The sequence below is a fragment of the Gorilla gorilla genome, chromosome 5 (assembly GCF_029281585.2).
Source record: "Gorilla gorilla gorilla isolate KB3781 chromosome 5, NHGRI_mGorGor1-v2.1_pri, whole genome shotgun sequence".
Taxonomy (NCBI): Eukaryota; Metazoa; Chordata; class Mammalia; order Primates; family Hominidae; genus Gorilla; species Gorilla gorilla.
This window is the reverse complement of record NC_073229.2, coordinates 138,099,640-138,676,355: the sequence shown is the minus strand read 5'-3', so window position 1 is coordinate 138,676,355 and position 576,716 is coordinate 138,099,640. Positions and strand designations below refer to the sequence as shown.

General features: G+C 37.8%; 2 protein-coding genes, 3 long non-coding RNA genes and 1 pseudogene across 14 annotated transcripts; 3 read left to right on the top strand and 3 right to left on the bottom strand.

Moving 5' to 3' along the window:
- Window positions 1–46,123: 46,123 nt before the first annotated feature.
- On the bottom strand, window positions 46,124–83,347 carry LOC129534495 (uncharacterized). The gene is made up of 5 exons (XR_008681108.2): window positions 83,265–83,347; window positions 77,622–77,647; window positions 68,743–68,783; window positions 64,274–64,438; window positions 46,124–46,221 (listed from the first exon to the last, which is right to left on the bottom strand). It is a non-coding gene; the product is annotated as an uncharacterized lncRNA (long non-coding RNA).
- Window positions 83,348–133,192: 49,845 nt separating this feature from the next.
- On the top strand, window positions 133,193–134,771 carry LOC101124225 (dnaJ homolog subfamily A member 1-like; annotated as a pseudogene).
- Window positions 134,772–141,249: 6,478 nt separating this feature from the next.
- Window positions 141,250–427,840, top strand: HS3ST5 (heparan sulfate-glucosamine 3-sulfotransferase 5). 5 transcript variants are annotated; one of them, XM_055391767.2, is made up of 6 exons: window positions 141,250–142,080; window positions 255,286–255,479; window positions 282,123–282,214; window positions 315,897–316,008; window positions 421,427–421,565; window positions 426,104–427,840. In XM_055391767.2, exons 5-6 carry the CDS (start codon window positions 421,459–421,461, stop codon window positions 427,035–427,037), a joined length of 1,041 nt encoding a protein of 346 aa, XP_055247742.1. In that variant the 5' UTR covers window positions 141,250–142,080; window positions 255,286–255,479; window positions 282,123–282,214; window positions 315,897–316,008; window positions 421,427–421,458; the 3' UTR covers window positions 427,038–427,840. The 5 variants fall into 5 exon arrangements, with proteins under 5 accessions (XP_055247742.1, XP_055247743.1, XP_063563876.1 ...); XM_063707806.1 differs by lacking the exon at window positions 282,123–282,214 and adding an exon at window positions 336,413–336,507 and having other exon boundaries at window positions 141,252–142,080; XM_019029691.4 differs by lacking the exon at window positions 282,123–282,214 and having other exon boundaries at window positions 141,252–142,080; window positions 315,897–316,004.
- Window positions 255,307–307,826, bottom strand: LOC129534497 (uncharacterized). The gene is made up of 5 exons (XR_008681110.2): window positions 307,691–307,826; window positions 305,638–305,705; window positions 305,201–305,332; window positions 257,122–257,170; window positions 255,307–255,384 (listed from the first exon to the last, which is right to left on the bottom strand). It is a non-coding gene; the product is annotated as an uncharacterized lncRNA (long non-coding RNA).
- On the bottom strand, window positions 375,447–506,859 carry LOC109027338 (uncharacterized). 6 transcript variants are annotated; one of them, XR_010134344.1, is made up of 9 exons: window positions 506,582–506,859; window positions 486,398–486,519; window positions 484,930–485,074; window positions 482,339–482,799; window positions 436,323–436,424; window positions 432,391–434,578; window positions 431,679–431,803; window positions 430,168–430,566; window positions 424,466–425,663 (listed from the first exon to the last, which is right to left on the bottom strand). It is a non-coding gene; the product is annotated as an uncharacterized lncRNA (long non-coding RNA). The 6 variants fall into 6 exon arrangements; XR_010134345.1 differs by having other exon boundaries at window positions 424,470–425,663; window positions 432,391–432,524; XR_010134347.1 differs by lacking the exons at window positions 424,466–425,663; window positions 430,168–430,566; window positions 431,679–431,803; window positions 432,391–434,578; window positions 436,323–436,424 and adding exons at window positions 375,447–376,857; window positions 395,277–395,359; window positions 399,651–399,846; window positions 408,828–409,305 and having other exon boundaries at window positions 486,226–486,519; window positions 506,739–506,842.
- On the top strand, window positions 506,858–537,838 carry HDAC2 (histone deacetylase 2). Its single transcript, XM_004044559.4, has 14 exons — window positions 506,858–507,491; window positions 518,319–518,431; window positions 519,752–519,869; window positions 521,828–521,902; window positions 522,363–522,501; window positions 525,097–525,238; window positions 529,286–529,378; window positions 529,459–529,567; window positions 532,400–532,540; window positions 533,078–533,186; window positions 534,142–534,272; window positions 535,046–535,201; window positions 536,790–536,847; window positions 537,467–537,838. Exons 1-14 carry the CDS (start codon window positions 507,440–507,442, stop codon window positions 537,495–537,497), a joined length of 1,467 nt encoding a protein of 488 aa, XP_004044607.1. The 5' UTR covers window positions 506,858–507,439; the 3' UTR covers window positions 537,498–537,838.
- The last annotated feature ends 38,878 nt before the right edge of the window (window positions 537,839–576,716 follow it).

Sequence of the window (576,716 nt, the reverse complement as noted above, 5' to 3'; positions counted from 1 at the left end):
AATGATTAGTGATGTTGAGCATTTTTTCATATGCTTGTTGGCCACATGTATGTCTTATTTTGAAAAGTTCATGTCCTTTGCCCACTTTTTAATGGCGTTGATTTTTTTCTTGTAAATGTGTTTCCATATACATGCTGGATATTAGACCTTTGTTGAATGCATAGTTTGCAAAAATTTTCTCCCATTCTGTAGTTTGTCTCTTTACACTGTTGATGGCTTCTTTTGCTATGCAGTTGTTCTTAGATTCCATTTGTGAACTTTTGCTTCTGTTGCAATTGCTTTTGACAACTTTGTCATGAAATCTTTGGCTGTTCTTATGTGCAGAAGGGTATTACCTAAGTTTTCTTCCAGGGTTTTCCTAGTTTGGGGTTTTATATTTAAGTCTTTAATCCATCTTGAGTTTATTTTTGTATATGGTGTAAGGAAGCGGTCCAGTTTCATTCTTCTGCATATGGCTAGCCAGTTATCTCAGCACCATTTATTGAATAGGGAATCCTTTCCCCATTGCTTGTTTTTGTCAGATTTGTTGCAGATGAGATAGTTGCAGGTTTGTGGCCTTATTTCTGGGCTCTCTTGTGTTCCATTGGTCTATGTGTCTCTTTTTGTACCAGTACCATGCTGTTGTAGTTACTAATAATCCTGTAGAATAGTTTGAAGTTGGGTAATTTGATGCCTTCAGCTTTGTTCTTTTTGCTTAGGATTGCCTTGGCTATTTGGGCTCTTTTTTGTTTCCATACGAATTTTCAAATAGTTTTTTCTAGTTCTGTGAAGGATGTCATTGGTAGTTTGATATGAATAGCACTGAATCTGTAAATTGCTTTGGGCAGTATGGCCATTTTAATGATACTTATTTTTCCTATCCATGAGCATGAACATAGAATGTTTTTCCATTTGTTTGTGTCATCTCTGTTTTCTTTGGGCAGTGGCTTTGTAATTCTCATTGTACATACCTTTCACCTCCCTGGTTAGCTGTATTCCTAAGTATTTTATTCTTTTTGTGGCAATTGTGAATGGGATTGCATTCCTGATTTGTCTTTCAGCTTGGCTGATGTTGTTGTATAGGAATTGTTGTCATACAGGAATGCTAGTGATTTTTTTACATTGATTTTGTATCCTGTAACTTAGCTGAAGTTGTTTATCAGATCAAGGAGCTTTGGGACAGAGACTATGGGGTTTTCTAGATATAGAATCATGTCGCCTACAAACAGGGATACTTTGACTTTCTCTCTTCCTATTTCTTTATTTCTTTCTCTTGTCTCATTGCTCTGACCAGGACTTACAGTACTACATTGGCTAGGAATCAGAGAGAGGGCATGCTTGTCTTGTGCCAGTTTTCAAGGAGAATGCTTCCAGCTTTCGACCATTGAGTATAATATTGGCTGTGAGTTTGTCATAGATGGCTCTTATTCTTTTGAGGTATTTTCTTTCAATACCTACTTAGTTCAGGGTTTTTAACATGAAGAGATGTTGAATTTCATCAAAAGCCTTTTCTGCATCTATTGAGGTAGTCTTGTGGTTTTTTAGTTCTGTTTGTGTGATGAATCACATTTATTCATTTTCATATGTTGAGCCAACCTTGTATCCCAGGAATGAAGCCTACTTGATCGTGGTGGATTAACTTTTTAATGTGCTGCTGGATTTGGTTTGCAAGCACTTTGTTGAGTATTTTTGTATCAATGGTCATCAAGGATATTGGCCTGAAGTTTTCTTTTTTTGTTGTGTCTCTGCCAGCTTTTGGTATCAGGATGATGCTGGCCTCATAGAATGTGTGGAGAAGAGGCCCTCCTCAAGTTTTTGGAATAGTTTCCATAGAAATGTTACCCGCTCTTCTTTGTACTTCTGGTAAAATTCAGATGTGAATCCATCTGGTTCTGGGCTTTTATTTGATTCGTAGGCTATTTATTAATGACTCAATTTCAGATCTTGTCATTGGTCTGTTCAGGGAATCAATTTCTTCCTGGTTACGTCTTGGGAGGCTGTATGTGTCCAGAAATTTCTCCATTTCTTCTAGATTTTCTAGTTTGTGTGCATAGAGTTGTTCATAGTAGTTTCTGATGGTTGTTTTTATTTCTGTGGGATCAGTGGTAACTTCCCTTTTGTTGTTTAAAGAGATTTATATTAAGCCTTTGTTACATTTCACCTAAGCCAAAAAAGAAAAAAAAAAGAAGAGAAGAAGAGAAGAGAAAAGAGAACAGAAAAGAAGAAAAGAAAAGAAAGAAAGGAGAAGAGAGAGAAAGAGAGAAGAGAAGAGAAGAGAAGAGAAGATAAAAGAAGAAAAGAAAAGAAAAGACCAGACCAGACCCATAGAATCCTATGGGATCTGCTGACATGTTTGTCTGAACTTCGTCTTCCACATCACTGTCAAGATAGTTTTTCTAACTCACCACTCCAAAATCTATGAAAAGCCTCCATAAGCCCCTAGTTGCCCTCCAAATTATAACTGCATTTGGTTCACACTTTTCCCTCCTCCTGAAATGACTTTCCTTCTTATTCCGCTTTTAAAAACTTTATCACCTGCAAAATTCACTTCAAAAAGAGCTCCCTCCATGAAGGTTTAATTACTCTCTTGGCCCTAAAGGAATGACATCTCCTGTTTGGCCTGTTCACATTGCTGCACTGCACTGGTAACTCTTCAACAAAACCCATTTTTACTCTTGCCTCTTATTGTTACGTATGTACAGGTCTTATTGCCTCTCTCAACCTCAACTAAACTATTTAAGAGAAGTGTACTCATCTGTTTATTTCCTGCTGAGTCTAGTCCAATCTCTTATAATTTTTAGACCATTAAAAAGCTATTTGCTGAAGTGAATTGAGTTGAAATTGGTGTAGACAAGCCAGTATGTCTGGTCATCTTAATCTATATGTTATTGAACAATGTGCCAGCTGGAATCTCCTTTTATGTAATGTCCTTCTCAGTATTCTTTTTCCTTTCCCATGGCATTTTGAGTCCTACTGCTAAAGTAGAAAATTTAAGAAAGCATGTTTTCCATAGTGAAAGAAACATAGGTAAAATTCTGATAAAAATAAAGCATTAGAACTGAACATTCGATTAGTAAATGCTAATAAATTCATGGACTAAAACAAAAGTTATAAAAGTAGCTAGCAATGCACAAGGACATGTTTAGATAATATTATACAATTTATGGTTATTTTCTTTCTCCAGTGCTCATTCTTTCCAAATGTTTGTTATCTATGCTGGATCTTGATGAGAGGAAGAAAAAAAGAAAAATGAATAAACCATATCTTACAAAATGATTTCCAGACTGTAATTTGTAACCTGAAATAAAATATATGTATCTATTTATATTGACTTCCTAGTCAGGAAAAAATGATAAGCAAACAGCAGCAACAAAAGAGCTGCAACCCTTTGACCACGGAGAGCGTTATGAAGGCTTAGTGCTGCCATCCAGCACCCAGCAGTCAGACTGTCAAAGCATAGCATGTAAAGTCTGAGACAGCATAGCATTTCTAAATTAATAAAACATCAACTTGGTCCTACTTTTGATGCAAAAAAATTCTAGTGGTTTAACCCAGAAATAGAGTGAAATACAGAAATAACAGAAGATAGAAGATCAAAATTGTACTCAAGTTTACTTGCTTTTTAGGTTTTTTTTTCAAATACCATTTGAACACCCAAAACAAAGTTAAATATGAGAATGTATGTCAGAATTAGAGATGAATAACAGGGACATGGATGTCTCTGAGCTAAAGCTAATGTGGGCATCGTAGCTACGGATGAAAGCTGTTGCAAGAATGAGTTAAAGGCCCTGAATGCTTGCTGATCTTTCTTCCACATAATTAAGTTTCTTCAGTATTTTTCTAGACCCTGCCTCTTTTGGACCACACTGTATGTTTTCCTTTCTCCCTCACTTCTTCTGGAATACTATCTGGAAACATATCAGTCCAGCCAATGTATATATAAAAATAAAATAAGAAAAGCGTTTCGAATATGATTCAAATCATATCCAATCATCTACATATTCAAAAATATCTAAGGAAAAAATACACACAGTGATCCCATTCTTATGTGACTTGCTTTGTGTTTCTGCTTCTGCACTTAAGACAAGAGCTATCTTACATAAATGAATTAATCTGTAAATTTAAAATTAGGTGGAGTGAGGAATTACTTTGATGACATTGATCAAGGAGAAAAGAGTAAGGGAATATGAGACGATCCTCAGTCTGGAGGAAGGGAAAGATATAGAGCTATGTGAAACAAGCTACCAGTGGAAAGGCAATGAGTAGGCCACAAGGGATAGTGAGAAAAGAATATCAAAAAGGAAGAAATCTGAAGAGATTTGGAGGGTACAATAGAATGAAAAAATGATTGTAGAAATAATTTGTGAATATTGGCGTTAGATACCTAGGAAAAGAAACAAGTTTGAAAGAGTATGGATGTAATATTCTTTTTTCAAATGTAAGATAATGATTCTGCTGATTGTATTGTAGTGTCATAGAATATGCAAAAAGTGCCTCCTGAAATTGTGCTCTACACAATGCGTGTGGCCAGATGTGAGGGCTGTAATGGAAACGTTCAAATTAAACAGAGGACATGCCACTGAAGAACCTTCCAGAAAGTACTTTGCTTTCTATCGCAAGCAAAAAGCATGGTCTACTAGGAAATATCTTCCCTAGAAATATGAAGATCAGCCTTCTCACCATCATGCCGTTATTATTTTGGACCACATGAAATTACCAATATCAGACAAATTTTTTACCTGTAAAAGTTTTAATTTCACAGAGTTCAACCTAATAGTTGAATAATCTTGGTAAAGATATTTTACTTTTGTGGGTCTTACTTTACTTATCTATAAAATGAGAATTTTAGTCTAGATCAGTGAGTTTCAATATATATTTTTCCATGTTCCCTCTCCCATAACCATATCAGCAATACCTCTCTTGATGCACAGTGATAGCAGATATGGATAGGGGTAGGAGCACCACGTTTTCTCTCTCCAGGAGACAGAAATTCTGATATGCTCCTTTACTGAGCCATTCCTTTCTCCTGCCCTATCGAAAACACTGGGTGAGATGCCAGAATTGTTCTAATGAACAGAATGGTTCTCTCAGTGTCAGGTACTAAAAGTTGCAGTACAGTTGGTGTCAAAAGTCTGGAATAATACACCGCATAATCATAATTTTATGCTATGTATCTTGATTCTTCTCCTGTGGCAAACGCAAGTCACAAGCTGAGTAAAAACAAGTCAATGGGCTGAGGATGTGACCATTTTGACGTTCCACCTCCTAGGGAAAATAGCAACCAGGAATAACGGACAAGGCTAAGGCCCAAGGCAATGTGCTACAGTGGAGAATCCTCTACTCTCCTTTGGGAGGTCAGATGAATGCAGAGAATGCAGTCTTGCTTAGGAAAAGGCAGAGTAGAGCTACTTAGGCTATAGCACTTGTGACTCCATTTTGTAATTTCTGTTTAATTTGCTGTTTTGACACAAGCCTCACAGCTTCTTGAAATCATCCATCTTTGTATCCCAAATATCTATCATAATGCCTTCTTGTCATTTAGTAGACACAAATACTTGTCCCTTTCTGAGCCTTCATTGCCATTAGGAGATAATTTTAAAATCTGGACAAAAAGTTTACAAAAATATTACAAATAAGTCCTTTATACCCTCTACCTAGTTTCGTGTGTTTTTAACATTTTGCCATATTTGCCTTACCCTTCTCACTCTAAACAATTTTAGAGTGGGTCACAAACATCATGGCCCTTTACCCCTACCGAAACGGTTTGGATATGTGTTCCCACCAAAATCTCATGTCGAATTGTTATTCTCAGTGTTGGAGGAGGGGCCTCGTGGAAGGTGATTGGATCATGGGGGTGGATTTTGCCCTTGCTGTTGTCGTGATAGTGAATGAGCTCTCATGTGATCTGGTTGTTTAAAAGTGTGTAGCACCTCCCCCTTTGTTCTCTCTTCTTCCTGCTCTGGCCATGTAAGATGTGCCTGCTCCCTCTTTGCCTTTTGCCATGATTGTAAGTTTCCTGAAGCTTCCCCAGCCGTGCTTTCAGTATTGTCTGCAGAACTGCAAATCAATTAAACCTCTTTTCTTTATTAATTACCCTGTCTCAGGGGTTTCTCTATAGCAGTGCAAGAATGGACTAATACACCTACGTACTTCGCTGTGTATTTCCTAAAAACAAAGAAATTATATTTGATAACCACAATACACTATCAAAATCCGATTATAATCCATATATTTGAACCATAGTTATACTTTGTCAATTATGCCAATGTATTTATTTATTTATTTATTTTTGAGAGGGAGTCTCACTCTGGTGCCCAGGCTGGAGTGCAGTGGCATGATCTCAGCATACGGCAACCTCTGCCTCCTGAGTTCAAACGATTCTCCTACCTCAGACGCTTAAGTAAGTGAGATTACAGGTTCGTGTCACCAGGCCTGGCTAATTTTTGTATTTTAGTAGAGATGGGATTTCACCTTCTTGGCCAGGCTGATCTCGAACTCCTGACCTCAAGTGATCCACCCGCCTCAGCCCTGCAAAGTGCTGGGATTACAGGCGTGAGCCACCGCGGCCTGCCGCCAACTTTATAGCAAACTTTTCCAGTCAACAATACAGACATTGCAGTTAATTTTTATTTCATTTTACTTTCTTTTGATTTGGAACAGGATAATAATTTCTGAATGGAAACTAAGGTGTATTCTGTCATCTTAACTCTTTTTTTAATTTCTTTGTACAGTACTAAATTCGCTAACACCTGGAATTTCAAAGACAACAGTGGAAAGGAAATGAGACTTGGAATCAAAAGACTTCAGTTTCAATCTAAAGTCCCTGAATGTGTAAACTATTGTGATTTTTCTTAGCTACAGTCCTCTCACTTATAAAATGTTTACTGTCCTCGGTAGTACATTGTGAAATATCTTGTGAGAAGGCTTTATATATAGTGAGGAACTATCCAAGCATTAATAATTTTTTCATCTCTAGCTACATATCCCTTGATCATAAAGAAGATACTACAAAATATTCAAAGATAAAATATTAACACTCACCAGCAAAACAAAATATAGAATGATTTAGAGAGGTTTGGGGCATATACAGAAGAAAAATAATCAGAAAATTCTAACAAACTGTCTAAATGACATACAGTTTCTCATTCTTAATGCTATTGATATTTTAGACATGATAATTTATTGTCATAGGGGAAGGGGGAGATTGTCCTGTGCATTGTATGATGTTTAGTCATATTCCTTTTTAAGTGGCCCAATAGATTTCCACTTGCATCAAAGTTAGTCATTTCCACTGTGATTAGAATATATATATACATATACATCTGTTTTACAATATTAATTTATGGTATAATTGTATATTTACATATCTACTTTGCTCATTTATCTTGAGTTCCTCATTGGTAGGAACCACATATTTCTAATCTTCCCAGTATTGCAGTATATCTCTTGATAAATATTTGGTGGAGGAAGGAAGGAATGAGAGAGGAAGTAAAGAAGGAGGGAGGGAGGGAGGAAGGGACGGAGGGAGTGAAGAAAGAAGGAAGGAAGGAAGGAACTTTAGGTTATAGTTGGTACAGAAGATCTAGTGGAATAATTTGCAGAACTGAAAGAGAATGACCTGGATCCAAGTGCCTCATGAGAATCCATCTGAAAAACATTTCTTGATATTGGACACTTTTTTGACTGAAGGTTATAAAATAAAAACTCTCATTAAAAAACCAGATACGTGCTATTTGAAGCTCCAATTTAAGTTTTTCATCAAGAAAGGTGTATGTGGGTGAGTGTATATACCTTCATATGACATTTCTGCTCCCAAAATGATAAAGTAAATATTATGCTATTGTTGATTCTTCCTTTTCTTCTTCCAAGTGGTACCAGATGCATGTGTAATTAAAGGGAACAATTTTCTCTTAAATCTTATTGGAGAAAGATTTGTTTGCTCTGTTTTGTTTTTTAGTAAATATACCAGAGCAGAGTTGTCAAGATAATTATTATTTATTTTGTTTGGCTTTGACTGGATGAAATGGGGAGCCATCATAGCAATTTTTTTTTTTTTTTTTTTTTTTACTTTGAGTTCTGGGATACATGTGCAGAACTTGCAGGTTTGCTACACAGGTATACATGTGCCATGGTGGTTTGCTGCAAGATCATGGCATTTTTAACAGAAGATTGATGTTAGTTTTTTATTTGTTTATTAAATCAAGGGAAATGTTAAGCAGATGAATTTTTGCTATTGTTTATTGAATTAAGGTAAATATTATGCAGCTAAATGCAAGTTGAAATATACAATTTAATAATTGTTCACAAATGCAAATATTCAAATAAAAACTTTCCCAAATATGATATAAAACACTTCTGGCCAGGGCAGTGGCTCCCGCCTGTAATCCCAGCACTTTGGGAGGCCAAGGCAGGCAGATTGCCTGAGGTCAGGAGTTCAAGACCAGCCTGGCCAACATGATGAAACCCCGTCTCTACTAAAAATATAAACATTAGCCGGGCCTGGTGGCGGGCACCTGTAATCCCAGCTACTCAGGGAGGCTGAGGCAGAATAGCTCAAATCCGGGAGGTGGAGGGTGCAGTGAGCCGAGATTGTGCCACTGCACTCCAGCCTGGGTGACAAGAGTGAGACTTCATCTCAAAAAAAAAAAGAAAAAAAAATTCCATCACTCAGAACATCATCCTTCGTTCAGTCCATCTCCACCTCTCTAAGCAACTATTTTTCTGATTTCTTTCAACATAGATTTTTGTGTAATTATTCATGTAAATAAAATCAAACAGTATATGAATTTTAGCTAGCTTTATTCACTTAATATAATCTTTTTCAGATTCATCTATATTGTTGTCTGTATCCAAAACTGACTTTCTTTTAGCGCTAAGTGGTATTTCATTGTACAAATACACCATAATTTGTTATTTGTATTCCCATTGATGAACATAAGAGTTATTTCTGGGTTTTGGTGATTAAAAATAAAGCTGCTATGAACATTCTTGTACAAGACATTTTAAAGACACATGTTTCCATTTCTCTTGAGTAAATATCTAGGAGTGGAATTGCTAAGTGATTATTATATGTTTAACTTTTTAAGAAACCACAAATAAATTTTCTAAAGTAGTTGTACTACATTACCCTGCCACCAGCAGTATATGAGTTCCACTTACTTCATACGCTTGCCAGCACTGGATATTATCTATGTTGTGGGAAAAAAATTCTGGTTTATGTATATGGTATATCATTGTGGTTTTAATTTTCATTTCCCAGATAATGTGATATTCAGTATCTTCTCACATACTTCTGGGCCATCCTATATCTTCTTTTGTGAGATCTATTCAATTCGTTTGCCCACCTTAATGGACTATTTGTCTTCTTATGGATTTGGAGGAATTCTTTAAATATTCTGAATACAGTTCTGTCGTTGAACATATGTATTTTTAATATCTTTTCTTCTGCCCATAGTCTGGCTTTCCCTCTTTTATTGATGCAAAAAAAAAAAAGAATTCTTAAATATTTTAATGAAGTCTAATTTATGATTACTTCTTTCAAGTTTAGTGCATTTTTGTTCTCTAAGCAGCTTTTGCCTATACCTAGGTCACAAAAATATTCTTTATATATTTTTCTAAGAGATTTATTATTTTAATCTTATAATTTAAGGTTATAATCCTTCTTGAATTTGTTTCTGTGTGTAGTGTAAGGTGAAGCTAAGATTCATTTTTTCCCATGTATTTATCCGATTAGTTGCTCTATTATCATTTATTGAAAGGGTAAAGTGTCTTCATTGTCCTCTGGTCTTCAATGTTCTGATGATAATTCAGCCATCATTTGTATAATTGTTCCCTTATATGTGATGACCTCTTTCCTCTGACAGCTTTCAGTATTTTGCCTTTATCTTTTATTTTCTAAAGTTTTACCATGATGTGCTTAGGTGTAGTTTACTTTGTGTTTATCTTGCTGGGAGTTATCTAGGCTTCTTGGATCTATAAATGTATGTTGTTCACCAAACTTGAAAAATCTGGGGCCAATATATTTTAAAATAATTTTTGTTTGCTTCTTTCTCTTTATATTTATCTATTTTGATGTTTACTGACTCCTTTGTATTAGTTTTCAATTGATGCCATAACAAATTGCCACGAACTTAGAGGCTTAAATCCACAAAAAATTGTTATAGTTTTGTAGAACAGAAATCTGACACAGTTTCTACTGAGCTAAACCAAGGAATCGGGAAGGCAGTACTTCTTTCTGAGAGCTCCAGGTAAGAATCTGTTTTCTTGCACATTCAGGTTGTTGGTGGACTCCAGATTTTGTGAAACTGACATTCCTGTTTCTTTGCTGACTGTAGCTGAGGGCCAGCTTTGGCATGTGACTTCCTCAGCTTCTAAACCAGCAACAGAAAGGTCATGTCTCTCTCAGCACTTCAAATCTCTCCTGCCCTTTTCCATTATCTCAAATCTTTGACCTACTTCCACTTTTCACCGTCCATGTGATAATCCAGGATAATGTCTCTACTTTAAAGTTGACAACCTGAATTCCTTCTGCAAAATTCCATTTTCCATGTAAAGTAACACATGCACAGGTTCCAGAGATTACGGTGTAGACATCTTTGGCAGAGGGAAGGGGCCGGCATTATTCTGCCTACCACAGCTTTTTATCTGCTGGCTTCAATCTGCTGCTAAATTCATCCATGGAACTTTTTTATTTTGGATGCTAAATTTTTTATTTCTAGAATTTCTATTTGATTTTCTTATAGTTTTCATTTCTCTACAGAGACTCACCATCTGTTCACTTATTATAGTCATCTTTTAAATTAAGTCCTTACGATAGATGCTTTAAAGTCCTTTACTGTTAATTGTCTACTAATTTTCATGGTATGTTAATTTCTTCTGTTCTTGAGGATGGCTCACATTTTCCTATATTTTCATATATCTAATGAATCCTTCTTGCAGACTTGATATTATGGATAGAGACTTTGGTTTCTGTTAACTTCCTGTCAGAAGTGGCGCTTTTGTTAGTTTGTCTGTTTGCTTGTTCATTTGTTTGCTTTTTCTGGCAGCCAGTTAAATTGTTGACTAATCACATTGAATTTTTGAAGACTTTATTTTATATTTTGTTAGGGTCAATCTGCTTCACCTTTATTCCTAGACTTAAACTATAGCCCTTAATCAACAAACACAGTATTTACATCTAATATGGAGTATTTCATGGGTTTTACAGAAAGTCTGAGGTGTTTATCAATCAGGATTCAAACTCCAAACATTGTCATCCCACCAAGAGGCAATGGCTGAAATCTATGCTTAGCTTTTTTATCCTTTAAGTTTGTATTTCCCCTGGACTCCTTAGAGTATGCCCTATATATAAATTTCAGAAAATGACACAAAGGATTGAGGGCAGTTCAATTAAATATTTTTGGTATCCTGTTTCTGTGGCTCCTTCATTTCTGGACTTTCTCTCGTTAATTTCTACTCATTCTCATTTGTTAGCCTCTAACTCTGTCCTCTAACATCACAGGTTGATAAAACTGTGCCTTCTGCTTAGCTGTATCCAGTTGCACCACTCATTGATTGGGTATTTCCCCTCACTGTAAATGTGGCTGTCACCCAGCATGGTTTCCTTTTTTCAGTGTCAAATATTGTTCAGTGTCTGCCTAGTTTTGATTGCCCTCCAGTGCCTTCAAATAGCTTTACAAAAAATATTTTGTCCAGGATTTATAATTGCTATCTGCAGGAAGTCTAGTCCAATACAAGAAACTTCATCATTACTATAACTAGAAATCTGACTCGTTTTTCAAAGGATAAGAATAAGCTTTTAAAGGATAACTTTGCCTTCTGTGTTGAAAATATACAGTAAGACAAGCAGTCAAGGATAGAATCTGAGAGGCAATTAGGGATTTCTTACAATAATCCAGGAAAGAGGTCAGGTTGGCTTGTAATAGAATGGCAGAGGTAAGGTGGTTAAAAAGTTATCAATTCAGTAAATAGTTTGTAAGTAGAGCCAAAAAGCTTCCCAACAGATGGAGAAAGAAGATAAAAGAGAGAAGTCAAGGATTTCTTCAAGACTTAGTAACTTAGCAGTTTTCAGTAACTGGCATGAAAAAGTTATACTGGGGCCTTGGGGGTGACAGGAAAAGGGCAAATAATATGAGTTTAGTTGTAAGCCATTGTATTAGGGTTCTGCAGAGAGACAGGACTAATAGCATATATGTATATATAAAAGGGAGTTTATTAGGGAGAATTGGCTCACACAGTTACAAAGTGAAGTCCCACAGTAACCTGCCTGAAAGCTGGGGAGAGAGAAGCTGGTAGGGGCTCAGTCCAAGTCCAAAAGCCTCAAAACCAGGGAAGCCCACAATGTAGTCTTCGGTCTGAGGCCAAAGGCCCAAGAGCCCCTGGGAGGCTGCTGGTGCAAATCCCAGAGTACGAAAGGTCAGAGAACCTGAAGTCTGATGTCCAAGGGCAGGAGGAGAGAAAGTAAGCATCTGGCATGGGAAGGGAGAGACAGTAAGAGACTCCACAGCTGCTTATCCCCATTCTTTTGGCTCTTTTGTTCTAGCTGTGCTGGCAGCCGATTGGATGGTGCCCACACACATTGAGGGTGGATCTTCCTTCTCTCAGTCCGCTGACTCAAATGTCAATTTCCTCTCGAAACACCCTCACAGACATACCCAGAAACAATGATTCACCAGCCTTTTAGGCATTCCTCAATCCAGTCAAGTTGATACCTAATGTTAACCATCACGAATGTATTGAAATCAAGATGTTTATTAGACATCTAAGTAGAGGTGCGAGTAGGCAGTTGGATATACAAGTCTGGAGCTCAGTGGAGATGTCTGGCTGGAGATATAAATTCAGAGGTTGCATTGGTTACCTGTTGCTGTGTAACAAATTATCCCCAAACTTAGCATCTTTAAACAAAACAAAAGTATTTATTATCTCACGCAGTTTCTGAATGTCAGAAAGTCAGACGTGGCTTAGCTGGGTGGCTCTGGCTTAGAGTTTTTCATGAAGTTATAATCAACTTGTCTTTAGGATGTGGTCTCAGAAGACTTAACTGGGGCTGGAGAATCTACTGCTAAACTCACTCATGTGTCCTGTGGCTGGAGGCTTCAGTTCCTCACTTCTGTGGACTTTTCTATAGGGCTTTTCGCAACATGTCTTTGCAATCTATAGGTTGACCCACACTAAAGAGAAGTAGAATTGAGCCCAACCTCTTGAAAAAAGGTATATCAAAAAATTTGAGAATATATCTTTAAAAGTATCACAGAAGTTATCCGCACATAGATGATAATTAATCATCCATGGGAGATAAAATATCTGAGTGGGATCACCAAGGAAATGTGTAAAATAGAGAAATCTGAGAGCTAATCCCCAAGTCATACCAACAGAAAGCAGTCAAAGAGAAAAGAAGAAACAAATAAATGATGTTTTAATGGAGATATCAGTGAAATGATAGAAAAATAAAAAAAATTACAAGGTCCTTGAACCTAGAAAAATGAAGTATATTGTGTTCCAGGCACACAAAACACAGACATTGTAATAGACTTTACAATGATATCAGCTTTCTATTTTTCTAGGCTTAGTTTTCTGACGTTAATTGCATCTCACATTTACTACATAATTATTACATGCTGTATGTATGCTTGGGCATTTAAAATATATTATATCTTTATAATAAGGTTATGAGAAAAGTTTTATCAGCATTTTACAGATGAGAAATATGCAGTTTAGAGAGTTAGATACCTTTTCCAAATTTACATGAGTAAGTTGCAAAGCCCGTAACTGAATCGTGGTTGGCCTAATCCAAAGCACAAATAGTAGCACCAACTTTCAAAATATGCACTAAATTATAAGCACTTTATAATTACTGTCTCTTTCATTTTTCATTAGTTAATTTAGCCACAGAAACAAAATTCGTGTTTATAAAAAATTGACCATAATTCTTAAGAACTCTGAAATAATTTTTGTAAATGAAAGAAATTAATATGCAAAGTATACAAAACATAGTATCTCATCAACACAATAGAGCATGATCATTCTTCTTTGACAATGTCCATTACATTCATCTTTCCTTTCCATTTCTACTGCTATCTATTTTCCTATTTCCCTGTTAGCCATCTTATTAGCCTCCAGTCTCTCCCTAAAATCCTTTCTGTGTATAACTGCCACATTAATCTCCTGAAACACAAATACCATCCTGGCTTATCCCTGCTCGGAAAATTTCAACGACTAAATGGAATCAAGTCCAGACCTCTGATTCTGGCATTTCTTTCTAATCTCATCTTCTTAGCCTGGCCTCCAGTACAGCCAGCCTATAAATATTTTATGTAGTTCTATCTTCATTTCTTTTTCTTTTCCTTCCTGAAATGTTTGCCATCCCTTCCAAAATCTCCCTTCAATATAACTGACCGATCTATGTCCTGCATGGAGCCACAAGGATCTCTCTATTCTCTCAACTTCTGATGTCCCCATATACTTACTGTACTGCTTTATATTCTTAATTTTCTTTTTTATGAATTTCTTTACCATTAATATGCAAACTTCTTGAATAAAAATACTATGCATATTTCATTTCATTACACATTCTATGCATGTAACAAGATATCACATGTACCCCATAAATATGTGCAAATATTATCTATCAATAAAATTTTTTTAAAGTGAATCATATAGTTTATAGTATAGCCTTTTACATGTAATAGATGCTTAATATTTACTTAACATTAACTAAGTCAACAGTGACTATTATACATACCATAATAACAAATGCAGAGAACTTTGTGCTATATGTACTTTCTAAGAGCTGTACATATATTAACTCATAAATCCTCTTTCTTAATTTCCTAAGACTTTACAAAAATGTCTAAAATTTACTTTTCAGAAAAAGAACTCTTGAATATGCTAAAATGTGCATTTTAAATAACATGTGTGACATAGGTCATACATACCATGCTCATAACTTAAGCAAAGGATTGGCCCTGTGCTTTTGGCTTCTCTATCAGAACAGAGATGGTGCATAATGATGTGAATGTGTCTGGTTATCACTTCTTTCCCAGTAACACTTTTTTTGCCTCCAAAGACCATCATCTTTATCCTATTCACCTTAAATAAACAATCACCAACTTATGTTTCAATACACATTAAGTGCTATTAAATATCTCCATTAAAAAGCAATTAATTACATTGTGAATATAGGCCTAGTTTGGCCAAATTGTATCTCCCATAGTGCATCCTGATGTTAGGTGTCTAAATCAGTATAACAAAAAGGGAAGTACTCTAGGTTGTTGGTTGCAGTATCTGAACTTGGAATGATGCTACATGTAGACACAGAAATAAATAACATAAAGTAGCTATATCTACACTACCAAATTTAATCTTCTGAGGCCTCCTTTTTTTACACAGACTTAGAATAGAAAGCTAACATTCATTTTTTACGACAAAAAAAAGTCAACCTTGATAATGGAGAAAAAAATAAGAGTATTTATTTTTTACAATCAACAGATTGTAATCTATGGTCTTCTTCTTATAGATTACACAAAAAATCCCTGATTTCTGTGGAATCTAGCAGTTTCAGAAATGTAACATTTTATGAGTGACATTAAAGTAATACAAAAGTTCCAAAGTAAGATACCTGGAATTGGAAATCCTGATAAAGTAGAAACTATTTTGCAATTTCCTAGAGATGCTTGTTTAATATTTTTTTCCTAAGGCTTGGAAGATTGTCTTTTTCATCTCTGTCTCACAGCACCTGAACAAAAAGACAAATGTACCCATAACATACCCATCTCAAAAACGAAAGAAAGAAATGGTATTTCGGGGTCCAGCAAAGAATCATGGCAGAAGGGTTTGGTGGGCTTCCTAAAACTCAGTCATGATGTTTATTCTGGTTTGGATTTAATCAAAAATTAAATGCTACATGGAGTTTTAACTTTTTAAAAAAACTGTTACTTTCTTGGGCTATTACAAAGCAATGATTATCTGGTAGCATATTGTTCTCACCAAACCAGATGAAACTTCAGTACATCCTTCCAAATCCCCTCATGACTTAATCTTGAATTGAGCAACACAGAACAAAAGAATCAATTCTCTTTTTAAGGAACAAATGTTTAATCATCACGCTGGACACAAGCCAACCTGCAAAATCCCTACGTCTGCCAAAAAAGACACTTAAATTTTTTTCAAAGACATTACTAGCACTATCCAGAATTGTTAATTCATTCAAGTTTGTCTTTGGCAAATCCCGGTACCCTATTTCCCTGAGGTTTTGTTGGTGATGTTGGTGGTGGTTTTGTTTGTTTCTTTGTTTGTTTGTTTTGTAGAAATAGGGTCTCATTGTGTTGTCCAGATTGATCTTAAACTCCTGGCCTCAAGTGATCCTCCTGCCTCAGTCTCCCAAAGTGTTAGGCTTCAGCCACCATGCCCAGCCTCTGTGCTTTTTTTACAATTTTTATTTTTTCTTTTTTTTCTTTTTTTTTTTTTTTTGAGATGGAGTCTCTCTCTGTCACCCAGGCTGGAGTGCAGTGGCGCAGTCTTGGCTCACTGCAAGCTCCGCCTCCCAGATTCATGCCATTCTCCTGCCTCAGCCTCCCAGAGTAGCTGGGACTACAGGTGCCCGCCACCACACCCGGCTAAATTTTTGTATTTTTAGTAGAGACGGGGTTTCACCGTGTTAGCCAGAATGGTCTCGATCTCCTGACCTCGTGATCCACCTGCCTTGGCCTCCCATAGTGCTCTTCTTCAACATCTAACATTAGGTTCCTAGAGTTGTCAAATGTATCCTCCAACCCCAATTTAAGTATGTGGAGAAATAAGCTAAAAAACATTTTCTAAAAAAATGTCAGTGGCTCAGAAAACATCTTCTGAGCACCCATTTTGTTCCAAATTCTGGGGAGAAAAGTGAAGCAGAAACCCAGACACTGTATCTGAGTTCTCACAGTCTAGCAGGAAAGACAGAATTACAACAGATACTAACTTACACTGAACTATGGTTTTGACAGAACAGTGTTAAAGATATAGAGGAAAGAGAGATATTATACTCTATTTTGGGGGTCAGGAATGCCTTGGAATTCTTTGCCTTGGAAGAAGTTCTGAGTTTGAGATATTTGTGGAACTTCAATCTGGAGATATGCAGGAGGAATTAATATTGGGGTCTGGGGTTCTGTGGAATATCAGGGCTAAAGATATTAATCTGAAAAGATCAGCATCATCCATCCTTAGATAATAAAGAAATGCATAAATGGAACATTTCCCAAAGCCTATACCCTGGACTAATTATCTCATAAGATGTTTTGAAGAAAATAGAGCCCCATGATAAAATAAGATTAAGGAACACCACACTTTATCCCCCTCCTCTGGAAATTTGTAAATGACATGAACATTTTAAAGGTACTGACAAGTCCTACATTAAGACAAGATGTAGAAAAGTATCACGAGAATATTTATTAAGAAAGACAAAAGGCAAGAAACTTGAAGAAGTTAAATATGATAATTTATATAAATCCTAGAATAATTTCCAAAGATGAGAATTTGCAAAGAGAAAGTCTTACTCAATTTCCTGTTCCACGACCCAGCGGAAAACATGGAATATATTATGTGCTCAGTGATTATTTGGCAGATGAAAAAATAAACAAAAAAATACAATTCCTCATATAAGCCTTTTATACATTCTACTAAATGCCAATGAAGATAGAAAAAAAAAAAGACTGGCAACAGTACAATCAAATTTAGACAAATTGACAAAAAGAATAGAATTTGATTTTCGAGAAAGTTTCATGAAATTTAGAAATGTGTTCTTAGTCTCTAGAGCAGTGGTTCTTAACGAGAGAAAGGGATGATAATTTTGCTCCCCAGGGGACACTAGACAACATCTGGACATATTTTTGCTTATCACAACTGGGAGTGGGGTGTATCTACTGAGTAGAAACCAGGGAGGTTGCGCCCTACTCGGGAAACACAACTCCTACCACATCCTACAATGCACAAGACAGCCTCCACGGTGAAGAATTATCTGACGCAAAATATCAATAGTGCCACTGTTGAGAAATACTGCTCCACGACAAACAATACAACTGCAAATGCAGAGCAGAGCAAGAAGGCTGAGTCCAAATCAGTGGTAGGAAAGTCTTTGATTTACCCTCCCTTTGCTGCTCTAAACTCTAGCAAATAAATAAATGAATACACAAATAAATACATAAAATACATGCACAAACCACAAAAACATGCAATTTTTTTTCCTAGACCCTAAGGAATCACTTTTTAAGCCAGCCAGAGCCTGCCCCATACATCCTTTCAGGGTCCCTAAGGCCATCAGAACCATACGTTGGGAAACATTGATTGAGATGCCACTCCTCTCAAGAAAAGAATTCCATGGTCAATCTTTTCTGGACTAACTACTGTTAGAAACAGACATATCTGTGCAAGATGTGCAGATCTGTGCAAATAAATCTGCCTTTGGTTCCAGAGCCAAAGAAGGAAGCTACCTGAACCTAGGTGAAGAGCAGACCAAGCTAATGAAACTAAGAAACTGTCTTTCGAAAAATGCCAGGTCTAGATAGATCTCTATCTGCTAAGGGTAAACAAACAGAAAAATAATCAGTAGGGAAAGGAAAAGGCAAAGCTTAGCAGACTATGCTTGATGTCTTCAAAAACATGAAAGATGAAAGTGGCCTCTGGAAAAAGGGGGTGAAGAGCATAGAGTGTAAGATCGACGCAGAGATACAAAGAACTCTGACTAAAGTAGAAAAAGAATGCAATGAAACACCAGAGCAAGAGCAGAGCTAAAAGTCCCATTAGAGACAATAAAAATAGATGTGATCAAATCAAATCTGTAATAAGGATGGCAAGTTTGAGAAGCCTTGAATCCAAAGGGAAAGAACAGAAGTGAAAGTGACAAGAAAACTCATAGATATGAATAAAAGGAAAAAATAATCAACTTTAGAAACCTGGTTCTGACATCACTCAAGGAAACCTCATAATACATATAAATCTACCTACAGTGAAGAAAAACAAATTTATAGATTTAGAAACTTCACCAAATATATCAAGCTAAAATAGTAAGACTCATTGAAAATAATAGAAATTTGGGATTATGAAGCATTAAAGAAAAAGGGAATAGTTTGCCAATAAATGGCTAAAAATCAGGTTGACGTTAGACTTCCTGAACCATACCAAATGCTGGAGGAAAACGTAACAGCCTACTAGATGCCTATATACATACATACAAATCTGTGAAGAATAATTAGAGAAAATGACCAAAAGATGATTGTGGTATGAAACTTGCTTACCCTATAAGTATGTGATAAATATAAAAGAGAAACAATGTATGTTGTTTTCACATTTTAATGCATAAGATTAATACTTATGCATCAAAGAGAATAACCCTTTTCAAATGTCAAAAGTTACTGATATTTTAATATACTGTATTACATTTTAATCATAATGTCTGTCCCCTCTGCTTACAATAAATTTACCCCTCACTCCCTCCTTTTTCCAGTTCAAATGCAGTGCTACTTTGGCAAATAGGCTCTCTGTACAAAAGTAAGTCCCAATTTGCAGTGTTTGCCAATTTCCATGGTGGAGATATTCCCACCACAGCCCATTTCAAGCTACCAGTGATTTAACAACTCAGCGGTTGATTCCTAAATACTTAACAATGGAGCTGGTAAGAGCCAGCTCTTTTACACCACTGAGAAATGTTACCTTCTCTGTGAAGCAATTTCTCACTTACTACATGTCATTATAGTTAGCTCTTGGCATTTATGTTTTTATCATTAGACTAGGAATCACTTGAGGGTAGAAACTGTCACAACAACAAGAGTTGTTGCTAGTTTAGTAGAGAAAGGGAAATTTGGCTGGGAATCTTGAATCCTGGATGAAGAAGCACTGGTACCACAAATTTCCAGTGGAAAAGACCAACAAACACACATACTTTATCACTGCAGGTTGGCCTCAATATGCGGGATGGGATTCTAAACTCCAGTGAGCTAGAATGGACCCCATATGAACCAAACTCTTGCGTGTCTTGGCCCACATGAAAATGTGTCAGATATTCACTGTTGCCCCTTTTCACTAAACATGCACACCTGTAATCCCAGCACTTTGGGAGGCTGAGGAGGGCAGATCACGAGGCCAGGAGATCAAGATCATCCTGGCCAACATGGTGAAACCCTGTCTCTACTAAGATTAAAAAAAAAAAAAAAATTAGCCAGGTGTCGTGGTGTGCGCCTGTAGTCCCAGCTACTCAGGAAGCTGAGGCAGGGGAATCGCTTGAACCTGGGAGGCAGAGGTTGCAGTGAGCCAAGATTGTGCCACTGCACTCCAGCCTGGCGACAGAGTGAGACTCCATCTCAAAAAAAAAAAAAAAAAAAAAAATCCAACCTAAGTTTATGATCTTTCCATATTAATGGCATAGTGAAGAAAAACAATGAGAGATAATTTTAGGGCTCAGAGCAACAAACTAGCACATCCACCCCCCACCCATACTCTAGGGCCCTGGACTCTATCCTGATTACTAACTGGCTTTCAGATGGATACAGCAATGAACTTAATCGAGTCTTCTATAATGTGTACACAGATAAAAACATCACATTGTACCACATACATATACAAAATTATTATGTGTTAAATGTAACGTTTTAAAAGGTAATATTTTCCCAAGGGAGAGAAGACTTTGGATCCCTGTATGATGCTGTCATAAAAGAAAAGCAAAACAAAAACAAACAAAAAGTTCAGAAGTCTGTACTTTGGATTTTAACTCCTTTGTTCATTTCACCCAAAGTTCTAACCCCTAGACCCCTGGCCCAATGGTGCCTCAGAATTTCTGTTGTCCCTGATCTGAAGCAGAGTGGGACATCTTAGGATGCAGGGATGGAGAGACAACTGGTGTTGAAGTAAATAGAGACTTGGACTCTCACTATAGGGCAGTAGTAACCCTAGCAGCGGGTCAGCAAACTTTTCCCAAAGGGCCAGATAGTAAATTAGACTTGCAAGCAGTATAGTCACTGTCAGTAGAGATTAAAACTGCATAATTCCCATTTCATAACAATTAAATTACCTTTAATTTTCAATAGCACTAATTCAGAAAAGATGAAATATTATTAATGATATAAAATAAAACATAATTTGCTCATTTCACCAAAATCAACAAAGAGCCTAAGAACATAATTGCAAGAGCCAACATCCTCTTCAGCACTGAAGGACAGCAATATTTGCTAATATGTCTCATTGTTAATCTAGCAGTTGGGTCCACCTGTTTGACACAGAAGAACGTTCAGCAACCATTTCCCTATTGTATCAGAACACTTTATGTTCCACACTGAATTCTATTTTAACGTGTAGTCTCTGAAAATAAAAGTTATTCAAATTAAACTTTATTTTGGCTGCAGGTTTAATATTTTCATGACCATTTGAGAATGTAAGGCATTTATATATATTTCAGAAGGTCTTTTCTGACACCTTGTCTGTACAGCTAAATTAACAACTGTAACAGAGTCAATCCGGTATTTACATCTGTTCTTAACAACCAAATAAAATTGCTATATGGTCAATCAGTTGATCAACGCATACTCGGTTGTGAAGATAATCAGAAATATTAGCCAACTTGTTAACTGTGTGAACATATAGACAAAGACAATGAGCAAATTGGAGGATGGAAATAAAAAAATGTAATCAAAATTGCTCTGATGAAAAAAACAATTTAGATGAATGAGGCCAAAATTTTATTCTATTTTTCTGTCTTGTAAAGTCCTAAATGTTTCATGCTTAGGATTTTTGACATTTATTAACTACCTCCAGCAATATCTTATATGAGACTTGCTTGAAATATCCTCTCCCCAACCTTCCATCAATACCACCACTTTACATTTACTAAAATAAAAAGTATGGAACTCTGTGTTTTCTGAAGTAGACACAGATAACAAGTTAATTTAAGCAGTTATTTTACATAAACAATATTGACTGTAACAAACTACATACAAAAGATGATACAATAAAACCAAGGAGGGAAGCAGCTACAGAAGACAGTGAATAATAAAACCAGCTTTTAAGAAAGAACATAAAAAAAAGCAGATGAAAGCTTGAGAACACAACCTCAAACATAACTGAACAGTTAAATTTTAGGCTGGGTGCAGTGGCTCCCGTCTGTAAGCTTAGCACTTTGGGAGGCGGGGTGAGTGAATCACCTGAGCTCCGGAGTTTGAGACCACCCTGGGCAACATGGTGAAACCCCAACTTTACCAAAAATAGAAAAAATTAGCCGGGTGTGGTGGCATGCACCTGTGGTCCCAGCTACTCAGGAGGCTGTTGTGGGAGGATTGCTTGAGCCTGGGAGGCAGAGGTTGCAGTGAGCTGAGATAGCACCACCACACTGCAACCTGGGTGAAAAAGTGAGACCCCCCCATCTTAAAAAAAAAGTTAAAAGTTTAAAAATCAATTTTGTATATAATGTATATCATATGTATATACAATGTATATACAAAATTCAATAACACTAAAATTGTATATTTTATATAAATTTTATATATGTATATATAATTTTAAGCAAGTAGATTATTACCTCTTGCAAGTAGAGCATATAGATACCTTGACTGACTTTTTTTTATACTTCCATCCAAAATATTTTTGGTCATGTGTATGCAAACAGATATTACAAACTTTTATGGATTTAGTATTAAAGTATTAATGGAAAATGAGCCTTATATGGCATTTTTACACCTTATTCATAATTTCACTTGTGTCTAAGAGCTCTGACAGGTGGGTCGAGTAAGAATTATCATCAGACATATTTTATAGATGACATACCTGTAGGTCAGATAGACAAAGTGACCTTCCTGAGGTCACACTATTAGCTAAAGGGTGAAACTGACATATGATCAAGGTGTTCTGACCTTTTCCGTGGTACAATTCGGCTTTCCACCATATCATTACTGAGATGTGAAAAATAAGTTCTTTATTTTATAAATAATCCATCTATTCTCCTAAAACTTGCTGAAAAATGCATAAACATCAAGGATAATATGCATGTTTATCCAGAAGAGTCAGAATAAGTTAAGCCACCCTAGTGAGTTACACATCTTTGGCTGTAGAAGAATATGAAAACACACCCAGTCTCAGTCTCATTTGGGTTCATATTTTAAGAACTTAATTGCCTGTTTGTCCAGACACACTGCGCTAACCATAGGGGAAGGAAAACAGACTTGCTTCTGTTTTGGACCAGTTGATGTGGGAGCAATAATTCCTTACTGTTTTGGAACTGTAATGTAAAATTATCAATATTTAATGGGTGAGATGGTTTGATACAAATACTTTTTTTAAACTAGGCTTTTCTCTTTTCCAGTTGTGCCCTGTCAAAAGTCAATAAAATAAAAATTTCAAAACAAAAACACAGCAGCAAGTCTCGATTTTGACCACCAACTGAATCCATAGTTAATCAGCACTGAGAAAGAAATAACTGACGGAGAATTTCTGGTGATTTGAGAGAGTATGGAGAGTTCAGTTTACTTCCTAAAACCTAAAATTTTATGTTTGCATATGAATAATGTTGAAAACATGATTACTAGAAAACAAGCTGCCTGATTTTGACTGCACTGAGAAAGATGCTCTCTAATTATTCACACAGTAGTCTAACCTTTACCAGTAGCCTTAAACTTCAGCTTGTTTTCTATTTACTATCTTCACGATGTTCAGATTCTGCAGCATTTATTGGGTGTCTGTGATGAATGCCTTCAATCTTACTCACAGTTTTAACATTACTGCTTCTTCCCTCATATTGTTTTAAAGTTTTTGTTTTGTCTTGCTTCGTATCAATATCATGGCTCCTGTTACTTTCTTTTTACAATTTTTATCATTATTTCTTGAGTATTTTTTATGCATCAGACCTAAAACGAGTACTTTTAGATATTATCATATTTCATCTTACTTGACCTTCAAAACCCACGAGGTGGGCCAGGCGCGGTGGCTCATGCCTGTAATCCCAGCACTTTGGGAGGTCGAGGCGGGTGGATCACGAGATCAGGAGATCAAGACCATCCTGGCTAACACGGTGAAACCCCCTCTCTACTAAAAATACAAAAAATTAGCCAGGCGTGGTGGCGGGCACCTGTAGTCCCAGCTACTCGGGAGGCTGAGGCAGGAGAATGGCGTGAACCCAGGAGGCGGAGCTTGCAGTGAGCTGAGATCGCGCTACTGCACTCCGGCCTGGGCGACAAAGCGAGACTCCGTCAAAAAAAAAAAAAAAAAAAAACCCACGAGGTGGTCATCATTATGCCTATTGTGCAGATGGGAGAAATGAGGACTCAAGACTCATTTATCAGCAGTCTCATATTCATGCAGTGGTGAGGCTGGAGCACAAAACCAAATCTATCTGATTTCAGATCTCATGTTCTTAATTTCTAACCAACTCGGCTTCTGCTTTGTTAGGTTATATCATATATAATTTCAAATTGTATACCTATGGTGACTACTTCTTTAAAAGTTTATACAGAAAAGGAATAATGTATCCATCCTTCTTCCACACATTATCATTCCCATCAAATCTTCTGCCCAACCATGGCCCATGGGGACTTCTTAATTTCTTTCTATACAAAATATAAAAAGGCATCAGGCTGATTAACACATTCAGAGAGTGTTAACTCTGCACTCTCCTAAAGAGGTATGAAAAAAATATTTCACCCTGTCAATTAGTCTGTGTGGTAGGTTAGAGATGGACAAAAATTCTTCCATACTTTTCCCATCTCCTTCCTCTCATTTTACCACCTAAGCTGGACTACTCCTTTGACCAATAGACTATGGAGAAGGTGATGCTTATGTCATTTTGGGGGCCAGCCTTTAAGAGGACTGGCTGTTTCTGCCTTGGCCTCGCAAAGCCCTGAATCACAATGAAAGAAGTTTGATCAGCCTGCTGAAAAACCTCATGGAAATATCTTGAGATTACATGAAAAGAAACATGGGCTCATCAGAGCCTGGCCTCCCAACCACGCCTACCAAGGTTTTAGGCATAGAGTATGGTAAGTCATGTTCCCAAGAGACAGAATGTGAGACTTGAACTTTGTGTGCAGTATGTTACTGAGAAATTCTTTCCCAAGGACAATACCTATGAGTGAGGAGCAAAATACACTAGGGAGAGAGAGGAGTTGAGCTGTGATACCATTTCAACAGGTAAGTTTTGGAGCTATGGTGGCCATTGAGAGTTGTTCTGTATTGAAACAAAAAGTCAGTTCTTATGCTATGCTCCAGCATAGGAGAATCACTGGATGCGGGCCCATGTCCACCCATGCTTTAGGGGGTTTGCAACTTTTATTTAAATGGCTCTTATTTAGGAGTCTATGCAAATAAGTTTCATTGTTTTTTTCTTTTCTACAAAAGCATAGTCCCTTTAAATATGTATTGTTAGCATGTTAAGTTTTTACATGAACATTTTGTAAAATGTTCTAAGTTAAAATTGACAAGATTCTTCTTGCAAAACCTATTCCAATATTCCTCTCCTGACACCTACCATCTTCAAACTAATTTTAGTAGAGAACCAGGAAAGTCAAATTAATATCAGTCTACTAGGAATATCTTGCCCAAAATCCTTACCAATCCCAGAGCTCTTTTGTTAGATTCTTTTTTTGTTCTAATTAGTTGTATAGAGAATCAATCAAAGGAGTATATAGATAAAAAGTTTCAAGTCTTACTGTATTAAACCAATAAGAATCAATAAGAAAATCTTCATTTTTTATCTACTTCTGATTTCCTAGACAAACAACTTATAAAGCAGGGATCATAAACTAGGCTGCACATAATATTACTGCCAAAATCAGAGGGGAAAGAATTGCTTTTTTGACAAATTAATTTTATATTTCAAATGGCCTAAAGCAGCTCTGTCCCTTGTTATATTTTAAATTTATATTAAGTTAATAGGGGCAGATCTTGATGAAGTGGCATCTTTCTCTTCAGTCACAGCAAGAAGGAAACGATCACGTTTCTCTGGGTCAGTGTTCCCATTTGCTCTTATGAAATGGCCTTAGAAAGCAACTGAGCCTGTTTTCTCTTATTGCCATCACTCCATAAACACGTAGTTTTACAACTGCTTAAATTAAAATGACTTGACTCTACCCAAGAGCTCTACTCATTCCACTATTTAGAAAACCTTTTGACCTATTTAGTTAAGTAATAAGATTTTACTCTTATTCAAAATCTCACATTTTAATTAAGGTAATCGGATTGATAGAATTGTTTTTAAGACAGAGGTAGATTATCAGGCCAAAATCACCTCTTCTTAATATGTGGCATAGAACCTAAACATCTCAACTAAATAAGTGGCCATGTACTTACAAAACTAACAATTTTTTAAAAGAAATTTATATTATCAGCATCTCTACAGCTCACCTCCATTTGATTGGAAAACCCTGAAACTGAGCAGAAACTTAAATCAGGCTCCTACATGTTCACAATGGAATGTCAGATCTGTGGTCTCTGCAGCTCATATCTAAAGCAAATGGTTTTCCTTGATTCAAGAACACAAAATCGTGGCCCACAGGGCACTCATCAGAGAATTTTCCTCAGAACTGACTGCCTTTCAGAATTTAACAAAGACTCACTTACAACAATGAACATTTGATTCAAATGGGATAAGAGACATTTTAATTATCTATGACCCTGGCTACTGGAAACATAATACCTCTATCACTAGCTACCCCAAAGCTTATCAAGAGCTTACAGAAATGAACACTTTTATGTTCTCTTGCTGGAAGTAAAAACATATTTCCAATTTTCTGTTGGACACCTGACAATATGAACTAAAATTGAGAATGCACATGTTATATGACCTAGAAACTGCAGGGGCAAGTATTTATTCTAAGGAAATTATTGCATTTTTTACAAAGTTGCATGGATGCTGACTGAAACTTTCTTTTCTTAAGAGAGATAGTGTCTTGCTCTGTTGCCCATGCTGGAGTGCAGTGACATGATCATGGCTCACTGCAGCCTCCAACTCCTGGACTCAAGCAATCCTCCTGCCTCAGCCTCCAAAGTAGCTGTGACTATAAGAGCACACCACCACACTTGGCTAATTTTTTTTTTTTCCTAGAGATGGAGTCTCATTTTGTTGCCCAAGCTGGTCTCAAACTCCTGGGCTCAAGACAGCCTCCCACCTCAGACTCCCAAAGTATTGGGGTTACAGGCATGATCCACTATGCCAGGCTTGAAACTTTTTACAGTGCAGATAAATTGGAAATAACCTTAATACTCATTGAGAGAAGGCTAATTCTGGCATAGTAATACAAAGGAATACCATGTAGCCATTAAAAAGACTAAACTAGTTTTTTCTATATATGAATCTGTAAAGATTAATTGCTAAGTTAAAAATGTGAAAAAAGAAAGTATAATTTCATCTTGTTTTTAAGTATATATAAGTATACATATGCATATAAGAAGGCATAGAAAAATAGACACAGAACTGTAAATAGTCATTATGCAGTGGTGGAGACTCACTGATTTTAGACTTTATACATTTCTGTATTCTTAACTTTTTACAACGAGCCTACAGTACCTTTTTATTTTAGGAAAATTAATTTATTCATTAAAAATGCTTCGAAAAGAACAGACTGCACAATATTATTTTAGCTCCCATTTAACTTGTAGAGTTAAAATTTCATGTTAAATTCTCATATTTATAAAGGAGATGATATAAGAAAACTTGAACAAATGTTTTTAAGCAAAATTATAGTTAGATCACAATAACGATTGTTAGTATCCAGCACTGTGCTAAGTGCTTTACATGGTTTACTTCTTTTAATATTCAGAACTCCCTAAAATAGGCACTATTATTATCCATACTTTATAAATGAGCTAAAAAATAGTACTATTATTAGCCATATTTTACAAATGAGCAAATTAAAATTTAGATACATTCAGTAACTTTGCCAGTTTGGGGTAGAATCAAAATGCTAAACTAAATATGTCTAATTCGACAGCCAATGTTCTTAATCACTATGCTAGACAGTTTCACTATTGTATTATATTAAGGCCATGATCAGAAAAAGAAAAGCTGCTCTTTGCATTCCATATTTGTCATTTTTAAGATAGGGTTTGGGGCTTTAGAAAGGTCAAAAGAGCTGTGGGAAAGAAGGTCAAAGCAGCCTCCAGCTATATCTCAGTCTGAAGGTCAAAGTCAGGTTGTTCTTCATAGCTCACAGAAGCTTCTGCAATTCTCAAATCTCTGGGAAGCTTCCATCAATGGTCTCAGTCTATAGTGGGAAAGCAGGTGCTTCTCAGCTTACTGGGGGAGCCTCCAGGACATTTCATATCTGCTCATGCAACTGCCTCTGCAGAATACTGGTTCCTTCTGTCCCATCTTCCAATATCATGCAGCACCTCTCATTGGCCAGCTGTAAACTGAAGCAACACGGAAAAGAAGATTCTGGGAAATATGATACCTGGCTTCTTCTCTACAGTGCAGAAATGATCTTGGAAAGGGGTTGTGGGATGCTAAGTTGACAACAGATGATCTAAGATTATTGGTTTATTAGATATTTCATGTGTATATCTATATAGAGAGACATATACAGATACACACATTTATATACATACGCTATACATTTTAGATGTATACATAGGCAGTGTAGCATAATAGTTAAGAACACTGACTAAAGTGAGATGGTTTGTACTCAAATCCTGGTTCCCCCTTTTTAATTGGGTGGCTTTGGGCAAATTGCTTAATTCCTCTATGCTTCAATACTTTCATCTTTAAAGTGGGCTAGTGATATTACTTACCTCATAGGATTACTGTGAAGGTTATATATAAATATATATGTATGTAAATAACAAAAAGTGCAAATTTAGCATGCTCAAGGCAGTAAGTGAGATACAACAGCAAAAGATGTGTTCAGGAATGTTAGTAATGGCATTAAGTATGAAGTTCATTCTAAGTGTGGTTTAGAAAGAGAACTCAGAATTATTAACTGAATTATAAACAGAATTAATGGAAGTATTAACATAATAGATGCTGTGTAATGTTTTAATTATTGTTGTATTTGTGGTTATTAGACATCGCATAATAAAATATTTTAGTATGCAGTGCCAGGAAAAAGTTTTTTCTTTTGACACAATATGAATCAAAACCTCACCATACTTTATTTTGTTTGTGTTGAAATTCAGAAGTAGATTTAGCACTTGTTTAAAATGACTAACATACCAGCTTCAGATAAATCTATTCATTAACTACACTTGTTAGATTTTTATTCTGAATTTTATCCTCCATTGTCCAATTTATATATTCAGTTTGTAAGGTAGTGGAATATAAAGATAAGGAGGAATTTTAGAAAAGAGAAAAGAAGAAGGAGGAGGACTTGCCCTTATACTCTATATTGCTTATTTTCATCTCTTTCACTCCCTCCTTTAATATTTGGTTCTTCATTAGACTGATCTTCTTAAAAACTAATTTCAATTATTATTTCTGATTATTGGATCTTCATTTCTAAGAGGTTTTTATGTTACCTCTTAGCTGGACTTCCTAACTTACATTAGGAAACTCACTAACCCTGATTCCATTTTAAAAACAGATACATATTTTAAAACTCCTTGCTATAATTCTACAATTCACTTGAGTAAGAAACAGAGTTACTCATGTAAGAAGCAGCTCAAGTCAAACCAGTGCCTGGAATTCTGAGCATCTCTCCCATCATTTGTTAAAAGCACTGATTGTTTTCACCACCCAGCGTGACCTCGAACATAGGATGGTTCTTTTCCACTGAGCAGCAGCAAATGGGCCTTGATTTGAACCCTGTTTTCAACCTCTGAAAGTTGAATTTCTCTCTCTCTCTTAGGTGTCCTCAGGTTCCCTCAAAAAGAATTTCAAGTATGTCATAGTTGATTTTTTAAAGTCAGATGGTATCCCACATATCTTCCATATTTAGTGAAAAATATCCATCCTCATTTTCAGTTTCTCTGGAGGGTGGCTACCTCTTTCTTTGACATAGTCTTCACAGCCCTCCTAGTGAATCTTGTAGATGATACCTACACAGCTTACATTTTTACATCAGGCCATTCCAAACTTACATTACAAATTTGGTGACAGCCCACATATCCTTTTTCACATGACACATTAGTAAACCAGCAGACAGGTTTCACTTTTATATAGATTTGAAAGATTAGGTAAGTGGAGGTAATGTCTCCCACACACACAGAATATTTAAATATGATTACTTCTAACTCAAGCTGTCAGTTTATTCTTAAAACTCAAAAAGAATCAGGAGATTAATACTGTAGCTTGCCATGTTCTTTGATTTCCTTTGAAATCATGATGGATTCTTCTCCTTTGACAACCTTCATAATGGATCTAGGAATGCATGGGGAAAAATTGCTGGCATTTAAAGAATCTATACACTAACTCTTATAAATACAGTTTTCAAATATGCAATACTCGTATCTGCCACAACACCATTTAACATTAATAAAATTTAAAACACTAGAAAAAAACTTCCTTTTTTTTCAACAGCCCAAATTAATAGTCACATACATACACACAGATTAATTATTCAGGTAAGTTGGCATTGTTGAGAGAACAATAATGGTGATCATGCTAAAGAGGGAATCTGGGGTTTTCATATAATTTCCATTTAGGTCATGTTTCAATTTCATATATAACCTAACCTACTCCTAACTCTTCTTTATGATTATGAAAAAGACTTCCGTCTACATTGGACTCATTCTACAAATGTAGAAGACAACCTTCTACATTTCCATAACAAATAATGTTCCTGCGTTTAGGCTTCTTTGATGTATTTACTCTGAGGATAATCTAATGCTGAAAATCATATCAACAGGTCAGAGTACATTTGATAATGGAGGAGGTGGGACTTGTTCAGCATCCTTATGGCCCAGGCCTTTGCCCAGCTCTTAGACAGGAGAACAGTGCACATGAGTCCAGACTCCAGTATCCAGTGCTTAGGTACCACCTTTTCTTAGAGCTCTACAGGCAGTACTGTGGAGGCCTGAGAGCCTGAGAGGTCTGATGAGACAAAAGTGAGTATCCTGAGAGCAGGTCTTATAGAGAGCCATTACAAAGTAAACAGAAACCACCAGCTGCAGTCTCAGTGACCACTGCCACAGAGCTCCATCTTGACCTGAGGATTCTAGTGCCAGTCAGCTCTCCTACAGTAATTCTGTGTTCCTTACTGACGATCTTCAGTAAACTTGCTTTGCCACTGCCCTGCTTCCTGGATCCCTGGGACTCATCTATCCTGAGTGGCATATAAGTGCCAAGCCTGTGTCATTTAAACCTTCCTGACCTAGATTGACACTGTTGTGACTGTAACTCTGACCCAATGCCACCACCAGCTGATGCCAAAACATCTTTTTCCTGATTGCTCATCTCAATGCAAACAACTGTGGATTAATCCAAGCACAGGTGTGCAGCCTGCATAGTACAAGGCAGGGGTTCTGCTTGAGCTTCTCAAGCATTATCTCAACTACTCCTCACAAGCTCACTAGGAAGCGGGCACTGAGCGTCCTCACCCTACACATGAAGAAACTGAACTCAAGGATTAGGTAACTTCCCAAGTCATAGGGCTGGTAGAAGGAAGTCATAGAGCAGGGAGAGAACCTGGCTTTGTGCTAAGCTGAGTATAGACTGTGAGTGCTTAATCACTTCACTAGAGCACTTCTCACTGGAAAGAGAAGGTGGGCTCCAACTCAGAAGCAAAGCCAGGCCGAAGTAAAGCTTGTGCTATCAATAAAAATAATCTATTAAAACAAGAAAATTTCTGCATACTACTTCAAAATAATAGTCAATCTCACACTTCTGGGTCTTTCTGTGACCCTGCACGTCTCAGTCAGTATTCCAAATTCACTCCCACTAGTCTGCATATTTTGTTTTATTCTGCAGGTGCCTAGTTTCTGGAGTCAAAAAGCCCACTTCACTTCAGTGCACACAGATCCATGCCTTCATCTTGAGCTACAGAGTAATCGAGAAAGGAATGTCCAGCCTAGCCACCCACAGATGGGTGGCAGAGGCTTGGAAAAATAATAAATCTACCCTAGCATGTTTCATCGTTTTCTAGGCTATGGCCACAGCCTCCTGTCTGAATCTGTGCATGCATTCTGCCTTTCCGCAGTTTGTCCTCCACAATGCAGTCAAGGTATTTTCAAAATGCAAATTTGATCCTGTTTCTTGTCCTAGAACAGTGTTCCCTTCCTCTCATTTCCTGATTAATTCACCCCATCCTTCAGATTTCAGGAACTCAACCATCACTTCCTTGGGAAACCTACTCTGGTCTTCCTGACCTGGTTAGATAATTATATTATATGCCTTTATAGTATCATGAACCTCGTCTTCAGAGGTTTTGATACATTTACAACAGGTAAGCAATCATTTTACAGCATTTGCTTTTGTTTTTCATCATCTCTGTAGCTCTCACTACAGTGCACAGCACAGTGTAGAGGCTCATAAGTATTTGCTGAATGGTAAGTGATCCGGAGAAGTGAACGATATCGGCAGTTTGCATTCACACCTGGGCACGATTAAAATTGACCCAAGTGACTGGCACACTTACAAACTGACTAAAGTAAAAGGTCAGTAAAACCTTTACAAAGAATGACCTTTCTACAATATTATAAAAACCATAGTTCATACACAACCCTGGAAAAACTTTTGTGAGATAAATTATGATAAAAAATGTTGTATGTCTCATGGTTATGATATATTGATATCATGGCCCCTGTTTTAACTTTAAAAAAAATCAAACTAACTAGCTAGTTATACTATGCTTAGGGAAACTATTCCTTCTTGATTATAAGCTGCTGTGTTACTTTTCTCTTCCAAGGAAATACGAACGATTATCCTGCCTCAAAGGCATATAACTAAAATATCATATGGAGGAATAACCTGGCTATTCGATTACTTAATTTCCAAGTAGCGATGTATTACCAAACACCATTCTTTTGTTCAGTTTTTGTATTATAGAGTGACAACCTAGCATCAAATCATGGTGCTAGTGTGTATGCTACAGTCAAGACACACATTTGAGTGATTTTGTTTTTATCCTTTTTTCCCCTTTAACATGGTGATAATCAGAACAAATTGACTTTGTTTCTCGGATTGCTGAAATCCTCCCAACACTTTCTTCAACACCAAGGCTGAATAAATCATTGTAATGTTCCCCTGAAGTGAATTGAAAATTAATTTACACAACCAAGATGATCCTTCTAATAACAGGGTACATGGAATGGGGAAATTGGAAATCATTACCCAGCAAACATTATCCGCATTATTTTTGTAGCTGCTTTAGATTGCATTGTAATAGAAAATTAGGAGACCGGCTGTGAAGAAGTTTAAGAGGGTCCCCTGAAGAGCGTCTGCTTTAAAATTGATTCTTTAAGAAAGCATTAAAAAGCTATTGGAATTGATTGCCTGCTAATATAAAGGAAAAACTCTTCGCCACCATTTGAGTTAAAAAAGAGCATCTTCATTCATGCATGTTATTAAAACTACTGGCCCGAAAGCCCCTGTAGAAAGATAAAGGATATAGATGGGATATTAAAACGGCAATCTTTACCTTATCTGGGATTTAGACTTAATATGTTGCTTTTATTAATTTAGCAAGAACCATTAGTTAGGATGTCAATATACAATTAAAATGCTATAGAATGGTGAGATCTTTAATAAACAGTGGACCAGGAATTCTTCATTAATCTTCCAAGCATGAGACACATCCTTACAAAAAATAAATCCTGAATTTACAGCTTTTGCTTTATTGCTAAGTTTCCTGTGCAGCAGCGGTAGAAGTCATAGCTGATAACACCTCTGATTAGCTTTTGAAGCTTCCCCTGAAATAAGGTAACGACCAATCAGATCCCAGCAGTTGGCCAGATAGAAAATGGCAATTACTGTCTTTAAAATATGTCTATGGAGCTTTGAAAGGTTTCCATGTACCTGGTACAGTAGGCTATTTTTTAAGCAATGATATTATAGACAGATTTACAAACACATAAGCAAACACAGTAGGATGTCTTGACACTAAATTGTTTTCTTTTTATAGCCTTTTTATTTTTACCACATTCAGTGGGAAATTGCCTTGTCTTTTTAAATACATGATAAGTAGGATTACTTAGCAGAATAATGAGTAAAAAATGCCTTTTCAAATACAATAGATTATCTTTTTAAGAGTCATCTCAGACTTAAACAGCACCCTTGCCCCAATCCCTCCCTTTGTCTCTCTCCCTCTGTTTAAATGGATTGCAAATAATTTCTACACAGATGAACTATATCAACAAAGTTCTGATAGACAAATAGTAGATCCCTGTAGGATGTAAGCTAAAAGTGCATTCCTCGATGAAAAATTATACCCACTATCACATTGGAGCATTGTTTTCAGTGGTATCAAGTCCTTGATGAGGTAATAGAAAACAGCCTCATAATGAGGCCCTTTGGGTAGCTCAATTATGCACCCCCTGGAGATCATTGAAATGGGCCACCCACAATATACTAGACTAATAACACATTTTTCATGTATCCCTTGAAATATTAACATGAAACCTAAAAAGTGTCCTGAACTTAACATCAGAAGAATTCTATATTAAACTATATTCATCAAAATAGATTTTAAATAAGCTTTTCTATATCTGTTTTATTAGTATTTTATTTTCAGTTGATTAATAGAGTCATAATTTCTATACGTTCTGGTTTGCCTGGGACAGTCCCATTTGAGGCCTGTTGCCTAGAGTAACTATTAATAGCAATCCCCTTCACTCTCAAAACTGTCCTGATTTGAGGGTAAACTACATGGCCACCCTACTTATAAGTGATTTCTGATATATTTAACTTTTAGGTCATTTGTAACAGAACTTAGAGCCATTTGTTATCAAAATAGTCAAGCTTAAAGCTAAAATAGCTAAGTTTTTATGTTTTCAAAATGAATTTCAATTTTTCTACCACCCATAAAACTTCTTAAAAGCAAGGACAACAGTTAATCCAAAAGGCACTATTATAAATATTTAATGTTTGTTAGTGTTGGTTATAAAGATAATTATAATGATCATATTGTTAAAATGTTAACAAGAAATAAAAAACATTAATAAAAATAACAAAAATTAATATTATCTTTATTACTAATTTGTAACACTTTTAGATTACAAAAATCATATATAATCCTGTTAAAAAAATTTTAATGACTAAAATAGTAAGTGAAAGTTCTTCATAAACTTACCTCACAAAGCCAACCATTCTGAACAGATCTTTGTCTACAGATGCAAACAGAGGTGGTTTTTTTTTTTTTCTGAAAATAGAATCACAATATTTTTAAACTGGTATTTTCACTCTGTTGCAGAAACCAGAAAGAAAAGAGATATCTTAAATAACGAACATAATTATAACTCTTTATTATGTCCCTCAATTCTGTTGGTAAAAAGTGAAGAACAAAAATAGTATTTGTTGACAGGGAGTAAAAGAAACCTGTAGAGCATATGGCAAGCCCAGCAGTATGTATCTCTGTCTGCCATCAGCCTCTTTCATGTTTAAGTTTCTGGGCTTCTGTAGCTTCTTCTAACTTAAATTTTTTACTAACATTCCTAGTGCTAAACACCATGATAAAATTAAAACTAAAAGAGACAAAAAAGGAATACAATTAACATGAATGTTTTAATTAAAAATAAACTTCCAAAATCAACAATCTGGATTCCTGTTTAAATTGAAAATATGTTCATTACATGAATATCATGGGCCAATGCATATTATAAGGATTTAATAGAGATTTGTTAATGCTTATGATAAAGATAACAATGTTTATGATAAAGTATAAACAAGCACAACAAACATGTCCTTCAATAGGTAAATGGATAAACTGTGATACCTCCAGACAATCGAATATGACTCAGTGCTAAAAAGAAATGAGCCATCAAGCAACAAAAAGACATGGAGGAAACCTAAACCCATACTGCTAAGTGAAAAAAGCTAATCTGAAAAAGCTACATACTATATGATTTGAATTACATGATATTCTGGAAAAGGCAAAACTATGGAGACAGCAAAAACATCTTTGGTTGCCAGGGGTTAGTGGGAAGACAGGATGAATAGGCAGAGGATAGTGGATTTATAGGGCAGTGAAAATACTCTGTATGATAATATAATGATGGATACATTTAATTATACTTTTGACCAAACCCATAGATAAAATTTTCAAAATCAAGAGTGGGCCCTAATATAAACTATAGTCTCTGGGTGTCATGTGTCAATGAAGATTTGATATGGTTTGGCTCTGTGTCCCCACTCAAATCTCATGTCGAATTGTAATCCCCACATGGCAGGGGCAGAACCTGGTGGGAGGTGTTTGGATCATGGAGGTGGATTTCCCCCATGCTGTTCTCATGATAGTGAGTGAATTTTCATGAGATCTGATAGTTTAAGTGTGGCACTTCCTACCTCACTCTCTCACTCCTGCCACCTTGTGAAGAGGGTGCTTGCTTCCCCTTCGTCTTCTGCCATGATTGTAAGTTTTCTGAGGCCTCCTTGGCCATGTGGAACTGTGAGTCAATTAAACCTCTTTTCTTTATAAATTACCCAGTCTCAGGTAGTTCTTTACAGCAGTGTGAAAATGGCTAATGCAAGCTTCATCAATTGTAATAGATGTATTACACTGGTGAGGAATGTTGATAATGGGGGAGGATACGCTTGTGTGGAGACAAGGATATATGGGAAGTCTCTTTCCACTCCCCTCAATTTTGCTATGCACCTAAAACTGCTCTATCTTAAAACATGAAAACAAAAGAAATTAACAAAAACAATAAAATTAATATGATATTTTAAAATATTATTTTATTATAGATTTGTAACTTTTCAGATTACAGAAGCCATGTACAATATAAAAAAAACTATATGAAATTTTTCCTTGTGTGAGCTTTGGAATTTTCTTCTTTTATAAAAGTTCTCACTACTTAAAAATTAGAATTTTCTATATTCTAACTAAACTCTTACACAAATAATAACGTGAAACACCACATGTATTGGTTATAAAAATAACTTTAACATTAAATTAGACAATAAAATGTTTTCCACAATCGCTGATAATAGAGATAGAATTAAATGGAAAAGCAAACATTTTTAAAAAGCTTTTCCCCCGAGAAATTATATTTTGTTAGTTATTTTTCAAGACTCAGTGTCTCTCACTTTTGAAAGAAGTACAAAGCTAGAAACTTACCTATGATTCTAATGGATAGGAATGTCATTAAAAAAAGACATATTCATCAATTAAAAATTAGTTGAAAATGATTCTAAAACCATCTCCACATGTCAAAAATCAGAGAGAAAGAAAAAAAATGGAAGTGAGGTCATCTGTATATCATATATCTGACTGAGAGATATAGTACTCCAAATGGGTAAGAAATTGGTTGGAAAAGAGTGTTCAAAACCTCAAATTAGTAGAGATTATGTTCTCTTTTCTCATTCGTTTCTTAACAAGTGCAAGTTGCTACTTCTCTACACACATACACAAAAGGAAAGCCCAACAACAGCTTATTGGAAAACCGAGAAAATGTGTATCACTTACATAGGCCTACATTAGTAGAAAGAACTTAGGAAATGTAAAGAACAGAAAGTTAGTTTTACCTTTGTAGTTTCAAAGGACTTATAAAAGACTAAATAGCTTTATTTGCATATGTTTCTGCACTCCTCAATCTTTACAAAGTAGATGAAAGTCCACTGAAAAGGTAAATACTCTCACCTTTATTACCTGTTAAATTGGTTTCAAATAAACAGTGGGCATAACAGCTAAATTGCATGTCTCTTGGGAATGAGAGTATAGAAAGACACACACATACACACACACACACACTCACACATGAGAAGAAAGCCAAAGCTGATGGAATATCAAGTCATTCCTTTTTATACTGAAAACTACAGGTCAGTGTCAAGCTTTGTTAGAGATGCTTAAAATAAAAAATGCAGAAGTTCAAAATCTCACATGTATCATCATTTTAAGAAGCATTTCTCTCACTTTTCCTCCCTTAATTAACATGTTAAAGGAAACTGAACAAATGGAAGCGCTATCAATTGAAGGACATTCTTTTTAATAGACCAGACATCATACTTCGACTACCTTCACCAGATCTGGAAATTGCCTGTTGCCATGTCACTGAGGGCAACTATAGAAAAAGAGCCCCTATCCTGAATTGCAGCTCAGCCATGCTCATCATTCTCCCTGTTGTTGTGGCAGCTGTCAGGAAAAATTATTTGAACAGCAGCATCTTGAACAGATGGCTTAGAGACAAGTTAGAAATGAAAACACCTATGAGAAGAAAATTGCAAAAGTCAAGCCTAGACTTCAAAGCACAGGCAATGGACTGCTCACCAGCCCTGTTCTCTAGCTATGGGATGGAAAAGTATATTTTTCCTACACATGTTAAACACACTTCTTTTACCCCTTTGGTCCATGCCAGACTCTTGCTGGCTGCCTTACATGGCTACCCCAACTCCCGTAAGTGTTGAGGGACAATGCAACTCCATTCTTTCTTTCTCAGCAGTCAGTTCTTCTGGGAGAATCAATCCAAGGTAGTAGTAGACGGGAGACACATTGTCTACCAGTTTCCTTCTCTTTTTCTCATTTCTTTCTCTGTGACCAGGGCCTGCTTTCCTTCCCAGCCCTTAGCTGTATGTCCTGTTTTGTCCTTATCATTCAATATGGCTGTGGTAGACAGGAGAATGTGCCTTGCAGTACTGCAACTGAGAGGAGCATAATTGACCAAGGGACCCATTGCTGTATTCTGAATCCAGCACTGAGTGGGCTGAGGCCATGCTTCCCATGTGCTGCTCCCAGGCAATGATTGAGTGCAGCAGGGATACTGAGGCAGCTACATTTTTGAGAGACTCAAACTCCTCTGCCATGTGACTTTGGCTCAGGGACTACACATAGGCTTTGCCAAAACTTTCTTAAAACTACTCTGATCCCTTTGACTTTTCCTGCTCAATCTTCCTCCCTTCCCTCTCTACTTTACAGGGGTCAGGCCTGCATCATGATTTGAGAGCTCTCCTACCTTCCCCAATTTTCCCTCTAATACCACCTTTTGTGTCTGCTTATTGAAGAATGCAAACCAACACAGTGGCTCTGCCCCTTTACATCTCCTAATCTGCATATATCCTGTGAAGATCTGCTGAGTAATAAGCTGGCAAAAGGGGCCTGGTATGTAGATTTGAGGAAGTCCGCGGTCAGTCAAAAGCCCACACTGTCAGTGCCAGTCCACATGATCAGTGATAAGGAGCAGAGAATAAAAGGATAAAATTCAGTCGGAACTCTAATGGAGATGCTAATCATCAGATCCTAGGAGACAGAAGGCATGCATAAAGCTATCTGAAGGTATGGGAGAAAAAAACATGTTAGTGGTAAAATTAACAAGATGTGCAGAAAGTACACCTGGGGCAAAATTCCTTGTTCCCATTCAGAGGCATTCTTTTGAATCAACTGTCTGGAACAGCACAGGGGACATACACTGAGCTGCTCATCAGGAATGGAACAGGAACTGCAAAAAAAAAAAAAAGTGTGGGGGCGGGGGGTGGTGCATAAAATTCTAAAGAAAAAGCTCAACTTGAAAAAGGAGTCATTCAGCTTTTCCTGAAAACGGCCAGATAAAATGTAAAAATCATTCTTAGAGTAGGAACGAAGCAGGAGGAGAATTAAATTCAAAAACAGGAAAAAAAATTAAATTTGGTCTATAGGCCATGGGCTGCAACACCTGGCCTTGAACAGTGAAGAGAATTCTACCTAAGAGCCAATTCAGTAAACATAAAAACGTCACATTTGTATTGTATTCAAAATGAAAATAATTTGATATCATTCTAGAAGGGGAGTGTATATTTAAATTTACTGCTTCATTTAAATTATCAGCTTAATTGAATAAGAATATTACTAAGAGAATCTGCATTTTTTTAAACTCACCAAAATGTTAATTATCTTAGTATATTTAAAAAGTAGCAATAAGAAGGCAGCTTTTACATATTTTTAGGTTGAAATTCCATTCAGAGCTACATCTTGCAACTAAGTGGTTTCTTGTGTCCAAAGGAGATAGATTTCCACTCCCTGTTTGGGGACCACTCAAGCAGATTACACAGGCATCAAGACTAGCTGGCTCTGTCATTTCATTTTATTTGCAAGGGAAGAGTCCACCCTTTATCTTTTTTTTTTTGAGACGGAGTTTCACTCTTGTTGCCCAGGCTGGAGTGCAATGGCACAATCTTGGCTCACGGTAACCTCCACCTCCCAGATTCAAGCGATTCTCCTGCTTCAGCCTCCTGAGTAGCTGGGATTACAGGCGCCCACGACCACACCTGACTAATTTTGGTCAGGCTGGTCTCGAACTCCTGACTTCAGGTGATCTGCCTGGTGCTGGGATTACAGGCATGAACCACCATGCCCGGCCCCTTCATCTTTTTTAATACTTTAGTTCCCAGTACCTGAAATCTGATGCAAACCGTATTTGTTTATCAGTAGTAACATTGCTGATATAGTTATTCATTAGGCATTTTTCTCTATATGTTTAACCTTGGCACACAACCTTCCTTATATAATTTAACACTATGAGGTTGGCAAGTAATGGGTAGTGAAACCGAGACTCTTGGTCAAGTGACATGACTTGACCAAGGTCACAGAATGAATCTGTCTGTAGCAAAATTTGTTTGGCTTTGCCAACACTGTACTCTTTCCCTTTCTTCTGGTAGTAGAACTATTTTCCTACTGTCTACTCTACCCTGTGCAGGATTCTGGTAGATATGTCATTTATGTGGATGGCCCTGTGTTTTATTTGCTGACTTAAGCCCACCACCAGAATGGATAATCACGGTAGATTCAGTGATTGATCTAGGAGGAAACTTTGTGATTCTTGCAGGAACAGAGGTCAGGCAACAGATGTGGATGCTGGGAGATAATAATCTTTCTGTTTTTATGATAGTGAGTGCTACATGTCGCCCATATTTAGGGTGCCAAAGGCCTTCTTTGACACAACACAAACATAGCCTGCTGGTGAATAAAGCCAATATTGAGAAAGGCAGACCAGAGAAATGGAAAGAAAGCGAATCCCATGACATCCTCTAAAACCAGCTGTAGCTGAAGCTCGTGCAAAATCCTTGGAATTGCCAGTAGCAAAAGCTAATAAATACCCCTTTTGTTTAAACTAGAGTTGGGTTTCTATTAATGCAAGAGAACAAGTCCTGTCTAATACCGAATTAGAGCCAGAGAGCCAGAATTGGACTCCATTCCCCTGATTATGTAACCACATTAATTGAAAGTATAATTTTTCATCAAAACAAATTAGAGTTGGGGGCCCTATCCTTGTTAATAGTGTAATCAATATAAAATGTAGGAATTACACCTAAGTGTCCTATGCATTATAGCTCCATCATGGTAATTAGCATTTCTTATTATAATTACGTTTTTATGTGTTTCTTCATGAATCTCTTGATGACAGGGATTGTATCTTATTCATCTCTGAAATCCTTCTGCTAACCACAGTCCTTAGGACTTAGTATGTGCTCAATAAATATCTTCTGAATAGGGAAATATTTATAGCAATTTACCAATACATGAATTCCACTTCTTATTTCAAATTAACTTGGAAATATCTTGTCTAAGATAAGTACTTATCCCAATCTTCAAGGACAGTCTTCAATCTTATCTTTGTTTAAAATGTCTGACCTTATCCAAGAGGTTTCCCAATCACTCCATCTAATACAGTATTCTTGTCACTTTTGTCCTCTCCTTAGTTTTCTTAATAATATTTACCGAAATTTTTATAGTTTATTCTTTGCCTTGTTTCACTAGAATGTAAGCTTCTTAGAGCAATCTGTGGCATAGAGAGGGCTCTCAAAAACAATTGAATATTTATAAGTAAACAAAGTAACTGGTGGTGCATTCGATTCTGCATTTGTGATACCTTCCAACACATTTTAGATATTCATTTTATGTTTTATAATGAAAAGCATAACAGTTAAATCTAACATATGTACATTCTAATATAGTGAATATATGTTTTAAAAAATAAGAAATGCTGTCCTCAGTAAAATGTCTCACCAATGTATGAACACTGAATCCAAAAATCTTCTACTAAATCCATACTGGTAATCTTATTGATTAACATAGTATTGCCTTAAGACAATCTGCTAACTCAGCCATCTGTTTGCTCGTGTTGTTATAGTAATATCTTAGCCTAGATTAACTGTATAAACATATTGAGGTTTTAGTGAAATCTAGGTGTATATCATGGTTGATCCATACAAAGTAGTCAAATGTTATTTTAAAATATTTTATTTGACTTTGACTTTTTGTATAGCCTAATACAATTATCTATAGTCATCAACTTTTAAATATATACATGTATAAACACAAAGCAATTATAATTTAGTAGTAAAATTATATTTTATAAAACTATAAGTTAAAAATATATTTAAGTGGAAAAATATCAGATAAAAATCTCTCATGATAAAAAGTGATCATGGGAAGGATGGCATCATGGTGGATTAACTAGAGAAAGTATTTTATTTTTACTTCTTGTTTCATTAACCTCTCTATTAAACTGATGGCTTCAGAAACTGTGACAATCATCTTTGCTCCCTCTCTCTTGGTTTATGTACCAAAGCTTAGCTCTTCTTGGTGATCTTTGGGGCTATGAAAAATGACATGCTAGGTATTTTTCCTCAAATAACATTAACTTTTAAAAATATTGTATTGCAATTATAATACAAATCACTAGCCCTGTGTGATTGAAATGATAACAGTATATTGTCCTTTGTTGACTTCGAATACCCAGCTCCTTCTTGCTCTTTATTTCTCCAGTTACCAGAAAGAACAGCTGTGGTTCTACATGGGGTCCACCTGGCAGCTTGAAGCATCCAGATGTCAACTCCTACTTAAAAAAAGAAAAAGCAAGCACTCTTTTGCCATGGTAATGTTGCCTTCAGAGGCAACTGGTGTGGGAGTGGAGATTAAAGGAAAGAAAAATTAGAGGCGAAAGGGCCACACTTCCATTTGATTCTTACCTGTAACAAATGCAGATGACATGCAGTGAAAAATACCAGTTCCCTGATCAATGAATTACTCTTTTCTATTTGACAGGTGTAAGTCAAGTCTCAGCTTACACTTTTCTGTGCAAATGGGTGACTTGACTATAGTTGTCATCTTATTATTTTTTAATGGAGTTTGGTTAAAGCTTTACTCCCTGTTGCAGAGAAGAGATAAGTACGTGACATTTACACCAAGAGCATGGAGCCATGACAAATACATAAAGTGAAACACTGGGGGAGGGGAGATAGGCAAGGTTTTATGTGTATTTTATTAAAACTCAAGATAGTTTGCTTTGAAGTTTTAATAAAAAGTTAAATATAACCTAAAAGTTTTAGACTGCAGATTGATCAAATGCTCTTCATATAAAGTTTATATATAATTGTTATTAAATACTTGAACACGATAAATAACTAGAGAAGACTTAGACTTATGTGTTTTATAAAGATCACACTAAAATATGATTCAAAAAAATTCAAAAATATTGGATTACCTAAAAGAAGTGTATCCATTTCTGATTACTTATTCTCACTTTCCCATGAAGGAAAATTTCCAAATAATATTCACTTTTGAATTGAGACCCAAAAGAGAAAAACAAGCCATCACAATTATTGCTGTGTTTGGAAAGACAAATTTCTTTTTTGAAGTTTTAGTTTCTTTGGAAAAAGATGGGCTGGGCACAGTGGCTCACACCTGTAATCCCAGCACTTTGGGAGGCCAAGGTGGTTGGATCACCTGAGGTAAGGAGTTTGAGACCAGTCTGGCCAACATAGTGAAACCCCATCACTACTAAAAATACAAAAATTAGCCATGGTAGCACAAGCCTGTAATCCCAGCTACTCGGGAGGCTGAGATGAAGGGGTTACTTGAACCCAGGAGGTGGAGGTTACATTGAGCCAAGATTGCACCACTGCATTCCAAACTGGGTGACAGAGCGAGACTCCATCGCAATAAAAATAATAATAATAAAATAGAAACTTTTTTAAAAAAATCCTATCTTTGCAATTCTAATCATGAGTCATAACTCAACTAGACTCAGTCATTTTTACACGAATGAATTTACCCACTTGTATCAAAATTTTAAGTTCACTATTGTCACATTCTGGTACTCAATCTATGTTGATAGAAAGACATTAGAATTACAGTATTTTTCTTCATAAGGTTTCCTAGAGACATTTTGCAGCTCTTCTTCTTCCAGTATAACTTTATTATATTCATATGACACTGTTTTTTGACTGTATGTATGCCCCCAGATAATGCCTTTTCTTCTACTCTAGTTGAATAACTATAAAGAAACAATTCTATCTTCTTTTACTATTTCATACTTAAATCATAGCCCCGATTTGCCATTCACAATTTGCACTAGGACAGTCTTACAAATGCTATCATCTTAAAATAATCCTGTAGCCCAAAAATTACTATGTAAACCATCCTAACACTGAACTTAGGATAGATATTTAGTCTTTGCCCCCATTCTCAAATAAGTTTGTTTAGTTTACCATAAGATAGCTATCCCTCTTTATAATTAATGACTCCAACAATTCTTGTTTTTTATATATTAACATAGAGCCATCATAGTTCTTACTCTAGTTAAAATCTGCTGACTTAGCCAATATCTTCCATGTATCCTACAATTCTGAGAGCCACATCTCTCAAAAAGTTAAGAGACAACTGTAATCTACAAGATGGTCTTGTTAGGGATTCATAACGGCTTCCATTTTTAGACAAAGCATCAAGAAATAAAAGGCAAAGCAATGTTTAGGGAAATTCAGAAAAAGACCTTTTGAAATTAAAACCCCCCAAAGAAAAACATTCATTTAAACTCCTAAAATTGGTCATTGCAATTAGAATACTAGCTTTTTAAATTAAAAAACAGCATTTTAAAAAGTAGATTACTATATAAAGAATGTTTAATAAAATAGTCAGAATAGGGGCCTATTTAATGTCCACTGGCAGTTGTAAATTCTCTCTTATCATCAATTTTAGAATAAGCTCAGGTTCTTATTCTAAGAACCTGAATAAGATGGATATAGTGTACCTGCCCCCTCACGGCACCTGAAATTCCCCCACCAGTCTTGGCAGTAATGACCACAACCCTCTTTCACAATGCCCTGGGGAAGAAATAAACCTTTGCTGATGCACAGCTTTCAAGCTCATCACATCCTCTCAATTTTCATGCTTCTGTCTAGTGAGTTACTTCCCTTTCTTTTGCTTGATATTGCTCAAACCGCTGTAGGACAACACTATTTTTAAAAAATTGCTTCATTCTGAACTCATTATCCCATTATTTTCTTCCTTCCAGTTCAATCTCTATAATGCAAAGAGTATTATTTGAGCAACTCCTTTTTACCCAGCACCATTACTTGGGGAAATACACATGCTCAAAAATATGACCCTTGTGGAACCTCTGTTCAAATCGTAGGTTAAAAACCAAACAGGACACACAGAATAGAAGAAGCCACTGTATTTAATTGCTAAATGTTGTATTTCAAATATCAAAAGGTAGAGTTGTATTTTTTAAACCCTTCAGATATGGTCTAGGCATAGCTGTTTTTAGAAAGCTTTCTAGGTTATTCTAATATGTAGCCAGTAATGAGATCCACTGTGCTAGAAAGTCTCCACCCTGACTGACAAATAACTTTCAGTTCTGGTTTAGGAAATCAAGGTGAGGATACAGATGTGAATCCTTTGTTTCTCAAACTTTAGTGTGCACAAGAATTATCTGGACTTCTGTTAAACACACATGGCTGGCTGGGCACGGTGGCTTACACCTGTAATCCCAGCACTTTGAGAGGTGGGAGGATCACGAGGTCAAGAGATCGAGACCATCCTGGCTAACACAGTGAAACCCTGTCTCTACTAAAAATACAAAAAATTACCCGGGCGTGGTGGCAGGTGCGTGTAGTCCCAGCTACTCAGGAGGCTGAGGCAGGAGAATCACTTGAACCCAGGAGGTGGAGGTTGCAGTGAGCCGAGATCACACCACTGCACTCCAGCCTGGGCAACAGAGCGAGACTCTGTCTCAAATACATACATACACACATACATACATACATACATACACACATACATACATACACACACAGATCTGGGGCTCAGACTCCAGAGAATCAGATTTCATAGGCCATATATAGAAACCCAGAACTTACATTTTCAACAAGAGGCTCTGGTGATCCTGATGCAGTGGTCTTCAGACCATGCTTTGAGGAAGGCCACCCAAAAGTCAATCACTATCCAGTCCCGTGAACTAATATTTAAGAGATGATGATATTTTAGATCATAATAAAGTAACCCAGAATCAACAGGTCAACATGAATATCTTGTAAGTGAATTATTTTATAAATTTATTTTCGTGTCCTTTTAGTGTACAGTATTTGATTCATATTATTGCTGTTTTATCATCACTAGACAGACGTTCAGAGAAATTTGAAAATTATCCTCCTCTTGACACCCTTGGACTTATTTAGAAGACTAAAACAGTTGAGATTCACTATTTTAGAAAATAAAAAGGAAATATGAAAAAATACAGAAAAGAAGGGAAAAGAGCTTTCTTTAGTTTGTACATGCATGTTTCTATATCAGTGTGTTTTTTTTTAAGAGGCAGAGGGGATGACAAAAGTTAAAGTTCTTATTTTAAAATTATTAAAGGATTTAACTAATGTTATATACACCCAAGAAAATTATGTGACTTGCTCATTTTAGCTCATTGTAATTGTTGTTTATTAAAATGACAAACTGAAAATATTTTTTAAAACATGTTTATTCCTCCAGAGAAAAAATGTCACATAAGCAAAAATAGGACAGAAACAGAAAAATGCACAAAATAGGCACTTTTTCTGCCAGTAAGTACTTGGAAATTAAATGTCAATGTAAATGCAGAACGTAACACATAAGAAAAACCTTGATATGCTTTATTTATTTATGTTTTGTGTTTTAGACAAAAATTTCCAGAACAACGTTAATACAACTTTATATTTGTACTTTTAAATTCATTTAACATTAAAATTGAGAGCATGCATATTATTCCTTAGTTCTATTGTCTCCTTCTCTCATGTAGTTAAATCCATTCTTTCTCCTTGATTTAAGGCTTGAAACTCAGCTAGTTTAAACCATCTAAATCCTACCTTTCTGAGAACAGGCACACCTGCAGAAGAGCAAAGTTCTCATTGACCTTGGGAACACAGCAGTTTCAATGAAATAATCTCATTTAGTAAAAAGAAAACCATATGCGAATCAACATTAACCGCTCTTAGCCCACATCAGGGATGATAGCTCCCTTGGCACCAGTCTGAATTTTGAGCTAAGGAATTTGGCCTGATCTTCCCTATGCTCAGCCAGGACAGATTGATAAAGAGGTACAACATTAGCTTAATCAGTTGCTCCATATTTCTGAATTTTTCTAAATATGTTCCTCATTAGTTTGCTTTCAATGGAAATATAGAGAATGCTTTCACACACATTTTTTCTTCTGAAATCAGTTCTCTGTGCATTAGAGCATTAAGCTTAGCAAATGTGAGTTACAATACTACTAACACATTTATTGAGTGCCTACTTTGTGCCAGGAACTGGACTAGGAGTTATATATATATTATATATATATATAATATATATATTTATTTATTTATATTTATATATATATTTTTTGTTTCTGATATTCACAAAAATCCTTCTAAAATAACTATCATTATCCCCATTACACAGATGAAAAATCTAAGGGTCAGAGAGGCTAAGTGATTTGCCCAATGGCAGAAAATTACAGGGCCAGCAAAACACTTATAATACAATGTTTCATGTGCATTGATTTACATTTTTCTAGTCTATACTGTATTTTAAAAGCAAATGTCTAACTTTTAAGAAGTGTTCCCTATATTCTGGGCATTGTTCTGAGTGCTTTATATGTATTAACTCATTCAATATTTTGAATAACTCTTTGAGAGGAGTGTTTTGTTTCCATTCTACAGGTGACAAAACTGAGGCACAAAGAGCTCAAGCAACTTGTTTGTGGTCAAAAAACTGATAAATGAAGGAACCATGATTTAACCCAGCCATTGACTCCAGACCATGCTATACAAACACTAAGTAGTTTCCATTAGCCATTTTTTTTACACTTAGTTATTAAAATGTACCACTACATGCTGCTTGTACATCAGGATTTACTATAACAAGACAGAATGTCAATGTGAGTAATTCTAGTTGATAAAAAGGACTACTTCAATCCTCTACCTCCAAAAGATGGGCAGGGGTGATCGACCAGACATCAGAGGAATCATGCTATATAGGACAAATCCTGCGTCTTTTCCAGCAGTCAAGAAATTTCAGAGTAATAGTCACATCATCCTAAGTGAAGGTGTTTTTTGCAAACCCCTTAGCATATCTAAAGGGTACAACAAACAGTAAATAGGAAGAGGTGTAGATAAATAGCCTTGCAGTACTGAGAGAGGTGACACCTGACATGTAATTTCCATCAGGTTGCCTTTTCTGGCCTTTGACAAAATTCAACAACCCTTCATGCTAAAAACTCTCAATAAATTAGGTATTGATGGGACATATCTCAAAATAATAAGAGCTATCTATGACAAATCCACAGCCAATATCATACTGAATGGGCAAAAACTGGAAGCATTCCCTTTGAAAACTGGCACAAGACAGGGATGCCCTCTCTCACCACTCCTAGTCAACATAGTGTTGGAAGTTCTGTCCAGGGCAATTAGGCAGGAGAAGGAAATAAAGGGTATTCAATTAGGAAAAGAGGAAGTCAAATTGTCCCTGTTTGCAGATGACATGATTGTATATCTAGAAAACCCCATTGTCTCAGCCCAAAATCTTCTCAAGCTGATAAGCAACTTCAGCAAAGTCTCAGGATACAAAATCAATGTGCAAAAATCACAAGCATTCTTATACACCAATAACAGACAAACAGAGAGCTAAATCACGAGTGAACTCCCATTCACAATTGCTTCCAAGAGAATAAAATACCTAGGAATCCAACTTACAAGGGATGTGAAGGACCTCTTCAAGGAGAACTACAAACCACTGCTCAAGGAAATAAAAGAGGATACAAACAAATGGAAGAACATTCCATGCTCATGGGTCGGAAGAATCAATATCGTGAAAATGGCCATACTGCCCAAGGTAATTTATAGATTCAATGCCATCCCCATCAAGGTACCAATGACTTTCTTCACAGAATTGGAAAAAACTACTTTAAAGTTCATATGGAACCAAAAAAGAGCCCACATCGCCAAGTCAATCCTAAGCCAAAAGAACAAAGCTGGAGGCATCATGCTACCCGACTTCAAACTATACTACAAGGCTACAGTAACCAAAACAGCATGGTACTGGCACCAAAACAGAGATATAGACCGATGGAACAGAACAGAGCCCTCAGAAATAATGCTGCATATCTACAACTACCTGATCTTTGACAAACCTGACAAAAACAAGCAATGGGGAAAGGATTCCCTATTTAATAAATGATGCTGGGAAAACTGGCTAGCCATATGTAGAAAGCTGAAACTGGGGCCGGGCACGGTGGCTCAACCCTGTAATTCCAGCACTTTGGGAGGCCGAGGTGGGCAGATCACAAGGTCAGGAGATCGAGACCATCCTGGCTAACATGGTGAAACCCCATCTCTAATAAAAATACAAAAAAATTAGACGGGCACGGTGTCAGACACCTGTAGCCCCAGCTATTCGGGAGACTGAGGCAGGAGAATGGTATGAACCTGGTAGGCGGAGCTTGCAGTGAGCCGAGATCACGCCGCTGCACTCCAGCCTGGGCAACAGAGCAAGACTCCTTCTCAAAAAAAAAAAAAAAAAAAAAAAGAAAGCTGAAACTGGATCCCTTCCTTATACCTTATACAAAAATTAATTCAACATGGATTAAAGACTTAAATGTTAGACCTAAAACCATAAAAACCCTAGAAGAAAACCTAGGCAATACCATTCAGGGCATAGGCATGGGCAAGGACTTCATGTCTAAAACACCAAAAGCAATGGCAACAAAAGCCAAAATTGACAAATGGGATCTAATTAAACTAAAGAGGTTCTGCACAGCAAAAGAAACTACCATCAGAGTGAACAGACAACCTACAGAATGGGAGAAAATTTGTGCAACCTACTCATCTGACAAAGGGCTAATATCCAGAATCTACAATGAACTCAAACAAATTTACAAGAAAAAAACAACCCCATCAAAAAGTGGGTGACTCAAAAGAAGACATTTATGCAGCCAAAAAAACACATGAAAAAATGCTCATTATCACTGGCCATCAGAGAAATGCAAATCAAAACCACAATGAGATACCATCTCACACCAGTTAGAATGGTGATCATTAAAGTCAGGAAACAACAGGTGCTGGAGAGGATGTGGAGAAATAGGAACACTTTTATACTGTTGGTGGGACTGTAAACTAGTTCAACCATTGTGGAAGTCAGTGTGGTGATTCCTCAGGGATCTAGAACTAGAAATACCATTTGACCCAGCCATCCCATTACTGGGTATATACCCAAAGGATTATAAATCATGCTGCTATAAAGACACATGCACACATATGTTTATAGTGGCACTATTCGCAATAGCAAAGACTTGGAACCAACCCAAATGTCCAACAACGATAGACTGGATTAAGAAAATGTGGCACATATATACCATGGAATACTATGCAGCCATAAAAAATGATGAGTTCATGTCCTTTGTAGGGACATGGATGAAAATGGAAACCATCATTCTCAGCAAACTATCACAAGGACAAAAAACCAAACACCACATGTTCTCACTCATAGGTGGGAATTGAACAATGAGAACACATGGACACAGGAAGGGGAACATCACACACTGGGGACTGTTGTGGGGTGGGTGGAGTGGGGAGGGATAGCATTAGGAGATATACCTAATGCTAAATGACGAGTTAATGGGTGCAGCACACCAACATGGCACATGTATACATATGTAAAAAACCTGCACATTGTGCACATGTACCCTAAAATTAAAGTATAATAACAATAAAATTTTTTAAAAAGTTGCCTTTTCTGAATGATAGCACCACAATTTTGATGCATAAATATAAATATAGTGTATCTGATAGGAAAGAAATGCATATAAGGTGGCATGGCACTTCATAAAAATAGGAGAACGCTAAGAGAATAGTAAAATTCTCTTAGAAATCTAAGGAAGAGAAGGGATAGTGTTTATAATATCTAGTAGTTTTTAGTTGGTTTGTCAAATTTGAAGGAAAGCAAAAAGGGTGATTATCAACTTGTCTTATGGGAACTGGCCATGATGTAACAGCTTGAGCTAAGAGATTTGTTCTGCAAAAGCCCTAAGACTTGTTAGCAAATAATAATTTCATTAAAAGACAGAAAAAAAAAAACATGTATCTGCAGAGAAAATAAAACTGTATCTTTTTTCACTTAATAAAATAGCAAATATCACCAATGAACTCAGACATATAAACTGCCAGGATTTTAAGTGTTGAGATACTCATAAAATATGGAATCTCTCTCAGTATTGGTGGTGTTTCTTCCCTCCACCCCTCCTTTCTTACTCCCCTGGGAGTCCAGCCCCAACAATTACAGGGTTGCTATCACAGCAGCTGTCCCTGTTGCATAGTGCTGATTTTCTACATGCAAAAAATGTGGACTCTAGAGAGCTATGACAATGTGAGTTAACAATATGTCTGAATCTAGTTTGGGAAGACATGAGTTCATTGTGTTATAAGAAAAAATACTGAATATAAGTTATTTTCTTAAGATTTTTAATTGTTGCCATTGTCATTCTGGTTTTAATTAACAACTAATACTCTGAAATGAATTATTTGAATAGAATTAATGAAGTGTACAAGTAACTTAAGGAAGTTTCAACCCCTGGCTTCTGACCTGTATATAATTTAATGAACAAACAGAAAAGAGAATGGAAAATGGTAAAATGAATGTATTATTTTCTTAACCTAAATAGACAATATTGTTTTAAAAATTGATTATCCTCTCTCAGGCTATAGAACCTATTAAGATGACTTTTCTTTTTCTAACAAACAAAAAAATGATCCTTTTTGGTCTCTTTCTTAGATTTGTCTGATCCATCTAAAAAAGCCAGTTTCTACATTTCTGAACTTGACTGCTCACTACGATTAAAAGAGGATTTCCACACAATCATTTAGAAATTTCAAAATGTATGGTGTTTGGGAAATATATATTCATTATGACTACATCCAAAGCTTGGTATCAGAAGCTAAATTATTTTTTCCTTGAAATATAAATACTGCAACTTAGGTGGCATGGCACTATTGAAAACAGCTTGCCATATGCCTTTGATTTCACTGAGAGACATGCCATCTGCCACCACACTCAAAAATGATTCAAAAAAATTAAAAAGAATGGTAGAAGATTGTGATCAAATGTGAGAATGTTACCCATCATATGTGGTCTAAGACTGGGCCTGGGTACTAGTTCAGATTACCTCTAGTCATGAAGTCAAAGCCGGACAGAAACAAATAAATTCTCATTTTTTCTGTGGGTAATGAACTGAGTACAGTGTAGTTCCCTCAGCATGATTATTGATACAGATTTAGAAAGAAGTCTTTGATATGAAAGTAAAAAAACCAAAGATCCTAGGGCAATGCTTATTTTAAAGGAGTTTTGGCCCAAGGACTGGGATTAAAACAGGGAGAACTTGCTTATGCACAGTTAATTTATTTGTAAAAATTCAATACCTTCATGGGACTTTGGGGAAAGAAGAAAATGGCAAGATATCAGAGACTTTTGGGGGGGATATATGTATATCGAAGAAATGTATAAATCTATTTAGGTACTATATTTTATCAAGTGCTAAATCAGCCAAGTGTGTATTTTAACTCTACATAATAAAATCACTGCGATAAATCCCTTCAGATGATTCCCAAAGAACAGAGGTAATTTTTCTAAGAAGCTTAAAAATAGAAATCTCTCTTAAATGCATCCAGACAGTGCCCCTTACAATCACTACTTTGTCCCAAAAGAAAAAGAGAGCAGAACAAAACGTAAATTTTATAGGAAAAATTTTACAAGCAACTATTAGTTTATTTGGTTTGTTTATTTGAAGAAGGAAAAGATTCAAAACCTACGGACCAAATTTTGGCTAAGAGAATACTACCTTAGTCTGTTTTTTTTGTTGCTATGCCTGACTGAGGCTGGGCAGTTTATAAAGAAAAGAGGTTTGTTTAGCTTATGGTTCTGCAGGCTAGGAAGTTCAAAGACCATGACACTAGCATCTGCTCAGCTTTTGGTGACAGCATTTCGTGCTGTGTCAAGACATGGCAGAAGGTCAAAGGGGAAGCAGACACATGTGAAGAGACAAATTCTGAGGGGTATCCTGACTTCATCACAACCCACTCTGGGAGGAACTAATCCAGTATTCCCATAGCAGAAACTCACTCATTACTATGAGAACCGAACCAAGTCATTCAGGAGAGCTCTGCCCCCGTGACCCAAGTACTTCCCACTAGGCCTCACCTCCCAGCACTACCACATTGGGGATCAAATTTCAACACGAGTTTTGGTGAGGACAAATTAAACCATACCCACATAGGAAGTACCATATGAACAAAGAAGCTGGATTTCTTTATAAAAGAAAAAGAGAGAACATGTTATTAAACTGTAAAATTGGTTTTGAGAAGGAAATGCAATCCTGTTTCAGAAATTTGTAGCCAGTATTACAGGGTAGTCTTGTGCCTGGCTTGTGAGGCTTATTTGAAATGTTTCATTCCAGATAATCAAGGGAAAAATAGTTTCCAAATAATAGCATTTCCAGGACACTTCTAAAAAATAAAATTAAAGATACGCAGCTCCCCCAAAATATCTAATTATTACAAATAACTATATTAGAACTGCTCTAGAAAGTTTATGCCACCATTTATTGAAAAGTATTTAATGGGCATCTAAAAAGGCATTATAGGAAAGGAAGTAAAGTAATAATAATAATACATGGCATTTGTATATCACTTTTTTATTTATTTGTATTATATTTATAAAATATGTGTTCCTATTTTATAGATAAGAAAATTAAGGCTTATCAGGGTTCAACTATCTAATGTCAAATAGCTAATAAATGTTGAAATCAGAAGTGAACATAGTCTTATGACATCATATCAGAGTTCCTTATATTCCAGCACCATTTCTCTTAGCCTAAGACACAGTGGTTTCCACTTTCAGAGTCTGATATACAATTCCATACAGTTGCCCTCAATATTTTCCATCTTGTTTAAGTGGAAGTACTCCAGAAGCAGTAACATTTTAGCTGTTCTCAACAATAGACCCCTCTGTATAGACTGAGGAATTAAGGGTTTAAAAGGGAAAGTGAGAAGTATCTTTATGTCACAATTTGACACAATCTACTTGTATGACAAGTTATACATGCATGAAATAAATACTATAGTAAACAATATGTCCTTGCTAATAGTATCAAATATTAACATATGAGAGTGATAATCTGATCAGTACAATAGATCAGACATTATATAACAGGGTTCATGTAGAATAAATATCTCACAATTTGCCTATCCAGATCAAATTTGTATAGTGTACAAATGACTATATATGAAATATATATACACACAAATGACTATATATATAGTTGGCATAGCACAGTGGTATTAGGCAGAGAATTTTGAGTTGTAAAATAAATAATCTCTGCAAATTATCTAATAACTTATTTGTGAAGAAGGTCTAATTTTGAAACTGTTTCGTTGCTGTAAAATCAACTTCAAATAAAAGAGACACCACAAAATAGGGTGTCTCCAAAGGAAATCTTCAAAGACAGGAGAGTGGGGTAATCAAAGAAAAGTTTAAAGTTTGCTGAATTTCTTCAGCAAAAAAATTGAAGTCTTTGAATAATATTTCTCTGAGTCATATTGCATCTACCATTTCTAGAAATATGTACAGCTATTAATAGAGAAAAGCAAAAGAAGCATCAGAAGCTGAGAAAAGGCAAGAAGACAAAGCAGGAAAGAAAACAAATGTCTTTGCAGTGCAGCCCTCAGAGTTTAGTCAAAATATTCTAGGACCATGAGACTGGGATCCTGTCCAGTCGGGAGGAGAGAGCTAGATATGGATGAAGGGACTTAGAGGGTCCAGTTAAGAACTCTGATCCATTCTTTGTCTACACTCTGAAATCTGCAGAGTCCTTCATTCACAGGGGAGTTTACCCTTCACTTTGTGGAGCTAAGTATGTTAATAAAACATTACCCAGAGCTGTTCCTACAAAAAGCACATATCAAATAAGAAGGTAGAATGAGATGATCTCCAAGGTCTCTTCCCACTTTAACATGAGAATTTGCTAAGTGAAAAGCCTAAACATATTTTCAATTTTTAAAAAACGGAAATTTTCATTTAAAAAAAATTCATACTTCAGGAGCTCTTTTATCAAGAGGTTGGGAGATTAGGTGGCTAATGTTATACAACCTATTTTCTATTAGGTTTGGGATGCAGTTTTTGTCCCTAGATAATGGAAGAAATTCTCTTAATTGATACTTGTTATTAATTCTTTTGTTTCCCCATTTTCTAGTTGCGCTTTTTTTCACTTGCCAGTTTAGGAATTTGCTTGGCTCTTTTCCTATATTTAATGACTATATTTAAAAAAAGGACTTGGCCATGTGCCTAGAGGCTCTTGGGTGTTGGGTGCCATATAAACAAAATTAATTACTAACTTCAGTGCCAATATCACATCATTGGAAACGAGAGGTTAGTCGACCAAAAAAAAAAAAAAAAAAAGACAAGTAAAAATTTCAACAAATAATAGTATGCATAGGATGCATAAAATAAAAAATTAATCAAGCGTAAATTTGTATATATTTGCATAGTGTTCAGTTTTTCCTAATATACTCATATACATTATGTCAGGCCTTTGAGCCCAAGTCAAGCCATCGCATCCCCTGTGACTTGCATGTATAAGCCCAGATGGCCTGAAGTAACTGAAGAATCACAAAAGAAGTGAATATGCCCTGCCCCACCTTAACTGATGACATTCCACCACAAAAGAAGAGTAAATGGCCGGTCCTTGCCTTAACTGATGACGTTACCTTGTGAAAGTCCTTTTCCTGGCTCATCCTGGCTCAAAAAGCACCCTCACTGAGCATCTTGCGACCCCCACTCCTGCCCGCCAGAGAACAAACCCCCTTTGACTGTAATTTTCCTTTACCTACCCAAATCCTATAAAACGGCCCCACCCTTATCTCACTTTGCTGACTCTCTTTTCGGACTCAGCCCGCCTGCACCCAGGTGAAATAAACAGCCATGTTGCTCACACAAAACCTGTTTGGTGGTCTCTTCACATGGACACGCATGAAATTTGGTGCCGTGACTCGGCTCAGGGGACCTCCCTTGGGAGATCAATCCCCTGTCCTCCTGCTCTTTGCTCCGTGAGAAAGATCCACCTATGACCTTAGGTCCTCAGACCGACCAGCCCAAGGAACATCTCACCAATTTTAAATCAGGTAAGCGGCCTCTTCTTACTCTCTTCTCCAACCTCTCTCATTGTCCCTCAACCACTTTCTCCTTTCCACTCTTCAATCTCTCCCTTCTCTTAATTTCAATTCCTTTCATTTTCTGGGAGAGACAAAGGAGACACGTTTTATCCATGGACCCAAAACTCCGGCGCCAGTCACGGACTGGGAAGGCAGCCTTCCCTTGGTGTTTAATCATTGCAGGGATGCCTCTCTGATTATACACCCATGTTTCCAGGGTGTCAGACCATGCAGGGACGCACGCCTTGGTCCTTCACCCTTAGCGGCAAGTCCCACTTTTCTGGGGAAAGGGCAAGTACCTCAACCCCTTCTCTCCTTGTCTCTACCCCTTCTCTGCTTTTCTGGGAGAGGGGCAAGTACCCCTCAACCCCTTCTCCTTTACCCTTAGCAGCAAGTCCCGCTTTTCTGGGAGAGGGGCAAGTACCCCTCAACCCCTTCTCCTTCACCCTTAGCGGCAAGTCCTGCTTTTCTATGGGGCAAGAACCCCCAATCCCTTATTTTCACACCCCAACCTCTTATCTCTGCACCCCAATCTCTTATTTCTGTGCCCCAACCTCTTATCTCTGTGCCCCAATCCCTTATTTCTGTGCCCCAACCTCTTATCTCTGTGCCCCAATTCCTTATTTCTGTGCCCCAACCTCTTATCTCTGCACCCCAATCCCCTATTTCCACACCCCGACCTCTTATCTCTGTGCCCCAATCCCTTATTTCCGCACCCCAACCTCTTATCTCTGTGCCCCAATCCCTTATTTCCGTGCTCCTCCCTCATATCTCTGCACCCCAATCCCTTATTTCCGTGCCCCAACCTCTTATATCTCTGCACCCCAATCCCTTATTTCCATGCCCTGACCTCTTATCTCTGTGCCCCAACCCCTTTTCCCACTTTTCTGGAAGGTAAGAACCCCGAACGCCTTCCCTCCATTTCTCTACTCTCTCTTTTCTCTAGGCTTGCTTCCTTCACTATGGGCAAACTTCCACCCTCCATTCCTCCTTCTACTCCCTTGGCCTGTGTTCTCAAAAACTTAAAACCTCTTCAACTCACACCGGACCTAAAACCTAAATGCCTTATTTTCTTCTGCAATGCCACTTGACCCCAATACAAACTCGACAGTAGTTCCAAATAGCCAGAAAATGGCACTTTCAATTTTTCCATCCTGCAAAATCTAAATAATTCTTGTTGTAAAATAGGCAAACGGTCTGAGGTGCCTGACGTCCAGGCATTCTTTTACACATCAGTCCCTTCCTAGTCTCTGTGCCCAGTGCAACTAGTCCCAAATCTTCCTTCTTTCCCTCCTGCCTGTCCCCTCAGTCCCAACCCCAAGCGTCACTGAGTCTTTCTAATCTTCCTTTTCTACAGACCCATCTGACCTCTCCCCTCCTCGCCAGGCCGAGCTAGGTCCCAATGCTTCCTCAGCCTCTGCTCCTCCACCCTATAATCCTTTTATCACCTCCCCTCCTCACACCTGGTCTAGCTTACAGTTTCATTCCATGACTAGCCCTCCCCCACCTGCCCAGCAATTTACTCTTAAAAAGGTGGCTGGAGCCAAAGGCATAGTCAAGGTTAATGCTCCTTTTTCTTTATCCCAAATCAGAAGCGTTTAGGCTCTTTTTCATCAAATATAAAAATCCAGCCCAGTTCATGGCTCGTTTGGCAGCAAACCTGAGAGGCTTTACAGCCCTAGACCCTAAATGTCAAAAGGCCGTCTTATTCTCAATATACATTTTATTACCCAATCTGCTCCCGACATTAAATAAAACTCCAAAAATTGTAATCTGGCCCTCAAACCACACAACAGGACTTAATTAACCTCACCTTCAAGGTGTATAATAACAGAAAAAAGTTGCAATTCCTTGCCTCCACTGTGAGACAAACCCCAGCCACATCTCCAGCACACAAGAACTTCCAAACGCCTGAACCGCAGCAGCCAGGCCTTCCTCCAGAACCTCCTCCCCCAGGAGCTTGCTACACGTGCCAGAAATCTGGCCACTGGGCCAAGGAATGCCCGCAGCCCGGGATTCCTCCTAAGCTGCGTCCCATCTGTGTGGGACCCCACTGAAAATCAGACTGTTCAACTCACCTGGCAGCCACTCCCAGAGCCCCTGGAACTCAGTCAAGGCTCTCTGACTGACTCCTTCCCAGATCTTCTCGGCTTAGCGGCTGAAGTCTGACACTGCCCGATCGCCTCGGAAGCCCCCTAGACCATCACGGACACCGAGCTTCAGGTAACTCTCACAGTGGAAGGTAAGCCCGTCCCCTTCTTAATCAATATGGAGGCTACCCACTCCACATTACCTTCTTTTCAAGGGCCTGTTTCCCTTGCCTCCATAACTGTTGTGGGTATTGATGGCCAGGCTTCTAAACCTCTTAAAACTCCCCAATTCTGGTGCCAACTTAGACAATACTCTTTTAAGCACTCCTTTTTAGTTATCCCCACCTGCCCAGTTCCCTTATTAGGCTGAGACACTTTAACTAAATTATCTGCTTCCCTGACTATTCCTGGACTACAGCTATATCTCATTGCCGCCCTTCTTCCCAATCCAAAGCCTCCTTTGCGTCCTCCTCTTGTATCCCCCAACCTTAACCCACAAGTATAAGATACCTCTACTCCCTCCTTGGTGACCGATCATGCACCCCTTACCATCTCATTAAAACCTAATCACCCTTACCCCACTCAACGCCAATATCTCATCCCGCAGCACGCTTTAAAAAGATTAAAGCCTGTTATCACTCACCTGCTACAGCATGGCCTTTTAAACCCTATAAACTCTCCTTACAATTCCCCCATTTTACCTGTCCTAAAACCAGACAAGCCTTACAAGTTAGTTCAGGGTCTGCGCCTTATCAACCAAATTGTTTTGCCTGTCCACCCTGTGGTGCCCAACCCATACACTCTTGTCCTCAATACCTTCCTTCACAACTCACTATTCCGTGCTTGATCTTAAAGATGCTTTTTTCACTATTCCCCTGCATCCCTCATCCCAGCCTCTCTTTGCTTTCACTTAGACTGACCCTGACACCCATTAGGCTCAGCAAATTACCAAGGCTGTACTGCCACAAGGCTTCATACACAGCCCCCATTACTTCAGTCAAGCCCAAATTTCATCCTCATCTGTTACCTATCTCGGCATAATTCTCATAAAAACATACGTGCTCTCCCTGCTGATCGTGTCCAATTAATCTCCCAAACCTCAATCCCTTACAAAACAACAACTCCTTTCCTTCCTAGGCATAGTTAGTGCGGTCAGAATTCTCACACAAGAGCCAGGACCGCACCCTGTAGCCTTTCTCTGCAAACAACTTGACCTTACTGTTTTAGCCTAGCCCTCATGTCTGCGTGCAGCGGCTACCGCTGCTTTAATACTTTTAGAGGCCCTCAAAATCACAAACTATGCTCAACTCACTCTCTACAGTTCTCACAACTTCCAAAATCTGTTTTCTTCCTCATACCTGACGCATGTACTTTCTGCTTCCCCGCTCCTTCAGCTATACTCACTCTTTGTTGAGTCTCCCACAATTGCCATTGTTCCTGGCCCGGACTTCAATCCAGCCTCCCACATTATTCCTGATACCACACCTGACCCTCATGACTGTATCTCTCTGATCCACCTGACATTCACCCCATTTCCCCAAATTTCCTTCTTTCCTGTTCCTCACCCTGATCACGCTTGATTTATTGATGGCGGTTCCACCAGGCCTAATCGCCACACACCAGCAAAGGCAGGTTATGCTATAGTACAAGCCACTAGCCCGCCTCTTAGAACCTCTCATTTCCTTTCCATCGTGGAAATCTATCCTCAAGGAAATAACTTCTCAGTGTTCCGTCTGCTATTCTACTACTCCTTAGGGATTATTCAGGCCCCCTCCCTTCCCTACACATCAAGCTCGAGGATTTGCCCCCACCCAGGACTGGCAAATTAGCTTTACTCAACATGCCCGAGTCAGGAAACTAAAATACCTCTTAGTCTAAATGGACACTTTCACTGAATAAGTAAAGGCCTTTCCTACAGGGTCTGAGAAGGCCACCGCAGTCATTTCTTCCCTTCTGTCAGACATAATTCCTCAGTTTAGCCTTCCCACCTCAATACAGTCTGATAACAGATGAGCCTTTATTAGTCAAATCAGCCAGCAGTTTTTCAGATTCTTAGTATTCAGTGAAACCTTTATATCCCTTATGGTCCTCTGCCTTCAAGAAAAGTAGAATAGACTAAAGGTCTTTTAAAAACACACCTCACCAAGCTCAGCCACCAACTTAAAAAGGACTGGACAATACTTTTACCACTTTCCCTTCTCAGAATTCAGGCCTGTTCTCAGAATGCTACAAGGTACAGCCCATTTAAGCTTCTGTATAGACGCTCTTTTTTATTAGGCCCCAGTCTCATTCCAGACACCAGACCAACTTAGACTGTGCCTCAAAAAAAAAAAAAAAAAACTTGTCATCCCTACTATTTTCTATCTAGTCATACTCCTATTCACCGTTCTCAACTACTCAAACATGCCCTGCTCTTGTTTACACTGCTGGTTTACACTGTTTTTCCAAGCCATCACAGCTGATATCTCCTGGTGCTATCCCCAAACTGCCACTCTTAACTCTTGAAGTAAATAAATAATCTTTGCTGGCAGGACTATGCCGAATCTCCTTAAGCACACTCTAATCAGATATCCTGAGTCGTCCCAATTCTTAGACCTTTTATACCTGTTTTTCTCCTTCTGTTATTCCGTTTAGTTTTTCAATTCATAGAAAACCGTATCCAGGCCATCACCAATCATTCTATACGACAAATGTTTCTTCTAACATCCCCACAATATCACCCCTTACCACAAGACCTCCCTTCAGCTTAATCTCTCCCACTCTGGGTTCCCACGCCGCCCCTAATCCCACTTGAAGCAGCCCTGAGAAACATTGCCCATTCTCTCTCCATACCACCCCCCAAAAGTTTTCGCCACCCCAACACTTCAACACTATTTTGTTTTATTTTTCTTATTAATATAAGAAGGCAGGAATGTCAGGCCTCTGAGCCCAAGCCAAGCCATCGCATCCCCTGTGACTTGCACGTATAAGCCCAGATGGCTTGAAGTAACTGAAGAATCACAAAAGAAGTGAATATGCCCTGCCCCACCTTAACTGATGACATTCCACCACAAAAGAAGTGTAAATGGCCGGTCCTTGCCTTAACTGATGACATTACCTTGTGAAAGTCCTTTTCCTGGCTCATCCTGGCTCAAAAAGCACCCCCACTGAGCATCTTGCGACCCCCACTCCTGCCTGCCAGAGAACAAACCCCCTTTGACTGTAATTTTCCTTTACCTACCCAAATCATATAAAACAGCCCCACCCTTATCTCCCTTTGCTGACTCTCTTTTCGGACTCAGCCCGCCTGCACCCAGGTGAAATAAACAGCCATGTTGCTCACACAAAGCCTGTTTGGTGGTCTCTTCACACGGACGCGCATGAAATTTGGTGCCGTTTTTTGTTGCTCACACAAATCCTGTTTGGTGGTCTCCACACGGACGCGCATGAAATTTGGTGCCGTTTTTTGTTGCTCACACAAAGCCTGTTTGGTGGTCTCTTCACACGGACGCGCGTGAAACATTATTTTATCTGGTTGTCAAAATAACCTCATGTGCTGGCTATTACAGATTTTTCTAACCTCATTTTACAAACTTAAGGAACTTAGCCCCAGAGATGTTAATCTGTCTCTGTTTTTTTTTTTTTTCATTCACTCAACAAATACTTACTGATAACCTACTAAGTGCCGTATGTTGCCCTAAGAATTGTAGGGTGACAAACCATCCCAGCTTGCCCAGAACTAGGGAGATTCCTGGGATGCAGATTTTTCGTGCTAAAACGGGACTGTCCCGGGCAAACTGGGATGGTTGGCCAGCTTAACACAATCTGGCCACCCTAACAGCACATCACAGTTCAAGTCACAAAATAAACCACACCAGATGGAGAGCTCTGTCTCTCTCTCTCTCTCTCATTATTTTTGCCTCACTTGGGACTTTTATTTCTGGACCCTACTCCCAGCATTAGACTAAAAGTTCTCCTTAATGTTGCCAGTGATCACCCAAGCACCCAAAACTAGCTTTGTTGCCCACTTGTCTGCAAAATGTGATATTCTGAAGACCTGATACTCTCTTTGGCCTTTACTCTTTCCCTTGCTTTTCTCTTTCATAATGCCCAACATCTTCCCATCTAAACTTTCATCATTAAGCGCATAGCTGCAATGTGATGGCTTTGACATGTGGATGTGTAAGACTAAAAGGTATCTCCTTAACTCCTGGCTATCCCAAGTATTCAAATAAACTAAATCTCAACAAAAATGTTGTTTTTTCCACCCCCAATTCTTCCTCTTGACTTTCCTATCTCTCTGTTAGTACCAGGCTCATTCTCAGCCACCAGTGGTCTCTTTCTCTCCCTATTCACCACATCTAAGTTGTTAACAGTTCCCAGCAAGTAGTCCTTCAGAAAGTTTTTCATATTCATCCCTTCTTTTCTTTCCCCACTGTTACCACCTTAGCTAAATTCCTCTTTACCTCCCTAGGGTTATTGTTCTGGTCTCTTCCCTGAACCAGCTCCACCCTCCACCTTCGCATTCATTTCTTTCTTCACTCCAATTTAGTCCACACTGCCCCAGGTTAAAGTGCATTCTGGCTTTAATGCCCAATGTTCTTTTGTATGAGCCCCATTCTCCAGCCAAAAAATAACCATTTGCTATGCAGTCTTTTCCTCTCTGTGCCTTTGTTATATTATTCCTTATGTGCATAATATTTTATTCTGTCAAATTTAACTCATCTTCCAAGGCAATCTTAAATTTCAAAGTTCCATAGAAATATTTTGTAGTTTCAAATGGATGAGAACCCCTTCCTATGAACTCACTTCACTTTGTACTCCTAAACGCTCATCCTCACCTGCTTTATATTGTAATTATTTGTATTCTTTTCTCAGTCCTCCAACTAGAATGTATACTTCTCAAGACCAAGGCTGTGTCCTATTCATTCTAGTTCCCCTGCTTAACGCAGCAGGTGTTCATTATGTGTTTATGAAAGATTGAATTACTTTAACTCCTCACCCAATTCTGGCTTCAGAAATGAATTTTGTAAATTAGTCATTTCAGATATTTAAAATTTAGTGTGTGCCTTAAACAAATATATAATGAATTCATGAACAATGTAATTAAAAAAAAAAACCCTCAAACACCCAAGGATTATCCAACATCAACACAAAGTTCCTGAGTACAGAGGTATCCCTAGGATCATTACTCTAGTGTGCAGGTTTGTACACATACATGTTGTCAGCCCAGCCAGCCCCTTATCAGCTACTCTGCAGAAAAGGCCGCAGACAAGGAGAGCTATTCCAGGATGGGCAATCACTTGCATTCAGAAAATAGACTTTAATTGAGTAATTTTTCAGATGGTTGAAATTGAATTGGTATTGCACTGGAAAAAGAATGCCCGTTTGGGGCCTAAATTATTCCTCCCCATTTAGAGGGGACACAATGTAAGCATAAGACTCATGCAGTTTGGGAATTATAAAGATTTGGATTTTAGGACAGTCCCAAAATAAACCCATCAGTTCAGGCCTTAGAGGGTTTCACTTAATCTGGAATCAATTGAAACACTGTAACTAAAAGGTTCATCACAATATTTAGTCTTTATAGACCCAATTTCCAAAATATCAAAGTTGAAGGGAAGTAGAGTCATTTTTCATCATATTTGCAAAAAAATTCTCCTACAGGCTTTGGACCTGCATCTGGAGGGAAAAATAAGAGATTAATGGGGAAAAAAATCATATTATATCTTACCTTATCCACTGCCCCCTGCCTTCAAATCTTTCCCCATCATAAGGTTTCTTCAGTCATGCACGAATACTTCAGACTGCTACCTCAGACACTGCCGTCAGCGCCCAGAGGATTGAGATTTAGTCTTTGCTTCTTAATTACAGCTGACTCTTTTTCCCTTGTTCTGAGCTGAGTTATAGCAAGGAAAGGGGGAGATGAATGAATGACCCATGCATCTGACATCTAATATCTGCTACTTCAGATTTGGGGTTTGATTTAGTGTCTCTATCAGAGAGTTTGAGGAAACAAAGTCTTTTATCTTCTTTAAATAAATTCATGCACTGAAGCACAATTTACCTTCTCTGGCAGTTTTATTATTCAGAACAATGGGCTTTTTTAGTTGTGCAATATTTTGGCTTTTCCCTTTCCTCTCACGTTTATAAACAAAAACATTCAGTTTAGTAATTTAAACAAGGATAAAACAGAAGTGATGCATGGCACTAAGACTACAAAAGTGCCATGTTGTCATTTTCTTTTTTTTTTTTTTTTACAAAGGACATATAATTGAAAGCAAAAGACTCCTTATCTTTGTATTTAAATAATGACCTAAATTCAGTACACGAAAATGACCTTTTCTGTGGATGCATTGTGGCTGTTACCTCATCACCCTTTCATCTATATGAAACTTTGTATGAGTCAGTTTCTGAGGTATGAGGGCCTCCACTCTGCCCACAGGCTCCAGCCACAGTGATAAGTGGGGCCCAAGCCCCACCTCTGTTCCACTAACTAACCATAGCTACCCTGCCTGGCAGTTGCTCTTTCCCAAAAGACTGAGCACCTCTTTTTCGACACAAATGTACCACCTGTTCTTCCCAATTTTTCCTGGTGCTGCATTGGCTCACAGGAATATGCTTTTGTTTTCCCTAATTGACCTGCTTAGAAGAGGCATTGTTTTGTTATTTGCACGAAGGCATTATATAAGCTAGCTGCAACTTGGCCCTTGGATCTGACGTATGTGTTCTGGATGAATGGTGAAAACACTATGCAACTAGGATTAAGCAGGCTTCACTAAGAGAAACAAAAAATCATACAACAGTTTTGCTAATCCAGCATTTATTTGCATTGAAAGTCATTTACTTGCATTGAAAGTCAACAAATGGGTGAGGTGCGGTGCTCGCGCCTTTAACCCCACCACTTGGGGAGGCTGAGATGGGAGGATCACTTGAGCCCAGGAGTTTGAGACCAGCCTGGACAACATGGTGAGACCCCGTCTCTGCAAAAATAAATAAATAAATAAATAAATAAATAAATAAATAAATAAAAGTTTAAAAAATTAAATCAATTGATGACAAGAAGGGAAGTTGGAAAGAAACTTGGGATTCTGACAGAACGTGTTCAGCTTCCACTGGGGAAGCTGTTATGGAGAAAATGGGGCCTCAGGGATACCAGAACTAGGTTTATGTCACCCAGAACAGTGTCATGACCAAGAGGACAGGTGGAATGGAATAAGCCCGTGATTATCATGAAGTAGAACATACCTTGGTGAGGTGTGTCTCTAGGTGGAATATTCATTACAAGCTCAAGACAGTACTGCAGGACAGGGCACATCTTGAGTTTAATGGAGAAATCTCTCAGGCAGCAGAAGATAACAAAGACTTATCCTAACTGTAAACTAGGTCCTTGGAAAAAATGGACAAACCTAATTGCTTTCTTCATCTTCTGTGGATGCTGATGGAGAAAATCAACCTCTGTGCAACAGATGCTACTGAGATTCCATGGTCTCCTGCAACCTTTTTGTCTCATTTTTTCCCTACAGAAACTGTTCCAATGATTCTTCACTCTGAGCAGTCTCTGACCCCATCACCCTCTCCTTTACTTATCATAGATTTTTTAACTAGTATTTTACAGAGAAATTGAAGATGAACTACTGACCGCTTCCCTAATCATTCATTCATTTAATAAGTATTGATTAAGGGTATGCTGTCTGCCAGGCACAATAACAGGTACTGTTTATAAAGAGATGAACAGAGACAGGTGCCTGCACTCTTCAAGATTACTCTTCTCTTCTAAACAGAACCACATCCTTTCTTCCTTTCTTACTGCCTGTTTTATTAGATCTTACTAAATCTTATTAGATCTATATTAGACCCTGTGTTCTTTATCTTATCCCACAAGACTTTCTCTGAAATTTTTTTAAAACACTCTCCTCTCACTGTTTTTTCTTCAGTTTCTTTTTCCTATCAGAATGTCATATTCAGTTCTCGTTTTTAAACAATTATCCCTCAAAATCCCTTGAGATTCTGGTTACTACTCTCACTTGACCCTTTTCCTCCCAGGTTTCTTGGATGCATTGCTAGCTCTTGGTATGGTATTTGCTTCCTCACCTACCACTTCAAAATTGCTCACCTTGCTCTCACTAGAGTGACAAAATTCAGTGAGTATATTTTAGATCTCATCTTAGCGACTCTTTGGTAGCAGTTTTAATGTTAAACAAACTTTCCTACATTAACGGTTCCTTTCTCTAGTCTTCCAACACAACACAAACTCTAGTTTTTTTCTTAAATGTTGGGCCATCAATTCTCAGTGTCTTTTATAAACTGCTCTTCCTCTGGGCTTCTGATAAACACTGGTGGTGTGTTCCTTCTCTTCACCTCGTTTGGGTGATGTCACAAGTGAAAGGTTTCAGTTATATAAATTGGTGGATTTCAAATCTTACTGTAAGAATCAACTGGAAAATTCGATCTAGTAGACAAATGTGGGGACAAATTTAGTGTTTTAACAAGCACTCCTGATAATTCTGAGAAAAGTAGTCATCACACTCAAATTTCTCTTAAGCTCTGAGATAAACCATAAATTCTGCAATAACATGAATTGTGTCTTTCTTACTTATCGTGGTCTTCCCAGAGTCTAGCAGGGTATCTAATTAACACAAGTGTTCATTTGCTAGTTGTAGAACAATTGAATGTATATGTAATTGATACACAATCTCCAGCCCAGACTTCAGTTTTCATTCCCCACCAACCACCAGTCTCAGTGAATGGCCCTATCATCCACTGATATCAGATCAGAAACCCTGATTCTTCTATCCACTTCAACCCTGCCAACCAATCAATTGACAAGCACATCTACTTTAATCTTCTTATATCTTGCAAAGCCTTCCACTTCTTTCCATCACCATTGTCAATGTCCTAGTCCAGGCCACCATCATTTTTCAACTGGATTACTTCCATGCTCTTTTAACTAGTCACACTGTATCTATTCTTACTCCAAGTTTTCTTAAACAAAACTTGCATCATTAGAGTTCAAACACAGTGATATGGCTTGCATTGTCCTTTATGACATGGCCTCTGCTCACCTCTACCAAATTCATTTTCAACTTGCTTACTTCTGTTCACCCCACTTTATGCCCTACTCAAATTTTGGAAAGTATTTTTCTTACTTTTTATTCTAATGGTATTTCTTTTTACAAAAGCTTTTAAAGATGTATTTATTTAAATGCCAGTTCCAAGTGAAAAATTTTATTTTAGGTCTCATTTATATAAGTTACTTACTTTTTCATATTTTGATTCCTTTACTATACAGTTTCCAACTCCATTTTTCAGCCTTTGTTAATTTAGTTTGATATATTTGATATAAATTATTATTGTTACATTATTATTAAATTATTAATTTTCAATGATATACATTTTCTTTCAAGAATAAATTTTTGAAACTTTGTCTTGTAACAATGAAAGTATTTTCAATTTTTCTCTAACAGATTTTAATAAAAAATTTTTTAATACTTCTGTGCTTTATCCCTCATTCTGTTGAATGGTATCACTAATAATTTTTCAAAAAAGTAGACAATATTTTCTTAATAAAATCTGAAATTACCATTCTATTATCTGAATGATAGGATGATAAAATTCTTAGGTTACAGAACTTTTTATACCCTTTTGTTCTTTTTGAGATAGGGTCTCACTCCATTACCCAAGCTAGAGTTCAGTGGTACAGTCATGGCTCGCTCAGCCTTCTGGGCTTAAGCAATCCTCTTGCCTCAGCCTCTAAGTTGCTGGGACCACCTCCTTTTTTTTTTTTTTTTTCTTTTTTTTTTTTTTTTTTTTTTTAGAGAGAGAGGCTAGACTTGAACTCCTGTGCTCAAGTGATCCTCCCACCTCAGCCTCTCAAAGTGCTGGGATTACAGGCGTGAGCCACCATGCCCAGCTTTCAATATTTTTTTGGCATTCATTTTGCATTGGACAACATGTGACAAAACTGAATTTTTCTCCTTGAAAGGCCAATTACTTTTGTCAACTTAGATACTTATAAGGTATTTTAATCTATGTAGTTCAATATTTTTTATTCTGTGATCAGATGGAGAAATGTTTTCATTGTATCTTCATTGTATTCTTCCTGGAATACAGTGACGTTTTTCAACCCACTGTTGAATACTAGCTTTCTAAAATATCACCAAATCAACCTGTTAATAAGACAGAGCTGAGTTTATTGCTTACCTCAATAAGAGAAAGCACTACTCCCAGTGTTAACAGCACCTCTGAAGAAGAAGCACAAAGATATTTATGAGATTCTGAAGTCTGGCTTAAGGTAGGTCTTTTAATGGGAAGGAGGAAAGGAAGAGGTTTGATTAGGATTGGGTAAGGATCATGATAGAATAATATAGCATTGGTAGGCATAGGAAGGAGAGGATTTTGAAGAGAAAGGTTCAGAATGTTTTGGGAAAAAAAAGAGCCACAATAGCATTATCATTCCTAAAAGATAATATTTTTAATATCATTAAATATAAGTATTCAAATTTCCCCACATTATCAAATAAATTGGAGGACAAAAGAAATATCTTGGGATATAACCTTTGCTTCCTGTTGAAGAGTTGGTGGGTTATCTCAGGAAGTTTCTGGAGTAATCAATAAAATTATTTGCAGAAAATAAAAGTCATTTGCAATTTTTACCTTCCAGAGCAGGAGTTTCTGGGAATAATAAAGCCATGTTAATGTAAACAGGAACGGTGTGGGTGTAGATATTAATAGTTTCGGCTTTTAGTGCATGCACATGTCTTTCTTCAGCTCAGGAGAACATTACTGATTTGGATGTTTAGTTGTTGTTCTGAGCTCTTCTTCAGAATTAGTGATGTAAAACATGGCCGCTTGCTTTCTGAACTTTTCATTATCTTCCTGGGTTGCAGAAACTGACTCACCAAGTGTCGCCTGAGTTGTAGAGAGGGTGCCCAGATATATATTTTGTTCATACCTTAGGTCTAAAGTCACCAAATGGGTATGGGAGAAGAGAGGTATAAAGTATAGTTCATTTTTGTTAGATAATATGGTTTGTGATATGGAACCAAGGCTTGAAATGAGCTGAAGCCTGAAGATTTTATATCAAGCCATTTCTATTTGCCTAATAATTATTGACAGTCTTTTCCAAATGATTGGCATTTGTCCTTATGCCTGTTTATAGACAGACAGATAGGCATATAGATACATAGAAATACAAAGATAGAGACATAGAGACAGATAGATATAATTTTTCATGTACATGAAAAACTTTTTTGGCTAGGCCCAAAAAACTTTGGGATGCTGAGGCAGAAGGACTGCCTGAGCCCAGGAGTTTGATACCAGCCTGGGCAACATGGTGAGACCCCATCTCTACAATTGTTTTTTTAACTAGCTGAGCACAATGACACACACCTGTGGTCCCACCTACTCAGGAGGCTTAGGCCAGAGGATCACTTGAGCCCAGGAGGCTGAGGCTTCATTGAGCCATGTTGGTATCACTGCATTCCAGCCTGGGCGACAGAGTGAGACGCTGTCTTAAAAAAAAAAAAAAAAAAAATCACAAAAAACAATCAAACAAAACCTTTTCCTTTTGGAAAAATTTTATATTTGCTAAAATGTTTCAAAGACAGTACAAAGAGTTCTCATATATCACTTACCCAGTTTTATCCATTTTTATCATCTTATTTTATCATGGTATATGAAATAAATGTTAGTATATTACTAAACCCTAAACTTAATTCGTGTTCCACCATTTTTTTTTCCCATTAATGCTCTGTTTCTGTTCCAGAATTCAATCCAGGGTACCATAGTATGTTTGAAAGTCACACCTCCTAAGTCTCCTGGACTTCTACACTTTCTGTCTTCCTTCATTTCTTATGTCTTTGAAAGTCTTGAGGGGGACTGGCAAGTAGTCTGTAGAATGTTTTCCAATCTGGGTTCATATTCACCAGAGAAAAAGAGCTAGAATGGATAGATCGATCAATACATAGATGGATAGATGGCAAGAACTTGGCTTATGGGACATGCTCAGTAAGATCAAAATCTGCTGGACAGGCCATCAGAAAAGGTAGGCTGGAAACTTTCAGGCAGGCATTGAATCTGCAGTCCAGAATTTCTGCTTCCTCAGGAAAATCTCACTTCTTTTCATTCAGATTTTTTAGGATAATCTCTTTTGCTTAAACTGATTATACAGGCTAAACACATCTGCAAAGTCTCTGCACAGCAACACCTAAATTCATGTTTGATTGAGTAACTGAGTATTGTTGCTGAGCCTAAGTTGGCAAATAAACCTGACCATCACACTAAGGTTATGAATTTTTGAAATCATGCAACAAAGGTGCATCCCATTATATCAGGGTGTATGTGACATCTAGATGACATTACAGTGACATTAACCTTTATCACTTTGGTAAGGGGGCTTTTGCCAGGATTCTTCATAGTAAACCTATCACTTTTCCTGCTTTCTTCTCTATTCTTTGGAAATAAGCTACAAAGCCTAGAATGCCCTAGCAGGTAGAAGGAATTAAACTTCACTTCTTGTATTGGGGAGTATCTACATATATTATTTGAAATTCTTCTGTAAGAAACAGTTGTTTCTTTTCCTCATTTATTTCTTTATTCTGTCATTTATCCATGTCAGGATAGATTCATGTATATACTTTGGATTACAATCTAATACTATATCCCTTTGTTGTTCAAATTGTTCCATTGCGGGCCACTGAGTGCTCTATCAGGTTGCTTCCTATGTCTCTTTGACATGCCCCCATCCTTTTTCTTTTTAATCACTTTTTTTACTTTCTGGTACTAAAAGATATTCCAGGCTCATCTTGTGTTTTCCCTGTCCTGGTCCCAGAATCAGCCATTTCTCCAAGAAACCTGTTGCTTTTATTAGAAAACAATATTTAGAAACCAAGAAAGATCTGAATGTACAGTGTGCTCATTGCTAGTGGGTGTCATGGTTTCTGGACCCTCTCAGAAGATAGCGCTAGTTAAAATATACTTATACTAATCTGTATATCTATAATTGTTTCTATATTTATCCAACTGTATCTTTAGTAAGCTAAACATTAGTTTCTACCAATGTGTCCAATTTTACTCCAGCAGTGTGGAGCTCATTATGGACCTTTTTTCTTATTTATCAGTGACTTCCTTCTCTAACAGTGAGAAACCTGGCCCCCACACCCAAAAGCCATTTACATATTTGTTCAACCTCAGTATACATGTAAAGCACTTTTAGAATTGTTAACCCATAAGCCTGTGCAAAAAAAAAAAAAAAAATTACCAACTAGAGTACGGTGTTTATGTCTAGTTCTTTTTCTGCAGTCTTACAATTTCTAGTAAAAATTTCATTTACCAAAGTTACTTGTTAGGATTTTTCTTTTAGGTTGCATACATTAAACTTTACTTTCTATGTATAATTCTAGGAATTTTGATATGTATAGTTGTGTATCATCCCCCCAGGACCACACAGAATGTTTCCTTTATCCTAAAATTTCCTCTGTGCAACCTCTTTGCAGACAACCACTGCCACTTCCTTAAATTTTCCTAGATTTTTAATATTATTTTTGTTTTTTAGTCTTTTTCTTTATATGTTTTGTTGGATAATTATAGAGGAAGCTCAACCAAGGTAGGCTAACCATATAGCATCTTTCTGTTCCTTCTATTTTGAACAACTGTTTTCCAAGCTCTTCATTCTATTTTGAACAACTGTTTTCCAAGCTCTTCACATTGCCATGCATTTGGAATGGGTAGAGAATATATACAGAAGGATACTTTTTATTAAAGGTCATGTTCACTGTAGTAGTATATTTGGACTTTCAATTATTTTATTTCTTTATAGTTTACGCTTTAAGATACAGTAAAAATCAACAGAAGCTTTATTTTTACAAACCAGTTAGAGTCACAAAAAATGTTTTATGTCATACTAATGATGGTATATTACGGAAGAAAGTACAATGACCTGTATGAACTATACTTGCTGTTAGTTATAGTAATTATATATCTAATTCTGTGTTTTAAAATAATTGTATACTAAATGTAGCAATGTAAAACATATGAACCCTGAGGCTCAGTGGTTCATGCTTATAATCCTAGCACTTTGGGAGGCCAAGGCAGGGGAATCACTTGAGGCCAGGAATTGGAGACCAGGCTGGGCAACATAATTAGACCCTATCTCTAAAAAAAAATATAGAAATAAAAAATTTGCTGAGTGTGGTGGCACATGTTTGTAGTCCTAGCTACTGGGGAGGCTAAGGTGGGAGGATCACTTGATTCCAGAAATTTTAAACTGCAGTGAGCTATGATTGTGCCACTGCACTATAGCCTGGGTGACAGAGTGACTCTCAAAGAAAAAAACAAAATCACCTCTGTAACTTTAGAATATATACGAATTTCATTGTCATATTTATTTTAGAATTTACAAATATTAAACCAGTAGGTTGTTAAGTTTTATTTCTCCTATACTGGAGAAATCTCTGGAGGCCACTTTGCTTTCTGATAAACTGATATCTCAGGCCAAGTGTGCATGGGTATGTGTGTGGTTATTGGTGGAAGAAGCTGAGGTTCATCTTTGAATAAATTTATAATCTTATCTTCCCTGACTCCATAGAACTCAGCCTGCTTAAGTACCAAACAATACTGAAGAAAATATGTTCAGAGAATTTTTAAATAAAGTCTAATTATCTTTAAAATAGACAAACAGAATTAGATTATTTTTTCCATTATAATAATTATCTCTTGTGGAAAATAGCAGTTGGATGAATTTAGAAAATGAATGAATTATGTTATATAATGTGTATACCCATTTCATGATACCATTTTTTAAGACACAGAATTTCTGTAATAGCAAATCACTTACCATAAGATTTTTTTTTCATTAATTTGCATTCTTCACAACAACTAACAGAAAAGTATTGTGATTGTGTCTCACCTGCAATTTGGTGGGCAAACTGGTACACCTACTTTAACCTCTATGATCAAATGACACTGCTTCAGGAGTATTTTAGGAAAGTCTGCTGCCTTGACAAATATGATTCTCAACTGAATTTAAATAATGCATTTTGAACAATATTTGCAGTTGAGGAGAACACAAAGCATTTGTAACTTTGGTAAATAGCATTGAAGGCCACAAGGGATAGGAATGTGTTTTTGTTGTCATTGTTGTTTTGTATATACCTGAGAAAGCCTTTCCTTTTATTATCATCCTAGGGTCTGAGAGATAGAGGGGACTACAGAGGTCATCTAGATAGCAGGTTTTGTAACTCATGCTTGTGTTTACAGTTGAATGTTCCTTGTAGTTCCATTATCTCTTTACTAAAAATAAATGTGGCGAATACTAATGGAATGTGTTCTCTTTGGGAAACTATTCAACAGAATGATTAATTAATTGAGAGAAAGGTTAGGTGATAGCTGAAATAAAAATTAGTGTTTTTTAATTCAACATTCAAAAACACATTTGACATTTTGTTGTAAACTATGTTTCTAGCAGCTGTTAGGGTAATTGTTTTGCTAGTTTCTAATTGCAGATGTTGGCAGCTGGAAATTAGAAGCAAGTAGTAGTTTCTTTAGAGCATGGAATTAAATGTGTGAAAACATGAGATTATGCTTTTTCAGTTATCTTCAACACTGCTATGAAGATCGGAGTTTTAGAATCTCTACTAATTATTTTAAGGGTCAGATAAACTTAAATATTAAAAAGTTTTAAGCCTTTACTAGATATATAAAGGCCTGTCACTTTTCAAACGTAAGTTAGATGACAAAGAAGTCTCTATGGCCAGAGAAAGGAAGGAAAAATAAAGATTTATTTGAATAATTAAATAAAAGAGGGGGTTTATTAAATTATTCAGAAAATTGCTTCAATTTTCCCACTTGGCCTTGCCTGTGCAGACCTGAGAAAATGCTCTTTTCTCCTATATTTAATCTCCAGAGCAACCTAAAAGGATACTGACAAACATTAATTTTGCATTATAAAATAGTCTCGGTAAGTGACAGCAATTTCAAGATTAATGTGTTGGCCTCCTGAGATTTCAGTAAGGAAAAAAGGTTCTCTTAAATTTTGTATTTGTCTTATATAATATTGGTCACTGTCTTGCAATGGTATTTTCCAATCAAACACACTTCTGAAGACTATGAGTTCTCCAGCCGCTAGGAATGAAGAGTGCCTGTTCCTAGAGGTATGGTTTCTATTGCGCAGTTCACTGAGCTAGTCACTCACACTAAGTCTCTGGCATGCTTCTTTAAAATTTATATTCAGGTATAGGATAGAAAATAAAGTCAATAAAGATAGGGAATTTAAAACATACTCAAACTTTTGCTCTATAAAAGTTACTGTTAAGAGAATGAAAAGATAATCTATAGGCTGGGAGAAAATTTGCAAGTCACCAGTCTGATAACTTGTACCCAGAATTTTTTTAAAAGCCCTCAAAATTCAACAAAATAAGAAAAAAATTACTCAATAAAAAAATGGGACAAAGATTTGAACAGCTTCACCAAACAAGATGTACGAGTGGCAAATAAGAACATGAAAATATGCTCAATATTATTCACCATTAGGGAAATACAAATTAAAACCATGATAAGATACCACTATGAACTTATGAGAATGGTTAAAAGTTAAAGAAATCTTACAATACCAAGTGATGGCAAGAATGTAAAACTACTATAAATCTCATACATTGCTGGTGAACATGCAAAAATGTACAGCTACTCTAGAAAACAGGCAATATTTTATATTTAAGTGAATGCTTAGCCATATGACCCAGCAATTCCACTCCTAGCTATTTAACTAGCAAAACAAAAATTTCCGTGTGTGCAAAATCCTGTATGTGAATGTTTCAGAGAAGCTCTGTTTATAATCACCCAAACATGAAAATAACTGTATGTCTTTCAATGGGTGAGTAAAAAAACTGTAGTTCAAAAATAGAATGGAATATATTCCGCAATATAAAGGAATGGGGAATTGATATACACAACAACGTGGACGAATTTTGAAAGCTTTAAGTTTAAAATCCAATTTTCAAAAGTCTTTAATAAATGAACTAATTTATATGACATTCTGGAAATAGGAAAAACCATAGCAATGGGAGCAGATCAGTGACTACCAGGGTGGTGATAGGAGGAATCAGGTTGGTGATTCTAATTCCATATTCTGATTGTGGGAGTGGTTATTTAAATCTATGTGTTGAAATTGATTAACTATACACCAAAAAGTTAATTTTAATGCATATTAAATTTTAAAATTTTTAAATTAAAATTGGCTTCCTAAGTACCCAAATTGTGATGTAATAATCCATCTTTTTCTAGTTTTACCTGTTTCTCTTACTTTTTTTGCTGCAAATTGTTCATTGACATTTTCAAATTAGTAATAATCACCTATGCTGTGGAGAGATTGGCGGGAGAAAGGCTTGAAAAATTTCTCACCATTAATCAAGTCTCCTTGGTCTTTAAAAATAAGTTTTTGATATAATGTACATTTTATCTCGCAGCCTGCCCTCAGGATATTGCCAAACACTCCTTTGAAGAAAACAAGGAAGCAGGGTCTGGGACATTACCAGTATTCGGGACAGGAAATTTTGGAGTCTACCATGCTAGAACTAATAGGCAAAATTTGAAACTGTGGGGCTTCTGCCTCCTAAATTCTGCTGTGATGACTCCAGAGTTATCAAGGCATCAGAAATAGAAAAGCCCTGCAAATCAGGCGCTCTGTTACTGAGAGGTCCTAAATAACAATCCTGGCCAAAGTATCAAGCTCTGTCTCCCTCTGTGGCAGTCACAGTGCTATCAGAAGGCTAAATCCATCCTCTCTTCAGAGTTGAGCCTCTCTCCCACACTCACATGGCAATAATTGAAACTTTGGGTACATTTGCCTCGCCTTTCCATATATGATCCTACACTGCATAAATCCTGCAGCTTTTATGCCATCTGCTTTATCTCCCCTTTCTTCTCAACTTAAAGTCCCACTTTTCTGAATACTCTCAGAAAGGGGAGGCATAAATCCGAAACTATACATCAGATTAGACTAGAAATCCCTATAGAGCTCTCTCGTCCCTGTAGCTCATTCTTCAGATCAGGTGTGGAGTCAGGATAAAAAGGCATGATTATCCAGAATAAATGGCCTTGGCTCATTCCATAGAGACCAGCGTAAAACTTGGAGGGAAGACTTATCTTGTTAATTCTCAGCAGCTGTCTTTAGGTTTTAGCAGCTGTTTGGGGGTTTAATGAGAATAGAGGAGAATAGCTCTCTATTTGGAAATGCAAGAGGGTTTTGGACTAATTTTTTTCCAAAGAATTGTTGCTGAATGTATAAATGCACTCCTAATATTTTTCACGTCTTGCATTTTAACATGTTGAATTGTAAAGAGTTAAAAAGATTTAAAGAGTTTTTAAGTTCCTCCAGGAAAGGTGAAATATTGGCCAACTGGTAGACCACTTAGAAATTGCCCATCATAATTTCTACATGAGGGTTTATGAGGTCAAACAGGGAAAAAGGAGACGAATAATTTTAAACAAAGCTGTCAGAGACCCAGGTGGGAGTTAAGTTAGTAACTGCACTGTTCTAAATGGAAAGGCTACCAGTATCCTGAAGCAGATATACTTGTATCCTAAGTCTTGTAAGTGCCTTTCCTTGCCTCCGTTCCTCAGAGTGTGACTACAGGGCCATATATGATGCTTTTTGACTCTGCCGTCACCCACAAGCATGTCCTTTATATATTGTATATTCTATAATGTGCCAATGTTTTTTGTCATAAAATACTACTTATCATATTTATGCCCCTCAATCAACGAGTGGATAAAGAAACGATGGAATACTACTCAGCCACAAAAAGGAATGAATTAACGGCATTCACAGCAACCTGGATGGGATTGGAGACTAGTATTCTAAGTGAAGTAACTCAGGAATGGAAACCAAACATCATATGTTCTCACGCATAAGTAGGAGCTAAGCTGAGGATGCAAAGCCATAAGAATGATATAATGAACTTTGGGGACTCGAGGGGAAAGGGTGAGAAGCGAGTGAGGGATAAAAGGCTACAAATGGGGTTCAGTGTATACTGTTCAGCTTATGAGTACACCAGAATCTCACAAATCACCACTAAAGTACTTACTCATGTAACACCGGTTCCCCAAAAACCTATGGAAATAAAAAAATTAAAAAATATATTACTTATCATATTTAATTTTAAAGGGACACAATAATTTATTTTGTCAAAAGCAAAACCAGAATTTCCTGATTAAGTTTATGAGGAAATTATTTAACTTGATGAGTGACAATTTAGGATAAGATGTTCCGTAAGTTTTTTGCTACAATAGGTACATTTAAAGAAAAAAATTGCACCCACCTCTATGTATTCAAAAGCTTTCTCTTAAATTCTAAAAAGTGCTCACTGATTGACATCAGAGTGAGTGAGATTTCTTAATACAGAGGCCTATTTTTTTTTTTAATTTCACTCAGATGCTTTAGAACCTCTTGTTCACTGACACTATATGACAATGCTGGTCTCTTTAGATATCAAAGCCACAACTTTCTGACAATCCTGCCTCCTATCTCTTCTTTTTTATTGATCCTTATTTTCACAACCTTTCCAAATTGTTTAAATCATTGTAATACTGCAATGTGTTTGTAGTTATCAAAAATCATTATTTACATTTTAAAAATAGTTTTGACAATGCTCTGGTTATTCTTACTGATGTGATAGAATCATTCTCTCAGTACCTCCTTCACTCCTTCCAACAAAATCATAAATTTACTTAGAAATATACTAATCTATAATTAATACAGTTATACAATCTGCCTTCCTGATGGGCAGGGACCATTGCTTGCTCTTGTATCTCAGATTTAGCACAGAGCGGAAAACAGTCAACAGTAACACTTGCTACATGTTTAGTAACACTTGCTACACATGTTTGCTGAATGAATAAATAATTCTCATCATACTTCTTCACAGCTTCAGGAGGAAATATAGAACTTCCAATACTGGGCCTCATGTCTCCCTTTATGTATGAAAATTTTCTGTTTCTCTGTCTCTGTTTCTCTGACTGCCTTTCACACCTTCCCCGAAACTGTCCTCCAATATTAAACTTGGCTTGTGGCTTTTGAGCTATCCTCTTTCTTCTAGAATGTTCCAGTCCAAGAGCAGGTGGCTTCTAAATTGATTTTAGAATGAATTACTGGCTCATGCACCTTCATCTACTTTACCTCCACTATACTAGAAATCAGTCAAACATTTTTGTTTTTTCTTTTAATTAATATCAATTCATACCATATGATGAAGCATGCTTCTCTCATAATAAAAGAAAATAATGAAAAAAATTAAGTTCCAAACAATGATAGTGAAGTTGCCCAATAAAATAATTAAGAAATAGAAAACATTTTTGGTTAATCATCTATTGAGAACTTACTATGTGTCAGGCTCTGTGCTAGCCACTTAAAATATTTCATTTAGTTATCGCAACACTATAAGGTAGATGTAATTTTGAGTCCCAAGTTCCATGTGAGGGCACTAAGGCTTAAAGAAGTTAAATGGACCTAAAACGGAGAGGTAGAGCTGGCATCAGAATCCAGGTGATTTTGACTCTAGGATCAGGGTCCTTGAGTGCAATGTTATTATGTCCTCCCAAATTCACCTACACAAATCAACATTTACACCAAGGTTGGAGATGTCGTTAAACATTATTTTATACCAGAATCACAGTTACAACTGCATTTCAACAGGCACCATTCAGAGCATTAACTCCTGGCTCCTTTCAATGGAGATAATGGCTGAACAAACTCTCTAAGCTCTAGGTAGAGTCATCCTTTGATATTCTACTGGTGATGTTCAAGGATATTTTAACCAAGGGAAGTGAAAAAAGGGTGAGAACAATTTTTTTAAAAAGTAAAACAAAGAGAAAGCAGATGTATTTCTGAAGCAACTAGCTTTACACAGAGCGCCCTGGACTTAGAAGCATTGAGAAAAAAAATTGCCTGTTGTCATAGACCCAAACTGGCTGTAAAGCAGGGCAGTCTCTGTGCAGGTGAGAGGGCAGCAGGTTGTAACAGCTTGTATTTGCAGTATGTCTTCATCCACCTCTGTGCATCCTCTAGAGTTCCCCCTATCTGCCCATTTAATACTAAATACCTAAAGTGCATTTTAAAGTCTTGTATCAGATTTGTCCTCTTGAAAAGCTATTAAGCTAGTTACCCTGCAGCCCAGAGGGCTCTTCTTCAGTAAAACTGATTGTACCACAGCATCACCATTAGAACAGCCCTCCATGGCTGCCTGCATAATTCCTGTGAAAGGTCACCAGTACTTCAACTACAAAGGCCTTTTTGCTTTCACAAAAAAAAAAAAAAAAAAAGGAAGAAAATGGTAAATCAGTATTTTCAATTTTTCAAGAACAAAAACCAGCAAAAAAGCCCATACACATTTTTTTCCTTCTTCTCACCATACTCATAATAACTGCATTCAATTGCAAACCTTGGAAGGAAAGCTACCTCATTATGTTATGATCTAAGCCAAAATCCATTTTAATGTCTATTCCTGTATCTAGATATTGATTCCATTCTTCAGATATCCCACCTGGAAGTGTGGAAATTTCTACTATTGGATGACATAAAGCAGAATCTGGGCACTATTTTAGGCTGATTTTGTAATGATAAGCCAATCTGCCCCACAGTGGAGTAATAAACAAGCTCCCTGCAAGGTGACCATGGGGAACCGCAGTGAGAAATAGCTGATCTCCTGTGTGACATCAGTTCAAAGCAGTTGTCCTACAGCCAACCTTGAGACTGGGGTAAGACTGTGTGTGATGGATTCATACATGGTAAAATAGAATAGAATATAATGGGATTGTGAGTTGCATCAAAGCAGTACATTAACAGATTATCAGATTATCAATTTTTCCTTCATAAATACCCTATCTTCTCACATCCAAGCTACCTGTAAGTATTCATCTTTTAAAATCACTCTCTCTCTCTCTCCTGTTTTCTGTGAGCACACTCTCAATGAAAAGCATACTCAGAGGCAGAGAAAGCAAAAGCTGAAGGAATTTTCAGTGAAACTTGGCCTTACTATAAACAAAAATTAGATTCTTTAAATAGTTTATGAATGAAATATAGTTTGATAGGCACTATTTCTTCTGATTTCCTATAAATGGACAACTCTTTCTCTGGATTTTCCCCTGAATCATTTAAAGACAAATTTTCTATTGTTTTGGCATTAAAAATAGTTTTTTTTTTCCAAGATAAAGGACTAGAAAGCTCTAGCATTGTCATGAGGATAAGGACACTGAAGGACAAGGATTTACTAATGCCTCCTCAATCCAAAACACATAGGAGCAAAGAAAATTCATTTTAAAATTTGAGCATCTTGCCCATCATGGTTGAGAGGAAACTGTTTCTATAAGTAATTCAGAAATATTGTCTACTGGACTCCTGGACAATTTTACTCTCTTAGAGGGTGAATAAAAGGTCAGTGAACTGTGGGATAACCTGTCTATTTGGTGATTTAGGGTAGAATAAAGGAGGTAGACAAGAAGGTTTAAAAAAATCACAGTAGTGAGTCAGTCCTAAAAATTCAACTTAAAAACTAAACATTGTTAGAATTTTCCATCAAGATTCTTGAAGCTAATAGCCTTGTGATAGAGACTACAATAAAGATAGAAAAATTGAGGCATAAGAAATTCAGTTATTTACATAACATCTGGTTCAACTCCCCACAGCTTTTTCATGTCACTTAACTCGTCCATTTGTTCAACTGTGCCACCTCCTCAATATTCTTATTTAGGAAAAAATAAAATATTACCTGAAGTTTTCACACTTGGTTATCTTGAACCTTCCTATAGTCCTAGGTTTTATTCAGTGTTTAAGAGGTAAATCCTTCCACTCCTTAATTATCATTTAAAAGACTTTAGGCATTGTGCCAGACAAGAAAGGTACAGATAGACAGTGGTTCCACCTTTTAAAGGGAGAGAAGACAAGATATGCACATATAAAATAGCTGGACAATTATCCCTAGACACATAGACAAGGGTCTCAAACAATAACTAAAGAGCTAAAATTATTAAAACATGGAATAAAGATTCTCTTGGGAAAGAGTTAAAGAACTTTCATTAAGGGTATCATTTGAGTTCAGTCTGAAAGTAATCATAGGACTTGGTTGAGAAAATAAATATAGTGTGGGGAGAATAAAATATTGTCATTCAAGAAAAAGAAGCAAAATCAAGCAGGGCATGGTTTCTCTTAATAATTAAATATGTTTTTTTCCTAACCTACATCTTCTGCAAATGCTGATAAACATCAATAAAATAGAAAAGGCTGAAATGCTCTAGGCACAATAGAAAAATAAGGAGAGTTAAGATATAAGAAGCATTCAATAAATATTAGAAGAATGAATTAATTAATGAGTGGTGTTGGTGAGATAATAAAATAAAAATATATCTTACTGTACTATTTCATATTCAGCTGCTCCCTTACCAAAAAAGTTTAAAAAAAAGAATTAGAAATGGCCTGAACTTCTTTCTCTTAGCTTTATGAACCCTGCCATGCTGCCTCCTCTGCAGACAACACTGAACAACAAAAATTGAGGAAATCAATTTCAACATTTGCTTTGGGGACAATGAAGAATGTGATCCCTGTTTGCTAAAATTCAGTACGAGATGTCAGCATTCAGCTTCATCTTCTACCGCAGAGCCAAAAGAGGCTACTGTGGTTGTGTGAACATGCCTGTTCTCTCTTCCACACCATGCATATCCTAAGGGAGAATCTGACTTTTGTGGAAAATGAAGCTTGCACAATTTGGAAGGGGGGGCTTTTAAAAAATACAAAATTAGAAATGCAAACAGCTATAGAGCCTCGGAAGGAGTCCATGCAAGTGAGAGACATGCAAGTTTAAGAGTCAGGAGATTAACGGTAAATCCCATGTGTTCTCTGCATTTTGTGACTGGTCGTGTCCTTCTACTCCCTTTCTGGGTAAACAATTCCTTGTCTCTCTTCATATGAATACTGAAATGTTACAATCTTTATGCAATTTTCTGACACTTGACACCCAAAGAAGAAGCACAATCACTCCAGAACTGCTCATTTTCCTGTCATTAATACCACTTATTTAGTTGTTTTGCAATTAGTTATGTGCATATTTATTTATTTATTTATTTATTTTGAGAGGGAGTCTTACTCTGTCACCAGGCTTGAGTGCAATGGCGCCATCTTAGCTCACTGCAACCTGCACCTCCCGGGTTCAAGCGATTCTCCTGCCTCAGCCTCCCGAGTAGCTGGGATTACAGGTGCTGCCACCACAACTGGCTAATTTTTGCATTTTTAGTAGAGACGGGGTTTCACCATGTTGGCCCGGATGGTCTCCATCTCCTGACCTCGTGATCCGCCCACTTTGGCCTCCCAAAGTGCTGGGATTACAGGCCTCAGCCCCCGCACCCAGCCAGTTATGTGTATTTTTGAGACCTCTGCTAGACTGTGAGCTCCTTGAGGGCAGAATCCTTGGCCTTTGCATCCACAGCACAGAGATTTCAATACAAGATTAATTGCATGATTGGCTAAATTATGTTTTTTGTTATACAAATTACTCATGCTTAAAATGACAAAAGTATTATTATATTTATATAAACTTAGCAAGTTTTTTACCAGACTATTTCTGTTGATTAAAGAGCAGCACCTTAACAGCAGGTTAGTTTTCTCACATATATATATATTTTTTTTGTACCAAGGAGGTGATTTTAAAGAAGTGTAGAAAGTTACAAAAACTTACACATACAGTCAAACATGCTGTACACATCTCCAAGCAGCCTAGAAGTACTTTATTCTTAGTCATGATGATCATTTTCAAGTGAATAATCTAAATTGGAGTTTTTCAAGCAAAACAAGTAAAGATTATTTTACAAAATATAACCAACATAATCTTTGATTAACAAATTATATTGTGGAAATAACAATGGAACATTAAATATACCATTTTGTGAATGTACTGTAATGAGTTTCAGAAGAAAAAGAAAATCATTTTGCACTATTTTCTGGGCTGTGACTTGGATTTACACAGAGGGAGAATAAAAAGAAATTAGAACAAGCCTGAAGTTTTGCTTTTTAAGTTTATTTTTCTGCAGCAAAGCCTACAGGAGCAATTAAGTTGGAAAATAAAAAACACACCAGCTGTTTTTTTTTAAATAAAGTCACAAAAAAATAAACACAAAACTACATTAAAGCAAGAAGACATAAGAAGAGAAAAAAATTTAAAACACACCATATTTTGTGTACCTTTTAATCCCATCCCCTCCCTAAAAGGTATTTTCTGTTTCTGAGATTTGCTTGTCTTTACTTCAGTCATATACAGCTTATACGCACCACTTAAGATTTATTAGTTTCAATATCTAAATATGATAAGAGAAGTATTTATTATAGCAACAAAATAAAGATAAATAATACAGACTACTACATTGTAAATGGCTCAAGGACTAAAGTACTTAACTGATTTACACAGATATTGATGATGAAAATAATACAGATGTCATAACTTGGTTTTTGTTTCTGGCTTGGTTTCAATCAGAGTTTCATCTTAACAGTCAAATCTACCTTTTCTTCGAATTCATCAGCAGATATTAGCACATGGACAAAGTATAGGACTGGCAATCTTGTCTTGTTACTTTTTTCTCCCTCTTTTGTGTGCAATTCTTGTATAACAAAGGGGAGAGCAAGTTCAAAAAAGGATCTAAAACACATAAGCTTATTACTATTATTTCTTACAATGAGTGGCTTTTCTCTAGTTTAAAAAGTAACTTATTGGGAGCTATGGCAATTCTGATATAATCCGAAGTCACCCATGTTAATTAATTTGATTTGCAAAATAGGACTTTCCAAAAATCAGATTTTTTCAATTTTAGTTTCCCACTCTGCTTCTTTTTCACTATCAGCAAAACAAGATATGAAGAAAAGGTATAGAGAATAGAAAAATCTGATCTCTTCTGTCTCATAAAATATATCCTTAGACTAGGCTTTTTAGTTGTTATTTGATATAAAGATTACTATTTTGAATTGTGGATACAATTAATGATTTTAAAAAATCATTATTAACATTATTCTGGTTTTATTAAACAAGAGAATTTGGTAGCCATTATCAGTTTCCCACAACATAATCACCATAGTTGGAGGAATAGCATAATTTTGGAAATTATAATGTAATTATATTAAATTTCATAAGTGTTCTCTGTATTTATACTTCGAAAAATTTTTTAAATGTGCTCTTTCTCTACTGTGTGCACACAAAGATCTGCTGTTCTATTTGCTTTTTATTTCTCATAAAAATAAAACTGAATTATAGAAGCTACTATGTTAACTATAGCTTTTAGCACCTCTGTTTATCATTGTAATCAAATTATATTGAAAGCCAATGAAAACTTAATAGATACACTTATTTTCTTGACCTTTACTATATGTCAAGAAAATGGGACAATGCAATCTTTATTTGCAGGCTAAAATCATTTTAAAGTTTTCATGAAGAAAATAAAATAAAAAGTACAAAATGCCACATTCTCCAAATAGAACATAGTTCACCTCATTCAGTTAAATAGTTTCTTTTAACGCAAAAGATTAAAAGATATGGAAGACAAAGAAAAGTGAATGGAGGCAAAAGAAAAAGAGAGGGAGAAGAAGGAGGAAGAAGGAAAAGGAGAAGGAGAAAGACAGCACTCTCTCTTCAGGCCATTTTCAAACTGAGTCACTTAGTTTGCTTTTAGCCAGAAAAAGATTCTGTATTTTCCTGTCAAACTTTGAAAATCAATCTGTATTTTCAATATTTATCAATATTGGTTCATATAACTTTTTCGTAAAACTTGTAACGAAAAAGAAAATGAGACCCCATTGTTTTTTTTTTAAGGTTTTCTTTTCTTTTTTTTTTTTTATTATACTTTAAGTTTTAGGGTACATGTGCACAATGTGCATGTTTGTTACATATGTATACATGTGCCATGTTGGTGTGCTGCACCCATTAACTCGTCATTTAACATTAGGTATTCTTGATTCAATTCCTAAATGACCAAAGAGCAAGTGCTGCTTTGATGTTGCTGGGTTCTGTTGATTTTCCGGTCTGTATCAGCTTGCATCATCAGTAATGTCCTTAGAGCTCTGAATCTTGTTTTCATGTGTCTGCCTCCCAGGTGAGATGTTAATACAAGCAGTAAACTAAGCACATGCAATTCATAAGAAGAGCCACAACTCACAGCCTTCTAGTCTCTTTTGGTCAAGCAAAAAAAAAAAATAAATGAACAGACTCTAAAACCCAAGAAGCAAATGATTGAAATAACGAGAGAACAGCAAATGAATGCAGCTGTAATGATTAGAGAATGGGTGTGGGCTCAATTTCTACATGTGTAAGAAAGAGATGTGTGAGAAAGAATTGAGAATTATACCACTTGGTAGGAAGTCAACACAATTATATTCAGTGAAAAAACAAAAATCTCTACACACAAAATAATGATGAACCAAAAGATGCAGTGGACTCTGCAGGACAAGTTAAGTATATTAGTTTATTGTAATTCCATTTGCTGTTTTTGGAGTAGGAACTGGCTATTGAGTGGACTGAAGATGGTGGGGGGCAGAAGAGCAAAATAAAGAAAAAAGACATATGGAAGAATGAAAAGAAGGAAGGAAGGAATTATGAGGTCAATTTTTTAACTCACAGCCAAGAAAGGCTAGAAGCTCTTACTAGAATTTATAAAGCAAAAAATTAAAATTGTAAATATCTTCTGACAAAGAGAATCTATATGACTTGCTGATATAATGGAATCAGTTTGTATCTTTATTCAACAAAAAGTTGTATACTCATGTCACAACCTTATTTAAATATATACAGACTTATGAGAATGTGTGTTAAACAAGTTTGCCCAAAGGGGGTTTGGATTATAATCCCAAAAGACACAATCCTAAATGCCATAATCCCAAATGTTGAAATCTCAAAAGATCAAAATTCCTAAAGTCTAAAATCCCCATGTCTAAAATCTTGAAATTCACAGTCACAGAATAGTTGCATTATGTTAGGTAGAGCTATTAACTTGTTATTGTCTTTATTTGGAAATTAAGTATGGTTTAAGGCAAGGGTGTCCATTGGCTTCCCTGGGCCACATTAAAAGAAGAAGAATTGCCTTGGGCCACATATAAAATACACTAACACTAATGACAGCTGATGAGATTTTTTTAAAAATCACAAAAATTCTCATAATGTTTTAAGAAAGCTTATCAATTTGCATTGGGCTACATTCAAAGCCATCCTGGGCCTCATGTGGCCCATGGGCCATAGGTTGGACAAGCTTGGTTTAAGGGGTTATTTATGAGTGCTAAATTGACAGTGCGCCAACTTGTGGACTTAATTTTAGGTGTCAAGTTGACTGGATTAAAGAATGCCTAGAAACCTGGTAAAGCATTATTTTGCATGTGTCTGTGAAGGTATTTCCAGAAGAGATTAGGGTGTGAATCTGAGTGGACTAGGCAGGGAAGACCTGCCCTCAAAGTTGGTAGGCATTATTCAATCAGACAGGGACCTGGAGAGAACAAATGCTGAGGGTAAATTGGTCTCTCTCTGATAACTGAAAAGACTTTTTACTAGTATTATTATTATTTTTGAGACAGAGTCCAACTGTGTCACCCACAGGCTGGAGTGCAGTGGCGTGATCTCGGCTCACTGCAACCTCTGCCTCCCAGTGATTCTCCTGCCTCAGCCTCCCAAGTAGCTGGGACTACAGGCACGTGTCCCCACACCTGGCTAATTTTTGTATTTTTAGTAGAGATGGGGTTTCGCCATGTTGGCTAGGCTGGTCTCAAACTTCTGACCTCAGGTGATCCACCTACCTCAGCCTCCCAAACTGAAAAGACTTTTATTCTGCTGCCTTGGACATCAGAATTCTAGGTTTGCTGACTTTTGGACTCCAGGACCTCCACCGGCTGTTTCTTGGGTCCTGAAGCTTTTGACCTCAGATTGAAACTTACACCAGCTTCCTGGGTTCTGAGGTTACTAGACTTACACTCACTACCAGCATCTCAGGGTCTCCAACTTGTAGACGACCTGCCCTGTGACTTCTCAGCCACCATAAGGATGTTAGCCAATTCTTCTAAAAATCCCCTCTCGTGTATCTATATACATATCCTATTGACTGAGTCTCTCTGAAGATCCATTACTAATACACACTTGGCGTTGAGGAAGCCAAGTATCATTCCTGCTACTGTATTCCTTACAACACAGTGGAAGAGATCTATGAAATTGTTCCCTCACAAAAAGGCTGTGATAAGTTAAGTGTATGAGGCTTCTTAATAGTGAAAGATAAAAGTTTAAAAGCTAATTATTATTGGTGCTGCAAAAGCTGAAAATCCCTTAATTGCAAAGGCCAAGCAATAATCAGACTTTCAGATGGACTGCATATACTTACAAAATTTGTAGACCACAACCACTGCCCAAATACAGATCATAGAAGTAAAAACACAGATGAAAAATACAAGAAGTCCTCCAAGCCAAATTATCCAATCACATATAACTTCTACCTCTTCACACATAACTTCTACCTCTTCACACATAGCGCCAATTTGTTATGCTATGTATTTCATCTTCACATCATATCCCATATTAGAGATCTAAATTGTGTGGAGACTTTTAGAGAGTTCTAATTTGTTTTATGCTGCAAATTTGATTCCATTAAAGTGCATTATCACAATGTTGACTTTATGTATAAGCACTGCACATTTATATAGAAATGTTGAAATTTCCTCACTAAATGAAGAAATGTCCTTTTTGTAGATCTGCATTTGTGAAAGATACAATTTCTTGAGATCTTGACTCTTTGGGTGATTACATTTGTGACAGTAACTCATCATGGTTTTCCATCAGTCTCGCCAAGACAAGATTTATGTTGTCTGTCATTATGTTTCATATGACCAAAGTTAGAAAGCTAGACACACATAATCACCAACCATAGTATATATTTCGCTTTTGACCTATTTATATGAATACAGCTTGACTGCTTATAACTGTTATACCCATGCAACCGTCATTAGTATGCCAAAGTGTTAATGCTTGCAAAAATATGCATGTTATTATTGCCTATTTTCTTATGTAAAATGTCCTAGGAAGTGTTTTGTTGTGTTTTTATGTTTCTCAAATAAATCACCTTTTAAAAGTGTAAATAAAATTTTTTTAATTTTTTTAGAATTATATTTTCAGTATTTTGATCTTTTGGAATTTCAACACTTGGGACTATGGCATTTGCGATTGTTTGTTTTGGAATTATGATCGGCTCCCACCTGAAGGACATACTGAGAATCCTCAAATATATGAAGTCTTTTGTTTTTTTGGTAAATTTAAAATTCTTTGTTCATTGAGTAAGTACTTTGTGAAGAACAAATGCTAGAATATTAATTCCTTATGAATATTTTAAATCTCATTATTTAGAAGTTTGGCTAAAATCTTTAATTAGGGTATAAGGTAAAAATGGTACCTGGTAGTAATGTGCGGACTTTAATTTCTAGGATTTGATGGATGCAAAAATTCTTGAGCACAGAATTCCTATAACAGAAAAAGAGATTAAATTTTTACTAAAATATTAACTATATTCAAAGTAGAATTGAATAAGGCTTACATGCCTAAAACATACAGCTCCAACTGTTTAGCTCCAATTGGAAGAATCCTCAAATATATGCAGTATTTTGTTGTTTTGGTAAGTTGAAATTTCTTTGTTCACTGGGTATTTTGTGAAGAAGAAATGCTAGAATATTAATTCCTTATGAATGTTTGAAATCTCATTATTTAGAAGTTTGGCTAAAATCTTTAATTAGTTTATAAGGTAAAAATGGTATCTGACAGTAATGTTTGGACTCTAATTTCTAGGATTTGATGGTTGCAAAAATTCTTGAGCATAGAATTCCTATAATAGAATAAGAGATTAAATTTCTACTAAAATATTAATTATATTCAAAGTAGAATTGAATAAGGCTTACATGCCTAAAACATACAGCTCCAACTATATAGCTTTAACTGGAGTCTGTTGTATATTTAACTAAAATTTGCTCAAATGAAATTTTAGTTAAATATACAACAAGATTACAATTCATTTATGTAACAATTATTGAGTCACTACTACGTGCCAGGTACAGGTGCTCTAAGCCCTTAGAACACAGCAGAGAACCCTGCCCTCATGGGACTAGTAGTCTAGTGAGAGAAGACAGTCAGTAAGCAATCACTGTAATAAATGAGGATGCCATCCACGATTCTGGAGATGAAAAATGCTATGGAACAATAAGAGAGCTGGGTAACCAATACTGAAATTGTTGAGAGTGGGAGGGGGAGATATTCAGTTTGCAATTTTAAATTAGTAGTGGTGAGTAGTCAAAGTGCAGACATATCTTGAAGGCCAAGAAAACAGAATTTCCTGATGAATTAGATATTGATCTTGTGAGAGAGGTTGGTAAGTCAAGGACGGCACCAAGGTTTTTGACGGAGCAACCTGATGGGGTTGCCGCCAACTGAGAGGAGGAAGACTGGAAATGACTAAGTGCCAAAGCCAATGAGCTTTTTCCCTGTGATGCTAAACTTTACCAGATAGGGATGCTACATGTTAAATATCCTAAAACTTTCGTGAAATCTCCTGCCCCTGCAGTTTTTGTGACACCAGTCTCCTGAATCTTCTGTTTCCCTTTTCCAGCAGCACCTCTTCATTTACTGGCTCTTACACGTCTGTGCACAATCAAGGTTCCTTGATCTCCAACTCGCCACTCCTTCCCCATCCTTCTGCCATCATCCTTTGGTACTTATCTCAGATCTCCAAATTGTCTTACACTCTTATCCAAAAAAAATCTAATTCTAGTTCTAGTAATTTAGCAATTTAAACAAATAGGCCCTCTTTTTCCCCCTTCTTAGTCCTCAGCAACAAAAATGCAGAAATTATAAAGCGTACCAAAAGATTGACAATGTTGTCAAGCTTTAATTAAATAACAGAAGTCTCTGCAAATGAAGAAAGAAAGGAGTCAAGGCCAGAATACAGAATACACTAACTAATCCTTCAGCAGGCCAAAGGGACTTAGATATTGGCCCAAGGAAGTTGACCACTCACGTGGGAACAGAGTAAACTTGGACTTGTGCACGATAGAAAGCAAGATGTAAGACCATGCATAAAAAGAAATCTGAAAGGCTGCATCTGAGTGTAATGATATTGAAAATAGCTATTCATTTAGGGAATCCAGTGTCAAGCAAGAGGAGGAGGAGGTGGGTACTGTGTGGATTGAGTCTAATTGGAAAAATTCAACATCTGAGCCTGTGCCATCTTAGCTGTAAAATTTGAATGTATTAGTGTAATTTGAATCTATTAATGTTGTGTGGAAATTTCAAGTTGAAAAATTAACATGAAAACTGAGTAAACTCATAAAGTTCCAAGAAACTGCCATCTAGGGACATTTTTACAACCCACAGCAAAATTACCACAATACCAAAAGAAAAAAGCCAGAAAAAAAAAAATCAAGGGAGAAAGTCAAACACATAGAAGTAGAGAGTAGAATAATGGTTTTCATGGGCTAGTTTTATGGGAGGGGTGAATGGGTGAAAGGGAGACGTTGGTTAGTGAGTTCAAAGTTTCAGTTAGAAGAAGTATGAGCTGGTGTTTCATTGTACAGCATGGTGACTATAATTATTAATGCATTTCAAAATAGCTAAAAATTTTAAGAAAGAGGATTTTAGCTGTTCTTACCACAAAAAGAAATGATAAATATTTAAGATGTGGATATTCTAGCCTGACTTGATCATTCTACAATGTATACATGTTTCAAAATGTCACACTGAATCCCATAAATATACCAATTATTATTTGTCAATTAAAAACAAAACTTAAAAAAGAATAAACATCTTTGATAATTACACTGCACAAAATTTCTAGCATATATTGGCCTATCCTAAATTGTAAGGAAGCATTCAATTTAATTCTTATATTAGAAACTGAACTGTGTAATCCTTTAAAAGTAGTAAAATTTCTCATGAATTTTTTTTTTTTTTTTTTTTTTTTTGAGACAGAGTCTTGCTCTGTCAGCCAGGCTGGAGTGCAGTGTCACGATCTTGGCTCACTGCAACCTCCGCCTCCCGAGCTCAAGCAATTCTCCTGCCTCAGCCTCCTGAGTAGCTGGGATAACAGGCATGTGCCACCGTGCCCGCTAATTTTTGGATTTTTAGTAGAGATGGGGTTTCACCATGTTGGCCAGGCTGGTCTTGAACTCCTGACCTCAGGTAATCTGCCCATCTCAGCCTCCCAAAGTCCTGGAAATACAGGCATGAGCCAGTGCTCCCGGCCATACATTTTTTAAAGAAATCATTTGCAGTTGATAATGTGCAGTATCAGGAACTTTGAATCTGGAAATAAATGCCTGTAATAGTGAGCATGTCAACTGAATCATACTAGCCAGTGACATGTTTTGTTAACTAAATTATAATCTATCGATAAGTATATGAAGTTGATAACTTTCCAAGATCAATTAAAAGCTGGCACAAAGGTAATATAATACATATCTAGAGATAAATATTATCGAGATTTATTTCCTGACATTAAAAACAAATTTGATACAGGCCAAACACTTTGCCCTTATTTGACCTTGGGATTCTCTGTCTACAAACTCCCGCCCTTCAATACTCAACAATGGCTTTATATATGCCATTTCCCATGGGAACAAATCTGTTTCTCTCCAGGTAGAATTCATCACTTTCTTTTTTCTTTTTCCTTTTTTTTTTTTTTTTAATTGAGATGGGGTCTCACTCCATCACCTGGCTGTAATGCAGTGGAGCAATCTCAGCTCACTGCAGCTTCCTCCTCCTGGGCACAAACAATCCTCCCACCTTGGCCTCCTGGGTGGCTGGGACTACAGGTGTGCACCATCATGCCTGGCTAATTTTTGTATTTTTTATAGAGACAGGATTTTGCTATATTGCCCAGGCATGTCTCGAACCTGTGAGCTCAAGCAATCCACTGGCCTTGGCCTCCCAAAGTGCTGGGATTACAGGCATGAGCCACTGCACCTGGTCTCATCACTTTCATATTTGAGCTAGATCCACTTCAAGTTTTCCTGGACTACAGAATGCATCATATTATATTATATTATAGTCATTAGCCAACCCATTCTTTTCTTCTGGGAACCATAAGCTTTTTGAAAAGCAGCAGACACTTGCGTTCCAGTGCCTTCTAAAACATCTGACAGACTCCTATTCACAAGCATTTTACTACCAAACAAAAAACTCATTTGAATCCCTTTACCTCCTTATATCTAACACTTTGTAATAGTTAAACATGTGTTATATTAAGCAGTCTATAAAATCAAAAAAAGACTTGTATATTTTCTATTAACAGTAAATACATGGAAATTCCAAGAAGAATTAATATGCATAGACTAGGCAAATTCAGTAACTAAGCAAATCTAGATAATCTAATAACTTAATGAATTAAAATGTGTAGCACCTCTAAAACTATGCTCTTATGTTTATATGAATAAATGAAGTTAATCTATAAACTGGTAAAATTCATCGTATTAATCAATTGTTCTATAATACAATCTTATTAAATCACACAAACTCTTGTGTGTGTGCATAAGTAACAAGTAAGTATGATTTTCAGATAATTTAATTTTGCTTTAAAGTATATATTTTGTTAAAGTGGAATTATTGACATTACTTTTAATCTCTTATCTGGAAAATGCCTGAAAAATAAAGTTTGCCCAGTATGTCCCCAGTTAATAATAAGTCTTCAAGGAGTGAATCAACTGAATGAATATGCTTATTCAAAATATAATTTTACAGAGTGTAGTTTCAATTTATATTTATCAGTAAGTAACGTGTGAATTTGCCTAAGCAAAGCTCTAAAATGCATTTTCATCAGCTTGGTTCATCTAAATATCTTCTCCTTTAAAGATTTATCAGCGGGAAAATTAAACCATATTGGTTACAGTATAATTGCATAGGTGATATAACTATAAAGAAAAGCTGCTAAAGGATTATCAGGCAGTCCCCACTGATAAGAAGTAGGCTATGATAAGAAAGGGGTATATAAGAGAACCTTCCAAGGATTCAGAAATATCATTCTTGTTTATTGACCTGGAGGGTGATCAGAAGGATATTTGCTTTATAATTTTAAAACTGTACATATATTCTATCCATAGTATGTATGCTTTTTAATATTAGAAAGCAAAAAGAACAGATTAGCATATAGCATCTATGTAACCAAGTGGCACAAACTGGGTGTCTTTCAACAGAAATTTATTCTCTCACATGCCTGGAAGTTAGAAGTCTGAAATCAAGGTGTCACTGGGGCTGCACTTTTTCTGAAAGCTCTAGGAAAGAATCTAATCTATGCCTTTCTCTTGGCTTCTGTTGTTGCCCAAAATCCTTGACATTCCTTGGCTCATAGATGCATCACTCCAGTCTTTGTCTACATTGTCACATGGCATTTTTTTCTCTGTGTCTCTGTGTGGCTTTTCTCCTCTTCTCATAAGGGCACCAGCATATTGGATTAGGGCTCCCCCTAATTCAGCATGACCTCATCTTTATTTGATTACATCTGCAAAGACCCAATTTCCAAATAAGGTCATATTCACAGGTATAGGGGGCTAGACTTCAATATGTCTTTTTGGAGTACACAATTCAATTCATAATAGCATCTTTCTCAGAAGCCTTGTTAATATAATAAGAAAGGAAAGTTTCAGCTATTCCCTCATTATTTTAATTAATGCAGGCTATTTTGCATATTCCTGTATTTATTATTTTAGTAACTTGTTCAGTATTAATGGTAAAGAGTGTGCACCATGTGTGGCAATGTGTGTGAAAGAAAGAGGAAGAGAAAAAGTGAATTATCAGAAATTAAGTGCTATCATCAGGCCTGAGTTAAATTTGGCCATGTCCATTTATTCCATTAGTTAAATGTGCAGTAAATGAGATTCACATTGTAAAACAGGCAATGACAGAAGTCTGGCCTCCTTGTTCTTTTAGTTTCTGCTTTTTTACTTCTCAGGGTTTTTTTTTGTTTTTTTTGTTTTTATCATGTTTGTCTTGTTTTTTGTTGCTTTTGCAAGCATTGGTTCTCGAACTGGCAATTAAAAGTTAAGTAGAAGTTTTTGTTTATTTTGCAGCAGTATTCTTAAATATTTATGAAGGACCTTAAGTCTGACTCGCTTTGAGGAAATATAGATGAATTAATAATTGATGTGGCTGCTTTGCAGAAAATTAAAGGGTGGAAGCACGTGTTAAAAAATTAAATCATCCATGGCTAAGACAGCAGATGCTATTTATTTAAAATCTTGCAAAAATGTACAATTAGGTTTTTTCTTCAGTCCAAGTCAACTGAAAACCTAATGACTCATTTCAACTTTTCAGATTCTAAAACCTGAGGCTAGTCAAATACTAGACAATAAAGGAGAAAGAGAAATTTCAATTCTTTATCCTAGGAATTTTAAGAATGCTGTTTATTCACACAGAAAAGAAGTAGGAGAGAAGGATCTGTGTGTTCTGTATGGGCCTAGAGGCAGGACCCATTTATAGTCTCAGTATTTGTTTATACTTATCATATTGCCTATTAGCCATTTTGGCACAAAAAAATCTCTACAGAGCTCTAACATATGGACATTCACTTGTGTAAAGTAAATAAAATAATGAAATACGAAGATGTGGAAAAATGTTGGGTTAAAAAAGCTTGCTATGATGGAGCAAAGGTAATTCCAGTAGCTGGAGAAGAAATTCACACTTTTCCACAAGATTTATATAACTTACAATCTTGGCTGGAAGTACTTAGAGGGCAACTTTTCCATAAAAGATCAGCGATTTTATTTCTGCCTATGGAGAATGACAGAGAGTCTACCTGAACACTCACACTGTTCTAGAGGGAGAAGAATGGAAAGCACAACCTCTACAAATCCTCACCAAAAGCCTCATTTTCTTATCTGAAACAAACAAACAAAAAAAGAAGTTGCAAGTTTAGTGAGAAACAAACTATGCTACTGTTGTATCTTGAAGTTCCTACTTAAAGCTGTCTAGTTGTTTTGAAGGTGTCGTTTTTAAAAGACATATTCATCTAGCCAGATTTAGAGCCTCTTTTTTTTGCAATAAAATACTCCATAACTTGATGGATCATTTTTTATAATTCTGGTTTACCCATCTCTGCTACTGGAAGATTCCCATAAAACAACTGTCCTAAGAATGGCTGCTGTCATCAAGTTGTAATGCACAGGGTAATACTTTATGTATTCTTTAAACATATGAATCAGGAAGAACTTTCCTGAGTTCCTTAAAAACTGAAAATTGTAATATTTCTAATATGAGCAGATTTTTGAAGAACATGCGTATCCTTAGTGTGTCCAAGGTGGCCTAAAATCTGAAATATCCTTCCCCAATTCACCAGCATTAGCTATTTTTCTAAAGACTTCATTAACCCAAACCTTATACTTTTTTTGTTGATCCTATCAAATTCCTTATATTTACTGTTGGTTCTATCTTATATTTCCTGGAAATATAAGGTTGGTTCCATCAAATTCCTTATATTTCCTGTTGGTTTTAACACAACAAAAAGAAAGTTATGTCTCTATCACAGTATTGACTGGAAATCCTCTTTATTTGATTCCCCCAGTGGCTCAGAGAAACATTATGGGGTTGAAGTAGTGGTTTCTCAATAGTCTCACGACTGGAGGGTCAACAAAATGCCCTAGCTTCATTTAGCTCCCATTAAGTGTCCTTTAGTCACTTGACGGAGGTCACTGAGCTTGCGTGGCCCCAGAGAACTGATGTACTCAACATCTCATTGCTTCTTACATCATCAAATATTTTCTTATTCAATCCAAGAAAGATAAATTTTTCTATTCTCCCCTAAATATCTACTACCTCTGTTTCTAAATTAAATAAGCCCAAGATCCTATTGTATGATCCCAAAATGTGCTTATACATATCTTTGCCCACAGTTCACTATGAAATGAAAATATTGTGTTACTAAATAGCTAGCCTTCTCCAGGTAGTTAAAATTATAACCGTGTCCTCCAAGCATTGTTATGTGGTATGTCCTATTCTTACAATCTTTGCAACAATGGTATAAAAAAATTAATAAATGTTGTTCAAGATTTAGCCAGTGCATTCAAGAAAATACAAGAGCAATGCATTCAAGAAAACATAAGAGCAATGCTTTTAAAGCTTAGAAAGGAGTGGACTGGGCTTGTTCATCCAGCTTTCAGTTACATTAGTAGACTCACTCCATCATGATTGAAATGTGTAGCTTATACAAGGAAAAGCAGCTACTCAGTACTTTCAAAGAAGGTAGAATTTAAAAATCTAGACTTAATAGGAGTAATTTAGGTTAGAAATTAAAATAATCTTCCTCATTTTAATGCTATAGTGAATGTGTGACAAGCTGTATAAATCCCCCTTCGAGACTTTGGGACTTGTTTCTCCAGTTGCCAGAAGAGCTGTCCTCAGCTGTTAGCCTTCTCCAGAAACTGTCCTGGACTACAGAGAGCAGTCTTGCCTAACTGTAAGCCTCCTTCCTGGGGCAGCAGCACCCACTGACTGGTGTAATTTCTAAAGTATAGTATATAGCATAAACTCTATATCACTGTACAGTATAAACTATGCAGTATATTACATAGCATATTGAATAGGATGTAAGGATCCAGCACCCTCCCTGAAGTATGGGATAACTCTTTGTTATTGAGACACCGTCACAGCTACAATTTTTCCTTCGGCTTGTGTCTTCGGTTAGGCTATTACAACAAAGTACCATAGGCTTGTTGATGTATAAAACACAGAAAATTTGCTTCTCATAGTTCTGGAGACATGAAGTCTGAAATCATGGTTGTGGTCAGGCTCTGGTAATGACACTCTTCTGGATTGCATACTGCCAACTTCTCCTTGTATTCTCACATTGTACAAGAAGGGCTAGCTAATGCCCTGGCCTCTTGATAAAGGCACTAATCCCATTCTGAGGGCTCCACTTTCCTAACCTAATTACCTCCCATGGCCCCAGCTCCAAATACCATCACATTGAGCATTAGGTTTCAACATATGAATTTTGGGGGTACACAAAACATTTAGCCTATTGTGCTGCCCAATCCTGCTGCCTCCCCCACTTCTACCTTTCATCCCCTCCCTCCTTTTCCTCTCTTCGCTCTCACATCCAATTCATTCCCTTCTTTCTCCTCTCTCTTCTCCCTTTCCCTTTCTCCATCTTCCCTTCCCTTCTCTTCTCTGAGAGCAATCTTGCATGTAATCTCAGTCTCAGAGTTCACTTCCCAGGGAGCACAGCTGCAACCAGTGCTTAAGAAAGATGGGAATTTAACCCAAATTAGTTTGTAATATTTCTTTCTAGACAAGGTTTTAAAAGAATAAAATAAGTGATTATCTTTCTGGAATCATTTAGGACTGAATCAATCCAGAATTATTCAGATTAAATGATGTTGAGAATTATGAGATGCATTGAAAGAGTTAAAAAATCAATTAGTACACACGTAAGAATGATTCAACGACAGAGAATAACAGATTCCATTAAAAACAAAAGTGATTTCACCAGCCACCCATCTTTGTACACTTCCAACATTCTTTTACTTTTCCATTAACAGTTGCCTTTTCTTGTTAACTTCTCTTATCTTTATATAAATATTAATTTTCACTGTAATATAAATCAAATATGCAGTCTATCTGCTTTGCAAAATACCTGTGTTATATTCTCTTTTGAGAGGTAAACTGCAGTTACTTTAATAGAGGTCTAGAAGCCCACATATCCACTATTGTCAAAAGAATCACATGGTACAGTATTAGAAAGCATCAGCAATCCCAAAATTGGGGTGCTTACATCAACAAGGGGCCATGGGCACTAACACTAATGTTGGTAGAAAAACATCAGTTGCTAAGTGGCTATGCATTGCCAACACAGTCTTTTATCTCTGTTTAAAATAGCAAAGTATCACTCATGCACCTTTTGTGTTGTTTTGAAAAGTTTTCAAACTTGTTAAACTTTCATATTATAAATTCACAAGCAGCTGATTTGCATTTAACAAAAATTCTTCTATCATTTCAGAATGGCTACCCATGTCTAAAAGGATGGCATGTATCTAAGCTGAAAAAGTGTGTTCTCCTTTACATTTTAGTATCCTTGTCTCATTACACAGTTAACATTCTGTTTCACCATCTAATGTAACATAATATGACAAGTAAAATTTGAGGAAAGAAATCATTTTTTATGTTTTATAGCTACTTTCTATTTGAAAAGCTGATATCCATCTACACATTCTTAAGCACACAAAAGAGCACCACAGCTTAAGCCAACATCTGCTTGCAGACACTGGTTAATGAGTTGATGGCTGACTTTTAAAAAATCCAAGTAGCTTGGCACATCACATTCCACCAAAAAAATTGTGACATACGATGTTTTATAGCTTCCAATTTGCTTGAAAAGGCTGTGTTTTTTGTGTGTGTACCATCTTCTCTTGTCTTGTTTATATATTTTACCACCTACATGGATTCACACAAAAATATTGAATTCTTTTTCATTTTCTTAATTAAGAAAAACTATATAATTCTATAAATGCCAATGGAAAAAAATTGCTAAATTATGTTCCTTCTAAGATAAAAGCACAGAAAAAGATGGTCTAAGACTGTCTTTGCTTCCCATATGTTCCAGTCTTGAAAAGAATGTACTTATTTGCCCCAGTTGATATAGTGTGCAAGAATTTCTGGGTGCAAATTTATCATTCTCCTTCCAATAGCTCATATCTCAATATTTAGATAGTCTTCATGTACTTTTTCCACATTAAATATTAAATGTTTATTCCCTCTTCTGAAACTTTTTAAAATTATATCAACTATTAATTTAACAATAAAGCTATCTTGTTATCAGAGGATCAAAGTATTGACATTGAATCCAATTCTCTGACCACCCACTACTTAACCTTTCTTATTGCTGTTTACATTGCCACTATTATCAGTTCGGTGTTCATCTTTTGACTTGTACCTCATTGACTCTGAATTAAAACAATGTAAGTTTCCTGTGGGGAAAATTTCTTGGAATTTAAGACTGAATATCCTTTTCTCATTTAAAGTGGTAACTTTATTGTCAAGAAGCAATGATATTGAGGGGAAAAAAATAACATTTAAATTTTTTAAAAGACTGCTCTAACCTATTTAATTTTTATAAAACTTCAATTGTATAATTGATATAGAAAGAATTTTGAAATTCCAATTCCTTAATAAAGGATGAATCTCTCCTGCCACCTGTTTTTGTATGGCCCACAAGGTAAAAATGCTTTTGCCATTTTAAATGGCTACATTTTAAATGGTTATATAAGTACCTATACAATATCCTTGATTTGTCTCTTGACTCAAAAAGCCTAAAATATTTACTACACATACCTTTAAGAAAACATTTGCGAGCTCCTGATCTGGAGGAGAAGATCCCTGTGCCTTTGTTAGTAGTATGCTAGTATATAGTTTTCTTTCTTTCTTTTCTTTTTTTTTTTTTTTTTTTGAGACAGTCCTGCACTGTGGCCCAGGCTGGAGTGCGGTGGCGTGATCTCAGCTCACTGCAACCTTCGCCTCCCCAGTTCAAGTGATTCCCTGCCACAGCCTCCCGTGTAGCTGGGATTACAAACACGCGCCACCACACCTAGCTAATTTTTGTATTTTTGGTAGGGACAGGATTTCACCATTCTGGCCAGGCTGGTCTCAAACTCCTGACCTCAAGTGATCCGCCCACCTCAGCCTCCCAAAGTGCTGGGATTATAGGCGTGAGCCACTGTGTGGGGCCTGTTACTAGTATGTAGTTTTCTATGACAACTGTGGTCACTGGAGTCAGAAATTACTTCCCTCAGAAAACATAAGCAGATTAGACGGATGTTGGAAGGAAAATGCTTTGGTTTATTTTCCCCCTGCTTTCTGTTTTTATGTATTTCGTCATATTTTAGTTGTCAATCCAGCACCGTTTTCCCCCATTTCTTCAATAGGTTTTTCTTCCAGACAGAAATATCATATTTCTTACAGAATATAAATGCAACATATATTTCATGTATTTGTGGCAAGTGGGGACCATGATGTCATTATCTGCCTAACTCATAAAATCTGACAAAGTGATTACTAATAAATACACATAAATCAAATTAAAAATAACTCAATAATACAAATGTAAAATAAATTTTTGAAAAGAAAGAAAGTGTTTTAAAAAAAAGAAAGTGTTTTTTTCCCTCATAAGTAAGCTTTGGGTAACTGAAAAATCTGTATAAACTGAAAACATGCTAATAACTGATATGAATTACCAACTTAAATAATGTGTTCATTTAATAAAATTTCGGTTTTGTTAAAGATTTTACACTTTAATTTTTTATTGGAGTATTTTGACATGAATATTCTTGATTATGTCAACAATTCAGTGATGCTTGCAGACACTGGATTTGTAGGAAGTTTTCTCAATTTTCTAGGTGTCATCTTTTATAAAAGAACAATTATTCTGTCTATAAGCATGACCTTTTTGATGTTCTATTTGTATAACTCTAAATAAGCAATATTTTAGACCTAGATAAGTTAAGTGTCTTCTGAAGTGTCAGGGATTCTGTATTCTGTCTTTGTAAGTTATTACAGAACAACGAGTTTATAATAATGCTCCAAGAGAGTTGGACACCATACTAGATATTTCATTTTCTGATCAGAACAAATAACACATTCCATGCCATGCAGGTCTGGCTTCCCAGGCTGCTCAAAATGAAAAAAGCAAAAAAGCAAACATAAGCCCTAAATTTCTATTTTTTGGGAATAGCAAACAAGACGAATGATATCTAAAAAAACAACTTCAAGCTCTCATTTTAGAGAAGAGAGAAACTGAGGTCGAGGGCAATAAAGGAGGGGGGGCTTTGCAGGCTCTTCCAACACTTGGCTTCTGTGATTTTTTTTTATCTTTAAATGAGTAAACATGAGCTTTTATATTGTGTTCACACTTGGAATGGAATAAAATAGTATCTAATGCAATTCAAAACAGCTTTAGTAAGTCATTGTGCTAGTATCATAACATTTCTTTTTTCGGTACATCTTTCTTCCAAAGTCAGTTTTTCATTTAACACCAAAAGAGCCCACATTGCAGCACTCAGAAAAGAAATAAAGGTTTTATTTTTAAAGAGTGTTAAGTCTACAAGTGACTAAAGAGTCTTTGATACTAAAAATACCCTAGGTAAAGGGGGAAATTTTTCAGTTTGAACAGTATGTAGTCATAAATGTGGCAGACTTTCTATTAGCTCAGACTCTGGGAAGAACAGTTGGTGAGGCTGCAGCTCTTTGCTAAGGAGCATAATACATATCACAGGGAGTTATGAAATAAGAATCCTCCATTCTACCATAGGTACAACTACACAAGTACACACACACACACACAAATACACATATACACACATCCACATCTAAATATTACCACATGCAGAAATGCCACATCCGTACACAGACTCAGAGATATACACACCCAGTATCATGGACACACATACACACATGGACACACACACACACACACCAATGAGTAGGTACCACAAGTAACTATAGTAATAGCAACTGTCATTTAAACTATATCACTTATATTAGTTATTGGTCTTCTTTAGTCTAATGAAATGACTTCCTTATTACAAAACATCTTGTCACCATATTGAAAACAGCATGTTACAAAGATGGCAGAATCTTGATCAACTCAGGAATGAGTCAACATAATTACAATAGCAAAAGGAACAAACGCAAAAATTGTATGTCTACGAAAACATGGCTTATTGACTGTTCTTGGGAAAAGATAACAGGTCACTCTGGTTCCTCATCTGTGAAATATAGGAGCTGGACTGGGTGTTCTGTGAGGCTTCTTACAGCTTTCATACCCTTAGAACATACATTTCTATTTGCATATGAATGAGAGTGATAAATTCTTATTGGCTAACCCCAAATGATTGCCAAAACATTTGATTAAAACATTTACTGCACACCTGAATATTCTGCAGAGATAAATTACAATGTTTTCCATATAAAATACGTAATTTGCCTGGGCATGGTGGCTCATGCCTGTAATTCAAGCACTTTGGGAGGCCGAGGTGGGCAGATCACCTGAGGTCAGGAGTTCAAGACCAGCCTGGCCAAAATGGCGAAACCCCATCTCTACTAAAACTACAAAAATTAGCCGGGCATGGTGGGTGTCTGTAATCCCAGCTACTCGGGAGACTGAGGCAGGAGAATCACTTGAACCCAGGAGGCGGAGGTTGCAGTGAGCTGAGATTGTGCCACTGCTACACAGCCCTGGTGACAAGAGCAAAACTCCATCTCAAGAAAAAAAAAAGAAAAAGAAGAAGAAAAACATTTAATTTGTGCCTAAACTAAGCAGAGAAATTGTTGGTCGACACTTACCTTTAACCTTGACCACACGAGTGTTTCAAGAGACTAATAATCACTCCTTAGGGTTATCAACAGTAAACTATCTATAGCATCATGAAATACATAATTTACTAAGGGCATCACTGCCTTGGGTGCTGAATAGACACGGTCCATGTTGAGCAGACTTCAAATAATGATGGCAAAGTGATAGCTCTATATTAAAACAAAAACTTCCTGTTTGTGCTTCTTCCGAAATTGTTTTAATTGGATATTCTTTCAAATTTTTTCATATTAGGGAAATTAATAATGTGATTTAAGTATCCTTTTATTTCCTCTCTCACATGGAAAAGAAAAACAGTGAACTACCCACACATATCATAAGCTATCACATATTGAGTCTCCTTTTTAAATTTGCATCACCAATGTCAATTTTTAATTCAAGGCCATAATCTGTTGTTAAAAAGAGGACTCTTAAAAGATCCCTCGCAGTAGTAATAAATAAGAGAACACAAAATTTCCTCTATAGCACATAAAATGCACCAAATGAGACAGGAACTAAACGGTTCCAAATCCAGTTCTGGATAATAATAAACAAGTCTCATGACTTCTTTGTGTCTACTTTTCTTCCTTTTTAAAACAAAGAATTTAGAGTAGATTATTTTAAAGTCTTTTTTAGCTCAGAATTATTTGTGTATTGCTATGGTTAGAACATTTGTGTCACCCCCCAAATTCATATGTTGACACCCTCTCAAGTTGATGTCATTAGGAGGTGGAACTTCGGGAAGTTAATTATGTACCGAGGGCAAAGCCCTCATGAATGGAATTAGTGCCCTTATAAAAGAGGCCTTCATGGCCAACATGGTGAACCCCATCTCCACTAAAAGTACAAAAATTAGCTAAGCATAAATTAATACAGGTGGCCAGCGCCTGGAATCCCAGCTACTCAGGAGACAGAGGCAGGAGAATCGCTTGAACCGGGGAGGCGGAGGAGGTTGCAGTGAGCCAAGATTGCACCACTGTGCTCCAGCCTGGTCATCAGAGTGAGACTCTGTCTCAAAAAAAAAAAAAAAAAAAAAAAAAATGCTTCAGAGAGTGAGCTTGTCCTTCCACCATGTAAGGACACTACTAGAAGATGCCATCTGTGAGGAAGCTCAACCATGCTGACACCCTAATCTCAGACTCCCAGTCTCCAGAATGTGATAAATAAATGTCTGCTTTCCTGTTTTACCCAGTCTATGGCATTTTGTTATAACAACCCAAACAATCTAAGACATGTGTGTAATTAACTTTGAATTAGTCTCTACTGAGCACTCAGTGTATTTTCATACTCTGCTTGCAATATGCTGTTGAATGCAGGAACTGTGACTTGTAAATCTTTAAGCCTCTACAGCATTCTCATCATGCTCCGCTCATAGTAGGTTCTTCCATCTGTTTGTTGGAAGCACTAGAAACAAATTATAAACTACTTCCTCAGGATACCTTTTAATGTTTAAAACAACAGCCAGATTTTCACTTCTGTTCTTTGCAGAGATTGTCTTTCTTTGCACTAATGAGAAAGATGCATACCCTGAAAAATGTTTTTTAAGTAACTATGAAAAAAGACTTGCACAAAGCATCTGCCCTATTGCATCGCTAATGGGGTAACCTCTTTATGTTTATGCAATCCATAAATAGTGGGCACAAAATGCCAAAGGTTTTAAAAGTGCTGAAAATAACTTTTCTCTTGGAATAGTAGCATTTTTATTTTAAGCTGCAATTTAAAGGTTGTCATTTTGCCCCTTCTTCTGTAATTGTAGTTTAAAAGCAAAATAGGCAACTACTTTTTGAAAGGGCAAAAGCAAAATGATGAAAGAAAATAAAATATATTATTTTACAGAGTTCAGTACTTTTAATAACACTGGCTTTGAACTCTTGCTTTTCATTTCCAAAACCATAGGGGCAAGATAATTCCTCCAAAGGCTAAAACCAAGACAGGGTATTGGTGGACACCTGGGGCTCAGCAGGCCTGGGGAGATAGTGAAACCTGAGAGTTAGAGTTTACCAGGAAGGTGTGATAATTATAATTTGGCTGGAAAAAATAGTAAAACTAAATTGGTTGGGTTGACAAATAGCCAAATTACTCAGCAAGTTCTAACATGGAGTTGAGACCCATAGAGAACATGGAGATCTGTCTTAAGAAACAGAAGGCTAATGACAAGGTGTAGCCTTGAGAACCAGGAAGGGAACAAAGACTAGTGTAATCTATTCATTAGCATGGTTCTGAAAAATTGATCTGGGTACAAAAAGTAGTCCAAATGATAAAAATAATGCATTTTCTGCCTACAAAAGGAAAGTACCCATTTTTTTCAGCCAGATAATACACAGATACAAAAAAAATAAGAGACAGAGATGGATGAAAAATGTTTAAGTAACAGAAGCAGAATACTAGCATCACAGTTAAGACATATGACACTGGTCTTTAGCATAAGGAAGCAGAAATATGAATTGCCCCTGATACCAGCATAAGTGAAATCTCTATGCTTAGTATTGGGGATGCAGTAATTAGCAAAAACAGACATAGGACCTTCCTATATGATCCTATTATTCAATATGGAAGATGTCCATAAAATAGTTACCCGAGCAAATGTAAAATTGTGACTGGCACTAGGAAAGAGAAGTGCATGGTATTCTGATAGCATAAGAGGGGGATTTGACTTGACCAGGATGGTGCAAAACAGCACTCTTAAGGAAGTGATGATTTTGCTGAGATCTGAACAATGAGTAGGAGTTAGCAGGATGATATGTGTTTGGTGGTGGGGAGGAGGTGTTAATGAAGAAGGGATAGGATTTTCCAGGAAGTGGGAAGAGCAAGAGCAAAGTCCCGTATTCAAGGGAATGGAAGAAGGCCAATCGCTGAAAAGTCAAAAGGAAGGAACATGCAGTGACAGGTGACACTGGAGAAGAGGTGGAAGGAAGACCAGGCACAGTAAAGGCCATGTTAAGTATTTTGGTGTTTATTCTAAGATAAGTGAGAAACAATTTAATTGTTTAAACAAGAGACTGACATGGGACGTTAAGTTTTATTTAAGAGAAAATAAAAAAAGATTATTCCAGCAATGGCATAGTGATGCAGTACAGCCCAGATATGAAAGAAATAAAGTGGAAGGTTTTTGGTGGCTTTCATTATTTTCCAGGTGAAGATGACAGCAGCTTGAGCTAGGGTCATAGCAATGAAAATAGAAATAAGTTGGTTTGTGAAATGTTTAAGAAGTAAAATCAGTGGGCCTGGAGATGGTTTAATTGGATATCGTATATGAAAAGAGAAAGCCTTTAAGGATGACTCAGGGTTTTGGCTTGTGTATCTTTTAAATAGCAATGCTAGGAAAAGATCTTATTTTGTTTTGTTTGCAGTGGGAAGGTGGTAATGATATTAAGTTCAGTTTGGGATAAGTAGAATTTAAAATGTCTTTAAGATGTCCATGTGGAGATACCAAATAGGCAATTGAACATACCAGTCTGGAGCTTAGAGGATAGTGCTGGGCTGGAGATAAAAACTGACAAAGCATGAACATGGTCAGAGCAACAGGCCTGGGTGAGATTGCCTGGGAAGAGAGGATAAACTGAGAAAAGAGATCTTAGGATGAGCCTTGTTAAAGCTAAAATGTAACGGAGAAGGATAAATCTGCCATACCTTCCTCACTCTGACCAGACTTTACCCTAATGTAAAAATGTGCTATCAGTAAAACGAAAAGTAACGAATAAACGGAGAATACACTAACAGTCGGGCGTGGTGGCTCATGCCTGTAGTCCCAACACTTTAGGAAGTGAAAGCAGGAGGATGGTTTGAGCTCAGGAGTTTGAGACCAGCCAGGGCAACATCAAAAGACCGTGTGTCTATAAAAAAAAAAATACAAAAATTAGCCAGGTATGGTAGTGCATACCTGTGGTCTCAGATACTTGGGAGGCTGAGGTGGGAGGATCACTTAGGCCCAGGAGGTCGAGGCTGCAGTGAGTGGAGATAATGCCACTGCACTTCAGTCTGGGCAACAGAGTGAGGCCCTGTCTCAAAAAATAATAATAAATAATAATTAGAAGAAGAATACACTAACACTATTATTGCAAAAGTTAGGGAACATACCAGAGAAAGATAGCTTAGAGTGGTCGATGATTTAAGTAAACTATGTTAAAAAAAAAGAAAAAAAAACAAATAATGAAAACATATACTAAGGTCTGATTTTCACCTTACCAAATGATGTTTTTATTTATCAACCTAATTCTTTGTCCCATGTCTATTAAAAACATATTTTTTTCAACAATTTAAAATGAGATTTGCTTTGGCATTTGGACCAAGTGAGTTGTCAGTGCCCTTATTGATTAACACTGGGGCTGAATCTGAAGACAGCAGCCATGTGCCTCAGACAGGAAGCTGAGACCCAACACAGCAGTGCGGGAGAGGGGCTCAACTACAAACCTTAACAAAGCAGGCTGGGTTTCCAGATAGAGGAGAGGGTTTACAATAAAACAGAACAGGAATAGTATCTCCTCTTTGAGTACAACATATATATATTCATGTACATATCTCCTTAGAAGCTCCTTCCTCAGTGACAATCAGAAAATATTGATTCTGAGGGAAAAACCTGTATATTGTTTGTGAATCACTAACCAAGCATTTAAGGCTTTGGACTGAGGTTAACCTGGAAGTACAAAGGTGAATTTTAGTAAGATATTTCTAGGAAGAAAATAATGCATGTAGGTCTTCATTTTGTAATGGTTGATTCTATATTTTATTACAAAATAAAAGAAAAGCACATCTGCTAGAAGTATCATCACACTAAAAGATAAAATATCTGTAGTTTTTACATCTGAGTTTATGCAAGTGTTAATTTCTTTCTATTTTAAAAACAATAGCTGTTATGGGAGCCATAATGGTCTGCAGTGAGGCAGATGAACAAACTGAAGAATTAGTGAAATACTCCCAGTTGGTAACTTCATCATGAGAAAGAAATATTCTGTCAGGGCTCTCAATGAGATTTTTAAATCTTGTGTTGAGTGATTTATTGTTTTATATCTACAATTTTAAATTGTTCTCAGAAATGTTTTTGTACTCTGGAGAGAACTGATGAAAACATAACTGAAAATATATGCAGTGCCTTTTAAAAATCTTTGTAATCTTTATTGTAAAATTCCTTTTTATGTTTTCTTTCAAAAAGATAGTTTTCTTCTGACAATGTTATTCTATTATAAATTTTAATTTTCTTATTCTGCTTTGTCTAACTTTATAGATTTAAATACCTCAGCAAATCTAAAGTATAAGGATGAAAAAAAAATTCTGATGTGATGACAAGGTGCCAACTGAATGGTATTTATACTTTGTAGTCAGAAATGTTACAATGAAATTGTCTCTGCTTGTGATCTCACATTATGGAGAGTTCTGAGGGTCTGACAACTCCTGACATTATGATATACTCCTATTACACGGTTAAAGCAGACAGTCAGAGCAGAGTTCTCAGCAGAGCATAAGGAAAGATTTATAGACATGGCAAAAGAACACTTTGCCTGTTCCCTTCTTTAAATAATTATGACTCTCCATGAATCTCTTTCTAAATCAACTACAGAATGACAAATATCTGGGCAAAGAAAAGGCCACAAAAATATCACTTACTGTAAGCACTATTGAGGTTTTAGAAGCACAGTATTGAATTCTCTGTTGTACGTTCTGCATATGATTCATTATGTGGGATGCTCCCCACCTCTCCACACACCATATATTTCTCCCATTATCATTCAAAAAGGACTTTTAAAACTCCCTCTCTCTGTCAAGTTCGTTCTTTTCTCAATACAAGGAGTCAAGAAGAAAATATTTCAGTGTATTTTTCATTGAACAAGTTAAGGAGATGTGATAAAAAGATTTGTCTAATTGATTAAATGGTATGTGCACTCTGGAAGGACTTTCCAGGATTTTGGAAAAGGAAAAATAACATTTGCAGGTATATGTTTTATTTAACTGTGAAGGTTTATATAAAGTAACATTTTGAAATACTGGGCTGGGTGCAGTAGCTCACGCCTATAATCCCAGCATTTTGGGAGGTGGAGGCAAGTGGATAGCTTGAGCTCAGGAGTTTGAGACCAGCCTCGGCAACATGGTGAAACCTCATCACTACAAACAATACAAAAATTAGTCAGGCATGGTGGTGTGTGCCTATAGTCCCAGCTACTCGGGAAGCTGAGATGGAAGGATCGTTTGAGCCCAGGAACCAGAGTCTCAGTGAGCTGAGATCAGGCCACTGCACTCCAGTCTGAGCAACAGAGTGAGACCCTATCTCAAAAAAATAAAATAAAACCTGTATTTTTTTCAATACTGAAATACTGAATTTTGAAAAATGCTTCTTTGTTCTGAAAAGGGAAAGACAATATTTATAGAGTGTCTACTCTGCAAGGGCCTTTCCATAGATTATATCTGTCAATCTTTACAACAGCCCAAGGAGGGAAGAAATATCAATGCCATTTTACAGATAAGCACACTGAGTTATAGACAAGTTTTGTGCCCAAGATCACACAGCGAATAACAGACCCACACTCTAAAGCTTTGTCTGGCCCTCAATTCATGTTCTTTCCGAAGACCTGACTATTGCCTACTCCTAAGTTTTGCATACAAAAATGGATAAACACACAAAGTGAAAACAAAAATAATCTAGCCCTCTTGCTTTGCTATTATAATCTAAATGCACAATGGGGAAAAAAGAGGTGACTGCTGATTTCATAGTTTATATAATTCCACCTATTTGAAGAGTCTAACAATAAAATACTTAAGGGATGTAGCATTTATAAATTTGCAGACTTGCTGAGCTCTGAGCTATGCATATTATCTGCATTATATTCTGTAACTATTTTAATCCTCACAATAATAACACAAGGTAGGCACCATTACTATCTCCATTTTAATGATGAGGAAACTAAGGCTGAGAGGTAAAAAAGTTATCCAGGATCACACAAGTGATTCTATAAGTGGTAGAGCTGGTCTTGAATCTATGATTATAGGGTGCTGAAGCGCTCTTATCCATGATGCTAAATTGCCTCCTTTAATTACATAATTACTACAAAATGAAACTAAAACAAGCCACTGATTATGTTTATATTTCTATGTATTTTACAAGCAATATGTTGCATTATCTATGAAAACTGTATGATTCTTATTTTTAATTCCCAAAAAATGCATTAATTCTGTTAAAAAAATACAGAATCAATGCAAAAAAATGCATTAATTCTGTAAAAAGAAAACTGCAGAAAACCAATATAGAAGTTAACTTGAAAAGTAACATGTGAATCTAACCTGTCACATTCCTCATTAAACCTACCTTTCTTATCAAAGGTAACTACTGTTCACAGACATATAACCTTCCAGACTCACTAAATGTGTATGTGTGTTTGTATATATATGTGTGTATATATATATAAATGTATTTATGTATACCAATGTATTTATATATATACACACATATACATACATATATATCATATTATATATTATATCACATTATATATGTATGTATGTATATATATGCATGTATACATATATATGTATATGTGTGTGTATATATGTACATATGTGTGTATATATATAATAGAAATATAATTTTAAGTCATATTACATACCCTAACTTTTTTTTGGCTCAATAACATATCTTGGAGTTCTTTCTATATTGGAACACTTAATTTTAATGCTTTCATTCTTCACTTCTGAATAGCTTACCATAATACAGATATGTCATATTTTAATTTTCCATTTTACAACATTATTTTGTGGGTTCTTTAACCTTTCTCTAAAGCATCTGTCATGTTATTTACCCAATTACTTATTGAATGCTTCTGTTTGGATGCCCATCAGGTGGGCTTAAATTTCCCCATGTCCAAAATGAAATGTATCACCATCCTCCACATTGCTAGCTCCTATATGATCTTTAAGTCAGGGCTACTGAAAATGTGAGCAATGGACAAGTGATGGTCAGGGATTACTTGAACTAGTCCATGGTTAAATAAGTACAGAAACTAAGAGAAGGCACTTAGAAACCTTCATAGCACTTTAGCAATGCTGCAACATCTTCCTGCACTAACACGCTTATACTAATTTATTTTACTGCATTTTACAAAGTATGCAATGAAAAAGAAATTTAAAAACTAAAACCAGAAAGCTTATCCTTTACCACAGATACTCTGAGAAACAGTTACCACTGCAATTCAGTGAAGGGCCCTGCTATCCAACCAGTCTAAGCCAGAAATGTGAGACTTACTCTTCCTATCTCTCTGACCAAGAATATACATCGGTAGAGAAGCTAGAGAAAAACCATGAGAATGTTTTTAGACCAAAGGAATTGCTTTCAAACTTTTGTCTTTACTGGTCCCTTTTCCATTAGGATAAAAACATGCTGATTTTCTCTGACTTTTTGAATACCCTCCACCACTAGTGGCATTGAAGTGGCCCTCCAACTATTACCTTAGTTCTTTCCTTCTTTCTGTAATAAGATTTTTATTAAACATTTTTAGGAATGCAAAGTCCCCTTTCATATTCCCCATTAGTTTTGTTAAACGACTGCAGTGTGATTTTCCACAACTCCTCTGTTGAAAATCTTAAAGTAACCAATCATAGCCTTATTTCTATGAGGTTGGTGGAAAAGTAATTGAGGTTTTTGCTATTTCTTTTAATTGCAAAAACTAGAATTAGTTTTGCACCAAGCTAATAAATCCCGTCTTTTTTTCCTTGACTTCTGTGCAACATCTAATACCACTGACCATTCACCTCTTCTTGATAAACTAATAGTTTCTATTTCAAATCATTCAATAAAATGTGAAGTTATCTGTCAATAGGTGTAGGAGAAGATGTAAAATTGCCCCTGTAGAGATAAAGAGAGGGCTATGTCTGTAGAAAATATAAAGATGGCCAGGCAGTGTTGAGGGCCTAGGTCAGCCTGGAGACCATCAATGTGGAGTAGCACCAACTGCTTCTTTCTCTTATTTTCTTCAATGAATGTAGCTCTGGTGTAGATACGGAGAAAGTGGGTGGTTGGATTGACCCAGAGTTTGTCATTTTAAAGAGTTTGGGTGGTAGCTGAATGTTACTAGAATAGATAAGATTACCTAAGGAAAACATGTCGAAGGAGAAGAAAGCAAAACCAAGGATAAAGTTTCAGACAATGTTAGTATTTAAAGAGTTGGCAGAAAAGGTGTTTACTGATGATGTTAAGGAAATATAATAGCCAGATGAAGGGACAAACATGAAAAGGTAGTGGCTAAAAATTAGAGGAGAGAGTTTTAAAAGGCAGGTGTGGTCAATAGTAGCCACTGTAACCAAACTATGCTGTATGGGGCAGGGAAATACATCATTGGTTATAAAAATTAAGAAGCCCTGAGTGATTTTATCAAGGGTGGTTTCAGAAACAGCCTGAGAAGTCCATGCAGCTACAGCTTTTGCTGAACCAGACCTGAACACTGCTTCTGCTGCTCTGGGACTTACACTAGTGGCCATGGTATTCCCAAGGCCATAAAATACATGACCACAATTAGCGGGCAGAAGCAAATCTCCCTGGAAAAATCTTTGTACGCACAATGCCTTCCCAAAGGCTTTGACCAGAGTGTGCTATCTGTCATCATCTACTCTATTGCATAAACCACCCAGGCCCCTCTGTGGAAGCCATTCAATCAAGATAAAGTCCCTGTACTTTGATAAAGAGAAATAGCAAAGTACAAAGCTGATATTTCCTACCTAATGCCACTTCCAAGCCCTGTCTTAATTGACTTCTAAGCTCTCATGTCTGACTTTTTATGGTGATTTTCTTCTGTCTCTCTCTTCTTCAAGACTTCTTTCTGCCAAAAAAAAAAAAAATTACATAGGACATGAAAACCTTCTAAATCAACAACAACAAAAAAGACTAATCTTTCTTTGTTCTTCTCATTTTCCATTTATATTTTTCATTCCAAAAGATATCCCAAGAGCCCTCCTTGTTTTGGCACACGTGTCATGAAAACCCCAGTCACTTCCTCCCACTCCCAAAGTGCCTGATGAAGGGAACACAAATTTCTCACCATCCAACTTGAGGGAAAGGAGTGGGAGTCATATTACATACCCTAACTTATTAGGGTATGTAATACGAGATTTCCTAATGTGTCAAAAGTGCAAGAGAAGTCTCAGGACCACCCTGCAACTTGAAGTGTCCCTCAGTAAAGAGGAAAATTCTCCTGCTTTTTCAGAAAGCACTGGACAACAAGCATGTTCTAAATGCCATGATGTTAAACATGGGACAGGAGAAACTATTTCACTGGATGCATTCCCCGCTCTAATTTAGCACTATGGCAGAATCAATATGTGGCCACCCAATTTCATTTTATAGTTGTGATGGTTAGTATTGAGTGTCAACTCGATTGGATTGAAGGATGCAAAGTATTGTTCCTGGGTGTAAAGGAGATTAACATTTGAGTCAGTGGACTGAGAGAGACAGATCCATCCTCAATCTGGGTGGGCACCATCTAATCAGCTGTCAGCATGGCTAGGATAAAGCAGGCAGAAGAAAGCAGAATCAGCAGATTTGCCTCCATCATTCTCCAGTGATGGATGCTTCCTGCCCTCAAACATCAGACTCCAAGTTCTTCAGCTTGTGGACTCTTGGACTTATATCAGTGATTTGTCAGGAACTCTTGGGTCTTCAGCCACAAACTGAAAGCTGCACTGTCTTCTTCCCTACTTTTGAGGTTTTGGGACTCAGACTGGCTTCCTAGCTACTTAGCTTGGAGAGAGCTTATTGTGGGATTTCACCTTATGATCATGTGAGTCAATTCTCCTAATAAACTCCCCTTCATATATACATCTATCCTATTAGTTCTGTCCCTTTAGAGAATCCTGACTAATACAATAGTTGTTTTCCAAGTATATATCAAGCTAGCTACCATGCAGTTAAGGAGGGTTATGATTCTGTTCCAGCCAATGAAATGTGAGAAGAGCCAATGTGGCTTGAGATGGACTCCCTGTAATGGTGAAGGTGGAGTTCGTGTATACAATGGTTGATACGCAATATTCAAGCAGACTGGTTTGCATCAGCTGAGATATCACATGGAGAACAGTCATTATCAAGTATCTCTCTACTTGTAATCAGGCTTTTCATGAGTGACAAACTTTTGTTGTTTTAAGCCACAAGATTTGAAGTTTAATTTGTTACTACACAGTGTACATAGTCTTTCCTATCTCGATTAATAGAAGCTTCACACAACTGTAGATCTAAAAGAGATTATTTTCTCCAATTTCTTCCGAGGCCCAATGAGTATGTGTGACATGTCCAGTATTACAAAATTACTGAGTGGCGCAGAGGAGCCTAGAATGCCAGTCTTCTAACATTTGGTTCACTGTTCTCTCTTTTTTAACAAAGATTACAATCTACGATATTGGAACAATAGTGTCAAATATTTTCATAGCATGCATTTATCAACATTTTAGAAAAATAGGCACATTTATATATATACATGTAATAAATAAATATTATTTTAAATGTGTGTGTATAAATGCAGAAATGTATATCCTCAATGTCTTTTACATAACGTGTTGGAACTTGGTGCCACCCATCTTGGTAAAGATTTGTAGACTCATATTGTTGTTTTAACTAGAAACTGCCTTAAATATTATATATTGTTTAGTTTTTCCTTTGTTGTTGGTAAATGAGGAAAAAGAGGCCCAGAAAGTAAAACCATATTTCATGAGTTCATACAATCTGTAGGAGGGTAAGATTTGAGAGGAAATACATCGATAGTCTTTAGGAATTATTTATTATTATTATCTGCTAGGGACTAGGAACAAAGCAAAATAGTGTGAAGAAAATTGCTGTCCATTACATAAGACTGTGGTAATCTCTTGGATTCCTCAGGGGAAGGAGGTGAGGAAAACAATGTCACTCCAACTTCTGTTTTCCCTTGTGGTTAAATAAGCCATTATGATAAATTACCTCCCACCTTGTGTGCCTATGTGATGTCTCTGCACAAGCTTTCCTTTTTGTGGTGTTTTAATGTCCTTTCTTGGTAAAGTACTCATGCCCTAGATTCAAGTGATCCTCTGTTAGACTGTAGTCTATGTGAGGCCCTGAGATCCTGAGGTCCAACAGGTCTCTACTAGCGATCTATTTAATTGTCAAAGAGCAATGCAATTCCTTCAGAAAGCTCTGCTAGAAATATAATATTTCAAATCCCCTCCTGTTTATGAAGTATTTTCTCCATTAGAATTGTGAATATTATATGTACACATCATATACGTAAGCTCAACTGCCATCTTCCATGATATGAGCTGAACATAATCAAAAATCTATGATCTTGCTCTCAGTAACCCAACAATAGAGCTCATAATTCCTCTCTGTTGGTTAACTTTTACCTTGCCTTCACTGGTCAACAAGTAGAAGCTTTTCTTCTTTTTTTCCGGAAAAAAAAGGTATTTGACACACAGTAACTGTACACATTTATGGGGTACATAACGATGTTTTGATACATATATAGTGATAAGATCAGACATTTAGCATATCTGTGAACTCAAACACTTATCCTTTCTTTGTATTGGGAAGTTTTAAAAAACTGTTACACCTCAGCATTAAAGGGTCCCAAGCAGGTTGAAAAAGGAAGAAACGCTGGTTATTCCTCCATTGGCAAAATTATGCATATAGCATTGCCTCTTACCAGTTAGCAATAACCATATCTCCCCTATGCCATCATAGTACTTGGGACATATGTTCATTACAGATTATTTCATTGTGACTTAGTATGATTCATTTGTATAAGTCCCTCCTATTAAATTATAAGTGATTTAAGGTAAGGGATTGCTTTGTATATGCCTACATCCCTGGCACCAATACTAAAAGTTAAATTTGTTTGTTTCAATAAGTAAAAGTATAAATTGCTATGGAAGTAATGATTTGAAAGTGATGGAAAGGATCCCACAAATATAAATAAATTACATGTACAGAAGGTAAGAAAGCGAGATTCAAAGTTGATTCTGACTTCACTGCTTATGAGTTTTACATCCATTTATCTTTTAAGAGGGTCAGGCTCACAAGCCGGCCTTCCTCTTTCTAGGAGAAATGCTTTTTCAGATGCACAGAAATACCCATTCTTGGCTTGAGAAATAAAAAGAAAAAACCAGACTCTATGTAGAAATCAGAAAGTAGGGCAGGGCCCAGAAACATGGTATCTGATAAACTCTGTTCTCTGAGAAGGAAGAAGAAAATGCCTTCTCCAACTAACCCAGCCAGCTTCAGCTTCAGCTCACTACATTTTTCAATAGGTGGAAGTATATCAAGCACAGAGTAAGAAGAGGGTCCTTCTAGAGTATAGGATTTGTCTAAATGCTGCACAGAGAGCAAATATAAAGGCACAGGAAATGAAAATTATGGTGCTGGAACCACCCAGACAGCATCCAATGGGACTCTCTCTCCCTTGAATGCCAGTTAAGTGTTAATGAGAAACCTGGGAGTACCCCCAAGATACCATGGCCAAGACTTCTATTCTCCCCATTTTTTTAATCCTCAAGCTGAATATCATCACAACAGGCACTTATTCACAGGGACAGTTAAAAGGATGTTTGTAATATGGCTTGAAACCCCTCAGGTGAAATTGGCTTTCTGAAGACAAAGCTGTGGTGATGGATCTAACTTCCTCACACTTCCTGTAACTTGCTCTGCTTCCTAAAGCTCTATTCTCTGAGTTGACCTTGCTTAGCTGGTATTATATTTTAGATAAACCTATCTATTAATAATTTACTCATTTCTCATTTACATTATGTTTGTTTTTTAAGGAAGTAAGAGTATTGATTTTAATTCCTGTATCATGAAGCAAATTATTTCTGACCTCTGTATGTACAGAAGATATGCACTTAAGCTGCAACTCTTACTAGCCATAAAATATCCTGCTGAATCATGAATAGTAAAGCAAATAACTTTCCATCTTGAGGCCAAGGGTGCATACTTCCATGAGAAAACAAAATAAGGTGATTTAATTTTAAGAAAAAAAGATCATGTAGAAATTGGGGAAAATTTAAGGAGGACTATAAGAGTTTAATATAAGAAAATCTAAATATTATTGCCATAATTGTAATGCTACAGGGGAAAATATATTCAGAATTGTATCATCCCTTTGTAATTGAAAGACAACTATATTTTCCTCAGGAAGTTCTTACTTTAGTGATTACCAATCCTTACCTTAACTTCCCAGGATATAATTTTTTCTTATTTGTCTAGCCACTCTATTGAGGCATATAAGGTCATGGCCTTGGAAATGCTCTATACACACACACACGCACATACATACACACATCTATGACATCATCAAAAATTTTTAAGGCTAATTTATAATTATCCTTTAAGATTTCTTATATGTACATGGTATTACTACTCTTTCCTTCCAAAATCATGAGTGTTCTGAATTTTGTGAAATTGATCCTTCTAAAATGTTTAAGCTAGAAGGGAAAGAAATATGGATGCACCACTGGGAAAAGAGAAGGAAAGGTGATGTAGTAGGGGGTGAGTTCTCTCTGCTAGGACCTCTGCAAAAGCAAAAGTTAAAAAGGGATTAATAACTGGGTTGATTTGCAATAGAGTCCAAACTCACATTGCTTTGACTCTTTGTTTTTATTCTGATAACACAAACCAAAACATATTCAAAATTGTAGCATACAAACATATATAGATTTTAGGCTGATGAAACGCTTCTCTTTGGGACCATTATCATCCTTACCCTCATCAGTGCTTCCCTAAATGTTTCAGTACACACTGGCTTCTCCCTTTCTGCCTTCTGTGTTCTGCCTTCTTTGTTAACTATCCTTATACTCAATCCCAAACAATTTACCAGGTTGCTTGTATATGATCATCTTTTCTAACATTTTCTTATCGTCCCAACGATACTGTGAACTCCATGAAGACACGGTTTGTTTTTTCATGCACCAAAAAAAAAAAAAAAAGAAAAAATCCAGCACTATGTATGACTCTTTATATTTCCAGCTTCTACACAGTGCCTGGCCCATAGCAAATGTTAATTATGTGTTTAATTAGTTAATTCCAATAGCTGAAGAATGATTTATATTATTTATCTAGAAGCTAACAATGGTATTTCCATTTTAATAAACAGATAGTAAGAATATAATTTTGCTCTTAATCTTCTTTAAAGTTGTCACAATAGAACTCTGGAAGGGAAATGTATCTATCCCATGCCATTTTACATTTTAAAACCCACAAAAAGCCATCTAAACCTCTAGGACAAGTGTAGGTTTAAGTGGCTTCCCGCCTATTCCAATTAAAAAAAAACACTACTAAGCACTGTAAAGTATAAAAGAACATTAAAATATCATCATTTGTGATTTTGTGACACAATTCTCTAATGTGCAGTTTTACACATTCATCCAGTTTGTCATTAAGGCAATTTTTGTGATAGTTAATTGTTTTTATCTTTATTTAGATCTGAGTAATAGTTACACCAGATAGTTTTCAAATTTGTGTATTCTTAAAGAAAATTGAGATAAAGCACTGATGAACATACTTTTACATATTATTATAGTTATTCTTTTAAAAAAAAAAAAACTTCATTTCCGTTGGGCGCCATGGCTCACACCTGTAATCCCAGCACTTTGGGAGGCTGAGGCGGGTGGATAGCTTGAGCCTGAGCCCAGGAGTTCAAAACTAGCCTGGAAAACATGGCAAAACCCCATCTCTATAAAAAATATACAGAAATTAGATGTGTGTGGTGGTGGGCACCTGTAGTCCCAGCTACTGGGGAAGCTGAGGTGAGAAGATCACTTGAGCTTGAGAGGTTGAGGCTACAGTGAGCTGTGTTTATGCCACTGCATTCTAGCCTATTCAACAGAGGTAGACTCTTTTTCAAAAATAATAAAATAAACTTCGTTTCACAAGTATGTAAGTAAAAATCAATATGTACTTAAAATAAGGCATGCCATTAATATTTAGATGCAACAAATTGCATTTTCTCAATATCAAAGTGCTTGGCAAGATAGCTCATTTTGTATTATCAATTTTTTTTTAATTTTCCAGAGGTGAAAATTTACAGAGAATTATGTCATAATCAATCATGATAAGGAAAATATATTAACTGTGGGCTATTAAAGAAAATCTTTTATGTGCTTGTGATCCACCTCCAGGTAGATTTATTGACATATAATAGATGTCAAATAACTCTAAATGGTTGTCTGGTGGTAATAATTACATTTTGGGGCCATACTTTATCAAGTCAATTTTATATATAAGAATTTTACTACCCAACTGACAATGTTATGATGGGCTCTTCTCTCCTAACTGATGATATTTTGTTAAATACCATGATCAAACCTTCAGCACTTCTTGAAATTAGGTTGAAGACATCTTGCAAAATTAACATTTCACATACAGTTTGAATTCAGAGGTGTGTTTAACTCTTGAGACAGAAGGAAATCAAGGAATCATATTTAGCAGTTGTTTTTGCTCTCAATCTGTCACGTTTTCTAGATAAATACAACACTGATGTGAAGAAGTAAATTTTCATATGACTTCTGTAATCTCTAACAGCTCATTCCATGTGTATATTTATATAGATTTTATCTCCCTACGCAGGATCAAAGTTGATGTCCAGCGGCTTCTCTCTGGTTCCTCCCATTAAATTCACACCACATGCCTCCACCAGCTTTTGTGTAATTAAACTTGCTATTTTTAACACACAAGCAGAAACCATTGAAAGGTAATGGTAACTGTTGTGTAGATGAAAAAGGCCTATTTGTCACCATTCATTATACCAATTCAGCCATGATAAATGAACAGAAATGGAGTATTCTCCTTATTTCTAGTGCAACTCCCCTAAGCTCATGGTCTGAATGCTGAGAGAGGGTGCTCTGTAGGGAGATGGCATGCATAATGCGGAAATACTTAACAGCACTTTGCAGTCTGGAGCCAGAATGGCCCAGATCTGACTCATCTCCATGTCAAGCTTGTTTGGCATTTAGCTAATGTGTAATTTTATTTTGACATGAATCATTGAAACTTAAACATGTTAAACTAAATATTTGAACTCTACATAAAACTCTTTTTAAAAAAAACTAAAGTATATATTTAAAGCCTTTTAAAAAGTGCCTTAGCTAAACATAAAATAATTATACATAATAGTCTCAAAGATTCCTGACTTTTCTCTTTTGAAGGGGTAGACTATTCTTGGCATATTGATATTTTGCTTTGAATAAAAGGAAAATTATTTCAGTATGAACTTGGCTGTTCAGAATGAGGTGATGTGAAAGCTCAGCATTTATCAGATAAGCTAGAAATTCAGGTCATCAGTGACTGAGGACTTGGGGTCCATAAACACCAGAGGGCAAATCTTTGTATTATCTGGGTAAGTACTGCCTTTTCTTTTTAGGCCATTTAAACTTGAATGGAGAAATAGAAAAGTTAAAAGATAGAGTAAGAAATTTAGAAAAAGTCACTTTTAACATAACTAAACATGGTCTTTCTGATGTTGTTAACATCTTAAACTGATGATCTGAAGAGAAGAGTTGTGATATTAAACCTTAGATTTAGCATATAGGCATCCACTGGAAAATAGAGGATAGAAACCAACTCTGACTGGAGACATTCTGGGTCTAGTTAAGGGACAGTCTTCCAATCTAATCCAATGAGTACTTCACCCAGAATTCAGGCATCTCAAAACTTACAAACTTTATGAAAGGCCCAACCTTACTTCCTACGTTTTAGAAAAGCATATTGTGGGTACTAGTGGAGCATCACAGTACTGAGATCAAAAATGGTATTCTTTATATCCTGGCTCCAACTTGCCTCTCTGCCAAATGGTTTTCCTAGAACCTAGAACTTTTCTAGGAAAAGTTTCAAATTTGAAAACAGCAAAAAAAGAAAATTTTTTCATGACAACCAGTTGTTGAAGAAAGCTCAACTTACCAAATAAAATGAATATGAAATACAAAACACAATATTAGAATATTTGTAAAGACAACGGAACCCAGTCCTAAAACAAGTTGTAATAAAATAAAGTGATTGAGTTTTTATTTGGATCATGAATCAATTCAGAAAATATAGAAATAATTGAATTTCCAATTTTGCACTAGTGACAAAAAGGCTAAGGGTAGCTTGCTATAGTGGTATCAAATGCAGAGTCATGGCCCTCCCAGCCATAGTTGAAGGAACCAACTCAGTGAGTGGAATGGTATGAAAGGATGAAAACCTCCCCTGACCGCTGCTCAATTCCCTCCAGCAGAGCTGATTTAAATAAAAAAAAAAAAATGCCCTTTTGCACTACATTGGCCTTTTCTGTGAATAGGTCAGCCAGGTGCAAGCTACCAGATGTGACTTTCCATGGTCTCTAAGCCCCAGGAGGCCATTTATCTCTTTTATTAGATAGGACTCAGTGCTAAAAAGAGGTGTGGCAGAACCAGCATCTTACTATTAGGGTATCTGAATTTGTCAAAATTTTAGCTTTTTCAACAGGAAAAGCACTCTGAATGTGTTGTTTCTCTTCATTACATCATGATTTTATCATAAAACAGACTTCTCAGTAGTTTGGGAATAGTTTAGACGCGCTTATAAAGCCATCTCCGACAGCCTAGATTATTTTATACTTCTACAAGATGCCCTTTTCACCCACTTTACCTAGATTTTTTAATGATTCAAAACATGTTGAATAACTTCTGTAAAGATTTTAAGAAACTTGAAGAGACAGTTTACAAAGCTCAAATATCTAGTGGGGCTTTACTGGAGAACCTCATAACATTGAAAGAATGCTTTTGTACTGTCAGCGCTCCCCTTGGGAAGCCCTCACCAAAGCTCAGGTCCCATCTCGTGCTTTGTGGCTTTTCCCCTAGAAAACTGCAGATGCTTCCTCCTCCTTGAGGAAACTTGAGGGTCTCCAATCCCATATTTCCACGTCTCAGTCACCAACCTAACCAGACAAACTAATCTCAGGTGACATTTAAAAGACCTTTCCAAAGATAACACGTACTCAATTTAACATTCCCCTACCTGCTTCTTCTTCTCTAAGTCAACGAGACCTAAAACTGGCTGCCTTTAGAATAATCTAGACAGCTCCTTAAAAATGCAAATTCTTGGGGCTGGTTGCCATGGCTCACACCTGTAATCCCAGCACTTTGGGAGGCTGAGGCAGGTGAATCACCTGAGGTCAGGAGCTCGAGACCAGCCTGACCTACATAAAGAAACCCTGTCTCTACTAAAAATACAGAAATTAGCTGTGTCTAGTGGTGGGCACCTGTAATCCCAGCTACTAGGGAGACTGAGGCATTAGAATCGCTTGAACCCAGGAGGTAGAGGTTGCAGTGAGCCGAGATTGTGCCACTGTACTCCAGCCTGGGTGACAGAGCAAGACTCTGAGAAGGAAGGAAGGAGGGAAGGAAGGAAGGAAGGAAGGAGAAAGAAAGAAAGAAAGAAAGAAAGAGAAAGAAAGAAAGAAAGAAGGAAGGAAAGAAAGAAAGAAAGAAGGAAGGAAGGAAAGAAAAAAGAAAGAAAGGAACGAAGGAAGGAAGAGAAAGAAAGACAGACAGACAGAAAGAAAGAAAGAAAGAAAAGAAAGGGAGAAAGAAAATTCTTGAGCTATACTCCAGACTTTTATTCTGCAAGTCTAAGGGGACTCAGGAATCCCCAAATAAGTTTGGGAATCATTTGGTCAACACATCAATGGCTATTGTGGAAAATTTGTGATCACAATAATTGTTAGGACACTATCTCCAGGCAATAAATAAATTCATGATCTCAATATTGACAGATCTGGGTTCAAATCTTTATCACTTGTGAGTTGCTTGGCCTCTCTGAGCCTCAGCTTTGTCCGCTAGGGAAAAAAAAGATGTAATAATACTTGCCCAGGTTGTTATGTGAATTGAATAAGAGAATTTTGCCAAAGATGTTAATATGAGGTAAGAAAAAGAAAATTGGGAAAAGGGAGGCAAAACAAATCTTAGTACAGAAATAATGGTTATGCAAGGCAGTGCTGAAAGAAGTAGTCAGCTATACTGCTTTCCTGGGGAGGAATTAAAGTCATTACATTCTTCTGGGCTCTGGGTGGAATAATTCTGGATGGAAATTAAGAATTGAGGAGATTAAGAGGTGGTCTTGGTTAGGACACAGGGAGCTTCCTCCCTTGGGCAACCTGAGAATTCCATTCACTGAGTTAACATAATTGCTGAATGCTTACTGTCTTCCAAACACTGTTCTAACGCAAACTATGCCATATAAGAATGTAAGAATGACATTGTTCCCACTCTGTTGGAATTTATATTCTAGTTGGAGCAAGGCTGGTAATATACAAATAGACAAATTAGAAGTAAATAGATGAGCAAGAAAGATCAGAATCAGAAAAGAATGACTTTTAAAAGTCACCTTCTTGGTGAGATATTTTAATATTATAATACACAAAACTATGAAATGACATGGTAAAGTGCAGGTAAATTGATAATCTAAGTTAGGGCTTGATTTTCTTGTTGCCATGAGGTTAAAGGTGGACAAATATCCTTTAATATCAGGTCAGCTATAGAGACAGCAGAAATGACTGAGCGCTCACAGTGTGTCAGGCACCGTTTGAAATGTTACTCTTTCAGGAACCTTGTGAGATTCCACGATCATCCCTTTTTACAGAGAAAGAACCTGAAGTAGCTTCCCCATTGTCACTGAGTTTGCCAGGGGGAAGTAGAGCTTGAATTTAGGCAGTCTGACTCCAGAGCCCAGACACTGAAATCACGCTTGCACCCCCTGAGAAGGACGTTGCTGTGACCTCCGGCTTCCCTGGCTTTCTTCTCTTCAGTGTTGTTTCCATGGAAAGAGTTAAAAACTCCACATCCCTGGCATTCCCTTGACAGAGTTTTGTCCATATACAACTAAAGATAAATGAGCCCCAAGCCCTAGGTGTTTGGAAGCTATGATATGAGAAAAAATAATTGGGTTGTTTATTTTATTCATATATTGCTTTAACTTGCACTATGCAATAAAACTCCATTAATCCACACTTCACTGATCTCATGTGAAGATAACCAACTAAACTACATGTAATTAAGAAATGTTACTTTTTCTTCAGATAATTCTTTAGAGTCTTATTTGTAAAGTAGGCAAATCCAGTTTTTTTAAAAAGAGTCATTTATTTTTGGTTCTAGTAATTAAATTTATTATGTTATCAAAGTAGCTTATTCTTAGGATATAGTATAAAACCAGGGCTTTTGTGAAGTGTAGTTTTTACAAACTTAGCTTTATTACTTATTAAAATCCATTTATATCTTAGTTAATAATATTAACTTTCCTTGACATTACTAAAACTGCACTTGTTCCCAAATATTTTCTCAGGCAGATTTCTCACATTTTTCTTTCATTATTCCAAATGAATGAGGTTTTAAAGTGTTCACATTTATGGGACTACATATAAAAATAATAATAAACACGAACTTTTAAAATTATGTTCTTTTTCATTTTGCAGAGATTGCTTAGAGAAATAAAAATGTAAATGGTACAAATTTACAGCCCTTGATTCATGGAGCAATCCTTCCCAAGTGGATAGAAGAAGCCCACAAATATCCAGCCACATAGAACTTTTAATGCAGACATTTCAAACACCACCAGATTTTTGTCACTTCTTTAAAGGAGGGAAATTTTTGTGTTGAACAATAGGAAACCATGAACAGCTGGTTTCGACTGAAGCCTAGTTTTCATATTTTAAACATGACCATTTAAGGTCAGAGAAACCAAAACTTGACAAATTAGTGTTAATTTTTGAAAAGAAAGACAGCTTGTTTTGAGACCTTACCATGAGCCAATACTTCTATTAAGTACTTTCCATGAACATTCACAATGTCCTATGAGATGTGCCCTCTGATTATGCCCAAGCAGAGGAGAAACTGGCCTGCCAATTGGTGGAGTGCCTGCTGGGTCACAGTAAAGGATGATGCTGGTGTTAGAATCTCACCCACCTGCTTCAGCAGGGTGGGCTCCAGATGAGCTTTTCTTTCCTGAGAAGTGCCCAGGGAACATGATCAGCATTGGTCTTTTTTACATCCCTATATCAGCATCAGGCTTTGGGTGGTAATTTACAGTGACTTGGAGAAGAAGAAGTGTACTGGCCAGTTGATGCCCTTGAGTAATAGAGAGTACCAGTCTACGGGGCTATGCCAGCTCGGGGACCTCAGGGAAGGCTTTTGATTCTGTCCAAACAGCCTATTCATTATGGGACTACATATAAAAATAATAATAAACACCAACTTTTAAAATTATGTTCTTTTTCATTTTGCAGAGATTGCTTAGAGAAATAAAAATGTAAATGGTACAAATTTACAGCCCTTGATTCATGGGGCAATCCTTGAATTACGTGTGGCCAAGACAGCATACACATCTCTTGACACATTTACCCCTTCCCAGACCTCAATTGTTTTGGGGAGAAACTTCAAAACAAGGATTTTCATATGTGGTATAAAAATAAATATGTTCTTATTTACAAATTTTAAATCTACCAGAAACATATTATATGTTCACGAGTAAGACTTCCCTACACATTTATCTCCTATTGTTTTCCCTTCTCTTTTCCCATAACCTTCTATTTTCTCCCTCCTATTCTCTTCCTTTCTGGTATTTCTCTCTTGCCTTAATCTATTTGAGGGAGGAAGGAGGTGAGAAAGGAAAACATGGGAAAAAAGAGAAGTTATGGCAAAGCAATTATGCTTAGCACTTCTTTTATATGTAGAATATGCTTGTGCCATACCACTTCTTGGATATTTGCTTCCTGGTTTTAAACTTTATTTCTTTAGATGAAATTCTTTAGAACTACTGAGGGTGACCTTTTTTCCTTACATTTTTTGTGCCTCAAGCAGAGACCTTGAGTTCTACTTTCTGGATGCATGTCTTGGTAAATGTGTGACTTTGGACAAGCAATAGCCCCTTGCATTTTTCACTTCATCATCAATTATGCAGAGAATAATACATGTTTTACCAATCAGACAGGGCAGCTGTGAAGATGAAAAGAAACAGCAAGGAAGCCACACTGACAAAAGACTGATTTTACGAGCAATTCTGGTCACACCATAACATTTCTGTTCTTTTCCCCTTCCTTTCTCCATAGTCTTATTTCCTCTTTTCTGCTTTTCTCATCTGCCATTTTAGCAATGTCTCATTTATTTGACATATCAATAAATAAGGTGTTCCATTAGAAATTAATGGATTTTTTTGCCAAAGTAAACCATGGAAGTTAATTTTTTTAGATTTCATCATTTTAAATGGAATATTTTAAATCCAAGATTTACTTATATTCTGCTTCTTTAGACATAGTTTATCAACACAATTTACGTTTCCCGATGGTTCAGGATTATCTTCACTATAAACACATGATGCTCTCCCTCAAATTGTTGACACCCACCTCATGCTGCCATTAGTACCCACTGCCTCAATTACTGGAACCTACTTCTATTGTTTCACCTTAACCTACAGTCTAACTTATGTTTTACAATCTTTCTTCCCAAATAACTCTAAGTTCCTTGATGATACAGACTGTCGTTCATTTAATTCCATGTCCCAGTGCTTTGCATGGTGTCCACATTCCAGTATGAGTTTAGTAAGTACTACCTGAAGTTATAAAAGTCACTGATAACCTGAAAACCTATTCATTTCTAGGAGAGAAGGAACCATTTGCAACACCCATATTGGTTTACACAGATTTAATCTTCACAACTGAATAAGGAAGGTAATATTACTATCTCCATTTTAGAAATGAGAAAACTGAGGCTCAGATAACTTAAATACCTGCCCAAGGTCACACAGCTACCAGCAGACGAGCTATAACTTGAGTCTGGACCTGTCTTATTTCAAAGTCTATTCTTTTCCTGCCACAACACATACCACATACACTAACTCTGACATTGAATGGGCTTTGTGGTTCGAGATGAAGTTCAGGGCTTTTACAATTTTTCTGCCCCACCCTCAATATCGCCTGCCACCTCTTTGGCTATCATTTATCTCATGCCCTCTTTTAATGTCCTAATCTGCAACTGACTTAGAAAATACTAACTATGTTTGTTAGACTTGTTTAAAATTAAGAATAAAACATTCTCAGCAACAATAAAAGGAAAGAATGACAAATGGTTTTAAAGCTGCACATTGACGCGGGCTTAGTAGTAGCACCTAGAGTTGATGTTTCTGCAGCAATAACCATGGCTCTTCAGGAACCAGGGCCCATAGGGAATGACAGTTTCTGGCGTGGTTAAGTAAAGGGAAAGTGAGGCCACACTTCTGGGACCTGGAGAGTTTTCAATAAGTAAATTGCAATGAAAAATACCGTGTAGTCTTGGCATCATCTATCTGATTTTCAGATGTGTCTTTTGCTATTCCTTGTTCTTAGCTGGAGGATATATTGTTAAGGGGGCTAGATAAATGACGTCTGGATAACCAAAGTGTTCATAATGGTCTTTTTCTTTCTTGTTCTTCTTACTTTATTTTTCTTGGCCCATGTTCTGTGTTTCAGGTCTTAGGTTTGACAGCATCACCCATAGCACCTAGGCTTTGGTCACTGAGAGCACATAGGCCAAAGAGAGTGCAAACCCCTGGTACAAATTAGATAACTGCAAATGAGTAAGTAAAGCATCAAACAAACAAATGACTCTAGTTGGCATAAGTAGTTTTTCCCAGAAATATTGTGCCTGTGAAGATGTAATCGTGGGATGTTGTACCCAAACATCCACTGGGTTGCTAATAATGTCTCTGCACTTCATGTCTGCCTCATTCTTTCTGCTTCCACAGAGCTGATGATATTTCTTGGGCTCTTTTGCTACTACTTCTGTCTTTGTTACCACCACTTTTGTTCCATATATAATCTCCTTTGCTTGCTTTCCTCTTCTCTCTGCCTTTTTTATTTCTTATTTTGTTGGGTCCCTATCATGTCATCTGAGCTTCTTGGCTACATCTATATGAAAAGACTGACATTTTTTGTAAATCTCTATTAAACCAGAAGATTTCTTCCCTCTTGTTGCAGAATTAATCAATCCTGGCTCATCCACCATAATTTTCATATTTTTGGTTCCTCTTAATCATGTACAAAATACGCAAAGCTCATGCCTTATTTCGTTTTTTACAAGATGCACGTTATTCTTCCTTTTGTAACTGACACCATTCCTGGTGCTTGAACACTAGACTCCAGATAACTGAAGTTATGCTGTACTCCATAAAGCCTAGCTGCCAGAAATCACTTCTCCATTGTCGCACACATGGTAGTTGATGTATACATTCACGGCCCCTCCCAGGAGGTATGAAGGTTAGGCTCAACTTCCAAGTGCCAGCTCCAACAATTCCCTTTTGGTCACTCTTCACCATATATCTCGAAGTAAAGGAAATTAGCATCACCAGAGGGGTAACCTGATTCTCGAAGTGATTTTCTTAAATCATTATAGATAGAGGAGGTAGATCGATAAATAGACCAATTATTTGTGGCAACTCATAGCAAAACATAGTGAGTTTCGGTCCTGGTATTAAAAACTTCTAATACATGGGCTTTAATTTGCTAGAAGATCATCCTAAAAATATGATTCCTGATGGTTTCACATCACCCAGGCACCAGTTTATCAAGTGGCATCCTAAAGGACCCTGTTCTGTCATTAGCCTAAGACCAGAGTTACCTGCTACTGCAAACTCAATTAAATAGAGATGTGAAGGAAAGAAAAACACTAGAAAAATATCTTCGAGGAAGAATGAGAAGGGGTTTATTGTTGTTATTTTGTTGTTGTTGTGTAAGATATAGAGTTTTATCTATGTTTACCTGTTGAAGAGAAACAAGAAGAGAGAGAGATAGAAAATACATGAGTGGGTGGGTGAAAGGAGGTATTTGTGGTTTAAAATTGTGCTGTCCAATATGATAGCCAGTAACCACATGTGGCTATTGAGCACTTGCAATGTGGTTAGTCTAAACTGAGATGTGCTGTGAGCACAAAATACACATAGAATTGTGAAGGCTTAGCATGAAACAACCATGTAACTATCACATTAATATTTTTCATGTTGATCACAGGTTGAAAAGATAATATTTTGGCTACAATAGTTTAAATAAAATACAATTGTTTAAATTAATTTCACTTTTTTTGTTTTTTAAATTGACTAGAAAATTTTAAATTACACATATGGTTCACATTTGTGACCCACATTATGGTTTTTGACAGCACTGTTATAAGGTCTTATCTACCCAGATTAGGTTCAATGAGGAGTAACAGAAAATGATAAAATGACCCACAATGATTACTAAATATAAATACTTATTGATTCCTCACACAATAAGCCAAAGGTAGACTGGACTAAAAGGGCTTATGATCATCAGAGGCTCAGGCTTCTTTAATCTTTCTGTTCCACCATCTTAAGCACACTGCCTTGTGATCCAAGATTGCTGCTAAACCTCTAACCAGAAAAACCACATGCCAGACAGTAGGAAGAAGAAAGGAACCCATTAAGACTCTATCTCTGTGAGGCCTTCTACAACCATCTTCTACCATCTTCCTTGATTGGTAAGAACTAGCTTTGGTCAAGATATGAGCCGAGAATCTCTGTAAACTTTGGGGGAGAGGGGAACTAACTACTGTGATCTGGTACTTGGCCCCCTGAAAATACAAGAGAGATCGAACAGTGCAGACTTTATTCCTAATAGTCAAGCACACAGCTAAACATCAGGAGTTATATTTAGGATGACCATTTGTCCCAGTTTGCCTGAGAGTCTGTTTTGTATGTGTTGTCCTGGTGTAATTATTAATAGCTCCCCCTTTTTCTCTCTCAAGTGTCCCAGTTTGGATGATAAATTATATGGTCACCCTTGTTATGTTTCCAAGAAAAAAGAGAGAAACAGATGATAGGGTGGCAATTCTCTCTGCCAGGGGTTCCTGAGAAATCACTCAAGAAATCCTTAGCAAACAGATGTGTCATCCAACCCACCCCACCAGTATTCTGAAGCTGGTTGGAGGTGAGTTGAAGGAGACACTTATTTGCTAAGGACTTCTTGTGATCTTCATACAGAAAATTAAAGGACTTTTCTCGCTCTTTATTATTATTATTTATTCACTTAAATATATATGGTGCAACTCCATTTGCCAAGTGCTGTGCATTTGGGAGACATATATGTAAAACAGAATTTAATACTATTAATCCCATACTATTAAACTCATTTTCTATTTTAATGGAGTAATAGGACTTTGAATTATCTGAATAGTCTCGATCCTGGTACTACTATTTCTCCCCCTAAATACTTTTCTAAGTCTCTTTCTTTTACTGGTTCCAGAAAATTCTAGCCCACTGTTTTCCAAAATGTCTTCAAATATATTGCTAATTCTTTAAGAGAGTTCCTAGCCAAATAATATTTGGAAACGCAGCATTATTAAAGCATTGTAATGCAAGTTAGTACATTAATAGCTCTGAGAAGTACCACAACAGAAATTCCTATTTAACTCTTCTAATCTGAATAGGTTTGGGGTTTAATACCTGCTAACATCTAATGCAGCATCCCTTTGTACTACTCCTAGAGTCCCAGAAGTATGAAGATATTATCAGACTCTCAGTCCTCGGTTCCTCCCTCTACATTCTGCTTCCTCATGCTCACATTTGTTCTCTATTTTTACCTCTAAAGAGGTGATGCCTAAGCTACCTTCTCTGGCCTTTACTTCTTTCTCAAAACTAACTAACTGGACATCTCTGCTAAAGTTAAACATTGTAATCTCAAACTTAACAACCTAAAATTTAATTTGACTTTTTGTCCATAATCAAGTCTCCCCTGATGCATGCCTATTTTTGGAATTGTACTACCTGCAGTAGACATTTTGTTTATCTGTTTGTTTTTAGTTTTGTTTGAGTTTGGGGATTTTTTTTTTTTTTTTTTTTTTTTGGTGAGGGTGGAGTGAGGGGTTAGGGAGCAAGCCTAGCAGTATTGTACTTCACTCCTATTTTGTTTGAGTGAGAAGTGCATTGCCAATGGCTCTTGGCCAGACCGGGCTTGAGCATGTGGTCTGGGCTCAGCCAATCAGCCTCCCACTGGGCACTTTGAATTTTGAGTTATTAATATTAGAACAGAGATGTAAGAATGGTTAAAATGCATTCACAGTGTGGTGGGGTGACATTAGCAGTGTTCTGTGACAACAGTGTTCTCGACCTGGTTACTTTAGATGATTGTGATGCAACCTAAAGTTTGAGAACCACAGTATTAGGTCTTACATATCAGCTCTTCCAAGAATAATTATTCCACCCAAAATTGACTCTGCCTTTTCTTAAGTCCTATAACCATTAATATCTATACCACTCATGCTGAACCTATCCCATATTGCTTTGCAGTTATTTATCTTATATCTTGACTAGCTTCTTAGCTTCCAGAAGGCAGGGTGATATAAATCACCATGACTGACATAGAGTAATAACTCACTTAATGAATCAATGAATATTCACTAGTGACAAATTAATTGCTCCTGATATATGAACTTCCCCATTTTCTATAAAATAAACTTTAAATTAGTTCACTTCTATTCAAGAGCTTCTAAAGCAGGGATCCTCAAATTTGCTAGATGTTTAACTAACCTAGAGAGTTATAACAAATATTGATACTCATGTCAGAGCTCTAGAGATTCTTAAGTAATGGATTTGGGGTGCAGCAATCTGGTCACTGTGACTTTAAAAGTTCCTGAATAGTTACATATTGCAGGCAAGATAGTGTGTAGTCCAAAGACTGAACTGCAGGAGCAGTTTACCCGGGAGTTTCTGAATGTGCATTTCAACAAGATTCCCAGATGATTCCTTATATACTTTAAAGTATGAGAAGCACTTGGTTTACAGCAATGATGTTCAACAGAAACATAATACAAGCCACATATGTAATTTAAAATCTTCTAGGAGCCATATTAAAAAAGCTTTTTAAAAGGTAAAAATAATTTTAATAATATATTTTATTTAACCCAATGTATCCAAAATATTATCATTTTAACAATATAAAATTATTAATGAAATATTTTATAATATTTTTGTACTGAGTCTTTTAAATCCAGTGTGTATTTTATACTTACAGCATATCTCAAATCCGACTAACCACATTTCTAGTGTTTCATAGCTACATGGGGTTAGGGGTCACTGTACTGGATAGTGCATATCTAGAGTGTTCTGACCTTTCCTTCTCCGGCACCAACTATAGCTTTCCTTACAAAAGCTTTTTGCTTTAGTCAAAAGAAACTTTTCATCAAACAATCAACCCACCATTCACTTTCCTCTCTTCCACTGTTACCTTCACTGCTCCTCGAACCCTGGAAAGACCTCCGTCTGCTCTCTCCTAGTCTAGGTTCCATTTTTTTCCTTTAAACCCAGTCTAATTTTATAGCTCTTTGGTGAAACCTTCCTAATATGGTTCTAGATTACAATGATTAGTTGTTGCTCTAAATTTTGCAGGATAAACATATATTTTCATCTATTAGGGGAGATGGTAAAAGATGGTTTTAGAAGGCTAAACATGGAATGTAATTAGAATGATAAAACATGCTGCCCTTCTTAATAAAAATGAAGCCTAGACCTCAGAAGGTTGATATTGAAAGGCCAACTCTCTGGTGAGGAGTAACAGCCTTCCTAGGAAAGCTAAATCAATCTGCATAATTCTACTCCTGGAGATCTTCCATGGCTACCCTTGCCTACCTTGCCCTGACCCCATAATACTAGAACTAAATAACTAATGCTCCATCTCAAGCATAAATTCAGGTGTGAGCAACAACTCTTGTCTTGATTGCTCCAAAATTTAACTGAGATAAAAATGAAATATTCAAAAAATACTTTTTCAATAGCCAGAAGGCAATTAAAACAGAAATTTCAGAGTCTAATGAACTTAGACAATCTAGAAAGTTTGTAAAATTTAGCTTGTTTTCTGTATGAGCAAGATTATCCAATTCACAGATTACAGGATGGGGAATCGAAAAAGAACTTGCCAACTGCCCCCGTTCCTTGATCATCTTCTCTTTCCACATGGTGACATTATGTTTAGGCTACAAACCTAGCACTTCCTAGACATCTTGACTCCCGTTGGTCTACATTTGCACTGTCCAGTACTGTAGCCACTAGCCACATGCGCGACTGCTGAATACTTAAAATGTGGTTAGTACAAATTGAGATGTGCCATACATGTAAAATACATACTAGGTCTCAAGATTTGTTACATATATGAATTTCCAATTGCTGCCATAAAAAATTACCTCAAATTTAGTGGCTTGAAACACCCCTTTATCACATTTGCTATCTGACAGTTCTGTAGACCAGAAGTCCCATATCGAGTGGCTCAGCTGAACCCTCTGCTTATTAGAGACTCCTAAGGCCAAAATCAATGTGTACATGGGGTATCATTCTTTTCTGGAAGCTCTACAGGTAAATCTGTTCCAAACTAATTTGGATTGTCAGATGAATTCTGTTTCTGTGGTTGTAGGGCATGAGTCTTGTTCCCTTCATGGTTGTCAGCCAGAAGCCACTCAGCTCCTTAAGACCACCTGCATTCCTTATCACACTGTCCCCTCCATCTTCAAACCAGCAAGGACATGTTGAATCCTTCTCATGCTTTGACTCTTTCTGAATTCTCCTGTCACATCTCTTCTTCTTCCAGCCTGAACAAATTCTCTGCTTTTAAGAACTCATGTGAGGGAGCTTTCCAAAACACTTGGTGAGAGGTGGAGGAGTGGTAGCTGCCCAAACTCCTTCTTGCTCCCACACACAAGCCTTAGCCCCCTTGCCAGCTGTAGAAAGTGGTGAAAGAAACCACTTACTGTAATGGTTTGTGGGTGATACCCAATGCCATCCAGGAAGAGTTAAGAGAGTCTTACAGGAAACTGGTCTTGAATTACTACCCTGGTGAGAATCCAAATAACAAACAGAAGTGTAAACAGATTTCTCAAGCTTATGAAGTGCTCTCTGAAGCAAAGAAAATTGAATTATTTGAGAAAAGAGGAGAGTGGGCAATTAAAAAGGGTGAAGTGAGTGGCAGTTTTGGCTCCCTCATGGACATCGTTGATATGTTATTTGAAGGAAGAGGAAGGATGCAGAGAGAAAAAGAGGTAAAAATATTGTGCATCAGCTCTCAGTAGCCACAGAAGATGTATTTAATGGTGCAACAAGAAAATTAGTTCCATAAAATAATGTGATTTGTGGCAAGTATGTAGGCCAAGGTGGTAAGAAAGGGGCAGTAGAGTGCTGTCCCAATCACTGAAGTACTAGAATGCAAATAAGAATTCATCAGATACGACCTAGAATGGCTCAAGAATTTCAGTCTGTGTGCATGGAATGCCAGAGCCATGGGGAGGAGATCAGTCCTAAAGATAGATGTAAAAGTTGCAATGGAAGGAGGATAGTTTGAGAGAAGAAGATTCTACAAGTTCATGACAAAGGCATGAAAGACGACCAGTAGATATCTTTCATGGTGAAGGAGATCAGGAGGCAGGAGATATTATCATTGTTTTAGATCAGAAGCACCATACTTTCTTATTCGACCAGAAGACCTTTTATGTCTTCTGGACATAAAACTGGTTGAAGCACTGCATGTCTTCCAAAAGCCAATATCCACCCTTGACAACCAAACCCCAGTCAACACCTCTCATCCCCCAGCTCAGATTGTCAAGCATAGAGATATTAAGTGTGTGCTAAATGAAGGCATGCCAGTTTATTGTAGATCCTATGAAAAGGATCACCTAATCATCAAATTTAAGGTCTACTTCCGTGAGAATGCCTTTCTGTCTCCTGATAAATTCTCTTTGCTAGAATAACTCCTGCCTAAGAGGTAGGAAGTAAAAGACACTGATGAAATGGATCAAGTACATCTGGTGGACATTGACCAATATCAGCAAAGATGGGCCATTACAATGGAGAAGCTTAGGAGGATGATGAACATCATACCAGTGGTGGTGTTCAGTGTCAAACCTCTTAATGGTGCCAGTGAGTAACACTCACTGCTGGTATTATATGTGCAGTAGTGAACAAGTGAAGGACTATAACCATAATATGCTCACTTCTTGCTATTGTTTTTGTTTTAATACTCAATTATAGTAGTGTTTTAAAAGTTAAATGAATAATAAATGAAAATATAAAAGCTCTGACTTTGCCCTAAATATATGTTGACATCAGTGAGCAAGATGACGTTTAATATCTGTAAAAATTACTTTTCTTTTTTTTTTTTTTTTGAGATGGAGTCTTGCTTTGTCGCCCATGCTGGAGTGCAGTGGCACAATCTCGGCTCACCGCAAGCTCCGCCTCCCGGGTTCACACCATTCTCTTGCCTCAGCCTCCCGAGTAGCCGGGACTACAGGCGCCTGCCACCACACCCGGCTAATTTTTTAATTTTTAGTAGAGACGGGGTTTCACCGTGTTAGCCAGGATGGTCTCAATCTCCTGACCTCATGATCCGCCCACCTCGGCCTCCCAAAGTGCTGGGATTACAGGCATGAGCCACCACACCCGGCCTAATATCTGTAAAAATTACTTTTAAGAAAAGTTCCGCTAGCATTTGTTAGGTCATGTCTTGTAATTAATTTCAGATGTGTCTATGAGCAAGCTTAGCTTGAAATGCTAAGCATATGTATCGACCTCCACTTATGGCCATTCATTGTTAAACTTTGAAATTAAAACTCTGTATGGTTGGCCCTCCATATCAGCAAATTCAACCAGCCCTAGATTTAAAATATTTAAAAAAAAAATAAAATAAAAAAGATAAAAATTTTTAAAGTACAGTGTAACTATATAGCATTTACATTATATTACGTATTATAAGTAATCTAAAGATGATTTAAAGTATACAGCAGGTTGGCCAGGCATGGTGCCTCACGCCTGTAATCCCAGCACTTTGGGAAGCTGAGGAGGGCGGATCATCTGAAGTCGTGAGTTTGAGACCAGCCTGACCAATATGGAGAAACTCTGTCTCTACTAAAAAATACAAAATTAGCCGGGCATGGTGGTACATGCCTGTAATCCCAGCTACTTGGGAGGCTGAGGCAGGAGAATCACTTGAACCCAGGAGGTGGAGGTTTTGGTGAGCTGAGAACACGCCATTACATTCCAGCCAGGGCAACAAGAGCAAAACTCCATCTCAAAAAAAAAAAAAAAAAGTATATAGCAGGTTGTGCATGTGTTATAGAAAAATAGCACACTATTTTATATAAGGGTCTTGAACATCTGGATTTTGGTACCCAGGAGGGTCATGGAACCAATCCCCCATGGATACTAAGGGACCACTATATTTAACTGGTAATCAGAAGATAAAATGAAATAGCAAGAAGTGAGCATATTATGGTTATAGTTCTTCACTTATTCACTACTGCATATATAATACCAGCAGTGAGTGTTATTCACTGGCACTATTAAGAGATTTGACACTGAACACCACCTCTGGCATGATGTTCATCATCCTACTAAGCTTCTCCATTGTAATGGCCCATCTTTGCTGATACCTGTCAATGTCCACTAGATGTACTTGATCCATTTCAAGTACCAACAGAAATCTTGGTCTGTATAGTTATGTGTATTAAGTGGAACTCATTGTGATGCTTCTGCATTTACCCTATTGCTTCGACTTTTATTTGAAGATGCATAATACATAATTTAGCTATGGCATCAGTAACAGAAATGATCATATTTATAGTTTATATATCATATAACTAATGTTATACAATATAGTACATATATAACATATGTAGATCATATATAGTTACATATATATAGAAAACTTGTCGATCAGTCCTCGTTACATTCTTTTTTCCTTCTTTTTAGGCCATCCTGAGCCCCTAAGTAGTGACTTACAGAGCTGGGTTAAACTTAACTTAGAACTTAAAGTGATGAGATCTTTACATGGAGGAGAAGTAATCTGCATGTACAATATGGGAAGGTATTCCTTAGGTATGTTACAGGCTCACTTTAAACCATTTGATTTATGCTCCAAAGTATCTGTACTTAATGCTGGGAGTATACCAAACTGTGATAAATACCTTTAATTGTATATTTTAAAGTCAGCATATGGTCACATGCTTACATTTAAATATCAGCATCTAAGCAATTCTTGAAATATATGAATGTCTCCTTAGTATACTGATTACAAAGCATTTTCAACATTTGTCACTACAGGCATTTTCTCCTTAGGTCAAAGACTTGGCTTCTCACTAATTAAAATATGTAACTTTTCATTTTAAATAGTTAAAATTAGTAATACAAAAATATTATTTGGCTGTTTAAAAAAAGAACTCGTGTGATTAGATTGAACCCATGCAGACAATCCAGGATAATCCCCCTATTTTAAGGTCTTTAACCTTAATTACATCTGCAAAATCCCTTTGCCAGGTAAGGTAACACATGTACAGGTTCCAGAGACTCGGGTGCAAACATCTTTGGGAAGTCATTCTTTCTACCACAGTATGAAAAAAAAAGTAAAGTATTTCATTAATGATAACTATATTGATTACATGTTGAAATAATATTTTTGATATATTAGGTTGAATGAAATATATCATTAAAATTAATTTCATCTGTTTCTTAAGTTTTTGAATAAGCTCCTAGAATATTTTAGATTATATATGTGGCTTACATTTGTGTCTTACATTGTATTTCTATTGGCCAGCACTTGTCTAGACCTAGAGAGAGGTCAAATCCTCTTTACCACCCTCGGAGTTTTTGATATTTGGTCTGTGGACGCACTCCTTCCATGAGAAATGCTTCCCTTACAATCAGTCATGGCCTTACACTTTTAGGTCTCTCATGGCTAAACACAGCATTGCACGATACAGAAACCACAATTTTCATACAAGAGATACCCAAATATAGTGATGGAGCATGGAGATGTGGATACAGGGGCACATTTCCTTATAATAAAATGAACCTTGTTCAACTTGATAGCCCTAGCGATTACTGACCTCGCTCAATGAGAGCAGAGACTTCTTCTATTCATCTTCTGGTTTCCAGTGGTAGCACATAGAAGGACCCTTTTCTTTCCTTTTTTAAATTTTTTTTGAGATGGCATCCTGTTCTGTTGCCCAGGCTGGAGTGTGGTACAATCATAGCACACTGCAGCCTTGACCTCCTGGGCTCAAGCAACCCTCCCACCTCAGTCTCCTGAGTAGCTGGGACTACAGGCATGTGACACCAAGCCCATATATATTTTTTAATTTTTTTGTAGAGATGGGGTCTCTCCATGCTGCCCAGGCTGGCCTCAAACTCGTGGACTCAAGCAGTCCTTCTGCCTCAGCCTCCGAAAGTGCTGGGATTACAAGTGTGAGCCACTGTGCCTGGACTGAAGGGCCCTTTCAATGAATATTTACTAAACCAATTGAAAGTCAGCAATTGGCTGGTTAAAAGAAAAAAAGATAGATTTTGGAAAGTAAGTCAGCTGCCCTCAATTTCTTCATAATGACAAACATTTCTATATTTTACTGAGAGGGCAGTTTCCATTTGAAGCTGTAAAGTAAATAATACTTCTTATATTTTGGAGACAGAGCCTTGCTCTGCTGCTCAGGCTGCAGTGCAGTGGTGTGATCATGGATGACTGTAACCTCAAACTCCTGGGCTCAAGGGATCCTCCTGGCTCAGCCTCCAGAGTGGGTGAGACTACAGGCATACACTACCCTGCCCGGCTAATTTTTTTTTTTTTCTAATTTTTTGTGGAAAAGGGGTCTCGTTATGTTGCCCAGGCTGATCTCAAACTCTTGGCCTCAAGTGATCCTTCCACCTTCTCCCAAAGTGCTGGGATTATAGACATAAGCTAGCATCACTGGCCCAAATAATATTTAATGGTTACATCTTTATGAGACAAGAGAGTATGCTGATGTTCAGGAAAAAAAATATATTCTTTACCAAATGAACACTCTAATTAACCAAATGTTTTCATTGCTGTGTACTTTATTTGGCATAGATGACTAAGCTAAACCAATAAATCTGTGACTGTTTTCAAAACTGTATTTCAAATAGATTTTTTGGGTGTACCATTATGTCTGGTGTTTAGTTTTATTTGTTTAATTTACCACAATACCAAGATGTTTCTTAAAATGTTAGACCACACCCACCCACCTCTGCACTTCACCTAGCAGAAAATCCAGGTCATCTGTAGAAGTTGAAAAGCAACACAAAAAAGCTCATGCACCTTCATCTAATCCTCCAACTCTGGGCAAGGTAAAAGCTCTTTCCAGAGCATTGCATCCCAGTTTTTGGAACCGTACCTGCTCCCAACCCCAGGCGTGACCCTGTAGCAGGCAGGCAAAATTACTGTGACAATCTCACAATCCACCAGCTACACAGCAAAGGATCCTCTGAGGAGAAGTTAGGATTGCTGAGAAAGCACAGGCTGCTGAGCATTCCTCTCCTGCCAGACATAAACCTGATGCAAGACAGAATTATGAGAAACCAGATTCAGCTCACCCATCCTCCTTCTCAGTCATCTTCCAGGTACAAAAGAAAGACTGAATACCAATCAAAAGATAATATAAATAAACCTTTTAAATAAAGTTTACTAATTGAAAGGACTAATAGATGGAGTGATGCATTCTTCAAAATCTATTGTCATGCTTTTGTGGACTTTATTGCTTATCAGCATTTTTCCCCACAAGAAAAAAAAACAGAACAGCAACATTTGTTCAGAAAAAAAAACAAACCGTGTTTCTTCCTTTCTTATTACTTTTATTGTTTGAGGTTTCTTTTAGACTGTAATGTGGCATTGTGATTTTAAGATGGGAAAAAAAAATCTCTTGTCTTTCAAACATAGGAATGTGATTGTATGCTATTGTTGCCAACAATGAGCTAAAGAGGTTAATGGATCACATATCTGGCAAACAGCCATCTTTCCTCCTGCTCAATATATTACACAGTATACATTTTATTGTTGCTGCTGAGCATATGATTTTGTCTGAGTAGTTGGTAAATAAGTTTAGACTTAACTGGTCTCTTTCTAAAACTCAACAGCTTTGTCATTCAGGCTATATCCTGAGATTTAAAAAGTGCAGTTTGGGTTCTTAGCTCATGACCTTTTGAGGTGATGGTAAGAGTGGTGGGAGGAAGGAGGTGGGGCGGGCTGTTGAATGAGAATCTAGAAATATTGTGCCTTGTAAATTGCATCCGACCTTTCATTTTCAGATTGCCTAAATTAACAGAGTGAAATTACCATAATAAAAAGGAATGGGTACTGGAGAAAGTACAGCAATTCTTTCTAGTGTTGTTTCCCAGATTCCTTCCAAAATACCTCTAATTAAATGGACCAACTCTCTCCACTGACCTCAGGTTGACACAAATTTGCATTCTGCGACTGTCATTTGAAAACAGACAAGCCGTCATAAGCAATAATGCTGTGATTTCTTGCCTAAAGGACTTTTCTGTGTACTGCATTTGTACTATGAAATGTTAAGCAAGAGACTTAATGCCTGCCTCTACAGATAAAAAGGGAGGAAAGATTTTCATTTTTAGGGAACCCCAGAGGGAAAAAGTTTATCAATGAGAAATACAATGTTCTGGATAATTTTGGTTGGGTAGGAATGTATGTTGAGGGAGGGGACTAGAGTTGGGAGACAGGAAGCAACACATCAGTCTCCTTGGAGCAGTAGAGTCCTTTCAATCGGGTAAAGAGCACAGTAAGTAGCAGGTAGAATCAGCTCCTGGCCTGTTGTTTTGCTGGGGGCAAAGGGTTGGAGGAACACAGACTAAATTGGGAAGGCTAGTGTGCCTCTCGGCTTTTGGACTTGGGACCTGAAAGAAGGCTGAGTCCTGAGCTCCGCTTCCCAGCTAGGCGGTGATCGCCCCCTGTGACTCCGGATGCACACAGCAGCTCCAAGCACGCCGCGGCCGCCGCCCGACCCCTCACCGCCTCCGGCTCTACCGCCTGGCACTCTGGAGCCACACACACCAGCTTCCTGGACACCTGTGTGCCCCAGGCTCTGGGTCTAGGCATCCCCTTCACCCCAGAGAGACCGGTCTCAGCGCCTCAGCAATTGGGTCCCTCCGACCTCTGCGTCCCCGAGTTCTGCCACCCTGGTCACCTCCGCAGGTTCCCCAAGCTGCGACCTCAGTCCAACTGGGAGCCCTGCGCGCCCACCCGGCCGCACCACTGCGCTGCTCGCCCGCGGTTCCAGCGCCTGGGTGGGACGCGCAGTGGCTCAGCAGCGGGACCTCCGCCTCCGGGTAAATCCTCCTCCTCCCCTTTCTCCGCCTAAGGCCCTGCCCTCCCCCTGCAGCAAGCCGCTCCGGTGCGTGCGCCCGTCTCTCCGCCGAAGACACCTGCGCTTCCTTCCCCACCCTCCTCCTCCTCCCTTTCGCTGCGGTTTCTCCGCTGCCTTTGGGAGCTCGGGAGCGGCAGCTGGAGGAGGAGCAGGGGGAGGAGGGGAAGGCGAGGAGGAGTAGGGGCGGGGTGGGTGGGGAGAGAGCTGGGAGGGTGTGGACTGGCAGCCACTCTGCAGCTGGTCGCCAGGGACCCGGTCCCTCCTGCGCTCCCAAGTGATGGAGGGGAAGAGATTCGCTTAGACACACACACGCGCACACAGCTGGGCACGTCTCCGGGAGGCAGCTGCCGGCTCGGGCGCTCTGGGGGCCGGGCGGCGGCCGTGACAGCGCCAGCCGCGGGGAGCGGGGCGCCCGCACAGCTTGGCACCGGAGGCTCGAGGACGCAGGAAGGGAAGATCCCAGTCACACTGAGTGTTGCTCTTTTGGGCGGATTGGGAGGGAGCGGGCTGCCCGAGGAGCTGTCACCGAGGACGCCCGAAGTCTCGCCCTCTGCGCGCAGGGTCCGGGGCTGCGCCGGTGCCCTCGTGGGGCAAGGAGGATGCTCACCTCCCCCCGCAGAGCGGCTGCGGTCTCCGGCACTGCGCGGACTCCGGCTCCTGCGGCCGCCCGTGCCGTGCCCGCGCCACGGGAGCGCGCCCTGCCGCACCTGGTTCCAGCCTCTCAGGGAAGTGCAGGAAACGCGCCCTAAACTCCACTACTTCTCGCCCGCCTGCCCCCCCGCCCGGCTCCCCGCCTCAGACCTCGCCGCCGCCGCCGCCGCCGCCTCCGCCTGCGTGTGGGGCCCGCCCGCGTCTTACTCACACGCGCCACGCACAGCCCTGTTGGTTTGCTCTCATTCACGCCGACTCGCTCTCCGCCGAGCCTAGCCCGGGCATCCGAAACTACTGGACCAACTGCCGTCCGGACCGCAGCAGCGGCCGGGTGACCCCACGCGACCCGCCGCCGACCCCCGCGCCCTGAGGCTCCCGCCCGCGCCGCCACCGCCGGGGACCATGGTGAGCAAGGCGCGCTGCCCGCCTCGCGCGGGGGAGGGGCTTTGAGACCTCTAGATTTGGGGGGAAATGAGAAGGGGCAAATCGCCAAAGGGAAGCATCCGGGTGATGCCAGCAAAAAAGCACTTTGTGGGGTTCGGTTCTCCTGGGTGCTGCCTGGGGAAGACTTTTGAGAGGTTTGCTTAGGACCAGAGGTTAAACTAGTGCGAGATGAGAAACGGCAGGGGCAATTCCTGGGGTAAAATTAGACAGAAGGTGTCAGTCAGCCTGCCTGTCTGTTTCTCTCTCAGTCTCTCCCAGAGCGCTGGGTAGCGCTCTCTTTGAGGGAGAAAGGGAACACGCGTTTACTGCGCTCGCCAGAGTTTAGGGGTTCGCGTTCGGTCACTTCTGGGGTGGCTGTGGAGCTGTTTGGAGCGCGAGGGCAGCTTTGGGACAGTGGGGGCCTGCGAGGCCCCAGCAGAGGACAGGCAGAGGGCAGGCAAAGAACAGGCAAAGGCTAACTTAACATGTGGGTGGGGTGTTTTCTCTTCCCAGCTGGCCCCTCCCACACCCCTCACAGCCCCACTTTATGCATCTCTTCCCACCCAACACACACACGCGCGCGCGCGCGCGCGGGATGGATGCAGTCGAGGGGTGGTCATACTGTTAATACTAACAAGTCTGAGAGGTCGCTGTCGCTACTCACTGGAGCGCTGAGACTCCTGCTCCTGTTACTTGGGCGACCACCTTGGTTTAGGGCAACCTGCAAGGAGCGTCCAGCTTAAGGTGGATGTCTTTACCTGGAGGTTCCAAGCGCCCAGCAAACAAACCTCTACCACAACTCCGGAGTCACTTCACCTTGGTGGGTTTCCTCTACTCTTCCGCTTCCCTACTTCAGTGCTTCAGGGCACCCACCCAAGGGAGCTGATGCTCACATCCGTGGTCTACCCTGTCTTCACCCGGTGGGTCTCTCTCTCTCTCTCTCTTTCTCTCTCTCTCTCGCTCTCTCTCTCTCTCTCTCTCTCTCCCTCTCTCCCTCTCTCCCTATTCCCTCTCCCTCTCTCTCTCCCTCCCTCCCTCCCCTCTCTCCCCCTCTCCTGTCTCCGAATACGAATACCAGTTTCTTCTTAGAAAACACTGGGGAGAGATTTAATATTTGCAAAGTGCTTTATGTCATATTACTTCGTGGATACATTTAATAGCACTGTAACTCTTCTCTGATTTATGTAAACTTGGTCTGATAAATAGCATGCAGTGTCGGGTTGGGTGGGAGCGAAAGTGGGTGGGTGGGCCTTCTTTCTGTGCTAGTGCTCCTTTCTAAACTGATTTGCTAGAAGTAATAAACAGCTGGTGCTTCTCAAAGGTTTTACTTAGTAGTTTCTACATATTTCAGAGCTTTAGACAAAGTACACATTATAATTTATTTCAAATATATTAAGCTCTTTTCAAGAAAAAGTTGAAGATAAAAGGGGATTACAAATATGAATATCAAAAATGATTATTTTTTAAAAAAGGTTTTATTGCTATCAATTATGTTGCAATAGATTTTTGTTGTCATTGTTACCTTGGGGTTTCCTCCTAGTGAAGTTTTTAAAGAAATGAAAACAATACTACTTACCTTCCTCTCTCTGTTTGGTCATTGCTCAAAGTAACTGCATGAGCATCAGGGCAGGCTTCTTAACTTCAGGAATATGAAGTTATTCACCAGTGAACTGATGGAGACACAAGAAGATATTACAAGACACGTAGCAATGGGAAGGAAACTGTTGCTTAAATTTAACTGCCTCCAGTGTTTTAACAGTGAAAAAGAAAACTGCTTTGGCCTCTCCCAAGCTACTCTGGCCTTTTAGAAACACTCTTTTTTCAATTAATAAAACATATAGAAACATCATTACTTGAGAAAAATATTTTCAAATAGGTATGTAAGCAAATTACATGGGAAATTATGAGCACAATATTCAATGGAGTATTACAGCAAGTACTGGGATCCTGGTTTCTAGGTTGAGCCAGAGCTCATGCTTAAATTTTAACATTTGAAGTTGCTCCCTTTGACATCTTTGTGAGGAGGTGTTGCCCAGTGTTTTCATTATGCTTTTGTCATTGTCCTCACCATTTTTGCCGGCATACACAGATGTTTTTGAATGAATAACCTTCTTACTCACTGAATTTTCACTCATTCAAAAAGTATTTATTGAGCGCATGAACACACACAATATGCAAAGCTGAGCTGGGTTGTTATTTTAAACAAAAAGGGAGGATTTCTGGTAGAAGCAGGATGCTTACTCCTACACAGTGTAAATAGAACTGTAGAGCAGTGGCTTACTTAGGGAAGCAGCATCTTGCCCAGAGTAGGTGGTCAACAAAGAGCTGTTGACTCAGAAATCACATAAGATATTAACTAGCCAACTTTGTTTCCCTCCTAAATTCTACAATTATCCTTATCCCACCATGTCGTTAAGATGTGACTCAACTTCAGAGAATTGATGTTGACTCTAATCTCCTTGCTCTTTGTCTGAATACTTTAGAGTAATATAACTATCTGTGCACTGTATGATTTCTAGCTCTGGCTTTCTGTGTGTGATTTCTATGGAGTAATGCCAGCTCTGAATTTGTCATTAGTATTCATTTATGAGTAAATGCAAATATTCTTGTTGCACTGAAAAAGTGAATTCGCATTCATAGAACACAAGAAATATTTTGCTCCTAAATCTTACCGTCTCTTTATTTTTACAATCTCAGAAACAGTAACGTTTTTTAAAAAAGCAATTATATATAAATGAACAAGTTAACAAAAGTAGTTATTTAGGATTTTTTAGAAAAGGGGAAATGTCTTATGGAAATTTTAGTTGAAGTGAATTTTATTTGATGCTCTTGACATGTCTAGCAGGATGGTCTATTTATTGTAGGCACCCTCATTTCATGAATAAAGTAATTCTCAAGGTAACTTCCTAGTAAAAGGGGCTAGTGGAGGAGAGAATGCTTACTAAAAATGATTCCAATTTGGGAATAGAGTATGAGCAGTAACACTAGAGTTGTGTTTGAACATTGAAATTATGTGATATTTCTATATTTCATTGGTTTTTATATGGATGAATTTTTTGGATTTCTAAATACTTTATCCCAATATTTTCATATTCTGAGATGATTGCAATTAAGTGAAGAGTTATTATTTGGTAATGGAATAATAGTTTATTTTAAGTACAGGTGAATAGCTTAAAAGAGAGAACAAGTCAAGTTAAGGAAATTGTTTAAGCCATAAATTTCAAATCATTTAAATCCTTTCCATTTTTTGGTGAGGGGACCTCAAAACAAAAATACCTAGTTAAACTTTTCATTATAAATTAAACTGTTACCATTCAGAAAAATCCTGTATTTTAGACTTTCTGTGAATTCAACATTAATTGTTTCAAGTTAGCAAAAATGTAACCTTTTGTATATATTTTCTGGTATCTAATTTAATTGTTGACAAATTTTGCGCCTCTGGAATCAATGTTTGTTTCTGAGTTTTAATGTTATCTTAACCTTTAAGCAGAAGTGCAATTAAAGCAAGATGTTAGTAACTTCATTTAAAAATCACCAATCTAAGTAAAAAACATTTCAGAGTAGCTAACCCTTATCAAAAGTAGAGTAAAAGATTACATATGGAAATTCATATAATGTAGATAGGATAAATGAACCTCTCTAAATCTCATATGGAATTTCCATTATGGTGTCTTACTATTAATTGGCATTGGTCCAGTAGATTATTTTTCTTCTTCTTGAAGTTTTATCAAGGAAAGCTATGTCCATATTAAGAAATGGTTGAAGAGTTTGACTTTAGACCACTTTGCCTAACTTGACTCTGCATGGGGGAGGTAAATTTTATTTATATTTATTTACATATACATATATTTATGTATATGTGTGTATATATATACACAATGTGTATGTATATATACATTGTACATATGTAAATAGTATATATTTATGTTTATGTTTATGTATATATCTGTTTTTTAATAACCTTGTACAATAGGAATAGAATCCCTTTGTGCCATACATGGTTTGTGAAGTCAGCATCACTTTGAGAATGATGCTCATAAATGCTCTACTAGTTTGATATTGAAAATATGGAGTATGATACTTTTTTTGAACAATTTATTTAAGAAACACTTGTAATAAATTTTATGATGTGCCTGACAATGTCCAAAGAGCTCTACTCATATTAACTCATTTAATTCTGGTAGCTCTCCTGTCATTTCCCATTTTACAGAGGGAAAATAAGTAGGTACAGCTGCTATTATTTTATTTTTCATTGATGTTATCATTTTTACTGCCATTTAGGAGATGAGGAAGGTGAGGGTTTATGAACCTAAATAAATGACTCAAGCTCTGCAGCTACTATATGGCAGAATTGGCATTTGAGTCCAGGCAGTCTACTCTGCTCTTGAATAGATTTTTTTTTAAGTTTACTTAAATAGAGGGCCCAGTAGGGAGCAAGTTAGATGTAAAGCAAATAGATTCTAGCGACTGAGATTTATGATAATTTTCAACTTCTAGTGAATTCTTCTGAAATTCATAGGGAAGGCAATTGTAATGAGGCCGTGACATAACCTGAACCACAGCGGTCCTTGAGCATAGTGCTGTAACTTAATGTAGTTTTTAATGGACTCAATAATTTCCAAAGGTTCAGCTACTTTTAAATTAGGTAACTTTAAGAACCGATGCCATATTTAAGTGGTTTTAATAGCTCACAGAATCTGATACTGAATGTTTTATGCTTCCCATGATATCCTTATAATGTGAACCTCTTGCACAGAGGTCAATGTTGTGTTACTATGGTGTATAGTACTTGCCAAAGGAATCTGAGTTTTATAGAAGGTGTGAAGTGAGAAGACTTATTCTGCTTAGACTTAGGTACACACAGTTGGCATCCCATTAATATTTACTGCATGTACTGAAGCAGAGCATTCCACATGTTGCTACTCCAGAGGTTAAAAAAAAAGCTTCAAGTGTCTTTATAATTGCACAGTTTTAAGATGTGATTTAATACTGAATAGACATTTTATTTTGTCATGATGATCTGAGGACATTACTATCTATGAAACCTTGTGGAATAATAACTTTTATGAGATGGAATGGCCTGAGATAGAAGGGAGAAGGATGGTGTAAGAAGTGTGAAATAATAAGCCGGTTTAAATGTTTAAGTTTAGGAGTAGACAAAAGGAAGAATGCCTGTAATTGTACTTTTTATTTTCAAAAGGCATACAAGGCATAATTAACATGAAGTAACAGACTCTTTAAACTGCTAATGAGGTACCACAACTGTTCTATCATAAATATTAACAATCTTACTATTTGAGTATAGTTTGGGGAACTATTCAAGAACATATTAAAATGTCACTGTAATGCTCTCTGCCATAGCTAACTAACTCAAGTCAATGAAAAAAATCACAATAATTCTGAACATGCCTCAACATAAATGAAGTATTCATTGGAGTGTAAGTACTGTAGTCAGACAGAGTTGGCTGAATTAAAATCCCTGCTTTACTGCTTATTAACTATGGTGTCTTGGGCAAGTTACTTCATTCTTCTAGTTCTTAGTAATTTAATAAATTATTATTATTATTATTTGAGTTGGACTCACGCTCTGTCACCTAGGCTGCAGTGCAGCAGCACAATCTTGGCTCACTGCAGCCTCCTCCTCTTGGGTTCAAGTGATTTCGTGCCTCAGCCTCCTGAGCAGCTGGGACTACAGGCATGTGCCACCATGCCCAGCTAATTTTTGTATTTTTAGTAGAGACAGGGTTTTGCCATGTTGGCCAGACTGGTCTGAACTCCTGGCCTCAAGTGGTCTGCTCACCTCGGCCTCCCAAAGTGGTGGGATTACCGGCGTGAGCCACTGCACCCGGCCAAATTCTTAGTAATTTTATCTATTATATGGTAATGGAAATACCACTTCATTGATATCCATATGATAATCTATGTAAAATACTTAGCATTGAGTGTCATACATAGTAAAAATTCAGGAAGTAGTAATTGATACTGCTGTCATCACCACCATCTTTAACATCAACATACCATCATCATAGATGATTAAACATAATGGGCACAACATGCTCATTATGTGTATTTGAATACATGTTTCTCCATTTTAAAGCATGGGTTCTCTTACTCTTGAGGGACGTGTATGAAGAAAGAATTATGTGTTTTAACACTTAAGTTTGATTAAAGTAATACCAGATTTAAAGGCCTATGCTGAACACAGAAATTAAAAGGAGGCTTTTGGGGCCGGGCGCGGTGGCTCACGCCTGTAATCCCAGCACTTTGGGAGGCCGAAGCGGGTAGATCACAAGGTCAAGAGATCGAGACCATCCTGGCCAACATGGTGAAACCCTGTCTCTACTAAAAATACAAAAATTAGCTGGGCATGGTGGTGCATGCCTGTAGTCCCAGCTACTCAGGAGGCTGATGCAGGAGAATCTCTTGAACCTGGGAAGTGGAGGTTGCAGTGAGCCGAGATTGCACCACTGCACTCCAGCCTGGCAACAGAGTGAGATTCCATCTAATTTAAAAAAAGAAAAAAAAAAAAAGAGGAGGCTTTTGGGACGGCTAATTCATTGTTCTTAGTTGCAAGGCCTCGCTTTATAAGTTCACTTGATTCTTTGGAGTGTGTATCCTCTTATCCAGATGTAGTAAATGGAAAAGAATGAAAGTTTTTGCTATGGAATTGAAATATTTATATTTGTCTTTATATCTGATATGAGTTGAAAACTTTAGGTTACACAAATTTCTTTCTGACATTTTTATATTTCATACCTTATAGAACTCAGTGTATAAAGGGAAAAGCTATTTCCTAACTCTGGTCACTAGATGTGAATAACTTGACTTAAAAGATCAAGTTTAATTTTATTCTTAGATTTTTTTTTTTTTTTGCCACTCATTTAATTCTGGTAGTTGATATTTACTATGTATCAAGCAGTATAGGTTTTTATGCATTTTGCCCTTACAAAGCATTCATTGGGACATAATGCCGTTAGTATTTCCATTTCACAGATGAGGTAATTGAGGCCCAGGAAGGACCCAGAGCTAAAGGGGTGGAGCCATGATCCTCACCCACACCATCTGTCTCTGAAGCCCATATTTAACCCTCAAACTAATGGGCTTCTTAGTTACAGTTAGCCCCCAAGTATTTTCTGTGGATTTCTGGGCCTTAAAACCCATGCCTCCCTACTTTCCTGTATCTTCCTTGCAATGAACAAAAGAGTAATTTAATTTCAATAAGGCTCAATTTCTTGACTTTGTGTACATACTTTTCATATGTATATGCAATGGCCACTAGAACAAAGAATTAGATAACATTAATTTTTAGCAAACAATTGAATCGATTTTAAAATAGACTTAAATAAGTCTGCCAAAATCCTTCTAAATACAGTAATTTGTCGCTTGACAATGGAGATACATTCCGGGATATGCATTGTTAGCTGATTTTGTCATTGTGTGAACATCATAAAGTGTACTTATACAAACCTGGATGGTATAGCCTGTTACACACTTAGGATATATGATATAGCCTATCATCTCTAGGCTTCAAACCTGTATAGCATGTGACTATACTGAATACTGTAAGCAGTCGTAATACAATGTTAAGGATTTGTGTATCTAAACATAGAAAAGGTACAGTAAAAACATAATAGTGTAATCTAATGAGACCACTGTTGTTTATGTGGTGTGTCATTGGCCGAAACGATGTTATGCAGTACATGACGCAGTTGCACTCACACTTTGTAGGCAGTAGTGGGAACTGACATTTTATGCAAATGGAATGTCCTCATCTGGTGAGCTAGCTGTCTGTGACCTAAAGTTCCTATCTGGCTCACTTTTTCTGAGCTGAATGCAACAATATAGGATGAGAGGGCACTGGAAAAGAGCCTTCTTCCCAGGGATGCAGCGTGGAGAATTGGAAAAGCTTGCCACGGGGAACTCTAGGGTTCCTGCAGATCTGAAAGGTCCCCTTGCACCCTTGAAATCATCCAGAAAAGGCTCAAGGACTGTTGTCTTGCTCACCTGACTTGAGTGCTTCTCAGGGACAGGGATTGTATTCTTTTCATCCCTATTTCCGTGGTACTTGGCACATGGTTTAATGGGGCAGACACAGAGCTCCTTAGTGTGGGCACTCAGAACTTCAGAAGCAGAGAGCTGAGGCACCCAGACAGGAGGACCTGGGAAAACTGGGCAGAGGCAGAGCACAAGACAGGTACAAGGTTGTATGTAGGACTGATGGGCTTGCAGATGCTTGGGTAGCTGGGAGATACTTCTTTCCATTTTATTTTTACTTAACTATGGTTCAATTCCTCTGTTTCCAAATCTAGACTAGATGTGTGATACCAACTTAGCTCTGGTATCTGACTCTTTAAAGTGAAGAACATTATTCCCATTGTCTTGATAGATGTGCCTGGCACATCATAAAATCTTTAAAAATATTAGCCATAATACGTAAACCCGGGAGACGGAGCTTGCAGTGATCTGAGATCGTGTCACTGCACTCCAGCCTGGGAGACAGAGCAAGACTCTGTATCAAAAAAAAAAAAAATTTTTAAATATATATATTAGCCATAATATTTTCAGATTTTCTCTGAATATAATTATTTTTTCTTAATCGGTTGTTTATCTTATCTTCATACCCTGTCCATTCTGAAATGGATTGCCAGTGAGTTAAGGGTTATTTATAGCAGCATTTACTTTGGGAGTTTCTGAATTCCACAAATATTAGCATTCTTTAAATAAGGGCTTCCAACTGTGTACTACCAAAAAAAAGATCAAGTGCTTGAAAATTTTTATACACCATTACTTTTTTAAGGTTACCTCTTCTCAAATACTTTATGTTATTTTGCTCTTCTGTATTGGCAGTATCATCTGCGCAGACATCCAAGAAAAGTGAGAAACTAAGAATAGTTTGTCATAAAGATCGTAGCAGGAACATAGGTACCTCAAGATCATCTCCTCCCACTTGTAGTCTGTCACCAAGATGTGACAATCCTGCTTCCTAAACACTACCTATCTCACCAGCCCCAGTGCTATTCCTTAAGTTCAGGCCATTGGAACTTCTCACCTGAATCATAGTAGCCTCCTAATAAACCTTGGATCTCCATCCTCTTCAATGCTTGATTTCTTTTCTTACTACAAATCTGATCATGCAGTTCACTTGCTTACTAACCTGCAGCATCCCTTACCTTCAGGGTAGAGTTCAAACTAGCTCAACCTACAAAGCCCTTACTATTCCAGTGGACCAGCCTGGGACTCAACTTCTGTCACTCCTCTGCAAGGTCCTTACAATTGGGTGACTCCAGGGAAGGAATGGACCATGCTCCTTCATACTTCATTCCTTTCTATATGCTGATCCCTCTCCCTAAGGGTTCTCTGCTTGTCTAACCTCTTATCTTCCACACTACCTCTCTTTGTTTTCTTGCCCCTTTTCTCTGTAGCTCACCCACCTCCATCCAAGCCAGGATGGGCTATCTTTCTGCTTCTCTGTTCGGTAGTACAGATCATACCCTATTGAGTTAATGTTATTCCCCTGTCACGCACACACATAGACACACACTCTCTCCCCACCCCCAACAGTACCTACATCTCCAGTGCCTAGCATAGTGTCTGGATTATATAGGAAGCACTAAATACATTTTGATAGGAGAAATAATCATCTTAACTCTCCCTGTGTCTGACTTTTTTGTGCCTTTCTTACTTGCTGAACTTATTTCAGTATACATTGAACAGGTACTGTGTGTCAGGCAGTGTGCTGGATCTGAGAATATGATGACTTTATTAGTCTTTATATTACAAGTTCTCAAAGAACTTGTAAGCCCAAGGGCAACCCAACTTTCAACGAAACAAACAGTATCGAGTGTGCTAGATGATGGAGAAAACGCATAGTGAGGGGACAATATAAGAAAATGGGGACAATCTGCCTGGTGGAGCAGGGAAAACTCCACCCCTTCGTCCTGCCCTAACCCCCTACTACCTATTTTTCTCTAGTGTTCTAACTGCCTAGAAGTAAGCATCCATCTATCAAAATGATTATAATAATTTTTAAGAGACGATTTAGGTCTCCATTTCTGTAATATAGTCTATAGAGAATTAGGCCATTTTTATTTTCATTTTCTACTTGCAGACCAAGAAACCTTCAAAAAGTTCTGTAATAGTCCATGAGCTCATTTTTGAGGTTTTCTTTTATTTAAATTTTTTAAATTATATCTAATAATCATATTATTTAAGTTCATTTTTCTCTACAAAGCAAAGGACTTATATTTAACCAATTATTAGTATCCACTTAATGAGATTTAAAAATCTGAGTTCTCTTTTAAGAATGGAAATAAGTATGAAATTAAATTCTTTTACCATGACCAAAATGGAAAACTTAATAAGATCAGAAGATTAGCGAACAACGTATGGTAATCACACTACAGATGTGTCTCTAGTACTAAATAAATAGAAATGACCTGTTGATTAATACATTTAATGGCAAACATTTGGAAGCAACTCTTTTTTTAGATGTGCATGGTCATCCCCTGGTAAGTAATTATATATGCAAGTAAAATAAGAAATTAGTTTCAAAAATATAACATGTAAAATGTAATATTACCTTCAAAATATGTAAAATATAATACACTATTCTCTAAAGACATTGACACATTTAATTTACTGAATAAACTAGACCATTTTAGGTGACTTCTTGTATATTATTCCTGAAGTTAAAAACAAAGTAGTAATTAAATATTATGTTCTTTGCTTTCCTCTAAAGTACATAAAAACATTTTAATTAATATTCCCTAATTATGTGTATATTATATTCCCATTTCCTGTCTTAAAGTGAGAGAAAATCATGAGCAATAAAAAAGTAGAACCAAATTAATTCTCTGTACTTTTAGTTATAAATTTACTTTGAAATTCTTAAACTATTTTGAAGATGTAACTATATCCTGTTTTAAAAGACACCTTAACTTCTTTCTCTGACTTTAGTAGCTTTCTGATTACCAATAATTCCATTGCCCTAAGAAAGGGCCTAGTTTTATTATCTTGCAACCATGCGGTTTACTGTGACTTAATTCTATCACAATAACAATCAGCCATTCTTGGTCTACAGGTAGTTCCCTACATACTTTTAATATTCCAAAATATTGAAATGTTGGAAAGCTGAACAAGTCTTACACGTGTTATAAGTAGCTGAACATAGGACTTACAATCCATACTGGGAGACTTTTGAAATTGAAAGGGGGTATATTAATAGTGATGCTGAGAAAAATGTTATGAAGTCCTAAATATGGTTAATGTGGTGCTTGCTGCCTTCCTGTGCCAGTGGTTTATTGTTTGGGAAGACCCCTTCTATCAGCCTGTCTTTTTTTACCCAACACAAGGCTGGGGCAGTCATTCTGGTAATGATGCATGTTGCAGTCTTTGTTTTACCCAGGACTCCCTAGATACCTACAGTAGGCTTGAGGAGAAAGACTTCATTGTTTCAGAAGAGAACCAAGTGGGGTCTTGGCTCTCCAAGGTAGAAAAAAGGGAGACTGATGTATAAAGGGAGTACAGTGCAGAAAAGGAAAATAGGGACCTCTGTGAGTGTGGAGCTGGGTGGAACCTGTGGATGCTCATGTGAGGAAATAGGGCCCATGTCCTCCCCATTGTAACTATCACTAAACCAGAAGGTTGGACGCATACCTTTGGCCCTGCTGCCTAAACACTTGCCGTGAAGCATCCCCCACTCACTTCATCTAGCTGGAGTGGGTAGCAGGAAACATGACAGTAACTCAATATCATGATAATAGCTCAGAATCATTGCTCCTACATTCAGCAGCTATTTACCGAGCAACTACTGTACCCTAAGAACTTCATTCATTGATACAAAAGACAGTTCAGCATATTACAGGCCATTTAGGAATGCATTGGAGGAGGCGGTAGGACCCATAAAAGTAAAAAAAACATTCAGAATTCCAACCATTATCCATGTTTATTTTCTTGGTTTTTCTCTTTCAATAAACCCTACTTTTTAAAGGTGTCTATTTAATGTGTTCTTTCTTCTTTTGAGATGCTGATCTCTTGGAATTTTAAACATTTTTAAAAAACATCTGGAATAATCTAAATTTTCTCAGTAAAGGAAGTGAGAATTTGTGTCATGGAAATGGAGACATTTATACCACTCCCACCGGACTGTGCATCTCTTACCCAAGAGGGAGTAGCAGGAAGAAGAATGCAAGTGTGTGTCCTTTGCCGACTGTATTTCAAACATACATTTAAGCAGTTCTACTTTTTGTCATTATTTCCATCTGAAAAACTTTTTTCTTTCTTCCTGGGACAAAAAACTCAAATTATTAATTCTATTTAAATAATGTACTGTATTCAGAAGAGTAGCTGCCAAATTTGTTGAGACCTACAACAAGATAATTAATTATCTAGCACACAAGGACTATTGGAGTGTTGGATATAAAACAGATGGTGGAAGAAGAAGGATGAGGCAGTCAGGATGCTCTGAGGGTGTGATAAGTCTTTCAGCCTCAGTGGGGTAAAAGCTACTTGTGCGCCAAACCTCCTTCATACTTCCTGCTGTGCTTACTTTGTTTTGGTTGATCCTTCCATCACCTGATCCTTCCATCACCCCATCACTTTACTCCTTGAGATTCCAGTTTCCCTTTCCACTGCCACCACATTCATTTTAAATGTCAAGAGAAGTTAGAGAAGTTAGGGGAGGTGAGGGCAAAGGTCTATTCCCCTTGGACCCAGAACTCAGTGCCAGCATCTGTGGCAGTCCCAATACCAATCCCGTGGAGCAAAGCAGACTGCAGTATCCTTGTCCTGACATTGCTTTTAGTCATGCAGATGTGGGCTATTACAGAGTTTTAGGTTCATACCAGAATCAGTTAGATAAATTAATATTACATGCAAACACCATGAATTTCTTTTGATTTGCAAATTTCAAAGTCTTAAACTGAAATCTAAACATTTTCCCAGAGAAAACCTGGTTGAATATCAGTGAAAAAGGTTATACAAGGAATGGTTACTACTCCCTACTTCAAAGTGATTCTCCTCTATGTCTAATCAAATTTGCCAGCAATTAGAAGGTACATTCATACTGAACTAAATATTTCATGGTAGAGATTATAGTGACTTCACTATTGGTGCTTTTCTTATAGATTTATCATCTATTACAAATTACCATCATGACGCATTTATAACTCTGTGACAGTCTTAGTACTTGGCATTACAAAGAGGGGCGACAGTTAGATTTTAGATATTAAAAAAAAACTATTTAATTTCAAACTTTATGACTCATGCACTAAAGAAATACAGAATAATTCAGATAAGACATCATCACAATAAAGGTACTCATTCATCATAGGAAAGAGTGAGTTTCTGATCTGGGGAAGTAAGCAGTCACCTTGCCTATCCCACCCTCTCAATATCAAGCCCATCTTTTATCATTCAAAGTAGAGTTCCCCAAAATAGATTACACTGACAAGTAGTAATTACTGACAGCTGCATTTAATTAGCAAAGCAGATTCCTGCTCATGACAATAAAGTATTATTACATGTTTAGCATTAGCACTGCCAGTGAGAGGTGACTTTGCTAACACAGAGCTAGAAGACCTGTTTTCTTTATTTAAAAGCACACCCAGCTTGGCTGGAATTGAGCTTGTGCTACGTGGGAGTGTCTATGGTTTTACAAAAAGAAAGAAAAACAGTAGCTGTAACGTGTTTTTCTTTTTCTTTTTCTTTTTTTAGGAAAACAGGCAGATTGTACAAGGATGAGAAGTAGTCTAGTGCCAGCCATTGGTTCCCATTCTGGGATTGTGTGTCAGTGTTTTTGTGTTTGTGAGTCTGTGTGTGTGATGGGTAGGAAGGAATGTAGGTGTTTGGGTGGCACAGATGGAAAGAAATTAATTAATCCCTGTAAATAAATAATTTCTGATTATATTAAAGACACTATTGCTACCCTTCCTTCCTTCCTTCTTTCCTTCCTTCCTTCTTTCCTTCCTTCCTTCCTTCTTTCCTTCCTTTTTTCTCTTCTTCTTTACCTTCTGTACTTAACCCTATACACATCTCTAGTTTATGGAATATCATAAAAAGTATATGTGATCAAATTTAGGATTTTATATAAACTCTAAATTTTACAATTGATTGCAATTTCCATCCATTCTTTTTTATAATGAGAAGGCTTGACTTATCTGCTCCTACCTCTATTATTTCATTTCCACTGCCCTATCTCTCTCACCTGGCAGTTCTTACTAAGTGTGAGCCTATACTGATGGAATTCCAAGCATCACATAGATGTTCAATATCTTGAGCAATATCACCTTTCCAACATCATCAATCCATAGTGCATAGGTAGATGGTGCTAACTTTAAGGATTGTGAAGATGACTAAAACTAGCAATTCTTGACTTGAATGACATTTGCTATTTTTATTATTTAAATATATCACTCAAGATATATAAACAGCCTATTGTGACATTATCAGTAGAACCAGTCCTATAACTTAATGTACTTTCTCACATTCATGGAACTCAATTCCAGAAATATTTACTGGTGGTCTAAAAGTATGAAAAAAAAAATGATGTTGCATGTCTGGACCTTATGTTTGTTGGGATAATATAGCATGTTTTCACAATGCTGTTTTAAGTTATCTGGATGTTGGCATTTATTTTTCAAGTTGTAAAAATAGACTCTGTATAATATACTGCCATCTTGTAATTTGCCATTATAAATGCTATATTCATAAAAATCAACTTATGTATCCATGGCAATAAGAGGCAAGATGAATATGAATAGAGAAATCCTAAATTGATCCTCAAACTAATTTGCATCATCAAACTGTTCAGCAGATCTGCCAAACTTCTTCTTTTGTCTTTTCTTCCTCCCTCCCACTCACCCTCTAGTGGACATAGCGAAAGAACAAGGAAGATGCATAGTGAAAGCCCACAGCCAGGTAAACAATGGGGAATCCACAAAGGATATGGACAACCCACTAGTTTAATACTTAATCACTATCTACAAATACATTATGACCACCGACTGTATTCACAACCCCAGACAGGGCACTAAATAAATGTATTTAAGGTAAAGAATGTGTCATCATTGTTTGCAGACACTAATCATTCTAACAAGGATATTTAAAGAAAAAAATGTCAGGAGCTTATCTGTATTCTAGGAGATTTTACTCAAAGAAAATTCCAAGAAACAGCAGTTGTGTGGATACTAAATGTAAGTATCCAAATGGGCATTCAGTTAAGACCATTTAAGAGTTATTTTGAATATTAAACCACAAAGCTTCACTAACACCCTAAATTTAAAGCCCTACTGAGTCTTATAATATTCTGATGTTTAAATCCTATTAAGAATAGACGTTTATTTTTATTTTGTGCTTTAGAATAGAAGATTCTTCACTGAAAAAGAAGTTTACAGGATTCAAGGGCATTGACAAATTTAAAGCCCTACTGAGTCTCATAATATTCTGAAGTTTAAATCCTATTAAGAATAGAGATTTATTTTTATTTTGTGCTTGAATAGAAGATTCTTCACTGAAAAAAAATTTAAAGACTTCAAGGGCATTGACTAAAAAGAAGTATTATGATCACTGAAATTGAGTATGTTTGACAACTCAATATTTCAACTAGAAAACTTTCCAAAATTACATCTATAAAGTTGGAAACTCTACTATGCAACTGCTCTGATTACTGTGCTAGTTCATAAATTAGTACTGAGGAATAAAGGTTCAAATATTATCTTTTAGGAATATCTTTCACTTGTAATATTGTCATTCCTGTTTCAGTCATTAGGCAAATACTTATTGAGGGCCTACTGGTTTGTTTTGTTTTGTTTTGTTTTGTTTGAGGCAGAGTCTCACTCTGTCACCCAGGCTGGAGTGCAGTGGCATGATCTCCGTTCACTGCAAACTCCATCTCCCAGGTTCAAGCAATTATTGTACTTCAGCCACCCAAGTAGCTGGGATTACAGGCATGCACCACCATGCCCTGCTAATTTTTTATATTTTTAGTAGAGATGGGGTTTTGCCATGTTGCCCAGGCTGGTCTGGAACTCCTGAGCTCAGGTGATCCACCCAGCTCACCCTCCCAAAGGATTATAGGCATGAGCCACCAGGCCCAGTGGGCCTACTTTTTTAATAGAGGTAAAACACAGTCCTCTGGCTTCAAGGAGTCAGGTGAGAAAGTAAATTATTGCATTGCAATTTAAATAAGGGTTAGTTCCTTGTAATTTCTCCCCTCTCATCAACAAGAATGTAAACTCCACTGAAGGCAAGAATTTTTGTTCACCAACATAGCCTAAGCATGCTAAAATATTGCCTGGTACAGAGTAAGTGCTCAATAAATACTTGTTGAATGAAATTATAGGTATATGAGGTGGCATGGGAGAAGAGCAGTGGAACAGAAAAGAGGTTGTGAGGGAAAAGGGTCTGAAAATGCTTCCAGGAGGAGGTAAACCTTGAGATCCATCTAGAAACTCTAAATAGAAAATAATTTAGCAAAACTTGCCAGGATCATGTATGCCTGCATAAAACTGAGTGGGTTTGTTTTTCCCTTTTTGTTTTGTTTTGTTTTGTTTTTGTGTGTGTGTTTATCTTAAAACCTGCGTTAACAGTGAGTTGGAGAAACACTCGTTTAGCAGGGAAAAGTAATATACAAGTAATTTGAATATTAGGATGCAAGAAAACTCCTTGAGACACCTCTCTTCATCTCTATGCATGTTTCACATGTTCAACAGTTATATCCCAAATCTATCTTTCTCTCCAGACACCTAACAATACTATCTGCCAAGCCCAACCCACCTTAACAAAGAAATAACACTTTCATCATGTTCTGTTCTAACATGTTTTTGAAAGTTACCTAATTTTGATCAATATTGGGCTAGAATACCTTTTTCCATATTTTAAACTGGAACAGCCTTTTCCATAAAGCCTAGACCTCTTTTGTGGTCTAAATAGGTTATTATTTTAACCCTTCATCAATCGTGACTGAGTAACTAACCCCAACAAGTTGATGGAGTCTTGGTCTTAAGACCAAGTTGATGAGGTTTGGGTCTCAGCCTCAAGCCAAATTTCTTACTGAAGATGATAAACAAATCCTCTGCTCATGCTAAACCTAGCAATTCATTCATTCAGAAACTGGGAGATTCAACTGATGCAGTCAATGTTCACTTTCTACACCAAACCAATCCTAAGGATTTTTTAGAATCTTTGTTTAAATGTTTCTTTCTCCTGATTATTGGCCTGGAACTAACTGTAGACATTTCCTGCAAGTATAATCATTTCCTAGTTTGACAGTACTTTATTAACCAGTCACAGGACTAAAGTTGTCTTAGGCTGTAATATCCCTTAAGTGGAGTGAGACACGTTATCCGCAATTGGAATCACTAGAAACCTTAAGAGCAGTGATTCTACAGATGTATAAGTGATAGTTCAGACCTGTGGAGCCCATCCCTGGTCCATCTGAATGCACCTGAATATGTTGGTTGAATGTCTGCTTTCAGAACACCACTATACAGTGACGGTACTGATAGACTTTGTGCATCTAGACCAGTTGTCTTATAAATTGAAATAGGCTTTGGCTTGAAGAGGCAAAGAACATAAAAACAAGTCAATAACTGACAAGTGACACTTCATATGCACAACGGAATTTATGTTGATGGACACTTATCTGCAAGAAAACAGAGAATATATCCCAGCCTATATAATGATTAAATAATTCGGGGAGAAGGTTATTCATTTTTTAAAACTGAGAGTGAGAGTCATCAAGCTAATGTTGCATCAAAATGTTTTAGGTCCAAGGATTTTGTTCTATGGTACCATGATTGAAAGTCAAAAGCCATGTGTAAATGATGAAGAAAAGTGATGAGCTGAAACTAGAAACCTGCTCACGTAAGAAACTACTTGTCCCTCTAAGGCCAAGTTAGAGATGACAGTTTTTGGAAAAGATATTAAAGGGAACACAGTTTTAATTCTCTCACATTATCTAGAATTTAGAAGCTTTCTGATTTTTCTTACCCAGTCACTAAATTGGGTGCCAGTGGCACCTGGCAGCCCTGTTGTCTAAAAGGGAACCACAGTGGGTAAGCATTTTTATGTAGTTACATTATATGTGCAAAAATAACTATAGCAATACATAGCAGTTTTTCTGTTAGGTTGTATTTATCTTCACCTTCCTCCTCTTGAATCTTATACTCTCAGAATCTAAGAAAGGACAGGAAGAAGCCAGTGTCCCCCAGCAGGGGGAAGAAGACCCTGCAGGGGTCTTCTCAAAATGTCTTTGTTAACACAAGGGAACAGCACGGCTACTCACCCTCTGACTCAGTGTTCCTTTAAAACAGCCTCCCAGGCCTCTTTGGCCCTAAAGGTAAAACTGTGTTTGCCTTTTGAGAATCTTCGAAACACCCTGTCTCAAATTAAGATCCAAAACCTGAAACCAATACTCTATAGCTTTATACCCTGGATAACTCTGTATACTTTATTTTTCCATTTACTGAGTGGGAAAGTATAAACTAAATGTACATAATGAGATTTGTACTGGTTGAACAGACATTGTATGCCACATCATATACCATATTAAACCCGTAACATGCATTATATGTTATCTTCATAATAATGCTATGAGGTAGCCTCCATATTATACTTTTAAAGATGAGGAAATTGTGGCTTAAATTAAATTATTCAAAGTTGAACATTTAAGAAGAGGAAGAGATAGGACTTGAACTCCTTATCTTTCTGATTCCTGCCAAAATTTCATGATCCCTGCCACCAATCATACTGTCAACTAAGGGTTACAATGATTTTTGAGGATAAAATGTAAGCACCCTTGTACTATTGGTATGAACAGATTAATTATTTTACCTGTATCACCCCCAACACATAAAAATCATCCCAAAATGAATCCTCCTTAATCCTTTAATAATTTTACATATCAATAAATATGCACTAGGCAGTTTTACATATGCTATCTTTCTCTAATCTGAATACTAATCCTGCTTTATGTTTTCTTCCTTCCTACCTTCTAGGTAAAAGAGTCTCCCTTCATTCTGGGGCATGGCTCCTTATCACATTTGTTAGTTGGGAATAGGCTACATTACGTTGAGGTAACAAATGACCAGTCTCAATGGCTTAAGACTTTAAAGATTCATTTCTCCCTCCCACTATGTGTGTATTGCAAGTTGGAAACTCCACTCCAAGTCTGCACTTTGAGTCCCCGACCAGCAGAGCAGCATTTATCAGGAATGAAAAGAGATCATTGCTAAGGACACACTGGCTCTAAATGCTTTCCTCTGAAAGTGACACAAGTCACTGTGTTCATTTTATTAGCCAAATCAATGCCTATGGTCAAATCTGACATCCATGAAGCAAGGAAATATAATTCTCCTCCCCCGGGGTGGAGAAGCAAATATTTGTGAAGTTTAATACTGTCTATACTATTAGGTATGCATGCGTTGCCATATCCCAGTAATATAGCTAGTCTTTTATGTGGGTAAGTGAAATAAACCTTCAGAGAGATTGGGAATTATAGATGGCAAGAAAGGAAATAAGCTCTTAGGAATTTTCTCAAGTGCTACCTTAGCAGCTTCTACAGAAATGACCTCCAGGATTCTTGTCCTTTCACAAACAGGTTTCTTCACATTTATTACTTTTGCTTAAATGGATTTTGGTCATTATCAACAGGGAATTTATAGGCTTCACTGTTACCTTTTTGAATTTAGAATATATATTTAGAATTTGGAATCACTTTCTCTGATGTCAGTTCTGCAGCTGATTTTTTTTAATATGTTATGTGAGCAAATGTAGATTATAACCATAAACACAGTACAAGGAAAAAGCAGGCCCATCTGTCTCTTTCAAACTTGATTAGGAAAGGTTGTGCAGACAATATTTTTAGTATGGTCTTAAAACTAAGGTTAAGCTACTTTGAAGCCAGTTGGCTACCACAGAATTATTCATTTTGAGAGTTAGGATAAAACAAATTGAACATATAAACACGTTCTGAAAGACGCATTATATTGCTACTTTAAAACCACATTTATATTTCAGTTGCGCAGGAAATACATTTGCAGGCATGTAGAATTTTTCTTCTCTGACTTTGCAACAGAAATTCTGAAAGGCTAAAAATTCTATTACTTGTAGTTAATGCTACTAACAAGAATTATCATGCCAAGGAAAAGTCTGTATGCTATCAAGAACTGTGTAAATGAAAAAAGCCACATACTATGGGAATCTAAATGGTGTGGAGAAAAGTAAATTCAGTAATGATTGTAAGAAAATAAGTGGCTTTTCCACTTTTTGTAAGTATGATCTTAATAATTAATCGGAAAGATCAAGTCACCAAGTTATTAAATTATTAAGTGAGCAAAAAGTGTCAGACTAGCCTGTTTTTTCTTTACCTTCCTTTATCACGGGATATAGACAAATGCCAAAAATCAGATAAACAGTCAAATGCCAGACACAGATATACGTGTGTGTCTATGTGTAAAAAGATACATTGACATGCATATTTTGCTAGAACATTGTATATTGTACCAAATCTAATACTTTGAAGTAGACTTTATTTATGTTATGTTGATATTAACATTTTTATGTGGGTAAGTGAAATAAACCTTCACTTATTATTATGTTGTGCTACATGTATTTTAAAAGATCTTTATCATTATCGAACTTGCACTGTTAACAACTATTGAGAGATGGCAATGGATTGGAGTCCCCAGCTTCTTCAGCTTACAGTCTTACAGAGAATGTGGAACACAGAGCAATAACTCAAGCCAGAAAGTGCTAAGCCCAAGCAGGATAATAAAGAGTTTTATAATGAATGAGAGGCAGAGCCAGAGCTGTTCACTAGGCTAATTGAGAAAGACCTTGAGAACACCTCTAATGGCATTAATGAAGAAAAAATTAAAAGGGAAAGAGGACAGGAAATTTCAGCTAAAGGTAGGTTTATGAAACAGCAAATCGTTTTTGATATAGATGGAGCAATGAAGCCAAATGCCAGAATGTTTCAGGCACTGTGCTAGGTATTTTTATATTTTTAATCTCTACAATGCTATTAGGTGGAAGTGGAGCATTCTATATGAGGGAAAAATGTAAAGAGGCTTATAGTAGTTGGGTGAATTGCCCAAAGTTTCAATTAGATGAAGCCAAAATTAATTAAATCCATTCATTTATTTGTTCATCCAAAAATATGCCTGTTCATGCCTGTAATCCCAGAAATTTGGGAAGTTGAGACAGCGTGACTGCCTGAGGCCAGGAGTTCGAGACTAGCCTTGGCAACCTAGTGAGACCCCGGCTTTATATATATATATGTATATATATATATATAGAGAGAGAGAGAGAGAGAGAGCACTTCCTATGTACTGCCATTATAGGTGCTGAGAATACTGGAGTGAAAAAAAGAGAAAAAATACTCCTGTCCTTATGGAGCTAATATTTCATGGTTTTCTGTTTAGTTTTTAGCTGTGCAAATTTTTCTCAAATAAAACATTAATAACTCCCCTACACATAAAGCAGATACAAATAAAGCTGTTTGGTTAAGGTGATGTAAGGGGCTGGGACCTCTACCTGGCCAGAGCTTCCTTCACCCTTTCTCATTACATTTATACCTAGTTAGAAAGCCCCTACACCCCGATACTGCTACCAAAATGGTAGACATATCAATGAGGGACAAGAGAAGTGGGTGCAGATAGTGAAATAGGAATAGAGAGATCACAAGAGCTATCTTACGATGCAATCGAATTAGTATGGGAGTGAGGTTATTTGGACAGTGAGAGGAATGATAGAAGGGAAGAAGACTTTGGGAGGTTTTTCAGTAGCTCCCCTGAACTAGTGGACACTGAGTAGATACAGAAGGATTTGGAAGACATAATGAATCAGCATATAAAGACTGTCTTGCATTAGAGAGACATTATAAATTTGAAGATAGAGTCTAAGTTTAGAAATTAGAGCGTTGAGGCCCCTAGCCTGGCTTTAGTACTTAAACTTTGTAACTTTGGTGAAATTACTAATTTGACCTGAGCCTCAGTTTCATTAGAAAAATGGATGTAATAAATATACCCTGTCTAATTGTAAGAATTAAAGATAATGTATGTAGAGTCCCAATAACAGTGCAGTCACCTACAGAGTACTCATGCCACCACCAATATTTCTAAGATTTTTCTAGGGAATGTCTTGTATGCATTCAATAACAAGTTCTAATAGTTATTATTATTATTATTATCCTTATTTCTTCCTCTCCAGTGAAAGATTACAAAAAAAAAAAAAGGATGCAAATGAAAAACTAACAACTTGATGTGCTGTCCATTGTTATGAAAAAGGATGAGAGAGGCAATGAGGCTCTAAGCCCAATTGGGATAATAGTAGAGCCACTAACAACAACAACAAAAAAATAGTATCAGGTACTTAAAGACGTACTCATACATGTACGCAAAGGTTTAAAGTATGTTTATTACAATCTTGTTTGTAGTAGCAAAAGACTGGGAAAAACTTAAATGTCCTTCTGTAAGGACAGAAGAAATAAATTAAGGCATAGTCATACAATGGAATATTATTCAATCACAAGAAAAAATGAAATAGAACTTTAAAATATGAAATGGTTTCCAAAATAACTGTCAAGTATAAAAGCAAGATATTTATACTCTCTGGAAAAGTAACATTTTAATTTGCTCACTTGTGCTACTTATGATATATGTACCCAGGGTACCAAAAAAGAGAAAAAAAGTAGAATTAAAAGATGAGAAATTGATGTTGCCCCTTAACTAAGACTTCCAAAATGGCCTTCACAAGGCATCAGCAAGACATAGCCATAGACTTTGAAAATAGCAGTGACAGCTGGTAACGAGAAGCTGTACTATGTAAGAGTCAAGTTTACCAAAAACTTCAAGATAAAAATTATTCTCCTAGGCAGTATTTGTCTGTAGAATCATTCCCAGGAATAATATCTTTGAATCCAAAAGAGAGGAGTTATCTAAATCATAAAGTTGTGTAATGGTGCATGTAAATTGGATAATGCAAAAGAAATTTATTAATTAAGAAAATTAAACATTCTGAATTCTTATATTTTCTGTGAGATTGGAATATATAACATCATCAGAAACATGCAAGTAAACTTGTATCATGTTTAATAGAAACCACATAAATAAAAATTGGATGCATATTTAATTTATATATCTAGATAAATATATCCACTTTGTCTTATATATCCACTGTTTGTTTTTGTTTTGTTTTGTTTTTTGCAAACAAATATAACAAAGCAAAACAAAAAACTGCTAAGATGATAGAAATACCTACATTTTGTGTCTCCTTGGGCTGATAGGAGCTAATAAAAGGGATGTTTTAATCATTCTTAGAAAAAAGATTATGGAATTATAAAATCTTAATAGGCATTGAGCACTTGCTAGGTCCAAGCATAGTGCTGAGTGATTGATATTTTAGTTAGTCTTCATAACATCTTGACAAGGTAACTGCTTCTATTTCCCCAAGAGGTTCATTTACTTGCCCATGATCTTATAGGTAGTAAGAGGTCAAGTGGGCATTTGAACCCAAGTCTGCTGACACCTTATTTGTAACCACGATGCTGGTTGCTCTAGGCTTAGGGTATAACGTGCAAGAGGGAGATGGGGTAGGACTCAGTCAATTATAAAGAGCTAGAGGAAAAGCAATTTAAGAGAACAGATTTGTACATAGAAATAGGAAATAATGCTGTGAAGAGCCTTAGTGGGCAGAATCAATGACCTATATTTTACTATTATAATTTTGCCCAGGGCAACCTTTTGTTGTCAGACAGTTATTAAAAAAAATCTACTTAAAGAGTCTGATATTAGATCCCTGAGAATAGGGGAGAGGAGGAGAAAAAAAATAGCAATTTGAACAATCCAGTGAGGAGTAGATACATAAGTTAGAAAGATAATCCACATGGATTTTGAAATCAATGAAGGGACTGAAGTTGAGTTAAAGCATTGTTAAGAACTTGTTAAAAAAATATATGTCCTATGCTTCTGGCTGGTGCAGACATTACAGCTTTTTCTAATTAGTCACCCTATATTATGGGCTGGACATGAAGTGGACAGAATATGGTTTACTCTCCAGGACAGAGAGCCGTGAATAGCAAGGTGTTAAATGGTGGAGATTAATAAGCCTTGGCAGGTCAGGGTAGGGGACTTTGGGTGGCATCTGCTCACACTGCAGTGGGCTTAACTCTCGCCAGTTGTATGCGTAAGAGCTGAGAGTTCCAACTTTCAAGTGGAGAAAAGCTCATTTTATTTACTAAAGTACCCTAATTTGAGTATTTGAATTAACAGTGATGTTAAGGAGGACATCCCATTTTCTCTTGTTAATGTGTGTGTTTTAATGTAATTTTGATGATGGGGTAGTCAGATCGCTAGCCACCCTGTGTAAAATAAGCCTCATAACTTTTTCCCGCCCTCCAGCCTACCCCCGCCGCCTCCCATCATTACTCTTGTGGTTCCTTCATGGCCCTTAGGACCATTTGTGGAATAATTTAGTTTACCTGATGTTGGTGTCACTCCCCAAAGTAAAGCATAAGCATGACGAGGGCAGGCACCATGTTACTTTTGTTCCCAGCTAGGTAGGTGCCTAACCTACCACTATAGGTACTCAATAAATATCTACTAAATAAACAGATGGATGTATGAAATTTATTTTTCATTAAATGTCGAAGAATAAAAAAATTACAATATACTATTTAAATATTACATCCATAGATATGGCTCCAAACCCAGAAGAAAGAGTATTTTCCTTATTGTGATTTTAAGACTGTTATAGGATTCCTTCACATTTCAGTTAGCACTTCATTCTTAAGGGACATCTGGATACTGGAACTACATGCATCTGTTTACTCCAGGTGTGTTAACGATTACCCTTGTTAGTAATGCAGGAAGCGGAGATCATTTGGGGAGGAAAAGGGCACTTCTACAGGAGAATGTGAGAAATCCTATGGGTATTTCCTCCAAGATTGACCTATATATTTTACCTAAACTGAAAATAAAATTATTTATGTTTTCACAGTGCCTTAGCTTTTAGGGAGATGTTGGACATAAATTCCCCATTTGATATTTTTACATCTTAAGGAAACCAGGAATCAGGGAAATTAAATTACTTGCACAAAGTTTCCTCACTGATAATTGGAAAATCTAAGATATTAAATCAGAGCTTTGAATCAAACTTCAGTGAGTTTCCCATTAAAACATAGAAGAATAATTTGCTTTTAAAAGGAAAATCTCATTTTATTTTTCTAACTAACTGTGTAACTGCTATGCAACAATTTCATTGCCTCAGAACCTGAAAACAACAACCACTACCTACCAAACAAAAAACATTCATGATTCATAGCTCACCTCTTTCAGAGAAGCTAATCTAAAACATTGGCATATTCAATAATCTAAAACATTTTAATCTTATCTAAAATATAGAAAAATTGTTGTTGCCCTTAAAATCTTTAAAATAATTTGTGCTGTTGATTCAATTAACTTGTTCATCTAGGAAAGTTTTGGTTTTTTCTAGCAGCTTTAACTGTAGAACATACAAGTAATATTGAAATGCTTTTTTGTTAGCCCAAGAGTGTAAATATCTGGCAGTATAATGTGAGTTACTCTTCCTTTGCTTTTATTAATTTTTTTTCACTTTTTGGATCATGTTGCCACTTGAACACTTTTGCATATATCTGGAATCATCTCCTCTGTTCTCCATTTCTTGTCCCCTTGGAATTAAAAAATCATCAATTTGATTTCGGTGCTCATCTGATATGTGACAGAATAAACAATACTGGATGTGTTCCAGGCACACATTACATTGAATGCCATCCCTCCTCCAACAGATGGCCAATGTGGTGTTCGTTTTATGAGTGTCCTTAGATCGGGACAGCTTCCTGCATCATTGGTTTATTGCAACCGGTAGTGATATGGTTGGAAGAGTAACTTCCAAAAGCAGATGACATTTTGGTATAATTTATACAAATAATTATCTATACACAGACAGACTACTAAAATACAAAAATAATTTCTACAGTCTTGAACAAAGGTGGCATTATGGAGGATCCTTGCTCACTGATGGCCTAATTCACTTTATATTACAATAAATTCAATAATTGTTGATAGAAAAAGTCACATGCCTGCTTCCGCTTCTCTTAATGGCACTGCAGGGTTAGATTGCAGCATGAATGAAAAGATGGTATGTTTTCAAAGCCTTGGCAGCTTGTGGTGACCTTCAGGAGAAATGAAATGCTCTGCTGGCTAGAGAAACAATTGAGCTGAAACCAGTGAGGCGCAGTAAACTCAGAGATAGACTTCCCAAATTAAAAGCTGTTAGCAACAACTCAGACAAGAAGAGAGAGAGTAAAGAATATCACTCTGCAAGGTGATTTTATGCAAAGATTTTAAAGTGGGAGAGAAAACAAAGTGCAGATAAGAAAAAAAATTTTTTCTCTTCCTGAAGAACTTAGTGTACATATGGTATCTAGACTGTGAACATATATGTCTATAACCTGTTGAAAAGCATACAGAAAAAAAAAGTCCAATCTTTTCATAAAACAGAGCATGAAAGAATTAGTAGGGGTCATAATATTTTATAATCAAATTGTTTTCTATGCATCTCTAAGTCACAAAACATCAGTCAGTGGACTACATATTTGAAGAATCCTTTTAACATATTTGTAATAAAATATGTGTGCTATTGTTTCTCAGATGAAATGATTAAAATATGTATACTAAATCTGCTTACTAAATCTGTTGATCATTAAGCTCTATGATTGTTTGCAATTTTTTCTATTTTATTAAAATAAACAAATTTAACAAAGTTTCTAGTAGTTTGTTGAAAGACTAAAACAACCCCTTAAATATGTGTTTAGGATACAGATCAGACAAAGGCAGAAGACTGAAAATATATCTTTTTTATATTTGCAAGGAATAAAAAGAAATGTGATGGACAACAAATAGATGTGCCATGTTCTAATATGTGCAGCAGTTCTGTTAAAATGCTTATAAATAATGCTAAAATAGGTATAAAATAATCCTAACCATTCACGTTTACATATTCCACACATGAAAATTTATTTGTACAAATAAAAATCCTCTTATATCCACAAAGGCTCTATTTTTCCTGTGTTACCCAAGCCACATACTATAGTTATTAATTCTACATTAATATTTGTTGCTTTAATTACATTGGAACTAGAAATGGTGGAGGATGATGGAGGTACAATAACATAAAATTAAGACTATGTTAATTTTAATCTTACTTTAAAAAAATTGTACTTCTAGAATGTCTTGCAACTCTCAGAAGCCCTCTCTTTACTTGCTACTATTTTAATGGTGCACCCTTATTCATTCTTCTTCACAGTTATTGACCTACATAATATTTATGCCAAGTCTTAAATCTAAAACTTCTGAGTGCTCAGCATAAATAAAAAATGAAGTTGTAAGCTTTCATGTGTACCTACTGTTTATCTATGAAGAAAACAGATGTAAATGAAAATTTAAAGCTGAAAGGATACTCCTAAAGTTATTTTAGTGCTTCTTAATCTTTTTTGATCATTTTCACTTGAAAATTTGATGAAAGCCTGGCCGTATCTCCAGAGAGGAAAAAAAGAGCATACACACAAAAGAACTGTGTTTTATTTTTGAGGATTTGCCAGCTCTTTTGATGAACTTCAGGGACTTCTTGGGCCTATGAAAGCAACTATAAAGCTCATTTTTGTTTTTTCAAAAAATTACTCCAAACGTTAAACTTCATTACCATTAAATTGAGAGGCATATATATGGATTTCAACTTCAACATTTGCTCCATATTGAACTGCAGCAAGGCTATCTTGGCTGCAACTGAAATTCTGCTGTATAATGTCTTAGCTTAGGAATCATTTGTGTCTATGTCTAAAGTAGTGGTTGTTAAAGTATGATGTCTAGACCAGTAACCTTAGTGTCACCTGATAATTTGTTAGAAATGTAAATTCCTGAGACATCACTCCAGACCTATTGAATCCGAAATGGGGATTGGGGCTTGGCATAGTGGCTCACACCTGTAATCCCAGCACTTTGAGAGGCCGAGGCGGGTGGATCACTTGAGGCCAGGAGTTCAAGACCAACCTGGCCAACATGGCGAAACCGCATCTCTACAAAAAAATACAAAATATTAGCCAGGCGTGGTGGGGCATGCCTGTAATCCCAGCTACTCTGGAGACTGAGGCATGAGAATCACGCAAGCCTGGGAGGCAGAGGCTGCAGTGAGCTGAGATTGCACAACTGCCCTCCAGCCTGGGCAACAGAGTGAGACTCTGTCTTAAACAAACAAACAAACAAAATGGGGGTTAGACCCAACAATCTAGTTAAAGAAGCACTCCAGATGATCCTGATGCAAGGAATTCCCTTATTTCTAATTCTCATATCCAAGCATCTGATTTTAATTACTCGATCGATACATAATTTACATATAATAAATGCACCTATTTTAAGTATACATTGAGTTATGACAAATCTATGTACTCATTTAACAGCCACCACAATCAAGATATTGAACATTTTTTTCCATCTCTCCAGAAAGTTCTCCTGTATATTTGCAGGCAATTCCCACCACCTCCTCCCCAATAAACTACCGATCTGATTTTCATTACTAGCGATTAGTGTTGCCTGTTCTAGAATGTCATTTCTAAATGAAATTATACAGTATTTGCTCTACATGATTTATTTTTAAATCCAGCCAGCTTGTTGTGTATATCATTACTTCATTTCTTTTTATTGCTGGATAGTATTCAGTTGTATGGACATACCACAACTCTTTATCCATTCACCTGTTGTTGGACATTTGGGTTGATTATAGTTTAGGGCTATTATAAACAAAGCTGCTGTGAATATTCTTGTACAGATCTTTTTGTGAACATGTTTTTCTTTATTGTAAGCAAGTGCCTAGGACTGGAATTACTGGGTTGCATGTACGGTATATCTCCATAAGGTTACCAAACTGTTTTCCAGTGTGATATACTCCCACCAGAAACTTAAGTTCCAGTCGTTCCATCCACATCATCTCCAATATCTTGGTATTGTTGGTATGTTGTTGTTATTTTTAGCATTTACCCTGCTAATGAGTGTAAACTGATCTCTCACTGTGGTTTTAAGTTTCATTTCTCTGATGACTAATATTGAGCATGTTTTCATGCGTTTATTGGCCGTGAGTGTATCTAGTGTATCTTTTTTTTTTTTTTTTTCTGATGCAGAGTCTCTTTCTCTCACCCAAGCTGGAGTGCAGTAGCATGATCATGGCTCATTGCAGCCTCAACCTCCTGGGCTAAAGTGATCTTCCCACCTCAGCCTCCCTAGTAACTATAGGCATGTACCACCATGCTCGGCTGATTTTTGTATTTTTTAATAGAAATGGGGTTTCAGCGTTGTTGCAGGCTGGTCTTGATCTCCTGGCCTCGAGTCATCTGCCTACCTAGGCCTCCCAAAGTGCTGGGATTATAGGCATGAGCCACCACGGCCGGCTGAGTATACATTCTTTGATGATGAATTATATGTTCAATTCTTTTTAACTGGGTTTATTTTCATTTTATCATTCAACTTTAAGAATTTCTTTTTCCACTTCTGGATATAGGTCTTTTGTCATTACATGTATCAGAAATATTTTCTCTCAGTCTGTAGCAAGTCTTCTTTATTTTCTAATATCTTTTAAAGACCAGAAATTATAACTTTAATGAAGTTCAATTCCTCAGTTTTATTTTTAAGTTTTTAATTTATTATTTCTGATCTAAGAAACCCTTGTCTACCTCAAGGATCTTCTCTTGTGTCTTGTTGTAAAAGTGTTATAATTTTGGCTTTTATATTTACAAGTATTTTACACTTCTATTTAGATCTAAATATATTTGGTATATGGTGTGAGGTATAAGCCAATGGTTTTTGTTTTTTGATTTTCCATTTGTATATCCAGTTGTTCCAGCACATTTGTTGAAATTTCAGACAAGCATCAGTTTTTAATTTTCTAAAATAATTTACACTAGTTTCGTTTTAAAAGTTTAAGACTCTTCTCCATTATTCTTAGATTTTGGCCAGAGCTTCCATTAGATAATGTTCACTTGGAAACATAGTAACATGAAATCCAAATATTCCTGGAGAATTTAGTATTAGTCTAAATATATGTATTAGTTTTGCCTAAATTCAGCTAGAGGAAAGAAAAGACAAGAATGCCCTAGGTAGAACTCTACTTCAATGGAGAGGTGAATCTGCTAATGGAGAACATTTCTTAGGTGGCGTAGTTAAAATACTACCAACTTTCAAAGCAGAATGCTAAATTGAAAGTAAAATGACTGAAATAATGAAATGCCTAGTAAATTATGAAATTATGCATTGATTTAGTTATGACCATTGAAAATATCTTCCTTGCGGCTGGGCACGGTGGCTCATGCCTATAATCTCAGCACTTTGGGAGGCCGAGGCAGGCAGATCACTTGAGGTCAGGAGTTCAAGACCCGCTTAGCCAACATGGTGAAACCCTGTGTCTACTAAAAATATAAAAATTGGCCGGGTGTGGTGTTGCGTGCCTGTAGTCTCAGCTACTCAGGAAGCTGAGGCACGAGAATTGCTTGAAGCTGGGAGGCAGAGGTTGCAGTGAGCTGAGATTGTGCCACAGCACTCCAGCCTGGGTGACAGAGTAAGACTCTGTCTCAAAAAAAAAAAAAAAAAAGAGAGAGAGAGAAAGAAAGAAAATATGTTGCTTTAAATTTCATTTTAAGTGGTAACAATTTAAAAAATAGCTTTATATTTAATATTGTGATGGAAATATGTTTATTTGTAAAAGTTGAGAAGTTATAGGAAAACATAAAGAGTAATTTAAATCAACCATAACCATTCTACTCAGAATAAGCATTCTTAACATATTGGTATATATTCTTCCAAATATACAATCACAAGGACCAAAATGGAAACATATTCTAAATATCATTCTTTTCCTTAAAACATTGTAGATCTCTATATCTTAGTAAATGAAGGTCGAATAACATCAGATTTTATTATTTGAAAGTAATACATCTTGTTTAACCACTTCCCAGTAATGTTCATTACAAATATTTTTGTTGTTGTTTTGTTTTGTTTTTATTTTTGTCATTATTAACAGTGCTATGATTAAGAGCCTGGTAGGTATAATTTTGCATTCTTATCTGATTTTTAGACTGTTTGTTTCAATGAATAAAATTGGTAGTTATGTTTCTTTGTTTATTTAATGTATTTATTCTTGAGCCTGAACTTAATCTTGATGACATTGGCTGTATTAGCATATTCAACCTATTGGAACATTTATAATCTGGAAGTAAACCAGAAAGTTGCCAAACTCTATTTAATTTTCCAGGGGATTTTGAGGCCTTAAATGAGTTTACATATGTGAAAGTAGATGGAATATTCTCTTACACATTTCTATCACTGAAACTCGTGGGGGAATATAATCATATCATTAATTAAACATATACAGACAGTTCTCTACTTATCAAGGTTCAACTTAATGATTTTTCAACTCTACGATGGTGTGAAAATGAGCAACATAAGATATTTTTAACTTCCCATGAGTTTTTGGGGACATAACCACTATTGCAAGTCGAAGAGCATCTATATACAACAAACATCCATTGTGCACGGGTCTCTACCTAGATGCAAAAGGCCTGAAAAAAATAAAAGACTTCCTAGGTTCCTAGCAGGGAAAAAAAAAAAGCTATTTGGTGAGTAAATAAAGTCTTTTCCACAAAAAAAATTTTTGAAGTTTTTGCCGTTTATAATACAATTGAATTTGAGAACTTAAGATGCCATTTTAATAGGAATTTCTTGCTCTGGAGTCCCTAATAAGTTACAGATAAGCATAATTATTTGTTTTCATATCTCTCTGAAAAAAAATCTAGAATCCCAAACCTTTTCTTACACAACTACCTCTCCCTGACCGTTGGCATATAGTAAAGGCACGTTTTCATTCATTTATTGAGTAGCTATTGTGCAATAAATGTACTGAGCATCCTGGAGGAGCTTGCCACCTACTCGGGACTATAACATTTGAAAGGTATTTCAGATAGGAGAATTTTAGTTTGGATTTAAATCTAAGTCTTCTGTGAGGACTATGAGTTCAATTTTTTTCCTCCATCATTCCATCATGGACTCATCATTCCCTTCTCCAGTACAATATATTGGAGAGAGCAAGTTTACTGCTCACTTCCATTGAATCATAGGTCTTTTTCTCTGCACATTACCCTGAAGACCTTAATGAAAGGCATGTTTGAAAGTATACATAAATATAGATACTTTTTCTTTAGATGTACTTTATATTTATGAAATCAAAGTTGGAAAAGAGCCCTGGCAGGCAATATTTAGTGCAAACTTAATTCTCTGTTTAGAATGTGAAACAATCTTGGCCCAAAGACAAATGTAGTACTGTATTTTTCAGTGTTTTATTTCTAATATTTAAAAAATTTAACACAAAAGGATATTTAATGTTTTCTTTTTTGTTGTTTTTGAGACAAAGCAGCATCTCACTCTGTCGCCCAGGCTGGAGTGCAGTAGTGCAACCTTGGCTCACTGCAATCTCCGCCTTCTGGGTTCAAGCATTTCTCCTGTCTCAGCCTACTGAGTAGCAGTGATTACAGATGCACACCACCAAGCCCGGTTAATTTTTGTATTTTTCATAGAGATAGGGTTTCTCCATATTGGCCATGCTGGTTTCGAACTCCTGACCTCAAGTGCTCTGCCTGCCTCAAAAGTGCTCTGCCTGCCTTGGCATCCCAAAGTGCTGGCATTATAGGTGTGAGCCACCACACCTGGCCAGGATATTTAATATTTTCAACCTGTGGTTACTACTGAATTCATTATACTGGGTAACATTTTAGAAATAGGTGGATGTGTTTTATTACAAGTCCCTCACATAGTAAGAGGTTTTTACCTATTACTGCTTAAATCTCTTCTGGACAACTCTATTTGTACTTTAAGTATTTTACAAATTTCGGTTATTTAAGCCTACCATCCTTTTAGAGACTTTATGTCCCTGAGTGCTCATATGTATTCTGTGAAAAGATTTCTTAGAGTGTGGTCAAAGAAATCACTTTCAACAGCATCCCCTAGGTTACTTGTTAAAGGGCTTTCCTGGCCCTGTCTCTTCTAAATCTGAATCTCTGTAAGTGTGACTCTGTATTTTATATTATTATCGACGTCCCAGATGAGTATGATGTTCACTATAGTTTAAGTACCAATGACTTACGGGATCAGTTCTCATTTTTGCCTCCTAGTTGCCGGTTAACATGATGCCTAGTCTGAAGGGAACATCATCCTTCTCTTGTTTCATACCTGCTTGGCTCTGAGAGCACCTGCCATCAAGGACAACTGTGTCTCACCAACTTGGGAGGAGAAATGTTTCTATGGGCATTTCAGGGTTTTGTTGGCATGCAGGGAGCTGTCAAGAGAATCACTTTACTAATCTATTTGTTCACTCATTTCTCCTTACTTGGTCTGGTTTTCACCTCCTCCTGGGACTGGGTGCTGGGGCAGTTCAGGGGGTCAGAGGCATTTCATGAGCTACAGGTCTATGTCAACAGTGAAAGAGCTATTCTTTCTTGTACTCTACTCAAATGTTCAGTGAGCCATCTAGTTAGTTTTTGTTTTTGTTTTTGTTTTTGTTTTTGTTTTTTGAGACAGAGTCTTGCTCTGTCACCCAGGCTGGAGTGCAGAGGTGTGATCTTGGCTCACTGCAAGCTCCGCCTCCTGGGTTCATGCTATTATCCTGCCTCAGCCTCCCGCGTAGCTGGGACTGCAGGTGCCTGCTACCACGCCCGGCTAATTTTCTTGTATTTCTTAGTAGAGACGGGGTTTCACTGTGTTAGCCATGACGGTCTCGATCTCCTGTCCTCGTGATCTGCGCGCCTCGGCCTCCCAAAGTGCTGGGATTACAGGCATGAGCCACCGCGCCCAGCCACCATCTAGTTAGTTTTAAACTACACTATTTTCTGCTATGTAGGAGGTCAAATAAGTACAAGAATATTAAGTTTAAGAGACTTATGCTCCAGATATAATTTTTTAAAATTCAATTTATGCTTAAGATATTCCTAAACTTACTAGTATATAGATTTTCAACTTAAATATTTTAATAGTCATTTACTATGATGATTTTTCTCTGTTTTTCTTGAAGAGTAGTCTATTAATTACTTATTTTCTCTCTGTGAACAGTGTCGATGTATAAAAATTTTATTTCCAAGTTAATATATTGTTATCTGCTTCCTAAAGCAATTTCTAAGCATTCATTATATGACACAACTCATTAGGTTTTTTACTAATCAGTCTTAATATTGCACATTGAGTAATTATCTTATAAATTTGAGCAGCATTATATATACAGGCATAATCAAAACTCCCAAATCATTTCAATCAAAAAACCATATGAAACTGGTAAATAGTAATATATTGATAAGAAATTTTAATTCACCTCACATTGATATTAATTAAAACGGTCGTATTCCAAATTTTCTTGGTTATATTGCTATCAATATTTTATTATCTATTAAAGGAAAGCAAATCACATCTCACTAGTAAATGCCAGTTCATCTACTTTTTAAATTTAAATGCAAATTCTTTCCACCCCTTACCTTTACAAAGAGATAAGTCAAAATAGGAATTGCGTATGTTATGCATTACTTTATACACACTTCAATATCAAAATTATTTTTTATCATGATTCTCCAGAAACTTATTTTAGACCAACATCGAGGAATTCAGTTTTTATCCTAGTTTCTATATGAAATTGCAATACAACAATAAAATTCTTAGACATTTCTTATTAAAGAAAAAAAAAACTAGGTTTTATCCTAGTTCTCACAAATCCCTGTGTAATTTTCAGTAGATTACTAGATGGAAAAAAAAACAGTAAGGATATTTGTGCTATACATACTTCAAAGGTGGCATCCTATGCTCTTCTCATGAAGGACAGAGAAATGCCTTTTATATTATGAACTACTAGTAAAGTGAGTAATGACTAAGAGGATGTCCTAGCAAACCTGCCCTAGGTAATCTCATACAGGTTTCAGAATCAAAGTTGTAAATTTCCTCTTAGTGCCTACAAAGTTTGGAAACTGCAGTTTTACAACATAAGGCTTTGGGCCTTCTGTATCAACAATAAAGGAAGCCCAATCCACATTTTCTCTAATTGTGATTTGGAAGTCCTTGCTTGAAGTGAATATAGTAAGATGTTCATGCTGCCCTTGCTACTATCGTTAATTGTGCACAGTTCTCCCATGATCCTTCACCAGCTGCTGCTACTGCCTATACTGAGGTGGTCAGAACAAAGTTCAGGAGAAATAGATGTTGAAATGGACAAAAATAAGTGATCGTATGTCCTATATGTATTTCTTAAGAAGGAAATAAATATTTAGCATTTGGGGAGTCCCTTGGTTATTCAGATTTCTAGCTAGATCAGAAATAGGTAAGATTTACTAGATTTCTTAATCCTTTTATTAAACTTATTGGATTCTGGATTGTAAAGCACTTGATACACTTTCATTTAACTTGGGTACTCAAATAGTGTCTTTCACATATAGCTATTTTTATAGCAACCACACCTGTGTCTTATAGAGCAATCCATAGGTGTCTTTTTTATTTAATCTGTAGAATATTGAGAATGTTTTTAGTCTATAATTGCATTGATGTATAACACTTCACAGCTAAAATATAGAAACACTTTAGAAAAATTACTATAAATATAATATCGAGCACTAAAAAACAATGTTTCAGTAATGTTATAATTCAAAATTGGCTCTGAGATATATTCTAGGTCAAAATTATATACTATTTGTAATCCAGTGAAAAAATTATTTGCTTATAGATTATATATATATAACAATTTATATGTAAATGATTTTACTAAGAGATAAAGGATGAGAAGACCAAAGATGTCCCCTAAGGATGCTGTAGGAATGAAGAATATATATTTTATATATATATATATGTGTGTGTGTGTGTGTGTGTGTATATATATATGTATATTTCATTTACAGAAGCTTTGCCTTAAATAGTCCCTGAATAAATGAGAAAAAAAACTAAACTGAAATTTGGACCCTTATGAGAATAGGATATGTTGAACATTTTTTAATAGTCATAATTATTTAAAAAATTACATTCAGGCAAAGACTCCCAGAATTTAAAGCACTTTCTTAGAGGCAGAATGCAATGGTAATTGTACAGGAACGTGACTTTGGACTTTCTGAACTTAAGTGTTTATGTCTGTTAATTCATGATGCCAACCAGTTGGTCTCTCAGTTCAACATTATGTAGTCCAATGTATTATGTCAATCCTGCTTCTCAAATTGTGGTCCATGGACCCCTGAAATCTTCTAGTCACTGTCAAGAGAGTCCCATAATAATATTAAGGTGCTCTTTGTCTGTTTCATTGTGTTGAGATTTGTATTGATGGTGCAAAAATCAGTGGTGTGTAAGATGCTGGTGCCTTAGCATGAATCGAATCTAAGTGGCACTAGACTGATTGTATTATTTACTGCCACATATTCACATTAAGAGAAGGAGAAGAGACAGGAGAAGGAGAAGAGACAGGAGAAGGAGAAGGCAACTTTTCTTAAGAGTGTCCTTGACGAAGCAGTAAAAATCTCAACTTTTGAGTATGGTCTTTTTAATAATCTGTGTGATGAAATGAAAAGTACACATAAAGTACTTTTACTGCATACCCAAGCACAAGGGCAGTCTTGAGGAAAAGTTCATGTGGGTCCTTTGAGTTGCTAGCTGAACTAGCCACTTTTTCATGGAACATCATGTTTACTTGAAAGAACAACTGTCAAGCTGCTATTATTCATAGTTGGGTATTTCACATGCATTTTCTAAAAAATAACAGAGTGAGTCTGTCACTTCAAAAGAACAACTGACAATATTTGTTTCCAAATTTGAACTTTTACTTGAAAGCTTGAATTTTAGAATTAGAAAAAAGTATTAGAAAATTGTATATGCCACTCTGAGTATGACTGCTTCTGAATATGTAAAGACTTTCCTGATGAGGTGGGTGGTGATATTAATGAATATGATTTTTAAATAATGATATATGTCAACATTTAGGAGAACTGCAGAACCCAGTGCAATATTTTCAAAATGACCAGTACATGATGGTAAAATTTATGCTTAGTAAGAGATCCATTCAAAGTGAAAGATAGACCAGTGAATTTTAATGTAATAGAGTACATTGATATGGTTTCAGATTTCACATTGCAACTAATCTTTAAGAAATGATTACTTGTCAAGTTTTGGTGTAGTATTAAAGAAAAATACCCACAGCTATTTTAAAAAGCTATTCAATTACTCCTTTCTTTTTCAACTCTATATCTATGTGAGAGCTAACTTTTAAAACTATACATCAACCAAAACATCTTGCAAAAGATTGACTACTGAAGCATTTATGAAAATCCAGCTGTCATTTATTATGTCAGACACTAGAACTTTTCAAACATATAAAACAATCTATCTCTTCTTGCAGTTTTTGTTTGCTTTGAAAGGACAGTTATTTTTCATAACAACGTTATGTGTTAACATGGAATGAGTTCATTTTTGCTATTGTTAAATGAATGATTTTTAAAAAATCTTTTAATTTCTAATATGGTTAATAGTAATAAATATAACCTACATGAAACAAAAGCTTCTAAGACCAAAAAGTTTGAGAATCGCTGATATAATCAGGGTGGTTTGGAAGCAGCTATTCAAATCCAAAATAAAGCTTCTTTTGCCACTAGAGGGAGCTTTCATTTTACATAAATGTATTGTATAGAGGCATTAAAAATTTATATGAAAATTAAATGTGAGTGTTCTAGAATCACAGCACTTACTATGCAGCACAAAGGTTTGTGAGTACACTACTGCTTTATTTCTGTGGTAGCCCTTTAAACAAAATGGAAGGATTTTTTTCCTGCATTCATAATTGTGTTTGTGCCTAGTATGCTTGAGAAAATGATGTCTACATTAGATATTTAAGAAAACATCACAAATTCTTAATATATGATACCATATAGAAAGAATTCATTATCTTTTTCATCTTTCTAACTGCTTCGTTATAAGTAGCAGGTGTTGATGTAGTTCTTTCTTTTCTGACTGACCTTTGAGTAATTGCTAATTGAGTGTAGGTCAGTCAGAAATACTTCTGACATCTTGTATTTCTCCCAGAGACATTTGTATCAGTTACAGAGAAATGGCTGTGCATATGGAAGCAATGGGGAAGTCCTGAATGATTTAGTTCTCTTCTCTGAGGTCCACATGGAATCACACCACTACTGCAGCCAGTCATTACTGTGGTTTTATAAACTCTCCCTCAGTGACATGCATTTTTTAAATAAAATTTATCTTTCTTTGTCTTCCTGAAGGCTTGATATGGAAAATCACATTCTGATTTATGGGCACAGGCTCAATAGATAAAGCTGCTAGATTAATTTTGTAGATATTTTAGAAATAATTGCATGCATTATTATATTTCATAAATAATCTTAAGTAGACAGTGTTATAGTAGAATTTAAGTTAAGTACATCCAAATTTGCAGCACCAATGTTGGTCCAAATTCTTTAGGATGTTTGTCTTCTTAGTATGATGTAATGTGCCCTGATAAGTACCAACGTGAGAAAACCCCTGTAAGAAAAATCATTTTCCTTGAGTACTTTCTTCTTCCTGCAGAGCCTTTTATTATATTCTCTTAAACTAGTGGTTCTTAACATATTGAAGTAAAAAAAAATTGTTTTTAAATCAGGTGGAAGCCATAGTCACTCTGCCCAGAAAAAAAAAATGCAAACACAGTATGATACATTTTGCATACAAATTTTCAGGTTTTTGGACCTCCTAAGTCCATGAGAGTTCTAGGTTAAGAATCCAGACTTTAAATCAATAGGAAACCAGTGAAGCTAAAATGTGGCAGGTTTCTTTTGAGGTGGGGGTGGGGGGACTGAGGAAGGAAAGTATAAATATCTGGGACAAACATGCGTTAATCACCTTATTTATTTGAAATCACAAAAAAATCTTTGGGAATCCTGAAATACTTTTAGTAAAGGCTCCAAAATCCATTTCTACTGAAATATAATATATCTAAAAGCTAGAGCTGAAAGCTTTGGTAGAGTTGAGGCCAGACTTGGTGAAACCTGGTTACACCCCAGTGCAGAAATCCATTCAACCTACCAGTCTCCGTCATGGAATTTAAAAAGTGATGTATTTAGAAAAGCAGTATTCAGTCCATCTTAGTTTAAACAAATTAAACTTTTTTGAGTTTCCAGGAGCCAAATTGGTCTCAAGAATTCATTAAGAATAACTACACAAGTTTAAGTTATATAAAAGAAGCTAAGAGCATTTTAAATGTGGGCAAACAACTCACAATAGTAACATTAAAGTTGTTCATCCATATTCAGTTTGTAACGTTTTCACTCTTAATTGAGAAAGGATTGTCATAATATATTTAAACTATGAATAATGAAGACATAAAATGATTTTACTAAGAGATAAAGGATGGGAGGACCAAAGATGTCCCCTAAGGATGCTATAGGAATGAAGATGAGAAAGGAGAGTAGAAAGACAGTCCTTTGCTCACAAATTCTTGGCAAATGTTGACAGTTGAAGCTTACCCAGAAAATGAAATAATTTTTTCTTTCTTTCAAAATAATTGTACCCCGCATCTCTGCTCCCTAAAATGTTTGTAAAGAATTTTCATTATTACACATTGCTCTCCAGATGTCCTTCTTTTAATCTCACATCTACATACCTGAATTATTGTCCTAGGTTTTACTTAAGTAGCAGGTGATTGATAGTTTAATTTTGCATATGTGCTTGGATATAGCCATGGTGGTGAAATGAAACTAGACAAACTTTATTATTAATAAACTTAACTATGACTTTCTCTTACCATTTCATGTCTACTGCCATATTCTAGTGATCATGAAATAATAATTTGCAATGGCTTTCAGCAAGGATAGATTACTGGTACCTTGATTCTACTTTTTTGAGGGTTATGTTGATTGAAACGATTAATTTTTCTGTCTTTCTCATTACCTAGTTGAGCGTAACAAATATATTAAGGGTGTCTAGGGTCATCACACATAAAATGATGTGTGACTCCTGCAAAACTGAAAAATTGAGTTTGTAGGCTGCCAGTTTGGCAAGAATACATTCAATACCTTTCTGGGTAACTTCAAATATTTGCAAAACTTGGAGACAACAGCAGACAGTATGATTTGCAGCTTGGAGAGTAAACTTTGTGAGTCAACAATGATGTTGAAAGCCAGCGAAGATCTAATAAATACACGTTACAGTTTTAACACTGAAAATCAACTTTCAGTTATTCATGAGGCTATTTTTTCTTCTTAAAAAGCCCTTGGTTGCCCTTCCATTCCTCTAAATTTGGCAGACACACTTAAGTGGTGATGATCAGTGGATAGTGGCATGTGGAAGGCTGTGTCATGGTCCTGGGAGACCTGTCCCATTCTGAAGAGAACCCCATGAAGCAGCTGAGGGCTCAGCCATATGTCCAGATTTTTCAGGAGATGGATGATGAGAGCTAAGGAGAGTGTCAGTGTCCCTGAAATGGAGATCAGGTCAAGGATTCAGCCCCAGGTGGAGAAGTGAACCAAAGCTTTACCATATTTAGGAAAGAGTGTGGGGTAAGGAGCTCTAGTGCTGATGCAATAGGGAGAATATTATGGCTTCTTCCAGATGTAGATCCCTTAAATTTACACAAGTGCCTAGGATACCAAGGCTCAATCTTAGACCTTACTTGCTACTGGGAATGAGGCTTCTCAAATTAAATATGCCTTGTTCAGGATTGACTCAGGTGAGCTAAGACAACAAGTGTTTGGCAGTGGATCCACAACTGAGAAAATGAGGACATCTTTTCTCCAGTGCAACACTTTCATTTCCCAGGGGACCCTAGTGTGTCCTGTGAATGACCTTTAGAAATAAATTAACTTTTCCTAGAAAAATAACAAAGATGAACTAAAAATGAACTTATTATTAATAACATAGATTTTGCACAGAATTGACTTTTGATGAAACCTGCTTATTATTTTTTAAACAGCTTTACTGAGATGTGATTCTCATACCATAAAATTCACCTATTTAAAGCATACGGTTCAGCAGTTTTTAGTACATTCACAGAGTTCTGTGACCATTACCACAATCTTTGGAACATTTTATTCTAGAACATTTTCTTCATCCCCTCAATAATCCCTGCACCCGTTAGAGTCACTTTTCAGACTCCCCCACTCCAACATACTAGCTCTAGGCAACTACTAATCTACTTTCTGTCTCTATAGATTTTCCTATTCTGAGCATTTTATACAAATGTAAGCATACAATATGTGGTCTTTTGTGACTGGCTTTTTTCACTCAGCGTAATGTTTCAAGGTTCACCCTTGTTATAGCATGCATCAGTACTTTATTCCTTTTTACTGTACAGTAATATTCTATTGTATGAATATACCATCTTTTATTTATTCATTCATCAGTTTGTAAGTATTTGTGTTTCTACTTTCTAGCTATCATGAGTAATGCTGCTGTGAGCATTCATGTACACGTTTGTGTGTGTGGACATAAGTTTTTATTTTTCTTGGATATGTATCTAGGAATGGAATTGCTGGGTCATATGGCAACCCTATGTTTTGTATGTTGAGGAATTCACAAATTGTTTTCCAAAGTGGTTGTGCCGTTTTATAATCCCACCAGCAATGTATGAGGATTCAAATTTCTCTACATTCTTACCAACACTTATTATTGTCTGTCTTTTTTGTTTTAGCTTTTCTGATGGTGGTGAAGTGATATCTCATTGTAGTTTGAGATTGCATTTCCCTAATTACTAATGATGTTGAGCATCATCTCATGTGCTTGTTGACCATTTGAATATCTTCTTTGGAGAAAATGTCTATTCAAATCTTTAGCCCATTTTTGAATTGGATTTTTTTGTATATTTAAAGTATTCTTTATATGTTATATATACAAAACCCTTTTCAGATAGATGGCTTGTAAATATTTTCTCCTATTCTCTAGGTTGTCTTTTCATTTTCTTGATGATGTCCTTTGAAACACTATAGCACAATAGTTTTAATTTTGATGAAATCCAGTTTTTTTCTTTTCTCTTCCATACTTTTGGTGTCATATCTTAAAAAAAAAAAGACTGCCTAAAATACTATGCATATTAAGCCATTTTACCTTTTAACCCTTAGTCTTTTAGACTTGCATAATATTTCCTTTGCTGTATTATCAGGCTGTCTTCACCAGCACTTAAGGACCATTTCTCTGGTGTTAGAACATGAGAGAGGGAACAGTTTTCAGGAAGTCCTTTTTTTATAGAAATCATTTAGCTCCTAGCAGCCACTAGCAGTGAACAGGGGAAAGAGCAGATAAGAACACAAAACTTACATTTTCTTCTTAACCTCATGCAGAAATTTCACTGAGGTATAGTATATTTCTAGTTATTTTTATGTATTTTAATTAATGCCCAACACTTTGAATGCTCACAAAGAATATTATCACTAGAAAATTCAGTCTTATCTTTTCCAAAATAAATTATTGGATAGTGTTACTTAGTACAGGACTATCGGGGAACCTGCCCCCGATAGTCACGTAGGTTCTTTTCTATTTTCCCTAAGTGTCGGCCAGGTTGAGAAATAAAGGGACAGAGTACAAAAGAGAGAAATTTCGAAGCTGGGCATCCGGGGGAGACATCACATGTTGGTAGGTTCCGTGATGCCCCAGGAGCTGTAAAACCAGCAAGTTTTTATTAGGGATTTTCAAAAGGGGAGGGAGTGTAAGAATAGGGTGTGGGTCACAGAGATCACATACTTCACAAGGTAATAGAATATCACAAGGCAAATGGAGGCAGTGCGAGATCACAGGACCAGGGCGAAATTAAAATTGCTAATGAAGTTTCGGGCACCATTGTCATTGATAACATCTTATCAGGAGACAGGGTTTGAGAGCAACCGGTCTGACCAAAATTTATTAGGCAGGAATTTCCTTGTCCTAATAAGCCTGGGAGCACTATGGGAGACTGGGGCTTATTTCATCCCTACAGTTTTGACCATAGAAGACGGCTACACCCAAGGGGGCCATTTTAGAGGCCCACTCTCAGGGATGCATTCTCTTTCTCAGGGATGTTCCTTGCTGAGAAAAAGAATTCAGCAATATTTCTCCCATTTGCTTTTGAAAGAAGAGAAATATGGCTCTGTTCCGCCTGGCTCTCCAGCAGTCAGAATTTAAGGTTATCTCTCTAGTTCCCTGAACATTGCTGTTATCCTGTTCTTTTTTCAAGGTGCCCAGATTTCATATTGTTCACACACGCATGCTCTACAATTTGTGCAGTTAACACAATCATCACAGGGTCCTGAGGTGACATACATCCTCCTCAGCTTATGAGATGACAGGATTAAGAGATTAAAGTAAAGGCAGGCATAGGAAATCACAAGGGTATTGATTGGGGAAGTGATAAGTGTCCATGAAATCTTCACAATTTATGTTTAGAGATTGCAGTAAAGACAGGCATAAGAAATTGTAAAAGTATTAATTTGGGGAACTAATAAATGTCCATGAAATCTTCACAATCCACGTTCTTCTTCCATGGCTTCAGCTGGTCCCCTCATTCGGGGTCCCTGCCTTCCCGCAACACAGGACAAGAGTGTATACTCTGGAGTCGTGCTGCCAGGTTGAATCCTGACTCTAACACTTAGCCGTATGAGTTTGGGCAAGTTATATGATGTTTTGTGTGTGTTTTAATTCTCATCTATGACATTGGAATAATGACAGGACCTACCTCATAGAATTGTGAAGATTAAATGAGATATTATAGATAAACTAATTAGAACAATGTCTGACACATAATAAGTGCCCTTAAGTGTTAAATGAGAATGATGTTATTATTTTGTGTTACAGAATTAGTGTATCTGTGGAAAATTGGCCAAAACAAATTCTGATGGATCTTCTTTATTGCTGTTTAAATATTTCAGACAAAATGAAATATAACCTAGAATATGAACAGCACTAGATATGCATACTTGAAACAAAAATCATCATGATCATTTATATATTTCTATTTTACTAAGATTTTTTTCTCTTATAAAAATAAATTATACCTTCTAATAGTAAGGAAATTGCCTCTGCCAGTTTTTGTTGTTTAATTTGTTTTAATTTCAAACATTAAAATAGCACATTAATTGATCAAGGAATCTCAATTAATTTCAAATGCTGCAAATATACTAATATTTATTCATGGCAGTCACAGCAGGGGTAGAGGGACAGGAGACAACCATCTTCTAGAGGAAGAACTTTTAAAACAATTATATTAATTCCATTTATAGGAAAAAGAATAATTCATAGAAAAATTAATGTTGCAGTTCCTAAAAGCATGTTCCAGTTACTATTCCCAAAACAATGTGTCAGATTCTGTTGTATTCATTGGCTATTAGTCATTTTGGCAGCTTGGGCTACGCTGCCACTAACAGTTTCATGAGACTAGCATACTATCTTCTAGTATACACAAAATTGTGTAGATACCTTGTCTCTCTATCAGACTGTTGCTCCTTGAAGGAAAGCGTTAACCAAGCCTGTTCTGTATTCCCCATATCCAGTATAGTACTTTGTCCATAGAAAGCACTCAGTAGATTCCAAAGGGATCATACAATTTTAGAGCCACAGGAGAAAGGCCTTCATTAGATATGGCTAAATTCATTATGTAATGTATGAAAAAAATATATACTAACTCTACAGTAAAGGAATGAAAAAAGTCTGGAAAGATACTTTTCCCCATGAAGCCTGCTTTCCCTTTGCTCCTTTGCAGTTTCCCAATCTTCTTCCTCTTCCTGTCACTCATGGTGCTAACACAGATGCCTCAGGACACCGCTTGGCTGGGTGCATCTACAGGTGTTCCCTGCATATCTGAAACGGCCTTATTCAGCAGATTCTCTTGCTTGTGTACGTCCCTGTCTCTCCCTCTAAACCGGAGCCCTGTGAAGGCAGAAATCATTCTTGTCTTGTGTTGCATTATTTTTGTCTAGTGTGTAGTGGTCCGGTGTATATCTAAAAAAAAAACACTCATATATAGTAATGATTGAAGTAAATGTCTAGCTTTGCTGTGGGCTAGCTGTGTGATTTGGGGGAAGTCCATTAGCCTCTCTGGGCCTCTGTCCATCTCTCTATAAAGAGATGAGGCTGGACCTGATCAGTGTTTGAAATGAGGTGATCCATTTGCTGATTCTGATCCAGAACGGTGTTTTTATTTTTATTTTTTCTTGTTTGTTTTTACAGAGAAGTGTGTACTCCCATTTTGCTGCAAGACCCCCTTTCAACTTTCACCTTTGTGCTCAGTGTTATCCTCCAAGCTCCTGAAGGCACTCTGGCATAGGCTGAAGCTTTGTGTTACCTTTCTGTTCTAAAATTTGGAGTCTATGGTTTTAAGACATGCATGATTTCGTGCTTCACCTCCATTTACTTACAAGCAGGAGCTTTCATTTACATTGTCTTGTCCTCTTGAGTATCATTTGTTTTGACTCTTTCCACCTGGCAAAGCTTTTGGATTTCAAAGCTCACAAATTCCTGCTGTTGGCTGTGCCCTTTACTTTAACAGGGGTGATTATATCTTCTCTCTAGATATTTTTTATTAGCACCCTACAGGGTGTGAATTTTTAGCATTATGATGAAGATAAAATGAATAGTGGGAAAACAAGATCTTTCGGAATATATATCCACACATGAATTTTAGAAATCCTATTACTAATTTGAAATTATTTATTTTCCTTTCTATGGATTATACTTATGAGTCTATGTTGGTTATGGAGATGGATGAATACATTTTGATTCTGAACTTACCAGCAAAATTCATAAGTAAGTATACATATGTACTATAGACATGTTAATAACTTTATTTAATTAGTTATACCCCAGGATTTTTTTTTCCAGGGCAAAACCAATATAAAAATGGGTATAAACCTCAGTGAATCTGTTGTGTGAGGTTTGATTACTTCTATGATGTGGCATTCTATAAATATTGCTGCTTATTAGATTGAAGTATAGTTGACATGGACCCATATTTACTTAGAGTGGGCCGTAACATGCCTTTGTTGAGTAAAAATGTTAATATAGCTAGTAGTTATGAACAGTGAGATGAACTTCTGCTATTTTTGCACTCAAAAAAAGTAAGAAATGTAAATTTTGTGAGTGTGTTTTCTGTGCTGAGTAGAATAGCAGCCATTACATTGAGAAATAGGTGACCGTTTGGCTGACGATTGCTGCCTATTTTAGAACATTCTGTATGGTTAGCTACTTGAAGCATAGATTCACAATTGGAGCAACTTTCAAATCTAATAGAAACCCATGGGACATACACATGGGCCTGTTCAAATAATTGAACTCTCTTCCACTTATGACTATCTTATTTGCCACTTGGTGCAGCCCTGAAGATTGTACAAGCTGTGAAGAAGCCACTTGGATATGGTCTGGCAGTCTCAAAGCAATCATTTCAGCTTCCGTCACAGTAGACCTACTTTATGGAGCACCAAGGGGCACTGTCATTAAGAATACTAAGGAAGTAATTGCTTGTACATGGTCCTGAGTAGTTCCTTCCCTTCTATATAGTTTGCATGCGTTTACACAGTTATTCTCCACGTTATTATTTCAGATATTAGGAGATTTGTGGTCACAGGCTAAAGATGACCTTATTATACAACAATCTGATGTTTGAAGCAGCAGTATCTAGATATGTCAGTTTCTTATATATAGCCTTGAATAAGTGTTTTCTGCTTTGGAGGAAGCTCTACCTATCTGATACATCTGTAAATGTGGCAAGTTAAAGATTACCATGGTCAATACAGTCTTTCTCCACCTTTGGTCTTATTACCCTCACCCTATGTCAAGTGCTTTATCTCTTCTGGAGAAGGGAGCCTGAGTTTACTGAGGACTCAATGTGCTTGCCATCAATGCCTACTCACTTAAAAGACATTTATTATTACTTCACAGACAAAATTTATTGATTAATAAAATATCTGAAATGAATAAGGGGCATTAGGGAAGACAGTTCTGATTCAAATTTATTTTTCCCCTTATTTTCTGTAAATATATTTTACCTTATTAAATGTGTGTGAGTGCATAACAATGAGAAAGAGAATGAATGAGAAAATGTAGGCACACACTCTCTCAGAATAAAATCTTGCTCTTGTGTGTGATTTTGTTCTGATGCCAGCTATCCGGGTTTGAAAAAAAAAAGTTTTTAGTGCCTTGTTAATTATGTGTTCACCATTATTACATAAGTAATTACCTTATGTAATAATATTAATGATATTAAGCTCCATTCAATAAGAGAACTGTAATCCTCAATTGCACAGACATCCTCGCCTTTAGATATTTATTCAAAATTTAGAGAAAAAGAAAGATACATAGAAGAATTAGATATTTGATCTTTGTACGGATTTCCAAAAGACTTTTTGACCAATTTCAGCTAACATTAGTGAAACATAATCAGTGATTTAACATTGCATGGTATTAACATTGTTTCAGGATCATGAGAAAGCCCTTTCTATATCAGAAATGCATACCTTTAAATGGAATCCCAGCACTTTGGGAGGCCGAGGTGGGCAGATCACGAGGTCAGGAGATCAAGACCATGGTGAAACCCCGTCTCTACTAAAAATATAGAAAATTAGCTGGGCGCAGTGGCGGGTGCCTGTAGTCCCAGCTACTCGGGACGCTGAGGCAGGAGAATGGCCTGAACCCAGGAGGTGGAGCTTGCAGTGAGCCGAGATCGCGCCACAGCACTCCAGCCTGGGCGACAGAGTGAGACTCCGTCTCAAAAAAAAAAAAAAAAAAAAAAAAAGTTTCTAACCTTGACCTTAGCAATATTAATTTTAGGAGTTCAAGAGGACACACCAAAAACCATCTAATCCAAGTTTTTACCAAAAGCTGGAATGTCTCCTAAGATCTTCATCAAACATTTGTCCAGGCTTTGCCTGAATACCTCAGAAACAAAAAGTTCATCATCTAGTAAAGTGTAAGCATTGTGGTGTTGGTGAACACTAATTCTGCAGGTTTTTTTTCTGCTTCCAATGCATCAGCTCTCTTTTCCCCAATGGCATCTCCTGGAGACAAGCAAAGTGATCACATCTTCAATCATCTGAAACATTCCAAATTTCCTGCAGCTGCTTCTCCTTAAGTGTTTCTCCTTAACACGTTATTGAGATTAGGTGCCCTCCTGGTTTCTCTTCTGGGTGGATATTCTCATCCAGCTGTTTCCATAGTTTAAAATATCTCCATAACTTTGTGTCATGCTAATGCTTCCTCACTTGTAAGGCACTCCAGAAAGTACCACAGTTTGGTTTCTCCTTTGACCTAAATTCTCCTGAAGTGTGTCTCCATGGGGCTATTGATGGTCTCCTGGGCACCAAGCCCTGAATATATTAGTCTCTCTGCAGCATTTGACCTGGTTGGCTGTTTGAGGCTCTTTCTTCTTTTGGGGTCCTGAAACCTCTTTCTGCTTCTTCTCAGGCTCTTCTTTGAGTTCACTATTTAAAGCCCAGAGTTGGCATTTTCCAAGGTAGTATCTGTCAGCTTTTCATATAGTGCACATACTTACTGAGTGCTTTTATATGCTCTTATGTATTATTATCCATATTTAGATAATTCACAAATACATAATCACCAATCCAGATCTCTCCTAACTTTTACAATTAAGTTGCCCCATGAACTTCCCTAGCTTAGGACCTTGTCACTTCCTACTCATTTTACTACAACAGTCTCAGGACTGGTCTTAGGTGCAATTCATGTATTCCCAGCAGCTAGGCTAAGCTTTCTGAAACAAATATTAATAATTATCCTGAATCAAAGACTTCAGTGACTCCCCTTTGCCCACCAAATCCTTTTCAACCTCCTTAGTTGTTTAGTCCATAGACTTTTTATGACTTATTTCAGGTTATGTCTCCAATATCATGTAAAACCACTTTCCATCTTAAACTCTAAAGTTATAATTATAGAGAACCAGCCTCTGTGTCCTGAACACTTGGTGCTCTTTCTCCTGCTCTGAGCCCTAGGCTGCTGCTTCTGCCTGAAACTCCTGACATTCCCTCTCTCCCCTCTCTTCACTTGACTACCTCCTGTACAGCTCAGAGACACCACTCCTCTATCCCATGGCTTACTCTTCCAAAGAGTTAAGTGCATCTCCTGTGGACTCGTGGAGCTCCTGTGCACGGTGCACCTCTCTACCTTAGCACTTCTTACACTGTATTATGATCATTAATGTACAGTCAGCCCTCTGTATCCATGGATTACACATCCGTGGAGTCAACCAACCTTGATCAAAAATATTTGGGGAAAAAAAACAAAAAATAGCAATACAATACTAAAATATGATACAAATTTCAAAACAATATAAAGCGATTTATACAACATTTACATTATGTTGGGTCTTATAAGTAATCTAGAGATGATTTAAAGTATACAGGAGGATATTGGCAGGTTATATGCAAATATTGTGCAATTTTATATCAGAGATTTGAGCATCCTCAGGTATCTTCGGGAAGCCCTGGAACAAATCCCCTGTGGATACTGAAGGATGACTGTACATGTCTGTCCACCACCAAACCATGAGTAACTTGAGGGAAGGGCTATCTTTTCTCATAACCCCAGTGCTTATGAAAATGACTCTGGCACTTGAATGTATGCCTTAATATTCATTTATTCATTCGGTGAACACTTTTTGAGTATCCATCTGCTGTGGTTTTAGTATGTCCCACAAAATTTGTGTGCTGGAAACTTAATTCCCTATGTAATGGTGTTGGGAAGTGGGGACTTTTGGGAGGTGTTTGGGTCATTAAGAGAAGCTGAATGGATTAATGCCACTATGAAAAGGGCTTGCAGGAGTGGATTCTCTCATTCTTCTGCTATGTGAGAGCACAACATTTTGTCCTCTCTTGCCCTTCCACCTTCTGCCACGTGAGAACGCAGCAAGAAGGCCCACACCAGACGCCATAGTCTTGATCCTAAAATTCCCAGTTTCCAAAACTGTAAGAAATAAATTTCCATTCATTATAAATTACCCAGTCTAAGATTCTCTGTTAAAGCACCACAAAATGGACAAAAATACTATTGTCTACAAGGGCTACAATAGATGTTATTGATTACATAAAAATGAACTGGCTCTTATGAAACTTACTAACAATTAAACAATGTCTTTATTCCCTTTAAATGTTATTTCATTTTTTATTTTAAAATGTGGGATCATTTTAAATTTTCATCTTACTATAAACCATATTAGCTAGTTTTCCTGTCTATGTCCTATGGAGATTTGTTCTTTAGAACATACTTTGGGTTGCAAAGTGTGCACTTAGTGCCAACATTTATCTCCTTTCATCCTCAGAATAACTCTATAATGTCCGTGTTGTTATTCTCTTACGTGTGAAAAAACAGAAATGTGCAGACTGTGTCAAAGCAGAGTTTCAAATTCAAGGCCCTAGAGCTTTACGTTAAGCTGATCTAGAAGCTCTTTTTGCCTTTATTTAAGGAACTGATAACAAATGCTGAATGAGAAGGAGCTGAACTCTGAGCCCCCAGGACTGACATTTCAGATCTTTTTCCTGGTGGCACCATCCATTTATCAGACATTCTTATCAATCTTCCCAGTAGGCAGCCCACCTTTCTTCATCCTGTCCAGACATTACAAAGAGCTCACTAATGCCTTGCAGAAATCACTCTCTGCCATCTCCATGGCATTGCCTGTATCTACAAATCGAATACCCCATCAAATGGGGGAAATGGAACTAGATGACCCGAGGTTCAGTCCCTGCTTAATACTGAGCCTCATAAATATGTGTCAGACTAATGACTGACTTGACTTTCTTCCCTATTCTTTCCATTACAGCCACTAATAACTTGCGGGTGCGTAAATACTGAGTGTAATTGCCCTTTAAGTCCTTAGGTGTGCTACATTACTGTTAGTATGAATACAAAACAAAAACTCTCTTCAGAGATTGGATGTGATGAAATGCACATAGTTGTGTATCTGTTTTTATCAGCCTTCTGCTTGCTCCAAAGAAAAGATTTCTGAAATCATGCACTCCCCAACTAGTAGTTGTACTAAGTGGCTGGGCAAGCAGGACTGAACCCAACTGTGATGAGACTTCTTTCATCTCCAGAGAAAAGGAGCATCAGGCAGCCCTGCCCTGGATAGGGCCTGAGAATGAGAGCCCATTTGACAGGGGACAGAAAGAGTACCTGGTGTACCTACAAAGAGACTGAGTAGGGTCGACTCCCCGGAATTGGGCACTGTTAGGTTCCCAGCCCCAGTTTTCCACTGCTGCTTGATAGTGCAATCAGGAGTAACAGTGGGAAACAAATTAAATAATAGATTGTTTACAACATATTTTTAGCAGTTTTCCCCCACAAGGGTTAATGGCTTATTGCTTAAAAAAAAAAATAGTAACACAACTCTTGTACATAAAACCATCTCCTTTTTATTTTTTAAAACTTTCTTAGGAGGATATGACAGTACCAATACAAGTGGCACCTAGTAATTGTCAAGTTGTAATTTTAGAAATAAAAAATGTGTTCCCAATGAGCCTGTGTTTTGAAAGAAAAATTTAGCATCAACTCTGATATGCCATCTGGCATTCAAATCACATTAAAAAAAATTCATAGTAGTGTGAATTCTCCTAGGACAAGGCTGGTGAGGAACAGGAGACTGAATTGAACAACCTTGAAGAAAATAAAACCCCTTTTGGCATTACCGGTTTCTGTGTGATCTTCTCTGTTAGTACTCCAATTTTAGTATGATCTTGATCAGAAAGTCATAATTTATAGACAAAATTTCAGGATGGGACTTTAGTTAGTGTCTGTACCATGACATCTTTAAAGAAGTTCTGAATTCTCCATTTAAACCTAATGGTTTATTGATTATTCTGAAATTCCAAAAAAGAGCAATAGATTGAACCTTTTGTCTTCCTCAGCCTGCACTAGTAAAAGCAGTAGCCACTGCGTTTGGTCCACTTCACACTTTTCAAAGCTGATTCATACTGTGTTTAGTGTGTCTTCGAAAAGACCACTTTTGGCATGGTAATTAGATTCTAAAAATGTAATTACAATAGAAACAACAACAACCACAAAAAACCTTGTGGTTTAATCTCTCCATATTTATGTAATCATTTTGAGATAGTACATAAGTATGGAACTTATAGAAACATACCATTTATAATTGTGCTGCATTTCAGTGACTACTGAGGACAAAGAATTCTTATATAATAAGTTGTTGTGGCTTTTCGGAACCCCAGAGCTTATGTAATCATTATTATAAAAGAAATCTATCATTTTTGTTTTTCATTTGAAGTACAATACTATTATATAACCCATTGGATATTTGTGCTAAATTTAAAACTGTGGTAAATGAAAAATATTTAACTTTGATTTCAAAGCCCATAGGAAGATAGTTTGGAAAATTCAAAATTTATTTCCTTTAACTTTCCTGAGTTCAGCTCTATCTGTCCCTTAGGTAATAATTACAAAGTATGAGCTTTGTACTTGTAGAGCTCACATTAGTGAGCAAGTGGGTTCTGGAAATTACTTTTCTTTACAGTCTTCCTGAGGAGATAGATAACAAGTATTAATCTCCTTTAGCTGCAACAAACTAAAACACAAGTTATGATTGACTGAAGGTTTTATCATCTGTGATTTACAAGGAAACCAACCTCTTGGAATGACTTCTCCTCAGCCTCCCAGATACGGTGGAAGAAGTTGAGGATATTTGGTGAATTAATTCTATAAATGCTTGCTCACTGACTGGGGCCATTTAAAAATAATGAGGAGGAAGATAATTGGTGGGATGTCTTTAAATTTTATGTCTTGAATTTTTTTTAAATCCAGTTATTTGTTCTTGTAGAACATATAATATTTTCGTGTTTCTTGGATGTACCGACTGTACACGTTGCTGATTTGGAAGCAGTTGCAGCATCATTTTTCCTACCCAAGGAAAAATTTATAAATAGTACTGATCAGTATCCAATGTGTATTATTTTTTTTAGCTGTGACTGAATTGTCTTTAGTGGGTGTATTTTTGGTGTAAAACTACAATGTTGTATTATGATATCTTCTATGAAATAGATTTTAAAATATGTATATTCTAGATGGAAATGTAAAGGATAACATTAGAAAAATGCAGTAAATGGTTAAATATATTCACTCATCCATTCAAATATTCCATCAGTCAGCATTCATCAAGGGCCTACTATGTGTCAGGCACTGTTCCAATAAGAATGTGTTGAAAATGTTCTCTGTCCCAGGAACCATGTGAGGCTTTCCAAATACAAAGTTCATAAAGCACAGCTGTGTTCTTCGGGAGCTACAGATCTGTACTATTGTGGGAAGCAGAGACGAGTACTTAGTAGCTGATTAGGTAAGGAAAAAGTCCCAAGGTTATGAGGCGATGGTCCTCATAACTATTGGACTGAATTACTTTTATTCGATTCTTAGGCACAGACTATATCTAACATCTAATCATTTCTGGGAATGGCAACAAAGGCAAGCAGGTGAGAAATTTTGGAAAAGAGTCAGTATAGAGATAGCATAAATGCCTTCTTCATGAAACCTTTAGTAGTCAGATTGGTCAAAGATAATCACTGTACCTCACAAAGCTCATGGATCTGGTATCATACATCTATATCTACATGACTCTCTGTCTGCTGCCTATGCACAGCAGCTCAGAGCTCCAAGAGCAAGGATTCCAAGAGACAGTAAGTGGAAGGTACAAGTCTCTTATGTTCTTATGTCCTTTTTCATTAGAAAAAGGAAATATATCAAATAATTTATTTTTTGGAGCCCTCTTTAAAATGTTGCTGTCTGCCTGGCTAGCATGCCAATATACTAGTGATATTTTTAGAACCACATGAAAATCCAAATATAATATAATCGCAGTTCATAAAATAAAATGTACCATTGCATTGATTTTCTGATTTGCACTGTGTAGAAACTTACCCAGTGAATTTTGCCATTCAATAATTGCCCTTTGGTTATCTCTCCTAAAGAGTGTATTTTATGATACACTGTTAATGGAGGAAAAGATTACTCTATCAAATGCTGTTTACCTGTTGATCACACTGCTGCTTTACATTACTTAACAAATATTTTTGCATAGTCCTAATGAACTAATTATGCATGTATATTCTATGTATTATACATTGATAGAGATAGCTATAGAAATTCCTGACTTTCTTAAGCTACACAGGAATAAAACTCATTTCTTTACACTTTTAGCGTATTGGTGAGTGGATATGTGTGTGGTAAAATAACATCTTCACACATTGCTAGTTTCAGTAAGATAAAATTTCAAGGACGATTCCCTCTTAAGTTTCTAGGTGGTGGAAGATAAGATGCTGGACAAAGGGGACATTCTCATCTTACTACAGTGTATCACACAATTAGGCACTTTATGGGGGATTTTATGTCTTCTGCTAAAATAGCCAGCATTGGACAATTTCAGAAATAGGATATTGGAATGATCAGACCATTGGTCGGTTCTGCTATGGTAACTTGTTTGCCTAAAGAGGGTGATGTTTGTTTGATTTGAATACATGTCAGAAAATAGAGATTGTTCTTTGTTTCAGGCTTCTTGAATCATCCCATGCCAGAAACAGCCACACCACAAGATTTCTAGCAAGTCAAAATGCTTCTTTTTCACCTTCTGTGATAAGAGATTATTTAACAATGTCAGAAGATGTTTGTAATATGTTACATGGTTTAAACAACAGGTTATAAAACAGTATGTACATTATAAATTATAGCCCTTTTATGTTTTACACGCAGAAAAAGACTTCATGTGGTACAATTGTGGTTATGTCTCCAGCACAATCTCTGGTGTAGTTCAAAGAGCCCAGTTTTAAATCCCAGTTTTTCCACTTACTGGAGATGTGATCCTTGACCCTAAGCAAGCTACTAAACATTTCTGGGCCCTAATTTCCTCATTTGCGAAATGGAGACAATGTTAGGGTTTGTAAACTAATGATTAAATATATATAAATAATTAGGACAGTGACTGGTACAGAGTAAGTGCTCAATGTTATTAAAATTATATTACCGCCATGAATGCATAATATTAATAGTACTTATCTTTGGATAATTACCTTAAAAGTGATTTTTATTTTCTTATTTATAATTGTCTGTATTTTCTAAATTGTCTAAAATGCACTTGAATAGAGGTTATGTTATTCAAATAAGAAGAAAAAAGGCGAGTACACTAATTTATACAAGACATCTTCAGGCACAACTTCAGTTATCTTTAACATCTAAAGAGAAACTACTCTGTACCATTCTAATTTTTATTTCATTTTTACCTTTCTTCTTAATGCATTAAAATTGGAATGTTACTAAGTTACTAACATCTGAACAGCTCCACAAAAGTAAGATTAGCAGACAAAAATGCGAGTTGTTTTTTTCTTAAAATATTATTCATGATAAATATTAAGACAGACTTTTATCATTTGTTGTAACTTCATAGGTTTCTTTTTAAAATTAATTACTTATTTTGTTCTAATGTAAAATGAACCACAAGAAAATGAGAAAAGCAAAATTGTGTGCTTGAGGGAAAAAAATTTAATAAGTCACTGGTAATTCAATGCTAGTTTGTAAAAGGGAAGGATAGATTTGAACAATTTTCTTATACATTTAATTGGAAAGAAAAACAAGGTTCTTTGTGGTACAACATAAACATACTTACTTTCTCTTTTTAATTTGTTAAGCAAATTAATCAATATAATATGATATATGTGGCTAATAACCATTTAAATCGTTTTTAAATTTTATATTGGCAAGAACACTTAACATGAGATCTACCCTTTTAACAAATTTTTAAATGTACAATGCATTATTGTTGACTAAGCATAATGCTGAAAGCACATCTCTACAACTTATTGATCTTGCTGGACTAAAACTTTATACCCATTGATTAGCAATTTCCCATTTTTTTCCTCCCCTCAGCCGCTGATAATCACCATTCCAGAGTATATGAATTTGACCATTTTATTAAATTTATTAATTTTTTGATAAAATGGATAATTTTTTGATAATCACCATTCCAGAGTATATGAATTTGACCATTTTATTAATTTTTTTCTTAAAAATACTTTTCTTATTTTCTTATCAAAAACAGCATTACATGTTAATTATGGAAATTTTATTGAAAAGTAGACACCGGGAAAGAAATAAGTATCACTTGTTATCCAACCTCTAGAGATTATGGCATTAGACAGTTTTTGCATATATCTTTTCATTATCTTTCCATACATGTATATTTCGATTTTTTTTAATAAATGGGATCAGACTGCATGTGGCATTTTGGAACCTATTTTGTTCATTTAGTGATGTCTTTCCAAGTCATTAGCAATTGACTTCACCACTATTTGCGATGGCTTCATGAAAGTTCATACTTAAATGTACTATAATTTTTTAAATTTTATTTTATTTTAAGTTCCAGGATACATGTGCAGGATGTGCAAGTTTGTTACATAGGTAAACATGTGGTTTGCTGCACCTATCAACCCATCACCTAGATATTAAGCCCTCCATGCATAGCTATTTATCCTGATGCTCTCCCTCCCACCGCCCTCCCCACCCTGACAGGCCCAAGTGTGTGTTGTTCCCCTCCCTGTGGAATTTGACCATTTTATATACTTCATATGAGTGGAATCATGCAGTGTTTATCTTTCTGTGATTGGCTAATTTCACTTAGCACGATGTCTTCAAGGTTCATTCATGTTGACACATATGGCAGAAATTTTCTTCATTTTTAAGGCTGCATAGTATTTCACTGGACGTATACACCACATTTATTTAAATTTAACTTTTAAGTTCAAGGGTACATGTGCAGATTTGTTATATAGGTAAACTTGTTTCATAGGGTTGTGTTGTATAGATTATTTTGTCACCCAGGTATCAAGCTTACTGCCCATTAGTTATTTTTCTGATCCTCTCCCTCCTCCCACCCTCCATCCTCCAATAGGCCCCAGTGTATGTTGTTCCCTTCTGTGTGTCCATGTGTTCTCATCATTCAGCTCCCACTTATAAGTGAGAATATGCATATACCACATTTTTAATACATTCATTTGTTGACGACAGTTTAGGTAATTTCCACATTTTGGCTATTGTGATAATGCTGCAGTGAACATCCAATGCTAATATCTCTTCAAGATCCTGATTTCAATTCTTTTGGATAAATGCCTAGCAATAAGATTCAGCATTCAGATATTTACTGGCTAATCTATTTTAGTTTGTAAAAATGGCATTTGCTTGAAAATAGCGTACAAATAGAATATCCTAGCCCCTTAGATAATGGGGTCATATTATATAGACAAATGAGCTGAAGATCAATCAAGATTTTAGTGTGATGGATATTTTCTCAGTCTTTTTCCTCCTGATTTAATTTTATTAAGTTTAATAATTTTCTTCTCAGATTTAGTACTGTTCTACTCTGATCTATATGTATATATTCACATATATATGAGTGTGTGTGGTGTGCATGTGTGTGTTATAAGGAGCAGCTTGGAGATTCACTTTTTACCTCTACAATATAAGTTTATTATGACTGTAACTCTTATGTTGTAATTTTACTTTCTGCAGCTTATTATGGAAAACAATATAAATATTTGTAACACTAATATTAAAGAAGCATTTAGCTCTTCTTTTCCCTGGGTTCCATGGTCATAGATCCAAATTTTAGGAGCTGGAAGATTCCATTCCCCTTGGGTTGTGGTTGAGGCAATGCATAGTAGAGAGTGGTCATAAGGTTTTCTGTGCCAAGTTGTGACTAAGGCTAGATCTTGTGGCTGAGACAAGCTTCTCAACCTTCAGCACAATTACTTGAGAATAAAAGATTTCATAACTAGTTTCTCACCATGAAAAGGAACTCACACAAAAAAGTTTAAAAAAATAGATGACTGTAACAACTCTCCAACTAGCACAAAAATACATTCTTGGTAAAATAATGTCTCAATATGAAAGCCTTTGGGTTTGTACATTGTGAATGGGTTTGTGAATGAAGAATGGATTTTTAATGTGAAAAATGAAGCCAAAATAGACTTAGTATTAAACTTTAAAATACTTTAATGACTTTTAAGTTCCCCTATAAGGTGGGCCAAGCATTTTCTGAGTAAGGGCATATGAGTATATAATCATTTTATCATCTTTAAAGGAAGGTGTATTTCCTTTTTTCCTTAATGTTGAACATTTAAGATTAGATTCCTGATCAATTACAAGGCACACATATAATTAACATCCAATGACTAGACCTACGTGGAATGGAGATAACCTCTGTCTGATAAAATTGGGTGAGTCCCTCATCAGTTTTTCCTGCCTCAGATATATGCAATGTTATTTCTAATAAGTTCTTCCTCTCTGTATTTCCTGCCTAAATAGTCCACCTGCTTCTGAAAAAGATTTGGGGTTCTTTTTGCAAACGTATCATTTTTTTGATATCCTGAAGCAGTTTCTAATAGCATTTCTCAGCACAGGCAATAAATTTCACAAATGCTCTGTTTATTAACTAGAAGACTTGCACATCTCATTAGGAATTTTCAAGGAACATATTTTTCTTCCCTGTCGTTTTCTTTTTTCCTAAAAGAACAGATTCACTGTGTAGGAATGGAAGATAATTTGACTGTCTGCATTGTGAAGTTGGTAACTTACTTTTGTAAGCAAACATTGGAGAAAAACTTCCAAAACATTTTTATTTAACTGAGTGAATTGGAATGTAAACTAAAGATGATGTTTATTTTATGACATGAAAAAATAATAATAGCAAAAATATGTTAATTTATATTACTTTATAATTTTGAAAATAAACTTTGCTGAATATAATCCTATGTGATTTTTGTAGTCTGTTGATAGCATTTGTATTGTTACTAAGCTGCCAAGAGGTCTTATAGGTTATTAATGACAAACCAAGCTTAGAAGTTATGATTACTGTCAGTGCAATGATATATATCATCTTGATGGTGATTTTGGTTATAAATAAATCATAATGACAGCTCAAAACCTAAAAAATTAGAATAATGGAAAACCAAGGTTGGTATTTTAAGCAAATGATGAAAAACCTAATCAAAGACTGAAATCTAGACTTTGGTATTTAAACAGCATTCATTCAACTAAAAATTTAAAAATAATTTTAAAATTAAAAAACGGTATTCTTTTATTTTTTCCTGCCCTCTCTACTGTCTTTCTCTCCTGTAGCTTCAACAGAAAATATCAAGAATTCTCTTATTGATTCTATATTAGGAGTCAAACCAAATTTATAGCTTGGATTTGAAAGAAAAATGTTTAGAAGTCCTGGAACTCCGACTACCAAAGTATATAAATTATGTCACTTCTAGTAAAAAAACTGTTTAGGGAAAAAAGCTTTTTTCTACTTGAGAAACTTTAGTTGAGAGATTATTTTGCATGTGACTTCACATACTTTCTGTAAGAAATTAGCTACACTAAAATCCATGATTTATTGTTGTCTAGCTATGTAAAAGCTTACCAAAGTGGTCCTTGGTTCCTGCCTTTAATAATGGAAGAAAGGGGAGGGAGAAAGGATAGGAGGAGGAAAAAGGGAGACAGAGAAATCAAATTTGTGGAAAAAGAACAGTTCCAAGTGCACCTCAGTGGGCCAAAGAGAGCATTCAATACAGTGTATTAACATGGGCTTGAATAATTCAAACTTTCAAACCACAGGAAGAGACTTTCCAGGGGGAGGAAAAGTCACCGTAATTAAAGCTTCGCTGGCACATGGAGGCAGCTGTATCCTCCGACAGACCGAGAAAATTGGACATGGCCTAATAGCCTAAGAGAACGGGGATGCTGTGGGGTAGCATTGTTTGAGAAGTGTTAGGTTTATTTTGGCGTTCTCCAATTATAAAGTCAATTCTCTGGATACCAGCTTCTTTTACATATTAATGGTCTAACCCTTGGCATATGGCAAGAATGCAGGATTCAACTCAGACTGCTTGAAAAAGGAATAGTGAGTTCAAACATGCAAAGATGCCAGCGGCTGCATGTTACATTTTTGAGAGGTAGCCTTCAAAGTAAACAAGAAAAATGGGATTTTTTATGTTAATATGTGATTCATTTTAGAAAGAATGTTTCTTCGCTTAGTCTCTCCACATAAGATACTTACAGGTTTCCAAATATTATATACATTTATTATACATACCCATAAACTCATACATACACATACAGTTTCTGAGTTTTATTTAAAGATTATTTCAGTATATACTTTCTTTTCCATAGCAAATTGAAACGCCTACCTCAACTCACTGCTTTAAAGTGTTCAAAAATCCCAGTTGTTTTTGATTCATCCAAATGCCAAGACTTATCAGCACCTTGCTTTTTTTGTAAAAGGTGCTTATTTTTCCCCTCGAGTGCACTTCCTACTTGAAATTTCCTGCTGTCTCCCAATGTCTTCTGCAAGGATGTTAATTGTCATGCTTGTTTTCTGGGGATTGAATACAGCAAAGGGTTTATCTGAAATAAACAATGCAGTGTGTTCCTGGGGGCCTTGCCAGACTGAGAAAAGCTAAAACATATTGCGGTGTTCCCTTGGGGATTTCACACCATGCCTGGACTAAGAAAGGTGGAAAAAAGAGGGTAGCAGCAATATGTCCTACTTCCTCTTTTTCTTCTTGACAGCAGAGTTTAAAAGCTTACCTCTCTCTCCAAGTTTGATTTCCCACTTCCTCACTATCCCTAACATCAGTGTAGTGGTGAGCTGTTTTCCAAGTGGCCACAGGGGATTGGAAAATAGGCTTGGAAAACAAGGAATCCGAAGTCTACTCCTCCAGGGAGAAAAGAATTTTATTGTTGTCAAGCTATGTAAAAGCTTACCAAAAAGCATTTGTAACCTTTTAAAGAAACTTTTCACTACATTTAGGACAACCTTTAAAACTATCAGGACAAAAGTGTGTTATACAGAACCATCATTCCAAGAATTAGATCTGACACTATACAACTACACTGGCATACTTTGTAAAGTACAGCTCATTTAAAATCAGTTATTTTAATTGAAGATTCTTGTTACATGTTATTATGTAAGTTATACTACGGACTAAGGATGCAGTAACATGAAGTAAGTGAAACACTGAGATACATTGGAAGGGATCAGAGATGGAGATACGATATGTTATTTGGGGAAATGGTCTACCATATCCTAGAATATATCTTCTTATTCTGAATTCCAAAATTAAATGGTATCGAAACTCTTACTTTCATGCTCAAAATCTGCTTCTAATAAGAACTTGGCCAAACTTACAAGGCTTATCTTTCTTATAAGCCTTACTTACAAGGCTACTATCTTATGTTAAAGAAGCAGAAGTGTGTCCCCTCAAAAGGTACCACAAACCCATTGACGTGAAGCTTACATTTACAGATTGCAATGTTAGTTCGATGATGATTTGAGGTTTTATGAATTTATTACTTATTTATTACTTCAGCTCTGTCTACAGCTGAAGGCGCCCTACTTTGGTTTTAATGCTGAATCATGAATAAGCAGGTCAGATTACCTTCAAAGGCATACAAATTGAAATCAGATCTCTGAAGGCTCATCCAAAGGAGAAGAGATGAAGTCTCTTATTTACTGCCTTTAGAAATATCTTATTTTTGAATGGGGAAAATAATTGTACTGAAATCAACTTTAAATACACCATTTACGATGTGTAAGGCAGCAAAATGTAGTCAGAAGTAACTTAATAGTTTAACATTCAGTAACCATCGTTATGCCACTGGAATGAGTCTTTGACGAACTGGATTTGGAATAACTCCTGCTGGCCCAGATTCTCTTTCCCAGCAATGTGTCCCTCTGCCTGTTGGAAGAGGGCGTACCTCCTGAATCTTAGCCTGGGGCCAGAGCCCTCATCTTACCTGTTGAAAGGCTATGTGATGCTGACCCACAGTCTCCTTTCAGGCTCAGCTCAACTAGGCCCCTGTTAAATCTTTCTTAACCTTCATGGCTGCCATCTCCTGCCCTGTATCACCCCCTGTATCCTGGGGTAGAGTATCCCATTGTGCTCAGGAGCAAGTGAAGTCACCCTGAACAATTTTACCTTTTCCACATTCTTTGTGTTTTCTTTCCCTCTGCCTGGAATACCTTTTTTCCAACATCTTCCCCCACACCTCATCCCCCACTCTCTCACACATCTTTATCCTGGAAAACTCTCACTTTTTTCAGGTATCACTTAGATATCACTTCTTTGGGAAGCCCTCCCAGGCTGGCTTGGCCTCCCTTCCTGTATCCTTTCCTAGTTGCAATACCATGTAATTTTGCTTTGGTCCCATTTATCATTCTGAATTAGAATTACCTGCCCATTTCTGATCTGTATGGGAACCTTCCTAGCTACTCCATAATATTGGAGGTCAGGGAGCAGGATTCACAATGATGTTTCTACTACTTGTCTTAGTGCTTCTACATAGTAATATCTCAGTAAATATTTGTTGAATGAATGAGCACACTGTTTGGAGCCAGCTTGTCCAAAATCTCCCAACTTCTGGAAGGTAGCCCTTCCTCTCCCACCAGACCACTGCCCTGCTGCAAGAGACATGTCCTATTTCTGGTACTCCTACTTCTGCTCCTTCCTTTCAAGGTAAATCCAGCCATACCGGGGCCATGTCCTGACCATAATGAGGAGGTTTTCAGGAAGCAATAAAATGGGGACAGCCTTCAGGAGCTAATAGAAATGTGGGGACTGTTCAGAATAGAGAACACCCCCATTTGGCATTTTTATCATTTAGATCTCACTGCAATTGCAACAAAAATCTGGGACAGCTTTGTTAGATGCCATCACTGCATGGTCTAGATTTAGAACTGTGTATAACACATAAAGCACAGATTCCACCTATTTTTCTCTAAATAGAAAGAACAGGTTATAAAGTTGAAATTTTGCTTCTGTGGCAGAACCCCATGGTGCAATTTACTGCTCCTTATTTCTCTTGTACTATATTAAGAACAAACACGATTTATAGGGCATTTCCTGAAGCAGCACTTTTACATTTTAGTAACATTGCGTATACTTGCTTTTGCTTTTACAGACAGAAATACATTCCTGCTTTCAATTCAATGCTGATAAACACACAAGCACACACATCTAAATATTGACATAAATGCTGATTTTCTTTTAAAAAATACGAACTTGGAATATTCCTGATGTTTTAACATACTTAAGTAGCTCCAGATTTCTTTGTCTAATTGCCAACTAAAGAAATTGACTACTTGTTGCCATTAAAGGTTATCGGATATTGATTAGCAATCCTATAGTTTACTGCCTATTTATCTAAGTGGAATTGATGCAGTAAAGTAGAAAAAGAGTGAATAAAAGGAGTTTTCTTCTTGAAGTGCTTGATTCTTTACCAAGCTTGGGAGCTTTTCCTGAGTGGTGACTTACTGATAAACTGATTGTTAGCTGCATTCTGTAGTTTGCTGTGGAGAACACATTTCCATCTGGTTTTCGAAAGGAATCCTTTGAGATTTGCATGTGTGCATGAAATTATATGCAGAGAAAAAGGTATGTTCCCCTAGCCTTCGTCTTTTTTAATGTAAATTCACTCAGAGGTTCTTATCACTCCCTGTCTGTTTAATTTCTACTTCAGCAGTGTGCTTCCTCTCACCCAACCTGCCCTCAGCCTTTGGCTTTCTGGAAATTAGTATGCAGTAATCTGAATGCAGCTGACCAAAAATTAAAACCCTGGAGATTTATTATGAGTTCATGGTCCCTCACTTTACTGGACTTTTAAAGAATACCGAAGTATCAGTATTTTAGAAATAAATATGAAAAGACCTCACATTTCTCTTAATTTCTAAATTCTCCTCCACTTTCATTTTATTTTGTTGGACTTCACTATTTATTTGGGAGAAATTTTTCTGTTCTTTTTGACTCTAACCTTCTAAGAATTGTTAAATTTGCAAGCAAAATTATGCAGAAAATGTAACCTTAAGACAGAAAAATTAATAATAATGACAAGAAAAAGAATAATGCTTTAAATTGCCTACATTCAAATTCAAGAAGTAGAAGAATTGAACAGCAAGGATTTCTATTGATTTTGACATTTATTTTTTACTACAGCATAGTGTTCATTTATGGAGCTATATAAATCGCATAAGAATAATTGAAGAGCACATGTAAACCTGCTCCTTTGCCCCTTTTGGGTTTCCTCCCTCATGACTTAACCCGAATGTCAGGAAGCAGCTGTCAGTCATGAGTGGCAGTGTTTAATCACCTATTGTTTCTCCCACTAACCTGCCCCCTCAAAGCCCATCGCAGGTGGCCTTCATCAAAGGTAAGTAATAAGAACCACAAAGCTTTGTCATCACTGATAATTAGGGTGACCATTTCATGTTTGGAAAATTTTAACACACATTTTAAAACGACAGAGTAAAAAAAATAGTCATCTTTTTGTTCCTTTGTAATTACAACTATAACCTCGACAAGGCAACCTGCAATGAGAGCATTTTTGCTCAAGAAGGGATATAAGAATAACTCTCTGGAGCTAACTCTTTTAAAACGACCTTGAATAATCTCTGCATATGGCTTTTCCCGAAGTTAGTGAAATTTCCACATGTGTACTCAAGTACGGAGCAGTTTAGAATACATTCCCTTATCGGGAACTATTTCCCCTTCCCTTTGCCTATGAAATGTTTTGTGCAAGAAGCATTATAACCCATGAATGTATCCATTAACTCCAGAGATACAAATGGAATGGGAAAAAGGAATGGGGAAAAAGTTAATATTTGCATTTATACAAAAAAATTTATGACTGTTATAATTACTGTTACTGTTTGTATAACTGCTGTTGTAAGCAGCAATGTATTAGGTTGGTGCAAAAGTAATTGCGGTTTTTGCCATTAAAAGTAATGTCAAAAACCGCAATTACTTTTGCACCAACCTAATATTTCCTCTTGTAAAGAAGCAAAAGAAATATAATTTATTTTTTCCTTTTCCTAGTTCTGCTTATTACTTATCCACCATGGGCAGACAATACCATATTGATACTCTAACTCAGAAGAGCCACTCTTGGGTTACAGAATTTAAACAAGAATTAAATCAAGAATTTAAAAAAAACAGCTTTAATAATGTATCATCCTTATAGAGGAGGAAGTGATTCTGCAAATATTTGAAACGTTAAGCTGAAAAACCATGAATCTTGTGGTATGTGGTCTTATAAACAAAACAAACAAAAACCCCAAAATACTCTGACTATAGAATTTCCACTGAGGTGAGAGAAAGTCAGACTGGGGAAAGGGTAAAGCTGAAAGGTCATATTGATGTTCATTCTTTGCCAAATGCACCACTCCCTTCCTATTGTAGCTTCCTAATGCAGCCAGAGGATCATAATATCTTCCAACAAGATCTAAACTAATCCCATGCTGACCATCATTCCATTATTTCCTTACATAAATACAAGGATATAGGAAAGAGCAAATATTTTATGCAAGGTAAGTTATGTGGATCAAGTAGGAAAAAAGGAACAAATGCATATGGTTGAAAAATAGGCCTTTTGTGCCAATTAGACCCCAATCGTTGCTGTAGAAAGTGTCCTATATTTTATAAAATATGAGTTAAAGAGTAGAAAATTGAAAATGGAGTGCTGAGTCATTTAATGTATTTCATCTGGAAACTTTCACCAAAATTTGAGAGTTTTTTTGTTTTTTGTTTTTTTTCCCCACACTCTCATAGCTTTTGGAGATTTAGCTGTAGCAGGTCATGGGCTAATTTATGTAAATGGAATTTGTACTCATACAAAAAAAATGCTTTTTGCTTTTTAATAGCTGATCAGAAGAGTACTCTTATTATGTGTAAAAGCATGAGTTACTCATTGATTAGAAAGATACTGAATACTTATTCACTTACGATGCCAATATTTAAATGTTAATTCATTTAACCAATAAATGTATAAATAACATTTTATGTGCATGGCATATGAAGTATTATAAGCACATTCAGAGCAAGGTATTAATTATTAGCATGTCTTTTACAGTGTAGTACTCTAGGATGTCCAATGAACTGAGAACCCCATAGATCAATGATTCTAATCCCAGCTCTGTCACCTTGAGAGTCACTTAATTTATTTAAACTTTGGTGTTATTAAAGAACTAACATAAGCATAGTAAAGGGTTTCCAATTTCCCCCTTGCCTTCTATGTGCCTTTTATTTGGGGTGGGGTGGGAGGGCAGCTAGCCACCTCTCCAGCCCCATAAATTTTGACCAGCCTATAAACAGCTGTCAGAAAATAATTTTCGGGTGGTGTTTGAGATTGTGCTAATAACCTCAGGCAAGGGGCATGGAAATGGGAAAGGGGCCCAACCTAAATTTCCATTAAAGTTGAAAACTGATGCCTAAGCCCAAACTACAAGGACTTTTTCCTATCACAGAAGTCAGCAAACTATATAGCCTGTGGTCCAAAGACCTGCACCAGGTTTTGTACATCTCAGAATTAAGAATGGTTTTTATACTTTTAAATGGATGGGGAAAAAATTAAAAAGAATAATATATTGTGATGTGTGAATATTATATAACATTTAAATTTCAGTACCCGTAAATAACGTTTTGTCAGAACACAGCCATACCTATTCATGTGCTGTGGATGGCTGCTTTCATGCTATAATGGCAGAGTTGAAGAGTTGCTGCAGAGTCCAAATGGCCAAATAACCTAAAATATTTGCTATCTGGCCTTTTACAGAAAGTTTCCTGATCCCTACCCTATGCTATAAAAACCCTAACCTTGTTTTAGTTGGGAGCCACCTGGTCATCATGTACTCCCTGATGCACATGTGCTGACAAACTCCTCCATGTAAGTCACTTAAATCATTCCCTTTTCACAGTTTCTGTGTATGTATTGTAAGCATAAAATATATACAAGAAGGTGTTAATGTAAAGTTTAGTAACACTGTGTGAAGCAATTAAGAGAATGCTTGGCACAAAGGGACAATGTTAGCTACTACTGGTATTTAGTTGTATAATTAGTTATATGTTTATTGACTTAATAAACATATGTTCTTTTTATTTATAGTTTATAGTCAGGGAACTAGTAGGTGCTAAGGAGCATGAAGATGACTCTGACACATTCTCAGACTCCAAGGTACTTAAACTCTGGAACATACCTAGATAACAACAAATGCAAAGTAGAATATTGAGTCATAAAGAATTGTAGATAAAGTATTATGAAACTTAGAAAGCAAGAGAGGGGGAGAAGGGAAGTCAGGGAAGGCCTCTAATCCCAGCTTTGTCACCATGTATAGTCAGGTGTATAGTTGTGTAGTTGTATACATAGTTGTATAGTCAGGGAACTAGTAGAAGGGAAATCAGGGAAGGCCTCTAATCCCAGCTCTGTCACCTTGTATAGTCAGGTGTATAGTTGTATACATAGTTGTATAGTCAGGGAACTAGTAGGTGCTAAGGAGCACAAAGATGACTCTGACACATTCTCAGACTCCGACACATTCTCAGACTCCAAGGTACTTAAACTCTAGAACATACCCAGATAAATATTTGAGCTGATCTTGTCCTTCACCTTGCTGCAACCACTCTTAAAGCCATAAAGTCTTCAAGCTTTCTCATGTCCAATACCTAAATATCCTTTATAATCTCAATTTCAAGTACTGCATCCTTAACTGCCACTTGTCTTTCCATATGGCTCCCTTTATTATTCCAATTTCAGAAATTTCTAGAGGCCTGTGATCCATTGATTCTTTATCTTTTCACTGTCACTTACTCTTTTATCTTTACTTTACTCCTACCAGCTTAAGAGTGTATTCCTTCATTCAAATTAGTTTCTTCCTTATAACCTCAGTTCCATCCATAACTAAACACAACTCCCAGTTTATGTGAGGCCTGCTCCCTTGCAGACCAACATTTCTAGAGAAAAACACACAACCGTGCTGACTATTATCACTTTACATTGGTGATCAGTAACTTCAAGGGATCCTTAGTGCTGCCCAGAAGCCATGGTATATTTCCTGAGTCCGTCTTCAGCCTCTCTTCTCAAAACTCCACATATCTTCTCTATTGTCTTTCTCCGCTGATCTCCTTTCCTCTTATTTCATTAAAAATAGAAGCATCAGAAGAGAACTTCCAAAGATTTCACCAGCAGAACCATTTGGCCCCAAGCCTTTGTGCCTGCATTCTCTGTCTTCTCCTCATTACTCTGGGTGAACCACCCATGCTTCTACCTGAGGCCACCATGGTGTCACTAGATCCCATTCCCTTGTACTTACCCATGAGAACTACTCCACCAGTTCTCCCCTCTTCATGTTACACCATCAAAATGTCCCTCTACTAGATCTTTCCCACATATGTAAACATGGTTATTTCTTCCATCTTTAATTTCTTTCTTCTTTGCCCTACTTCTCCCTTCAGCTACACCCCAATTTTCTTTTGCCTTTTAGAGTAGAACTTTTCTAAACAGCTGTGAGGACTCTATCTCCAGTGCCTCTTCTCCCCTCTCTTGGACCACCCTCCCCAGTCAGGTTTTCACCCCACAACTCCCCTGAAACTGCTCTTTCAGCATCACCCATAACTACATCTTGCACATACAGAGGTCAGTTCTCATTCCTCATCCAATTTGACCTATTGGCATTTGACACAATCAGTTACTGCATTTTTCTTGAAACACTTTTTGTTTGCACTTGACTTTCAGGAGGCCATACCCCTCTAGGTTTTCACTTTCCTAACTGGCTGCTCTTTCTCTGCATCTTGTTTATTTCTCCTCATGTCCGTAACCTCTTAGAGTGTCATAAGGCTCAGACGCTGGATCTCTTTTCTTTCCTCTTCTCACTCCTTTAATGATTTAATCAGTCTTATGGCCTTAAATACCATCAATAGGCTGATAATTTTCACCTGGACCTCACCCTAGTGCTCCAGGCTCAGATGCAACAGATTATATCACTTAGATTCTAATAAGCATCTCAAATTTAAAGATCCAAAACAAATCCCAATTTTTCAGTTAATTCTCTTCTAGCACCTTTTCCCATCTCAGTAGATGGTAATAGTGTCCTTACAATTGCTTAGGACAAAAGGGTTTTTCTCTCATACTTTACATCTAATTCATCAGGATTACCTGTTGGCTCCATATTCAAATTTGACCACTTCCCACCTTCTCCACCATTATCACTCTTTCTTTTGCCACAATAATCTCTCAATGGCATTATTTCATATCTTTCTTTGTCCTTTCCTCTGCCCTTGTTCCCTAAAGTTAATTTTCAGCACAGCCAGCATGATCCTTTTAAAACTTAAATTTAATTGTGTCACTCCTTAAAATCCTCCAATGGCTGGCCATTTTACTCAGAGTAAAAGTAGAATCCTGGGTGTGACTTGCAAGGCTGCTGTCATTCCTTCCCCCTCTCTCGTATGTCTCTGAATGTATCTTCTGCTATTCTTACTTCACTCCACTCTAGTCAGACACTGTCCACTTTGTGTCCTCAAATATTTACACTTTAAGGCCTTTGCACCGGCTGATGCCTGGCATTTTCTTCCCTCTGTTATCTGCATGCCTTATTCCTTCACCTCATTCAGCTCATTGATCAAATGTCATCTCAGCAATTGCCCTGCCCTGCATGTGTTGTTAGAGAGAAAGGAATTTGTAGAGGAATCCCAGAGGTCTTTGTGGAGGTCCCACGTGGATCCTGGGCTGAAGGCTGGGCTCAGGGAGAACGCTCCTGTGGCTTAGCAGTAAGTGACTATGTACTATGGAGTTGAAAATGGAACAGCAGCACTGGAAGACTTTGGTGTTCCATCTTAGGCAGGTTAACATCTTCGCACCTTGTAATCACCTCCAACATCTAATGCAACATTAGAAAGGCTATGCCTTAGGTTTAGTACCATACCCTTCTCTGCAAAGCTTAAAAACATGTATGTCAAGATTCCTTAGAAGGGGAGATAATCTTTCAAAGTTAAGTCTTGCCCTGTTAGAGGGGATTGAGAGACACCTTGACCTTTTTACATATCTGTCCTAGACAATGTCAAGGTGATCATCCAGTAATTAACTGCCTACTAGAATAAAATGAACACTCCTCAAAGGGAGAACACAGACTCCAGAACCTTTACAACATATCGTCTACCAAATCTAGGATTCAATCCAAAATTCTATACATGTAAAGACATAGGAAAATGTGGCTCACAATAATGGAAAAGAGTTAATAGAAAGTGACTCTTAGGTGACCCAGAAGTAGGATTTAGCAGATAGACTTTAAAGAGCCTATGATAAATATGTTCAAAAAATTAAATAAATATATGTTCAAAGAAGTGTATGGTTGATACAGTGGCTCACCAGTGTCATCCACTATCCATCCAACACTGTCATTTTTCTGCTTTGCTAATATATTGAGAACATATTTATAGCATGCCAGGAAAGATGGAAGATTTGAGAAAAAGAAGGAGGACTTAGTGGGCCACGGTCCTCCTGCAGACAGGTGGCAATCATAGAGTGGAAAATGTAGAATTTGTTTTGGAAAGGAGAGGAGAGAATTCTTCCTCTGAAGTGAAAGAGAAGGAGAAAATGAAAATATTTATCTTAATACAAAGGCTTATCTTAAATATATAGCTTAAGGCAGAAAGAATACTAATTGGGACGTCATATTGAATGAATTCAATCATGTGGGAGGCAATGAGGGGATAAAATTGAGGAAAATTTTTAAAAAATAGGATACAATTGTAAGGGAAGAGATACTGAGTCAGCAATAAGTAAACTAGACTTTTGCTTTAATTTGAAGTTGTAACTTTCTTCTTAGGTTTAGAATATATATTTCTGAAACATAAGCCTCCCCAAAGCCTGGATTAATTATATTTCTAATTTATTAGAAATATAATTTCTGTTCATCCAGGGCTAGATTATATTTCTTAAGAGCTGTTTGATTTCTACTCTAAATGAGTTTGTCAATTCATTTATTTCATATATACATAATCTCACTTACTGTGTTTAAGAATCTCCAAAAATTATAAAAGAGAAACAGGAATTAGTAGAGATTAGTAAGAAGAAAGAAAAGAAACCAGGGAGTGGGCCTGATGAGATGGCAAAATTTGGTCTCCATGATCAATTGAGAAACAACATACACCAGAACTGAGCAGCAGAAATCAGCAAAGGCAACTGGAAGCCAGGTTTTAACTACTACAAAGAACTTTGTAACAATTAGACCTGAAAGTCCAAGTGGACTTTCTCCTATTATTAGTTAATGGAAATACTCAAGCAACAGATAGACATCATGTCTCTGTGTTACTTTAGAGGAAATTTATATTGCGAATGGTATTTAATAGACAGCCTCTAAGATCCCCTCTGATTCTAAGATTCTATGATAACCTATTATAATAAGTCTACTTGGGGCATTTTTTTAAAAAAAACATGGAACCTAAACAAAATTATATTGATTTAATTTCTTTTTTCTCCACTTTTCTGTGATAATTGTTAATCTGCACCACCCATTTTTGGTAATATTGCTTTTTATATGGCTAATCCCAACCCCTTTTATTTTTTGTAATGGGAACAAGCTTTCTGAATTCATATTCAGTGATAAAAATGTTATGACAGAATCATAGGCTTATCAACTTAGAGCTGGACAAAGCCTTAAAACTCACACAGGCAGACCTCCACATTTTTCAGGATGAAAAAGTAAGTCCTAGAGAGGCTAAGTGTGCTACTCAAGTTCACGCTGCATAGAACCTCCCTGCATCCCATTCCAGAGCTGTCTCTACAGCATATGCTGCCTCCTGCCCATTTAAGTCAATTTAAATGAAGCTTTCTGCAGTGTTTTTATTTAAAATATGTAATTTATTTCAGTACTTTAGGATCATGTCAGATGACTAGGAGCATGCATCAATTTGTACCAAAATGAAATTTTATAATGCAGTCTAAAAATGTAATTTATTTTAGCAGTTTCCTCTTATACCCGGTTTAAAGATTTTTTAATGGATTTTTTTTAAAGTTCCTTCTTATATTTTCACTGAAATGGAAATCAATGAAATCATAATGCTTTGAAATAATGGTGTGGATGGAATGTTTTCATTTGCAATAGACTAATTAAATTACTTATTTTGTCATTATAACTTGCCTTATATTAGCAAAATTGGCAGTCTGCCTCATTAAGCTGCATTTGAGAAGGGCATCTTCTTTTTTCTCATTTACTAATTCAGAATACAAGAATTCTCAGCATCATGTCAACTTTTCCTGACATCGTCCACAGAACACAGACCACTCTGGTGCCAGACGACTGTGGTGCCACTGCAGCTAATCTGATTAAAGCTCAAAAGCCAAATAGTATCTGGTAATGCTAGATCAATACTAGCACTGGAAGGGTCAATTTGAGCATAAGCCCAATGTTTTCTCCTCCCATTGACTGATCATGGAGGCATAGATGATGGCCAAAAGTGACTGATTACTGGATAAATATTAAATCCATTATCAAGCCAGTGAAAGGCTGTGTGAAAATGTGAGTCACTCTAGCCCTGAGGGTCTTGGTTTTGTCATCTATAAACTGAGAGGATTGGACTATATGATCTCCAAGGATCTTCTAGTCTAAAATTATATTAATGAACCTACAATAGCCCCTGGGGTGTGCTGATAACCAGAAATTGTATGGGCAGCCGCCAAACAGCACACATAGCCAAATGGACTCTTGTATATTTCATTATTATTTAATCTCCTTCTTTCTAAGGTTTCCACCCTTGCTCCAATCACCAGAGAAAATTGAGTATGTTGGGAATGAGCTTATGACGCCATATGGTGGAACTGAAGGGGGAAATGGCTGTTGTTTTCTAAATACACTGAGTGCAGTGGTTCTTCAAATTTTATGGTTAACCCTTTGAGAATATGATGAGAACTATAAATTGTCCCTTCCCAGAAAATTACACAACTATTCAAATTTTGCTTTAGCTTCTAGAGCTACCTGAATCTGTCTCCCTTTAAATATCCCTGGTTTCATGCATGTTCTTACATATGGTGGGGTTTTCATAGAGGTACCATAATATGATAGAAACAGGATGAGCACTGAATCAGATCTCCACTCTCTGTTACATAAAGCTGTGTGATACTAGGTAAGATGGTTAATCACTGTGAGTCTGTTTTCTCACCCACAAAATGGAAAGATAACTCCTTCATCACAGGATTGTGGGGTTATATGAGATAATATGTGTACATTGCCTAATACCATGCTTGACACATAGGCATTCGACAAGTTTGTTTCTTACTTCTTTTCAAAAATGTGACTAGTTTATACTTTAGGTGAAGTTTTAGAAAGCAACTAATGAACTGTTTTAGAATCATAAAATGTTAAGTGTTGGAAGGTAGCAATCTAATAGCCCATAACATCCTTAACCCTTATCATAACTTTCACAACTTGAGATATTGGAGAGCTAGCATGAGGAATGGGCAGCATCTTCAGAGTCCCACCACCTCCTCTCTGGCATTCAGTGACCTTCTGTGGTCAGCTCTGCCTCCAGTGCAGGGCTCCATCCAGACCAGGAATGGCCTCAAGCACCAGCCTCCTCTCTTGCACTTGTCAAAGCCCATCTATCCTGTGTTTCCATCCCTCTATGCCTCACTCTCTCACCTACTTTGAGTTAAAGTGCTAACAATGAATAATAAAACACTCCTTACTGCACCTCCCTTTTAACTGCTGCCTTCAGTTCTTGTTATACAAAGAAATGACGAGCTGCAAGAAATGGCCTAACTGTTCATTTCTGAATTGTTGCTAATCTATCAGCTAGCTATGAGTATTCCTTCTTTCATATTTTGGGAAAAGAAGAATGATAATTGGTCAGTGCTCATACTGTATTACACATGTCTCTTCTTGTTGCTGTGTTAGGATGAAAATTAAAAAGGAAACAGGTTTAAAGTATTGATTATAAGAAATACTAGGTAAGGGCCCCCTTAGGAAATATATACTGTTTCCATCCTTTGTAGTTATTTTCTATTCCTTAAAGTCAGGAGGAAGAGCAACAATGGCAGAGTTAAACTGGGCAGATCTGAGCTGGCTACGCTTTTAGCTTTAGTGCTTCTTATTCCAAGAATAAGAATACCTTCTATACCAAATCTCTAAGAGAACTGAGTAAACCCATATACCTGATACATCTACACTGCATTGTGGAGGAGTGGAAACTGCACAAATGGTGGCAATGAAAGCCATCCAAGAACTTGGGGTGTAGTATGAGTGCCTGAGCCACAGACAGACAAAGCCACAAGGCCAGTGAACCAGAGGAGGGAAGTCCCCTGCCCAATCATAGGTTGAGGAAGTGGGCATTCATGGTTGTTTGGCAGAAAGCTCACGATGTATATGTGGTGCACAAACTTCATGTTGCGAATGCGTATCTGTACACAGGGAAAGATGATAAATTTTGTAAATAGATTTTTTTTGTAGTCATTAAGTGTGTCCATAGAGACTTGTATCATGAGAACTAGAATAGGGGAGGTTAATAATAAAAGTTTTTCTAGGAAAGATATCCAAGAAAGAAGTCTATATTTTCTGAAACTAGTGACCCGGAATTCGAGAAAGAGTATACTGATGTAGATACTGTACAAAAACCAGATTGCTTGTTCTACCTGGCTTCTGGATGCCATGGCCCACTCTCTCAGGCCCTCTGGAATTCTAAAGACCAATGGCAACTTGGCCAAATTGGCTGTTTGGTTGGTTCTACTTGTTCCCTGGATTCAGCAAATTGTTCCTCTGTTCAAAATCCCTACCTTATAAATAAAGAAATAAGTACTCCAACTCTAGACGCTAGATTTATGCTACCCCGATTCTAGGAAGGGTGCTTGTGCCTTGTGTTCTCCATATCTGATTCTCTGCTCAGTTCTCTGGGATCTGTCATCTGCTTCACCCTTCCTCACCTCCAGGCCCAGAGCACTTGGGACACCCTATTCTTAACATCCTGCATAATGGTGGGAAGCGGTAGGTGCTAAGCACCTCTTATTTTTAGCTGTACATTAGCCCTTTTATTGGTGCTTCTTGTCATGGCAAGTTACAAACAACCCCACCTAAAGATTTTCATCTAACAGATTCCAGCTTCAGTGGAAACTGATCCCCTTTAAAATGGGTACCTTTTCTTATTGAAGCAAATAGCTAGATTATTAATGCAAAAATAATTTTATCACATAGACTCATTTTTATCACTTCCATTCTTATCATTATTAAATTAGCCTTTAATAAATCTTTAGTTATTTGATTTTTTTCCCATACCTCCTGATAGACCAATGTGTTTTGTGTCACGATTGCCATTTCTGAGATTCTCTGTCAAGTCAGAAGTGACTATGTTTTGGGCAAAGGCTGGCATTTTTGTATGTGTGTGCAGAGGCAAGACAATAATAAGATGCAATAAAATGTGACAGCCAAGTGTTCTCTGCAGACATGAAAACAACAGGTACCACAAAGTGTATCTTGAGGGCAACCAAACATATTTTTTGCAATCGAAACTGAATTTTCCCCCAAATATATTTGAACTTTGAACTAATATTTGAGTACTGAGTATGAACCAGAAGCTTAGCTTGGCCAACCACTTTAATAATATCAGAAATAGGTGTTCTGTAAACTTTTTAGTGCCTCTTGATCAATAAAAGTTAGAGCAAACATATTATTTGCAAAAAGCTGGTACTTGTCACTTACCACAAGTTCTTGGTGATATATATGTCTATGATGAAGAAAAATAGTGGCAAATTATTGTTCTTGAACCTGCATAAGTATTAATGTTGTTTTCTGTTCTTCGTAATTTGATGTACTTCTGATAATTTTTGAAAAATAAACCCACACATTGCATTTTAAAATAAAGTGACAATCAGTAATTGTTTTTTCTTGCTTCTCTCATGAACAGACAACTGATACAGAGAGTTAGCTAATGCCTCGCTATTTAACTTAGCAAGTTTGAAGTGAAAAGAGAGAAGTTTTGACTCCATTTATTTCTCAAAACTAACTTTTTATAATTTTATCTTAAATTTTTTGCCAAATGTTTCCTAATTTGTTAACCTTATCTCTGAATTCAAGCATTTTTCTCTTAGTCAAATTCAGGGCATCAACAAGCCTAAGAGAAGAGATACAAATACATGATATATAGACATGTTTTTCATCATTGAGTTTATGATAGCAAAGGTCTAGAGGCAATCTAAATGTCATCAATAAAGAATGAGTTAAATAAATTTTTGGATATGGCATCTGGTAGTTGACAGTATCATTAACTGAGAGAACAGAATATAGGAAGCAAATCTTAAAGCAGAGCGTGTGATGAATTCAGTTTGGGATCCTTGAGTTTTAGGTTCCTGTGGGATATTTGGGTGAAATTGTCTATCAAGCCATTGGCTATAAGATCAATTTCTGAGGTTGGAATTAGGTTTCAATGTGGGAGTCACTGACATATAAATGATAGTTTATTCATAAGTCCAAAAGAGATCACCCAGGGACAGCATGCAGAAAGAGAAGAAAAATGAACCAGAGATAGGGTGCCGAAACACACCAAGAATGGATTGGCAGGGAAGAGATGCCCCAAAAGAAGTTTAGAAAATGCATTCAGAAAGGACAGAAAAGAACCAGGAAAGAGAGATGTCATGGAAGTCAAGGAGTAGAGGGAATAAGTAGCCAAATGTGTTAGGTATATTAGTAAGATGAAAATTAACAAATCTTCATTAGATTTGGTATGAAGGTCATTGGTAATCTTGGCCAGAGATTTTCACAGGAGTCCATCCTTTTGCTAGAACCCATGTCCTCTTGCTTGCTTAAAAACTTGCCTCCTTTGGTTTTCCCGTCATTCTCCTGCAACACAGCCTCTCTTTGACTGGATTATTGCCATCACAGTGAGCTTCTATCTTCAAACTTGACCCAGGCTCTCCCTCCAGCCACTACGTTCTATCTCTACTTTCACAGTGAAGCTACTTGAAAGAAGTGTTTGTGTATGCTCTCCCTGCCATCTAGGATCCAATTCACTCATTAACCCACTGAAGGTTAAGATCTGCACCATTACCTCCCCCAGCTTTCTGCCAGTAGCCTTCAAGCAGCCAAACCCCACACACGTGTTTTAGACCTCTCAGCAGAGTTACACATCATCAACCACTTTCTCCATTTTGATACATTCTCTTCTCTTGTGACACCATAATCTTTTGGCACCCTTTCTGCCTTACTAACAATCCTTCCTGGCCGGGAGGTGGCTTAAACCTGTAATTCCAGCACTTTGGGAGGCTGAGGCCAGAAGATCTCTTGAGGCCAGGAGTTTGAGAACAACCTGGACAACACAGCAAGACCCCATCTCTACCAAAAAATAAAAATAAAAATTAGTTGGGTGTGGTGGCATGCACCTGTAGTCCCAGCTACTCAGGAGGCTGAGGCAAGAGGATCACTTGAGCCCAGGAGTTCAAAGCTGCAGTGAGCTATGATCGTGTCACCGCATTCCAGCCTGGGTGACAGGGTGAGACCCTGTCCCAAAAAACAAAACAAACCCCAACTCTTGCTCTGTATTCTTTGCTGACTTCTTATCCTTTCTTCAACTTTCAAATATCAGTTTTCCTGGATTTTTCCCTGGAAACTCTTCTCCTTACTTTGTAAACTTTCCTCATAGGTGATCACATATGATACTGGACTTTCAAGGCATCCCATAGACTCTTAGGTTTACCACACTAGTCCAAGCTTTTCACTGAACATCTGATAGGCACATCCCTACTTAATGGAATGAACAGAATGAACATGAAAAACTCTTACAAATAAGTATAAGAAGAAAAAAGAAAAAGAGACACCACATTAGGAAACTGAGAGAGCAGGAAAAGGTGAAAATGTCCAATAAGCACATGAACATCTATTCAACCTCACTCATAATCAAAAATCAAAACTAAATTTCACTGGGCAAGATGAAGATGAAATATAATACATATTATAATGAGGAATGTTGAAGAAATTTGCACTTTTATGCAATATTGGGGTCAATAACTGCATTTAGAAGTACAGTTTGTAAATATGTATCAAAACGTAGATTATATGTGTCCTTTTCCACAATGTTATGACTTTCAGAAATGCATCCTGAAATAATTTCATAAATGCATGATATGCAGACATGTTTTTCATCATTGAGCTTATAAGAACAAAGGTCTAGAGGCAATCTAAATGTCAATCAATAAAGAATGAGTTAAATAAATTATGTATTATCTGCATGTAAGGATATCATACATATAGTAATGTGGCTCTACATTTATTTTTAGAAATAAGAGCAATACTATATTAAGTTTAAAAGGTAGTTTTTAAAATAATATTCATATTACAATCCTTTTAAAAAGTATTTGTTTAGACACACCTAGAAAAGCATCTGGAAAGAGACACGATATAAAGCTGATAGTGAGTCTTTTGGGGTAGTCTTATTGTGAGGACTCTTTATGTTCTTCTTTATGCTTTATGTGATTGAGATACCATGACTGTGTTATTAGATTTTACTCCCTTAATTATAAAAAAAAAAAACTATCTCCTTGCAAATGAATATGGGTGTTACTTTTCAGTCCTTAATTACTGTGATTGACATTTGACAATATGGGGTGGAGAGATCTCTCTTCATAATACATTTTCTCTTCTGACTAATTTTGAAAGGAGACCAGAGATGCTTTGTCACCCACTCCTTAGCTTTTCCCACTGCTGACTACATACCTTGTGGTTCCTAAACACCTTTATGGAACACCTTAATGCCCTTAATGCTATTTCACTTGGGGACTTCGGCTATCAGCAAGCTTCGTGTTTTGTTTTTCAGTTAGAAATCAATGATAGAAACTTTAAAAGAAATGAGCTTCCATCTAAAATAAGGTTGGCAGAAAAGTAGCCGAAAATAACACATTTCAAGGCTTTGAAGATTAGGAGATATGTGAGAAGTTCAAATAGCTTTTCTCTTATCTGGAGAACTGGATAATTCACTGCTTCACAAGCTAACAAGAGTTTTGTTTTTTTATTTTAACTGGATTTAATGAGAAATGATAACATATAAGACTTCAGAGCACAGTGAAGATCTTTTTCTTAAAAGTTTTTTTCCATTTTTGAATATTAAGTTGGAGGCTATAATTTTCTGAACAAAAGTATATAATAAGTTAATAATAAAAATCTTGAAACATTTTACTTAAAAATATGCCTGGCAGGCCCAGAGTCCCAAAAGAAAATGCTAATTTTAATAATTATTAAATGCTTATCTACTAAAAATAAAACAAAATTTTATTGTTTGAATATTTTGTAAACATGGGAGTCACTTAGAGTCCATGGGAGATATTGATTTCCCTATCCCTTATTTTCAGAACTAAATTGGCAATACTTAAAAGAAATCAAACTTAAATAAAGAACTTAAGGGAAACAGCAACTGAATGCCATTATATATTTATTTCAATCTCCTACACTTTCTACATTTTCAAGCATATTACTAATAATATTCTGGTTACATTCATAAGCATAGAAAAATCTTCAAATGTCAAAGAAGATTGATTTGTATTCAATATATTTCCAAAGGAGAAAGGTGGTTTTTGATACCACTTCTCCAATAAAAACTCATTCAACAAAGAGATTTCTGAATCGAAAATTTCATAGTTCATAGTCTCCCATGCATTCCAAATAATTGAGTTTTTAAGTTCCTTTTGCGTTTATCTTTATTGTTAAATATTATTGCTGTTTTATTAATACATTTTTAAAGGTAAATATATGTATAATACAAAAAAACATATTTGCAATATTCTAAGACATCTTCATTTCATTTTAAAGTGAGAGGAAGTACATTAGTACAACTTAATCAGAAGTATGTGCTATGAATTTTTTTTTTTTTCTTTTGAGACAGAGTCTCGCACTGTTAACCAGGCTGGAGTGCAATGGCACAGTCTCGGCTCACTGGAAGCTCCACCTCCTGGGTTCACGCCATTCTCCTGCCTCAGCCTCCCAAGTAGCTGGGACTACAGGTGCCTGCCACCATGCCTGGCTAATTTTTTGTATTTTTAGTAGAGATGGGATTTCACCATGTTAGCCAGGATGGTCTTGATCTCCTGACCTTGTGATCAGCCTGCCTCGACCTCCCAAAGTGCTGGGATTACAGGCGTGAGCCACCGCGCCCGGCCGCTATGAAATATTTTTATAAGATGTTATAATAGTCTTTTCCTGAGACAAGATACAAAGTTGTCATTTCTTAGAGCAGAATTCCAGTTCGATTCATAGATTCAATATTATGAAAAGATTCTTTAGGTGATCTGTGGCCTCATTATTCAGATGAATAATCTGCAAAGTAGGATGTGCAAAATAGAGAAATTTCAATGCTTTGTCTTACTACACAAATTAATAATGCACGAACCTCACTTAATGAAATTCCATTGAAAACAATACTCATTATTTTCTGCTGCTGGTAGAGAAATTGTGTGAGAAGAGGGCTTGCTGAAAAGAGAGGGTCCAGTAGACAGTAAGTTCCATGAGGACACAGACTGTCTTCCTCATTTAGCATCATGCCTGTACTGAGGCCCTCCATAACTACTTGACAAATGAATAAATATGGAGGCAGAAACACTCTCCTGCAGATTTTTAACATGGAAGAAGCACATGGGGCCTGGAGGAGGCTTTGTCCTTCTGAAGCACTGCAAACAGCAAAAATGTTGGAAGACATATCTAATGTAAGAATATTAATCAATAGTTAAGAATTTACACGCATTTAGCAATAAACTATACTGTAAATGGATTTGGGGAAAATGCTTATTGTTAAGTAAGACATGGGTGTATTTCCTCTGTGTTTGTAGTATACAAATTATTAAACCCTACTTCTCTCTTCTCCTCTCTCTGTGAAAAATAGTATAAATATCAACTTCAGTTCTATTCATATGACTAATTGTCACCACTCTCTTTAATATTCAGACCATACTTACAGAAAAAAATAGAAACCATCAAGTATATACTCAGCCAGCTTCCCTCTCATCCATCTAAAATTACCTTCCTGCTTACCCCTTAAACAAGAGATTCTTAGTCTCTTGCCCAGTTAACTCTTCTATTTGTATGATTGTACCCAATCCCTCAACTTCCCATGATAGCATCTCATTAGTTAATTCTCATCTTTTCTTCAATTGTTTTTTCTTAAAAATCTCCTGTCTTTTACCAAAACCCTGAACTTTTCCCATCCTAAAGAACAGCCTTCTCTCAGTCCTATCTTTCATACCTACTGCTCTAACCCCTCATTTTTTCTCCTACCCAAATTCTTGAATAAGAGTCTGCACTGTTGCGCACTCCTCATCTTAGGCATTATTCAAGCCACTGAACTCGGTTTCTGCCCCTGTCATACTCAATGAGTTGCTCAGATAGCTGCTGTCACTATTGTCATCGTCACAGCCATCATCATGAGACTGATGTCACTGCAGCCATTGTTGTCTCCCTCAAATCAGTCTCACATATTGCATCTAGAGTGGAGTTCTAAAACACTAATGTGATCATGCCATCATGCCTATTTTTAAACACAGTTCAGGACCTACCTAATGTTGCACTCCTCTCCAACTTCCTTTTTTGCCATTTTATATTCCAGCCAAAAAACAAAAACAAAAAACCACTTTAGGCTTCTTGAACAGATCATGCTTTCTCAACTCTGTCCCTTTGCAGGTGCTGGCCCTTTTGCCTAGAACACCTGCCTTCTCAGGTCAACCTAGCATTTAGCGTAGAGGATGGCTTCAAGTATTTGTTTTTATCTTTTAGATTAAAATAATCTGGAGTCTGATCACTTAGATTATTTTAAATTCTGGAAATGACAGTGATAGCTATGGTTACTAGGACCCTATGACCTTTGTCTACAACTGCCAAAGAAAACTGCGTGTTCTAGTTAATACCCTGACTTCTCTCTTAAAAATCGATTGCTACCTTTTTATATTGATTATAAATATCACATCTTTAAGCTAGTATCTTACTGTTAAAAGAGCAAAGTGAAAGAGTTGTTTACAAAGTCTTATAATTATTTTAAGCATTATTTATGGTTAAACTCATGGAAGAATTTTAGCGATTTTGTAATTTTTATACAGTAATTTTTATAGTCCTTACCTCTGAGGAAAATGTGTGTTAAAAATTAGTTTCAAAAAATCCAAAACATTCCTAAAGTTTTTATAACTGTTAAGTTCATCAAAGCGATATATAGTTTGCCATATTAGAATAGATGATATAAGATTTATGACCAAATAATACTCAATTTTGCAGTTTTTATTCAATAAGAGAAACATTATGATATTGAATTAAGATTCTTAGTATCAAAATATATGTCAACAAATTATAATTTTGTTACATGAACTGTCATAATTTATCTGTATGTGGCATTTTGGATTATTAATTAGGCTGAATTCTTATGTGTAAAAACCATAATACACATTGGAATAACTCAACTTGATAACTTATTTTTGCATTTTTATTGTGACATAGCATAAGTTAAATAGAAATAAAAAATTCCATTTTAAAAATATAAAAACAATTTATTAGTGGAATTTTTTGCCATTAGTTGCTTTTGGTTAGTTATAATATTAGCTTCCTTTTTCAGATGTTTCATGAAACCTGTGCATTGTGGATTGATGCACGTGTTCCTCAGACATATTTCTATGTCTACATCTATATCTATTCTGTATCTGTATATATGTATTTAGGGACTTCATCAAAAGCATCTAAAAATCTTAGCACTACACTTTCCAATAAACAAAAATGAATACATTGACATATCACATTGATTTTAACTTGAGTGTTTAACAGCATAACCACCAAAGTGTTATCTCTATAAAACAACTGCTTAGTTTCAAAAGAGAACCCATTTCACCCTGTGTGTGGTACACATGTCCTCTCGTTTGCTTAAAAGGATCAGTCAATAGATTTTAATTGAATTCCTACCATGTGTAAAACAGGATGATCTGTGGAGACACCAAACAGCGAGAGATAGCCCTGTGTTATGTATTTACAGTCTAGGAAGGGAAACATGATGTATATTTATAAAAAATCAACATTACAATGACGCCACATGAGTATTAAAATAATTTAATTTAATTTATTATATAGAGGAAGAGATTGATGGAAAGGCAACAATGTCATCAATTATGAACACAAAAACTCCTTCTGAGAAATCCTATGTGAAATGATTAATTGCTCATGTTTTTACTGGCTACAGGAAATGATTCCCATGTTACCTAGAACTGATGGCTAATTGGTCAATAACATGTAATAGTCTCTAGTTTATAAAGGGTATTGAGGAGAATCTGGGGAAACTGAAGCTAATCTGAAGGTACAAATCAATAACAACAATATTAATAGCTAACATTAACCATTACTACTGGTCAAACACTGTGATATGGCCCATGCATGTCTTATACAAGGAGAAAAAACTTTTTAGTGTCTCAAAATGAGAATCTGAGCCAAGGAATCATAAAGTTCCTTGCCCAAAGCCTCTGTATTAATATTTGTTTTCCATATCATCTCCACTTCAAACTCCATGTCTTTATTTCCTTTATTGTCTCTATAATTTCAAATAACCTGGAGCTAGCAATTCAGTTGGAAACAAAGAGCCTTATCAAATAGAAATCAACATGAGTAGGAGAGATCAGACCTTAGAAGATCAAAACCAGGGACTCCAGGTAGTTAAAAGAATATAGCAAGAGGTCAGAATAGCCAACAGTTTTTAAATTGGGAGAAAATTGCCTGCAGGCAAAGATCAAGAGCAGGACAAGGAGAAGGGGCAAAAAGAGCTTCAATTAAAGGGAGAGGGACACACTCCTAAGAGGTGCTCTGGCCCCAAGTGGCCGGCAAATGCTGAAGCCTGAGGACAAGACACTGTCACTCACCCCCAGGCCCATGGCTGCAAACACCTCTGTCATTTCTTTGCCTTCCTTGGGTCTCACTCCTACCCCAAACGTGTTGCACAGCATTGGGCTGGCCCTGCTAGTGTTTGTCACTATGCTGCTGTTTGTCATCACACTGCTGCTGATGGCTGTGAAGTTGATACTCTGAATGGAATCTGGGTTTTCTTTTTTTCAATCTAAATGCAGATTTATGTAAAACTGGTAGAGACACAGGATCCCAGCAGGGAAATCCTGAGTCTTCAAGACCTGAAACAAGAAGGGAATCGTCATGCACTCCCCACAGAGTCAGATCAGCTCTCCAGAGGAGGGCATATGTGGGTAACAACACTCACCCCAGACACCATCTTTTATTTGTGAATAAGGAAAGGCAGTTGGGAGTCTCTGCATTTAGTGACACATTTGGTAAATTTACTGAAAGACAGACCATTTATATTTGGATTTCAGGTTCTTAATAACTTATTAAATAGAAACAAGCTGGGCATGGTGGGACACACCTGTAGTCCCAGCACTTTGGGAGGCCAAGGCAGGAGGATCCCTTGGGGTCGAGTTTGAGACCAGCCTGGGCAACATAGCGAGAGACCTCACCTTTACAATCAATCAATCAATCTATCTATCTATCAATAAGTAAGCCAAGTGTGGTAGCACATGCCTGTAGTCTCAGCTATTCAGGAGGATGAGGCAAGAGAATGACTTGTGCCCAGGAGCTTGAGGCCACAGTGAGCTATGTTCATGCCACTGCACTCCAGCCTGGGTGACAGAGTGAGACCCTTTTTATTAAAAAAAAAGAACAAGAAGAAGAAGAAGAACTAATATACATGACATATACAAATAAAGGGATTAAAGACAGATGTGGAGTGTGGACAAAAGTTATTGAATATCCAGGACCATGATAACAAAAATACAGGGTTGCCTCAACCAGGGTATTCTTAGTATAAGTTTCTCGTTAGTTTTAATCAATTATTGAGTTTCATTTAGCCTGTTATCTAACGGGAGTAGAGGTGTACAAGCCAAATGGTGAACCCAGATTTTCTAGGTTCAAATGCTGGTTCTACTTCTAACTTTGTATAAGTTATTTAACCTCCCTGAACCTTAGTGTTCTTCTCTGTAAAATAGGGAGGAAAATAATAGTACCTACATCATAGAATTAACCATATGGATTAATGAGTTGCTATTTGTCAAGAGCTTAGAATAGTATCTACTATTTGGAAAGTGCCTCAGAAGTGTAAATTTTTTTCAAAATTTTTCTTATTTTTCTACGTTAAAAACCTGGGCTATGCCCTGCCTCCCCTCTTTCCTTAGCCTACTGCCTCCATTTAACAAACACTGCTGATATACTTTGGCAGTGTCCCCATCCAAATCTTATCTTGAACTGTAGTTTCCATAATTCCCACGTGTTGTGGGAGGGACCCGGTGGGAGATAATTGAATCATAGGGGCAGTTTCTCTCAAACTGTTCTCGTGGTAGTGAATAAGTCTCATGAGATCTGATGGTTTTATAAGGGGGAAACCCCTTTACCTGGTTCTTATTCTCTCTTCCTTGCCACCATATAAGAGGTGCCTTTTGCCTTCCACCATGATTGTGAGGCCTCCCCAGCCATGTGAAACTATGAGTCCATTAAACCTTTTTTTTCTTTAATAATTTAACCAGCCTCAGGTATGTCTTTATAAGCAGTGTGAAAACAGACTAATACAGTAAATTGGTACTGGTAGAGTGGGACACTACTGTAAAGATACCTGAAAATGTGGAAGCAACTTTGCAACTGGGTAACAGGCAGAGGTTGGAACAGTTTGGAGGGCTCAGAAGAAGACAGGAAAATGTGGGAAAGTCTTCCTCGAGACTTGTTAAATGGCTTTGACCAAAATACTGATAATGATATGGACAATGAAATCCAGGCTGAGGTGGTCTCAGATGGAGATGAGAAACTTGTTGGGAAATGGAGTAAAGGTGACTCTTGCTATGTTTTAGCAAAGAGATGGTGATATTTTGCCCCTGCCCTAGAGATGTGTGGAACTTTGAATTTGAAGGAGATGATTTAGGGTATCTGTCAGAAGAAATTTCTAAGCAGCAAAGCCTTTAAGAAGTGACTTGGGTGCTGGGTGCTGTTAAAAGCATTGTTTGTTTGTTTGTTTGTTTGTTTGTTTGTTTGTTTGAGAGGGAGTCGCTCTGTCCTCCAGGCTGGAGTGCAGTGGCACAATCTCGGCTCACTGCAAGCTCTGCCTCCCGGGTTCACGCCATTCTCCTGCCTCAGCCTCCCGGGTAGCTGGGACTACAGACGCCCACCACCACGCCCAGCTAATTTTTTGTGTTTTTAGTAGAGACGAGGTTTCACTGTGTTAGCCAAGATGGTCTTGATCTCCTGACCTTGTGATCTGCCCACCTTGGCCTCCCAAAGTGCTGGGATTACAGGCGTGAGCCACTGCACCTGGCCACTGTGAAATATTTTTATAAGACATTATAAAAAGCATTCAGTTTTAAAAGGGAAACAGAGCATAAAAGTTTAGAAAATTTGCAGCCTGACGATGTGATAGAAAAGAAAAACCCATTTTCTGAGGAGAAATTTAAGCCAGCTGCAGAAATTTGCATAAGTAATGAGGAGTCAAATGTTAATCACCAAGACAATGCGGAAAATGTCTCCTGGCATGTCAGAGACCTTTGCAGCAGCCCCTCCCAGCACAGACCTGGAAGCTAGGAGGAAAAAATGATTTTGTGCTATGTGCAGCCTAGAGACTTGGTGCCCTGCATCCCAGCCACTCTAGTCATGGCTAAAAGAGGCCAAGGTACAGCTTGGGCTGTGGCTTCAGAGGGTGTAAGCCCCAAGCCTTGGCAGCTTCCACATGGTATTGGGCCTGCATGTACACAGAAGTCAAGAATTGAGGTTTGGGAATCTCTGCCTAGATTTCAGAGGAGGTATGTAAATGCCTGGATGTCTAGGCAGAAGTTTGCTGCAGGTAGGGGGTGGGCCTCACAGAGAACCTCTGTTAGGGCAGTGCATAAGGAAAATGGGTAGAGGCTCCCACACAGAGTTCCCACTGGGGCACTGCCTAGTGGAGCTGTGAGAAGAGGGCCACCATCCTCCAGACCCCAGAATGGTAGATCCACCAACAGCTGACCGTGCACCTGGAAAAGCCGCAGACACTCAGTGGTGTCTGTGGAAAACTGCAGGCCATGAAAGCGGCCTGGAGGGAGGCTGCACCCTGCAAAGCCACAGGGGTGGAGCTTCCCAAGGCCATAGGAAGCCACCTCTTACATCAGTGTGACCTGGATGTGAAACATGGAGTCAGTGGAGATCATTTCAGAGCTTTAAGATTTGACTGCCCTATTGGATTTCAGACTTGCATGGGGCCTTTAGCTCCTTTGTTTTAGTCAATTTCTCCCATTTAAAATGGGCATATTATTCAATGCCTGTACCCCCACTGTATCTAGCAGGTAACTAGCTTGCTTTTGATTTTATAGGCTCATATGTGGAAGTCACTAGCATTGTCTCAGATGAGACTTTGGATTGTGGACTTTTGAGTCAATGCTGAAATGAGTTAAGACCTTGGGGGACTGTTGGGAAGGCATGATTGGTTTTAAAATGTCAGGATGTAAGATTTGGGGAGGGGCCAGAGGTGGAATAATATGGTTTGGCTGTGTCCCTACCCAAATCTCATCTTGAATTTTAGCTCCCCTAATTCCAATGTTTTGTGGGAGGGATCCAGTGGGAGATAATTGAATCATGGCAGCGATTTCCCTCATACTGTTCTCGTGGTAGTGAGTAAGTCTCATGAGATCTGATGGTTTTATAAGGGGAAACCCCTTTCACTTGGTTCTCATGTTCTTTTGCCCATTGCCATGTAAGACATGCCTTTACCTTCCACCGTGATTGTGAGGCCTCCCCAGCCATGTGGAACTGTGAGTCCATTAAATTGAGTCCATTAAACCTCTTTTTCTTTGTAATTTTCCCACTCTCGGGTATGTCTTTATCAGCAGTGTGAAAAAGGACTAATACAACTGCCAATTCTGCCTCCTAAGCAGAACTTGACACCATCTGTTTCTCTCTCTGGAAGGTCTGTTACCCTACTCAAGAGACTCAACTCTCTTTCTTGACTTGCAATAGCCTTTTCATTGGACTTTATAGCCTCAGCCTAGCACCCCTACAGGTATGAATCCCAATCCACAACTCAAGTGTCCAGAACAGATTATGTTAATACTATTTTCCATAGCCCCAGCTACTTACTATTTTGAAGCCATGTTGAACCTGCTAGGATGGCCAGAAATTTAAACACTTTCATTTGGGAGGTTCAGGGTCTTCCACAGTGCCAAATCTCAGGTGGGGCAGGGACAATCGAAAATCTGATCCTTGATGAACACTGCACCACTGCAGTGCGCTTCGTCCTGTTTTCCAGGACACAGAGCTCAGAGAGCCTCTGCACCATAATTCAGAACCCTCTCTCCTTTCTCTTATTTTTCTCTTCTCTCTCTTTTCTCCTCTCCTTTTAGGCCTCTCTCTTTTCTGCCTGGAGGACTGCCCTTCCTGCCTTGCACTTTCTCACACCTCCATATTCTCTTCCTGTTACCCATTGCACACAATCTCTAAATTGCTCTAAGGCAATTTTGGATCAAAAGAGCCAGAGAGAACATTTCTATTTTTCACCCTGCCATATTCCTTACCTGAGGCAATGAGCAGAGGGCCTGCTGTCTGCTTAAATAGAGAATAGGGGAGAAAAACGAAACACAGGGAGAAAAAAATAGATGAATATCTGAAATACTATCTCACCATGCATTCAATATACAGAAGCCAAGCAGACTGGCTGCAAGACCTAAAACACTAATTGAATCTCGTTATTCCCTTGTGTGAACATTTTCGGTGGCTTCTAATTGTGCTGAGTGTCATGTCTGAACTTGGAGACCTAGTGTACAAGATGAGGCAAGTCATTGCGAGCCCACAGCCTCCTCTGCTCTCCTGTCATTCTCTTTCTCTTTCCCAGTGTTGGGCCATATTAAAACTTATAGCCCTTCTGAGAAGGAATATGGTAGCTCTTCAGATTTAAATTACAGTGTTTGATAGTATTTGCATTCTTAAGATTCTCCCTACCCCACTCCAAACAAAACAAAACTAAGCAAAACCCAGTAGGAAACAGCGATTCTTTGGATCTTTGTTGACCAATACAAAGTACCTGTGGCTACTAAACACCTGAAATGTGCCGTAATTTCAGATTTTGAAGACTTGCTATCCAAATACGCAAAATATCTTATTAATAATTTTATGATTACATGTTGAAATAATGTGTTTCATATATTGGGTTAAAGCAAGTAAATTAACATTAATTTCATGTGTTTCTTTTGAGATAGGGTCTCATTGTCTTGCCTAAGCTAAAGTACACTGGCACCACAATAGCTCACTGCAGCCTTGAACTCCAAACTCCTAGGCTCAGGAGATCCTCCTGCCTCAGCTTCAGAGTAGCTGGGACTACAGACATACACTACAATACCCACCCACCTAAGTTTTAATTTTTTGTGGAGATGGGGTCTCATCTCCTGTGTTACCCAGGCTGGTCTTGAATTCCTGGGCTCAAGCAATTCCCAAAGTGCTAGGATTACAGGCATGAGCCATCATGCCCAGCTACCTGTTTCTTTTAACTTAAAAAAAAATGTGGTTACCAGGAAATTTAAAATTGTGTATGTGGCTCACTTGCATTATAATTCTCTTGCATAGCATTGCTCCAAATTGTGACTATGCAGGAAAACAACCTGATCTATGAAAATACATAAAGGGCAGAACTTCTGTTCCCATCATGTCCTCTGAAGACCCAAAGATGATGGTGCTTTGCCGTAAGCCTCAGATAGGATCAGCCTTAAACTGGAGTGACTTTATAGGTAGATGACATTTTTTTTTTCAAAAGAAGGAATTGCTTTGCATTTTTAAACACATTCTGTTCAGAGGCCCTTAAACATCTCGGAAGTTTGATTAAGAATTCTAGGTACCCCCACAATTATCCTCAAATAACATAAGTTTCTCTTGCAACCGTCTAGAACTTTTGCTCATCCCCCTCCACAGATGTTCAGGATATTCTTAAACAAATAGTGATAATCCTGCTTTGATTCCCGTGAATTATACATTCCCAGTCCTCTGATGTATAGCTTCTCTTTTGAGGGTCACCATAATTTCACAGTCAGGCAGTCAGCTGAGGGAGGAACAGAGCCACCTTAACCTTCAGCTAATGAAAAATTCTCAGTGGGCTAAATTCATACAGAGTTGAATCAGTACATTAACTCTAAAACCTCTGCAGGTTGTCTGAGACACAAACACCTAAGCAATAATCTGCATGAAGGCATAGAGACACTTACAGTGTTAGAGTACTAATGGATTTTTTTTTTTTTTTAGATGAGCCTGAACAACTTTCTGGTTTTAAAAGATAGAGGAAATAAGACCTGGAGTAGTTAAGTGAATTGCCAGTTAGGGCTAAGGAAATAATTATAATTTATGGCTCTTAACTCTTTCAGTCAACAAATGCTGAGCTACCCACTGTGTGTGAGGTACTCTCCTAGGTGCTGGGATACAATAGATACCAGTTATAGTGCTTTCCTGTTATAACAGAAGACACAAGGAAAAGTTGACTTGAAGAGTAAAGACAATTTATTGTCATGTAACTGAGAAGTTAGGCTAGCATCAGACTACTCTTGATACAGTGGCTGAAATGATATAATTAGGATGACTGTCTTCAGTTCTCATTGCCACTTCTTCAGTGCTGGCTCCATTTCTGTGGGTCTCCTCCATTATTGTCACAATATAACCATCAGCAGCTCCTGGGGTTATGTGTTTTCAGATACCAATCAAGCACAAAACAACTTGAAATTTATTCTTATAGCTCTAATTTGCCCAAATTGGCTTGTGTGTTCAACCCTGAACCAATTGGTGTGGCCTGGAGATTAGATATGCCGACTGGCTTAAGCCAATCAGGGCCCACTACCAAAGACAAGAATGGAGTCAATTCAATCCAAACCACATGCTTGGAATTTTGAATACTGTAAGGAAGGGGGAAAGGGAATGTAAATGCTGAGAAGCAACAAAAAAATAAAATATAATTCTTTCCCTCAAGTGCTCACACTTGAGAGCTTTCTAATTCTCCTGTTGGTTTTTACACTCTGTGTCATGGAGCCCTAGATGTTCTCTAGTGGCATCTCAGGATTTGAGGGGATATGCATCACTATAGCCTCCAGCCCATTACCTCCAACTTTAACAGAGCTAGCCCTCTTTCATCTGTTTGACATATTGGGCTTCCATATGAGATTTTATTTGAAGAAAGTGCGTCACTGCTGAAGTACAGTGGAAAGCTGCTCTCCTACACATAATACTGTTGCAACACCAAAGTCACCTACATTACTTTTCATACATTACTTTTTCTTTGATTCAAGAATTTACCCCTATTTCTGTATTGGCTTTTCCCATGCTAATTTAATGGAATCAGGATGTCATGGAGGCATTTCCTGGAACTTAGGTTTTAGTGCTGAAAATTTCATTTCAGGGGCTTTCTCATGCTTCTGATATTTTGCTGATAGTAGTCATTTTGTAGACTTTCTTCCCATTTTCTCCTTCATTTACTCAAAACACTTGAGAATGATTTCTGTATCTGTAAGACTTCTAAACAGTCAACTTTTTAGTCATGAGTAAGCAAGTGAAATTTTTTAATAAGCAAGTGACTATGTACCAGTAAGGTGCATTAGTGTAGACACTAAGCAAGTATAGTATGACTGTCCTTCCAATAATCTCACTGTTTATCTGGAATAGAGTTATAGCTGATAGTATGAATATTAACACTTAACAAAAAAAGCAAACTTTTATTCAAGAGAAGACAAAATGTCTCTTCCTTCAAGTCAAAGTTTGCAGTATATTTGTTATGGTCATATACTTGGTGAATTCTTCACTTTCTCTGATAATTTTTTTTTTTTTTTTTGAGACGGAGTCTCGCTCTGTCACCCAGGCTGGAGTGCAGTGGCGCGATCTTGGCTCACTGCAAGCTCTGCCTCCCAGGTTCACGCCATTCTCCTGCCTCAGCCTCCCGAGTAGCTGGGACTACAGGCGCCTGCCACCACGCCCGACTAATTTTTTGTATTTTTAGTAGAGACGGGGTTTCACCGTGTTAGCCAGGATGGTCTCAATCTCCCGACCTTGTGATCTGCCTGTCTCGACCTCCCAAAATGGTGGGATTACAGGCGTGAGCCATCGTGCCCAGCCTCTGATAATTTTTTTAAAATCTCTTTCATATTCTAGTCAATGAAAATATAAATTTTTAAATCTATCACATTTGTCATTAGCTCTCAAAGAATTCAGATCTCTATTTGTATTCAATTTCCTCCCATCCCATTTCACCATCATGGGATGTTTGGTTTATAAAAATTTTTTAATCCCTCTAAGTACTTTCAGAGAAGTACTTAGAGAATTCAAACTGTGCCCTAAAATTCAGTCTTAAGCAATGCATATCATAACTTTGTGTAGTGAGTCTATTATATCAATAGTTATTTAACCCACTTAAAAAGCAAATGATTAAAAAGCATGAAAATAGATACAAATGCACAAATATTTCAGATTGGTATGGATTTATTTTTACATTAGTTATCTTTGTTTTTCATTTGGTGCAATATCCCCATTTAAGTTCCTTGGAAATAGACTCCATGAGAAATTTGTGTGTCTGGAATTTTGGGAAGTGTTTTGATAACAACAGCTGAAAGGAAATGAAAAAAAAATTTTGGACAGATGGAGAGGCTCATCTGTAACACTGTCATGAGAGAGGCCCCAGGTTATCATGGGAACTCTTGACTTAGCTGGCTCCCCAGAGCTGTCCCAAATGGAGGCAAAGGGGTTTGGCCTTTGCATCCCACACTGACCAATCATTGGATGCACAACACCCCTGGGGAGGGGTCGTACCCTGAGCAAGGCAGTTTCCTTCAGCCAAGGGCAACACTCTTGTCTGCAACCAGCACTCTTAGCACTTGAGGAAATTAGCTCCTCAGTTCCAAAGAGGAAGGGCATCCATTACAGTGCAGGGTCCCCATCTTCATACCCAGAGAGGAGCCTTGATGTGTAAAATGATAGGTATGTATCCCAGGATTTCCAAGGGGTTCTGTTCTCTCTCATGCCTTGTTTGCCATTCACACAAGTTATTTCTAGTAACTTTAAATGCATGATTGAGTAAGGTAAAAGACATTTGTTGACACAATGAAAGTACAAGTAATAAATGGTAGATCAAATAAGAAAAACATGTAAGGGCCTAAAAGATTAATTATTAATTAGTGCATATGTGCTGAATCTCTATTAATAAAAGAAACATGGACAGGCCATGAATTTCTGGAGGTTGACATTTTTAGGTATGTAGTATCTTTCTTAAGTAGGGGAGAAAAGAGGAAATCACAAGGAAATTATTTCAAGTATTTCATTGGTTAAATTGCCTAGTCTTGGCAAAACTCTGAGAAACTGGGTAGCACTTTTGTTATCAGCAGAAACAACCAAAAGTATCACAGATATCTTCAAATAGCATATAAACAGGAAAGCATTAAAAATCAAATAGGGATAGATAGTTGGTATAAACAATGTCTTCCACCTAAAGTGTCTGCCACCAGACTGAAACAGCCAGTAATAATATGATACTATAGGCAATCCTTGCTTTTGCTCACTGCTGTGTTAACTGAAACTGGTATATATTGAAACCACAGAATGTAAGGACCATCTTATTAACTTTTATTTCAATTATTGTAACTTTTATTTTCCTAGAATTATGCTTCTATCTTGAAAATAATTAAGTTGTCTGAATCATTAGACTGTAACTTCATGAAAGTTTTGTCTGTTTTGACTGATTTAATTTTATCCCTATAGCCTAATACAGTGACTGGTCCCACAGCAGACATGCAATAAATATTTGATGAATGAATGGCAGAACCATCAACCAAAGGAAGTAATTGCATAGCAGCAGCCTGGTGCCCATGACTATCTGGTAAATATCTGAATTATTGCCAGATGAATTTTTTTTTTAATTTTATTTTTTATTTTTTTCTATTACTTATCAATTATACAACCTGGGTAAATTTAGCAAAACTAACAGAACTTTATGTAAGAAACTGTTAGTGTTTGCTTCTTATTTAGAGATGCATAATTTTATAGCAATCTTTCATAATATTGTATTCTAAACAAAGATTAGTTGTTCTCTTATTTCCAACTAATTACTATAGATCTAGTTCCCAAAAGGATTGACATTCATATGTATGTATAATTAGTGGAACCCATAGTGAGTATTTTACATATATATATATATTTTTTTTATTTTTTGAGATGGAATCTCGCTCTGTCACCCAGGCTGGAGTGCAGTGGCACCATCTCAGCTCACTGCAACTTCCGCCTCCTAGGTTCAAGTGAGTCTCCTGCCTCAGCCTCCTGAGTAGCAGGGACTTACAGGCATGCACCACCATGCCTGGCTAATTTTTGTATTTTTTGTAAAGACGGGGTTTTGCCATGTTGGCTGGGCTGGTCTCGAACTCCTGACCTCAGGTGACCCACCTGCCTCAGCCTCCCAAAGTGCTGGGATTATAGGTGTGAGCCACTGCGCCTGGCTTATATATTATTATTTTTAATAAAATAAGTTTAGGCTTTTAAATTTCATTAGAAAAATAATTTTCTGTTGACTTAAAAAAAATTCAAGTTTCTAACCCTACTCAATATTATTCATGCTTACATAGACTGGGATATCTAGTATGTAGAACAGAAAAAATACGGATATTAAATAAGGACTAGAAATGCAAATATGAGATGCAGCAATGCTGAGAGGCATGGGGAAAGCTGAATGATGACTAGAAAACAGAATGCTTAACCCCATGGAGTCTCTTAAATTTGTGTTTAACAGCAGACTTTTAAACATGAAGGAATAGCTTTTTATATTTATAAGAAATGCCCTGGTACCTTGAAACAGACAAATTTGTGATTTATAAATTGATTGTAGAAGATCTAGTGCTTTCTGCCAAATAACATTACTGCCAATCACTCTTGTTTCTTGGACTAGTCTCAAACCTCAAATTCATGCATTTTCTGCTTTTTGGAGTTTATCTTATTCTTGGTTTCTCTCTCATTTCTCATAAAGATGCAGTTTTCCGATTTTCATCACTAAGGTACAAGTAAAGGCCAGCCTAATATGTTGACAGCCATTGGGTTAACTCTTTCATTGCTTGAGTGGCTGGTATTCCCAATTCAAATTGACACCTCTACACAATTACTGAGCACCTCCCTCGTGATCCCTTATGTTAAATTCTTGAAAGCTGAAGAACCACCGTGTTGCAACAAGATTAACATGAGTGGAAGCTTAACCTCAGAAGGATAGTTAAAAAGATAAGAAACAATAACCCACAGTGAGTGAATTACCAGTTCCACCATGATGGCAAAATAAACATTAAGTGGCATTACAAAAATGACTTCATTTGGGTTGGGAACTTTCATTGAAAAGAAAAGAATATTAGAAAAGAATAAAGTTTTGTTTAATCTCTTCTTTTCATTCTTTTTCCTGTTACCGTAATAAATGAAACCAGGTGTGGTGGAAGAATAGAGTTTACTTTCTCACTCAGAGTTGGTTTTTTCTGTTTGTTTCTTTGTTTTGTCTGTGTAGATAAAGTAACAGTTTGGCTAAAGGAGAAATCTTTTCTCTTTGAAGATTCTCCTTATTATGTTGGTAAAGCAGAACGAAACCCATATTCTTTTCAGTGACTACAAGTTGGTAAACAGTGCTCACCCTCACATTCAGAAGTTGTGTAAGGTCTAAACAAATGCGCCAATATAAAACTTGATTTTGAGTAGAAGATGGATTTCCTATAACTATTAAGAAGAGGAGGAGATTTTGTTCTTTGTTTCTCTTAATAGGAACACTGCTGTATAAGCGTTGCCTAAGGTATCATTAAAGCCACTTTTTATTTGCCTTAGCTTAAACGACTGGCAAACAGGCTTATTGTCTTTTAAAGCTGAACCGAGTACAAGAGCCAGTTGTAATAGGTCTGCTTTGAACATTGTTGTTGAAGCCCTCTTGATTATACTTTAAAGCTTGCAATATGTATGTATAGTGCTTGATGGATTACAAAACCACATCTATATCTATTATCACTTTCGATCCTCAAAAAAACACTGTGACTTAAGCAAGGATGCTATCTGACAAATTACAAAACTCATGTGCCTCAGCAATGCCTGCAAGTTTCCATTAATTTCCCTGGGTAATTTAGTTCATGGAACATCGCTCTGTGTCACATTTCCCTTTGTTAGTAATCATGGAAATAGTTGAATGCTGGACAAGCACTGTTCCTACAATGTTACATGAAGATGTTTTATTCACAGAGAATATAATATAGCTCATATACAAGCATTATGTGTGTAGAGTGCTGTATCCTGGGTTATAGCTGCTGAGAATTTCCAGGCTAGGTCAGTGTATGAAAAATCTTATTCAGTTTGCCTGCATTCAAAGCCTGAAGATGTATCCTGCTCCACCATTTAAGCTTCAGTTTCAGTGGGGTCATGAGATTTGATTGAAACATCTTCCCTGAACCCTTTCCACGAAAACTTTTACCTTTATGTCAGTATAAAGCATAGTGTTTTTCCAGGAGATTTGGCACTAGTTTTACTAACCGGATTTGGGTCCCACATGTATGCAGCTTTTCTTTCCCACCTGTATGCATAACGCCTGTCTAGTTTGTTGGTGGCTTCTGCTGGTGTGGGCAAAGCCTAGGACTCTGGGAGTCTGCTGTTTGTATGAGGTTTGCTTGATATTTTGCCTTGAAAACAAGTCACTGTCCCTGATTTCTATGTGTCAGAGCAATCTATCAGGTTTCTAGCTTCTCAGCGGTCTACTGCTCTCCACAGTGTCTGTTGAAATTATGCTTCAATGTCCTTGTAGGACTGTATCTGTCCTCACAGCTTGTGGCTGTCCCCACACCAGCTCCCCAAACCACTTCTGCTTGGTTGTCTTGTTGTTGTCTATTCTTCTCACCTCTGGTGTTCCAGTGTGACAATCCATGCAAGTAGGCTGGCCACATACCAAGACATTATTCTTGATGATGACCCTGACTTTCCATTTAATGCTAAGCATTAACATCACAAGTACATAGGAAAACCAGATGTTTTTCTAACCTGTTCTGTCTCATAACTGTGGGTTAGGATGTGCATTACCGTCCTATCTCTCGGAACCTTCATTTTATATCAGAAGCATGATGCTGTATGGGGACTTTCCAATTTCCAAAAAAGCATATTTATCTTTTTAATCTAACTTTCTTCTTGTATTTGTTCTGTGCAGTCTTAGGCGAGATGCTGCCTACATAGCATCAGCTATTCATTTCATGTTGTAATTGCAAACTGTAGATATGTAATTACCGATGCTTTTTCAATATAGATCTTCTACACTGAATAGTATCTAAAACCTAGATGCCACCTTGTGATTCACTGGTTGTATTGCTAATTAAAACTGGAATTCTATAAGTTCCTAGTCAATTTCCATACAGTAACAATGTATGTTTTCAAATTTTACTACTGAAGGGGTAATATGTTATCATGAGATCAAATACTATTTTGATTGTGGGTATACATCTGCTGTCTCCTCCTTGAAGTAAACTTAAGATAATAATGGAAGCAATGTAAGGTGATCTTTCAGCCTTTTAATTTAAAAGCCCTCATAAGTGGTCCCTTCTTTATTGGCTGAGTTTCCCAGCATTTGAGTTCTCTCTACCTGGTGAAGCTCCTTATCAGTTATAGATGGTAAGGAACAGATTTTTTTCTTTTTTTGGTCTTCCACAAAAATAACTATAAGGGAAACAGAGATGTATTTGTCAATTAGCAACTGCTTAAGTAGTCAGCTGCAGCTACTAACTTTGGAGCACAGCTTGAAGGTACAGATACAGGGACAGTGACTTTAGGCCAAACCTTGAATTTTCATAAAGAAAACATCGTGCTCAAATATTTCACCTAACATTTATGTCTAAAAATGAGCTAGATATTTTAACATTCACCATATTATTTAATCCTGAGAAGAACCTATGAAATACATTATTTTCTCCATGGTATAAATGAAGAAAATGAGCCTCAGAATGGTTTAGTTAACTGTCCAGTTACACAGCTAGTAAGTGATATGGGCAGTGAATAACCTTATATGTCCTGGACATTCTGTCCACTCTAGCCACCATGCCATCACTTCATTCCATATTAAATTTATTTGTACAAAATCATTACCATAAAGCTGCGATCCACAAACACCAATCTAAGAGAGATGGTATTGCTAAAAAATAATAGTGAATTAAATTAACTCAAGTTTTCTACCTACAGTTTCCAGTCTTGTAAAGGGAATTCAGATAGCAAAACCTGCAGAAACGTTTGTTAAAACCTTCTTTCCTTCTCTATCCCTGCTCTCTATAACCTCACTTTATCTGAGTCCTCTCACTTAAAACCCTTTCACAGACTCCTCTGTCCCTGTTGGAGCTTTTCTGTCTTCTACAAAAGGATAGTATTCTCCTCATCTTACCCTCTACTATTCTACCTATAATTCCACTTCTATCGCATTCTCACTATTCTAATTTGGCATCACAAAAGCCCAAAGAATCAGGCAGTAGAAGGACCCTCCTAGGAGTGCATTGGGGACAGCATAGGGGGATGACCCAAGTGGGCAAAGCCAGTACCCTCTTCAGTAGTCAGTGTAATAAGATAAACCTGGGAGTTGAACAACACAAGTCACATGGTCAAATACAAAGAAAAGGGGTAGAGAAAGACATCCCACCTTCTTATTGGGTCAAACTAAAGGCACATAGCAGTGGACATGGATACTGGAAGAGGTAAAGAATTGGGGACATATGTCAACAGCTTTCCCTCAACAACAACAACAACAAAAACAAAATCTAGAAACACCTACATCTGGATTTAACAAATCCAGCACTTGCTTGGAAAATTAAGAACTGTGCTGTGCTATTCAATTCCACTTAAGTCCTAGAATCCCTGCTGCTGCTTACTTTAAAAACCCTCATGATAACCAATGAGTTATACTTGTAGGTTGAATTTGTCCAGCTCTTGCTAGAGTATCTTCCCTAATTCTTATATGTGTCATGGTGGCCAAAAATATTTTATTTAAGAAGTCAGAGAAAGGGAGAATTTTAAGTATGATGCTGAGATCTCCTATATTGTCCACTCAGTTCAGTTCTGATGATTTCACTTCTGCATCATTTAGGTATTTTGAATAAAGGCAGGATAATAAACACAAAATCTCAGCAACATACAATAATATGCATTTATCTAGCTCGTGGGTCTGTGGGCCACTTGGAGTGGGCTAATCTAGGCTGGGATAGGCTGGGGAGTTATGATGATCTTAGCTGGTTTGCTTCTGTGGATGAGGTCAGCTGGGGATTAGGCTGGACTCCACTGGGGCAGTTTAGTTTTGCTCTACATATCTCTCATCCTCCTCCTTGGATAAGCCAGTTAACCCAGAGAGGTTCTCACAATAGTGAAAGTGCTAGAGGGCAAATTCAATAGTGCAAGCATTGCCCAAGCCTTTGGTTACATCATGCTCACTAATGTGAGCAACACAAGTCACATGGTCAAATCCAAAGAAAAGGGGTAAAGAAAGACATCCCACCTTCTTATTGGGTCAAACTAAAAGGCACATAGCAGTGGGCATGGATACTGGAAGAGGTAAAGAATTGAGGATATCAATAAAGTCTACCAGCATTGACTTATTTTTCTTGAGTATCCTCCTCTAAAAGTTATATAGTATACATTTAGGTAGTGTCAGCTCTAGATGCAGGTACCATCCATTCATTTACTCATTATTCATTTAACATATAGTAATAATTTTTTACACAAGTGCTGTTTAATGGCAATACATCATGAGTCACATGAAATTTTAAGATTTCTAATAGCCACATTTAGAAAAGGTAAAAAGAAACTGATAAAATTAAATTTTATAATATGCTTAATTAAATAAATCCAAAATATTATTATTTCAATATGTAATCAATATAAAAGTCATTAATCAGACTTTACATTATTTTTCCCTACTGTCCTAAAAATTCAATCAGATCCAACACCTCTCAGTTTGGACTAGTCACATTTCAAGTGCTGAACCAAAAACAGCTAGTAACTATTGTATTAGTGAAATTATAGACTACGAATTGAACTTGGTGCTGACGATACCCGACACTTGCCCTATGGATAGTACAGTCTAGACATAAAGACAGAAAAAAATGACCCAAAGCAGTAAACAATTGTTGCTGATCTTATGATGGAACCAAACAGGATGGTACTATGGAGAATGACAGAAGGAGAATTAATTTAAATTGCATAGTCATTATATATCTTTCTGAGAAGTTCACATCTTAATGAAGATCTTTGGAAAGATTTTTGTGTTTACATCTCTTAGATCTTGTCATGCCACTGTACAGCATCACTTCTCCTTATTCTAACAGTTCTCTATTATACACCCCCACCACAAAACTCATCAAATTTTCCAATCTCCTAGCCTGGTTTAGTTGGAAACATTTCAACATACCTTTTCAAAATCTCTTATAAAAAGCCATCACTATGCTCCTAAGTCTGGAAACGAAGATGCAGTTTGTTGCAAAACCAATATAGCAAAGGGATATTACCTGAGATCTTATTACCAAGTGGATAAATTTCCTCATTATGACTTTGCCTGATAAGAGCCCAACATTTTATGATAAAAAAGTTGAATGGAAAAGTTGTTTTTCTCTGTGTTTATCTCCTTTATAAAAAACGCGAGTGGTAATAGAGAAAATACATAATGAATGTAGATAAAAGGGAGAACATTGCTTCAGAAGTAATACAAGGACTAACAGAAGCAGAGAATGGAAAAGGTGTGAGAAAAAAAGGAAACATTAACCGTATTAATCTGTTCTTAACCTGATTAAACTTGGAACTGCCCAAGAGAAAGTTTTGACTTTTCCATGCTAAACTATCCAAGCAAGGTTTATCAAAGAGGGTAATTTTACTAAAGCAATTATTGTCTATTGAATTTGAAAGCATCCTGGCAAGAATAGGGAGATAAGGCATTTCTTTGTATTATAGTAAAAAAAACCCAAAAAAACTGATTTTTCTTTAAATATATAAACATAGCTAAAAGAACTGAAAGAGCTTTCTTTTAAAAGGTATGAATCACCTTGTGATTTCTTTTTTTAATCCTGTTCAGTTTATTACATGCCTTTTCATTAGTGAGTCATTGCTTTCATTGTGTAACCCATTGATATCAAAACTACCTTGCTTGGTGTCCTCATGCTTCCTTGTTCCTTGGGCAAAATGGCAGGTCCCAGGGATGGCACTTGAAATAATACTGTCAGCGAACCCAGAGCCCCTTTGACTTTTATTTCTGGTGTGATCAATACTCACACATAAATAGCAAACAGTTTAAATAGTTTTGGGGTGATATGGTACAAAAAGCAGCATACTGAATTTTAAGCTCCGAGATGCTGTTTTCACAAGATATTGCTGAAAACTACAGTTACGGCTCTGTGTTTTCATACTAGACACTTTAGAAAATGACTTTAATTACATAGAGAAGAGAGTCCAGATTACATGGTGAGCTTTTCTACACTTTAAATTACAAAAATATATTTGTGCATCTACTCCAGTTTTTCATGAAGGATTTACATCAGAACAGCAACACCAGCCTCGTGTTTAGCAACAAAGGACCACTTTGAGTTAACCTTTCCAAATAATATTCTTTTTCCACCAGTGGATAAATACCAGATAGCTCCTCTCCTCTCCTTCCACATACTACATCTGACATTCTGGATTTTAACATTGAGATGTTTTGGGTCATTTCATTTCTTTGAGATATTTTTAGATGGGATTAAAAACAAATTGAAAAGAGTCAAGCAGTAGTACAGCTAATGCCAAACCAGTGCTTTATGAATTGGTGCTTTATGAATGAAAAGCAGCTGTAATAGGGAGGCCATGATGAAGGCTGAAAACTACGACCACTACTACCACCACCCTTTGCCCCAGGTCAGGAAGCGTGCAGGGGACTTTGATTAAAGTTATAGAATGGGAAGTTTGGCAACAGAGACATCATCATTAACTCAGAGACAGAGAATGGTCCTGTGAAAAGGGAGAGCCTTCGTTAAATAGTAGTTAAAGTCATTTAGTAAAGACTAAAAAGATTGCCAGTGTAATAGAGAGTAAGCGGGGTGTGTGTGTGTGTGTGTGTGTGTGTGTGTGTGTGTGTGTGTGTGTGTGCTGAAGCTCAAGAATTGACGTAAAACAATTTAAGCTGAATTCAGTGATGAGCTTTGTGCTTGCAAAGTATCTAAGAATCTTTATATCCCCCATGGCTTAGAACAAGGAAGTTATGCTATACGTTTTTGTTGGATGAACGAATGCATGAATGTTCCTAATTAAACAAATTTTAATTGATGCTGACCCAGAGAATATGGTTCACCTATTTCTGGATATTAAGCCCCTCCAAACAGAAAGGGGGATCTCAGAGTTAGGCAGTCTTTCAGATACAGCTCTCAGCATCCTGTCTGTGGGGATTTCACCTGTGCCTGCTGCAGTGTCTCATAGACCAGATGGAGGCCAACTGCATCCAACTGCAGAAAACGAGGCTAGAGTTAAGTATAGGTGGCAAAACAGGTCCGCAGTTCTCATCTCCTAGTTTCAAATGCAACTCCTGTCTCCTAACTGTGGCTGAACAGAAAAGTGCAAAAGAGAGGAGACAGAGGTCTAACCCTTGTATGCTTATTGTTTACCTCATACATCTTTCCCTCCCCAAGGAAACCCCATCACAATTTCAAGATTAGGGGCAGGGCCACTTTTAGCCCCATTTGGCGTTTTTATGCAAATTGTTAAAATGTATCTCTCCGTCCTGGTGGATGCAGCTCATATCAGGGTGATGGATGGCAAGCAAAATGCATGTTTGATTCGAGCTGCTGAAAAATCATCCTCTCCACTAGGTACCCTGGCACATGAGCAGGCCTGTTTCTATGCCTCTTGCTAACTGAAAATTAATGATAACAGAATCCAAATCAAGGAGGATATTTTTATGTGTATAATGAGATTAAACAACTTTGCAAATTGAAGTCACTCAAGAAAGTGTAAAAGCTCACAAATTTGAAGTTTATAGTTGAAACCTTGCCTGTGAGTTTTAAAAATAATCTTAATTTAATCTCTGATTACCTTCAGCATTTCTTTATGTCCAATATACGGAGTGCTTAGAAAAGTATGATCTGTCTTTGGAGAGCTCTCAAGCCTAACAGTGGAGAAAGTAAAAAATATTTAGAAACAGAAATGCACAAGGGATAATTACTAATTTGAAACTGACAACAAACCTAGATTTTATATATTATTCAGCCAAACAGTGGTACAGAGGAGCACTGGCAGAGCATGGAGTTGAAAAACAACATTATGTAGAATAACCTATTAATATGGTGGCGGGGGCTGTGGGGAACAAACTTGGTCCTCTCTCTTTTCTTCAGGGTACAGGTCTATAATATTCAACCCTGTCTATTATCCATCTCGCAAAATGAGTAGTTGGTGGCATCTCAGGATATTTAGTCAGAAAATGCAAAGTATTAGACCAGCCCTCTCCCAATGATTCCTTTACACTTTCTTAAACCTTCTTTCTTCTATTACATATTGGGTACAATGTTTACTATTCAGGTGATGGGTATACTAGAAGCCCACACCCTACCATTATGCAATATATCCATGTAGCAAATCTGTACGTGTACATCCTGAAACTATAACAAAAAAAAATCTTTTTAAAGACACACAAAAAATATTTTTTTCCTATTCTTCTTTTTAACTTATCACATACTGGTAAAGTGATCCTCTAGCCAAGTAAGCAAACTATGCCACAGCCAATCTTCTACACTGATGCTCTTTCCTTTGGCCAAACCACCAGAAGTTCTTCTGGGCTGAGTTTGTGTGGTCCATAGAGACACTATTGAGCAATTTCTGGACCTTTCTGTAGAAAAGCAAGAGCCACCAACTGTTTCCTAGGAAAGCTCTTTTCCAATAATTCGATAGACATAAGGTCTACATTTACTCATGGGAGAGTTTTAGTCATCTAATAAATAATCATCAAGCAGCGTCTTCAGTAAAATAAATCTTTGTCTCCTTTAAGCAGACTAAGTCTCAACATTTTTGTAGCAGTGAACTTTGTGTTCCCACTATCATGATTATCTTTTTGTATTTCGTATGTTTAAAGTAGATGAATTTTTAAAAGCTTAGGATTCTAAATTGCTATGTGTAAATAAGCACCTAATAACATTTTAATTAAATATTGATGAGCAGATACGAAATTGCTTTTAGAAAGTGTATATTCTGACAGTGCTTATATTTTATTTCTCTGCTTCTTTTTCCTCTACCAATCTTCTTTATTAATACTTTATCTAATTTGCACAAAAGGTATTGTGTTTTTCATTAAAAATATAGACCTGACTTACGTAGAAAACTACTATGAGATTCTAAATGAGAATCCAGATTAATGAACAAACTTTGCCTGTTTCTGTGTGTGTCTGTTAAGGAACTTTTCCCAGAAATTCCAGAATCATACACTCTTAGGCACTAAAGGTGCTTGAAGGACATGTATTCAGTGACTCTCAGCTCAGGTTGCATATTAAAATCACATGGGGAACTTCGGAGGCTCAGTTTCTCCACCCCAGACCAGTTGAACCAGAATCTGTGAGGATGGGGACTGGGCATTGGTATTTCTTTAACCCAGGTATAGTCTAAAGTGCAGCCAAAGTTTAAAAACCTCTGGTTTAATCCAACCGCTTTTTATATGAATAGACAAAATAAAAATTGAGGAGGAAGAAATAACTTATCTCAGGCCATAGTAGAGCCTAGATTAGAAGCCACATCACCTAGCCCCAGTTAAGAGCTATTTTCATTTAAAAAAATAGTACTCGTATCTTGTTTTATTTTTGACTTATTTGAACTTTCCCTTGGTATTAACATTAACAGAAGAATTCTGTTTCTTAACTTTTCTGTGAAATGGATTTTTTTGTCAACTAGAGAAATGATGCTGTACGATAGCATAAATTATCACATGGATGTTCTACATTTCCCAGTATTGTTTACTTCCTTGCCTTTCATCAAAAATACATTAGTCTTTGATTGTTGTAAAGAGTTTCAAAACATATTTTTAACTTTCATTTTATGTAAGTCAAGAAGATGTCGCAAATCATTTTAGCATATGTAGACTTATTTTTAAAGTCATCATAAAAAGTATGGGTAGCTCACTTTCAGTGTAACATTCTGAGAAAGTGGAACTGATAACATGGGCCCGGCGTCGGCAGTACTGAAGATGTAGATAGTTCAACATTTTCCAGTTCTTTGACATCTATCTTTTCTGTATGTTTATATCTATTGAGCCTATCAAAGTCTAAAATATTTCAATACAGTATACAATTGCAGTACCGATTGTTACATGGCATAGGTTTTATCTTGTGGAGAGATGGAAAAGTGTATCTAAATGCATCATGCCTATGCTCAGAAGTAATGCAAATCTTCTGTCATGCTGGTACCAGAAATAAATGAAAACGATAGTAGATAAAGACTAGAAGTATTTTTCTCTTTTGCGCACGCGCAAAATATTGTGTATAGTGATCATCATCATGCTTTAAGCATCCACTATAAGCCAAACATTCTATTATCAGCAGAGAAATGTACCTGCAACAGACTCCTCCCCACCAAAAACAGCACAGAAAAATTCACCTGTTATTAATCAAAAACAAAATAAACAAGTGTACTTTAAAGGAGTTGGGAGTAAAGAAGAAACATTTAAATGAGAAAAAACATATAAGTGTGAGGATATTCTGTGAATTATGAGTAAAGCTATATCCATTCACTCAATTTTTCAGCCTATTACAATTATTCAATAACGATATATTTACCTAATTGGATAGTTGACCTGAGTGTACCTATGTATAAGTTGATGTTACCTTATGTGAGTTGCATATGATTTGTACTAATTATCACTATAGTACAAAACATAGAGAAATTCATAAATGGCAGATGTCTTAATGAGCACTTTTTTAGAAGACCTGAAAAAAATGCCCATAGTAGGACCACAGAGTGAGGAAGATCAGGGTGTTGAACAAAGTAGACCAGGTGGCTCTCTATAATGAACCCCATAATAAATCTGCCCTTGTGGAAGGTACCACAGTTTAGGGTACAGATGACTGAATTACCAACCTGAGAGTCTGGCTCAAGGAGGCACTCTCATTCTGGTCAGACTCATTAGGAGCTGAAGTTTCTGAACTGCCAAGGTTGATTCATGAATGGGGACCACTCCTGACCACTACTGTTTCCAAAACATTGATGTTCTTTGTGTCCCCTAACTGGACCACCTTTTCTGTCCTGTGAACTGATAAGTAAACATGGATGATTGCAAGGGATACACCATCCAGACAAAGGGAAACTTGTGGAATCATCTGAATAAGTGACTTCTGCCATTACCTGGAGGGTGTAGGATCCTGATCAACATGGTCCACTTCTGACTTCTGGATTATCTCTTCCTTCTCAAGGCTGGTGGTGTTCAAACCATGTTCCAAAGACTCTAGGATTCCATGTAAGAATTGTTTTGTTGGAGGTGCATCCTCTTAAGAAGAAAAAAAATCCAAAATTTTAAGTGCTACTCTCATCTAGCCCTCCCCTTCCTGTATTAACAATTTTAGCTTCTCTAATCATATTCTAGTTCTGTATCCCTGTAATGACACTCTTTTTAGATCTCTTTAATGGAGTATTGGGAGTTCTCAGACTCTTCTGTCACTCATTTGTTGAGAAAATCACAGAAAGCTGATCATCTAGGGGTTACAATGTACGTGTATTTTTTTTTACTTGTTTAGTTCTTATCATACAATATTATTTTTCTTGTTTCCTTGGGAAATTTTTTAAATTATGAGGAATAATTTTACCTTGTATTAATAGGAGCTATCATAGCGTATTCTAAATCTTTGAACTAGAGATTAATTTTAAAAGCTTTTTACCATTTTATGCAATATTGGAGGAATACCTGCGTAAAGTATATATAAATGAGCAATCTCATACTCTTAGAAGAATTTTTGTTTGTTTGGGGGCTTTTGTTGTTTGTTTTGTTTTGTTGAGACAGAGCTTCGCTCTGTCGCCCAGGCTGGAGTGCAGTGGCACAGTCTCAGCTCACTGCAACCTCCGTCTCCCAGGTTCAAGCGATTCTCCTGCCTCAGCCTCTGGAGTAGCTGGGACTACAGGTGCGTGCCACCACACCCGGCTAATTTTTATATTTTTAGTAGAGACAGGGTTTCACCATGTTGACCAGGCTAGTCTTGAACTCCTGACCTCAGGTGATCTGCCCACCTCAGTTTAGCCACCCAACCCGGCCCCAGAAAAAGAATTTTTAAAGAAATATAAAAGGTTTGTGCTATAATTTTAGAACATATATCAATTTTCATGCATGGAATGAACACAATTTTGTCAAAAGATTCAGAAATTATTAAATAAAACAAAAAAAGTTTAGCAAATAAAATATCCTACACATGAAAATTTGCTTTTTCCCCCAAGTACAGAAAAGAAGCATGTCAGAAAAGGCACAGCATAAGAAGTTATTCTTCCATCATTCCGTTAATCTTATTTTTTATTTATATACAGAAGAGCAAAACAAACAGTGCAGCTTCAACCTACCCCTTGGAGTTTATGTTTCAGGAAAAATGAAATCATGACTGACACTTTGGTGGAATTTCTTACTTTGCTTGAAAAGCAATTGAATATTAAATCATGATTCACTAGTTTCCTAAAATATCTTTTAGTACTCTAGGGGAAAAGTGTAAAATAGCTTGCTCTCAGATTTTTAAGAGAACTATGTGTAGTCATTCTCAAAATGCATTTCATGCAAGAGGGCTCTTTTTCTTTTCTTTTTCATATATATATATTATATATATTAATTTTACTAATATCCTAACAGATTTAATACCCTGTGAAAACTAGAAAGTATTTATAACTGAATAACAGGTATATAGAAACCCAAAGGCAATTACTTCTTGTATAACTATGCCTTAGGCAAGCTTCAAGTTGTTTTTTAGAGCCAGAAGATTAAGCCTACTCAGGAATTTTATTCAGGCACAAAATTTGCATCGTCTACCCTTACATTTCCTGCCTCTCTTCCTTTTGTATGTCTTCAATCCCAACTCTACCTACCGTTCTCCAACTTGGAAAACATTATCTGGCTACAGCTAACACTGTTAGAAGCCCTGGAGAAGCAGGTATCCCTGTGTCTTCCTGTTTAACAAAATACATTCCCAGCCCAACTGTTTTCATTGCTTTTATGTTCCCTATGCATGTTTTCAATTTAGGCTACTCTGGGAAATATTTCTCTTATTTGGAATGATATTAGTATATAAAATAGGCTAGAATTTCATACCTACTTTTGAATCTCTGAAGATCCTTTTGTTCTTTTCAGGTAAATGTCCACTAACTAGGAATTACTTTGAACTTGGGGTAACTGTTTTCCAAAATAATCAGTCTCTAACTCAAAAGACTTCAGCTCTTAGTTATTAAATGTATTTTTTTCTATTTTTCAAGGATAAATGATGTCTAAAGAGAAATATAAAATATTTGAAAATATGACCATGAAAATAGCAAACATGCTTGAGTGTTTGTCCACAGAACTCAAGGTTTAGCTGAGGGTTTTTCTTGTCATGTAGAAAAGCAGCTTCTTTATAGTTAATCTGTGTAAATTCTGTAGAATTCTGATTAGACACAGATGTTCTATTTTTTACTACCTTTTTTTGGCAGAGTAATAATATATTTCTTCTGGGTCATTTCTAATCTTATAGAAAAGTGGTAAACTAGCCATTGTGAGAGAGAGAATCAACTTCAACCTTTTGAAAAATATTCAGAGTTGAATTATTAATATTGATAAAATCAAATACCTTCTGAACCCATACTATTTGCACGGCATTCTATTATAGGGTATGAAGTAATGTAAGACATATCCTTATCTTCAATATACTTATAAGTAATTCAGACAATAATATATAAATGAAACATTTTTAACACAAGGTGCTTCATGATTTAAGAGTTACTGCAAAGTAATTGTTCATTCATTCAACAAATATTTGTTGAGTGCCTACTATGTATTAAAGACTCTGCTGAATGTTGGGTATCTGAAAATGAAAAAAAAAAAGAGTGTCTGTCATCTAGGGAGATGAGGCTAGAGAGTTAGACAGGGATCAGATGATATGAGGTCACAGTAAAGTGTTATCTTTCTTTAGCCTGAGAACTGTGGAAAGGTATTAAAAGTTTTTACACAAGGGATTGGCACGATTAATTGTGTTTTTTTAAAAGATCACTCTAGATAGATGCCATGTGGAAAATATACTGGAGGGAAACAGACAAGGTTATGATGGTGGTAGAGGAGGAGAAAAAGAAGAGGAGGATACACAGAGAAAAGTAGTGAAGTAGGTTTGAAAATTATTTAGGAAGTAAAATCAAAAGGATCTGATGATTAGATAATGAACCTAAAGAAGAAAAGAAGGAACAAATCTGCTCTGATTCCTTTTTAAAGGGTTTAAAACTTGGGATTTTGGCTCATTCAACTGATGACTGATGGGGCTGTTTACAAAAAGAGAACACTGGATGAAGGCTGATTTAAGAGGAAGGTTTTTATGGATTTAGTTATAAACACATTCAGTTTGGAGAGTCTTCAAAACGTTGAAGTTGACATGTCAACTATTCAATTAGAAATAAAATATGGGCCAAGCATGGTGGCTTATGTCTGTAATCGTGGCACTGTGAGAGGCTGAGGTGGGTGGATTGCTTGAGTCCAGGAGTTTGAGACCAGCCGGGGCAACATAGAGAAACCTCATCTCTGCTAAAACTGCAATAAATAAATAAATATGGAAATAAGGGAAAAAATGTTAAGCTAAAGATAAAATTTGAGAATCATCACCAAATGATTGGTCATAGACCTTCATGAGCTTTCTTATTAGTATATACAGTGGATAATAAAGTGGTTTCGATTTAGGATTCTCTCATTATGAATTAGAAGAATCTGGAAAGGTTTAATGCGGGAGGTGAGCTGAATCATGAAAAAATATAGAATATGGATAATACGAGAGATGAGTAAAATGAATGAAATTGGTAGGCACACGATAAAAAATAGAAATAAATAGAAAAGATATTTTTAATTGAAAATAATGAAAATACTAAGCCAAAATGGCTTAATCAAAAAAGGAATCCCTAGGTTCACATATAACTGAAATGTTTAGGGTATGCCTACTGCAAGCAAATCTCTCTCCAGGAGTGAAACAATAAGAGAACCCAGTTCTTCTTTTTCTGTTTCTCAGCTGTTTCCTTGTTGTTCACCTAATTTCATGCAGGTTTTCCTCTCATGATCCCAAGATGGCTGCCAGTAGTTCCAGAGGCTGCATTTTACATGCTTATGTCCAGTAAGAAAAACAGAGCTTTTTTTTTTTTTTTTTTTTTTTTAAATAGAATAGGGCAACCAAAGCCTCAGAATGGAGACCAATTGACCTAATAGGGTTATGTGCTCATTCCTATCATTGCAGGAAGAGGTTGAGATACACTGATTATCTTAAGAAAATTAGAGTGCAGCTTTGGAGTGGGGATAAATCCACCCAACAAACCACCTAGAGGGTTCAGAAAGGGATAGGAAATCTAGAAGCTTTCATATTATGGGGAGAATTAAATGCCAGGTTAAGGACCTTGGACTTTGTATTAGACCATTCTTGCATTGCTATAAAGAAATGCCTGAGACTGGGTAACTTATAAAGAAGAGAGGCTTAACTGGTTCATAGTTCTTCAGGCTTTTCCAGAAGCATGATGCTGGCATCTGCTGGGCTTCTAGGGAGGCCTCAGGAAGCTTACAGTCATGGCAGAAGGCAAAGGGGAGCAGGCACATCACATGGTGAAAGCAGGAGCAACCTTTTTAAAAGCTCGAAGATCTTGGTTTTGGCTTATTCAGCTGATGACTGATAGTGCTGTTTACAAAATAAGAGCACTGGAAGAAGGCTGTGTTTAAGAGGAAGGTTTTTATGGGTTTAGTTATGAACCCATAAAAGATGCCACACTCTTTTAAATGACCATACCTCATGAGAACTATCACAAGAACAGTACCAAGGGGATGGTGCTAAAACCATTTATGAGAAACCCACCCCCATGATCCAGTCACCTCCCACCAGGCCCCACCTCCAACATTGGGGATTACAGTTCACCATAGGATTTGGGCAGGAACAAATATACAAACTACATCAAACTTAATTCAATAGACAAAGAGAGCTGTTTGTTTTGAAAAGAATAGGGATCCAATGAGATCAGTGCTTTAAGAAGTAAGTCTTAGGGGCTGGGCGCGGTGGCTCGAGCCTGTAATCCCAGCACTTTGGGAGGCTGAGGCGGGCGGATCATGAGGTCAGGAGTTTGAAACCAGCCTGGCCAACATGGTGAAACCCTGTTTCTATTAAAAATACAAAAAAAATTAGCAGGGTGTGGTGGTGTATGCCTGTAATCCCAGCTACTCGGGAGGATGAGGCAGGAGAACACTTGAACCCAGAAGATGGGGGGTTGCAGTGAGCCGAGACCATGCCATTGCACTGCAGCCTGGGGTGGGACTCTGTCTCAAAAAAAAAAAAAAAAGTGAGTCTTAAGGCAATTACAGAACATACTATAGCATCTAAGAAAAAAGAAATAGAGAAATCTATTAAAGAGTCTCTGCCAATACTTCAGGAAAAAGATGGTGAAAGCCTGAACTGTAGTTAAGGAAGAAATATTTATGAAGGGAAGATAGTAGTGAAGTGCTAAATGTGAAAAATAGTTCAGTAAAAAAGAATCCACAAGACTTTGTGAGATAAGAATAATGAACTTTGAGGTGAAACTTAAGTCTCTCACTGAGATTTTGAGTAATGTCATAGCTTTGTCACCGAGGCAAAGATGAGAGTCTTCCTTTTTCCTGCTATAATACTGGACCCTCTTCTTCCAAACCAAGCCCTGCACTAGGCTTTCCATTCCATTCTATTCCATTCCATTCTGTTTTAATTCATTACCGTCATCTCCTGTCCCATTATTCTCCACATGCCCAACTCTCCTAGGAGTCAAAAAAAAAAAAAAAAAAAAAGGCAAGTTCCAACCTCTGTCAGAATGAAGGCTGTTTTTGACTCTGCATCATGAAACCTTCTCCTTATTGGAGTTAAACAGTAGCTATCATTGCAACCGTTTCAGTGGCACTTACTTTTTAACACATGTTTTGTACATTTTGTCAACCAGAAATGCCTCTATCAGCAAGAAACGACAACTGAATGGTTTACACAGGTAGAATTTCAGGGAAAGCCATTAGTGCTATTCGTTAAGTTGCTCATCCTTCACAGGCCCTATATCTTTGTGTTTCTCTGGACTTCCATTGTCTTTTACATCATGGGGACAAGACAGCTGCTCTATCCCCAAAGCATCATGTCGTCATTCAAGGCAAGCAAATGTGTGAAAGAGAGAAGAGAAGCAGGAATCTGTTTATCAATAAAGCAATATTCTGGCAGGATTTCTTACCCAGCATACTTCTTATGGCTTATGAGCCCAAATGGGGAGCCAAAGTGGGGTCACATGACCACTCTTAGCAGTAAGGAAGAATCAGAAAGTGAACACTTGATTTTCTGTTCTCTATTTGTGAGAGGTGTAGCAAGAAAGAAGAGAGTTGGGCACGGTGGTTGGCCAAGCAATAGAACCTTCTCTGAGAACTATTGTTATGCAGTGTACTCTGGGTTTGCATGTGTGTATGCTCTTGTCATCTTAGTTTTGACCATGTATTTATCTGTACATTTCATTTCCTCTGTTCTTTAGGAGAGTACTTGCATGGTTGATTACCAATTTTAAAAATAGATGTTTTCTTCTCTTTTTCTATCAACCACTACGAACTTCTGCTTAACTCATCCAACAAAGATTCTAGAATTTTGGTTTTCCTGAATAGGCAACACATTTTGACTAAAAAGAATATTTTCTTGTTTATACCTAATTATCTTGGCAAGTACTACCCATGTGAAAGGAAATATAGCAAAATTACCAGATGATTCCATGAGGATTTAGTTAAAGTATCCCATTTTATCTTTTATGGGGGTGATAGAGCCTCATGTAAAGAAATATTTCCAAGAGACCTCATCAACCTGACTTAGAAATTCAGCTGCAAAATGTAGCACCTGCATATCAAAAATAAAATTAGTAATGATATCACTTGATGCAATGTGTAGAAAAAAATAGTCAATTAAAGCAATAGGAATTCAACCAGAATGCTCTGCAGGCAGCATCATGTAATTCTGACTTCACAATGACATGAAATTTTAAATGACAACTGTGCTAAATCAGGGAGCAGCAAACCCTGGCCAAGTTTAAATTTAGTAACACTGAAAATAACTTTCTCCATAGCAGATTCTCTATGAATTACAGGTGACTGACCACTTCTTTTTCTGTTCTGTTTAGAGATAATCAGATACTCACTGTCTTCAGCATTGGTGTCTTCTATTCTCAACGGCATTTCTGGTGGCCACCCCAGGAGTCTCCCTGACCTGTTTTAAAACCCTTGGAAATTAAGGAGAGAATCCACTACATATATTCCTTTGAAAGTTTCCACCATATATGTTCAAAAATTGCTGAATGAGCACAAGGATTTGAAGGTAAGCAAATTTAGGGGGTACCACACATATTTGTATAACTCTTAATGGCATCAAAAGTAATTATATATTTTAATAAAATATAAGAAAGAAAAAGAAACTATTAAATGTAAGAAAACTATCCATGTATGTGTAGTTCCACAGCAAAAAGGAGAAATAAATAAAACATAATGTTTAAAAATTGTTATCTGTCATGTAAATGTAAATACAAGAAGGGCAGAGTAGAAACCTTGATATTTAATAATCAGTATCACATTACAAAGCGTTAACATACTGTGGTTCTCAAAGTTTAATGTGCATAGGAGTCACATGACATTGGGAGGAGGGATCCTTAAAATGCTAATCCCTGGGGATATTTCACAGAAACGTAGATCCACTAGGAATGGGATGTGGCGTAAGAATGTGTATTTTTACATTTACCCACTCACAAGTTATCCTGATGCCTGTGAGTCTGAGGCCTTTGAGAAACACTGAAAGTGACATTCAATACAATCTACTTCCCATTTTCAAACCTTATGCTAAACCTGAGCTTTTATGTTGGTTGTTTCCTATAGTCATAAGAATAAATAAGGAAGGGGTAATTTTGTTACGGAAGTGCTAAATTGATGCTCCCTTTTTGACTCCCCTAATTTGAGTTATTCCTTTTTAAAGTTCAGTATGATGGGCTAATTCCCAGGTGTCACTATCTCTCTTTCAGAGTGATAGCCCTGTCATTGTTCTCTGTAGCTATTGCTGTGTTTCGTGTAATGTTTCAATTATTTAGATATTTAGGGTTATTGTATCTAATTATAAGAAATTTCTAAAAGATGAAAATAATGAGTTATTACTAGGTTTGGTGAAGTATTTCTAAATTTTGAGGATTGTGTCTTTTTCTCTTCATTTTGAAAGCTCAGCCTTAGATTTTAAAAGAACATATCTGCTTAATACCTCTTTCCATTACTTTTTTTCTTAGCAAATAAGAACTTATAAATCATGTGATACATTTATGGAAGTTCACATGTACATTTGGTGAATATCACTTTATTGTATTTCTGTTTCCTATATGTCATTTAGCAACTTCATTTTTATAATTTGTAATTTTAAGTTTACAAAAGGTTTTTTTATTTCAGTGAAAGTGTTTAGTAGGGGCATATTCAGATCTTAAATTGTGATGTTAAAGGTTCAATAAGATATTATTTTTATAGTGAAGGCTGAAGTTTTTAATCAAAATCCTTTTATTGGATTTCAGGCTTATAGACATTTTTTGTCTCTATTAGTCTTTGTGTACACTTGTTCACATTATGTAGAATTTTTTATCCATAATGTATCAAAAGGCAACAATAAACCTTTCATCAAAAAGAAGTATATCTTAATAGTGCCAATTAGCACATATTAGCTATTAGTTTTACATGTAGAGAATTGAATATAGTCATTTGCGTGAAATAATAGAGTACTTTTTTCAAGTAATCAAAATTAAAAATTTGCAGTATTGGAAGTTTCACATGCACTTGTTATTAGAATTGTGCTCAGTAGTAAGATTGTCATACCTGAACATAGCCTAAAATTTGTAGTTCACAAGTTTATCATTGGATAAAATCTCCAAATAAAATTTCATAAAGCTTTTAGTGTAAATCATCTGCAATATTTCAATTTCAGAGAAACATACCTTTACTTATCTCTCTCTTTCTTTCTTTTTTTCTTATTACTTATTTTTTCTGGAAAAAGGAACAGGTAGAGAAAGAATGAATTGTGTCTTGAAGTGAATCACGTTCATTATCATTGGTGTATTTATCAGACTACGTTTTTAAGTTGCAATTTCTTAAAGAAAACTTACAATGTAGTTTCAGGGAACCTGAGCAAGACAGTCTCAATACGCAGGAAGCAAAACATGCAACAAAAGAATAAATTACAGAAACTTTATAGAATCATAGAAACATAAAGTTTTAGAGCAGAAATGGACCATTTTGATCTTCCAGTCTGTCCCCTCATGTATAATCACATTTTCTCTTCATATAAAAGTCTCATATAAAAGTCTCTTCATGTAAAAGTTCCTCATATAAAAGTCTAACACAACGAGTAGTAAACAACAATCTGGTTAGGGATGACATCAACAAGGGGAAGTTAAGTGGGTGTTTTTCAATAATGATTTCTTCAATAAGAAAACTAAGGGGAAATTTTTCCTCTAAGATGAACATTGAAGATTTATAGATACCTAAGTACTTAAAATTGAATTTAAAATAATTTGTGTCCAATTAGATCGAAATAATTTTTAGATATAATTCTTCATTTGTGGAATATTGTAGTGGTATGAAATTCTCCATGTTTTCTTCTTCATTAAACACTGATAATTTCAAATTATGACAATTAATTCCTTGGAAAGATTCTTTATTTCTTGTATCAAATAAGACAATGTACTTTCAAGAATTCTCTAACTATAATAGTTCCATTTGGAGGATAATGTTATATGTTTGGTTACATTAGTGTTAATATGTCTTAATTCTCTGGTGTAACATATGGTTAGTTTCACCATTATTACGACCAGCTGCGGTTGGCCTATGATTTTGTTGATTCTGTCTGAATCCAAAGTAATTAGCTCTTTAGTTTAATGACAATATTTGTTAATGGGTTTTTAGGGCCAAATTCTGCTGTTCGAGAGTGGGTGGTATATTTGAAGATAAAACCTGGCCCTTATGTTGTAAGCATAAGCTGTGTAATTTTACTTCAAGATGATGGTTTACAGAGTTTGGGGTAGGAAAACTAAATGTGCATTTGTCTGAAGTTTCTCATTTTCAAGAAGCAGAAAATAAAAGTGACAGTTTATGTAGATGAACAGCAAACCCACTGAAAGTTCCCTGATACAGCTATCCTGCATGTGTTATTCTATAGCTAGAATATGGAACACAATGACAATTATCAAACAGGCTTTAGATACATTCTTTTATGTGACAGGACACACACTGAGTTTTTAAAGTGCGGTGCAACAGTTTTGATCATTGTATTTTTGAAGGACTTAGTGAAGTGGAAAGAATCCTTGCCTGGGAGTCACTAGGGTTCAAAGTCTGACTCAGCTTCCTAGTAGCGGCATGACCCTAAGAAAATATCTTCACCTTTGCCTGAACCTGTTTCTTCATCCTAAAATAAGACTTTTACACCAGATGATCCCAGAGGGTCTTACTGGCCCTAAAATGATAAGTCTAACTTGCTTTAAAAGAGCACTATAAAAGGATGGTAGGGAAGATGCAATGACTTGAGCTGACTGAACAAACAAAACAGCAAGTCTACTACTAGAAGGTACATGGGGATATTTTGGCCTTACAAACTTTCCTTCAATGCCTTGTTACTTTTATCCTGGAGTAGAGAAATATTTGAAGGGTTTTATGTAGAAGAGACTATAAGTCATGCTATTGGAAGTTTCAAGAAGATGAATTTTGGCAAAATTTGAAAAGACTTCCAAAACTAGTAACAGTTGAGATACCCAACAATGAATAGGATGCCATAGTAGATAATGAATTCACCATCCCTTATGGTACCAAAGGTTTTATGACCTGCCCAACTGCCCTTCAAGGTGTAAAGGCTAGAGGCAAATTTTCTGAACATACTGGAACTTAGGAAATATTGTTATCAAGAGTCCGTCTTGAAACAACCATTAGCAACTATTAGAGCCCTTCTTGAAGCAACTATTATCTATCCAGCCAATAAGTGACTATAGAAATTACTGCAAAAAAACTGATTGCAAGCATTGAATATTTAACTCTAGCACTAAATCTAAGATAAATATGGAGATTAGGGTGATGTAATAGAACATAAAAGTATAATGTCCTGACAATGTAAAACTAAAACAACTAACAAAAATTAGGAAAGACACAACAGAAAGAAGTTGGTGTGTGTGTGTGTGTATATATATATATATATTTATATATACACATATATATATACATATATATGTATATATATGTACAAAATAAGTTATTTGATTATTCTCAATATCAAGGAATCAATGAATATTTTTTAAACTCACAATCAAACTATAGAAGTATAAGCAGATTTAAGAGTACAAAAAAAGACACTAAAGGAGCTATTGTTATTGCCCAGAAATAGCTGGTAAAAAATGGAAAGAGAGAGAGAACTTTTCCTCTCACACATAATAGGAAAATAGTAAACATTCTAAAGAGATAAATGATCAAGGTTATGAGATTATAGAAATGATATAATTTATTATGTGAGCCTATAAACATTATGAATTAGAAGAAAATTTATATTTTGAAGTTACCCAAAATAGACCATATCATGAAAGATTTTCTCAAATCCTTTGTGACAGTATGTTTCTGTCATATCTTTCACATCAATAAATATAAAAAATACACTTATTTCTTTAAAATATTTTCAAATTGTATCGTAGCATAAAACCCAATTCTAAGTTATACAAGTATACAACCAATAGAAGCTAATTAAAAACTTTGAAAATGAAAGGACAGGCAAAGGTGTACTGGGAAAATGCTATCTAAAGAAATTAGGAATTAAAAATCTTAGTATCGGAAAACATAAAATTTCAGGGCCCAAAAGCATTTACTAACACAAAAGAGGGACTCTATAATAAATGCTGATGGGTATAATACATAATGAAGGTATATGATCTTGAATAAGTAATAGCTTTAAGAGCTACCATAGAAGTTTGTTCAGCAAATAAACTTCTGAAAACATCTCAAGAAATAGAAATAATCCATTTTTTAGGTGGTAGACTAAGTTTAAAAATTCAGCTCCTGTATTATGAAGCCAAATATTTATATTGAAATTTATTTTCAAGACAAAATATTTCTATATCAAAGATAATTAAAACTACTCATTAACCAAAAATTAGGTACTTAACCAGTCACTAAATTTTTTTCATTATCAACAAAAAGAGGTTCCACGTAGCTTCTCTTTTTGAAAAGAAAGCAAGCAAGCTTCCAATAAGGCTGTAAACGTATGCATAAAACTTTTTTGATTTGAAGAAAAATGGAATGTTTGGACTCCCCCTACCCTAAACAGCTATTCTAAACAGCAGGATATAATTCCAGAGTTTCTGCAGTCAAGAGGTTTCTGCTGAGCAGAAATTCTTCTTCAATTTAGGAATGCAGATGATAATAATTTTCCTATCCTTCTCGCAGCAGGTTTCCTGCCTTCATTTTGCAGACTCCTAAGCTCAGTTAAAAACAAACAGGGAATTTCAGTTCCAGGTAACACATTCTTCAAACATAGTCCCATTAACCCAACTTAGTTATCATGCAAAGCCGCTTAGCTTCACTAGTGAAATGGAATACAGTTGAATTGCCTTTCTAATGTAATACCCATTTGTGATAAATGCAAAGTGGTTTATGATGGCAAATTTTGTAGAGCATGAAAACTTATGAGAAAAGAAGCTTATATTTTCTAACCTAAAATTATGAAGAAATGTCATATATGTTGGCATGGGATACTCCTATTAAAATGAAAAAAATATTCAAAAATGAAAATTTAACACTTGGCCTTTATTATATATACCTCAGCAAAAAAAATTAAATCGAACTATTATATTTCACAGTAACATTTTTCCTACCTTGCACATTCTTTCTAATTTAAATGAAGTTTCTCTAGTTTAATTTCTTTCCTTCTACTAGATCTCAACCACGTGGCCCAAAATTTCCTTGTTTAGGAAAGTAAAGATTGCTCAAATACATCTTTTGTCTGCTGATACAAGAATAATCTTTTCTGTATAAATGCAACTTAAACTATCTAAACCACACATTACTACAGAGTAGGTCACTAAGACATTGGGCTTATCCTTCAAATGAGTAAATTCTAGATGGTAGTTTCCTCAGGTTAGCTAAAATCATATTTGATAAGATGAGTGTCTTAGCTAACATTTTACAGCCACAAACCATTCTATCTTCATTCCTTGCTCAGGTAACTCACTTTGTTCTTCCATTCCTTGCTCTTCCTTCACGAGCAGGATACATATACACTGTGCCATAGCAACCACATTTCTATCATGCCTCATCAACATTGCCAAATTTAATGACTGATTTTAATAATAGAAAAAGTAAGTTTCCAGCCAAGCTCAATATGAACTTTATAAATGATAGTGGCTTGATGTGAGTGTTCTGATGCAGGAGAGATGTGCATTGTACAGTGATTTCAGCTGAGAATCAAGACCCATTCCTATATACATTGTAATTCAATGCATTCTTCATTTCTTCATTCATTCAAGAAGCATTTGGTTAATAACTACTTTGTGGTAGGCTGTTCTAAGACTTGAGATACATCATTGAATGAAGCAGACGAAAAGCTCTATTTTCATGGCCTTGTTGAGGCATGGCAGGCAATAAAAAACAATTATAACAAGTAAATGAATTATGTGGCATTATGGACTACAATAAGGTATAAAAGAAAGAAAACCTAAATAAAACATAAAATGGATAAGAAACAATATGACAAGATATGAGACGTGAGATCGGATCCTATACTTTGTTCCAGTTCTTCTGGCTGATGTTTTTTCAATGTTCATTCTTGTTGTCTTAAAATCAGAATATGTGAATTAGATTTGGAGAGTGGAGTCTTTATTAAATGAGTGTTGCGCAAATTTTCTTTGTTTAATAATCAGCTTCTCTACATTGACATTCATACTTGAGATACTTACAAGCTCTCCCCAAGCAATACTGTGGGATTTCCAAAAGGGTCAAACAATAAAGAATATTAAATTTAAATTTATTTTCTTTTTCCTGATAGTTTAGAACCCATGGAGTAATTTTAAATTATTATAGTATCACTATAACTGTAATTCTTGTCAGTGATGTTAAGCAAAGCCTAATTAGTTCAAAAAGATGCAAACATCAGCGAAGAGTATGTTAACTTTTAGAATCTACCCGGATTTTAAAGGTATGTCATTATGGAACCATTAGATAAAATTCTTACTTGATTATCAGAAAAATGAGTACTGAACTTTAAATTTGAATACATATTTTTACATATTTTATGTATCTTTTTAAAATTATCCATTTTATAGGTACTTTTCAGGAAAATTTAGTAAATTTAGAACCCATGGAATAATTTTAAACTATTATAGCATCACTATAACTGTAATCCTGGTCAGTGCTGTTAAGCAAAGCCTAATTAGTTCAAAAAGATTCAAATGTCAGGTAAGAGTATGTTAACTTTTAGAATTTACCTTGATTTTGAAGGTATGTCATTATGGAACCATTAGATAAAATTGTTACTTGATTATCAGAAAAATGAGGACTGAACTTTAAATTTGAATACATATTTTTATGTACTATATGTATTTTTTAATCACCTATAGTAATTTTTATAGGTAATTTTATTAAAATGTAGGTAATTATAGTAAAATGATGCCACTTTCAGACTTATTTTTATGTTAATTACCATGTAAATTCTTACCTACCAATCCTGTAGAATCACAGACTGATTGAGCTGGAAGTAGTTTCAGAATTTCTAGTCCAACTGCCTTTGTTTGACAGGTGTGTGAAAACTGAGTTCCAGAGAGGGAAAGTAATTTGTCCAGGTTAGATGGTGTGTGCAAGTCCTTGTGCCAGTTAATAGTAGAACTGAGTTGGAAAGGAAACCTATTCTTTTAAATCCCAACCTAGTATGTTTTTTAGTAATTGACTCTACTTGAGATTTTTCATTGCCTATTATCAAAATAATGTTTCCCTTAAAATTAAGGAGAATTGACCATATCTTTGCATTTCTTAAAGTTATCTAATTATTGAGTGTGCCTAAGCTCCCTGAAATAGCCTCAGTTGTTTAAAAACCTCTTCAGCACAACTGGAATTAGACTTTTAAAAAAATGAGAATGATCTTATCTACAGCCACACCACCCTGAACGTGTCCAATCTCATCAGATCTCAGAAGCTAAGCAGGGTCGGAGCTGGTTAGTATTTGGACAGAAGAATGATCTCTGGAGATTTTCTTTTCTTTGAAAAATAAATGAAATTATTTATGAAGCCATGAAATGACTTACCATATATTTATCAATATATGGCACAAATAAAATACAACTGTATTATTTTTCAATGAATTATGAAAGAAGAAAATACTAAGTAGTAAAGTGCTGAGCTTAGAAAATAACTTAAGTAACATCTGTGCCCTGGGTTCCTCAGAGTCCTTAGGAAGTGATACAGAGTCATTTGAAAACTCTTTGAAACCTCATATGGGAAAATTACATAACTCACTGGAAAATTTCAGTAGATTTAATAGAGCAGAGAGGTAATATATTCAAAACACAAAGAAAAGTATAAAAGACTGTCTGCTAAGCCTAGGGAGTTTCATATGCAAAAAATTAAATAATTAAAGCAATATCAGTTATTTTCAAAGACAGTTCTGAGTTTAAGCATTATAATACATCATAAAAAATTATGCATTTGGTGCTTATAAATGGATTCTAAATTTCCTTGAAATGAAAGATAAAACCATGGCTTTATATAATGGCAAAACGAGGCTTTCTCATTGCACAGAATAGAATTTTCATATGTATATCCAGGCATACCATTTATTAAACCAATATAATTTAAATTGTAAGAAAATTTAAAAATATGTATAACATTAGAGACAGGGCTCTAAGTGATTTGATAAAGAATGATTATGGAAGAAGCTTTAAACACCTAAAGTCCTGAAGACTTAATAAGTACTTTATGAACTTTTCAAGGTTTTCATGGTTTTTCTGGTAGTGAATGAAATAGAAAAATAAACAGTTCAACCAGCTTTTACTTTGGTTGTTGTACATTTGTAAATCATATAAAATTAAGAAGCTAAAAACTGGATCTTCTACCTGTTCCAGTACACATGGTACCATTCAGTTAAAGTCTTCTATTGATAAGTAAAGCTCATTGAAAATCACAGTTTAAAACTACATCTGATTCTTATTAATGTGATGCCCAATTATTAGCATTCTCGCATTAGGCATTTTAGACTAATTGTTTATTATTTTCAATAATAACAAAAAATGCTTAAAAAATACAAAGCTAATATATTTCACATGACCAATGGAAAAAAAACTGTGAAAATAACTAATTTACGCTTATTTTTGATGGCCTGAATTCATTTTGTCTGAAGCCCTTAGTGATGTCCTTGGAAATGTTTATCCCTCTCCTTTCCCTCTACCCCTTCCCCCATGAATATGTATGTGATTTAGAAGGCAACATTTTTTTGCATATTCTTTTCCCAAAGGAACTTTATTTTTCATTTTTAATCACTTCATAGTTGAATTGTCCTCTGATCAACAAGGGGATTAGTGGGCCACACGTCCCCTCTGCGTAAACCTATATGGTCCAAGAGTGTTGTATTTTGCCTCTTGGGCTGAGTAAAATCAAACCTACCTTTGCCTTTTGTTGTTTTTTCACACATTATGTAAATTGGTAAGAATAAAAACATGTGATTGGAAGTACAGCTTGACAGACAATATAGTGTAATATAATATCCAAATACTTATGAGGTAGCAATAGTGCCTTGGGGCACCACATTTATTGTGAATGAGGATTTGCATGTACACATTTTTCTCTATGATTTAGATTGCATACTAAATTGCTGTGGGAAAGTAGAACTGTTTTTAAAACATTCTGCTTAACCACTCTACGGGTAACAAAGAAATGCCAAATCCAGTTTCAATCTAACTTGGGAAGTAAAGTACAGAGGCACAAGAAGTCACATTACACAAGAGTTAATAATAAATAGAAATTTCTGTATGGATTGACATGACCATTATAAATTATCCTTCTATATTTCATATCTAAATAAATTCAGTGTGTGCAGAAGTTTAAGCAAAAAAAGATAGATTTAAAAAGTTTTATTCATGATTTAACAGCAAGAGTATATTTCCTAATGATTTAGACTTTGGACATAAAAAAGTTACGTGTTTGATTCAGAACAGGGACCAAGTAATACAACTCTGATTCTAGGCCTACTCAGGGCATGGCATTTTTCATTTCTTTAGGCTACGCTGTTTAAATACCAGTTCACTCCCAACTCATCATAAAACCACATCATTCCTTCGAAACCTCGCACCTACTGATGAGCTTAGTAACCTTTCAAGTAAGATTTTCAGTTTTCCAAAAGAAGCAAAATTTTTAACATTGAGGTTTTGAGTGTTGTTTAGTTTCTGAAGAGAATTATTCATACCAATATATGTTTGTGTAAATATCAAAGACCTTTGTCATTGGAACTGGAACTGCTTAGTTGTTCAGGTAACAAAATGAAAACATTCTTTTCCATTTTGTTTTGCACCTTAGCACTGAGAGTCATCACTTACAGGAAACAATATATTTAAATTTGTATGTAGACTGGGCACGGTGGCTCACACCTGTAATCCCAGCACTTTGGGAGGCCAAGGTGGGCAGATCATCTGAGGTCAGGGGTTTGAGACCAGCCTGGCCAACATGACGAAACGCTGTCTTTTCTAAAAATACAAAACTTAATTGGGCATGGTAGCGGGCACCTGTAATCCCAGCTACTCAGGAGGCTGAGGCAGGACAATCACTTGAACCTGGGAGGCGGAGGTTGCAGTGAGCCGAGATCATGCCACTGCCCTCCAGCCTGGGTGACAGAGCGACACTCTGTCTCAAAAAAAAGAAGAAAAGAAAAGAAGAAATACGTATGTAGTTTAGTGTTTGTTAGAATCATACAAGATTGGTAACTTAAATATTTAGGCTAACACTAAACTCATTTTAATGTAAGGAGAGTGAGGGAAGTGAGTCCTACTTTTTCCAGGTTAGTGGTAGAGCCATCTGTGGCTGAGTTTTCTGATAACATACAAGGCAGTATAGAATAGTGATTATGAATGTGAGCTCTGGAATTGGATGGCCTAAATTCAAGTCCCCACTTCTGCTACTTACTAGCTGCGTGACCTTGGACACCTTCAGTTTGCTAAGTCTCAATTTCCTCATCTGTAAAATGCAGATGATAACATTGCCAACATCTTAGGACTATTGGAATTAAAAGAGATGTACTTTACATTGTAAACTACATTGTAAGGCTCAATAGATATAGACTGTTCTCATTTGTGCTATTCCAAATGGTCTCTCTTGTTATCCCAAAACTGAAATCTTGCCATGAACACTTTGAACTCCGATTGGTCCTTCATTTTCATTGTTTTCATTGACTTGAAAATGAAGAAACTGTTAACATACAACTTTATATAATTATGTAACTATATATGAATAGTATATACATATGCATATGCATATATTGAGTTGTGAAAATATTCAAGTGAGATTGTTTAATAGAATACTTTTATTCTCAGGATAGTGGTTGCTTTAAACCTGCAGCTTTGGAAAAGGATTTAAATGGCAACCTAATGACTTTGTCATCATAACCACATAAAAGATCTGGCAAGATATGTAAATTTGGCCATGTGGGCATGGTTGGCAAGACCTTTGAGTTGAAATTGAACTCACCCAACAAGTTGTTTCATCAAAACATTGCCTGGAAATGTTTTTATCTTACTACATGGTGGTTGGCTTTCTAGCTAAACCCGTTAGTAAATGGAGAATGTGGCCAGTTAGAATAGTATGAAGCAGGAGATTCGGTTCATCCAAATTGTTGAGCAGCTGAAGCAAGTGAGTCATGTTCAACTGACACTGGACAGCTGTCCGTCAGCTCATAATCATGAGAAGAGCTTTATGAAAAAGCAGCTGGCTTCAGCACTGCAGCATCATCAGAGAAATGCAACTGCCTGAAATAACCCAAACTTTCCTCCCATCCTTGTCTACCCTGAGAGAGCTTTAACCTACTGTGGGCAGCCATGAAATCCTTCCCCAACTAAAACCATGCAACCTTCCATCAAGGAAGGTATTCTTTAGGTGTCCTGCACTTTCAGTTTTCTTTTCCTTTTGTTTTCTTTTTTTAAGGAGGATGATTCTGTTCTCTATCTCTGAGTTTTTATCCTGAAGGTTTTCTGAGTCAGAATAAGAAGTTCATCAGAAACCATTTTGATGGAATAAACTAGCATGCCTTCACACATTAGCTCATTCTCTAGTTCACTTTTTTCAACTTCCTGTAGATAGTAAAGCAACGAATATGCAATGAGAGGATATGTGTGTCTATATGTATGTCTACTGGAGTGTAAACATGTTGATGAGTGGAATTGTTCTTTTAGCAAAGATTAAAAGTATCACTAGAATGCCTCCTGATTGCCAGCAATGAAGCTTTGTTTACTATTTTGGGACCACAGAGTATAAAAAAATTAACAGCCTGTATCATAACTGAAGGTGCATGCATTTATGATATGCTGGTTTTATTTGTGCATTGTTGCAAGGTCTTTGCCAGATTGCTGAGAAGAGACTGCTGCAAGTTAACAAGTCACAGGGCTGCCTGAATGATTTGATTTACTCCAGGGTCTAGCCAGTGCATTCAGCTTTATTTGTTAACCTAGCAGAACATTATTTATTAATGAGTTCTTCATGCTTTATTAAACCTAATGTCAAAACACCTCTCTGGGACCCTACTAGGCATGTTTCCTCTTTGTGGTAAGGTCTTCCAAAGAAAATGAAAAATTATGCAGCAGAGCCGTAGTTAAAACCCAATAGATACCAGTTCAATTGTCCTTGATCCTGTCAGATGGTATTTCTGAATCTTTGTGAAAGATCAGAATATGATGCAGTATGGAACTGAAATTAAAGAGTCCGCTCCTTTAGATGTCAGTAATTAGATCCCACCAAAATGAAACAAAGCTTCTGTGGCCCCAGAAGATGAGTGGACTCATCAGCGGTCACAGCTAACAAATTCAACAGGAGGTGAAAAGTACAGATGCAGTCTGTACAACAGTAATGAGGAGGTATAGGCTTATGCAGATATCATAGTGATTTGAGATTAATAACAATGTGAAATAACTAAAGACAGCTGTGGCATAGGGGGAATAGACTCTATTCTGAATATACCACCGAGTCTGCTGGCATATAGCAGCAGGGGCCTGTGGGAAAGGAGAGGAAGCCTTGATGGCCAGGAGGACAACCAGTGGGTATGACAACATACAAAAGGCAAAAGGCATGGAACTGTCAGCTGAGGATTCTCCTGGCTTCCTGGGGGAGGGATGGGACTCAATAAGGGCAGAAGGGTCATATCCATGGGGAAATCCAGGCAGCAGGGGGATATAAAAGGGTAGGTGAGTGTTGACACCCTGGTTTAAGGCATCATGACACACTCATCAATCACTTGCAGGGAGAACCAGAAAGGGAACCAGCCAGGGTTCGGGGTCCCATGCAAGAAGACTCAATTTCTCTGTCCTGAGTTTTTTGTTGCTGTTGTTTTTTGTTTGTTTGTTTGTTTTTGAGACAGAGTCTTGCTCTGTCGCCCAGGCTGGAGTGCAGTGGCGTGACCTCGGCTCACTGGAACCTCCGCCTCCCAGATTCACGCCATTCTCCTGCCTCAGCCTCCTGAGTAGCTGAGACTACAGGGGCCCGCCACCACGCCTGGCTAATTTTTTGTATTTTTTAGTAGAGATGGGGTTTCACCATGTTAGCCAGGATGGTCTCGATCTCCTGACCTCATGATCCGCCCGCCTCGGCCTCCCAAACTGCTGGGATTACAGGCGTGAGCCACCGCTCCTGGCCCTGAGTTTTTATCAGGAAACTACAGGACAGAAACTAAGGTTTAGAAATAATAGGGAGTAATTCCTCTATCTCAGCAGTCTGTGCAAGTGTCCAGGACCTATCCCTGTCACAGGATACATGAGATCTATTGGTAGTGAGGTCCAACAGCAAGTCATGCTAGATGCTGGGACTGAGGCTGTATCTGCCCTTTCTACTGGCCACCAGGTTTCCATGTGCCATGATTAGCGTAAGAGTTGGAAGCATCAGTGATTCTTGTTCTGGGGCCTAGAGAAATTGGGCTCAGAAATAGTGTCTGAAAAGAGAGCTGTCTATTTTACAATTTCTCAGTCTTGCTCTCTACCTTTTGTAACAGCTAAAATTCTGTGTGGCATATAACTCAGTATTTAATTATGCAGATTTTGTTACTGTCCTTTCTAATTGTTTCTGACATGCAGTTAAGGAGTAATTATGAGCTCCTATCATGTGCTGGACACATTGGGAATTAAAAACGTGTCTCAGTTACAAATCTTACGGGAAACTTACAACAGAGTAAGGAAATATACACGTCCAAATGTAAGGCTATTATAAGTTAAAAAGTTGTCAAGGTCATGAAAGAGTAAAAAGGGCTGGGGAACTGACACAGTTTGAAGGAGACTAAGGAGATGTGACAATTAAATGCAATGTGGGATCCTGAATTGGCTCCCGGACGAGAAAAAGTACGTTGCTGGAAAAACTGGGGAAATTCAAATAAACTGGAATGTTTAGTTAAAAGTTATGCAAGATATTAACATTGGGAGAAGCTAGTTAAAGGGTATAACAGGAACTCTGCAACTTGTCTGTAAGTCTACATTTATTTCAGATTAAAAGTTTGAAAAGTGATAAATGCTATAGGGAAGATGCAGATGACTATCTTTGGGTGTTTGAGAAAGAAAGCTTTACTTCAGCTGGCGAAATAAAGCTTCATAAAGAGGCAGTTAGATACCCAAAGGTAAGATAAGAGACGTTTCCTGGGACAAAAAAACAGAGTGAATGAAGGCTTAAAATCAGGAAAAGGGAGAACTTCTCTAGGAAAGAAAAACAGAATAAGTAAAATGAAGAGCATTGTAGGCCTTGAGGAAGAACTTAAGATACAATTTATAGGTATAGAGAGAGGCGAGAACATGCAGAGAGATTAGTAAGCAATTTGATTTGCTAGAGTTCACCATATGTGAACTGAGACTGAGTGGGGATCAAAGATGGACTGGGGATCGTAGAGATAAAATAGTGAAAGATTTTGAATACCAAGTTAGGAGTTTTTCATGCCTCTCCTATGCAGCAAGATATCCCTGCATGTGTTTTACCTTGTCTTCTAGGAGACTATGGATGGGTATGATAAAACTGGGATTGTACCTTATCTTGAGATACCTGGGGACAGGTATACAGGAGAAAATATCTTAAATTGGAATGTTGCAAAGAAAAGGGAGGAAGCTGCAGAGAATGCTTTAATCTGAAAGCCAGAAGACAATACTGTACCTGGGAGAAAGGTTAAAAGTGATAACAGACAGGAGGAAGGGAAATACTAGACAGAGAAGGGCAGAGTCCCTGGTGAAGCCCAACCTCAAGTCTGGACCCACAGCCCAAAGTGAGAACATGCATTCCTGTTTTCCTGCCCAAATGTTGCCCTTTCCAAAACCAGCTTTGCCTGCCCTGCCCACCCCCCCCTCCACCATCCTGTACTCATAAAAACCCCAGGCTCTACTGGCAGCAGAGCAGCAAAGAAGGAGAGGAGAGGGGAGGGGAGGGGAGGGGAGAAGAAGCAGCCGGATGTCAGAAAGAAGAAACAACTTGACTTCAGAAGGACAGCTTGATGGCAGAACTTCGAAGAAGAGTTCAACCAGGTATGGCCGAACTCCAGGGGAAGGCCACATTCCCAATCCATCCCCTTTCTAGCTCTCCATCCCGCTAAGAGCCACTTTCATCGGCAATAAAATCCTCTGCATTTACCATCTTCAATTCATTCGTGTGACCTGATTCTTCCTGTATGCTGAACAAGAGCTCAGGATACAGAGGGCTGTCACATTGAGCTGTTAAACACTTAAGCCATTTGCAGACAGCAAAGCTAAAAGTCCTGTCAGCACCCAGAAGCACTCGACCCAGCCCCTGCATCCACTCACCTGCATTCTCCCCCTCCCATGAGGGGTTGAGGGCTGCAGGCTGAGTACACAAACCACCCCTTTCTCGAGTCCCTTGAAGGGGTCAAGGGAGCTATCCCATTTCAAAAGAACTTACTAACTAGAGTGAAGGCTCTTACTAACCTACTGAAACAGGCAAGTTAAGAGTGTTGTAAACACAGGCAATATATTTAGAGTTAACTGCTTTAAATGTTTTCAAGAGATAAAATGGAAAGAGCTTTCTTTGATAGAATTGCAAAAGTAAATATGTCTAAGTTAAAAAGAGGACTATTAAAATGCTAAATAATACTGGGAATTATCTAAATATATAAAAGCATTTATGGTCTAATTAATGCTTTTTTTAGTAGGGAATAGTAAACTGCAACTGATGTTTTGTTTTCTCCACCAGGATCTATAGAATATGAATGTTGGCATCATGGTGTTAGGGTTCAATAGGAGGAGTGATAAATTGGAGGAGTGCTCATTACTCTGGGGCAGCAAGGGAGAAAAGAGCAATGAAACATCAACATCACCATGTATCCATGCATCTCCCAATTGAATGGTAGAAGCTCTCCATAGAGAAAATATATTAGGAATTTGGAATATCCATCATCACTATGACTACAACTTTGCAGAAGGCCAGCCTGCCCTCGTTGAAGAAAGCTCTGTGTATCCTAGAGAGGAGACTCCCTGTGGTGATAATGATCCTATTAACTCCCAGTCAGTGTCTACTAAGGAGCCTGGTTATAAGTGAACAGCATTATCTGTTAGCAAGCAGGAACTCCATTAACACAAACCCCTTTAATCGGGGATCCAGGAGAGGCCGTTATGGACCACACCCACAGCCATGCTTGAAATATTGGACTCTGGTTGCCAGTTCTCACAAAATCATTCCAAAGTGTGACAATATGTCTTTCCATCATATTTCCCACGCGGTTGCAGAACAATGTGGGGCACATAACATGTGCACATGTTATGTTACTTGAGGATATTTTTCCCATTCATTATGTTTTAGGCATTAGCAATTACCTTACATGATCTTTCAATAATTCCAAAGCTTCTGAGTATTCAGAGTCTATTTTGAATTCTATTTGATTCTTCTTGCTTAGTCTGTTATGCCAAGTATTTTCTGTTCCACTATAGTATCATAAGTGGAAACAATTTTCTGGTCCTTCTGTGTAATTCAGGAATATATTAATGAAAGGTGGTTTTAACACATTTTTCCCTGACATATATAAAGTTAAATGCTTGTCTTAGTAAATGGACTCTTTATATTAATAGAATATGGCATAATTTTAGGAAATATATTCATGAGTTTCATAAAAAATTCCTAAAGTTACTAAAAAGAAAAATCATTTATATAGCCAACATATAAAATGTTTGTATAATTTTATCTTTAATTTTATTATTGTGAAATGGCTTTTAGAATGAGTCATAGGAACCAGTGGCTCTCTGGAAATAAAACTTACAGATGTCATGAAACTGAGGAATAACTCATACAATGGAAGTTAGGATCAAGACTGAGAAAGATCTGTATTGTCTACAAAACTGGGCTAAATCCGAGGAAATAAGATGAAGTGGAAATAAATGTAAAGTCCCGTTCTCCAATTAAAAATTTAAAAAGTAAATTGGGAGGAACTTAGAAAGAAAAACATATATGAAAGATTCTGGGCATTCATTTAATAATTAACTCAGTATGAGTTAGATATGTGATGTAATTGCCTAAAAGCTCACATGATATTAGATTATATTTGTAATAAGAATATGTCCAGCATGACAACCTGTCTTATTCTAGGTTGGTCACACCTGCAGCCATGCCTAAAATAGTACATTATGTTTAGAAAGCTGCACTTTACTAAAGCAGAGACAAAATGTGTTCAGAGTACCACACCTAGGATTATAAAAGGGTTCAGGAGTAACCTGAAGGAATGGGAACCTTTGGCCTGGAGGAGGTAAGATATAGTGGGGGACTGAAAACTGTCTTCAGTATTTGAAGGCTGACTTGGAGAATATGGAATTTAGACATAGGATAAAAGAGGGAGGAAAGTGTGGAATGGTATGTAAATCTTGTCTCAATTTACGTAAAAATTTTATAACTATGACCAAGATGCCTGGCAAGTAGCAGTTGTCCCTGAATTGGGCAAAGGCCAATCACTGCTCATTGCAAATGCTGAGCGAGCTATATCTAAATGCAGTTGGTCTGAGGGAACAGAGTGCCTTGTCCTTGGTACCTTCTAAACCTAGATCTGAATGACACAGAAGTGTCCCAGACCTTAACTGGGTATAGTACATGCTCTTGTGGACTATAATGCTGTTATGGTCCATTTGTCTCTTGGAATTGTAACAAAATATCAGTTTTGCGTTCATAGTAAGCCATTTAATGCAGCCCCTGTTAATCCAGTTCATATTAGTTGATGTTCACATTGCCGCTGCTTAAGCTGGAGAATTGCTAACAGTTTTCTTGTCCATTTTTTTCAGAAACCAGAGCAGCTGCTACAATAGCTAAAATAAGCTAAAATCCCTTAAGACATGAATTGTGATCACAGATTTTTTAATGCATTTTTTGTTCACATAATTGAGGTGCAAGTCTACAAGAGGCTTTTGCTTTCAAATTATGTAATGAAAATGTAGAATATACCTAGAGGGGCACACAGATGAATGGAGCTACAAAATCACTACTGCTCATATGGAATTTTTATTTCCTAATTTCAGTTTGTAATTACTACTAATAATGAATATTTTGTCTAAGTGTTTTTGCAACATTTCCATTTTATTTCATCTGGTTGATTTACAATAGAGTATTTACATTTTTTGCCTTGGATGACATATCAATTTTGTTACTTTGGCCTTTGACAGAAAAATCAAAGGCTATGAACAACCTGGTATGGTGTCAAAATTCTATTTGAGTAATAATTTTAATATATTTTTTTAAAAAGCCCAAGATACATTGAAAGTTCACCTTATGCTGTTGCCTGAGAATTTTCTCTTTCTACATTACCCTGAAAGGAGAACAAACTTGAAGTTTATGCTACTGTCCAGCAACATACACAAGCATTCATATGTGTGTGTTTGTATTTTCACTCCCTTTCTTCCCTCTCCTCCTTCCCCCATTTCTTTTTTCCCCCTTCTGACTTCCAGTCATTCGCCCAAGATATTTGAGGTTGTATTCTTTAACTGATATGGGCTATTTATTTCTAACCAACTTAAATTAATAATTGCATGCCAGTTTCTACTATGAGGGATAGCAAAATAAAAATTGGAACAGTTACAAGTAATTTTCATCTTCTGCTTAATGGCTTTCTTTTTATTAAAATAAGCATCCAGAATTTGAATACCAAATCATTTATTCTAACACTGCTTAATGAGTTGGTGAGAAGATAAGCAATACTCAATAGAAAAGCTGAAAGAATACAGGAAGCAAAAATGTAGGAAGAAGAAACTTTAAAAAAAAAAGAGAAAATTGGGTCAGAGGAAAATAATCTTGAAAATTATGCACAGGAACATTGTTAAAAAAAAGAAGGTATAAAAAATAAACAAGTTTCTTTTTCAGTAATAAAAAAGGAACTCAAAATGCACATTTTTTAAAAATTTAAAATATATAATTAGTAATTTCCAAAACAAAAACAGTGCCAAAATTTAGCATATACTTAATGAAACTTTGCTTAATTGAATTGAATTGACTGTAGAGAATGTACAGTCTCACTGGCAATGCAGAATGTAAAAAAGAACATTATACCCATTTTAGTTTGGCAATGATGAAGTGATTCTGAAAACCTGTACAGCCCAGATTCCACAGCCCCCACACCTCATAATTCCAATTTAACTAAACTAAAATCTGTTCTTTACATGCCAGCAATTGTTATGATCCCTTGTGGATTTAATTCCTATCCTTCTTGTTTGGCTTTGGCTACATTCATTGCATTCATTGTCCAGTAGTATTTAGTGAGCTTATAGTATAGCCCTATAAGCACTATATTTGGGAATAAACACATAACCCAAGACAATCCCTAAACTTTAAAATAGCTGCATCATGATTTACAATGAACAAAACACCTTGCATAAAATTGTATAAAGACTAGTTTAAGCAGGCATTATCATCGCCTTCTCAAAATTAAGAGAGCTAAAGCTTAGAGACATCAAAAGACTCATCCAGGGTCACTGAGTAAGTAAAGGAGACAAGAATGTTTCTTTCCTACAATGCAATGCCAACAAACGTATCTATAACTTTTATTAGTCTATGGACCGGTCAGATTCAGAGTCAACACGGCAATTTGAAAGGATGGGGTCTCCTGGTGGGTTGCACACTCGCCCCTGCAATGATCCTCTCTTCAGTTCTCATAAGCAATATGATTCTTTGTACTATTCTCCCCCAGCTAGGAAGCATTTGGCCTTGATCTTATTGGTGGTCACGAAGATTAAATGATACCCATTGGCATTTAGTACTCAGGGTCAAGGGACAATAATTGTCTGGGTGAATGACCAGTGCCCACAATGAAGAACCCCAAATGTGGACAGTGCCTATGTTGAAAGCATGTTATGATGTGTTTTTAAAAATTAGGCCCTCATAAACTAAAATTGATGATTATCAGAATTTATTGAGAATGTGCCTAAGAATGGGCCACCAACACTCAGAAGCCCCTGCACATCCATACACAACATTGGGGTGTCCCCAGTTTTTAGAAGAAGCATTATCAGTGTCTCAATGATGAAGTTTTCAGTTGGTTAGGGTTTTTAATTGCTACTATTTCTAGTTTTAATTCATCATTATCTACTTAGGTTATTATGAATTATTTGGTTAACCGTGAAGTATTTAGTGATCCCTACTTTTGTGAGTGATATTTTTGGCCTAACTTAGAGTAACTATACTGTAGTAAGACATGGGATGTATTGTGGTTCAAAGAGGGATCCCTCATACTTCCATCACTAGAGCAGATATATGCACAAACTTCCCTCAGAATTACACAGCATAGTACGATGTAGAGTAGTATAGTACAGCACAGTATAAGACATATGGTATAGAATGGTATAATTGTATTACATAGTAGTAAGGTATGTTAATAGTATAATAGTACTATAGATAGTACAATATAATACAGCAACAGTATAATATAATATAACTATATTATATTTGGTATTATGTATCACCAAGATTTTTTTTTTCATTGGAAAGGTGTAAAAGACAAATGGGTGGTGGAGGCAGGGGAGTCTTTTGTCCAACCAAAGTCAGTTAAAGGAGAGAGAGCGAGAGAGAGAGCCTGAGTTATAGAGCAGGATAATCTGAGTTTGGACTTCTCGCTGAGAATGCTTGGCATGAAACAGTAGGAATGAGCCTTCTTCACCATGACTGTCTTTAGGGGAATCCACTAGGCTGCTCTAATGCTGCTCTTTATGCTTCTCTATTTATAATGAAGTGCTGTGAGACCCTGTAGCAGAGATAGTATTGTTTTTTGTTTCAATATCAACTGGTACTTTTTCTCTACAATGAAAAATGTTTTGTCCATAACATATATCACCTCGTCTCTGGTTTTATTGTTGAAAACCACCTGACTTGCACTCCTTTTCTTTTCAACATTTTTTATTAAGAAAATATTTGGAAGGAAGCAATAATACTAAATTGCAGAATTACAAAAGGGCAGCTTATACAGCTAAATTTTAAGATACTCTGAGGGACAAAGAAATAAAGCCACTGATGCTAGGTAAGAAAAATGTGTGACAATGGAAGTATGCAATGTGATTTACTTGGCTGGCTACCATGTAGAAGGAATAAATTCTATAATCTTGCCAAAACCTAAGGGAAATGTGAATTGAATAGCAATAAATAACCTTATTGGAAACAGTTGAATGTGATATACTGTATCCTCTAGCCTTAATACATGAAAATTTCTCATTGATTGCAGCATCAGACTCAAGTAGACTGAAGATGGGGCAATTTTTAAGGTACTCCACAATGTCCCTTCTGTTCCCTGCCACAACCTTCTCAAACTTGATGAGTTAGAAGGTCAGGTTAATCTATGTATGCAACTCCAAGCTTTTTGGCCTCTTTCAGGATTAAATAAAACTTATAGAAAATGTTTTTCTCTTTTCCTTTCATTTTGTTGTTCAGAAGCCATTCTATGTTTATAAATACTGTATGTTTAGTAACATTTTAATTTCTCTTATTCGACTAATGTTTTAAAGGTATGACCACTTTAGAACATTTTCTTATTCAACCCTCACAGTATTGCTGTGAGCTAAAGGAGAGTATTATTTTTCCTGCATGTTTACAGTTGAGAACATTCAGGCTTAGAGTGTTATGTAACTCGCTCAATCATATGTAGCAAGTAAGTGGCCAATCTGGGGCCAGATATCTGGTTTCTGCATCCCAAAACTGAGTTAATAAGAATTTTTTCACGTGAATGATTATAATTTATGATAGTTTTATTTCCGCTGAAATGTCTAGTTATACCATATTTTTATTACTGAGCAATGTTATAGATGAATAAGATGCAATTTGCTAGCTTCATTCAGACAGTTTCTCATTTATTTTAAAAATGTGAGTATCTATCTGTTTTGTGCACCAGGAGGAAAAAAGAAAAAGACATACAAAAACTGCCCTCAAGGAGTTTACAGTCCAGAGGGGAAGCAAATAAATAAATGTGTTCACTGCAATACTATAACAATTTGTGTAGTACAATAAAAAGTACATTTGGTCTTTGTCCTTCCTCCACCCCTAATAAAGCTCCTAAAAACTGTTCGAATTTCCTGAGTGATAAGGGTGTCTTTTCATCTGTTAATTAGATGACTCAAGAGTGAAGAGGGAGTGGGAAGGTCTAGAAAAATGGAATAGAAATAGAGAACCCAGAAATAAATGCAGAAATTAGAGCAGGGGTCCCCAACCCCCTGGTACTGGTCCATAGCCTGTTACGAACCAGGCCACACAGCAGGAGGTGAATGGTAGGGTTGGGGGTTTGGGGTGGGAAAGTGAGCATTACCTCCTGACCTCCACCTCCTGTCAGATCAGTGGCAGCATTAGATTCTTATAGAAGCATGAACACTATTGTGAACTGCACGTGTGAGGGATCTAAGTTGCCTGTTGTGTATGAGAATCTAATGCCTGATGATCTGAAGTTGAACAGTTTCATCCCAAAACCATCCCCAACCACTACCACGAGTCCATAAAAAAATTGGTCCTTTTCACAAAAGAGGTCCCTGCTGCCAAAAAGGTTGAGGACTACCAAACTAGAGAGTTAACCCTTTCAGCCCCACCAGTTGATGTCCAGGGAGGGGGGAAGGGCTGGTGATTGAGTTAAATCATCAATGACCAATGATCTCATCAATCATGCCTATGAAATGTAACTTCAATTAAAAACTTTGAGACATCAAGGCTAAGAGTCCTTCCAGAATGGTGGACATGTTGATACATTGGGAGGGCAGAGTAACTGGAGAGGGAATGGAAGCTCTGTGCTCCCTAACTCCCTATATCTTGCCCTATGCCTCTCTTACATTTGGCGTCTCCTGAGTTGCATCCTTAATAATAGGCTGGTTATTGTAAGTACAGTGTAGTGTTTTCCTGAGTTCCATGAGTCATTCTAGCAAATAATTATACCTAATAGGCTGGTTATTGGAACCTCTAAATTTGTAACCAAGTCAGACAGAAATCTAGGTAGCCAGAGGACCCAGGACTTGAAACTGCATCTGAAGTGGGACATCCTTGCGGAACTGAGCCCTTAACGTGTGGGATCCGCACGAATTCTATGTAGTTAGTATCAAAATTGAATTAAATTGTTGGAAACCTAGTTTGTGTTAGAAAACTGTAGAATTGGGTGTTGTTTGGAAAAAACAAACGGCAGTGTTCACTATGCCCTCAAGAAAAGGCCGTGAGCACGGTTCAAGGCATATGGAGTGTGCGTGGCCAGTATGATACACTTTTGATTACCATGCATTCATGTTTCTACCAGGCATGTTGTGTACTTATCAAGAGCTGGTAGAATTTGGTCCCAAACTATTTGTGCCAATAGTATTCTCGGTATAGCTGTATATTTTAGTTAAATGTTTAACAGGTTTTAGAAATATAAGTACAAAATGAAAGGGTAGTTTCTATGAAAATCAAGTAAATTTTTTGGAAAGACTCAATAAAGGCAAGTTACAAAAAAATTCTATCAAAGTGGACAAGACAACTCAAATATTAAAGAAAAAATAATTCTAGAAAGTTTAAAAATAAAGTGTGTGTTTTATACTATAAAAGTAAATCTTATAGTGTAAAATTACCCAAAAAAATACTTTAAAACATACTTAGAGCTTTTTAAAAATATATGTAAATATGAATTACCAGCACAGAAGTTTTAGATTTAAAAAATGAATCAACCCTAAAAATTCGTCAGAGATGTCTATAGTATTATTTTGAAGATATGAAACTGGAATTTGTAGATGGTAAAATATAGGTTGTGACTTAGTAAGGAAGAAAATAAAAGAGTACCAATCACCAGTCCTACATTCAAAGAAAAGGCCTTGATTTTCCTTTAATAGATGATTTCATAATGCATGTTGGGACCTAGAAACTGATACCTCAAAGTGTGGCATTTTGACATGCTGAACTGAAGAAGCTTCAAGGTCATTCTGACCTTCTATCCCACCACTGTCTCTCCCAAAGCCCTTATCTGCCTCAGATCCAGACCTATGAAAAGGAACAATTGTTATTTTTCCCTTCCCTGTAAGACCAAGGATGTAACCACACCTGAACAAAGCTTTTCACAAGAAAATGTACAAGCTAATCTCTGTTCCCTGATGCATTCATTCTCCCTAGTAATTCCTTCCACAGAATTCCTCTTCTCTCCATGGCCATAACCTATTTTGCCAGGATGGTATACACGCTTCCGAACCCTGTTGGAGGGTAGGGAATCACTCTGTGGTTCTCCCTATGTACACATTAATAAATTTGTATGCCTTTTCTTTAATTGTAACTGCCCAATGGGTTCCTCTTGCCTGCTGCACAGAAAATCCAATCACACTAAGACAGTGGTGTTGTGGTAGAGAAAACATTTAATTATTGCTAAGCCAGCCATGCAGGACAGGAGACATTTCTCAAATCTGCCTCCCAAAAGCGCAGAGCCTAGGATTTCTAAGGATAATTTGGCAGAGAGAGGCTAGGGAATGGGTGCAGTTGATGGTTGGGGATGAAATCAGAGGAGTGTTCAAACTGTCTTTGTGTGCTGAGTCAGTTTCAGGGGAGGGGGAGTAGTCACAGGACCAGTTGACTTCATTCCTTGGTATGACTTAGTTCCTTGCTGTGCATTTGGGCTGTCATCAGAATGCAAAAGTCTGAAAAATATCTCGAAGACCAATCTTAGACACTATTTGACAATAATGATGTTATCTATAGGAGCGACTGGGGAAGTTACAAATCTTGTGACCTCCCGAAGATGGCCATCATCATCTAATTATGCCTACATCTTAGTAGAATTCAGGGTTCCCACATAATCCTAACCTTGTGGCCTTTCATCAGTCTTACAAAGGCGGTTCAGTCTCCAAGCAAGGAGGGAGTTAATTTCAGGAAGGAACTGTTACCATCTTTGTGTTAAAGCTAACCAAGGCAGATAGCTTGTGAGGTTAGAAGCCAGATGGAGTCCCTTAGGTTAGATTTCTGTCACTGTTATAATTTTTAAAACTACAAAGGCAGTTTCACAGTTAATCTGTCTTTTGTGAGTTCAGCAAGCCTTCAGAGGGAAAAGGGGAGGTTTCCCTTGGCCCCTACATCTTTTAAGTTAACGTGAAATGTACAAATGTACAAAGTATTAATTGTCAATTTCCCACTTTAGCCACTTTCGCAGTTAACTAACCACCAGTTCTGATTACAAAACAAGAGAGTTGGCCATGCCTCAACTATTCCGTTTTTGGTTAAAATTTTTGAAGTTATCGCCTGAAAGCCTAGAATATAATGTTCAAAATTTAAATTATTTCCCTTTTGTCAGAAGGGAATTATGACTTCAGTTTTCATTTGAGGAGAGTTAATCAAATTTTAGTGAGTATATTACTCTCATATTTATTTTGAAATAAAAAGCATAGCCCTCAAATTTTTCTCTTTTCTTCTAAATTATTTATAGAACAATAGAGCTCTCTGAATCTACCAAATGTCTGCTTCATTACTCTTCCTCCAGGCTGGCTTCCCCTAACTATTCTAGACTATGTAGGAATGTGCTCTAGGCTCATGATTTCCTAAGAGAGGATTTTGTGACTTTGCTCATTTACCTGTAAATGAACCTGACAGCCAACCTATTGAGATTTTAATTTTCCATGCATCAAACCTTAGTCTCACCTGCTGCTAGTTTCAAACTCCACTTGTTTAATTTGTTCAAATATTCATTGACTATTTCTATGTATCAGGAACTCTCTGGGCACTTGAGATACAAAGATTCCTGCCTTCATGGTACTTATATTTTAGAGGGGAGGGGAGAAGATAATCAGAAAATAGCAATAAATACAACAGGAAAATTAATGAGTATATTAGAAAACAGTACAATGGGAGGAAGGCAGCAGGATAAGTGGGGTCAGGAGGACCAAGGATTGGAGAATGGGGTTGCAGGATTTTTAAAAATTTTTTATAGAGACGAGGTCTTGGCTATGTTGCCCAGGCTAGTGTCAAACGCCTGGTCTCAAGCAACCCTGCCCCTCAACCTCTCAAAGTGCTAGGATTACAGGTGTGACTCATTTTCCCCAGCCTTTTGAAATTTTTTTTAAAACTTTTTTGTAGAGATTGCAGTTTTAAATAGGGTGGTCAAGATAGCCTCTGATGTGATTTGGCTGTGTCCCCACCGAAATCTCATCTTGAATTGTAGTTCTCATAATCCCCATGTGTCATGGGAGAGACCCGGTGGGAGGTAATTGAATCATGGGGGCAGCTGCCCCCATGCTGCTATTCTTGTGATAGTGAGTGATTTCTCACAGATCTGATGGTTTTATAAGGGGCTTTTCTCCCTTTTGCTCAGCACCTCTTGCTGCCACCATGTAAAGAAGGACATGTTTGCTTCCCTTCTGCCTGATTGTATCTTTCCTGAGGTCTCCCCAGCCATGCTGAACTGTGAGTCTTTCCTTTATAAATTACCTCTTTCCTTTATAAATTACCTTTATAAATAAACCTCTTTCCTTTATAAATTATCCAGTCTCAGGTATGTCTTTATTAGCAGCCTGAGAACGGACCAATACAGCCTCATTGAGAAGCTGACGTTTAGGCAAAGTCTTGAAGAACGTGAGGAATGCAGCCATGTGGGGGAATATCACAGAGGGAGCAGTGACCCTAAGGTGAAAGGTGTCTAGCATATATGAACAGCAAGGAAGAGAGTGTGCCTGGATGAGGTCAGAGAGAGAACTATTAAAAGAACAGTTTGACTGCCCTTCTAAAGATGGCAGGACAAGAGAGGGACCAATGGTAAAAGCGGGGAGACTAGTAAACGACTATTGGAATAACAAGTAGGAGATTATGGTTTCCCACTCCTGAGTGATAGCAGAGGAGATGAGGAGTGGCCAGTTCTAGACATGTTTAGAAGATAGAGCCAGCAAGATTTCTTTACTATAGGTAAAAAAGAGAGGTCAAGGATGACTCCAAGGTTTTTGTACCTGACAACTAGAAGAATTGAGTTGCCGTCAAGTGAAATAGAGGAGATAGTTTGAGGAGCAGGTTTATGGAGAAAGATCAAATTTAGTACTGGACATATCAAGCTGAGATTTTTATTAGACATCCAAGTAGAAATGTCAAGTCAGCAATTGCACGTATGAGTCCAAAGTTCAGAAGAATTGTTATCAGCTTATAGACTGCTCTGTTCGTAGAGGAGCTGATGATCAGCCAGTCTTCTCAACTGGAGTTTCACAAGAGAGTTAAGCCTGCTTGCCTTAAAACATCTCTTGTATGTAATAAATTAAGTTATATCTTATATGTACAAAATAGTACTGGTTATGGAGCATCCTTGAGAGAACTGATGAATCATTTTTTGTGTGTTCTCTGAGGTGCTGATGAGGAAGTGCAAATGAGAAATGTTGCTTGCATGCCTAAAGAAACGTTATTTTGTCTCTTTTTCAGTCAAATTTCCTTAATTCTCATTCTTAAGATAATTAGAATCTTAAAAATATTTGAAACCATCTTATAAAACCTTAAATAGAATACTATAAATCATTGTTTCTCAAAATGTGCACAGTTTTAATTGGTGTTTGCAAAAAGGCATGTGTGTGGGGGTTGGGGGCTGGGGGAGCTCAAACATGTATAGTGTTTGGAAAGAAAAATTAAAATTAAATCTTTTCCCAACCCAGAAATCCCCTCCACAAAGGTATAGAACAAGAAAGTACTTTTATTATTGAATATGCATTAAACCAAAATGTGATGCTTGTCACAGGCAATTCACTGTGATATCCACTAAGATATTTCAAAGACAAAAAGGAATCTCACCACGTTGTATAACTGAGCATTTACAAACCCATTATATACATGTTTTCAAAATAAACAATAACTAGTTCTCAAATGAGAGGACTTGCTAACACCTTTTGTCACACATAGTGTGACACTATGGGGTGATCATCTGTGTTTGCTTTTTGTCTTTAACCAGAGGAAAAACAAACCTCATTTTGTTTTTGTGTTTGTTTTTGTTTTTAGATGAAGTTTCACTCTTGTTGCCCAAGCTGGAGTGCAATGGTGCAATCTTAACTCACTGCAACCTCCACCTCCAGGGTTCAAGGGATTCTCCTGCCTCAGCCTCCCAAGTAGCTGGGATTACAGGCACGTGCTACCACGCCCAGCTAATTTTGTTTTAGTAGAGATGGGGTTTCATTATGTTGGTCAGGCTGGTTTCCAACTCCTGACCTCAGGTGATCTGCCCCTCCACCCCCTTAGCCTCTCAAAGTGCTGGGAACACAGGCGTGAGCCACCTTGCCCTGCCCAAACCTCATATCTTTACAACAGGAGGTAGGTTTGCAAATTGGAGCAAGGTGCCCATTGAAGTTAAGCTACTTTGCCACGAAACTGGAAGATAGAGGTGCTATCTTTTTTGGTGTTTGCATTTCAAAAAGATGACTCTCATGTCCTTAAGAAAAACATTTTTGAGACATAAAGCTGACAAAAGGCCTATCTAGCTCTCAAAAGGTTTATAGACTTTTTAAAAAAAGAAGTATTTATTATTTATTAATACAATGGTAAATTTTCTAAAGTAGATGTTCTTTAAAAAATAAAAGAGGGGAGAAAAGTATCTGTTCCTTTATTTTCAACAGGAAGATTCTGACTCTTATTTTTAATTTTTATTTGTCCTTACAATAGTTAACTCTGGTTGTAAAATAAGATAAACATTTTTTTACTGTAGGACTTCTCAGAGCTCTTAATGTGCTTGTGTGTATTATCAAATACCAAAGGAGAAATATGTTTTGCAACATTTCTCAAACTTATTTGAGCATAAAATATTTTTTTTAATGGAGCATTTCATAGGAACAATATTCCACAAATTCACACACTGGAAAAAGGCACATTGACCAAACAGAGACCTAATTCCAGAAAGAGCAGAATATTTATTTTGTTCCAGTACATTATCCTGTGCTGACATCCTTTACGGCCATAAAAACTTAAGTCATTTTGGCAGTCAAATTTGTAGTTTCTTATTGTTTTCCTTGTTTATTTTGGTGCATGGTATGCTATTTTAATGCCTCTAGTTTTATATTTGGTTAAAACACAAACATTCTATATTTCTATTTTATCACTTTCATAATAATGGCATCAATATTTTATGACTTTCATATTTTTACCCCTACCACTATTCCCTCAGTTCTACTTCTAGACAGTTGCCCTATGTCTTGGAAGTGCCTTGGTATCTATTTGAAAATCATATGTGATATTTTAAGTTTGTAAAATGTTTCTGATTCTAAAAATAACCTTTTATAGGCCAATTCACTGCTCGAGGGCACTGAGTCTCTAGGTAGCTACACCTGGGAATAGAGGTGTGTGTGTATATGTCATAAACAGATGTTTGGTCTTCATGAGAATTAGGCATACAACCTGTGATTATCTAATGCATTTATTAAAAAAAAACTTGTACTAAGTAGCAGATATTTCCATTAATCTCTCATTTCTACTTATAACCACATGATTTACAAAGTAAAGTCCACAATCAGTATAGAATGCTTCCAACTATGCACAATTATTTCTTTAGTTTATTTAATTGTACATTGAATTTTGTGAATTTACAGAGTTTTCTCAGAATTTCTTCATACAACCTGGTGAATCACTTTCTGTGTCAGCTCTGCCGATGTGTAGAACAGAAGGTGCTAATTGCACCTTAAACCTATTCCCTATTTTTCTGCATTAACTCTGATTGTTCCTTTCTTGGAAATTCTGATGACTATGTGCCTGGGGAATGATCGAATTGTATAATATCTTGCAGGGGTTCTCTGTTTCTTGTATTTCCATGTTGACTTCTCTAGCAAAATTGGGAACATTTTCATTGATTATATTCTCAAATATGTTTTCCAAGTTGCTTACTCTGTCTTCTCTCTCCAGAATGCCAGAGTCATAGATTTGGTTACTTTATATAATCCCATATATCCCAAAGGCTTTGTTCATTTTTTAAAGATTCCTTTTTCTTTATTTTTGTCTGACTGGGTTGATTTGAAGGATCAGTCTCTGAGCTCTGAAATTCTTTCTTCTGCTTGGTCTAGTCTGTTGGTAAGGCTTCCAACTGTATTTTGAAATTCCTCTAGTGAACTTTTCAATTCCAAAAGTTCAATTTGCTTCTTTCTTTCTTTTTCTTTTTTTTTTTATTATACTTTAAGTTTTAGGGTACATGTGCACATTGTGCAGGTTAGTTACATATGTATACATGTGCCATGCTGGTGCGCTGCACCGCCTAACTCGTCATCTAGCATTAGGTATATCTCCCGATGCTATCCCTTCCCCCTCCCCCCACCCCACAACAGTCCCCAGAGTGTGATGTTCCCCTTCCTGTGTCCATGTGATCTCATTGCTCAGTTCCCACCTATGAGTGAGAATATGCGGTGTTTGGTTTTTTGTTCTTGTGATAGTTTACTGAGAATGATGATTTCCAATTTCATCCATGTCCCTGCAAAGGACATGAACTCATCATTTTTTATGGCTGCATAGTATTCCATGGTGTATATGTGCCACATTTTCTTAATCCAGTCTATCATTCTTAATATGGCTATGTTATCTTTCAAATCTTGGATCACTTTTCTGGCTTCCTTGGATTGGATTTCAACTTTCTCTTGGATCTCCTTGAGCTTCCTTGCCATCCAGATTCTGAATTCCATGTCCGTCAACTCAGACATTTCAATCTGGTTAGGATCCATTGCTAGGGAGCTAGTGTGATCCTTTGGAGGTAACAAAACACTCTGACTTTTTGAATTGCTGGAGTTCTTGTGCTGATTTTTTCTCATCTAAGGGAGCTGGCATTTCTACCTTTTTGAAATAACGTCCTTTGCAGCAACATAGATACAGCTGGAGGCCATTATCCCAAGCAAATTAGCACAGAAACATAAAACCAAATATGACATATTCTCATTTATAAGTGGAAGCTAAATCTTGAGTACACACAAACAAAGATGGGAACAGTAGATGCTGAGGACTCCAAAAGGAGGGAGGGAGGGAGTGGGCAAAGGCTGAAAAACTTCCTGTTGGGTACTATATTCACTGTCTAAGTGTTGGGATCAATAGAAGCCCAAACCTCAGCATTATACAATATACCCTTGTAACAAACCTGCATATCTACCCCAGAATCTAAATAAAAATGGAAATTAAAATAAATATATATACAATGAGATTTTTTAAATTTGACAAATGATTATAAAATTCAACTGGAGGATAAATATGTAAGAATAGTTGGAAAACGTTTTAGACTACAATGAATTATTGTAGAGTATATGGGAAGTCATCATAACCTAAGAGATATTAAAATGTTTTTAAGGTGCAGTTATTAAATTTGTATGGGACTGACAACAAAACAAACAAATATCAATAATACAGAATATATAGTCTTGAACAAGACCAAATATGTGCAAGAACTTGGTAAGTGATTTTGTGGCAGTTCATTCATTTATTTGTCTATTCAAAAAATAAAGTACTCATTAAAAACAACAAAAAAAAAAAAAGAAAGAAAGAAAAAACACTGTTCCATGGAATAGAGAGGTCTCTTCTCATTTTAACAAAAATGGCTGGTTCTTGACCAACTGGTTGGAGCCCTGGGGCCTTGGGCTGTCTCCATCCTGAAGCTAAACCTATCTTGTCTTTTCAAGGCAACAGCTACCAAAAAGACAGCACTGCATCTTTACTTCTTTACCCTTCAATAGCATTCTTTCCTCAATCATTGCTCTTTCCACCCAATGTTTATTTTTTTTTTCCATTTACAAACTTGCCTGGACTTTAGTTTCTCCTTCCTAATAACACCAAATCCCCTCCTTTAAAAACAAAATCTTTCAAAACTACATTAAACAAAACAGTAACTTCAAAAAATAATCATATAGCTTATTATCATCACACATTGTAAATTCCATATTAAGTGACTCTTACTTCCTAGGCTAAGACTCTACTCCTATGGAATTTTAGGTCTTTTTTTTGTGTGTGTGTGGAGCTCCAGCCTGGCTAAGAGGTGCTTACAATGATGCTAATAATTGAGTTTTAGGCAAGTAATGAAGGAGACTTCACGAGGGCCGCTCCCTGTTTATTTGGTTTTGTCATTAGAATTTGGGCAGTACATTATCTGTTTGCCCTTTCAAAGAGTAAACACAAAGAAATTAAGTAAGCTAAAAGAACCTACTATAAGGTTGTAATATCTCATTCTTTTACAAAAGCCCCACTCAGCGGAAGGACGGGTATGGAAAGATCTTTTTGCTTTTTTGCTCAACTCCGTCTCCCTGCACCCCAATTCATAGGCAAAACAGAAAATCCTAAGAACAAACTGGCAAAGCTACAGAATATAGACCCCATACTAATTTCCCTAATTTAATGTAGATCTTACTGTTACAGTCTCGCCAATGCATCACAATGTAGCAGTGTCTCATTGTGAAGTACCACCCGGAGTTCTTCATCTCACAACCAAGAGAATTAACAAGTGTGGACACAAAGGGTGAGGTTGGAGCGAAAGTTTAATAAGCGAAAGAAGAAAGCTCTCTGTCATGGAGAGGGGGCCCAGAAGAGGGTTGCTGTTTTTACAGTTGAACGCAAAGGCTTTTATAAGAAACTGAAGAGGGCTGGGCGTCTCATTTGCATAAGCCACGAATTTCTGGTAGCTCCACTCCTGTTCTCCTAGTGTGCATACAGGCCCTTAGCTTGAGTTACTCCATATTGCTTTGCTCCCCTTACAGTGCATGTATTAGAGGATGGAATTTTCCATTGAGGGCATGTCTTAGACAAGCCCTTCTGTACAAGTTCCCTTATCTGTGCCTGCAGGCTGATTTTTCAGGCTATTCTTTTGTTTGAAAGAATTCGACCAAGGACCCACCCTAACTGCCTGCTTGACCACTTTCCCTCTTTCTCCTCTCTCCAACTGAAGTTCATTCTTATCCTTCCTGAGGACATACACCTATAAATTCTATTTCTTCCATTTATCTACCTAATTGCATATTGATTAACAAATGATATTATCAGTTCTGCCCCACAGTGTGATTTCTCCCCTCTCGGCATAGGCCAGAGGCCATGAGCCCACAGGATTATAAAACAGATAGAATCCTGGTCCTGGACACAGGTGTATTTAGTGTGGCTTGTGCAATGCTTTAACAATTTTTTTTTAAATTTGCATTCCTTTACTGCAGCAGGCACACTCCAAGCCTGACCTCACCACTCTTTATTGGCTTACAACAGCTGAATGCACACATTTACCTGCTTAGTGACATGGGCAGTGGGTCTGGTCTCTCTATAGCTCCTCAGTTTGACTCATATTCATATATCTCATTTTCTCCAGCATAAAGGATTTATTTGCCTCTAGCTGCAACTTCCCTTCACCAAAATGATCATTTTCCCTTTTCTCAGATGGCCTGACCTAGAAAACTAGAAAAGATCTCTTGACTGTGGAACTTGGTCATCTCTGGGGAACTAGCTCCCTCTAAATCTGCTGACATCATCCAAACAGCAGTTCCTTAGTGGCTCTCTGGACTTAATAATGACTTGAAACTCTCGTGTAAAGTGGTGGAATGTGGAATCTAAATATCAAGGTTATGTGTCCTGCCCACTTTCTTTGTATCTTTCAGTGGTATCTATTGAAGCAGGTCAGCTGAAGAATGACAAGGTTCATACAAGTGAAAAGGAGAGCTTTATTTCTCATAAAGAGTTGCAGCCTGCAAGGTGGCTATTCTGATAGGCTGGGAGGCACGGCCTCTGGCCAGATGCCAGAAACAGACTGCTTCGAGGGTGGGACAAATAGGACGGGGTTTTATGCTGAATGAGATGGCGAAATATACATATTCAATAAACTATAGGAGGAGTCATAAATATTCATGAAAGGAGAGACCTGCCCATGTGCAACTGAGCTTCATGCCTCTCCATGGGACCCATGTTCTAAAAATGGCAGCATTAGCATGATCCAGGGGTAGAATTTTCCACACTCTGATGTCAAAGGGTAAAGCAGGGGACACAAAAACCCTCACTGTGTATCCTCCACAGACTAGCCTGAACCATTCCATGGTGAGTGCTCCTTTATCAAGAAGAAATGCTGGTTGGCTGTTGTGCCAAAACCACAAAAGGGAGGGCCAGCAATCAGGCAGTTGGTTGGAATAGCAGTGGAGTCTTTTGAAAGGGCTGGTTTCTGTTTAGCCCTTACATAAGAAAGCCTAAAGGCAGTTAACAAAGAGACTACAACGTGACAAAGTGTGTCCGACCTCCCATCCTGTCATGGCCAGGAACTCAGTTTCCAGAGTTTCTCTGATGTCCCTTTGGCCAACAGTTCATTCATCCAGTTGGAGGGGGGCTTAGAATTTTATTTTTATTTACGAAGTGATCATAATTATTTAATATTATTCAGCTAAAGGGAGCTAGCTTTTTAGGAAATTAATTTCTTCAGGTCTTTCTTACATCCAAATGCCCAGATTTAGTCAATGCAAAAGATATCTGTGTTCAAATCAGTTGAAATTAGAGGATTGATTTCTGAGTTTTCCAGCACGAATGATAACTTGTTTCTTTCAATATGATTCTCTTCTCTTCAAAAGATAAACTTCATGTATCTTGATGAATACATGTCTCCTCCTAAAGTATGTACATAAGGTACCTAGTGACAGTATGTTCCTTGCACTTATTTTTATAGGCCCATTTATCAACTTACTTCATAATTTAGGAGACCTGAATGCTTAGATGGGCTGTGAAACAGCTATTCAGACACCATTCAGAATATATGACTTGGAAGCTGCCCCCAGGAATAGATTTCTGATTTGTAGAAGAGAGTACCTGTCCAAAGGAATGTATAACCATAATCTAATATTGCTTATTGTTAGTGTGAAGACACATGTGGAGGAAATTTCACTCATAATAGTAATATTGATTACTCAAGAAGTAGTTGTCTTTGGGGGATAATAATACTGATAGTTAACATTTTTAAGTGTTTATTATGTGCCTGGCATTACAGTACTATTTCATTTAACCCTAAAAACCCTACAGTTTAGGTACTGTTCCTTTTCCTATTATATAGATAAGGAAATTAAGGCACAAAGAAATTAATAATGAATTTGTTCAAGGTCAGTGCCAGGGTTCATACCAGGGAGAATGATGCCAAAGTTTAGTGTCTTAACCTTCATGTGACACTGCTGCATATACATGCTTCTACCACAGCCATTGTAGTCCCCAAACACACCAAACTCTGTGTTCTGCGAAGTTTTCTCTTTATCAATAATAAACTTTACTCACCAGGTCCATCTTTTGGCTTGCTACATATCCTTCAAAATATGGTTCATATATCACCTCATCTATGAGGACTTCCCTGACTTTTCTAAGCAGAATTATAGCTCTTCTTTTCTTCAGCTCCCATAACACTGTGTTTGTGTCTGTCTGTCTGTGTGTTTGTTCATATGTTTGTCTTCCACCAGTGCTGCTTATGAAGCAGGTAGCTTTCATCTCCAGGGTTCCACCCATTAGTGATTAATAGAAGTTTGCTAATTGAAAGTGCTCCATGAATGAGTTAACAAGATATTAACCACTTAGTCCTGGTTTGATAAAGACTGCTGTGATGATAGCATGACAGAACCTGAAGAAGAAGAAAAAAATCCCACAGATGTACACCCATGCTCTGATTAAGTTAAACTTTTAAAAAGGTGGGGGCAGGTGGGAGAAATGAAAAAAACACTTAGATTATAATAACCTTCTATGAAATGCATGGATATAGCAGTTGGAGAAAATAGTAAAATCACTTTCTGTTGCATAGAAGCTCGTAATATGACATCTTTCAGAGAAACTGTGGTAGTCTATATATATTTTGACTGATGTTAACAGTATCTTATTTCTTTTTACTTTATACCCCTAGGGTAGAAGCTATGACTCTGGGACCAATTTTCCCCAAATTGCATAGTTCTGAGGTCTCTAGCTGAATAATCTGTGGCCCTCCCTCTGAGTCTTCTAAATTTTCCAAAATGGAGTGCCACCCTTTTTCCTGGGTCTTGCCTTTTTAATTGACACTTTAGAATTACAGGACAGTTGGCTCTTGTCTTGTAATTTTGACAAGTCAAAGCCTTGTTTTGTAAAGTTTGAATGTATCATTATTCAAATTCCTTCAAAAAATCCTGGGTGGAAGAGGTGATTAAAATAAAATTTTAAAAAGCTAGGCAAAACAAAGTTGAATGCACCTTAAATAGACAGGTTTGGCCTTCTACTCTTGCCTCTTAACAGCTTTGTAATGTTGAGAAAGATACCTCTCTGTGAGAGAGTTCTCTAATCTGTGAAATGGGATGATAGGTATCTATATCTTATAGTTATTAAGAAGATTAAATGAGTTCTGTTTGCAAAGTGCTTAGAACACTCAACCATCATCAAGTTACTTAGAAATCTATATGCATACATTAAATCTCAACAAAAATGCTTTCAAAAATTATTATAATTCCATGCCCTCCACTTAATGAAAGTGATAGAAAACCCTGTGAAAAACATTTCTCCATGTTTTAAAACCCTGGTTCAAAATAACATCCATTATGTTGCTTAATTTCATTATGTCGTTTCTTATATAAGGATTGCATGACACATTCAATTTTAAAGTTAGTAACAGAAAAATATTTTCTCTCTTGAAGAACAGATAACTGTTTCTATAAAATATTAAAATTTATATGTTACCTTTGGCTTTGGGGAATAATTTGCCAACAGAATTCAAGGTAACAACCTTTGGAGGAAACTGAAATTTAAATGCCTGTGTTGGTGAGATACATATGTCTTCATGATCAATTAAATGAAAATAGGGTTAAATTTTGATTGCAGAAACTAAGGAATCTAATCAAGCGGTCTGCCTCAAAGATGGTCAATAGAATCTAGAGTGGAGGTGGGCCAGGAGGACCACGGTGGACAGGGCCAAACATTTCCTCAGAAAATAGTTCCCTCTACACACAGCCCAGAGTAACTGTCAAGCCCCAGCTTCTGACACTGCAAGGCACCGATGATATGGATATTTGACTTTGCCTGAGGATTATCCTCACTCAACTTAATGCTGAAACAAAAATGAAGATAAAGTCTCTGCCACTTAGCCAGCATCCATTGTTTCATTTTCAAAGCCTAGGAATTACCTGCCTCACCACTGCTTCTCATAGAATTTGATTCTCTTGTCATCTTTCCCTGGCCCTAACGTGACATTTATTTCAGAACAAATAAGTATAGTTTGTAGTTACCTGTTCAACTATTTCTCTAATAAAGCAAGTGGGCTATTTTCATGTGTTTTTTCTTCAAGCAGAGTTAAAAGTCTACTTGTATATATTGTGTTAATAGCCAATAAGGCAGAATTGAGTGACAATAATTATACATTTAAGTATATTTTCATTTTATAGTAATTACTCTGTAATTGAAAATAAGGAGAGAGATCAAAAGAGAGAGAGAGGGCACACACATACATGGAATACACATTGTGAAGAACTTCCCATAAGAGGAAAAGCTGTCAGGATATATGCAGTGGGATCCTTTTGTGAGTCTATGTTTTTCTTTGTCCCATATTTTCTATGCTTAATATTATTAGACCACCATTAAGTCTGTACCAAGGACACATGTCAACAGTTGAAGTCATTTTCTCTTTGGCCACAGCTGCAGTTTCAGGTTATTCATGATGACCCTGTATTCAAAGGGCTGCAATAAAGTGACCTTCACCCCCCAAGAATCTATTCAAATAACTAATATACATGTTAAGTGGAAACCAGGACAGATGGCAATATCAGCCAGAGAAGCTCTTGTCATTGGTGGAGTCTGGTATTCTGTTTCAGTCTAGATGGTGCATTCATGCCAAAAAGTTATCTTCACAATAGCGAAGTTCTAAAAGACCAAGAACTCCATGCAGAGCTTTATGTTAAGATAGCAAAGAATATGTAATATCTTAATATTGGGAGAAATATACATGGGACCCATACAGAGACTTTGCTTAATTGTTGAAACTTATTCACATAAGGAGAATGGAAAGAATTATATATGGTGATGATTCTTTCACTCAGTTGACAAATACGTATCAGGGACCTTCTAAATCCCTGGCGCTGCACTCTGTTCTGAGGATGTCATCATAAGCAAGGTAGTCATGGTGCCTTAACTACCTTCCAACCCCCAGTGAAATGACTTTTAAAGGGTTTATTTTTTTAAAAGGCACACACATGTAAAGCCAAAATGCATGCACTAGGAGACAATAACAACAAATCATTTAAGCTGGAAACCAGATGTAATCATGGAAATGAATTTTTGGAAACCCCAGAATGTTGAATTCTAAAACCAGAAGTGGAGAAAGTCCAGGTGCAATCCAGTTTCCACCAAAGGACTTCCAGAAAGCTCAGGAAATGGCCTCACTGTGTGTCTCTGGAAATGTGAAGCAAGGGTAAGCTTAGTAACAGGAAGATTGATTAAGAGCAACTAGACACCCCCATCTCCCACTCCTCCATGTAGCTGGGAAACTGAAGTTTTGTTCCATGACTAGAGAAAAACAGAGTCAATGAACTTGGAATAATTAGGCAGAAGAGTAAACAAAGTACCAAACTGAAAATGGTGCATTTAACTAAGAGTTTAGCTACAGAATGTTGAGACTCACAGCTTTCTTCCTCACTGGACTTAGAGAATCCTGGCAATCACATTTCTTGAGGAAGGATACTCAATCAGTTTTCTTTGGGGAATTTGGTCAGTTCAAAATGAAAAACCTAAGGATACTAGGATCAGGGATTCCCTAAGGAAACAGCCCAGCCAGATCACCCAGGAATGAGAGCACAATTGACCCACTTCTTGCACACTCACAAGTTCTTTATTCAAAAATGAGTAGATAACAGCGGATCAACACATGCTTCAGGAAGGCATCTAATTTGACAAACAAAACCAGACCGAAACACCTTGCAGGAAACAGAGACTATGTGAAGAGATAAGATACTGCCTCAGTGGAAAAAGAGTATGGTATAAAAGAGGCACATTCAGAAAACAAAAGAAAAATATGCATGGAAATTAAAATTATAATAGAGGAAATGGAAAACTAAATATAGGATAAAAGTAAAGATATAGTTGAGGCATTTTTCCAGCAAATATAGCAAAATAATAAAGAGATGGAAAATAGCAGAGATTTTTAAAAATTAGTCCAAGGATCCTATTTCTGAATAATAAGAATTCTCCAGTATGAGAATTTTTTTTAATGGAGGAGAAAAATCATCAAAGGAATATTCTCAGAACTAGAGAACAAGAGCTTCCCAACTGAGAGGACCACGAAGTGCCCAGCACACTGAATAAAAATAGACCACATTTATTAGGAAATTTTACAACACTGAGGACAAAGAAAAATCTTAACGAGTTCTAGAGCAAAAATTCAGATTTCATAAAGTGGATAAAGTATCAAATCATGTCAGACTTCTCAATAGCAATACAAGGTAAATTCAGAAGAAAAAATATTTCTAACCTAAATCTATACTAAATGGTATTATTGATCATTTCAGAAGGTAGACATATCTCACAATATCATGTTTTTATATACATAAGATTCAGAAAATTTTACCTTATATACACCCTTTCTCAAGAAGCCCTTACAGGATGTACTTCACCAAGCAGGAGAGAAATAACGACAAAACAAATAGAATATATATGATTTAAGGAATCAAGAAACATGAGATTTAATCCAAGAGAAAGCATGGAGAATCCTAGGATGACGTCTGTGCGTCAGCTAGTTTTGAATGGAAACAGGCAGAAGGCTCTAAGAGATTTCTCCAAAAGAGGGAAATTAACAGAAAACCTAATGCTATGTGACTCAGATGAGAATGGTACTACATGGCAATAATACTGTATTAATAATAGTTATAATAATCACTACTGACCCAATTATACTGAGAGAATAGGATGACAGAAAGTGCTTCCGTGGTAAGTGTAGGGAGAGTGTGAAAAAGAACGAAAGCCTTTTCCTCCAAGAGTGACACCAATAATCAATGCCTAAAGCCAAAATTTCAAGACCTACTTGAAAGTAATAAAAGCATGATATTAATAAAGGTAATAAAAAATGCCACAATATTCAGCTAGAAGAATTTAAGTAGTTGCTTCTGGGGAGCTGAAAATGGTGTTGGAGGAGACAGGGAGCTCCTGTTTTCCATAATAAGCCCTGTAGCTCTGTCTCTTTAAGATACGTTCATTTGTTACCTTGAAAAAATAGAGACCAAATGTTTTTAAAACCTTGCTTAGACTTAGTTGTCTGGGAGTTTACACCCCAACAGTGAGACAGATATGATACAGTTATATAAACATGTAACTATCAATTGTGCTAAATGCTATGGCAGAAATATTTTGTTAAAAATTGCATAATCCCCTATAAAAAGAGATGTGGCTTAGTGTAGAGGGAGGCCAAAATAATTTTCCCTGAGAGAGTGACATCCTGGCACCTTATGGGATAAGTGTCGACTTACCCCATCTGAGCCTTCAGCTTCTATGGCGTCTGCTATGCTGTATTAGTTAGCTTGGGCTGCCATAACAAAGTACAGGCGTACCTCGGAGATATTGTAGGTTCTGTTGCAGACCACCATGATAAAGTGAGTCACATGAATTTTTTTGGCTTTCCAGTGCATATAAAAGTTAAGTTTACACAATGCTGTGGTCTATTGAATGTGTAATAGCTGTATGTCTAAAAAATGTACATACTTTAATTAAAGGTAACCTATTGCTAACAATCATCTGCACCTTCAGTGAGTCCTAATCTTTTTGCTGGTGGAGGGTCTTGCCTTGAGGTTGATGATGGCTGACTGGTCAGGTCTGTGGTCGCTGAAGTTTGGGTGGCTGTGGCAATTTCTTAAAATAAGACAACAGTAAACTTTGCCACATCGATCGACTCTTCCTTTCATGAAAGATTTATCTGTAGCATGTGATGCTATTTGATACACCTTTTACCCAGGGTAGAACTTCTTTCAAAACTCAAGTCAGTCTTCTCAACCCCTGCTGCTGCTTTGTCAACTAGGTTTACGTAATGTCCTAAAACCTTTATTGTCATCTCAACAATGTTCACAGCATCTTCAGCAAGAGCAAATTTCATCTCAAAAATCCATTTTCTTTGCTCATTCATAAGAAGCAACTCCTCATCCGTTCAAGTTTGATCATGAAATTGCATCAATTAAGTCACATCTTCAGGCTCTACTTCTGTTTCTAGTGCTTCTGCTAATTTCCACCATAACTGCAGTTACTTCCTCTGCTGAAGTCTTGAACCCCTCAAAGTCATCCATGAGGGTTGGAATCAACTTCTTGCAGACTCTCGTTAATGTTGATATTTTGAACTCCTCCCATGTATCATGAATGTTCTCAATGGCATTTGTAATGGTGACTACTTTCCAGAAGATTTCTAATTTATTTTGCCCAGATTCATCAGAGCAGTGTCTATGGCAGCTATAGCCTTATGAAATGTATTTCTTAGTTAATAAGACTGGAAAGTCAAAATAACACCTTGATCTATGGACTGCAGAATGAATGTTGTGTTAGCAGGCATGAAAACAAGATTAACCTCCTTGTATATCACCATCAGAACTCTTGGGTGACTAGGTGTATTATCAATGAGCAGTGATCTTTTGGAAGGAATCTTTTTTTCTGAGCAGTAAATCTCAACAGTGGTCTTAAAACACTTAGTGAACAATGCTATAAACAGATGTGCTGTCATCCAGGCTTTGTTGTTCCATTTATAGAGCTCAGGCAGAGTAGATTTGGCATAATTCTCAAGGGCTTTAATATGTTCAGAATAGTAAATGAACATTGGCTTCAGTGTAAAGTCATCAGCTACTATGGCTTCAAAATAAAGTCATTAGCCCCTAATACGAGAGGCAGTCTAGTCTTTGAAGTTTTGAAGCCAGGCATTGTTTTCTCTCTAACTATGAAAATCCTAGATGGCATCTTTTTCCAATAGAAGGTTGTCTTGTCTACATTTAAAATTTATTGTTTAGCATAGCTACCTTCGTTAATTATCTTAGCGAGGTCTTCTGGATAATTTGCTGCCGCCTCTATATCAACATTTGCTGCTTCACCTTGAATTTTATGTTATGGAGAGACCTTCTGTTTTTAAACCTAATGAACCAACCTCCGCTAGCTTTAAACTCTTCTCCTGCAGCTTCTTCACGTCTCTCAGGCTTCATAGAATGAAACAGTTAGGACCTTTCTCTAGATTAGTCTTTAACTTAGGGGAAGGTTGTGGCTGGTTTGATCTTCTCTCCTGACTAATCAAACTTTCTCCATATTGGCAATAAGGCTGTTTCACTTTCTTATTATTCATGAGTTCACCAGAGTAGCAATTTTTAATTTCCTCGAAGAACTTTTTGCTTTGCTTGCACAACTTGGCTAATTGTTTGGTGGAAGAGGCCTAGTTTTTGACCTCTCTTGGCTTTTGACATGGCTTTCTCGTTAAGTTTAATCATTTTTAGCTTTTGATTTAAAGTGAAAGATATGACTCTTTCACTTGAATACTTAGAGGCCACTGTAGGGTTATTAAGTGGTCTAATTTTAATACTAATATGTCTCACAGAATAGGGAGGCCCAAGGAGAGGAAGTGAGATAGGGGGAATGGCCAGTGATTGGAGCAGTCAGAATACCCAACATTTATTGATTAAGTTCTCTGCCTTATATCAGTATGGTTCATGGTTCCCCAAAATAATTACAGTAGTAACATCAAAGATCACAGATCACAGCTTGGGGCAAAATAGGGAGACCCTGTCTCTACTAATAAAAATTAGTTTGGCAAGGTAATGTGTGCCTTTAGCCCCAGCTGCTCAGGAGGCTGAAGCAGAAGAATCTCTTGAGCCTTGGAGTTTGAGGCTGCGTGAGCTGGGATTGCACTACTGCATTCCAGCCTCAGTGACAGATCAAGACTCTTTCTCAAAAAAAAAAAAAAAAAAGGAAAGAAAGAAAGAAAAAGACACTGATTATTATAACAGATATATTAATAATGAAAAAGCTTGAAATATTGTGAGAATTACCAAATTATGACACAGAGACATGAAGTGAGCACCTGCTGTTAGAAAAATGGCACAGTAAACTTGCTTGATGGAGGGTTGCCATGAACCTTCAATTTGTAAAAAATGCACTATCTGTGGAGTGCAATAAAGTGAGGCAGAATAAAGCAAGGTATGCCTGTACCATAAACTGGGTGGCTTAGACAACAAACATTTATTTCTCACATTTCTGGGAGCTGAAAGTCCAAGAACAGGGTGCCAGCAGGATCGGGTTCTTGGTGAGGTCCGTCATCCTGGTTTTTGGACTTCTTGCTGTGTCTTCACATAGCAGAAGGAGGGAGAGAAAGCTCTCTGGGGGAATTTTTATGAGGGTACTAATTCTATTCATGAGGGCTCCACTCTCGTGACCTAATTATTTTCCCCAAAGCTCAACGCATTATATCAGAGTCTAGGATTTCAACATATGAGTTTGGGGGAGGGGCGCATTCAGTCCATGACATTCTACCCTTTTCCCCTCAAAACTCATGCCTATTTCATATACAAAATACATTCATTTCATCCCAACAGCCCCAGAAGTCTTAACTTTTTCCAGCTTCAACTCCTAAGTCTAAAGTCCAGGACATCATCTAAATATCATCTAAATCTGATTTGAGTGAGTCTCAAGGAATGATTCATCTTGAGGCAAAATTCTTCTCCAGCTATGAACCAGTAAAACCAAATATGTTATGTGCTTCCAAAATACAATAATGGGACAGGCACAGGATACACATTCCCATTTCAAAAGACAGAAATGGGGAAGAAAGGGATGACGAGTCCCAAGCAAGTCCAAAACCTATTAAGGCAAACTCCATAAGACTTTAAGGCTGGAGAATAATCATCTTTAGCTCTATACTCTGCCCTCCAGACCCACTGGGTCAGCAGTCCCACCTTTCGGCCCCACCGGGGTAGCAATCCTGTCCCCATGGTTCTACCTGGCAGGGAATGAGCCTCCACAGCTTTGGACAGAGATCTTATTGCCTATTGAAAACAAGGCAATGGCCCCTCATTTTGAAACCAGGGAAGCAGCCCTGATAATTTCTAAATCGCTTTTGGCCTCATTCTTCCCTTGAAAAATAGACCCTGTTCATAGTGAAATATCTCTATGGTCACATCCTGTGAAATCCCAGAAGTCTGATGCCTTCCTTCATTTTTTTCCATCTCTTTCTCTTTTAGTTCAAATTGGCAGTTGCTTTGCTGGGGTAGTTAATTAAGTCCATGGTTCATACCCATACTAATCTCCTTACTGAACAGTCTCTTGGCCATATCTACAGTACTGTCTTCTGAACGTGGTTTCTCATTTTTTGCCATATGGATGAGCTGAGAATTTTCCAAATCACTTAGTTCTAGTTCCTTTTTGCTTAATAATTCTGTCTTCAAGTCATTTTTCTCTACTTACATTTTACTATAAGCAGTCAGGAGCAACCAAACCACTGCTTAAACACTTTGCTTAGAAATCTTCTCAGCTGGATAGAGGCGGGAGAATGGCGTGAACCCGGGAGGCGGAGCTTGCAGTGAGCCGAGACTGTGCCACTGCACTCTAGCCTGGGCGACAGAGCGAGACTCCATCTCAAAAAAAAAAAAAAAAAGAAAGGAAAAAGAAAAGAAATCTTCTCAGCTAAATATCCTATAAATATCCTATTTCATTACTTGCAAATTCTACCTTCCACAAGGCACTAGAACATGAACACAATTTAGGCAAGTTCTTTGATGCTTTACAACAAAGCTCACTTATTTTCCATTGTTTAATAACATATTCCTCATTTTCTTCTGAGACCTCATCAGAATGGCCATTTTTACTATCTGTGTTTCTACTAACACTCTGTACATGATTATCTGTGTATTCTCTAATAAGATGGAAACTTCCTCTACATCTCTCCTTTTTCCTTCCTGAGCACTCATCAGAATCTCCTTTAAAAATCCCTTTATGATCATCTCAGTTTCTTAGAGCAAGCACTTCAGAATTCTTCCTACCTCTACTTATTACCCAATGCCCACTTCACTTCCACATTTGTAGGTGTTTGTTACAATAGCACCTCACTTCTTGGTACCAGTTTCTGTGTTAGTCAGGACTCTCCAGAGACACAGAACCAATAGATTATATATGTGTATAAAATGAGGAATTGGCTGTATTAGTCCATTTTCATGCTGCTAATAAAGACATACCTGAGACTGGGCAATTTACAAAAGAAAGAGGTTTAATAGATTCCTAGTTCCACATGGCTGGGGGGGCCTCACAATCATGGTAGAAGGCAAAGGCACATCTCACATGGCAGCAGACAAGAGAAGAAAATGAGAGCCAGGCAAAAGGGGTTTCCCTTTACACAACTATTAGATCTCATGAGACTTATTCACTACCATAAGAATAGTGTGATGGAGACTGCCCCTGTGGTTCGATTAGCTCCGACTGGGTCCCTTTCACAACTTGAGAGAATTATGGGAGCTACAATTCAAGATGAGATTTAGGTGGGAACACAGCTAAAGCATATCATTGGCTTATGAGATTATGGAGGTTGAGAAGTCCCATGATCTGCCATTTGCAACCAGAGACCCAGGAAAGCCAGTGATGTAATCCCAGTTTGAGTCCAAAGGCCTGAGAACTAGAGGAGCCAATGGTGTAAATCTCAGTCCAAGGGCAGAAGATGAACAATATCCTAGCTCAAGCAGGCAGGCAAGAAGGGGACAAATCCTCTCCTACTCAATTTTTGTTCTATTCAGACCCTTAACTAATTGGATAATGTTAACCCACCCTGAGTAGGGCCATCTGTTTTACTGAGTTCACCAATTCAAATGTGAGTCTCATCTGGGAAGACCCTCACACACATACCTAGAAATTATATTTCACCTGGTTATCATTTGGCTTAGTCAAGGTAACAGTAAATCACAGGCTGGTATAACTGGAGGATGCCACCTGGAATGTGCTGTTTAATAATAATGACAAGCTTAGCCCCTGTAACCACATGCAGGATAATATTCACCTGGGATAACCTTTACTGTCTTTGTTCATGGAGATTAATTCCACTGATTCTACTGCAGGAATAACCACCTAGAATTACAGACTGGGAGAACCTAAAGGTCTTCAGTGCTCTAATCTTCCTATACTCTCCTTTTGCAGACAGGAAAACTTAGCCTCCAGGAGGTTTAGTAATCTGCTTAAGGTATCAGAGCTATTTAATTCTAGGGCCAAAGCAAGAACTCGAATCTTCAGGTTTATTTTCTATGACTATTCTCTAGAATTTTTTCCTCTTAATCTGACCTTTTAAAGAAAGTAGTTATCTCAGCATTGCCCAACAACAGAAAACTTTAAATTTCTTTTTTCAATGATGAAAGAAAACATTGCAAAAAATGATTACTTTTTCTACTTGAGTATTCCATTATTGTCTAAATGTAGAACCTGATAGCAGCTTAGGGATGATCAATCTCTTCTTTACAAAATAAGTAGTTTATATTTTATACTCATGAATAATTATGTGAAACACTAACAGTAATAACTTGTTACAATATTTCCAAGAATTCCTATAAATATGGCAATATATATGACTTGCATCCATTCTCAATCTGTTTTAAATAGTGGCTTTGCATTTACTATGAATGCTTATATTTTAATAGTTTTAATCTTATGTTAAAAAACATATTATCATATCTTAAAACATAAAGCTAAGGAAACATATAAGAAAACTTTGCAATTCAAGATAGTCTACGTGTGTGTGCGTGCGTACACACACACACACTCACATACTCACATACACACACTTCCCTAAGTTCCCTGAAAAAAGAATATTCATGAGTCAGGAAGTCTATTTTTGCCAGAAAGCAAAGCACTCTTTTAAAAGGTTCATACTGCTGCACCAGAACTCCTTGACATTTTAGTAATGTCTAAAATGGCCAAATCTACAACATTTTGAAATCTTGCCGTAGGTCATGATACCATGTACTCTGGTGTTCTTCAGGATTTCCTACCACACCAATAGCAGCTTAATACAAGGTTAGAGAACAAGGCTGTTGTTACTAACAAGAGCATGTTACAGGTGTTATTTTTTTCTTTGTGATAAGGAAGCTTTGTAATAACTAGGTCAGACTATATTTCTGATTTTGAGATTCAATTTGGAAAATTCCAAGAAATACTTATAATATCCCAAAGAATAATTTAGAGTTGTGTAAACTTCGTGGTTCATTGTCTCTTCAGAACAGGAATTCTCAGTTATATGTAAGAAAATAACATATAGATGTAATGACCATTGGAAAATATATTAAGCCACATTGTATCTATGAAATTTCATTATGGGCAACATCAGATATCTATGGTTTGGGTGATTCAGGAAAACAATAACTTAAAAATATATATTTTGTGATTGTCACAATGTTCCCCGGGTCACACAGATAGAAAGAGGGATAGGATTCAGGTTTGTCACCTTGAGTCTGTGTTCTCCTCTGCAATGCTAACTCTGATAATGTGATGGCCAGGATGAAGATCTGGAAAGATCAAGAAATCCCTGAGGAACTACTTTTGGAAAAGTGCATCAGAAGAATAACTTGACTACAGAGAGAGTTTTAACAGTTCTTCAAATCCAATACACATTTAACCTAGATACGCACATTGAATCTCTAAATTACTGAGGTCAAAATATTGCAAGAACCCTGCTAAGGTGGCAAAAGTTACTGCAGCAAATGTGACAGTGAATCATGCAATTAAAGCACAGAAACTGAACGTGTTTGGTTGTTATTGTCCTTGATAGGTTAGCTCTGAGGGATACCTGCTATGAACTGAATTGTGTACCCCAAAATTCATATGTTAAAACCATACCTCAGCAATGTATTTGGAGATAGAGCTTTTAGGAAGTAATTAAGGTTAAATGAAGTCATGAGGATGTGGTCCTAATCTGATAGATTGGCAGCTGTATTGGAATAAAGATAGAAATGTCTCCACAATCATACACCAAGGTAAGGCCATGGAAGCACACAGTGAAAAAGCACACAAGTTCAAGTCCCATGATAGGCCGTCTGCAGGCTGAGAAGCCGGGAAGCCAGCAGTGGCTCAGTCCAAGTCCCAAAACCTCAAAAGCAGGGAAGCTGACAGTGCAGCCTTCAGTCTGTGGCTGAAGGCCGGAGAGCCCCTAGCTACCACTGGTGTAAGCCCAAGAACTTGTGGGCATTAGGAAGAGGGCCCTCATCAGAACCAAACCATGCTGGCACCTTGATCTTGGACTTTCAAGCCTCCAGAATGATGAGAAAATAAATGCCTATTGTTTAAGCCACCCAATCTATGGCATTTTGTTATGGCAGCCCAAGCAGAGAAAGGCCTCACCAGCGTGACATACGTTGGGAGATAGGAGTGTTGAAGCAATATTTGCATTATGTGCAGTACAGGATCCCCATGTCCAGAGTTAGAGAGCAGTATTGTGATGGTTAATATTAAGTGTCAACTTGATTGGATTGAAGGATGCAAAGTATGGTTTCTGGATATATCTGGGTGTTTCTGGGTGTTGCCAGAGGAGATTAATATTTGAGTCAGTGGACTGAGAGAGGAAGACCCACCTTCAGGAAGCCCCATCCTCAATGTGGGTGGGCACCATCCGATCGGCTGCCAGCACAACTAGAAAAAGCAGGCAGAAGACGGTGGAAGAAGATGACTTGCTGAGTCTTCTGGCCTTCATCTTTCTCTTCTGCTGGATGCTTCCTGCCCTCAAACATCAGACTCCACGTTCTTCAGCTTTTGGACTCTTGGACTTACACCAGTGGTATGCTAGGGGCTCTCCGGCCTTCAGCCACAGACTGAAGGCTGCACTGTCAGTTTCCCTGCTTTCGAGGTTTTGGGACTTGGACTGAGCCACTACTGGCTTCCTGGCTTCTCAGCCTGCAGACGGTCTATCGTGGGACTTGAACTTGTGTTTGTGTGAGTCAATTCTCCTTAATAAACTCCCTTTCCTATTAGTTCCATTCCTCTAAAAAAAAAAAAAAAAAACCCTGACTAATACAAGGGTTTACAAGAGACCAAGGTTCAAAATCCAAGGAAATTTTGAGGCTGTGGAACAGTCATTGACTAAGCAGTATTGAACCAGCATTTAGCATAGTAAGTAAATTTGGAATTAAACTAGGTTAACTTCCTTCTACAAGTTGCAAGATTTTAATTAAGCTGCTTAACTCCCTCATTGTAACTTGGGTACTTTATGAATCCTACCACAGAGATAATAATGCCTTTGTCACATAGTTGTTGTGACGATTAAATGCTTAAATATTAAATGATTAGTATTTGGCACAGTGTCTGGCATATGCTCACATCTCAGTGAATTGGTAACTACATACAGCTGCCAAAGTTACAGAATGTGAGGTCTGAATTGCATTTGTTTATTCATACCCCAAATAATTATTGCTTGCTTACTATCTGCCAGGCAAGATTTTAGGTGCTAAAGATACAGCAGTGAGCAAAACAGAAAAACAAAACTGTTTAAAAACCTACCTTCATGGAGCTTACATTCTGGAGTTCTGAGGGTAATGACAAAATCAGGAGTTGGCAGGCTCCCAGCTATGTACCATATCCTAAAAGGTCTTGCTCTGGGCAACTCATACAGTCCTTGACTGGGAGTGGCTACTATATGGAAAAAGAGACAAAGAAAATGTATGCTGTCAAATAGCTTGTCACATATATGGTATTACTGTTTTTCTTTTTTTTCAAAAATGCATGAAGGACTCTTGACATGGCATTTTGTTAAAAGCTACTTGTCACCCTTCTTTTTTTTTTTAACCCCCTCAAGCCAACTTTTCCCAACTCCAGGAAGAACCAGGAAGAGAAGCTATCACCCTTATTTTCTAAAGGCTTCCTTCTCCCTCATCTCTCCCCTTTGAAAAGAAAGGCTTTAAATAAAGCCAGCTTCCTTAGCCTAAACAGAAGTATACCTTGATCTGTTCATTGTCCTGTAATGTTTTGCTTGCTCTCTTGAACCTTGTCTCTGAAAGATTTCAGCCTAACACAAAAGAAAACAGGTGTTAAAACACTTTGGGGAATTAAAACTACACAATGACACATTTCTGAGAGGGCCCCTGCCCAGTTGCACACTCCCTTTCTTAACTTTCATGGAAGCCTGTCTAGGGCAGCTCTGGGAACCTTTTAGTGTTCCTATGTGTGTATTTTCCCTTGTCACCATTCATCTTTCCTTTGGATTAAGAAGGCAAGTTAAAGTAGTGAACTTTTGCTGCATAAATAATTAGAGACTAGATTTTGCTTTGTTTTGTGGCCATTTACTATGTACTTTGTGATGTTTGTCATTCTTTTCTAACCCATGTGCAGGGCTGATAGGTAAATGGATTTGGTTGTGAATAATAAACCAGTTTTCACATCTAAAACCCATTCACCAAGAGATGTCTCTGTGGTGAGAGTGTGGCAAAACAGGTTGTTCTTTTGTTGCTTTAGAAATATGCCTGATTTTCCTGTATTATTTTGGGGTAACCTTTGTTCATGTATATAGAATCCAGTCAGAGCAGCTAAGGGAAGCATTGGTATCAGTTGCCTATCCTTGTATGCTTAAATAAAAGAAAGCCAAAAACTGTTAAGAGCAAGTCTTTTAGCAAAATATCAATGAATAAGCAATTTTGGTAAATAAATAATCAGTAGAAACAATGCTGAATGCTGAAAGCAAACTGCACTTATTCCAAAAAATTTTCATGTTTAAACAGTTTTGAATTCCTTTTCCTCTTCTCATATAAATGCATAAACATACTACTTTTTCTCAGCTATGAAAAAACATTCTTATTTCAGTAAATTTCCTTCTCTTAGGTTTACTATATGGATCATGGAAAAGGTATAATTTTACAGAGTTTGTTGCTTTTCATGTACATTTATAAGTTTATAGTACCAAATAAATATAGCCTTTCAAATAACAAACAAACTCTTACAAAAGGAAATTCTTCCTTCATAACTAGAACACCTCGCATAGCACTAAGTCTTTTGTTAGTAAGATAAATTCCAGAAATGGATTTTAGAATAAAGACCTCAGTGTTCGTTTTTATTCTTGTGAAACCAATAAAGTGCTGACAAAGAGTGCTATAATATGCCATCATACTTTAGAAATAAGGCACATTTAAGAGTGTTCTTTATTGCCTTCTGAGAGTTGGATATTGCTAACCTTAGCCACACTACCACAAAAGATGCTTTGCTTTGCATTAGCAAAAGCAGGGTGGTGGATCCATTTGAGCGCCACTTGAATATTACATACACACTTAAAAAATGTCAAGCCTTTAGGAACACTGGAGTGATTATCATTCTGTGGTATTATGTTCCCATAGGTTTAAGTCTGAAATACACTGAATTTAAAGGAGGAAAAGGTATGGCTATCGTAATGTATGTTTCCATTGTTCTTCATATCATTTATTTCCTAACAAATTGCAACCCATCTCAAAAGGCCTAACTATTTCAAGGGTTATTCTTGTGGATAAAAAAAATGCAAGATTATTTTGATACATACTTGCCTTCTTGAATCTGGATGTCAAAATGTATGATACTACCCATTCAAACTACGGTAGAACTGCATTGCAATTCTGAGGACAGGAGAGGGAAATGGGATAGGGAAATACAAACTAATTTTCAAGCCCTGGTGAAAGGACTAAGAATGTGAAGGAAATGCAGGTTGCACAGATGACTGACAACAGGAAATGGATAGGGAGTTTGTTGCTAAAATGCTCTGCTTAAGAGCTCTTAGGGCTTAAGAGCAGGATTCCCAACTCTGGCTGCAGAATCACCTGGGGAGCAGACCAGTTCTTGGGAGTGACTCTCATCTAAGCTAAGGCCACATAAAAGAACGGGTATATAGGACATAAAAATAGATTTATACCCCAGAGCCTTTCTCTATGCTTTTTAGAACACCTATACTGCATGTGTTCAACAATTACACCTTGCCTTGTTTTTGGGGGGATAGCGTGGGGTGAAGAGGTAGATTTTTTTAGAATCATTTACCCTGAGTAGGCATTCAGTAAATGCTTTGTTGCCAATCTGACTCCATTTCCAGCTGCAACCCCATGGAGTTGAGTTGAATGACATCTAAACCTGTAGGTAAGCATGCATGTATACATAACCCTTGTTGTGAATGAAAAGCAAAATTAGTTCTTTCAAAAATGTTAGCTTGGCTCTGATTAGAGATAAAAATAAAAACTATAGGTTTCTGCCAATGATACAAGTGGCTTTTTCCTACAAGGTACCCATTTTTATTTTCGACAGCATTTGTCTTTCTTGAGAAAGTCGTTCATTCAAGGACCACATTGCAACTGTGGATCATTTATGTGTAACTTGGTAGATGATAGACATTGGAAATTACCATGACAGGTGTTTTCACATTGTTTCTGCTGATCTGAGAAAAAGCACATTGCCAGAAAAGAGTGTGGAGAACTCAAATTCCTCAGAATCAATTTGAAACAGTCTTTTGAAATAAGAACTGCTGTAAAGAAGCATTTTGGAAAGGGGTGGGGGTGGGGAGAACAGTTCTTGAGATGAAAATACAGTTCAGTAAAACAAATTTATTTATTGATGGAGACTATATATACACTGTGCTTTAATTTATTCATCATTATTATTGCCTTGAAATTGTTTTTTGTTACCATTCATATAATGGCCTCAGGAGGCCCAGAAGAGAGCCAATGAAAACAATTCTGTGGGTGTTACTAGTGAAATAGTTCATTACACTTCAAGATAAGACATAAGAATATACTAAAGAGACAAAGGAATACTAAATGCTGAAGACTAAAAAATACAGAGAAAGAATGTCTTTTTTATACAATGGCCCATCAGTGCTAGCACTAATCTGTAAGACCAGTAGCAGTTGTATTAAGTAATTTATGTGGGAATAACAATTGTTTTTATGTTACTTTTGCTGTGGACGATAACATTCTGTAAGCTCGTCATATTTTTAATCTTGACTTAAGAAAAATACTGCTGTGGCAATTATTAAAATAAGAGTTCCATTTCTCTTTGTGCAAGTAGCTTCTTCTCTTCCTCCTGTGTCCTCCTCCCTCACGTGCCCTCCCCTACCTGACTCCATTCCTCCTCCCCCTTAGCCAAAGGCATTTGTGAAATATAGAAGCAGTTATGTCATGCTGTTATTTTGGGTATTCTTAATAAATGCTTACTGTATTTCAGAGGTGGTCTGAGGAGGTCAGCTAATGCAATTTCACTTTGATTACTTATTTGAATTTTGGATGCAAAGAACCCTGAACCAATTCCCTGAATCTGTCATAATCATAATTTAGTTATCTACAGCTGCTTCATTAGATTTAAGTCTCTTTCAAGAGGATATTGATTATTCCAGTTCTTTATTATATAATAACAATATTCATAAGATGCCCTGTTCTCCATCTTCATTTGCTTGACCCACTAATGGGTACTGGTTTCAAATTTTCTTTTCCAATCACAACGTCCCCTTTAAAGTTCGGTGATTATAGTGACACAGCCATATCAAGTAACACCTTTAGCTACTTCAGGTGTTATACATTGGATTTCATAAATTCTGCCCCTTTCAATACATCAATACACCTTTGCTGTTACCATTAGAAGTCTGTATCTTAAACTCAAATCTTAGCATGGCATTCCAGAGCTTAACATCCTTCAATGCTCCTATTATCTACCTTGCACTTTTCTTTTTTCTTTTTTTGACAGTCTCGCTCTGTCACCAGGCTGGAGTGCAGTGGCGTGATCTTGGATCACTGCAACCTCCACCTCCCGGGTTCAAGCAATCCTCCTGCCACTGCCTCTTGAGTAGCTGGGACTACAGATGCAAGCCACCATGCCCAGCTAATTTTTGTATTTTTAGTAGAGATGGGGTTTCACCATGTTAGGCAGGATGGTCTCGATCTCTTGACCTCGTGATCTGCCTGCCTCGGCCTCCCAAAGTGCTGGGATTACAGGAGTGAGCCACCGTGCCCGGCCTGCATTTTTCTTTATAGAGATAGGTGGTATGAGAAAAGTCTTAAACCAAAATGAGAAACTTGTTCCAGATAAATGAAATAGCCAAATGGGAACATTAATGTTAACCCATATTGACTTTGGTAAGTAATTTTTTAAAATGTGGTTATATTTGACAGTTTGTATTATTGCCAAAAGAAAAAAGAAACACATTCATCATGTATGAACTTCTCACTTAAATGATTCATTAATCTTTTTAAAGGAGTTTTTTTGAGAGCATCTAGAATATTCCAAGCACTGGTCTAAGCTGTGGAGATTAACAGTAAAAAAATAGACATTGTCTTAGCCCTTATGCTGCTTACACTCTGGTGGGGGTACAGGCCAGTAAAGAGATAATTGCATCACTCTGTGATAGGGACTTTGATTGGAGAGAACAGGGTTGTAAGGATCTAGAGAAAGGGCACCTGGAAAGAGAACTGCCAGAAAAATCTTCCTGAGGAAAGTGACATCCAAGCTGAGACTGAAGAGGAGAAATTAGCCAGGCTGATTGGGATAGTGATCTAGGCAGAGGAGCAAAGCCCAGAGTATTCAAGGCATTGAAAGCAGCTCTGGATGAATGAATGGGCCAGGCAGGGTGGAGTGGGAACAGATGAAGCTGGGGAGCAATTAGGACCCCAGTCACGCAAGGTCACAATCAAGGGGAGGGGCAGTTTGGGGGAGCCAGAGAGGTCTTTGAAGTGTTGACTTGAGGTGCCTATAGGTATCCAAGCAAGATTTCCAATAGGCAGAGTCTGCATTGCCAATAAACAAAGCATTTGATTTTGTTTTTGGGTTTTTTGTTGGTTTGCTTGTTTTTGTTTTTGTTTTGTTTTGTTTGAGATGGAGTCTTGCTCTGTTGCCCAGGCTGGAATGCAGTGGTGTGATCTTGGCTCACTGCCACCTCTGCCTCCCGGGTTCAAGTGATTCTCCTGCCTCAGCCTCCTAAAGAGCTGGGACTACAGGTACCCAAGACTACGTCCAAGTAATTTTTATATTTTTAGTAGAGACAGGGTTTTACCATGTTGGCCAGGCTGGTCTTGAACTCCTGACCTCAGATGATCCACCCGCCTCAGCCTCCCAAAGTGCTGGGATTACAGGCATGAGCCACCGTGCCCAGCCAGCACTTGATTTTGAAATTTATAATTTAGTAGCTAAATTTAATTAAGAAGTAGCTCAATTTCTTGAGATTCCTTGGCGAGTTTATTAGAAATTTCTTTGACTTATCTCTTATTACTAATTTATAATTCACTTAGTTCTATATCTGTAGCTCCCTTTCTCAACAAATTTCAGAATTATGTGCTTAAAAATATTTTATTGATGAGTTAAGTAATTACTCATTTTTAATTTCTTTGTACTTTTTTCAACTATAAGTTGACATAATTTAAAATGTTGTGGCCTGCCATAAGAAGTGCAAAATCGAGAATATAAAATAGATTGTAGCATTACATTAAAAGAGTGGATTCTGTGGAAGTTTAATTCCCCATGCTTGTCAAAAGTTGTTAAAACATTGCTAGCCCTTTTTGAATGTAAAATGTGGGCAGACATGTACTAATATATCAAAAAATGACACTTTGTCAAAGAAGGCTTTCATGGAAGAATGTTCTGAATAAAATGTTTTCTTTTAAAAAGAACCCGACCTGTTTAACATTCCAAAGCAAACACAAAAGAACACAAAATGCCTGAACTCACTGCCAGTCACAACAGTTAGCTTCATTTACCCTTTAATACTTTTTTTATATTCCAAAAATTGTTCCCCAAAAGAATTATCAGTTTTATTTCATGATAACCCTGGCTTGAAGTAAAATAAAAGTAGCTCTGACCCTCCTCAGAATGGATTCTTTTCAGACTTACTAGCACTTCTAATAGTATGATGATGATATAGGTGGCTATGTCTACTGTTAGACTCAGTGTAATTATATGTGAAGCAACAATTCCCTTATCTATTAGGAACACTTGCTGCGGTTAACTGCATTTCACTGTCTGACAGATGAAATGCAGAATTAAAATCTCAAACTAGTTTCTCAAAGTTTTCTTTTCCCCTCAGTCATTTAAAAATCTTTTAGCCTAGGGGAAGATGGTAGCTGGAAAAGAATGGGAAACCAGATGGCATTTAAAGGCCTTAGCAAGATGTACAAAGCAGATGTGCCTGTATTTTTACCTATTCTAGCTCCTCAAATGGGTCTTCTCTGCTATAATTGCTTTGCAATGGTTCCAATCCTTTGAACCTTCTGAGGATGTCCAGAGTTAAGATAATGTTTGATAGTTGAAATGTTAAACTGAAAATCAATAGATAATTGGCTTTGATTACTACCTAATACTGTCTAATCTAAATAGGAGGAATATTTGTATGTGTTACTCATATTCTTTGCAGAAAACACACTGAAGCCTAGCTCTTGAGTGGGGATATCGTTCATTGGAAGAAACAGAAACAGATGGCAGTTGTGGTAATTGAGATACAGTGTAGCTTAAAGGCATCCTGGAATGCCACCTAATAATGGTAGTGTGAAAAGGAAAGAAATATTCTGCACAACTTACTTGATGTGTAAGCTGAGTCTGATTTTACAGCTTTGTAGCCCGCTCACAATTAAAATGCCCCAAGGGTTATTGGTGGTGTTGGGGGTAGAGATTGTGCAAAGTTTTGAGCTAAGGTTAGAGAATGATGGGAACAAATCTCCCCAGCTATAGAGGTTTGTTGGAGAATAGAAAGCCCTGGTTTTAATAAAATATTAGAGAATTCTGCATATATTAATATTTGTATAAAAGGACACTAAGATTGGGGACAACAGGTTTTAATTACTAATAGTCAAGACAAATGTGTTACCTTACCTTTTCTTTAATTTACACTATTACTGCAAGGGAGAACTATTTTGTTGTTGTTTGTGGTGGTGGTGGAGGTGGGGGTTACAAGCATCTCACAATTGAGAATGCCTTCCTAGCCCTCTGAGATGGGAGCTGAAGACAGTAAGGGGCAGCACTGTGGATTTAGGCTTTGAGTCTTGCCTCCGTAACTTACAAATTATAAGTATGAATTACGTATTCCTTTGTCTCTCCAAGCCTCACTTCATTCATCTGTAAAATGGGCTGAATACAACTTTATTAAGCATTTAGTTCAGTGCCGAATACATATTCAGTACCTAATAAATGATAGCAATCATCATCAATAGACAAATGTGCACAGCTTAGAAGTTTTTCCCACCAAGCACACTAAGGATTGTAGGACATTCATGGATATAGTTTTTTACTGCACCAGGAAACCCCGTCCAAATGGATGCAGGAGTGTTTCAGAATATCCTCAGAATCTATAGACCAGGAAACATTGTTGTACATCACTACCCACTATTTAAACTGTCTGTTTAAATATAAGTTAAAAGCAGAACTTTTGCTTGAAAACACCTTCTGGTCACATTTATTGGACTGACTCATAAGAAATTTTATCACACTGATTGTTAAACACTTATAAATCATTTGCTAAAAGCAGTGGTTTCTCCTAAATGTATTAAGGCCAAAATTAATTTCTTAAACTTACATCGCTTTAAAGTTTAAACAATCATATCCTTAGCTATGAACTATTATTTCCTGGAAGGTTAAAGTATATATCCTATGTGCAAAGGAAATGTCAAGGACATATCAATATTTGATTTCATTACACATTAGCTATGCCAGAGACCCTGCAGTCCTACCTAATGTAAACAGCTCACTAGGAGTCCACAACAGAAACCAACAAAAGATGCAAATTGATCCTGCTATATTTTAATATTAAAATTTTACAGCACTTTTTGAACTATTTTATAAATTAATTAATTTCAAAATGGATGAGGCAGTAACATTGAACTTTAGCTAATTATGTTTAAATTAAATATAAGCATTTAAAATAACCATTTTAATTAAACACAAGGTGCAGGCAGCTAATCATTAAAAGTGGAATTGGTAACTTGAGATTTATCATCCTGAAACCACTTGTACCACATTTCTAATGAGTTCTTTCCTCTACTTAAATGAAGGACTAAATTTATTTCCCCAACGTGGCAGCTAGTAAAAGATAACTCTTTCTCAGGTCATGGTTGTCAGTTTGATGTTGAATCAGAGTAAAGAAATCTGTTTTGGTATACTTGCTTTGATCCGAAACAGTATTTACTATTTGCTAATCCATTTCCAACTGACAGTACTGTAGTTCTACAGACACCTAAGAAAAGCCCTAGTAACTGAAACAGCATTTACTACTGCAACAGAAAATAGTTATATTTTGTAAAGGAAATTGATCCTTTTTATAGAGGAGACTCCAAGGAATAAAATCTAAATAATTTTGTGATTAAATTTTTTAAAAATTACATTACAACTTCAAGATTGAGGAATAACACTCAAAAAAACATTTTATAAATTATGGATATATATACTCTATATTTACATTTGTAACAATATACGTATGTACATACATATATAAATTTGTATTTTTTAAAAAAATCATTAGCTAGTTTTTCTAGTGCAATGTAATTATCATTTAGCATAAACTCTGACACTTAATAAATGTTTGTAAAGTAAGTGAATAAATAAGTGATAAATTTTATAAAATGTCTTTTAAAGGGCTCTCTCTTAAAATCATTTTTTGTTAGCTCTTACCTTCTACTTTAACCTTCTCCATTGAAAGAGCTGATAAAGCTGAAGTGTATCTACTCACAGCTTTGAAGATTGTGTGTTTTTCCCTTATCTGTTGCTTTCCTGTATTCTAGAATTAGTACAAATGTTAAGAATCTAAAAGAGAGCATAACCTCTGGTGACTGAAAGGGCAATTTAAAGGCAAGTTTGCATGTTTTGTTCCTTGAACTAAATACCTGCAATTACTGATTGTCACATTTTTCTTCTGTTGTAAAAACTGAACTAATTGAAGGTATTACCCTTAGGGGACAAGCTCTACAGTATAATGAATGTTGAGTGCCCTCTTGAGTTTAGCATTTTAATTATTTATAATTATAATGATTTCTGTTTATTTGAGAACTTTGGAAATAATTCTAGTTTATCAAACAAATTGAGAAACAGAGTACTTGAGGCTTTATTTTGTTATGTTTCATACCGAGGTCAGCAGGCTTATGGATATGCCAAGAAGTTCTCACAAGCAAAGGAGCCAGTTTTTTGGGCGTGACTTATATGTGCCATGTTCTAAAATAGCTGGATGTGTTTTTTTCTACTCTCTCTCCAATTTCTCTAGAACGATGTGGGCAATATTGGGGTTGTGAGGTGAAGAGTTGACAAGAACTCAACTGGAAGAAATTGGAAATAATTTATGAAAGTATGTTAATCAGAGAGAAGACACGGTAGACTCAGTAGCTGGCTATTAGCCAAGTGTATAAATTTTTAAGACCTTTTTCTTTACTTGAAAGAGATTGTGTGTGTGTGTGTGTGTTGTACCCTAAATATATTTGCATATAATAGATCCAAGTAAAAGATGGGTTTCTAGGCCATTATGGACCAAAATTATCTTTTTGTCAACTGCAATTGAATATATATTAGTGAAATGATGTATTAGGGTCCTACAGTCTGTTTAGATGTCATATACACTCTTAACAGCAGCCTGAAAGAGTAATTAAATATTACTTTTAAAAAAGAGCTTGGCATTGCAGTCTGTTTCATTTTTTCTCATCTCTTTCTTTTTTTTTCATCCCACTAATACAATACTTTAGTTTTAGAGCCAAACATGTACTCTGCAGCTAGAGAATTAGAATTACTGGTAGCTTACATTCAATTTAGGAAGAAGCAGCAACTGCATAATATATCCAAATAGTAGCAAAGGTAAGAATGATTGATATAAATAATCGTATAGCTATCAACAGGTCTGGAGATACACAATACATAATATTTTAAAGGAGAATAACTTTAACCACTCTCACCTAAAATTCTCAGCAGCCAGATCAGAAACAAGGTTCTGCTATACAAATGTTATTTAAAAGTCCATGTGGGTAGCTCCCCATTTCCTAGCCCATCTCTGATCAAGGGAAATTAACAATTACATATTCCAGGGTTAAGCTCAAATGTGATTTCTGCTCTTCCACTGCAAATTGTTCAATAAAGGACTGGAAGTACTATGAAAAAAGAAAGAGAGAAAGAAATGTTCTTATCATCCACAATATACTTCTCCTTCCAACAGCAAATCTAACCACAGCTGGAAAAAAGCAGCAAAAACAAACAAACAAAAAGACTAATTGGAAAATCACTTTGCCTCCTTGTCCACCCCCAGGTGCTAAAGCAAGGGATAAACCAAAAGGACAGCCAGTAGGTGAGGAGAGGCCATGGAATACCCGCCAACAAGATAATCATCACTGGAATAATAGGGACCTGTCTGAATGTAGGTATGTGTGCCGAAGACTTCTACGTGCTCTCGCAGTCCATTATCTGGCATTCCCTACTTTCATCCATGTTATATACCTGCCATCTCATCACTCACAGCCACTCGGAACCCCCTGGTGGCCCTCCAGCAGGAGGTCTTTCTCCTCTCTTGAGCTTCTAAAACACTGTACAAAATCACTTTAAACTGCTTCCTGCTTCAGTGTTGCCCATATAGAAACCTTCCCCGTCAATGAAATGGATTCTTTTTTAAAAATTTTTTTTATTGATTTTCTTTTGTGTGTGTTGTTTTTTGTTTGTGTGCGTGTTTGTTTTTGTCAAGCTGAAGTTATCATGAAACTGATTCTTATTTCCTGAACACGGAGATCCTTTGTCTTTGCTGTTCCTATTATCTGAAATATCTTTCCCAACTACTCTTTGATAGTTTTAGGTCTGTTTACTCTCGAACGCCAAACAAAGTCAAAGGTCACCCACATCACAACAATCTTGCCGATTTCCTCATCCCCATTATTTCCTTTCTTCCAGACTTCTGTAGAACTTGTTGTATACCTCCTCTGACATTTGTTTGACAAGTTCTATCGTGCTTTTTATCCATATGTGCATATATCCTGTGTCCTTGCTATAACAACTGTTTCTTTCTGGAAAAGACAGGATCTGTTGTGTTTTTGTATACCAGAACCCAAGAAGAGGGGAAACCAGCATGTCACCAGCTGCTGTGATGGAGTCAGGCAGCACAGGGAAGTGGCTCAGAGCAGGGACTCTGGAGCTAGACTGCCTGCGTTTGAGATCCTGCTCAGCCAATTACTAGCTGGGTGATCTTGGCAAGGTTTTTTGTTAAAACTGTTATGCCTTAATATCTTTAAAATAGGGATAATAATACTATGCATCTCATTGAGTTGTTGTGATTAAATGAGTTGATTAGAACAGTATCCGACACACATTAAACACTCAAAATTATTGCCTACTTACTACTGTGTCTACAGTAATATCCCATCTTAATTTTCTCCATAATGCTATAAAATATATGCATTGTTCCCATCCTCAAAACAGGAACACTGTGTCCCTGGATAAAAATACTAAAGGAAGCAGAATCAGAACTAAAGTTTCTGGTCTTAAACCCTAGGCTGTATCATTCCGAATATTGTCTCACACACATGTGCGCAGTGACCAGTTGCTATTGATAACAATAACATTTATTCCTCTCCAGCCACACACCGTGGCATGTGCCTGTAGTCCCAGCTGCTCAGGAGACTGAGGCAGGAAAATGGCTTGAGCCCAGGAATTTAAGGCCGCAATGAGCTATGATCGCACCACTGCACTTCAGTGTGGGTGACAAAGTGAGACCCTGTCTCAAGAAGAAAACAAATTATTCTTTTCTGTTCTTATAGTTTTAAACTAAAGTATGCTGAGATTTCACTGTTTTATATTAAAAAATCAGAAGATGAAATGCTTCCACTTAACTGTAAATACCTTTTTTTAGTGAGCTAATTCAAATTGGATGGAGTCAAACTACTTTTTTTCAGTCTGACTCAGAGGCTAAAATGCAACTCAACAAGTATTTTATGTTCTGGGGCACTGAAGGAAAAGGAGGGAGAAAAACCAAAAGGTTATTCCTACCCTAGGGTATTTTAAATCTAGGTGACTCAGTAATGGAAACACAGCAGAAACATCGAACACAATTTAACCTCTCATTCCTAGGTTCACTGAGAGATTGGTCCTTTTACGGTCCCTCCCTCACCCTGTGTAATAGTGCAGGTTGGATACAGTATCATTATCTATAAAAAAATAACATTTTAGGATTTGGTGGAATATGCCATTTAAAAGTAAGCTATACAATTTATATGAAGTAGTTTTAAAATTATTTTATTCTATTTGAAATTGTTTTGGAGAATTTACAAAGACCTTGGTTAAATGGAGCATGCCAGCCACTCTTGGAATCTCTTTATTGTCTAGAAAATCATTAAGTCTTGTTCTTGTCACTTGCAAAGTTCCTTGGCTGCTGCTATTTCTTTGTGCATGTGAAGTACTGAGCACTGTGCTGGGATGTGGCAGATGACTGATAAATCCTTAGATTATTGGTAAATATTTTACCACCCTACTGATGATACATTAAGTTTACTGTGCCTCCCAGCCCAACACCGAAGTCCAGAGTAGCTTCATAGACTCTCAGTAGACCTAAGAAAACTACCTTTAGGTGAAGATGACCAAGAGTAGGGATTAGAAGGATGAGCAGTTTTGAACACTTAACCTTATTCTAGGTATTTTTACTTTATTATTTTTATTTATTTATTTTTTAAATTTTTTTAGAGATGGGGTCTTGCTGTGTTACCCAGGATGGTCTTGAACTCCTGTCCTCAAGGGATCCTCCCACGTCAGCCTCCCAAGTAGCTAGATTATAGGCAGGAGCCAGCGTGCCTGGCTTAGGTTTTTAACTTTACATACATCATTTCATGTAATCCTCAAATAACTCTATGAAGTAGGCATTGTTGTCCCCATTTACCAACAAGGAAGCTAAAATCCAGAGAGTTTAACTAATATGTTTAAAAATCACAGAGCTGGTGAGAAAGAATTTCCGGCGCAAGCCTAATCCAAAGACCAAACCAATGATGTAGCAGTCATGGGGGTGAAGTGAGCGCGAGGTTCAGTGTCCTGAGGTAGGTACTCTGACACTGACGTCAAGTTGCCTCAGGCATATTATAGAACTTCTTCATGCTTCAGTTTTCTCATCTCACATGACATTACTATGAAGATCAAGGTATTTTATTTGTGAAATAGCTTTGAAATGATCAGAGGTGCTATAAATATTAATTATAGTTGTGAGTTTGGTAAATATAAACATTGAAACAAAACATCCCCAAAGGATTTGAAAACCCTGGCAGGCGATGGGGAAGAAGTGGAAGTAATAAAATGAAACAAAGACCAAAGATGTAGAAACCCCATGCTCATGCAGAGATTCTGGGAGCAAATCTAGACAAGATTGCCCCTAGTGACCTAGCGCTGATGCTGACCCGATGCTGTGCAGTTCTCAGTTACTAAGTGGCAGTTACCCTTACATGTTAGATCATGTTTTAAAATGTAGGTATAATGGCCATAATCACTAAACCAAGGATTGGACATAGGACAAAACATTAAACATCAGAACTGTTGCATATGGAGCCCTGTACCTTGTATAAGGAACAGTTGTATGGCAAGCTCTTCATTTGGAGCATTAAGAATAATACTATCCATCCATACATCATTTTAAAAGTACATCCCAGCATCCCTGAAACACCCCAGGAACCTCAATGGGATACAGCCTGGTGCTTCTTGGAACAATCTCTTTAACAGTTTTTCAGAGGAATTAATGGCACTTTAAGTTATGGCTGATGACTGGTTTTGACCTTGTAGATGTTGAAGGGAAGTAAATGTATTTGATGAGTTATTAAGCACATGCTTCAGTTATTATGATAGTAAAAACAGCTCAGTCTTATAAAACTGTGAGGTGCTTTCCGTTTCTTAGCACTTAATTGCATTCCTACCGAGTTTAGATAATGTCATTAATCTCAGCATGTCACATAGTATATTTATTTAAATTTAAGAAAATTACCCAAATTTCTTTCTATTCTTTTGTTTACACTTATATACGTTTATTTCAGAATTACTCCGGATGTTTTAAGAATTGTGTTTTAGCCCAAATGAGAACAGGCAACTTAACCAATACTTTAGACGGTATTTTAGAAGTCAAAAAGAAGTTAAGAAACCAGTTTTAGATGTCCTTTGTCAAAGCCTGCCTAGAGGAGGCCTCTGCTTCCAAGATATACTGCTGAGATGGAGAATCTATGATCAATTGCTCAATTTCATCTGGCCAATTTCAACTGTCAAGTATTTCTAAAAATATAGGCCTGTGACAATAACACATTGGACTTTGTTCATAGCCTCCTTAGTATTTGCAGTTTATCATTATTGTTAATTATTAAGCATTTTGATGGCAGAATGGGTTGCAAGAATAATGATCACAGTCACACAGCAACAAATGGCTAATTTGGGGGTATAGTCCTCAGTTTCAAAGGTATTTTGTAAACTGTAAGGTATTTTGTAAAGGTATTTTATAAACTATACAAATATTATTTATAGGAATAATTTTTATAATACCAAATTATGTTTTTCTGCAAGATAGTGAAACATTATAGCGAAAAAAATCCTACATATTTTACTTTAAAAGTATTCATCAGCATGTGTTCTTTGACATATAACAGGATGTCTGTGAGAAGACTCATGAGAATTATAATAATATCTGCTCTTAATAAAGTACCAGCTGTATGCCAGACACTTTAAAATGGATCATTCTTAGTCTTCAGAAAATTAGTTCAAGGAGATTTTGTTGTCTTCTTATACAGCTGAGAAAACTGCAGCTAAGATAGGTTCATAAGTAGATTAGTAAACTAATAAATGGTAGAACCACAATTCAAACCCAGATCTTTTAGACCCCTCTGCCCATGCTCTTTAACTATAAGAGAGGCTAGGTGTGAAAAACAAAAACTCTCAAATAGAAACAATGATTGACAGATACATTAATTAATTAGTTAAGTAATAGTAGCTACCATTTATTAACAGGCCAGGTACTGGGTTAGCTGCCTTAGAGACCTTAAGTTCATTATCCTAGTAAACAGCTCAAAAGAGTTCATTCATCTCAGATTTTTCAAATAAATTAGAAATTAATATTCTCATTTGCCTTATGAGAGGTTTAACGTTCAAAGACATTGAGTAACTGACACAAAATGGCACACCTAGAGAAGAGCAGATCTAAGTTACCAATTCAGGTCTTGTCAAGTTCTAAAAATCCATATTCTTTCTACTAAATAATATTATATGCTAAAACGTATGTCTTATTTATACAATAAAGACTCTGGACTACCGCGTACTTACCTTTTTTTCTTTTAACTTATTCTTGGGATGATTTCAGTTTTATTTAAAACTTACCGAGCTTTATGATATTCAGGAACTTTCAGATAGTTAGTATTAGTTCGACGAATATGGACTAGTTTGTGTTTATTCTAATGCTGCCCATGATTTCTGAGTCAGATTTTTACATTATAAATCTCATGTGCTCAATTTGTATTTCATAGTCTACAATTTCACTAAGAACTTTAAAAACAAAAGAGAATTTATTAAACTCAGGAAAACTGCCTCATATGTAAATTGCTGCTCTGAAATACCACAAGTCACAAATACAACTGAATAGCTTTCATCCTAATCATATAAGAAGCCTAGAACAGCGTTTTGCATTCATTCATTAAACAAGTGGCCATTGATGGCCAACTATTTTTATAGCGTTGTGCTGGGGACATTGGCAGATAATAATTCAAAACCCCCCGCCCTCAAAGAACTTTACAAATTAATTAAGGAGAAAAGGCAGGGTAACCATTAAGTAACAAAAGCCAAAGTTACATAATATTGCATCTGTGAAATAAATCATGCTTAAAAAAAAGAGTGCTCCAACTTCATGGCTGGAGGTGCTGACTATGGGTTGAAGTGGTCAGAAGGACTCCAGAAAGGAAGGTAACTGGGTCAGCAGAGAGGATGGACAGCACTGGTCAGGCAGGTGCATGTGGTGCAAGTGGCCAGGAAGCAGATTCATTTATTGTTCTGAAGGTTTGTGCAAGGGAACTGGAGAAGACTGGAAAAGGAGGTGAGGCCAGACAGCCAAAGGCTTTGATTTTAGCTAAAGACTCTGGCCTGTGGCCTCCAAGTGATAGGGAGTCATTGTACACTTTTGAGCAGGGGAGTGACATCATTAAAGTAGTCCTTTAAAAAAGATTAATCTGGCAGGACTAGGCAGGATGGAATGGTGGAAAAAGAACAGGAGCAAAGAAACTACTGCAATAATTCAGGTATAAGGTGATGAGGTTCTGGGCAGAAGTGACAACAGGAACAGAAGGAAAGAAAAAAATGTAAGAGATAGTTCATAGGAAGACGTGACAGAAGGTGATGACTAGATGTGGGGGGAGAACAGACAAAATACACTAATTTTAAATCCTATTTGGAAACTTTTATAGTTTATAAAATGTATGGAGTCCACGAGACATTATATATAATATTCCTGGCCTGAGATGCCACTGGATCCAAGGAAGATGTTGCTTTTACTCGACGTAGCACTTCTTTTAGCAAAATCTAAAGGACACTGCTGCATTTTAAGAGATAATAAATTCTATTATAAAAATTACTGAGAGAATAATTTTATCTTTATGTCACAATAATAATAACTGCAGATACAGAATGGCAGCACAATTAGATGAAAATTCAACTAAACAATGATGTTTCATTTACCTCCAAAATTCTATTTTATTAATTTAGCTGTTGTTATATTTTCTACCAAACTGGCTTTTTAAAGTGTGAATTGATTAAGTCTAGATTTGATTATTTTCACAAATATGTTAATATGATTTTCCAGTAACTTGGGGGTTTTTGTGTCTTCATTTTAGGAATAATTCCATTGTCTTCAAAATATATTTGTATAATAATTACGTTACTTTCCAAGTGGAAAAATGCAGCCATAGAGAAAGTGATTTTATGATTTATCCAAAGTAGTGTGAGAGGTCAAGAATCTCTTCCTATGGGTCCAGTGGACTGTATATTAATAGATAAAAAAGATTAGAAAACAAGTAATATCATTTTTGATTGCTTATACTTAGTGAAAATATTGAGTGCCAGGCAAATGCAACCTTCTTCCCTAACACATACACACACACACGCCACTGCATTTTATTTATTTATATATATATATATATACATATATATATAACTTCAGGAAGCAACTGTCGTTTTAGAATTACTTAGATGCTGTTTTTAATGCATCAGGTAAAACATATCATGGCTTCTAATATTAATTCATTCTCCACTTAGCATTGTTAAAAATATTTATGATCTAGTATAGAGCAAAACATATTGTTATCCATTTTCCCCAGCTTTGATATAAAAGCATTCTTCAGTTGTTTCCTAAGGAGGAATGTTGTCAAAGTTTGATGGTAATTTATGTTGTCAGTCCATTAAGTTGATTTTATGGCAGCCAACACAACTATTGTCCATTTATGAGAAACCCAAGGACCACTCTAGGTCTCCACGAAGGCCGTTTGATATCTGCCCTCTCATATCGCTGACCTTGAGGGGAGTTGAGTTTGGTAATTTATGGCAAACACCATCTAGGAAGACCCATTTGCAAGATTCACTGTCATTTAGTTCTAAATGATCATTGCTGAGTCCAGAGACAATCTGAGCTCCTGACAGAGCAATCCCATAAAAAATATTGCCTACCCACCCAGGTGTCCTTTCCAATTATCTGGAGTAGAAATTAATACTTTTAAAAGCTGCTAGTTTTTGAAAGGTTATTACAATTTATTTCAGTGGTTTCTTTTGCACATTATGATGAATTAGTTTATTACACCATTATTTTCCATGTCAGCTTTTTAGAAGATTGAACCATAATGTTGAAACATTAGTGTGAATGGCAAACATACTATTTTATAGCTGAGTAATATATTTCTTTGAGAAAAATGTGTTCAGTTTTTAATAACAGGTAATTTTATGTTTATGTTCCCTAATGCTGTTGTCAGATATTATTTATTTCTTTTTGGTAAGAACTAGAGAACTTTCTTTTAAAATGTTAATGGTGCATTAGACAGATTTTAGAGTCATAGTAAGGATATATTACTGAAAAATAGAAAATATAAATTGTAAGTGTTTTTCCCTGAAAGCTAATACTTTCTAAGGTTTTCTTGACACTGATTTAATATATAGTTACTTCCAGGGAGAATCATACTTCTGTTTCAATATTTTCTCTAAATGTAGTTGGGGGAGGGGCAATTTCTAATTCATTTTTCTGAGATCTCAAGTTTTTCTTTAATGAAACTTCTTTATCTTAAATGACTGGCTTCATATGTCATTTGGAAGTATTTTGTAAAATAATATGAATTAGCACTTTGATAGAGATTTTTTTTAGTCGTTCTCCATTCAATGTCTACTAGGATACTGAGAAAGTATTAGTAATTTCCTATTTAACCAGGTATTAAAAATAATCATGGTGTCAACAAAGATTGATAAGAAGTATTCTAAAGAGTACCCTGTATACTATCTTCATTCATACAGCAAATGCACGCCTATTGCTGCCAGGCATCATACAACTATGTGGAGTTGAGACACATCCATAACAACATTCTAGAAATGCAATCTTTTTATTCCTGTCACAATTATTTTTATTCCTACAGTTTTTAAAAATGCAATGCAGCTTTACAAAATTCTGAATCTTGTGTAAATTGAGCATGTAAACAAATGCAGTCACACTTTACAAGTTTTACATTTGCTACCTCCAATACAGCAAGTACTTGCCAAAGGAAATACTGATTTTTGTTTTCTCATCAAACATATTTGTTTCTTTAGCAAATGTTTGCAATACTGAAGTATTTGTTTTTATTGATCTATGACTGGAACAAATGTTAGTTTTAGCAGAATTAAGATTCAAGGCATTTCACAAATTTTTCCCATTGTGCCAGAAAATTTTTTGATAATGTCTTAGGCTTAAATGAGTTCCAAGGTTTCTTTTCAAATTTATATTGAAATCTAACATATACACAGAAAAATGTATACATTGTAAGTGTATAGCTCACTGCATTTTCACAAGGTGAGCCCGCCTGTGTAACTAGCACTTGGATCAAAAAACAGAAATCACCAGCATCCAACAAACACTTCTGTGTCCCCTTCCAGTTGTCACCTCCCAGCCCTTAATAACCATTCTCCTGACTCATGACACTGTAGATTAGATTTTCCTGTTTTTATGAACACAGTATAAACATAGTCATAACTTGGTATAATGTTTTTGACATTTATTTTCTTGGCTGTTTGTAGTTATACTTTGTTCTCATTGTTGCACAGTACATTCCATTGTTTAAATATATTTTACTTACCCAGCCTACTATTGATGATCACTGCTTTGATTCTAGTTTGGGGTTATTGAAAAAAATGCTACTATGAGCATTATTATACATGGCTTTTGGCAAAATATGAAAGCACCTCTGTTGGGTCTATTCCAAGGAGTGGAATGGCTGGGCCACAGAATAAATAGAAGTTCAGCTTTCATAGATATGGCCAACCAGTTTTCATGAGTTACTGGTAGTCTCACAGTTACTAGTTATGTTCTTTGGACTTCAGGATTAGACATAACTGGGAAGAATTGGGTAAATAATTTCTAGGTTTCTCTCAGGCCTAAAATTCTGTAATTCAGCACTTCTTTACAGTGAAGAGCATTGGCATAGATTTCAACAAAAGGCAGATAATGAGAATCTGCTATTTGGTTTTCTACTATATTTCTCTATTTGCATTTGCATCTGGATTTGACTGTTAATAAACCTGTGAAGTCACATTTTATGATAAATAAATGAAATTACAGCATTGAATGCAGAAAAGCTGAAAAGATGTTTGGTTTGCCCAATTATATGCTTCCCTGTAATACAGAACATTTTTTGCCAGGCTGATGGTAATAACTAGCTTAATGCAATGCCTTCTCTTCAGGGTTCCTGGTTATTCTCACTGGAGCAGAGCAGGAATTGTGTGTATGCATGGTATTTTGCAAAGAACAAGTCCTCAGTACATTTTGGTTGAACATACTTATCCATTTTGTCAAATGGTTTTTTATGAGCTTTGGGGATTGCATAGAATCCTAGCTCTGCCAACTGACTTTTGCCAAATGCTTCATCTCCCTCAGCCTCATTTTCTTTGTCTGCTATGTGGAAAAAATAATAGTCCCTGCCTCCCAGATCACTGTGAGAACAAAATGACATAACATACATGAAGCACTTCACACATGTTAATAATAATAAATAAAGTCTACCCGTGATAAATACTCAGTAACTATTGGGTGGTGTTATAGATGTTTTTTCAATTTTAAGATGAGTATTCTTCCAACCTCTGCCTAAGATACTAAAGATTCTGCTGCTCATAATTTATGCATAGACAGACATGTTATATAATCAACTAGAATCTCACAATTAGATTTTATTCTTTCTTTTATTAATATTTCCACAAATATTTATTGAGTACCTTCTACATGCTATGCACTATGTAAGACACAGGGATTCCACCAGAAATAGTTCAGACACTGTCCACAGGCATACAAAGCTGTCGAGGCTTGCAAGTCCACAGACAGTTACAGTGCCATGGGACCAGGCATGAAGGGAGGATCCAGACACAATGAGTTTGCACAGTGGAGGCGCTGCTTCACTTCAGGAAGGTTTCCTGAAAGAAGTGACAGCTCCATTGACAGCTGATGGATGCAAAGGAGTTAATCAGGTTAGGGAGGAGTGGGGTTGTACAGGAACAAGAATGCAATAGGCAGAGGAGGCAGCATTAGAGAACAGGAAGATTTCAAGAAAGCCTGAAGCTTAGAAGCCTAAGTATGGGAGGTGAGGGGAGAAGGAAAAGTGTCAGAAAGGAAGGGGTAATGCTAAAAAAGCAAGCATTAAGGTTTTATAGACTGGACTCTTGGACTTTGGACTTTATCCTGAGGCTAATTAGAAGCCACTGATGGTTTCATTACTTTTTAATTTATAAATTAAAGTATGATTGGCAAATAAAAATTTTATATATTTGTGGTCTGTGTAATATTTTGATATATGTATACATTGTGAAATGATTAAATCAAGCTAATTAACTTATCACCTCACATACTTATCATTTATTGTCATAAGAACATTTAAGGTCTACTTTCTTAGCAATTTTTGAGTGTACAGTACACTATTATTAACCATAGTCACCACACTGTGTAATAAATCTCCCAAACTTATTTCTCCTATCTAACTGAAACTTTGTACCATTTGACCAACATCTTTCCATCCCCGTGCAACTCCCAGCCCCTGGCAACAATGATTATACTCTCAGAATAAGCCATTAAATGGATTTAAATGTGAATGTCTTGATCAGATTTGTATATTAGGAACAAAGTAAAGAATGAATTGGATGGGAATGAGACAGGAGGCAGGAAGACCAGTTAAGAGGCTGGGGCAGTAAACAGAGTAGAAGGTTACACTGGTCTGAATTCAGGTCTCAGCAGTGGGAACAGGGAGAAGAGGATGGGTAGAAAGTAGAAAGTATCACACTCGGAAATCTAGGATGGTACCTGTAATTCCATCCTGGACAATGGGGTGGATAGTCATGGAAGGAAAAGATGCAGAAGGAAGAGAAGGTGATGGGTGGAAGACAGTGCATTTCACTGGGCATGTTAAGGTTGAAGTGCCTGTTATTATCTAATTGCAGAAGACATGTAAGTGTTGAATAAATAGCGTTGAGTTCAGGTGAGAAACCTTTTATGAAGATGTAAATAACATGGTAATTACAGCATCCTTGGACACAGGACAGGTTGCTTAAGCAGAGCTTGGAGTGAGAGGAGAAAGGCCTAGAACAGAGCCCTGAGGAAAAGCCATATTTAAGATAACAAGTGGAAGAAGAGAAACCTCAAAGAACACCGAGAAGGAATAGCTACAGAGATGGTAGGGAAATGTGAAGAGGGGGTTATCATGATGACCACTGAGATGAAATGTTCCTAGAAGAAGGGAATGAAAGGTCAATAGTGCCAGATGCTGCCAAGATGTGAAATAAACTGGATATCGAGAAGTGTTAACACCAGATTTGTCAAAAAGGAGATCTGTGGCAACTCTTCTTAGAAGAGGCTGGCTTTGAGCAAACCAGGGTACAAATAATAAGTGGAACCACAACTAAAAGTTGATGAAATTCCAGGTAAATGTGATTCTTCAATAGCACACTACATAACTGTATATTTAAGAGAGTTACACTATCCGTTGTCTGTTAAATACATATTTTTAAACTTAAGCACAACTACAAAATACATACAAGTTTTGATCACAACAGGTTTTCCATCACTGTTTTGACATTTACCTTTGAATCATGCAAACGTTCTTTAGAAGAATATGAATTTCATGCCCTAATCCAATTGTTAGAAATTTGCCTCATGGTGAACCTCAGCTGAGGAGTCTGAAGAACCAGGAATGGGATGAGGGAGAAAATCCTCTTTGGAGAAATTCCTTTTGGAGATTTTTTGTTAATTTGGGAAAGAATAGGATGTGGAAGCTTTAGTGTAGAGGGATTCCACATGGAAGGAAAGGTCCTGTCCTTGCATGTACAGAGTCAAACTCAGAGAATAGACTCCTTGGAAGAAAAGTCGGTGATTCATTATTGTGAGTTAAGAGAAGACATGCTATAAATCACAAGCAGGAGAAACACGGTTCTGCTTTCTCTGCCCTGTTTCACTGTTGAAAATTAATTTTCCTCAGGATTTGTTTTTTTCCTGGTGGCTGTTATTTACAGTATGGTCCACCCAGACTAGCTTATTCATTTCTACAGGCAGTTCCTGTTGGTGCACTAAGGTAGAAGCCTAGCAAATTAGTTTAGGGGGTTGTAGGAACTCTATGTGAAAGCACTGCTTCCATTTCAATCTATAAATACAGGGTGTGTTTATTACCACATTTCACACCAAGCCCAAGCCAGGTCAGTACGTGACGTTTGTGTTTAGAAGAGATTCGAAGGGATAGTGTTTGGGTAATTTTCCATTAAAAAATATATATTATGTTACTTAGGTGTGTGATATAATGGGTTCCTTCTTGAACTCTGCATCTTCACAGAGTGGTTTTGTTGCTTAAAGGGTAGATGAGGTCGACACTCTAATTATATCTGTTTTATAGAAAGGTAAAGTCAGAATCTGAGAAATTAAGTCATTTGCCTAAGTAGACATCTGGTAAGTAACAAGACCTGGATTCAAAACCAGATTTTTTTCACAGCAGCCTGGTGGAACTAGAGTAGCATGCTTGTCTTTTTTTCTTTTTTTCTCTTTTTTCCAAGTTTTGAATAGAATCCATTGGCTTGATTAACAGAAGACTAATATTTTGTTTTCTAATTCTACCATGGACTTCACTTTACTCTCTATTCTTTTTCTTCTTTCTTCTATTTATTCGGGTCCTATTATTTATATCTCTACAGGCCACTTAAAACTGGCATGGGGATGAATAAGAGGACACTTTATTAAGTCACAAGATAATATTGTCATTAACAAAATTTGTATCATAATAAAATACAATGTGTAAGAAGTAGAGTTAAACACATTAGCATTAAGCATGAGAGATATTGTTCTACAAGATAATTAGCATAAATTTGTTCAACAAATACGTCTCAAGCACCTCCTACTCTTAGGGTGCCTCTCCGTGCTGGGTCAATGGCAGTGCACAGAATGCATGGCCTGCCCTCCCAGAGCGGACGTTCCAGCTGGGGGTGGGATGGTGGAGGGGAGACAGGCAGTAAATGCATATGTAACCAGCGCAATCGGGAAAGATAAGGCAAAGTCAAATGGATAGAAGATGCCCAGATGATGGGAGGAGAGAGGCTGCCTTCTTATGTATGGCACTCAGGGAAGACTTATCAGTGAGATGACATTTGACAAAGGCCACAGGAAGCAAACCCTGCCCACATCTGCGTGAAGCACATCCCAGGAAGGAGCAACATGACCAGAAAATGCCAGAGGCAGGAACTTGCTACATGTTTATGTGCCCCTCCTCCTGCCTTCCCCCAAGCAAAGTAAGCAGATGAAGTGGGTGAGGGGAAGGGAGAATGGCAAGAGACTAAATAAGATGTGATGGGGTGCAGTAGTCTGACTTGTACAGGCTGGTACAAGCCCCTCAAGGATTTATTCAAATATGTCACAGTTACAATCAATATTGTTTTGATACATCTAATCTAAGTCTTTTTTTAAAACTGATTTCAAAAACAACAGACATGGGGTCTTGCTATGTTGCCCAGGTTGGTTTCAAACCCCTGGGCTAAAGCAACTTGCCTGCCTCAGCCTTCCAAAGTGCTGGGATTACAGGTGTGAGCCACCACACTCAGTCTCAATCCAAATTTTACCACCTTGCTTCTCTTTTGGGTTCCCTTTTCAGCTCTAAATAGTGCCAGCTGGAATATTGAGCAGGATCAGAAAATAAGCATGCTTTCACCTCGCCTTCCCACTGAGGCAGGCAGCAATAATTGATCACAGACTTCTCTAGTCACACTGCAAAAAGTCAGAGCTGGCCAAGAAATGAACCATTCCAGACATAACCTTGAATACTCAGACATCTCCTTTCCCTTCTTACCTCTCCTTCATTAATAGACTGCAGTCCCAAGAGCCAAACCTTCAGCATCTAGATTTGCCTTTGCTTCTGCCCACTTGTCTGAGACCCAGGAACTAAAACTTCCTGTGATCCTCTCTGCTCCCCACGAAACCCTCTCCTTGTCCTGTGCACATTCAGTCCCCCTGAGCCCCCTTGATAACCCTTCCCTGCTCACCACTGTCCAGTTGAAGGGACGTGAACAGCGAAGAGCTAAAAGCAAAATAATCTTGACCTTTCTGCATCTTAGTTTCCTCATCTGCAAAATGGGCCTCATCATGCCCAGCCTGCAGGATTGTTGTGAGTACTAAGATAGTAGTTATTAATAAGGTGACTAAAGCTGACACCACTGAGTCCTTGATCTCATCAGAGGAAGAGAGAGGAGAAAAGAGGGCCCCAGGAACTTGAAACAGAAAAAACCAAGGTGAAAATTACTTACGTTTTTTACTGGCCTCCTAGTTTCACCACACTGCCACTTCTATCATACCTCACTGAGCACAGAAGAGCAAATGAATGAGATAAGACAGAATATGATAATCCAGGACAGAAATTTCATCTCTCCACCAATATGGTGCAACGGGAGTCTGCCCCATTGAGAAAATGAATATGAAGATGAGCATGAAGCAAATATTGCCATGGAGAGAGGATATGATTTTTCAGCAGGTAGGTGGGAAAAAGGAGTGGATCAGTGCAAATGTAGAAACAGGCCACTTATAAAATTAGGAAATATAATGAAATCCCAATAGAACATGTAAATATTTCCACCTATACCTATTGTTATTTAATGGGGATTACTGGACATTATTCAATTAGCTATCCTGGAGCAGGGCTGACCTGGGTTTAGGACCTGGCACTCCCGCACCAGCATGGAACATACAAAAGGAGATATCCCAGCTGTTGGTACTGTGAGGAAGTCTAAACCAGGAGACAGAGCCCAGGATCCAAACGGCAGTGCTGCCCACATTAACAGTACCGTGGGCATCAGGCAGTAAAAGGGTGTTTCAGTGAACAAGTTAAATACTGCAACTGGGAATATTCAAGCTGATAGGTAAAGTCTCAACCATCGGCTGGGGATCAGTGGCAAGACTTCAACTCCTTGTAGAGTCAAGAGGGGTGTGAGGGCTGAGAGAAAGACTAGGACTAGCCCAAAGCAAAATAAAGAGCATGAAAATTATTAGGCAGATCCCCAGGCAGATTCAGTTAACAAAACTGGGAGCCAGTCATTCAAGACAAGGAAGATTTGGAATCACAGCTCAAAGCACAGGCCAAAGCCTCTAGCAGCAAAGGCTTCATGGGTGCTGAACTTTTACATCCCTCGCAGTGGAGACAGGGACTGACTGCTCAAGTGGCAGGCCACTTGGGATCACACTTACACTGGGAGGTTGGACCACAGGAAGAGAAAATGTGTCAAGGCGGAGAACTGAGCCAGCGCTGGCCCCTCTAACTTGACAAACTCTCAGCAAAATCCACTTTAGCCTCGACTTTCCTGAGCTGTAAGATGAAATTCTGAGAAGAAAGATGAGAAAAGTAAATCTGTAGAGTTGCCGGGAGCTTTCACACTCCTCCTTCTTTATAAAAACCAGTTTCTGCTTAGCTCAGGTAGTAACAGAATTATTTCTAATTACCTAAAATTTCTCCTCTAACTGGATTTCAACAGGAAATGATATCCTCAAAAGCTTAAATTTCTGGAGTGAAAAATGTAAAAAGTTAAGAAGGTAGGAGTGTTAACAGTTAATGGATTATCAGAGTGGTATGTGCAGCATAGATGTGTACACTGAAAGAAGTGTGAATTTGCAAGGAATAATTCTTTTTCTTTAAAAATAGAAAATGCATGCTAATATTGAGAATAGAAACTGAAATTTATTTTGCATAAGAAACATAAATTTATGGCCCAGCACAGTGGCTCATGGCTTTAATCCCAGCACTTTGGGAGGCCGAAGTGGGTGGATCACGAGGTCAGGAGTTCGAGACCATCCTGGCTAACATGATGAAACCCCGTCTCTACTAAAAAATTAGCCAGGCATGGTGGCACGCGCCTGTAGTCCCAGCTACCCAGAAGGCTGAGGCAAGAGAATCACTTGAAGCTGGGAGGCGGAGTTTGCAGTGAACCGAGATCCCGCCACCGTACTCCAGCCTAGGCGACAGACCCTCCGTCTCAAAAATTAAAAAAAATAAAATAAAATAAACATAATTTTGAAATTGTCACCATATAATTAACCTAGCCACAAAGAATAGGCGATAAGAGCATAGCTGAATGTATTGAATTGAAAAATAATGACCTTGAAAACACTGGCACAGGAATTTATATTTTTCTATTTTAATTTATAGCTTGTGAAGTGTTGATATAATTTTCTACATTTTACATAATTTGGGAGTGTCTTCTTTCAAAGGAGCTTTAAATATATTGGAATTTATTGGGCAACTGCTAACTCAGAAGCAAGTGGTTGTCCATCTATTGGCTTCCAGAGAGAGGTTGCACTGGTTCATTTAGGCAACTGGAATCCCATTTACCAGAAAGCTAATCAACAAGATGGCTAGTTACATTTATGAGTATTTCTTTTAGAGGCATTTAGTTTCAATCCCACAGATGGTAGCTGCAGACCATTAGTTTCTGAGCCAAGCTTTTCAGTGTCCTATTGTACTTAGCAAGATTGCTATGCAGCAACACAATTATTCCAAATTCAGCAAGAGTCAGCGGGCCTAAAACGAAGCTATGCCATAACAATTTAATCCCAGCTCACCTTCCCCTTTGCTGGATAAACAATCAAACACCTGCTGAATTCTGTTCCATATAATGAGAATATCTTAGCAACAAAGATCAAAGAACACTGACATTTGATCTCTAAGTAGAACCCCATTATAAAAAAGGATTTTTATTACGTGGTGTCGGACAGCTATTTTGTGGGTCAGATAATGCTGGGACAAATAAACAATACTAAAAAATCCTAACTCAACATGATTAATTTGTAAGGCATGGGTCATTCCTTTGCCTCAGCATCAACATTTTTGAGTGCTTCATTCTATCAGAGTCAGCCATCTTTTGAATGACTTGTAAAACAGTCATTTAAAATGTACAGGGGCAAGCGAATATGTGCTTTCTGTTTTTTTATTCGTGCTTTAAAAAAAGCAGTAAAAATGCAAGGTGAAAGGATATTAAGGATGTTTATCTTTCTAGTTACACTAGAATTCCCACTTTCAAGAACAAGCAAAATAGTTTGAGCTTTGAAAATGTCCAAAAAACACGTTTTCCAGTGTAATTCACATAAGACAATTTGACGATTCCTTCTGGGGTTTCTTTTCATGCTTGCAGTGAATAAATAAATATGAGCACAAATGATAAGGCTTTCTTTCAGTATTTTATTATAATTGCTGAATACATCTCCTACACTCAGGCATTAACTCCTTCTCTGAATCTTTTTTTAAAAATATTGCATGTATGCTATAGAATGCAAATCCTTCTTTCCTTCTCCCATCACACCCAGACAGCTTGTGAAACCCCATATTCTTCATAAAACCTCTCTTGAATGAAAATGAAATAGGGCTTTCACCTCCAGTCCTTCATATAAAGGTCTAATTGAAGCAGCTTTCCCCAGATTCTCTTCTCTGTAAAGGGCACTTGTACTATTTCTCATATATGAAGTAAATACTTATTTTGATGTATTTAGTCAAAAGGGCAGCTGGGTCTCTATACGTTTGCTTATGAGATTGCCTGTCTTAGGAAACTTTAAGAAGTCAAACATTGAACAACAATCCTTTGGCACTGTGTGCCACTGGAACTTAATAGAGCTCAATGGTGTTTTTTATATTGGCGGTTGTGTGTGTAGGCTATGTGACATCTAGATCTGTGTGAATACCACAGTGTGCACAAATAACAGTACAGATTAAAAACAAACTTAACAGGACATCCAAAGCCGTTAATTGTATTGAAAGTATTGTTAAATTAAAACCATTTATGTGACAATATTGAGCAGAAGACTAGTTTTCAGTAAGAATATTTAATGGTCATCAAGAAAAACATAGTCATTTCCTACTCCCTATAGAATACAAATTCTTGTATTTAAAATTAACACTAGCCAAAAGTACCAGAGCATCCTCCTAACATGAATAGCCTCACTTATCTTTTGGCTAAATGTTAATCTAACCAACAAAGGGAAACTCTTTTAAGCCTGTCTCTTCTTGATATGACAGGATGCAGAATTACCACAATTTTGGACAGTATTTTAAATCATTCAGGACTACTTTTGAATAGTTGATAAAAACTAAACTTTTGTATATGTGTATTACACTTTTTTCCATGTAATATCAAAGTGGTGATATACCTCAGATTTAAAATTTCTGCTGACCTAAGAAATTTTTTTTAATTTTTTAAATTTTACTTGAAGTTCCAGGACACATGTGCAGAATGTGCAGGCTTGTTACATGTGCCATGGTGGTTTGCTGCACCTATCAACCCACCATCTAAGTTTTAAGCCCCACATGCATTAGGTATTTGTCCTAATGCTCTCCCTCCCCTGCCCCCCACCTGCCAACAGGCCCCAGTGTGTGATGTTCCCCTCCCTGTGTCCATGTGTTCTCATTGTTCAACTCCCACTTATGAGTGAGAACATGTGGTGTTTGGTTTTCTGTTCCTGTGTTAGTTTGCTGAAAATGATGGCTTCCAGCTTCATCCATGTCCCTGCAAAGGACATGAACTCATCCTTTTTTGTGGCTGCATAGTATTCCATGGTGCACATTTGCCACATTTTCTTTATCCAGTCTATCATTGATGGGCATTTGGGTTGGTTTCAAGTCTTTGCTATTGTAAATAGTGCTTCAATAAACATGCGTGTGCATGTGCCTTTATAGTAGAATGATTTGTAATCCTTTGGGTATATACCCAGTAATGGGATTGCTGAGTCAAGTGGTATTTCTGGTTCTAGATCCTTGAGGAATCGCCACACTGTCTTCCACAATGGTTGAACTAATTTACACTCCCATCAACAGTGTAAAAATGTTCCTATTTCTCCACAGCCTCACCAGCATCTGTTGTTTCCTGACTTTTTAATAATCACCATTTTAACTGGCGTGAGATGGTATCTCACTGTGGTTTTGATTTGCATTTCTCTAATGATCAGTGATGATGAGCTTTCTTTCATGTTTGTTTGCCACATAAATGTCTTCTTTTGAGAAATGTCTGTTCATATCCTTTGCCCACTTTTTGATGGGGTTGTTTTTCTTGTAAATTTTTTAAGTTCCTTGTAGAGTCTGGATATTAGAACTGTCAGATGGGTAGACTGCAAAAATTTTCTCCCATTCTATAGGTTGCCTGTTCACTCTAATGCTAGTTTCTTTTGCCATGCAGAAGCTCTTTAGTTTAATTAGATCTTATTTGTCAATTATGGCTTTTGTTTCAATTGCTTTTGGTGTTTTAGTCATGAAGTCGGCATCCCTATGTCCTGAATGGTATTGCCTAGGTTTTCTTCTAGGGTTTTATTATTTATTTTTTGAGACAGAGTTTCACTCTCATTGCCCAGGATGGAGTACAGTGGCGCGATCTTGGCTCTCTGCAACCTCCACCTCCTGGGTTCAAGCGATTCTCCTGCCCCAGCCTCCTGAGTAGCTGGGATTACAGGTGTCCGCCACCACACCCAGTTAATTTTTTTGTATTTTTAATAGAGACGGGGTTTCACCATGCTGGCCAGGCTGGTCTCAAACTCCTGACCTCAGGTGATCCACCTGCCTCGGCTTCCCAAAGTGCTGGGATTATAGGTATAAGCCACTGTGCCTGGCCTCTTCTAGGGTTTTTATGGTTTGGGGTTTTACATTAAGTCTTTAATCCATGTTGAGTTAATTTTTGTATAAGGTGTAAGGAAGGGGTCCAGTTTCACTTTTCTGCATATGGCTAGCCAGTTTTCCCAGTACCATTTATTAAATAGGGAATTCTTTTCCCATTGCTTGTTTTTGTCAGGTTTGTCAAAGATCAGATGGTTGTAGATGTGTGGTGTTATTTCTGAGGTCTCTGTTCTGTTCCGTTGGCTGCAGACCTAAGAATTTATAATGTCTAGAAAAATGATTTTATGGTACCTAGAAATGAAATTTCCAATTCAAATTACTCTAGAAGTAACGATTTTCTTATATCAAATCATTCTGAAATTATAATTTTATGCATTTGGATGAAGGAGGATATATATGCTGCAACAGAGATCAAAAGTGACAGAAGCTTACCTCTAAGAGAAGTTTATTTCTCTGCCAGGTGCGGTGGCTCATGCCTGTAATCCCAGCACTTTGGGAGGCCAAGGTGGGAGAATCACTTGAGGTCAGGAGTTCAAGACCAGCCTGGCCAACATGGTAAAACCCTGTCTCTACTAAAAATACAAAAATTAGTGAAGTGTGGTGGTGCTTGCTTGTAGTCCCAGCTACTCGGGAGGCTGAGGCAGGAGGATCACTTGAGCCTGGGAGGCAGAGGTTGCAGTGAGCTGAGATTGTGCCACTGTACTCCAGCCTGGGTGACACAGCGAGACTCCAAAACATCTCCCCCACCCCTCAAAAAAGGAAGTTTATTTCTCACGACCTAACAATTCAGAATGAGTAGTCCAGATTGGTAGGTTGGTTCTGCTGCACTAGGTTATTCCAAGACCCTATTCTTCTGTGTTTCAGTCAACTTCATCTTCATGGTTGAAGTGAGGTCACTGCCATGCCAGTGTCCCTGTGCATGGAGGAGCAGAAATGAAGGGCAAACAACCCTCTTAAGTGATGTGGAAGTTGCACACATCACTTCAGCTCACGTTCTATCAGTGAGAATTCAGTCACATGGCCACATTTAGCTGCACGGGAGGCTGGAAAACAGTCTGTGGCATCCTCATCTGAGTTCGTACCCAAAATAGCCAAATAACTATGTGTTTTCAAAATCCCACTCAGTCTTTGCATCCAGCACAAAGTCATGTACTGGCTTTTCCAACAAGAGCTGAGATAGCTCTTTTGTGCTGGTAATGTGTAAACAGTTAAGATTCTTGACTTTGCCCACAGAGTCCCTCTATGTAGTGTTAGTGTAGTAATAGGATAATGCAGTATAATCTCCCATTCAGAAAAGAAAGAAAGGGAAACACATAGTAGTCCCTGATCCAAACCAGTGATGAAAGCCTGCTGCTCAGTGTATTCGGCCGTTCTTGCATGCCATAAAGAAATACCTGCAACTGGGTAATTTATAAAGAAAAGAGGTTTAATGGCTCATAGTTCTGCAGGCACAAGCATGGCAGCTTCCCAGGAGGCCTCAGGGAGCTGTTACTCATGGCAGAGGGTAAAGTGGGAGCAGGCATATCACATGGCAGAAGCAGGAGTGAGGGAATGGGGGAAGGTGCCATACACTTTTAAATGACCAAATCACATGAGAACTCATCAAATATTGCAAAGACGCACCAAGCCATGAGGGATCCACCCCCATAATGCAAACATATCCCACCAGTCCCCATTTCCACTGTTGGGAATTTCAATTCAACATGAGATTTGGGCAGGAGTGAATATACAAACCGTATCACTTAGGAACAGCCTCCCTGCCCTTCTAGGGGTTGATGCCCTCTGCTTAGACCCTGGTGGACATTCTTGGGCATTGGCCTCCATGGCTTCTAACTTTCCTCTCTGGAGGTTCTTCCTTGCCCATATTCTCCTTAGCCACATGTGAGGTGAGACAGAGAGAAACACTCCTTTGCGGACCTCATTTAGGGATTGAACAATCACAGGACTTTATGGGCCAGACTTCTACTTTCTTTAACGATATGATTCTCTCAAAACTGAGTCAATTTAGGTCAGCCAACTGTATCTTCTGTAAGGGAGGAACAAAGTTGACTACCTTTAAAAAAAAAAAAAGTCCTCTTTCACAGTGCTCGCAGATTTCTATTTCAAATATCCTATTTGGCTGTCTTTATGGTTGGCCGTTAGGATAAAGCTCTCTACTCTCAAAGATTGCTTCTTGTAGAACTGTGGTTTAAATAGAAGAGGCATATCTAGAAGCAACTGGACTCTGTAATTTGTTTTAATTTTAGTAGAAATGCTAAAGGTGATTTTATTTCTAAATCAGACTATTTTTTTCTATTGAAAATTATGAGAGTTTGGACCCATTTAGTTAGCCAGTCTCCAGTAGCAATCCATTCCATCACAACATTAGGAAAATGTACTTTCCTTTCAGATGTCCATTGGTTTAAAGGTGATGCGACATCTCAAGGGTATCAATTCAAATTAAGATCACTTACCACAAATTCTTTAAATTCAGCTACGATAGATACAGCACTACTGTGAGAAATTATCCTCCCAAAGCTGAGGGCTGTGGCTTAGGGGCAGACAGCTGTGTTCCTGATGAGTGAGGAAGGCCCCTGCTTCCCACAGCACCCCCACACGAACACTGCCTCCCACTGCAGTTCCCAGCAGCTCAAGACTCAACTCTCACTTCTGCATCTGCTGTCTTTGTTTGTTTTGGTGTCCTTGACCCTGCCTGCTCCACGTACCTGGCCACTCTCATTGAACCTTTATGGTTTTGACATCTGTCATTTTCTGCCCATGTAAACCACCCTGGCCACTCTCTCCAGACTCCCTCCTTCTAATCAGGCAGGCTTTGTGTCCCCATGTGAACATTCCTGTCATTCCTCTGGTTTGGGGACCTGTCTCTCCCAAACCCGACATTCTCATTTCATTTCAGCCTTGCCTTAAACCAGGGCTCAGATAAGCCAGGCTTACTGCTGGGACCACTGCAAATAATACCTGAGAAACTCGAAGCACACTAAGCCATTTTGAGAAAGAATCTTTCATAACAAAGAAACTCTATTCCTGGAGAGATGATGAAATTTCAGTGTGAGGTGTTTTGTTTTTTGTTTTGTTTTAGCAAGGCAGTCTTTGAGCTGTGTGAGATAGGACTGGAATGTGCTATCAGGACCAACCTAGAAGTACAAAGCTAAGCCCTGCCTCCGGGGCTTGTAGGAATGTGGACAGAATACCAGAACCTAGTTGGTATACAAGGTATGAAGTCAGGTTCAAATGCCAAGAAGTAAGGGTCAGGTCAGCAGCAAAAATCAACTGAGAGTGGAGGAACTGGAGTGAAGTTGGAGCACAAGTGAGAGTAATTTCCGTGAGCATCAGTTGAGATGTTTGAATGGCCCAGGCTCTGCAGACACAGGTATGTCACTACCTGGCCAAGGCTCCCACTGTTCAGGTCCCAACTAACAGCAGAGCAACAAGTTAGGCAGACATAAATGTTTACTGAATAGCTGTTATATATCAGGCACTGCCACAGGAGCTATACAAACGTTACTCATTTAATTCTAACAACTGTACTTTGAAGTAGGTATCAACTCAGCCTTTTACAGATGAGGAAACTGTAACATGGTTCAGATGACCTAGCTAGTAAGTGTCAGAGCTAAGATTAGTGCCCAGTTCTACCTAATGCCAATGGCTTTGCCTTTCCTGTCCAGCAGGGGTTAAAATATGTTTAAAACAATCTATGGATTTTTGGGACCTGCTACCTCCAGTTTCCATGTTTCTGCTTATGTCCTGTAGATGCATTTATTTGAGAACTAACTTCTGGATAGAAGTTTCATGATTAAATGCTCATGTTTGGTCATATGGTAGGAACTTTTGGAGAGTTTAATTTTAGGCTGTGTGGGACCATTATGCAACTTATCAAAGACCGTCCCAAAGCTGAAAGAGTTTTCTTTCTTTGTGATGTAACTAAAAATGTCTTTATCGGGCTCTGATTTTATTTGTGAAATTTCAATCTTTGAACAATGACTGGTGGGAAATCCAGTTAATAATGTGATCTCTTCGCTAAATATATCGGTCATAGGTCATCCAAAGGTGATGAGAAGTCTGCCAATGTTTGGGAATGCTGCATGCTTGTCTCTGTACAGTCCAAAACAGAGTGAAGTTTTTCAGCCTAAAAACACAAGAAAGCAGATCTCCTATATTCACCAATCTGGTCAGGGGCAGTTCTGTGCCAGTCTGCTCAGGCTACAGAGTAGAGTGGTGAACACAGTTGCCACTGGGAACTCTGGTAGTGCATTTACACTGCCTGCTGGTTTCCCACTCGCTTAAAACCTCAACATAAAAAATAGAGATGAGTCTCTTAAGTACAAATTGTTTTATTCTAGAATAATATACAAGTAGGACTGCAATCTGGGACATATATACAGACCAGATTGGCCTCTGGAGTGTCCACAGAATAAAGGAAAAGGTTAGAGTTTATTGGGAAAGGGGGAGGCTATGCGTTGGTTTTGGAAGAAAGCTTATTGGTGCTGGCAGCAACAAAAGAGCTGGTGAGTTCTGACTGGCGAGTGTCAATAGTTATTAGGTAGGACTTGTAATCCTGGAGTTACAGTTAGGCCCTTGTAGTTTTGGACTGGGCTTGTGAGACTGTGTCAGGCACATGTTCTTGTATAAGCAGCTAGCTGTCCTTATGCTGCAAACTGTCCTTGTGTGACCCATGTAATAAGCTGCAGTTTGGAAAAATTTCTTCTGATGGTTCCTGTTATCAAGAAAATCATGTGTGAGATCCCTCCCTTCATGATCCTCCTTGGCTCCATTTGCCCAGGTTTGACACAAGTGACTCTATTTTGAATCTTACAGCTTTCACACCCCAAATGCTAGTATTGGAATAGTAATGATAACTACATATCGAATCACCTCCTATTCTGCAATGGACATGCACAACTTCCTAAAAAGAACACAAATCCAGAAGAGGAATTAGACAATGGTTATATATAGTGATCTCCCACTGAACACGACATATGTGTTATTAACAATGATAATCATTATTATGCTAGACATTTATGCAGTACTTATTATGTGCCAGGCATTATTCTCATACTTTATGGATATTAACTCATTTAACCTTTACAACAGTCTCATGAAGTAGATATTATTATTCTTCCAATATTACATCTTCCAAGATGAGAAAACCAAGGCATAGAACAGTTAAGTAATTTGCCCAAGGCCACATGTCCAGTGAAAAGCAACCACTGAAATTATTCTTCCTGTTTGAAAGAACTGACTATAAGGCAGATTTAATGAGTGACAAGTACTTTGGAGTCAGTAAAGGGAAAAGAGAGAGCGTGATAAACTTACCTATAGTGTTTAGTCTAAGTTACCCCACTCTTCACTGTGGCCACCGTCCACCACTTGTAGCTCTTCTCCAAAAACCTGAACATTTTTCCCTGTTAATGTGTTTAGGCAAAGATAATTGCTGTGGTACTAAGGCAGGAATTGGTGAGTGAGGTGAGAAGATAACTTTTACTTAGTAGCAGTCCAGAAGAAATGACAACATTCTTCACAGCACTCCTCCCTTAAGCTTCCCTATCCCCTATAAATGGATAGACATACAGGAAAACCTTGGTATGGGACTATTCTTTGTGTAGAGCTCATGAAGACTAGATTGATTAAGGGAAGTTATGTTACCTTCTCTTATGAGACTTTGAAATCGTTTTATTATACAGAATGCTTTCTGTAAATGGCATTTACCTGTAAGAGGAAAAAGATGATTATATCTATTGATTATATAATTATTCATCTTTACAAACAGTTTGCAAAGATTATCATATTTAAATTCTGTCTGGCTCACAAGGCTTGTGTTATCCTCACCCACCCTCGCAGTAACTGCTCCCTCCTTTCTCCCAGCCACGCTTACCTCCCATGACTCACTCGTGAGCCTGCCACGTGACCGTATTCAGAGCTTCCACATGGAACAGGTTTAAATGAAAAGGAAGATTGTTGACATTACTTTCTGATGTTACTTTATTTTACTCATTCCTTTCATTGGTTTACCAATCCCAAACTGTAAACCTTATTTGACCCAGGACTTTTTCCATGTTTTAAACGTTCATTACAATTGCACAGCTCCTATAAATGCATGCTTCTCATATCCCTGTCTAAAGAATTCTATACAGAGATGGGAGGTTGTTATCCTTGAAATAATCAGACAGTGATGCTCCAAGCAGGAAAGCTTAAGAAATAGGGATGATAAAGGAGATAGTACACAAATGGACAAATTTAAAGGCAGGGCATTATTTTGTGAGAGAGAGAAGAGAGACAAACTGGAAACCAAGAAATATCATGAATATTACAACAACCAGCTGTAGGAAATGAGGAAAAAAATATGAGATGGAACATGAAGCAGGGAAGCATTTGTTTTATTCAAATAGATAAGGATCTGAGAGCCATTCTCATGGCAGGCTTGTATGCAAAATACACACACACACACACACACACACACACACACAATCATCTTAGATAGAGCAGAAAGCTGACAAAGTGGCAAGATGCTGAGAACACTGGCAGTCCCAAGCCCATGTCTGTAGGACAGGAGCCAATGGGCAGGAAGGGCACGCTCACCTTCTCAGCCTCGCCTTCCAAACAGCCCCTACTGCCTTGTCACATTCCAACTGAGTTTCATGCATTTGGTATTGTACATATTGTTAAAATGAAAATTAAAACTGTCATACTTGGGTGACTCAGGCACATTTATAATTTATCACCTTTCTTTATAGTTAAAAAGAACAACCAGGGAAATGCAGCTTAGCTCTCACTCACAAACTCTCAGCACTACATAAAGCATGCTTGAGCCTCATAAGACAGATATACCGCACACATTTAGCATATTTATTTCTCCCCTTATGGAACTTTTTCTTACCCCTCATATGCTTAGCTTTAAATATATTCAGAAGCTATAAATATTACATGGAATTTTGAGATCTGAAAAATGACTTCTTCATTGCTGATTTACTGATATGCTGAAGAACAAATTTAGTATCCGTATTTACATGATAAAAGTTTTCAGTTAATACACTGGACTGTTTTTAGCCATCCATGGCAATGCTGTGATTACATTTCAATCGTTGAGTGAAGGAGAGAAAAGGATCCAATTTAGAATGAACCCAGGTTTCTGGGTAAGTGGAGATTTGCTGAAGTTGTAGGGGCAGGAAGAGACGCAGGTCTCCAGTGGTAAAGTTAAGTATATTTTAATGAGGCACTGTAGCCAGAGGTGTCCTCTTGATATTTAAAGTATGTATAATGCACTCATTTGGAAAATGCCATTTTATTTCCCTCTGAATAAAAATAATAGTTACTACTTATTGAGTACTTGATTTGTTACAGGCATTGTTTCTCACTCTACCTTATTTAATCCTTATAACAACCTTGTGGGTGTATTTCTTCAACTTACAGATGAGGAAACTGAAGCAGAAAGGAATAAAATAACTTGCCAAAAAAAAATTACATAACTAGTAAATGCAAAGAGCTGCCAGGCTCCAAGATCTTGCCTTTGCCTCTGCCCTGTACTGCTTCCAACTTGAAAAATAACAAACTAGCCATTTTTGACAGAACAGTCACATTTCTCCCTGGTGGCTCAGTCTCAGAGCAGCCCTCTCTGCATTCCTCGTGCTCCTCTGCCCAGCGTGCTCTTCTGTGTACCGTTGGAGCAGATCTGAACATGACACTAATGCCCTGTGTTGGATTCACAGCCAAGGTGAGGGTAGAAAAGAGTCAGCAAGGTCCAATGCTTTCTAAGCCTTTATTTATTATACAAATGATCTTAGAACACTATAACAAGCAAGGAAGGGGTGGACCTTAGAGAACTTCTGATTCATCTCAAACATGTAATGCATCTCAAATTTCAGCCAGTCACACAACATCTTCGTGATTTTGGCCAGATCTACCAACCACTTTTACAATTATTTAATACACCATTTAAATAAACTTTTTAACACTTTTTAAATGCATTTATGTTAAAAAAAATTTATATCACTATTATAAATGGCAAGCCAGTATCACTTTTCATAAATTAAAGATAACCATAAAAATGTACAAAAATAACATTATGAAATTCTAGTCTAATATTGCCAAACTCTTTGAAATTGATAGCCAGTATAGATTAGACATTATTTAAGAGGTGTGAAAGATACTGTAGCATCAAACTGAGACTTTTCCCCTTGAATAAATAGAAGGATTGAAAAAGAAGTAGAAGAAAATTACTCTTTCCTCAGGTAGTTCAGTGCTATTTAATGCCATGTCTGTGCATTACTTATAGTCATCTCTAGCGTAGCCAGTGCTTTGTATCCATCACTCAGGAAAGTCTAGGGAATAGCTATTTCCCTCGTTGAAAAGAACAAAGACTAAGGTCCAGAAAGGTGAAATGTTTACATGTCTGATACCTGACATCTAGCATTTAGTAGATGCATTAACATCTTAAATGAGTGAATAAATGAGGTATTTGGAAATATTTGCACTTTAAAATCAAATATGGCTTCTAATTTTGTAACTGCCATTTCCTGCCAGTATGACCAGAACCCAGGTGGTCTCTTGACTCCCAACAATGTTCTTGTTCGTGCCACATACTGCTCCACAAGTTGAAGATGATGCATAAATGGTAGTTGAGAGCTAGATGCAGATTCTATGACAGGTCCAAGTTCTACAAGGCAAAACCTAGCACAGAGTTGGGAATCTAGCATGTAATAAATAAGTAATAGGGGATAAATCTTTAAATAGATAGACAGGAATCTTGTTGTCTCCTTCCTTCTGAATTTAGCAATTAATTTCAACTTCTGTTTACTGAGAATACCTATGTTTCCAGCGCTATTCATATAGAGTAGAATCAGATAAATGGGTCTACTCATGCTGAATTACCCGGATGAAGTGATCAACAAACGCACACTCTGGCTCCTCCATCTTTTTTTTTTTTTTTTTGACCTTTTGTCCCTAATGTCATTTGCGAGAGTGTAAAATTCTGAGTTCTTCAGACTTTTCCAACCGCTCTTCCCACCTACTTCAATCTCTTCAACCACAGTAGCCCAAGAGTGGCCACCATTAGGCTATGATGTTAATCATCCCAGATGGCCTGACTGTTCAACACCAAAGATCAGGGTTAGTTGGAAACCAAACGCTCCTTCAGTCACTGCAGTGAGAACAATATAAGCACATCTGAAAGGAGAGTGGGGAGAAGGTCAAGGCAACAGGGCAAAGATATTCCTGTGGGACTGAATGGTGCTGCTATTGGCAAAGTGCACTCCTGCTATAGATTGAATATTTTTGTCCCTTCAGCATTTTTATGTTGAAATCCTAACTCCAAGGTGAGGACATTAGGGGGTGGGGCATTCTGAAGCCCTAATGAATGGGATTTGTAGCTTTACAAAAAGAGATCTGGGAGAGCTCCCTTGCCCCTTCCAAGTGAGGATGCAGCAAGAAGATGCCTTCTGTGAACTAGGAAGCAAGCGCTCACCAGACACTGAATCTACCAAGCCTCCAAAACTAAGAAATACATTTCTGTTGTTTATAAGCTACCCAGTCCATAGTATTTTGTTATAGCAGCTTGCAGGGACTAAGACAACTCACCATTACTATCTTTGGTGGAATTCACATTCATGTATTCCATTCCAAGAGCAGGAGCTTGAAGAAATGTTTGCCATAAATTACTACTCAGGATTTTTTACCAGGGGAGCCACGTAGATGGGTCCGGTACAAAGGACTGTCAAGTGTCATATTTTCAGCCATTCCGAGAGATGCTAGGAAGGAAATTAAAGTGTATATACAAGATATTCCTGCATGGTTACCTGCTCATTCCAACTCAGCTTCTCCTAACGCTGGGTTCTGTTTTTATGTGGCCTCTTCAGACATCAAGACCTTTTGCCCACATTTCCACCATTCCATCATTTAAGTAGCAACTGCTCTAACAGTAATAACAGGAAAAATCTTACTAACCCAAATATATTTTGCTTTTAATTATGCTAGTACCACAGTAGACATCTTTTTTAGAGAACAAAATTAATCCAAAAGCCGTTTTGTGAAGATAATGATTTTTTCAAGTCAACAGATGAAGGCAATATCCATCACTTTATGAGATCAGTGACTGTCCTTTTCCCAGCACCTAGAACTATCATGGCATATAGATGTTCAATAAGTACTTGTTCAATGAATGAATGTAAATTTGGACATATAATGGACTAAGGAATCAGAAATGGGTGCTAATTTAATTACTACTACTTCTCCATCTGACCAATATGACTTCAGACAAGGTACCCAACTCTCAGAGCCTCCTTTTTTTTTAATCTATAAAATGCTAGTGTTATTTTTAAGATTAGGGATAAAGTATTTAGAGCATCTAATACTAAAGGATTAAGTATTTAGAGTACCTAGCTCATAACAGGGATTTAATAAGTGGTAGCTCTTTTTATTATACTTATAAGTGGATCTATTTGGGGATATTGAAGAAGTCTGAAAACTCCTTTAATTTCAAAGACCTAACAATCAGTGCCACCAATTAGTCATCAGTGCCACCAACAAGGCACAGCATTGGATGCCAGAGGAGACATGAGAAGCAGGAAATGGGAAGAGTGGAAGAGATGAAGTAGGAATAAATGAATGGATAGGAAAGGCAGGCAAAGAAGGGGAGCTCAGTGGAGGAGCAGTGACTTGCCATGAATCCCTGCCTTGTTAGCACTTGGCACAGTGGGACCTATCCACATAAGAAATCGCATTTCCTTTCCTCAAGAGTCCACTGAGACTGCAGGAGAGACACACTTGACAACTTTTGAATGGACACCTGAAAAAGGTCCTCTTATTTTCTGCCACTGTTTTGTGTTTCATTCTTTTGTTTGGCCAACTTAATATTAACTATTTCAATTTAGCAGATATTTCAGGAGCAACACCAAGTTCAAAACCCAGTTCTTGGCACCCAAGCAATGATATACTAAATATTTTTCACCTGAGACTACAGAAGATCTTACATCCCTATGATGTCTATAGTTGTGTATTTCTCTTACCACCTTGACAAAATTAAGTGGCTTTCTCATATGCAAGGAGAATTATGCTTTCTAGTATCCAAGTGTTAAAGCCAGCATACTGTTACTTTTGTACTTTGAAACTATAAATGGGATATGGTTTGCAGGGGGGAGAAGAAATTGGAATTGCTCTCATTAAGGGAGAAAAATCTTTTCCTGATAACCTATTCAAGAAGAGATAATTCTCAGGTTTCCACTTTGGATACTGCCATTATCCAGAAAGTCATCGAAACAAGATTGCTATGATACATTATATTGTCATATCCACATATCCATTTAGGAAAAAAACACATTGGCAATAGTTCTTCAGCAGAATTCATTATATTCTCTGAATGAATCAGATTGGGAGGGCAAAATATCAAAAAATGATATTCTCTCCAAAAGTAATTTTTCATAAAAACAGCAGGACTTTTGGCACTCTGTAAATATTGTTTTTGTAACAATTATAATTAAAAGAGCCAAAAGGAGGTCAGAAAAATGTAGAGCCCAGTGAAAAATGTCCCAATGCCTTACTCCATGAAAATGTCTAGAATGATTTAAAGTATTGGGAATATGCAAATGAATGAGGAATATTCCACAACAACCTCCACTTGAACAAAACAAGGCTTTTGAATTGGCATAAGTTCCTTGAATAGTATTCTGAAGTGAGTCTATGCCAAAAATATAAAATAAGAGCAGCATATTAAAGTAGCCAACAGTCAAACAAACAAACTGGCCCTTCGGGGGAGACTGAAGGATTTCAAGTTAATGCCCAATTCACTTCAATACAACAAAAACGTGTTAACTTTTAAGGTGCTATGAGAGATACAGGGTGTATTAGTCTGTTTTCATGCTGCTAATAAAGATATATCCGAGACTGGGTAATTTATAAAGGAAAGAGGTTTAATTGACTCACAGCTCCACATGGATGGGGAGGCCTCACAATCATGGCTGAAGACAAATGAAGAGCAAAGTCACATCTTACATGGCAGCAGCCAACAGAGTGTGTGCAGGGGAACTGCTCTTTATAAAACCATTAGATCTCATGAGACTTATTCACTATCACAAGAACAGCATGGGAAAGACCTGCCCCCATGATTTAATTACTCCCACTGGGTCCGTCCCATGACACGTGGGACTTACTGAAGCTACAATTCAAGATGAGATTTAGGTGGGGACACAGCCAAACCATATCAAAGGGGGATGTAGCCTGATTCCTGTTTTGTGAGGTTTGTAATCTAATGAGTTAGACAGCTACCCTTGCAATTACAACACAAGGCAGGATTTATTCATTCATTCAACCAGTATGCACTGAGCACCCACTGTGTGTCCGTCTGTGTTCTGAGTGCTAGACATAAAGCAGAACACAAGGATCTCTGCCTTCCTGGTATGGGATTCTAACATGTGGATTGTTGAAATGACCATGAGTGATATGGAGGAAAACAAAGCAGACAAGGGGGATGCAACCTGGGCTCCAGTGATAAAGCCCAGGGGAGTAGGAGTCCTCACTGAGAAGGTGGCATTTGAATAAAGACCAGAAGGAGGTGAGTGAGTCATTAGGGTGGCTGGGGAAGAGCCTTCCAGGCAGAGTTGAAAGAGCAAGGACAGAATAAACACTATGCCTGGCATGTGCAAGAAACAGCAATAAATAAACGTCACGAGGAAGAAGAAATTAATCTTGACTGTGGAATAGGAGAAAACATCACAGAAAAAGATGACATCTGACCTAAATCTTGAAACCGTGCCCTGGGTGGAGAGGGAGGATGGTGACATGCAGAGTGAGCAGATGAGCCAGGAGCAGAGTGAGAACAAGACGCAGGTCAGCTGTGCTGTCACCCGCCTGTCTGTTCCAGCTCCGGTTCTGTGGGTTACTGGTGTTCATTACTTCATCAACAGCTCCCTGCTGTTTCTTTTTGCCATTCACATCCTCATCTACCTCTTGGTTTTTTCCCTGCCTGGGGAGTGCTATGGTCATCACCCCTTCTTCCTCCTGTCTCTGGGCATAGTCCCTGCCCCCAGAAAACCCTGTTTTCTCACCTGACTTAACATATATATCAGTTACCCCCAGGTCAGTATCTCAGTCACAATCTAATCAATAGTGCTGTGAATTATGGAAGGAATGATCAGGGTGTAGGAAACATTTGCAACCACCTATAGGAAGAGCAACTGTCAACAGTGGGACCTCTGCAACCTGCAGGTATCTGCAGTGGCTCTGAAGAAAGAGCTCATGGTGTCCTCTCCACATTATCTATTTGCCAGTTTAGGCCTCTGTATGTCTCATGCCCCTTCCACCCTGGTTCACCAATCTAGAAGTCATTTATAGAGAAAACCAGTGTCACCAAGTTCACCCATGTCTCTCTCCACCTGCTCCCCTGGTGTTTCTGAGCCTCCTTACCCTGTGCAACCCTTGTGCCGTGGCACCCGCATGGTAAGCATGGATGGCAGACTTGGAAGCTGTGGCAGTAACGTGGGCTTAAGATCACTTTAGAGGATTCCACACTGAAATGCACACAAAATTTCAGGACACTGGAGGAAAAGAGAGAAATTCACAGAGGCTCGGGTCAAAGAGGAATGCATACAGGGTAGGGGCTAAGGCATCTCCCCTCAGCCCTGGCAGTCCCAGCATAGAAGGAGCTAGGTAGGAATGATGCTTTCCAGCAGCCCTTGTTGCACACTAGAATCATCTGAGGAGCTTTTAAAAAACTGATTCTCCATCCCTAATTAAATGGGAATCTCTGGGGTAAGGCCCGAGCAGGTATTTCCTTGACAATTCCACGTGCAGCGTAGGCTGAGAACTGAGCTAGAATCAAAGCTGCCTTCTTCTCACTGCAGGTCCTGCTTCCTGTGCAGCTCTATGCAAAAAATTCTGCCTACCTGGGAAGGACTCCCCCTTTAGCCTCTCTGCCACTCCTGTATCTCCAAAATGGGTTTTCAACCAGACAGTTCTTTAGAGGAGAGGAAAATAGATGGCTAAGTGTTAGAACCTTGGGTCAGACCTTGGATCCAAGCCAGCAGTGCAACCTTGGGCAAATTATTTAACCTCCCCTGGCCTCATTTTCTTCACCTGTAACCAGATGGCAATAATCATACGCTCCTCATGGGGTTGTGATGACTCCATGATATCATAAGTGCAGAGCCCCTCACATAGTGCCTGGCACACAGTAGGAGGCTGCTATTTGCTGTCAGTGTTGTGTGTCTTAACCGGGCTTATGCAAGTCCTTACCCTGCCCTCCAGACACAAGGCTTGCCAGTTTCTTGACTCAATGTACTCTCAAACTTGAATTGTTTTAAATTTCTCTCTCCTCCTCCTCCTCCTTTTTCCCTCCACCCACCGCCTCCCACTACCGCTCCCCGCCACCCTCTCTTTCTGTCTCTCTCTCTCTCTCATGCTCCCACATACACTCTGTGGTGTCTATCACATCCCAGTCTTGCTCCCTCTGCCTGGCCTGGCCTCTCTCTGTCCTTCCAGGCATGGACCCCTATGCATGCTCAAGATTCATCTTATAATCACCTCCCTGGAAACTGTCCTGAACAAGCCCCTGCACCCTATCTCAACCAGAATCCTCTCCTCTGTGCTACTGAAATGTCCTGCACATATTTCTAACTCTGCATTTCCTGCACATATTTCTAACTCTGCATTTACCACATTATATTCTATCTGTGCATGTAGCTCTTGCCCCCACTACAAATGAGCATCTTAAAATGCATTATTTTTCTTATATTTTTGGTGCTTAAAACAATGTCTGGTACACAGTAAGCACTCAATAAATGCTGACTGACTGAATAAATGCTCTAAAATATCTTTCCCAGTGGCATATTAAGACATCTAGTCCCCGCCTCTTAGCCTAAAATTTATACCATTGGCATCATTTCCATGGGTTAAACAAGGAAAACACCACCACTGTATAGATTCTCTATGCAAATCTAGCTAAAGTGCAACTGTGTATATACATGCACACACAAACACATGATACTACAGAGGAGCAAGGACTATCTACTGCAGCCATTCTCATCACCTCCCTATCCATTGGTGTCCTCTGAGGAACAGTGGGGTCATGGGCTAGAGAAACTCTCAGGTTCTCTCCAATCCTGGAACTTGGTGGAGGCAGGCTCAGGTCTTTGGGAAGTTCAAAGAAGCTGACTCTGAGGGAGGAAACTGGACAGGGCAGGAGAACTGGACAGGGCAGTGAGGAACCAGGCCCATTGTCATCCCTTGATGGGCAGAAGACAAGATGGGAATGATGAGATCTGTGCAAGAACATCATTCAGGAAGGGCAGATCTAGATGCAGGGTCTAGAGGAAATGGAGAGGGAGGTGAGAAATAGGGGGTAAGAGGAGGATGAGATCTTCTCACAGCAAGCACCATGGAAGGGTTTGGAGTGGGGGAAAGATGAAATCAGAGGGTTGGTTGGGGATCAAGTTGACAAAAATAGAATGCGGCTAAGAGAACAAGGAGGACAGAACAATGAAAATGTTGTGTAAGACACATTAACATTAGCCCTGAAAATCTCCCGGAAGAAAGTCAAAACTCAAGTCCTCTAAATTCAGACCGGCTTGAAAGAGCCTGGGCTTCTGGTGGTGAATGGGACAGGAGCCTCAAGGTCCAGCCGTTAGCCTCCCCTTCAGACCTACTAAAACCCAGCCTTCGTTCACAGTAGGTACATGCACATTGTTTGGTGAAAACCTTATTCAATACTCACAGAGACGGTAACTATTTATAAGCCTGCCCTTTCCCCCCTTATATCTGGCTAAAACCTTTGTTTCACTTGGACCAGGCAATCTCCATCACTTCAGGCCATAATGCTGTTCTGTTTGCTGTTGCTCTTAGATTATAGGTAAACAGTATGGAAAATGCTATTTGTGACCAGGAGCACATTTCTGGAAAATGCCTGCCCTGCTGGTATTTGGCTGAATTTTGAATAGCTGTCTTTCTGACTACCTTGGCCAGCCAACTGCTATGCAAACAAGAGGGTGAGCTTTACTCATTCCCAACATTTATGTGGCGTAATAAGACATGATAAACTTTATAGGAAATTATGCATAAATTGATATCAAAAATTGATGCATTGGTTGTCTGAAAACAAAATCGCATTTGCTGATAAGCTCTAATTTATTGTGGGAACAAGCAATAAAATGAAGGTTTCCTTTGGCAACGTTTTACTGGAAATTCATAAAATCATGCAAGTGTACTGATTACAAATCAGCTGTCTATACCATACCATGCACAGATATGATCATTGCACAGTACTTATCTTTCTCATTTTGTCACTTTTGGCACCAGTTTGTGTTTGAGAACCTCTCAACTATGATATAAGCTATGAGAATATTGAAAAAGGGAATCATTAATATGCAAAAAACAAATTAAAATTTAGGGTGCAAATAAGATAACAATTCAAAAGATTTATAAGGTAAAATATTGAAAAATTAAATTGAAGGAAAAACATATTAAATGATAATGAGAGGAATTTCCAAATGGAAGCATATACCACAATCACTCCCTTGGCACCAGTGAAAGGGCACATTGGAATATTAAATGCCCACATGGTTACAAGCAAGGCTTATTGTGACCACTGATAATGAATGTTACTAATCAGACAGAGAAGTACAGAAACAATAGTAAATAATGATTTCACAGAAGTAAAATTTGTGGATTTTTTATTTTTACATAAAAAGAAATGTAATCAGATAAAGATACCGAGTAGGTCTCTGACTTCTTAGGCCCAAGAGCAAACTCTACAATAGATAGTTTCAAAATTCAGTTTCCTGAAAGAAGTATTTTAAGAAATTTTTTTAAATTTCAAATTGTCCCCCTTCTCCCACTTTTTAATCATGATATAACACCATGTTCCCTAAGAAGTTTAAGGACACTTTTTTCTCTATATGGCATATTCTTTTACAAGACATCTTTTAAGATCTAATATTCTATGTATTTTTACACTGTGAAAAACTATTGTCAAAAGGAGGAAATACTTTGTAGTTTTTTACTTCCTAAATTTATAGGAAAAGTCACTTTTTAAAAGTTTACTTTTATAACGTTTTAAGAAAGCAATAAAACCTACATTTCCTCCCTTGTATTCTACTTTATGAATTCTCTCCTGAAATATGATCTACTTAAATTTCACTTACCTCCTTTTTTTTCCTTTTGATAATCTGTAGTAGATATTTGCATTAGATTGCTCATAAAATGTATGACAATTGGAACATTAAAATGGTTCCACCTCCATTTCCAAAAATTACTCATGCAACTTTGATGCATCTGCAAAGTTAGGCATTCAGTGATGATGCTTGCCTGATTTTTAATGTGAAACATTTGAGTGCAAAGTTAGATTTTTTTTCTATTTATTTATTTTTTAGAGACAGGATCTTGCTTTGTTGCCCAGGCTGGAGTGCAGTGGCATGATCGTAGTTCACTGCAGCCTTGAGTTCCTGGATTTAAGCAAACCTCCCTGCCTCAACCTCCTGAGTAGCTAGGACTACAGGGGTGCACCACCATGCTCAGCTAATTTTTAAAATTTTTTTTGTAATATGGCTGGGCATGGTGGCTCACACCTGTAATCCCAGCACTTTGGGAGGCCAAGGTGGGCAGATCACATGGTCAGGAGATCAAGACTATCCTGGCTAACACGGTGAAACCCCGTCTCTACTAAGAACACAAGAAATTAGCCAGGTGTGGTGGCAGGCGCCTGTAGTCCCAGCTACTCAGGAGGCTGAGGCAGGAGAACGGTGTGAACCCAGGAGGCGGAGCTTGCAGTGAGCCGAGATTGTGCCACTGTACTCCAGCCTGGGCAACAAAGCAAGACTCCGTCTCAAAAAGAAAAAAAAAATTGTAACAACAGGGTCTCTGTATTTCCCAGGCTGATCTCAAACTCCTGGCCTCAAGCAATCCTCCTGCCTTGGCCTCCCAAAGCACTGGGATTACAGGCATGAGCCACCATCTCCCATCCCAGATTTTTCTATAAACTAGCAATTGCATAGGTAACTTTAGAAGTACATTTGAAAAATTCGGTAACAACATTAAACAAGCTTTTTATTCATTGTGAAATGCTTTCAGTAGTGACTGAAAGTTACTTTTCTCTCTCATTGTGTAAAACTAACACAGTGCAACTCAATAGAATGTTTTAGGATGATGAAAATGTTCTATACATGTGGTGCTTGATAAGGGAGGTGCTGGTCACATTGAACAGTTGAAGGTTGTTAGTTTAACCATGGAATTAATTTTAAAATTTTTATTTAATTGTGATTACTTTAAATTTAAATAGCCAAATATGGCTAGTGGCTACCATACTGGACAACACAGAACCAATAGATGTGGCTTGTTATCTATATACTTCGTTTCATTGAGATGGAACCTTTGTTTGTATTTTCACTTACCCCATGTGCTCCTCAATTTTCTTATCTAGATGAAGGTGTAGACTACGTGATTTCTAATATTGTTTACAGCTGAAACTTGTCTGACTCTCCTCTTTATCCCAAAATATCACACTCTTTAAAACCAGCTTTATCACAGATCTAAACATCAAATCTAATAATATGAGCCTTTAATATCTGTAAGAATTATATGTTTGAGTTTTATACAAAAGCTTTGAAGTCAACATTATCATACTACTTTTCACAAAGGTGGCAGAAAACATTTTTTCTGAAGGTATCTTTGCACGATTGCAATTACATAAAAAATACTAGCAAAACCTTCTACTTAATAGCTCACCTAACCTTCCTTTCTCTCTTCTCTCCACCCCAGAGAATTTTTGGTGATGTTACTGAGCTGTCCTAACAATAGCAAGCATAATGCTTCATTTGTTTGGCATCCCACCCTCTGCTAGATGTTATATTAAGATTCTTGGCTGGGCACGGTGGCTCACACCTGTAATCCCAGCACTTTGGGAGGCCAAGGCAGGCGGATCACGAGGTCAGGAGATAGAGACCATCCTGGCTAACACGATGAAACCCTGTCTCTACTAAAAATACAAAAAATTAGCTGGGTGTGGTGGCGGGCACCTGTAGTCCCAGCTACTCTGGAGGCCCAGGCAGGAGAATGGTGTGAACCCGGGAGGCAGAGCTTGCAGTGAACCAAGATTGCGCCACTGCACTGCAGCCTGGGCGACAGAGCAAGACTCCGTCTCAAAAAAAAAAAAAAAAAAAGATTCTTGTTGCAGGTGTGTGTCTCAATTGTCTTTGCATCTCCAGCTCCTGGTAAGGAAGATGCCTGGCCAGTGATGAGACCAATATACCAATGATGTTAATTAACATTTGCTAAGAGCTCATTATGTACCAAGCGTTGTGCTAAAGGATTTATATTCTCACTTCTCACTCACAACATCTATGAGGTAGATACTATTACAGTCTCTGTTTAATAAATGTATGATAAATGGACAAAGAAACAATCCAGAAACTTGGCTTTTTCTTTTCCTGGAGTTTGACTTGTGCATTACAGAAAGACGAAGAGAATTTATCAGCAGCTTTTTCTACAATGACAAGCCTTAGCAGCAGTTTTTCTTCACTGCAAAATATGTGTGTCTACCTAATATTTTTAACAACTAAGGGTTCAAAGAGCAACACTGAGAGCTATAAGGAACCAGATTTATTCATTGACATTCACACTGGACTGGAGCTCATTGCTTACTCTCTTTTTCTGTACCTTTTACTCTCAGCAGTTGTCTTAATCACTTGGCATTCTCCTAAGCTGGTTCAGTACTCTCAATTAAATTACAAGATGAAAATACAAGTTGTAAAATCTACAGGTTTATTTTGTTTTGATTTGTTTTACTTTTTTAAATCTCTTAGACTAATGTGTGCCTATTGAGTAGTGTTTATTTTTTAATGAAAACCTGCTTACACATCATTAATTTTTCTCTGAGATCCTTTCTACTAGTGTGTAAGATTCATGAAGGCAGGGACTTTGGCTTGCTCATCCCTGCATATATCCCCAGGCCTTGGAAAAGTGCCTGACATGTAGGCAGGCAATCAACATTAGTTACATAAATAATGACCGAAGTTCTAAATATTTACATGGCTGCACTATGTTCCTCTGCCTCACTTTTTTTTTGGTGCAATTTTGCCACCTTTAAAAAAGGTTATTATTTACACAAAGTAACTGTATTTACATAAAATAATAAGAACATGGAACAAAAAGGCAGCATACAAAATTGAAAGTTAAAAATTCTTAAAATGTCAATTATTTAAGTAGATTCAGATGTGATCACAGAAACTTTTCAGTGGTTAACCAGAGATGTATATCAGAATTATCTGGAAGAGCTCTTTAAAACTATAGAGGCTCAGATCTTTGTTCAAGAGATGCTGATTTAGTGAGTTCAGGGTATAGTCTGAAAATCCACGTTTTCATAGAGAATCTCAAGTGATTGTCTTTTACTTTTTCCTTTTTCAGACAGCTGTATGGTTGTATTAGAGGAAGCAGGCTATAAATATGCACACATATATATTTATTTTATATGTATATAAATTTCTCCATATATATGAATAAGTTTCTCTATACATATGTCTATATATATATAAGTCTCTCTCTCTCTCTCTCTCTCTCTCTATATATATATATATATATATATTTGTCCTTTTTGACTGATGGATTTCACTTAGCATAATGTATTCAAGGTTCATCCATGTTGTAGCATGTGCCAGAATTTCCTTCTTTTTTAAGGCTGAATGACTATTTCATTTGTATGTATAGATTACATTTTGTTGATTAATTCATCTCTTGATGGACACTTGTATGCCTGGCTTCTTTCAGTAGGCATAGTGCTTTAAGATTCACCCCTTTTATGGCTTGTATCTGTGGTTATTTGCCCAGGTACTTTTGATAGTTCTCAAACTCTGCTAACCATATGAATGCTGAAATGCCCAAACTTGGAATCAAAATTGTTTTGGGTTAAATATGTGTGTATTTTCTTTCCTTCTCTGGTTTATTCTTGACCAGTTAGGTTACTATTTGTTTCTCAATGGTAAGAAATTTGTATCACTCTTGAGGCATGTTCCATGACGAGGGCAAGGAATGGATCATGGTAATAACTTACAGTTGTATAGCACTGACCATTGACAGTACTCAAGTACTCATTTTCATGCCTATTTCCAGCATCATCTACATCAAAGGCAATTCCTAAGAAATTGGTAATTAAGTAGAATTTTCTTCCAATAACGGAGGAATTTGCTTTTTGTTTTTGTTTTTAATAGAGATGGGGTTTCACCATGTTGGCCAGGCTGGTCTCGAACTCCTGACCTCAAATGTTCGGCCCACCTCGGCTTCCCAAAATGCTGGGGCTATAGGCATGAGGGTATTTCTATTTTAAAGAGGTTTCTAGAGGATTGGAGAACTCACAGGACTAAAAGATGTCATTTTTATGCTTTGTGTCATATAACCCTCTTATCAACATCTTATATGTCTTATAATGACCTCTTATATATCATTATCCCCACCTTACCTATGAGAAAGCCTAGACCATGAAGGATTAAGTAGTAATGTGCTTAAGGGTCACACAGTTCGCAAGTGGTAAAACCATCATTTGAACCTAATTCTTCTGATCCAGATTCACTGCTCATGGCTTCCTGTGCATCTGTTTGAAAGGTACAAGGACGGCTTCCATGACAGAAATTAACTCACCCACCAGCCCAGTAGGGTGCCTGAAATGCCTGAAGTAAATTGACATCTTTTGGTCCTGAGAGTTCTCCAATCCTCTAGAAACCCCTTTAAAATGGAAATACTCTACAGATGAGTTGCAGTAACAGCAAATTCACTCAGGGGGAATCAGTTTATAGCAATAAAAACAACAGCCACTTATTGAACCTGCTCCTACATACATTAGATACCTCACCTCATTCTCAAAATAATCTTTTGAGGTCAGCATTATTATCCCCATGTAACAAATGAATAAACAGTCCCAAGAATACTTAAGTAATTTCTTCAAAATCACACAGCACATAGCTGGAGGATCCTGTTTCTTAATCTCAAATCTGCATATGTGTATAGATAGTGCTTTTCATACCACCTCTTACCAGACTTTCTTCCAATAAGATGCTGAACAGGGGAGATGAAAGGTTGGGACACCTTGAGACAAGTGGCTGGGAAAAGGAGTCAAGTTGGACTTCGTGTATAAGTGTGTCTGGAGCTGGCTTGAATTGCTATTTATGAATGACTAGCTATAAAAAAAAGTTATAAAGCCCTCTCTGTTTTTTTTATTTTCACTCTTTTTAAAAACATCTCCCTCTACAATGAATTCTTTGCTTGTGTAGAATGTGTATTTGGCACTTTTTTCTTGGTCTATCCAGGGAGTATTTTTGAAATGTTGTTTCTTACTGAGTGCCCTAAGGAACTGATGATATTAATCGTGGTGAAGAAAGAACAAGAATATAAGATTCACGCTGCTCTTTGATTAAAGCTTCTTAGATAGAATTTTACCTCAAGAGCTTTGTTGTCTCAGTGGCCTCCTATAGGTATTTTTCTGAGCAGTCTCTGAGGGTTTTGTTTCCTAGTTCCCTGTAATACTGCCTGTCAGTTTCCAGGCTGCATGTATTTCACTTCAAAAGAGAGCCTGGATAATTTGCCTATTTCTGCATTTTAGAGCAGAGTCAAACAATGCCAAATGGGCTATCACGTGTTGACAAGAAGTCAGCAGGAAAGGCTAGTCAGGTAATCATCAAGTTGATATATTTGAGATGCTGTGCGATGATTTCAGCTTTGCATCAACTAAGTACTCTCCCTGCACAGTGGGTATCGATTAATCAGGTGGAGTTCAACTCAGGGTCCCAGTTATGCTGTTTGTTGTCTTAGTGCCTTAAATAGGACTATGTGATATAAGGCTCCATTATAGGAATAAAACTCTACCTAACTACCAATTTCTTAAGAATTGCCTTTGATGTAGATGATGCTGGAAATAGAGTGCCTTTTGATCCTTCTGAATATTTAAGAACCTTCATAAAAAAGATAAAAATTTAGAAAACTAGTTTACTAGAATTCAATGACTCTTTTGCTGAGCCAAAATAGTTTTATATATTTACAACTATTTTTGATATATTGCCCTACATTTTACAAATAATTTTCTCAGAATATTCAAACATTTTTAAGTGACCTTTAGTATGCACCTTTTGAATTTTAAGCCTTGGTAAGGAAATTTCTACTGAAAAACATAAAAGTTTTTAAGTTGTATATGCTTTTCCTAATTGAAAGGCATATGTTAGATTGCTCTTGATATGTGATGCTAGAAAGCTCAAATTGTAATTATTTCTAAAAATATTTCTACTTAAGAAGTGTTTTGTATTTTTAAAAAATCATTTAATTTATTGAACATATTTTACATATTTCAGTGGAAAATCACATCTTCCAGAGAAAAAATCAATGATATTTTATTTGCTTTCCCCAGACTGAGTTTAATGACAACCCAAGATATATAAACTTATATCCTGGCTGCTTTTTTTAAGAGATTTCCAGCAAAAGTAGCCACCTAGGCAAATTGCTTATGCCACACAACTAGACTCACCCCATGGATCAAGCTTTGAAACACTGCATCTTACTGCTCATTTTATAGAATATTTTCTTTATTACCATCAAGCAGTTTTCTGGAGAGAAATATAACAAATGACCCAAAACAATGTAAACCTGAAAATCGATAGCTGATTGTTAATAATACGATCTAAAAGAGAGATTTCAGTTACTCTGTCTCCTGGACCAAGAAAGCAGGATAATAATGTTAAATCCTTTGTGTATTTTTTTTCCTCTGGTTATCAAGGTTTATTTTCATTAGCTGGTCCCATTTGATTAAAAAAATAAAAAAGAGCTAATCCTGGACAGAGCTGCTTACCAAAAAACTGAACTATAGTAATGGAAAAGTATTAATATAAGCTAGGATATTTCCAAAATGTATTCGCCTAAATGTCTGTTTGATATAGGCAAAAATAAAAACAAAACACAAAAACCTCACGTATTATTTTAGTCACATATGTGGTTGGGCGCCAGGGAATGGGTATGGTTAGTTGAAGCCCTTGTAGAATAAGAAGCTATAGACTGAGAGAAATGAAAGAAATTGATAAGCTGCCTTGGGAGTTTCAGTCTGGCCAAAATGCATCCTTGGCACACCCTGCATTCCAGGGTTCCATATTCCCTCTGAGGTCCAGGGCAGGTCTGACCTGGGTTGGGACTCAGGAGCTGGGATTGTGTGGGGTTGTCAGCCCAGTCGTTTAGTGCAACATCAGGAAGAACAGGGGTCTAAGGTATCAGGTCCATGGTGGTTGTCAGTCACAGCAAGAGCTGGACAGAAAGGTAGGGACTGCAATGGGAAAAATCAAAGCTAGGGAGTTCAGAAGCATTCCAGAGGCAACTTGAAACCACGGGAGGAAGATCTTTATGGCAAGATACCTCTTGGTGGAAGGGAGATGTTAAGGGCACTGCCAGCTTTGACCTCAGCCTTAGAAAGTGGATGTGATAATGATCATGGTAAAGATCAGTGAAAGAGCTGTATACTTATATAATTCTTGAAAAAAGAAATACATGGAGCAACAGTGAATTCTCCTCTGTAGTGCATCCTGAGTAGTTCACAGGGTTGTAAAATCTTGGAAGAAAAAAAAAAATTATCTTGGAGTTACCAAATACCCCAACATATGCAAAGAATTATTAAATTTCCAAAGTAACATTTATACTTGCAAATGAGTATGTGTTCCATACAGAGTACATGTTAGCCAAAGATTCATAGCTATAGGACCCACTTGTCTGGAAGGCAGGCTGAATTTCTGAACTAGGCATGGAGCAGGTCAAGTCATGGATTAGCATGCTGAATGGGATTGTGGATCTATATGCTTGCATTCAAAAAGTGACTTGGCTGGAAAGGAGACCTTATGTTAGGAAAGACAAAAAATGGACCTTGAATGTCTGGCTTAAAAGTTGGGATTTTATTTAATTGGACAATTATTCATTTTTATTTTCATTTTCTTGATACTTTTTAAAGAATTATCCTCTTACCTTGTTCTGTTCAGTTTTTAGTCAGACATCTCTTAATTGCTTTTGGACATTCAAATTCTGAAGTGGGAAAACCTCAAGCTATTTAGTGTTGGCTTAGTTTTCTCATTTCTACAGTGAATGTCTTGGGCTAGAAGATATTTGAGGTCTCTTCCAACTTAGAGTGTTGAGCCTGGGCAATGTAAAAACAATCTGTATGGCCGGGCGCGATGACTCACGCCTGTAATCCCAGCACTTTGGGAGGTCAAGGTGGGCGGATCACATGAGGTTGGGAGTTTTAGACCAGCCTGACCAACATAGAGAAACCCCGTCTCTACTAAAAATACAAAATTAGCCCGGTGCAGTGGCGCATGCCTGTAATCCCAGCTACTCAGAAAGGCTGAGGCAGGAGAATCGCTTGAACCCAGGAGGTGGAGTTTGCGGTGAGCTGAGATTGCACCATTGCACTCCAGCCTAGGCAACAAGAGTGAAACTCCGTCTCAAAAAAACAAACAAAGAAACAAAAAAAACTATCTGTATATACACTTGACATTGAAATAAGAGAAAAGTTTTCACTGGCTTAATGATTCAGTATCCAACAATAAATATCACTGCAGATTGGAAGTTCAGAGTATCAAATGTTACAATCTTGTTTAAAACAATAATGTTATGACCTACAAGTCATCCCTGTGTTCCTTGCTTCTGTCCTCACACTTTACCTATAACACACACACTCCTCCAAGGTAGGGAAGGTGGACATGGTGGAGGCATAGTTGGTTCTTCACATTGCAGTGTATTTGTAACATATGTTAACAGAAGGGGTAGGTTTCACATCCTAGGTGAATTATTCTCTTCCAATCTTGAATTAACAAGGATTGCTGTGAATGTAAGAGGGAAAATCATTGAAATAAAAATACCTAATGCCACAATTGTTCCAAACTAAATGTAATCTACCACCCTATTGAAAATTTAGAATTCCAGAGATTTTCTAACTGGATGCCATAAATACCTTCTCTCTTGGCTCAGAATTCCCTGGGAGTTCTGAAACTTAGCCCCACCCCATGAGGGTAGAGTTTATGTTATTCACACTTGTGTCTCCAGACCCAGACAAAATCTACTGAAAAGTAGGATCTCACTAAATTGTGTGATAGGTGAATTAATGAATGCTTATGTGAATGATGAAATGTTTACGCACAGCCCCCAAAGGTCAGCCTCGAGGGATGATATGGGTATCCTGCAGAGTGGCTCCTGAGGGCTCCAGGTACCAAAGCATGACTCTAAGGGCTCATCACACATTCTGGAAACTGTCAGCTTAGCAAGGCTGGCTAAGCAGAGTGACAGACAATCCCAGCTGGACCTTCCCTTCAAGTGTTATGCAAGACAGGTTCATCCCCAGGGACAGGAGGTGATGTCTGGACTGGGTCAGGGAAGAGCCCCAGTCTCGACAAGGAGCGAAGCAAGGGCATAGAAGGTAGCAGCCCCTGGCATCTAGCACCCAGGTGGGGCCTGGGACAGGACTTCCAGCAGGAAGAAGGTAGGACATGCTGTCAGAACTAAGATCTAATATTCGTTAACTCCTTATCACCCAAAATTGTATTCCCACCTCCAAAATCTTATTTTTAACATTTGCTAAAAATAAACAAATATACAGATAAATAAATAAAAATAAACATTCAATTTGTTTTATGGCAGATATGCTAAGGAATGATGTGATAATAACCAAATATTGGAGACAACTTAAATATTCAAATATAGTGGTTGTTTTTTTAAAAATATGGGAAGCCATGCGCTAATACTATACAACTATGTTCAATTATTTGTAAATATTCTTTTAGCATGTGATTAAGTGAAAAAATAAGGTAATAAATATTAGTATTGTATTTTTTATAAAAAGAAAATTTTATTTATCTACAAAGAAAAGGGTTTGGAAAGTCACAAACCAAGATATTACCAATTTTTTTGTTAGGTAATTAGATTATACATTTTTCCTTTTTTTGCTTATTAAGAAATTTAAATTTTTCTTTAATGCAAAAAAAAGTAAAAGAATTAACAGGCAGTAAATTTGTGCTTGATGCACTGAGTTACAGAAAGAACTCTGAGTGGAATAAATATCACCTGTCTTTTGGACGTCCTAGGAGTTGAGCTGACACTGTGGTGGTTGCTTGTGTTAGGTAGAGCGAGCAATATCACAGAAACCTCACATGTGGAGATTTCTATTGTATTTGAAAAGCTTAGAACACTGTTATGTGGTGTATAAACTGTGGGTCAGAACAGTGATACAAAAATAATAAGAGTAGTTTTGCTTCAAGAAATCCAACTTAATTTAAAGTGACTGGATTCCGATTTATAAGCCTGAGGTACATTAGAGTTTGAACGTTTTTTGTTTCCTTTCAAATGTACATTAATATTTGGCTCAATGCTCATAGGGAAGCAATTCAGCACCAAAGGTGCAATTATTCTTCCAGAATGCTAAAATCAATTTAGCTGTTTGGCTTATAATAAATGCTGAGTTATATTCTCAGATGCCAAAATTCCTCCAATTATAGGTGTACATTACTGGACTTCTGAAAAAAGAAATATGTAAGACCTCCCTTTTTAATTCGTGGAATTCAAGCCCTAAAGAAAAAGAACAAAATCCTCTTAAAAACAAGAAAATTTCTACCCTCACCTATACATTTGTAAAACCAATTTGATCGCTGCTTGTATTTTCAGAGAGGATTTTGTTATTTTTCTCTAAGAGTATACTTTTTTCTCTGTTAAGTATTTTTAGACTCTTTGCTGAAAAGCAACTTTATGTCTTACATGTGACTTACTAGAAAGGTTCTCAAATCATTAATATCCCCTGATTTTCTATAACTATTTTCCAATTGAACTGAAAAAAATGACCAAAATAATCACATAAAGAAGTATTTTTTGTGTGTGAGATTAATCTATTGTTCATTTTACACACACACACACACACACAAACATTTTTAAAATGTAAAAACAGTGTATGTAATCTCAAAGTTAGATATGAAAAGCATCAAAGTATGGTTGAAAGAATACAGACATTGAAATCATAGAAGATTGACTTTCTGTCATAGTTTGGACAATTACTGTATAAATCTAAATTACTTTTCTCTGTACCTCAGTTTCTCCTGTTTACGCCTATCTAGAGGCTTATAGTTAGGGGAAAAAATCAGGTAAAGGTACAGTCATAATCACTAATGAATACTAAATATTTAATAAATGCTACCGGGGGCTTCTCTGTTCATTGTTTATTTGGGTTTTTTTGTTGTTTTTTGTTTTGTTTTGTTTTGTTTTGTTTTGTTTGAGACAGCGTCTCGCTCTATCACCCAGGCTAGAGTGCAATGGCACGATCTCAGCTCACTACAACCTCTGCCTCCCGGGTTCAAGTGATTCTCCTGCCTCAGCCTCCTGAGTAGCTGGGATTACAGGCACATGTCACCACACCTGGCTAATTTTTGTATTTTTAGTAAAGACGGGGTTTCACCACGTTGGCCAGGCTGGTCTCGAACTCCTGACCTTGAGATCCATCCACCTTGGCCTCCCAAAGTGCTGGGATTACTTCTTTATTGTTTATCTCTCTTGCTTTACTGTAAATTTCCTGAGGGCAGGACCGATGTCCTCTTTGAACCCCAACATTTTGACATAATTTCTAACTCCCAGTAGTTACTCGATAAACATTTGTTGAATGAATTGGTGAAGCATGTAGTATCCAGCAAAGATTGAGGGCTCCTAATCAGGATTATTTGTGACATTACTGTAATCGAATATGCTAAATCTTCCCATCCTGCCAGAGTTCCAAACCCTTTTAAAATTTATAATTAGGATATCACAAATATCTCTTCTCTAAATCTTTCATATTCGCTTCTCTAAAAGCTAGAGTGCAATTCTGTGTGCAGTGCTCTCCCTATGTTGGTTGCTACTTAATCTCCTAGGTTTTTCATGTCGTCCTTAATATTACACAGTTCTTCCTTATTGAGGCAGTTTAATTTCAATTTGCAGTTCCCCTCACTGCCTCCCCAACTTTTGAAAGACCACATTGTTGGTTTTAAAAGAAAGGTCACATTATTTTCTGGAAGTCAAGAATTTATCAGATTCTGCCATTTTATCAGAACAAAAGTTCTGTCATCTATCAAATGGATGAGTCTCCCAATGGTGGTCCAACCACCATGCCAGTGTTGCCATCTGTGTAAGGAAAGACTTTGGCTGACTCACCCCAATGAAATAACTTCTCTACTGTCTTGTTTATCTTCCCTCAGGCACTTTGCCTTCTACTTTTCCCTTTAGGTTTGTGGGCATCCATTCACTGTGTGCCTCTTCTTATGCTTTGCTATTCTTACTCCTTTAGTGCCTTCGTTCTTTTTGAATCAGGTGAATTGTCTCATAGGGACAGTACATGTTATGCTTTGATTACAAACAACCCTCCAATCTAAGTGGTTTATAATATATGTTTTTCTCTTTCTCATGCTACATATCCATCGTGGCTTGGGTACTCCTGTGTTCCTCTTGGTCTTAGTCCAGGACCAGACAAACAGAACAGCCACTATCTGGAGCATTCCCAGACACCAGACATGGTGGCAGAGAGAAAGAGACCCACATTTCACACCAACTGTTAAAGCTCTCACCTAGAGGTAACATGTGCCATTTCTGCTCATGTTTTATTGGTCAGAATAGTCCTATTCTACTCCTGTCTTCTAAAGGGGATGGAGAAATACTCTCCTACCACCTGTCGGAAAGAAGAACTGTAAACATCTTGTGAAGAGATTAATGACTGAGACATATACCTTTCTATCAATTCATTTTGGTCATGAGGCCTGTCCCACCTGTGGGAGCTCATATTTACTTCCATGTTTTAAACTTTCAAATTTACTTTATTTGTTCACTATATATTCTTGAGTAGAGAAATGAGAATCGGTAGTCAAGATAATGGTAAATAATGGTAATAACCCCATATAATTGCTTTCTTATATATAGATTGTTTATAATGCAGTTAACTCCCATCCTTAAGAAATACATAAAGTGTTTGAGAATCACTGGTCTCCAAGAAAGAACATCAGACTCTTAAAGACAAAACACAGATTTGCCCTTGTGTCTCTTCTTTGTATTACCTGCCTGACTATATATAGATCAGTAGCTCCTTTCTATATGCCATTTTTTTCCACTGAAAATTATACCTAGCTGTGACTTATGTGGAAATGGCTAAGCTGGCAATAATTGTATAGATGTCCATACATGCCCCCTCAGAACCTCAATGGTACCTCAAGGTTATCTGCCTTGAGGACTGGTAAATCTGGTCATAATGTGGATAATTTACAACTGGAGAAATAAAGGAGTTCTCCTTGCCATGCAAAGAAGGCCTCTTTGAATGTTGGTGTCGGCATTAATTCCCTTTATGATGTGAGGCAAATCACTTAATTGCTAGGTGTCTTCTTTTTCTGATCCAAGGATAATATTAACATACCTCTCTAGGTCCTTGTGAAGCATAATATATAGAATTGATTGCAAAGGCATTTTCAGAATATGAGACACTATAGAGACATTTGTTGCACTCTGAATTCCCTACGTTGCCCACAGTGCCACTCCTAGAGGTAGATGTCTGGGTAGGGAGTGAAATATTTGAGGGAAGGGGTAGTTATACAGGGCAGAGATGTCTATTTCTGAATTCCCAATTAGCCTAAGTCAGTAATCTACGTTGTGGATTATATCTGGCCTGCTTGATGCACTGATCTTCCTCCTTTCTTTAGGCATTTTTCTGGTTTCTTTTTACTTGGCAGAGGAGATAAAATTCAAATTGGTCTTTTTTGCCTGGTATAGTATCTCTAGGAAGAAGTTAGATTGGATGGCCAATTTATAAACAATACTGACAGTTTGGGTTTAGGGTTAGAGTAATAGCATACTTGTTTAGCATTTAACTGTTTTGAAGTGCTTTCACATCATGGATCATTTTACCTGAGACTTGCCATAACTTTGTAAGCTGGGCATTACCCTAATTTACAGAAGAGAAGACCGAGGTTCAAAAGATTCCATATGTTGCCCAATGTCACCACACTAAGAAATGACAAATTCAAACCCATATTTTCTGATTTTGCGTGGAGAAATATTTTGTTCCATTATTCCAGGCTACCTCTGTGTTTTCTAGCAGAGATAAGTGATGCCCAGATATAAACCATGATCACATGGAACCAAGACAGGGTTGAATGAAAAATTAGCCCAAAGGAACTTATTATTTGCAGTCAAATTCAAGATATTTTGCCTAGAAAGTAAAAGGATGAGCTATTTCTTCAAGATTAATTTTAGTATTCTAATGAATTAAAATTAATTCAGTTAATTAATTAGTTATTTTCCACCAGAGCATTCAGCCGGAATGGGGAGGGGGAGGAATTTTGAATTCCTGGTAAAAATGATGATTTGATTTCTTGATGATGATATTAGCCAATGACTCAACTTCCATCTCCCCTTCCCCTATAATAATAGGAATAAGGAGAGTTGATTTTCATGCATTCATTATTCATTTACTACCCTTTGCCAAGAAGCGTTAGTCTAATGGATGAAGGGAGGGGGAGAACAAATAAGTAAACAGATTATTATAATACAGTAAGTGCTAAAATGTAACAAAGGATGGCACCAAACCCAAAAGGAAGGGCAGCAATTAAGGTGAAGTAAGCCATTACTTAAACTCATTAAGTAAGAGTTAGGTCAGTGGTGGGGGAAAATGGAGATCTAGCTGTTAGGGCAGAAGCTCCATTAGTTCTGGATGGCAAGAGGATGGGGAAGGAGGTGGGAAGTGGAAGGCGAAGGGCAAAGTAAGAGGTAAGCAAGGGTTAAACCTTGAAAGATATCTATGGCCTGCTAAGAAATTTAACTTTATTCTTAATGCTCTTGGAGATGCCGCTGAAACTTATAAAAATAGAAAGGTCTGTGGGGTAAATGGATTTGGAGACCTAGTAAGTTTGTCAGCTGACTCAAAAACACTCCAGGCTGTTAGTAAAATCCAAGCAAGAAAAGACCAGGTAAGGAGAGGTTATGGTCTTTGCTGCACATCATTTAGCCCATAACCTAGGCAAACTAGAACTGGGATCTCCTAATTCTTAGGCTGGCATTTCTTTCTCCCATCCCACATTGCCTTCCCATCTCTTTGGCATTTTCTTCCTTTAGAGAATTGTATTCCTTTTGGAATATATGCTGAGATGCTAGAATATCTTTAAAGGTAATCTCATTCTCCACTAAAAACAGATATTTATCATGGTGATGTTAACATTTAGACAGTTCTTACCAGCAGTCTCATTCGTGTGATCTCATTTGGTTTTCTTCTGAGAACACTAAAATCTTTTTACTCCTATGGGTAAAAATAAAGATACCCTAAATTTCTCTGGTGGAATACTTTAAACTTCAAGCAGTGCCTTTTCTTTATATTGTAGTTTGGAGAATAGAGCAAAAAAAAATTGTTTTATTTTATGCTTTAGTATCAAAAAATAACTGCTCATTGTTAATGAGAATTATAGGGCCAGTTCAACTGCAGTGATAAGTTCAGGGCATAAAAGATCATATATCAACATGACCTCACTAACCTTCTCTGTACTAAATGACAAACTGCTAGGAATAGCCTTTGGATCAGGCCACAGAGACACTAAAATACTTACCCTTCACCACAGAACTCTGTTGAACCCTATCTGTCATTTACCACCGTCAATCATGGAAGCCTGCTTGGATGCTAAACAGGATTTCAAACAAAAAATAAAAAGAAAGAAAACTTCCTTCAAATAGTTCAACTTCTGATTTTATTTAGTGTCTTTCTGGACATTTGAAATAATGTGGGGAAGGATCACAGCAAGTTAACCATGCTTTTTGCATTTGTGGAGGTATTGTGTATAAGGGAAAGAGCAAGATTTTCGGGCCAGTGGGATTCAATCTGGCATCTATGCTTCTTTCCCCTTCCATAAGAGGTTAACACTATGTCATTATTATAATGATAGGACAGATATGTGACATTATTCTTTTCTTTATAGCAGGACTAGACCAAGCTAACAGAGACTTGGTTAGCTTTTTAAGAGAAAGAGACTCATGTAATTTAGCCAAAAGGTTCTGAGACTGCTAACTTCATGCTAGACATACTTGCTGCAAAAACTTATTCCCCAAAATTCAACTAAATGCCATTGTTTCTTGTTTGTAAATGTGTCTATGAGAGACTTTTATAGTTTTCTTAGAAAATCGGAATTAAAAAAAATTATCTTCAGGAAAATGAACATACCCTTCAACCACCATCAACCACTCTAAAATTCATGTGTTACTTTCATGCCTTTTTCATGTGAGACAGAAATATATGGGATGGCATAAAAAATAAAATATATCCTCATATAGGTTTTATTATTATCCTCATAATTTGCCAACTGGGAATTACTGAGATTCCACATTGTACATAGCATTTACGCACTTGATTTCGGGACCAGGACTCTGGCACACTGCAGAAAAAATACTGAACCATATGAACACTGTCCTTGCATTTATAAAGCTTATGAAGATAATATCAAAGGTGATTTGCTGAGTGAATTAATGAAATCACATAACCTTTGTGTTCACATAACCTTTTAACACAAAAAGAGTGTATTTTCCTATGACTGAGTCTAAATTACAGCAAAGCAACTGATCAATACGATTTTTTTAAAAAGTAACTTGCAGTTTCAACTGCAGCATTTTCTTTAAACATTTTTGTCCTCTCAGTAATATATATTGCTTCATTTATATATTATACTATGATTAATTTAGTCAAGGAAAAATCAAAACATAAATATTGTGCCAATCATAAAAACATATGTGTAATAATAACAAAATAGACCTAATATCTGCACATAATCAGATTTTAAAGAGCAGTTTTGTAAGTAGGAAAAATGTGTGACTTCATATTGCCAATGACTGAGGCCTCCCAGCATTCCTGTTTTTGCAAATCATGCTGTAAGAGATCACATAATTATATGATCCTATTGGATCTTCAGTAGCTAAGACTCTGTTGAAAAGTTCTGAGAGTTCTTATGTCATTACCATCAACAAAACTTTAGTAACATCCTATTCTGTAAATCAGAAATGGGAGGGATTATTCCTCCACTTACTGCTAACACTTAAAAGTAACAGCACAATGGGTAAAGTAGAAGGTGAGTGCATTGCTAGGCATGGAGGAAAGGAAGGCCTCAGTGAGGCAAGAAATATTTGTGACTCCATAGAAAATCCATCAGTGCCTCAAACTAGTCATAGAGAACCTGCTACATGTTTGGCACTATAGTGGTTTAAAGAACTATAAATTGTTTCCACCACCCAGGTTATTCCATTTTAGTCTCAGAAACCAAAGCAATGCATGTGTAACAAATGCAGAGAAAGCCCACAGCTTGTCATTGTGATGGCAAAACAAAAATTAAAATATAAGCACTCTCAGTTAGGTATAAACTATTCATTTGAGGTAATTATTGCTGCCACTAATCCTGTCACAGAATCAAAGTAGAAACAAAGAAAGATGGGTAGGTACTGCAGCTGGCCAGCCTGATTTCTAACGATAACAATGTAATGATACACAGGCATCCTACTTTCATACTACTTCCAAGGACAAGTAAATGATCACATAAAAAAAAGACTTTGACAGTTATCTTGCCCAAATCTTTCTTCAACCAAGTTAACTCTGGAGTGTTAACTTATAGACAAGCATAAGAGTAGTCATTAAAAAAATTATTGAAACACTATATGCCAGGCATTCTGGTGGGGGCAGGCAGACAATAAATGGATGGTGTTTTAGCTAATGGATCAGTGAGAGTTTGGATACTGATATATACTATGAGTAATTTAATAGGTCAACTTTAGGCTTGCTTGGCTAGCATTAATGAAGTCTTCTTAGAAGAGGTGACACTCAAATTGAAACATCAATGGAAAGAAGGCAGCCATCCATTGAAGGAGAGGAAGATCATTCCAAGCAGAAGGAATAGCAAATACAACTCTCCTGGGTGGAAACAAGCCTGTTTAATGTGAGGGAGAGAAAGGGGGCCGGTGTGACTGGAGTAAATGAAGGGAAAAGTTGTAATAAGGCTGGAGTAAACAGGTGTCCAGTTACATATATTTTCGTAGCGCATGCTAGAGTTTAGATTTTTTACTGGTTGCAGTGGAGAGAATTTTGAAGATTATGGGTGAAGAAATAGTTTAATCTACACTTTAGAAAAAATTACTAAGGCCATAGAACAGTGGAGAGTGAAGATAGAAAGGTTATTGCATCCATCCAGGTGAGAGATGAAGAAGAACTGGACCAAGCTGTAGCAGTCTCATCTCTAGATGACAGAAGTAATTGGACTCAGGGCATCTATGGTGTAGAGACAACAGGAATTACCAGTGCCTTTGGATATGGCATTTGAAGGGGAAAGTGGAATTAAGACTTCAGCATATTTTGCCTGAGCTACTAAGTGTTACTGCCATTAGGGAGGCCCCTGAGATGTCAAGAGGGGTGGGATCCAGGACTCAATGGAAGAGATTGGCTTTCAATTGGCTCATGGACAGTTCATCTACTACTATAACATGTGGAAGACAGAACACCTGTGCACCAATAGAAACATTAGGAAAATGGCAGGAACATGTGGTATTTTCCAATTATTTATCATTGTTTTTTCGGTAAAGTAAGAAGCATAAGCTAAGAGTTAATCGAGGAAAGGCAGTGATGGAGATTTGAGGAAAGAAAAGTTGTAAAATAATTATCTTGGAGGAGAAGGAGAAGTGTGGTAAGATAGTCTGGAAAAGTCAAGAGGCCAATTTTGACATGTAGCCATATTTAAAGTGAGGTCAACTAGCATGGTGGTATGCTTTTTGCAATAATCAACTCTGTAGATGCTGGCAGAGAGTAAGTAGATAGTTGAATTTAACCGTGGGCATTAGTTTTCTATTGCTTTTATAACATACTCAGACTTAGTGGCTTAGGGAACACAAATTGATTACCTTGCTACAGGTCAGAAGTCCAAACTGGATATTACTGGGCTAAATTCAAGAAGTCAGCAGGGCTGCATTCCTTCTGGAGGCACTAAGGAAGAATCCATTTCTTTGCCTTTTCCAGCTTCTGGAGCTCATCTCTTGGCTTTGTTGATCCCTTGCATCTTCAATGCCAGCAATGGCTGCCATACCTCTGCTTCTCCCTCCTCTGCCTCCCATGAGATTACACTGGGCCCACCTGGATAATGCAGGACAATCTCTCCATCTCAAGGCCAGCTATTACCAACCTTCATTCCATCTGCAACTTTAATTCCCCTTCGCCATATAATCTGACATATTCACACATCCAGGGATTAGCTCGTGGCATCTTTAGGTAGCCATTATTCTGCCCAGCTCACCATGGTTGAGGTTTTGCCAAATGAAGAGAATGGAAAAGAGTGACAGTGTTTATGAGGGATAATTATACAGTGGAACCATGGACTCCAAGCCAAGGAGAAAGTGAGGTTATGAGAAGGACGGCAAGGAGGAAACACACTAGTCATGTAAAGGAGTGATGGGTCTCAAGGATGTCAGAAAATTTCTGGAGTGGGTACTGGAATCAGTGAACTGGATGAATAGGACGTGATGGTTGAGGCAGGAGGTTTCAAAATAGGATTTCAGAGATGTGAAGTTGTTGGAGATGGCAAGGTTTTATGAGTTTTGAAACTGAAAAACCCAAGAAAATGAGTAACAAGTCATTTTCCTCTAAAATAAGTCAAATACCTAGCATTGGCCCCAAGGTTATGGTAAGGTTCTAGGGTGCTTATTTTTTAATAGAATATGCACAGTTTATTGATTCCTGAAAAGTAAACCCAGCTTCACATTCTGTTTCTGGCCCCTAGACCTCTATGGAGAGGAAGTTATTCCCCAGCACTAGTTATGTGAGAAGTAGGGAGTGCAGTGCATAGAGAGGGAGTTCTGTCACCCAGGGAGGCAGAGGCCAAAAGACTTAGGCAGGAGACCCATGCTCTGTGTGAGGAAGATAGGACATTCTGTTTGGGGACTACTAAATGGCTTAGAAAATGATGTGCAAATGTTTCCACTAAAGTGTGGTAGAGTTATCTGTGATGTCTTTATGGCACCTAGGGAACATTTAGCATCTAATTTGCTAAGGATGTTCCTATTTTGAACTTAAAACTCTTTCAAGATGTATTTTGCAATATAAATATGTGCCATCTCATTGCACTGTTCATTGAAAGATTTCTCTGTAGTGTGCTATGCCCAGAAAGCATTGAATTAGTTATGCTCCATTGAAACCAGTACAAAATGGACCGAGAAGTTTATAGTTTCCATGTCAGATTATTAAAATAACATTTTCTTCCAGGCCCATGCATATACTTTTTTCCAAAGCAGTAAAAAACGACAGTTTACTAAAAATAAGAGGTCAGGTTTGCATATTCTCTATACTTTGGGGGTGAATATGAGTTGGATAAGAAATCCAAATAAAACTAGAGGATAGATTAAATGGTGCATGATGTATTCCAAGGTCAAGAATTAATTAAATGTAATTTTCACAATGATATTCTTAGAAAATAGGAAATTGCCCTATGCTTTTTGAAGAGAATGAAATTTGATTGTTTAATTGTTAGAAAATAGTACACTATACATATTTTAAATATTTTGTCAAACTAATAGAAGCCACTACATTATAGAATATGCAAAAACAAGTTGCAGTTTTTAAAAATTCATGTGATTAATTCCATGACACTTTAATAGCCTCACCTGTCTCATCCCACATCATGCCCTTCATTTACTCTCTTATATCCACTCTCCCCAAACCCTTCTTTCAACTTTTCAATTTTCTAAATATCCTATGAAGCCTAGCTCTTCCACAGAAAGTCCTTTGACTGTAAGACCCAAACACTATTCATTTCTGACTTTCTTTTGGCCTTGGGTTTAGTACCACCATTCCAAAGCAAATGGTCTCTACTGGCTAGTTTTCACATTTAACAATTTGAGGTTTGTAAGGACAAAACTGAATTCTTACATGGCTCCTCTCATCCCTACAGAACCAGCCTGGTCCTGGGCACAGAGTCATGCTCAAAAGCATGTTTCATTGATTGATTTAATGGATAATTAATGCATGTCTCAACTCACCACCCAACCTCCAGCACACTCTAGCTGCCTTTTAATAAACATCTAGTATGAAATTCATTTTGTGATGGCAGTGTTGACAGTGGCAGGGAAATAAAATAATGTATAGACTCTAGGCCACAGTTACATATTTCATCAACAACAACAATTTTAATTACTTTTTGACAGATTAATTTAAAGTAGGCTAAGGGAAAATCAAACCAATTCTCTAATAAGCCCTCATCTATCAAAAAGTCATCCCAAGAGGTGAATATTTTGTATGTAAATGTGTGTATATGTAAATGGCATCACTGTAGTCCATCGTTTCTGGGTCCCTGCCCTTGAGGAGCTTACAGTAATTCTGGTTTGAAGAATGACATGGCATGTTGAGAGAGAAATCATTATATTATGTCCAATTGACCATTATATAAGTCCAGCTAAGTTGGGGTTTTTGTTTATGTTTTCTGCAGTTTCTCCTAAAAGGTAAGCACCATGAAGGCAAAGACTATGTCTGCACTGTCCCTTGTTGTAGCCTTCATAGCTAACACAATGCTTGCATATAGTAGGCAATAAATAAATATTAAATTAAGGCAGAATTGCTATTTGATATAAAGAAGACTGGGGAGTGAGAAAGGGAGGGCAGTCAGTACGCTCTAAGACTGCAAAGGTAGCACACACTGTGGTAACATGGTGTATTATCTACACCTCTCATGAACAGCAGCCATGGACCAGGTCCTCCCAGAAAGGAGAGCGATGAGGGTCCAGGGATATCCATTACCCAGGAAGCAAGACATGGCCAGAGAGGAAGGGAAGGAGTGCTGTGCTGCAGCCAGACAGCTGGAGCTCATGAACACCAAGTATCTGTTAAGACTGGCCCCGGGAAAGTCCAGCCTTGGCTCCAGAGCTACTGGATTTTGGCAAGGAAGGTTTTTAAATTCTTGGTCCCACTGAACAGGCAGATGGAGGTGAGCTTCCCCAGCCAAACTGGGCTCCTGAGCTGTGGATCTGAAGGTAGAGCCCCTAGGGGATTTCACCCTGAGGAAGAGTCCTCAATGGTCAGCAATTTTGCTCTTGGTATGAAAAAATAATACATAAATGCATATATATATATACACACACATATAGATACAAACACCTTCCGCTTAAACCTTTAATCAGTGCAAGGGTTGCTTCTGTTAGGAGAGTAGTGGAAGACTTTCAGATACATTTTTTTTTTCTTGAGACAGGGTTTCACTTTGTCACCCAGGCTGGAGTGCAGTGGCACAAACACAGGTCACTGCAGCCTTGACCTCCCAGGCTTAAGCAGTCCTCCTGGCTCAGCCTCCTGAGTAGCTTGGACTACAAGCGCCTGCCACCACATCTAACTTTTGTATTTTTGGTAGAGATGGGGTTTTGCCATGTTGCCCAGGCTGGTCTCCAACTCCTGAGCTCAAGCCATCCACCAGCCTCAGTCTCCCAAAGTGCTGAGATTACAGGAGTGAGCCACTGTGCTTGACCAGTTACATTTTTAACAGCTTTATTAAGGTAGACTTGACATATAATAAATGGCACATATTTTAATTGTACAATTTGATAAGTTTTGACATATGTATATACCTGTCACTACAGTCAAGATAATGAACATATCCATCACCCTTTCCCCCTAAAATGTCCTTATGCCTCTTTGTTATCTATTTGTGCCAGTTAATGTTTTATTACTTCTCAGCTCCAAATGCATTTTTTGCCTGCTCCATGAAAATGGACCTAGGTCCTTTAACTATTTTCCCTTTGGAGCTGTCAGCATGTTGAGCTTTGTCGGTAGAGGGCGCCGGAGAGATATTACCAGAGGAAAGGGTTTCCCTTCTGGGTGCCAGTGTGTGCGCACTGGACAGGCTCTTCTAGGGGCCGGCATCACCAGGTGGCCAGAAGCTCCCTGCAATACGTCCTCAGGCATTTTCATAGGTGAGTGCCTCTGATGAGACACGTTCTATGAACAGCTCCTCTGGCACCCTAGAAAGTGGATTTCAAGCAACTTGCACCAGTGCTGCAGCCAGTTCCTTTGCTGTCTGGTTCTGTATTTCAACCTTATTGAGGCGGTGGCAGAGGGGCGAGGAGTGGGACTTTTTCTCGGGTGCTCTGCCTCAGCATTCAAAAGCGTAGCTGCTCCTTATAGCTGCTATTCCTGTAGAGTTCTCTTTACCCCTGGTTGCTCCAATCCCTTGTTATAGTTAGTAATTCTTTATATTTTCTCTGTTTTAATTACTGTACAGATTCCCTCTCTTGATTGGACCCAGACCGTTATCTACCTTCTCATATATCTATATCTACATGCACACACGCACACACATCTGTTTATATCTGTATACCTATATCTGCCTTCCCATGTGAATTTCCATATGAATTTTAGAACTCCTATCAATTTCTACCAAAAAAAGCCTACTGGAATATTGATTAGAATTACACTGAATCTATAAATTAATATAAGGAGAAATGACAGATTGGCAATATTGTGTTTTCTAACCCATAAACAAGTTATACTGCTCCATTTATACATGCATCTTTAATTTCTCTCGATAATGCTTTTTAATTATCAGTGTACAGGTTTTGCATATTCTTTGTCAAATTTATTTCCTAAATACTTCACACATTTATGTTATTGCAATGACATTGAAATTCATATTGATCACTGCTAGTATATAGAAATACAGCTGAGTTTATATGCTCAACTTGTATTCTGCAACCTCACTAACTTATTCTAGTAGCATTTTTATACATTCCGTCAGTCTTTTTATGTAATCATGTCATCTGCAAACAAAGACAGTTTTACCACTCCCTCTCCAATCTGTCTTTTCTTTTTCTTGCCCATCGCACTGGCTGGAACTTTCAAAACAATGTTGAGTAGAAGTGGTAAGAACAGACGTTGTCTTCTTCCTGATTTTAGGAGGAAAGCATTAAGTCTTATTAAGTATGATGTTAGCTGCAGGTTTTTTGGTGATGATCTCTAACAGATCAAGGAAATTCCCTTCAATTTCTCATTTGCTGAGAGTTTTCATCAGAAATGGACGCTGGATTTTCTCAGATGCTTTTTTAGCATCTACTGAGGTGATCATATGGTTTTTCTTTTTTAGTCTGTTACTCTGATAAGTTACATTATTTGATTTTCAAATGTAAAACCATCCTTGAGATAAACTCCACTTGTTCATGATGAATTATTTTTTAAATGTTTTTCTATTTTTCTTCTCAAAAAGTTAGAATATAAAACTTTTGGGAAGGGGAAAAAACAGCGAGGAAAATATGCTGATGCCTTCTTAACCTCTTACTCAATTTTAGTAAGTAATTTGAGCTTTGGGGAAGAATAGAATCTGTGTTTGCTTCCCATTACTTCTCAGTATCATTTCCAACCCAAGTCTTTTTGTTCAGTTTCTGAGATGGGCTTAATGAAATTTTTTTAATATACCATTTGTTGGTCTTCTAATTTTAGCATCAGAAACAAAGTCTGAGATGTGATAAAATACATAACGATCTTACAGAACTTATATCTTACCTGGTAACTTTTCTCCAATAGAACTAATGTTCAGGTAGTTTTTCCTTGTTAATTATTTTCTAGGAATAGATGATTGTATGTGTTCTCAGAACCTTGTCTTGATTTTCAACTTTTATACATTGTACCTTGCATTTCATAATTACCTTGAATAAGTGATTTCAGTAATGGTATAAGCTTCAGCTCTAAACCAGCAAGGAAGTTTTTTCAAAAGGAAAGTTTTAACTTCATGTTAAATATTCTCCCAACTTCTAGACAGTCATTTTACTATAGTTGCCACAAATCAATACCTTATTTTCATGTACTGCATAAAAGTTGTTACAGATGTATTTTTTAAAGTATGGATATGTGCCCATTATATGTAGTTTTTACTCTGTACTGTTATTTACAGAAAAGTACAAATAGAATATATTGTAAGTGGGAAAGGGAGAATTTCTTTTTTGTAGGTCTTTTTTGTTCAATTCAAATCAAGGAACATTTATGGAATGCCAACTCTACACAGCGTTCTTTTGTTAATAGTATTTCTTAATTTGTTATCCTTTTCCTAAGTGACAGTATTTTATCACTTTATTCGATAGGTCTATTTTAACAGAGAGATGGCTACTCTTAGATTAGTCATATGATGGATGATAATGTAATTTATTTCATTCAAGTAGAGATAGTTCGTGCATTTCTGGGAATCTCATTATCTTGAAAACTTTGCCCTATTATCTTCTTCTTTTCACGAAATTACCTCCTTAGCTTAATTACAAGTGTAGTGTTTTCCCACAGGCAATATAATATCTACTTACCCTAAATACCCCAAAGTAAAGAAAACTTGGAGCATTAAGTAAAATTGATTTGTTGAGCCCAAATCGAAAACAACATTACAGCTTACTGGTTAATCAATGTAAATTTCACTAATGCCACAAGGAGTCAAATCCATTTGTAAAAGAACATGTGTGCAATCTATTTCATAAACTTGTATCATATGCAATGTTAATTTGATCTAAGGTAGTTCTGTGAGACAAAAAGAATATTACCCCAAAATGCTCTATTTAATCATTGTATAACAAGAGTTATGTCCAGTTATGGCAGGAGATGTGCACAGAGCTATCTAGAAACGTTTATTGACACAGAAAACAGCTGTTTATAAATTTGATCAGTTAGTTATTATAGCAAATTTATAGTGCACTTATCCTAAGGAAAATCTACTCATTAGTGACCGCAAGAATAAGAAGTCCCCACTTTTTACCAAATTTAATTCTTGAAAATTGTTTCTAAGGTGACAACAATATTTCTCCACAGGCAGAAAATGTTACTGTGGTTACATTTCCCGATCAAATAAATATTTGGTATCAAATAAATAAAAAATATAATCAATATTATATCACAATAGCAAAGTTACAACAAATATAAACTTCTTCCGTGAGATAAAATGGTAAAATTATCCTGCCAATCATATAAAACAGCACCGATTAACTAATTACTTGCTCCTCAAGAGGTCAAAAATCCCACTCCCTGTACACATAATTCCTAACCGTGCTACTCTACTGTGTGGTTACCTAAAGTAGCATACTAGCTGAAACATGCTTTGGCTAAAATTTTACTGACACTTCTTTGGCTTAGAATTTAGGAGGATTTGGAGGGATTATATATCACTTTTCAGCGCTCCTGAAGCTGTCCATAGACATTTGAGCTGCTGCCTTCTTTTTCCTAATGTATTTTTCCTCTAGCAAGCAAAAGTGTTCATTCATAATTATTCCTTTGACCTTAAAACCGCCTCAAATAAGGTAGGCACTGGTTACTCAGTGGTTCTATTGACAGCTATGAGAGTAGTTTACACTTTACTGGGAGATCATAGGAAAAAAAAAAATCACCAGGTCATTAGCACAAACTTTTCTTTCCTTTTTCTGTGGATGTTTGAAAGTGCTCTTGTAAACCGCAAAGATGACTGGTATCCCAGAGCACAGGTACCTGCTTCAAAATCTGTCAAAGTTTTAAGTGGATGGACAAAAGTGGTAAAAATTGAGGTTTGGGTGTTCACTGAGCCTGAACTGAGGAAAATGATACACAACGCTACAAAAAATGAGTCTCGTGACATAACCCTTAATCCATGGGTAACTTGAACCAAAAGTATTCTCCTTCTTCTGTATATTTGTTCTCAACCCCCAATTCCTCATAACTTTCTAAGTAAGTAGGGTGAAAAGAAAGTCAGGGCTGCCTAGGGAAGCTACATTTGCTTCTCAAGGCTTGCACCTGCATATTTCATGCCTGACATGTTGCTGAACACAACCGAGTAAAGTGCCAGAATAAAATCAGCTCTGTCCATGTGGTACCAGGAATGCTGCTGAAACGAAGGTAAGTATAGGATTCCACAGGATCCAAGACAGTCCAGGGAACTGGGACCAATTCTGGGAAACCTCAAAGCTGAGCATATTTGAAGAAAATGCAGAGTAAAATGGCTATGGGCTGCTGGGAAGCCTGGATTTGAGATACCAAGCACCACTGATATAAACACTGATGCTCAGAAAAAGAAATGATGAGTGTGTATTTGTGTCCCTTGAGACCTAATTTAATTTATAATTATTCACCAGAGATAAGAGGCAAGGTATGTCTACTTGCTGGATATCTGAATTTACACAGTTCTCTAGTCATTAGTATTTTTTACAAATATACCACTCAGACTAGGGGTCAGAGGATCTGGGTTTAATTCCAAGACCTGTCACTTATCTGTCATGATTTTTGTAGCTTATAAAAATCTCTACAGTTTAAACATTTTTTTTAAAAGTCTAGCACTCCCCCTCCCTGGATAACAGGATTGTTTTAAATACCAAAAGGAATGAAATACTTAAGAGTGCTTTGAAAATTAGAACAATAGGCCAGGCGCAGTGGCTCACGCCTGTAATCCCAGCACTTTGGGAGGCCGAGACGGGCGGATCACGAGGTCAGGAGATCGAGACCATCCTGGCTAACAAGGTGAAACCCCGTCTCTACTTAAAAATACAAAAAAAAAAAAAAAAAAAAAAAAATTAGCCGGGTGTGGTGGCAGGTGCTTGTAGTCCCAGCTACTTGGGAGGCTGAAGCAGGAGGATGGCGTGAACCTGGGAGGTGGAGCTTGCAGTGAGCCGCCACTGCACTCCAGCCTGGGCGACAGAGACTCCGTCTCAAAAAAAAAAAAAGAAGAAGAAAAAGAAAGAAAGAAAATTAGAACAACAAAGAATACAGTTAGGCTTGAGGCCAGGAGTTTCAGACAGGCAACAGAGTCAGACCCTGTCTCTATAAAAAAAAAATTAATTTTAAAAAAAGAGAAAGGAATATAGTCAATCAACAAGAAATGTATTGCTGACTATGTTCTCTGAAGTCAACTAGCTGATGTTCATGAGCTTTTCCATGTCTTGTAATCATCTATACAATTATTTAGTTAATATTTTTTCTTAAATCAACTCATTTTTCCCCTTTTGCACCCACATTACTCTTATCATAAAACATAATATTCATAAAATCAGAGGTCGATGTGTTTATCATTTTTTTTAAGCTTTTAAGAGTCAAGGTCTTGCTCTGTTGCCCAGGCTGGAGTGCAGTGGTGCGATAATAATCTCTAATTCCTGAGCTCAAACGATCTTCCTGCCTCAGCCTCCCAATAATTTAATACGTACTAAAATGAATTCATACTTATTAAAAGTTTTAAAAGTTCTGTATATCATGCCTCAATAAACACTGCTAGGGAAGAAGAAGGCCTTAAAATGCAGGCAAGTAGCTGAGACTGAACAGGGTAAGAAACAGAAGCCATAAAAGGGTTGAACAATTGTTATTTGATCCTTTTTCAGATAGCATCACTCTCCTCTTTAAAAGTACAGTATTGATTTTTAACTTAAGGTGAGTTAGAAATTTATTTTGAAAATTCTCTTTTTCAAAAAAAATTCTTTACAGTTACTAAAGTCATCTGGAAGTGTAGAATCTGAAGAAAAATTTTTATTTGAGGTTTAAAATTTTATCTTGGTCTGGAAACTTCTGTTTTATCAAAGGAAGGGGTGACATTGGCACATTCTGGAGTTCAGAATTTTTCTGCAATGCATGCTTAAAAAGCCAGATTTTAAACTTTTTACACAGCCCTACCTGTGGCTCAGCATGTTAGCATTATGATGTATTTTAAGGATGGAGTTTGAAGTAAGATTATAGTGTGTGATTTTTGGCATAGGCAAACAATCCAATAAACTGAGCGTTCAAAAAAGGAAAACAAAGACCATGTAAATCTCTTCAAGCCAGAATGTCTACCTCTTGCTTCCTTGGGTAGAGCTACTGTGGTCAAAGTTTATTACCTTTAAGTTATCCCTGTCTGTACCCTCCTCAATCATGGCACAATTCTCCCTGGGCATCTAAGGCATTGGGGACCCATCATGGTAATGTTCAAAAGGTCTAGAACACCAGTCCTCCTGCTCCTGATGGGGGAAAATAGACAAACAACAGTGAGCTCCTCCGGATCCACAAATCAGCTCCCATTTCAGTGCCGAATGTCAGAGATTCTGGAACCAGCTTATGTTCTGGGAATGGCAAAGACCTCAGGTGAAAGAACTATGTGCAACCATTTCCAAGCCAGGAGTGCAGTAACATATTGAATGGTTAGGCAGTAGAGGCAACTCTGCAGTTAATACACATTCTTTAAACTTTTATTTTAGGCTCATGAGTACATGTACAGGTTTGTAATATAGGTAAATTGTGTGTCACAGAGGTTTGGTATACAGATCTCACCACCCAGATAACTAAGTATAGTACCTGATAGGTAGTTTTTAGATCCTCACCCTTCTCCCATCCTTCACCCTCAAGTAGGCCCCAGTGTCTCTTGTTCTCATCTTTGTGTCCAAGTGCACTCAATGTTTAGCTACTACTTATAAGTGAGAACATGTGGTATTTGGTTTTCTGTTCCTGAGTTGGTTTGCTTAGGATAATGACCTCCATGTCCATCCATGTTGCCACAAAGGACATGGTCTCATTATTTTTTATAGCTGCATAGCATTCCATGGTGTACATGTACCACATTTTCTTTACCCAGTCTACCGTTGATGGGAATTTAGGTTGATTCCATGCCTTTACTATTGTGAATACTGCTGTGATGAACACACGTGTGCATGTGTCTTTATGGTAGAATAATTTCTATTCCTTTGGATATGTACCCAATAATGGGATTGCTGGGTCAAATGATAATTCTGTTTTAAGTTGTTTGAGAAATTGCCAAACTGCTTTCCACAATGGCAGAACTAATTTACATTCCCATCAGCAGTATATAAGCACTCCCTTTTCTCTGCAGCCTCACTAGCATCATACACAGTTTTCTTTATCGAAAATATTTTTGGAGCTTTTGATATACCCACAGGCACTGTAAATCAACAAAAGGGGCACTCTGTCCTCAATTACATCATTCTTCAAAATGTTTTAACCACGTGGTGCTTTTTTAGGAGCATGTGAGGAGAATAGCATCCCAGGAGAGTCCTACTCTAAAAAGATACTGCTGTTTGGGACAATATAGATATAATGCAATATCATATAGGAAGTTGTCTTTTTGTATATTTTTAAAACATGTTACTTTTGTGCTTTGGAGTTGCCCTAGATAAATATGTTGTAAACCTTTGTGAGTATCTGCTTATTCGGCTTAATAACCCTTTTGTGGCTTTTGAATAATGTAAGAATTTGATTCATTATTTAGAAATCTGAGTTGCTGCAGCAATGAACCAGATATTACATTTAATCGAGACTGCCAATACTGCACAGATTGCCAGCCTCACAGGACATCAGACCTAACTGAACTTTCCTGCTAGTTTTAGAAAAAAAGACAGAAAAATAATTCACTTCCAAAAGTTAGAGAAAACACTTTGCCAATTACTAGTGACCCTTGATGTGACTTCTAATTTATAGAAAGGCCCAGATTAATTGTTTTCAAACCAAAAGCTATGACTCTTAGCTAGCACTTTAATTTTAAACAAATCTCCTCCTCCATCTTGACTGTGAGATCGTACCTATAGAGTGATAAGCCTTCTAATGATGCCTAGCATAGTGTCAGCTTTTGAAGCCATATACTGTGTATGTTTTGGAACTAAATATTTCTTCTTTCCATTGACTCTTGACCCCCTTAGAACAACTGTCACCTTCTTCAAATGCTTTCACTAAGTAAAAAGTCAATTGGCTGTAAGTGGTGATGAAGAAAATGTCGTGTGATTAATGCTACAGTTTAGGCTGTTGTGATTAGTCACAGGAAAAACAGTTAAACTTCCTCCCCCAAGAAACATGGTATGTTAACGGCAAATGGCCTGCCTCAAGCCCAATAGGAAGAAATAGTTGGGCAGTGTTAAAAGCTGCCTATTGATTTGTGCCCCGACTGAAAGCCATGTGCTGATGTAAATGAAAATGTGTCAAGAGTTGATATCGATTTTTTTTTTTTAAATCAGACCATCTCTGGGGAAATACTGCTAGCCATACTACTGCTCGTCTATGAGTGAAATAAGGTTCCTTTCCACAAGACTACACATGTCCAGACATCAAATTTTTCTCTTTAACCGAGGTGTGGTAGGATGCCTCTCTATCGTCTGCAATCTCTGTGTGGAGAACGTGACCCAGAGACTATAAAGATTGTCTTGATGAAAGACATGTATGTGGGGAAGGGTGTGAGCTCATGCCACCTATCTACACATTGGTCTGTTTGTGTATGGTTCATAACACACATGTAGGCTTCAGCTAGGAATTGTCATCCTATGTCTCCTAGAATAAATCATTGTAGAAGAATAAATTTATTTTTAGAAAATTCTATCCAGAGAGAACCACAATATAGGATAAAAGGTAAAACATATTAGAATATGAACCATGAAGTTGGGGTCTTTCTTTTCCTTCAGACTGTAGGAAAACTAGCCACATTTTTTTTCCATTTCTTAGGAGTTATTCCCTGAGCTGTACCTTATTCATAGACTGCAGTGCTTGTAAATATTGACTAACTATATATGAAAAGGCCAAGAGTCATAATAATCATGCAGCTTTGGGTCATATCTGTGGGGATTTCAGCTGCCTAGGTAAGGCTGCACTCCTGATTCAGCTGGGATAAAGCATGGACGCTAATATTAGGTGATTAGAATGGAAAATTAGTGTGGAAGAGGAGAGGGGTCATCACCTAGCAATATATGTGGATTATTTGGAATCAACTACTGGGATTAGAGAAAATCCTAATAAACTAATAAGGGATATGGTCTTTCCCTCCATGCTAGCTTAGAGAGCTGAATCCACTTAGTTTGATTTATTGGCCTTAGGTGCAGACACATGATGAAAACTTCACTTTGCAAATTGATTAACTTTTTGTTGATTACTCAATGACTTTTGCAGTACTCTAAATTTTATGATCTGTGTGCCTTGTGCTCCAGATTAAAGGAAAAGCAATGATCTGAAATAGACCTTAGGGAATAGGAATTACTATGATGAGACAATTTTATACTGAAAGTTCTGCATTAAAATTTAGGAGTCTGTAACAAAAACTTTCAGAAGACAGTTTGTTACTAGTAACTGGGAAGACAAATGAGGTCTTACAAATGATCTAAGTAGATGGAACTTTTCAATTAGGGCTGCTGCCTTAACATCCTTAAAATTAACTTGTACTTCTTAAAACAGGTGTAGCTTGCTGGCCCTGTAATTTGACTAACAAGCTAAGGCTTATGGCTGACCCTCTAGTGTATTCCTAAGGTGGCTATTTTCTGCAGCATTGAAGAGCAGCCCTTTCTGCAGCATGGAAGACCAGCGCTGACTCAGAGATCTTTGCCTATCTATCAGGAGTTCTAGACCAGCTCTTGACTGCTCCACCTCCCATCATTTCTTGTATTGTTATTTAACTTCCGGTATATATTTATTATCTCCAACAGGACATTAAACTCAATAAAAACATGCATTATAGTTCATTGTGTTGGCACCAGTGCATAAATTCATAACTGCTCAAGGACAAAATACACAAATATACGTACATACATGTACACATATATGTATGTATATATTTTTAATGCAAGATGAGCTAGCCTTCCTATGACATTAAATTATTTAATCACTTTTTACACTGAAATCGAAAAAATACACACCAATGGCTTTACACAGTTATTTATTCTAAGATGAATGCAAATTACCTCAGAAGATATTATCCAGAATAACAATAAATGTTTATTCTTTCTTCTTACGGTTTATATAGCTGCTTAATATGCCCATTCATCAGGTATTTCCTAGTTGTCTTTCACGCTCAAGCATATAAATATCATTTTCAAATATATATTTTAATATTATATATTAAAATATATATTTGATAGTGATAAATATATACATATCATACATATATATGTACTTGAGGAAAAATAATTTGAGGGTGGCCATAAAGTCTGAAAATATAGACAATATTAATTTATCATCTATATGTAATATAATATTAATACATTATTTGTTATATGTTTTGTTTCCAGGTTTAGTGACCACTCAGTGTTTGCAAATATATTGTAAAGGTATATACATTTAACAAATTAACTGATCTTCTGATTTTAACTTGAGTTACCAAGTTGAAGGTTTTTCTTTACTTGCTTTTTTTGTTTTAAATAAAAGAAAGCAAATGATTTTAGGAAGAGAATTGTCACAGCCAAAAACTTCCAGGTTAAGCAAAAGATCATAATAACTTTATCTTACCAACTACCTTGAATGTTTTAAAGTATGTTGTTCTTCACTCGCTTAGTAAAACGTCTGAATTAGAAAGCTTATATTACCATTTAATTCCCAGCCTTTCCTTTCAGGGGCCACCCTCACTTTTCCAAGTACTATACTAGTGAAAGAAGTAGAGAAGTAAATGTCTGTACACGAGTCATGCATTTGTCTTTTGATTGTAGAGAAGAAAAAGAAAATACATATATACACATATAAACCTAAAAATAAGAATGAATTATTTGCCAGCCCACAAAATTTTTCACTACTCCTTTTTTGTCCTTTAGGGGTAGAGTTAGTTAAAAATCTGTTTTTTAAATTTTGGTTTGGAATTAATAGGCTGAGATGGGAAACCAGAAAATAATGAGAATATATACTATACTTTGACTTTTTTAAAAAAAGGAAAGAATAAGGAAGTAGAGCTCAGGAAAATTACCTTCCTTTTCTCATTCCCTAAATCTTCTATCCCCAAAATAATTTTGATTACTTCAATTCAAAGTGCTCATATTTTCCAGAGCACAAAATAGACTCCAAATATAGTTCTATACAGAATTTTATATATTTATGCCACAACATTTGACAATCATAGAAAAATATAAGAAATATGCAACACAGAATTCTTATAATTGGAACATATTTGAAAGCATGGAAACAAACATAAATTACAATATACAATATAAAGGATGCTAAATACCCAATATTTCCTTCCCTGGTAATAATGCTTTTGTTTTAATATGTTTTAATCTTCCTAGGAAAAGTTGTTAAACACGTTTTGCATTTTGCATATCTTAGAACAGTAAATGAAATATACCCTAATAAGTTACCTTTTTTCTTAAGGTATCCACATAGGACCAAGCCTTTTAATGAATTCCTTTAACTGGTAATATATTAGTATTTACAATTTAAAAGTTTTATTCTGTATATTCTGTTGAATAAGGTTAAACAACCTAATATCCAATTATATATATGTATAGAGATACATATTTCATATCTATAAATAATTATCTATTAATTGATGGAATAATTCAGGTGGCAAAAATTTTAAACATTTTGTTTTGTATTACTCAGGAAGAAAAGTAATCAGGAAACTAGAGGAAGCTCTTTTTTTCCCCTTTTTATTACACCAAAGAAATTGAGTGCAATGAAGCACATTATTCCTTTCTTTATCAGGTGCGTATGTACATTTGCATTTCTAAATTATTTACCATAAATACATTTTTAACACTCGAAAACCTTAAAATAATAAAGTTCCATTTTTCAGGCTTTGTACAAACATGCAAATGTTAATATGACTAAGGAATATACTTTAAATTACAGAGCATTTTTATTCATTATTCTATTACCCCTGCTGTGATAGTCAGGCCTCCCACCTATGGAATATTAGAGAGCCCCCTAGTGGCACTTATATGCCTATTAAATTTCCAAACGAAGAATAAAGTTAGTTACTTTCCTTACTAACTGCTTGGATCAGTTTTGATACCTAAACATATTTGGTTGACTTTTTTCCCCAATTTTTAAACCCAAGTTGACTTCCCTTTATGTACCACACAAATTGTGCACGTTTATGGCATCAAAAATGTAATAATAACATCATCTCTGGTTATTCAAATGCTCAGTTGCTAAACATCTCTCTTCATTTTTTCTCACCTGGTAACCTTTCCAGTCATCTCAGAAATCATTTGGAGATTCACTGTGAAAAACATTTTTATGGGAAAAAAAAAAGCCCTATGTTAAATGGTAAAAGCATACACTTACCCAAATAGATGTTATTTTAATGTTATTGCAGTAAAGAGGCATGTCTTCATTATACTTTCATGTAGCCGGATGAAAAGATATACCAAATGATACCTAAGATGCATTATCACTGAGGCAGCCATCTAACATGTTTGGAACTTTTTAACATTACAGTAGTTTATGGTCAAGATTTGATGACGGGCTCAAGGGTGATATTCCCTTGGACTAGTGAACAATTTGCAGTATTTTTGATGCTTTTTCCACTGGATACCCACAAAGCCTCTGCCCTTGCCTAAAATGATCCTTCTTAATAGGTGAGTGAATGCTTCCTGAAGGTTTAAAATACATCCATGGAATCTTAAAAGGTAAGGTGAAGGTAGTCTTACAAATGCTGGAAAAGAATGTTCTGCACAGTGAAAATAACTTCAACAGGAATATGGAGATGAAAATAGCATGAATATGCCCCAGGAACTATACTGTAAATGATTAGTATCATTGAAATACAGAGTGAGAGGTAGGAGCATAGGACAGGAGACGTATCCAGAGATGTAACAGGGACCAACTACACTATGGAAGGCTTTGGGGACTACAGTAAGGGTTTTAATTTATCCTAAATACTAGTGGAAAATATTGTAAGATAAACCAGGTTTCTGCTTTAGGAAATCAGTCTGGGAATAGACGTGAGGATAAATTAGAGGGGGAATAAGATTCCAAGTCAGAGTGAACATTTGGTCCAAGCAGGAAACTATGAGAGCTGGTAGAGAAAATTGTCAAAAGTGCCTCTACAGTAAAGTGAGGTCATTTTTGGGCTACTGATGCCCTTGACAACAGTAGAATTAACTGGAGTCTCAGCAAAGGCCTTAGCACCACCCTGCTTCAGTTCAATCGCCTATCAGTGTTGTCTTCTTTGGTTATTTGCCCCTTATCCTTGGTAATTCTGCTGCCTCCCTCCCTCTCCCATATTCATGTGAGCATCTGGTAGCCATCAGCCCTGAAGAAAGGCATGGGTTGTGTAGTTTGAACTTCACTAGTTTGACGGGTATGAAGCAAAGAAAAGAATAACTGGTTGAAAGGTAGGATTCTGGAACATGCAGAGTGGTTAGATGCTAGATGTTGGGCATAAGGGACAGGAAGAAGGCCAGAATGGCTCCAGGGTCTCTGGCATTGCAACTGGGAAGATGGAAGCACTAATCACTCTTTATATAGCCAATAAAAGAGGAGGGCCAAAAGTGAAGTGTATTTGCTTTCTATGCTGTGTTACAAATTCTCACGAAGTTAGCAGCTTAAAACAACACGCATTTATTACCTCATCAATCCTATGGGGCATGAGTTTGGGCATGGCTTAGCTGAGTTCCCTGCTTCAGAGTCTCACAAGACCGCCATCAAGGTGTCACCTACGGCTTGGTTCTCATCTGGAGACTAAACTAAGGGAAGGAGATGTGCTTCCCTGCATGTGGTTGTTGACAGCATTCAGTTTCTAGCAGCTGAAGGTTCATGACAGCTTCCTCCTTCAAAGCCAGCAACAGAGATAGAGAGTCCACAGTAAGCCTACTAGAAGGACCATCTTATGTCATGTATAAAAATCACAACGGTGACATTGCATCACCTTTGCTATGTGGGTTAGACACAAGTCACAGGTTCTGCCCATACTCACGGGGAGGAGATTATACAAAAGCATGAATATCAGGGACCAGGGATCACGACAGCCACCCTGTCTATCATAGGAGTACTTTTATAATGTTTACAAAATGTGAAATTACTGAGTGTTTTTACCTCCAACTATTGCTGTAAGGAAATTATATTATACCATAACTTGGATCGTTATTATATAGGCTTAGGATTATTAGAATAAATGTCCCAAGAATAGCTACCATATAGGAGGAAAAAAAGGAATAACTCCATTCTTTCTGATCTTTACCCCCCATTCAGAAGGGTTCCTACATTTCTAACAGGAATTTGTTCTTCAGTGTCTCACATACCTCTGAGAAATCTCAGTTTATGGTTTGGAAACTATCAAAGAGCAAACTCCAAGAATACCTAAAACTAAATAACACTATAACATTGGATTGTTGCTGGTTGCTTTCCTATCCACTGTGAAGTTTGACTTGTTGTAAATATTTAGGGAAGTATCAAAACTAACTTTAAATTCTTTCCTTGTGCACCTCTTCTTGAACTCCCCCAAAGAAGTCAAGATTTTTTAAAAACTAGGGCAGTCCTAAAATGGCATATATTATATCCAGTCGTCTTCTAAGTCCTAACAACTCTTTCTTTAAAATATTAATACTGGCTCTACCTCATCCCCTTTTTTCTATTTACACAACTTCTCAACACTGGTGCAAGCTGTTACTGCCTTATGTTTGGATAAATCAGCATCACCATCCTATTTGGTATCCTTACTCTACTTTTCCCTTCCCTCTTCTGTCAGAGCTATTCAAGATTGAATTTTTATTATATATAAACAGCTTTGAACATGCAGTTTCTTTTTTCAGTCCTGCATGCTGGTGCTCCGTTTGCTACACTACCATCTACATGCCCATGTCTGCTTTTTTAGAAGGTCTATTATCTAACTTACCTGCCTATTCAATTATATTCCCATTCTTAACACAAATCATATTTTCTCTTCCAAATAATTTCCTCTTGGCCTCTATACAAAGCAGGCTTGTTTTCATTTTTTTTATGTCTGCTCAGATTTTACTTCCAGCTTGGGTTGTCCATGCATCTGTCATCATGTCTGCCCTACGACATGATGAATAGATACTGCACAATGGGGAGCCCAGGTAAAGAGTAAGAGGAAACCAGATGTATAGAAAAGAAAAGGAGAAAGATGAGATGAACCCATAACAGAACTCAGAAGGCAAAGCCCATGACAGAGCCAGAAGGTTGGAAGAAGGTAGGCGAAATGAACAGTAATATCATCAGATTCTAGAAGTCAAAACCAATCCAAGCCTGGTAGGTAAGCCAGGACAAATGTAAATATCAAGGGTGGAGACAAGCAAAGAGGGGCAGACAGAAAACATCCACACACACACACACACACACAAACAAACAAAAAAAAGATACAAGGTCATATGTGAGGATATTCTCAGGCCTTATAGGGATGAATGAGCAAAGAGAACAGGCAGGTGCATATTCATCAGGAGCAGCTTGATTAGAGAGGCCACATTCATCCTGAAAGCCAGGTTCTTTAACAACCCAGTGTACTTCCTGTTCAGGCAGACTGGTGCATGTGGAGGATTACAGTCTCTGAAGCCAGTCAGACATGGGTTCAAATTCCTCTTCCACCATTTGTTAACTGTGTGGCCTTGGACTTGTTATTGAACTTCCACAATCCTGACTTCACTAATCTGTAACATGTGGATCATTCTACCAGTCTCATGGGGTTATAAGAATTAAATGTGATTACATATACTATATGAAATGCCTGACATCGGCCAGGTGCAGTGACTCACGCCTATAATCCCAGCACTTTGAGAGGCCGAGGTGGGTGGATCACCTGAGGTCAGGAGTTCGAGACCAGCCTGGCCAACATGGTGAAACCCCATCTCTACTGAAAATACAAAATTAGCAGGGTATAGTGGTATGTGCCTGTAATCCTACTACTTGGGAGGCTGAGGCAGTTGAATCGCTTGAACCCCAGGAGGCGGAGGTTGCAGTAAGCCGAGATCGCACCATTGCACTCCAGCCTGGGCAAAAAGAGTGAAACTCCTTCTCAAAAAAATAAATAAATAAATAAATAAATAAGCCTGACATCTAGCAAGTATACAACATATATGTTGATTTTTATCATTTTATTTTTATTTCTATTTTTCTGTCTGCCAAAACCAAAATGGCTGCCAAGTTGTAGCTATCCTTTTATAAGGTCTGCATGACTTTCTCTAAGCTCTTGTGATCCATAAAACCTACCTCATACATTGTGCCACTTACCACAGAGTGTTCTTTAGGTGTGCTAAGTTTCAGGTTATTCAAGCTAATTTGTTCAATGATATTAAAAGCTCCTTGGGGAGAGATTTCCCAGTGCTAAGCTCATCATACTCAGCCTACACTTGAGATTACAATGCATTTCAAGGCCCCGCTTCATTCACCCATTCAGCAGCTATGTATTCAACACCATGTGTGATGTACTGGGGATGAGACAACAAAGAAGACAAGCTCAGCTTCCTAGAGGTAGGCATGGGTTATGTCACTAAAGTAAGGGCACTGTCATCTTAAAAATGGAAGGATCCTAAGAGATTATCTAGCCCAGCTCTTTACTTTTACAAAGATGCAACTGAGAATCACAGAAATGACAGTGGCATATAATTTCTTCTCCACTGACCTCTTTTTGGCCTGTTGAATCACTGTCATTTGGAAAAACGAAGAGATAAAAGTCTAGGATGTTTTAACTGAGTGAGAGTTTGAGAGTGGTTTTGCCTTCTGCCATGTCACTGTAAAAGAGGCCACTTATCTCAGACAGCATTGCCAGCAAATGTCCATGGCATAGCCTCCTGCAAGTCTCTACCAGAAAACACAAGAGTTCTCTGTGGCTGCTATGCTCTGACCTCTTTGCTTGTTCCCCAGTGTGAGAAAAAAAAAAAAAATCATCATAGGAAGAAACACAGGTAATTCAGGAAACATGCAAAGATACTTTCGCTTTCTTTGTTGGGAAAGGCCAAAACATGGTGGCTTCTTCCAGCAATCATTCCAGACCACTGCTTAGTACATTTTTTTTTTTTTTTTTTTTTTTTGAGATGGAGTCTCGCTCTGTCACCCAGGCTGGGTGCAGTGGCGCAATCTCGGCTCACAGCAAGCTCTGCCTCCCGGGTTCATGCCATTCTCCTGCCTCAGCCTCCGGAGTAGCTGGGACTACAGGTGCCCACCACCATGCCCAGCTAATTTTCTGTATTTTTTTTTTTTTTTTAGTAGAGATGGGGTTTCACCATGTTAGCCAGGATGGTCTCGCTCTCCTGACCTGGTGATCCGCCCACCTAGGCTTCCCAAAGTGCTGGGATTACAGGCATGAGCCACTGCACCCAGCCACTGCTTAGTACATTTAAAATGACACATCTAAGCATTTGTATGTAGGGATGCATTTGAATCAATAATATGAGACTGGCATCTGAAGACTCAGTGGCTTTAATCAAACTGTTTGCTCAACATCCTTCAATACTTGATCCACAAACTTATTTCAAAATTAGAATGCCAAGGTGAAGATTAACACCTCCAGTTCAGTGGGGCTAATGAGACATGACTTATTAATCCTACAAGAAAATCTTAATTAGGCACTGGGGCACTGCTTGTTTCATTGTTAAATACTACCCAATCCCCAAAGAATTGGAAAATAAATAGGGACTAAAATAGAAAGGAGTGTTATAATTAGGCCCCCTGAAATGAAAGAAATAGTTTTTTTCTCCCCACAGAAAGTATTTGTCACTTTTTTCCCTAAATTACCCAGTATTAGCATTTGTAATAAAAGTTTGATACAAACATTCTTTAAATAGCTAGACATGTGAACACCAGAGAACAGGGAGAGTCTGATGCACCAGAACTCTGCTAAGAGGGCAATTGTACTGCTGAGTTTCAGCTGCAGCAAAACTCAGGTCACTGTCCAGGTTAATTAGCAAGATAACTTCATTATTATTTACTTCTTGTTCATTTAATAGGCTCTTCCATTAAGATACACTCATTTTTAACACTAAGGATTTCGTGATGCAAGTTGAAAAGGAATTGCTTCACTTTATTTCGTTGGCATTTTTTTCCAAACTATCCATAGTACCCAAAAAGGAAATGGGAGAAGGGAGGGCTGCAGCACAAGGTAATAGCAGACATTTACCCAAGCTTCCTAAAACTGAAAAACTGGAACATAGCATACCCATAGTAACACTCATGACCAACAAGTTTTCCATAACATTTGGTGTTCTAAAATTTGTTTTCATCAGTGCATTAAAGATAAGTGCAGAAAAGAAGAAAGAAGGACAGAGAAGAGGGAGGAGGGAGGAGGTGGTAGGGAAAGTGGGAGAGAATCTTTGTGACATTCATTTACTACTTCAGAATAAGTCACCTTGTTAAGTTACAGCCAGAAAAAAATATCACTGGCATTCGAGACACAATTTGTTACAAAGTATACTAATAAACCAGATTGCCAAATTATGTCAGTCACATCTAAATAACAACAAGCAAATTGCCTTACACAGATGGAGAATGTGTAAGGTGCATAGATTTCCTGTGAGGCAACCTCAACTAAGACTTATTGATTAATGTTGTCCTACTTGTTTATTCTGTTTAAAAGCACTGACTGCATTATTTTCGCCTTCCATTAAAGCCTAAGCCCCACATTTCAAAATCTTCAAGCTTTAAATAAAGTTTCCTTATCTTTGGCAGAGGGAAGATTCCACATGTACAGGGTTCTCAAAGAAATGTCAGTGACTACCTCCTCAACGCCAGAGCTTCAGAAATGCAAGAGTACCCCCAACTAAAGTTTTGGGAAGCCAGTTTAACAATTATTCCAATTATTGTTATATTGGATAAAGCTATTAAAAGAAACATTTTCTTTCCATGTGTACTAAACCATCAAAATTGTGTTTGAAGAGAATAAAGAATAAGAAATTATCTGGGGAGACTGAGATCATGAGATTGCCCAACGGCTTCTCTGTTCAGTGGCCACAAATTATACCCCTTGCCTCAGCATAATGAATCTGTGCTCTTATCCAATACAATTAATAATGAGAAGCAATCAGAGAAGCAATCATAATATTTGAAAATAATATAGAAGACACATACAGCTCCAACATTTCTTAGCTATGTGACATTTGATCAGTTTAAGTTAACTTCTTTGAGTCTTTGGCTCCACATTTCAAAGTGGAAGCGCTAATAAAAACTAATAAGTTTGCTTTGAAAATTTGATGATATAGAATACATAAGACAGGTGCTCTGTAAAATATCAAGCAACAAATAAATGTATGAAAGGGACCAGGACACGAAAGGATAGGGGATCAATGAAAATCCATCACTGATAATTAGGAAAATTATTGAAAACACATATATACTCTTTTCTGCACAGAAAAATGCCAGCAAGATCAGCACTGACCAACTTGGAGAGGGTCATTCAAAAAGGAAGGAAAGGTGTAATTAACTATTGTGAATCCACATATGCCTAGATGCCATTGCCAGAAAAACTGTTAAATGGCTAATTTAATGGCTGGCTGAAATTCTGTTTTAAATATAGCTCCCCATTGCTTCCCAACTGTCCTTCCCCTCTCTACATGGTAGAATGAAAATACTACTATTCTGAGAATCAGGGGCTATGTAGCCTAGTTTGAGTTCACCAGATGTGTTTACTTTGCACTGATCATTTATTCATTCATTCATTCAGCCAATGTTTATTGACCTCTTAAGTATCAGGTCCTGTACTTACCACAGGAGACAGAGCAGTATACTTCTCACGTGCCTTCCTATCTAGCAGGGGTCTCTTAACTTCTCCAGCCTCAGCTCCTTCATCTGTAAGAAGAGGGAAATGAGTGCAGTGCTCTCTACAGTATCTTCCAGCCCTAATGTTCTCAGTGTTGATTCTCTCTGAAGATTTTCATTCTTTATTCTTCTCTAAGGACCTGCATAATCTTGCTGAGTCTTTCCCTATTCATTAAATTATGAAATGTTGAGTCTGTATATATATTTACATATATATTTACATATCTGTATATAGCCTATAATCTATTTTCTAAATAGAATTCCTCCCTTCAATTTAAGTATTGCACATTTTTGAGAGTTATTGAGGGAAGTCACTGTGCTATTTGTGAAGGCATATGCAGATAGGTGTATCAAATAGTCCCTATCTTCTAAGTACTTGTAATAGATGAGACAAGATAAATATACCATAAATACACATCAGAATCCTTCCTTTAGAAGAAATCCCTTTCCATTAGTGGGATCAGAGGAGGTTTCTTCCAGTCAGTGAAGCTAAAGTGAGCTTGGAGGAGAGGATAAGATATTGATAAGAAAAATTAAAAAAAAAAAAGGAGAGAAGATCATCCAGGAAATAGTATAGGCAGAAGAAAAGAATAAGAAAGCACAGAGTCTCTGAAAAAATACTGGCCATGGTGGACATTTCATATGTGGGATATGAGAGTTGAGACAAGTAGAGGAGATTACACCCAGATGTGAATTACAGCACAAAATTCAGGTGCTGGGATTTTATGCTGTAGGCTAGCACATCCCAGTAGAGTATAATACAAGCCACAAATACAAACCACATATGTAATTTACAATTTTAGAGGCCTCATTAGAAAAAGTAAAAAGAAACAGGAAATTAATTTCAGTGATAAATTTTCTTTACCCAATATAGGCATCACAACATAAAATCAATATATTTGACATTCTTTTTTTCATACTATGTCTTTGAAATCCAGTGGACATTTAACACTTTTGGTACATCTCAAGCTGTGCTCATGGCTAGGGGCTAGTGACTACCATATTAGACCATGCAGTTCTAGGCTATGGAAAGTTATTACAGGGTTTTAGAGGGAGAGTTGTTTAGTAAAAGCAACTTTTAGGCAGCTGAATGAGGCTTTTGTATGTAGATGTGTGTCAGATTGTAAGGATGTTATAGCACAGGACAGAGAGATGAACCTGTTGAAATCATCTGGTTTTGAAGCGTGGTGGTCGACTCACAGGTTATGAAAACTTGGGAGAAACACTGAGGCTACACAATCCAATTAAAGAGAAAGTAGTGAGCAATATGCTGACTCATACATTTAAAAAAATAGAACTATTCTTTTGCATAGAACTATTTTTTGCACCTGATTATTTTGTTTATCTCACTGGGCCTGAGCCACATTAGGTTCACTCAATTCCACAAACAAGGATCAAACATCTAATAATGAACTGCACCAGGCTTTGGGGATTCACAGACGTACAGGCCATTGTTCTTAATGTCAGTAACTTAATGTCATGGCAATTACACAACAGAGGGCAAAAGCTATTTTGAAGCCTTTGGAAACACAAAATAGGAACTATCCAATTCTGCCTGGAAAAATCAAGAAATGGAGCAAGTGACACCTGAGCTGAATATTGAATGATAACTACAATTTCTACAGGTGGAAATGGAAGAACGGGCATCATGCGGGGAAGGAAGAACATGCTGGAAATTTGGAAAGTACCTGGCATGTCTGGGCAACAATAAATATCTTCCAAATTTAGGGTCTGTGTGGACATTTATCAGAAATGAAGCCAGAAAGGCAATTAAGGGTGAATTGGAGGAAGAGGGAGGTCAACATGTAGCTAAATGCAAAGTGGCTCCACTTTGCCGCAGAGACCTAGAGCCTCATCAAGGAAAGAGGGCACTTCCAGAGCCCACAGGTGAGCACTGAAGAACATGGCTTTAACCTGAGAAAAGACAGAGAGGAGTCAGCTTCTGTGAGAGTAATGTGAAGACAATAGTTTACAGATTACAACCCAGAACACTGACTTGGTGTCAGATATAATGATCTGCCTTTTCACCGAAAAGTATTTGACATTTCACTAAATTGACCTTTGCTTGCCAATAGCAAACTCAATTGCATTATCTTCTCTGTTCAAAGTTTAATAGTATAGTCATAGGCACAATGTATCTCTTGAAGGTGAGCTTTTGTTGTTTGGCATTCTGTGTTCCCCGAACAAAAGCTTCAAGAAAAAATCACTAGTTTTGTTTTTTCTTAAAGCTACAGGTGATAGAGAAATATGCCTGCATTAGTTTTCTATTGCTGCATAACAAATGCCCACCACCATGGAAACTTAACATCCATTTATTAGCACATAGTTCTTTAGGTCAGAAATCCAGGTAGGCTCAACTGGATTCTCTGCTGAGCATCTCACAAGGCTGAAATCAAGCTGTCAGGTGGATTGTGCTCTCGTCTGGAGATGACTCTCGGGAAGAATCTGCTTCCAAGTTCATTCTTGTGGTTGGCAGAATCCAGTTCCTTGTGGTTGTAGGAATGAGGTCCCGGTTTTCTTGCTGGCTATTGACTAGGGGTCACAACTCCTAGAGGCTGCTTTCCAAATCCTTGCATCTTCAAACTAGCAACACTACGTTAATCCTTCTCTTGCTTGGAATCTAATCACTCCTTCTGCTACTTGCTAGAGAAAATACTCTGCTGTTAAAGGGCTTATCTGATTAAATTAGACCCACCTGAGTGATCTCCCTATCTTAAGTTCAGCTGATTAGTAACATTAATTACAATCTGCAAAATTTTTTGCCTTGTAAATGTACTGTAATCATAGTAGTAACACCAAGACAAAGGTTATGGGAGCCATGTACAATTCCACACTCCCTTTAATCGCATGTCAGAGTATCTTTCAAATAGAACCGTTTTTTTTTTCCTGTAAACAGAAAGAAGCATTTGTTGCTAAAAATGAAACAAAAACAAAATAAAATCTTTGAATGTCCATAAAAGAACAGATATAGAAGTTTTTCCTCTAAGTGGCTGATTAAATGGGGGGGGGTGGCAATGAATTTATATGAATTTAAGAGAAAATGAATAAAATAAAAGCAATTTTTATTTCTGATAGTATGGTAGAATAGGTACCCTATATCATTTATATCACCCTCACTGTTGAAATAACTAAAATATATGATGAAATAATTAAAATATATGTCTAAATCTATAAATATAAAACTATATCTATGAGGCTGCTTGAAAGTAAGGAGTGAACAGATCCCTAACATAAAATAAAATCAGAACACCCAATTGGTAAGCAAGTTACCAAGTGGCTATTGCTGTGAGAATTTTTGCTAAACCCTAGAATTCTTTGGCTTCCATTCTGATGGTTTTGTGGGACCAGCTGTGAGATACAGCCTAGGTCTTGGTCAGTGCAGGGAATCTAACAGGAGGCATTCATAAAAACAGTATTCTAGAGAGCTATACTGCCAATGTAAGAATGAATTTGCAACGAACTCTGATATTTCACAAGCAAATTGATTTTGGCATAGTGTGAGAGAATGGAATTCTCTGAGGATTCATAATTCCAAATTGGTCTTTGCTTGAGTTTGGGTTCTGATTCATCCTGCATGTGTGGTCCATAAAACCTCAAGCATGATCCCAGACGACCATGTCCTTAGGTGACTAGTAGAAAAAAATGTATAACTTCTTCGAAAGAACTCAACTTCAGCCCAGGATTCAAGATACCACAAATAAAGTTTCTTATAAAATGAACAGTCAAGAGTGAAGTATCACAAAACAGTAAAAGAAGTAAGGCACTGTGAGTAAAATGACAGACCACAAAATCCTCATATAATAGAATTTTTGACATGGAATATAAAACAGTTATGTTTAAAGAAATTTTCTCACTTTGGGAGGCCGAGGCAGGCAAATCACGAGGTCAGGAGATTGAGGCCATCCTGGCCAACATGGTGAAACCCTGTCTCTACTAAAATACAAAAAATTAGCCAGCGGTGGTGGTGCGCACCTGTAATCCCAGCTACTTAGGAGGCTGAGGCAGGGGAATCGCTTCAACCCGGGAGGCAGAGGTTGCAGTGAGCCGAGATCACACCACCGAACTCCAGCCTGGCAACAGAGGGAGACTCCGTCTCAAAAAAAAAAAAAAAGAAAAGAAAAGAAAAAAGAAATTTTCTAAGAGTTTGAAAATATGCTTAAGTTTGCTGCTGCCACTGGAGCCACTCCAATTGCTGGCCTCTTCGGGCCTGGAACCTTCACTAACCAAATCCAGGCAGCCTTCCAGGAGCCACGGCTTCTTGTGGTTACTGACCCCAGGGCTGACCATCAGCCTCTCATGAAGGCATCTTATGTTAACCTACCTAGCATTGCTCTGTAACAATTCTCCTCTGCACTATGTGGACTTTGCCGTCCCGTGCAACACCGAGGGAGCTCACTCAGCGGGTTTGAAGTGGTGGACGCCGGCTCGCGAAGTTCTGCGCATGCGTGGCACCATTTCCCGTGAATACCCGCGGGAGGTCATGCCTGATCTCTACTTCTACAGAGATCCTGAAGAGACTGCAAAAGAAGAGCAGGCTGCTGCTGAAAATGCTGTGACCGAGGAGGAACTTCAGGGTGAATGGACTGATTCAGCTCCTGAGTTCACTGCTACTCAGCCTGAGGTTGCAGACTGGTCTGAAGGTGTGCAGGTGCCCTCTGTGCAGGTGCCCTCTGTGACTATTCAGCAGTTCCCTACTGAATACTGGAGTGCTCAGCCTACCACGGAAGACTGGTCTGCAGCTCCCATTGCTCAGGCCACTGAATGGATAGGAGCAACCACTTAATGGTCTTAAGCTGTTCTTGCATGTGTTCTTAAGCAACATGGAAATAAGGTTGATGGGAAGTAAACATCAGTTTCTAAAAAAAAAGAAAGAAAAGAAAAGAAAATATGACCAGGGAACCTGAGACCATAAAAAAAGATCAAGTGTTTGTACAATATAAGATTCTGCAAAGTAATATATAATAATTAAAAATTATAATGAAATGGATAATACCATTCAACATATTAGATGTAATGAAGATAGTGAACTGGCAGATCAATCCTAAGAAACAAACTAGAATGCAGTCCAGAGAGATGAAAAGATAGAAAACATGAAACATAGGTTATTACAGAGGCTGGTGTAAGAAGGTTTAGCATACATCTAATCAGAGTTTCAGGCGGAGATAATAGAGATAATGGAGAAGAGGAATACTCAATGGGGTGACAAGAATTTCCCCAAATTTTTAAAAGATCCAGTCTTAGAAATGGGAAACCTAGTGGATCCCAAACAAGATAAATGAAAAGATTTCTACACCAAGACATATTAAAGAAAAGCTATAGAACACCAAAGTGAAAGAGAAGATCTTAAAAGTGGAAAAAGTGAAAAGAGAGATTGCTTTCAAAGTACGAATAGTTAGCCTGATTATAAACTGCCTGTTTGAGATGTAAATCTTCTACCACCCAGAACCGTCTCCTTAATGACCTGGAGCTGTCTCTTTGACCTCAAAGGAGGTAGCGTGAGTTCCACCGATCCCCAACCCCCACTCCCCCACTCCCATCCCGTCTCCTGTCTTCTTACCTCCCTCTTGTTCTTTTGCCTCCCAGGCTCCTTGGGAGGGTAAGGGAAGAATTTTGTTAGGTGCCTTACCTAATTTGTAAAACTGCCTCCTGTCCTGGAGGTACGAAGTTTGTTTTTTCTCCATATAAGTGCCAATTAATAAACCAGATGGCCTGATTACATTGACCAAGCCCCTTCTTGTTTTTGTAATTTTCCAGTTCCCTCATTCTGTTGGACCTGCCACTGGTTTCTCCCTCCCTGTTTCATCAGTCTCTCTTTAAACCACCATCACCTCTACACAATTGGAGTCGAGCTCAGTTTTATACTTGTTATAAATAAAGTTTTGGTGCCGCAAAAGAAATAGCACTTGAATGTAAAATTTTCTTCTTAATTCTCAGCAAGGCAATGTACTTCTATAGAAGGGTGTGCCCTTACAGATGGAGCAATGGTGAGTGCACCCTTGGACAAGGGAGGGGAAGGGGTTCTTATCCCTGACACACGTGGCCCCTGCTGCTGTGTTGTTCCCCTGTTGGCTAGGGTTAGACCGCACAGGCTAAACTAATTCCAATTGGCTAATTTAAAGAGAATGACGGGGTGAGTAAGGTTTGGCAGGAAAAATGGTTATGACAGAGCAGGTAATTGGAATGAGTCAGGGTGGAGCAGGTAATCGAAAAAGGTTGCTTTCCGAGGAAGTTAAGTTTAAAAGTAGAAGGCAAAGAATTGAACATAGTGACATATTGATTATTTGAAGAGAAATTTAGAACTCATAGCTAACATACTGAAGTCTCTCTCTACTACTGCAGTAGTATTACTGAATAGAAGCTGTCTTTATCACCTTTAACTAGTGTCTAGCTTTGTTTTTCTTTAACACCGCTCAATAAATGCGAACTTTATTCTGATATCTCAATACATTTCCCTGGTCCCCGTGAAGGTGTTTTGCCTCCTGGATGCTGACTCTTCTTTACAAGTTTGTGTCTTATATATTTTGGAGGCAATTACTAACCTAAGAGGTCTTTACTGAACACTAAATGACTTAAAATCCAGTTAAGAAAAAGAGAGTCAGATTAATTTTTTAAGAAGAAAATTTTAGTAACTTAACTCTTTTAAAACCAGCTTCAACTCACCACTAGTCTCAACAGCTGATCATTAGGATGATATTTCAAGAATTAGTTCATCCTAATGAAGAAAACAGCTCGAAGAAAGAAGTCCTACATATTTTTGCCTTTGGGAATGAGAAGAAATTAAGGAAAATATTTCTGCATTTGGTTTGAAACGTCACAATTTTTGTTTGCTGAATGGAAGGAAATTCTACTTCTGGCAGAAGGAAAATGAAAGAGCTGAGATGCAAGAAGGAATAGTGCGACAGAAATTAGATTAGTGGTTGCCAAGGGCTGGGAGGGAAAAATGGAGAAATGGGGTAGACTGCTAAAGGGTACAGTGTTTTTTTGGGGGGTGATGAAAACGTAAATGTAAAGTTAATTATGGTGATGATTGCACAATACTGTGAATATATTAAAATGTAGGTACACATTTAAATAGGTGAGTTGCATGTGAATTATATCTCAATAAAGCTGAGACCAATAAAAAAGGAATAGTGAGCGATGGTATTGATAAATATGGATAAATCTAAAACAAATATTATCTAAAACAGCAATAAAAATAATGTCCCATATAGGGAGATTTGGAGAATCAGTCTATAATGAAATTTCTGACTAAAAAATGTACATATTAGTGTGGAGGAGATATTGGAACTGGTGTACTAATTCTACTGTTGTCATTCTCACAAATTATTCAAGCAACTAGTTTATCTCCTCTTTTGCTAGCCTTGATGAATCTACTATAATCCTTCTCATCCCAGCATGATATTTTATGAGAGGAACCGTTGCTCCATCCAGAGAGAGTAAGACTATTAACACCTGTTAATTTCAAATTATTTGACACCTCTTGCATTTCTTCTAAGTTCTGTACTTTTACAAAAATTACTTCAGCTCTCTTTTAAAATTTGTGCGTACCTTGTTTTACTGTGCCTCACTTTATTCTGCTTCACAGATACTGCTTTTTTTTTTTTTAATTAAAGATGTGTTGCAACCCTGCATTGAGCAAGTCTGCCAGCAGCATTTCTCCAAAGGCATGTGTTCATTTCATGTCTCTGTGCCACATTTGGGTAATTCTCTCAGTATTTTAAACTTTTTCATTATTATATCTGTTATGGTGATCTGTGATCAGTGATCTTTGATGTTACAACTGTAATTGTTTTGGGCACCATAAACTACACCCACATAAGACAGCGGACTTGATCAATAAGTGTGTGTGCTGTCTGCTCCACCAACCAGCTGTTCTTGTCTTTCTTCCTCTCCTCAGGCCTCCCTATTCCCTGAGACACAACAATATTGCAAGCAGACCAGTTAATAGTCCTACAATGGCCTCTAAGTGTTCAAAATAGAGTCACACATCTCTCATTTTATTTTTTATTACTTTTGTTGTAATTTCAACTTTTATTTTAGATTCGGGGGGTACATGTGCAAGTTTGTTACCTGGGTGCATTGTACCCTGAGGTCTAGGGTACAAATGGTACCATCACCCAGGTACTGACCATAATACCCAAGTTAGTTTTTCAATCCTTGCCCCTTCTCTCCCTCCTACCTCTAGCAGTCTGCAGTGTCTATTGTTCCTATGTTTATGTCCATGGGTGCTCAATGTTTAGCTCCCACTTATAAGTGAGACATGCTGTATTTGGTTTTCTATTCCCGCATTAAGTCAGTTAGGATAATGGCCTCCAGCTGCACCCAAATTGCTGCAAAGAACATGGTTTCATTTTTTATGGCTGCATACTATTCCATAGTGTATATGCACATTTTCTTTATCCAGTCCACCACTGATGGGCACCTAGGTTGATTCCATGTCTTTGCTGTTGTGAATAGTGCTGCAATAAATATGTGAGTACACATTTCTTTTGGTAGAACAATTTAATTTCTTTTGGATATGTACTCAGTAATGGGATTGCTGGGTCAAATGGTAGTTCTGTTTTATGTTCTGTGATGTCTCTCACTTTAAATAAAAAGCGTTTTAAACATGTGTAAATATCACATCTGTTTACAGAATTGTTTATTGAATATGTTTAAGCTTACTGTTGAGACCTACTGTTTATTTAAAAAGTCTCCTTTCAAAAGATTACTGTTCATTGACAGTAATCTTGGGTGACCTAATCACCCAAGAGTCCTGATGGAGATATACAAGGAGAATAATGTTGCTTTCATGCCTTCTATTACAATATCCATTCTACAGTACATGGATCAAGGAGTAATTTCAACTTTCAAGTCTTAATTATTTAAGAAGTACATTGCAGGCCGAGTGCGGTGGCTCATGCCTATAATCCCAGCACTTTGGAAGGCTGAGGCGGGTGGATCACCTGAGGTCAGGAGTTCGAGACCAGCCTGACCAACATGGAGAAACCCTATCTCTACTAAAGAAAAACAAAATTAGCCAGGCATGGTGGCACATGCCTGTAATCCCAGCTATTCAGGAGGCTAAGGCAGGAGAATCGCTTGAACCCAGGAGGTAGGTGGAGGTTGCAGTGAGCTGAGATTGCACCATTGCACTCCAGCCTGGGCAACAAGAGCCAAAACTCCGTCTCAAAAAAGAAAAGAAAAGAAAAGAAATATATTTCATAAGGCTAGCTCCCATTGTGATTCCTCTCATAGATCTGAGCAAAGCAAATTGAAAACCTTCTGGAAAAGATTCACCATTCTAGCTGCTATTAAGAACTTCTGTGATTCATGAAAGGTGGTCAAATTATTGACCTTAACAGATGTTTGGCAGATGTGGATATCAACCCTCATGAATGACTTTGGGAACTCCAAGACTTCAGTGGAGGAAGTAACTGCAGATGTGGTAGAAATAGCAAGAGAATTAGTGGAATCTGAAGATGTGACTGAATTGCTGCAATCTCATGATCAAACTTGAAAGGATGAGGAGTTGCTTCTTATGGCTGAGCAACGAAAATGGTTTCTTGAAATGGAATTTACTCCTGGTGAAGATGCTGTGAACATTGTTGAGATGACAACAGTGGGTTTAGAATATTACATAAACTTCATTGATAAAGTAGAGACACATTTTGAGAGGACACACTCCAATTTTGAAATAAATTCTACTGTGGTTAAAATGCTGTCAAGCAATATTGCATCCCACTGAAAACTCTTTCATAAAAAGAAGAGTCAATCAATGTGGCAAATCATTGTTGTCTTAATTTAAGAAATTGCCACAGCTACCCCAATTTTGATAAACCACCACCCTGGTTAGCAGCCATCAACATCGAAGCAAGACCCTCCACCAACAAAAAGATTACAACTCACTGAAGGCCCAGTTGATCATTAGCATTTTTTTAGCAATACAATATTTTAAAATTAAGGCACATACATTGTTTTTTAAAACATAATGCTATTACACACTTAATAGACTACAATATAGTGTAAACATAACTTTGATATGCTTGGGAAACCAAATGATCTGTGTGACTCACTTTACTGCAATTTTCGCTTTATTGAAGTGCTCTGAAACCAAATCCACAACATCTCCAAGGTGTGCCTATACTACTCAAGGATTAGATTTGCACTAATGAATGCATATCCAGTCCTAGAACCAAATAATGACAAATCTTCATAGAAAGGGGATGAATTTACCCAGCACAAACACTGAAGGTCAATACAGCTAGACTGTATTTTGAACTCTGCTAGTTATAGGTGCTAGGTAGACTGGGGCACCACACCTTAATGAGGTCTTGGCTCCCTCATCTGTAGAATGGAGAATAAAATATCTTGTGTCCCTTGTATTTTTGTTGTGAAGGTCCAATAAAATGTTTAAACTTGTGCTTTAAAAACTGAAAAGCGCTATACAAATGGATAGTATTTTGAAAACTGTGTGTTTGCCGGGCATGGTGGCTCACGCCTGTAATCCCAGCACTTTGGGATGCCAAGGGGAGGTCAGGAGTTCGAGACCAGCCTGGCCAACATGGTGAAACCCCATCTCTACTAAAAAAAATACCAAAATTAGCTGGGCTTGGTGGTGCATGCCTGTAGTTCCAGCTACTCATGAGGCTGAGGCAGGAGAATTGCTTGAACCCAGGAGGCAGAGGTTGCAGTGAGCAGAGATCGCACCAATGCACTCCAGCCTGGGTGACAGAGCAAGACCCCATCTCAGAAAAAAAAAGAAAAAGAAAAAGAAAACTGTATGTTTATGTTTCTTAAGTGAACAGTGGGTTATCTGTCTCTAAAGTTTTCAGGAGGTTATACTTACACGAATTTGCTAAAATTTTATATCAAACATGTTAAATTTTTGGATCTAACTTGGTAATTTGAATATGAAACATTCATATTTCTGCACAGTCTGCTAATGGTTTAATTCTTCATATAAAATATTTAATGTTAAAAATCAGCATTCATCATCAGTCATTATGAAAGAAATATATGGCATAGTGTTATGGAAATTAAAAAGGAGAAAAAAGTCACTGCAGAGAGAGGATAATGAAAACTACAATGAAATGAAGCTTGATGATAAAAATACCATTATCCTTTTCATGTATCTATGGCATTAAAAGCCATTTATATATATATTTCTTTGGTCTTCATTAAAAACAAAAACAAAACTTGAGGTAAATAAAATTTAAAAGTTGGCTTTCTGTCTGGTAGTGAATACTACCTTTGATTTTAAAATAGATACCTTCAACTGTTAACAGATATGACAAGTAGAACTTATATTACTATAAAACTGATGTTTGCTACATGGAGCAGAGGGAGGAGCTTAATCCAGTTAACTGGAACTCTTTAACTGCAGGAGCCTATATCACTAGAATTATGTTTGGACCATGTATATTAATTAACTTAATTAACTATAATTGTTACCTCTCCAACTCACACTTTTCTATATAAATACAAGATTAAAGAAGGAAGGATTCTGCTTCTGAGCTCCCTAGCAGGTCAAATTTACTAAACTAACAACTGTTTAATGCAGTGAAAAGAAATTTGGGGGAAGAGTGGATAAACATTAGTTTATCCCTTCTATAAACATTAGTTACCTATACCAGTGAGATACTGGGATTAAGAGTAATTGGGATTCCAGGCCCAAACAAAATTCAGTTCCCATATTTTTTCTTAAGACATCATTCTACTAAATGAGACCCCTGAGCAGAAGCAGAATTAACTGCCTCCTTTTAAGTTTGGTAATTACAAATGCAAAATGAGTATCCTCCTGCAGACAGAGCCAGAGGACTACTCAAGCTGATGTAATAACGGGAGCTGTGATAAATAATCTATGCCTGATATGGAAAGCTGAATGGAGGACAGAAATGAAGAACCCATATGAAAATTTGGAATTTGCTCAAAGCTATTCTCGCCATAACTCCAGGGAAGATAAGCAGTATTCCACCCTGCAGTTCTGTATAATTTATCAACCTTTTTCCTTTTCATTTCTAACATTGACCCTTCATGGTTAACTGAAGAAACAAAGAGCTAAATAGCTTCCTTAGCCATTTGATAGAGCAATTATGAGCATCCTGACTGATACACTTTCTGCTTAATCTACTAACAAATGGTGTCCATTTTCCTCTTAATCTCGACCCCATCTCCCATTCGACTTGACACATGCACAACACTGCTTTTTGTGCCCTGTTCCTGTGCCCCTCTTCATTTGTTTCTTTCTCATTACAGTGCTCTTATGTAATTATTATTACAGAAGGAAAACGAGTTCTTTATGACAATTTTCCTCAGCTGCCCTTGGTTAATTTTTTAAAATTGTGATTTCTATGGGCTCCCTGACAACAGAGCAAATTGAAAGCTCATCAGTAGAATCTTTCTTAAGATCAGTATCTTTTCTAAGAAATGTTATGTCTTAGGACAAGAGGATTGTTTCTCCCAGTAACAGGCAGTATGATGTGGTGCAGCCATCTTTAAAGAGGTCAGGACTATTTAAAACTGGGGGCTATTAAGACATTAAAAATTAAAATGTACCTCAGGCACAAATTTCCCACCACAATGCAGTTGTCTTTACTTCTTTCTGCATTAATCTCTCATTATAAGAACATTCATTTTTTCCTAGAATAAGAGAATTTGGGGCCCAGAGGGACTGCTGAACTCATCCCTTCTCAGGGCTTTGTTTCTAGGAAAAAACAGAAGATCAGGGGGTTAAGTGGTTTACACAAAGTCACATAGCAGCAGGGTAACCTAGTTTGAGCTTCCTGTTTTGTTTTTCCCTTGAAGGGAACATGAAATGGAGAAATAATTTCCTGCCCCACTCTAGAAGGAGCAGATGTCCTCAAGTCTCTGCATTTTCTTACCTGTTTGATAGAGATACTGTCCTCTTCACCTCACAGGATTTCCCCCAGTAATCTATTGTGATGAAACCCTTTCTTCTGGGGGCATGTGTGTGTGTGTATCTCACAGCACTACCTTGTGTGGCACATACTCTGCTATGGTTATTGTTCTTAGGACTCTAAGGCTTTGTGGAGAGCTACCACGTTCTTGAAGGCAGACACCATTTTCAGTGTTGGTTACCCAAGGAAAAGACGAGCCTCAAGAACGACCACAGAACTGAGAGGGAGAAATAAAAGGGAGTGAAAATCCCATCTCTGTAAGAAGATGTGAAGGGTTGTGTTCCTGTGTGATGGAGTTAAGACAGTGTCTGTCTCTTAAAGTTCAGTATCTGAAGAAGAAAGGAGGTACCACTGTGAAGAGCCATAGTCCCCACACAAGTAATCTATCCTCAAAGACCAAAAAGTCTGGCTGCAGAATCAGGCACATAATTTATGGGGCCCAGGGCAAAATAAAAATGCATAGAATTCGAAGACAGCGACAATAGAGCATTAAACCAAGCACAGGGCCTTTCTGAGCACAGAGCCCCACGTAAATGCACAGCTACCAGCTCATGTCTCACCACAAGTAGTTACTTTAGTAATGTCTGGTCTAAACATACCCAGTGAAGTCTTCACTTTGCATGTGGTTTTTGAAGAAAAGAGTCTTGTTGAAGGAAGAGTTGTGCTTTTTGGAGAGTAGTTTGTGGCTACTTGGGCATGAGGCAAGGACTCTTCGAGGTGGATTTTAGGGCCAGGAGGTGAGATTCTGAAGTGCAGCGGATCCTGCCTTTGTAGCGATTCTTCCTTCACTGCCAATCTAAGAGAATCAGAGGCTACAGCCACATCACCCTGAATGCGCCTGAACTCTCATGAGAGGATCTAAGCTCTATGTTTAACAGATGATGCGGATCTTATATGTATATCAAGAGTTGAACACTAGAAAACTACAAAAGTAATGAGGCAGAATCTGTGTCTGTTGTCCATATTATTTCCTGGATCTGCAGTTCCTGATGCATGGTAGGTCCTCAGTAACTATTTGTTGATGACTGGTAACAGGTGGTTATCTTAGTGTTGAAATTTGGTGGAGTCCTTCTGGCCCTAAAAGGAAGATCAGAGATTTAGAGAAGAAAGATGCCTCTGGCAATTAAAAAAAAAAAAGTTTTGAAGCATGTTAAGAATGCTAATTTTAATACTGCAATTTAAGAAAATGTTAGCATGCTTAAGAAGGGGAGACTTTTAGCATCATTTTGCATATAAGCTAATTATATATTATTTTATAGGTTTATTAAATATTTATAAAGTTTCCTAAGATTTTTAGCTGTACTTTTGCTATCAATGTTACTTAAGAATAATATCTCAGTAGTCTTTTCTTTTTAGGTTATTTTATTTAGAGAACATAGTCAGTGGCAGGGTATAGGGAGAAGCAAAAAAGCTGGGAAGAAAGACTTAGAAAAGTCAAAAAAAGAAAGAAAAGGGGTCTCAGAAATGAAAACAGGCCTCTGTAAAAAGGCAGAATAGAGAGGGAGGCTAAAAACAGAAGATGAGGGGTAGGCCCCCTTCTTTTTTAAAAGAGTTATTGGCAACATACTGCACACTTGATAGGAACTTGGGAAAGGCCTGATTATTGAATGTGCAAAAGAAAAATAAATGGGGCATAATTAGTGATGTCCTGGTAAATACTTAACAACTAGCTCTTGGGGAGGGGGGTGTGGTTTGTAGTATTTGTCAATTTCTATTGCATAAATTCTTCATGGCCTTTTTTTTTGCTCTTTTTTTAATTACTATACTTTAAGTTCTAGGGTACATGTGCATAACGTGCAGGTTTGTTACATAGGTATACATGTGCCATGTTGGTTTGCTGTACCCATTAAGTCATCATTTACACTAGGTATTTCTCCTAATGCTATCCCTCCCCCAGCCTCCCACCCCCAAACAGGCCATGGTGTGTGATGTTCCCCTTCCTGTGTCCATGTGTTCTCATTGTTCAGCTCCCACTTATGAGTGAGAACATGTGGTGTTGGTTCTCTGACCTTGTGCTATTTTGCTGAGAATGATGGATTCCACCCTCATCCATCTCTCTGCAAAGGACATGAACTCATCCTTTTTATGGCTGCATAATATTCCATGGTGTATATGTGCCACATTTTCTTTATCCAGTCTACCATCGATGGACATTTGGGTTGGTTCCAAGTCTTTGCTATTGTGAATAGTGCCACAATAAACATATGTGTGCATGTCTCTTTATAGTAGCATGATTTATAATCCTTTGGGTATATACCCAATAATGGGATTGCTGGGTCAAGTGGTATTTCTGGTTCTAGATCCTTGAGGAATTGCCACACTGTCTTCCACAATGATTGAACTAGTAGGTAGTTTACACTCCCATCAACAGTGTAAAAGTGTTCCTATTTCTCCACATCCTCTCCAGCATCTGTTGTTTCCTGCCTTTTCAATGATCGCCATTCTAACTGGTGTGAGATGGTATCTCATTGTAGTTTTGATCTGCATTTCTCTGATAACCAGTGATGATGAGCATTTTTTCATATGTCTGTTGGCTGCATAAATGTCTTCTTTTGAGAAGTGTCTGTTCTTATCCTTTGCCCACTTTTTGATGGGGTTTGTTTTTTTCTTGTAAATGTGTTTAAGCTGTTTGTAGATTCTGGATATTAGCCGTTTGTCAGGTGGATACATTGCAAAAATTTTCTCCCATTCTGTAGGTTGCCTGTTCACTCTGATGATAGTTTCTTTTGCTGTGCAGAAGCTCTTTAGTTTAATTAGATCCCATTTGTCTATTTTGGCTTTTGTGGCCATTGCTTTTGGTGTTTTAATCATGAAGTCTTTGCCCATGCCTATGTCCTGAATGGTATCGCCTAGGTTTTCCTCTAGGGTTTTTATGGTTTTAGGTCTTACATTTAAGTCTTTTCCATCTTGAGTTAATTTTTGTATAAGGTGTAAGGAAGGGATCCAGTTTCAGCTTTCTACATATGGCTAGCCAGTTTTCCCAGCACCATTTATTAAATAAGGAATCCTTTCCCCATTTCTTATTTTTGTCAGGTTTGTCAAAGATCAGATTGTTGTAGATGTGTGGCATTATTTCTGAGGCCTCTGTTCTGTCCCATTGGTCTATATATCTGTTTTGGTACCAGTACCATGCTGTTTTGGTTACTGTAGCCTTGTAGTATAGTTTGAAGTCAGGCAGCATGATGCCTCCAGCTTTGTTCTTTTTGCTTAGGATTGTCTTGGCTATGTGGGCTCTTTTTTGATTCCATATGAAATTTACAGTAGTTTTTTCCAATTCTGTGAAGAAAGTCATTGGTAGCTTGATGGGGATAGCACTGAATCTATAAATCACCTTGGGCAGTATGGCCATTTTCACAATATTGATTCTTCCTATCCTCTTCATGGCCAATTTTAAGCTACCACCATGAATTGACTGAATATGAAATCTTAAGCTACCAAGATGAATTCACTAAATGTGAAATTGGGAAGAGATGTGTAGTATTCCATTGTACAGATGCAACAGACTTAACCTCAAGACCATAGATAATAGTAAAATGGAGTAAGATAATTAGGAAATAAGGAGTTTTTCAAATTTATTACCTTTGCTTTACTCTACTTAATTATAAATTTATATAATACAATTTTAATTTTTAATAATGACTTTAACAACTGGCTTGCAAAGTGGGAGCCAGCTGTAGCATGCCAGTGGATGGGCATCACCACATGACTCTACCATCTGTGTTAAAATATAAAAAGAGCTTTTTCAATTTTTTTTCTTTCTTAAAAGGAATTCAGAAAAGTGTATGAGGAGACAAGAATCTCTTAAGAGTATTTTTTGTCACCACTTTGCCAAAGGTTTTTTTCTTTTTAAACACTCAACTCAGAATTTGCAGATTGAAAGTTTAGACAAAGATGAGAGATACATCTATTTCTACCAATAAAATCTGCAATATTTTCAGCTTTGCATGAACTTCATAGGGAGGCAGAGTGGTGCAATGTATAAAGCCCTAATATAATTATTTACAACCCCAGACTAAGCAGTCTGCAGCTTTGAGCAGGACATTTCACCTCCCTAGGCTTTGAGACAAGAATGCCCACTGCCCCACTTCTATCACAGGGCAACATGTGCATGTCAGGTGGGGGCTTTTCACATGCTGCAATGTTGAGATCTGCCACTTATTTTTAATGGTTCCATAAAAGTAATATGTACTTCTATAGAGACAAATAAAACAAATATGGAAAAACATTAACAATCAGTGAATCTAGGCAAAGGATATATGAGTATTCGATTTTTTCAAAATAAAAAGATAGAAACACTAAAGTCATTTATACACAGACAGCATTTGGCAAACCTGCTAAGTAGTATACAAAGACAAAGTAGTAGTATCTAAAGAGATGTGGTATCCAGATGCCATAATCTTAGGATAGTCAAAGTTCATTTCATCTAACTGATTGGATTATTCAGCAATCATTTACTGAGTATCAATGACCCTAAATGCTGGAGATAACTCAATAATGCACAACACATACTTCTTAATCTCACAGAATTTAATCTAGTTAGAGTTACACACAAGTAAACAGAGAATTACAATATGGCTTAAATAGAATTAAGTAGAGACTGCTGTGGTGCCATATAGGAAGAACATCTAAGCCAGCCCTAAATGATCAAGAAAGACTTTCCCAAGGAATCTGAGAGAAGTGAGAACCTAAGATCTAAAACATAGAAATTAAACCAAGGCCTGGGAGGGAGAGCAAGCATCCATCGACGTGTCTAGCATTTATACTATAAGCCAAGCAACACATGCCCATTTACTCCTCACAGCAGTGCTGTGGGAAAGGTTATTGGTATCCCATTTGACAGATCTGATTACAGACTTGGTATTTTCAAGCAAGGGAAATCTTATGAAGAAAGGCCCTGAAGCAAAACTGATCATGGCTTATTCAAAAGAACTGCAAGTTGTTCTGTGTATTGCAGTTTGCATATGTAGGCCTTGGGTAGGGTATGTGGAGTTACAGTGGAAAGGAGTACAGGGTCTTGTGGATAATAGGCATCTATTAAAGGGTATTAAGCCTGAAGATGATGTGATCCAGTTTCCACTGGGAAAGATTACTCTGGCATCATTAGGGAGAATAAATTGAGGAAGGAACAAAACTAATAGTGGGGATACCACCTGGGAGCTCATAAGTTAGTCTAAAACACACAGTGGCCTGAACTAAGGCAGTCACAAGTGATGGCAGAAACTGGGTGGATTCTGACAGGACTGGAGGTAGCATCTTACTGGCTGATTGGACATGGGGACAGGGTGGAGCCAAGAATGACAACTTCCAAGGTTTTTGGCATGGGTGAGGGGCAAATGGGGAGCCATTCACTGAGATATTGAGAGGCAGTGTTGTGGGAAGGGGTGGGTAGGGATTGGGTGATAATGAGAGGGCAAAGACAGATTTAATCAAGATCTTACAAAGACCAGCACATAAGAATCTGAGTCTGTGACAAGTGGCAGCTAATCCCAATGGTATTTTGATCATCTACTATAAATCTTTCTAAGAGATAGTTCTTGAGTTATGGAGAGAAAAAGTGGGGTATCCATGATTCTGGTCAGTTTTAATTATAAGTGGCTTGGTGAATATGCAAAAAACTCTTGGTAAATTATGGAAACATGACCTTTCATTATAATTGCTACTATCATTACTTATTAGTATTTTCTCCCTGCTTTCATCAGGTTCAAACCACCTAAATGGTCCCTTTTACCTGCCCTTTTATGGAAACATGTCTCCTCTTTTTTTTTTTTTTTCATCTCCCCATCCTCTAACTCAAGGTTCAGTGGCAGGTAATTTGGGTGGAGTTAAGTGGTTTTTGTCTGCTCTCAATCAATGAACGAATATTTATTAAGAATCTCTCAGAGGCTAAGCTGTGAGGGCACAAAGGCATGAGAGTGATAGAATGGACTTTGGGGACTGGGTCGGGGTAAGGTTGGGAGGGGATGAGGGATAAAAGACTGCGTATTGGGTACAGTGTACACTGCTTGCGTACAAAGTGCACTAAAATCTCAGAAATCTCCACTAGAGGATTTATCCATATAACAAGATAACATGTAATCACCTGTACCCCCAAAACTATTGAAATTATTTTTTAAAAACTCTCCCATGTAAGTGTAAATCACCACTAGAGGACTTATCCATATAACAAGATAACATATAACCATCTGTATCCCCAAAACAATTGAAATTATTTTTTAAAAAGTCTCCCATGGGCCGGGTGTGGTGACTCACGCCTGTAATCCTAGCACTTTGGGAGGCCAAGGCTGGTGGATTGCCTGAACTCAGGAGTTTGAGACCAGCCTGGGCAACATGGTGAAACACCATCTCTACTAAAATACAAAAAAAAAATTAACTGGGCATGGCGGTGTGTGCCTGTAGTCCAGCTACTCGGGAGGCTGAGGCAGGAGAATTGCTTGAACCCAGAAGGCAGAGGTTGCAGTGAGCCAAGATTGTGCCACTGCAATGCAGCCTGGCGACAGAGTGAGACTCCGTCTCAAAAAAAAAAAAAGAGAATTATCCCATGTAAGTATCCAAAGCTCTATGACTGGTGCTGCAATCATGGGGTCATGTTCTTTGGGGTCAGATAATTCTAAATTTAAATCCTCCTTCTGCATTTACCAACCACAGCTCTTGGGTAAAAAATCTACTTATGTCTGCTCAGTTTCCATTAAAAAAAAAAAAAAGATACTATTACAGAGGTTTGTTGTATCATATGAACATATGAACATATGAACACAGAGCCTAGTGTTCAATAAATGTAGTTCCTGTCCACCTCATAAGGCTGTTGCCCAGGATAAATGAGCTAATACTCAAAAGAGGGTTATGATTTCCTTGGAATAATTCTGCTATATAAGTCCAGTCGTTTTTAATGAATTTTGCTGCTATTGTTCCTCTTATTGTTTTTACTGGTACCAAGAGCTTGTGGTAACCATGTCTACAAGCCTTTGAGCAGCACTTGAACACATCTTTATTATTATTATTTTTGAATCTCCTTATTTCTTTGTTTCATCTGGGGACTCATTTCTTTCTTTGCTTAGTGCTGCTGTAGAGAAACAGCCAGATGTCTCTACAATTTGTCGTTTCTGGCCACATACTCTGTTATTTAGATACTCTGCTTTGTTCAGCCAAGATACCGTGTCTGTTAAAGCTTTAAGAGTCTGAAGAAACTAATTGTGCTGTTATTGGCAGGCAAAATGAAAGACACTGAGAGATTAAAAACTGTGGATGGGAGGAGCTTAAATGTCACTGTAGGTCTTCAAGCATTTTTTATATAAAAAGAAATAATAAACTTTCTAAAAAAAACTTTAGTTTTATATAAATTTCCCATTACCAGTATAACTGCTTTGATGAAAGATTATTAAAATATCTGTTAAAGCTGGCATAGCTAAAGGGATGGGATTTGGGGGTTGGAGAAGCAGTTAACACTCTACCCGATTCAACAGCATTGTCCGTAAGGATCGAATGGTGTGCCTTCTCTTTGTCTTATATTCCTAGACCAAAAGCAACAATCTCCAGCTTTTAAGACACCATCCTGGCAGATTCAAATGCTTTATAATGTTATAGAAAACCAAAGAGGCATTTTCAAAGTTAAATTAACCAGATATCTTTGGTTTTCCCTGGGGAAGTTTTATTCAGAGCTGCTATGATATTGTGTCTTAGCACATAGTCTGAGACTGGTTACAAAACACAATGAGATTTCACTTTCTGTCTGCTAGAGAGCCTCATTAGAAACTTCTGGCTTGGCATCCTCATTTCTCAAAAATTCCAAGAGATTTCAGCTCAAGAAGAGAAATATTGACTGTGTGTGTATGCATGCACCATCTTGCTTTGAACAAAAAAATAGCATTAGCATTCTAATTCTTAATAAGAATTTCCATTAAAAGTTATTTATACTTTAAAATACTATTTTTCGTAATTCCAGTATACTGTTTATGAAAACTGCATTTTTAAATTCTTTTTCTCTGTAAAATGCAATGCAATAATTAATCTACCTCCCGAAGCTATTAATTATGCTTCATTTTTGCACAATGCACAAATGTTCCCAAAGTTCTATCCTACTGTTTTACTCAGTGCTCACATCATAAGAACCCTGTGAGATAGACATTATTATCATAATTTTATGGATGAGAAAAACAAAACTCAGAAAATTTCCATTACAAAACCAAACCAAAATGTGACCCAAGGTCTTTTGACTCCCAATCCAGTGGTCTTTCCACTTCACCATGAGTGGCTCACTCATGTTAGTTGAGATCTTCAATAAAAATATTAGTTTTTCTCAGTGTCACAGTAGATAGGAAGGTACCTTGGAATGTGTACCGGGCCTGCCATAACCAGACGGGGCAGTGTAAGGAGCCAGGCCAGCCTTGCAAACAAAATGCTGGAGAAATCAGGTCTCCTGAAGAGAGAAAAACCTCAGTAGGCACATTTAAGGCATCTCAGGCACAGAGAAGCTAGGCTGGCAGTAGTATCTAATCCCAGAGAGCAAAACCTCTATGGTAATAACTGGGTTTATCATAAAGCGAGAGTTAGGTTTAATAGCCTAGTATATACCAGATGACCTGTGCATTGCAATTGGATGCTGACAGTTTTTTTGTCATAGTTTCCTAAATCTTGCACTACTTCTTCAGCAGGCTTCACATTCTGTCATGTTTTTCTTCTTTTTCCTGTCTGCTAGACTTGAACAGTTTAACCATGAGGTCATTTTATAACTTCACTCACCCCTACATGCAAAAGCCTTGCAAGTTTTATTCCCAAGCCCAGCTATTATCCTTTGGTCCTGTAATTATTTATACAATGGACATGACCCATTCCTACCCACCAGTGGAATGCGTATTGGGATTTTTCCCCTAAACTCCACATCCACCGAGATCAAGATCACTTCCTAGGAAGACACCAGTAGGATCTGGAAGTCTCGAAGGAGGAGACATAGGAAAGATATCCCAGGCCAGCAAGGAAGCTGATGATTGCACAGAGATAAGAGAAAAGGCATATGGAGAACAGTGCAGGGGCTGACCTGACAGGCTCAGAGGCTGGAGTGAGTGACTTAAGAGGGTGAGAAGCTGACTGTCCACACTGGGACCTCAGAAGGAAGGGCATAGACTTTCAAGAGGAAGTGATTGAACTTGATCCAGTGAACAACCAAAAATAGATGAGGGACAAAATAACTTATATTAGGAAGATTAATACTACTATACAGGGCCATAGAAAATGAACAAGGGGAGCATACCCAAATGTTAAGGAACAAGGGAGGCACAAAATGCCTGCACAGCACAAAGCAAGAAGAAATTAAGGAGAAATCATTTTTACTGACCTTGGTGACTGAAGATACAAAAGGTGGTAGAAAACGATAAGCTTTATAACTTTATTCTAGTTTTTTTGTTGTTTTTTTTAGTTTTGTTTTTGTTTTTGAGACGGAGCCTTGCTCTGTCACCCAGGCTGGAGTGCAGTGGCACAATCTTGGTTCACTACAACCTCCGCCTCCCGGGTTCAAGTGATTCTCCCACCTCAGCCTCCAGAGTAGCTGGGATTACAGGCACCTGCCATCATGCCCGGCTAATTTTTGTATTTTTGTAGAGACGGGGTTTCACCACGTTGTCCAAGCTGGTGATCCATCTGCCTTGGACTCCCAAAGTGCTGAGATTACAGGCGTGAGCCACCACGCCCAGCCTGTTCTAGTTTTATAAATACAAGATTAATGCATACCCATTGAATCAGAATATCTGAGGGTGGTAGCAAGTGTGTGTGTTTTAAAGGCTCTGCAAACTTGCCATAGAGAATCACTGGCCTGTGCAGCAAAGCAGATTCTGGGCTTAGTACCTTTCCGTAAGCTTTCTAGTGCTTCTGAGTCAGTCAGTTGGTTTAGCCCATTGCCCCATTGCTAGCTAGGAGATGATGATAATACACACCAAAGAAGCAGCTAACACAAATCAAATGCTTATGCACAATGAAATGTCTAACTGTGGTTTTGACTGAAAGAACAAGAGTTAGTGGAGGTGGGTGATTGGATCCTGGACTGGAAGCTGGAGAAGGCTTCCCAGAGGAACTGTGATATAGCCCAGACCTTAAAGAATGGGTGGACTGGAGCTAAAAACAGACAGGTGGACCAAGGAGCTGGTGAAAGTGGACGAAGCATTGTGCAGTATAGTTTTAAGCAGGAGGGTGTGGGCACTATGTTTAAATAGCAGAGGAGGTCGATAACTTCCCTAGCTTTCCTCTGAATTGGTCCCCTGTATGAGGCTGGAGACCCTTGCAAAGGCCATGGGGCAAGCACATTTTTCCTTTATTTTTCCCATCCATTCCCTTTGCAGCTCAGCCACAGACAAGCTTTATTCCCTCACACTACTCATCTGTGAATGCACACTAAATTCAGTCATGCTAAGAAACAAATGACACATAATCCTTTGCATTAGTCTGGCAAGCTAATAAACCTTTATATAGTAATGTCACCTGTAGAAACCTCATTTCATTCTTACTACAGCACTATGGAATGGGGAAGCCAGAAGTGGTCCTCATATTGTAGATAAGAAAAGGAAACCCCAGAGAATCCAACCTCAAAACCATAGAGCTACTAAGGGGAGTATTTAATTGGGGGACTTGAACACAGTTTTCTTTCTGCCACCCTGTTCTGCAACTTGCTGCAGTATTTGCATGTCAACAAGGATCAGAGCCCAAAGCACGTAGGTCTAACTGAGGACTTCAGACATCAACCTGTAGACAGGAGATTGGTTCTTTCAGTGAAGCTCTGAATCACATTACGTAGGTAACTGTCTTTGTCTTCACATTATCTGTCAGTTGTGTGATCACAGGCAAGTTGGAGAAAATTGTGAGCTTCACTTGACCTATGGAATGGAAATAACTCCATCTACTTTATAGGGTTTTTGATAATTTCCTGAAATACCACCTGGACAATGTCCTTGCTACACAGTAAGCCTCAAGAAACCTCACTCTCTTTCTCTTCCCCATTTTATTTACACACAAGGCAAGCCCTGCTACGTTAAAACCACAGGCTCATCCAGCCTACCTGTTTTTGCTCTCTCTTTGCTTATGCTCTTAATCCTTTCTCTCTTTCCCTCTACCTTTGTCCAACCACACCTGCCTGCCTTCACTTCTTAAACAAGCCAAGCCTTTTCCCTCCTCAGTCCCTCATGTGAGCTGGTTCCTCTGCTCGCTCATGCCTCCTTGCTCCTCCTCCTCCAGGTGTCACCCCAAGTGTTACTTCTTCAGGAAGGACTGAAGTAGCTTCCTCCTATTACTCTTTCTCACTAGATCCTGTAACTTTCCTTTGTCATATTGAATACAATTTGTAAGTATGCATTAATCCTGTATGTAGGCTTAATGCCTGTCTTCTCCACTAGACTGTGGACTCCCACAGGGCAAGAACATGTCTATTTAATTGGCCGCTATTCTCCATAGTACCCAATACAGAATCTAGCACATAAGACATGTTCCATAAGTATTTGTCAACTGTGTGTTGGATGAGTGCTGGTCTTATCTCTCCCTCTTAGGATGCCCTCCTACCGTCTCCTCAGCAATTCACATAGTACATTCCACACACAAAAAAAAATTTTACCATGCCCACATTCTCTGACCTTTTCCTTAATTTTCTTTTCCCAACACTTATTCATACATTATCATAATTGAGTAATGTTCTCTGGTTATTTCATGATTCCCTAATCACATTATCAGTTTTCTAAGGAATAAAACTCTTTGGGGATCTGTTTTGAAATCTCTGATAAACCTAGTATAATAGTTGAAAATGCTTTGGGAATTCAGTGATTTCTTGATTAATGAATGAATAGATCAATCACTCAATCCTAGTATATCCCTTTTGCACAAAGAAAATCTTCACATAGCAATACAGAGATATCATTGCAGCAAAACAATTTCTAACCATGACTCATTGCTATCTATATAGCTTCCTTCTTGGGTTACTATTTTGAGTTTCAATAAGAGGCAAACAATCTTATCTTGAAAGAGGGATTGGATTTATTTTTAATAAGAAAGGCTGAATTGGGAGCTTGCATTTTTCCCCAAAATTTAATAACAGCACTAGTAAAGCCCTACGCCCCTCAGCTGGCCTTATTTCAGGTATATGAGAACAGAGCTTCCAGGTAAGCTTCTTTCATGATCTAAGAGTGAGACCAATATCACCAAACCTGTCTAAATTCATTGACAGCCAGGGGAGGTCACACAGCAAAAGCATCTAGTCCGAACATGTTTCAGAACCCAGGACTGGGCAGAGGACATGGAGGGAAACGTCAGGTTCCCCAAGGTCATTGTCCTCAAACATGTGACATCCTGATAGTCACCACTGATAACTTCAGTAAGTATCACTTTGATTTCACCCCCTTCTTCTACTCACAACTAAAACAAAACAAAAACATATGTAATTAAAATATGTCATTGCTATGCTCAAAATGATAACTTATGAACTGGGATTTCAAATTCACCTTGTTATTCTGAAGCAGAGCCTTCAGTTTATGGTTGCCCTGCTGTTAAGCCTCAAGTTGCTCTTTTTTTTTTTTTTTTTCTCTGAGACAGGTCTTCTCTGTCACCCAGGCCAGAGTGGAGTGGCATGATCGCAGCTCACTGCAACCTCCACCTCTTGGGTTCAAGCGATTCTCCTGACTCAGCCTCCCTAGCAGCTGGGATTACAGGGGCCCACCACTGTGCCCAGCTAATTTTTGCATTTTTAGTAGAGACGAGGTTTCACCATCTTGGTCAGGGTGGTCTTGAACTCCTGACCTCAGGTGATCCACCCGCCTTGGCCTCCCAAAGTAATGGGATTACAGGCTTGAGCCACCACACCCGGCCAAGTTGCTCATTCTATCCATATTCTTTGAATCATTTTATACATACACACACACACACACACACACACACACACACACTATATGTTACATGCATTTTAATTTACTTTGACAATTATCTCACAGGTTCTGTCTAGTTAGTACTAGTTAGTATCTTTCCCCGTTGAGTTAGTATTTGATCTTATAACATGGTCCAGGAAAAGAAAGGTAAGTTTTGCTAAATACCTGTTACATCATGACAATTGTGAGAGTTGGTATGGGATCTGCTCTTTGTGCAGTGTCACTTATCACCTGTCTTCCACCTCTGCTTAGCTCTGTGACAACCAACAGAGCCTCTAAGAGATGGCTGCTGATGAGTCCTTCTATCGCAGGCTGCAGCAGTCCTGAAGGTTGATGGAGGGCCATGCTATTCAAACAGCAGGCGTGGCTGAGACAGAAGCTCCTGGTGCTGGGAAGCCTTGCCGTTGGGAGTCTCCTGTATCTAGTCGCCAGAGTTGGGAGCTTGGATAGGTGGGTGCTTAAAACACATGCTTATACCCCTGCGACATTAAGGCTTGATTTAAACTTCCTTAGGACATAATTTTAAGTCTATCCACTTGTTTTTCTCCTTCAAAATTCCCAGTAAACATGCTTTTCTGCAGTATTGATTTTGATTTACTGAGCCTTTAAAAGAGAGAGATCCAAGTTCCTCAAACCAAGATGTTTTGTCAAGATCCATTTGTATTCCGTGTGCATTGACACTTGTTTTCAGGGAAGGGATAAAGCTGTGTACAGTAAAAATGTCATTTAATAGAGCTCAGTTGGTCTGTGTGCATCTGGTGTTGACCTCTAGCTGTAGCAAAACAGTGATGATGTATCTATGTATCTTCCTTTTGAAATTTATGAGTGGACACTTAATGTGCTATCAGGAGCATTAAAATTATGTATGAGCCTCTAAAGGAGCTCATCGAGTTTGCAATCCATTGCTCTGGAAAGATGGCTGCAGGCATGGGGAGTTTTAACTATGTTAATTAGCTCTGGTTTTCAGGGGCTGAACGCACCAGACAAGGAGGCTGTTGCTCAGAATAATTGCCCAGAAAGCAATGGGAAATCCATGGAGAGAAAATTACAGTGCTAGGGTTTAGCTCTAAATAGGCGTACAGTTGAGAGGTATTGGACTTGCAGAAGTCCCAGCAACATCAGCTGGCTTCACAGTAAATGTTTCTGGTGTGTTCTGTGTCTAGTCTAATGGGCAAAGACAGAGAAGTTAATTTCTGAAATGTGAAGCTTCCTTTTTTGCCCTTAAAAAAAAATTTTTTTTTTGAGATGGAGTTTCGCTTATTGCCCAAGCTAGAGTGCAATGGCGTAATCTCGGCTCACTGCAACCTCCTCCTCCCATGTTCAAACTATTCTCCTGCCTCGGCCTCCCAAGTAGCTGTGATTGCAGGCATGTGCCACACACCCAGCTAATTTTGTATTGTTAGTAGAGACAGGGTTTCACTGTGTTGGCCAGGCTGGTTTTGAACTCCTGACCTTAGGAGATCCACCTGCCTTGGCCTCCCAAAGTGCTGGGATTACAGGTGTGAACCACTGTGCCTGGCTGGCCCTTTAAAATTAATTCTTGCACTGGAAAGACTGAAGTGTGTTCTCCATGAGTTCAGTTCTCACAGTCAGTGAAAACACATACAAAATTAAAAATGAAAATCTCTTCCTTTCAGTTTTCTTTTCCTTCCAAAATTTAAGCTAATCTGTAGAGCTTATCACTTAGATTATTTAGAAATAACATAGCAGTGGTCCTTGTTTTTCTTCAGTTGGTGTCATTTTGACTGGTAAAGTGAACTCCTTTGATGCTTCTCAATTCAAAATTCCTGAGTAATTGTCTCACTCACTAGTTGTTACCTACCCTGAAAGTGTAATCAGAGCTTCTCACCGACTTCCAGTAGTTTCCTAAAGTAGCACTTGATGGTTATCGAGAAGCCTTGAGGTGGTGCCATTGGCCTACCTCTGTAATGGAACTCTTATATCCAGCCCTCCCCAACTGACCTTTAATTAGCTTCCAATCATTTACCTTTTACTTAGTAATTGATCTAATGATCACTAATGCATTATTATTTAGTTGATGATTCTTTTCATTTTTTTAACTCTGTCTCTAGTCTCTAAGGGGATAGCTTTTATTTGGAATTGAATTGTTTGGTGGGCTTTCTAAAAGCCTCTCACTTCAGACTTTGAGATTATGTCTGAAGGTAACAGGCTTATTTAGGCCCACCCTCCAGTAACTGAAGACCCTGCTTTCTGGGAGGGAGACAGAGGTTACCCTTCCGATCCTAAACCTGTATGATTTTTCAGTCTGGGACCCATACTCAGAATCTATGCTTTCGGAAGTGGGAAAGAATATGATATTTTCTCATATTTTCACATTCTATCTTGAGTTAGGGAGTCCAAAAAGCGACTGTTCTGCAGGATGTGATCTCCCAGGGTAGAAGATAGAAAGAGGAAGGAAGTAAAGAAGGAAAATGACCCTTTCTACAAGTGGGGAAATTCCATTTGACCTCAAACAAAGCAGAGACTGTCTATATCAGCCACTCTCAGCCAGGGTACTATGAAAGAATTAAATCCTACAAAAGAGAATTTGAGTGACTGTTTCCTCAATTCTTCCAAGGATGGTACTAGCATCATTCTAGGTGCTTAGGACAGAAATCCATCAATGGATGCCTTATGGAATTAGAGCTTAATTCTCAACCAGAACCCAAGAAGAACTGAAAGATGAACTTGTATTATTCCAATCAATGTCACAATTAAAAGCATCTTTGCCTATGTATCTATTGATAATTTTATATCCTCCATTTAAAGCCCTAGTACATTAATCTCATTAACAAATTTATAAAAACAAAATTCATGTTTCTCTAAACTATTAACTGGGTTAAATCTTGTTTTTTAAAAGCTGTCTAGGCCAGGCACAGTAGCTCACACCTGTAATCCCAGCACTTTGGGAGGCCGAGGCAGGCGAATCACGAGGTCAGGAGTTCAAGACCAGCCAGGCCAACATGATGAAACCTCATCACTACCTAAAATACAAAAATTAGCTGGGTATGGTGGCGCACGCCTGTAATCCCAGCTACTCAGGAGGCTGAGGCAGGAGAATCTCTTGAACCCAGGAGACGGAGATTGCAGTGAGCCAAGATCATGCCACTGCACTGCAGCCTAGGCAACAGACCAAGACTCCATCTCAAAAAAAAAAGAAAAAAAAGTTGTCTATATTTTCACACTTTCCACAATGAGCATGAGTTGTTTTAAAAATCATAAAAAAGAAACATCGTGAAAAGTAATATACATTGATATTTTTCCTTAAGCATTACGATAGATGGCTGTTTAAACAGAACAAAGACCAAGACCATGCTCCTCAATTCTGCAGAACAGGCTGAGTGTATTAGTCCGTTTTCACAGTGCTATAAAGACATACCTGAGACTGAGTAATTTATAAAGAAAAAAGGTTTAATTGACACACAGTTCTGCATGGCTGGGGAAGCCTCAGAAAACTTACAATCATGGCAGAAGGCAAAGAAGAAGCAAGGCACGTCTTACGTGGTGGCAGGAGAGAGAGGGAGCTTGCAGGGGGTGGTGCCACACAGTTTTAAACCATCAAATCTCATGAGAACTCACTGTCATGAAAACAAGGGGGAAATACACCCCCATAATCCAGTCACCTCCCACCAAGCCCCTCCTCCGACATGTGGGGATTACAATTCGGGATGAGATTTGGGTGGGGGCACAGAGCCAAACCATATCACTGGGCATGACCTTGAGGTTGTTTCTCATCTCAGAAAACAAGAAAGATGCAATACAGTCTCTTGGGAAAAGCAAGCAACAGCCTCATTGCCACAGAGGGGGAGACACAGATTCCAAATTATTAGAATAACTGGAAGCTTTCAAGTGTAAGAATTGGTTTAACAGCCTTTTTGACTGATATTATTTAATTTTACCAAGAAGGCTAAAATGCCCTCACAGATCAACTTAGGGAAATTATAATGAACTTCAGTTCAATTCAGACTATACCTAAAAGGAAACTCAATTTGCTAACCATATATGTTAGCCATGACAAATTAAACAGTCACCATCGTCTACTATCATTGTGACTGTTACCACATCTTTCTCCCTGAGAAAAGCAGAGATGGTTGTTCACTATTCAGGATAATACTGAAGTGGAAATCCTCCTGTCTGGCTATATCCATTGCACTCCTTCCTTAATGAGCTTGAGTTCCTGATTTTAATGGGCTTGGCAATGAGGGCTTGAGGTTTCTGGCCCTGTCAAGGTCTTGTTGATGCCTGGTCCCAGGTGTGGTAGGTGATATACAGCACTTGCTGATGGCAATTGGGTTTGATTCTATATTCAGCAAAGTGGAAATATAATCCTGACCTCTTTAGATAGAAAGAGAAAGAGAGGCAGAAGAAATATAGTATTCTTCTGGCTATCCTCAAGGCCAAGGGCAGAGAGTCTCAGAATGAAAATCTCAGCAAGTTCCAAGATTGGAATTTTGCAGGTTGATGATGCAAACAGCCCGGGGCAGAAACTGGGACCTCCTTTCAGATTATATCTCAAAGAGTTTCAAGAGCCATCTGAGTGCTGCCGAGCTGCAAGAAAATAATACCACACAAAATGTGAAACACATGGCCTCCCTGCTACGCTTCCACCTCCCAGCTGAAGATTATAATCTCCTGCCTTTCACTTTTTCTTAATGATTTTAACTGGTGAGCTGTTAAAAAGCTATTAGTATGGCTGGTGCCACTTGTCTATCCTGTACTGCAAACAGAAGTACATGCCGTAGTCAATTAAGTGCTTGGTGAATAAAAAATTTTAAGGAGCACTAATAAAAAAATTCATCAATTATGTGTGCTCCATTTAATACATGGTTGCTTAAGATAAAATTTCCCAAACATATGTTCATTATGGATTGCAGCAGGCTGGGAACCAGTGGCTTTATTTATGCATTTAAAGTCTTGGTCTGACTGGGGAACCAGAAAAATGAAAAGTTAGTTGCAATGAGCTTAAAGTGTCTCTGTCTTGCTTGCAGGCTACAACCCATTTGCCCCATTGAAGGTCGACTGGGTGGAGCCCGCAGTCAGGCTGAATTCCCACTCCGCGCCCTGCAGTTTAAGCGTGGCCTGCTGCACGAGTTCCGGAAGGGCAACGCTTCCAAGGAGCAGGTTCGCCTCCATGACCTGGTCCAGCAGCTCCCCAAGGCCATTATCATTGGGGTGAGGAAAGGAGGCACAAGGGCCCTGCTTGAAATGCTGAACCTACATCCGGCAGTAGTCAAAGCCTCTCAAGAAATCCACTTTTTTGATAATGATGAGAATTATGGTAAGGGCATTGAGTGGTATAGGAAAAAGATGCCTTTTTCCTACCCTCAGCAAATCACAATTGAAAAGAGCCCAGCATATTTTATCACAGAGGAGGTTCCAGAAAGGATTTACAAAATGAACTCATCCATCAAGTTGTTGATCATTGTCAGGGAGCCAACCACAAGAGCTATTTCTGATTATACTCAGGTGCTAGAGGGGAAGGAGAGGAAGAATAAAACTTATTACAAGTTTGAGAAGCTGGCCATAGACCCTAATACATGCGAAGTGAACACAAAATACAAAGCAGTAAGAACAAGCATCTACACCAAACATCTGGAAAGGTGGTTGAAATACTTTCCAATTGAGCAATTTCATGTCGTCGATGGAGATCGCCTCATCACGGAACCTCTGCCAGAACTTCAGCTCGTGGAGAAGTTCCTAAATCTGCCTCCAAGGATAAGTCAATACAATTTATACTTCAATGCTACCAGAGGGTTTTACTGCTTGCGGTTTAATATTATCTTTAATAAGTGCCTGGCGGGCAGCAAGGGGCGCATTCATCCAGAGGTGGACCCCTCTGTCATTACTAAATTGCGCAAATTCTTTCATCCTTTTAATCAAAAATTTTACCAGATCACTGGGAGGACATTGAACTGGCCCTAAAATAATATGTCATACAACACTATGTGTTGTGCCTGGAGACACACAATGTCTCCTGTAGATTAAAATATGCACTTTTCCTAGGCAGAGCTATCCAAGTCATTTTTCCATGTATACTTGTACATACGCAGTGTGTGACCAAATATAAGATCAGTTCTTTTTCTACTGAAAATTTACAAAAAAAAAAAAAATGCTGTCTGCATAGTCGCATCTTTTAAGCTATCTACAAAAGAGAAGAGGTGGTGGTATTGGGGGAAAGTGACTTCAGCTATTCTCAAAGAGTTAGTCTTCCTTTGATTCAGAATTTGTCACCCGCCATTTTCATAGATTTAAGCCAAAAGATAAATGTGTGAAAATGTACCAATGGCTGCGAAGCTTCAGGAAGTAGAGGATCCAGTGATGCATTTTTTTTTTCCTAAGGGAAAGCTGGCTCTTTAATTCAGATGCTGAATTGGTGCCATGAAAACAGAAAATGCTATTTTCTTATTATTTAAAAGAATATCTTATCTCATAAAATTGACATTGCTCCAAAGTTCTTGTGGTGATTTTGCACTATTGTTTTCTCGTATGGACCATGGTGTCACTTGTAGCATGTCAGTCACACATTGGAAAGTCAAGTCCTTTTACTTCCATGTTGTATGTCAACAGAGAGAAATGTCATGTACATAATGTATACTGTTGTAAATACTGGTTTCACACTAAGTAATTCTATTTTGTAAACTGAATATGGCTATTTAATTTATTGTGAAAATTAAATTTATTGTGGTATTTAAAAATGGAATGGATTAAAATTACTCTATGTGCAATTTTTTTTTTTTTTTTTTTTACTCATTTTGTTTTACATGCCCCCTGCTGGCTTCCAAAATGGAAGCTGTTTACGTGCATATGAGAGCACTTGGAAAGATGTGCTTCCCTGCTGGATTTCTGTACCCTTGTGAAAATGTATTTATGAAGTGAGGTTGAGTATATTAAAAAAGAAAAACCTCAACCATCTGGAAATCAAGTATAATAGCCACCTCAAAGAACCCTAGTGCTGCTCTGCTACAACTTTGTAACAATTAATTTACTCACAGTTGCTGCTGCTCAGGAAGAGAGACAAGGAATATTTTAACAGAATCAAGGCATAGAACAATCACCATTTTATTTGAACCTCTAATCAGAGTCAGACCAGTAGAGAAATTAAATAAGATTAGAAAACTCTGTACTGAAAGCTGCTGATGCTTCAAAAATGAATACAAGATCTCACAACTCTCCCTGTTAGTTGAAAATATATCAATTTGCTCTGAAAGGATTCAGCTGCCTAGTGTTGCCATTACTAACATAAATATATGGCTCATATTTCCATCCAGAGAAATTAATGCTAAATTGGTGCCTCGCTAACATCAGATACACTGTATTATGCTTAAATATATTCAGTAAAATGTGGAAAGGGGTATTAACAACGACAACAAAAAGATGGATTTTTTTTTTTCTCACAATCACAGTTGCTAATCCAGTGGGAGACGTTTGAGAGAGTTTTGTTCAACATCACAGTGACAGTGCCTAGGGAAATCAGAAAATTACAATGGATTCCCCTTTGATTGTAATAAGTGTTGATTTTCTCCATGAGTTGTTTATCCTGTCCAGTGATTTGATGGTGAACTTTTCTAAATAAATAGCCCTTTCCCCTCCGGTGTCGGTATATATTGCTTCTCAAGCCATCGCCTTGGTAATCATCTCTATTGTCTGAATTAGCAGTGATGCTGTACTCTCAGCTTGAAACAGGCATGACACCAATACATGCTGACAGGCCAGCTCCTCCCTCACTGTGGGATGACACTAGAATGAGAGCCTCAGGTCTAAATGTCAGCCACTTCTCCCCTAAGCCACGAATGAAGTCAATATAAGGATCCTGCAGTCATATTTCTCTGGGCCTCAACTCTCTGCTAACCATCAGTATAAACTATTTGAATACAATGTTCAAGGACACAATCACTGTATTATCATTAATTTCATAGAAGTATTCCTAGAGCGCTATACAGCCAATATGATTTTGTGCCAGTAACTGTCAAATTATGCTCCATTGGAACACGGATGTTTCAAAAACTCAGACCAGGTATTCCATCAGTAAAATAAAAAAATGGTAATCTTTTCCCAGATTCACAGAGGAATAAAAAAAAGTTAATAAATTGAAATTTCTCCGTAATCATCTTTTATGTTACCAATTTTTCTTATGACTTTGCTACTGCTACCAATAGTGTATATCAGACTTTATTCTAAGATTCTATTTGACTTATGCCAACTTTCATCTCAATAAGCCAGTATTTCTTCATATTCAGGGGCAGGAGGAGGGAAGCACTGTGATTTCAGTTGTTCCACTTCCTAAGTAAATTTGAGAATTGTTTTAAATCTTTAAGCCTCCCCACGGAGATCTAAAGCAAGGGCCTATGTTGGGAGAATTTTTTGGGTGGCAGGTTCTATTTCACTGAAAAAAACAGTCACAGCCACTGCTGATGGAGCTAGGTAGGGAGAAATAAAAATGCTATGATTTAATAGCATAACACTCGTGGAGATTTTAAATCTACTTGTTTAGAAAAATGTTTCCTGTTATCAGACAGACAACAGAACTCTAGAGAAATCTTCACCTCATTACAATAGCTCCACGAGGGCTCTCTTTAATAAGTTACTTCTTTTATGTCATAAACACCTTACATGTCTTCAAGAGGCACAGTGGAACCATACAGCTTTGTGGAACAGTTCTAGCTGCAAAGAGAAAAATTGTTTAAGCAATGGTGGGGTTTCTGTTGGACCATAAAGCTAAAATTACACCATTTCTGGAAGCCAAGGAATTCCAGTTACAATTAAACAAATAGCCCAAGGGATGGAGAGAGACTAAGGATCAGAGAGATTTTAGATTTTAGAATAGTAAAATAAACCCATAGATACACATCCTGAAATTTCAAGTCTATCTCCTACCCACCTGAAACCACTGCATATAAACCCTTAATTAATTAAGGCACTAAACTTTTCTTAATAATTGCAATATAGAATAACAGAAGCCCAAGACATTTTGGTTCTGAGTTAATAAATGATCAAGCAAAGGCTTGTAAACTCTTCTGAGGTTTATAATCCCATCTGATCTTAGATGTGGTACCTTTTATGTTGATGGAGCAGTGACAAGTCATAATTGGCAGCCCAGTTCCTCCTCATGAGTGTTTCATGGGCGTGCTTCCTGGAATGCTGCCCCTGAAACGAAGGCTCTTCTGGAAGACAAGCTTCAAGGCCTGTGGGGGGCATCACCTGGGACACTGCAGATGCGCTGCTTCTCAGGGAAGGTGAGAACCAGGGACAAGTGCAGTTCAAATTCCATCCCTGCTGAGAAGATTTGCTTGGTCCAGAGAGCTGTTTGCTAAATCAAATTGCCTTCATAAGCCTAATTTGAGAATTTTCCAGCAATGGAGAATCTCAAATGATTGTAGAATCTTCCCACTGAAATCTTTTATACTCTTTCCACACACTCAGCAGCCATTTTCCACTAAAAATAGTGTACAGTCTAGGAGAGAAAGAAAAACATTCCCCCTCAAAATTACTAAATACAGAAAAATCTTAGCAATTTGGGCTAACGAGGTGAAAATATAAAATATTTTCAAACAAATTCATTGCAATTATGGCCAAGTAGACAAAGCATCAAACCGGGAGGCCGAGCAGGCAGATCACGAGTTCAGGAGTTCGAGACCAGCTTGACTAACATGGTGAAATCCTGTCTCTACTAAAAATACAGAAATTAGCTGGGTGTGGTGGCACGTGCCTGTAATCCCAGCTACTCAGCAGGCTGAGGCAGGAGAATCGCTTGAACTCGGGAGGTGGAGGTTGCAGTGAGCCGAGACTGCGCCACTGCACTCCAGCCTGGGTGACAGAGCGAGACTCCATCTCAAAAAAAAAAAGAAAGAAAAGAAAAATATCCAATTGTGCCTGCTTTGCCAAATCAAAGCCTCTTAATTGGCATATTGGATTTTTTTTCCAAACTGGTATTATTCAAGTATTTCAAAATACTCTTAAGTATACTCTTGTTCTCTTAAGTAGGTTATTCAAGCCCCCTAGCATCTGTCAATTTTTACAGCACACCTTTCTTTTATAGCTCGTGTAAGAGTGAAATTTAGTCCAAAATATGATCATTTGGTAAGGTTCTAATTAATGATGCCTTACTATACATCTTATAAAAACAATTTCTTTACATTTGCGCTTTGAAAAAATTCTTTTCAGTTACATTTTATTGCACCTTTTAGGAATAAGAGTGCTATTTCATAATGATTAGAAACAGACTGAGGAGTTGAAAGGCAGAACTGAACTGATAGCAATATGCAGCTCCCATAGAAAGCACCTGACTGGTATTTCAAAAACAAGTGTCTGTTATTTAAAGATAGTTCAGTTGAAAAGCAGTACCCTTTCAGTCATATCAAGTAGGCAGTAGCATGGCTGGTACTTGATCAGGCTAGATCTATTGATGAATTTATGAACCACATCAGTCTACCAGGTTTGCGGGAGGTGTTGGTAAAAGGCTTTATTGTTTCTAAAGATATGTGTCACCCTCTCTCAAAAACAGTCTGTCAAGAAGGTGAGTGTCTCCTAATAGATGGGTAGCACCATTTCAAAAAGGTAGCTTACCTTACACATATCTAAATGCACATGTCTCTGCTTTGCATTTCCATTTCTTTGATGACACCAGAGAACATCCTTAAGGCCAACTCTAAAACTGCCTGTTTCCTTGGTAAAGCCTCAAGAAGACTCACCTAAAGGTTTGGGCGTAAATTATATAAGAAGTTGTAATTGCTACGTGATCAGGTAATCCAACACTAGGTCCTGTAAATAAACTTAATATGACTCTTTAAAGGTGAGACTCTCTAGCAACGCCAGATGATCATGTTGCCATACCAAGTAGAACTAGTGAGTCACAGTTCAGAAACTGTAGGAAATATAAATAAATAACTCAGCCTGGAAGAATCAGAGAAGGCTTCCATGAGGCACATTTGAAGATCATAATATCTCACCAGGCAGACAAACAGGAAAAGCACACTCTAGGATGAGGGAAACAATACAGCAAAAGCACAAAGTGTGAAAAAGACTAGCATATCCAGTATAGCTGGAGAGTAGGTCATAAGAGAAGGTGGAATGTAAGAATGGAAACTGCAACAGAGCTTCCTAGGCCCTGAGCAAGTCCTTCCACCATAGCCTTGAGGGGACCCTGCTAGATAGCAGGCCAGGCCATCATGCTGAGTCTACACCCGGCTGATCCTTAGAGGCTGAGGGTTCAATATTGGAAAAGAGATGATAAAATTAATAAGCCGAAGGTTATCTTTCAAAGAGAAAAAAAAATCACATGATTGGTGCCCATAGAATCATCATTTTCCTTCCCATTCTGCTTCACTCTTCTCTTTGCTTCTCTCACTTCCCTTCATGGCCAGTAGCTTTGCTGCAGCTGATGGGATCCTCCATATTTGGCTCATTTTTCTCCTGAGATTGAGGAAAAAGTGTTTCTGTGGGTATACTGACCATGGAAGAGTCATATTGTCTACTTGCCACTGAGCTTCTCACTAAAACTTCACCCATCCTGAGACTATAACAGGAGACATAGGAATGAAAAGAAAAACAAACACAATATTCTCCTGCAAGATAGGTGTTAAGAGTGTTCTCAAAAAAAAAAAAAAAGCCAGGAAACATATTCATTTCATTACAAATAAAGCAAATAAAGTCATGCATCACTTAATGACAGGGATACGTTCTAAGAAATGCATCATTAGGTAATTTTGTAATTGTGTGAACAATATAAGAGTGTACTTACACAAACCTGGATGGTATAGCCTGCTAGATACCTAGGCTATATGGTATAGCCTATCACTCCTAGGTTACAAGCCTGTACAGCATGTTACTATATTGAATTCTGCAGGCAATTGTAACACAATGATAAAGATCTGTCTATCTAAACACATCTAAACATAGAAAAGGAGCAGTGCAAATATGGTATAAAAAATTGTTAAATGCTACACCTGTATAGTTAGGGCACTTATCATGAATAGAACTTGCGGAACTGGAAATTGCTGTAGGCGTCCGTGAGTAAGTGGCGAGTAAATGTGAAGGCCTAGGACATTGCTCTACACTACTGTAGATTTTATATATAAACACTGTACACTTAGGCTACACTAAACTTATAAAAGAATATTTTTCTTTCTTCAATAATAAAGTAACATTAGCTTAGTGTAATTTTTTATAAAATTTTTAATTTTTTCTTTTTGACTCTTTTGTAATAACACCCACCTTAAAACACAAACAACACATTGTACAGCTGTACAAAAATATTTTCTTTCTTTATATCCTTATTCTATAAGCTTTTTTCTACTTCTAAATTTTCTCATTCTTTCACTTTTTAAGCTTCTTTTGTTAAAAACTAAGACATAAATATATACATTAGCCTAGGCCTACACAGAATAAGGATCATCAATATCACTGTCTTCCACCTCCAGATCTTGTTCCACGGGAAGGTCTTCAGGGGCAATAACAGGCATGGAGCTGTCATCTCTTATGATAACAATGCTTTCTTCTGGAATACTCCTGAAGGACCTGCCTAAGGCTGTTTTCCAGTTATTTTTTTTTAATAAGTAGAAGGAGAACACTCTAAAATAATGATAAAAAGTAAATACACAAACCAGCAACATAGTCATTTATTATCATTGTCAAGTATTATATACTGTACATAATTGCATGTTCTATACTTTGATATACCTGGCAGCACAGTTGGTTTGTTTCTATCAGCATCACCACAAATGTAATGCATTGTGCTACAACATTATGATGGCTATGAGGTCAAAAGGCAATAGGAATTTTTCAGCTCCATTACAATCTTATGGGACCACCTGTCATATATGAGGTCCACTGTAGACCCAAAAATATCATTATGTGGCATATCACTGTATAAGCTAAACTTTCAGGATGAAATGGGCAAGCCATTTTGTCTTTTTGAGCTTCCCATTAAATAGGAAAATCAGAACAGGGAATTTTTACGCTCCTTCTTATGACATTATATCATTCCATGAAATGGATTATTGGAGCATTTCTTGTGACACTGAACGTCCACAGAGTCAGGGCATGAAGATGGAGGAGGAAGGAGGGGCCTCTACTGTACTTGTGCAAATGATCTCTCCAAAAAACGTTGTCTATGATTTTGCCTTTAAGGGCTCTTCTTTGTCACCACTCCCTTGCAACTAAACTTTCGTTTATTCAACCTTATTCTCAACTTTGGTTTCTAGTTTACCTATCCCTTCCCACATTAATTAACCTTTGCCACACAGCCAACCATCCCCCCAAAATTTAATTTAGTTCACAATTCTGTTGTTCAGCTGGACAATTCTTCTGTTCTGGCCCAGCTTGTCTTCCCTCTGCTGGCCTCTTTCACGTACCTGTGGTTTCTGCCGGGTCAGCTGCTGCCTGGATGATCTCAGGTGGCCTCATCTAAATGTCTGGTGGCTTGTGCTTCTTAGTGATTGGTGCTACCTCCCAGTGTTAGCTGTTGGCTTGATGACAAAGGTGCCTAGGTCACATGTATCTTCTCACTTAGTATATGCACCAGGCCTCTTCACATGGTAGTCAGAAAGGGCTTAAGAGTAGCAAGAGAAGGCAAGTCCCAGTGTGCAAGTACTTTTTAAGTATCCGCTTCCATCATGTTTGCAGTAGTCTCACTGGCCAAAGTATGTCATATGGCCAAGCTCAAAGTCCACATGAGAGGGGATTTCATAAGGGTGTGGATACAGGAAAGGAAAGGAAATCATTTTTTTAAAAATGTTTTGGCCAGGCATGGCGGCTCATGCCTGTAATCCCAGCACTGTGGGAGGCTGAGGCAGGCAGATCACATGAGCTCAGGAGTTCAAGACCAGCCTGGGCAAAAGAATTTTTAAAAAATTAGCCAGGTGTGGTGGCATGTACCTGTAGCTACTCAGGAGGCTGAGGTGGGAGGATCACCTGAGACTAGGAGGCAGAGGTTGCAGAAGGCCAAGCTCATGCCTCTGCACTCCAGCCTGGGCAACAGATTAAGATCCTGTCTCAAAAAAAAAAAAAAAAAAATTGAAGAGATGGAATCTCTCTTAGTTGCCTAGGCTGGTCTTGAATTCCTTACTTCAAGCAATCCTTCCCCCAACCTCAGCATGAGCTGCCACGCCCAATAAGAAAGGAAATTATTGTGACCATTTTTACAAATAATCTATTGCACTTCAACCTTGACTTTATCATGATGAAAATTATAATATAGTAATAAACTTTATGTTTCTTAATTTTTAAAGAAACATGTAATCTTAATAAGAAGAGTGGTAGGTAGAATAATGCCCTCCCTCAAAGATACCTACATCCTAATCTCGGGAACATGTGACTATGTTAGCTTACATTGCAAGAGGGACTTTGCAGATATGATGAAGTTAAGGGCCTTGAGATGAGGAGAGTATCAAGGATTATCTGGGTGGTCCTGATGTAATCATAAGGGTCCTTAAAGGTAGAAAAGTGAGGCAGTAAGGGGCAGGTAGTGGAATGATAAGAACTGAGGAATGGGTTTACACTTCAAGGACCTTCAGGGAGATGCAACAGTGCTGGCTTTGAAGATGTAAAGAAGGGGCTATAAGCCAAGGAATGTGTGCAGCCTTTAGAAGCTGGAAAAGGCAAGGGGACAGCTTTCCCCCAGGGCCTCCAGAAGGGAACGCAGCCCTGCTAACAACTTGATTTCAGCCTGGTGAGACCTGTGTTGGATTTCTAAACCTACAGAAATGCAAGATAACAAGTTCATGTTGTTCTAAGCCACTAAATTTGTGTTGATTTATTACAGTAGCCATAGAAAACTAATACAAGAAGCAAGAGGAAATGGAGGGCTCACAAAATGTCGTGTTTAATCAGCTTATTCCCCTTCATCATGAATGGGTGATGAGGCAAGAGCCATCAATCACAAAGGACATTTCCGAACAATCCAAACAGAAGTCCTGAAGCATAGGAGAACCTTTGCAAATCCCTAAGACTGAACAGGCCTAATGAATGCAGGCAGAGTGACCCTGCAGGACACAATCCCCTGGTGATGGAAACATGGAGTGAGCAAGCATCATTTCTTCTGGGACACCTTCCGTATAGCTCAAAGAGTAAAAAACAATTTTAATGCTAAATTTCGGATAAGTTTATGCAAAGTGCAGATTACATGATATTTTTTAATATCCTTAACATTATGGCTTTTATGCTGAAAAGAGAAAACATTTCTTTTTTTCTTACAAATCTGTAGTATCTCACCTCGATCCAGAAAATCTGAAGTCCCCAAAGATCAGAGCCAGGAGCCTCCGTCTTTTCGCAAGTTGATCCCAAGATTTCCTCTAAATGGCAATGAAAATCATTCTATAGGAAAATAAAGACCTGAAATGCTTTTTCTTGGACTTAATGAAATTCAGAGGTATTTATTGATCATCTAATCATCTAATATGTTCCTAGCTCCTGAAGAATTCATCAATTACTAAAAGTCACTAGGAAAACCAGTTAGGCGTGTGACCAGAATACAGCTCTCCAGAATTCCAGCCCAGGGCCACTTGTCAAGAAAAGTCTCTAAGTAGTTCTATTTATTATTTATACCTGCCTACTTCCTAAATGGATTTGAGGTGGCAATTTTCTAATTAAAATGTGTTTCTAATCCCTTCCTAATCTCGTTTTATTGGGTACATTTTAATCCCTTGTACTTAACCTTGAATAGAAGCATGTACTGAATCTGTATAAAAATATGAATTAGCTGAGTGCGGTGGCACATGCCTATAATCCCAGCTACTTTGGAGGCTAAGGTGAGGGAACTGCTTGAACCCTAGAGTTCAAGATAAGCCTGAGCAACATAGCGAGACCTCATCTAAAAAATATATATATATATGTATAAATTAGCATTAAAATTAAGATGTACATCCATTTAATATACATGTAATATATATGAACACATATATTTTTATTTGTAAGCCTGTTGAAAGAAGCTAATAATAATGGTTCATCCTTGGACCAATTCAAACATTCTTTTGCTAACAATTACCCGTCAAATTTACAGCTGCCTTTAAAAAATTATATTCCAAAGGTGTCACAGTCTAGCCAAACAAAGTAAGAATATACAAGAGAAAAAAAAGAAAAACTCAATAAATTGATATTTCAAAAGCACATCAACCAATCTGGAAACAAATACTTTGACAAAAGAGGATAGCTTGCCTAAAGTGTCACTATATAGTATAAGAAGTTTCAACGGTAAAAGGCAGATGTCTTCTAATCCGAGGATACTGAAAGTGCTTTTAGGAAGTATTATACATCCAACTATTGTGTGTGTGTGCATGTGATTTTCAGCAATTCTTTAACTGGTTCATCCCATTGTGATGATCATGTTACCTTTCATCTTGACCATCACTGCAAGTATTCCACCTTGAAATTGTATCAGGTTTCTCTGCAAGCACAATTAAATTGAAAGATAAATTTAAGAATAAAGTGTTTACTTAGTATTATTTCCTGTATCTATTGTGTTTGAGGTCTCCTTCATTAATATAAAGTGATAAATTAATAAGCATACAAACCCAAGCCTGAAACTCTGAGAACAGAGTATTGATAACTTTCTCTGAGATCCTGAAATGTCCTTAGGAACTCTGAGCTACAGATCCAAGCAATTACTGAAAACAAAAGGTGTTCTCGGTGAGGGGTCAGAATCATAGGGACAAAAGAACCCCAAAACAGACACTCACTGACACCCATTATCAACTGTGTTTATACTCACAGATGAACCAGCCAAATCCAGCCACGCAAACCATTATTTTGTATGAAGTTTGTTAAGTTGGTCAAATTATTGGTTACTACATGATCATCCTCAAAAAGTTACTCCAACCTTTCCAATATCTGTCTCAAATAATGTCTTTGAAATATCTGGAGAAAGAACTTAAGAATTCTTCGTGTGAAATTAATTCTTTGTCAATCTCTTTGGCTGCCTCATGCCCCCAGCCACTGTAAATGTACTCCCATAGCATTTCCAGGAGTCCTTGGGAACTTCTAAGCTCTGCTGACACACAAGCCAGTCAGCACTACACATCACCTGTCAAACATGGCTGCCCTCCTGCTGTGTGCCTCAATGTTTGTTCAGTACTACAGCCAATTCTGTTCAGGCAGCGTGGCTTCCCTAGTCAGGCATTGCGGCTTCCCTAGTCAGGCATTGCCACAGTCTCCAAATAACCAAAGACCAAAGATCAATGACAATGGGTGTGTGTGTGTGCGCGCATATGTGTGTGCATGTGTGTGTTTATGGGGGCAGGTAATTCTTTCTCTCCTATGTAATATTCCCTTTGAAAAAGTACCAAAGCTACACTATAGTGATAAATCAATAAAGCCACTCTTTCAGTTCCTATGTTCAGAATCTACCCCTTACCTTAATAGGGTCAGGCTGGAGTGGAAGACAAATCTGTGTAATAGACACCATGTTAAACTTGGAAGCTTATGATAGATGTTTAATAGACATTAATGGAGTGGGTGAATGAATCACTCTTTCATTATAATGACAAAAGCATTACTAGAGGGATAAACTTATCTGCTCTTTCTTCCCTTCGATTGGGTTCTCTGCCAAGAGAACCTAAAATTCTTTATGCAAATAGATTTCTGGTGACCAGTCCACCAAAGAGTCAGACATATCCCCTAGCAGTGAACACAGTGCAGGATTTTGCTGAGCTCCTGAATGCCCATTACACTTTTCATGCATTGTAAGACACAAACACAAAGAACCAAGGGCTAGCTTGAAACTCTGCTCTTCAAAAGACTTCTCGTGCCAGGTACCAGCATGACATTTCAAGTCACTTTGTTCCTTTATGCCTTGTAATATACTACACTGAGGTGGTAGATGTCGACTCCTATTTATGTAAGAGTCCTTGTCCCTTAATAACATGGATCCCTAAGTTTTCTCTATTAAGCTGTTAAATTTTACATTTAATTAAGCATGAGTTAAAATTTTAAGTTTCCAAAACCATAACTCAAATAATAAATGAAGTGCCACTTTCATCATATTAAACCAATGTTCTGAATATTCATTGTTCAGGGTTTTATGATATTAAAAGTGAACATCTTAGTTCACTAGTGGTATGGAAGCTAGAGCTAGTTTTTGTTGTTGTTGTTTTGACACGGAGTCTCGCTCTGTTGCTAGGCTGGAGTTCAGTGGTGCGATCTCAGCTCACTGCAACCTCCGCCTCTTGGGTTCAAGTGATTCTCCTGCCTCAGCCTCCCAGGTAGCTAGGACTACAGGCATATGCCACCACATCCAGCTAATATTTGTATTTTTAGTAGAGACAGTGTTTCATCATGTTGGCCAGGATGGTCTCGATCTCTTGACCTCGTGATCCGCCCGCCTCAGCCTCCCAAAGTGCTGGGACTGCAGGCGTGAGCCACTGTGCCCAGCCATTGTTGTTTTTAATTACACTTGAATTCTATCTTTTTTTGCATGTTAATGAATCTTAGCCTGGCAAAGTGCCAGACACAGTCCAGTGGACTCAAAGAGAAGCAGGCAGTTCATAGGACACAATGCCTCTGGAGAGTAATAGGGGTCTACATATACACAACTTCCCAGTCATAGATTAGGAGAAACACTCACTTTTATTTACTTTTACATATTTAGGAAATCACTATTAGACATTAATTAAAGAATGATTAAGACTAATTATTTGCACAAGGCTCTGTGTCTACAAATGAAATAATCAGACCATGGATGATCCACTTATTTCTACTCTCTAATGGTGGAAATAGCTGCAAACTGAAATTGTCATTCTCTGAGTCTAGTTATTATTGCACCTCAGTTGATTGGTTACATCATATAGACACAGGCAAATCTTTTAGGAACATACTTTAATGCATGAATAACTTTGGAAAATTCACCAAATGAAGAGGCAGCAGCTGTGAATAGATGAAAAATTCTTGGCCTGGATATCCACTTAAGTCAATAGTGATAGTTCTGTCTAGGTACGATGGATAATAAGGTTAACATCTACCCTCCAAACTGATTATTTCAGCATCTCACAGGTAATTCTGGCAGAGACTTAAAATAAATGTTTATGTCACTTCCCACCCTCATATGGCAGAGGAGAAAACTGGGATGCAGAAAGGTTCAATGACCTGCCTAAGCTCATACAACAGGTAATCACAAAGCTGGGAGCAGATCCCAGGGATTCAGATTCCCACCAGTCTAGGAACCCAGCTGTTCTTATCATATTTAGTCCATTGTTATTATTACACTTGGGAAGAGTGGCTGTTTGTGGCAATTCATGATTTTAAAAAACAAGGTAGAGAGTAGGAAGGAGAGCCATATCCACATCCTGAAAGGACCAGGTAGAATCCTTCAAAATCTGGGATTACAGCACACAGGCAGGGAATGGGGCTTCTCAAACCTTTTCGTGCCACAGCACACATACTTATATGTGATAATATTTGTTTGCAACCTAAAGTACATACAAAGCTATTATTCCTGACGCTGGAGACTCTTTAGCTATCCAGACTCTGTCCAGATGATCAGAGGGCATCAATTTATCCTCTGAGGACAACAATTTATCTTGGCACATTTCTAACCCATTCACAACTCACCCAGATACCTTGGACCATAAATAGGAAACCCTACCAGATCGTAATTATTCTTTTAATTATTAGAATTAAATGTAACAACTGAAATTACTGTGGCTTCTTGGCTTCCATTATTCTTTACTAAAGAGCATATCAAGTAAAAAAAAAAAAAGTTTACAGAAGCTAAAAATATAAGACTGTACCTGGTTTACCAAAAATTTTCAAGAATCTCTGAAGTTCATTATTTGCTGAAAAATAGCTTCTGATGCAAAATAACTCCCAGAGAACACCATGGATGGTCTTACATATAGGCATTTAGTTTAGAGCCCATCATGAGAATGCAAGAAGGCCCATTTGTTCCAAGCCTCACATTGACAGAGTCCCAACTTTACAGCAGTGACATTATACCTCCAAATGAGATTATACTGTTCTCTTTGAAAAGCTCTGACACATACCACGTATTTTGACTTTTTTAAAAAATGTGCCTTGAATCTCAGAAAATACTGGTGGCCCTGGGCCTCTGAGCATCAACAATCCTCATACATATGGGACTAAACTCATTCATAACAGGATTGTTAATAGAGAAGTTGCCCTTTAGGTATTCATTTTGCTCTTCCTTGTCAATTCGATAGAGAAACAAAAGCATGGGATCCACAGGTCTGCAGGAGAATGTGCTTTTGAATAGAGCAAGTGCAAATGGGAGAAAAGGTACAGGAACACTAATCCACATTCCCAAAGAAATGCTCAGGTTTCAATATTCCTTTTGAAAAAATGTAGCTTCTCTAGTAAGTTGGTCACACTCCAAGAGGAATTAAGCTTGAAAGATAACAGAACTTCAAAAGCCAAGTTGAAAAGACCAGACCTGAGGCAGTGAAGGGCATTCAGAAGAAAGAAGAGTTTTAACTCAGCTTTCAAAGCATGTTCTCCTTCCTCTTTGAAAGTTTCTGACGCTTTCGGGGTTGCTGGAGATGTTCCCACCCATGACATCTTTCATCAGAAAAGCATGAAATAACAAAAATCTCTCTCCAGGTAGAATAGGGAGAAAAATGTGAAAGTAAGTTAAAGTAAGTTGCTTCTTGTTCTGCTTCTTCTTGAGCCTAACAAGTCATCTCCAAGAAAATTACTTGAGCCTTATCTCACTGCAAATTAGCAAGATGCAAATTCTACTATGTAGTGGAACTGAGGCCCCAAACGAGCGGTCCCCGAAAGGAAGCAGAGGCTGGTTGCCAGCCATGTGTTTCCATGACTCATTTTTCAGGACTGGCCAAAAAACGAAAAACAAAACAGCAACAAAACAGTCGGGAAAAACTAGAAGGTAAGAGTAAAATGTGTACTTAAGACTCAATAATTACATCTGTGCCTTTTAAAGGCTAATTCCATTATCAGTAATCCCCTGTTGTTCTGCATTTACCTGGGTAACTCTGCTGATCCTTCACAGCTCAACTGAGAATCATTCCAATTACTACTGGGTGCCAGGCCAAGAGCTGAGCACAAGGAACATTATAATGATATGCACAGTGCAAGGTACCTACCTTCAAGGAGCTTTTGCCAGACTCAGTGCTGGATGCATGGGACATGACGGTATGCAAGATGAGCCCCAATAAGCTGAGAATGGGTTGACTGCTAGGCATAAGAAATGTGACACAGGGAGACCCCATCTCTACAAAAAATAAAAAATAAATTAGCTGGCCGGGCGTGATGGCTCACGCCTGTAATCCCAGCACTTGGGGAGGCCGAGGCAGGTGGATCACGAGGTCAGGAGTTCGAGACCATCCTGGCCAACATGGTGAAACCCCATCTCTACTAAAAACACCAAAATTATCTGGGCATGGTGGTGCATGCCTGTAATCCCAGCTACTTGGGAGGCTGAGGCAGAAGAATCACTTGAACCAGGGAGTCGGAGGTTGCAGTGAGCCGAGATTGCGCCACAGCACTCCAGCCTGGTGACACAGCAAAACTCCATCTCAAAAATAAATAAATAAATAAATAAATACATAAATACATAAATAAATTAGCTGGGTATGGTGCTTCATGCCTGTAGTTCCAGCTCCTCGGGAGGCTGAGGCAGGGGGATTCCTCGAGCCCAAGAGTCCAAGGCTGCAGTGAGCTAGGATCACACCACTGTACTCCACCCTGGGTGACAGAGCAAGACCCTGTCTCTTAAAAAAAGAGAGAAATGTGACAATGTGCACAATACAAGATTGCTGCTCATAAAGAAATGTGTGCCAGGCTCAATATGGGCAAAATTATGGTACACGATGCAAGAGGCCACACCTCCAGGGGCTGCCTTCCTTGAACCCTGGCCTAATCATTGCTTTCAGAACCCCCATTTATACCCTGATAAACACCAACATTTTTGAATGAAATATTTTCAGTGCCTATTTCCCCCATTGACTATAAGCACATTGAGGGCATTAATTATAACTTGTTTCTGCTTGTATCCCTGGCACCACACACAGTGACGGCAAAAAAACAAAACAACCACCACCAATTTCAACACAGATGTGTGTAGCACTGAGCCAAATTACTCAATTTCTGCTCAAGAAAGGTCAGTGAGGTTTTAAAGGAACAGCTTATCTGCTAACATCTACGTAGTATTTTTACATCAATATTCATGAGTGATATTGGTGTGTGGTTTTCTTTGTCCTATCTTTATCTGGCTTATACAGCAGTGTTATACTTGCTTCACAAAAGGAGTTGGAGAGGTTTCTTTCCTTTTCGGTGCTCTAGATCAGGAATCAGCACATTTTTCTGTATAATAGGTCAGACAGTAAATATTTTAGGCTTTGTGCTCCATATAGTCTCTGTTGAAACTTTTCAACTTTGCCCCAAAGCAGCCATGTACAATGAGGAAACAAGTAGGGTGGCTGTGTTCCAATTAAACTTTATAAAAAATAAAACAGGTTGCTGGGGCTGAATTTGGTCAGTGGCTGATATCTACTCTGGAATAATTTATACACCACTTGAACCATGTGGTCTTCAAAGGGTTGAGAAATGCTATAGACTAAATGTTTATGTCCCTGTAAAATTCACATGTTAAAGCCTAATCCCCAATGTGATTCTGTTACAAGGTGGGGCCTTTGGGACATGATTAGTTCGTTGGGGCAGAACCCTCATGAATGGAATTAGTGCCTTTGTAAAAGAGACTCCAGAGAGCTGCTGTGCTCCATTTGCATGTAAGGGCCCAAGAAGAAGGTGCCATTTATGAACCAGGATGTAGGCCCTCACCAGACACAAATGTTCTAGGACCTTGATCTTGGACTTCCCAGCCACCAAATCTATGAGAAATAAATCTGTGTTTTTCATAAGCCACCCAGTGTGGTATTCTGTTATAGCAGCCTGAATGGACTAAGACACTAGAGGAATGCCTGATCTTAACGGAAAAGCCTCTAGTGCTTTCCCATTAAAAAAGATCACGAAATGTTGCAGGTTCATCTTGTATTTTCGTTACCTTAGTTCTGGAATAAACCATGTCTCCAAGGAGGCAGTGGCATACTGTTTTAGTTATAGAGTGTTTATAGTGTATTTTTGATATCTAGTAGAAGTAGTTCCCCTTGTAGTTTTACTGTTTTCCTATTTTGTGACAGAATCTTTCTTGGGTGAGCCAACCACAGAAGAACAGAGAAGACTAAAAGGGTGTGTGACCCAAAGTCAGACTTGCCACAGGGACAGTGGGTGCAAGGAGGAAGCGCAGCTTATCAGGCCAAATGTGGAAGCTGTAGCTTGAGCATGGCAATATTGTGACCATGGGTTCCAGCATGTGCTCATGTCTGTGGGTCCTGGCATGTGGTCAGGGAAGCTGAGAGTTTAACACTAGTGACATAAGGCTCCAGCAGCAGTGAATCCAGGTGCAAGAGAAATCTTGAGACCCACACATGCTGGGTAGCAACTGGTTAACAACGGTCCCTACAGAGGAAGGTTAGCCTGGTAAGGACAAGGCAAAGCCCTCACTGCAGAGGCTCAGGGTCCCAAGACAGCAACCCAGTAGAAGGATCAAGGCAGATCTGTTTGGTAGAGCTGCCAGGCATCTGGGGAAGAGACTGAGATGCCAAAATAAGCCCTAAGATGAGTTACCAGAACTGGAGCTCAGGGCACAGCTGGACATGAACCAAATGAGGTTTAGGGTGAACTCAAATATCAGGCTAGAGCTCCTAAGTCCCTCCTGACTAATGTCCCAATTAGTCCCAGAGCGTCCAAGTAGAGCCGATTACTCTGGCTTTGAAGTAAGGAAGGAGAGCAATCTTGGAAATAATCAAGGTCAGACAGTGGACTGAGTTTTGGGGGTTGTCCTTGATTAGCCAAATGACCTTGGGCAGACCACTTTACCTCTCTGGGCCACCAACGGAATTGAATGAAATTATGTCTAAAGTTCTGTTTACTTCTAAAAGGCTAATTAATTAACCCATTTGAGAGCAAAAGGAACTTGTATTTTACCAGCGCATTCCGTGTGCCATGCACTCTGCCAGACATTTTACATACATTAAAGGGAGGGAAACTAGTGTTTTATGTTACCAGTGGCATGTTGGTAAATGTTTAACCAACATTTTTGGTTAGCCAAATGCAAACCAGCTCTCTTGTGGGTGGAGAGGGCCCTGATTTGTAGCATTTGCTAATGTCTGTGGTATAAATACTCCCATCATAGTTTCAAGCTACCACCGTGTAGTTACTGAATGCAGGGCTGGGAAGAAATATGCCATGGAACACCATAATATGCCATTTCTATCACACAGAAACAATCCATGTAAAAAACCTTAGAGCGGCTGGGCGCGGTGGCTCACTCCTGTAATCCCAGCACTTTGGGATGCCAAGGCAGGTGGATCATGAGGTCAGGAGTTTGAGACCAGTCTGGCCAACATAGTGAAACCCTGTCTCCACTAAAAATACAAAAAATTAGCAGGGTGTGGTGGTGTGCGCCTGTAACCCCAGCTGCTCGGGAGGCTGAGGCAGGAGAATCACGTAAACCCAGGAGGCGGAGGTTGCAGTGAGCCGAGATCACACCATTGCACTCCAGCCCAGGTGACAGTGCGAGACTCCATCTCAAAAAAAAAAAATCCTTAAGGTATAGATATTAGTAAAATGCAATAAAATTATTAGTAAGTGATAAGCTTTAAGTATTCATTACATTTATTTTTAATATAATTTATTTAACTACAAATATATATAATTTAATTTTGCATAATGCCCGTGTTTAACACTGGCTCTCAAAATTTCCAATTTATCAATCGGTTTTTGAGAGCTTGTATACGTCACCTATAACATACCACTGACTGTTACCTATTGTCTGCCAGTCACCATGATTGGCATTTTAGATACATTCTTTCATTAACCCTCACTGTACCCTTCTGGAATAGCTATTATTTTACAGATGAATAAAATATCTCAGAAAGATTAAATAAATTGCCTGGATTCACATAGCTAAAGTCTGGTTGTATGACCTCCACCCCCTAAATCTCCATATTCAATTATACTGCACAGCCATTCATATAACAGAAATTTGCTTTTAAACTGTTTTATCCTTTATCCAAGATAATAGATTGTGTTCCACATAAGCTGGGGTCCTTTAAATTCAGTGAGTTTCTGAGCATCGATGTATGTGCTTGAGTTCATTGACACTGAGTAGTCTAGTTACAGAAAATACCATTAAGCTGGATAAGAAACCCAGTGTTAGGCAGGACTTAAACCATATGGAGGATGATCATGGGGAGCTGATTACGCCATATTAAGTCTTCCACCCAGAGGCACTAGAATCACTTCAGCCTCTTATCTCATTTTCCTTAAGTTAATTTCAACTCAACAAAACTAATTCCTTTTTAAGCAAGTTTCTTTTTTTGCACAATGAACCTAAAGGTAGAATATCCAATAACATTTCAACCAGTATTTTCAACTAACTCATAATAATTGTTACTGTTGTAATTTTTGTGCCAAAACAATTTGTTAATGTTTTGTAAGTTTTGTTTCTTCTTAAAACATAACATGATGGTATTTTTTTCATTATTTAGAGAATATTAGTCACTGTAATCAAACCCACATAGATAAGACCTTACATATTTAATACAAGGGTTACTCCTGTACAAATGGAAATAAATTAAGTTTGATGTTACTACACAAATATGGTTGTTAATTTATGTACAATGTCAACTCAACATGGTAAACTGGGATACTTTTTCCAAAGTTTACAGTACAGCTAAAGTTTCCAAAAATTCAAATTATATGTATATATATAATTATATATATAATTGTACAAACATAATTATATATAATTATAATTATATATATTTATATAAAAAGACCAATAATAGCAGCATGTTATGCATCAATAGCAGCAACAACTTGTCCAGGTTCTGCAGTCATCTGAACAAAATATAGAGACACCCAGCACACTCCATTTAAAGAAAAGGGGAAAAAAAAGTAAAAACCAAAATCCCAGAAAATTGCAAAGTTCTGTTACTATTGTGGTACCTGGCACCATTTTTTTAAATTAGTTTCAGAATCATTGTCTGGAAGGAAAACATTCTAGAATAACATTATTAAAAACAACTTTGATAAAGCATGGTCACTACTATGTATCATAAAGCAGGTATAAGATATTCTGCATTCACAGAGGTATGATACAGTACTGTCCTACATCTATATTACTAGAAGATACAATTAAAAAGGCATTATTTCAGACTTGATTCTACTTTCCTAGCAGAGGGCCCAAAGGATGGTATGACAGAGCTCTGTAAAGAAATGCTCCTTCTTAGGATTTCCTTTCATTAGCAGCACAGTTCTAGGTACTCACTGTTCTTCATGAACATCAACTAAGAACTGTTTTTTAAAAAAACAGGCCACATTTTCTTTATCCAGTCTATCATTAATGGAAATTTAGGTGGATTCCATGTATTTATTTGTTGTGAATAGTGCTGCAATGAACATAGGCGTGCATGTGTCTTTATAAAAGAATAATTTATATTCTTTTGGGTATATACCCAGTAATGGGATTGCTAGGTCAAATGGTATTTCTGTCTTTAGGTATATGAGGAATTGCCAAACTATCTTCCACAATGGCTGAACTAATTTATACTCCCACCAAGGGTGTATAAGCATTCCTTTTTCTCGACAACCTTGTCAGCATCTGTTGTATTTTGGACTTTTTAATATTAGTTATTCTGACTGGTGTGAGATGGCATCTCATTGTGGTTTTGATTTGCATTTTTCTAATGATCAGAGATATTGAACTTTTTTCATATGATTGTTGACTGCATGTATGTCTTCTTTTGAAAGTGTCTGTTCATGTCCTTTGCCCACTTTTTTATGGGGTTGGTTTTTTCTTGTAAATTTGTTTAAGTTCCGTATCGATGGGGGATATTAGACTTTTGTTGGAGGCATAGTTCACAAAAATTTACTCCCACTCTGTAAGTTGTCTGTTTACTCTGTTGATAGTTTCTTTTGCTGTGCAGAAGCTTTTTAGTTTAATTAGATTCCATTTATCAACTTTTTATTTTTCTTACAATTGCTTTTGGTGCCTTCATCATGAAATATTTGCCCGTGCCTGTGTCCTGAATGGTATTGCCCAGGTTGTTTGCCATGGTTTTTATAGTTTTGGGTTTTGTGTTTAAGCCTTCAATTGATCTTGAGTTAATTTTTGTTTATGGTGTAAGGAAGGGGTCTAGTTTCAATCTTCGAGGTATGGCTGGCCAGTTATCCCAGCATCATTTATTGAATAGGGAATCCTTTGCCCATTGCTTGTTTTTGTGAGGTTTGTTGAAGTTCAGATAGTTGTAGGTGTAGGTGTGTGTTTTTATTTCTGAGTTCTCTATTCTGTTTCATTGGTCTATGTGTCTGTTTTTTTTATTTATTTATTTTTGATCTTAACATTTTAATATGTGTATTTTGATTTTATTAAGAAGCGCATTCAAACTTCTCAGCCAGGAATAAGAGAATCAAAGATAATTCAAAGTTTTTTTAAAAGCAGTACCACCCCAGAAAAATAGACTTTAGCTTTCATAACTGTATCCAAGCCATTCAATAATAAGCTAAAGTGTACATATGTGACTCTTCAGGATCTGAAAGCTGCCAGTTTGCCTTCCTACGTATTAGACACTTTTCTCTAATTAATCTTTTTTTTAATTATTATACTTTAAGTTCTAGGGCACTTGTGCACAACGTGCTGGTTTGTTACATAGGTATACATGTGCCATGTTGGTTTGCTACACCCATTAACTTGTCATTTACATTAGGTATTTCTCCTAATGCTATTCCTCCCCCTGCCCCCACCCCACGACAGGCCCCGGGGTGGGATGTTCCCCGCCTTGTGTCCAACCATTCTCATTGTTCAATTCCCACCTATGAGTGAGAACATGTAGTGTTTGGTTTTCTGTCCTTGTGATAGTTTGCTGAGAATGATGGTTTCCAGCTTCAGCCATGTCCCTACAAAGGACATGAACTCATCCTTTTTTATGGCTGCATAGTATTTTACTCTTTTCTCAATAGCCCCAATAACATCAACTATTTTACTCTATTTTATATCTTTCCTCACTCCATCCCTCCATTATGTCCTCTATTTCAATGCAAAAAAAAAAAAACCTCCCATATATATAAAAGTGCATCATGAAAGATACAGAACAGAATAACAGTTCTCTAGCCCTTGCTCAATGCACTCTCTATCCCTTCAGTCACTTGTTTCTTGGCCTCCCCTGAAGTGGTAGGCACTGTGCCAGGCTCTGGGCACATTGAGATCAAAGACACATATCCATGCTCCTTTTCTGTTTTCCATGTACTCCCTTACTGAATGCCAGAAGAGAAATGGAGAAGAGCAAGGAGGAAATGAGAGAATCAGAGAGAGAATAAAAGAAGGGTATAACTGAAGGTAGGGGACAGAGAAGCAGGAACAGTGAAGATAAGAGGAAACACATTCAATATTAGGTTAGGCTTCTAGGCTGCACACATTCTGTAGAGCTTCCTGTGTGGTCCCTGAAGCAAACAGAAAGGGAAAAATAACATGAATTGATGCCATCATAACTCAGGACAAAAGGGGCTGATGATGAAGGATAGAAGAGAATCTTCCACTTTATTTCATATATTTGTTTTATTTAAAAGATCTATAAAGAAGAATTTAGCAATTTGAAGATGAAGTTTAGGAATGATTACCCAAGAAACCTTTCCTGTATACTGCTGAAGAGATTGGTTTCAGCATCTTCATAATGTTCCTTCCTACTAAGTAATAAAAATAATACAAATAATAATTTAAAATAATAGTCACTGACATTGAGGGCTTATTATGTGACAAACCCTGTTCTAAAGACTTTATATGCACTGTTTCTCACAACAAGCCTATGAAACACGAACTATTTTATTACCCTAACTTTATAGTTAACTGAAGAACAAAGAGATTACTAATTCGTGTAATAGTTTTGTATTATTCTAAAGATAAACTCCAGGTCCCTTAGCATTTCAATCAGGGCCCTCCACAATCTGGTTCTAAATACCTTTCAAAATTAGGTCCTACTCCTAACTGACAAAAATAGCACTACAAGGTTCCTAGCACGTCTTCTTGCTTTCTTGACTGTAAGCTTCACTCCAACCACTGTTTCCATCCAAAATGCCTTCTGCCTATGCTTTGCCTATTTGAATCTTTCCCATCATTCAAAACTCAGCTGTAGTGTCAACTCTTTTATGGAGACATCTCTGACCAATCTCACCCAATGACCTTGCCCTCCTCTGAATTCACAACTCACTCTTACAAATACTACCTTTTAACTTCTCTTGACTTACTGTCTTATATTATCATTTAAATGACCATATTGGATTTTTGTTTCTCCAACTAGCATGTTAACTTGGTATAAATCATGTCTCCATAATGTATCCACAGTGCCTAGCTAAGTTCTCAGTATGCATAGTTATCATCAATGACTTTTTTGTTAAAGTAATGTATTGTGTAGCATATACAGAGATTATTCATGTCATTAGAATGTATTCTATTCTTCTTGGAGCCACACTTCACATACCTTCAGCATGAAAAATGTTCATATGCCCAAAGATTACATCCATTCTGGTAAGAAGAATTGATACAATTTATCTATTAATCAGAATATTTACTACTCCAACCCATATTTTATTGTATTTTCATATTCTATAAAAAACAGAATGCTAAAAAAAATCCCACTTTAAACAAACTGGTTATTTGAGAAATAATACTGAGAAAACTTGCAACTTAGACAAGAAATAAGAAATTAAATTGATTTTCTTTCAATAATGTACAAAACCAAAGGTCAGGCAATTGTAAGACAGGTAGAATGTCCTACACTATTGGACTCATTTTTTTGTTGTTGTTTTTGTTTTTGAGAAGGAGTCTCGATCTGTTGCCCAGGCTGGAGTGCAATGGCATAATCTTGGCTCACTGCAACCTCTGCCTCCCTGGTTCAAGTGATTCTCCTGCGTCAGCCTCCCGAGTGAGTAGCTGGGACTACAGGAACCCACTACCATGCCTAACTAATTTTTGTATTTTTAGTATAGATGGGGTTTCACCATGTTGCCCAGGCTGGTCTCGAACTCCTGACCTCAAGTGATCTGCCCACCTCAGCCTCCCAAAGTGCTGGGATTACAGGCATGAGCCACCACTCCCAGCTTACTGCACTCATTTTTAACAACCTTAAAGATCCCTGGAAAAGGAGAGGTTACAAACATCTAAATTTAAATATATATATATTTTAATGGTAAGTGAATTACGAAGTTTGGAAAACTTTCAGGATAGTAGTTCACAGCTTTCTGAATGTACTTAAATGAGGTGGAAACTGACAAAATTGAATTGTTTTGGAAAACTTGCCCAAGGCAGACAAGGAACAGACGGAAGGATTATGCCAAGGAACATATCACATGCTACTTAACTCGTTTGGGGACGGACTGTTAGGCTAAAGATGAGAAGAAAAAACAAACAAACATTTAACTCCAAATGAAAGAAACAACCTAGCTGCTTTCAATGCACTCTGCCTGACTTTATTTCAAATCTCTCTTTAGGAATCAGTACATCAGTTTTTTCGAAAAGGCAGTGAAAACCATCTCCGTGTCCCTCACAGACTGATTTGCTCATAAAACAAGAGAATGAACAAGACTGCAGTGTCAACATTTATTGTCACCTTATCGAAATTAGTGTTGTCATTTTATTATTTATTTATTTACTTATTTTTGAGATGGAGTTTCACACTGTTGCCTGGGCTGTAGTGCAATGGCACGATCTCGGCTCACTGCAACCTCCGCCTCCCCAGTTCAAGTGATTCTCCTGCCTCAGCCTTCCAAGTAACTGAGATTACAGGCGCCCGCCACCACGCCCGGCTAATTTTTTGCATTTTTAGTAGAAATGGGGTTTCACTATGTTGGCCAGGCTCGTCTCGAATGCCTGGCCTCATGATCCACTCGCCTCCGCCTCGCAAAGTGCTGGGATTACAGGCGTGAGCCACTGTGCCCGACTAGTCATTTTTAAAAGTCCTGATTAAGCCAGGCGCGGTAGCTCATGCCTGTAATCCCAACAATTTGGGAGGCCAAGGCAGGCAGATCACTTGATCCCAGGAGTTCATTGAGACCAGCCTGGGCAACCTATTGAAATCCCATCTCTACCAAAAAAGATACAAAAATCAGTTGGGCCTGGTGTTGCACACCTATGATCTCAGCCTCTCTGGAGGCTGAGGTGGGAAAATTGCTTGAGCCCAGGAGGCGAAGGTTGCAGTGACCCAAGATTGCAGCATTGCACTCCAGCCTGGGTGAGAGAGTGAGAGCCTGTCTCAGATAAAAAATAAAAAGTCCTGATTAGAAAAATTCTTAGCACAACACTTAAACACCAAGGTGATTTAATTGGAATAACATTAGCCAAGAATTCAGGAAAAATTCTTGAGGAATTGAAATTAGATAACAATAACAACGGATCAAGAATGCTCTAGATTCAGAAAGTTGTGGACTGGCTAGTTTAACTTCTATCCTAAAGAAATTATTAGGCTTTATTTTTAGAATCCAATTGGGAATACTAATGGACAAAGATTCCCTTCATTAAACAGAACTAGCCTGGTTGCAGGAAAATACGGTCACTTTCACTAACAGGGGTAATAAGAGATGCCATTTAAAGATATTAGAGCAGCGGCACACACACACACAAAAGCCAACATCATAATTAGATTGCCATGAAGAGTATGAGAGCATTTCACACTCGGAGTAAAACGTATAAAGGCCAGAGTCAGGGAAATGCTACTAATGACACACCAAGCACTCAACGTTAAAGCTCAGATGCAAGAAAGAAAGATGCTGTAACCTTGGAATCTTAGAAAGTCTGCATGGCAGTACCCTGTAGGTGAAATTGTTATGTACTGAGGATCAATTTTTATTAAATATAAATAGTAGATTACAACTTGCCTAAAAAAATGTTCTAATATGATAGACAATATGATATGAAGAATCATAATTTAATAAGGAAAAGTCAATCCAACACAAAACTTGGTAAATCAGGGCTATTTCTCATCTGCACTGCTTTCTGAAGAAGGTGTAAGCAGACAGAAACATATCTAGAAACTTCTGAGCAAAAATAAATGTCCTACATTTCTTGTCGCAGACTTTTGCTCTAAAAATACACATTGGCTTTGAACAGAACAGCTGGCCGATTCAGTCCAAAGTTCCATCAATCATCAGAGTGCTCCCAAGCAGCTGGATTAATGACCTTTTTCATGTATTGACTCTCCACTTTGGTGTCCTGAGATTATTCAAGGACATAAGTGACTTCTTAAGAAAGTTGGTCCTTTGATGGGCATGTTAACTCTTTTATCTCCTAGACTTTGAAACAGCATATATAACTCTAGATTTTTCACCATCACCAAACATTTACTGAGACAAAAACCAACATACATAAGAATATGTATTGAAAAGACTGGGAGCAGTGGCTCATGCCTGTAATCCCAGCACTCTAGGAGGCCGAGGTGGGCAGATCACCTGAAGTCAGGAGTTTGAGACCAGTCTGGCCGATGTGGTGAAACCCCATCACTATTAAAAATACAAAAATTAGCCAGGCATGGTGGTACACGCCTGTAATCCCAGCTACTCGGGAGGCTGAGGCATGAGAATTGCTTGAACCCTAGAGGCAGAGGTTGCAGTGAGCCAAGATCACACCATTGCACTCCAGCATGGGCAACAAACAGCCTGGAGACAAAACTCTGTCTCAAAAAAAAAAAAAGAAAGAAAGAAAAGAAGAAGGAAAGAAAAGAAAAGAAAAAGAATATGTATTGAAAATAGCTAAGTGTACAAACTACCAACCAAAGGAATGCTAAGGAAAACAAATGCTACAGAAAGAGGTAACATCTTGCTCTAGAGAGGTGTCAATGAAGAATTCACAGAGAATGCAGACACAAAGTGAGTTTGAAAGCACTGGAAGCACTGGACAAATGAAGAAGAGGAACATGGGCATCCAGGGTAAGGAAAGCATGTCAGCAAAGGGCTAGAGATTGGAATTCATCTGGCTTGTCTAATTTGAATACAATCAGTATTCCTGTACCAGACGTAATGGAAAATAAAAGTGAAAAGGTAATTAAGAGCAAAATGATGTAGTGTCTTGAATGTCAGGCTTAGCAATTTGTACTTTATTCTGCAGATAAATGGACTGTGATTTAAGAAGATTAAGGCAATACTTGTGAACAAGATAGGTTAAAAGCATGAAGGTGGAAAAACCAGCATGAAAACTATTTCGATAATTCAAACCAATGAAACCAGATTCATACACAATTTGCCCATTGGCCCAGTCTGGCCCACAGCTGATTTTATTTGGCCCACATACTTTTTTGAAAAAATCAAAATAAGTTTCCAATATTTAATATATAATATTGCACATTATAACCTGCATTTGTAACTTCTCCAGAAAGGCTTGTTTCAAGACCCTCAAAGTCTTCCAAGGCCGAGACACTGAGTTTGGAGGCCCAACCCCAGGGAAAACCCATGTTTCAATCAAACATCTCAAAGTGAATGCAAATACCAGACTAAATGTGATTTATATTTAATGATACAGATCTTGACTTTCACTTAATTAGTTGATATTTTAGGTCTCACAGAAAACCTCACTCTACCTCCTTTTGTAGTTTACTCAAAACACTTATTAGGAAAATAGAGTTCAGTAGTTATAATTAGTTTTAACAGCTCAACTCTATTTCTTCAAATGTTGCACAATCCCTAGACCAGACCACATGGACCCTGAACTTATTTCACGTAGAAAAAAAAAATGATGCATTTCACTTAAGTAGAAAAATCAGAAAGAAAAAGAGAATAGAATAAATAATTTTAGACATGTTGAATTTCAGGTGTTAGCAGGAAAATCTATGTTAAAATATTCAACAGGGCACTGTGGATACACAATTGGAATTTGAAAGAGATTAGGTCTGGAGATTTAAATTTTACAATCATTTACACAAAAGTAACGACTGGGCCAGGCACGGTGGCTCACGCCTGTAATCCTACCGCTTTGGGAGGCTGTGGCGGGTTGATCACCTGAGATCAAGAGTTTGAGACCAGCTTGACCAACATGGTGAAACTCCATTTCTACTAAAAATACAAAAAATTAGCCGGGCATGGTGGCAGCCACCTGTAATCCCAGCTACTCAGGAGGCTGAGGCCGGAGAATCGTTTGAATCTGGGAAGCGGAGGTTGTAGTGAGCTGAGATTGCGCCATTGCGTTCCAGTCTAGTCAACAAGTGCATAACTTTGTCTCAAAAAAAAAAAAAAAAAAAAAAGAAACAATTGAAGTTATTCAAAATAAGCCTTGGAGAATATGAAGATTAGCAGACTGGAGGAAGTAGAGGAGTCAATGAAAAAGAGGGAAAAGCAAAAGAAACAATATATTCTAGGGGTTGGAAGCCAGGAGAATAATGAGTTTTAAGATGAGTCAAACTCTGAGTCCAAATCAGCTTGCACTCCCATATACATCCGCTTATTTAATCCATACAACGACCCTTCAAGATGTGTCATTATACCCATTTGACAGATAAAAATACCAAAATACAGAGAGATTCCCTGAGTAATCTGATGGCACACAGCTAAGAAGTGATAAATCTAACAGTGTGTCTCAACTACAGGTGATTTTGCTTCACACAAGACATTTGGCAACATCTGGAGGTATTTATGGTTGTTAGAACTGGGAGTGGAAGGGAGGAAAGGAGAGAGGAGATTGGAGGGGGAAAGAATTGCTATTAGCAACTAGTGGATAGAGGCCAGAGATGCTGTTAAATATCCTACATTGCCCAGGACAAAGGAATTAAACAAATTATCTAACCCCAAATATCAATGTTACTGATCTAGCACATAGTCTTTCAAATGTGATGTTTAGTCTTTCCATAAGACCACTTTATCCAAGATGCAACAAGGTTCCTGCACTAAGGCCAACATTAGGCTAAGGGAGCCTTGATAGAAGTTTATATTTTTTTTTAAGAGACAGGATCTCGATATGTTGCCCCAGCTAGACCTGAGCTCCTGGGCTCATGTGATCCTCCCACCTCAGCCTCCTGATTAGCTAGTATTATTGGTGCACGCCACCATGCCCAGCTCTGGAATATGTGTTTTTGGGTAGCACACAAAACTGAATAACAAAATCTGGAAGTGGGGCCCAGCAGTCTGTGTTTTTAAAAGCCTTCAAGGTGATTCTGGCATATTCCAAAGTTTGATAACCAGTAAACTTTAAAAAAATAAGTCTGATGAATTTGGCAATTTGAAAGCCATCATGGCTTATGGAGTATGTACTTTTTGAGAAGGTGCTGGGGAAAGAAGTAAATGCTTCAGCTAGGCATGGTGGCTCACGCCTTTAATCTCAGCACTTTGGGAGGCTGAGACAGGAGGATGGCTTGAGGCCAGGAGTTTGAGACCAGCCTGGGCAACATTACAAGACCCTCATCTCGAAGAATAAGGAAAGGAAGAAGAGGAAGAAGAACAGGAAGAAGAAGAAGGAGGAGGAGGAGGAGAAGGAGGAGGAGGAGGAAGAAGGAGGAGGAGGAGGAAGAAGGAGGAGGAGGAAGAAGGAGGAGGAGGAAGAAGAAGAAGAAAAAAGAAAATGCTGGGGACAAAGGAATGAATGTTAATAAGGAAACATAATTTTATCTAGTTAGGCTCTAGTAGATAGAATCCTGCCTTGCATTTACATAATAATAATAATATCCCTTATGTTTCCTCATATAGTACTGTAGCCTGATTGCTCAAACAGGAAACATGTCTTACACATTTACAGATTTCCCTTGGTACTAAGCACAAAATACCATGTAGTCATTATTTAATAAATGTTTGATGAGTGAAATTAATCAAACTTTAAAAAGTCCTGCTTTGTGTTTTGGGCAAGCTGATATTTACCTTTACCTTCACAAGGCCTAGAACATACTCATTCTCTCAGCCTGATTCTCTGACATATGGGTCAGAAGTAAGTCAATCAAGGAAATTACTAAATAAATTTATTAGGATAGGAGAATTTATAGATAAGGGAAAAAATTCTTTCTACGCATTCATTGGGTCAACTTTTAGCACATACAGAATTATGCAAAATAATTTGGTTATTTCAGTATCATCGCTATTCATTCTTAAGGAATTGCATGTTTGCCTTGTTCTAGGTACTGTGCTAAGATCTGGCAATACAAAGACCAATACTTTATGGACCTTGCTCTCAAACAACCCACAGTCACTTAGATTGAAAACAAACATAAAAACAAGAGTGTATAGTTGTTTGAAGATCTAGATGGAGTTCACTGGGGCACTAAGGGTACAACTAGGTATGAGAAAGGGGATTGTTGGTACTCTAAAATGAAACAAATAAAAATCCAGTGAAGTTAGCTTAAGAAAAAGTTAAGGATTTAGGGGTGTCTGATGAATCCCAAATCCAGTGATGCTGCTGGACTTCAAGGACAGGAACCAGAAAGTAGGAAGTAGGGCAGGAGTTGAGAACAAAGGCTTTTTCTTTTTTTTGAGACAGAGTCTTCCTCTTGTCACCCAGGCTGGAGTGCAACAGCATGATCTCGGCTCACTGCAACCTCCACCTCCCGAGTTCAAGCAATTCTCCGGCCTCAGCCTCCCAAGTAGCTGGGATTACAGGCCCCCGCCACCATGCCCAGCTAATTTTTTTATTTTTAGTAGAGATGGGGTTTCGCCATGTTGGCCAGGCTGGTCTCGAACCCCTGACCTCAGGTGATCCACTGGCCTCAGCCTCCCAAAGTAGTGGGATGACAGGCATGAGCCACCGTGCCTGGCTGAGGAAAAAGGTTTCTTACACAACATGGTTACTAAAATCCCACCACTGAAAGGAAAAACTTCATCAAAACGATTATTCATAAGACTAGTTGCAAAGAGGAGAAAGCATTTGCCCCGCAGAAGAGCTACAAGAGGGCCTTCTAGGCAAGAAAGCGAAATGAGCAAAGGTACGGGGACATGTATCAGTGTGGACCACGTTAGGGTAACAACAAGCAGCTTAGGGTGACTAGAGAACAGCCAGGGAAATGCTGGCAGGGGAGTGGTCAGTTTGGAGGGCAGAATTCAATGAATTGGCAGTGTAGGCAGGAGGTGGATCACAGAGCTATCAAAACAGGTCGGGGTGCAAAAGAGTTTCAAACATGAAAATACCAGAATTAGATATACATTGAAAAAGTTGACTTGGGCAGCTGTCTGTAGGGTAGACTCAAGTAGGATATGAGGCTAGAAAAATGTTAGGAGGATGTTATTGTATGCATGTCATCAGTGGTGTCCAAGGTGGGAAGAGTGTACCCTAGGAGAGGGGTGAGCCTATCCATTTTAGTGGAAATCAGAACTTCTTTTTTCTTCTTTTCTTTTGAGACAGTCTTGCTCTGTCACCCAGGCTGGAGTGCAGTGGTACAATCATAATTCACTGCAGCCTCAAACTCCTGGGCTCAAGCGGTCCTCCCACCTCAGCCTCCCTAGTAGCTGGGACTACGGGCTCCATACACCATCATGCCTGGCTAATTTTTAAATTCAGAACTTCTTTTGATATGTTATTTGTTATATTTATTGTTATCTAAAACATTAAGCTTTACTAGTAGTACATGAATTAATACTGAGACCTTTCCTTGGTCCATGTGGTAGACCTGATGGTAGAGTGAGGAGAGTTCTATGATGTAGAACCGTTGATAGTGACACTCTTCATCTCACATATTTTAGAGTGTCTATTTCAGCTAAGATGTTCCCAGTGAAGTGGATTTATGGCTTATATTATCTAATTTAAGCTAAACTAGCCCTCAAAAAAATGAGCACATGATTTTTAAAAGATTCCTGCAAAGAGACATTAGATTGTAGATAATATGAATAATTCAAGCACAAGGAAATGGCAGAGCTGAAGCCTCTTCTTCTGCTAGCTGAGCCTCTTTCTCAACCACATTGTTAAAAGCAATGGCCACATAGATCTAACAAGAAATTGGCCAAAACAGTCTAAATTATCCATAAGTCTATTTAAAATATTGTTTTACATCCTTAAAGATAAACCTTACCCAAATTGTGTATTGTGCTTTGAGATGTCAGCTATTAGTTATTGGTAGTACAAAGTCACCAGAATTAGTAAGATGTTTAAACAGCGAGGATGAAAATGTATACTGCTACTTACAGCAAAATGAATGAATCTCAGAAACTTCACATTGAGCGAAAGAGGCCAGACACAAAGAGGATTTGCTATTGATGAAATTTGTGTATAAAGTTCAAAACAATTAAAACATAGCTGTGGCATCAGAGGTCAGGCCAGTGATTATCCTTGGTGATGGGGGAGGAGAATGAGTCACTGGGAGAGGTCATGAGGGGAGCTTGTAGGTACTGGCAATGTTCCATATCCTGGTCCTAATTTAAACTACATGCTCACATGCTGTGTCCACTTTATGAAAATTCATCCAGCTGCACACTCACAGTGTATCATCTTTTCTACATATATGCTGCCATTGAATAAAAGGTTATTTGAAATCGATTTTTTTTTTTTTTGAGACGGAGTCTCACCCTGTCTCCCAGGTTGGAGTGCAGTGGTGCAAACTCAGCTCACTGCAACCTCTGCCTCCTAGGTTCAAGAGATTCTCCTGTCTCAGCCTCCCAAGTAGCTGGGATTACAGGCGTGCGCCACCACACCCAGCTAATTTTTTTTTTTTTTTTTAATCTTTAGTAGAGACAGGGTTTCACCATGTTGGCCAGCCTGGTCTTGAACTCCTGACCTCATGATCCACCCACCTCGGCCTCCCAAAGTGCTGAGATTACGGGTGTGAGCCACTGTGCCCAGCCTGAAATAGATTTTAAAAAGTAAGATGTTTAACTATTTTAGGTAGCACATATAAAAAGAATTACACAATATTTGTCCTTTTCTTACTAGCTTATTCACTTAGCATAATGTCCTCCAGGTTAATCCATGTTGTCAAAAATCACAGGATTTCTTTCTTTTTAAAGGCTGAATAAAATTCCACTTTGCATTTTGCATATGTGTGTGTGTATAAATACCACACTTTGTTAATTCACCTATTGATTCCACTGATATGAGGCCATCTAAAATAGTCAAACTCATAGAAGCAGAGAAAAGAATGGTTGTTTACCAGAAACTGGGGAGAGGGGAAAGAGCTGTTGTTCAATAGGTATAAAGTCACAGTTATACAAGCTGAATTAGTTGTAGAGATCTACCATACGGCATAATACCTATAAGTCAATACAGTCAACAATACTGTGTTATGCACTTAAAAATCCATTAAGAGGATAGATCTCATATTAATTGTGCTTACCACCACACACACACACACAAAAGATGCAAAGAAACTTTTGGAGGTGATGGATATGTCTGTTACCTTGATTATGGTGATGGTTTCACAGGTGGATGCACATGTCCACACTTCAAACTGTACATACTTAATATGCTTAGTTTTTTGTATATCAATTATATCTTAATAAGGCTGTCTAAAAAATAAATTTAAAAATTAAAATTTGTTTTCTCTTTTTAAAAAATTAAGATGTTTAATAATTATCAAGAGCATTGACAAATTTCTGTAATTCATGGGAAACTGTTTTTGTGCTGTTAATAAATACCGTTTCTAAAACACTATTGTTTCATTATCTCATCTTCGAAAATTTATATTTGAAATGTATAAAATATTAGACAAATAGCACATGTACTTAATCTCATAATTTCATCAAATATAATTATTGGAGCGTTTGAACACATGTTTGCTGAAGGGGACGTGCCATAAAAAGCCTACCCGTCCAGGCACTTTGGGAGGCCGAGACGGGCAGATCACGAGGTCAGGAGATCGAGACCATCCTGGCTAACACGGTGAAACCCCTTATCTACTAAAAATACAAAAAATTAGCCGGGCGTGGTGGCGGGTGCCTGTAGTCCCAGCTACTCGGGAGGCTGAGGCAGGAGAATGGCGTGAACCTGGGAGGCGGAGCTTGCAGTGAGCCGAGATCGCACCACTGCACTCCAGCCTGGGCGACAGAGCGAGACTCTGTCTGAAAAAAAAAAAAAAAAAGAGCCTACCCGTCCAAACAAGAGCTGATAAGAGTCTGAACTATGTCAATAGTACTGGGAATGAGAAGAGGGGATGGAGAGAAGAGATGACAAGAAGAAAGAATCTGCAGGACCTGATAACTGATGTTTGGGACGAGTAAAAGGAAAGAATCTCTGGTGGCTCCAGGTTTCCATGAAGGCTGGTAATGCCCTTCACCAAGAGAGGAAACCCAGGAAGACAATGGGTATGAGGAATATACAGACATTTAGAATATGGAAACCACACCTCTTTATTGAAATCCACAACAATAACCCCTTGTTATATAGTCAGCCCTTAAAAATGATTAATTCATTATTTTCTAAAGCCACACAAAGAAGTGTCACTCCTAAGAGGAAATCTTAACTAATTAATGTTGTATACTTATGATTACACTGTAAGTGTAAGGTATAACTAGCAATGAAAGTACATTTGCTTTTGAAAGAAGGTCTAGGAAAAATTATTCTAAAATCGAGTGCTGTAATTATTTTCATAAGTATGGGGGAAAGTACAGTGTTTTATTATCAGGTCTATGAAAAAGGGCAGTGTAATTAATCATCAACTATATTCTTAAAATTAGGCTTCTTTTAAAACATAAAAGTCAAATAAATGCATTTATTTTTAATTGAGGCTCTAAGAATATTTTTTAAATTAGCATCATGAAATTGTTATTAGGACAAAAATCATTTGCATTGCCCACAAATGACCCCATTTTCAGTAATGTGCATCAAGTGTATCATCCATAATAAGACTTCGTCCTGGCTTGGCTTTTTTTTTTTTAATCTAAAAAGCTTTAATTTCTTTACATATATTTATCCAGTGTCCCTGGGCCTCATGAGGATAATTCTCTGGGACATTAAACCACAAAAAGATGCCGACTTTCCCCCAAGTCACAAGAGGCATAGGAATAAGGGACACCCCCAGGCGAGACTCCTTGGCATTCCATGTTGCTCTCTTTACTACAGTAAAATGATTCCACAAAGTTATGAAATTCAGATGGGAGGCCCTAACATGTGTTGGAGGCCAGAAAAAAAAATCCCTAAGAAGACAGGGGCCGGGCATGGTGACTCACACCTGTAATCCCAGCACTTTGGAGGCCAAGGTGGGTGGATCACCTGAGGTCAGGAGTTCAAGACCAGCCTGGCCAACATGGTGAAACCCTGTTTCTATTAAAAATACAAAAATTAGCCGGGCATGGTGGTGGGTGCCTGTAATTCCACCTACTCAGGAGGCTGAGGCAGGAGAATCACTTGAGCCTGGGAAGCAGAGGTTGCAGTGAGCTGAGATCGTGCCACTGCACTCCAGCCTGAGTGACAGAGTGAGACTCTGTCTCAAAAAAAAAAAAAAAAAAAAGGAACATACTGAAGGAAAAAAGAGAAAAGTGGCTCCAGCATTTAAAGGATCACTCTCTGCCATCATCTCTCACTCTTGTTTGAAGTGTTTCCTTTCTATTACATTAATTCTTCATAACTGACAGAAGTTTCCTTTCCTTCCTTTTCTTCCTTCCTCTTCCTTTCTTCTGCAGTCAGTGCCTGCGAGGTATCAGGGATGTCAGCATAACTAGGACACATTCCTACCCTCAAGGAGCTCAGAGCTGAGTAAGAAACTTAAGATTTAGTCAGGGAAATATATGCCTTTTATACATTTTTTTAATTGACAAAATGGTACGTATTTATCACGTACAGCATGAGTTTTAAAGTATATATACATTGTGGAATAACTAAATCTATTTAATTGACATACACGTTACCTTACAGTTATCATTTTTGTGGTGAGAACATATAAAATCCACTGTCTTAGCATTTTTCAAAAATGTAACGTATCATTAACTATAGTCATGATGTTGTACAATAGATCCCTTGAACGTATTCCTCCTGCGTAACTGAAATTTCGGTTTTGTCCAACATCACCTCCTTGCCACTTCCAATAGCTCCAGCCTCAGATAAATACCATTCTACTCTTTTCTTCTATGAGTTCAACTTGCTTAGATTCCACACACGAGTGAGATTATACAGTATTGTCTTTCCGTGCCTTATTTTACCTAACATAACGTCCTCCAGGTTAATCCACATTGTAACATATAACAGAATTTCTTTGTTTTTTTCATGGCTGAATAGTATTCCATTGTGTATACATACATTTTCTTTATCCATTCATCTGTTGATGGCCACTCAGGTCAATTTCATAGCTTGCTACTGTGAGTAATGCTGCAACCAACATGGGGGTGCAGATATCTCTTCAACACATGAGTTTCGTCTCCTTTGGATACATATCTAGTAGTGGAATTGAGGACCATATGGTAGTTCTATTTTAATTTTCTTAAGAACATCCATATTGTTTTCTGTAATGACTGCACTAATTTACATTCCTACCAACAGTGTGCAAGGGTTCCCTTTTTTCCACATTTTCAATGAACACTTATCTTTTGTCTTTTTTATAATAGCCATTCTAACAAATGTGAGATGATATCTCATTGTGCTTTTAATTTGCATTTGTACATTTTTTTGGCCCAGGGAACATTTGGAATTTTTATTTTGACCAGAAAGCTATGAATATTTTCACTTTGAAATCTTAAAGTACTGATAGATTGACATCTTAAAAGCAAATGCCGCTTGGAGGAGGTGGTCATGCTGCTGCTTTGGCCCAGGGCCTCCCCAACTGGCCTACACCAGGGCCTGACCTCGCCCTCAAGCTGCCTAGGGGTCTCACTGCCTGGCACCCCCAGCCTGCCTGCATCGGGACCCGCGCCCCTTCCTGCGGCTGTGCCTGCACCTTGACTGCACGCCTGGGCATCTGGGCGCTGCAGGAGGGGAGTGCCTGGCTCACACCTTTCATGCACGCTGCCACTCATCACTCCCACACAGCCTCCTTACTGCGTTGCCTCCTGGAGCTGCTGTCGGTTTACCCTGACTTGGCCAAGGTGGTGGGCTGCCAGTGCTCATCTCCGTCAGTTGCAGCTGAGAGTTTCTTATCAAAAGAAATGTGGTTGGCACCCCTACAGTTCTATGAAATAGGAAGGCTTGAAAACTTGGCCTCTCTCCCTGACTTGCACAAATTGTGTTTGGATGGTACATTAGAAAGATAGAAAAGATGGCTGCCCATCACCTTGTTAACTGCTGATGAGAAGCTCCAGCTTTTTGCAGTTGATGAGCTACACTTGGAAGATTCAGACTTTTTAGAAAATCTTTTTTCTACTGAAAAGAAAGACTGGGTCGGGCGTGCTGGCTCACGCCTGTAATCCCTGCGCTTTGGGAGGCCGAAGCAGGTTAATCACCTGAGGTCAGAAGTTCGAGACCAGCCTGGCCAACGTGGTGAAACCCTGTCTCTACTAAAAATACAAAAATTAGCCGGGCGTGGTGGCAGGAGCCTGTAGTCCCAGCTACTCGGGAGGCTGAGACAGGAGAATTGCTCAAACCTGGGAGGTGGAGCTTTCAGTGAGCCGAGATGGCGCCACGGCACTCTAGCCTGGGCGACAGAGCAAGACTCCATCTCAAACAAACAAACAAAAGGCTGAAGAAATCATGAAGGAAGGCAAGCAGTTTCACCGAAAAGTGATATCCAATCACAATCTTTATGATATCTACGTGAGTGTTCAAAGTGTAAACACGTTTATCCCAAGAACTCCTTAGAAAGAAAGAGCCATCTGTAGGGTGCCCATGCTTGTTTATAAACTGGCTTACTTGGAGTCCTTGTGAATAATGAGGGTTGAATTTCAACTTGCTTGAAACGTAAGGAACTTTGTGCCAATAAAAGTTATTATAATGCACTATTTCTTATTTCAAGTGTTTTAGGGAGCTATCTTGCTTATTTTATTCTTTAAACCTTCAGTGTGCCACATGTATAAAGTTTATAAAGTATTAATGATCTTGTTAACCAAAATAAGAAAAAACTTTCACAAGGGTTCCCACTCCTGTATTGTTTTATTATCTCAAAAGTTTAAATAAGGCCGGGCACGGTGGCTTATGCCTGTAATCCCAGCTATTTGGGAGGCTGAGGTGGCAGATCACGAGCTCAAGAGATCGAGATTATCCTGGCCAACACGGTGAAACCCCATCTCTACTAAAAATACAAAAATTAGCTGGGCGTGGTGGAGTGCGCCTGTAGTCCCTACTCCACCTACTCGGGAGGCTGAGGCAGGAGAATCGCTTGAACCCATCTACTATATTGGCACTTTTCCTGATGTGCCTTGGAGGATGATCCATGAATTTCTTAGACATTTTGCTGGAATTACTTCAAGGGTGTCTGATTAGATGGTGAACAGGAGACTGAGACAAACTAAAAGTGACCATGTCATTGTTTTCTTGCTATGTCTTTAGCTTGATGATTAAGATACAATTCCTTTTAAAATGAAATGACATTAGTTATTATGTTTCCCAAATTAGAAATCTATTTTAGTTGATATTTTAAAGTAACGTGAAGCCATAACCAAAACCATCATTGTTTTTACGCCAGAGTGTTAATGAATGTAAAGAGGTTACAGAGGTGTGGTGTTTAATTAATTATGTTTATTTTTACTATATTTAGTGAGTAATTTTTCATTGTCTTTAAAGACAAATAATATTTATTGATTAAAAGTGAGAAGCCGAGTGCAGTGGCTCACACCTTTGGGAGGACGAGGCTTGAACCTAGGAGGCGGAGGTTGCAGTGAGCCAAGATCGTGCCACTGCACTCCAGCCTGGGCAACAAGAGCAAAATTCCATCTCAAAACAAAATAAAATAAAATGGGTGAGAAATGACAGTTAAGACACCCATTGTGTCAAGATCTTTGACTATATTATGCATTGGACAAATGATTTCATTTTGAGGCAGGAAAATAGGGTCTGGAGGCAAGGGAACATAAGGCTGATTCACACTTCAGCTATGACAGGAAATATCCTCTCCATAGGGTGTTGGGGACCAGCCTCAACACCACCCGTAGGGTACCTGAAGTCCGGTGGCGACAAAGGAATGAGAAGAGACAGGTTAAGAGTTCATAAAGGTGGGATCCAGGGTGCCAGAGCAAATCAGAGGCTGCAAAGGCCCAGAGTTCTGGTCCACACTATTTACTGAGTACAGTCACTTAGATCTAAGAAGCAGATGTTCAGGGCGAAACAGTGAAAGGGAGGTGTCAGGCCTCTGAGCCCAAGCTAAGCCATCATATCCTCTATGACCTGCACGTATACATCCAGAGGGCCTGAAGCAACTGAAGATCCACAAAAGAAGTGAAAATAGCCTTAACTGATGACATTCCACCATTGTGATTTGTTTCTGCCCCACCCTAACTGATCAATGTACTTTGTAACCTCCCCCATCCTTAAGAAGGTTCTTTGTAATTCTCCCCACCCTTGAGAATATACTTTGTGAGATCCACCCACTGCTTGTAAACCATTGCTCCTAACTCCACCACCTATCCCAAAACCTGTAAGAACTAACGATAATCCCACCACCCTTTGCTGACTCTCTTTTTGGACTTAGCCCGCCTGCACCCAGGTGAAATAAACAGCCTTGTTTCTCACACAAAGCCTGTTTGGTGGTGTCTTCACACGGACGTGCGTGACAGGAAGCAGTGCATCTTACGCGTAATCTATAGCGGTGTTGGTTTAAATGAATCTCCTTTGTACTCAAACAGCATATCTTTAACTTATCAGAGAGTAGCTAGCAGAGCAGGCTTAACTAGGAGCCTGCATGTCTGGCCACATTCCAGTGCTTCAAAGGAGTGTCTTTCTCCTTGAACACGGTGTTTATGGATAAGAGAGCAGGTCTCGCTCTGAGCATGGGAACATGATGGCATTTACGGGGCTTTCCTCCTCAGAGTCCTCTTGTGGCTTTCCACAACTTATTGCCCCATATTTTTATGGCCAGCTTATGCAGGCACCCCACAAACCCTTTTCCCAACAATAGGGCATACATTGAGTAAATGACTTTGTAACTTTACTTCATCCTCTTCATTTACATAGGGCGTGCCCCCAAGTAACCAGTGGAATCTTCTAGAGGGTATTTAAATCCCCATCAATTCTGTACCGGCACCCTATGCTCAGGCCCGCTCCCACACTGTGGAGTGTACCTTTATTTTCAATAAATCTCTTCATTCCCTCCTTGCTTTGTGCATTTCGTCCAATTCTTTGTTCAAGATGCCAAGAACCTGGACACCCTCCACTGGTAACGTATTTTGACGAGCCAGTCAGGAGAAATTCCAGGAGAAGGTAGGTCCAAAGTTTGGGATTTATTTTTCTTCTTTCCCCTTTCCTTTCTGCTCTTTACAGGGGAATCTCTCTCTCTGTCTTTTCTTTCCAACTCAGGACACTTTGGTGGGCAGCACCAAAACAAGGAAGCAACTGCAGTTTTCTGGCCGTGGCCAGTGAAACTAAGGGGTTTCCATGTGAAGGTGCCTAACTGCCACCGCCCAGTTTGCTTAAGGGACCAGGGTCTTTTTCATTTTTTTCCCCCTTTCTTTCTTTTTCAGTCTTTCAGTGGCTGTTTCCTAGTACCTGCTTGGAAATTGAGGGCAACTGGCTGGGGTCACTCCCTAGTATTGCCTGAAGGCCTAGGAATGCATGGGAATAACTGCCCTGCCCAGAAGGGGAAATGATTCTTTTTTTTAAAATCTTTTCTGGGTGTGGTCCCTGATCCCTGTGTGTAGACAGCTCAGAGCAAACCCGCACAAGTTTCAGGTGACTTAAACCTTCTTTTCTTATGCTATATTCTGCCCTTCCCCTATTCAACTGGCTAAGGGCAAAAGAAACCCACCCAGCCTCCAGTTCCTATCATTAAAGTTTGTGGAAAGGGAAGCATGGGAAAGCGTGGCCTTATCAAATTATAAGGATGCTAAAAGTCAGGGATTACACCCAGGTACCAAAGGAAAGCTCATAGTAGGCTCTGGAGGGAAAGCATGAAAAGTGGCACTGGTGCCCACCTAAGGTCAGCAACGTCTGACACTCTAAGATTGCACCCCACAGAAGGACACTCTGGGGGATCCTGTGGACCTCAACCTCCCCAAAGGGGACGCTCTCGGCAAAGGTTCTGAGATCTAGTCATAAGCCCTCCTTAGAATTTTCTCTGAGTTGCAATTTTGCTTGGCCCCAAAATTGTTGAGAATCTGGAGTTTAATACCTAATGGGAGAGTGGGATGGCCATTGCATGTATGCAGGCTTTTGCGCTAAGCAGGGGGCCTGGTTAACTAACGTATGATGCTCTCATTTGGTGCTGTTTAGCCCCAGTGTTCTTTGGAGTCTGGGGAGGTTTGGCCTTTAAAAATCAAACTGCCGTCAAAACTGCTTTACCTGAAATTTTGGTTGACAGCCTTCATTGGATTATCTACTGGGGCAACCAAAGTAAAACTGGTGAGCTCTTATTGCTATTTCATGGCTAGGGTTGTAAGCTACTGCATCATTTATGCCTGTGTATACGTGTCTAGATGTGTTTATTTCTATGTATACTTACTGTTATATCTTGTGTCTACCAAACTGGCTTATAAGTAAAAGAGCGCTCATAAATTAAGTAAATAGTCTAAACAATTTTCAAGTTCATGTGACTTAAGTTACTAAACAAGCTGGCTTTAAAATTATTGGTAAAATAAGGATAGAAGTGCCTTCAGAATTTTCAGCATACATTTTTGTCTGGATTTTATATTTGTCTTTGCTAGAGAGTTTGAGATGTTAGTGTTTGGCATAGAAAGTTATAAAACTATAAACCTAGCCGAAACAAAATGACCTTGGTTTGCATGCTTTTTTTTTTTTTTTTAAATAAATCAGAGTAATTTATGAAAGGAAAATATCTTGGGCCCTCAAAATTACCAAGCTGAAGGGAAAATTCAAGCTAAGAACTCCTTAGGGCAAACCTATCTCCCATTCTATTCAAAGTCTCACCGAGATGAATGCATATATGCATATCTAATTGTTTCCTTTGGAAGGCTAATCAGAAACTCAAAAGAATGCAACTGTTTGTTTCTCACCTACCTGTAACCTGGAAGCCCCCAAACCCCCTCCCTGCTTTGAGTTTTCCCGCCTTTCTGGAGCAAACCAATGTTCATTTTACATATGTTGATTGATGTCTCCTGTCTCCCAGGTTAAAAGTGAAAGAACTGAGTACAGTGAATGGAATAAATGTTTTAGGTAAACTTTTTGTGTAAATTAAAATCTTAAAGTTATTTTTGATGCTCATTTAATATCTGGGTCATTTTCAATTAAGAAAGGGTTGTTATATAGGGAAATATGTTTCTAAAATTGTGGAATTGTTCTTATCTAAAAATTCCCATATCTGATAGTTCAAGATTTCTTGCTTTTTAGGGTTTCACTAAAGTTTTAGGTTTCTAAGGATAAAAATTCTAGTTAACCCATAATTCTGTATACAAAATGTGCCAGAAAGGGTTATGCTGTTAGTGAAAAAAAGAATAATTCTGTCTAATTCAGAAGTTACCTAAAAGTTAGTTCAAATTACAGATTTGAAAAGGTTATTTGTGAAACAATGTAGTAAGGAATCATTAAGTAGGGAGGAAAGATCTGGAAAAAGTTTAAATAATAAAATATTATTTAAAACCTGATGGAGAATTGGAGATATTTGGCTAACATTTTCATAAAGCTCTTAGTCTTGATTAAAGTAAAATAAGAACTATTGTAAAGAAATGCCAATTTACGCTCCAGCTATGACAGGGAATATCCTCTCCATAGGGTATACGTCGAGTAAATGACTTTGTAACTTCACTTCATCCTCTTCAATTACATAGGGCATACCCCAAGTAACCAGTGGAATCCTCTAGAGGGTATTTAAACCCCCGTAAATTCTGTAATGGTGCCCTTGAGCCCCTATGCTCGACCTGCTCCCACACTGTGGAATGTACTTTCATTTTCAATAAATTCCTTCATTCCTTCCTTGCTTTGTTTGTGCATTTTGTCCAATTCTTTGTTCAAGATGCCAAGAACCTGAACACCCTCCACCGGTAACAATTTTTCATGAAATGATTTAGTTTTCCTACTATAAAATAAAGACAGTGATGAATTTTTAAAAATGCCTACTTGTACCCGTCTTTTATTAAATAAATGCCTTTTACAAAGGACTAAAAGGCAAGGAAAGTCTACTGTATCTTTGGATGATGCTTTTCCATGGCTGGAAGTGATTTTTTTAATATAATGATTTTTTAGTGATACTGACGCATACTGCAACATTTCAGAGTGCCACTCTAAAACCCCAGACTTTATGGCTTTAAAAATTCAAGTTTTTTACTTCCCCCTTGCCCACATTTTTTGGTCATTCTAAGACCAACTATTAAGCACAGGCACAGCAAGCATGCTTTCCTTCTAATAGGCTCTGCAATGTTCCTGAACTACAGTTTCCCTCCTTATTCCTCAGCTCACTGTTAAAGTTGAAAGATAGGGGCTTCCCTTACATGGGGCAGGGATATCCTGGAACCTCACATTGGGTTCTGGAGTCAGTAACTGATGCATTTTTAATGCAGCAACCACGCCATTGTTTTCAGGACGTGGCACTGATGTTGGATACTATGAAATGAATAAATATCAGCCTGTGTACCTAAGTATCCTCCCTCAGGGCTCTGTGGTGTAGAAAGTGCTTTGATGTGGTTGGGAGAATGAGACACCCCATGGGCTGCTTCTGCTCCCCAGCACAGAGTAAGTGTCTTCTAGTGACATAGTCAAATGAAAAGGAACCACAATCGTTGTGCAGATGAAGCAGATTTTTGCCTAGTGACCTGTTGTAAAATGTAATCAGAGCTTTCCTTTAATGGACTGAAAATCCAAACTAATTAAAATACTGTCTGACCCAAACCATAGTTCAGATCAGACTGTGAGAGGCTATTGTCTTTAATGTACTTCACCTCTCCTCTGAAACATGCACTGCTTCTTTTGAAAAGGTTAAAATTATGTCCATGCAGCAAAACTATAAATGGCCTGCCTTAAAAGGAGCAGGCATCCAAAAGAGATCCTGAATCCTCACCCTTAGCAGGATGAAAGAGCAGACTGGAGAAGAATGTCTGCTTATATTTTCAGGCAAAAGATGTGAAGTAGGGAAAGAAAAATGTTAATAAATTGACATTTATTCAAATCATAATGGGAGGAGTTTTAGATGTTATTCATTGTGTTATTCAGGAAGACAGCACATATCACTGCCCATCCATACACACAGGGAAGAAGTCTCCACTTCCCAACAAGAGATGCATGGATATCATGGGACCATCCATGAATTCAAACTGAAGGGCCTAGAAAATCAAACTGAAGGTCAGTGTGCGTGAACAGCAGGGATAATGGCTCCATGATCCTTTCTTCAAATATATGATAAGACTGAGAAGGAATTCATTTTGGAAAAAAAAATAGAGGTAGACAAAAGAAGCCAAAATTTTGCTTTCTCCAGCTGAATCATCTGCCACGCCATCTGGTTCCATGAAAGTCCTGAGTAGACTGGCAAGAAAAAACTTAAAAGAGTTTATAGGCTGGGCGTGGTGGCTCACGCCTGTAATCCCAGCACTTTGGGAGGCCAAGGCAGGCGGATCATGAGCTCTGGAGTTCAGGACCAGCCTGACCAATATGGTGAAACCCCATCCCTACTAAAAATGCAAAAATTAGCCGGGCATGGTGGCGGGTGCCTGCAATCCAAGCTACTCAGGAGGCTGAGGCAGGAGAATCGCTTGAACCCAGGAGGTGGAGGTTGCAGTGAGCTGAGATTGGGCCACTGCACTCTAGCCTGGGCAACAAAGCAAGACTCTGTCTCAAAAAAAAAAAAAAAAAAAAAAAAAACCCGGCTTATGGACCAGCATGGCCAGAGTAGAATGAATAAGGGAAATAATTCTAAGAAATGAGGTCTAAAAGGAACAAGAAGCACAACCGTGAAACACAGAAAGCCCTTATCCCAGTGCCTGAGACTTGCTTCCTAAATGGTACCTGTAATAGCTGCCTGTGGGACTGTGAGCTCCTAAGAGAGATAGAAGCCCCCAGAGCAGGAATCCATCCTCTTCACTTTGATATTTTCAGCACCTCTGGTAGTTCCCAGCACAAAGAAAGTGCTGAGTGAATGATGAACAAATTATTTACTCTAATTACACTCACGAGACTGTTGTGTGAGGTCAGAACATGAAGTTATTAATTTATAACATGTGATACACCTCTCTAATGTATTAATTATGTCAGGTGGCTATCCAGGGCACTTTCTACCAGTTATCAAAGTAGTTAGGTAGCCTAATTAATCAAAAGGAAACTGCTTAATAAGCATGGAATAAGGTCAAAGAAAGCTGGATAGTCTTAAGGGATGTTACTTGCAATCTTGTCTTCTTTGCCCTGGCAATTTTACATATCAGAAGACATATCCAGCTAATAAATTGGGTCAAAGGCTGAACATGGTGGCTCACGCCTGTAATCCCAGCCCTTTGGGAGGCTGAGGCAGGTGGATCACTAGGTCAGGAGTTCAAGACCAGCCTGGCCAAGATGGTAAAACCCCGTCTCTACTGAAAATACAAAAAACTTAGCCGGGTGTGGTGGCAGACCCCTATAATCCCAGCTACTTGGGAGGCTGAGGGAGAGAATTGCTTGAACCAGGGAGGCAGAGGTTGCAGTGAGCTGAGATTGCGCCACTGCACTCCAGCCTGGGTGACAGAGTGAGACTCCATCTCAAAAAAAAACTTCAGTTACCTCTTAAAAACTGTATCTCCAAATTCCTCAAATGTCCAAATATCTCCTGCCTCCTTAAAGGCCCTATCACATTAAGCGTTAGAATTTCAACATGAATTTGAGGGAGACACAATTCAGCCCATAAAAGCTTGCCTCTTATTAATAATATACCATTTATTTAGTCATTGTGACAATAATTTCAGAAGGTCAGTGTAAGCCTTCTATCACAACATCTAATGCACAACAGTGATTATAGATTGTGCATCAAATTTTTAATTTGGATAACATAAGCAGGGGATTAGACTCGATGACCTTTAAGGTCCCTCCCAACTCTGAGACTCCATGAGTATATTTGTTAACCGCTAATATTTTAAAAATTATGATTGTTTATATGATATCAGTTGAATTACTTTTAGGTGCGAGCTTCAGAAATATCTAGATAAATGCATCAAAAAGTGACTTCAGCTGCATTATGTAAAAAGCATTACAGGAGTAAAGAAGTTCCAGGTTAGTTAATAAAGTTGCTTAACAAATCATCAGAGCCACGGTTCTTTCCATCTTTCTAACCTGCCAGTCATCAATATGCCAGCAGTTTCCCCATGGTCACAAAATGGCTGCATTAGCTCCAGGTATCACATCCTTACAAAGTCTCCACAGGCAATACAAAGGAAAAGTGAAACATCTTTGCTTCTTTCCATTTTTTTTAAGAATAAAGAAAGCATTTCATAAAACTCCCCGTCGGGCTTCTCATTGGTCAGATTTTTGTCACCTATGTACCATGATTGGTTTAAATCAGCAGACATCCCTTCATTTCTCATTGATAGAACTAAGTAACATATTGTACACACCAAATCAATGAAAGGCAAAGCAGGAAAAGGCACAAGTGAATTATAAGTCCTTCCTAGGGGTTGGTGAGGAGTGAGTTTCCCTTGACATGGAATATGTAAGAATTGACCAAATCCAGGTTCTGTTAGCAATGAAGGATAGGAAGATCTGTTGGCCACAGATATAACCACGTTATCAAAACCCCAAATCAGAGCAAGCAGTGAAAATGAGCATTTGATAACAAGATTACCTTGGGAAATCTGAAAAACCACAAAGATGGTGACGACAGTGGTTCCTACACTAGTGTTCCTTAGAAATATCAGAAGGTATTGATGGAATTTCTGAGCTATTTTCAATATCTCAAAAGCCCTAGGAGAAAAGATCTATACAAACTAACTAAAATGTTAAATTTCTTTGATTGTGACTGAAATTCTATAAAGTCAGTATGCTAAGGATTATTCTCTCATCCTAATCAGAAGCTTATATTAGTTTTAAATATATATTGAATCAATGGAATGTTTTCAATAAATCAATAACTAAATAAATATATTTGAAAGGTATATTTCAAATATGAAAGACTCTTTTAAAACAAGAATTCCATGGGAGAAAAAATATTTTTTTTGTTTTTTGAGATGGAGTTTCACTCTTATTGCTGAGGCTGGAGTGCAATGGTGCAATCTTGGCTCACTGCAACCTCCGCCTCCTGGGTTCAAGAGATTCTCCTGTCTCAGCCTCCCAAGTAGCTGGGATTACAGGCATGTGCCACCATGCCCAGCTAATTTTGTATTTTTAGTAGAGATGGAGTTTCTCCATGTTGGTCAGGTTGGTCTCAAACTCCTGACCTCAGGTGATCCACCTGCCTCAGCCTCCCAAAGTGCTGAGATTACAGGCGTGAGCCACCATTCCCAGCCTGAAAATACTCTTTAACGGGTTATTGGTAGAGAAAAATGTGAGAAATCATTGATGTTCAAACTATTTCCTTCTTCAAGGAAATGTGAAGAATTTCAGCTCCTTGGGACTCAGGAGTGCTATCCTGTCTACAGAGACAAGCAGTAAACACCCACAGACATTAAACATTCAACCTCAGTCTATTCTGTGCCTAGGCAGACATCTTTCACACTGACCATATGCTAAAAAGTCATGATCTTTTCATATCATTAACTTAAGACACCACGAGGATTTCTTGAATAAATGCATTAATTAATATAAGTGAATGTAATATGCACTCCTGTTATCTTTTATTTCCACTAGAAAAGGACAAATCAACAATGAGCACTTAAATTAAATTCTATCAGCAAAATATACTTATATGATATCACAGACATTTGCATTTATATCCTGCAATTACTATCTGTTAATAGTAATTTAATTGTTTAATGAATAATATCAAGGAGAGTAAATATTAATGAAAATGTAGAACATTTTATTTAATTAATTAATTAATTTATTTATTTTTGAGACAGAGTCTTGCTCTGTTGCCCAGGTTAGAGTGCAGTGGCGTGATCTCGGCTCACTGCAACTTCCACCTCCTGGGTTCAAGCAATTCTCCTGCCTCAGCCTCCCGAGTAGCTGGGATTACAGGCGCCTGCCACTGTGCCCGGCTAATTTTTGTATTTTTAGTAGAGATGGGGTTTCACCATGTCAGCCAGGGTGGTCTCAAACTCCTGACCTCATGATCCACCCGCCTCAGCCTCCCAAAATGCCGAGATTACAGGCGTGAGCCACCGTGCCCGGCCGAAAATATAGAACATTTTAATATGAGACCTTCTGGTTTTATTTGTCAATAGTGACAACTATATTTAGCAATTTTTAAAAGATCATTAATCAAAGCCAGAAAATAGTAAGGAGAGATGATTGCATGGCTCTTGAATATTAGATGGCTAAAGGAAAACAGCTAATTTCTAGAAGTAGTGTTTGGGGAAGAGAATAGAACAAATTGTAGCATAAAGTGTAGCATAAATTGTCAGGTGTTTTGCATATGTATTGTGATACTAATGGAGACAATAATATAAACTGGCTAGAAAGAGAATGCATTGAGATTCCATGAATACCCCTATTTGCATGACTTTTTTATTAGATAACATCTAATCCTGCTTGGCAGCTGAAAGATATAATTAGTGTGCTAACGAGTAAAACGTCTACAGAGTAGAGAATGATCGCAAAGGTTGGTGGAAGATGTTCTGGGAAGACATGTTTTTGCTGTTGTTGCTTTATTTGTTATTAAGTTATGGCTTGCATTCATACACTGGTGAAGTGGACACTAAGCAACAAGTATAACCGATACTCCTTGTCATGCTGGAGGGTCACTGTCTTAAGAAGCTTTTTGGTTTCCAGGAACGAAGACCCAAACTAACTCAATTAAGTCAGGATATTGGGAACATACAAGAGGACAAAGGAAATGTCACAGATACAAAAGCCAGAGTAGGGTCAACACTCACACATCCAGGAGAATAAACTGAAAGCTGGGTCTTACTCCAAGACTTCTCTGGAGAGCTCAGCAGTATGTCTTTGCTGCAGTGCTCCACAATTGACAGGGAACTTACTCTTCCACACATGCCTCTCTGGTTTCTCTTCCTAGGAACTGTCTTATTCACCCTCTAATCTGTGAGTCTTTTCTCCATCTTGAAGTATATGCTCATTTATAACTATAGCTCATGCACAGTTTACCTCACTCATAACTTGGTCCAGCCTATCTCCATCTTGCTCCCTTTCACTTTCTTTTCCCACTGATAACTCCATTCTGGAATATCCCACTTAGATTGTCTAAGACAGATAGTCTGATTGGCTTAGATCATCTTTCATGCATGGGTCACCGACTAGCTCATACATTGACTGCCCTGGGTCAGGTGCCCATTCTTTTCCAACCAGTTGTGTCCGGAGAGATGGGGACACATGGTACTAAATGTGACTACCCAGGGCTCTTCCTTCAGTAGGGAATGGAGAAGGGGCCACTTTCCTTTGGAGCATCTGCAGGTCAGCCAGGCAGTGTGATTGACATCTCTAGTTAAACAACTAAATCAGGGGAACTCAGTCAGAAGACATGCAGTAGATAGCTTCATTATCTGGTTTGGAGATCTTCAGTGAGTCAGTAAATTTATAATTGTTTCATATTTACTTTATATAATATGATTATAGCCTATATTTCTTTTAATTTGTAAGTAAATGTTAGTAATTATGAGAGACACTTTTCAGGTACACTGAAGTTCTGATGCAGTTAGCTTCTTGAGACAAAACAACTCCAACAGATAGAAACACCTAGGAACTCACCATCTTCCCTCCCATAAAATAAGCTCCCTTTAGAATCCATGAATCATGACTGTCCAATCCATTTTTAATAGCTTCTGTCAGAGACATTTCAAAATAAAGGGCAGTTATTATTTATTGTTTGTAATGAAACCTACTCAGCCCAGAGGGACATTATGAGGATCACTGTCAGATTTTGTAAAATGCCTTTGGCTTTTCAATGGAAAGGTACTATATATGATAATAAAAGGAATAGCAATAATATTCTTGCGCCATCTTGACACTGAGTTCATCTTTGTCTTAAAAAATAAGTTCATCTTTAGACATTATGGGGATTACTGAATTCAATTTGTCCTAAGAATGCTATGCCTGGTGAAAAAAAAGATGCTTATTATAAAAGCGCTTTCTCCATTCCCTGTTCTGTTCTATATGTGTTGTTCTTAACTTTTGTGTATATGGGAGAGTTGACTATCTCTTGTAAATGCACAATAAAGTAATGGCAAAAACTGCCACGGCAAAAAATGGTGCTTTTGCCATTACTTTTGCACTAACCTAATAATTGAAATTTGAACTCTATAAAAATTTTAGGATGGCATAGAAAGAAATTTCTCAGGTGAAACTTTGAAAATGTTTCCCAGACTCACATGCATGCACTCGTATGCTCAGGCAGTTCTATGCACACATATGAGAAAGGGAGACAAAAATAAGAAAAGGAGATGTGAAGTGAGAATTTTAAGAAAAACATTATATTCATACCTATATATGGATTGTGTTTATATTGCCTTACAAAGCACTTCTCTACATGTTATTTCATTTGATTCTCACTAGAAACCTTGGAGTTAGGTGGGAAGATGAGGATTGTCTAGCTCTTTTGCCCTGGGCACTGTAAAATTCAAAGGCAGATTTTCCAGAGAACAGGGCTGGGGATGGGAGAGCAGATGTGTCCACCGTTTCATGCAGGACACAAAGGGAAAGACTCTGTGGAAGCCCAGAAAGCTAGTGAACCCAGACATTGTTCTCTATCATGTCTTAATGTAGATTTCCAACTGTTTTTCCTTTAACCTTGCCAATACCTATGTTAAGGTGAGGAGAAGGATGCATTGTGAGACAGAGTTGAAGGGGTTAGATCACTTGGATTATTCATTTCTTGTCAATTTTCAGGAAGCAACAGAGACCAAGATACTTAGTGCAAGCCACAGAGCTAAAAGTAATGATAAAGTAACTGTATATGATATGAGGAGGCCAGGAACAAGAGATCTTTCCAAATCTGAGCCTCATGCAGGGGTTGCTGTGGTCAGTTCTCTATGACTTTAAGTCTGACTCACATATTTGATATGCAGTTAATTCTCTATAAACAAACAAGCTGTTTGATATGCTTTGGCTGTGTCCCCACTCTGATTTCATCTTGAATTGAAGCTCCCACAATTCCCAGGTGTCATGGGAGGGACCCGGTGGGAGGTAACTGAATCATGGGAGCAGGTCTTTCCTGTACTGTTTTCATGATAGCGAATAAGTCTCACAAGATCTAACGGTTTTATAAAGGGGAGTTTTCCTGCACAAGTTCTCTCTTGTCTGCCACCACGTAAGATGGGCCTTTCACCTTCGGCCATGATTGTGAGGCCTCTCCAGCCAAGTGGAACGGTGAGTCCATTAAATCTCTTTGTCTTTATAAATTACCCAGTCTCAGGGATGTCTTTATCAGCAGCGTGAAAATGAACTAATACACTGTTTTGACCAAACCACAGCAAAGAATTAAGTAACTGCCCCCAGAGAAGTTGCCCAAGGCTTGCCTCTGCAGGTACCCCTACCATCAACTCCTGCCTCTTGTGAATGATCACACTGCTCTAGTTTTTTTTTTAATTTCCGCTTTTCAAAAATTCCAGGCTGTCTCAAATGAGGCAACCTAGCAACTTTCTCCCTATAGAAAACTTCACCTTGTCATTCTGCCACTTCTAAATCTAATCCAGAATTGCTTTTCTGGTTTTTACAACTCTTCATTGGTTTGCTCCTTCCTCCTTTTCCAAATTCATTTCTCCTTATCTTCATCAATCTGCCACCTTCAACACCACCCCGTCACTCTACTTCTTGGCTTTTCGGGCAGTTACTGTTTGAAGGAGAAGATTGAAAATCTCATTTCTCACTTTTGAGAACTCTTACAGGAACATATTGCAAAGCCTCCCTCACACCTGAGAGAGAGGAAGAGAGAGAGAGCGTGACACCTCACAAAGAATGTCTAAAGTGGGAGTAGCCCTAAAATAGAGCACAATAATAAACTCATGGGGCTGTGCTTTCTTTAAAAAAAAAAAAAACAAAACAGAAAAACAAAAACCAAAGCAAAAAAAAACCGAAAAAAACCAAAGCAAAAACTCACAATAGAACTTTCCCTCCGTAAATGAGCTATTATCAAAGTACAAAGTATTCAATTCTAGAAAAATTGCACAAATTGCTAAATTCTCTTTAAAATAAATAAATAAATAAATAAAAAACCATGCCATTCAAACCACCGCAACAAACCACAAGGGAAAAAAGGCTACAAAGACAAAACCCCATTCTCACTTGATACCAGTGCTACCCTGGTATATGTTACACCACTGAGAAGACTTGTCAATTCAAACATCTGTTCTAAGGCACACTTCACCATCAAAACTAGTACTCCATTCATATTCCTTCCTTCCATAGGCTTGACAGATGGATGAATTCCTAACGGCCCCAGATTACATTCAAATAGTTGCAATAACCACCTCCTCCTTAGTGAACACTGCTTTCCCCCCAGGCAATAAAACAAAGATAATGGTAGAGGGGTATAAAATAATATAAATTGGGAATCTAGGCTCAAAATCCAACATTTTCCCTGCCGGCAGCAACACCAGACGGTGGTGTCTTGATCCTGCCATGCACATATTCCATGAGTGACAACAGGCAATGAGATGTGAAGGAAAAGAGAAAGATGTGCCCACCAGGTCCCTCCCAAAGGGCAGCCAAGTGTTTTGTTTGAACTGCCTTGTGGCTTATTGGAGTCAGAACTGCATGTTCCGTAGAAAACTTGTCTGCCACCAAGTTAGGATCTTTACTGATTATCACCAAAGGTCTTTTGTCTTCAGAATGCAATGAAAAATAACTCCCATAAAGGAAGGTGGTATAAGCTGGGAAATGCAGGCTACTATGTCAGAGTCATGTGGATAGATGTGTTCTACTAGCAGGCTTCCATTTTACTCTATAACAGAAAAGAAAGATAAAATTTCCAGGAAAAAGAAATGAAAGCTGCTGCCAGTGAAAAGAATTTCTACCACCAAGTCAAGTAGGCTGGGGTCTCCACTTACAGATGGTGATTACCATAGACTATGGATTAAATCGTGTCTGCATATCCACACCGGAAGTCTCTACAACTCTATTTGATCTTCCCCCTCATGGTCTTCTCTTTTCTTTTTTGAGATGGAGTCTCACTCTGTTGCCCAGGCTGGACTGCAGTGGCGTGATCTTGGCTCACTGCAACCTCCGCCTCCTGGGTTCAAGCAATTCTCCTGCCTCAGCCTCCCGAGTAGCTGGGACTACAGGCGCACACCGCCACACTTGGCTTATTTTTTTTTTTGTATTTTACTAGAGACGGGGTTTCACCGTGTTGCCCAGGCTGGTCACAAACTCCTGACCTCATGATTTGCCTGCCTTACCTCCCAAAGTGCTGGGATTACAGGCCATGGTCTTTTCTTATACTATAATCTTCCAATTTTGATTTTTGCTCTAAGTTGGCATAAGATTCACATTTCTAAGGATGTCGGGTTGTAAGTACAAAAATGAATTTCATTCTAATTTGTTTTTGTGTATGAAAGTTAATGTAGAGTGAGGATGTATACATGATTAAAAGAGGCTGTGAAGAATATCTTATAGTGAAGAATTTGCTTCCTGTAGTTTTGTGGCCTCTGGTGTTGTAATAGAGGGTAATCCATTTATATATTTTCATTAAAATTTATTCAAGACCTTGTCATGTTTCTTTTCATAATGTGCCAATATTCTTGTCCTATCCACTATCAAAATGAACTTAAATCATTTATTTTTTAAAAGGTTGCATGCTATTGAGTTTACACGTTTTCTATTGGTATATTTGTCCTCTGCACCCTCTTTTCCCCTCTTGTCAACTGCTATTCCTATTCACATTTGGCTTTGCTTTACATTTTCCCCAATTCTAACATTCCCATTTGCTTTCTTTCTGCTCTCATTTCCTTGCTAACTCTCTGGAGAGAATGAAATTCTATTGTTGTTATTGTTATTTTCTTTTTTCTTCTAAAGATTGGAGAGTAGAGCTGAAATATTTGCGAAATGAGTAGTTCCATAAATATCAAGAAGTGAGTAATAAGTGGAAACTGTTCTTGGAATCCTAACTCCTAGGATGTGGTCTATTTTTAGTAGACCACATAATAAATGGGTGGAGACCAACAATCCAAGTGCCTTGAATATTGAGGGTGAGCTGAAATCAAATCAGGTTTCTTTATGGTAATTGATTATAAAGTAATTTCGTCCACAATGACAACGAATTGATAAGTCAATTTGAGAAATATGTTATTAACTCATTTTTATAATTAAGAAGCTCTTAACAGATTTCTGTAAATGCTACAAAAATAAAACTCCAAAAACGAACATAGTTAATTTTGTTGATGAGATATAGCTCTCATTTAAAAAAAATTTTTTTTTTTTTTTTTTGAGACGGAGTCCAGCTCTGTTGCCCAGGCTGGAGTACAGTGGTGTGCTCTTGGCTCACTGCAGCCTCCATCTCCTGGGTGCAAGGGAATCTCCTGCCTCAGTCTCCCAAGTAGCTGGGATTACAGGCGCCCGCCACCACACCTGGCTATTTTTTTTGTATTTTTAGTAGAGACAGGGTTTCACCATGTTGGCCAGGCTAGTCTTGAACTCCTGACCTCAAGTGATCTGCCCGCCTTGGCCTCCCAAACTGCTGGGATTACAGGAGTGAGCCACTGCACCCACCCTCATTTTTAAATTTTTTTTTAAAAAAGGTAAAATTGGCCTCTTAGCTAAGTGATTATTTCTCTTGCAGTGTGAAAGGACAAGAAAGCTCTTCTGGCACAGGACTTAGCTGCTGCTGACCTCCTTTATGTTATCAGTGGACAAAAAGGCTGGTTAAAACCTGCTTTGATGCCAGGCGTGGTGGCTCACGCCTATAATCCCAGCACTTTGGGAGGCTGAGGCAGGCAGATCACTTGAGGTCAGGAGTTTGAGGCCAGCTTGGCCAACATGGTGAAACCCCATCTCCACTAAACATATAAAAATTAGCCAGGCATGGTGGTGGGTGCCTGTAATCCCAGCTACTCAGGAGGCTGAGAGAGGAGAATTGCTTGAACCTGGGAGGCGGAAGTTGCAGTGAGCCAAGATGGCTCCACTGCACTCCATCCTGGGTGACACAGCAAGACTCCATCTCAAAAAAACAAAAAACAAAAAAAAAATACCACCAAAAAAACAAAACCAAAACCAAAAACAAACAAAAAAACCTGATTTCATATAGTTTCCTGGTGATTTTTTGTTTTGTTTACCGCTGAGATTTAAAATGGTTGCTTACCTTAAGAGAAAGAGAGTATGCTTGTAAAATTTAAGTGCAGGACCAAAGCATGGAGCAGGACCAAGGGAGCAGAGGGTGAGCACGCAGGAGACCACAGCTACTCTCTGCTGTGTTATAGGAGAGGGTAGAGCCAGCTGGCAGACAGCAGGCTGGAAGCCAGCAGTTAGAAGCAGCAGCTGTGGGTGACCTCAGCTGGGAGAAATGAGAAGGATCCCTTGAGTGGAGAGATGGGATGATAATGCTCATAAAACCATTGTTGCTTTTACTGAAAGAGCAGAGGTCAGATGTCTTCAGACATTAGAGGACAGACAAGTCAGGTGAGCTGCTTAAAAATTCAAATTCCTTGTCCTACTTGAGTCTTGGGGCCCGAAAATCTTTATGTTAAACCATCAACACAGATGACTCTGATCCAGCTCTTCCAGGAACCACACTTTAAAAATCCCTGGACTAAGATGCAGCATCTGTGAAAATAAAACACAAAGATCTATGACAATTTTGCAGGTGATAGGGCTACATATTTCTACTTAGGGATATGCCTTTGTTTAACCCTTTTTAAAAGTCTCAACTACTCATGATATTAAATTACTTCAGGGTTATTTAATTAAGTAAGACACTTCCATTTTCCGATATTTTGACTTCTTGTCAGACAGTGTGTCCCCATTTGGAGTGTTCTAAATATAATCCTCATTTTAGAAGAAGTTACGCTCTTTGCTGTTACAGCAGTTGTTTATATTTGTTGCTGTTTCATTCTTTAAAAATAAAACCATATGGAGATACATGCACAATTCTTGCTTCTCTCAGTTACCTACCCAGAAATAAAATAATTCTAGCTATAATTGAGTCTAAGCTATGCCAAGCCTGTCTGGTATCCACTGTTTGAAATGTCTGCACAGAGCCTTGAAGGAATTCATTGTTCTTCAAAGTGCCAGCTGTACATACTGCCATTTCCTGCATGGCTTCTGCCACTCAGGAATGCTGCACCCTGGTGGTTCTTTAGTGGTGTCTTTTTTCTCCATTGCTTCATTGTGGGACCCACAGTGTCTGTCTGAAGATACTGCACCACAGCTCAAGAGCACCATCTTGGGATGCACATTTTTGCAACAGATAGAGGATTTGAGTGGCATAGAATTCCATAACTGCTAGAGGCAAGTGCAGCAAACCTAGAACAAAAAAATTAAAAGAAAGAAAGAAAAGGGGCGATGGGGCAGTTACTTTAACCATGTGCATTAGCTTGGCAATACCTCTTAGAATTTTTCTTGGTAGGAGATGCAGACTTTATCCAAGAAAGACAGTGCTACTGCCTTCCACAAAATTTATATTTTGCTATTTTTGTCTGCAGGTCAAGGTCACAGTCAGCTTTGAAAGAATCAGCTATAAATCTAATAAGGGCAAAGAAACTTAGAGGGCTTTATGGAAAAGTAAGTTCTTTTCAGATAGCCTGCGAAAATGTGCTGGCCTTAAATCACCAATTACATTGTAATATTTGAGATATGCAAGAAAATCATTGAACTTTGGGACCATTTTCAGAAAAACAAAAATATAAAAGTACTTTTATTTTCAAATCTCTAAAGTGAATCATCAGTAAATTATCACATAATCTAAAGGTTTGACAAACTGGGTCATTGCACCTTGGATATATGTGTTAGAAATTCTGTGATGGAGTCTCATTTGGCCTTTGGTGTTTCCAGGCTAGGGTTTTCAGCACTGATGTCTTATGCTGGATCTCCCTCAGCTGCCCACACACCCCATGGAAATGGGACAGATGATTCAGTTGGTGGATGGGGGAAAGAAAAGTGAGACTAATAAGAGGGACCAGACTGGGAAAGAATTCATGTTTTTCCTCATGGTAATTAGAGAACTTGATGTATACGCAAATTCATATACATTTCTTTAGGTTGCCATAGACACTGATGCCAATATTCCCTTTCATCCTCAAATTCTCTCCCTGAGCACAGGCAGGCTATATAACAATGTCAATGCCAATCTGTGTGTGGAACACCAACTAGGAAAAAAAGTTGGATGGCATTAATTTCACATGTGAAGTGGTCTGAACAATGCAACTAGGAGTTAAGAAAATGCCAATAACAGCCAGGCGCGGTGGCTCACACCCAGTAGTTTGGGAGGCCAAGATGGATGGATTGCCTGACGTCAGCAGTTCGAGACCAGCCTGGCCAACATGGTGAAACCCCATCTCTACTACAAATACAAAAATTAGCCAGGTGTGGCACACACCTGTAATCCCAGCTACTTGGGAGGCTGAGGCAAGAGAATCGCTTGAGCCTGGGAGGCTGAAGTTGCAGTGAGCCAAGATCTTGCCACTGAACTCCAGCATGGGCGACAGAGCAAGACACCATCTCAAAAAAAAAAAAAAAAAAAAAAAAAAGAAAATGCCAGTACCATCTCTCAGCCTCCATGGTGTCTAGCCTGTTGTGGAAGAATGAGCAGCCTCTCTTCCAGAAGCTTGAGGGGAACTGAACTCCTGGGGGACAGGCAGGAGATGAAATTTAAGGCAAGAAGTTTGAGGATGTAAGGAAATTAATTAGATATCAGTTAGGGTAATGCTAGACAAATGCTAAGGAATAAGCCCTCACATTTCAGTGGTTGTCGTCACCCCCAGGTTAAGAGTCCATTGCAGGTGTTCTTCGTTGGCTGCAGCTTTTCTCCATGGAATAGTTCAGACATCCAAGCTCCTTCCATCTTGTGGCTCTGTCTTCCCCTAAAGCTACAGACTCCTTCCTATTCAGATAGGGGAAGAGAGTAGAGAAAACAATCATGCTTTTAAAAAACCCCATCTGGGAGGTGACATAAATCTCTTTCTCATTTTATTGATGAAAACTAGTCACATGGCATAATCTGGATGCAGGAAGGGCTGGAAGATGCGGTTCCTGGCTGGGCAGCCAAATTCAACTGACATTTCTACACTGTGAAAGGGGATGCTGAATTTTAGGGGACAGCTAGCCATCTCTGCCATGTAAAGTTTTGATAAAGCATAATGGACAGGACTAAGAAGGAAACCAGCAGAAGAAACGGAACATTACGGGAACTGGATAAGACAGTTAACTAAAAGGAATTGCATTTGTCTGGTATCCTGGCATAATAAAGATGAGATGGATGATTGAATTAATTATCTTTGAAATTTGGGGGTAAGGTAGTCTAAGAATTCAGGCATGATGAGATTAGGAGGCTTTGCTCAGTGTTCAAATCGGATATAATCAAGAACCAGGCCAAGCATGGTGACTCACACCTGTAATCCCAGCACTTTGGGAGCCTGAGGTGGGTGGATCACCTGAGGGCAGGAGTTCGAGACCAGCCTGGCCAACATGGCAAAACCCCATCCCTACTAAAAACACAAAAATTAGCTGGGCGTGGCGGTGTGTACCTGTAGTCCTAGCTACTCAGGAGGCTGAGGTACGAGAATCCCTTGAATCCAGGAGGCGGAGGTTGCAGTGAGCCTAGATCACGCCACTGCACTCCAGCCTGGGTGACAGAGCAAGACACTGTCTCAAAAACAAAACAAAACAAAGAAACAAACAAAAGCAAGAACCGGTTCTGGGGTCTCCAACCAAAAAAAATTATTTCCAAGTTATTGGAGGACAAGGTGAGATGTTTTCTAGTTGTTCATGTCCCAGAGAAATTTGCTGTTTCTCTAGCTGGAACACCTGGGCTTTTGCTGGTAGAACCACAGATAACTCTAGAGGAGAGGTGTCCACTATGTCTGCAATGAGGGAAATGTTCTATATCTTTACTGCTCAATACAGTAGCCACTGGCCACATGTGGCTATTGAGCACTTGAGATGAGGCTAATGTGTCTAAGGAAATTTTAAGAAATTTACATTTACAATTAAATAAGTACAGGTGGCCAGTGCCTACCATTTTAGACAGCTCACCTCTAGAGGGATGTAATGGCACCTCTTGCGTCGTCTGCCCAGGCCCCCCTTTCTCTGCAAACTGACCCTTCTCCTACAACCTTCCTCAGGTAGCTCGGCACAGCCAGGTTCATAACGTTTTTCCTTTTCACCAGCCATGGTTGCCTAACCCTGGGGTGATCACTATACCAACATTTTAGCCAGTCAGAGCCTCTTCACAGATGCTGGGGGAATAACAGAGCAGTCAGTCTCCTCTGCAGGTGGATTCAGAAGCTGTTGGTAGCCATGTTTTCTGCAGAAGCAGAGGATGCCAATCTGCAAAAAGAGATGAATGAAGCAGGCATGAAGAGAACAGTGAGGTGAGAGAGAAAGCCAGAATCCTGGCTGCTGTTCTAGCCCCTGATTCCAAACTATTTCTAAAACAGGGCTGCAGCTGACCCTCAGGGCATGATGGCTTGTGCCTGTAGCCCTAGCTACTCGGGAGGCTAAAGCAGGAGGATCTGTTGAGCCCAGGAGTTTGAGGCTGCAATAAGCCATAATTGTACCACTGCTCTCCAGTGTGGGTGACAGAGTGAGACCCTGTCTCTAAAATTAAAACACATTAAGTCAGTTTGGAATGTCTGACTGCCATCTCTACCTATCAAAATTCTACGAATATTTCAAGGCCCATTTCAAAGGCCATCTCCTTCTCTATCCTATTTTTCCTTCTATTTTAGTTTTTGACTAGTTTGAGCACATGGCCTTCATTGTTTTATAATTGTTTATAGATGGTTTGTAGGTGCAATACTCCAAAACCTTCTCCAGACACAATTTTTTATTAATGCAGTCTAAAATGGCATTCAATTTTCTGGTAGCTACTTCATATTTTCATCTCATATTGAATTTCGTGGTCAATTAAGACCCTCAATGTCATCTCACTGGCATGAGATGGTATCTCATTGTGGTTTTGATTTGCATTTCTCTAATGACCACTGATGATGAGCTTTTTTTCATATGTTTGTTGATCATATAAATGTCTTCTCTTGGGAAGTGTCTGTTCACATCCTTTGCCCACTTTTTTATGGGGTTATTTTTTTTTCTTGTAAATTTGTTTAAGTTCCTTGTAGATTCTGGATATTAGATCTTTGTTAGATGGATAGATTGCAAAAATTTCCTCCCATTCTGTAGGTTGCCTGTTCACTCTGATGATAGTTTCTTTTGCTGTGCAGAAGCTTTTTAGTTTAATTAGATCCCATTTGTCAATTTTGGCTTTTGTCACCATTGCTTTTCGTGTTTTAGTCATGAAGTATTTGCCCATGCCTATGTCCTGAATGGTATTGCCTAGGTTTTCTTCTAGGGTTTTTATGATTTTAGGTTTTATGTTTAAGTCTTTAATCCATCTTGAGTTAATTTTTGTATACAGTTTAAGGAAGGGGTCCAGTTTGTTTTCTGCATATGGCTAGCCAGTTTTCCCAGCACCATTTATTAAGTAGGGAATCCTTTCCCCATTTCTTGTTTTTGTCAGGTTTGTCAAAGATCAGACGGTTGTAGGTGTGTGGTGTTATTTCTGAGGCCTCTGTTCTGTTCCATTGGTCTATATATCTCTTTGGGTACCAGTACCATGCTGTTTTGGTTACTGTAGCCTTGCAGTATAGTTTGAAGTCAGGTAGTATGATGTCTCCAGCTTTATTCTTTTTACTTAGGATTGTCTTGGCTATATGGCTCTTTTTTGGTTTCATATGAAATTTAAAGTAGTTTTTTCTAATTCTGTGAAGAAAGTCAGTGGTAGCTTGATGGGAATAGCATTGAATCTATAAATTACTTTGGGCAGTATGGTCATTTTCACAATAGTGATTCTTCCTATCTGTGAGCATGGAATTTTTGTCCATTTGTACTGTTCTTGTAATAGGGAAAAAGTCTCATGAGATCTGATGGTTTTATAAAGGGCAGTTCCCCTGCACATACTGTCTTGCCTGCCACCATGTTAAGACATGCCTTTGCTCCTCCTTCACCTTCCGCTATGATTGTGAGTCCTTTCCAGCCATGTGGAACTGAGTCCATTAAAAATCTTTTTCTTTATAAATTACCCAGTCTTGGGTATGTATTTATTAGCAGCATGAGAATAAATTAATATGCTATTGAATCATAAATACTGATCCAACAAACAATTTTCAGCACCTCTGATATGTGATCACTTTGCTGTAGCTGACACCAGCTACATCTCCAAACCCTCTTGGCTTCTGTTGACACCATGCTTCCCTGTGGGCTCCTCCTACTCCAGTTCCACAGTTTCCTCTCCAGCAGGCACTTCTTCACCTCCTCTTATAAACACTGCTATTCTTTGCAGTTCTGTTCTGGGCCTCTTGTCTTCCCACTTCACACATTCTTCCCCAGTGGTCTCATCCACATACCTTTGATTGGTTTTCCACTATTTGCTACTGACTCCCAGCTCTTATATCCAGTTAATTACTCACAACTCAAAACCCTTCAAAGTTCTCTTGGAACCTTGAGATCAGTTTCCTTTGGAACCCAGTTATGCCTTTAATCTTCAGCCTGCCACCTCCGTGTTTTTCCTGAACTAGACCTCTGGCTCAAAAATGACCACTGCTATGGTTTGAAGTTTCTCCCCTAACCCTCCTAATTCATATGTTGAAATCTTAACCCCTAAGGTGATGGTATCAGGAGGTGGGGCCATTGGGAGGTGATTAGGTTATGAGAGTGAAGCCCCCATTAATGGGATCAGTGCTCTTATAAAGGGTATTCCAGAGAGCCTCCTCTCCGTTTTGACCATGTGAGGACACAGAGAGAAGAGGGCTGTCTATGAACCAGGAACAGGTCCTCACCAGACACTGAATCTGCTGGTGCCTTCATTTTGGACTGCCTAGCCTTCAAAACTGTGAGAAAAAATTTCTATTCTTTATAAGCTATTCAGTTTATGGCATTTTGTTACAGCAGCGCAAACAGACTAAAACAACCATTGAGCATCTAAGTCATCCCCGTAATTGCTGTATTCAATCCTATTATATTACCAGGGCTTTAAAAATTGTTTATCGTGACCCATTACTAGTCCTAGAATTAATTTTGTGGGTCACAGCTGATTTTTTAAAGAATAGAACAGGCCAGACATAGTGGCTCACGCCTGTAATCCCAGCACTTTGGGAGGCCAAGGCAGGTGGATCACGAGGTCAGGAGATCGAGACCATCCTGGCTAACACAGTGAAACCCCATCTCTACTAAAAATACAAAAAATTAGCCGGGCGTGGTGACGGGCGCCTGTAGTCCCAGCTGCTTGGGAGGCTGAGGCAGGAGAATGGTGTGAACCCGGGAGGCGGAGCTTGCAGTGAGCTGAGATCAGGACACTGCATGCCAGCCTGGGCGACAGAGCGAGACTCTGTCTCAAAAAAAAAAAAAAAAAAAAAAGAATAGAACAAAGAAGAGAATGGAACGGAACAGAAATAGCAGAATGCTTGCCTCCATAGTAAGTATTGTTTTAAGATTTTTTAGTGTGCGTGCATTAAGTTATAATAAACATTTTATTTTTTTATTGCAGCTCATAGACAAACATTTAGTACCCACTGGATTAGACCACTGTGTCTTCCAGAGCATCCTGAATCAACTTATAATAAAAACAATTTGGAAACTAAATTTTCTGGGTTCAGTCACAGGTTCTGGTGCTTACTAGCTGTGTTTTATTGGGCAAATTACTTAACCTCTCTATTTCTCAATTTTCTCATCTGCAAAATGGATTTAAAAATTGTATATCATCATGGGCCTATAGTGAAGATTAAATGAATTAATACAGTTCTTGCCTGACATGGATGAATGCTTTCTAAGTATCGTCTACTCTTAAACAATAAAATATCTAAATACTCTATTAAAGATATCAAAATCACGAAAGCACATGAGAGATACTGAAACATAAACATATTGTATGTAATATGAAAACAGAAGAATTCATCAGATTGCTTTACCTAAAACAATCACACTTTGAAAGACTTTACATTCATTCAGTGCCCTTTCTTGGCTTGGCAATCTTCTTCACCATTTTAAGGATTTTTCAATCTTTTGAGGAAATTTTGACTTGATTTTTATAGGTCTAATAAATGATTATCAGATTTGGATTTTATTTATATCCTGTGGGCATGGAAGTTTTGTATGCATCATCCGTGACCCCTTCTTCCTTCTTACCCTGATATTAGTAAGAGATATACTTCTGTTCTACACATCTCCATGCTTCTGGAAAGGGACTGTATCCATCACCTAAGCCAAAGCTTCTAGATTTTTTTGTGATGTGACGAATTAAAAAAATAACAGTGCTTGTATAGCCTGTAGGATAAAAGGAAGAGGCCACTCTGCTTGGAGATGACTGGCGAGATGCGACAGTGGCTTTGGGGCAAGAAAAAATGGCAGCCCTAAGGCCTGAAGGGATCAATATCTCTACATGTGTAACCCATTCTCACTGTAAGATGGAAATCTCTGGACTCTAAACCAAGAAGTGCATGTCTTTCCCACTGCCACAATTACCAGTTCAGCGTGGGCCTATGATCAAGCCTGGCCAAGGAAACTGACAAGAAGAACTTAGACCCCATCGTATCTTCCTCTGTCTTACTAGATGAGAAGAAGGACGACCATTGCCCTAATTGACGCCAACCTTAGGATGACACTAACTCTGTGGATGGTAGAAAATGTCATCTAAGGAACCTGGCTCTGACAAAACTGCAGAGCTGCTGCATCAGCCAACCCTGAAGCCTACCCTATTCTAGATTCCCTGTTAAGGAGATAATAAATGTCTTCATTGCTTAAGCCATTTTGAATTATGATTTCAGTTACATTTAGCCCAAAGCATCTTAGCTGATTCAATGGCTTGTTCTACTTTATAGATTTTTCAACACTGCAATTCACAGAATTATACTGTACTATGAAATATAAAGTATTACATGCAACTTTGACAATTGGTGTTATGGACCACAGAGCACAGATAATCACAAGTGTTTAAATTTGGGGTTTTAGTTTCTTCTCAGACCCCCATTAACCCTTCCTTGGCAAAGGTTACTGCTAACTAGAGGTTTTTTGCCCCATCTATACCTCATTTAGATTCTTCAGCTTTTTGGTGGAATCAAAAAGCACTTCCCTAAATCTGGGTAATTTCAACATGTAAGCTGCTGGAAGCCACAATGACACCTACCTGTGTAACTGCTTTTTTTGGTAGTTCATAGGGAACTCTGGCACAGGAATTTTATATTTACTATAAAAAGATTTAAGTTCATAAAACCAGTAACTGTGGACATGTGTATTAGTCCATTTTCATACTGCTATAAAGAACTGCTCAAGACTGGGTAATGTATAAATGAAAGAGGTTTAGTTAACCCCACAGTTCAGCATGACTGGGGAGGCCTCAGGAAACTTACAATCATGGTAGAAGACAAAGGGGAAGCAAGGCACCTTCTTCACAAGGCAGCAGGAAGGAGAAGTGCTGAGCAAAATGGAGAACAGCCCCTTATAAAACCATCAGATCTCATGAGAATTCACTGTATCACGAGAATGGCATGGGGGAACCACCCCCATGATTCAATTACCTCCACCTGGTCTCTCCCTTGACAGGTGGGGATTATGGGGATTATAATTCAAGATGAGGTTTGGGTGGGGACACAAAGCCTAACCATATCAACATGTGAGCCCCAGTACCCTCAAAATGGCCCATAATTAATTGTGCTGGCTTTCATGGTATGGTCATCTTGAATGTGTCAAATCTCTACAACTGCCACAACTAGGAAAAGGCCAGGGCAAGCACCATGGGAGCTTTTTTGTATGTTGGCCATTGGTCTCCCAGCTCTTCTTCAGGCTGCTACCTGGCATCATCCTCCAAATGTATTGGCACCCATGGAGCAGACAGCCTGGAAACTCACAAAAACCCCCTACGTGGCCAGCACTTCAAAGCCCCTCCTAACTGACAGAGGATGGACAATGGATTCCAGCTCCTGCTTGTGTCTCAGCAGTTGAGTGTATGCCAAAGGAGAGGAGTGGACCTAGTTTACACAGCCCTAAACAGTGGTTGGGACAGTAACAAAGCAGTTCTGAAGAGCCCAACCACACAGCTGCCCCTACACTTTTAGGCAGCTTTGGATGACAAATGGTAGCAAACTCACATCTTCGGCCTTGCAATCACTGTACAGGAACTCCCTCCTTCTTCTCTGCCACTGGACTTCATCTAGAAGAAGCACATCTAGCTATGAGTAGGGGTCACTGGATTGGCTAGCCTATTCTTACAAACTCCCAGACTGCTTTTTGTTTGTGTGTCTAATATTAGAAATATTAAGGAGCTGAAGGGCCTTGGCTGCTCTGACCCCTGGACTTCCCTTATGCATTAAGAGCCTCCACTCCTATCTCAGCTGTTTGAATTTAGCATCCACAGAGCACCTTCCCCTGGGGAAGGATGACTGAGATGGCACAGGTTCTGGGGGCCCCTTCATGAGAACCTCTGCATTTTCATCACTTGAAGATACACGGAGGCCAATCCTGTACCTATCCCAAGGCCAGTTCCAAGTTCTTGTCTCCAGGGCGTGTGATGCTTCTTTGAGGAAAACTTAACATACATATTTGTTTCAACCAGGGAATGCCCTTTTGCAGTTAATGGCAGTTTCACTCCCTAGAGAGGAAGACAGCATTTGGACTTGATGCCCTTCATTTGGAAAAAATGTTACGAAATTATTTATAAAAATAAAGCAAGTAACCATCCATTGCTCTCAGAGATTAGTCTGAGGTCACTTAAATCTATGACAGATGCTAAAGCCTAGGATTTTAAGGACTATGGAGAAAAATAAACATTGATTAAATGGAGATTTAGATCCTTCCCTAAAAAAAAAAATCAGAAGAAAAGATTTTCAATAGAAGAAAACTTAGGTGGTGGCCCTGTTATGAAATTATTTATTATTGAAGATCTAGATTTTGAGAATTATACTATCATTTACAGCACTGCTTTTCTAGGCCATAATGTCCTTGGTTATCTATATGGAGCAAATAATCTGTGTGCAGTTAAAAGAAGTAGACTATGTATATTCTTGGATGTAAATTGAGAAGACAGCACTTGTTCTGGGCAGAGCATGTGGCTGATGCCAGGGCCTCTCCTTATCTGGCACCTTGAAGACTCCTTGATGGGAATAGCAACAGCAGCAGCAAATGGGCTGCTTCAGCAGACCATCAGATTTCCTCATAATGTAACTATGGCCCTTTTAGACAAAGCACCTCAGAATTCTTAAATGTATCACAGTGGAGATCCTGAAGAGATCAAAGAATAGATGGAATGGGAGTCTCTTAAAAAGAAATATGACTTGGCTGGGCACGGTGGCTCACACCTGTAATCCCAGCACTTTGGGAGGCCAGGGCAGGTGGATCACGAGGTCAGGAGTTCAAGACCAGCCTGGCCAACATGGTGAAACCCCATCTCTACTAAAAATAGAAAAATTAGCTGGGTGTGGTGGTGAGCGCCTGTAATCCCAGCTACTCGGGAGGCTGAAGCAGGAGAATCGCTTGAACCTGGGAGGCAGAGATTGCAGCAAGCTGAGGTCGTGCCACTGCACTCCAGCCTGGGCGACAGAGTGAGACTCTGTCTCAAAAAAAAAAAAAAAAAAAAGAAATATGACTTTACTTCATCCTCCAGCCTGTGAATTGAAATATTCATATTATAAGCATGTGTAATGGATATATACTTGTTTAATTGATGTATAATTTATGTACAACATGCTGCATTGCACATATTTAAAATAAACAATTTGATGTTTTGACCTGCATATACACTTATGAAATCATCCACACAGTCACGATAATGAATATATCCATAAATTCCAAAAATTTCCCCTTGCCTCTTTGTAATCCTTCCCTCTCTGCTCCTCCCACTGCTCCTCCCATCTCCAAGCAACCACTGATGTGCTATCACTATAGTTTGCATTTTCTAGAATTTAATATAAATGAAATTATACAGTATGTATTTATTTTTGTCTAGCTTCTTTTACTAAGCACAATAGAAAATCATCTATGTTGCTTCATATATCAATAGTTCATTTTTTAATGCAGAATGGTATCACATTGCATGGCTATATCACAATTTGTTTAGCCATTCACCTGTTAATGGACAGGTTGTTGGATTTTTCAAGTATTTTGCTATTATAAATTAAGCCCCTATGTACATTCATGTACAAATCTTTATATGTTTGTATCCTCTTATTTCTCTTAAATAAATACTTAGGTGTGGAATGGCTGGATCACAAGATAGATGTATGTTTAACTTTAAAAAAAATTAGAGACAGGGTCTTGCTAGATTGCCCTGGCTGGCCTCAAACTCCTGGGCTCAAGCAATCCTCCCATCTAAGGCTCCCAAAAAGCTGAGACTATAGGTACATGCCACTGTCCCTGGTTGACGAATTTTTTTTTTTTTTTTTTTTTTTGAGACAGAGTCTCGCTCTTGTCATCCAGGCTCAAGTGCAGTGGCGCCATCTTGTCTCACTACAACCTCCATCTCCCAGGTTCAAGCGATTCTCCTGCCTCAGCCTCCCGAGTCACTGGGATTACAGGTGCCCACCACCACGCCCAGCTAATTTTTTTGTATTTTTAGTAAAGATGGGGTTTCACCATGTTGGCCAGGCTGGCCAACTCCTGACCTCAAGTGATACGCCCACCCCGGCCTCTCAAAGTGCTGGGATTACAGGCTCGAGCCACTGCGCCCTGCCAAATGTTTAACTTTTAAAAGAACTGTCAAATTGTTTTCCATAGTGGTTGTGCCATTTTACATTCTCAACAATGGTGTATAAGAGCTCAAATTGCCCCACATCTTTGTTAACACTTGAGGTGATCAGTCTTTCTAACTCTGGCCATTTTAACAGGTGTATAGTGGCATCTCATTGTGGTTTTGATGTGCATTTCCCTAGTGACTGAGGTGGAGTACTTTTTAAAGAACCTGACATCTGCAAATCTTCTTTGGTGAAGTGTCTTTTCAAATCTTTTGCCAATTTGTAGTGTACATATATATATACAATATTCTTTCATAAAAACATATATTTTTGGCTACCTCATACTAGATCAATATGATGAGGCAGATTACTACCTAAGAGGTCACCAACCTCTTATCCCCACAGCTGCTAAATACACTTTACAAGCAGAAAATTTGTAAAGCCTCAGCCCATTCATGGAGTAGAACATAGAGTTCTATTCTATGTTTGGAACACAGAGTTCCAAAAGTTTCCACTGTCTCAGGAAGCATATACACAGTGTGGAATTTAGATGGCCTTGGGGCAGAGGGTGGGAAAAGTCAACTGTGAGTTGAGCATAGATCCTAGGACCAGTGTGTACAAGTGGCATCCAAAGATAACTGAAAATAAAGGAGGTCAGAAGGTCAACTGCTGGGCCGGGTGCAGTGGCTCACGCCTGTAATCTCAGCACTCTGGGAGGCCAAGGTGGGCGAATCACGAGGTCAGGAGTTCGAGACCAGTCTGGCCAACATGGTGAAACCTCATCTCCACTAAAAATACAAAAAATTAGCTGAGCATGGTGGCGGATGCCTGTAATCCCAGTTACTTGGGAGGCTGAGGCTGGAGAATCGCTTTAACCCAGGAGGCGTAGCTTGCAATGAGCCAAGATCGCAACACTGCACTCCAGCTGGGGCAACAGTGCAAGACTCCATCTCAAAAAAAAAAAAAAAAAGTCAACTGTTGTTTTTAAGTGGCTCTGGGATAAAGGGCAATATTAGGGTCTTTTTTACTTGCCTTTGTTCTCCTCTTTGCTAACATGACTCACAGGCGGGTGCCACCCCCATCATCTGCTGCACTGCACAGTGGCAGCAACAGGCACATGAGACAACTGGGCCCCAACAAATTCACTGGATGTTAACCCCAGGGCTCTCTTGAGAATGCCAATCTTAAGAGGGTTCACAGAGGCCTAAAATTAAACAGACTGGACACAGAGTGGGAGGGTGATACTGCTGGGAGTAAGTGGCTATGATTCAGTAGGCATGGTACTGCCCAGTGTGGCTAACAGAGTATTTCAAAGTTGGCTGCAATAATCCTCTCAATCCACGATGCTTTTCTGAAATGTCACCTTGACATTGGAGTAGTGGGCTCTATGTCCCCCCATCTTAAAATTGGGTGCACCTTTGTGACTGCTTCATCCAAGAAGGGCCGTAAAGTTATGCGACTTCTGAGGCAAGATCATAAAAATGCCATCTTCTTCAACTCTATTGGTACATCCATTCTTAGAACCCATCTAACCATTCTGTGAGAAACACTAAGGAACCACATGGGGAGTCTTAAAGTGTATTCCCACAAATAACTTATTTACAAAGGGGAAAATGAAAACTACACAGTGGAGAAACCTGGTAGACACCACCTTGACCTAGTTATCAAAGTTAACAAGACCAATAGATAAGGCAAATAGATTAATGCATCTCCTGTCATGGTCACTAAGGACACAACATCACTCCTATGGTATTTCTGCAGACATCACAGCTAAGTGTAATATATGATTCTGGATTGGATCTAAAATTAGCAGAAAAATTAGCTGTAAAAAACTATTGGGATAGTTTGCAGGAATTTTAATACAAACCCTGAATTAGATAAGTTTTATATAGATTTCCTAATTTTGATGACTTTATCTGATTATGTAAGAGAATGTCTTAGTTCTTATGAAATACACACTGAAATGTTTCCAACCTACTTTTAAGTGGTTTAGAAAAAAAAAAAAAGTGTGTGTGAACAATTGGCGAATCTGGGGAAATGGTATACAGAAGTTTCTCATACTATTTTTGCAATTATTCTGAAAGTTTAAAATTATATAAAAATTGAAAGCTCTCCCTAACCCTCTAAAAGAAGGTAAGGACTTAAGCGTTCATGGAATAGGGCTGGTTTGGACATGGGCAATACTTGTTTCCCTGGATCCAACAAAGCTCATAGGCTGGCTGTGTTTTAGAAAATAACAGATGATCCTCAGGGAATGGGAATGAACTACAGAGGGATGTCACTGCTATTTAGACAGGGGTTTGGACCAGCAAGGGTCTCCCTACAGCAGAGGGTGGCCAGTCTGTGCAAGCTCTTCCTTCTGTGACACCTTGTGGCAATGAAGAGCTATTGCGGACCTCAGTGCCATCTGTTCACCAGGACTGACCTGCTTTTAATTCCATCATCTCCTAGAGTTCTTTGAAAATTTGAGAGTAAAGATGTTTAGGAAGAGATACAATGCTTTCAGTTAATATGGCATGTGAAACTTCAAACTAGAAATGGGAAAAATAAGAGATGTAACAGTGTTTGTGTCTTTAGTTTATAAAGTAATGCCAATCATATTTCTGTAGCTTTATATGTTACGGTACAACAATTGTGTCAAGAACTATACAAGTACTAAGAGATAATGACAAAAGTGATTGAACAGTTCTCTCAAATGGGAAAAGTGCAACTGCAAAGCAAAGTTATGTAATAGTGTCTTTGCACATTAATGTGTTCTTGAAAAGCTGAGTAAACTGAACTTTTATAACTGCAACCATATTTTCACTGCACCTTGAGAATTTAAAATAATATTATAGGATGAAATTTTGAAATGTGAAGCCATAGAAACTTTTTATTTATCTAAATATTCAGTCTCTGAAAAAAATCATGTTTTGCTAAAGTGCAGTATTCCTACAAAGTTAGATATTTACATAGTTAGAAGCGAGTGATAAATCATGTACACTTAAGAGCTTACATGTTTAAAACTGTGGACCACATAATAGGCAATTAGTTTGTATAACTATTAAAATTATTTACTGATAAGAAGGGTGAATTTTTGTATTTTATTTTGAATTTGCATTATGTATTAATAAAAGCTGTTTGGTTTATAAATAAGAGAGATTCATATAAACTAGTTCAAGCAAAAAATGGGAATTTATTGACCCATATAACTGGGGAGTTTAGAGGCAGTGCTAGCTTTCAGGCATGGCTCAATCCAGGGGCTCCAGTGTTTTCTTTCTAGCTAGCTAACTAGCTAGCTCTCCCTCTGCTATCATCTATATCTCTTTATTTCCCGCTGTATTTTTCTCAGTTCCTCTTTGTACAAATGGGCTTCTCCTTAAGGTCAGGGAAGACAGCCAAAAGCAAATAAAATAAGTTTCTCCAGTTTGCTCTATCAGCAATGTCTGGGGAAAATATTCTGGCCCAATCTGGATTACAAGCACATCCTGGAATGGGAGGATGGAGGCTATGTGCTTTACAACCCTACCAGGATCCTGGCCCAGGATGGGTGGCAGAGCAGGATGTTAGGAGTTATAGTTCACCCAAAGAACCAGAAGATGAAAAAAAAAAAAAAAGGTAGTAAACAGACAAAAACTATAATTATCACTATCCCCTATGCTTCATTAATGTACACTTTTATAATTCTAATGGACATATAGATAACTATGTATCAAAAGCTTTTTAAGCTAAATATTGGACCAATGCATGAAGACGTATTTTAACAGATTTAAAGAAAGCACTATTTGTAAGAGCCAAAAATTTTTTTAATCTAATAGGGTTTAGTTAAATCTTAATTTATTCATGAAATGTTTTTGCATGTATTTATACAGAAATGTATTATTGAGAGGGGAAAGGCAAATTTAATACATTATGTGTTTATAAGACAGCATTTAAACAGTAAATCCCAATTTTTGTTTTACAACATATATCCTCACCTGCTTACATAGACTTACGTGTATTTCTTTTTTGTTTGTTTGTTTTGAGACGGAGTTTCACTCTTGTTACCCAGGCTGGAGTGCAATGGTGTGATCTCGGCTCACTGCAACCTCCGTTTTCCGGGTTCAAGTGATTCTCCTGCCTCAGTCTCCCAAGTAACTGGGATTACAGGCAGGTGCCACCATGCCCGGCTAATTTTTTTATTTTTAGTACAGATGGGGTTTCACTATGTTGATGAGGCTGGTCTCGAACTCCTGACCTCATGTGCTCCGCCCGCCTCAGCCTCTCAAAGTGCTGGGATTACAGGCATGAGACACAGCGCCCGGCCAACTTATGTGTATTTCAAAAGTAAGGAAGCATGTGCGACAAAATGATATTAAGGGCTGGGAAGAGAGATGCATGATAAATTTTTTTCCTTTTTGTCTGTATTTTCTTATTTTCTATTAAATGACATATAAAACAAAAATCAACTTCTATGCAACTCAAAGTTTTATGCATTCAACCCTAGTTACAAATACTAATCCATTCCTGGCCAAGTGCGTTGGCTCACGCCTGTAATCCCAGCACTCTGGGAGGCCGAGGCGGGCAGATCCCCTGAGGTCAGGAGCTTGGGACCAGCCTGGGCAACATGGTAAAACCCTGTCTCTACTAAAAATACAAAAATTAGCTGGGCGTGGTGGTGCATGCCTGTAGTCCCAGCTACTCCAGAGGCTGACGCAAGACAATTGTTTGAACCCAGGAGGCAGATGTTGCAGTGAGCTGAGACCATGCCACTGCACTCCAACCTGGGTGACAGAGCAAAACTCCATCTCAAAAAATAATAAATAAATAAATAAATAAAAAATAAAAATAAACAAATACTAATCCATTCCAAACTATCATGGTGCCTAGTGGCAAAAGGCAGAAGTCAGGCCCCACTAACTTACCCAGTTAACATGAGCTAAATGATTCAATTTATAAGAAAACTTTAGCTAAAAATCTAAGTGTGCTACACTGATGTGCAGAAAATGTTTGGATACCAAGCATTAGTCAAGTTTAGATACCATGCATTAGTCAGTAAGTGGATCTTGGCTCATCTATATCAGAATCACTTTGAGAAGCTTGTTAAAATGCAGACTCCCCGCGTCTCAGTCCAGAACTTCCAATTCAGAAATAATAGAAGGTAGGCCAAGGAACTGGCATTTTCAATCAATTCCCAGGGGATTTGTATATACAATGAAGCATGAAAACTCCTGTTTCAGAAATGATAAGGTAGAAACAGTATAAAAGGGAAGTGATCAGTCTGCCAAGAGAGACTTCCCTACATCATTTATGTTACAATCATTATTAATAGCACAGTTCTTTTGTATAACATTTTGACTATGAACATTAATCAGAAAAGTATAAAGTTGTCATTAAACATTTGAAAAACAGAGTAATTTTATTACATGTAGGGCTCAACATTTTTTTTCCCAGTAAAATTTTTAGGGATTAAAATTCATAAAATTCACAAAATTCTTACTACAGAAACCATCCTAGGATCTCATCTATGTTGTTAACAAAACAGTCTTAAAAGTATAGATAGTTCTTGGAAAAAAAAAAAAGAAAAGGCATGTAAGGAGGGAAGAAAGAAAGAAAAACTCATCAGAATTTTGCTGGGCACCGAAAAAGAACTTAGGGAAAATACTTCTAAAGTCATAAAATTCCATCAAGGGTAGTCTGTAAATGATTTAAAATATAATTTTAATATACCGAATTTTAATTTACAAATTAACTTATGGGGAATCTACAATTTTAGGGAATACCTATTATCCTAAAATTTTAAGATAATAAAATGAAGAAATAAAAGTAAAATTATCCAATTAACCTTGCTTCAACCCTCTACCTAGCCAATGTGCATTTGCAAGTATATTGTATTGGAAAGCAGTGAGTAGTAATAAAGGAAACAATTAAATGGAAAATTTTTGTTTAATAGAGTAAAATGAGTTAAGCTAAATTCTGGTTTATTATAAACATACTGAATAATTTTCTATTGGGAAGAGCAAAAATCTTCATTGCCTGCTATAAGTACTTTTGAAGTACTTGGAAATATATTGTAAAGGAAAACTCAGCAAAATACAAAAATTAAGTGACCTTTTTCAGTTATTTCCTTCTTTAGTTTCTATAGTGTAATAGTTGAAAGAAACTTTTTAAGATGGGAGAGCTGCAGTGTACCAGATTGCAGTTATGCAGCCCTCAGCTTATTCTTAAGTGACATAGTACTGATCCTTTTACTATGGTTGCATTAGTCAGGGTTCTCCAGAGAAACAGGACCACTATCAATCTGATGGAGTTTTCCAATTAAACTATCCAAAACATATGTAAAATTTCCTGTTTTCCACCTATGATCAGAAAGAATCTAGGAGTCATCCTAATTTGAATATTTTATTCATCCAAATTAGGATGACTCCTAGATTCTGTGGGTTTATAGTATAAAAAAATTCTCATTGCTTACAATGCTTTGGCATTACAGTTGACCCTTGAACAAAACAGGTTTGAACCATGTGGGATTCCATTTCAACCAAATGCAGCATTCCCCGGATGTAAAACCCATGTATATGGAGGGCCAGCTTTTTTTACACTCGGGTTCCGCAGGATCAACAGTGGGACTTGAGTATGCATGGATTTTGACATATGCAGCAGGTTCTAGAACCAAGCCTTCATGTTTACTGAGGGAGGGATGACTACATTTTGTCATGAACTGTAAAGCATTTAAACTTTTACCCTTCTTGCAAGCTAATAAATTAATCTGCTGGTTTCATGGATGCTGGCAGAAGTCACAAAAATCCTAGTTAGGAGACAAAGTACTTTATTGCTTATAGCACAGAAAGCAGCATGAGCATCAGCATATTTGTCAGTTCCTCTTGCCTCCAACTCCCACAGGGAATATGTAATGGACCCAAATGCCACCTGCACACTCAGTGGGTTGCACTGCAAAAGAGAAACCCAGATCCAAGGGTCCAAACTTCTTGAACAAGCAGCAAACAAGCCAATCTCCCTTACCCTGATGGTGAGCAGTTACACGAGAGTCATTGTACAGTTACCCTGACCCACTTAATTGTCTATGTGTCTAGCTGCAAAAATGCTCAGTCTCAGGAGACAGATAAGACTTGCCATCTGGCATACTTAGCAAAATTATGCAGGGACACTCAGGACCAAGACAGATCTTCCTCTTCTAACCATCCACCCTTACACGTTCTTGGCAGAACTCAAAATTTCACATGAATATGTGACTCCATTGACCACTGTGATTAATCTGATGTATAGAGGCTTAATTCCATTTGTCTTGTATAGCACTTAATTAAGGGACTATCAACAATACCCAGGCAGCAGGACAAAGTATTGACCTTAATCATGACACCCAGAGTTCTGAATACCACAAACCAACAGGGTCTACCTTGGAAAGTCAGTGGCTTTCTCCTTAAGGCTCTCATTTGACCTTTCTACTTGGTTTGCGGCATTAATCCAGGTATAGCTGGATGTTTTAGGGACGATTTAGAATCTGACATCTGTTGCAATTCTATCATCTATAACAATTCTGGTCAGTGAGTTGAGTTGGAGCTGACTGCCTTCTAAGGCCCAGGTGATATCATTAATCACTTCAGCTGAACTCAGGGACAAATTTCTTTTCTTTTCTTTTTTTTTTTTTTGAGATGGAGTCTCGCTCCGTCGCCAGGCTGGAGTGCAGTGCTGTGATCATGGCACTGCAACCTCCACCTCCCAGGTTCAAGCAATTCCCCTGCCTCAGCCTCCTGAGTAGCCACAACTACAGGCCTGCGTCACCACGCCTGGCTGATTTTTTGTATTTTAGGAGAGACGAAGTTTCACCATGTTGACCAGGATGGTCTCGATCTCCTGACCTCATGATCCGTCCGCCTTGGCCTCCCAAAGTGCTGGGATTACAGGCGTGAGCCACTGCGCCCAGCCTCAGGGAAAAATTTCTTACCACCGTTTCTAATTATCTGACTCCCATCGTTGGGACAACCAACCACAAAGTGCACACAAATGAGTCTGCTTTCCCTCTGGAAAGTTCCTCCAAGTAACTAAGGGTGGCCCTATTTCAGAGGGCTCCCCACAGTCATCTGAGGGCTATGTAGTCTATTCTGGGTTCCTTAAACAATCTGAAATTTTACCCTATTTGCAAGCTAACAAGCTAGCCAGCCACAGTTTCATCATGCTAGTATTAGACTCAAGACTCCTGTGTTAAGGGATAATTTATTACTCATGGCAATAGCAGTGACCAGAGCAACAGTATTAATTTTTGTGCTGCTGTTCTGAACCCCAATTCCCATATGCCAACATGAAGATGCCACATAATACTTGTACTGGCAATGGACTGCAGCATAGTGTAGTGTAGTGTAGTGTAGTGTGTAGTGTAGTGTAGTGTAGTGTAGTATAGTACAGTAAAGTACAGTATAGTACTTAGAGAACCTGATTTTTTTTATAATGGGTAGTAATCATGCTTGTTCTTTGCTCCAGAGGGAGTCATTTTCTCTATCTTGGAACGCTGTTCACTACACAAATATCACTGAAAAGACAGTTTCAGACAAAGCCAGCACCTCTGTTCTCAAGATATTCAGAAACCCAGAAAATTGTCTCCCAAGGGAAGCCTGTAGTTGGGAGAAATTATGAGAAACCACTAACTTCTAATTCAGATTTTGCATGAGTTAGGATTATATTCAGCTACATATAACAAAATCCCAACTACAGTGGTTTACCTAAACGTGTTTGTTTGTTTCATTTTTTTTTTCCTGCATGTCACCAGAGTCCAGAAGTGCATAGTCCAGGTCTGGAACGGCTACATACAAGGTCATCAGGGACCCAGGTCCCTATCCGTCTGCTCCACTGTTCTTGTCATGTGGCTTTCCACCCCATGGTCACAACATGCATACGCCACCTCCATCTGTACAGTTCTGGTGGTAGGTGGAGAAGAATGGTGACTAGATTTTAAGGAAGGTTAAAAACACTAGGATAGGAGGCCGGGTGCAGTGGCTCACGCCTGTAATTCCAGCACTTTGGGAGGCCAAGGCGGGCGATCACCAGGTCAGGAGTTAGAGACTAGCCTGGTCAACATGGTGAAACCCCATCTCTACTAAAAATACAAAAATTAGCCTGGCGTGGTCGCGGGCGCCTGTAATCCTAGCTACTCCGGAGGCCTCAGCCTACTACTCCGGAGGCCTCCTGCGGAGGCAGGAGAATCGCTTGAACCCGGGAGGGGGAGGTTGCAGTGAGCCGAGATCGCACCATTGCACTCCAGCCTGGGCAACAAGGTCGAAACTCCGTCTTAAAAAAAAAAAAAACCCAAAACACTAAGATAGGAAAGAGGGAGAATTAAGATATACATGTAAGGTGATCAGGAGACACTAACAAGTTAATTTTCTCAGATGCAGTGTGAGTATAAAAATTAGAAAATTTGAGCAAGTAGGTGGATTAGATCAAAGTGATACTGTGTTTCAAAGGTCATCAGCAAAGCATTAATCAGTTAATAATGTAACAGGAATGATTTGAAAGGTTTAGTGTAACAGTAATTGAGTAGATAAGCTATAGTTCAAAAATATATTTTTAATGTAAATGGGTAATTTGAAATTTTGTTACACAAATGCACAGTTCAAAAGTACTATAATCTCTCATTGTTAGATGTTGCTATTCAGGTTTATAAGTTATAGCTTGTAGTACTGTGTAAAGATAGGCACCATGCTTACAAGATCAGAATTCAGCTTGAGGCTGTGTGAGTTTACGACAACACTGTAGTGTGCCACTGTACTTCTCTACCTTCTGTATCGCCGTATGGAATTACTACACAAAATTAGCACTAAGAAACCTAAATTTCCTTACAGTAGAAATAAGCTTATATGAATAATTCTCTTTTAGAAATTAAACTATCTGCTGCAGTTGTCAGCACGGTTTAATTTTTAGCATAAGCTGAGGCCATCAGTTTCTTAACAATCCTATTCTTAAATAATCATTTCTGTTTAAGAGATCATTTTACTGAACAATTTCAAAGCACTAAATATCTTTGAGATTGAAAAAATAAGCACCTATAGATGGAGCAGAAACTAAAGAAAAACAATTTAAGGAAAAAGACAGTCCTTAACTATGCATGCATCCTATGAATTATCCATGCTTTCAGCTGGTTTCCTTTTACTGCACTGTCTAAAACTCCATATTTAAAAGGGTTTGATACAGAAGAGTTAGAATGTGGTCAATGAAATCTGGAGCTTGTCAATGGGTTTCAATAACTGATGCCACTTTTAGCTCTGCTAACATAGTAGAGATTATAGACAGAATTCTCTTGGCCAACTCCTATCATGGGATAAAACTCCTCCCACACCAGTTTCTAAAGGTAATGTAACTTGCTTCTATTGGTTTAAAATTATTAAATAATAAATACGTTTCTCAGCTAGTCAAAAGATATGTCCAGGCTCTTCTCACAAGTTCAATGTTAGGTGCTGTGGGTGAAAACAGTAATTTAGCAATTGTCACTGTTATTATAGTAATCCTAATAATCCCTTATTCATATAATTCTTCATTTTTTAAAAGTATTCCATATTAATTTTCTTATTTCAGATTCTGAATATTACTCTCCAAGTAATACTGCCCCATTTTACAGATAAGGCAATTCAAAAAACGTTTAAGTGACTTGCCCTAAGTCACAGGCACTAGAGAAACTATTACATGCAAGATAAATCTGGTCCCTTCATTTATGACACTCCATTCATAGTGGGACATTCAGACGAGTTGTGGGCAACTGCAACATGGTTAAGTGTTGAGCTACAGCATACAAGGTACATGGCATGGAGAACAGTCTTGGCGGGAGAGGGGTCAGGGAAGTCTTCCCAAAGGAAACAAAGTGTCATTTCAGACTTCATTGTGTTGGCCCTGGGGAAGAACATTCACTTCTACTAAATTCACTTATTCTGTTCTCAGAATCTTCCAAGTTGATTTTGTACTTGATAGAGCACAACTTAGAAGGTCAATTAACTTTACCTCTAGGCCAGTGTTTCACTCACCGTAATTTCTCTAGCAACTGCATCAGTCACCTGGGGTCTTGTTAAAAATACAGAGGAGGGGGCAGAGGGAGGGCAGGGGCCACCCTGGACTTAACTTTTTCTAAATCTCTTGGGGGTGAGGTTGGGGAAAATTGCTGCTTTAAGCATGAACACTTTCGGGATTTTGAAGTCAAATAGCAAATTAAAAGTGGTATTTTTGGTAGTGGCTCTAAAATTCCAGCATCAATACAGCCTATTTTTTTTTTAATAGGGGTGTATTTGGGGGGTAGGGATAGCAATTTTATATAACTGGGATGGGTGCTATAAAACAGGCTGTTAGCCTCCAGCCCTCACCTGCAAGGTGGCTGGCTTAAGGTAGGTGCTTGATAAATGTGGATTTATTTAACAGAGGAACACTTGTATTCATAACCTCCAAGAGTTTCGAAAGTCTTTCTGCTCCAATCTTCCAGTGTCTAGCCAGCAGCATTGCTGCAGAGTGGAACAGCTAGGGTGCGTGGAGTTTGCAGAATGAGTTCAAACCTCCAGACTTATCAGTTAGCAGTAAGAACAAGTTCCTTAATCTGCCTCCACCTATAAAGAAGGAGTACAATTGCCACTTACCTCCTAGAGTTGTTGAGAGTCTTAAATGAGATTAATTATAAATAGATTATCAATGGAATATATTATAAATGCAAGTGCTTAGAACTGTACCTTATAAATGAGCTCCACAGATGCTTATTAAAACCCGAGCGGTGCCCTCTCCCCTTAACATCCGTAATAGGCCCCCTTACACCTCATACCCATTACGAATCAAAATAATAATAATAAAAAATAAGTGAACAAACGACAAACGAGAAAACTAGGCTACCAGGCACTGGGGCGATGGGCCACAGCCTGGCGGGGTAGTGGGCCCGGAAGGGGCGCGGGAGTGGGCTCTCCCCGCCGGGCTCGCGGCACGTGGTCGGCTTGGGCGGGAGCTTCGCGACAGTGGGGGAGGGGAGCAGCGTGGGACGCCGAGGAGGGGTCCAGACCGCCAAGGCTACGAGGCGCCGACTGCGCAGGCTCGGGGACAGGCGCAACCACTGCGCGCAGACCTGAGGGGGAGAATGTCCACCCGGCTGCACGCTCCCTGGATCTACTTGCGCAGCGAAAGCTTGTCTTCTTCCTCATTTTAAGACTGTGTATGGTGCCGCCTTGCGCAGGTTGTTCACCCTAACAGGGCCTCTAACCTCGAGCCCGAAACGGCCTCCTTCTCCAGCCTTGCCCCTTCTTCCCCCGTGGAGGCCGCAGTGGATGCGCCCACCTCCCTGCGGCCTCCGGAGGTGGTTTGGTGGCCCCCTCCTCGAGAGTTGGTGCCGCTGCCACCTCTGATTCCGAGCTTTCGGCACCTCTGCCGGGTGGTACCGAGCCTTCCCGGCGCCCCCTCGTCTCCTCCCACCGGCCTGCCCTTCCCCGCGGGATTATCGCCCCCACGTTTCCCTCAGCCCTTTTCTCTCCCGGCCGAGCCGCGGCGGCAGCAGCAGCAGCAGCAGGAGGAGGAGCCCGGGGGCGGCGGTGGCCGGGGAGCCCATGGCGTACAGTCAAGGAGGCGGCAAAAAAAAAGTCTGCTACTACTACGACGGTGAGCGGCCGGGCCGGTGTCGGGGTGGGCGCGCGGGGCCGGGCGCTGGGTTCCGCGGCTGCCGTCGCGAGTGGGCGCCGGGGCTGAGGGGTGGGAAGGAGGAGGGACCGACATTTGGCCGCATCTTAACCCGTTCCCGGCCCGGCACGGCACGGTTAGAACGAGACCCTCTTCCTGGCGCAGCCCCCGCGGTTCCTGCGGGCGGGAATCAGGGGGCCCGGCCGTCTTGTCTCCTGCCTCTCCCCCTTCCGCCGTGCAGTCCGCAGCCTCGAAGGTGGCCGCCGCTGGGGACTGCGCCGGCCTACCCTGCCTTGGTGGTGGCGGCGAAGGGGGCGGCCCATTCTCTCCCTTCTCCCGCCCACCATTCGTGGCAACGCAGGTTCGGGGTGTCCCGCGTCGGCTTCCTACCCCCTCGACCCGTCCCCCGCGAGGCAAAATTTCTAACCCGGCCTTGACTCTACACAAAGCCCCGCGGCCGCGAGAGCTCCGCCCCTCCCGTCCCCTTCCCTCCTCCTCGCCTGCTCGCCTCCCCTACCCTGCGTTCGGTCTGGCCGGAGCGTCTTCTCCTTCCTCGGCTTACCCTTTCCCCGGATCCCTCCTCCCGGGTGGGCGCTAGAGAGTAGTTACTGAGGATGGGGGCTCAGGTCGCGTGTGGCTTTATCACACTCATGTTTTGCGTGGGCTCCAACCCTCTCCTTTGTTCGCTGGGTTCTTTGAGCGCGTCTTTCTCAGGATTCAAATGGAAGGGCTTCACTTCCTCAATAATAGTTCGGGTTTTCCAGTTTCAGGCAGAAAGACTTCGTAGGAAATAAGAGGTGGTAGGGAGATGTGGAACTGCTACTGCTTGTGTTGTAGATCAGACTCCATGGGTCCTGGCTTGCCTCAGAGAGGTGGTTACCACCCACTTCTTTGTTGCTCTTTGTTCGATCAGGAAATAGACCCTGCTTTGGGGATTTAGAGAGCATTGGTATCTTGCAAAGGCTGTTCCTAGGTGGTGGGGAATCCTGGTATGGGAAAACTTTGAGAAGTGGGAGAAGTGCAGAAGTACTAAATATTCTAATGAGGTAAATTTGAGGTCACCGTGTAGTGAATTATAAAAGTCAGATAATTTAATTATCTTAAGCATTCTATAATTTGGAGTATGAGCAGTAACATTAAATCTTCGAATCCTGTTTCCTGTGTTTCCTTGCTCAATGGAGTAGTAACCTGTTTTACAGATTTCACAAAGGCTTGGTAAATAGTTTATAGTAGGTTACTCTTGAGAGAAGGGATTCCAAAATTTAACAGAGAATCTATCCTAGGCTCCTTCTCCTGAAAGTCCTGTCTGATTTGTATGAGGCAATACAAATTTTGGAAGCTGTTTCCTACATGTGGTGTATTGTAAATCACAACATTTTAGAGAAGTAAGACCCTAGAGCACCAGCTCAGAATAAATCTACCTTTAACTTGTAAATGGCCGTACTGTCTCTTTTTAGTTAAAAAGGATTAATCTTTTAATGACTGATACATGTAAAATAACCACCTGTGTCATTTGGGGAAAATCTGAAATCTTACAGAACAAATCTAAATTGATCTGCGATAGCTAGGACAGAATAATAACAGCCCTACTTTTAAAAATGATTTTTCAGAGGACTAGATATGCATTATATAAATTGATTTGAAATTATGCCATCGTGGAGGGGTGGAGATGGAAATACATTTTAATTTCAACATGATTTACATTGCATATTTTGGGTTATTCTTGCCCTGCATTCCCTGATCAAATTGGAAAGGAAGTAACCCTGCGTATAAGTTAATTTGTAAAATTACATTGTTTCTAAAGTTTAGAGATTTATCCTTGTCAGGGCTTGGAGTAAAGAGGAAAAGTTTTGGTTAGGGAAAGTGGTACTGAGGTTCTTCTCGAAACTGTCAGTTGCTGTTGGTAGTGATGGGCTCTGAGGAAGTAAGCTGCTTGTAATTTGTTGTCACCACAATGGAACCCTAGAACCAGGAGGGTACACTTGAGTAGCAGTTTCTGAACAGCGCTCTTGTCCTGGGCCCATTTATGATAACCTTCGTTGTGGGAATGGGAGCAGGCACGGGTACCCGGGAAAGGATGCAAGCTTGATAAGTAGGGTGGAAATATTTGTCTTGTGATTGTGACTTAATATAATACTTTATTGTAGCCCATTCACCTGCTTACGTGATGGCCAGCAACAAGTGAATAGCTGATAGTTTGGAAATCTCTGGTGGGTTATTTTGTCTTTTGTCTGTGACTCGTTTGTTAAAGTGGAGTCCCTAGTTGCTTATGTTTCACATACCCTTTTAATTTTTGTGGGAGGGAATTAAAATATTTTGCAGAGATTATTAATTTTTATATTATGCTAATTATTAATATGTGATAGCGTGCTGACCTCATCCAAAAACTTACATTTTTATTACCAGAGAACACTGTTTTGTCAGCTTACAAAAGTAGCAATACTAACTCTTTTTTTATTGTGAGAAGAGAATGCAAGGAAAGGAGCTTCTGTATCAAAGAATCGTGACTTTAAGGTATATAACATGGATTGGATTGGGAATGGGTTATATCTGTAGTAATAGGGTCTGAATTATCTCCTAGCCTAGGTTAGATGGTTTTAACTTCTTGGTAAAGGAAGTAGAAGGAAGAAAGTGAGTGAAAAAGAAAAGGACGGAAGTAGCAAATTCTATAACCATAGGAATCCTACCTTTAGGCTTCCTGGGGCTGTTAGGCACACGGAGCCTCTTGGCCACACAGAATGTCTGCCACTGAGGCTGTTTGCATCTTAATGAAAGAACTTTTAAATATATACATATTGTTCTCTGCACGTTATGTAATCTTCAGGTAACCCTTTAGGTCACTGAAACGTTGGTCCCAAGGGAACCTTCAGACATTGATGGATTAGGTATCCTTAAACCTTTGAAGAAAAGTAAGAGAAGTTATTACTTCTCTGACTGTAGCTATTGATCCATGCCTCCAAATTCCCAAAAACATACTTCTGAATCATGTTCCTTCTTTATACACTAGAAGATCATCAACAATCTGTAAAATGATACAGCTAATTAGATAGTCACTAAGATCCCTTCTGGGCCTTAAAACGATGTGATTTTTCTCTACTTAAATATAATTAGCAGGTAAGCTGTGTTAGGCTCTAGTTATACCACTCACATTTTTAATACTGTATCTAGACATGTTTATGCTTTGTTTTGAATTAATCTTGAGGCCAAACATATTTAGTGCTTGTTTTTATGGTGTATACAGTATAATAGGGTTTATATACCTAATTTATGTAACTATACACAAATTTCTCTGTTCTCTATTTTTTCCTCCTCTGAGAGGGATGCATAATCAGTTTTGGAGACAAGTGGTCCAGAAAAAAACACTCAAAGACTGTATACAGATAAAACTATATAAATACAAAAGTTATCAAGATTAGGCCAGGTGTGGTGGCTCATGCCTATAATCTCAGCACTTTGGGAGACTGAGGCAGGCAAATCACCTGAGGTCAGGGGTTTGAGAAGAGCCTGGCCAACATGGCAAAACCCCGTCTCTACTAAAAATACAAAAATCAGCCAGGCGTGGTGGCAGGCACCAGTAGTCCCAGTTACTCGGGAGGCTGAGGCAGGAGAATGGCTTGAACCCAGGAGGTGGAGGTTGCAGTGAGCCAAGATAGTGCCATGGGCAACAAGAGCGAAACTCCGTCTCAAGAAAAAAGTTACCAAGATGATACCTCCCAACGTACTCCTTCTTTAGCAAATTGTAGAAATTCTACTTGGCAGCCAACGATTGTCAGATTTTCTTAGACTTGTATTTATGAGTAGTACCAAAGTCTTTTGCTGAATAACCTTTAATACAACTACATGGGTTCTTAGCTGTGGTATAAATCTTTATTATCCGTGAAATAGGTAATAATTTCTTTGGAGGCAAATAAGTGCTAAATTAATTATAGCAGCAGTTCATAAATACCAGTAATACTAATTGCACAATAAAACGTGACTAAATAAGACTGAAATTTTCCTATACTTCTCTTTCCCCAGAAATCTTTTGCCTCTCTTTTCTTTCAAATTTTACCTCATCAGAGATGCTTTCTCCTATTACCTAAGTCCCTGTTACTGCCTTATTTTTCTTCCTTTTGGTTGTACCATATAACTTTTGTCTCTCTCCTCACTATAACATAAGCTTCATTAGGACAGTCTGTCTATTTTGCTTGTGTTTGTATCTTCGCCAACTACATTTAAAAACGTAGCTTTTTTTAATTAGTGATGAATAAATTATTAATTCCTTATACTTTTTTTTTTTTTGAGATGGAATTTTGCTCTTATTGCCCAGGCTGGAGTGCAGTGGCGTGATCCCAGCTCACTGCAACCTCCACTACCCTCCCGGGTTCAAGTGATTCTCTTGCCTCAGCCTCCCAAGTAGTTGAGATTCCAGGCACATGCCACCACCCCTGGCTAATTTTTGTATTTTTTAGTAGAGATGGGGGTTTTACCATGTTGGCCAGGCTGGTCTCGAACTCCTGACCTGGGGTGATCCACCTGCCTCAGCCTCCCTAAGTGCTGGGATTACAGGCGTGAGCCACTGTGCCTGGCCAATTCCTTATTCTTATAGATAGAACGCTTTCATATAACGTTCCCTCTAATTCTTGAAACTACTCTGAACTACATTTAGGTAGGATGGGTGGCATTTTGGCATTTTTGGTATTGTTTAGATGAAAACGGATTCACATTTCTGTTTGGTGCAGTCTACCACTTTTCCTTTTCCACACTGACTCTAGTTTTAATGTTCAAGGAGAGTTCAACATCCAGAATCTTTATTTTTCTTTTTTTTCTTTTCAAAGTGTTTCCTCTGCTACCAAACAAACAAAACTCCTTAACAAAAACTTTAAATGCTTCTGCTGACAAGTCCTTAAAGGAAAACACTTGGGATTGGAGAAGGCATCTCTTAGGGAATGTTAATAAATTCAAACTTGGAAGAATTCAAATCAAGTCTAAGGATTTTTTTGTACTGGTTATTAAGCCTTATTCCTCTGTATTTCAGTAGCAGTCTGCTTATAGTTACTTGTTCATTAAGCCAGCTTTGGGTTCAGACATATCAAATAGGCTTAAAGTTCCTACTGTGTGCCAAATAGACAAAAGATTGCTCAAGTCCTAAGAAGGAAATAAAAGACTGCAGGTATAAAGTAAGAGAGGGGGCCGGGTGCACTGGCTCACGCCTATAATCCCAGCACTTTGGGAAGCCGAGGCGGGCAGATCACAAGGTCAGGAGTTTGAGACCAGCCTGGCCAACATGGCGAAACCCTCTCTCTACTAAAAATACAAAAAAAAGTTAGCCGGGCATGGTGACGGGCGCCTGTAATCCCAGCTACTTGGGAGGCTGAGGCAGGAGAATTGCTTGAACCCGGGAGGCGGAGAGGTTGCAGTGAGCCGAGATCATGCCATTGCACTCCAGCCTGGGTGGCAAGAGCAAGACTCTGTCTCAAAAAAAACAAAAAAAGTAAAAGAGAGGGGACCTTTGATAGTGTAATCAGAAAAGGGAAGACCTGAAGGAAGAGAATGGGCCAGCCTTAAAAAGAGTTTACTACATAAGATATTACAAATAGCAAAGCCAGATAGTTATTAATAGAACTTGGTGCACTTAATGGGAAGGAAGACAAGGAGAATGTGGAGTCCCATGTTAGGCAGTAAAAAGTGGGACTGCACAAAACTGTGTAGTAAGAAATTTGACTTTACCCAGAGGTGGAAAGCCATTGAAAGTTTTTCAAATAGAATGCATTCTCTCAAAATAATTGGTAAGGAGTTGTGGAATATAGGCTGGAAGCAAGAATTGAACGCATATTGGTCCATATAAAATGTAATGGTTGCATTTTAGATAGAAATAGACATATTTAAGAGAGATTTGGGCCTCAAACCAATAGAACTTTTTGATGGATTAGAAATGGAGTTGGAGCTGAGGAATGGTGTTAGAGAATAAAGGATGACTCCTAAGTTTCTGGATTGAGCAGTTAGGGGGTATGTGGTACTACTCACTAAGATTGGGAATACAAATAAAGAGCTCTGTTTTGAACATCTTATATTTGAGATCCTTATTGAATTCAAGTGAAAAGACTGAGAAGAGAGTTAACCTCTGTGAGTTTATAATCCAGAGAGGAGAGTCTAGACATAGAAATTTGGGATTTCTCAGCTTATATCAGGTGAAGTATTGAGACTGAAAAAGATACAGCATAGACAGACAACTGGTCCCAGGACTTAACTCCCGAGAGAAGAGAATTTAGGGCAGAACTATTGTTCACTGATGAACCCAAACCCTTAGAACAGTACCTGCTTGGCACATGGTAGGCTCTTGATTTATTAAATGAATGGCTGAACTGAAAAAATAATAATGTTTAAAGGTTGGTGGAGGAGTGGCCTTGGGGTACGAGTAAAATCCAAGAAAATGGTATTATGGAAGCCAAGGCTCCGAATGTCTCAAGGAGGAATAACCTCCTTGAAATATGTATTAAAGATGTGTTAATATGTATAAAAAATGGATAGTGGGCTAAGTAGTCTGGAAGATGAAAATAATAAACTTTTTTCTTTTCTCGTTTTTTTTTTTTCCTGAGTCTCTTTTTACAGTCAACTTATCTTTGTGGCTAAAGGTACATTTCACGGTTCTGAAATCCAAAATGACCTAAAAATTGAAAAAAATTTTGGTAACTCATTTGGAATCAAAATCTTAACCTGAATCAATGTGAGGCTATTTATGATCTTTATTCCTCTGTGAATACCGTGAATATTCATACTTTTTTGCTGTAGAAATATTAATGTTTGATTATATCATGCCACCCAAACTCTAGGCTATTACATAATATATGGCAGGTGTACCATATTATCTCTACAAAATCTGAAAAAGTGTAAAATTTGAAACATATCTAATTTGAAGGAATATGGATAAGAGATTGTGGACCTTAGTAGACACTTCCATTCTGTTAGTTTCTTGAAGAGTGAGCAATTTGTAAAATTTTGCAAATAAATAATTCTTTACAGTAATTTCTTTGCATTGGCAATTAAAGTTTGTTGTGTTCAAGGAACCACCTTGAGCTGATTTTTCTGAATGTTTATTTCATTGGTAAAGTATTTTTATGTACAGGTTGAATATCCTTTATCTGAATTCTTGGGACCAGAAGTATTTCAGATTTGGGGAGGTTTTGCAATATTTGTAATTATTTACCAGTTAGATTCCCTAATTCGAAAATCAAAAATTTGACATGCTCCAGTTAGCATTTCCTTGACTATTAAGTTGGTGCTCAAAACAGTTCAGATTTTGGAACATTTTGGATTTCAAATTTTCAGATTAGGGATAATCTGTATTTTGATGAAAATCAGTAACGTTTAAAATGACCAAATTATTAATACATTACTGACCATTTAAATGATGAATAAAAATTGTAGGGTCTTAAAACTTCTTAGCCTTTTTATACTTTATGAAAAAGTGGGCTGGGCACAGTGGCTCACAGCCACTGTAATCCCAGCACTTTGGGAGGCCGAGGCGGGCGGATCACCTGAGGTCAAGAGTTCGAGACAAGCCTGGCAAATATGGAGATACCCCGTCACTACTAAAAATACAGAAATTAGCCGGGTATGGTGGTGGGCGCTTGTAATCCCAGCTACTTGGGAGGCTGAGGCAGGAGAATTGCTTGAACCCCAGAGGTGGAGGTTGCAGTGAGCCAAGATCACATCACCGCACTCCAGCCTGGGTGACAAGAGCGAAACTCCATCTCAAAAAGAAAACAAAGTGGATGCCTGCAAAGTAGTAGCCATCTAGAGAATTGTGAGATACAGAATTAGTGGGAAAAAGTTGGAGATGGTTATTTTATAACGCCTTTATATTTTAGAAGAATTCTTTTTTTTTTTTTTTTTTTTTGATACAGAGTCTCGCTCTGTCACCCAGGCTGGAGTGCAGTGGCACGATCTCGGCTCACTGCAACCTCCGCCTCCTGGGTTCAAGTGATTCTCCTGCCTCAGCCTCCTGAGCAGCTGGGACTACAGGCACATGCCACCACACCTGGCTAATTTTTTGTATTTTTAGTAGAGACGGGGTTTCACGGTGTTTGTCAGGAAGGTCTCGATCTCTTGACCTCGTGATCTGCCCGCCTCGGCCTCCCAAAGTACTGGGATTACGGGTGTGAGCCACCACGCCCAGCTAGAGGAATTCTTGGTAAACCAAAACATTATCTGTAGCTTGGCTGCCCTGTATACATGTATCATTTAGGTTCTTTGTGTATTCTTTGTGGGACTGGGGTCCCTAAATTTCAACAGAGAAACTTGTTGAAAGCTATGCGTATTCGTATACGATTTGAGGACCCTATTAGTAAAAAGTAAATTACTCTGATATATTAGGTACAGTTTCTTGTGTTCATTTTCTTTAAATTAACCAAGACCCTAAGCCTTTATTTAAAATATTTATATTTCATACTATGTCTTTTTTTCAGCCTTCACCCTGCCATTTCTAGTGAATCTGTAAGTGTCCTTGACATTCCCTGTTGTTATTACTTAAGAACATTAGCTGTGAGCTGCCCTGCCAGAGTTTGAATCTAGCTCCTCCACTTGCTAGCTATGTGACTTAGGCAATAATACCTGACTTGTCTGTTTCATCCTTCTTTACTATTATACAATAGGAATAATGTAATAATACCCACATCATAAGGTTATTGACAAGATTAAAAGATATGTGAAGTACTTAATAGTGCCTTCTAGTAAGCACTCAACAAGTGTTAATTACTGCTTTTTTTTTTTCGAACACACTTGCTCAGAAATTGCTACTGTAGTCTCCAATTATTGGGGCCTGGGGCTTTTCACTGGATTTTCAGTGTGCATCAAATAACTAGAGTATTTGATGTTATGATATGGTAGATGTTAGAGACATTTCATTTGGATAATTCTTACACAGAGGCAGATAGATGGAAGTTATTGTTTAGTTTGTGTCTTTTCTGTTTTAGGTGATATTGGAAATTATGGGCAGGGTCATCCCACGAAACCTCATAGAATCTGCATTTCTAGTGAAGACTAGACTTTCATTATTTTTACTTTAATGATTTCTTTAGTAGTGATAACTAAGAAGTGCCTTCCCTTGTATTTAATTACATGATGCTTTGTAATAACACTAGTGGGTTTTCCATATCTAAGAAATGATGAGACCGGGCTGCTTTCAAGGAACTATATATCCCTTGTATTGTCACCATGTAAGGTAGAGCTTTATGGTAGATTCTTTCTTAATAGGTAGTTTATTTTCTGCAATCATAGCCTCTTAATTATAATTGCAGAGGAATGTTGCAAAGGGCCATGGCCCTGCTTTGCTAAACTCTATATTGTTTCTTAGCCTTGTTGGCACCTGCATTAAAAAGGTGGCTTTCCATTTAAAAGGCTTTGTATATGAATTGTTTTCAGAAGAGAGCTGTGCTGAAAATGAAGTTAACTAAAATTAGAGGTGTGATACCAACAAAATCAAGTATTTATGTTATTAGAAGCATGGATTTTGTAAAAGCTGATTGTTTATCCCGTACTGTTATCAAATATGTAGGAGAGAGGACAAAAAAGTTTTTGGGGTTGTTTCCATTAAACAAACAAAAGGTGTATTTAGGGAGGACTTTGAAAGATTTAGTGGATAAATCGCATTCTTTATCCTAGCTTTTATTGTAATATATAAACCTATGTTGAAATGATAGACTTCAAACCATTAAAATAGCTTGACTGTCCTGACCCTGTGGGGGATTAGTTCCAAGACTTCCACAGATAGCAAAATTCATGGATGTTTAAGTTCCTTAAATAAACTGGTATAGTATTTGCATATAACCTACGTATATCCCCCCTTACACTTTAAGTCATCTCTAGATTACTCATAATACCTAATACACTGCAAATGCAGTGTAAATAGTTGTTACACTGTATGATTTAGGGGAAGATTACAAGGAAAAAAGTCTATACGTGTTTCCAGCAGACACCACCATCTATTTTTTAAAAATATTTTCAGTCTGCAGTTGATTGAATCCACAGATATAAAAGGTTGACTTTATATATTTGAGAGGCTTCTTGTTATTTACTATTATAGGAAACACTGGAGCTTTACTTAAAAGTATTAATTTTATTGAAATTTAGTTGATGAAAATCTGTGATTTTGTTATTTTCTCTTTTTTAAATGTTATGCATAAGTTTAAAGACATTGTGATATAAGATGCCGTTTAAAAAGACAGGCTAGGAATTACAACTTTTTAGTCATGAAGAATGAGACAGTATTTTTATTACCTTGAAAAATGTAATGCTGTGTCTTAGCGGAGCAAAACCTCATTTAGGACCTAAATTTCAGTTACCAAAACTTCCCTGATGGGCTTTAATATGGACACAGTATGTTTTAACATGCAAAACGCCAATTATGAGATTTCTGAAATGCCAGCAAATCATCCAAAAAGCAGTATTTGCTGAAAAAATTTTAAATCATACCAATAAAACTCAGAGAACTTAAAAGCATGTGAATTTGCCAGAGAATACAGAAAGCAGGCATCATTTCAAGGAACAAATTTTAAAAATTGGGGGTAACTAAAAATCAGAAAAGCTTGCTTTCCTTAATCTACAAATAAATATAATGTGTAATAATGGAGTCTTCAGCTGGTAAAAGTGTGCGTAGCGTCTTAGTCATCTGATACAGTTTGAAAGTTGCAAAATAAATCTAAGTTACTAAGGTTTTAAATAAATTTTGTTAAGTAGTAAATGCCTTCTAATGATAGACATACATAAATTCGAATAGTTCATGGAGGGTCTCTTGTCTGTATTGTTTAGTTTGTGTCTTTTCTATTTTAGGTGATATTGGAAATTATTATTATGGACAGGGTCATCCCATGAAGCCTCATAGAATCCGCATGACCCATAACTTGCTGTTAAATTATGGCTTATACAGAAAAATGGAAATATATGTGAGTATTCCTTTTAATACATATTCAGCACTGATCTTTTTTTTTTTTTTTTAGCTACTGTGAAACTTTGTCTATTATTCCCCTTTTGAGGGCATTTAGCAGATGAAAAGATCTGGAAGAAAACAAACTTCTTTTTTCGTTTTATTCTTAGGAGATGAATAAGAATGAGAGCTATACCCTCTTTTTCCTTTTCCTTTAACCATTTAAAAAAGTTCCCCCTACCCTAGGCTTTCATGGTTCTAGAGAACAACTCAGTGTAGCATATTAACTATTTTTATTACAATCATTGGTAACCTGCCTATGCTGCTGAAAAACTCCTCTCTTTGTTTTATTCTTAAAAGATGTATAAGAATGGGCACTATAGCTTTTTTTTTCTATCTTCCTTTAACGATTTAAAAAAGTTACCCCTACGCTAGACTTTCATGCTTCTGGAGAACAACTCAGTATAGCAACAACTCAGTGTAGCATATTAAGTATTTTTTTTTTTTTTACAATAATTGTTAATCTGCCTGTGCTGCTGAAAAGAGTTGACCTGGGACTGTTACAAAATAATAACACATAAAATTAATCCCACAAATATTTGCAAGGCATATAATACATATGGAATACTGTGTTAGTGTGGCCAAGCATAGTACAGATAACACAAGTGCAACAGCTGCCTTAATGTTTTTGTAGATAAAGGTGAGGGTATGTATAAACAAATACAGACACAACAATTAGCTATTTGGGGAGAAAAGAAATATTTAAAACAATTAATGCTAGGCAATATATGTGAATATGTGAATTATTTTCAGTTACATGTAGACATTTAGAGAAGAGGGGAAGTTAGAATAAGACTCAATCTGGAAGTCTTGTGGAAGAATTGTGTCATACGTGAAATTGAGCTCTTCGGAACAAGGAAGATTAGGATAGAAAAAAGGACGAGAGGTCGTGAACAAAGATTTAGAATTGAAAACTCTTGTAGTGAGTGATTTCATTGATGAAATCACTGGATGTTTTATCATGGAAAAGAAGAGAAAGTAGAGTTTATGAACATATGGATTTGACTTTTTACTCGAACTGTTTCCACTAAAATAAGGAGTGATTAAATCATAGTTGATATGCCTGTGTAATGCTTTTAAAGGAGTTTGAATTAGTTTTGAGATTGATTACTGTTTTCTAAAACACATATAAGTTTGAGTTAGTTTTGGAATTTATATATTTTGTTCTGGTAGACTTGGTTCTTTTGAGGGGACCGATAGGGGAATTTGTATATTTGTTTGATAATACTGATATAACAGGTTGTAATTCCACAGTTCTGACATTTATTTCTCTTCACAGAGGCCCCATAAAGCCACTGCCGAAGAAATGACAAAATATCACAGTGATGAGTATATCAAATTTCTACGGTCAATAAGACCAGATAACATGTCTGAGTATAGTAAGCAGATGCAGAGATGTACGTTTCTAAATAAAAAGTAGTTTTGCGTTGATAAATGTAAATTAGTATTTTTAGGAGCTTAGAATGATCTAAATCTGAATATTTTTCCTGTTGGTCTAATATGTTACAGTTATTTACTGATTTGAAAAGTCATTTTAACACTACTAAAGCTACTTAAGAAAAAAGTAACCTATCTGAAGCTTATTGGTTCGCAAAACTGCTGTTTGGGTATTCTTCTACTCCTAGTTTGCTCCCCTGATAACTTTGGGTTAATACATATTGGTAGGGAGACCTCACTCCCTTACTCCCTTGCTTCAAAAAACAAAAACAAGATTACACTTTGATTAGCCTTAGCTTGGCATGTACTTATCTCTTGTCTTGTCTTTGTGTACTTCAGTTAACCTGGACTATAATACACATCTCTTTTTCTTTGTTAAGATATTAGTGAAGCTTTTGATTCTACGTAATGTTCTCTTGTACAGGTTAAAAGTATTTTATTTTTAGAGATTGGTAACAAATTGGCTTGAAGGTAGAATGCAAAAGTCAACCTAAAATTATTGGAACAGTATCTTTTAAAGCTTGATACCAAAGTTCATTCTCGTTAGTGTTTGTATTGACTGACTTCAGTGATGATTATACTAAATTAGTGTAGGTGCTAGACATCTCATATTTACAACCTCATACACATTTCTGCCTTGTTTGATTTGTTATAATGCTACAATGTAACTAGAACATGTAGTATTTAATTTTTTTTTTTTTTCAATGAAGATTCCAACTTAGATGCAAAAGAGGCATGAGTAGCCCTTGGGCAAACAACATAACAGGATTGATTTAAAACCCACATAATAATGAGTTCTATTAAGCTTATGATCCTGGCCAGGTGTGGTGGCTCATGCCTGTAATCCCAGCACTTTGGGAGGCCGAGGTGAGTGGATTACCTGAGGTCAGGAGTTCGAAACCAGCCTAGCCAACATGGCAAAACCCTGTCTCTATTAAAAAAGTACAGAAAATTAGCTGGGTGTGGTGGTGCGCACCTATAATCCCGCTACTCTGTAGGCTGAGACAGAATTGCTTGCTTGAACCCCAGAGGTGGAGGTTGCAGTGAGCCAAGCTCACGCCATTGCACTCCAGCCTGGGCGACAGAATGAGACTCTGTCTCCAAAAAAAAGAAAAGATTATGATCTCTCCGTGCAGTAAGAAACTAAAATTCATTTCTTACAGTGCTTGTGACTTAAGGGTGTACAAAGATATTAATATACAAAACAAGGACCCTTATTCTTGAAGAGGTTACAATTCAAGGGCATAGGGAAAGACTAAGAAAGGGTTACATACATCTGCCATATCCTTTCATTCTCTCAGTGCTAAGGAACTAAATGTGTGATGGTGTGTCGTTTATCTGTAAATGTTTTTTCCTTGTTGTCTTTAGTATCCTTCTATGTTTTGGCTCCCATGAACCTAGTTAATTCTTAGCAACTTTCAAGATCAAGATTAGCCATGGGAATAGGCAACCAGCTGTTATATCTTTTTGGTTTAGTAACTTACTGACATGCATTTCAAAGTTACGGATATTATAGGTATTTAAGGAGTTTTAAAGAAAGTAAACTATAAAGCAATTGAAGTTACTTTTAGAATGTTAACTTATTGTAATATTAAGGGGAAAGGCCTAGAAAATTTAAGCCTATGTTTTAATTAAATAAGAATTGTTGTACTTAGACAACTGTTGAGTTCTTGTTAATAGACAGAAATATTCCACAGATAATCCTGATAAGATTTGATGATCTTTCACAGATAACACTTTAATTACCTTGGATAAAACAATAAATATATTTTAAAGTTAGAAACTTTATATTATACTGTGAAGTGTATGTTTGATGATTGCATCAAGCAAAAAAGTATTTGTGGGAAATAGTTTTTGTAGAAAAGGCTTTCATTAATTTGCAGAATGTGTTGAAATTAATGAAATCCATCTTCCACAGTTAATGTTGGAGAAGATTGTCCAGTGTTTGATGGACTCTTTGAGTTTTGTCAGCTCTCAACTGGCGGTTCAGTTGGTAAGTGCTAATGCAATCAGATTTAAAAGTTGATCTGAACTTGGTGTGTTATCTTTCGGGTTATTTGTGTAAAACAGAAGTTTTAATGATTGTGAATTTTGATAACAAAAGGAAATCAGTATGTTTATAGTAAAGTACGATTTACTTTCAAACCTCTATGTTTTATGATTATGACTTAAACGCTTTTTAAACTTATTTTCACTTGGAGACTTCATTCATTCCCCTTGTCTTCTAGGTATCATTGTTACTACCACTTTCCACATAAACCATTATTTAATCTCAGGTCGCAGCTCTAGGAGAATATTTTTCTAAGGAGTAACTCCTATTTGTGTTATAGATGATTTCTGTTAACTTTTATGATTTTAAGCTCTTATGCATGGCATACACTTGTAGTGTTTTTGTCTCATTGTACTATTTTATGATAAATGTTTAAAAGGTCTATCTTGTTTCTACTTCTTAGCTGGAGCTGTGAAGTTAAACCGACAACAGACTGATATGGCTGTTAATTGGGCTGGAGGATTACATCATGCTAAGAAATCAGAAGCATCAGGATTCTGTTACGTTAATGATATTGTGCTTGCCATCCTTGAATTACTAAAGTATGTTAATTTATATTGATACGCTTTTCAGTGATAAAGTGTTTTCATTAAAACACAATAAATAAAATCTATGGCTTAAAAAAATATTAGGTAAACCATAGGTTGAAATAGTTAATGGTGAATTTTCTATGAATTCATTACAAAACAATGAAGAAATGCAGGAAATTTGCCCAATTCTTCAATTATTAAGACTTAGAAGTGTGGCCAGGCACTATGGCCCAGGCCTGTAATCCCTTCACTTTGGGAGGCTGAGGTGGGCGGATCTCTTGAGCCCAGGAGTTTGAGACCAGGCTGGGCAACATGGCAAAACCCCATCTCTACAGAAAAAAATGAGCCAGATGTGGTGGCATGCATCTGTAGTCCCAACTACCCAGGAGGCTGAGGTGGGAGTACCTGAGCCCAGGAAGTTGAGTCTGCAGGAAGCCATGTTCCTGCCACTACACTCTAGCCTGGGCAACAGTGTGAGACCCTGCCTTAAAAAAAGAATTAGAAGTGTATAAAAGGCCAGTGCCGTGGCTCATGCCTGTAATCCCAGCACTTTGGGAGGACGAGGTGGGTGGATCATGAGATCAGGGGTTCGAGACCAGCCTGACCAACATGGTGAAACCCCGTCCTACTAAAAATAGAAAAATTAGCCGGGCGTGGTGGCGTGCGCCTGTAATCCCAGCTACTCAGGAGGCTGAGGTGGGAGAATTGCTTGAACCTGGGAGGTGGAGGTTGCAGTGAGCCGAGATGGCACCACTGCAGTCCAGCCTGGGCTACAGAGTGAGACTCCATCTCAAAAAAAAAAAAAGAATTAGAAATGTATATAAATGTCAAAACTCCCATTAAATACCCTTTTTTAAAAGTAGTTTGGCAATTTTCATTTTAGTTAGTTTCAACTAGTAAAAAATGACAGTGACCTTCGAAGTGTATATTCTAGTATTTTGGATGTTTTAAACTGAAGACAAAAATTTGAAGCCAGTGTTAAAGGAAATTTTTTTTACCTATTGAGTTAGTCTAACTGCCTAACTTCCATATCTGAATGAGGCTTTGTTCTCTACTGATGGATATAAAATTATCTCTGAGTTGTTGAAGGAGTTATTTTTCCTTATCTGTGGCTGCAGTTTGAGAGAGAGATCTATAGAGGTACTTATGAATTTGGACGTTTGCAATGTTAGTTATTTTTTGCCATCAGTTATGACACATCTTAGCAGATTCTACTTTATATTATACTGAGCTAGTGTTTTTTGCTTGTAGTTATTCCATGCATGCTATCCATAGAGGCTGACTTTTCAGTCAACTTAAAATTGATACTGACTCCTCAAATAAACAGTAATTGAGCAGTATCAGTGTAACATCTTGGCTGCTCATCAGGAGCAAAGGAAAATCATTTGCAATCATTTGCCTTGTTTTTTAATTGACTGTCGATGTTGGTTCCAGTGTCTTCAACTCTTTGAGCAAGTTCTTGCCCACTCAGCTAATAGTTTTAAACAACTTTAATTTGTCTGGACACATTTTTTTGGGTGGTGTAATCAAACATGATTTAATTAATTGACTTGGTGCACAGCTTTCCTTGCTTATCTAACACGTGAGCCACTCAGAAACTTTACCTTGATCACAGCCTCATTTCTGTTTTTTTAATTTTGTGAAGAAATTTTGCTGTACTATGATATGCTGTTTATAGTCTTATGAGAATATTCTTATGAGTGCTTAGTCTGGAAATATCAATTTACATTGTATTGTTTTATTTAGCACAGCTATGGCACCATTACATAATAAATACAATGCTTTGCCATCTAATAATATCTCACTTCACTATACTTCAAAAGGATGACATGAGAAGTCCATTTTCCCCTTATTTTGACATGAGTATACACTGGTAACAAAATGTCATGACATGGTGATTCATGTGACTCCTAAACTGCGTTTGAGTTACAACTGTGTCACTAATCTGTGGTGCTCCAAGCACCAGTTTGAAGTCATGAGAGTACCACATGTAGCCTGTGTCACAGCTAATCAATTCTGCAGTTCAAATGAAGCCATAGGTAATAAACAATTGAGCATGGCTGTCTTTCAGTAAAACTTTTTTTATGGACACTGAAATCTGAATTTTTTATAATTATCACACGTCAGAAAATACTCTTGTTTTGGTTTTGTTTTTAAACCATTTAAAAAATATAAAAACTTCTTAGTTCAAAGCTGAAAAAAGAGGCAATTGGCCAAATTTGGGCCATGGGCCATAGTTATCCAATCCCTATTTTATACTATTGAAGATTTACTACAGAGGTGTTTTAATTAACAATCTTGAGTATGGTATAATCTTCAGTTTTTAATATATTAGAAATATGTGCTATGTTTTTGAAGCATGTAGAATAGAACAGATTTCACAAAGAGTAAATATATATATTTTTAACCTACATTGGGCCACAAGTGGGTATTTAAAGGCCTGAGGATCAAACCTCAGATATTTGAATAACCTTTTAGGCTGAATGTAAAAGGTGATTAAACATTCTGGAATGCAAGAGCTCAAAAATGGGTTTCCTGAATTTGTGGTGCTTCTTCCCATCTTAGAACCTTTAAAGGAAAAACCAAAACTTATGGATTTGTTTTCAGGTATCATCAGAGAGTCTTATATATTGATATAGATATTCATCATGGTGATGGTGTTGAAGAAGCTTTTTATACAACAGATCGTGTAATGACGGTATCATTCCATAAATATGGGGAATACTTTCCTGGCACAGGAGACTTGAGGGTAAGACTAAATTCTGTCTGAAAACATATTGTGAGATGAACCTGGGAGATCAGTAATCCTATACTTGAAGTAGTATTTTTCCTGAGTTAATAATTTGAAACTTGTATGCAGAATTGAATTACTACGTATGCAGTAACATTTGCTAGAATTCACTGTTGCTGACTATAAGCAAAAATTTAGTGAAAACTTAAGGACAGTTTTTTTCTCAGCTGTTTTCTTTGGTTGAATAAATGTTTTTGAATATCCACAAAGCATGAAGCCCTTCTCTTGATGTTCAGTTTGAATCTTCAAAACTACCTGATGGTAGCCTACGTTGCTATTGATTGTAAAGAATGGTGGAATTAAATAGACTAGGTCTTTTTAGGTTCTTCTGCTCCTCTCTTTTGTGATTGGTCTTGATTTTTAGTAGCTCTAATTTTAATCTTTTTTTTTTCTTTAAGCTTCTAAAATTGGTAATGTATTTAGGTAGAGAAAGGATACCATAGTGTAACCTTGCCTGCCTGTTAACATTAAGTGTATTTCTATTTTATTTGTTATCTTTTTCCATTTGATGCTCTTGTCTTTTATGACTCTGAAAACCACTGGTCAAATCCTATTGCTATAAGCTCATTGAAGGTTTTTTGCCTTACTACACTTTTTTTGAAAGTAACTATACAAATGTCAAAATTTATTCAATAATTTAAACAGCTGTTTTTAGTTCAGCCTGGATTATATGGGAGATTTATCTTATATGGCATTGAACAAAGTTTTAAACTATTTTATTAAGATTATTTTTCACATCTGTGGTATATCATTACAGTTTAGCAACCAAAGTTTAAAGAGTTGCCATAAAGTATTCTTAAGCTGTATGGCTTTTCTTTATTAGATCACAGTGTGATACTTTCTCAGTAAACTCTTTGAGTAAAAGAGTTACCTTACTAAAACTTTTCCATACTTACAAGTGGGTGGGAGGTCAAATGTTTGGTTTGAGTTTAAATTATTTAGCTTTTAAAATTGCAGATTTGTAATTTCAATTCCTTGCCAGTAAACTCCTTCAATTTCTCCCTTTCCCCACCTGGTCTTATCTTACAGACCAGTGGTTCTCAAACAGTGGCGCCTAAACTGAGGAAAGCAGATCAGCATCACCTGGGAACTTGTTAGAAATACACATTCTTAGGGACCAGAAACTCTGGGTGATTCTCCACCTTAAAGTTTGAGAACCACTGCTGTAAACTGATAGAATACATTTGTCAACAACCATTACATCCTAGTGGAAGTCAAGCAAAAGTCTTCTCTGTTTTAAGCTTAAAGAATAAGACAGTATCTTTGCAGTGTGATCCTAGTTTATCTCAGAAGTGGAAAATGGAAGCTTCATTTAATTTCTGACAGGTGGATGTCACTATGGTCTCATCTCAGTTATTATTCAAAATTCTTACAGTTTGAAGTTTTTGAAAATATTAGAGAATGCTGTTTTTGAAGGATTTGAGAATGGCTTTCAACATCTCTTTTTCTCACTTAAGATTTTACAATCGCTGGGCCGGGCACAGTGGCTCACGCCTGTAATCCCAGCACTTTGGGAGGCCGAGGCGGGAGGATCACGAGGTCAGGAGATCGAGACCATCCTGGCTAACACAGTGACACCCCGTCTCCACTAAAAATACAAAAAATTAGCCAGGCATGGTGGTGGGCGCTTGTAGTCCCAGCTACTGGGGAGGCTGAGGCAGGAGAGTGGCGTGAACCTGGGAGGCGGAGCTTGCTGTGAGCCGAGATCGCTCCACTGCACTCCAGCCTGGGCGACAGAGCAAGACTCAGCCAAAAAAAAAAAAAAAAAAGATTTTACAGTTGCTGATGTTTTCAGGATAACATTTGAATATTTTAAGCATGTCCCCATAACTTTGTAAGAGAATTAAAATCAGTCATTACATTATATGTACAGCTGTATTTGGACTTTCTGTGTAATTCACGTGTATCTTTGGATGTTAATTTAATAAACACTCCTTTTTCTGCCTGCTAATTCATTCTCATGCTGAAAAGAAGGCTACTCTGAGCTTAGCTCATTGTTGAAACTGTTTGCTTTAATTCAAGTAGTCTAGTGGAAGAAAGAAAGGTGGCATAGTAGCAGTTGCAGAATGAAACCTGGAAGAGAGAAAGCTATGTCTAACAAGGGCAGCAGCTCTGAGTTGCCAGCTAGTTAGTAGCAGTTAGGATGAGAAGTGCTGACCAACTTTTCTGTATTCTGAAATCTTAGGGTCAAAATATATTTCATCTGTGTTTTAACTGTGCAGTAGGACTGTAAAGTTTTCACAATACTTTGGCTTTTCCATATTTGTATGGTTTGTATTTAGTTAATAAATCTTAATAAAAATTAAGACTTCAAGAAAAATTGGGAGAGGAGGTGTGTAATTTTGCTTGCTTTCTCCTTGTTGGATGTTGGGTCTCATAACTCTAATATTGAGAGTAAATTTTGCTTTTGTAAAATTGGACTGAAGCTAAGATCATTCCATGAGAGGTTCAGGAAGAACTTGCACAAGTGCTAGTAATCCTAAAATTTCATGGATCTTCAGACCTTATCATTCAACGCACATAAGAATTAGGCACCCCCCCCCCCCCAACCCCAGTCAGGTGCAGTGGCTCATGCCTGTAATCCCAGCACTTTGGGAGGCTGAGGCGAGTGGATTACCTGAGGTCGAGAGTTCGAGACCAGCCTGACCAATATGGTGAAACCCCGTCTCTACTTAAAATGCAAAAAAATTAGCTGGGTGTGGTGGCGTGCACCTGTAGTCCCAGCAACTCAGGAGGCCGAGACAGGAGAATTGTTTGAACCTAGGAGGCTATCTTGGCTCACTGGAGTGCAGTGAGCTGAGATCATGCCACTGCACTCCATCCTGGGTGACAGAGCAGGACTCGATCTCTAAAACAAAAACAAAAACAAAAAAACAACAACAAAGAGGCACACCCCAATCCTTTGGTATTGCAGTTAAAATACTATTTTGTAGTAATGTCTGTACTATACAGTATCTTCTAGGAATACGTATACACACACAGAAATGCATATGCACACCTACAAATGCATAACATATACAAATAAGTAAGTATATATAATATATGTATATATCATTTAAGAGTATATGTAGCTGGAACCTTTGCGTCTTTTGAGAGAGATTAATGCCTGTAGTGGTACTCATTCAACAAGTAGGAACAAAATTTGTTTGAAGTCCAAGTCCAATTAAGAACAAATCTGAGGCTGGGCACGATGGCTCATGCCTGTAATCTCAGCACCTTGGGGGGCCGAGGTGGGTGGATCACCTAGGTTGGGAGTTTGAGACCAGCCTGTTGAACATGGAGAAAACCCTGTCTCTACTAAAGATACAAAATTAGCCTGGCATGGTGGTGCATGCCTGTAATCCCAGCCACTCAGTAGGCTGAGGCAGGAGAATTGCTTGAACCTGGGAGGCAGAGGTTGCAGTGAGCTGAGATCACGCCATTGCGCCTCCAGCCTGGGCAACAAGCAAAACTCTGTCTCAAAAAAAAAAAAAAAAGAACAAATCTGGTGCTTTAGTCGGTAGCTGTTAAATCTTCGAGAAAGTGTGGGTCGTTCTTTCATCATAAGTAAACTCGTACCGACAGATTGTGAACCACAAGAAGGATTCTGCAGATGATTGTCCTGCAGGGCTTTTTGGCTTAATTTATTTTCCACAGGTTTACTCATAAAGTTGCCTTGTCATCTTAAATATTCTATTTATGATGGATTTTCTGGTTTAATGTAATGTAATTTCATTGCCTTTAACTTCTTGTGTTAAATATCTTTTCTCTCAAAAATAATCACTACAGATTAATTGAAAATGGTTCTTGTATGCTTTACAAGCAGCCTATAAATATTGGAGCATATACTTATTTGTTGTTTATTATTTCCTTTCTCAGTTTGATTGTTCCGGTCTCAACTTCTAAGATGAATTCAAAATTGGATCCTTAATACTTAGTCTTTCAGTCTTTTCAAAATGTAGTAAACAAATGCCAAACTTTTTATTATAGAATATTCTCTAAGATCAGTTTAATTATGTATTTTAGGATATTGGTGCTGGAAAAGGCAAATACTATGCTGTCAATTTTCCAATGAGAGATGGTATAGATGATGAGTCATATGGGCAGATATTTAAGCCTGTAAGTATTATTGTTTTCACAATTGGAATGGAATTTCAGAATGTTATTGGAGATGCTAACATTTATTATCTTGTGTGTAGATTATCTCAAAGGTGATGGAGATGTATCAACCTAGTGCTGTGGTATTACAGTGTGGTGCAGACTCATTATCTGGTGATAGACTGGGTTGTTTCAATCTGACAGTCAAAGGTAAGCAATTCAAAGGGTGATATTTCCAGAAAAAAATGGTTTTTCTTCCACCCAAGAACTCCCCGTAAAAGTTCTCATTGTAGTTTCTTGCCTGCTGTTTTAACACTGTACTCTGCATTTTTCATGGGGTTTTGTCTGTTGTATGTATGACTAGAGTTATTCTTGTTTCATTATGGCAGATTTATATAAACATTTATACAAGACTAGTTTTTTAAGGTTTATTGTAGTTTGAACCCAAGGCAGCTATTTTTGAATGGTTGTTGACTCAGTGTAAATAAAACATGCATACTTTGTTACTTAATTGGAGTATTTATTTCTCATTAAGGAAGAAGAGGGTTTAGCTCTCCTCACCGTTTTGCCCACAACATACTTGTACCCTTCCCATACCTCTATTTTTACAAATCAGAATTTGGTTGTGATACTTAGTGTTTACAGCAGCATCTTTAAACACTTTTGAGCTTATCCAGTTGTTCTTTGCTGCATAATTGTTCCTAAGTTTCTCATTTGCTTAGTTTTCTCTCCACTTATTGCTAAACTACTGGTGTCTCAGTATCTTCATGTGTTCAGATTCATTGAATATTCTGTCACTTTCACCTTCTTGAAAAACAGCCTTCTCATCTGTTCATGTTTGGATGACTATCTTTGGTAGACCTGGCAGGACACATAGCTGTTCTCTGCTTTTTTTCTGTTGTATTGGTTCTCCCTGGTGGCTCTGTTCTCTGTCCTTAATTTTTTTCTCATGTTTTGGTGGAGCGCCTTCTGAAGTAGCTTCCTGATAAAAAGCGTGTGGGGGATTAGGAGTGCTGCAGTACATACTAAATTTTGATCATGTGTTGAAATCAGCATATGATTGAAGGCTAGGCCAAAGCAAAATATCACCATTCTGGAATGAACTTCTAGGGTGTAAGAATAAATCTGAAATTTTATTTAATAAGATATTATAATGTATATGTAGATTAGAAATGATTTTTATCATGAGTGTTTGTGTATGATTTTAGAGGTTTTTTTCCACGTGAACTTTTAGGTAGCAAGTTGACAGTGTGCTTTGTATTCTCTAAGATGTGGAGAATTCTCAAATAGAACTTTCTCCAGAACAATTGCTGGTCTTAATGGAATTGGATAACTAAATACAGATATTAAAAGCTTCTTTATTTAATGTTATGATTGCTACTATACCAGCTATATTAGAATTATGGTATAATCTGTTATTCTTTGTTAAGTGGAATGATATTAAATTAATTGTCCCTTTGTAGGTCAACAGTGGTTGAACCGCAGTTTCATATTGTAACTTAATGTGTTAATAACCATCTTTTGCCTCAAAATGTTTATAAACTTTCTAAAATGATCTACCTAATGTACTCTTAAAAGTGTATATTAACTATCAGTTTTCCTGTTTGACTTGAAAGTCCTTAATGTTTTTGTACTTAATATTTTTTATAATCATAAACTGCAGCAGTTCACTCTTAGAAAAAAATTTACGTTGTATTTCAGCTAATAGAGTTTCAGTTGCATAAAGCGTCTAAGGATATTTGTAATTCCAAGTCTTAAACTCCATTCTGAGTTTCTCTACTGCCAGCTTTGATTCAGCTTTTTCAGATCTGCTGAAGTTAGTTATCTCTTTTCCATCTCCTTGCTGCCATCTGCTATGTTCTTCCTCTTGTATTGTCTCCCATTCTTCATTTTCACAAATTTTGGCCTTTAAAAAAATCCCTTTCCAGTCATTTTTGTCAAGTTTTGGGATGAAGGAAAAGTAAACATCTTTGTTTAGCCAGCTATCTTTACTTGGAAGCCTGTAAGTTAACTTTTAGTATGTTTGTTTTGTCTTTAAAAATATCCAAATGGTTTTTATCTGTTAAAAGAAACTTTTCTAGTAGCAATAATAAAAATTGAGTGCTAGAATTATGTAAATCACATGTTGCAACTATTGAAGAATGCTTAATGAAAATTCCCACAGTATACAGTTACATGAAGAGAACAGATAAACTTTGTAAAATTAACTCTGAAATGGAAGGAAATATAGAAAAACAATTTTTGAATAATGTCATTTTTAGGTGGTTAGTTTTTTCATTGTCCCTTTTTAATTTTTTCCCAAATACTCTTCAGTATGCACAAATGTCTTTTATAATTGAAGGATTTTCTTTTCTTCTTTAAAGATTGAGTTATGTGCCTAAGTGGTAATATTCCGAGAAGGGAACTTACTGGAAACTTATAAATGATTATTGAATTATGACATTTATCCACATAAAATATTTACTTTTATGTTAGGTTTACTATTAATATTACATTTCTACACGTAGAAGTTGAAGTTTTTGAAAATATTAATAGATGTTTTTAACTCCTAAGTTATGAAAACTGCTCAGTACCACTACCTAAAGTTAACTGAGGGTTAAACTATGTTGTTTAGCTTTCCATAATTATTTTACACATGTCCATAGGGAAAGAAATGTCAATAAAAATTAATTTAGATTATACATAATGTTTTATTGTAACCTGATGAATTTCACCATGTAACCCTACATGAACATCTTTCTATGTTAATAAAATAGGTGTATATTCATATTATAATCTTAATATAGTTGTGTACTTGACTTTTCCATCAGGGACACTTGCTAAAATAGCTAGTTATATCTTAATTTTTTAATATGTATTATTGTATAACATGTTTGGAAAGGAGTTTTAGACTTGAAATTTTTTACATTTTTATTTGTTTTTAAAATATTTAGAAAACCCATTTTAGTTGAGTAACATTTGCACTTATTATCTTTTTAAAATTTATTTTTCAAACTGTTGCAGTATGCAGATTTTGTTGTTACCCAAATCTTCTTGTCTTAGGTCATGCTAAATGTGTAGAAGTTGTAAAAACTTTTAACTTACCATTGCTGATGCTTGGAGGAGGTGGCTACACAATCCGTAATGTTGCTCGATGTTGGACATATGAGACTGCAGTTGCCCTTGATTGTGAGATTCCCAATGGTAAGTGTTCTCATTACAATATCTTTATTGTATGAACTGTCAATACAGATGCTCCTCCACTTATGTTGCAATTAGGTCCTGATAAACCCATCATAAGTTGAAAGTATGATAAGTAGAAAATGGATATAATACACTTAACCTACTAAACATGACTTAGCCCAGCCTACTTTAAACGTGCTCAGAACAGTTAGGTTAGGCTTCAATTGGACAAAATAATCTAATACTGAGCCTGTTTTATAAAAATAAAACGTTGAATATTTCATGTAATGTATTGAATACAAGACATTGAAGTTGGGACAAAAAAGCCAGAAAACTGTAAGTCAAGCCATTGAAAGTCAGAGACTGTCTGTATATAGAAATAGATGGATGAATGATTAGAGTAAGTGCCATTCTTTATAAATAGGAGAACATTCACTTTGTGTTCACTTTTAAACATTTTCTTAGGAAATATTTCACCACCTAAATCTGGATTCTGTGCATGGTGTTTTGTGAAAACTGAGCTTGTAATATGTAACTTTATTTTATTGTTTTCATTAGAGTTGCCATATAATGATTACTTTGAGTATTTTGGACCAGACTTCAAACTGCATATTAGTCCTTCAAACATGACAAACCAGAACACTCCAGAATATATGGAAAAGATAAAGTAAGAAATCATTGAGTTGTTTTGATAAACATTTTATCTTGACAAAGATTTAGGATGCTTTAGAGGGCCAAGTATGATGGGTCTTTTTAACTTTATTAGATATTTTGTTTTTTTCTAAAGGATTTGAAACATTAAGTTACTGATTATTCTTTTTTTTTTTTTTTTTTAATTTTTAATTTTTTTGTCAGGATGGGGTATTGCTAGGTTGCCCAGGCTGGTCTCGAACTCCTGGCTTCAAGTGATCCTGTCACCTCTGCCTCTCAGAAGTGCTGAGCTTACAGGCATGAGCCACCATATTCAGCCATTTAATTTCTTCAGTTAATGGAAATAATATTTTTTTATTAGTTGAAATGTATTTTAAAATTGCAAAGTGCACTATAAGTTATTTTCATTGTCTGAAACATTTTGTTAAGGCTTTGTCTCCACAAGCAAAGTAGAGACATTATAGTACATAGCATGGGTTTGAGTCACCTCTGTACCACAAACAAGCTGTATGATGTTTGATAAGTTCACTTGCCTTTGTGCTTATGTTTTCTCATCATTGAAATGGCAGGCTAAAATAATGCCTCCTTGGCCAGTCAAGGTGACTTATGCTTGTAATCCTAATGCTTTGGAAGTCCGAGGTGGGAGGATAGCTTTAGACCAGGAGTTTGTGACCAGCCTGGGCCATATAGTGAGACCTTGTCTGCAAAAAATTTAAAAATTAGCCGGGCATGGTGGCGTACACTTGTAGTCCTAACGCGCAGAGGCTGAGGCAGGAGGATTGCCAGGAGTTCGAGGCTGCAGTGAGCTATGATCTTGCCACTGCACTCTAGTCTGGGCAACAAAGAGAGACCTTTTAATGTATAGGTTTAGCTAGACCAAAGATGAAATTTTTTGCTAAATATTTTCTCTTGCGTGTAAGAACTGCAAAGAAATTTAATTTTGTCTAATAAACTTTGCATGTGTAATTTAGACAGCGTTTATTTGAAAATTTGCGCATGTTACCTCATGCACCTGGTGTCCAGATGCAAGCTATTCCAGAAGATGCTGTTCATGAAGACAGTGGAGATGAAGATGGAGAAGATCCAGACAAGAGAATTTCTAGTAAGATAATGCCTTTATTTTTCCAGTTTGTCAAAATGATAATTGAAATGGAAGGTTTTAGTGGCCTAAGAACTTCACTATAAAGTCATGTTCACGAGCACACTGTTAATATTGTCATTTTTGCCACTTTCAGAGATTTAGCTTCCTGATGTCTCAAAACCTGATTTGGGTGTCAGCAGTTTCAGTTTGTATGGCTGGATATACATATATGATTGAAAGTTTTCAAAAATTAGCCACTTTAGTATATTTGGAAATTAATAAGACATCTCATTTATCTAAAGTAGGGTGAACTAAATAACTAAACATCTGTTTGATTTTACAACTTCTCATTACACTTAATGTGATGGTTAGATTGTAGCATAACGGTATGCGTAATGGTATAGACTGTCTAACATATTTGGTATTGGTACTTTTTTTTTGGTCTACTTCACCTCTCAGCTCTGAAATAAAATGCTACTTTTTAAGTAATGACATTATTCCCATCCCCTATTAGAAAAACACACTTTTTTCCTTTAGAGTTTCAGCATTTTTAAAGAAAAAGAGATTCCCCCAATTTTTATTATGTGTTTTTGAGCCATTTCTTCATACATGAAAGCAAAGTTTTCAATATTAAATAAACCATTCATTCCATTCAAATTTTAAAATCATTAGGCATGTTATCCTTTACGTTTAAATGTGGTAACTAACTGCTTAGTGCATTTGTATGAGTATGCTGTAATGATTATAAAACCTGTGACTGTTTTTGTCAAAATTTATTAAAATATTCTGTGCAGTTCGAGCATCAGACAAGCGGATAGCTTGCGATGAAGAATTCTCAGATTCTGAGGATGAAGGAGAAGGAGGTCGAAGAAATGTGGCTGATCATAAGAAAGGAGCAAAGAAAGCTAGAATTGAAGAAGATAAGAAAGAAACAGAGGACAAAAAAACAGGTCAGATTTGTTTCTTGGTAATTGTGTTTTAATTGTAAATTTTAAAAATTGAGGTGCATTGTAATGTTTATGCTATCGAGAAGTCAGTTGCACAGGTATCAGAGGAGGAAGTATGCTAGGTAGGTGACTCTTTTTTCTTACATATAAGTGGTACTTAGCTCTTAAAGCTTTTATATAAATGTTATTGTTCCTATTTGCTTTAGTAATACAGGAAACCTTATTTTCTTGATAACATAGGTTTAAAATAGTGAACATTGCATTGTGATATAGATTGGTTAAGAAAGAGGACAAAGTAATTATGAATCTATTGGTAGTGCATGGTCAGAACTGAACTTCTAAGGTAATTTTTAGCTACCCAAAGCTTATTTAATGGGAGAAAACACAAAGAAGAGTTACATATCCTTAGACCAGTTTTGCCATTTTGAAAAAGGTCAAATAATGGATTTTGTTCAGAAATTGAAGAAAACATTAAAAACTCTGAGGAAAGCTAGGAGGGGATTTGGGACCTGGGTTAGGGAGGAAAAAATACTTTGATACATTGCCTTACTTTAAAACACTGTGTTAGCTTTAGGCAATTGAATTTGCTACCGGAATCTGTTACCTTTCATCTGACTTCCCAGAACACTTACACATGCCTCTGCCAGTTTATTTAACACATCATATTATAGCACCTCACAGGATTTTGTCTCCCTACTAGATTGAGCTGCTCATGGCTAGGGAACACAGTATCTTAAATATTTGCATTCTCAGCACTTGATGCATTTCCTAATGGAAGTAATGGTGATGAGCACACGTTTTAGTTAACCTGTTAATTTTGATCCTGTAGTATGTGAAAAACTGATTTAGAGATAATGATCCAATTTTTCCTATGTCTATCAAATTGAAGTTATGTGAATAAGCCGGCTTTTTTTTTTTTTTTTTTTTTAACTAGAGTTGGTAATCTATAACATCTGACACATTTAGTTCTGTTCTTTTACTTGTGGATTCACTCCTCAATAGGCTACATACAGAAATTTATAATTTTAACTTCCCAATGTATTACAATGATGGCTTCAGTCTATATTTGTAACTGATTGACATCCAAAAATTCAAGCCATGACTGAGTTAAGAAGGACTTAACTTTAGCTGTAGGATTTTCCTAACTTTTTTCTTTTCTTTCATTTTCACTATGTCTTCTTGTCTGTCTGTTTTTGGTGTTCTTATTTTTAAAAGCTTTATCTTTTCTGTGCTTAAAAAATAAACCCTCTATTTGGTGATGAGGCTCTTTCGATAGGGCCTTGCAGTTGTTAAAATTCTTCAGCCTACTGAAAAATGAAATACTACCACAGAAAGCTTTTTTAAAATCTATAGGTCAAAACCTAGAGTTAGGGCCACCTTTTCTCCCTCTGCACCCCAATCCAGTGACTATTCATAGCTTGTACTGCCATCATTTAGGAAACACCCAACACAAAGCTTATTTAGACCGAATTCATTAATAATAAGATTGCATAACTTTTTATATTTTAAAAATAAAGTATATTTTGAAATAATATATATACATTTTATATTTCAAAATAGGTTTTAATCTTTTCCCAATCTTTATTTTTAGACGTTAAGGAAGAAGATAAATCCAAGGACAACAGTGGTGAAAAAACAGATACCAAAGGGTAAATGATGTTCCTTATCAAGTACTTTTTACATACTATAAAAATACTAAACATGTTTATTGGTGTGTGTTTGTGTACACACTTCAGAAATGCTAGACTGAACCTTAGAACATCATTATGAGGTGCTCTGAATTTTAGTTTGTATTGGTACATAAGACAACATATGCCATCTTACCTATTGGTTTATCAGTATAACTATATCAGTCAGTTTGTATTCTTGTACGTAATTTATCTGAGACCCTTTTTTGCTGTTATCTTTTATATATGCACTTAGTGGTTTTCATGGTGTTCTTATTTCTGTGTACATGATTTTTTTAGTGTTGTGAGATAGGTAAGTTTAAGAAACAATTTTAAGTAAAAACAGTTGAGGATTTTATTGTCAGAAAGCATGTAAATGTTTGGGCACACATAATTTTGTGCCAGCCTTTACAGGATAACTTGGAATAGTTTATTAAATCACTAGAAAAATTAAGGCATTAATTACTCCAGAAACACTTAAGACATTATCAATTAATGTGTTTCTTAGCATGAGCCTACAGGACCTGATCAATATAATAGGTCAGTGCATTTAAACCAAGATTGTGCCATTTTTAATATTTCACATTGCCTCTTTTAACAGAACCAAATCAGAACAGCTCAGCAACCCCTGAATTTGACAGTCTCACCAATTTCAGAAAATCATTAAAAAGAAAATATTGAAAGGAAAATGTTTTCTTTTTGAAGACTTCTGGCTTCATTTTATACTACTTTGGCATGGACTGTATTTATTTTCAAATGGCTTTTTCGTTTTTGTTTTTCTTGGCAAGTTTTATTGTGAGTTTTTCTAATTATGAAGCAAAATTTCTTTTCTCCACCATGCTTTATGTGATAGTATTTAAAATTGATGTGAGTTATTATGTCAAAAAAACTGATCTATTAAAGAAGTAATTGGCCTTTCTGAGCTGATTTTTCCATCTTTTGTAATTATCTTTATTAAAAAATTGTACTTGGATTATCTTTTGTCTGTTTATTACTACAATATGAAATCTTGTTTCAGTGGCTAATGACATCATTTCTGTAGACTTACAGTACACTCTAGGTGAAAGATAATGATTACAGCTTGAAAGATAACTATTTGCTGTTTCTTTGGGAAGAGTATTTATAGTAATTATTACCTATTTTTGCAATAGAAATTCTACCACCTTGCCCTCTATAGCTTAGCCAGTTAGTATCAGTGAAGATTAACATCCCATTACAATTTATGAAATAATACAGACTCTGCAATTGAGATGTAGGAGTTCTTTGAGTTGACGCAAAGATTCTCAAAATTGAAATGGAAATTCTGAATTGAAAGAAGAAACTGACCAGAACTTGTATTGACCAGACTTGCCTATAGTATATTGCTGGTTTAAAATGGAACCTGCTATTCAGACAAAACCTGTTTCTTTTACTGCATTTACATGGCATCCAGGTTCCATTATTATTTACATGACATCCAGGTTTCTAACTCAAGGAAATAAACACAACTGATTTATCATTCAACAACTACTTATTGTGTGTCTGCCCATTTTAAGACTGTAGGAGTGTAACTGAATATAATGGAAAAATGCTTTCACTCAGAGCTTACATTCTAGTAGCAGGAAGCAGACAAATGGGAGTAACTCCTGCTACTAAGATGTGCAAAGAAGACAAAACATTTTAGGAACTCGCCAAAATCAGTGAAATCTCCCTTTTTGTCAGGCCCACATTGATTCTTTTGAGATTAAAGATTACAGAATGCCAGAAGATAATTCAGTCAAAAGTATTTCTCTTCAGTGCAGTAAAATATTAAAAGAAAAAATATTTCTCTACAAGCCTCTTAAATATTTCAGACATTCACAATAGCACCTAGACTTTTGTAATGAACAGCTGTGCACCCACCCCGACTTAACACATATTTTACTTTTGCTATATTTGCTTCGGTGTTTTTTTCTTAAAATACACTGAAATTGAAGCTCTCTTTGTATACTTTGTCGTTTGTAATCCTCCCTCCCTCCCAGCCTTAAGAAGTAATCACCATTGTGATTATTTTATCCATGTTTTTGTGAATATTTTACCCATGTTTTTGTACTTTTGCTACATATTTGTTATCAATCTGTAAACCTTTATGACATTAGGAACTAAGGAACTTAGTCCCTTTGTTAGGGGGATAATGGAATGTATTTAGTGTTTGTGAAACACATAGATGGTATGTGTTTGGACAATTCTGTAACTTTGCTTTTTTTCTTTTTATTATTTTTCCATAGCTTATTGGGGAACAGGTGGTGTTTGGTTACATGATTAAGTTCTTTAGTGGTGATTTGTGGGATTTTGGTGGACCCATCACCCAAGCAGTGTACACTGCACCCTATTTGTAATCTTTTATCCCTCGCCCCCCTCCCACCATGCCTCCCGTCCACCATGATGATCCTCAGTTTTAAATAAGAAAATACCATTTCGCAGGCTCCAGATGTTCTGGCATCCTCCCTGTGGATCTCCCAGTGCCTGCAGCTCACAGGACAACAGGGGCTGTGGTAGAGTCACCTAGGAGATCCTGGAGTAGTGGATGGAGGAGATGGAACAGTGAAGACGGAAACTGAGCTCAGTACCCGGGTGCCAGGAGACAAAGACCGTTTGCTTTTTTTCATTTAATATTCTGATCTACCCCTGTTGACCCATGTTAAGTATAGTTCATTTTGACTGTTATGTATTATGTTCCATTGTGTGAACATACTGAAATTGTACACTTCAATACTATACTGGATCTCCTTGGGTGTATTTAAGAGGTTTTGTTTTTCTAAGTAGTTGGTTATATACAACTAAAACCTCAAGAGAACTATCTAAAGCAATTTCAGCAAGGTGATTTGGTACAGCATTAATATAAAGAAATCAGTAACACTTAGTGACCAAGTCTGTTGGAAGAACAAAGATCCCCATTTGTAATAACAAAATTTTTAGAAATAATATGTAAAGAAGCTATAGTTCTTGTGTCTAGTAAGGTCAGTGTAACATAGTAGGATGTCAGAATACCCTAATACTTTAAAAAATTCATATTGGATAAAAATGATATTTGAAATTGGCAAGGAAAGACATTATTTTGTAAGTGGAATTGGGACAACAACTGGTAACCAAATGGAAAACCCAGTTTTCTGCCCTCCACTAGAAGATTTAAATAGGAAAAGATAAAACTACCAAAAACCTAAACTCTTAAAGCAAATGGATTGAAGAAGGCCTAAGTGTGACACCAAACTCAACTATAAAAGAAATGATATGTTTGATAACAACAAAAAAATTAGTTCAGTGGACCAACAAAAACTTAGACGACAAGTCAAGAAAAATGACAAAAGACAGAGTGGGAGGCAGATTTGTAACTCATCCAGGTCAAAAGGCTCATATCTAAAGATAGTAGAGGAACAAAATGTATAAGGATGTGAACTGGGAAACAAATACATATAAATAGTTTGTAAATATGAAAAGATCTTTAACCTCAGTAAATAAAAAGCTATAGAGAGACTTATTTTTTAACCTAGTTTTTTAAACCTATTATGTTTATTTATTTTTTCTTTTTTTGAGACGGAGTCTCGCTGTTGCCCAGGCTGGTGTGCAATGGCGCATTCTCGGCTCACTGCACCCTCCGCCTCCCAGGTTGAAGCCATTCTCCTGCGTCAGCCTCCTGAGTAGCTGGGATTACAGGCGCCCGTCACCACGCCCAGCTAATTGTTTTGTTATTTTTAGTAGAGACGGGGTTTCACTATGTTGGCCAGGCTGGCCTCGAACTCCTGACCTCATGATCCACCCACCTTGGCCTTCCAAAGTGCTGGGATTACAGGTGTGAGCTGCTGCGCCTGGCTGTTTATTTCTTTTTTTTAGAGAAAGGATCTCGGTCACCCAGGATGGAGTGTGGTAGCCTGATCATATCTCACATCTTAGAACTTCTGGGCTTAGGGTATTCTCCCACCTCAGCCTCCCAAGTAGCTGGGACTACAAGTGTGCACCATCACACCTAGCTGATTTTTACATTTTTATTTTGGAGAGATGGTGTCTCCCTGTGTTGCCCAGGCTGGTCACAAACTCCTAGGCTCAAGCGATTCTCCTGACTCAGGCATGAGCCACCGTACCCGGCCTAAACCTATCATGTTACAGACTTAGAAAGCAACTATTGTCAAGTGTTTGAGGAAACTCACGTCAGGTTTGGTAAACTTAGATATTAACTCAAGTAAAGCTCTTTAATTCATTTAATGAAGGTGCCACATTGTCTCAGTTCTCTATGGCATGGGTGAACGCTGTTCTAAGTCAGCATTGGTACTCTAAGCTAGTTACATCATATCTAAGCTTTGCCCTTCTACCAGAGCTGCTAGCATTCTGTCAGTGGGCAATTATTTGAAGTTCTTACATTGAAGTTAGTCACCTACATCTTCTGTTTTTTATGGTTTTGATGTAGTAATACTGCTGAAGTTTTTTTGATAACTGCGATTCATAATATTTGTTATTCATATTGTGATGTAAATGATAGGGGCTTTTGAAAACAAGTAGTAATCATTTCAATAGTTTAGGGTCTCTCCACCATAATCTTAGGAAAATTACTAACCTCTGTGCCTCAGTTGCTTCATCATTTAAAATGAGGAAAATAATAGTCCCTACTTAATAGGTTCATTGTGAGGATTGAGTTAATAACATAGTTAATGCTCAGTAAGGGTTAGCTGCTATTTTTTTTTTTCTTTTTTTTTTGAAAGGGTCTCACTCTTTTGCCCAGGTTGGAGTGCAGTGGCATGATCTTGGCTCACTGCAACCTCTGCTTCCTAGGTTCAGGTGATTCTCATGCCTCAGCCTCCCAAGCAGCTGGGAGTACAGGTGTGCACCACCACACTTGGCTAATTTTTGTATATTTAGTAGAGACGGGTTCTCACCATATTGTCCAGGCTGGTCTTGAACTCCTTACCTCAAATGATCCACCCGCCTGGGGCTCCCAAAGTGCTGGGATTACAGGCATGAGCCACCGCGCCTGGCTTGCTATTGTTATGAGGTAAAGGTAGATAGATGGGTGAGAGTGGTGCCAGGGGAAGTGTTAAATTTTTGAGTGTTCCTTTAGATGCCAGATGGGTTGTATCTGAGCCTTTTATTGCAGTTTGATGCCTACTAGTGTGAAGACTACTAGGTCATAGTGGATAGAGAAGCAATCTTGGAGACCTGATTTTAGCAAGGATACGAATAATATTTGACAACTTTGGGGGGATCTTGATGCCTCTGTAATTTACTCAAGGATAATCTCAAGAAAAATGGCATTAAGTAGATTACAGAACAATAGAACTATCATATTGTTATTATTGGCTATTTACATGAGCAATGTGGAGAAATGTTTAGGATTACAGCATTTAGAAGCTTCTCAATTGCTGCATTTCCTCACTGTACCACAAGATGGCAGATACGGCATTTAAAATTTTTTTTTCTGTGTGTTTTCTCTTATAGTCACTTGGTGGCCATGTAACAAGCAGAGCAACATGTATTAACAGATTCTTTTTGAATGCAATATTGGATTAAAAACTATTTGAATTAAACTACAATTAAGTTTACTGATTTAGGTTTTCCTATAAGAATTATAACACTAATTTCTAAGTTTTACATCTGCAAAACACAGTAGAGTGTATCTGGTAGTCATTGACTAATTGTGACTTTGCTAGTCAGACAAAATGGAACTGAATATTAGAGCCAGAATAATTTTCTGTTTTGACTGGTGGTAAGAATCAGTTAGTATACAGAATGGGAAAGAATTGAAATTTATTTCTAGGAATTATAGTGAAGTTAATATTCAGGGGCATTGGGTGCTTGTTCCATGACTTTTGTTTACTGAACTAAGTACCTAACCCCTTTGGTCTTTCAACACTGCAGAGTTATGATTAGGATTATTAACGAAAAATTCTTTTTTAGTAGAATAAACGGTTAAGGACAGAAGACACCTTGATTAGATTCTGTTATTTGCTCTTTTTATTAAGATTGTTTTTACTCTAAATGTTAAAGAAATGTATAATTATTTCTAAGGTAAAATGAGTAGCAGGATTCTGAATAGGAAATTTTTTTGGCCAGACCCATTTTGCAACCAGTGGTTTGTATTTAGGAGTGAGTTGAACAAAGAAGACTCTAATCTGTTTTTGTGTTGTGGATTTTTTATTCTATTGATAAATCAGTAGCTTCCAGCTTCTCTTGTATCCTCTACTAGTCATCTTTTTTGTTTCTTCAGAAATAAACATCCAGGGTCACTTCCCTGCACTTGCCATATACTTACTAGGATGATGTACAGGTAAAACTTTTAAAGGAAAACACAGACAGGCAATTCCTAAAGTAAAAGAGAGCACATTATCAAAACTGGCTGTACTTAACAAATACCAACAAAAAGTCATTACACTTCTGGCAACAAATAATGTTTGATTTAAAAAGACAAGAATTTCCCCTTTTGCTCTTATTTTTTTAATATGCTATGTCCTTAAGTGAGAAATGCACTTCAAAAATTTTCTTATTCTGAAGTCTAGCCGGAAAGTTTGAACTTGTGTTGCCTTTGGCTAGACTAGGTGAAATTAAGGTGCTCAAGAGGGCACTGTTGTGTGGCCCCGTGGTAGATAATAGCCCTCCAAGCATGAGGATGGGAGATCTACCGTTCACCAGTATTTCCAAAGTTATATTCTTAAAAAGGCTAGATTTCTAATTTCCGTAGAATCTAGGTATGTTCTTTTCAACTCAGCATCTGATGAGAAAGTTTGGGCAAGTAGGTGCAAAAAATTTACTCTAGATACCATATTCCAGGAAAAAATATAATTCAAGTCCAACTTATTACTAGCTGTCACCTTCCCCAACAATCAAATAAGCATTGTTATTGTCAAACACATCTATTTGTATAGTTCAGTGTTTATATGTAATGGACTTAGGTATAATTCCTGTGCTATTCCCTTTTGATGCCAAACACCCTTTTGTAATCTGTTTTGTTTGAAATGCAAATTTTTATGTCTTAAAGTAAATGGCAGCATTGGGCTTTCTTAATGTAATGACTCTTCTGCCATCCTATTTCTAGAGTTAGGCAGAAAATTCTGTAAATCTATCTTATTTCCAGTCTGTTTGTGACTATGGTGGGCAGTAAATCTGATTTCCCAGAAAAACACATCTGGACCCCAACAGGTAAGGTAAACAAGCCTCATCTTAAATTGTTTGTGCTTCCGACCTGACCTCAAAACACCATCATCATCTAGAGCAGCAACAAGTAAAGAACAATGCACTGGAAATCACATATATGGGTCTAGCACCAGCCTTTACATTACACAACTTTGCTTTGGGCAAGTCATTTAAATTTCTGTGCTTCAGTTTACTAAATCTATGAAACTGACTAGGTAATAGCTGACATGCTTTTCCAGCACTCCGTCTTTTACCTGTCTGATGTCACAAATTGATCATTCCTTTCTGGCCTTGAGATGCATATCAACCCAGATAGTCATTAACCCAGATAGTTGGCATTAAGGATAAAATGTTTTTGCCTTTCCTGTCCTGCAAACTCTTTAAAGTCCAAAATATGCCTTTATATCTTTATGTGTAATAGGTATGAAATCTATTTCTTGGTTGTTGAATACGATAGGCTTATTAGACATTCTAAAGTCAACTTTTTTCTCATATTTAAACATTTACCCGTAGAAATTCATTTTTTTAAAGTTTTAAGTCAGTTGATTGTACCAAACATTACTATTAAAAAAAAAAATCGAAGTCAGAGACCAGAGTTTCCCTGCATCAGCGTTCAGTCAGGAGACAGGAACTATACTAATTTGAACATGTAAAGTTCACACACATTCCTTCTACCCAAGGAAGAGCCTACCTTACCTTCCCTGTCCAGCACTGAGATAGAAACTCTGGAGAATCCACATTCATGGGTCACTGGGTGACAGAGAAGTCCTCAGGGCATTGCACGGGTGTAACTTGTTGAAAATTCACTCTCCAACATTTGCTGGATATCTGACCTCTAGAGTGTTAGGGAAAGCTGTTCATCGAAAGGTGTCTCACAGGAGGAACTCTATCATGAAACTCCCCGAGCTGGTGCAGAGGAAGCTACCGAGTGCTGCTGATCACACAGCAGGGGCCAGATCCTAGAGAACTGGCTGGAGATGTTAGAGTAAGGAGCTAAAGAAGCCATGTGTGTTTCAGGGACCTGATGAGAAGAGCACACCTGAAAGTGAGAAAAGAAGCTTCTTCCTCCGGTAGCAAAGCAGCTTGACATCATGCCACCTGGCAAAACAGAAATATTTAAAGGGTTCAACTCCAACACTGCAGTGCAAGCAATAAAGAAGATGCTTGAAGTTGAGAGGCAATAAAATGTTAACTAGCCTATTCCCCTTTCCAAAGGACTCTGGTGTTAGTTTTTGTGTGCAATGAAGTAGTATGTCAGCTATTATCTCTGGCCTGGGCTTAGCTAGACCTGAGTCTCTTGCTTTGCTCTCCATTCCCTAAAAGTGAATCCATTCTTCCTTCCTGCACAACTATCAACATCTCTCCCAGCCATTATCACCACTATTCTAAGGGTAAATTTGTTGATTTTTATCATAAAGAACAGAGGGAACTCTAAAACAAAATGTGATTTTGAACAGTGAAGTCAGATGATATTCAGGCAAATTGTGTGTACTTATTCTCAGGGAGGCTATATAGGGTAATATAAAGACCATTGAAACTAGGCTCCATCACTTATTTGTGACCTTGGACAAGTTTCCTATACCTCAGTTTCCTCATCTATAAAATGGTGAAAATGCCAACTTCAGATAGCTATGAAGTTAAATGAGATATGAGTTTATCCCTGGTCCTTCCCAAAGCCTCACTAGTATATTAAAAGGAGGTAAAAATCCAGAAGGAAAATGGAAGAGGAAACCACAGCAGAAAAGGGAAATGACCATTAAGGAAAGTTAACAAGCAAGTGGTGACTAAAACCACCTGCAAAGGGAAAAGCCAGGGAGCAATCAGTTCCCAGGCCAGAACTCCAGAAAGGTCTAGAAATGTGAGGCATCATAGAAAACCAGTGCAGATTGGAGTTGAAAATAGGAAGACTGACTCATGTCATTAAGAGGAGTATTTAGACCCCCGTATACCCTCCCCTACACTGAGAAGCCTAACAGGCACCCTCCTCCACCCCAATAGAAAAGGTGAACCCTCTGCTGAAGTTGAATCAGATTGGCTCTGGGCTCAGAGACATAGGAAGTGAGGCAACACACTGAGAAAAAAATAGTCTTCATGTTGAACTGTGACACCTCATTAAATCTCAATACGGATCTCTTTGTGTTTATCCTTGGATCTTGTTGCTCCTTAGATTTGTAGATTCATGTATTTCATCAAACTTGAGAAGTTCTTGGAAAAGATCAACAAAATTGACAAACCACTAGGCTAAGAAAAAGACTATGTAAATAGCTAAAATCAGAAATGGAAGTGGAGATATTACTACCAACATTACTGAAATAAAGATTATGAATACTATGAAGAATTGTACACCAACAATTCAGTAGCCTAGATGAAATGGAGAAATTCCTAGAAACACAGAAGTTACCAAAACTGGCTCAAGAGGAAATGGAAAATCTCTATGGACCTATAACAAATAATGGGATTAAATCAGTAGCCACAAACCTCCCAACGAAAAAAAGTCTGGGACCAAATGGCTTCACCGATGATTTCAACCAAACATTTAAAGAATTAACATCAATCCTTTTAAAACTTCTGAAAACTAGAAAGGAATATTCCTAACTGTGAAGCTTTCCTGATACCAAAGACAGTCAAAAGCACCACAAGAAAAAAACAAAACAAACAAACAAAACCTACAGACCAATATTATGAATATAGATGTAAACCCCCAACAAAATACTAGCAAACTGAGACCAACAGCATGTTAAAAGGATTATAAATCACAAACAAGTAAGATTTATCTCAGGAATGCAGGAGAAGTTAAATATAAGATAATCAATCAATGTAATACACAGCATCACTAGATCAAAGAGAAAAAAACCACATGACCATTTCAAGTGACACAGAAAAGACATTTAATAAAATCCAGCACCCTTTCATGATATATTTTTAAATGCTCAGAAAACTAACAATAAAGATAACTTCTTCAACATAATAAGGAACATTTATGAAAAACCCATAATTAACATTCTCAATGATGAAAAACTGAAGTTTCCCTTAGATCAAGAAGAGAGAAGGATGTTAGCTTTCATCATCCCTATCCAACATTGTATCGGAATTTTAGCAGAGCAATTAGACAAGAAAAAGAAATAAAAGCCATCTAAATTGGGAAGAAACAAGTGAAACTATCTTGATTTGCAGATTACATGATCTTATATGTAGAAAATTTCAATCCACAAGAAAACTACTAGAGTTAATTAATTCAGCAAAGTTGCAAGGTGCAAGATCAGCACATGAAAATCAGTTGGTTACTATATACCTAACAATCTGAAAAGGAAATTAAGAAAACAATTATATGTACAATAGTACCCAAAAGAATAAGATAACTAGAAATAAATCTAACCAAGGAGGTGAAAGACTTAATACACTGAAAATTACAAAGCACTGCTGAAAAAAAAAGATCTAAAAAAATTGTAAAACCTAGATAATACTAGGCTCATAAATTAGAAGATTTATAATTAAAATGGCAATAATACCCAAAGCAATCTACAGATTCAGTGCAACCCCTGTCAAAATTCCAGTATCAGAAATGGAAGTGGAGATATTATTACCAACATTACTGAAATAAAGATTACAAAGAATATTATAATATTTGCAGAAATGGAAAAGCCAACCCTCAAATTCATATGGGAATTGCAAGGGATCCTGAGCAGCTAAAACATCAAATACATGACAAGATAGTCAACACCATTAGTCATTAGGAAAATGCAAATCAAAACCACAGTGAGATATAACTTCACACATGAAGTGTGTAGTAAGGAAAAATATGTAAATATAGAAGAATTGAAGAAAATACACCTAAATGTTCATGTGAATGAGATTATGAATACTTTTTGTTTTACCCGTATGTTTATCCAAATTTACTTTGCAAGCTACTGCTAAGAGAAGCTTAGAAAGGAGGCATGGAACAGGCGTGGACAATCATTAGTCCTACAAGGAGTGACTGGGATGGAAGGAAGTGATGCTTTTTATTGAGTAGTTCAAAAGCCCTGAAAAAATGATTTTTCTGCAACATTATATATTTGTCAGCAAACTTGTAAAATCAAAGCTTTGGGGAAAATTATGGAATAGGGTCACCCTTTATGCTTTACTCTCCCCTTAATTCCTTCTACATTTCTGTTTGTACCCTACTAACAATTCTATCCTCTATATTCAAACTGATTATCTGTCATTGAAGATGATAGCATCCTAGTTATCTATTGCTACCTAATGAATAACTCCAAAACTTAATGGCTTAAAATGACAGTAATCACTTTATTATTATTTTTCATGGTTCTGCATGTTGACAGGGTTCAGTCACATAGTCTGATTCTGAGTCTCAAGTCTTTTCAGCCTGAGGGTGGCTGGATATGGAGTCACATTGAAGGCTTCCTCACTCACAGGCAGGTGGTTGGTGTCTGGCTGATGACTGGGCCCTTAGCTGGGTTGCTGGCCAGAACACCTAAATATAGCCTCTCTATATGGCCTGGCTTTCCTCATAGCTTCGACAGAGGTGTCTAGGTTCCAAGAGCAAGCATCCCAACAGAGAGACCCAGGAGGAAACTGCATGACCGTTTGCTAGCCTAGCTTCAAAAGGCATACAACTTCCATCACATTTTATTTGGGGAAGCATCCACAAAAGCCCACCCAGGTTCTAAGGGAGGGGACATGGATTTCACCACTCTATGGAAACAAAGTCAAAACTTTTTCAGGCAAATTTTTAAACCACCACTCATAGTAAGTAATGTAAAATCATATTACTAAGGCTTAACCACTATCTCATTTTTATTTACTTTGTGGCATTTTTTCAATTTTTAAAGTTAGCTTATTTCTGTATTTGTGGAATGTCTGCTTACTTTCACTGGATTAAGAGTTTCATAAGAGCAAGGGTTTTGTTTGTCTTACACTCCACTGGGGATTAATCTCCAGTGTCTAGAACAGTGCCTAACACATAAAGCCTCAATTATTATTTGTGGAATGGAATGGAATTTGAGTGAAATGGAATGGGAATAGAATGGACTGGAATGGAAATAGAAGTGGGAAGGGGAATGGAAGGGGATAGAAGAGGATTGAAGAGGACAGAAGGAGATGGGATAAGATGGGATGGGATAGGATCGAATCTCAGGTCCAGGAGTCAGAATAACTGAATCCTATTCCAGTTCTGCCATCAACAAGTCCTGTGAAATTTGGAAAGTCACTTAACCCTCTGGCCTTGTAGAATATCTCAGTGGGCATGTCTGATGTTTCTTCATGGTTAGATATAGGTTGCATGTTTTGGGCAAGAATATCACGGGAATGATGCTGTGTTCTCAGTGCACCCAGTCAGATAATGCATGATTTCAATTTCTCTCATTACTGATGATGTTAACTTTAATCACTTAGTGAATGAGAATATGAGCATCATTTTGAAAGCAAACTGCAAAGTTTTGATGTCAACATTTTAGCAACTATGTATAATTTCCCCCAAGGATACTGGCTTTGAGATAATGTAAATATACATGGGAAAGACAAAGCTCAAATAAAGGAAAAAGACCCATCTCTTTTCCTGCTGATCACATGTGTGAAGATAGACTATTGCTTCTCTCTTCTCCGTGCTTCCTCAGAGAAAAGAAAGGGTGTTTGTAAATATGGAGGATGTATGGAACTGTAAATTTTATAAGCATATTTAAGCCTAAGCCTAACTTTAAAAATTGTTGACACACACACAAAGTTAGTTTCAAGATATTTATTTATTTATTTTATTTTATTTTTAAATTTTTTTAGTATTTATTGATCATTCTTGGGTGTTTCTCGGAGAGGGGGATTTGGCAGGGTCATAGGACAATAGTGGAGGGAAGGTCAGCAGATAAACATGTGAACAAAGGTCTCTGGTTTTCCTAGGCAGAGGGCCCTGCCGCCTTCCTCCGTGTTTGTGTCCCTGGGTACTTGAGATTAGGGAGTGGTGATGACTCTTAAGGAGCATGCTGCCTTCAAGCATCTGTTTAACAAAGCACATCTTGCACCGCCCTTAATCCATTTAACCCTTAGTGGACACAGCACATGTTTCAGAGAGCACGGGGTTGGGGGTAAGGTTATAGATTAACAGCATCCCAAGGCAGAAGAATTTTTCTTAGTACAGAACAAAATGGAGTCTCCTATGTCTACTTCTTTCTACACAGACACAGTAACAATCTGATCTCTCTTTCTTTTCCCCACATTTCCCCCTTTTCTGTTCGACAAAACCGCCATCGTCATCATGGCCCGTTCTCAATGAGCTGTTGGGTACACCTCCCGGATGGGGCGGCTGGCTGGGCGGGGGCTGCCCCCCACCTCCCGGAAGGGGCGGCTGCCGGGCGGAGATGCTCCTCACTTCCCAGATGGGGCGGCTGCCGGGCGGAGGGGCTCCTCGCTTCTCAGATGGGGTGGCCAGTCAGAGATGCTCCTCACCTCCCAGATGGGGTGGCGGCGGGGCAGAGACACTCCTCAGTTCCCAGACAGGGTCACGGCCGGGCAGAGGTGCTCTTCACATTTCAGACAGGGCGGCGGGGCAGAGGCTCTCCCCACATCCCAGACGATGGGCGGCTGGGCAGAGACGCTCCTCACTTCCTAGACAGGATGACGGCCGGGAAGAGGCGCTCCTCACTTCCCAGACTGGGTGGCCGGGCAGAGGGGCTCCTCACATCCCAGACGATGGACAGCCAGGAAGAGACGCCCCTCACTTCCTAGACGGGGTGGCGGCCGGGCAGAGGCTGCAATCTTGGCACTTTGGGAGGCCAAGGCAGGCGGCTGGGAGGTGGAGGTTGTAGCGAGCCAAGATCATGCCACTGCACTCCAGCCTGGGCAACATTGAGCACTGAGTGAGCGAGACTCCGTCTGCAATCCCGGCACTTCGGGAGGCTGAGGCTGGCAGATAACTTGTGGTCAGGAGCTGGAGACCAGCCCGGCCAACACGGCAAAACCCCGTCTCCACCAAAAAATACGAAAACCAGTCAGGCGTGGCGGCGCGTGCCTGCAATCCCAGGCACTCGGCAGGCTGAGGCAGGAGAATCAGGCAGGGAGGTTGCAGTGAGCCAAGATGGCGGCAGTACAGTCCAGCCTTGGCTCGGCATCAGAGGGACACTGTGCAAAGAGGCAGAGGCAGGGGCAGGGGCAGGGGCAGGGGCAGGGGCAGAGGCAGAGGCCAAGATATTTATTTTAGTGTTGTTTACAATAATAGCCTAGATATTTACCTTCAAAAATTTCTTTAACCAAAATGGTAGGGTAGAAGCAAGCTGGCTTTACTCCCCCTGGCCCACAGAAAAACAAGGACAAATACACAGTGCTTTGATTATCACCAGCAACATCCCACTACTCATATGTGAGGATAAGCCAGTTCTTGAGGCCATAGAGAGGTGAAAAATTCTGAGCAGATGGTGATAGAATTAGACGTCCATATCTACAATGCCCCTCCCCTCATTTTGCTTGTCACCAAGCACAGGGAAAATTTTCTCCAAACTCAGAATTTCTACTCTTGAAAAAGTGAGATTGAGGTGGACAACCAACTTCCCCCAACCCCATATTGATTTTCTTGGCAGGAGACCTGTCCCTGCCTCAACCCATAGAAAGCATTAGGAGTGCTTGAAAAGAAAAATATCCCTGAGGACAGCCAGAAACAAAGAGGAGAGGCAGGACTACCATCACCAGCCCTGAAAACTCTGCTGTGTTACTCAGCCGAAGGAGATGCTAAATCAGGGTGTCTTAGCACCACACTGTAGGAGGTTCATTCCACAGGTGCCTTAGGTACAAATTCTAAGCCAGCCTTTCCACACTATCCGGATATCCCCTTTGGGACCTCCTCCATTTGGGACAGGTGGCACTCTGATTGTTTACTAAAACCAAGGCAAACCTGGGCTTAAGGACCTATCTAGTGCCAAAAAGGAGGTAGCAACCTAGAAAAGAGAGAGAGAGAGAAAAAAAAAAAGAGAAAGAAAAAGAAAGAAAGAAAGAAAGAGAGAGAGAAGAAGAAAGACATGGTTTGGCTCTGTGTCCCCACCCAAATCTCATCTTGTATTGTAATAATCCCCATGTGTCAAGGGTGGGACCAGGTGGAAGTAATTTGATCATGGGGGGTGGTTTCCTCCATGCTGTTCTTGTGATAATGAGTGAGTCTCAAGAGGTCTATAAGTTTTTGTAAGTGTCTGACATTTCCCCTGCTGGCACTCATTTTCTTTCCTGCTACCCTGTGAAGAGGTTCCTTCTGCCATGACTGTAAGTTTTCTGAGGACTCCCCAGCCATGCAGACCTGTGAGTTCTCTTTTCTTTATAAATTACCCAGTCTTAGGTATTTCTTCATAGCAGCATGAGAATGGACTAATACAGAAATGAAATAAGAAAGGAAAGGAAAGGAAGAAAGAAAGAAAATCAACAGGCAAATTAGAAAGAATCTCCAAGTAAACATATCCAATAAAAAACAAAACAAGCCAGACAATGAAGACTGAAATAAATAATCAACCCTTCAATGCAAAGACATAGATGTACATCCACAACAAACAACAGCAAACAGGGAACTATGACCTTTCCATACAGAAAAAGCGAGGAACCAGTAACTGACCCTAAGGAGATGGTGACATGTGAGCTCTCTAACCAACAATTTAAAGTAGTGGTTTTAAGGAAACTCAGTGATCTCCAAGATAACACAGACAAGCATTTGAGAAATTTATGAGAGAAATTTAACAAAGAGATTAAAATGATTTTAAAAAATCAGAAATTTTGGAACTGAAAAATATATTTGCTGAACTGAAAAATTTATTAGAGACTCTCAAGAGCAGAATGGATCAAGCAGAGGAAAGAATCAATAAGCTTAACGACAGGCTATTTGAAAATACACACTCAGAGAAAAAATAACATAAAAAGGAAAAAAGATCACCTACAAGATATAGAAAATTACCTCAAAAGACCAAATCTAAGATGTATTAGTGTTCAAGAGGGAATTGAGCAAGAACAAGAGGTGTAAATCTTATTCAAAGAAATAATAACAGAAAACTTCCCAAAACCTAACTTACATGATCACAAGGTCCCACAACAGGCTGTCTGCAAACTTGAGGAGCAAGAAGAGCCAGTCTGAGTCTCAAAACTGAAGAACTTGGAGTCCGATGCTTGAAGCAGGAAGCATCCTGCACAGGAGAATGATGTAGGCTGGGAGGCTAGGCCAGTCAAGCGTCCCAGCTACTAGGGAGGCTGAGGCAGGAGAATCACTTGAACCTGAGAGGCAGAGTTTGCAGTGAGTTGAGATCATGCCATTGCACTCTAGCCTGGGCAACAAGAGTGAAACTCCATCTCAAAAAAATAAAAAAATCAATCAATCAATCTAAGATCTGAAATTATGAAACTACCAAAAGAAAACACTGGGATAACACCCCAAAACATTGGTGTGGGTAAAGCATTTTTGTGTAAGACCTCAAAAGCACAAGCAACAAAAGAAAAAACAGAGAAATGAGATTACAGCAAGCTAAAAGCTTCTGCAGAGTAAAGGAAAAGTCTTCAATAGTATGAGGAGACTATCCACAGAATGGGCAAAAATACTTGCTAACTATCCATCTGACAAATGAATAATAAGCAGAATGTATAAGGAGCTCAAACAACTCAATTGCAACAAAAAAAATTGGATTGAAACATGGGCAAAAGATCTGAACAGATATTTCTCAAAAGAAGACATACAAATGGCCAACATGTATATTAAAAATGCTCAACATCACTAATCATCAGAGAAATGCAAATCAAATCCACACTAAGATATTATCTCACCTCAGTCAAAACGGTTTGTATCAAAGAGACAATAATACATGCTGAGAGGATGTGAAGAAAGGGGAACACTTGTGCACTGTTGGTAGGAATGTAAATTAGTATAGCCACTATGGTGAACAGTATGGAAGTTCCTCAAAAAACTAAAAATAGAATTACCATGTGATCCAGCAATTCCATTACTGGGTGTATATCCAAAAGAAAGGAAATCAATTTATCAAAGGGATATCTGCACTCCCATGTTTATTGCAGCATTATTCACAATAACCAAAGTATGATCAACCTAAGTGCCCATCAACAGATGACTAGATAAAGAAAATGTGGTATATATACACAGTGGTATACTATTCAGCCATAAAAAAGAATGAAATCCTGTCATTTGCAGCAACATGGATGGAACTGGAGGTTATTATGTTAAGTGAAATAAGTCAAGCATAGAAAGACAAATATTGCATGTTCTCAATCATATGGGGGAAGTAAAAAAGTGGATCTCATGAAGATAGAGAGTAGATTGGTGGTTACCAGAGGCTGGAAAAAATTGAAGGGAAGAGGGAATAAAGAGAGGTTCATTGATGGGCACAAATATATAGTTGCATAGAATAAATAAGACCTAGTGTTTGATAGATCAGTGTCAAACTGATCTATGACTATAGTTTACAATAACCTATTGTATATTTCAAAATAACTAGAAGAGAATAATTTGAATGTTTCTAGCATAAAGAAAAGACAAATATTTAAAGTGATGGGTATCCTAAACACACTGATTTGATCTTGACAAATTATATAAATGTATTAAATTAAAACATGTACCATGAAAATATGTGTATTATCAATTTTTAAAACCTTAAAAATATCTTTAAGAAAGTATAGTTTATTAATTCAATTAAATACTTATTCCATAAAAGTTATAATGTAAATCTATATTCTTGACAAGGAAATATATTATTTTTATATATATTAATTAGTGAGGGAAAGCAGATTATATAACAAATGTATAATGTGACTACATTGTTGTTCAGATGATAACAAAAAAACAAATGCATACACTGAAAATAAACTTGACAATATTTAATCTGTTAATAATACTTCCCCAAATTCTTTGAGAATAGAACTCTTTCTTGTTTTAGCAACTGCTAATAAAATTGGGACCTAGTATCTGCAGAGCAGATTATGGAAGATTTGAGCTTAAGTGGTGATTCAGACTCTATATATGTGTATCAACATAAATAGAGTCTAGAGGTTTAAAAATCAAAATATTAACTGATTTTTTTCTGTATGATGAGATTAATATGGTTTTAAATTTCTTCTATTTATTTCTCAATTTATCTTCTATGAAAACATACATTACTTTGATATTTTCTTAAAACAATTCATTGGCTGCAAAATGTGATTAACTTTCTACCACTGGAATATGTTAACATTTTCTAACTTCCAGATAAGAGGAAAGCTGGAGATGAAAAATTTACACAAAGAAGAAAACTTTGGGATTCTCTGTATTTTTGTCCTTTTTTTCCAACTAGAATCTTGAAGAGATCCAAAACTATAACTATAAAGTACTTGCTGACTGTGTATGACCTGTCATTAAATAAGCCTGATGGAGACCTACCACAGAACAAAGGGAAATATTAGGTTACTGACCTGTCTCTTGGAGAGATTCCAAGGGAGTCTAGGAACTGCACGTATTAGCTGGTCAAACTGATTTTCACTCAAGAAAAGCTGAAAAATCCATAACAAAGCACTAGATCACCATTTAAGCTCATGTCTCTCATAATCTGCTTTGCAGATACTAGTTCCATGGTATGTTAGCAGTTGATAAAACAAGAAAATAGCTCCCTCCATGCTCAAAGAATTTGGAGAAGTATTAGATTAAATGTCGACAGTTCATTTTCAGGAGCACCTTCACAGATACTTGAATGTGCAAGTGTGATTGGTGATCTCTTAAAGTGAGGTATCACATTCACAGTTCTCTAACCTATTGACCACACAACGCTTTTTCTCCACAAAGCACCTCAAAGGACAACACCAGTGACTTTAACTAATGCTAACTAAAGAGCTAGGTAGGTCCAATCAGTGAGACAACCTGCAGAAAAACACCCTGAGGCTGAGTAAATGGCCTGCAAGTGGCAGAAAGGATTCAGTGTGGACCAACAGATAATATAAGAATATAAAGTCACAATACCAACTTCAGTAGTATTTGTTCTTTTCTAAAAATACTTTGTTTTTGAAGTGATACATGATTATTGTGAAAAAAAAAAAAAAGCAATGTAGAAATGTACAAAGAAAAAGTAAAACTCGCCTTGGATGCCATCATAGGTAATTGTTAGTAGAACTCAGAAAACAATTTTAAGGACTTTCTCTACCTACTCCATATGTATTTATGTATTCATTTTTATAGGATTACATTCTACACGTGGTGTTCTTTAACCTATGGTTTTTTAATCCATTTGTTTTAAAATATTTTCCATGTCAATAAATATAGATCTACCATTCTCTAAAGGTTGCATAGTTTTCCTTTATGTGGATGTGCTATAATTTGCTGAGCAAATCCCCCTTGATGGGCATCCATGGTCTTTCCAATGTATTGACAATGTAATAGTATCAATTATCCATTCATTGAGACTTTCCCATTGGTTTCCATGGATGAAGGCTTACCTAGATCTCCTCCTAAGTTTTTAAAAATTGATCTTCTAACTTCTTTTGCTTTTCTCTAAATTATGGATGTTCTCCAAGGTTCTGCTATTTGCCTCTAGTAAGTTTGTCTGTTCTCATAGATTCAAATATTATTTCTCAGTCCATGATTTTAAAATTCGTATCTCTAACCCCAATACATAGCCCCCCGTAACCTCTCACATGTGTTCCAGTACTGTATTTCCAACTACATTCTGCACATATTACTCAGATATCCTGCCATTGCTTCAAGCTCAATGTGTTCAATGTTAAATTCATTAGCTTTTATCCAAATTGACTCTCTTTCCCAACTACAATATGTGTGTCAATAACCTAGTTACCTCCCCATCTTTGAGTATCTTTCTCCCTGGTTTCCTATATTCAGTCCATTATTCATTTGTTTCTTCCTTTATAATATCTCTCAAATATGTCCATTTAAAATCATATATTAACATTGAATATCTATTATATACTAGGTATTAAAAACTGAACGTTTTTGTTCCCTCCCATAAAATTCATAAGTTGAAATTCTAACCTCCAATGTGATAGTATTAGGAGAAGCCTTTGGGAGATAATTATCTAATGAGGGTGGAGCCCTCATGAATGAGATTAGTGCCTGTGTGAAAGGGACTGCAGATTGCTCTCTTGCTCTTTTCCTGTTAGATGAAGATACAGTGAGAAGATGGCCATCTATAAACCAAGTAGTGGGCCCTCATCTAACACCAAATCTCTTGATGTCTTTATCTTAGACTCCCTTGCCTTTAGAAGTATGAAAAATAATGTTTGTTGTTTAACACAGTCTATGGTGTTCTGTTGTAGCAATTTAAACTGATTAAAACACTAAGCATTCAAAAACCTTTATAATTTAGTCTTTACAACAATTATGTATGCTGATTTCACATCCATTTTATAAGTTGAGAAAATGAGGTTTAAGGAAGTTGGGTACCTTGCTTGAGGTCACAGAGTTTATGAATTGTTGGGCTGGGATTCAACTCCAATTTTTCTGATTTTGAAGTCCATGCTTTTCCTAGTAGCACATGGTTTTTTTTCACTGAATTTTACAGCAGTGCTCTTCCTCATTTCCTCCATGCATGGTGGCCAGAGCCTCCGAGTTTGTCTTTCCCCCTTCCAATCTCTTACTGCTTCAATCAACCCTTCTCAATGTATCTCCCCTGCCAGGTTAATTTTGCTTAAACATGTATATCCTGAAGATATAGGTCCTCAAAAAAAAAAAAAGCTTTTTATTGAAACTGGCAGGAGAGGGAGCAGTGAGTTTCCAGTGGCTTCACAGAACTTCAATTATTCTGCTCCCAGTAACATTTTCAAAAAGAAAAAAAGGAAGTTATAAATAATCAGAAGAGGACAAAACAATTAAAATCTTCAAGAGTACTTGAATGAGACCTCAAGTCAGGTGAAATCTAGAGAGGAACAAGATGTGGAGAAGGGACAAGCCCATGGTCCAGATGTTGCTTCCTTTCCCCTCTGTTCCTTCCTATGCACCAAGAGGAGGAGGGTCCCTCTGCACGGCACAGGAGAGCTGGTCTGGGAAACCTACCAACAATCCACAGTGGAAACTGGAAAAGGAAACTGATGTTTTGATTAAGTGAATATTTGACATTATTTCATTCCAAAGAAAAATATCCCAGTGAAAGTGCCAAGCATTCAATATTCACAAACAGAAAACAGATGCAACATGTGTTCAGTTTGGAACTGAGTTGGGAATAACTCTCATGAAGCTGAGTGAGGACATATTTAAAAAATATAATTCATAATAGCTTTGGAGAGGTTTCATAGAGGATACAAAAGAGTACTATACACACATTTAGCTATCCCTAGAGTATGTGCATGAACCAAATGTAATAAGTATATGTCTGCTATTTAGCTTCGCAATTTCCACATGCTTTTTAAATGATGGAATTACTTACCATATAAGACAGTAAAATATTTTTTAGCAATATATATACTGGTAATGTTTTTAGAACCAAATTATCAAAATAATTAACCAGTGGAAAATATTTTTTTTCTGCTTCCCTAGTTCAATCCTTTCCTGAAAAAATTTTCTACTTCCTGATTTGGAAAATGAATTTGGAGCCAAGATTTACTTTCTCTTAGAAGGAAACCTTCAACAAAGCTTTCTCATCCTTTGATCCTCTTAGAAAAATGAGGCTATCTCTCTTCAGAAAACAAAATTCTTTGATTATTCATTTTTCAGTAACTTAAAAGTGTGTTTGGAGTGCAAAAATAAAATCATAGTTTTAAAGTGGTAACAGAATGGCTAAATTTTAGCTAATCTTTCATCCAAGTAGATCAAAAAGTTTTAACAGGCCTGTAAAATGCTTCCACATGTTTCTAAGCAGAAAGCTGAGGATGGATACTAAATTGTGACATTTTACAGTTTATACTGTCATCAGTATTTTGTATGTATTTTTTATTGTTGCTGTTGTTCTTTATTTCAAAAAATGAGGTTTTCCACATTTTGAATGTGTTGTTTTAGCAACAGTTCCCACATTCAAAACAAATTCACAGAGTCTAGTCAACAAACATGATTGAGTGCTTGCTATGTGCAAAACACTATACTGTGCGTTATGAAATTTTCCATTTGAATTAAACTTTTATATTGGTTTATTTATGTGCTAATTTTACTGACTAATTTTTTGGAACAAATTTTTCAATGTGATTTTCCTTATTCTAGTTCCTCACTATCCTACCGTGCAATTGACCATGTACCTCTGAAGTCTCAATTAATATATATATTGTGCATTCGATGAAATAAAAATGAATTATGTTAAAAATGTGATATAAGATTAAATATTGAGTGAAATTGGAAATATATAGTTACAGTATGTGGACTAAGAATGCTGCAATATAAACAGATATGTGAACACTAAGGTATCATGGTAGATTATATCATTGACCCTGATTGCTCTGCCCTACTCTCCCTCCCCGGCATCTACACTCTTTACCATGCCACTTTGCAATGCTTTCCCATAGTAGGCACAGCATAATTCTCTATCTTAGGCTTAGTCATGTGAATTGCTTAAACCAATAGAATGAGACAGAAGTGACAGTGTGCTAGCTCCAAGATTAGGCCTCAAGAAGTTTTGCATGTTTCCACTTTCTCTCTTGCGTTCTTGCCATCCGTGAGAAGGATATGCCAGAGCTTGAAGTTCACAGGTGCTTGAAGAAGAAATTTAGACATTTGGAGATGAGTTTCCCCAGCTAAAGTACCCTACACAAATCTAGCCTAGAGCAGATCTCCTAGTCAACCTATAATGTGAGCCCAGTTGATAGCAGCTTGTGAGTTTGCTAGGGCTGCCATAACAAAGTATCAGAGACTATGTAAGTTAAAACAACAGACATTTATTTCCTAACAGTTCTGCAGGCTGGAGATCTAAGATCAAGGTGTCAGCAGGTCTGATTTCTTCTGAGGCCTCTCTCTGTGCCTTGTAGATGTCTGTCTTTATGTTCACATGGTGTTTTCTCTATGCTCAGGTTTGTGTCCAAATCTCCTCTTTTTATAAGGATACCAATCTTATTGGATTAGAACCCACCCTTATGACCTCACTTTACCTTAATTACCTCTTTAAAGACCCCATCTCTGAATACAATCACATTCTGAGGTACTGGGGATTTGGATTTCAACATATGAATTTTGAAGGCCATAATTCAGTCTATAATGTCAGTGAAGCTCAACCTAAGTCAGTCAATACTTAGTCCTCAGGTGTCCCACAGATTCATGGGCCATAATAATAAATTACTACTTCAAGGCTTTGTTATAAAACATTAGCTAACTTATACAGATAGTATGAAAAGGTATTTAAATAATTATTGGATGATGAGATTTTTAGTAAATAAAAATTTTTTAAGATTGCTGCTACATATTATTTTAAGCTAGTTACATTTATTTCAGAATGTAAACTAATACTTTTTCATTACTATAAAAACAGAAAATGTAGTAATACATACAATATAGAAACAAATATCACTTATCATCTGCCTCCCATCTCATCCATGGAAACCTGTGTTGAATATCTTCCAATTATTTCCTATTTACAAACACACACGCACCCATACACATTTTTACACATATACCCATACATATTTTTTTTACGAAAGGCATTATATTAAACATATTTTAAACTGTTTCTATTTTTTAAATACGTTTTTTTTCCCAAGGATAATGTTCTATGTAAATAAGTATAGAGCAACATCGTCTCTTTAATGACTGCATAGTATGCCATTTTACCATAATTTACTTTTTAATGACTATTATTTAGATTGCATTAATTTTTCAGAAGTTTCTTTTTTCTATTTTTTTTTTAAAAGATGAAGTGGTATTTCTTCCTAAAATGCTTTGAGGTTTGGAGTTGAAAGAAATAACACATGCAGAGACTATTACCATCTCTTGTTTACTGTACAGTTCGACTTCAGCCAGCTTTACATAGATGGCTTTAACAAAGCCTAAAGTATAATGTATTTGGCCTTGGTGCAAAGTTCAGCGAATCGAAATGAGCATGATGATAACAGCAGAGCTGGTGTTCTCATTTTATTAAACATTAATTCAATCAATATCTATGAGTTACCTATAATATCTTTGAGTTACCTACAAAGTATATGACATTGTCCTACCCATGACAGAAATGAAGTAGACACATGTGGTTTCAAATCTCCTCCTGCCTAGCAGGGGGAGCAGACAGGGGTGTTCCTGGGTAATCCTAAGGACTCTCCACCTTCAATCCACAAGGTTGCATATGAGATGATGAAAGAAGCTCAGTGTAAATGGTCAGAAGAAACCTTTGCTTTTCAAGGTTTTCTAATTTTATAATGTACAACATTAAAATAGCTTTTCTTAAGAGCACTAATTTTCTTTTTGTTTTTTCTTTCTGAGTAAGAGAAAGATAAAACTCTTGTTTTCCTAATAACAGGATATGTTTAACAACCCTGAATATCTTTCCAAGTGAGAGCCTCCTAGGCAAGTATTTTCTGAGAAGTCTTTGGTGTAGTCTCTGTCCCTTCAACTTTGGCCAGCCATCTGTCAACTGCAGCTCTGGTCTCTTTCCTGCTTTCTGCCATCTCATCTCTGTCAGTGTGGCCACAACAGGAAGTCAGTGCTGATCACACGAGGACAACCTCTACTTCTACAGCCCACCCGAACCAAGGCTGGCTGCATGGCTACTGCCATTTGTTCTGTAGTTTTGGAACCCCACCTTGGTTGTGATTTTGTGCCAGAGAATCTTTACCTCTGGAGAATGCAGTGGAGGCATTCTTGTGTCATTTCACTTCCAGAATGCAAGGCCACCCAGCTACCCATTGTGTTAAGTAATGAACTAAACAGAGGTATTCTTCTCTGCAAAAGTGGAAACCTCATGGGAGGAAACAATATTTTTATCTGAGCACACACTGTCTGAATTCAGATCAGTGTGATCCATAAATTGTATAAACTCCATGCCAACCTACTTTCTTCACTTCCATCAGTAAATTTAGAAAGCACAGATTAGTGCAGCTATATTGAGTCTTTATTTCATTTAATGCTGTTAGCAATGCTAAGTGTTTTCAATATTAGGTTTCTAGGAAACCAATACTCGTGCCGACAGATAATGTAAATGACAAGCATACTTACTACATACTTACCTCTGGATACACACTCAGTGGATCTGAGGTTCAGAAGAGTGAGGCTGGGGACCAACAGGTAAACATCTTTTCAATCAAAATGACAAAGGTCTGAGTCAAGGAGCAGGATCATTGAAATATTTGTTGACAGATGAAATACAGAAAGTTGTAGATGTTAGTGTCATAATAACAACAATAGCAACAACAATAATGATAACCCAACCACAACTAATTATTGAATGCTTCCTCTTGCTATGATACTATGTTGGCCTGATACTATGTTAAGTACTTTATCTATATTAACTTGTTTCTTCTCCACAACAACATCACAAAGGCAAACATTATTACTTTTATTATTATCAGTATTTTAGATTGAGGCACAAAGCTATTAAGTGATTTAGGTTATTAAGTGACAGAGTCGAGATTTTTACCAGGCTCTTAATTACTGCATTATACTACTTATGTGCATTTATCTTTCACTGTCCTTTGCCGTACTGTCAAAGTATTATGACTTTTATAATAAAATAATGACTATGAACACTTATTTAACAGGAAGGGTGGATTTTTGGCTCAAGATTCCTTATTTGAAGAGGATCACCATTGGAGGCAGCTAAGACCCAGCACTGCCAGTGGGGGCTTTTAATACCCATTACAGCTGTTGCCACATTTCCATATTTGAATCCTTCTAAATTAATAATGAAACAGGATTTCTAAAGAGTTGCTTTAAGACTTTTACACAGAGCTTTCTGTTGACAAAATGCATTGCATGTGCAGAGTGCACCCTCTATAATGTAGGCCCTGGGTTGTCCGGTATGGTGTGCTCACCACAGGTAAAAAGAGATCCAGCTTCACCATCCATACCTTCTACATAGGTAACCCCCCCCACGCTTTTTCCTAGGCCCATGACTAAGTCTCCCTTTCCTCCTTACCTCATCTTCTCTTGGCTCACTCTAGGGGTGTTACTGGTACTAGCTGTGCATACACCTCTGCCTTTACCCTCCCTGAGAGTGGTGTCACCTTCAATCCACAGATAACAGACGCAGCAATGCAGGCAGCCAGGGAACTGGAGGCAGATGACAAAAGACACATTGCTATTCTCTCACCTGATCTATCAGGTCAGAAGAAAATACCTTCTTGGGAGCACAGCAAGATAACCAACAAGTCGGGAGGGAGGGTGCAGTTTCTATTGCAGCTGAAGAAACTTCAGAGTAATGAACAAACTCGACATTTCCTACTGAAGCCATGTCCACACTCATCTGTATCCACATTTGCTTTTCCAAGTCGTGAATCGAACAGAGTTTGGTGTAAGCGTTGCATGTCCCAGTAATTAAATCCCTCTCAGCCTCCTCATTAAGGCCAGTGAAGTCTGTGATAACTGGTATTTTAGTTGACTGTAGACGAGTCTTTCAAAATGCATTGTAATTTGTCCTTCTGTGAATCCAGGCAGCGATCAACTACAAGTAGAAACTATGTCAATAATCCCATGTTTTCACCAGTAACCAATGCCTCACCTGCTAAGGGCCAAGAGTGCACAGTAAGATGGGCTTGGCTGCCAGACACCAGAGCTACTACACAATTCACTGAATGAAGATGTGAATTCTAAAGCCACAGCCACTGCTCCTGGCCTGGGTCTGTGCACGTGTCTAAAGCCACGTGTTGGGGCTTGGAATCTTAAAATTCCCTAAAGGAAATTCTCTACAGAAATCAACCTTTCTCTTATTCTGAGAGTTGTTTTTATTTTGCTTTTTTTTTGAGGCAGGGTCATGTTCTGTTGCCCAGGCTGGAGTGCAGTGGCGCAATCTTGGCTCACTGCAGCCTCAACCTCCTGCGCTCAAGTGATCCTCCCACCTCAGCCTCCCAAGTAGCTGGGACTACAGGCATGTGCCACCACACCTGGCTAATGTTTGTATTTTTTGTCGAGATGGATTTCACCATCTTGCCCAGGCTAGTCTTGAACTCCTGAGCTCAAAAGATCTAGCCATCTCGGCTTCTCAAAGTGTTGGGATTATAGGCGTGAGCCGCTGTGCCCAGCCTAAGAACTGTTAACAATTGCTTCCTCAATTAAATATGCAAATTGTTTTTCTATTGATTTATAATACAAGCCATTATTTTAATATAGGACTTTATTGTTTTTACTGAATACTTTGAATGTAGTACATAATACATTCACATTGTCTAAAAATTTTTAAAAAGTAAATATATAAACTTTCTTTCCTATTTTGCTTTCCCAACTCTTCCTTACCACCATAGCTAACCATGTTTTTCAGTTCCTTGTATTGTTGCAGAGAGTTTTAATGTGTAGAAAAGTAAATACAAATACATAAGCACATAAGCACATAATCTTTAAGAACAAATAAGGTAGAATTCATTCATTCATTCATTTGTTAGTCAACAGAAGTGGCATCATCATGTGGCTAAGAGCATGGACTTTAAAGTCAAGTAGACCCAGTTTGGAGTCTGGCCCTATCCCTTACCAGTTGTGCCTTACAAAGTATTTATAGCACCTATATCCAAAAAAGCCCTGGTCTTTATAAATATATAAATATATAAATACTAGTATAAATCAATAAGCAATAAGCAATAAGCAGTCAAGCTACGAAGCCTGTGGCTTCATTTACTCAACAGCATAAAGGCCCTATCTCCAAATACCATCACATTCTGAGGTACCGGGGGTTAAGGCTTCAACATACTAATTATAGAGGAATACAATTCAGTCCACAACAGTAGTGCTGCCCTCATTCTGTTTTTGCTATCTCCCATGGATCACTCTTCGGCACAGCCCAATGTCTGATAACTATTGTTTCATATGTTTGCCTAGGTTTTAGTTGGTCTGGGAGAGAGGGTTAATCTGGCACTATATTATACCATCTTGGTTGGAAGCAGAAGACTGAAACAATTAATTTTGAACTACTAAAATTTGTTAACCCTTTTCTTGCTTACCCTAAGATATGAAGATATTCTTTTATGCTTTTTTTCAAAGATTTATAGTTTTGCCTTTCTTGCTTAAGTTTTCCATTCATGTGGAATTGATTTTTGAGCATAGAGTAAGATTGAGGTCCAATTACATTTTTTCCCATAAGGATATATAATTGTTTCAGCAACATTTGATGAAAAGTCCATCTACTTTTCCCTTTGCTGTGAAGTATATTCTTATAATAAGTCAAGTGTTCATAAATGTGACAGTTTATTTTTGAGTCTCCTTTTCTGTTCTCTTGGTCTAATATTTTATTCCTGACCAGTTGTGCATGGTCTTAATTACAGAAAGTAAAAAGTTTGATAATACCAATTATTGATGAGTTGCAAATGAAAAGAAATATACAATGTTACTGAGAATAGAATTCAGTACAACTACTGTATTAGTGTACTAGGGCTGCTATAATAAATTATCATAAACCAAGTGGCTTAAAACAATAGAAAGTTATTGACTTACAGTTCTGGAGGCTAAAAGCCTACCATCAAAGTATTGGTAAGACCATACTCCCTCCAAGGTCTCTAAGGACAAATTCTTCCTTGTTTCTTCTAGCTTTTGTGGTTGGTGGCAATGTAGCTAGCTGCATCATTTCAATCTCTGCCTCTGTCTCTACATGGCCATATTCCCCTCTGGGTGTGTTCTTTATAGCAGTGTGAAAATGGACTAATACACCTAATAAACCTGTAATAATAGCTCCTGAAGGAGGAGAGTGAGTGTAGAAAAAATAATGAACAAAATATAATAACAACAGAAAAAATTTAAAATTTGATGAAAACTGTGGGCCTACAGATTCAGGAAGCTCAAAGAATCTCTAGCACAAGAAACCTGAAGAAAATGTTACAAGAAACATAAAGATCAAATTGCTTGAAACCAGTGAGAAAGATAAAAATCTTAAGAGCAGCTAGAAAGAATATACATCATGTACAGAGAAAGAAATATTATATAAAAATGACACCAGATACCTCATTAGAAGCAATGGAAACCAAGAGACAGTGAGGCAGCATCTTTAAAATATTGAAAGAAAAAGACTATCAAGCTAAAATTCTACACCCAGTAAAACTAGATTTCAAAAGCAAAAGGCTACATACTTTTTTGGATGGTAAATTTAAAATGTCTGTTTCTTTAAAAACTAAAAACAAAAACAAAAACAAAAACAAACAGAACAGAGAAAGTATTTATAGCACATATATCCAAAAAAGCCCTGGTCTTCAAAATATATAAATAGTAGTATAAATCAATAAGCAAAATGGCCAGAAGACCTAAATATGTACGGTACAAAAGAAGAAATCAAATGGCTAATAAATACATAAAAGATACAAAAATCTTTTAGTAGCCAAATTACAAATTACAAACCACACCATTAAATACCTATCTTATTGGCCAAACAATGAAAAGGTCACATCTTACCTCTTCTTTTATGATTTATAAGGAGAGAGTGACAGCGATATTATTTTAAATACGTTTCTATTCAGTAAAAATAGATTCTTATTTATCTCCCTCATACGAGATAACAATGTATTGAAATGATTGAGGCAGTTTGTATAAAAACAGTTACAAATTGGTTTTCTTATTAATGAGTTTTCAGATGTCTTAAATTAGAACCAATGAGTCAGAATATTATATAAATTAAATTATGTTAACTTTTATTCATAATGTTAGCAACCATGGAACTAGAATATCCAAAGGAATATTCTTAATCTGGTAATTAAATTTGAAAGAATTGTTATAGAAAGGCTTTTGTATTTTTTTAGCTAATTAATTTTATGAGACTAGAGAAGATTGTGGTTTCATTGTGTGAGTTTATCTTATCAAAAATAACTGTCACTGTTTGAATGAAAAAAAATTTCTCATTTAGAGTAAGAACTATATATTACTTATTTCTTTGTCCCTTGTGCTTCTGGGAGTGCCTGGGAAATAGAAGGTTGCTCACAAATGGTTTTTTGGATAGAATTTTGATGTTCTAAGATTTTTTTTTGTAACCTTTAGGATAGGTTAAACTAAACTCCTATTAGAGAATTTGATTCTCTCCTCTTACCCTTACATTATCCAGTATGTTTATCAATATTGATCAACATATATAATTAACTGCCTGTCTTCAAAATTCAAATAAGTGAAGCTATAATTAAAGTCTAGCATGTGTTCATTTAAGCTGAGATTCACTTTAGAAACCCCAAGTAAGAACAATTCTACTCAGCAAGATGGAAAACTAATGATCAATGTCATAGGATATGAAGTTATATTAGACCATTCTTGCATTGCTATAAAGAAATACCTGAGACTGGGTAATTTATAAGAAAAGAGTTTTAATTGGCTCGTGGTTCTGCAGGCTGTACAGGAAGCATAGCACCAGCACCTGCTTCTGGGGAGGCCTCAGGAAGCTTCCAATCATGGTGGAAGGTGAAGGGGAGCCGGCGTCTTACATGGCAGGAGCATGGGCTAGAGAGAGAGTGAGGGGGTAGGTGCCATACACTTTTTTTTTTTTTGAGACGGAGTCTTGCTCTGTCGCCCAGGCTGGAGTGCAGTGGCGCAATCTCGGCTCACTGCAAGCTCTGCCTCCCGGGTTCACACCATTCTCCTGCCTCAGCCTCCCGAAGAGCTGGGACCACAGGCGCCCGCCACCACGAACGGCTAATTTTTTGTATTTTTAGTAGAAACGGGGTTTCACCGTGTTAGCCAGGGTGGTCTCCATCTCCTGACCTCGTGATTCGCCCTCCTCGGCCTCCCAAAGTGCTGGGATTACAGGCGTGAGCCACCGCACCCAGCCGGTGCCATACACTTTTAAATGACTATATCTCGTGAAAACTCACTCACTATCAAGGGTTTCCACTTTTGCATCTTCATTTTCTCTGGCTGCTGCCATGTAAGAAGTGTCTTTAGCCTCCTGCCTTGATTCTGAGGCCTTCCCAGCCATGTGGAACTGTAAGTCCAATTAAACCTGTTTTTCTTCCAAGCCTCAGGTATGTCTTTATCAGCAGTGTGAAAACAGATTAATACAGTAAATTGGTACCAGTAGAGTGGGGCGTTGCTGAAAAAATACCCGAAAATGTGAAAGCGACTTTGGAAGTGGGTAACAGGCAGAGGTTGGAACAGTTTGGAGGGCTCAGAAGAAGACAGGAAAATGTGGGAAAGTTTGGAACTTCCTGGAGACTTGTTGAATGGCTTTGACCAAAAGCCTGATGGCGATATGGACAATAGGGTCTAGGCTGAGATGGTCTCAGATGGAGATCAGGAACTTGTTGGGAACTGGAGCAAAGGTGACTCTTGTTATGTTTTAGCAAAGAGACTGGCAGCATTTTGCTGCTGCCCTAGAGATTTGTGAAACTTTGAACTTGAGAGAGATGGTTCAAAGGGCATCTGGCAGAAGAAATTTCTAAACAGCAGAGCATTCAAGAGGTGACTTGGGTGCTATTGAAGGCATTCAGTTTTACAAGGGAAGCAGAGCATAAAAGTTTGGAAAATTTGCAGCCTGACAATGTGATAGAAAAGAAAAACCCATTTTCTGAGGAGAAATTCAAGCTGGCTGCAGAAACTTGCATAAGTAGTGAGGAGTAAGAGGGGATGTGAATGCCCAAGACAACAGGAAAAATGTCTGATGAGGGTGACCCCTTTCTGTAAGAAATGATGGGATCTGGATGGGAAATGTGCATCTTTGGAGTTGTTTCAACTTGAACTAATTTCGAGAGAATATGCATTTATCAACGAGGACTTTTAAAAGTGTTTATTTATTTAGAGACAGAGTCTCACTCTGTTGCCCAGGCTGGAGTGCAGTGGCATGATCATAGCTGACTGTAACCTCAAAATACTTGGCTCAAGTGATCCTCTCTCCTCAGCTTTCCAAGTAGTCAGGGCTACAGGTGCACTAACATGCTCAGCTATTTTTTTTCTTTTTCTTTTTTTTGGGGGTCTCAGTATGTTGCCCAGGCTGATCTTGAACTCCTGGCCTTAAGTGATGTTCCCGCGTTGGTCTTCCAAAGTGTTGGGATTATTGGCATGAGCCAAGGATCATGGACCAATGACTACTTTTTATAGTGATGAATAATAATATTACTTCCTTTGAACATTTATAGTAAATTAGCTGATACATTAATCAGGTGATAATTGCATTTTGGTACAGTCAGAAACTCAATAAACATTATTGAAAACTGATAATTACCAATTATAACAATAATACTAGATCCTAGATGTTGAGATTCACCATGAATATTATGGAGCCTATTTGGTAACAAGCAAGAAAAAAATTGAAAGTGTAAGTTCAGTTGTAGCGGAAGATAAACTACTCATTAAAATAAATATAAATGCGTGGCAGATTTGATAAAGCAGTAAAGATGATTTTTGGCCACTAGAGGGAGCTGATACCTTAAAAACTGTTTGGAGCATCCATCGTGTTTCAAGGACCACTGCAGGTTTTAAAGATCAGTCATGATTTGCCCTCAATTGTTTTTGGAGGCTTCTTACACTCTAACATACCACAGGGATGGGTAAATAACAAAAATTGTAAGTCAATGTGACTATTTCAGAACTGGCTATAAATGTTCAAAAAAAAGATAATCTCTGATCATACTTATTTAAAGTTAGGGATTTAATTTACTCTTCTCCCCCTAAAGTATTTCTTTGAAAAGGTATTTTCTTTGAAAAGCCACATTTCTCCCAAAAGTAAAAATCTGTGGAATTATTTGTTTTCACTTATTCAGGGAATAGGAGAATTTGGGTTATAATTTTGTCCTTATGTGTATTTCACACTCTTATCTACCTCTGGAATGTCTCTTACGCCTCCTCCCTTTAACCTCAGTCCCATGGCCAGCCTTATTCACGGGCTCATTGCTTCTTCCCTGGCCTGTCATGATAGTTTCTTCACTGGTCTCCCCATCCTTACTGACCACCCCGTCTAGTGTCTCCCAAATGCAATTGCCTTTTACGTCCATTATTTTCAGAACAATATTTTCATGAAACATATTTTTGATCACATTCTTTTCTGCTCAAAACTTCTTAGTAGCTCCCTACTTCTACAAAACAAAAAAACAAGCCCACAAACTTCTACTTGGCGTTTAAGGTCCAATTCATTTATTTTATTTTATTTTATTTTTTGAGACAGAGTCTCGCTCTGTCGCCCAGGCTGGAGTGCAGTGGTGCGATGTCGGCTCACTGCAAACTCTGCCTCCCGGGTTCACGCCATTCTCCTCCCTCAGCCTCCCGAGTAGCTGGGACTACAGGCACCCGCCACTACGCCCAGCTAATTATTTTTCTTTCTTTCTTTTTTTTTTTTTTTTTTTTTTATTTTTAGTAGAGACAGGGTTTCACCGCGTTAGCCAGGATGGTCTCGATCTCCTGACCTCGTGATCCACCCGTCTTGGCCTCCCAAAGTGCTGGGATTACAGGCGTGAGCCACCGCGCCCGGCCTCAAGGTCCAATTCAATGCTACCTCCTTTTTAGGCCCACTGGCTTCAGGCTGGAATAATTCTGTCCCTCTCTTTTCTGAGTTCTCATGGTAGCTATTTTCTGTGCAGACCTTGTGGCATACCTCCTTACTGCTTTATTTTATAGTTGCTTATGAGCATGTCTTATATCACCTCTATGGCCAACTTCCTTAAAGCATGCCTACTTGCTCGGAAACCAGAGAGGAAGCTTTGCTTCAGCAAGGAAATGATGTTGAAGGCCAATTTAAGAGATCCAGATTTGGGAGAAATTCTGATGCGGAATTGATAGAACTGGATGTTCTGGCTGCATAACAAGCCACCGCAAAACTTAGGAGCTTCACATGAAAGCTTATTATTATCTCTGAAGCTTCTAAGGGTTGACTAGACTCAGGTGGTTCTCACTTTGGGTTTCAAGTGTGATTGCAGTCGGATGGTGGTTGGACTGGGGTCCTCTGAATGCTCAACCAAGCTCAACATCCAACACGGCTTCTTCGCTTACATGTCTGGACCCCTGGGCTGGGATGGCCAAAATCTCTACGGTTTGGCCAAATATCTTGCTTTCTCCACATGTTCCCTCCATGTGGCTAGCTTGGGCTTCCTCAGTGCATGGTGGTCTCAGGTTAGATGTCTTATATGGTGGCTGACTTTCCCTAGAATAAGGAGGGAAAGAGCCCTATTCCCTAGAATAAGGGCCTTTCAATAGGCCCGGGTAGAAGCGGCAAGGTTTCCTATGCCTTAACCTTGGAAATCCCACAGCATCACTTCCTCCAAGCGCAGCCCAGACCCAGTGTGGGAGGAGACTGCACAGGAGCATGGGTGCTAGAAAGGGTGGTTCCTCAGGAGGCCATCTCTGAAGCATGGCTACCTCGCATACTATTTTCAATGGGAAAAACATCCTGCTCTGAGGAACGGAAGGGATAAGCTGAAGACACACCAATCAGAAGAATGGGAGAAGATCAGGGTGATACACACTTAGTTTCAAGAGAAAAAAGGTGGTCAGTCACTACTATTTAACATGTCTGCAGACCTTTTTACACTATTCTCACCGAGAGGTGGGGCTATGTTTCCTCCCCTTGAAACTGGGCAGGCTTTTCTGAACGTTTTATCCAGTAGAGTATAACAGAATTCATGCTATGCAGCTTCTAAGATAAGGTCAAAACAGGGGATGCAGTTTCTACCATGCTTTCTGGAATATTTGTTCTTGAAACCTTCAGCTACTATGTGAGCAATCTGATTTTTCTGAGGCTGCCATGTTGTGAGAAGCCCAAATTAGTCCATGTAAAGACCACATGGAGAGGTTTTGAGACTACATGAAGAGAGAGATGCACAGCCAACCCTTTCCCAAAACCCTGACCCACAGAGGCTGTGAGAGATAGCATGACTGTAGCTGTTTTAAGCTGCTATGTTTTGGGGCGGTTTTGTTGTTGTATTTTGTTTTTAAAAGATAGGGTCTCCTCTCCCTCTGTTACCCAGGTTTGAGTGCAGTGGTGCAATCATAGCTCACTGCAGCCTCAAACTCCTGGACTCAATTAATCCTCAAGCCTCAGTCTCCCAGGTTGCTAGGACTACATGCATGCACCACCACAGTTGGCTAATTTTTTTAGTTTTTAATTTTTTTGTAGAGAGGGGTTCTCGCTATTTTGCCCAAGCTGGTCTCAAACTCCTGGGCTCCAGTGACCCTCTCACCTCGGCCTCCCAAAGTGTAAGCTACTATGTTTTGGAATGACTTTTCAGGCTGCAAAGTATAACTGGAACAGGTGAAGACTGAAAAAACCTTATATATAATGACTACATGATTGTCTTCCTGTCCTTCTTTCTGTCTTTGCTTTTAACAAGACAGAAGCTTCTCATGATGCAGGTGTCATTCCCCACCTGCCTCCTTCTAGACAGGGGCTGGGGCCCTCCACATGAGGCCTGCTGTCCGTAGCCCCTCCATGTGAGGCCTGCTGTCCGTGGCCTCTCCACGTGAGACCTGCTGTCCCTGGGTCCTCCACGTGAGGCCTGCTGTCCCTGGGTCCTCCACGTGAGTCCTACTGTCCTTGGGTCCTCCACGTGAGTCCTACTGTCCTTGGGTCCTCCACGTGAGACCTGCTGTCCCTGGGTCCTCCACGTGAGGCGTGCTGTCCCTGGGTCCTCCACGTGAGACCTGCTGTCCCTGGGTCCTCCACGTGAGACCTGCTGTCCCTGGGTCCTCCACGTGAGGCCTGCTGTCCCTGGCCCCTCCACGTGAGACCTGCTGTCCCTGGGTCCTCCACGTGAGACCTGCTGTCCCTGGGTCCTCCGTGAGGCCTGCTGTCCTTGGGCCCTCCATGTGAGGCCTTCTGTCCCTGGTCCTGTGGCTGCACCCCCTGGTGGATGCAACCACGGCCACATATCCATCTCATCTCCACCACATCTGAGTCACAGTTTCCAGAGCAGAAAACTCTTGCTAACATTTAGGATTTAGACAGCATCTCTTTGCTTCTCTTTTCCCAATTTTAGACTTCCCTTGTAAGGAATGAAAACCATTATAATTCTGAGAAACCTAGGCCAGACAAAGCCTCACGGCCATTTTCCTCAGCTCATAGTGCCCTACTAGGCCAGGGGCAAGGTCACTCTCCCCGCAATCCACCCATCCTGCTCCAAGTCAGGAGCCCTCACAGAGTTTCTCAGCTTCCCACTAGTAGGTCTTTGTTCATCCCATTCTCCCACATTGAAGTAAATTGGAGCTACCTTCTTTTTTCCCTCCTCTTGGGAGTTGCTTTATTTTGGGTTTCTTTGTACAAATGGTTGCCATAGCCCTTGATGGGAAGGATCAAGATGGATGCTCTTATCCTTCCCCTTACTGAGCAGAAGTGTCTGACCCTCTGGCCTTCTATGAACCACTGGGACCCACACACAACATGTCAGATCCAAAGAGCACTGGCCTCCAAACATGGAAGTAGGTGGGCAACTGAAGGAAAGGTGAATAGTGAGAACAGGGGAGGGGAGGACAAAGGGAAGAAGGGAAGGGCCGGGAGATAAGACATTGACATGTGCAGTGAGCTTAGCTGGGCATGGTGGTGTGAGACTGTAGTCACAACTCCTTGGGAGGCTGAGAGGAGAGGGTCGCTTGAGCCCAGGAGTTCACGTCTATCCTGGGCAACATAACGAGACCCTATCTTTTAGAGAGAGAGAGAGAGACCAGAAGTCCTCGACGTAGCCAGGCTGTGGGCAGCCCACGGATGAGGTGAGATGTCAATGTGATCATCCCTGGAAGTGCGAAGGAAGGTACGGTGGGGTTATTGAATACACTGTGTCATTCAATTACTGTCATCATTTGGATTTTATATGGGATGGGGGCTGGGAATTCCTGGTCTACTTGTGCTGGAGAGATGTTTAGGTTTTCTCAGATGGTTAATAGAGGGCACCAGCAGTTGTTTGGTGGCATTGGAGGAGCAGCTTTTTGTATCCCAAATGACCCTTTTCAGATAAAATTGAAGCTGGATTGAGACTTCGGGAGGATAAGTATAAAGTTGTAAGTGGGTGGGACAGAGAACAGCCATGCGAATGTCAAATCTCCTGTCTTTTCACTCCTGTCTTAGGCCGAATGTGAGGTGCCCCGTTCTTTCCTTTGGTGGAGGCTTTGAAGATTTTTCTTTTCTTTAAAGCTCACTTAGCAGTTAAAGACTTGAGATGGGCTGTAAAGCTGTGAAAAGCCTGGGAGGAAATGGTGTTGACATGAAGGGGTAAAGCCAAGCTTGGAGGGGTGCCAGTGGCAGGGACCCACACTAATTCCTCTTGTTCTTATGCCCTTCTAAATATGTCTCTGAAGCACAGGAGAACATTCCTAGGGAAAAACAACGTCCACTCACCTCATTCCAAGAAAATCTGTAACAACATCCAATTGTCTTTGAGAGGAAAGAAGACGACATTGGGAGACATGGCATCTAGAGGAAAAGCGAGAACCACCGGTCTTTCTTTCAGACTTCACAGTGGGATCTTGGCGCCTCGGATAAACAAAGGCACTGGCAGGAAGGAAAGCGAAAATCAGAGGAGAGGTCTGGCAGGCCACAGCCAGAGCAGGGGCAGTGGGTGAGAAAACCCTGGGTTTGAGGATCCTGGTTCTTTTCCCTAACAGCCTTTGGGTCCCTCTTTCTGAAACAAGGCTTGAGAGCATGTCCTCTGGCCTGGGGGACTTGGGTGAATCTGAGGCACCCCAGGTAGCAACAATGGCAGGTTTTGCACTTGAGCTGGGGAGAAAGCCAGTGGCGCTGAAAGCAATGGGGATTGAGGTACAGAGATCTTCCTGCTGAACCCATTCCCAGGCTTTCTGCCTCTCTAGGAATGGAGAGAGAGAGAGAATGCCTTGGCTGGTTTCCTGAAATCCAGTTCGTGGAGCCACAGCCCCAGTGAGTGCTCACTCAGGAAACAAATGCTCAAGAGAGGACAGGCACCAGCTAGGAAACTCCACTCCGAAAGGGATCAGCTGTTGCGCTCACAGGCACACTGCTTTGGTCCAGGAAGTCAGTAAAACGCAAACAGGATCCCAGCGAGGTCATTTGTTTTGGAGAAGACAGAGGGAGGAGGAGGGAGGGGCAGCCGTGTGAACGTGCAGTTATGTCAGGGCCTCCCCAGATCCCTGGAACGTCCTGCCTGAGCACAACAGGGAAAACCTCTCCCTGCTCACTAGCCCTCAGGAAGTACAGTTCTCACTGAATGTCTGTCAGCATAATTAAAAAATGAACACCCTTCCAATCGCAAGATCAACGCCAAGGGTTACCTTCCTGGGGAGCTGCCCAGGGGGAGCATGGTTTCCTAAGAAAACTTTTGTGATCTGCGTAGAATATTTTTGCCCATATTTTTTTTTTCTGAGACAAGATCTGGCTTTGTTTCTATCAGGACATGTTTGGATGTTCTTGCAGAAAGTCTACTGGTAAGAGAGCTCAGTTGGTCTTCTAGTAGAGATAATTGTTGACATATCAGGGGCCAAAGGCTCATCTCTTCATTCCCTGCACTTGGGGAAGAGGTGGCATCATTTCACCCTTAGAGCACAGGATAAATACTATGATTATTCAAGCAAAAAGGCATTCTACTGGCTACTTTTGATTTAGCATTACAGTTTCTAATTTATCCCAAAGATGTACTGACAGAAATGGAAAGATGTATTCACAAGGCTACCTATCAGAGCACAATTTGTGTATTAGAAAAAACTCAAATGTCCATCAATAGGGGACCCTCAACTATGGTACATTCACACAATGCAGTAGTACACAGCTGTAAAAAAAAGAAGAAGAATATCTCTACATGCAAGTATGAAAAGATTTCCAAAATATATAGTTGATAAATATTAAGATATAATCATTAAAACTCAAAACAAAATGAAAAAAGTCAAACCTAACTAGATATTGAGTTGGTGGCACATCCTCTTGGGAGAAAGTATTTCAAGTGACATTAAAACCTGGGAATTGACTGTAGACCTCAAGTGGGATATACCCTTAGAACAAAAGGAACTGCAAACACACACACACACACACACACACACACACACACAAACTTCAAATGCTTCCAGTAATTACACTGTCATGGAAAGTTTTCCTATTGTTATTCTGAGACTACTGTATATGTTTCCCAGTATAAAACAAGTGAGTAATATGTAGGTGTTGTTGGGAACCAGAAATTTAGGTTGAAAAGAGATGTAAATTTAAGTGGGGTCAAATAAAAGCCGTATAGTCCTGAATCAGACTTTGAATTGGAAACATTCAATTATAAATATGATGTTTTATCTACATTATCTATCTATCTATCTATCTATCTATCTATCTATCTATCTATCTACAGATCCATTCATTAACCTACCCCTAATCTCCTAGCTTTGTTCCCTGAAAAGGCCTAGAAACAAAGAACAACCTGTTAGCAATGATCATCCCTAACACACAGATAATGCTCCCCTACGAGTCGGGGCTCCTTAGAGAAATACCGAGCTGCAGGTCTTAGTGAAAGATGTGCAAGATGCACCTTTAACACGTGGTCCTACCTGAAAACAAGTATACTGTTGAAGACTACCATGGTTGTGTCACAAAGAGTCAAGAGCCAATTTTCAGGGATTCCCATTTGAATATCGGAAATAATAACTGCAATAAGTTAAAGCACATCAATTAAATGTAAATTTATGGGTTTATAATGAGTTTATAAAAAAAGAAGTTCCCTGGGACGTGATATCCATGTGTCAGCGAAAAATCGCAATGGTAAGTCCAGAGTAATAGTGTGACCACAGCAATGCCAGCAGTAAGGCAGCAAAGAAGGATTCAGGGATTGACACT

What these genes read in the sequence shown, in the direction of transcription:
- HDAC2 (XM_004044559.4), top strand. Translation starts at nt 507,440, where the DNA reads ATGGCGTACAGTCAAGGAGGCGGCAAAAAAAAAGTCTGCTACTACTAC. An exon ending in ACAGAAAAATGGAAATATAT is followed by an intron (nt 518,432 to 519,751) that starts GTGAGTATTCCT and finishes TTCTCTTCACAG; the next exon opens with AGGCCCCATAAAGCCACTGC. An exon ending in TAGTAAGCAGATGCAGAGAT is followed by an intron (nt 519,870 to 521,827) that starts GTACGTTTCTAA and finishes CATCTTCCACAG; the next exon opens with TTAATGTTGGAGAAGATTGT.
- HS3ST5 (XM_055391767.2), top strand. Translation starts at nt 421,459, where the DNA reads ATGCTATTCAAACAGCAGGCGTGGCTGAGACAGAAGCTCCTGGTGCTG. An exon ending in AGAGTTGGGAGCTTGGATAG is followed by an intron (nt 421,566 to 426,103) that starts GTGGGTGCTTAA and finishes TCTTGCTTGCAG; the next exon opens with GCTACAACCCATTTGCCCCA.